The 576,716-nt window shown below is 37.3% G+C and overlaps 2 protein-coding genes, 1 long non-coding RNA gene and 1 pseudogene across 5 annotated transcripts; 1 reads left to right on the forward strand and 3 right to left on the reverse strand.

Annotated features, from left to right (window-relative positions):
• Positions 1-3,916: 3,916 nt before the first annotated feature.
• LOC132655235 (uncharacterized) lies at positions 3,917-43,008 on the reverse strand. Its single transcript, XR_009592966.1, has 4 exons — positions 41,054-43,008; positions 38,419-38,551; positions 24,538-24,649; positions 3,917-4,383 (listed from the first exon to the last, which is right to left on the reverse strand). It is a non-coding gene; the product is annotated as an uncharacterized LOC132655235 (long non-coding RNA).
• On the reverse strand, positions 7,142-8,727 carry LOC110542177 (alpha-aminoadipic semialdehyde dehydrogenase-like; annotated as a pseudogene).
• Positions 43,009-65,857: 22,849 nt separating the features above from the next.
• Lrfn5 (leucine rich repeat and fibronectin type III domain containing 5) lies at positions 65,858-372,265 on the forward strand. Of its 3 annotated transcripts, XM_060387560.1 has the most exons (7): positions 65,928-67,543; positions 202,632-202,698; positions 205,661-205,836; positions 354,760-356,164; positions 358,684-359,396; positions 365,592-365,635; positions 371,875-372,265. In XM_060387560.1, exons 4-7 carry the CDS (start codon positions 354,780-354,782, stop codon positions 371,890-371,892), a joined length of 2,160 nt encoding a protein of 719 aa, XP_060243543.1. In that variant the 5' UTR covers positions 65,928-67,543; positions 202,632-202,698; positions 205,661-205,836; positions 354,760-354,779; the 3' UTR covers positions 371,893-372,265. The 3 variants fall into 3 exon arrangements, with proteins under 3 accessions (XP_060243541.1, XP_060243543.1, XP_060243544.1); XM_060387558.1 differs by lacking the exon at positions 202,632-202,698 and having other exon boundaries at positions 65,858-67,543; XM_060387561.1 differs by lacking the exons at positions 202,632-202,698; positions 205,661-205,836.
• Positions 160,926-161,309, reverse strand: LOC110539734 (small ribosomal subunit protein eS25-like). The gene has a single exon (XM_060388443.1). The coding sequence runs from the start codon at positions 161,307-161,309 to the stop codon at positions 160,926-160,928; it is 384 nt and encodes a 127-aa protein (XP_060244426.1).
• Positions 372,266-576,716: the final 204,451 nt, after the last annotated feature.

A 576,716-nucleotide genomic window follows, 5' to 3' on the forward strand; every position in this document is an offset into this window, starting at 1 on the left:
TCCTGCTTGCTTCTTGTGTCCATTTGCTTGAAAAGCCATCTTCCATCCCTTTACCCTCAGGTAATGTCTATCTTTGTGACTTAGGTGTGTTTCTTGTATACAACAGATTGCTGGGTTTTGTTTACGTATCCATTCTGTTAGTCTGTGTCATTTTATTGGAGAATTAAGTCCATTGATATTGAGAGAGATTAATTACCAGTGGCTGTTAGATCCTTTGAATTTGATGTTGGCTGTGGTCATACGGTTGTGTGCTTGGTTGCTTTTTGTTTTACGGTAGTGGGGTTATTTATTTTCTGTGTTTTCTTGAATGTAGCTAGCTTTCTTGGGTTGTATTTTCCCTTCCAGTGTCTTCTGTAATGCTGTATTTGTTTGTAGGTATTGTTGAAATTTGTTTTTGTCATTGAATATCTTGTTTTCTCCGTCTATGAGGACTGAGAGTTTTTCAGGGTATAGTAGCCTGGGCTGACATCTGTGTTCTCTTAGGGTCTGCATGATATCAGTCCAGGCCCTTCTGGCTTTCATAGTCTCTGTTGAAAAGTCAGGTTTGATTATAATGGGTTTGCCATTATATGTTACTTGGCCTTTTTCTCTTGCAGCTTTTAGTATTTTTTCTTTGTTCTGTATACTTACAGTTTTGATTATTATGTGGCAGGAGGATTTTCTTTTCTGGTCTAATTTATTGGGTGTTCTATAGGCCTCTTGTATTCTTATTGTTCTCTCCTTTAAGTTGGGGAAATTTTCTTCAGTGATTTTGTTGAAAATATTTTCTGGGCCTTGGTGCAGAGAATCTTCTTTTTCCTCTATTCCTATTATTCTTAGGTTTTGTCTTTTTATGTTGTCTTGAATTTCTTGGACGGTCTGTGTCAGGAATTTTTTAGATTTAACATTTTCTTTGACAGATACATCTATTTCTTCCATTGTATCTTCCACACCTGAGATTCTTTCTTCCTTTTCTTGTATCCTATTGGTTATGCTAACCTCTGTAGTTCCTGCTTTCTTCCCTAAGTTCTTTCTCTCCACAATTTCTTCCATTTGTGTTTTTTTTTAATTTTTCCAATTCTATCTTCAGGTCTTGAGCTATTTTGTTGGTTTCCTTCCCCTGTCTGACTGTATTTTCATGTTTTTCCGTCAATTCCTTCAGCTGTTTGAACAATCCACTGTTTCTTTTATTTCATTCAGTGATTTAAGCATTTCTTCTCTAAAGGCCACAGACTGTTTGGCTGCAGCTTCCCCTATTTCTTCATGGATGGCCATAATCTCCTTGTCTTTAATTTCCTCCATTTCTTTACGGATAGCCATGATCTGTTTGTTTTTATCTTCCTCTAATTCTTTTCGTATTTTATTTGTTTCCTCTGTTATCTTCTTCATGAGCATAGATGTTAGGTCATCTCCTTGAATTTCATTTATGCTGGGGTGTCTAGGGTTATTTGCCCCTGTATAACTGGGTTCTGGAGATGCCATATTGCTCTGGCTTTTGTTGGTTGGACTTTTACGCTGTCCTCTACCCATTGGGCTATCTTAGTTGTTTGAGTTAGTTTCTGGTTGTTCCTGGACTCTTGTAGTGGAGAGAATCCCTTTGGCAGGAAGATGGTTTTTCCTGAAGGAAGCCTTTCCAGCTTTTTGGGTATAGTCACTGGATGTCTGGTGTTTTTCAGGAGTTGCTACAGCTCACCTCAGGCATAGAGACCTGGGTAGTAACTGTGGTCGTGATTAGTCGAGAGGGCTCTCCTCTCACTGGGAGAAGTCCTGGAGATAGTTGCCCTCCTTCTGGGTTTCTTGCTGTAAATTTAGTGATCAACTGCTGTAACCTGTGTGTCCCGTGGTTTGGTCGGTTTTGTTAGGGATGACTGGTTGCCCCTTGGAGCAGTATCTGGGGGGTTGATCTCAGGATTCCCGGTCTTTTGTAGGTCTGAGGTTGGGGCTCTGTGCTCCAGAACCCAAGAGGTAATTTGTGGCGGGTGAGTACTGCTCTGGTGTCTTGGGGCGCAGTTCTGCCTGTAAGGTGTATTTGGTACAATGCAGGCCTCTGGGCTGGTGGAGAGTGCGCCCGCCTGCTAGTCTGCGGAAGCTGAGTTTCCAATCACTCTGTGCTCCCTGTTTGGGCCCAGATCTGTGATGGCTGGACGTACTCACCTGTTTGCGATCTGCAGGCTGCTAGACTTTCCCTCGGTGACCCCAGCAGCACGGTTTCTTCCTTCCCTGTGGGGTCCTCTCTGGACAGGGGTTCCCAGTCCCTGTTGTACTGGGGCGCACAGCTTGTCTGTACTGCTGAGCTGAGCGCGCAGATCTCTGCGCGGCAGGAGCTCAGTTGTGTTGGCGGTGGGTACCCGCCGTCCTAGCGACCTTCCAGGAATAGACTGGGTGACCCGTGATCAGTCTGGCAACTTTGCTTCCCAGTGGGGTCCCCCGGCTGCTGGGACTCCCAGCCTCAGGCACCCTTGTGCTCACGGATCAGCGTGGGAAATTGATTGGGACATGCAAGCTTGCGGCCCCAGCCTGGAGACACAAAGCCCGCGTTACCCGGGATTTCTTCCGGGTTCTGGCTGGGTAGCCCTGAGTGGACCCGACCGATTCCCACACCGTGGGAGCCTCCCCTCACCTGGGAAACACGATCGATGTCGTTTCAGGGCCCCGAGTTCAGTCTCCTGGTCTCTGCACGGCGAGTGCTGTCCTGCTTCTCAAACGCAGTGCTCTCCCGGCGCTGCCATCTTGGCTCCCCCCCCAATTCTCTTTCTAATGTGACCATATTAAATCATTATTACTTTTTTTTTTTAATTTTTACTATTTTTTTTGTTTAGTTGGTCTATTGAAGATGGTAGACAAGTTTAGCTTGTCAGACTTAAAGGGGCCTGCCTATGACCTTAACAACTCCCATAACTTCAAAGCAATCTTGGATAAATGGTATGAGAGGTCCATGGGCATTGGAGAATATATAATATTATGCTTTACACTTTAAGGTATGGCCGCTCAAAAAGGTACAGTAATCATTCTGCACATTCTATCTAAAATTGGGTCCAGTACAATGCCTCATCTGATAAAAGCAATTTCTACCATGCCTGATCATCTGAGTGTGGCCCACAGACCACACATGACAAAAGGAGAGAACTGATTTCACCAAGTTGCCCTTGATCTCCGCATATATACATACGTATGCAAATACACTCATAACCCCAGAAAGCTGAATAAATAAAGCAATTTTAAAATAAATGAAACAAAATAGGGGAAACCTCCAAATAAAAGTAAATAGTTCTTCCTGTAAGCAAAATAGTAGACAGAGTAAACATAGACAATTGTAAACTTCAAAGCAAGAGTAAGAAGAGTTGCAACCGAGTTCTATTACCAGGTTGTTTTATTTGGACAAGGAAGAAAAGTCAGTTTAAAGAGTTAGGCAGATCTCCAACATTCTTCAGAGTTACAAAACACATTTTATCAGCATTTAAATGATGATGAATATTGATGATGACAATCATGTTCGGTGGAAAGCTCTGAAAGTTAAAACACTGAATATGAGAAAATGATTCATAATGAGCATCATGCTATGAAAATTGACCCATGTAAACACCAACACTTTACAGTTTCAGGGATTTGAGGAATAACTAATGCTTAGATCTAATTTTAAGGTTTGGACAAGCTTGCTAAAAATCACAGCAATAATCATCTGGTTAAGAGCATTTGCTTCTCATATGGGTGAGTTCAGTTCTCAGTATCCACATTGGGCACCTCTGCCAGTAACTGTAGGCGATTTGGTTATCTTCTTTGGCCTACATGTCACCTGAACACGTATAGCAGACACACAAACACCTACACACCTACACAGACACACACACACACACACACACACACACAGAGATAAATTTAAAAATAGATCTCATAAAAATGGATAGCAATAAATCAGCTAGAGAACTGAGACAGAATATAACATTTTAGGAAAATACTCATACAAATGTGCTTATGAATTAAAATTCATAAAATATAGAGTAAAATATGTTTTATGTTATGAGAAAATACCTTTTTGTGGCTGAAACAAGTCAACATTTCAGAAGGTTCTTTTTGCTCTGAGATTAAGAAATAGAGGTAAAGAGTTAAAAAAACTTTTCTGAACCCACGTGCTTCAGAATCAACACTGTATAAGCAGATGTTGGTCTTGGTTTCTCTACCAGAATTCTTTGGTGACCAAGGGCTTTGTCAATACCTGTAATGTTTTGAAAACAGTCTTCTTTGAGCCGTACATCTTCACAGTTAAAACAGCAAATATTTGTTAAACTAGTCAACAAACTATGTATGAAGCACACGCGTTGTCCTATTTGCAGAGCACACGGTGTAGAGGTATCTATTTCCAAATGTGTCTGAAGGCATGTTATTTCTGAGCCATCAAGTAACATCCTAGAAGAATTGCATTATTCCATGTTAAGAAAAAAATTAGATTATAGTAAATTAGACATGGTTCATAAACCATTTCTCAGGATTTGACATAATAAATTTTCATTAATTCTCTAAACTTGATTGACTCGTCAAGTGGCATAACCCACATTTTTCTTGGAAATTGTAAAAAAAAAAATTGTGACATATCCAATCCCATTTTCTGTATATGGAATTTGTAAATGAGCTTTGGCATACAGCATTTGAGGAGCACAGTATGAAAGTTTGTTTCACAGAATCTGACACAGTGCGGGTACTACATACAATCTCTTCCAGAATCACCAATATCAGTAATTAGCAACTATGGTATAGACACCAAGGTCTGCTATGCCAAGGCCAGACATGTTTAATATATTTAATATGGCCTGTATTTTAACAAAGAGACTATACACTTTATTTTATACAATATCCTTTTTCATCATAAATTTCCTGGACATAGAGCTGAAGTTGGAAAATGTACAAGAAACAACTCAGACACTTGTTACCAAATATCAGCTACCCTTCAGACTCTGTCAGTCTGTGAAACCAAAAGGAGAAATTACAGTCTAAGAAAATAACTGAGAGATATGCAGATTGTTTTGCTTACCTGATTTTAGAGACTATACTATAATGCTTTCCAATTAATTTGTTGAAATGTCAAATTCTTATACCCATGCACACAATGAATACGGTTCTAAGGAAGGGATTTTTTCTTTTTAAATTTTCATTAAAAATTTTTTATGCATTGTATTCTGATCATGGTTTTTTCTTACCCAACATCTGCAGCTTCTCCCCACTTATTTCCCTACCTGCCCAACTCTGCCAACACCACATGCTTTCTCTCTCTCTCATTCACTCCATCACTCTTGCTAAATCTATATTTCTTTAGAAATCAAAAGCAAATAACAAAGAAAGGAAGGAAGGAAAAAAGACATCCGAAACACACACACATACACAAAACCCATAAAAACAAAATCACAAATCATAATATATAAACAATACTCAAACAAAGAAATGTGAGAGGAAGAGTTTACAAAGATGCATGGAGTTCATTTTCTGTTGGCTATCTGTATATATATATATATATATATATGTACATATATGTATATACATGTATATACATATATACATATATGTATATATGTACATGTGTATATATATGTGCATATATATGTATATAGGTATTATATATATGTATATATATATAATATATATATGGAAAATGTTGTTATTTCCATAGGCCCATGGCCCTAGTCTTAGGTTCTTGGTCATGAACAGTGTCTGGAAGGGAGTTGGTCTTAATATAATCAGAGAGTGATTGGTTATTCCTAAAAAAATTGTGCCACTATTGCAGCAGCATATTTTCAGTCTTATCTCCAATGGAAATCTCAAGATTTGTAGCTGGGTTGGTGGTTACCTTTGGCCTGTGGCAGTATGCAGAGTATGCTATATGAACACTATAAGCAGAAGTAAAGGCTCTTGATAGGCACCAGCTCAGCTTATCTATGTTCAATGAGATATATAAGTGTGGTCTTCATCAATAAGGTCTTACCATTAGTTTATGGAAAATAACTAAAAGCCTTGATACTATCTAGCGCTGTCTGGGCATTTCCAAGGAGCACTTTTGGCCAACCACTTAACTGGCTACAATCCATTCCCTGTACGGGAGGTTTTACTTGCTGATGAAAAATTCCAGTTAATTAATTAATGCAAAATGAGACTAGACTTTCTTTTTACACTGGATTCATATTTGCTGGTTTCTTTTCTAAGTTGATAGAATATTCTTATTATATTTCCTTTGGGGTATAAAGTACTTGGCCTAAAAATAATAGTAACTAAAAATTATTACTAAGTAGTAGGAATTTTCAAAATATCTAAAGTGAAAAAATTATAGATAATGTATTTTAAATTTTCTCAGATAAATTATACTAGCAAAAAATTATAACTATGTATGTGAGTGTATAATTGCAAATTAAGAGAATGAAAATTAGGCACATCTTTATAAAGAAATCTGTGTAAGATTAAAATAAAAGCAATTATATTTTAGATATTTTGTTTATTTGTGTAAATTTTCTGTATATCATTTCACTTCATTAAAAGTGACTCATTATATGGAATTCAAAAAGGTGTAATATTATTAAGCAATTAATTGTGAAACATAATTTCTTAAAAAACATGCAAAGCTACAATTTTTCTTACTATTATTAGAAAACAGTATTACTGCAACCTCATATAGTAGAATTGTAGATATTAAAAATTCTTTCGGGTAGGAAGGCGCCTTTTATAATAAACACGGTTTCTCTAAAAGAAGATGCCTTTTGTACCATCTTGCTAAATTAAAACACTTAATTTTTGCACACTAACTATGCATTTGTCCAAAATTAGATCAACTATCCAGGGAAAAACAATAAGAAAGAATAAGTCACGCCTAAAGTCCAGATAATAAATGGAAAAACATTCTACTTTGGAAGGTAGCGTTTCTGACCAAGCTTATATTTCTAATATTTAGAAGAACTATTTAAAAGTCTATTCTTTCCCCATTATTTAATTATTTTAATACTGGTCTTTAAGCGTTTGCCATATGGTGTTACGGAGGCAGAGGGCAAAGGATACTGGTGATTGTCAGGAGAAAATAAGTGTGATATGCACACGTGATATATACAGATGTGGTATACAACACTCTCCTTTTACAACTGAAAATTGCTTTTATTTTCAAGCAGAAATTTTTCTTACTGTTCCGCTTTTGAAAGTGTCACTTCAAGTCCTGTATACGGTGAAGTAACAAGATAGAAAACATCACTGAAACTTGATCCCTTGAACCAGGGGAAGGGCCGTGCGGTAGATGGTGGTACAGGTGTATCTTTGCAAATACTGCTTCCAGGCCTTGCTGCCCCATTCCCTGCCACCGCCTGTGTGCTTCTCTCCTCCAAACGCACTGCCAATCTCAGCCCCGCTGGGAGGAATGTTGATGTTTGTAATGCAACAGTCTGAACCTTTAGGTCCAAAACCGGAGAAGATTCTGCCCAAATCCTTGGTAAAGATACTGCTCGAAAGTCCCTATTTTACTTCATTATTCCATGCAAAGACCTCTTCTTCATTCTTGAATTTGAACATGCAGATAATTGGGGCAAAAGTCTCCTTGTGCACAATGGGGACGTCGTGGGCAAGGCAGGTCAAAATGGTGGGCTCCACATAATTGCCAGGTTTTATCCATAACCTTGCCCCCATAGGCCACTGTGCCTCCTTCTTTCTTTGCTTCTTCCACTGCTTGAAGAAATACGCTCACTGCCTGTTTGGTATGGAGTGGTCCATAGAGAATATTTGGGTCCCAGGGGTTCCCAACACGGATCTGACACAGTAGGCACTTTTCAGTCTTTCTACAACTTCCTTATGGATGCTTTCATGCAAAAACAGTCGCCTCACACTGGTACACCTTTGGCCAACTATTCCCACGGCAGCAACAGAGCCGATGGTCTGCGTCTGAGGTCTGCGTCTTCAAAAGCAAAAATGGCATAATTTTCTCCAAGCTCTAACACGCTTTTCCCAAACCTCTCCTGCACCACCTGGGCCACCTGCTTTCCCACCTGAGTGCTCCGGGTGAAGGACAACAGGTTCGTTCACACGTTCATCTTTGGCCCTTGCTCTGCCGATATCTGCTCCACCACAAGTCAGGGAACAAATGGCACGGGGCAGCTGGCTGTCTTCCAAAACCTTAGCTATCATCTTTGTGACAGCTACACTAACAAGGGAATTTGTTGGCGCTCCTTTCCAAAGGTGCACATTCCCAGAGATCAGCGCTCTGGCCTTGTTCCAGCCAAACACAGCCAAAGGGAAGTTGAAGGCAGTGATGAGTCCCACCGGGCCCAACGGATTCCACTGTTCAGAGAAAGTGTGGCCAGACCTTTCAGAAGGCAGGGTGGGGCCCCCATCAAACTCAACAAGCCAGCAGCGCAATCACGGATGTCCACGTACTCCCGAACTTCTATTCCTTCCACCAAGATTTTGCCCATCTCCAAAGACACCAGTTTTCCCAGATTTCGGATCTTCTCCCAGAAGGCAAAGCCAATCTTTCTGAGTACTTCTCTTCGCTTTGGGTTAGGGTATCTGCCCAAAATTTCCAAGCTTCCTTGGCTTCCTTTATGAGGTCGTGATAGTTGTCCATACTGGCCTGCCAGACTCTTGCTATTGGCTCGTTGTTAGCAGTGTAGTAAGTTGTAATTACCTCTCCGCGGCCATCCCATCTTCCATTATACACGGTGTCGTTTTTCGCAGAACCCCAGTTCTTTGCAGACAAGCATATTGGTGATGGCTGATCAGAAGAGTGGACATGAGGGCGGGAAAGCCTGCTGGTCTTCACAGTCTGCAGCCATATACTGAGCTCAGCATATATATATATGTGTGTGTGTGTGTGTGTGTGTGTACCAGCTGCTTGGCTCATGGCGTTATAGATCCGAAGAAGGCATTGGACGCCTACAGCCTGAATTTGAGTAACCATATGCGCATACGTATTGCATGCAGTTTCTACAAAGTACAGAAGAGGGCATCAGGTCTTCTGGTATTAGAGTCACAAATTTTCAGTGACGATGTAGGTGCTGTGAAAAGACCTTAGGGCTTTTACAAGAATAATAAATGCATTTGTTCTTAACCACTGGGCCATCTCTCTAGCTCCTATTTTCTTGTTTTTAAATTTTATCAGTAGACTTACTTATTTTATGTTTATGTGTATGAGGTGTTTTTTTTTTTTTTTTTTTTTGTCTACAGGTGTGCATATGCATCATGTGTGTGCCTGGGGCTCACAGAGGTCAGAATAGCACGTCAGATCCACAAAACTGGACTTACAAATAGTTGTAAGCCATCATGTTGGTGCTGGAATTTGAACCCAAGTCCTCTGCAATGGTAACAAGTGATCTTAACCACTAAACATTCTCGCTAGCATCTCCCCTTTTCTTTTGTATTTTATATGAAAATATACTCTGAATACAATATTTTCTTTCTCATCTCGTCACAGATTCTTCCCACCTCCTCAACCATACAACTCCATACTTTTTTTTTACCTTCAAGAAGCAAACCAGAAAACAAAAGGCAGGAAAATGCACAAGAATCACACACATGCACAAAACCAAAGGTAATAAGAACACAAAAGCAGAAACCATAATATACAAGCAAAGACCAGTAGGATAAAAAAAAATGCCCAAGCAAAGCAATATGAGCCAATAATCTATAAGAACAAGACTGAGTTCATTTTGTGTTGGCCATCTACTTCTGTCTACCCTTATGTGTGGTTTTTATTCTCAGTAAGACTCTAATGGAGAAAATTAAATTACCCTTTGCAAAGAATTGTCAATTGGAAATTTTCTTTATAACTCTAATTTTGAAATAACAATGTAAGTAGTCTATCTAGGCATATGTATATCTATGCTCTGTGGTTTTGGCATTTACGTCCTAAATATTTATGACATGTTTCAGCCTGAAGAGATAGGTATCTGTACACTGCATGAACAACCAGTTATGCGACTAGCAGATGCACAAGGGAGAAACAACCTCTCTGTGAGATCCAGGTCACTTAGAAAGATTCTGTATCAATTGAATATTCAAGTCTAAACCAAAAATATTTATTAATGGTTCTCCTTGCATTTAGTAAGAGTATTACGCTTGACATTAATTCATGACACACATTTTCCTTTAGCGTTTGCTTAGCCTCACCTTAGGAGTTATGTTGAAAGCACTGAGAGTGTTTTCAGAATTTCAGGAAATCCTGAACATAGGATCACATCAAATAACTTATGATGTTTTTTTAATGTAACAATTTATAACAATAATTGATTCTTAACACATATTTTAAAGAGTTTATATGGGTATAATTCAAATAAAATTTTAATTGAGGGATATGGAAAGGCAGGTTAAATGAAAACATTTTCTTTATTGTCAAAGGACTAGCAAGTGTTCAGTATCTATTCCACAAACCTAAAGCTTAAGTCACTTGCTGACCTAGTATTCATTTTTCTAGAACAAGAACCACAGGCAAGTTTGTTTCATGCTGAAGTAGAAACTGAATGTAGGGACAACATGTAACCACCCCAGCTTTCAAATTTAATAAAGTAACAAAGGTAGAGATCAGGAATTTATATTCTCTAAATAGTAACTAGGTTATAGAAAAAATAAAGCAATTATCTTTAATTGCCTGTGAGAAAAGGACTTAGGATGAAAGTGTAGGTTACAGGCCTAAGGCAAACCATTCACTCAAAATAAAAATGTTCTCGTGTCTTTACTTTAGAGCAGTATTAGATTAATTTTTTAAAGCTGAGATATTACACAGAAATTCTGTGTATTATTCATCCACTTTCCATCTTAATAACAACATATTACTGTGGTAAGTAACTATACTAACTCTCAAATGTTTATTAAAATTTCACTTTCAGACTTCCTTAGTTTTAGCACGGTATTCTTTTTTTCTGTTCCTAACTGCATCTTGGATGCTATTACATTGATTTATCACTTCTCCTTTTCCCCGGCTTTCCTGTTCATGACTTTGACACTTTGAAGAGAACTAATCAGGAACTTTGTAGAATGCCCTTCAGCTAAGGTAAGCATGCTGTTTTATCAGGATTAAACTGGAGCTATATTTTTTAAGGATGAAGACTACTGAAGTAAATGTCCTTCTCACACATCATATCAAGGGCTATATGAATTACTTTTCTTGTCAGTATGATGAAATGCCTAACAGAAGCAATGGGGAGGAAAAGTTTATTTTGGATCATGTATTCAGATAGATGTCAGTCCATCCTGGCAAGACAGGGATAATGATGAGGACTCACACAGTGACAGGGAACTCTCCTCCATTGCTGGTAGGAATGTAAACTTGTACAACCACTTTGGAAATCAATCTAGCACTTTCTCATACAATTAGGAATAGTGCTACCTCAAGATCCAATTGTACCACTCCCAGGCATATATCCAAAAGATGCTCAAGTATGCAACAAGAACATTTGCTCAACCAGGTTCGTAGCAGCTTTATTTGTAATAGTTAGAACCTGGAAACAACCCAGATGTCCCTCAACTGAGGAATGGATACAGAAATTGTGGTACATTTACACAATAGAATGCTACTCAGTAATTAAAAACAAGGAATTCAGTCTGGGCACAGGGGTCTTTTCTGAAACTGATACTCCAGCCAAGGAACACTCATGGAGATGGCCTGGAACCCCTGTACAGATGTAGCCTATGGCAGTTCAGTCTTCCATAGTAATGGGGACAGGGACTGTCTCTGACATAAACTATTTGGCCTGCTCTTTGATCACTTCCTCCTTAGGGGAGTGTAGACTTACCAGGCCACAGAAGAAGACAATGCACCCAGTCCTGATGAGACCTGATAGACTATCAGATGGAAAGGGAAGAGGACCTCCCCTATCAGTGGACTGCAGGAGGGGCATGGGAGCAGAAGCAGAGGGGAGGGTAGGATTGGGAGGGGAAGAGAGAGGGAGCTACAGGTTGGATACAATGTGAATAAACTGTAAGTAAAGAAAATAAAAATAAAATATAAAAACTATTTGACTATGCCAGCATGCGCTAATCCAGTATGATTGGAATTTTTATGAATGAGGATATTTCAGCAATCACACAGGGAAAAGACTATGCTAAGAGTGACAAGTTGAGGCAAGCCAAGGGCCTATCAGAAACGTGAAGTCAGAGCAGGACAAATTCCTTCACAGTACTTTTTGAGTGGGAAAAGACCTACACTAATCTGAGAATTTTAGGTTATAGGATCAGGAGATAATGCATGCTGAAAGTTAAACTACTAAACTATGGTGTCTGTTGTGATCCTCTCAAAACTGATACCAGAAGGATCAGCATTGTTGCCCATAGAGTGTATGAGAAGAGGGCTGTTTTTTCTACTTTTTCTTTTCTTGAATCTTAGCTTTTAATCCTCACGTTTTCTTTTTTTTTTCCTTTTTTTTTAATTTTATTTTTTCTACTTTTAAACCATGTCAAGTGATAGTTTATCTTGACTGGGTATGTGCTTAGAATCCATATATATATATGGATTCTCTCCACTTTTTCTTTCAGATGATTGCAAAATAATTAGATTCTTCAGCCTGACATCCATACAAGGATCAATCAATGTTTAAATAACTTTTTAAAATTTTAAATATAGAGGTTAGCTTTCCATACCTTAAATTCTAAAGGCTTTAGACAACATTTCCCCAGTGCATAGCACTATGAAGAATACTTTCACCATTTGAAAAATAGCTTCGTTTCAGAAGTACCCTGGCTCAGACTCTCTACCAGGTAATCTGACATCAGTTTGCTAGCTCTGTTTTTGCCTTATCTAAAATGTTATAATTGGAAACAAAATATTATTTCCTATACGTACTAACCTGTTTCACCAATTCACATGTATTAATAATTCATTCATGTCTTTTGTGGAAAGATCACTTATTTTTTGATTACTTAATAATACTACATCTTATAAATAAACTAGTCTGAGAATCTAATATCTGAAATACCAAAAGCTTCTGTTTTTTGGCAATTTTGAATCAATGTAATATATATCTTTGAACATTACTTTTCTTATTATTGTAAAAAAGCACAAAAAGATGGCAGTTTATGCTAGGTTCCTGTTTACAAGGATAGAAGACTGTCATTAATAATGTCAGGTGCTCTTCAGTGGGGTGGGTCTAAAATTGGGCCAGTCATTGATTTGTCATTCCCTTTGTCTCTGTTTCATTATTTATTCCCGAACATCTTATAGGCAGAAGAAATTTTGGGTTCAGGGTTTTGTGGGTGGGTTGGTGTCCTCCTCACTCCATCCACTGGAATCTTGCCTGGCTACAGGGTGTGGCCATTTCAGTCTCAGTATACTTTGCTCCTAGGAGACTCAGCTAGGATCACCCCCATATCTTCTTGTCAGGAGCCTCTCCCATCCCAGGTCTCCAGCTTGTCCCAAAGATAACCCAACACCAATATACCTTCTCTCCCACAGCCCTCCCACCACCTACCCCCACTCTGGCCACAATTGATGCCCCCTAACCTTCTCCACTTCCTCTCTCCCCGTCTTCCCCCTCTCCCTCTACTTCTGATGTCTATATTGTCTATTTTATTTCCTCTTCTTAGTGACATTCAAGGAAACAGATAGAGAGACCCACAGCTAAACATTAGAAAAAACTCAGAGACTCTTGTGGAAGAGTTAGGAGCAAGATTGAGGAAGATGAAAGGATCAAGGACACCACAAGAAGACCTACATATCCACCTAAAAACCTAGGCCCATGGGGGCTCATGGAGACTGAGTCACTAACCAAAGAACATACGTGGACTTGTCCTAGGCCTCCTAGAGATATGAACCTAATGAATCATAGGGCTTTTCTCCTGTTTTTACCATATGACTGTTATTTTATATTTAGGTCATGTTATATTTTATATTTCAGGTGACAAATCTTTGAGCTAACTTCTGTAAAAAAAAAAAAAACAAAAAAAAATGTATTGTATGTCACAGGGGACTGTGTTGAACTGCTTCTGATTTTTTTTCAATGATCCTTAGATTGTATTTGCATGGGTATGCTTCTCACTCTCTATTCTCTTCCACAGACTTAGACATCTATTCTTTCATCTTGTGGTGCTTATTTTTGATTGTCAATTTGACTATATGTGGAATTAACTAAGGCTCAAGTGGCTGTGATACAGCTGTGAGGGTTTTTTTTTCCTTAATTAAATTATTTGAAGTAGGAAAGCCTACTTCTAATCCTTATTTTTAAGGTGGAAAAATAAAACTTTGATCCAGATCTTAGGAGGTAGGAAGATCCATCTTTTATCTGGGTCACAACTTCTTCTAGCAGCATATATAAAGGAAACAGAGGAAGGAATCTTGTTCTTTTTCTGCTTCTTCTCACTCTTGTTAGCCAGTCCATTCCTTCACTGTCATTAGTAGAACTTATTTCTTTGAGATTCTAGCATATACTGAAGATTAGGTGAGACATCCAACCTTGCAGACTAAACAACTACTGGATTCTTGGACCTTCCATTAGTTAACAATCATTGTTAAGTGGGCCGTACCACAGACAGCCTACTAATAAATCCTCTTCATACTATATATATTCATATATGATTCATATATAATCATTCTGTACATAATGGTCCTCTGGAGAACCCTGATTAATACACATTGGCACTCAACTCTCTTGCTTAGTATAGCCTTACATAAAACATAAAATTGGTGTAGAATGCAGAAGGATAACTCCCAAAGACATCCGGGACTCACAGGTGCTTTAGGATAAATGGAAAGGGAATTAAACTGAAGAAAGAGATTAATTGTATAGTATAACATTATTTCTAACATTGCCACAAGCATCATTTAAGTTGAAGAGAGAAGGGCTGTCATCAGAACACTCTGAATGTCCTCTCTTATTCCTGTTGTTACTCTCAGAGAACACAGTCTTATGCTGTTGCAAGTGAAACACTCCTCCCTGTGCATGCTTTAATGAGGATGGTGGTGTGTAAAAGATGGAGGTGTTGTTACAAAACCTATCAAGGGAACTTCTCAACATTTTCACAGTTCACGTGTTTGCTTTCTTCCCTACTTAGTCCTAGATCTCTAACATTAGGCCTGAGACAAGAAGTTCCTGTGCTGGAAGACAAGGACCATGAGAATGGAATAATCTGACCAGACAGTTTCTCTCCAAATCTCAAACAGGGCAGTCTACTGGTCTGCTCAGAACACCAGGAAGCCTCTCAGTGTGTCTTCCACTGAGCTGTAAAGATTCTTCCGTGCAGTCTCAGGCTGTCTGATTATTTGGACAGTAAGTCTAAAATCTCTGCTTGATGCTGAGCCTTTTAGTGGCTGACACATACCATCATGAGACCTATCTGCCTTTGTAACTCTTCATCCACTTCTTTCTCCTTGAAGTGTCTCCGGCTATTTGATGTTGTGTTTCTTCCATACGTAAGCTTTTGTTGTTGCTGTTGATAAGGAAACGACATCTCCTTGGAACTGGAATTACAGAAGATTGTGATTGTAATGTGCAAGGGTGGTGGGAAGCAAAGTTGGCTCCTCCAGGGGAGCAGTGAGTGCTTTTGGCAGTTGAGCGGCTTCTCCAGGCCCTCTTTTCGAGTTCTTAAAATTTATAATTAACACAAAGGCCTTCATATGAATGTTGTTATTAAGAGCCTGTCCTTAAGTGCTCATCTTTTGTACTCTCACAATCTTCTGTAATTCCAGTTCCAAGGAGATGTTGTGTCTCTGGCTTCCACAGGTACTCCTGCTCATGTGTACATACCCAAATGCACACAAACACATACAAGTACACCTCCATAAAAATAAGAATAATAATTTAAACTTTTTTTCTTTAGTTTTTTTTTTTCCCTAATGACTAACGACATTGAGCATTTCTTTAAGTGTTTCTCTGCCATTCTATATTCCTCTACAGAGAGTTCTCTGTTTAGCTCTGTTCCTTATTTTTTAATTGGATTACTTGGTTTGTTACTTTTCAGCTTCTATTAATCCCTATCCCGAAAGGCAAAGAGGATGGACATCAGAAGAAGAAGAAAACAGGAAACAACCTAGGAACCTGCCACAAAAGGCCTCTGAAAGGCTCTGCCCTGCAGACTATCAAAGCAGATGCTGAGACTTATGGCCCACTGTTGGGCAGAGTGCATGGAATCTTATGTAAGAAGTGGGAAATAATAAGAACTGGAGAGGACAGAAACCCTACAAGGAGAGCAACAGGACCAGAAAATTTGAAAACAGCGGGCTTCCCAGAGACTCATACTCCAACCAAGTACCATGCATGGAGATAAACTAGAACCCCTGCACAGATGTAGCCCATGGCAGTTTAGTGTCCAAGTGGGTTACATAGTAATGGGAAGAGGGACTGCCTCTGACATAATCTGATTGGCCTGCTCTTTGATTACCTCCCTCTGAGGGGTGAGCAGCCTTACCAGGCCACAGAAGATGGCAATCTAGCCACTCCTGATGAGATCTGATGGACTAAGATCAGAAGGAAGGAGAGGAGGACCTCTCCTATCAGTGGACTCGCAGAGGGGCATTCGTGAAGAAGGGGGAGGGAGGCTGGGACAAGGAGTGGAGCAGAGAGGGGCTTATGGGAGAATACAAAGTGAATAAAGTGCAATTAATAAAATAAATAAATAAATAAATAAATAGAATATAAAAAAAGGTCAGTCCCACACCAAGTAGGCTGCCCACTTTCTGAGTTACAAGATACATCTCTAATGAACATGAAGCATAGCTACACACACACACACAGTCACAATAAAAACTTCTTTTTAAACAAGGGTTGAAATTATGTGTACAATGCTTATGGTGTTTAAAACATAAGAAAAATGCAAATACAAATAGAATGGAAGTTGATTGCATGAAGCTATGTGGAAATATTTTGAGGGTGATGAATTCAGCCAGTAACTAGATTGGAGTTGGCTCATGTTCACGAGTAGAATAAGAGTTCCTTGGATCCTCTCAATGAAGACACCAGCTTTTAATTAGCATAGACGCCAATTTGGCTGTGTGTACTGTGATTGAATTTGTATAATATTTTGTTAATCGAGTAATCAAAGGATTTTATTTAGCATTATTTTGTTAAGGGTCTTTAAAAAGACAATTTAATTACTCTTGTTGATGAGTTATTTTTCACAAGTGATCACAAATAAATCAAATATATTATGTTGCCTTAATGTTGGTAAAAAGAACATATAAACAAAACAGTGTCTCCATAAATGAAAAATGTAGGGAAGCTTTAAATTTATCTTTATAAATTTAAATTTATCTTTATTCATTTACTTTTAAAATATACTCTTAAAAGATACTTTTAAAAGTTAAAATTTGTCTTTCTTTTCCCTTTTCTACTACATTTGAGTGGAAATTTTATGATATATTCTAATGAGTGACACAGAATAATCAAATTAGAACTATTAAAGGGTGTTGGGAGAATATTTTTGTAAGATGCTTCTCTGCCCTTCCTCGACTGCCTAAAGTATTTTCTGATTGGTTAAATAAAGAGCTGAATGTTCAGGAGGAGACAGAATGAGATAGGTGAGACTTCCGGGAGAGAGAGAAATTCTGGGAAGAAGAGAAACAAGTAATTTTGCCACCAAGAGAGAAAGGAAGTCAGATGTCCAGGGACTGAGGAGAGGCAACAAGCCATGTGGGAGACGGTAGAATTTGGTAAACGAGCACCAGCATGGATGAAGGCCGCAAGCACTGATAATTAACACAAAGTCTCAGGGTTGTTATTGGGATTTGGCTCCTCAGGTACTGTATGGCAATAATGACGTGAAAAGTTAAAAAAAATTGAAAATTGAAAAGACTTTCCCTACACCTCAAGGGCTTAGGAAGTAAGGTAAGTGTCTACATAAATACATTAGGTAGAGTCTGTTGAACAGAAATGACAAACAGACACAGGCAACATGTGTGTGTGTGTTTGAGAAAAACCACACCATCAGAGAATCGATAGAAGTCATAACTCCCTAATAGGGTCTCTTGGTCTAGTAGTTGAATCAATCCATCATGTTGTATGAACAGAAGAGTGTGAGAGATAGAAGAGAAAGTTTCCAGAAGGGGTTTTCATATACTTGTGAAAACCAGGGCCACTTGAGCCACTGAAGCAGGAAAGCTAACTACAGACCTTCAGTTCTCCCTTCTTTCTCCTAAAACCAATATCTCAGTCTCATCCTCAGCTCTGTAGCCGACTATGTACTATGGTTTCTTCCTGTCATCTGTCCCTACCTCCAGAGACATCTGCACAGTTTTTAGTAGTAATATGTGCTATGGACATCAACACAGAGCCCTGCTGCTGCATGGTAATAGACCCAGACATGGCCCTCAGTGGCAGCAGAGAGACTCCTCTTCACCCTCGAGTCTCCAGCTCCACTTCTCTTCTTGATGCTCAAACTGCGCTGCTTCTCTTTCTTAAGCATCTGTTCACCACGTACCTGAATACTGTAGTGGTTCCTGCTGGGGGAGGGCTATGGGGCAGGTGGGTCTCTGAGTGTCTCCCCCCTCCCTCTTGCCATGTGTCATGGAGGCTTTCCCAAGCACCTTAAATAGACATAATGACCTTCAAATATTCAGAACTCACACTGTAACTGTGTATGTTTCATGTTTTATCTTTCTATCTAATAGAAGGATAGTAGAGCAAAAAGTTAACATCCTGGAAAATCAAGATGAATATGTGTGTCTGGTTGTTGAATTAATTTTCCAAATATCACCTATTATATTGTTTGATTAAAAACTATATTTAAAAGCAGACAATATACCCAGTGGCTTAGGTATATTTTTTTTCACTACAGTTTTAAGGCATATCCACAGCACTTAGGAGCAGGGCATCCTTTCAGTGTTTCTCCAGTCACCATTCGAGTATGCAGACACAAGCAGTAACACAAGCAAGTGTTCAGCCTTCTAAATCTGTTCTAAGACAATTTCCTACAGCAGGACAGAGCACTATATTTTTTACTGTATTGCCATAGCAATTTTTGAATTTTATTAGGCTATTTTGCCTTACTTGCATGTTAAACTCCTTAAAATCAGCAGTCTTGCCTGCTAGTGCCTAGTAAATATGGAAAAGTCCATACTAGTTTACAGTATTACTGGGAGAAAAAATATCTATAAAAATGATTTTCTAATTTTACAAGTTTTTCTCTGCATCCCTATATTGGACTTTGGAGCAATCATCATTACTTATTTATATTTAGAAGGCACAAAATAAAAGAATTCAATAACTGAAATAATTTTGGCCTTATTATTTTTCTGATTAAAAATAATCAGAGCACATTTCTTGTCACAGATTTTTTATGTAAGATTAAGATCAAGAATTTGTTCCTAATTTTATCGTATGACTCTTCCTTCATACCAAACAGCATAGATACAAAAGCCTTCTCCCTGAACTGTATTCTGAGTACTGCTTTGATCAAGCCTCTCCAGAGACTATATGAATCCCAAACATTCCTGAATTACTGAGATAGCAACATTGATCTTATATGAGCAAGTAGCTACATAACTCAAGTTAGAATATTGTCTGACCCTCCCTAGGTGTGTGTGTGTGTGTATATATATATATATATATATATATATATATACATACATGTATATTTGAGACAGGGTCTCATGTTACCCAATGTTACTCTGAATTTTCAGCAGAGGTGGGACTTAAGATACAAATGCTGGGTTTGCAGGCATTTAGCACTAAGTCTGGATCTTTTTTTTATTTAATATAGAGAGCTTATCTTTCTAAATATTCTCTTCCCTCATCATACCAAATTATAAGACTTATTTCCTTTGATCCCACTCGCAGCTTTTTTTTACTCTTGAAGTTCCTTGCATGTGTTGTCACTTTTGTTTATACCTTTGCCAAAATTTTGATCAGGCTCTCTTGAGTGCTTATCTGTCCTACACGATGCAAGCACTCTAATGTAGGAACTCACATCTATACATCCATGAATAAATATTTTCCTACAGTCTCTAATAATTTATCAAAATATTGCTTTAGAGTGAATGAAACAGCTATGTCCACTCATAATAATAAATTTAAAAATCTGCTAGCAAGCCATGTGTAGCAATGCGTGCCTGTAATCCCAGCAGTAGGGAAGGCAGAGGCATGAAGATCTCTGTGAGGTCAAGGACAACCTGGTTTACAAAGTGAGTCCAGGACAGCCGATGCTACACAGAGAAACCCTGTCTTGAAAAAAATAAAAATCTTCCAGCAAAAAGTTTAATTACACTTTTTCTTGTAAATTTTACTCTAAGTAGAACCTACATGCTGAGAATTCTCTTCAAAAGAACTAGAGAGAACTATGCAGCTTCTGCACCTGTTGAGTCACACAGAAAACCTACAGGACACAAGAACGCAAGCCGATGTGAGTAAATAGTAAAAGATTAGAATAAAGCCTTAGGTGGCCATAGTCACTGCTGTTATTTCAACTCTTGTAAATCCTATGTCATTAGTGGACAATAAAAAAAAAAATACATAATGGAAAATTACTAGTCTTATCTCTAAAGTTTTTAGACAATGCACGTTATGTGATCGTCAGTGGCTATTCTGAGCACACAGAATGATTAAACCAAACACAAAGGTTATCACATTGCATTTATGAATTCTGATAACTTTTGGCTTTGTGCTGTACGTGTGTATAACTTTGGAGAGCAGATTTCGGCTCTGCCTCGTGGCAGCTCCTGCAGGGGCTAATCAGAAGGAGTGCTGCGACTAGACTGAAGTGCAAGTTGCAGCTGCTTGGGAGACATGTTTTATTAAAGCTGCCTGCCAGCGGCAATACAGAATCAAGACTGGATTTCAGTTACAGAATGTGGCACTGCAAGGTACTTGGACACAGCACTCAGAATTTTCTCATGGTGGCATTGTGCATTGCCACCATGAATGGGAATAAAAATCTTTAAGCTGTTATTGTCGTTAGAATTCACCCTAGGACAATCTGGCTAAATGTGAACATTTCTATATTTTTTTCTAAGTAATAATTGTAAAACATAGCTTGCTTCTGCAAATAAAATTATAAATGTGTTTAGCATTTAAAATTAATTACCGCTGTGGACAAAGGCTGGAGAACAGCTTAAATTGTGCTAAAATAACCAAATCACGAGTAACTTTTTTTCTGTTATTATGTTGTTTTTTTAATATATATATTATTAATGATTAAATTTATCATCCTTTAACCATGGAAGGATTTAAAGGTACATTTAAGTTTTATATGTTATACTCTAAATTTTTATAAGCCAATTTTTATAATTCTTTTTAGGATGACAGCAGGTGTTTTGAAACAAAACATTGTACAGAAATCTTATAACTGCCACCATTTTGAATGTTTATTATCATTAGTATATAGAATTATCAGGATTTTATATTTAGTACATGTTTTAGTAATTATTTGAGAATTTTTATACAATGTATTTTGATTATAATTGCATTGAACCCTTCCCTTTGGATTTTCCCAGATCCATTTCTTTCCACTTGCTTCCTAGCTTCCTATCTTCTTATTATTTTTTTAATTTAATAACTCATTGAATTTTATTTGTACTGTCCATATGATTCTATGTGTGGGCCCATCCACAACAACATGATCCATACTAAAGGAGCCACATTTTTATTTTTTTTTATTTTTTTATTTTTTATATCAGTTACATTTTATTAACTCTGTATCCCAGCCGTGTCCCGATCCCTCATTCCCTCCCAGTTCCTCCTTCCCTCCTTCATCTCCACCGTGCCCCTTTCCAAGTCCACTGATAGGGGGACCTCCTCCCCATTCATCTGATCCTGTTTTATCAGGTATCTTCAGGACTGGCTGCAAAGCCCTCCTCTGTGGCCTAACAGGACTGCTCCTCCCTTCGGGGGTGGGGAGACCAAAGAGCCAGTCATTGAGTTCCTGTTAGAAATAGTCCCTGTTCCCCTCACTTTGGGAAACCAATTGGTTACTGAGCTACCACAGACTACATCTGAGTGGAGGTTCTAGGTTATATCCATACATGGTCCTTGGTTGAATGTCAGTCTCAGAAAAGAGCCTGTGCCCAGATATATTTGGTCCTTGTGGAGCTCCTATCCTTTCCCCATCAGACTAACTCCCCTTCTTTCTTATGATTCCCTGTACTCTGCCAAAGGTTTGGTCATGATACTCACTTATATAGACCTATAAGATATGATAAACATAATGAAATCTATACACCTAAAAAAAAAATAATCAATTGAGCGGACATGGGGTAAGATGATCAATCCTCGTTTAGAAAGACAGATGGGATGTGCATTGAACGTATGACAGGAGTCTACTGAGCGCATCTGAAAGACTCTAACTAGCAGTGTTTTCAAAGGAGCCACATTCTTAAAGAAAAGTAGCTCTCCCCCTGCTGGAAGCTATCAACTGTTCATACTCCTTAGTGGATGGGGCTTGCAAGCCTCTTGTCAGTGCTAGAATGTTGAAAACCTTGTTTTTGTGTGATTCCTGGGCAGGTAACCACAAATAATATAACAGCAGCTGTGTACTAGTTCTGTCACATCAAGAAAAATTAATTTTTCTCTGTTTCTCTCTATCTTCTACACTATTTCCATCTCTTTTACAAGATGGTCCGTGATCCTTGAGGTCCAATTTCTGGTTATGTATTCCAGAGTCATTTATTCTTCATGCTTTTATCACATGTATGTTTCAGGGTTTACCTCCCAGATGAACACAAAGAAGTTCTCTGATGAGGTCTCAGAACTGCACTACTCTATGTATAGAAAGACACTAATATAAAGGGCAGTTTAGCACTATGTCCATTTAGTAAGACTATTGTAATAGGCTCATCCCTGAGGCCTGTAAGTTCCTGAAACCTGGGTTTTGGGGTCAGATTTGCAGCAACATGCATGTGTTTTCTCCTTTATAGTAGGCTTTAAATCTAATCAGAAACCAGATGTACACCCCATAACATTCATGGCATTATTGCAGCCATGGATATATCTTGCCAACCTGGTCATTGCAGGCTACAGTGTTCATAACTGAGTAAGACTGTTGATAACTTTTCTCCCCTCAAAGCATAATCCAGTACTATGGTTCGCTAGCTAACAGGCAGGAAGATACTAACTTGGTTTCTCAGAACACTATAATCAATGTGCATGGTGTTCTCAGACATGGAACACAATGTGTGTGGTGCTCTCAGCCAATTGTCAAGTTAGGGTGAGCAACCAAGAGGAATGGCAAAAATCTGTACCATTCTAAAGGGTAAATGATTCTATACCTATACCGGGCTTTTTATTTGGAAAACTTGTGGCTTCTGGGTAGAGTGTAACTCTGTATAGGATAACTCAAATTAAATTAGTGTGTGTGTGTGTGTGTGTGTGTGTGTGTGTGTGTGTGTGTTTACAAAGCTTATAAAACAGTTGGTTTTCATACGGCTTTTGAAATACACTTAGAGTTAGTTTTCCTTTGGACAACTCCCTTTACCCTCCCCACTGACTCATCTTCTCATTTAAAGTTCCTTTTCCATCAATTCCCTTTTTCATTGTTATTGAAGTTACTTTCATGCCATGACATACATTCAAGATGATAAACTACTAAATTATCTGTCTAAAAGTAAGTAATTCAGTTTTGAAAGATTTTGGAGCCTTTTATTTTTGTTTTGTTTTCCCACATTTATTTATTTATTTATTTATTTATTTATTTATTCATTCATCCATCTATTTATTTATTTATTTATTTATTCAGTTTCCATCCTGATCACAGCCCCCCTCCTCTCTTCCGAATTCCCCACTTTTCTCACACTGTACCCCATTCTCCCTTCTCCTTTTCCCCATGAGGCAGATTAAGTTGCTTCAGAACTGGGCACCTTTTCTCTTACTGACACCAAACAAAGCAACCCAGTTAGGAGAATGGGATTCAAAGCAAGCATCAGAGTTAGAGAGGGCCCTTGCTCTCTAACTCCACTCATGTGGCTTGTGGACCCACAAGAAGACCAAGCTGTGCATCTGCTACGTATGTACAGGTGGCCTAGGAACAGTCCATGCATGCTCTTTAGTGGTTTAGTCTCTGTGAGCCCCCATGGGCCCAGGTTAGTTGACTCTGTAGGTATTCTTGTGGAGTCCTTGACCCCTCTGGCTCTCTCAATTGTTTCCCCAACTCTTTCATAGGACTCCCCAAAATTCTATCTATTGTTTAGCCATGGGTCTCTGCAGCTGTTTCTGTCAGTGGCTTAATGAAGACTCTCAAGGGAGTTATGCCTGGCTGCTGTCTACAAGCAGAGAGAATAACATTAATAGAGTCAGGGATTGGTTCTCTCACACAGGACGGGTCTCAATAGGGCCAGTCGTTGGTTAGCCATTCCCTCAATTTTTGTTCATGTGCATCTTGTCCACTGGACAAAGTTAAGGTCAAAACTTTTGCAGTCATCCTTATGACTCCACTGTATAACTTGCCAGGCTAGAGGAGGTGGCCACTTCAGGCTTCATATATCCCGCTGTTAGGAGTCTCAGCTAGGATGACATGCATACATTTTCTGGGTCCTGTCCTATCCCAGGTCTCTGGCACATCCCAGATATGCCCCCCCCACACTTCTGAATTCTGTTCTCTTATCCATCCCTCTCTTTCCTGCTCTCCCTACATTTGACAGAGGGCTAATATCTGAGAAATTAGACAGGGTTACATTTTCCCTGGCTACATCCCCACCTGCATCCTCAGAGAGTAGCAACCATTGGGCATCAGCAGCCACCAGGGAGCAGCAGAGACAGGCACATCAGCAGCATCCGGGCATGCCCCATACCCTGGTCCTCATCTCCACCTGCAATCACAGAGACCAGAACACATCAGAGTCTAACATTTCTCCCTGGATCCCCAGAGATATGCTACCACCCAAGAAAGCGGATTGCTACCATCCAGGACCACCAGCTTTACCTACAATCTTAGAGGCAGCTACTGTCAGGCACCACCAGGCTTTCTAACACCAAGAACAACCAAATGGCTAGAGGTCAGCATAAGAACACAAGCAACAAAGCACAGGCCAATATAAGATCACCAGAACCCAGCTATCCTACTTCAGCAAGCCCTCAATACCCTAATAAACCTGAAGTGCAAGAAAATGATCTTAAATCTGATGTTATAAAAAGGATAGAGACCTTGAAAGAGGAAAATAAATCCTTCAAAGAAATACAGGAAAACACGATCAAACCGGGGAAGGAATTGAATGGATCCCTTAAAGGAATGCAGGAAATGGGAGACGAATGAAACTGTTCAGAACCTGAAAGCAGAAATAGAAGCAATAAAGAAAACACAATCTGGTTTTGGAATGGCAATGCTGACCACACAGGGTATCTGAACTGCAGCTCAGCAGTGAGAGCAGCATGACTGGCAGGCGATACTGTGGACCCCAAACCCTCAACTTCTGTGTCTCTCAGGTGAAAGGAGAATCCAAGGGATATGCGAAGGTCCATCTTTTGTGGATGCCTTCCTGCTACCAGCGGCTGAAGGCTTGATCACTCACTCGCAACGACTGTGGAGTTAATATCTTCTTGTACTGAGTGTGAGGCTCTAACCCCTGTTGCCCAATCTCACAATCCTATGGACACTTCTGGGTACTCCAAACCCAGGAGTCCACTCTCACAATCCTGTGGACACTCTCCTCGTCTAAACGGCTAGTGGTGTTCACACTCACCCTCCTGTACTGCGGGGAGACACAGCACCATTCTGCCTGCTCCCCAGCTGCCTGGCTCATCCAGGTCAGAATCAGCCAGCACAGCACAGAAAGAGAACACAGCCTAGCTGAGCTAGGCACAGTACCCAAGTCCCACTGTCCGCATCTCCAGGAAGACAATGAAGCACTGGAATAGCTCTAGGCTCAGAGAACTTTCAGCCTACACCTCAGCCACCTGGCTAACCAGGGTGAAAAACAGCTAGCCTAATAAAGACAGAGAACCCAGCAGAGACTACTTCAGACTCCAGAGACAGAAGTACCCGGTCTGCACTACAGGCTGCAGGAACAATCAGTCAAGGCTACAGCCAGATGGCTAGAGGCCAGCATAAGAGTACAGGCAACAAAACCAGGGCATCATGGCTTCACCAGAATCTCCAAAAATGAACGAATATTCTAATACAGTTGAAACACAGTAAAATGATCTTAAATCTGTAATTATACAGTTTTTCGAGACATATAAACAGGAAACAAACAAAAATAGAGGTCATCATGGACAGACAGGAATTCACAAACAGGTGAAGTAAATGGTCCAAGACATGAAAACTGAATTAGAATAAATTAAAAAAAAACACAAACAAAGAAAATCTGGAGTTGGAGAAGTTAGAGAAGAGATCAGGAACCACAAAGGTAAGCATTATCAAAGAATACAAGAAATGGAGGAGAGAGTCTCAGGTGCTGACAATACAAATACAGAAATTAATACATCTCTCAAAGAAAACATAAAAATGGAAAAGTTCCTGACACAAAACAAGAAATCAAGGACACCCTGAAAAGACAAAACCTAATAGGAATTATTATAAGGACAATAAGGATGATTCCAAGCTCCAAGGCCCAGAAAATTTTTTTGAGAAAGTCTTAGAATTTCTTTAACCTTAAGGAAGATATGCCTTTAAACATATAAGAAGCCTACAGAATATTAAAAAGATGAGACTTTAAAAAAATTCCTCCCACCATATAATAATAAAAACACTAAATCTACAGAACAAAGGAAAAGTGTAAAAAGGGAAAAAGGCCAAGTAACATATAAAGACTGACCTATCAGAATCAGACAAGACTCCCCAACTGAGACTATGAGAGCCACAAGGTTCTGGTGAGATGTCATGTAGACTCTAAGAGACTACAGATGCCAATCCAGACTACTTTATCCAGCAAAACTTCCAACCAACATAGATGGAAAAAAAAATATTCCATGACATAACTAAATTTAAACAATATATGTGCAAAATCCAGCCCTACAGAAGATACTAGAAGGAAAACTCCAACCCAATGAGATCAACTACACCCAGGAAAACACAGGATAAAGATACCTCCACAAAAGAAAGAAAGAAAGAAAGAAAAGAAAAGAAAAGAACACAAGCACACAAACCTACAATCAACTCCAACACCACAATAACAAGAACTAACAATCTTTAATCACTTTTATCTATGTATATATATATATATCATAAATTTATTTCAGCGTGAGGAAATGTCTTGGTCATATTCATTTGATGTTTCCTTGTTTCTTAATGTGTTCCTGGTTTACTGGATATTCTTACTACCTCCTTATGACTGTTACGTGTTCAGAATTAAGTCATAGTTTTGAAACATACTTTGATATAAATGACAAATGTATATCATATATATATTTTTTATGTGTGTATAAAAGTTTTCATCACTCCTGTTTCTTCTGTTGCCATTTATTTTGATTTTCCTAGGTTGTGTACCTAACTCAAAAACTTTCAGAAAGATTTCACAGCACTAGTATCAATATTATAAAATTGAAAATTCATGACTTATGTACAGAAAAATTTTATTCTTGCTCACAAATATGTTTATAATGGTTTCTCTCAACACGTATAACAAAATGCTTTATTGTTTTATTTCTTTTTTAATTTAATTTATATATTTATTTATTACAATTAATTCCCTTTGTATCCCTGTTGCAGTCCCTTGTCTCCTCCCAGTCCCACCCACCCTCCCTCTTTTCCCTCTATGCCCTTTCCCTAATCCCCTGATACAGGAGGACTCCTCTCCTTTTATTTGACTCTGTTTTATCAGGTGTCATCAAAGCTGGCCACATCATCTCCCTCTGTGCCCTAGCAAGGCTGCTTTCCCCCAGGGAGAGGTGATCAGAGAGCCTATCACTGAGCTCATGCCAGAGAAAGACCCTGCTCCCCTTAGTAGGGAACCCACTTGGAAACTGAGCAGCCTATGGGCATCCTTTGAACAGAGGGTTTAGGTCCTCTCCAAGCATGGTCCTTAGCTGGAGTATTGGTCTCTGCAGGGCCCCCAGGGCCCATGTATTTTTATTTATTTATTATTATTATTTTTTTTGTTATTCTCCTTGTGGAGCTCCTGTCCTTCCAGGTCTTTCTATCTCCCTCCTCTTCCATAATGTTTTGTCTCTCTCTCTCTCTCTCTCTCTCTCTCTCTCTCTCTCTCTCTCTCTCTTGTTCCCAGATGAGAACCGAACCCAAGGCCTTGTGCTTGTCTCTACCATTGAGCTAAACACCAAGGTTTTATTTATTAATATCTACATTTATTTCTTTGATCAAGCAGAAGAAAAATAGCTCAGAATATATGAAAAGCCGCATCTACAAAAGAGAGTTGTGTTTTTAGAAATAGCTCAGATTGCTACAAACTGTGTCAACTAAACGCACTAGTATTTTAAACCAGATGGGACTTTTACAAGGTTTTCAAACATGGGGATGTACCACAGTAATCACACAAATCTCTCAAAGTAATATAATCCCTAAGGCAAGCACAAATCTCCCAAAGAAAAGAAGACAGAAATGCCAATGCCTGAGAACACAAACATCCTGAGAGCCACACAACCTGCCTTTCTCCATGCATGAGATCACTACCTCTGCTTGCAGGTGTGTGATGACAAATTCCTAATGTGTATGCGCCATCTGAATGTGTGTGCATAACAAGCAAGTACAAACACATGGGCTGTTCAATTCACTTACTGCTTAAGTCTTTACAGAATGCTGGCCATTATAGAAAGTCTCCCACTTCCGCTGGAGAATATCCCTTTATGCTTAATATCTGGTGCGTGGGAACTGCCTTCAAATTATTACTTTATCTCTGAATTCCCGGGGATTCTCCTTTGTCACTTCGAGCTGAGTTTCATAATGTCTTACTTCAGTTTGCCTTCCTATACAACATATTTTTACTCTGAATATTATCCCTCTCATTTCCCAATGTAATAAGGCTTAACTGTCAGCAAACAATTGCACAATCTTCAGACATATAGAGTTATAAATTTTAATTATTCTCTTTGAGGCTGAGATTTCAAAATGTGGGTGGTGTGAAATAGCATAATCGAATTAGTTCTTTTCTTTTCTTTTTTTGTTTTAATTTTATTTTATTAATTACACTTTATTCACTTTGTATCCCCCATAAGCCCCTCCCTCCTCCCTTCCCGGTCCCACCCTCCCCTTTCTCTTCATCACACAAGTCCCTCCCCAAGTCCACTGATAAGGGAGGTCCTCCTCTACTTCCTTCTGATTTTACTCTATCAGATCACATCAGGAGTGGCTATATTGTCATCTTCTGTGGCCTGGTAAGGCTGCTCCTGCAGTCACCTTTTCATACATGCTGAATATTGGCTCTTTATGAAAACCTTCATCTTCAAAGTATTTCTTTATGTGGGCTGAGTTTCTATATGTCTCTTAAGTATGAATATGTATACATATACATTTGTAACATAAATATGAATGGACTTTTCATATGCATACTAAATTTCAGTTTTAATTGAATGGAAATAAATTGCTACTTATTTGGCTGGGGATGTGGCTCAGTGGTAGGATGGTTTTCTGGAGTGTGGAATGCCAAGATTAAATGTTAATTATGGCAAATTTTGAAAAATATATTGTTCAGAAATCTGAGTGTCTGTGATTTTATGGAAATTTACACTAGACTGTTTTGAAAAGAATAGATGTAACAAAGAGTTTATGAAATGTGTAAAGCTTAAGTTGCTAAAATCCTATCACTAAGAATTCTAACAATACTGAAAAATGACAAAGTATATGCATTTTCAATGTATCTCAAGTTAATTTAATAAAATTTTAAAATCTGTTAGATTTTTAAATACTCTCTTAAAAGAGATTGTCTCTACTTACATACTCATCATATCTTGATATTCTGTTTCTCAGTCACAGAATTCAAACTTTCTACACATTTCTGTGTTCAGCTGTTAGAGCAATGCAACATTTCCACCCTACAGCTTCTGCATACCTTGGTGGGAATCTCGATAATCAGTGAATACACAAAACCGGAATACAAAGAGAAGCTGCACAAGCACAAATGAACCCAAGACTGCTGCACAGTGTACAGTTTCTTCGTTGTGAAAGATTCTCAGTAGCATTCATCTCTTTATTGTCTTCTGATAACACTAGTGTGTATGTGTGTCTATCAGCTGAGAGATTTGCCTTAGTTAAAGCATACTAACTTGAAACTTGGTAACAAGTGGTGCCTCTAAGTGTGGTGTTTGAACTCTGCTGGCTGCGTAGCCCCATTGGAACCACTTAGAATAGAGTGGTGAACTCTTGACTTTGATCATCAAAAAATAAATTTTTAAAATGACTATTAAAGGAGATATGCAATTATCAACATCCATATAAGCACACATTTAGCCATTACAGTCTGTTATTAAAAAAACACTCTAATGAGTCATTTTTACCTAAGTAAACATACTTTTTAGTAATGGAAACATAGTACATAAGAAGGCATCTCTTTGCTCAAGAGTAGACTGCAAGATTTGAAATAAAAGTAAAGAAACTTCTGTTATCTTAAACTATGTAAATTTAAGAGACTGTAATTTTCTTTTATATTTAGTGCTGGAATATCATTATATAGACAATAAAGAAAATATTGATAGAATTTTATAGGAATAAACTAAGAAAAACTATAAATTAGTTAAAATGTATTAATAAATAAAATAAAACAAATATACATAAATATAGGGTCAGTGCCTCTATGGCTGGTGTAAGTAAATGAAAATGTTTCTTCAACATCCACCTAAGAATTTTTGCTTTCATCAGTGAATTATGCTTCTGTGGAAAGTATCCTCTGAGAATTTCTGACTACCTTATATAATAATAAACTACAAAGTGTTGCTTTATAGTTGAACTTCAGCTCTTCTGTTGCTTCACTTAGGATGACAACTGGTTCATCAGCACTTGTTTCCATGCTTTAACTTTCATGATAGTGTGTTTTGTATTTGTTTGGTGGTGCTACTGTGAGTGAAACTTTTTGTTTATTTGTATTCCTTTTTTGTTTGTTTGTTTTTCTTTTTAGAGGAGAGAAAATAAAGTTGAGTGTGTAAGTAGGAAGGAGGATGTGGGAGAAGTTGAAGAAGCGGAAAACATGAACAAATATATTGTATGAAAATTTTTAATTAAAGAAAAAGCTTCCTCCCTAAGGAGTCCAGTTCCATAGTAGGTCTTCTGATATGCATCCTCTCTGATTTGCCTCTAATATTGATTGATTTTGAGGATGAGGAGCATCAGCCTGTACTATCCGAATCTTTTTTATCTAATACTTGTTCTTTAGAGTAGTCTACAGCACTCCCCCTTCCTGCGCCTGTTTGTTGCACGCTTGGCCAAGTAGTATTTTTTTTTCTTTCATTAAATTTAAACTACTTAATTCTCAAGAAACAGAGATGAGAAGATTAATTAATTAAGTAAAATTAATTAATTTTACTAAAAGGTTGGTATAAAGAAATTAGAGGTAGTATCTGTATTTCTATTATTTTATTTTCAAATGTAAGCACTCGGGCAATAGAGAAAATGTATCATACTATTTCCTGGCTTGAGTCACACTGCCCTGAGGTACCCCAACATGACTAGATGCTGTTAACTGTTCCATCATTCACATAGGCAAACGTCCTGTGACAGTGGCTTTCTGGTTCATAGAAGATCATACAAAAATCAATGGGCTATCTTTATGCATGACAATTTGGTTTTGTTTTTAGTGTATATTAACTTCATCTAAAAAGCAACACTTTGTAACTACATAAGATACTCTGTAACTACATACTAACTTATTATTACATAAGATAGTCAGGAATTCTCAGAGGACAGTTCCAGCAGAAGCATAATTGAGAGCTGAATTAACATAACTATATGTCTATTTACAGGTCAGAAATGAGAGTCAACTCAAAAAAAAAAAAAATGAGGCCAAAGCAATGAAACTTCCTCATGCAGCTTGCAGTATAAGTACCTTGAAAATACCACCCTTTTTAGGGGGAGTGGTGGTGGGGGCTCTTACATTGGTGTTTCTGTAAGGCAAGAAGTTCCATTGAAGCAGGGCTAGCATACCGTATTTACTGGTCTGTAAATAATGCTCCACAAGTTGTTTTTTTTTTTTTTTTCCTTTATAAAAATGTAGGGAATTGTGAACAAAACCATAGTTTGGGAGAAAAAGAAAAAAGTAAACAATATGTTGCCTTAGTCAACTTTGGAATATAGTTTTAAAGATTTGACTACCACTGTTGAATTACAAATTGCACCAAGAATATTTACTATTCTGTACTCAATGAGGAAAACAAGAAAAGGTAGCTTTTCGGAGACCAACTTTAGAGAAGTAAAACATCATCCATGATCGTACTGAACATAAAAAGTAAGTTAAATAGAGGACACCACTCTGTGGAGAAAATTATGGACATTGCAACTCTTGCTCACAGGGGTAGAAAAGTCATGCTTCCAGAAGGGGAAGGGAGGAAGAGAGAGGGAGAAAGAGAAAGTGAGTTGGGCGAAAGAGGTACAGAGAGCAATTCATCAACTGATAAAATGAGCATATTTAGAAACATTACTTAGTTTTTTTAATATTAAAGACTTGCAACATCTGTAAAATTTATTCAAGAAAATGGTGAATCTTTTTTATCTTTTAATTATTTTCCTTTGGTTTTATTTTTGTTTGTGTTGTTTATTTTTGAGATCCTATTTTATTTTTATGTCTCCTTTCCCTTTCATCCCTCCAAACACATATAACCCTTCTTGCTCCCTTTTTAATTCAGGACCATTTTTCATATATGTATTATATATATAATGCATATATACATATATATGCATACATATATGTGCATGAGATAACAATATATATGTATGCATTTACATGCATATATGTGTATATATATAGATAGATATACATATGTATTCCTAAATATAACTCATTGATAATACTGTATAGCTGAATCTTTATGAGAGTATGACCATGTGGATTGAGAGGAAGCTTTAACCAAACTGCCAAAGCTGCTCTCATAACTGAAAAAGGGAACTTTAAACTAAAACTAGTATGAAGATACAATTATGGTAAACATATGTTAATAAGGGGAGCAATTTATCAAAATGATGTAACAATTGTAAATATAAACTTAATCCCGAGGCTTTCATTTCATAAAACAAATACTAACAGGCAAGAACATTCCAATAGCTGATGGAATAACTAAAGGGTGACTGCAATTACTTACCTCTATATTTACATTTCCATTAAAAGATCAGAAGTAACCCCCCACCGAGCTAAATTATACCGTAAGAAACCACTGCGTTTTAAAGATGCCTACAAAATCTTCTATACAACATATAAAATGTCCATGTTCTACTCAGCAGTGTGTGGAACTTTTTTAAAAAACTGATCACTTGAGTTTTTGATTCTTGGCCATTCTCATGGGTGTAAGATGAAATCTCAGGGTTGTTTTGATTTGCATTTCCCTAATGGCTAATGAGGTTGAGCATCAAGTGACAACACATGCTGGAGAGGTTGTGGAGAAAGGGGAACCCTTCTCCACTGCTGGTGGGAATGAAAACTTGTACAAACACTCTGGAAAGCAATCTGGCGCTCTCTCAGACAACTAGGAATAGCGCTTCCTCAAGATCCAGCCATACCACTCCTAGGCATATATCCAAAAGAGCGTCAAGTACACAAAAAGGACATTTGCTCAACCATGTTTGTAGCAGCTTTATTTGTAATAGCCAGAAGCTGGAAGCAACCCTGATGCCCCTCAACTGAAGAATGGATACAGAAATCGTGGTACATCTATACAATGGAATACTACTCAGCAATGAAAAACAAGGAAATCATGAAATTTGCAGGTAAATGGTGGGACCTGGAAATCCTGAGTGAGTTGTCCCAGAAGCAAAAAGACACACACGGTATATACTCACTCATATAGACATACAATGTAGGACAAACCCACCAAAATCTATGCATCTAAAGAAACCAATCAAGAGAGAGGACCCTAACTAAAATGTTCAATCCCCACCTGAAAGGCGAAGAGGATGGACATCAGAAGAAGAAAATAGGAAACAACCTAGAAACCTGCTACAGAGGGCTTCTGAAAGCCGGAAGAAGAAATCAGGCAACAAACTAGGAACCTACCACAGAGGGCCTCTGAAAGACTCTGCCCTGCAGACTATCAAAGCAGATGCTGAGCCTCATGGCCAACTCTCGGGCAGAGTGAATGGAATTTTATGTAAGAAGTGGGAAATAGTAAGAGCTGGAGAGGACAGGAACTTCACAAGGAGAGCAACAGAACAAGAAAATTTGAACATAGGGAACTTCTCAGAGACTCATACTCCAACCAAGGACTATTCATGGAGATAACCTAGAACTCCTGCACAGATGTAGCCCATGGCAGGTCAGTGTTCAAGTGGGTTACATAGTAATGGGAAGAGGGACTGCCTCTGACATAATCTGATTGGCCTGCTCTTTGATCACCTCCCCCTGAGGGGGGAGAAGCCCTACCACACCACGGAAGAGGACAATGCAGCCACTTTTGATGAGAACTGATAGACTAAGATCAGAAAGGAGAGGAGAACCTCCCCTATCAGTGGACCTGGGAAGGGGCATGCATGCAGAAATGGGAGGGAGGATGGGATCGGGAGGGGAGGAGGGAGAGGCTTATGGGGGGATACAAAATTAATTAAGTGTAATTAATAATAATAAAAAGAAAAAAAAGATTATCAAATCAGAGGCCTGTCTGATGGCTCAGCAGATAAAGGCACATGCTGAGTCAAACCCTGGACTTGCATGGTCGAAGGAGAAAGTCTACTCTTACATATTACCCCTCAAATAAACAATAAATCATTTTAAAAAAACCAAACTGATCACACTTATAGGCCACATAATAATCATTAGCACATAGGAAGAAATGGAAGGAAATAACTCTAACTAGTTTAACAGACCACAATGGAAATCAAAAACTGCAGGAACCTCAGAAACATACAATTACTTGAAGAGTGGTCAATACAGTTTTGAATGAACATTGATATGATTGAAGAAAACTTGGAGGGAGCTGGAGAGATGGCTCAGAGGTTAAGGACACTGGCTGTTCTTCCAAAGGTTCTGAGTTCAATTCCCAGCAACCACGTGGTGGCTCACAACCATCTGTAATTTTGGTGCCCTCTTCTGTCATACAGGTTTGCAAATGCAGGTAGAACATTATATAAATAATAAATAAATTCGAAGGAAAGAAAGAAAGAAGAAAGAAAGAAAGAAAGAAAGAAAGAAAGAAAGAAAGAAAGAAAGAAAAAGAAAACCTGGAGGAAATTAAAACATTCCCAACATGAATATGTATATATATATATATATATATATATATATATATATATTTGTGTGTATAACATATACATAAACACACACACACACACACACACAACTTTCCTCAACTTCCAAGACAGATATACTTAATGCAGTTCTATGGCGAAAATTTGCAGCTATGAGTGCTCTTGTTGAAAAATAGAAAGATAACAAATGAATAACCTGATATATTTTAGGACTTTAGACAAACAAAAACAACCTCCAAATGTAGTAAAATTAAGAAATAATAAAGATTAGGGCAGAAATAAATGAAATAGAAATCAAAATAGCGAATCAGTCAAAATATTTTGAAATCAAAATAGCGAATCAGTCAAAAATCAGTGGGTTCTTTCAAAAATAAAGAAAAAGAAAAAAGAAAAAGACTAACTTTTAGCCAAATTAAATTTCAAAATATTTTGAAATGAAAATAGCGAATCAGTCAAAAATCAGTGGGTTCTTTCAAAAATAAAGAAAAAGAAAAAAGAAAAAGACTAACTTTTAGCCAAATTAAACAAATAAGAAGAAGACCCAAATTAAAAAAAAAACATCAGTGATAACATAAGCTTTAAGATTAATAATCAGTAAGTGGGACCTCATGAAAATGAAAATCTTCTGTAAAGCAAAGGACACTGTCATCAGAAAAAAAACAACAGCCTGCACTCTGGGAAAAGATCTTGAAACCTCCATGTCACAGAGGGCCAATATCCAGAATATATAAAGAACTCAAAAAGTTAAACACCGACAAACCAAGTAATCAAATTTAAAAATGGGGTACAGAACTAAACAGAGAATTCTGAATAGAGGAATATCGAATGGCAAACAAACACAAAAAGAAATGTTCAACATCCTTAGTCATCAGGGAAATGCAAATCAAAATGACCCTGAGATTCCACTTCATACCTATCAGAATGGCTACTATCAAAAACTCAAGGGACAACACATGCTGCAGAAGATGTGGAGAAATGGGAACCCTCCTCCATTGCTGGTGGGAATGTAAAATTACACAACCACTTTGGACAGCATTCTGGTGCTTTCTCAGAAAATTAGGAATAGTGCTACCTCAAGATCCAGCTATACCACTCCTAGGCATATATTTGAAAGATGCTCAACCTTGCATCTAAGACATTTGCTCAACTATGTTCATAGCAACTTTATTCATAATAGCCAGAATCTGGAAACAACATAGATGTCCCTCAACTGAAGAATGGCTACAGAAGTTGTGGTACATTTACACAATGGAATACTACTCAGCAATTAAAAACAAGGAAATCAATAAATTTGCAGACAAATGGTTGGAAAAGATCATCCTGAGTGAGGTAACCCAGAAGCAGAAATACACACATGGTATATACTCACTTATAAGTGGATATTAGCTACATAATATAAGATAAACATACTAAAATCTATAGTATTAAAGAAGCTAAGCAACAAGGAGGACCTTAGGGACGAGGCTTAATCCTCATTCAGAAGGGCAAACAGGATAGACATCAGAAGTAGGAGAAGAAAGGGAAGAGGACAGGAGCCTTCCACAGGGACCATCTGAAAGGGTTTACCCTTCAGGTATTGAAGCAGATGCTGAGACTCATAGGTAAACTTGGTAGAGTGCAGGAAATCTTATGGAAGAAGGAGGAGACACAAAGACCTAGCTGGGACAGGAGCTCCAAGAGAAGACCAACAGAGCCAAAACAAACAAACAAACAAACCAAAACAACAACAAACAAACAAACAACAACAAAAAACTGGACCCAGGGGAACCTGTAGAGAGTGATAATCCCACTAAGGACTATGTATTTGGAGGACATAGACCTCCTGCTCAGCTGAAGACCATAGGCTGCTTAGTTTACAAGTTGGCTCCCTAGAAAGAGGATCCAAAGGATGTCTCCGACATAAACTCAGTAGCTGGCTCTTTTAGCTCCTCCCCCTGGAGGGTGCAGCCTTGCCTGGACACAGAGGAAGACAATGCAACCAGTCCTGATGGGACCTGATAGGCTAGGGGAGAAGAAGGAGGGTGGGTAGGGCTGGGAGGAGATGAGGGAGGAATGTATAGCTGGGATACAAAGTGAATAAATAATAATAAATAAATAGATGAAAAAATAAAAATCAGAGATAAAACATAGTTGCTACATAGTTGCTCCAATGAAATCCAAAGAAAAGGAAAACTAAGAAGAAACGAATAAAGTGCTAGATATATGTGATCTAATAAAATAAATAAAAAGAAACAAATTATGCATCTGTGATTAGAAGTGTGATAGAGGAATAACTAAGTTTCCCCACAAAGAATGGTCCAGAACCAAATGAATTAACTGTTGCATTTCACCAAACTTTAAAGGAAGAACTAATGCCAAAGGTTCTCAAGGTATCCCATAGCACAGGTGGAAAAAAACACTACCAAACCCATTCTATGAAACATTAACTTGATACCATACCTGACAATGTACACAACAACTGAAAAAAAGGAAGTAAGGATAGTTCCCTTGATGAATATTCATGCAAATATTTACCATCAAAATGAATAGTGTTAAATTAATGAAAACTTTAGAAAAGATCACACATTACAACACAATTAGTTTCACTCCAGGATACAAAGATTTTTGTTATTGTTGTTGTTTTAACATACAAATCAGTGATTCAGTGAACATTATGTTATGTGCCCTATAAATAGAGCTATGGGCAGAAATTACTAGTTTATCCTGAAACAAAAAAAAAAAAAAAAAAAAGAAGAGGAAAAGAAATTAGACAAATTTTAACAGACTCTCATAATAAAAGTCCTGAGAAAACTAGGAATGGAAGGAACATATTTCAACATACTAAAGGCTATTCTATGAAATGCCTGTAACTGACATAATACTAAGAAGACAGACCTGATACTATTGTTTCCAACATGAGACAAGGGTGCCTGCCCTCTCTACTCTTATTCAAAGTAGTGCTTGAAATATTAGTCATAACAATAAGACAAGTCAAAGAAATAAAATTCATAGAGTAAAAGGAAGAAGTCAAACTCCTCATGTGCTAATAACATGATCCTGTGTTTAAAAGATCCTATATATACTCCACCAAGAATCTCTCTCCCTCTCTCTCTCTCTCTCTCTCTCTCTCTCTCTCTCTCTCTCTCTCTCTCTCTCTCTCTTTCTCTGTTACTTAGACATGGACTCTCCATGTAGCCTCAGCTGTCCTGCTTTGTAGACCAGGCTGGCCTGAGATCCACCTACCTCTGCATGGCTCACTAGGAAACTCTTAATCTCTAAATACTGTAAACAAAATTGCAGGATAAAAATCACCATTAGAAAAATTAGTACCAGTGCTGGAGAGATGGTTTAATGGTTAAGACTGCTTGCTGCTCTTGTAGAAAACCAGAGTTCAGTTCTCATCCCTTATATCAGGTGCCGCGCTTCTGCTGTTAACCCCAATGGCTCTTCTAGCTTCCTAGAGCTAGAAGATGTATACAAATGTGTATAAATTTGTGTGTTACACATGTGGACATATAAACACCCACACATACATATCAGTAATAATATTTTTAAAAAATTAGTAACTGTTTAATGCAGCAATAATTAGTTTACCAAGAAAAATTAGGAGAGTCATTTCATTAGAATAGCTTTAAAAATACCTAGAAATAAAAAATATTGATGAGGTGAAAGACTTTTATAATAAAACTTTTTAAAGATTTTGAAAAAAGAGACTGAGAACACACTAGAAGGTAGAAGTCTTCCATGTTCCTAGAGTAATAGACTTAATACATTGAACAGGGCTATATTACTAAAATTGTCCTTCAGACTCAATGCAATATCTACTAAAATTACAGTGACATTCCTCTCATAACTAGAAAAAAAAAAAAACAATCTTAAAATCCAGATGGAAACACAGAAGATCCTCAAAAGCCAGAACAATCCTAAGCAGAAAGAACAATGCGGGAGATGCCACAATAAGTGATTTCTTAGTTTACTACAAGGCAACAGTAACAAATACAGCAGGGTAAGGTGACAAAAAAAGACACAATGGCTAACAGAAGAGAGGAAGACAAGGAATAATTCCACTGTTGTTGAACTTGATCATAGTCATGTTCAACAACAATGGCAAAAATATACGCTGTCTAAAAAAAATAAAAATAAAAAATATGCTGTTTATATGCTGTCAGAGCAAAAATCAATTCTAAATGGCTCAAAGTCCTTAATATAAAACCTGAAGACTACTAAAAGAGAACAAGAAAAAAATTCAAGACACAAGTATAAGGAAAAAGCTTCTAAAAAGTCAGTCCAATTAATCAGAAAATAACCCCAAGAATCAAAAAGTGGAATTATCAGAAAATACAAATTTCCTTAACCTTAAAGGTTGGTAATGTAAAAAGAAGACCTTTAGAATGTGAAAAAAAAATCTTTCTTGTTGTACTTCAAACAGAGAATTAATATGTGTAATAATAATAAAAAACAAACAAATAAAAAACCATAGGGCAGGGGAGATGGCTCAGTGGTTGAGCACTGGATGCTCTTCCAGAAGTTCTGAGTCCAATTGCCAGCAACCACATAGTGCTTCACTACCATCTATAATGAGATCTGGTATCCTCCTCTGGTGTATATGTAATGAATAAATAAATCTTAAAAAAAAAACATAAACACTAACAACAAAAATCATGAATCTTCAAACATAATTAGACTAAATAATTGAGCAGACAATTAAAAAATGCCCACAAATAGTCAATATTTTAAAATATTGTTCAGCATCAAGGAAATGCAAAAAAAATACTTTTATTCTTTTTCATCATGGTCTGATTGACTACTATTAAGCAAGTAAAAGCCACAAATAACAGTGAGCATGTGTTTATGAGAACATTATTCCCTGCTGTGGGGAGTGTTAACTAATATAACCACTAGTAAAGTCAATGTAGAGGCGCCTCAAAATACAAAAACAGAAATGAAGAATGAATAAAACTCAACAGAGACCTAGTGATCTGGTATATTAAAAACTGTAGCAACACACACACATATATATATATAGAGAGAGAGAGATTAAATTTTCAGAGAAGGCATAGTTTAATATGTAAAGCCTGAAAATTTCCTAAATATAATAAAATCATTCATCTGCACATTTAAGATTAATGAATGCCACTTGAATTAGTTCAAATACATGCACATGTAATACATCAAAATGTTGAAAGTCAAGAACTGACAGAATCTTGAAAGCACCAAGAAAAATGTGGTTGATTACACGCAACTCTCCATGATACTGATGCTGGGACAGAAGAACTGAGCCTAGTAGGACGGCGAGTCCAAAGATCTGTATCAAATGAGATTTGATCCCAGAATCCTACAGCCTGACAAAACTGCTCCTTAAATCCTGAAGATAAATTGAGACATTCCAAGATGGACACACCTTCAGAATGCTTCACTAGCTCATCATCTTGAAAGGAATCCTTTGAGTCAAAAACAAGAGACACTAGCATGTATTCAGCCACCTTAGAAAACATCCACATAATCAAATAACAAACAAAGAGGATTTTAAAATCACTGTTAAATGTAACAGTACGGGTAAAAACAAGAGAAAATTACCAATCCACCCTGCTCTCTCAAGTCACAGCAGGGCTAAACACATACTCTCCCACAGGGGAGTGACAAGGTTGAAGGGGGTGGGGGAATGGGAGGATAGGGTGTGGGGGTGGGGCTGGGAGGAGAGGAGGAAGGGGACTAAGATTGGTATGTAAAGTGATTAAATAAATAAATAAGTGGAAGAGAACAAGAGAAAAGATCAAGTTAGTAACTACAACACTTTTTCCTCTTTTATTAAAAGACAATTACATAAAACAATATTTAAAAAAAACATTGATATCCGTCAAAGCATAGTCCAAGAATAGCGTCATGGCAAGGGAATTCTCAGTCCTTGTGAGAGAAAAAGAAACGAGTCTGGTGACTCCAGTTTCTTCAAAAACACATAACTGACCTTGGAATGTGTTTTTTTGCCCCTCCTAGGTGTAGTGGATAGGACTGAGTTCACTTTCTTCATCACAGCTGGCTACTGGTATTTTATTTCATTCCTCTATGGAAAACAAGTTTCTTGCCATAAGCAGCTTGTCCTTGTGATTGCACACTTTACACAGGTGACTCTTCTTAACCCTCAGAGCATAACTTGACTGACGCTCTGAATGAAGTTTGGCTATTGCATGAGACTTCAGTCCACCTCAGTTTTGGGCTCTGCTCTCCCAGGTTCACATTGCCAAGTAGAGGGCTAAACAGATGAACACAGAGTATATAAAAACATTATACTGTTAGGGGGTACAGGCATATAGCACCTCTTAAAAACATGCTATCAGTTTTAATCAATAAATAATCTAATCCAGTATATTTTCAGTAACCGTGCAAATTGTGATTATTAGAATAATCTTACAGAAAGTAACATAAAGGCATACAGTAGAATAAACAACAGAGTACTGAGAAAACAGATATAAAAATACGATAGATATAAAAATGTGACAGCTTGAGAAATGGCTGAGCAGTTAAAAACTCCTAAAGCTCTTGCATAGGATCTAAGCTTGGTTCTCAACAATAATGCTGTGCAGCTCAGAACTGCCTGTAACTCCAACCCCAGAGGATCCAATGCCCTTCTGGATTTTACAGGCAGACACACATGTGTCACACATGAAAACACACCCACACGCAGAAAAAACAACCCACATGTTAAAAAAAAAAATGACAAGGTAAATCCTTTTCTTAAATGTGACAATTTGACCACATCAATATTTGAACATAAAAACATTGAAGAAAAACAAAGAACTTTATTATCCTGGCGCTGATACTAGTCACTCAAAGCTTTTCATGTTACTGTAAAAATGCATTCACTCTAACTGAATATGCTAAGACTCTATTTTAAACCTTTGTTGTCTTTTTTACATTCTAAGTATAATGTGGAGAACTTATTTAAACATGTAAACTCTTTTACATGATATATAGTAGAACATGTTCACACATGTGCTAAATTATGTTAAATATATTAGATTTACTCTGTGTGTGTGTGTGTGTGTGTGTGTATGTGTGTGTAAGTGTATGTGTATGTGTATAATAATATGTGTGTGGGTATCTGTGTCATGGTGCTTGAGAAGAAGCCAGAGGACAACTTGTGTGAGTTAGTTCTCTCCTTCCACCCTTCATGTTTGAGACATGAACTTGAGTTATCAGATGTGGCAAAAGCACCCATATGTGCTGAGGCATCTCATTGCACCACCAGAGCAGTTTAAAATAATTTCCTATTCTTCGGTCAAGAAGTAAAAGCTAAAATTAAATGTAGAAATCTGGAGAAGTTTCTGTAACACAAAACACAGTTCTTATCATTTCTGCATGATTGCATTTATTCACCTGAAAAGAGTTTAAAGAATTATTTAAACAAATGCGTTAATAAGCAAAGATGATATAATTTCAAAGTCCCATTGAAATGACTGGCTTGTGGCATGTGGAAATTATTTGTATAGTTCCTTTTTCAGTACTCCCATCATATGGGAATTTGTGTGATGTTTGTTTTCATTAAAGGGAACAAAAATGAAAAAGCCTTCTTAGAATCTGCTATGATTGCTTTGAAAACAAACAAACAGAAAATCATTTCTTAATATTTTTTCTGTGGCTTTGTGGTAATAGCACTCCTTTACTCCCCAACCCCCTATCTATTTTCAAGGTCGATCTAATGGCTTTTGGGAAAAGTTCTAATTTATATCTTCTTTTTGAGAGACATTTTCTTCTCTCTATTTCCTTATCTTATTCTCTGATGTCTCATTTTAGTCTTTTCATGTTGAGGAATTAAAATTTTATGTGATGAACATTTCTCTGATATTTTTCTACTTTAAACAGGTCGTGTCTAATGATCTGATTCCCCAAATGATATATCCTTACTGCAATTCCAGCTCTGTGGGAAACTACACCGTATACAGAAAGCCTTAGGCAAAAATTATAAATTGTCTTACCTACACAACTGTGAAGGAGGAATGTCTTTGTGATCAAAAAATAAAAAATAAAAACTTTGAATGAAGTACTTTTTTTATGAAAGCACTTTGAATAAAAGAATTAAAAGGTAAATAAATGACATAATTAATTATGATGTTTTGAACATATGACATATATTAATGTGTTCATTCCTTCATAATTTAAATGATTATTCTTGAACTATCAGTGTCCAAAGTACTTATCTTAATTTCTTACAGAATGTTAATTGAACACTGACTGTGTGTCAAGCACTATCTCAGGAATTCCAATGTTGTCATTTTATTTAAGACATGTAACAACTAAGTAAGTAGTTACTGTTATTGCTATATAGTAATGTTTATAATTTAGTAATGTAGAAGGGTATGAGAGTAACAAACTTTAACTAACCTCTTCCAGGATTTGAAGTCAAGTATTTGATGATATGGCAGCCATTTTAGCTTCTGAAACTCACATCAGTAACAAAAAGTTCCAAATGAAATAATTTCAAATAATGTAAGGATTGTCAACGATTTTTCTTATATATAAGGATTTTTTAAATGGGTAATATATGTAACAAATATATAAACATTTTCTTGTAACTGTGTACCTGGGGTTCTTCCTATGATTAAAATTCTATTTATTATAAAACATTTAACTTTTACATGAAATTTGAAAATAAACCTTACCAACCATATTCTTGAAAATATCTATTAAAACTAGTACCCAAATCTGTGTTTCTAAAAGAACTCTCTCAATTAAGCAAATATCAAATTCAAAACATCAGAATCTTTTTTTTTTTTTAAATGCAGTTTATTCAGGAACCTTGAACAATCCTCGGACCCTGGGGAAAGCCAGCCCACAGCTTAAATAGCCTCTAGGTAGCCAACCCCAGCGTGCCACGTGGGCAATGTAGATAGGTCCACATACATGGAAGCAAGCCAGATCCTCAGCCTTAGCCAAATGTGGAATTGTTTCTGACAGAGAGCACTCACCATCGGGAAGGTGGAAGGCGGAAACCAGCTCCATCTTTAAGGCATAGCATTCCGCAGCTCTCTACAGTTCCCCCTTTTTGTTTTAGATGCATCAGGCAAGAGTAGAGGTCTGATCTCTGATATTAGAAATAAATTGGGACTTTGTACTGATGTTCATTTAGGTGTCATCCACCCAAAGAGCATCAGACCCGTCTGATACCTTTTTCTCAGAGGCGGGACCTGGGGCATCAACCTGCATGCAATCAGACATGCTCTTCTCTGGTTTGAAAGCGGCTGACCCTGAGTGCAGTGCTTAGCCTCGCATCCTGAGCGTAACATTTTGGCTTTTTATGGTAGCCAACCATGCTTGGGGAGAATGTCCTGCTTCAATGGCTGTAAAGGCCTGAATGATCATGGCTGCATTACCCTGTTGTGAGACTCTAATCTTGCATATATACCACAGGCAAACCAAGGAGACCAACACCAGAAGGCCTGCTAATGCTCCCATGCCCGCCCATTCCTTCAGATGATTCATGGCTGCAGCAATCCATGATGATAATCCTGTGGCTAGTCCTGCGTCCACTCTGGTAGAATTTACAGTGACAATGGCCACTCTCAGCTGCTCCATCGTAGTATCGAATTCTCCAGTTCAATTACCTAAAATATAGCTCGACAATTAAAACATCAGAATCTTAATGTCACAACAGTCTTTCAAAACTCACAGAAAAAAATTTAATAATGCTGACATTCACATTTCTGTGAAAAAATTAAAATTATACTTTCAGTCTGATACATAATTGTCGTGGAATCAGTCTTTTCTGTTTAAAACATTATGTATAGAAACATATATACTTATCCTTGAGGTTGCTTTTTAAAAAGTAATGGTAGGCCATGGCCTTGAGGAAAAACAAATAATATTGTTCTGCTAAAAGAACATAGCGATAAAATTTCTCTTGATGGCATTTTCCTAGACCCATAAATCAGGACCTAACTCAGTCATTATCAGAGAAGCTTTTTCTTGCAGCAGAGGGAGACTAACACAGAGACCCACAAATGGACATGTGTGGGGAGTGAGAGACCTCGGCACACTCAGTTCCAGATGCCATGTATTCATTAAATCCCTTCTCTCAGGGCTATGCAGAAAAAAAGGCAGGAAGATTCGAAGAGTCAGAGGGCAGGAAGGACACTAAAGAAGCAGTGTCTTCATAGATGACCTCACAGACTGTGGCAGCATGCAAGAGTCCCAGTGCTGAGAGAGAAGTTGACAAGATCTCCCATCCCTAACCAAGGAGCAATCCCCAATTGACAGCCACACACAAAGGAAAAATCAGTGTTCCCCATTGTGCTCTCACTTCATTTATTAACCACACTTACGGGTAGGCTCACGCACAGCAGTGTATGGGCAACACAAAACTAACTCCGTGTTTGTTTTGTAGACTTTTTGTCTCATATTGCATTGGGCATTTTTCATCTTGGTGGACAATTGGTTGTCTTTGTCTATTATGGTTTCTGATTTTGTGTTTTCATGGAATTTAATTTTGTGTGTGTGTGTGTGTGTTTCTTTCTTGTGATTTTTCTTTCTTTTTTCTTTTAAAATATGTTTCATTTGCCTGTTGTTGTTTTTTTTTTCTAAAGAGAGAGCGAGAGAGAAAGCAGGTATTGGGTGGATACGGTGGAACTAGGAAGAGCAGGAGGACTCAAACAAATAAGTTGAAATTCTATTCATCCTAGTTATCCATACTTTGATATTATGGACTTTTTAGTGTCAGGAATTACTCTGTGTTGTAAAATAGTACCTCAGTTATTTTCAAGGTGAAGTATCTAATGTTATCTTCCTGTTCTATATGAGTTAATTAAGAGAATTCAGTTTGCCCAAAACTATATTCTGATATATGGCAGACAAAAATATACTATGAATTTAAAACCTGTGCCTGTGATCACTCCCTGTTAACTTAGGCTTTTAATTGAACATCTTTTGTGTCCCATCTCTCTCTTTATCTATACCTTGCATACTCTCTCACTTTTTCTCTTAATGATAAATGTCTTAATAGCAATTGCTAATGAAATATAGTAAAATTTCAGCATTTTTATTTTAGCTTTTAAATCTTACAAAGCCCACAGATTCAAGTCTGGTCTGTTTCTAAAGTTTTTGAGGTCATAAAATAAATACCTGTTCAAACCATGCCAGTAAGGTCAATATGAAAATCATTTCATTAATCTATGGAATTATCTTTGAGGATTATTAACATTGGGAGTGTTGGTTTTTCATCTTCCTATCAAATCTGACTGTTATACCTGGGATCTGAAGGGCCTTAAAGTATGGGGTGGATAACAACCTAACGCTGTAGACAACTTTATTTCTGTTTCAGCGTACTTTTACACACAAATGTAACAAAGAAAGCAATGTTACAATGGAGGTTGTCTGGTCAGAAAAACATAATTAGAAAAACATGTCAATAAATGCCAGTGAAAACATGTTAAATATTAATAAAGCAGCTTTTTCCCAGACCTTTCTCAAGACAGATTCATTTAAACATGATTGCAGAACACATGCTACCAATTACATCTGGGAAAGCATGAGAGCAAGACAAAAGGCCATACTCAGAGTCAGGATACACTGAAGACAGCATTCCACACACCCTTTCACCAGATTGAGTCCTGTAGCTATGTTCTGACAAGAATAAACATGCCTTATAAATACAATGCAAATATTTGATGCAGGAGGCATGAAATCACATCTGAGAACAACCCAGAGAATAAAAAGCACCAGAGGCAAAAGGCCCTTGGCCTTTTTTCCTGGAGCCTCTCTCCCAGTTCTCCAAGGCGTTGCTCACCATGTATCCTGAGACCATGTCCTCCTACTGGAGGCATTAGATAGTGATAGTACTCTATCGATGATGATATTATAACCTGCTTTGACTTATCTAGTAAAATGCACTCTTAAAATCAACGGAAATATTACGTACACTTCAGCAGCTTTCTTTGTACAACTCTTAAAGGACGTCAAGTTAATAGTAGAAAAATAGTATTTATTTACAAACAGCATTGAATACTTTTAACTTAAGGTAACTATGTAAGGTGATGGATGTGTTCACTTGTCTGGCACAGTCATCTTAACAAGGTGTACAAATACAGTGCTCCCATATTGTACGCCATTAATGTAATCAGTGTTTGTCAACCATACTTTAAGAGAGTTTGAGGGATGAAACATTGAACACCTTCTTGCATGTGTTAAACTATGCTGTGTGTAGGTATACATGTCATCTTGTATAAATGTTCTTCCATTTTAGATTCCTTGTAGACTCCAGTAGATATCACAGACACACCAAATAAAACCATCGAGCCTGATTTGAAGATGCAAAACACAAAATAATGTTTTCAGCTATTAGGGGTTGAAATTGGACCAGTGAAATATTAACAAAGAATACCTAAACAGAGAGAAGGTCATTGACAAACCGGTGACTATGAAGCTATGATCTAGCAATGCTATTATATTTCATGACTACCAGTCACTTTTCATCCTCATTATCAATAGTTTTGAGTTACACAAGAAGCTTTAAATTATTATATCCTATTTTTAATGTATATAAAAGGGCATTCATTGAGTACCATGATGGCTGATGATTAATAACTTTAAGAAAATAATTCCCATGTATTGGCTTCTCATATTGCAGAGAAGATAGACTGCCTACTGCTATGAGTTCTTCCTAAATTTGATATAAGGATGAGAAAAACAATCCCATATGGGCAAGAGGTTTTTCTTTGTCCACTTCCCCACATCCACAACTGAAGGTAGTTGTGGAATTAATGTTACTTCCATAGCAGGGGAAGCACTATATAAATGAAGAATGTATTTGTCTGCTTGGGACTATGTTTTCAGTATAGTTTAGAATAATTGTAGGTTGTAATTTGTGACATTAATATTTTTGTCCCTGTCAGCATGCATATTTGTAGGATTAAAACTTGAAGACATTCTGGCTGTATTTTCCTGACTTAGATTTATTAAGAAATAAGTTGGTAATGCAATCTTTGCACATACCCTTAATAGGATTAAAATATATGTTAGGTCTTTCAGGATTTAAGAGGAAGCATAGTCAAATGATAACAAGGCCTTTATTTGTAAATAAACATATTTTCACATAGTCTAGATGTGCAAAATAATAAAGCTTAATAATATATTAAAACATATTTCGCATAGTCTAGATGTGCAAAAAAATAAAACTTAATTTTTATCTGAAAAATAGAATATTAATCAATATATTTCAGTGCTGTAGAATAAGTGGTACATGTTTTAAATACAGAACTAAAAGCAAAAATTCACACTTGCTGTAAGCGAAGCACTTTTAAAAATACATTTTCATTGGATTATGCCTCGGTCATGCTGCTGTTAATAAAGGCTTGGGTCATCATTTTCACGTCAAATGGTTTTTATCAGAGCCAAGTATTTAAAGGAATGGAACCAACCTATTTTCTGTAATACAACAGCTCCCCCATCTTACAGACTAAAGAATATAAACTGAAATTTTACTTTTGGTAAATAATATTAATAGTGCCTACATGAGACTTTAGTTTATTTTCTTTGGGAATAAAACGGGGAAAAAACATATCAGATGCATGCATTCTCAAAATAGTCATTTCTTGTTCATGATATCATAAGAATATGTGAATTGCTATAGAGCACTAAAACTCATCTCTGGGACTGAGAGGTTGGAATTCATTTTTGACAAGGAATTGTGGACACGTGAGGATGTTTTTGAACATGTTCTGGAATCAGCTAATGTGCTGTAAAGCCAGATGTTTCTACTTTTATTCTCTTTCAAAAGGAGGAGCAGTCCTGTTAGGCCACAGAGGAGGGCTTTGCAGCCAGTCCTGAAGATACCTGATAAAACAGGATCAGATGAATGGGGAGGAGGTCCCCCCTATCAGTGGACTTGGAAAGGGGCACGGTGGAGATGAGGGAGGGAGGGAGGGACTGGGAGGGAATGAGGGATCGGGACATGGCTGGGATACAGAGTTAATAAAATGTAACTGATAAAAAAAAAGTTGTTTATATTTTGATCACATAAGAACAAGACCTGATTTTCATTATAGAATTAGATTCAATAAATATTTAAGCAAACATTTGGTCTCTCTTCAGGCTTGCCCAGCAACTGGTAAGTACAAAACAGCATCACTCATTTCTCCATTCCCTGGAGGTAGAAATGACTCAACTAACAGCAGTCCTAGAAGCTGATGATTAAGGACAGCCAAGCTTTCTTTTAAAAGCCTGAAAAATCAAACTTGAGTATACAGAGTATATTTTACATCATCAGAAAACAACTTATAAGTAAAAATTCCTCAGTGTTGAAAGTTCCATCAGACCTATCAGACCTAAATAGTGCGGTCTTTCTATACCTTTTTCAGCATAAAGAAAACATAAAATATATAAGAATAAGACAAAATTCCTGCCACATATCACGTTATAATAAGAAATATATTACAAGAACATAAGGGCATCTTATATTTTATACTATAATTATTTAACTGTAGAAATTAAGAAATTTCCTTTTTTACTACATGATTTTCCTTTTATTGAAAATAAATTTGTTTCATGTCATGTAATATTCTGATTATACTTTCTCCTTCCTCTCTTCCTCCCATTTCCTCTCCTCTTTCTTTCTCATCCATATCTACCCCCTCTGTCTCTCATTAGAAAATTAATAGACTTTTAGAAGATAATAATTAGAAATTAAAATAAGATATAAGATTTTTTTTATAAAATCAGTAAGTTTGAATAAGGCAAACAAACAGAAAGTAAAGAGCCCAAGAAAAGGCACATGAAACAAGTTTAGATGAAGAAATCCACATGTTCACATACATAGAAATTCCAGAACAACAATAACTTAGAACCCATAATACTTACATGAACAGGACTTTTAATCTAGCAAAATGGCTGCTCTGCCAAGGGATCACATCCAAAGATCTAGGTCTATGTGATCCAGCCAGCAAGCAGACAAGCCCTCACTCTGGCCAAAATACACACCTTTAATCTTCTTGGCTGGAATATAGACATGACACACCTTTAATCTGGCTGGCTGGAATTTAGAGTTTATCTTTAATCTCAAACAATGACTTCTAATAGAGGGGTATACAAAGTGACAAATCAGAGAAAGAGTTGACAGAATGAGTCAGAGATGGGATAACCCAACTCTCAGGAGAAAAGACAGGAAGGAGAACAGCACAGAGAGAGTTCAAGGACTTCATTGAGTAGGAGGAAGAGAATACAGTATAGGAACACAGTAGAGTTCCTACAGTCAGTACAGGAGAGTAGAGTTGCAGGGTTGACTTACAAATCTTCATTTTCTTGGTGTCCTCTATCTGCTCTGGCATGTACAGTCTTTTTCCTCCTCTTCTACAGGATACCCTGAGTGCTTAGGGCTTTGAAGGAGACATCCCCATTAGTCTTTAGTGTTCCAATGTCTGTCTCTCATTTCCTGCACAATGTCTGGTTGTGGGTTTCTCTATTTGTTCCCATGTGCTACAGGAAGAAGCTTCTCTGATGATGGCTGAGCAAGGTACTTATCTATAAGTATAGCAGAGTGTCAATAGGGGTCATTTTATTGCTAGTTTTATATTTGTTAGAACTGTAGTATTTGGTTTTACCCTAGGTCTTTCAGTTATCTAGTCTCAGATTCTTGGTCACCAAGATGTTGCAAAAGGGTTCTATCTTGTAAAGTGGGCCTTAAGTAAAATCACAAATTGATTGGTTACCTAGATAAGCTTTATGCCCAAATTGCACTAGCAGGCTACCATTGTAGATCAAAGGGTTTGTGCACGGAATGATGTTTACATTTCTCTTTTGGTGGCATGCAGACTACCTTCCTGTAACAAAGACACCAGTGCATGGAGGTAAAAGGTCTATATATAGGCACCAACTCAACTTTTCTACATCCAAGGAGTTCTGTTGATGTTGCCTTCATCAACGGGTCCTTGACATCAGTTTGTACAGAAAAACTCATAGCCTTGGCAACAACCTATGTTGTTTTGGAGGATCCATGAGACCCCCTTTGGCCAACAACTAAATTAGATGTAACCCAATTTAGTACTAGAAGCTTCATTTGACGACAAGATATGTCTAGTTGGGGTTCTGCCTCCCCTAGGTTTTGTGATTTCATTAATATCCTCTTCTTCTATGTATATACTATACAAAGCTTCTACTATATTAGGATTTTATACTACCCCTCAAATGGCCTTTGGGTTTAGCTGTCTCTGTATGTAGATTTTCATGACTCTGCCCCTTTCCTTCCCCTCCCATTCCAGCTGTACCCCCCAATAATCCACAACTCTCTGTTCTATTTTCTTTTCCTATGAACATCTATGTGTCCTCCTAATTCCCTCACTATATAACTAATATCTGCGGTTCTATGGAATGTAACTTGATTATCATTAATTTAGCAGATAATATGCCTATATAAGCAAATACATAACATATTTGTCTTTCAGGATCAGGATTACCTCTCTAAGAATAATTTTTTATCATTCTATCCATTTACATATCAGTTTCATGATTTCATTCTTTTAAATTTCTCAGTAGTATTCCATTTTGTGTAAATGAACTACTTTTTCTTTATCCATTCATCTGTTGAGGGACATCTCGGTTGTTTAGAGTTTTTTTTTCAGTTATGAATAAGCAGCAATAAACAAGGTTGAGCTAATGTCATTACAGTAAGATGAAGCATTCTTTGGGTGTGTGCATAAGAGTGATATATCTAGAACTTGAGGCAAATCATTGCTCATCTTCCTAAGGAACCTCCACCCTGATTTCCATAATGGCTGTACAATTTTTCAGTACAACAATCAATGAAAAGTTTTCCTCTCACTAGATATATTTGACATAATTAAATATAATTTCTATTACTGATCTTAGCCATTCTTATGACTATCAGAGAAATTTAAAGTAGTTTTGATGTACACTTCTCTGATGACTAAGATGTTAAACATTTAAGTGTTTCTCAGCCATTTATACTGTAATTCTTTTACCTAGTAAAAATAAGAATTTCAAATCACTTAAAATTATTTATCTTATTTTACTTTACCTATAAATAATGTACATAGTTATGAGACCTAGTGTGAAAAATTATAACATATATGCAATATATTGAAATAAATTAAAAGCAATTAATATTTTTATCTCCTTTACTGCTCTAGCATAGCTTCAGTGTCAGGTTACAACACTTATGTCTGGTCACTCCCAGCAGCCTTTAAAGAGAGCTACAGGCAAACCAGTATCTCTAGCCTCCACAGTTACTGAACTAATGTGCATATAGATACACATTATAATGTGCATATAGATACACAGATTCATGCACACACATACACACACACACACACACGCACACACACACACACACACACACAGGTGGGGGTTAGGTAGGGAGAATGAAAAAAGAAGATTGAAAAATAAAAGTAAATCCTTTAAAAAAAACATGCCTATCTCATTGAATATTTATTGTTTCTTTGTATTGGGAACTCTTCAAATTCCATTCCATTTAGTAAAATATAAAATAGTAACATACAACGCTAAAGCTTACTCTTCCTACTTGACTGCATTTTGGTAGAAGCTGTTCAGGTTCCTATATAACACTGTTTCCTAGCCTCTAGTGAGCACGATTCTCTCCTCTAATGCCAGAAATATTTTAGCTTTTACATGAGAGAGAACATATTCACCCATCTGTGCCTGCCTTATACCACTTTCCCTAAGCCCTTTAGATCACTTACATTTTCAATGTCAGCCACAGACATGGCTCCATTTACAGAACTAACCAACCCTTTCCCCCTATCCTGTCCCTGCCATACAAATCCCACAATTACCACAACATGCCAAGAGAGATTTTGACAGGGTGTATTCTGGGTCAACATTGTGGAGTGTTTTGACAAGAACAAAAAAATCATATGAGGACTCTTCTGTATCCTGAAGTCACTGGCAAGCTAGAATCAGTTTGTTGGATGGCTGACTTCAACTGTGCTCAGCGATCTCATATGACAATGCAAAGTCAGCTTGCGTTGAGTCATTTCAACTACAGATGTCATCAGTTATCTAGGGTTACTGGTAAGATTATATATAAAAGTTATGCCTTTTGCTTTCCCAAATATTCCTGCCAACTTGATTACTAAACATTTGTTAACAATAAATAAGTTTTCAAGTTCAAACCATGAATTATCTTTTAGCATTGCTAGCTCCTGTGTGTGTGTGTGTGTGTGTGTGTGTGTGTGTGTGATTTTATTTTGTGTCTGTTACCACGTTTCTTTGTAGTTTCTCTGCCTCTAGGTACTCTTCTGCTCTTCTGTACATTCTTTCTCTGTATCACCAGAAAAGGAGAACTGTAAAGTTCCAGGAACTGTGAATGAAATACTCAAGAGTCAATCTGAGGATCTGATTAGCCAATAGATCTAACTCTATCAATTCTGACATCCACTTATTTTTTCTTCTCATTATCATACATTTTCATTTCATGCTTAAACAACAATAAATGTTTTGTGGAGTCTTTTTAAAATTGATACTAAGTCATTTCTTTATTTTCAACACTAACTCAAAAAATAATTCTCAACTGCCATGAGATTCCCTGCTTTCTGCCCAAAGTTTAGTAATGACTCAGCATCTGCTTAGATACCCTGCTGGGTACAGTCTTTCAGAGGTAGGCTCCATTCCTGTTTCCTGTCTTCTTCCACTTCCAATATCTATCCTGTTTGCCTTTCTGAATGAGGATTTATCCTCTTCCCTAGGGTCTTCCTTGCTGTTTAGCTTCTTTAGGACTATAGATTTTAGTATATTATATTATATGTCTAATACCTACTTATAAGTGAGTACATACAATGCTTGTCTTTCTGTTTCTGGGATACCCTACTCGGGATGAACTTTTCTAGTTCCATCTATTTGCCTGCAAACTTCATGATTTCCTTGTTTTTAATTGCTGAGTAGTATTCCATTATGGGAATGTAACACAATTTCTGTATCCATTACTTGGTTGAGAGACATCTAGGTGGTTTCCAGATTCTGGCTATTGTAAATAAAGTTGCTATGAACATAGTTGAGCAAATGTTTTTTGTTGTATGGTTGAGCATCTTTTGGATATATGCCCAGGATTGGTATAGCTGGATCTTTTTATTTTATTAATTACACTTTATTCATTTTGTATCCTCCCATAAGCTCCTCCCTCCTCCCCTCCCAATCCCACCCTTCTTCCCCTTTCTGCATGCATGCCCCTCCTCAAGTCCACTGATAGGGGAGGTCTTCCTCTCCTTCTTTCTGATCTTAGACAATCAGATCTCATCAGAAGTGGCTGCATTGCCATCTTCTGTGGCCTGGTAAGGCTGCTCCCCCCTCAAGGGAGGTGATCAAAGGGCAGGCCAATCACACTACTCCTAATTGTCTGAGAAAAAGCCAAATAGATTTCCAGAGTGGTTGTACAAGTTTACATTTCCACAAGCAATGGAAGAGGGTTCCCATTTCTCCACATCCTCTCCAACATTTGTTGTCATTTGAGTTTTTGATCTTAGCCATTCTAATGGGTGAAAGGTAGAATCTCAGGGTCATTTTGATTTGCATTTCTCTATTGACTAAGGATGTTGAACATCTTTCTAAGTGTTTCTCTGCCATTTGATATTCCTCTGTTGAGAATGCTCTATTTAGCTCTGTACCCCCTTCTTTTAATTGGATTACTTGATTTGTTGGTATTTAACTTTTTGAGTTCGTTACATATTTTGGATATTAGCCCAAGTGCATGGAGTCTTATAAAAAAAGAGTGAAATAGAAAAACCTGGAGGTGACCGGAGCTCCACAAGGAGACCAACAGAGCCAAGAAATCTGGGTCCAGAATCGATGAATCAACCAAGGACAGTGCATGGAGAGGACCTAGACCCCTGCTCAGATTTAGCCTATGGGCAGCTCAGTCTCCATGGGGGTATCCTAGTAAGGGGAGCAGTGGCAGTCTGTGTTATGAACTTAGTTGCCTGCTCTTCGATTACACCCCTCCCCCCCGTGAGGTGGCCTAACTAGGCCACAGAGAAAGATGATCCATATAGTCCTGATGAGACCTGATAGGCTAGGGTCAGATTAGGGGAAGAAGAACTCATCTATCAGTGGACTAGGGTAGGTACATAGGGGAAGAAGAGGGAGGGAGGGTGGGACCGGGAGGAGAGGGACGAGGCTCCAGCAAGGGCACAAAGTGAATAAATTGTTAAAAATAATTATTATTATAAAATATTAATCTTTATTTACTATATTTAAGCACAAACCAGTTAAGTTCATTGCTGATTACCAAGGTATGAAACAGCTCACTGTCCAGAAACAGGCATGCATCTCAATGTCCTAAAGTGCACTGAATTCAGCTACACGTTTAAATGCTTCCTCCTCGTTTCGGAACGTGAACACTTTATGTGTTGTGATGCCCCATCATTATGGACCATTTGTTTACTGCAATCTGCCTAAGCTCAAGAAAACTGGAAAAATCTAATTTTCATCCCCTAGTGGTGGATCACTTATGTGTTTATAAACAATCCAATACAAGACCTTTTTAATGAAAAGTGTTTTGGAGTTACTATAATTTCAGTGCATTTAAATTCAAGTGAAGAGAGTAACCTTAATGTTTAAATCTGATTTTTTTTATTTTAAATTTGCAGTTGAAATAGTTATATGCAGATTATTGTAAAAATTTATATTTCTGTCCATGTAAATTCAAACACTTCTGAATGGGATACATGTATGTGAGGAGTGCTATTGTACGTGTGTGTGTGTGTGTGTGTGTGTGTATGTGTGAGACATGTTTGCATGTGGGGGCCAGAGGACAACAATAGGTGTTGTTTTAAAGAGCTGTGAATTCATCTTGCTTCATGAGTCAGGATTTCTTACTAAGTCCTAGAGTTTTAAGTGAGATTTGGAATTGATTTCAAGTCATGAATCTTGTTTGTCAAGAACCTCACTGACTGCATCATTTTACTACTTTTTATTATTCCCTAATAAAATTATCCCTAGGATCATTTTAAAGTAGTTATTACAGAAAAAAACATGTATACTTAACAATAATTTCTAAAGCCTATATATTATTTCTTACATAAGCATAACTAATATGTATTAATCATGCATCTACTTAAACCATTTGGAGTAGAGAATGACTACTGCTACTATATTCATTTCAGCTGCAAGAAAAAAAAGGGGGGGAGGGGTCCTTAAGAGTTCTCTCTGACCTTAGCAGTCAGGATTGATGAGGTAGTATAAGGATTACACAAATAATAGAGGAGGAAGATAATTTTCACAACTCTGAAATAACCTTCCAAACATCAAGATTCTGTTTTACTCTGAATGGAATCTAAAACTTAATATATATGTTAATTTTTTTCTTTCTTAGGCTGCAAATATCATGAAACAAGTCAGGATAAGAATATGCACATGAAAGCACAGGTTCTACATATTGAATTAATGATAAATGTCAATTTTCTGATTCTAGTTTTGGGTAAACAAACAGTAACACAGTACAACCAAATGTCATAATTGATAAAAATATTACTTATATATTTGGAGTTAAGCATAACACACTGTTCCAAAGCTGATTCATCACCAGTTCACACTGAAGATCCCCAAACTGCCAGACACAACAAAGAGAACAAATTGTCAATGGCTTTTAATCAGGATTGCTGAGTAGAAAAGGTGTGTCTCATCAGCTTGCTTTGTGGCTCCTGGTAGCCATTCTGTTTCACCTGTTAAACACTGCTTAGTTTAAGAATAGAATAAAACATACTTTGAAATATACCCTACCATACTGAACAATCTGTTTCATCCATACTTCGTGTATCTAACATATGCTCAGTTCAATATTAACAGCAGAGGAAAACTGGCAGTTACTTAAAAAAAAAAATCACAAAATAAACTGTTAAAACATAGTTTGTTCCATTCCTTTACACATTACAACATCAAAGAGGTAAGTATATTGGGAAAAAAAGGAAACACAAAATTAAGGAAAGTCTCATGTTCACACCATTTCTAATAAAAATTTATCACTTATGTAAATCTGATCTATACAGCATTTGGAGGGCAGAATTTGTGACAGGGTCATAGCTGACACTTCAGTATGTTTCATCAGCTTGCAGTTATACTTAGACATTTTCTTTTCCAAAATTAAACAAATCATGTTCAGGACCGTGTCCGCTCTCTTGAGCTATCACCTCTCAGTTGGAGCATTTAATTCTTAGGGCACAGCATATTAAAGATACATTGCACTGAAGTAAAACAAAAACATAAATGAGTCCCCCTGGGAGATTATTTTATCCCTGAAAGGGGAAACACACATAAAAAAGAAGCAATTATGAGTCTATCAATACATATTTTTAAAAACTAACAAAACAGAAAAAAATTGTTTCAAGAAGAGCAAAATTAGATGTTTAATCTTCTAAGAATTTCATACAACATATTTTAATCATATTTATCTTCTTCCACCAATTCTGCCCATATCTACCCCATTTCCCTGCCTATGCAACTCCTGCTCCCACCAGCAAAAGCCAGTTTGACTGTTTCTGGATGTGGTGCCTGTTCAAGAGTACAGTCAATATAACAGGTGTTAAAAATGGACCTTCCTTCTTTCAGAAGCAATGAAATGCTGATAACTCCTTTACTAGGAGCAAAACTGCATTCTCTTCTTCCTTCCACCATACTGAGATTTTTTTCTGGCTTAATCTTCTGTCTTTTTGTGTGTTGAAAACATTGCTTTCCTGAAAGTCCACAGTCCACCCTGACTCTCGTCAGTTTCTCTGCTAATTGCCACGTCCTGCAAGCAGAAGCTCCTCTGATGAGGGCTGACTGATGCCTGGGTCCATGGGTTGCACTATAAATTATCACACTGAGAAAGAACCCCACGCTTGACGATATCTATGTGTTATGCACCTTTCAATTGTCTTTTTTATAAATCATCCACTTAGCCACATGAAACTGAAATGATATAAAATATTTATCTTTGTTCTACAATATTCTAGGAAGCAAAGAAATAGTATTTGAAGTTAAAGTGGAATTTCTAGAAATATAGGGATTATTTATATACGTTGACTCTTGACTTGTAGTAGGCCTTTATTCTTTGAGACCTACCTTCACTTTCTCCTTTTTAGATATATAAAGTCTCTCCATAAATGAAAACTAGGGAATCATAACATGCCTCACTGAGTGAAGTCTAAGCCAGGCCTTCCTAATTCTGGAGCAAACTGTTTGTGTAATAAGTACTTAGCACAGTTGAATATAAATTCATCGATATTTATCAGTATAACAGAGAATCCATGTTGTCTTTCACTAGAATATGTAGAAAATAATGTACTTTGTGAAACCATAGAACAAACAAAAAATCATATATTTGTTTTTAAAATAAAAGGAAAAATTTCACTCACATACATTTCATAGTATGCCATGTTCCTTTTTCTTGGATCCCAAACTTTGTGCCAATTTTTAATTTCTAATCTCTAATATATTCCCACAAAAGAAGATTTTTATATTATTTTTTCAACAACGACTTTTTTATTTTAAAAGTTTGCAGTTTTATAATAGTCATAATGTAACTGATGTTTTAAAACATGCCAAAGTAAAGGAACAATAAAACATTATTTTGCTTATATTTTTGGCATACCTATGCAAAACCAAAGGATATAAGGGATAATAGTTTAAGTTAACATTAGAACTATACAATTCCACTTTAAAGAAAGCAAAAAGTACTGGTACATAGTGATAAAATACAAAAATAAAAATATTTAACAATCGTTACGTTTGGTATAAAGTATAGATATTATTAAGGATTATTATATATTGGTAAAGGGATTATTTAAAATATTTTATAATGTTTCTATATGCCTACTGTATAAGTTCTTCTAAATATATATTAATTTAATAATTAATATGGTCTAATTTTTATTTTCTATCCAAGGAGTTCTAGCTTCCTCTAAATTAGCCAACTCACTATGCTTAATAATCACTTGAAGAAACAAGGACATTCTTACAGATATTTAAAGAAGGGTCTTTATTCTTATCCTTTCTGTGGCAGATTTCTTCAAGGGGACAGGGTATGGGGCCAGTACTAATATCTTGAAGTCAAGCAGTATCTCAATAAAACAACGTCAGTTTTCAGAATTTCACCACTATTATCTCATCCAAGTGATAGAATATTTAATACCAAGGAAAATAAAAGTATCAGTAGAATGCCTTTGTCATATTTCTGAAGATCTTGGAATCATATTGATGGGCACCTTTACCTGATTTAAATAGAAATAACATTGTAACATACTTTAGTGAAACAGTTATTCATTACATAACTAGAAAGTGATTGCTCTGATAGCTACTGTACAAGGCAGTCATTAATAGCTCTTAAAAAAAAACCCAAAAGAAAGTATTTTCCTAAGTTATTTATTTATTTATTTATTTATTTATTTATTAAGTGTGTGCATGGTATATGTGTGTAAGTGTGGCCATCTACCTCTACATGTGTGTGGATGCCTAAAACCAGAGGAGACCAAAAGAAGGTGTTGGATCCCTCATAGAGCTCATTTTAGGATAGATATGTCATGTCTTGACATGTCTTCTGGGAACCAAACCTTTGCCAGGGCAAGTGCTCTTAACTGCGGAGTCATCTCTCCAGCTCCCTAAGTAGTTAAATTTTAGTCAGAAGCACAAAACCTCTAAGGATTCAAGCAACATGGCTGAATGATATTTCATGCTATGCTTTGCATTGTGGGGATGACCCTGTTAAAATAGTCCAAGGTTGCCTTCTAGGGAAGTAAGAGTGACTATCAAGCAAACAAACCTGAAGCTAGGAGCTAGGAGTTGTACATGACTAATGGAACTTTCACAAGGGATCAGTGGTAAAATGAAATGAAGATTATAATGAATCAGTGTGGCTATTTATTAAACACTCTGTATGAAACAAAGGGATAGTACAGGCAATTACTCAAAAGCAAGGTGATCCACTAATTTCCTTGGCATCGGGAAAACTATCAGCAGAAAATTTAACATTATTGCATAAAGAAAGAAGTTTAATCGCCAAGTTAAAAATAATAATAATACCAAAATAAATTACTTTTCATTCTTGAGCTACAGACCAGAGAAATGGAACCAAGGAAATGTTAAAGCATGGTAACCAAACTAATTGAGCTAATTAAAAGAAACTGGAAGACTATGACTATTTTAAAAATGAGTTGAAACCTATAATAATCAGTTTCCTACCCAAATCCCATGCATAGAGGAAAAAGTCAAATGCTGAAGAGGTAGAGGCAAATTCCCAAGTCAAGCTATAAAAGTTGATGTCAAAAATTGCTCTGGCAGCTGGGGAGATGGCTCAGTGCTTAAAAGGGCTTGCTAAACAGGCAGTAGGACCTGGGTTTGGTCCTCCAGCCCCCAAGTAAAACCCTAGAGCTTGAGGTTGGAGAGCAGGGAAACTGGTGAATCCTGAGGTTTAATGGACCTCTCAGCCGAATGTAAACAGTTATTTCAAAGTTCAGTGAGAAACCTTGCCTAAATAATAATAACAGTGTGGAGAACAATTTTGGGAGACACTCAATTTGTACCTCAGATCTACATCTATATGCACATGCTAACACACCTGCATATGGGACAGAGTTCTGGAACAGATAATTGTGTGCACCTTTACCTTAATGTGGATCTACATCTGTAAAATAAAGCCTTTGCTAGATAGTTCATCACAGGGCTTTTAAGAGAAGCATATTAAAGCCTTTCAAATGCCTTATTACTTCCATGTAATAGGACTCACTGTGTCCAGTCATATACATAAATAAAGTCATAATAATAATTCAGACTTTTGTTTTTAAAATAACTATTTTATAACTAGTTTGATTTTCAAGTAAAGCTTAAAGATTAAGTGGAAATTGTCATGAGATCATACATATATATCAACGTACCTGTAAGAGAATAATTAATGAATAAAAACTAGCATTTAATAATCTTTCCAAAACATTGCAAAAATATGAAAAAGTTTACAAAGTACTGCACTTAATACTCAGTTCAACCTTCAAAGAGCAGCCAAAGTAGCCCAGATTCCTGTGCACACTTTACTAGAAGCTTTGCTTTTTCAGGAACAAGTTACATTTCCATTTCCAAGATGTATAGTCTGTGGTGGGTCAGTCACCCTTCAGTATATTCCTCTAACAATCATAATAGGATTCATCTAGTGTGACAAAGTAGCTTTGATTATCAAAATACTATAATTTCTTTCTAGAATGATTGATAATCTGCAACGGAGTGATACACTGTATCTGTACTAACTAACCAGTATATCACATAAACATGGAGCTTGTTTGCTAGAATATTAACAAAAACAAGGAAAGATAAGGATGGTTACTTGGAACTAAGGATTGTCCTTTGTTCAATAATATTTAACTCTGAGATAATCCTTTTCTGTAAGCTCTCAAGAAATCTCTGACATAAACCCAGTGGCTGGCTCTTTGATCACCTCCCCCTGAGGAAGGGGCAGCCTTACCAGGCCATAAAGGAAGACAATAAAACCAGTCCTGATGAGACCTGATAGGCTAGAGTCAGCAGGACCTCCCCCACTAGTGGACAAGGAGAGGAGCTTGGGAGGAGATGAAGGAGGGGGCTACAGCTAGAATACAAAGTGAAGAAACTGTAATTAATAAAAATAAATAAATGAATAAAACCCTGCCCAGAGCCCAGTTATTTTGTTGTTGTTGTTTGTTTGTTTGCACTGGTGTTTCCAATTTTGAAATTCAGCCTTAATTTTTCAAGAGTGGGGTCTTGATTGACAAAGAGAGATACAGAGTGAAAAGAGCATTCCACTCAGTGATTGAGTCTTCAGTGATAGGTTTCCTTTCCATTAGAAAATAAGGACAACTGGCCCTTCCTGTACAGTCTTACCATCAACCACAGGACTGAACTTGTGGCTATGCTACCAGATTCCAGAGAGTTCATGTGTTCAGACAAGTCGAGTAAAACCTCAAGAAATAACAGACTAAGGTGGTGGTGGTGGTGGAGAATTATCTCTGTCGCTGAAGTTTACTTGAAATGAGCATAGTAGCTTATACTTTTAGTCCAAATTATATATAACAACGTGCTAAGTGTGACAGAGATACACCAAGTGTTCAACTCTGCTAAGAAATTAGCTGTTTTATGTAAGACCTTGTTATCAGACTATTCTGCACTCAAGGCATACATGATTAGATGTGTCAGAAATAAGTTCTGAAGCAAACTTTTAACATCACAGAACTGTGAAGGTCACAACTGTGATTACAGGTTATGAAGTTTACAACTGTGTCAGTTATTAAAGTAAACTTCAGTGCATGGAATTTTTTTGTTTTGCCTTAAATTATTTTTATATGTTCAATTCATGTCTTTGTCTCTCCTTGTGTCTTCATATCATCTCCAAGTTTTAAGGTCACAGAGGCTTTGATTAAGAAAAGAACTAAAGCTGGTAACTCAACCATGATTCAAAACCTGGAGGTGTTTCTAATTCAAATGTGCTTCTTAGAAGGTACACGGAAGAAAAGAATGAACTCATGAGGTGACTTACTATACTTCTCAATTAGCAGAAATAGGATAAGTGAGCTCTGTAATTAATACTATTTTCAAAAGGAGTGTGTTATATTTTCTCTCTAGACTAGAGAAAACCAATGGAAAATGATAATACTATATGCAGAAATTAGTAATGCTTTTTATGTGTCACTTTGATTGTAAAATATTCATATTTCCACTTATTGCCTGAAATTAAGAAAACACTCAGCCTAAAAAAAATTCTGTGAAAATGAGAATTCTAACAATTATGGGCATCAATTCTTAGGAAAATCATCTGGAGAAGACAGAAAACTGAAAATTATGTTTATAAATGATTTGGCTTAAGTTTAGTTTAGGACTAATTAAGATAATCAAGATAGGTAGTCTGTTGAGAAAATAAGCAAATTTAATCCAAATTATTTATTGAAGACAGGTTTTTCTTTTTAAATGCTAGACAAAAGTATTCTATTCTAAGTGTATGGACTCTTGAAAATGTAAAAGCTTTAGAGTTAGCTGTTCTCAGCAATAGATACGTGAATCAAAAACATCCCATTATCACCATTTTCCAAAGTTGCTGTGTGTGTGCTCTGTTCCTACACACTACTAGGAAAGTCCTTTCTCTTAGCTCTAGCACTCTTTATGACCTTTCTAAAAACAAAGATCCCTTGTTTAAAATATTTCAAACATTTAAATTTTTAACTTTTTTTAAATTTTAAAATTTCAGAAAAACTACCTTTCGTTTAACAACTTTCTAAAAAACCAAAGGAATTTCTCCTCCCTTTTTGCAGTCCAGAATTAGCTTGCAAAGGACACACCAACACAGTACCTGAAGAGTGAAAGCTTCCTGTCTCCTAGACAGATGGAGTGGGAAGAGGAGCAGGCAACACCTTCAGCAATGCTCACTGCACAAAGAACCTGAAGTTGGAGGCCATTTCTGCCTAGGAAGAGTTGGACCTTGAAAGAACACTGAGATGCTGTGCGTCACTCCCCCACTTCAGCCAAAAGCTGATGTCATCTTTCTCACCGCGAGAAACAACCCCTTACAGGTTTAATCAAAGGCAATCCAAGGTGAAATTTGAATTGTATCCTGTTTCTAACTATTAACACCCTCAGTTGGCCAATTCTCACCTGTCTGGATACAAAATGTAAACAAAAACAAGGAAAAAGAAAGTTATTCAATCCAGATAGGCAAAGGTCTTTTGGATTCTGATTCAATATTTGGATATATATACTTAGTCTACTTTTGGGAACCCCAAATACTTATCTTGGAGACTTTTAGTTCCTTTCCGCTGGGACAGCAAGTGGGACAGTCCTGAAGGTAAAAGGAGTCACCCCCACATCCTAAAGTACATGCAAGTGTTCATTTGGATCTGCCTGGATTCCAAGCTAGGGTGACTCCATGCTGGCCCTGGAGTCCTCAATGCTGCAAAGTTTAAAGGGAAGCCAGAAAGAAGCACTTTCTATCCCGTGCCTCCAGAAGTGGTCTCTGTGAGGTGATGGTTCTTGCCTGGGATTTCTTGGAATACTTGGTTATCCACTTCCGTGACTAGAAACCCAACGGTGAAGCGCTCAGGATTTTAGTGGAGACTCTCCAGGACTTCGGGGTGTTGGTTGAAGTATTTGTCCTCCAGAACCCTTTTGCAGATTTGTATGAAATCTTATTGGTTAGTGCCAGAGAGATGCTCGGACTCTCGAACTCGCTTCCAGCTTTGCAATCTACCGCTGGGAACAGCTCTGGAACCTAGAGCCCCAGCCAGTGTGGCCGAAATGGCTGGAGATCGCGCGGTAGGAACCGCAGCCTTCAGCCACGCTCCTCCGAAATCAAGCAACCAGGGAGTAGCTCAGATTGCTAAACCCAGGAGTGGACCACCTGGAAGCTGTCCGGCAGCAAAGAGGGAAAGAAGAGGAAAAGGCAGCAGTTACCACTTAAAGTACTCCAGGCTGAGTTCATCTCTCAAGAAGGCAGCTGTGTGGGTCTCGGTTACGCGTGGGTGCCCCTGCGCGCACTCGCATAGAGCCCGTGGGTGTGCCTGAGTGCGCGCGCCCTTGCGCATCCGTAAAGCCCCTGGGGTTCGATTGGAAGCAAAATCCCAGAGCCTCCTGCCCTGGGCAGAACAGTAAGCTGCAAGTCTTTAGCAAGTAGGCAAGCCAGGGCTCCTTGTTAGCCAGCTTCCCATGGCATTCCCCCAACTCTTCCAATCAGGTTTGATTCAGATTGGTGTTTGGACTAGGAGGGGAGTGCGCACAGAAAGCAAAGATCAAGTGCTCATCAACTCTAACCCGGAAAGGACTGGGTTTCCATCACTACAGATAATGAAGGAAGCCGTTTTATTTATTTATCTTATCTTATCTTCTTTATTTATTTATTTTAAATGACCGGCGTTAGAGGATTTCCAGGAGCTTTGCTGGGGTCGGGGGTCTGGGGAGTAACCGGGAATCGTGGTAGAATTGCGTGAGTGAGTAAAGCCAGGGAGGGCCATGACCAATCCTTAATCCTTCCTCAAGAGCCTTTTCTGATTTCCTCCGCATCACACCTCTCTGGTGCTCCACACTCTTTCCCAGCGCAGGTGACCTCGGCGGCCAGGCCTGTCTTCTGCCGAGGACTGGGGGGGGGGGGGGGGGGGGGGGGGGCTTCGATTTAAGATCAGCACACTAAAATGTGGTCAGCTTGCATCGCTTCTTAACGCCGGGCACCGCGCTGATGCCCAAACGTAAACGTTCATTTTGGGATCCGCTCCCATCTGATTAGTAAGCAAATCACCCACCTCCGACTAGGGAGCACTGGAAGCCAGCCTCCGGTGCCTGGGAGCTAGCAGCTCTCTGGCTGGGGTTCTCTCCGCCGGGTTGGAGCTAGTGTCACTTTCACACTGGCATTATCAGCCACAGCCTGACCGGGTGACACTGTATTTTTTTTTTTTTTTTAATCCCTTAACCACCCGACAGTGGGCGACCGGTTGGACAGTTCATTTCCAACAGAGGCGGGGAATGCCCCTGAAGTTCGGCTTCTCCCTTCGGGTTTTCCACCGCTTCCCCTCCCCCTTCCTGCAACGCCCCCGCACCTCCACCGCTCAGGGATTTGGATGCACAGCGCTGGCCCTTTTCTTGCGCTAGCTGTAAACGGGTTCTCTGAACGAGTCTATGCCGGAGTCGCAAAGGCACAGAGCACAGCGGCCCAGGCTTGGGGTGTCTCCTGTTTCTAGGGGTCCGGGAGGTGCGGCCGTTCTCGTCACTGCAGCTAGGGACAGGCTCACGGCCGCGCGCCCGCCGCCGCCGCCGCCTCCATGCTGCAGCGTGGAGCGCAGCTCCTCTGGGCCAGGCGGCCGGCGTTGGCCGCACGCACCGCGCTCGGGAGCGGCTCTCCCAGGCCTGCCGGGGCGGCGGCTGCCCTCCCGGACCGCAGCTTCCCGGCTCGCGCCTGAACTGCGGACCGGTCCCACCGCCTGGGCCAGCGGGAGGGGCGCCCACCGCGCGGTGTGCAGCGGCGCGGGGAGGCGGTGAGCGTGTGCAGAGCGGCCGGAACCTTGTGTGTGTGCGCGCGTTTGTGTGTGTGTCTATGTGTGTGTGTGTGTATTCGCGTGTGTGCGTGCATGCGTGTGTGCTCTTCTTCCTCTTCCCTTGAAGATGTGAATGGCTTCTCAGCTTAGCCGGCCCTTAGGATTCTTGACTTTGTGGAGCTGCGAGCACAACGCACCCATGTAATTCATGTTGTATGGTCGGTTATACCGGAAAACAAGGCGCAACTGGACGGGGGGTGGGGCAGATGCATAAAACATCCTGGAAACGAGAACTAGAAAAGGGGGAAGTAGAATTATGAATATCGAAAGACCTGAGAAGACTTTTGGAATCTCCCGGGCTGCTGGCCCTTCCGTTTCTCGGCACGAACCTGGAGGTTTCCCACCCTCTCAAGTCATCTTGGTGTTTCTCTGGTGCTTTGCAAGCCTGTCTCCAGCTATCTGCGTGTGTATATGTGTGTGTTTGTGCGCGTGTGTATGTGCGCACGCCTATCGGATGCATTTGACTGTCTTCTTTCCAACTGCCCAGAAGCAAATGTGTTAACTCGGAGATGCCCCTCCATGCGCAGGTTCTGGCAGAGCGTGGAGGACGAACAGACCCGTTTCCCAGCCTGGATTCTGGGCGGCTGCTTGGCTGTGGAACCAGGTGTACGTATCCCTTAATCCAGAGGCTTGGAAAGTGGCTGCACTAAGCAGCTTCCAGGTACATCGCAAGGTCAAGAGAGGGTCTTGCCGCTGTCTTCTCCCCCCTCCCCCTGCATCTTGACTTTCCTGATTTGGTCCGAAGAATATGAACGTGTCTGTCCACAACCTTAGAAGCCCAAACTTCAGCATTTCCAGCTGGTTTACTGTGCAAACAAGGTAATGTGGATTGCTTTTCAAACTGCTTAACGAATCCCAGACGCTTCCTTAGCCCTTCAAGGACTCCCTTACTTCCCGGCGAAATGTCTCCAGCTTCTGAATTCCGAGGATTCCTGCTGTTGGAGAACTTGAAGGAGACGTGATCAAAGGGCTATGTGAGAAAGCCGCGGCTCTCTTTGCCGGTAGGCTGGTGGGCTTCCGGACCGGATCTTGAGGAGGACCAGTACTGTTTTTCTCTCCCCGTGCGGTTCTGGGAGTGCTTGTGCAAGTGTGAGTGCGCGCGCGCCGGCTGAGAATGTGTGAGTGTGTGTGAGCGTGTCTGTGTGTGTGTGTGCGCGGCCGCCCTGCTTTTGCCCGCTCCCCGGGCGCGGAGCCACCGGTTTCATGGGGCGATTTGCGCTGATTCCCCACCCAGCGCGACCTACGGGCAGCGGCAGCAGTGGCAGGAGCCACCTCTCCGACTCCCTAGGATGCGGGTGCTGAGCTATGGCAAAGGGCAGCGGAGTGATGAGCGAGTCCCCAGTACGACTGTGAAAGCCACCTGGAGCCACCTTGCCTGGATCGTACCTGCGGGCAGAAAGTCTTCCTATGACCGCCTTTCCCCCTAGAGGCACCAGGTAACAATGATACTTGCCTCACCCACTTTCCTTTAAGGTCTTGCTTCTAGCATCGTATCTGCATTGCAGGCTACTTTACTTATTAATGTTTTGAAAATCATTAGGAAGGGTTGGGTATCCAAGGGCGCTTGCCCAGGGAGGGGGTATGCAGTTTCTGGTACGCAGAAATGTAAGTCTGTACCTGAACACTTAACGTGATAGTGAAATCTAGAGATAGATGAACAAATCAAGCCTGAGGATAGTTTCTGAAAAGGGCCAGGCTTGTTGAACCTATCTGAAGGTGCCAGAGATGAATGGTTCATGTTTCCTTCAGGCTATGGTTGCTGCGGACCATTTGGTATCCAACCCTCCAGATACTGGACTGAGATCCAGTGTTTATCACCCCCCCCCCCAACACACACACCTATCAAAGATCTCTTTTTTTTTTCCTGCCCTCTCCTGAATGCTCCTGCCTCTTGTACCGAATTATTTTCCTTCCCTTGTGGTTCACAATCTTGCCAGATCCTTTTAGTAGTTGTGAATTATGCATCTGAAGACTTTGATGTGAAATGGAGTTTTCCTGGGACTTGCTTAGCATGGAAAGGAATTCATTGTCATGGGTGTGTGTTGAGACTAGGTGTTTAACTGTCAGGCTTTGGTTTGATATAGCATAATAGAGCCGTGAAAGAGGTCGTTTTTTATGTCTAGGAGAACTAGGCGGAAAACCGAGAGCCACCACCCAGCCCCGGCACCACTGACAACATCAGCCCTGGCCCCACCTGCTTTTTCTCAGCGACCAACGCAGGCTTGTGCCCAGTGTTTGTTGTTTGTGTACAATAGGTATTTTGAAAATTCCATCCGGTGCTTTGATTTAAAAGCGAGTTGGATTTGCGACTGCCTAATTAACATATGGGGTTTGGTTATGTGAAAATGGAGATTCCCTTCATTGGAGGAAACAGAACAAATTTAGTTAACTTCCAAAGCCCCTTATCCTTGCGCCTTGTTCATTCCATCCTCTCCTATCACCACAGTTGTTGCCTGTTCGCTACAGAACATTTCGCTTCTTTCTTGAGGGCATTTGAATTAACAACATAAAAGCACTTCCAAAGTAGTCTCATCAATGTTTAATTCCACTGTGAAGAATGGCTGAAAAATTCAGCCTGGGAGTGCTGGTTGGTCTCCCGCCTTCGGGAGCTGCCTGCTGGCAGTACTCCACGGAGGTTTGGCCTGATGAGTCCGCGGTTCGCTGATGTAGGAGGTAGAGACTAACCTATGGAGGTGGCGCGGAGCTGAGTGGAGTGTTGGGTGGTGTCTTCTGTTTGCTAACGCTGCTTAAGAAGTGCAGCGAGACTGCCCGTCTTCCACTCCTTTCGCTTCTATACATATCCATATGATGGCATTTGCAGATTACAAGCTAAGTGGGTAGCTCTTCTAGTTGTCGTTGCACGCTGAAGTCCCCAACTCCTGTTCTGGAGTCTAGATTCGGTTGCCGCTGCAGCCCTTGCAGGGTGGTGGTGCTACAAGGCCGTGAATGCAGCGGGCTTTGGGGGCTGGGCTCCACCACTGCAGCTGGCAGTTCTGCTTTGACAGTACTTGGGGCGGGGCTGGAGAGCTCAGCAGGCACCCTGGCAGACAGAGGGGCTCACTGGCTGGGGTGGCTGCCCAGGTCTGAGGCACGGAGATGGGAGATGAGTAGGTGGTGCAGTTTGACCATCTAGTATGACTACCCCCCTTCTCTCCTCCCTGCATGTGAGAATTCAAGAACATGTAATGGAAAGCTGGTTACAAAAATTGTTTGACATTCAAGCATTGCATGTTTTATCAGGGTTGAAACCCATGAAGCCAAGTGCATATTTCCTAGATCACTATTCCTCCTTTATCTCCCCACGATCTCCCAGATTACATCAGGTCACTTGCAGGCTTGTTTTGTCTTCAATTAAAAATTGTAACATATAAAATCAAGTAATCTTGCACTCTATGCTCAAACACGAAGTCTAGGGAACCACTTTTCAGACACATTTAGCGTGTAACAACTCCGAGGAAGGGTAGTAGAGGCCAACTGAACTCTGGCAATAAGACAAACCACGAATGTCTGAAGTCTAGGGAGAAAAGAAGTCTCATTGCCTGCATTCAAAAAGGAATAGAGGAAAATAAAACGCTAGAAAAATTATGGTATTTAAGGGATTAAAGAGAATTCCCCCTCCCCAATGTCTTCTTTTTTTGGTAAACTTATTTGAAATCTTCTGTGACTCAGAAAATCCAGAAAATCCTACAAACAAAGCTTACTTACATGATAAATACCTAACAGGGAGATGACTTTTTTTTTTGTCCTAAGTTTGTCTAAATATTGGACAACACATTAATTTGCAAACAAATAACTCATACATATCCAGAAGATGACCACAAAATATAAAATTTCTGGTGAAGAATGTTGGTACTTGAAAAATAAATATTTTTCCATACCTGTTTCACTTCCCTTTAGCCTTTTTTCACTATGGATTTCATCTTTTCTGTTTCTTCATAAACATTTTAATTTTTTTAATTCAATTTTATTTATATATTTATTTATTACAATTTATTCACTTTGTACCTCCACTGCAGCCCTCTCCCTCATCTCCTCCCAGTCCTACTCCCTCTTCTCCCCCTATGCCCTTTCCCTCTGGTCCCCAGATAGGGGAGGTCCTCCTCCCTTTCTATCTAACCCTAGCTTGTTAGATCTCATCAAGGCCGGCTGAATCATCTTCCTCTGTGGCCTGGTGGATTTCATCTTTTGCAAGCCAGTTCTTAGCTTTGTGTACCCATTCTTCAGGGAAGGCAGACAAATCCATAAACCAGAGTTTAAATGCTCAGAAGCCCAAACATACATTGCGATGATGTGATTCAGTTTTAGAAAAGCCATTCCTTTGTGGGACTTGGAGTTAATGTCAAATGTCATAAGGAAACAGAGCTGCTAATGTAGGGGGAAGGGAGGAAAGAAGGAAGGAAGAAAGGAAGCTATGGCTGGATTTGAGATGTGACTTCCCCTTCTTAGATGTTATCCCTAGGCAGAGCTGTTCTGTGTCACTGATAGGTTAAAATACTGATAGGAAAATTTCCAGCCAGGAACTCCTCCTCCTTTACAAATCGGGTTTTAGCCATTCCTGATGGAGGGAGGGGAGGGAATACAGGACACACGGGGGGCAGAAGGGAGCAGAAATTCAGCTTGAAAGAAGTTGACCTTAGATTTTCATCCTCTTCATGACTTCTTTTACTGATTTTCTCCTTCTCTTTTAAAAAGAATGACCTTGAACAAAGCATGCATTTTGTGTTTCTCATTTCTCTCTTTAAAAACAAAAACAAAAACAAAAAAACAAGCCTGTAATATATACATAAACATTCTCACATATTTTCATTTTTATATGAGACTCATATATGGGTTTGTGTGGGAAAAGAAGCTGATCAATGCATGTCTCTCAATGGTAGCAGCCTAAGGTAATTTCTTTCTTTCTCCTCCAGAGAAATTGAAGAGATATAGGTATCTGAGAAGAAATGCCACATCTTTATTATTTTTTTTGTAACTTTTTTTTCTCCCTTGCCATTGTAGATTCTTGGTGTTGACATGTTATCCCCTTGTACCCTATGTATTTAAGTGTGGTTCCAGTTACACCCACCTCCCTCTTCCTTTAAGGAGCATCATTTCCCTTGTCCATTTAAGCCAGTGCCCTGCTGCTTGAAGCAGTTTTGGCTTTGTGGATTTGCTGAGTTTTCTCGCTGGTGAAATTAGGACCAAGGTTTCTGCTGACTTGCTTGCTGTGCTGTTACGTGGTGGTAAGGATGAGACACTTGCAGCTAGCAGTGTTCCTGTCTAGCAGTGAACCTCTTTCACAACCACTGCTCAGCTTGTTAATCAAATACGTGGCACTGAAAGCATTTTTGTCAACGTTGAAGTAAGAGGAAGAAGAGAAGCCACTTGAAATTTTCTAAAGAATAAACTAGATAAACTCTGTCTCATTCGAGGGATTTTGTTTACTCAGAAATGGAACATACTGATTTTTTTTTTCAAATTCCCCCCCCCCCCTTTTTGTACAAACAGTTCTAAGCTTTATGAATCATGGAAGAGTAAATGATTAAAATGTAGGCCTCATACATGTGAATGTAACTCTCTCACATACAGGACTAACTGATTTTGCTAAATCATTCCATTGAGACACGTACACAGTTAAGTTTTGAGAACAGATCCACTTATTCAATTTCCATAGCTCACACTCTCATTCATGTGACATCATTCAATTTCAGGACCTAAGGAAGCATACCTTATGCATTCTGTGCTGTATGCATGGTGAAGTTAATAAGCTATTGTGTTTATAATTATAGGAATTGTTTTAGCTAGAGGTAAACTATTTTTAATTATACTCCACCATCCTAAATTATACAGTACTATGAAGCGCTCAATAGGTAAAGAGGAAATAGAAGAAAATTTTTTTTCAGAAATAGTTAATGATACACTTAAAGCATTTTTTTTTTTTTAAATCAGAGTGTTCTGGTAGGATACTGCTCTGACAGGAGGCTTTTTTGCCAAGCTATATGACAATTTAACAGTAATTATGAATGATAGGTAACAAGTGATAGAAAATTACAGTGTAATTATATGGTTATATAAATGTACTATCAGTGTACTGATGCCAAGTCAAGTGCATGAATAGGCTTTAGTATTTAAGCTACATAAAGAACATATAATATGTATCTGAAACTGGCTTTGATAGCTCATATTTCTTAATGTACAAGGTTATGTGGAAAATTATCTCTTTACACAGGAATTTCCAAGGTTATATAGGAAATTACCAAATGATCATTTTTTTTCTTTCTAGACAGTATATTCATGAAAAAATACATAATGTTATATTTTATACTCATTTTTAATATTCTTGTAGAAATTGTAAGTATTTTTATATATAGTTATATTTTAAACATATATATGAGTGATATAACACACTGCAAAGACTTTCAATGGAGTTTCTTAGAATTAGTGTTCCTATGAAGCATGATTGCAGAATTTGAAAGGAAAATTGAAGGTTTTTTTTTTTTGTTTTTTTGTTTTTTGTTTTTTTTTTTTACTACAGAAAAGGGGAAAGGACATAATAAGATAAATGATTAAAGTTATGAGAGCTTTTAACAAATGTTGGAGAAAGTTTCTGAAATCTTAGGAAAAGTTTGGGAAAAAAACGCTATTTCAAGACATGTTATTATATATATATTATATTATTTATTACAATTTAATCACTTGTATTCCAGATGTAGCCTTCGCCCTCATCTCCTCCCCGTTTTACCCTCCTCCCCCCCCCCCCATGCTCCATCCCTAGTCCACTGATAGGGAGCTCCTCCTCCCCTAGTATCTGACCCTAGCCTATCAGGTACCATCAGGACTGCCTTGGATCCTTTTTCTCTGTGGCCTAGTAAAGCCACCTTACCAGGGGGAAGTGATCAAAAAGCAGGCAACCAAGTTCATGCCAGAGTCTGCCCTGGCTCCCTTTACTAGTAAACCCACATAGAGACTGAGCCATGGGCTATATTTGAGCAGGTCCTCTAGGGCCTCTCCATGCATGGGCCTTGGTTGATTCATTAGTCATTGTAGGCCTCCCTGGGCCCAGATTTTTTTTTTTTTTTTTTGGCTCTGTTACTCTCCTTGTGGAGCTCCTGTGCTCTCCAGGTCTTTCTATGTTCCACTTCTTCCATAAGATTCCCTGCACTCTGACCAATGTTTGGCTATGAGTCTCAGCATCTGCTTTGATATACTGCAGGGTAGAGGCTTCCAGAGGCCCTCTGTGGTAAGCTCCTGTCCTGTTTCCTGTCTTCTCCCACTTCTGATGTCTGTCCTGTCTGCATTTCTGAATGAGGTTTCAGCCTCTTCCTTAGGACCCTGCTTGTTTTCTACCTTCTTTAGGACTATAGATTTTAGCATTTGTATCCTAATGGTTAATATCCACTTATAACTGAGTGTATGCCTTGTGTGTCTTTCGGCTTCTAGGTTACCTCTTTCAGTATGATCTTTTCTAGTTCCATCCATTTGCCTGCAAATTTCATGATTTCCTTGTTTTTAATTGCTGAATAGTATTCCATTGTGTAAATGCACCACAACTAATGTTTAATTTAAACAGGGACAGAAGCTAAACAATCTTAACAATCTTAACAAGCTTAACAATCTTAACCTAGTTCCCCTTGCTCTTTTCAGCTCCACTGAGGAAGTATTAGCAGTCCAGGAAGGAATGTTTTACCTACTTTCTAGATGCCATTCTCTTTTGACTTCATCAAATCAAAGAAGGGTTTTCCTTATGCTAAACATGCACTCTGCCACTGAGCTTACCCCAGCCTCATTTGGCATCTCAAAATAGGATATCCTGGACCTCAGTGACATCACCTCCAAAAGCTATAGGCTAGTCACATTAAAATAATTTACTACTGGAAGCGTATTAACTACGTTAAAACTAACTCTCCCCTTCTTAATGGTATTGAATGATGTATTTTTCTGACTTGATTTTTTTAATTGAAAGAAATATATTTTTATTAAAAGCAATTTTAATAATTGAACCCATCTATTGTATGTTTGAAAAACATAAGAAAGTTATATATTCAAGCAATATTAAGTGAACTAGGAATATTTTGATCATATGATGCAAAAAGGGGGAAATTATACTATATCCAGAATTTTATTAGAGCCAGATTTCTGAGTACTGGGAAATAAGAAATGATTGATTTGTATTACTAATAAATGTAAAAATAATAGTAACAGGTTTATGAAATGCAACTGATAATATTTCTGTATGATAATTATCAGTCATCAGTAAATTTACTTCTAAAATAATTTGTTTAAAATATTGAGTGCTTTGTTTATTCACGCAGTATAGCAAACTCCTTTATTTTTCTTATTTAATTAACTTTGATTTTATATGTAAGAATGTTCTGTCTGCATGTATGCATATACAACATGAAAATGCCTATAATTTATTTATCAGTATTGGTGCTTTAGTAGATATGGATACATATTTTAGGAACACTGCTAGTCACAGATCTTTTAATTGACTGTGTCCCATTCAATACAACTGTATCCAATTTAAAGCTGAAATCATCCTGGTATTTATAGGAATTATGGAAGACAGTCAGGAAGCACATTGTGCTGTGACCTTTGAACATATTTTCCTAATAACATGAATAATATAAACACTTAAGTTTGAGTACATTTATGGAGTGATATTGCTCCTCTTTTACTGTGTATTTTGTAGTGGGTATGAGATTGGGAAATCATAGTTGTGTTTTGGAGGGTTTGGTTTTATGACGTGGTTATCAACATGATATTTGAAGATTTGTAATTTATATTTAGCCCTGTGCAGTCTACAATGCAAGCCTTTTAACCTCTCTGAACTTCACTTTCCTCGCTTACAAAATGAGCTAGTGTGACTGTAGGCTCCAATTGTTTAGTAGCTGCAGTGCTATCATATATTGAGAACACGGGTGACTTCATGGTGATTGTGATCTTCTCATCCTTAGCTGTCATGAGCCTAAGGAAGGAACAATAGAGGTAAGGGGAAGGCTTTAAACCCTATGGTAGCAATAATAAAACTATAAAGTTACAGTGACCACACAGAGTGTGTTCAGAGGCCAAGCAGAAGATGCAAAACAGGAGATTTCCCCAGTTTTAGGAAAACTTAGGAAGTAGGAACTGGTTCACCAGTCAGTGCATGACCTACTGAAACCCACTGTCATTGAAATACATGTTGACTCCTGGTAGACACAGAACTATGAAACTTCTAACTTTTCTTCACGTTTTCAATCTTCTCTTTCTAGCTTCTTTGCCATGTTTTGCTTTGACTAAACTTCAGTAACATCAAAATCACTACACTGAATGCTATTCCATATTTATATTAAGTATGTCATAATGTCATAATGTTGGTTGATACAAAATTTTGGCATTCTGTTCTTAATTTTGCCATTTTATAGCTTCTATTTTTATGGGGGGTAGGATTATTGTATATGGAAAGCCTTATTTCTGGTAATGGAACTTGGTATTAAGTATTAGAACTGAATTACTTCACACTCTCAAACCAGAACTTTTTGCTTATATACACACTAGGTAGAGACAATTTTATTTTATTGCTGTTAACCTTCTTGCATTTTTATGCTCAGTAATGTTTAGTCTTATTAGTCTGAACATGCTTTTTCGACAGATTCTGGTTTGTTTGTTCCACATTTCATTGAAACATAGAGTCAATGCCAACAACCAATGTGGATCATTTCTGCTTTTTACTTGGACCAGACTTTGTAGAAAAAAAAGACTTGTGTCCTTTTTCTACTTGAACTTTAATAGAGCCTTAGATACCTTAACACATACCTCTAAGATAGACATAGGAAGAAACTTATTTCTGTTTCTGAATTTAGAGTCTAATAAAGTGTCCAAGAATGCTTTCTCACCATTCCTATTACATGCTTTACTCAATTTGGTCAAGTTACATAAATATTTCTTGCAATACCTCATACATATTGTGATGGAATTCTTCATGAGCACTATACAAAACAATGAAAAAGAGAAAGAAAAAAAATGTATATTACTCACTCACTCCTAAGATGTTTAGCTGAATGTACCAGGGGCTTTCAGATATAAACAAGAATGATTGTAATCACGTTCTTTATACTTTTTGATGATTATTAATTTGTTATTTAGTATGTGGATACTCTCCCATATTCCCTCAAGACACAAGTCAAAAGGGTGTAGATACTACTCTGCCACAGCTTCAGTCTAGACCAACAGAAAGCTGTCTTTCTAGGAGAGAAACCTAGTACAAAATCAGTTCTATGGATAATCCCATATCTTTGCCTTTTAATTTATGTCCAAACTTACATAAATGGTTTATTTCTAGAATATTAATTACATTACAAGCTCTTTTCAAAATAAAACCAGCCACCTCCAAGCAGCCTCTTCACCTTTCTTGTGGGATGAACTCTTTTTTTAAAAAAAAAGAAAAAAAATCATGTTATTTATTTACATTACATCGTGATTGCACCTTCCCCTCCCTCTTCTCCTTAACAGTCCCTCCTTCTTCCCTCCCTTCCCACCTCTATCCCTCTTCTCCTTCTCATAAAAGGGGAGGCCTCCTGTGGCGATCAACCAGTCTTGACATATCAAGTTGCAGTATGATTAGGTGCATCTTCTTCTATTGAGGCTAACCAAAGCAGGCCAGTTACAGAAAATGGACTCAAAGGCACACAATGTAGTCAGAGATAGACCTGTTCCCACTTTAGGAGTCCTTCATGAAGACCCAGCTGCACAACTGTTCCATGCATGCAGAGAGCCTAGGTCTGTCCTATGCATGCTCTCCGGTTGGCAGTTCAGTCTCTATGAGCTCCTAATGAGCCCAGGATACTCGATTTTGTAGGTTTTCTTGTGGTATCCTTAACTCCCCCTCCTTCGGCTCCTTCAATTCTTCCTCACCCTCTTCCACAGGATTACCTAAGATGTACCTAATGTTTGGCTATAGATCTTTGCCTCATTTTCAATCAGATTACTTGTGAAGCCTCTCTGATGACATTAAGGCTAGGCTCCTGTCTGCAAGTATAGCAGAATATTAGTAACTGTTTCAGTGGTGGCCTACCTATTGCTGGATGAGTCTCATGCTGCATGCTGGGCCAGTGAGTAGCTGGATGGCCCCTCATATTCTGTGCTATCTTTTAAATTTATTTAAATTATTATTATTTCTTACAATTTATTCACTTTGTATCCCTGCTGTGGCCCCCTCTCTCTTCTCCTCTCAATTCCACCCACCCTCCCTCTTCTCTCCCTCTGTCACTCCCCTAGTCCACTGATAGGGGAGGTCCTCCTCCCCTTCTTTCTGACACTACCTTATCAGATCTCATCAGAACAAGCTTCATTGTCTTCCTCTGTGGCCTGCCAAAGCTGCACCCCTCCAGGGGGAGGTGATCAGAGAACCTGCCACTGATTTCTGTTCTTTTACCCCTGCACATCTTGTAGGGAGGACATCTTCCTAATAAGGTGAGAGAAATTGATAGCAGGAAGTGATAGCAAATCTCCCTTTTCCTGATATTCCCTGATGAACCAGTCTTTATATACTGACTATGGACCATAATCTTTTTTTCTTTTTTTATTATTGTTTATTATAATCAGTTACATTTTATTAACTCTGTATCCCAGCTGTATCCCACTCCTTTATTCCCTCCCAATCCCACCCTCCCTCCCTCAGCTCCTCCCTGCCCCTTTCCAAGTCCACTGATTGGGGAGGACCTCCTCCCCTTTTGTCTGGCCCTATTTTATCAGGTATCTTCAGGACTGGCTACAAAGTCCTCTTCTCTGGCCTAGCAGGACTGCTCCTCCCTTGGGGGGTGGGGAGGTCAAAGAGCCTGCCATTGAGTTTATGGACCATAATCTTGAATGCTATTCTTTTGGTGCATTATGCTTAAAGGGCTTTACATATAATGTGGATGCAAATATTTATCAAAACTGATACAAAAAGTATAAATATAGTTAATCTTTTCTTATGGACCCCCTGCCTCCATGGTATATGAGATGATTGCAAATGGCCTTCAGGGGTGAGGGCATTGCATACTCCAAGCAAGTTGCAGTAATTCTTCTTCTTTCTGCCTTAATTATATGATTTTTATTTGATTTACTTTGCTTTTCTGTGCATTTTTTTCAGTCCTTCAGTTTCACTTTTTAATTTAAGAATAATTTATTAACAAAAGTGCACACTTGTTGGATGTGACTAAAAGGCTTAAGCCTTCTTCTGAAGCAACACATGATCTTTCATGTCATACAGTTTATAAGGGAATAACTGAAGGATACTAACATGTTTTAGATATTATACAGTAGATAACAATAAACATCATCACATAGTCATGTTACCCTATGTCTCTTGTTTTGAGAAGGTACTCTACATTAGCGGCTATAGATTTTTTACTTTCACTTCACACAGTAGATGTACAGATCATCTCCACTTTTAAGTATCCAAACTGAAACACAGAGCATTTAATTTTAGGTAGCTATAGTATCAACTAATAGATGAGAAGGGTTGGACCTCAAAGTTGAGTACTTCTGATTCTAAAGCAGGTGCTATGGCTTCTATGCCTGGGGATTTCCCCATTATCCTACCTCTCAGGATAGTTTGGTGATGGTTATTACATAAATGTTCACCAAACTCTTTCTTTGATGAGGCCAAAGTCAAGTTATTTCCTTGACTTTTTACATCAGTTTATAACCTGCCAAATTTTACATTTGTATGTCTATCAAAGGCGTTATGATTATCCATTAGGGATTTGGAATTTACTAGCTTTTGAAACTTTTAGCCTGAGTCTAAGATAGGAATGTATGCTAAAAAAAGACTTTTAAACTAATTTAATTCCAAATTCCCATCTCGGTAACGGCCTTACAAGCTATTGTACAGTCACATCTATGTCACTGGTGATTATTAACTTTATTCCTAGGACAGATAAATCAGAGAATTTTTCTGTGTTGGGATGAGATAGTACTTAGAGATCCTACATCTGTCATTAAAATACTGGCCTCTGTGTAACCATGGCCTACATTCAGCTTGTCATTTTTTCCCCTTTGACCTGAGATCGGTGCAGGCTGTAGAAGGACATCTTTACTGAGTGTTCAGGTTTTACTCCTATTACCTTCTCTCTTTGGTACAAAACCAAGAAGAGTCCAGTAATAAAGCCAAAGCTTGAATCACTGTTTTTGATGATAGTTTGGCAAAGTCTGTTCATAAATCCAGAAAATTTCAAGACAGTTCTTCTCCAGAGTAAATTCTCTAGTGTGTCCTCATTTGGGGTCTACTTTCTCTTGAAGGAATGTAAATGTCAACTGACGGTAATCTTAGGGAGAATGGACTTTTCTTCCTTTCATCCTGAATTAGAATTTTCTGTAGCTTGCTTTGAACTGGGGTGTAGCAGAAGTGCTAGAGAATAGTTTACAATCAAATCATCTTAAAACCATGCATTCTTCAATTTTTGTCCCTCTAGGAAAATATCTCTAAATATGCAAAGAAACTCTCAAGTTAGGTCTCTGTTGAGATCAAGTAGACTCTATGGCATCCAGCATCGGTAGCCAGCCACATTGATGAGGCTACCTGAGAGTACCCCGACACAATTGAGCCTTGAGAATTATCATAGCATGATTAACCCCAACTATGGAAAGCAGACAAATCAGCTAGCAAGCAGAGTCAAAACAAAATCATTTACTGACAAGTCATGAACAACAAAAATGGGTGTTACTTTTAACCACTGCATTATGAAGTAGAAATTGATTCTGAGCTGTGTACCCTGGGTAAAAGAGATGTTAGTCAGACGCCATGGATCTTTAGGAAGGAAAAAAAAAAAGTTCTCGTCATTGAACAAAATTCTTTTAACAGTGTTTACTTAAAATTTCCCTCCTGTAGGCATACCGCCTTCAGTCTATGAGTTAATGGATTTCTAAGGAAGAATGTTTTCTTTTTCTAAACTTTAGGAAGTGTTTGCTGATTCCACAATTGGTTTCTTGTCTAAGATATTTCCTAGTGTTGCTGAATGTGTACAATACAAACGTCAATTTTCCTGATTCTAAAGCAGCCACGCCTGACTTCCTGTGAGAAGTTTCCATTGATAGGTCATCTTCTTTTAGCTCTGACAAAAGCATTATACCTAGGAACAGGTGAGGCTTGTTTCTCCATGTCGAATTTGGGCTTGAATTAGTCCAGTCTAACATTCTCTCATTGTCAAAATTATATTTTATTTTTTCTTCTAATTGCTCTTTAGTAATTCATAGTTCCTATTCACTTCTTCAGTAAATTAAATTTAGATTGGGCAATTTATGCTGGGCCTTTACCATTTTATTGTTATTCAGAGCTATATTATAATTTCTTTTTCTGACATACTGAACTGCTCTACCTGGAATTCTCATAATTTATAGTTATATTAAATTTATCAACAATGTATTTTTGTTCAGGTAAGGATTGACATTAGAAGGAATTTTGAAAGAAAAACAGAACTTCAGTGAAATATATCAATCTTGATGGAAAATGTGTCCTCTGCTATTGCTGATTGACTAAATTAATTGACACTTTGATGTCATGTATTTAAATGTTTTATTTAATTATGTCATTTATTTAAATGATGATACTATTTTAAAATACTGGCTTTATCAGGTGGATATAAAACATAAAATTCTATTTATGTGCTACATCAGAAAGAAGTGAGTTCCATTTTTTAATCACTATCACTATGCTGATGTTTACATTTAATACTGATATTTATAACCTTGTGTAGCACACACACACACATACACACACACACACACACACACACATTCAAACACACAGGAGAATCCTGATTCCTGAACTGTGAAAAAATATTACAATTAACTTTGGGCAGAGTGCTAGAATCCCTAAGGAAGAAAAGGGAGATAGAAAGACCTGGAGAGGAGAGGAACTCCACAAGGAGAACAACAGAACCAAAATACAAGAGGGCCTGCAGAGACTCCAACCAAGGACCATGTATGGAGAGGCTGTAGACCCCCTGCTCAAAGGAAGCCCATAGCCTGCTCAGTTTCCAAGTGTGTTCCCTAGTAAGGGGTAGAGGGGATGTCTCTGACATGAATGCAGTGCTCTTTGATCACCTCCTGTTGGGGAGGGGGTGCAGCATTGCTAGGCCACAGAGGAAGATGATGCAGCCAGCCTTGATGAGACCTGATAAGCTAGGGTTAGACAGAAGGAGATAAGGTCATTCCCTGTCAGGGGACTAGGGAAAGGGCATAGAGTGAGAAGAGGGAAGGTGGGTGGGACTGGGCTGAGGTGAAGGAGGAGCTGAAGCTGGGATACAAAATGAGGAAATTGTAATAAATAAATATATAAATAAAATTAAATTAAAAAAATAGGGTAGTTTACCCCTATCCTGGAGTTTGGTCTGTAAACTTACATAAACCATTTTCTTCCTATGTTAAACAACAATAAACAGTGCAGTAATATTTAAATACATTTTTTAAATGAAAATTGCATCATCTCTCCCCTCCTGTTCACTTCCTCGGTCCTTCTCATGCCTTACCCAACCTCCAAGTCTTCAGAAGTGATTGTCTTACCTGGAATATCTGCAGAAATTAGGAAAATAAAAGAGAATCATAGTTGTGTGTGTGTATGAGAGAGAGTCTGTGTATGTGTGTTTGTGTGTGTGCATTTCTGTGTGTGTGGTGTACGATAGAAAGCAGTACAGTAATTTAAAGATAGGAATGAAACAATAACAGTACTTAACTAGGGAGAGAAAGGGAGTTAACTGCGGTGTCCTTTTGAAGTTTTTATTCCTTTGTCTCTTGTACAATGCCATTTGTGAAATATTACTAATATTTGGAAGAAGAACTGTGAGCTCTCTCAAACCAACTTCAAATACATGATAAGAAAGTTTTCTTGATTGTGTAGTAAGTAGAGATGCACTTGTTTCTTTTTTGATGGAAAGTATCCTGAGGAACTGGATTCATTTGGAATTATCACTCCCTTTAACAAATTGTCTCAATCAAATAAATATACAAACTCCAAATTTATTGAATAATGTAATAACTAAGGAGAAATTCACACATGCAGATGAATGGTCACAAAGACACAGAGGAGTAAGTAGATAGGTCTAAGCTTGTTGGGATCCAGGGTAAGTGGCCACGATTCTATTGCATAAGATTTTCTTTCAGTCCCTAGGCCAATTGGACTCAGATAGCAACAAGAGATTTCTTTGATGCTTTCCTAGTTCCAGCTGGAATTTCTTGGTGCTCACCATGGCAAGAGGAACCTAATGGCAGCTCCTGACTCAGCTTTGCAATTGTTGAAACGCATGATCCAGACTTAGAGCTGGCATTACTCCTTGGTGCTTCCTCTCTGAGATGGGAAAGCAAGAGCGTAATAGCTTCACTTAATCGCAGCACAGCCTACAAAAGCAAAAGGCGAAAGACAAAGACGGCAAGAAAAGAAGGAGTGTCAGAAAAATGCAAAAAGTCACTTCCCAACTGTTCCCAATAATGTCTTCGTCAGTTCTAGTTCTGTGACCCAAGTGTTTCTATAATCACAGAACTTGGAAGGAACCAAGGTGCTGCAAATTGATGTTCACAACCTTGCTCATTTTCATTTCTCTTCCCATCTCTGCTTTTTTTCTTTTCTCTTCTCTCAGAATTATTTTCTATAAAAGGCCACTCCACTGTCTACAGTAAAATAAAAATTAAAAAAAAAAACTTTTGTCAAATGCTGATGTTTTGCTTTGATTGTAAGTATCGCCTGATCTAAGACTGACTAACAAGCTCTGCTACTTTAGAGAAGCAAATTGAAATTTGTCAAGCCAAACTTCCTGTAAAATCTTGGAAATGAATAGATTTAATTAAATTTTTACTACAGGTATAATTATATTTGTGTGGCTTTGTTAAGAAGTTATTTAACACCTGAATTATTTATTTAGTCTTGCTTTGCCCTACTATGTTAGTGCACCAACAGCCTATTCACATACATATGTGAATACATATACATACATGCACATATATATATATATATATATAATCTACGTATCCTCCATCCATCTACTGTGTAATTTCATCTTACTATTAGTCTTAGGGTTTCTATTGCTATTCCATGGCAACACTTACAAGAAAAACGATTTAGTTGGGGCTGTCCTACAGTTTCAGAGATTTAGTCCATTATTGTTATAGCAGGAAGTAGAGAGTCACCCAGGTAGACATGGTACTGGAGAAGGAAGTGAGAGTTCCACATCTGGATCTGCAGTCAGCAGAAAAATAGAAGAGCCACTAGACCTGATTTGGACCTTTGAAACCCTCAAATGACTCAGTTCTTCCTAAAGGCCACACCTAGTCCAACATGGACACACCTCCTAATGTCACTCCTTAAACATTAAAATATGAGTCTATGGGGGCCATTCTTTTTTGCATATTTATTAATTATTATTATTTATTACAATGTATTCCTTTGTATCCCAGCTGTGGCACCCTTCTTTGTCTCCTCCCAATCCCACCCTCCCTCACTTTTCTCTCCCTCTCCACTAATAGGGGAAGACTTCCTCCCTTTCTGTCTGACCCTAGACTATCAGGTCTCATTAGGATTGGCTACATTGTCTCCCTCTGTGGCTGTGGAAGGCTGCACACCCTAGCCCCCCCCAGGGGGAGGTGATCAGAGATACTGACACTGAGTTCATGCTAGACACAGACCCTGCTCCCCTTACTATAGACACAGCCCTTGCTCCCCTTACTAGGGACCCCACTTGGAGAAAGAGCTGCCACAAGCTACATCAGACCAGGGGTTTTATGTCCTCTCCATTCCTAGTCCGTGGTTAGGGTATCAGCTTCTGTAGGGCCACCAGGGCCTCCTTGTTTTGGCTCTGTTGGTCTCCTTTTGGAGCTCCTGTCCCCTCCAGATCTATTTCCCCCTTCTTTCATAAAATTCCATGCATTTTGCCCAAAGTTGGGTTCTGAGTTTCAGCCTCTGTTTTGATACCTCGATCATTGGAGTCTTTCAGAGGTCATCTGTGGTAGGCTCCTGTCCTGTTTTATGTCTTCTCCTGCTTTTGATGTGTATTGGGTTTCCCTCTGGATTGAGCATCTTCCCTAGGGTCTTCCCTGTTGTTTAGCTTCTTTAGAAGTATAGAATGTTTATGAGTTTAGAATATTATAAGTATAGAATGTCATGAGTATAGAATGATTTTTTAGGAGTATAGTATGTTTATCTTATATCTAATAACCGCTTCTGAGTGAGAACATACCATGTGTGTCTTTCTGCTTCTGGGATACCTCACTCAGGATGATATTTTTTTAGTTCCCAGCATTTGCCTGCAAATTTCATGATTTCCTTATTTTTAATAGCTGAGTAGTATTACATTTTGTAAATATACCACAATTTCTGTATCCATTCCTCAGTTGAGGAACCTCTGGGCTGTTTCCAGGTTCTGACTATTACAATAAAGCTTCTACAAACGTGGTTGAACAAATGCCCCTGTTGTGTACTTGAGCATATTTTGGATATATGCTTAGGAGTGGTACAGTTGGATCTTGAGGTAGCACTATTCCTAATTTTCTGAGAAAGTGCCAGATTGATTTCCAAAGTGGTTGTACAAGTTTACTGTCCCACCAGCAATGGAGGAGGGTTCTATGGGGCTATTCCTATTCAAAGTCTTTCTAGAACACAAAAAAGCTGTCAATACATATTTGCATACATATCTCTATATACTATGAATTCACACATAAACACATTCTCTAATTCAGGATGCTGGTAAATATATGATGTGCATAAACTGTTTATAATATCCCACTTTAAATAGTTTATGAATAAATTTTAAGCTGAAAGGTAGTGTGTCTACAACCATCTTTTATTATTTATAAAATAAATTTAAATGAAATCACACACACAAAAAAAGGAAATGCCTCAAGTTAAACATGATTTTACAGACTCTGGATAAGGCCCATTTCTGTTTGTGGAATGAAGATCACATGAATGTTATTTCATTATCATGATTTATTTTTAGTGATAATTGAACATTAAATTCTTCACTTGTATCGACATTTTTTTGTGAGTCCTAAAACTTTTTATTAAAAAATCTTATTTTCTTTTTTTTTGTTGTTGTTCTTATACAATAGTCATTTTATTTTATTTTATTTTTATTTTTAGTTACATTTTGTTAACTCTGTGTCCCCGCTGTATCCCGCTCCCACCCACTCCCTCATTCCCTCCCCAACCCCACACTCCCTCCCTGGTCTCCTCCCTGCCCCTTTCCAAGTCCACTGATAGGGAAGGACCTCCTTCCCTTTCATTTGACCCTGTTTTATCAGGTATCTTCAGGGCTGGCTGTAGAGTCCTCCTCTGTGACCTAACAGGACTGCTCCTCCCCTGGGGGGGGGGAGTCAAGGAGCCTGACCTTGAGATCCTGTTAGAAATAGTCCTTGTTCCCCTTACTTTGGAAAACTGCTTGGTTACTGAGCTACCATGGGCCACATCCAAGCAGAAGTTCTAGGTTATATCCATAGATGGTCCTTGGTTGAGTGTCAGTCTCAGAAAAGACCCTGTGCCCACAAACATGGTATATACTCGCTTATATATACCTACAAGATATGATAAACATAATGAAATCTACACACCTAAAGAAGATAATCAAGAAAGTGGACACGGATGAAGATGATCAATCCTCATTTAGAAAGTCAAATGGGATGTGCATTGAAGGTATGACAGGAATCTACCGCAAAAGGCATCCGAAAGACTCTACCTTGCTGTGTTTCAAAGCAGACACTAAGACCCATAACCAAACCCTCAGCAGAGTGCAGGGAATCATATGAAAAAGGGGAGTTAGTATGATATGGAAAGGATAGGAGCTCTACAAGAATCTTATTTTCTTATCAAACTTCTTCTAAATTTTCTATTATCATTTAATTTTAAGATCCTAGGTGACAATAGCAGACGGTAGTTCAGACAATAGATTGGAACAAGTATAAGCAAAAACTTTCTGTGTAATTTCAAGAAAAGAAGGAAGTTCAAACCTTCATGACAGCATACACTGGAGAAGTCGGGCCCTGCTTTAGCATAGCTGAGCTCTGCATTTTGCTTTATTTCAAGGCCACACCATTACTGCAGTGGTTGAACAACAAATACTCTAATAAATAAAGTAGCAGCTAAAATTAATACATATACAAATTTTGAAAAAAGTCTGTGTTTGGGTTTTTAGTTAAATAACATATCTAAAAAGTAATAAGGTATGATAGTGTATTGCATGGAACTAATAATGCAGGTTCTGGTTTATGTAGCTCATATTAAGTAGGTTCAAGAAAGCTTTAGTAATATATATCTACAATTATTGATGCAAACTGCACAAGTAAATAAAAAGACAGGGTCTTGATTGCCTAGCCTTATCTATTGGAATATCACTTATATCATTTTTACATTTTAATTGCACTCATTACACTTCAAAAGGGATCATATATTATCTGTTAAATATTAATCTTCCTCTTGGTTTAGTTCTGTATTGAGGAAGTGGAAATGTGAAATCCTCCTTTTTGTTGTCATTTTTTAGTCAAAGAATTTTTTACTTGTGAATTAATTTATGGTATGAACACATTTTGCATTGGGCAGTGATGTAGCGTTTGAAGAGAATGACACAATGCAGATTAGCAATGTTTAATGTAATATAACATGTTGAATTATATATTAAAAATAAGCTCCCAAATCACTAAGAAAAAAGTGATTCATGGACCTGTTCATGTAAACTATTTTGAGGCACAAAATCTTGAAAAACAGACATTCAGATTTTGAAATAATATCTTCTACTTTAGTATAGCAGAAATCATGTTTTACTAGATAAGGATACTTTAGAATATTAGAATTTATAAGTGTAGACTGAGATAGTAAATTCATACTTTTACATTAATGTTGATTGGAATTTAAGTTATTGGTTGTTTTTCTGCAGTTAACGCTATTTAGGATATATCATTGCTATTGTTTTACTAAAACCAACAATATGCTAATTATAACTCCCAACAAGGAGGATGTGCTGTAATTGATATCATCATTAATAATCTATTCAGATAATTCTTCAGAGGAGAAAAACATTGAGCAGGAAGGTTATCAGCAAAAATAGAATAGAGCAAGTAATATAAAAATAGCATTAGCCTCCTTGTCTTTTTCAATCTGGGTAAAATATTCACGTTTTGATTTTATAATGGCTCCACAAAATGTTCTTAAAGACTAATTTTCTAGGTTATATCCATACATGGTCTTTGGTTGGAGAAACAGTCTCATAGAAGACCCCTGTGCCCTAATATATTTGGCCCTTGTGGAGTTCCTGACGGAGGGGCCTACAGCTGGAATACAAAGTAAATAGCCTGTGTTTAATATAAAAAAATAAAAATTATAAAATAAAATAGTTTATAGCTATTGTTACAAAAAAAGGACTCATTTTCTATTGAGGTTACTCTGAGCTATTCCAGGTATAACCAGTGCCAACCTTCAGTGATAGTGTTCTTAAACAGTGGTTGAATTCTCAGATAGTTACTCTGTATCATTGCTCTGAAAGTTAACTTGAGTAATGCTTTTGACTAAACTAATGGTAATAGAGATAAAGCAAAAAAGTAAAAAACAAAAACAAAAACAGAACCAACTAAATAAACAAACAAAAACAAGAACAAACAAAGAAAACCCAGTGACTCTTATCTCCTTTCATGGGCTATTATTTCACAGGTAACACAAAGGTCTTATAGTTTTACTAATTCTCTCTTTTTAAAATTTTATTTGGCCAGGTGCCTTGGCACATGCCTGTAATACCAGCACTCAGGGACTTAGAGGCAGGTGGATCTCTGTGAGTTCAAGGCCAGCCTGGTCTAAAAGGCAAGGGCAAACAGCCAAGGCTACATAGATAAAGCCTGTCTCAAAAAACCAGAAAAAATAATTTAAGTACAATTATCAACTGGTGCTTTTATTTTCCTTAGTCTTAATCTCATTACTTTTCTGGCAATACCTTTTTTTTAATTTTAAATTTATTTTAAAAAAATTATTGACTTTTTATTATTTTTATTAATTAAATGTGTTTCATGGAGGCTGAAGAGATTGCTCAGTGATTAACTATTAACTACATTCTGCTGTTGAAGAGGACTGGAATTTGGTTCCCAGCATCCATATAGGTAGCTCACACTTACCTGTAACTTCAGCTCTATAGCATCCTATACTTTTGGTCTTCATATGGCCTGTACTCATGTGTGTGCTCACATACCCACTCACACACATTGAAAAATAAGATCTTAAAATCTTCAAAAATATGCTGTTTGACAATTTCTCACATGCACAATTCATACTGACTATTATCAACTGCTACTCTCTCACATCTTTGTTTACTTCCATCACAAACTTCTTTCTTATTTCATGAGTCATTGAGTTTAATGAGGCCGTCTCTGTTTACTGGACAATGAGTTTGGAGCTACCTGTTGGACCCGGAGGTTAGTAGTGAATTTACAACTAAAGGCACTAACTAGCTACTTTTGAGAACTTATTAGTTTCCAGGAGTGCGGCAGGAAGAAGTGGGTCTCCAAGAGCTCCTACTCTTTCCTTGACTGATTGTGGACAGGACCAGTGTTGCGTGAGTCCAGTGTAGATAACAACTGTTGCTAATGATGGTGTCCTTCCAAGGCCCTTTCCCTCTCTTTTGTCACTTAGATAATTTTAACCCCCTCTTCTTCAGTGTTTTATCAGCCTAAGAGGTGCTAGTAGTATGGATCTCTTGCTCAGAGCTGTGCCCACAGCTGTTGCTTGTTCTCAGCACGTTGGTCAACCTTGAGTCTCTGCAACACTCCCAGTCACTGGAGAAAGAGCAGCTTAGAGTATTTTTGTCTGGTCTTGTCCAAGTGGCCTAGGAGAGTGTCCATGATGTCACTCTAAGTGCATTTCTTAATCATTAGGTGAACAAATCTGCTTCTCTGAAGTATTCTCCAAGTTATTTTTTAATTTGCTGAGTGTTCTTGTTTTAACAGATCCTTGTTTATCAACTTTGGTGCATTTGTTTCTAACAGCTATAAAACACCATCTTCATTAAATCCTAATTTTAGAAATAAAATTTCAGTTTCTCTTTACTATAAATATATGTTATATTTGCAGTGACAAATGGGTGGAAATGAAAGGATATTTGTATTAACTTCTGTCCCCTTACTTATACTGGTAATATATGTGCACATGTGAATCAAGTTAACTTTATAAGGGACTAGCTCAATATTAAACTTGTCTGTAAAGACACTTTTACTAAGCCAGTCTTCTCATTTCAGAAGCTTGACTAAAGAATATCAGGTTAAGAGACTCCTAGATATTTTATACATTTGTTTTCTCTGTGGAAGAAACAATAAAATGTACTTGGTTTCTATTTATACAGTTGACAATCAGGAATGTTATTTATTAGAAATTAATTTTATTGCAAATAAGAACATCACTTTTCTCAATATTATCATTTTATGTGTTTACTGAAAGGTAAATTTATAAATTGATCAGTTAATTGTTTTCTGGTCTTCCTTTCCGCAGCTGTTCATGTAACCTTTGGTTCAAATTTTGCATGGAAGCTGTTCTTTAAGGAGAAGGGCTGTTTGCTATATTAGCTTTTAGTTTGTGTATTCTCCTTATATAATCCCATGTTCCTCGGTGAGTTTTAAGGAAACCACTTGTCAGAGAACATACAGTCAAAAAGTCTTGCTCCAGCCTGGACCTCTTCCTAGATTGTCGTATTTTGTGTCTTTAACCCACTGATACATTCGTTTAACATATGTTTATTGGTAACTTTTATACATTACACACATACTGTTAGGCCCTGAAGTTACAGCAGTAAATGAGAGATATATGTTTTGTGGATTTGTAGAGAGGGCAGATTAGTAGGAGAAGGAATTCTTAAAATTTGGGGTAGTATTACTTACGAATGTTGTCTGGCGCTGCACGTGCTGAAACAATTATGATAGGAGAGACAGATGTGCCTCCCAGTGGGGGGTACTAGTCCAATGATGAGGCTTCTTCTGGGTCCCCGTCAACCTGTGATCCCCATGGCTTGGAGATAGCACACGTTGAATTACAGCTTGTACCACACTGATGCTCTGACTTGTGGGTTCCCATTTAATGTGTGAACTGTTGCAATTCAGTTGTGAAGCTAGGCTCTTCTTCATCTGACTTTAAAACACACACACACACATGCTCACACGCATACACTCGCGCACACACAGAAAAGGAGGGTATTTAAAGATATTAAAGATGCTATTAGTCTAATTTGCAGAAGGAACTTTCTGCAGTTTTTCCTTAGATGTGGGATCTCCTAGTGTTTCCTTCTGTTTAGATAATATAGACTGTAGGGGCTCAAGTGCCGAGCTGAAAATATGTTTAAATGATACTCCCCATTAGTCAAAACATATTGCTTTATGTTGTGTCTTGTATTATTCGGCCTATTCAACAATAGAGCGTGGGGTTTTACTCAACAATCAGAGTCATGCTCACTTCATTTGTGGCTATGCTTCCGTGCTGCTTTATGGCCACAGAAGAGATTCACGAAGCTCATTTAAAAAATGATTTCATTGTTTTACTTCCACTCTCTCACATATTCACTGGTCTTTACAGCTTATTTATATTAGGAAAAAAATTATTCTCTGAATAGTATTTACTAATTGAATAGTCTATGTAGCTAACAGGGTCTTGTCCAAGCATGACTAAATTGCTTTAGGGTGTCTAAACATTCCAAGCTAGTACACTTCTCAGTGTTTTAGGTCATCTTTTTTTCTTAAAGTTTTCTATTTTTTGCATCATACCCTAGATTTTATTCACCAGAATTGTTAAGTATCCCTTTTTGAAGGTGGCCTCTCTGACATTTTTATTGGACATAAATGCCATATTTTTTCTTTCTTTTTTCTATTTTTAAATTTTATTTATTTACTTATTATTAATTACAATTTATTCACTTTGTATCCCCGGTGTGGCCCCTCCCTAGTCTCCTTACTCTCCCTGCCTCTTCTCCCCATGCCCCTCTCCTAGTCCACTGATAGGGGAGGTCCTCCTCCCCCTCTATCTGACCCTAGCTTATCAGGTCTCATCAAGACTGATGGCACTGTCCTCCTCTGTGTCTAGGCAAGCCTGCTCCTCTCTCAGGGGAAGGTGATTTTTTATTATTTTTAATTCTCACACTGAAAACATATACATGTGTAAGCACTGGGGAGAAGAAGGCAAGCTTCTCAAGTGCTACATTCACTCCCAGGTCCTTTCGCTTACTAATATTTTGTGTCTGTGTTTTTGGAACCACGTTCATTGTTCATTGTGTGGTGGTCATTCTGCATCAGAATATTGTGCTGTCAGCATCACATGAGAGACTGTACTGATCCACTGTGTGTCTTCCTCTCCATTAATATTTGATATCCAGACCTGATAAATGTGTTCACTACCTTTTAAACTTGTTTTAGTTTGGCTCTTAGACTAGGTTTTAGTGTTATTATTATAGATCAATCAATTAGTTTGCTCAGAACACTGATACTAAGTCTTAACGGTATAAAACTGCCATTGAAATGAAATACAAAATTTACTTGAAATTATTATTTAATGAGTTTTTGAATGCAGACCTAGAAAAGAACTAAGTAAGCATTAGCAGATAGTTAAGAAAAGAAAAATAAAAAAATTCTGAATTAAGCCCAATGAAAACAACAGCATACACTGTCCCCAAGACCCTTCCAAATTCATCAGAGCAATTTGTCCAGTAAATTCGAAAGCAATAACATGATATTATTTTTCTTGTGTTCTCATCATTGTTTCCCACAACTCTATGTACTTCCTTGGTCTTTTTTTAATTCCTGAAACTGTAGCTCTTATATAATCTTTTTCCTGTTCAAATTTAGCTATTCCTTCTGAACCCTTCTGAGAAGAATATTATTCATTAGAGACCTCTCCTGACTTATTTGTTCAAAAATTGTTTGTCTCTCCAGCATGAACTAATGCTGCTGATGCTCTGTTCTATTGTTCTTACTTTTTGAAGAGGAGACAGACAATAAACAGTTAATAGGTAACAATAAATACATTGAAGAAAATATGCAAACTGATCTATAGAAAATCTGGATAAGGAGGACTGATATTTTATCAAGCTTCATAAGAAGCACATCATCTTACACGATGGGGCATCCTTTTTGAAAAAAGAGGTTTAACAAGTAGGTCCTGAGCAGGAGCAAAAGCTAAGGGAAGAATCCTCAGTCATATTAGTTGTCTATATTTATAAAATAGCCAGGCAACATGTGCCTGTGGGCTGAGGGGAGTAAACTATGGGTGAGAGTCTGTGTCGTGGGCTTTCCATGTGACAGAGATCTTAAGGAAGAGAGGTTTGAGCTGAAATGGTGTCTGTTACAGAGAGCAGTTGTATAGTCACCAGTAGAAAGTACAACGTCCAGTGATATAGACTAGTAGTATGTGGGAGCAGGAGTCTGCTATGGAATATGGCTAGAGGCAGTGCTAATCCTATAGAATAACAAAAGCTATTTTGCTTTCTGAAGGAAGACAACTCACACACACACACAAAAAAAAAAAAACATTAATATTGTTAGAATGTTTATTTAAATTTAAATTACCATAACTTAAAAGTGTATTTTGTGAGAATCTAACATAATATACTTTCATCATATATTTATATTTATGTACCTTCCCAACTCACCCCAGAAATCCCCCAACTCCCTATACCCATGCAACTTCAATTCATGTTTATGCTCTCTCTCTCTCTCAAATCTCTTTCTCTCTGTGTGTTTCTGTCTGTCTGTCTGTCTGCCTGCCTCTCTGTCTGTCTGTCTCTCTGTCTGGAATGTGGGGACTTTCCTGAAATATGGACTGTGAAGTATGTGTCACTCCTTTGCAGAAAGCTGACATTCCTTTTCCCAGCATGGTAGCAATCCCAGGCCATTAGCTCCTCGGCTGGTGGGGAGAGGGGGGGGAGCTCATGTCCATCTCTCTTCTTCCACGTCTGCATTTTGTCATGCTGGAGCTTATGTAGGTCTTGTGAAGGTTGTCACAATCTCTGTGAGTTTCCATTTGGCATTATGTGTCTGGAAAGCACTGTTTCCTTGACGTCCTACATCACCATCCCTGGCTTTTACAATCTCTCTGCCACCCTCCTCTCTTTTGCGTAGATAACTGAGCCTCAAGGGGAGTGATGTGGTGTAGACACCTCATGGAGGGCTGAACACTCCAACTTTCTTCTGTCCTCATGACGGACATTTGTGGGCTTCAGTGCTAATTGCCAGCTGCTTTCTTTTGAAACCCAGAATTACCACTGCCAGTTGATTTGTCTCCCTAAACCTCATAAACCTCAAACCTTGATGAAAGGTTGCATTATAAGAAAACATATTTGTCTATCCCTCATACTTTTAGCCATGGAAAAATAAGTGGTCAGGAGTAAAAACAGACTAATGCTAGCAGTGGCAGAAAAATAATAGTTTTAGATATGTTCATTTATTTCTTTCAAGAATACACACTGAGCACTGCTTTCAATGTGTCCCATAAATTCGGGCATGTTGTGCCTTCGTTTTCATTGAATTCTAGGAAGTCTTGAATTTCTTTCTTTATTTCTTCCTTAACCCAGCTGTCATTGAGTATGAAGTTGTTCAGTTTCCATGTGCATGTCGGCTTTTTGTTGTTTCTGTTGTTGTTGATGTCTAGCTTTAGTCCATGGTGGTCAGATAGTATACAAGGGATTATTTCAATCCTTTTGTATCTGTTGAGGCTTGCTTTGTGACCCACTACATGGTCTATTTTGGAGAAGGTTCCATGCGGTGCTGAAAAGAAGGTGTACTCTTTTGAGTTTGGGTGAAACGATCTGTAGATGTCTATTAGGTCCATTTGATTTAGGGTCTCTGTGAGTGCTTTTATTTCCCTATTTGGTGTCTGTCTAGTTGATCTGTCCCTTGGTGAGAGTGGAGTGTTGAAGTCTCCCACTATTAAGGTATTAGGATCAATGTATGATTTAAGCTTTAATAATGTCTCATTTAAGAATATCAGTGCTCTTGTATTTGGGGCATAGATATTCAAGATTGTGATGTCCTCTTGGTGGATTTTTCCTTTGATGAGAATATAGTGGCCCTCCGTATCTTTTTTTATTAACTTGGGTTGAAAGTCTATTTTATTAGATAATAGGATGGCTACTCCAGCTTGTTTTCTGGAACCATTTGCCTGAAAAACAGTTTTCCAGCCCTTTACTCTGAGGTAGTGTTTATCTTTGTTGCATAGGTGTGTTTCTTGGATGCAACAGAATGTTGGATCCTGTTTCCTTAACCATTCTGTTAGCCTGTGTCTTTTTATTGGTGAGTTGAGTCCATTGATATTGATAGATAATAGTGACCAATGCATATTAGTTCCTTTTGTAATGGAGTCGGTGATCTAACAACTGGATGTCTACATGCAGAAAAATGAAAATAGATCCATATTCATCACCCTGCACAAAACTAAAGTCAAAGTGGATCAAGGACCTCAACATAAAACCAGATACTCTAAATCAATTGGAAAAAAAAGTGGGGAACAGCCTAGAACTCATTGGCACAGGAGACAACTTCCTGAACAGAACACCAACAGCACAGGCTCTAAGAGCAACAATCAATAAATGGGACCTCATGAAACTGAAAATCTTCTGTAAAGCAAAGGACACCATCATCAAAACAAAACGACTGCCTACAGATTGGGAAAGAATCTTTACTAACCCTTTATCTGACAGAGGACTAATATCCAGTATATACAAAGAACTAAAGAAGCTGAAAAGCAGCAAACCAAGTAATCCAATTAAAAAATGGGGAACAGAGCTAAACAGAGAATTCTCGACAGAGGAATATCGAATGGCAGAGAAACACTTAAAGAGATGCTCATCCTCATTAGCCATCAGGGAAATGCAAATCAAAACGACCCTGAGATATTACCTTACACCTATCAGAATGGCCAAGATGAAAAACTCAAGTGACAAGACATGCTGGAGAGGTTGTGGAGAAAGGGGAACCCTTCTCCACTGCTGGTGGGAATGTAAACTGGTACAATCACTCTGGAAAGCTATCTGGCGCTTTCTAAGACAATTAGGAATAGTGCTTTCTCAAGACCCAGCTATACCACTGCTAGGTGTATACCCAAAGTTTGCTCAAGTACACAAAAGGGATACTTGCTCAACCATGTTTATAGCAGCTTTATTTGTAATAGCCAGAACCTGGAAACAACCCAGATGTCCATCAACAAAAGAATGGATACAGAAATTGTGGTATTTCTACACAATGGAATATTACTCAGCAATCAAAAAGGAGGAAATCATGAAATTTGCAGGCAAATGGTGGGATCTAGAAAAGATCATTCTGAGTGAAATATCCCAGAAGGAGAAAGACAAACACGGTATATACTCACTTATATAGACCTATAAGATATGATAAACATAAGGAAATCTATACACCTAAAAAAGATAATCAAGAGAGCAGACATGGGGTAAGATGATCAATCCTCGTTTAGAAAGACAGATGGGATGTTCAATGAACGTATGACAGGAGTCTACTGAGCGCATCTGAAAGACTCTAACTAGCAGTGTTTTCAAAGCAAAGACTCATGACCAAACCTTTGGCAGAGTACAGGAAATCATAAGAAAGATTGGGAGTTAGTCTGATACAGAAAGGATAGAAGCTCCACAAGGACCAAATATATCTAGGCACAGGGTCTTTTCTGAGACTGACATTCAACCAAGGACCATGTATGGATATAACCTAGAACCTCCACTCAGATGTAGCCTGAGGTAGCTCAGTAACCAATTGGTATCCCAAAGTGAGGGGAACAAGGACTATTTCTAACAGGAACTCAATGACTGGCTCTTTGGCCTCCCCACCCCCCAAGGGAGGAGCAGTCCTGTTAGGCCACAGAGGAGGACTTTGCAGCCAGTCCTGAAGATACCTGATAAAACAGGATCAGATGAATGGGGAGGAGGTACCCCCCATCAGTGGACTTGGAAAGGGGCACGGTGGAGATGAGGGAGGGAGGGAGGGGCTGGGAGGGAATGAGGGATCGGGACATGGCTGGGATACAGAGTTAATAAAATGTAACTGATAAGAAAAAATAAAATTAAAAAAAGAATACACACTGATTGCCTTTTAATTATATTAAAAGAAAATACGTACATGAATATATACACTACTGTTATAATGAATGTTAATTGTAAATATTATGAATTTAATGTCTGTTTCCTTGATTTTACTATTTCATAGTTAGCAGGAATTGGATTATAGTCAAACTTGCCTGAAAATTATTTTATCTCAGTCTCCCTATATCTGCATCTTCATCAGTACACTGCAACTCTATAATTTGTGAATTGTGGATTAAAATTGGATACAAGAATAACAATCTTAAACATAAAGCCAGATCCCAAATAAGCTATCACAAAAGGATACCATTCTTATGTCCACACTGGGTTGTTATTCATTTTAAGTTACTTAAGATAAAGCATGTACTATAACTCAGATATAAGTAAATATTATTATTAAAATTAATTTAGAAGCATTTTGTAATAGCATAATTTATTTATTCTACAAATTCCTACTTTATTTTCAGGTTTTGAGCTGCTTTGGGAAGTAGCTATTTTTCTTTTTATAATTAATGATTATATGCTTATAACTTTTTACTCATTTTTAAATGTCATATCTGGGACCTCTTAACAGATATGAATAAAGATGAGTGTCTATGCAAGCTGACTTAAAAATACTGCTTTAAGGTGTACGAGGAATGCTTACTAAAAATGCATTACTGATGTCAGGTGAGAACAGACTTGATGTCAATGCCCATACTGCCTAAATACACGTTTGGGATCAGATCCAAGGCTACAAAATCATTTCAAATACTACAGCGTGTGTGGCAATATTGTATTTGTTAAATTATTCCTTTAGTCAAATATTTTTTTTTGTAAAAAGGAAAAAGTGAAAATATTCTCTAATTTCTGTCTTATGTACTTAAAAATTAAAAAATAAAATCATAAAATTTCATCAGAATGAGCCCCATTTACTATACTTGATTGTATGTTGGTGTGAACCAATAGTGATCTAAGCGTTGGTTGAGTCTTTAGATAGGTGGAAACAGCTTGCTTCAGTTGCCTATAGATCCTCATTTAGGGTTGACGACCCCAGGGCTTTCCTCCCTCCGCTTTGGCATATTCACTGGCATCATCCCTGCCCAGCTCATGTTTGGGCAGTCATGCTGGTGAGACTGTATAGGCATGGCCTTTTACGTTATTAGTAAAGGGAGAGCGCACTAATTGGTTGTCCAGTGCCTAATGCTCAGTCCACCATGACACAGATTGAGTGCGCTGTATTTAGGAATATAAGCATGTGTATATATATTTCTATGCAATATTAATTAATACAAAAAAGAAGCCATGAATTTGAATGAGAGAGAGAGGAGGGTCAGTATAAGGGAAGCCTTAGAGGGAGGAAAGGGAAGGAAGAAATGTAATTATACTATAATCTCAAAGAAAAAAAAAAACCTAAAAAATATCTTCAGCATTTTTCTTCTGAGTTGATGGCAATACTTATTTTCAAAGAATACCAAAAATGTTAGGAAGCTATGATAATTTTCTAATTTCAATGCCGTTCTGAAATGTTCCTTTGTCTCATGTAGTTTTTCCCATGTTCTTTTCACATTCAAAATCTCATGAAAGCAAAAAGCTTAATACAACGGAAGGACATACAGTAGCAGGCTTCAGATTTTACAGAACATAATAGTAGAATCATGAAATTTTCAGGCCAGAGGAGAATTGTGTGCTTCTCTAAGAAGCACCAAATCAATCATAGTCCTGACACTCAATGAGTTTCTTCTAGGGTGAAGAAACTCTTGTGTCTTGCACGCTCAGAAATTCCATGTCTTAATAATGTGTATTAGAGGTAACAAAGTGACCCCATTCCTTTTGAGCTACAGAATTTGATTAAAAGAAAAAATAACAAAACAGTTTCAGTTTTGACTGCCTACCTTAAGCTACTCTTCTTATACCCATAACCAAATATCTTATGGGAAAAGAGTGTAAAGGAGGGAGCTATATTTTGACTTAAAATTTAAGAAGAAACCCAGACCATGATGGTGAAGGCATGGCAGCTGACTCCGTAAGTGATTATATTGCAGCCATCTGCAGTAACGATGCAGACAGAAGGGGCAGGAAGTGGGTCCAGGTGATTAAATTTCAAATCGACACTAGATGCTCACTTTTCTCCGAAAAGTCTCATTTTTCCCCCCAAAAGGTTTCAAACCTTTTCAAATGGCATCACCACCAGGTGGGAGCCAACTTATTTAAGTGTATAATCCGACAAACACATTATTGTAAAACTTTAAACAGATGCTCTTTCTTTATCTCTAAGTTGCTTCCAAAATGACAGCTGTAAAAGAAAAATCTCATAGAACTCAAATATTTTAGGTTTGAATCATCCTATAATCTCTTATTTTTCTCTAAATTATTTTGGGTCAAGAAATTAAAAAAAATCTGAACATCGACACAAATACAGTTTTCTTTCATTGAAAATAGATTTTTAATGCAACATATTCTGACTATGGTTTCTCCTCCATTTACTCCTAGATTCTTCTTACCTCCTCTCCCATGCATATCCATGCTCTTTATGCCTCTCCTTAGAAAGCAAACATACATCTAAATAATATAATAAAACAACACAACACAAAAACAAACAAATCAGAACAGGTCAAAAGAAACAGAAGAAAAGTCACCAAAGAAAAAGCACAAGAAACATATATAGGCAAATGAGTTTTTAGACACAGGGATCCCATAAAGCCAACATACTTGAAGCCATAATATGTACTGACACTGACAGCTTTGGGTTTCTGTATTTGTTCTCATCTACTTCAGGACAAAGCTTCTCTGAAAATGGCTGAGTAGGTCACTGATGTGAGCATGTTATGAGGAGTCATTTTGTTGCTATGTTCCTTCAGCAGAACAGTAGTATCAGGTATTACCCTAGGTGCCTGGCCTATCTGGTCTCATGGTGTTGGCCACAAGAACAGTGTTGAAGTATCTGTCAACACAGGAATATTAGAATGTGCCACGATAGTTTGTTTGTTTGTTTTGGTTTTGCTATAATTTTTTAATTAAATTTTCATTTTTTTATATTAGTTACAGTTTGTTTACTTTGTATCCCAGCTGTAGCCCCTCCCTTATTCCCTCCTTCCTTCCCTCATGTCCTGCCTGCCCCTCTCCAAGTCTGCTGATAGGGGAGGTCCTCTTCTTCTTCCATCTGACCCTTGCTTATCAGGTCTCTTCAGGACTGGCTGCATTGTCCTCCTCTGTGGCCTAGCAAGGCTGCTCCTGCCTCTCGGGGAGGGAAGGTCAAAGAACCAGCCATTGAATTTATGTCAGAAATAGACCTACTTTCACTTACTAGGGTACCCACTTGGATACTGAGCTGCCATGGCAACTTCCGAGATGGGGTTCTAGGTTATATCCATGCATGGTCCTTGGTTGGAGAAACAATCTCAGAAAAGACCCCTGTGCCCAGATAGTTTTGGTCCTTGTGGATTTCCTGTCCTCTCTGGGTTCCACTAACTCCCCCTTCTTCCATATGAATCCCTGCACTCGGCCCAAGGTTTGGTTATGAGTCTCATCATCTGCTTTGATACACTGCTAGGAAGAGCCTTTCAAGGCCCTCTGCGGTAGGCTCCTGTCTTGTTACTTGTTTTCTCCTACATCCAATGTCCATCCCATTTGTCTTTCTAAGTGAAGATTGATCATCTTACCCAGGGTCCTCTTTCTTGTTTATCTTCTTTAAGTGTACAGATTTTAGTATGTTTATTTTTTAATTTCTCTAATTTTTCGTAAGTTACAAAAGGTAATAGCTGGAGTGATGGTTCAGCAGTTAGCAGCACAGGGTGCTCCTCCAGAGATCCTTGGTTTGGTTCCCAGTACTCATGTCATGGCTCACAAGCACTTTGAACATCATTCTCAAGGCATCTGTCATCCTCTTTTAGATTCTGTAAACATATGAAGTGCTCACAGACAAACAAACAGACAAATACAGATAAAATAGAATTGAAGAAACAATATATTTTGAATAATTAAGAAATTTAAAAGGTATTATTTGCACATTCATGGCTCTCTGTCTTGGCTAGTATGCCTAATATGTCTGAAGGATGTTTAAATAAATACTGAAGTGTCAAGAGTGTCAAGATTTTGAGTCCAATTTTGAAAGTTAATATATGCAGCCATGTCTGATCCTTTAAGTAAATTTAATGATCTAACAGGAATTTACCCTTGTGCCATAATGCGCTATGTAGTAAAATGTGAATGATTAATATAAGAAAATTATAATTGTTTCAAAGAAAGCTGTTGTATGCTTGGGAAACATGAAAGCCTGTTTCATAATTTTATTTAAAGCTGAATGTGAGCAGTGAACTTAGATCAGAGTCTTAGGGATAAATGGAAGAAAGATAGATGTAAACCTCACAATTCCCTTGGCCCTTGAAAGATCCCACGGATTTAAAATTAGAGGGTAAGTATTTTACAATGAAGGAGTAGTGTGATCAGTACCAGAGGAGAGCTTATCATCACGTTTGGGCATAAGGGATGGTGTTAGCTTTTAAAAATGTGGTATAAATAGGCTAATAATGGGAAGAAATATGTTAGAATATTATAGCTTTAACAATTTTTATTTACTTTCTGTGACATTTTAGAGCTTTTCAGTTGGGAAATTGTATTGCTGGAAATTATAGGACCACCTAATCCTATACTGTTTCTTCTAATCAGTAAGATGGGAGACTGTGTAAGGTGTAAGGGGGGAGACTGTTGACACATGCACCGTGGAGCTGCCATTAGACATAACCAACAAAACTACGAGTTCCCACCTCCTCCACACTTAATTGATGGGGATGTTCAATGCATTTTCATTTTGGAAGTCTTAAGAGTTTCCTTAATCTGTTGTGGTCTTCCTGATTATGGGGCATTGCTATGGCCTGTCTGCCTTCAGTATCAGTTACAGTAGTTAAGGCAGTTGAAAGTAGGTGAACACACAAGTGATGGTGTCTAGCAAATTCACTGTATACTTGTTACCTACTCATGTGTATCTGATGGGACAGAATATTCCCATATACAAGAAACTACACAAGGCAGATTTATCATTGGCTAGAAAATAGGTACAAAAAACATTAAGAGGGACAAAGGATCCATGGTGAACCTGTCCTCCAAAGCTCACGGAAGTTGCTCAGGGTGGTTTGACTCCTGACTGCCTATACCCAGTAGGGCCATGTCTATGGAAGACCAAACGCTAGAACTCTGGGTTACACACCTCAAGGCAAACAACTGACTACTGAATTATAGGTTAACTAAAACATTTACTATTATTATTTTTATTACTTTGTATTTGAGCAGAATTTTCCTGCATACATGGATAACGCTGCTTACAGAAGCCATAGGTATTTAAACAAAGATTGTACTGCCAAGTATGGGATATATCTCTATCATGAGTTGTTGTCCAGGAACCTACCAGAAATTCTGAAAGCCATAAACCATTACTTTTGGTTACTCATCAAATAATACAGCATATGTTTAAGATGCAGCACACAAATGAACTTAGTTGCAAGTAAGCTGGAGCCCTCCACAGTACTGGCTAGCACTCACTGGAAGGAGCTATGCAGATTGCTGGTGGAGAAAAGGTGTCTATCATTTTGTCCAATTGTAAATTGTGAGTGAGTACTAAAGTACCAAACTGCCAAGAATGGCCGTCCTACTAGTACAATTGTGGAACTATTGTCTTGGGAGTATCCAGTCACTTTTGGATTGGATTTGATATCCCTTAGACTGAAAAAAAAATACACCTAGTACTGTAAGCCTGAGGATGAACTTATTCCTGACACTGAGCTAAAGACATTTGTAGCCAAACTGCCTTCCAAATACTTACTTATCACACCCTTAGGCCACCTCTTTAGCCTCCCTGGCCATAGACCTGTCTTTATACTTTAGGCTGTGGTTAGTAGAGACTCATAAGTGGTCAAAGGATTAAAGAATGGGTGATCGTTGAGTCCTCAGCACTAAAAGTTATATCTGTATTACCACTTTCATGGCCCAGGGAATGTCACAGAAAAAATGGGCCAACACTTTAAATGAAATAGAGGATAGGAAGGAGTCCTATGAAATGCTCTCTTCTAGAAAAGACAGGGTTGATAGAATCATCAGGTCACAGTAGGTATGGTTACCTACAGAAGATCTGTGCATGTGTACACACATACATACACACACATTATGAACATAGGAGGTAGACTGGTTGGGAACAAGAAAGGTGATCTGTTCATAGGTGCAGGAGGTACATAGGAGAAGTATTGTGACTATATCCACAAGACATTACATACATGTGTGGAATCATCAAAAACTTAATGTGGAACAAGTAACAATTTTCAAAGAATATCTTGTTTCTAGAGGAGACAGGAACACAGCTAGTCTGTCCCAGTCATTTTTCCATCCTTGGAAGATTTCCCTCACAAGAGGGTGATTATCAAGACCTGTGATGTTTCAGAAAATTCCTACCTGTCTGGGAACATTTTACTCCAAGAATACTCAGAGTTGTTCTTGGAAATGACAAGAAATAAGGAGGAATTGTTTTTGCTTCAAGGCTATGAAGCGGTCTTTTGGAAGGGTCCTGCCTAGTTTCTTGATAATAATTAAGGGAAGATGCGCTGTATGATGGGCCTTCATCATCATAATGTAGGAGAATTACCTAGTTTCAGTGTGATATATTCTAAAATGTTTTGCTCTTTGAATGCATAAGCACTACCAGAAGTGAGTTGGAGAACATGAGAATGATTGTTTTCTGTTTTCTTAATTGTTTTCTTAATCTGCTTTGCTCTTGTCTGTTTAATCCTAAAGTCTAAGCACACTTGTTTCTCTGTTAAGAGATTCCTTCTACATTAGCAATTCCAATTCTTATTTTGCTTTCCTAGCACAGTAAGAAGTTAAGCAGGTTTGGGGTCATCCTCAGTAAGCTTCCTCTTGTATGCTCTATGCTTCTGTTTTGTTCTGAGCATTGTGCATTTCATTTGGAGATTTTTATGTGACAATTTGCTTACTGATAAATAAAAACTGTAACTTGAGTGTAACACAGCTCAAAATATGGATGAGCTGATGATTTATTTTGCCTTTTTCAAGGACCTCTGAATGTGCGTGCATTCTCTGGAGACTTAAGGAAGATTTAGGGGTCTTCTAGGTAGGATCAAATGTTCTTCTCAGCTCAGCACCTGGAAGAGTTCCACACTGCCCATCAGCTTCACTGTGTAGAACCAGAAAACTTTCTAGATTTGCAAGAAACTAAAGATTAGAAGTAAAATGTTACTTTTCTAAGTCTCATATTTCCCACCATATGAACACTAGACACTTGTTATGAGTGTTTCTTATTGGACCTGCATTTTCCTCACGACAATGTTGATCCTATAGACAAATTTCTAGCAATGAGAATAAACTATCCATGTTGATGACAGCTTGGCTTGCAGAAAGAGGACTCTTCAGCTCTAAGACTTTGTAGATGAAATATCTTTTGATGTTATAGCTGCCTGTTTTGTTTTCACTGAACAAAAACAGAGTAAGTTATAGAATCTAGCCCTACAAAGTGCTGTACAATTTCTCATTGGCTGCATGGGGAATTTCCTGTAGTGTCAATAATCATTTCCATCCTTATCATTGGCAGTATGTAGAACTTAGGGACTTATCTTCTTTAGGCAAGCTTTTAGTTTCTTCTCTAAATATATTTGTGGACTAAGTGATAAGAACAATTTAGTGTGAAAAATATGAACGGTTATCATGTCATAATAACAACCGAATTGCTTCAACGTGCAAGATGAGTAAAAGACATTAAAAATATTTAACCTAATGAACTGTACTTTATTATTCAGCTAATATTATTTAGTGATTCTTTCAGTAGAATTCACATTCCAGGATATAATAATGTTAGTTTCTAAAGTTTATTTCCAGTCGATCTCAATTAGTTGAAACTGGTTTGAAAATTATATATTCTAAGTTATATGTGATCATGTACAGATTTCTATAAGTCACAAGAAATTATCAGATTAAAATTTAAACACCATATACATAATTGTAAATGCTTTATTAAGTATCTTAGTATTTAAAATTATTTGTATATGATATTTCAATTGTAGAAAAGTTGGTTTATTTATATATTTAACAACTTTTTAATATATCGTTTAGTATAGGTTTTGTGCTAATACAGATCATTGCAGAAGTATTGTGAGGTAAGAAAGTTTGAGATCAGTACTGTTACAGTACACATAAAAAATTTGTCCAGAATATCTACCTGAAAATAGCAAACATGGAACTAAATTCTGGAGTAGTTTGTCACTGCTGGAGTGCTAAAATAATATATTTTCCCATAAGAATCAATTTCATCTGGTAGGTTTCAAAAATCAAGAATCCATTATGTTCCTATTTGTGGCCATTTTTTTTGAGCACACACTTAATAAGACAGTTTTATCCTCAAAGATGAATATTATGGTAAATACTTTTTATAGCCCACATCAAAGCTCAATCTGGAAATCATAGATAAAGGAGTTAATTTATTTTCTGTTCCTTTAACAAACTAGAGGACATAAGTCTCATCCTTTATTACCCAAATGTTTTCCCAAAAGGAGCTCCTAAATGCAGATCCACTTATTTTCAAGGTTGAGTTAGTAATTTCATGAAAAACACATGTCCTAGGAACGGGGCACTCTAATTCTGTTGTTTGTTTGTTTGTTTTTTACTATAACTTTCAATTTATTTATTTTGATTTATTCATTTTGTATCTAGGCTATAGACCCCTCCCTTGTCTCCTCCCAGTCCCACCCATCTTACCTCTTCTCCCTTTATGCCCCTTCCCTAGTCCACTGATAAGGGAAGGCCTCCTACCCTTCTATCTGACCCTAACCTACCAGGTTTCATAAGGTCTGGCTGCATGCATCATCTTGCTCTGTGGCCTGGCAAGGATGCACCCCCCAGGGTGAGGTGATCAAAGAGCCAGGCACTGAGTTCATGTCAGAGACAGCTCCTGTTCCCCTTACTGATGGATCAATGAAATTGAATGGAGGACCCAGAAATAAACCCAAACACCTACTGATACTTGATTTTTGACAAAGAAATCAAAACCATACAACAGAAAAAGAGATAGCAACTTCAACAAATGATGCTGGTCTAAGTGGGTGTCTACATGTAGAAATAGGCAAATAGACCAATATTCATCACCCTGCACAAAAGTAAATTCCAAGTGGATCAAAGACCTCAATATAAAACCAGACACACTAAATATGTTAGAAAAAAAGTGGGGAAGAACCTTGAACTCATTGGCACAGGAGACAAATTTCTGAATAGAACACAAAGAGCACAGGCTCTAAGATCAACAATCAGTAAATGGGACCTCACAAAACTGAAAAGCTTCTGTAAAACAAAGGGAATTGATTCTGTTTTTGCCTGTGCAATCTTTATCTGTATGTTTGTATGAGAGTATCCTTTACACTTTCTACACTTATATAGTAATAAATCATAAAAATGACTCACCTACCTCATATGATTCATAGGAAGAAAATATTATTTTAAAAGTAAAATTGGAACTGAAAAATACGGAAGAATAGAATGGATCCAGAGTATGTTTACTGTCTGGAAAAATTACTATTAAAATAATCACCTATAATAAAATAGAATGTTGATAATAACCAAGACATCCATGTACTGAGTGTGGTATTCCTGGGATCAGAGGTGAAAAATAAACTGAAGTCATAGCTCAAAGGTGAAAATATTTTTCACTACTCCACTGAATACAGGCTCACAGGCTGAAATTGGTGCAGAACTGTTCTACTTTATTTTGGCTGCCAATACAAACTTATTAAAGTGCTTATTATGCTAAAGTAGGAGGGAATAACTAATTAAAAATTTAAGAACAATAATTGGTAAGTAGCAAGGCACTATGTGTTCATGCATATCTATGTAGAAGTCGCATCTCTGTTTTGAGATGATTAAAGAGACGTCATTTCTACCATAGAGTTGTTTCTATCCTGATCTTCGTAGTGTACCACTCTACTTCTGTTATTGCCTTTGAAAGAGCAATACAAGTATAAGATTAGGACATTGTAAAATTAAAAAATGAAATTCACAAAATAAGCCATTTCATTCTTAATTAAATGTGTTTCTCATTTTCACTGATTTGTGATAAAACACAGACCTGATTTTTTTTATTGCCAAAGCTATTACACAAGTACATAACATTTGTAAGAGACAGATAGCAGCAGCATTAAATATTGTCTGAGGTGTTTGTTTCTCAAATTTCATTATCTTTTATGTGGTATCATGATTTCACACCTTCGTCTTGGAAACTTGTAGGATTTGTTTTCTTTTTTTTTTCCTTTTTCTTTTTTTGTTTTCCATTTTGGTCATTTATGTCCATCAGAGGTGAAATATCTGAGATCCAAACAGTATGCATAGAACATTGCCTTAGGAACTGTGTGAATCTCTGAGTTAGAATTGCAAGAATGACTATTTGAAGAAATAACATAAAAATTTAAGATTTAGAATGGCAGAGTAGAAAAAGAAGTTTTTAAAAAAATTACACTCTCTCAAGTGCACATTACATGAACTGAACTGTGGGTTGATACCCTCCATCCTGATGTAAAGCCGCAGCACGGTAACTTGAGATGTATTTGATCGTTCCGGAGACAGGAAGGTCTCTTTGGAGGGCATTTGAAAACATTACTCTGAAGGTCTGGGAAGGACATTAGATAGGGCACATGAAATATTAACTATACACTCAGGCATGTCGGCACTCTGTAGAGAAATGACAATGCATGTGATTATAGATTTCATAAGTGGATGAAATAAGCCTACATCCCTCTCTTACTGCTTTAAAGAAAGTATCACATGCATCATGATAAGTTACTCATCTGAAAGGCTAATATTTTGAACAATTTAAGGTAAATTATATTTAGTTATAATATTTTCAAAATTTCCAATAAATGCGGCATAATAATAAATTTACTATGTTTTTAATTTTACATATACATAATTATTTGTCATGGAATATCTTTTCTGTAAGTGCCTATACAGATACATACGGTTTATACTGGATAATCAATATGAAGTTAAACGTCAGATTTTTCTTTAAATTCCACAAATATACTGCTACTGTGATGATTATCAGTTCTGTGGTGTGCCAGGTTAATTCTGATAAAGTCCTTGTGGTCTGATTGTGGTTCTAGTTTAGATTTCAAAGATTTTAAGGTGAAGAATAATTATACTGCCCTGAAACATCAAAATGTGAAGATTTAAAACATTACTGTGTCAAATAAGTATCCTAGGTTTCTTCTGCTTTCACAGTGCTGCACAACTTCTTGATGCTAGTAATGAGTGCATCAACATAAAAGCCTCTTGAGAGAGAAAAATGTACATCGATCACCATGTATGTTTCTGTAATTCCTTGAAGCTATTGACAGTAACCCTAAACCATGTCATATTTCTGACAACAGATTCCTTCCATATGTTATTTAGTGATTTATAACTGGGCATGGGGTGGGGCTGCAGAGACTGATGAATCAACCAAGGACTATGCATGGCGAGGATCTAGACACTCTGCTCAGGTGTAGCCTATGGGCAGCTGAGTCTCCAAAGAGGTTCCATAGTAAGGGGAGCAGGGGCAGTCACTGGCATGAACTTGGTTGCCTGCTCTTTGATCACCTTCCTCTGACAAAGTGGCCTTACTAGGACACAGAGAAAGAGGATCCAGACAGTCCTGATGAGACCTCATAGGCTAGGGTCAGATAGTGGGGGAGGAGGACCGCCCCCATCAGTGGACTAAGAGAAGGACATGGGGTGAAGAAGAAGGAGGGAGGGTGGGACCTGGAAAAGTTGAGGGAGGAGATACAGATGCGATAAAAGTGAATAAATTGTAATGAATGATAACAATAATTGAAAAAGAGAAACTAGAATTGAAAATACCTCTCATTGTATAAGACACATGTATGACCTTGTATTACTATTTGAATGTGTTTGTAACATTCAGAGAAATTCCATAAATATTAGACACAGGACAAGAAGAAAACCAGTACTTAACATAAACATTATAATTTTTTTTATCAACAGTGTGCTGAGATATGCATGCTGAATGTATGTGGCTACAAAATACATTTCTATCTGGTAGAGAATATAGATTTCAGACTGAAAAGTTGTTTGTGTTACAATCTGAATTCCAGTTTTTGTTTTTGTTTTTTCGGACTTACTACAATACTCCTTTGCAGTTCATGATTTTCCACTTGAAAAAGAGAGAAACCATGGGTGTTCCTGCAGCTTAATGCATGTTGCCCATATAGACGGGCAGCACAAAGAGAACCGTCCACAAAGCTTACGAGCGCCTATGTTATGCACGCTGGCGCCCTACCTGCATACAACGTAAGCCAACCCTAAACCGGCACTGAGAAAATGCCCAGGAAAAATCTCGTGGCTCAAATCGGAACGGTCTCCTTTTTGTTTAGCTACTCTCTTTATTAGAGAGGGTGAAAAACTTGTGAAGCTTGTTTTTGTCAAGAGCAGCTATCATGAGGGCTGGCGTAGATTCCAGAACTTGAACCACATATCTCACTTCTCTTCTTTTAATGGTTCAGGTCAAATGAAGATAGCCAATATGGATTGCTAGAGAGATTCTTTGCTTCATGATTCATAGATACTTATTACTTTTAAACTTTTGTTTTTAACACTTGACCTCTAGAATAAAAGACTGGAGAAGATGTTTTGTTGCTTTGTGCAGTATTTTATATAACTTGACACATAATTTCAGTGCTGGGTAAATTTAAACAATACATATTTTGCTGTATTAAAACATATACCTTTTAAATGCAAAATGCCTTGTTATATTTGTGTGATGTTTTATAATTCCCTGTCATAATTCATGCTATCTATCTTAGAAAAAGTCATCAGAAAGAATAGGAGCTTTATGTTTTCCCAGTGAGAAAGTCATAACGAATTCATTATTAAAGGTGTTTTAATGAACTTGTACTTCAGAAGCAAAGATTATTGGTGTATAAATACATTGTTAGAAAGATAACTGAGGGTTAACACAGGTGTGCATTAGTGATTTCTTTATAAAGTAAATGAAGACAAAATACATTGTGAGGAGTAAAACATTATTAATTTAATTATATTCTTTCAGAACATACTGAATAGGTGAAGCTGGTGAGCAAAAGAAACAGAAACTAAATGCATGAAGCTGCTGAAAAGCCACTACATCCCAGCTCCACTACAAACACAGATTGAATAACACCATGTCCTGTGGTAATTGTCAGGGGGAAATATTTTGACATATACTCATTTGAAGTGTATTTTTGAAATGCAAACACTGTCTTAAACAGCCCACCTACCACAGAGACAGACTATGTATGCTCATCTGTCCACGTCTTGTATATTTTGGCATCACTTGTTTCTGTGTTATTAGATCAGTTACGAATTCTTCTACCTTCCGTGTCTTCCGGTTACAATGCCACTTCACACTGCCTACAGACTGTTCTTTCTGAATATATCCTGTGCCTCTTCAGTGGCACACAAGCATGCATAGTCATGTATTCATACTACGTGTAAAGCTATTCGGTTTAGTATGTTTTTAAAACTCTCATTTCTATATTTTCATTCTTCCTCTTAAGATATATTTGCAGCTCTGTGCTTGCAATTCTGATTGCTTACTTACTGTCAGCTCAGATCATGTCCTCCTCTGGTTTTCCTTGCCATATCAAAGAATATCTTTTACTGAATATAGAGCCATTGCACATATTAGTAAATTGCTCTGTCTTAAAACTTTATAAATTAAGACCTTGGAAGATGAGAAGAGAAGTAATTAAATGATTTCTCCAGTTTGACATCATGGTTGAAAAACAAATACTTTTCTAAAAAGTGGTCTGTGGTTGCCTTTTTTTGGTCATTTTCTTAATATTTTAGGATTTGCAGATTATCTGATATCCTCATACTTTCAAAAATTGATTTTAAACATCTTTTACAATTTCATCATTTTTAATTTAAATTTATTTTTATAATTTACTCACTTTACATCCCCATTGTAATCCCCTCCTTCATCTCCTCACTGTCCCATCCTCCCTCCCTTTACCCTATTTCTCTCCCCTATTTCTCAAAGAGGGGGAGCCCTCCTCCCCTACCATCTGACCCTAGCCTATCAAGTCTCATCAGGACTGCTTGCATCTTACTCTGTGGCCTGGAAATGCTCAGTGGGAAACACAACTCAGATGGAAAGCATGCAAGAGGGTTTAAGCACAGTTCCTTGTACAGTTCCCATTCTTATTGAAAGCAAGTATTGATCACATAGATAAGAGATGATGGCTGAATAAAATAGTACAATTTGAAATCAGCTATAGAAAGTGATGATTAGGCATTTAATAAAAAAGAATGGTCAAGCCAGAGTCCCACCTGTAGCCAAGCAGTGCTGGCAAGCAGAAGACAGCCGGAGGCCTGCCTGCTGCCTCTGAGCAAGTATGTGGTGGAGATGTGGGAAGGAGAGAGAAGCAGAGCAGTCTGTGCACTATGAAGAGAAGCAGAACTGGAGATGAGATGACAGTGAGGAATAGTCTGATATTAGACATCTGTGCTGCCACCTGAGGCCACTGTGATGTCTGTCCATTGCTGACCTGAAAGTCCATATCTGGGTCCCCAGGCCTACTGCAGCCATGGCAGTGCTACAGGAAAGCTGGTATGCTGACCAACACAGCTACCATCCAGACCCAGATGTAGAACTTTGAATTGACCCACCCCAGCATCTACCTCATCTATGAATTGCAGGAGCACATTAAAGGGCCAGTCCTGTAGATCCAAGGCATCAACAGGATATCCAAAAGGAGTCCCAATGAGAATTCAATATTGATAGTGTTGGAGAAGCCGGAGGCCTCAAACTAGACCAATGACTTATTGTAATGAACCTTTTCAACTAAAGCTGTCTGGACAAAAGTGTATGCTGTGCGACACATTATGACACAGCACAGTTTCATATGCCACTAATATAATGAATAGGTAGGTGATGGAGAGGCAGGAGAGACAATGAACAGAATGGTACATGCACAGACCAACTGGAGGTGTCACAGCCATGATACACACTAGAGAAGGTTACAGTTGAGGGAGGAACAGGTCATTGCCCGAAAGGGTTGGCTAAATGTTTATTTGTTTATTTTAATTTCAATTTTATTTTTTATTATCTTTTTAGGTGGAAGGTTACAAGGGTGGAGGGTAGATATGGAAGTCCCGGGAGATGAGTAGAGCTGGGGCACTTGATGTGAAATTCACAAAGAATCAATAACAATTACTTTAAAAATAGAATAATAATTTCTGGCAAGGCTTGAGGAAAATTACATTTTGTTTTTCAAAATTTAATAAAACCACAATCAACATACTCGGGGATAAAAGGGAATGGTCAAAGTCAATAGAAGTGATGAGTAAACTAAATTTATTTGCAGTTAATATGTGACCCAGTAGCAATCAACTTGAAAGAGAATTTATATTAATTCTTCCTTGGGAAGGTAGTTGAAAAACTTCACTATAAGGCAACCTGAAAATATGCATAAAGTATGAATATTAGTAACTGCTCTTTAGTTTATACAAGCATCTTGGGAAACAGTTTATTAAACTGCATATTTATAAATATATATTTATAAGGTATATTAATCAAACATAAAAGGTAAATATTTACTGTATTTTGTTCATCGTAGTTAAAGTGCATTGTTATACGCACATATTCAATTACACATTAGAACAGGTCATCCAGTACTTGATCACAGATTCACATCTGTACTTACATTTTGAAAATAAAATACCTGAGATAGGAGGAAGAAAAGGAGAAGATAATAGAGGGAAGAAGAAGAGAGGAGAGTGAAGGACAGGAGAAAAGAGGAGAGGGTACCAGAGGAGAGAGAAAAAGGTATAATTTTATATGCAAATGGCTGAAAATATATGACCAATTTTATTAAAATACAGTGCATCTACCAATATTATCGATTTTTCTCTTTGTCCCATTTTAATACACAAAAGCATAAATTAATTTGAAGTTGGAAGAAGATAAAACTATAGCAGTGTTTCATTTTTCTTTCAGACTTAAAGACAAAAAATATATTCTGTGATCTGCTTATGGGAAGAATGGAATTGTGCAAATTATTCGCTATCACAGCACTCTGCTGACTACCCAGCAACCACAACCAATTTGAGGTTCCTGGTGGAAACTTTTAATGAGTGTTCAGATTATGCCACAATAACACACTCATTTCACTGCCCTGAGATGGCAGCTTCTAATTCTGGAGTTGTCTGTGGCAAATGCTGAAATTCATGAGCAGAATATCCTCAAGCTGCCCTTCTGAGTTGTTCTCTGAAAACCTTTGTTTTCTTTGCTCAGAAAAGTGCTATAAATAACATCAGCTATAACAGAAAAGACAAACAGAACAAGATTAGAATCTGATATATACAGTTACACAAAGAACTTGAAATGAGAGACCAACCATTAAGTGGAGTTGTTCTGTGATGAATTCAGTTTTTCTACAGAAAAACTGAGAACCTGTGGACATGACACCACAGCACTGCATTAAAAGGAATGAGAAGGGATAGCTAAGTAACAGCACACTTAAGATTTCGCTGTAAGCTCATTTATTTCTTCTTTCTTTCTCTTACCACTCCTCCCTCCAACTCTCCATCACTCCTTCCCTCCCTTCCTCTCTCCCTCCTTCCTTTTCCTTTCTTCTGTCCTTCCCTCTGTGTGCGTGTGTGTGTGAGTGTGTGTGTGTGTGCGTGAACAAGAGAAAAGTTCCAGATCTCTTGATGCCAGAGTTAGAAGCAGTTGTTGGCCACCCAGTGTAGGCTCTAAGAACTGAAGTCGGTCCTCTCAATCACAGAGCCATTATTGCAGCTCATACTGTTTCCTTACAACAGTGCAGTTTAGCCACAAGTGAAATCAAGCAAAGCATGCTGCATCGGCTGGCCGCTCCCCTTACATGTGCTTGTTTACCACAACTAAAACCGCTCAAATTGGGTAACAATAGATGGTTTCAAATGAATGTCTTTTTGAATAAAGATAGTTGTCACTAAGAATTGAGCCCACAGTAGTGACTTTTTTAAACTTAATTCTTTGTATAACTATTTCTTTTTTATAATCCTACTATAGTTCCTAGACTACAATGTTAATTTTGAGAGACAAAGAAAACTAATGATTTTCTGAACAAGTAAATTAATCATTTAAGTTGTCTGGTTAATATAGTCAATTAGTACATGAACTGTTAAAATGAAATGTTAACGTGTAATGGGTGATATGATCCTTCTCACTTTTTATCTTAAAGTTGCAGGTTTGCACGAGTAAAGCATTCTGTGATATTTCTAGTACTATAAACATATAAAGTATAAATAAAGCTTCTGGAGCCATGGGATGTGAGTCTTGTTCTTAAAGAAAAGTTCCAAGCAAGAAATTTAAGTCTAAAACTATCATAGTTTTAGCAGATACAACAACTGGATAACATCATGTATACAGAATGTACAATGAAAACAAAAGCAAAAACATGTTAGGACAGAGCTAAAGGACTTCCAACTTTTCCAATGTTGAAGGAACTTAAAGCAAAAACTAACTTCAAGTAACAAATAAACAACAGCCAAACTAACCAAACAGGCAAACAAACAAAAATCAGTAGATCATGAAGTGATGAAGTGAAATACCCCTTATTGTAGAATCTAGAAAACATTAATTTTCAATATGAAGTATAACGAATTTGTCAACTGTATTGAGTAGCTAAATATGTTGAAAACACATAACGCTGGCTTCAGCAAAGTGTTGGCCTACAATGATTCCATTAAAGTAATTAGATTGGAGTGTTCGTCATTACTCTTACAACACCACTTTGTTCAGCAATGAAGAATGCATCATGAGCAGTAAGATACCTAGAATAGAAACGAATTTAAATTTTTGCCACAACAGGGACAATTATCTATGGTTGGAGTCAAAAGTGTACTGCAAATAACTTATGATTATGGGTGTAAATCTGTGCATGGTGATTAAGTTGGCTAGGATTTGATGGCTTGAAATGAATGAAATATATTGTCTTGAAAAAAATAGAAAATTCATAATAAAATGAGGAGAGCTTAGTACAAATTCTCTGAGTAGGTCAGGGAGTTTGTGAGTCAAATCACAGTGGGAGATAATAATTGCTGGAGTAGGAATCGGTCTGCAAATGGCAGCTCCAGAACCACACTGATGCTGTCACCGTCTGTACTAACGGAATGATGATGTTCCTTCTTGGCTCCTTTCCTAATTAACTTGTGATAACATGGGCATTTTCCAATGTAACATCTCCTACAATCATTGGCCTCTCTCTCTTTCTCTCACTAAAAGTCCTTCTTCAACTCCACCCCTATGGGGCCACTGCCACTTAATGGGGATCATAAGCAGAACCCAAAATGGCAACATGGCATTTTACAGAGGAGGACAGTGCAGCCAGTGAGGAGACCTGATAAGCTGGGTCGGAGGGAAGGGGAGGAGGACCGCCACTAGCCGTGGACTTGGAGAGGGGCAGGGAGGAGATGAGGGAGGGAGAATTGGATTGGGAGTTAATGAGGGAGGGAGCTACAACTGGGATACGAAGTCAATAAATTGTAATTAATATAAAAAATAATTAAAAAAGAATAGTGAAAAGCCAGCAGACATGGTCATTATTGCTTTCATGAAGATTTGGGTATTTTTAGACAACCTAAGGCAGCATCAGTGATTAGGAGTGTGCACCCTGAAATCATGTGCCACAAGTTTTTTTGTTTGTTTGGTTGGTTGGATTTTTGTTTTTGTTTTCATCATCTGACATGCTGCTCTATGTTTCTCCAATCCACTCTAATGCTTACTGATCTATTCAGTTACTTTGTTTTTGAATGCTATTGATTCTGTGTCTTTACATGCAGAAATTCTACAGTATCTATCTACATCTTGGAGTTATTAGGTGTACCTCTTATTTAGGATATTTTTTTCTTAAGCATCAGGTATGGGTGTAGAACATGTCCGTTTATAGATACAGACAACAGGTAAATTCTCTGCTTAGTTTTAAATGTCATAGAGAAGATAGACTTGACTTCTTCAAAACTGGCTGGCTTATAATTTGAATATGTATGGAGCTGCTGGTGGGTTCTAGGGAAATGGAAGCTAGGTGATGGGGGTAATGTAGGGAGGTAACTGCTTCATGTAGACTGATGGAAGGTACATGCACTAGTAATATTTTAATAACAACTTGAAGCCTAATGGTGATGAGAACATACTTAGAAAGAGAGGGTTGCATATAACTAAACAGACATAACCCTTAGGAAGGAGAGACATGCCTGGATGATCAGCTGCTTTTGAGGCTGACAAATGGGAAGGCCTGGTTGAATGTTGGAAACAAGGTCAGAGCCCCCAGGGAGATCACGGAGAAAGCTTATACTCCAGCTCCGGTGGGCAACCACTGAAAGTTTGCAGAACAGTAAGGGCATCATTTGTTTTATGGTTTAAAAGCATTCTGGTTCATGGGTTAGGGAAGGAGGCCTGAGTAGAGAATGAACACCTGGAAGGATCCTGCAGAGGGATTCTGACAAGAGAAGATACGGAAGCAAGACTCAGCAGAGGTCAGGGTCTAGATAGATTTGAAGCTAAGGATAACACAGTCAGCTGAGTTAAATTTGACTAGTAGGAGAATAAAGATAGTCAAGGTCAGGCTCTTTGCTGTTCAGAAACTATAGCTTTCACTGTTAATCGATGAAAAACATAGAAAAGTACCTAATGCAAAATGATAACTTAATACTTTTTTTGTATTTTAATAACCATCAGGTATTTTCTACATGGAGCCATGTGTTCTACAACTTTGCATTTGTTTTTATTTTTGAACCTGTGGATTCTAAGTTGCCTTTTACCTTAATGCTGTCTCTCTCCATTAATAGCTCTTTAGCTACACCACTATCTCGGACTAAAATCAGCACATAGTTCACACTCACTGTGTAGCTGTGGGCAGTTCATTAATCTCTCACTTTCATCTCCTATGAAACAATGATAACGACATTTACCTTCCAAGGCTATTACAAAAATTAAAGAATATCCAGATTCAAAGATGAAAGTCACTACATTGTATGAGTTATTGCAGTTTTTGTTGTTGCCTGTACTCTGTGAAGGCTCTTTATGCTAATCCTAGCCACTTAAATCCATGGGAGAGATTAATTCGAGCACTTAGTCATCCATGCTGAGTTTTATTCTTGTTTGGTAATATTTGAATGTTTTATTGCTGAGATTGATTTTTTTTATATATTTCACATTTGGAGATTTATTGAGACACAAGCATCTACTGAATCATTTTTAGATTTTCAAGCATGATGAATACTGAGTTCAGAAAAGGAGTGAGTTTGTACAGTTTAGTGTGTATGTCTCAGACTCCAGCTGAGCAGTGTGTTACACATTAGTGTCTAACTATCACCAGCAATCTAACTTGAAGCAAGAAAGAGTGCAAAGGAAGGGTGAAGAAAGGTTGATCGCTGGGTACAAATTTATAGTTAGAGAAGAGAAGTAATTCTTTTCTTCTATCAGTAGTATAGTGACTGTATGTAATAATAATAGTAATAATTTATATGTTTCAGAAAACCAGAATAAAAGGATTATTATATTTTTTTGACAAAAAGTGATAAATGGATGGAGATACTTTCTCTGGTTTGAATATTGGAATTGCTATTTCAATGAAATATCTAAATATCAAACAAACTATATACTTGGTATTTAGTTAGAGTATCAAAAAAGAGCTATAGGAAACCGAGAAACCTAAGTTTTAATCTTTCATCCTTTATTTCCAACTTTTCATTCTTGCTGAGACTAAAGTTTAAAAAAACAACCCCTCCCCAAAAAACTGTGTCATTTCTAAAGCTTGTATTTATCAGTTTGAGTCCTCTTCCCACACACAGTGTTCTATGTAATGATTCTGATGAACTCAAAATACCTTCATATATCAGTAATGCTTCATCTATCAAGTAATGCTGGTATCCTGATTCCTAATTTACTAAGTGAAAGGACCAGGAATAATTGCTCTCAGTGTCTCCTCCATTTTTTTTTCTTTACCTACATTATTTGCATTCTGAAATTTTGGTCACTTGAACACTAGAACTATTTTTAATCTCAAAACATCTAAACCAAAATAAAACAATGTGATATGTTAGCATAGACATTTCTTTGTAAATATTTTGCTTGAAAAAAATGAGGTTGTATTTTTAATTGTAGGATGAGAACAGATAAAGAATAATTTCATAAAATGGCATTTTTAGTCATTTTTACTCTTACTTTTCTTATGATCAACTATTCACCTGGATGTATATTTAAACATCATCTTAAATGGAACTAAGCAGGTAAACGTTTTCCATGATGGTTACTGGAATTAATGTTCTTCCTTGACTTACCACAGGTAGACATTCAAAAGACAGTCTTCAAGTTAGGCTGCGTAAGTTATGTTTTGCATTTGGTAGGAAGACCCGAAGGAGAAATTCCATTGCAATTAACATGTAAATTCCCTTTGAAACCCTTTGGTATTATGCATAAAGCCATTTAAAATACATGAGTGCTTATAAGTTGTTTGGTGATATTGTGACCTTATGATGAAACCAAATTTATAATATACTGACCGGCATTTCTCAAAGACTTCCTAAAAAGTCTTGAAATATTTATGAACTATTTTAATAAATTTTCTATCCAGCTTCTCCTTTTTATCAAGAGAATCCTATGGAATTTCTAATGGATCTTAAACACACTTAACATCAGGAATACTCATCTCTCACAAGAAGATTAGAAATAAGAAATTGGATAATGTGAAATAAGCTCTGAATGAAGAGATTCTGATCAGCATATACATTTTCTTAAGAGATTATCATTGCATCAATGCATAAATTAATTGTTTACGCATCTGTAAATTTAAAAATGCATGTTAGAACAAAACCATTTTTTCTTGAATCTTATAGTGAAACCCTTTCTCAAAATTTTTTGAGATTATTATTACAACAGTCCTCTCTTTTTTTTTTCTCAAATTTTCTCACACACCCCTCCTTGATGTCCTTCAAATTCATGACCTCTTTTTACACTAACTGTTATTGCATGCATACATGTATGTGTACCTGTGTGTTTGTATATATGCATATGTATGAGCACATACATATATAACCTGCTCAGCTGTGTAATGTTACTGGTATGTATGAATTCTGAGTTGACCATAGGGTATTGGATAACCAGTCATATTCTTTCACAGGGAAGATTATTTCTCCTGCTCTCAGCTTTCTTTAGTTGCCTGTAGTTTTTTTGTATAGGGTTATGGCCCTGTGGCCTTTTCCCTGTCCACTTTGTTGTGATTTTTGGTGTCATCATTGCTCATCTCATAGTTATAAGGTCATTTTGGTGAGACTCTATGGGTGTAACTTTGGGAAAACTGTATCATAGGAATCAGCAATCACTCTGCTCCACTGTAGAAAACTACTGTTTGTGATTGTTATTTACCATATTGTAAAAAGCATCTGTCAGTAAGGCATGTCCTTGAGAAATTATCAGACTAATTTTCCAGTTGTTGCCATTTTTTAAAAAAATCTAATTATAAGTAGCAATTTACCTGAAACATTCCTGATGACCATAAAACCGGCACTTACACTGTCTTCCTTTAACCACAGAATAATTAATACATGTACTTTTATCTCCCCAGAGAAAGTAGTGAATAATAATTCATTGACATTTCTGGATTTCCACTGTTCACTTTCTTGGAAGCTTTTGTGAAATTATAGTTTTTAAATTATTTATCTTACTCTTACATTTCTTATGTGTGAACAAAAGAGATAATATACTTCTTTTTTGATTTTTTTAATTTTATTTTTCTTTATTAATTACACTTTACTCACTTTGTATCCCCCCCCGTGGTTCCCTCCCTCCTCCCCTCCCAATCCCTCCCCTCCTCTACCATCTGTATGCATGTCCCTCCCCAAGTCCACTGATAAGGGAGGACCCCTTTTCCTTCCTTCTGATCCTAGTCAATTAGGTCTCATCAGGAGTGGCTGCATTGTCCTCTTTTGTGGCATGGTAATAATGCTTCCCCCTCAGGGGGAAGTAATTAAAGAGCAGGCCAATCAGTTCATGTCAGAGACAGTCCCTGTTCCTATTACAATGGAACCCACTTGGATACTGAACTGCCATGGGCTACATCTATGCAGGGGTCTTAGGTTATCTCCATGCATAGTCCTTGGTTGGAATATCATTCTCAGGAAAGACCCCTGTGCTCAGATTTTTTGGTACTGTTGCTCTTCTTGTGGAGTTCCTGTCCTCTCCAGATCTTACTGTTTTCCACTTGTTTCTTAAGATTCCATGCATTTTGCCCAAAGGTTGCCCATAAGTCTCAGCATCTGCATTGATAGTCTGCAGGGCAGAGCCTTTTAGAGGTCCTCTGTGTCAGGTTCCTGACTTGTTCTCTCTTTTCTCCTTCTTCTGATGTCCATCCTCTTTGCCTTTCTGAATAGGAATTCAGCATTTTAGCAAAAGTTCTCCCTCTTGATTTGTTTCTTTAGTTGTACAGATTTTGGTAGGTTTATCCTATATTATATGTCTATATGAATGAGTATATACCGTGTGCATCCCTCTGCTTCTGGGATAGCTCACTCAGGATGATCTTTTCCAGATCCCACCATTTACCTGCAAATTTCATGATTTCCTTGTTTTTTATTGCTGAGTAATATTCCATTGTGTAGATATACCACAATTTGTGCATCTATTCCTCCACTGAAGGGCTGTTTCCAGCTTCTGGCTATTACAAATAAGGCTGCTACAAACATGGTTGAGCAAATTTCCTTATTGTGTACTTGAGCCTCTTTTGGATATATGCCTAGGAGTGGTATAGCTGGATCTTGAGGAAGCGCTATTCCTAGTTGTTTGAGAAAGCACCAGATTGCTTTCCAGAGAGGTTGTATAAGTTTACATTCCCACCTGCAGTGGAAGAGGGTTCCCCTTTCTCCACAACCTGGTGCTGGTCTAACTGGAAGAAAAATGCAAATATACCCATACTTATCACCCTGCACAAAACTAAAGTCCAAGTGGATCAAAGACCTCAACATAAAACTAGACACATTAAACCGCTTAGAAGAAAAAGTGAGTAATACCCTTGAACTCATTGGCACAGGAGACAACTTCCTGAACAGAACACCAACAGCACAGGCTCTAAGAGTAACAATAGGACCTTTTCATGAAACTGAAAAGCTTCTGCAAAGCAAAGGATACTGTCCTCAGAACAAAACGACAGTCTACAGATTGGGAAAAAAAATCTTTACCAACCCTATATCTGACAGAGGGCTAATATCCAGTATATATAAAGAATTAAAGAAGTTAAACAGCAAAAAAATCAAGTAATCCAATTAAAAAATGGGGTACAGAGCTAAACAGAGAATTCTCTGCAGAGGAATATTGAATGGCAGAGAAACACTTAAAGAAATGCTCAACCTCATTAGCCATCAGGGAAATGCAAATCAAAACAACCCTAAGATTTCTCCTTACACTCATCAGAATGGCTAAGATCAAAAACTCAAGAGAATATACTTCTTAAAGCTGTGTCTCTGTAGTTGTGGCATACGGTTATTCTAGTCAATTAGTACATCAAATTTGTGATTTTTATCCAATTTTGCAAGCATCATTGTGTTATAAATATTGTGTTTATGACTTTTATTTAAAAAATGAAAACACTATTTTTAACATAAGCTAAGCCCTGATGTTTTGGTGGACATTTTTTTTTTCCCAAGGGAGGAGGTAAGGGATAAATTTAAGACAGAGTATCACTGTAAACCAAAAACAAAACCAGAAACAAAATAAAACAAAACAAACAAACAAAAAAAACAGCCTTCAAACTGTAGATAGCTCAGGTTGGCCTTTTATTCATGATCCTCCTCTCAGACTCCTGAATGCTGAAATTACAGGTTTGTTCCATTATGTGCTATGTTGTTGTTATTGTTACATTTTAATATATGTAATTTTGTTTGATAGCTAAACAGGCAACATCTTTTAGAGCAACGATAAGTTATTAAATTTAGTACAATGCTAATTTCCTTTACTTAAAGTTTTAAACATTGTCTTTCTTCTTTTTGAGCTAAGATCTTTTCATTTTTTTTTTTCCTTAGTTCCTAAATCTATCTTATCTTTTTAAGGCCAACTCTATTCAGTTTTGCTTTTCACGGACAATTTAATCAAAATATTTGAACATTTGGAAGGCAATAGTTATAAGATGGATTACAGTGTACTATGGTCAGTATATGTGACTTTCTCATTCCTTATGGTGAAAACACTTCCCAGACTGCCAGCTCTGTAATGTGTGTGAAGAAATCTGGCTTGCCGAAAACATGAGATGTTTTTCCTGTCATTGCAGATATTAGAATTATTGGCTATTCATATTGATATCAATGTAACCACATAAATTATGTGTTACATAATTCAGTTTTGCTAAACAAATAGTATCCTGAAGTGCTTACAAAGACATTGACTTTTTCGGCCAAGTGCTCAAGTTCTGACCTGTAAAGAACTAATTATTACTCAGAACTCAATTGATTATGATAGATGTTGCCTCAAAAAGGATTAGATTCTCTCTCTCTCCTTTGTCTGTCTCTGTTTCTTCTTCTATCTTTCTCTCATATGTACACACACACAAGTACACCCAATAGTATGTTTATTTAGAGTGAAAAGTTAAGTATGTCAAAATATATGCCATCATCTAGGAAATGGGGAGAACCTAAGTGATGCATGGGTGATGTAAACATGAAACATGTACACACTGGAATAATATTCAGCTATTAAAGAAGTGAAATCATGAAATTTGCAGTTAATGGATGGAACTAGAAAATATTTTACTGAGTGAGGTAAACCAGGCTCAAAAAGACAACATGTTTTTTCTTTATTTGTGGTGTCTAACTACAAATTTTTAGGAATGCGTATTAACCTGAAAAATAACAGAAATAAGAAGAGTAAATGGGGACTGGGATAGGTGGTGACCTAGAGGTCCGGAGAAGGAAATAGCAGTGCACAGTATTAAGAAAGGGAAAGTTGAAAATAACTGTGGTGGGACTTTAAGTTGAAAAGGGCAACAGTGAAGTAGAGGGATGAAGGATGAGTAAATAACAGTAAGAGTGTTTGAACTCATTTTCCATGTAGGTCTCCTAATAAGGGGAGAAGAGACAATCTCTGACATGAACTCTGATACCTGCTCCTTGATCACTTCTCCCTGGTGGGGAGACCTAGCCAGCCCACAGAGGAAGAGGATCCAGGCAGTCCTGATGAGACCTCATAGGGTAGGGTCAGACAGTAGGTAAGAAGGACTTTCTCTATCAGTGGACTAGGGGAGAAAGAGGGAGTGAGGGTGGGGCCAGGAGGAGATTAGGGAGGGGGATACAGCTGGGATACAAAGTGAAAAAATTGTAAATGATAATAATAAAATAAAAAAGAGAAAAATAGCTTTGAAACATTGTTTTATTTGTTTAAAAGTAAGACATTCAGGAAGAAGAGATATCGAATAAATATAAACTGTCTCTCAAAAATGCATATTATTTTATAATATGTATAGCATAGCACTTATACTACATTATAACATACTATATATAATAGTAATTATACTATTCAGAGTATAGTATATGTATAAGAATAGTACATAATTTAGGTGGAATTACAGAATTTATACCACTCAGGATGATAAAGCTTCCTCCCAAGAACACAGACAACTTAACTAAATCCCCAGTACCAGGATTTAAAAAAATCTCCTTTTTCAGTTATTTTTTTAGGAGAATTCTAGGAATTCAAAACCAATATAAGCTATTGCCTTTGCCTCCCAGATTTTGAAGTTATGTCTTCATTGCTGAACACATCACTCATTTTGGACTCAGAAGCCTTTTCCTGAGTACTGACCTTTATAGTACTGAAAGGTACTATTCAAGCTGCCAAGGGAAAGAAGCAACCAGTGGACTTTTCTGCTGTGAGACTTATGGACCACAGCAATGACAAGGATGGCAAGATACACCCAAAAGTGAAATAGTGACGCTTGCATCTTGATGATAACCAACAGTTATTTAATTATATTTAAGGTTTGTACAATAGTAGATAATTGATTCCTGGCTCTGTAAGCCTAGCCAGCTACCAGTGTCTGGTGAGTTCAGAGAACCCAGAGAAGAACCTACTATTGCCACAACAGTTTAGTTTATAGTTGTTTTCTCAATATTTGTCTACTCTCATACATAAGTGCAGCCATCATTCCTAATCACAGAAGCTTCTCTTTGTTGTACAGAGATACCATTACAGAAATCTATAACTGGTTAAAGATGCAGAGAGCAACTGTCAATGGTATGGGATTAAAATACTAGCATAGAATAATGTGGCAAAACTAAATTCAAATTACTGTTCTCCACATAATTAAAACTAAAGACACATACAAAACAAGGCCAGAACCAATCTCAGAATGGAGAAGGATATGAGCATGAAGTCTCACCTGTGGTCAAGGGGGTATTTGCAGCAGTCAGCTGCTGGGAGATTGGGTCAGTTATCTTTACGAGTGAATCCCTTAGTTGACCGTGCTCCAGTGAGAGGCACCACACTCAGGAAAATCTGGGCAGCACAAGCTGGCTTTGTTAGCAGAATGGTGGTAGAGAACAGAAAGTGTGGAAAGTGGTGTGTCTGGAGGAGGTGCAGAAGGGAGGATGAATTTGATCAACACGTCATACCAAATTATCAAACTATAAATTATCTACACATATAGCATATATGTAGTGAATACTAATTTTATTCAACTTTTGCCAAAACATTCCATTCTACTGTCATTAAAACTATTTCTTTTATTTTCGAGGTTATCATTTAATTATACCATTTCTCCAATCTGCCTTATACTCCTTCTCACTCTCTTTTAAATTCATGACCTATTTTAATTTCTGTTGTGAACATACATACACATACTAAAGCCTCACTTTATAATTATAACATATATTACCTTTATATTATATGTTACCTTTAATAACATATATCACCTTTATATATGTGAAACATACATTATATATTACCTTTATATAGTGTGTTGCCTTTATGTGTTACATATAATTTCCTGATTTGGGTTTATTGCATCTTTGTCTCTTGTACTTTTATATGTTTTGAAATTGCTACGTGTGTGTGTGTGTGTGTGTGTGTGTGTGTGTGTGTGTGATTTTTCCCATAGAGATATGGTCTGTTCATTCTAAATAAGGCACCACTGACAAACCAAAAATGCTTCCACCCAAAAGAAGCATGGTAACTGCTGCATTGATTTATAGGACTGTGGTTCAGAATTATTTAGAGGGGCAAATAACAGGATACTTAGAAAGAAATACTAGGTAGATCTAACACACGATAAAAGGTCTTTGTCATCTCTGACAACTGTTTTTCATGCGTTGTTGAGTGTGGCAGGATGGAGGAAGAATACAGTCTCGTGTAGGAACACCCAGTCATTGCCCATATGACATCTGACCCCCTCACCTGGATGACTGCTGCTGCAGCATTGTTGAATCCCTCCACTTCCCTGATATTCTCAGCAGGGATTATTTGCATTTCTTGGTTTATTTTAGGCAAAAGTGCTACACTGTAGCCCCCCTAAGTTCTGACTGGTTCTGAACTGGCCCTGAGGCTCTTTTCACTTATTGTTGTCCACACCTGCCTGTGGGAGAAACTGAGATTGTTTAAGTAGTTTCCATGTCTAGTATAGTTTGCATCACGCCTTCTGGGAGTGGGGGATAATTATCTGTCCTTAGGTCAACCTTAATCTTTTTAACTTGTATTATTTTATAACTTCTATTTTTTTCTAAGCTGCTGCTCCGGCTTTAGAAGCTCAACAGCATAGCACTGGGCTTTCTGCCTTTTTTCCCTGGGAATTCAAGATTGACAAATCCTTTTGTGTTCTTTCCTCTTCTCTCATTTCCTCTTAATTGCTTTTGCACTTTACAAACCAAATTTACATGCCAATCCGGCAGTTGGGTCGGTTCTCCCATCTCGTAAAGATTACATCTTCTAGTGGAGCTCAGAGAAGCAACCCAAACCCTGGACCTGAGGCAAAGTCCTGGCTGGATCTAAATCTTTAACTCACCTGTGAACACTGCTCTACCTAGCCTAGTGAACTGAGCATGGAACATTGCCTCTCTCCTGTTCAATTTACTAATGAACGTTTGCCTTCCTCTATTGTTTGCTAGTGTCAATATTCAGGGGGGGTCTCAGTACATTCTGGACGGTTTTGTTTATGTTATGCAGCCTTTATCTCAAGACGGAATGAGAAGTTACGTTTCTTAGTTTCTCGGCTCCCACAACATGCAGGTTGTTCCCTTATGCCCTCAGGTCTCACACCCTCCAGGCAAGCTGTGAGAGGGTCTTTCACTTCTTGTTGAGAGGAAGACAATGCAGCCACTCCTGATAGGCTAGGGTCAGATGAAAGGGGAGGAAGACCTCCCCTATCAGTGGACTGGGAGAGAGGCATGGGAGGAGAAGAGAAAGGGAGGGGACAAGGGAGGGGACAAGGGAGGGGGCTACAGCTGGGACACAAAGTGAATAAATTGCAGAAAAAAAAGGATATATATATACTATAAGTATATATATATATATATATATATATATATATATATATATATAAAACTTCCAACATATATATACATAAATGCATATATATATATATATATATATATATCATATATATATATTCCTTCCACTGGAACATTTCACAGTCAGAATCTTTTGTTACTATCACTCAGCCCTGAAAAGGGACATTATTAAACCTTCCGATAACGTATTGAGTAATAGGTTGTTCCCTCCTCTGTATTAAAGTTTGGACTTAGAAATCCATTTTTTATTTTTTGTATAATTTCTATTCCATATCCCCTCTCTTTTAAATTTTTATTTATTTACTTTTTGTTTATTAAATGAATTTTTGTTTTTAAAAATTTCTTTATTTGGGGATTAACTTTTATGTTATTATTACATATATAGATACATATAAATATTACTGGCTGAGTTTTTTATATATTATGGCTAAACACTTGGCATTGGATTAACAATTGATTATTCTCTGCTTCTCAACCAGTTGTGGCTTTCTTTAGTGGTCTCTGTCTGCTGCAAAAGGGAGCCTGTTGGATGAGGGGTGAGATCCACATTTATCACTGTGTGTAAGATAAGTATTTAGAATGAAGTTAGAAATCTCATGCAGCTCACATTCTAGGATCCCAAGGGAAATTCTGTTGTGCATATCCAGTTTATACTCTCTTTCCATTTCAGACCCATAGCCTTGAGAAATGCCAGGGCAGTAACTCTAACATCTTCTCTTTTACCTAATTTACCCAGAGATCAGGGACCAACATGGAAGACACTGGCCTCAGAGTCCTTTGTTGTTACAAATAAGCAAATAAGCAAATTTCTTCTGTGCAATTCAGTTGCAAGTTTTATTATACATGGGAGTGGGCATGCAACTGCTTCAATAGTTTGCTGAAATTCTTGTCTCCATGTGTGCTATTCTCTAGGACTGCAATGCACTCCATTGTTCTTCAAGACTCAAATACTTGAAAAATAATCATTCTTAAGGCTGACATCTTATACATTTTTTTAAATAAAACAAAAGAAGATGGTCTTGGAATCTTCAGAGTGTCTGCATTCCAATAGTATCCTTTTTCAGGAAGATCTTTGTGGCCAGAAAAAAGAACAATGATGTGCTTACTGCAGTCTTCTCTTTTGAAGAGTCTTTTGCATGATAAGTTCAAAGAAAATAAAGGAACGGGGTGTGGAGAATAGTCATCCACCAGGGACTAGAGATAAGGAGCAGCACTTGGATAATTTACAGAACAATATAACTGGTTAGAATTTAGAAATATTTAATCTAACTCTCATCCTGTACTGAACCCACCTGGGCTTTTCTTCTTGCACTAACTCATTCCTCTAATTGACAATGTTAATTATTTGGCAGGGAGAAGCATTTTATATGAATAAGAAGTGATAAACATCATAATTAAAAGAAAAGTGTCATTCATGGCCAATACTTTTGGTGTTTGCAGTTCAAGGACAGCTAGAATATGAAAGGACTTTGTCAAACTCTTTGCCACTTTTTGTTTTGAGAGATTTAGCATAAACTTAATTTCCTTAATAAAAAGAAACAACTAGTAATAGAATGAAACCAGCAGCTTTATTTATTTATTTTTATCTTCTGTTTTTTAATTGTTATTTATTTTTTCCAGAAGCTTTATATAAATGCAGAAGAACAGCATATTTTCTCAGTAGGCCACTGCAGATTTACAGTCTAGATCTAAGAGTTATTCACTTAAAATACAAAATGAAGTTTCCACTTTTATGATGCATTTTTCAGTTCATTAAGAATGTAAATTTAATTACTTTACCATGATAAAATTCGTTTTACTTATTTTAACTTAATTTTAAACACCTAGGTGGTTATTAAGTTAAAATAAAATTAAGTTAAAATAAAATTCAAGTTACCAAAGTGGTTAGCAACTTACTTGTATCAAAACTAAGGATGTGATCATATAATGTAGGTCATGGATATTTCTCATTAAAATATTTTCTTTGGAGAGTTTTCTATTTTTAATTTTATTTAGTTTCTTCGTTATATCACTTTCTAAAACCCCTGTATTTTTAACATTAATTGAAAGAGAACTAGAACACCAAATTATTCACAGAATACAATGGTTAAAAAGTTCTTCATATAGATTTAGTTAAGTACTTCTGAGATGATTCCTGTGTGTTTAATTTACAGTCTCAGTTTACCTCATTTTGTCACAGACTCAAATAGAGATTGTTGTTACAGGAAATTAAGTATAATTTGTAAGAGATGTATAATCCCAGTTATAGAGACCCAGTCATGGCAGGAGGTCTGTGCATAATCCCCGTATTTAGCAGTGCAAACTTACAGTGTTTATTGTCCTGTGACATTCACATCACTTAGCAAAAATATCTACTGAACATCTTTGGTGGATAGGCTAAATCATTTTTTGCTACTTCTTCTAAATGTATAAATGAGTTGTAGTTTGTATTTTGTGTTCTGTTTTTATAATGATTCAGGGACATTATAATTTCAGGACATGCATGCTTGTTATGGAAGAGTGAAAGATAAGTCTAATTTTCTGCCATTACAAATACTTTAAACATCATAGCTTAGAAATTTATCCAGATAAGGAACCTAAATGACTAGGAAATTATCTTTAAGAATATTTATTTTTATCTCTCTCTCTCTCTCTCTCTGTGTGTGTGTAAGTCTGAGTATGTGTGTGAGTGTGAGAGATTGTCTGTGTGAGAGAGAGACAGAGAAAGAGAGAGATGTGTATGCATGTCTTGTGACTGAAGCACCCTTGTAATTCAGAAGAGGGTATCAGATATACTAGAGCTGGAGTTAGAGGTGATTGTGAACCACCTCATGCAGATACTGAACTCAAATTCTTTAGGAGAGTAACAAACACTTGTAACTTCTCAGCCAACCTCATCTGCATCAGAAAGAGGGAAAATCTTTTATCTGTTAAAACTTTTTTTGTGGAATAATGGGTTCACCTACTAGACACAGGCCAAAAGTTAGAGAATCCAGATAAGAGGTACTGTTTAGGGGTAAACTCATGGATCCACAGGAGGGATAGTCTACCAAACTCAGCATGAGTAGTTACTCTTCCTTCAATTTGATGTAAATACCCACAGTCCATTTCCCTAGAAGTCTCTGAACACAATGTAGTTCAATATTTTAATGGATTTATAAACCTCTCTCAATGAATGAATTCCTGTTATTATCTTACTTTTAAACCACTTCTTTATAGTCTAATGGAAATTCTGTTAAAAAATAAAAGTTCTTAAAGCTCCAAGAATTTGTAATATTAACGATATTATTAATCAAAGAAGGTCATAAACTGTGTGGGTAGCCTATATAAAGGCAAAACATGATGTGACTTTTGCTTGAGGTATATAGGCTGCTACTGTTTCTTTTTGTTTATGAGTTTTTTTTTTTCCTAAATTTCCATAGTCATAAACACATATTAAGACGGGATCAGTTCTCAATCAAACCAGAAGGAATCAGTCATTTCATTCAGTATTATCATAAGAGTATTTGGGGGTTAAAGTTTTATTTAGGCAGTGCTAATGCTACAGCTATAGATGTTTCTGAAGCAGGTTTCATTGGCTTGCTAGTTTACTTGTTTGTTTGAGACAGGGTTTCTCTGTGTTACCATGATGATCCTGAAATTTGATCTGTAGACCAGGATTGCCTAGAACTCAGAGATCTACATTCCTTTGCCTCCTGAGTGCTCAAACTCTGCAATTCTTTCATATGGTTATTGTGGTTGGAGAACTGGACTTGTGGTTAGCTTCTATCAAACTTAGACAATGAAATGCAAAGTCTGGAGCAGAAGAATCTACTGGATGTTCTGCCCTTGAACCTGTGGAGTCCTGATCAGGCTTATCACCATGCCAGTCACTAATGCATTTAGGAATAAAGACGCATAAACAAAGAGTAGCAGCCTATACTTCAAGCAGAAGTCACATCATAAGTCTCTAAACTAAAATCTGACTAAAAATCTAAGCTAAAATCTAAACTGAAAAAAAAAAAAATCTGGCTTTGAATTGGAACTGGAAACGGCTATTTTCATTTCTGACTTAAATTCTTGAACATTCCTCCTGAAAGTTGCAACTGTTTATCATTATGAATTTTGGTTAAGGAAACAGAAGTTGCTTTTAATAATCCACAGTGGTCATCCTGGCTATACTCATTAGGTCTACATAGTTAACTGCCTGTACACTAAACCTCATCTTAAAGCTGTTACTTTTGATTTGGTTGCTGTAAAGCTGAGCATTACTGAGCCATTACTGAGCAGACATTATAAGGCAGGTGATTTAATTTCTTATGTTCAGTCCCAGCTTGTAAGTAACATTCAAATGATGAGAGTTTATGCTTTATTTGGTTGCTTGAAGAATTAATGGATTAATGCTGGGAAACTGTTTGGAGAACTAGTTAGCATATAGGCAGGATGAGAAAGTCTAATGTTATCTTCCTTAAACAATAGATAGAAAATTATAGATTTAAATATATTTAATATTAAATATATTAATTATATTAAAAATTAATTATATTATTTATATTATATTAATCATGGTAAATATTAAATATGTAATATATTTAATATCTGTCCATACCAAGCAGAGCTTCCAAATGGATGGCTATTCTAACAAATGTATATATATAGATCTCAGGACACCATGCATTGATGTCATTCAGCATCAGAATCTTTACAGTTGACCCCCATCTGGGTATTTATTTTCTAAAAATTCTGCCTAAAGATAAATGTAAATTTGTAGACCCCAGCTAATGAGATGATGTAACTATATAAGGAAAAAATTTGAAAAAGGGAGACTAATAGTTTTAGATAAATAATGGGTAAAAACTAAATGAAGATGAGTGTTCTGTTTAGTTTTATGTCTACTTGACACACTGTGGAGAAGCTCAGCTGAAAAAAATGCCCCCACCATATTATAGAAATATGGAGTTTTTTTCATAGCTAAATGACTCACTTGTAAATTATATTGTGGAAATTAGTTAGCCATCTGACAAAAATTAAATTAATCAGTAACAGTAAAAACATAAAGAAAAGTGTGGATCTATATCTCAAATCATATGATAAAACTGGTAAGTACCATATATATAGATAAAATATGAAACTTCTTTAGGGAAAAAAAATCTAACAAAATCTCAGTTCAGAAATGTGAACTTTATATACAACTGTAACCATGAATTTAGAATCCTAACGGGAGGAAGAATTCATCATAGACTGAGTAATAAAATTTATTTGGACTTTCTTTCTATGACAAAACTTACAAAGAAGGAGCAGTTATTTTGGCACGTATTAGTTTGTGGTTACTTTCCTTTGTGTTATTAGGCTTGTGCTGAGGTGGAGAAATCAAGATACACCAAAGCTGCTTACTTCATCAGGGACAGGAAGCAGAGGGAGGAAGTAAGTGGATAGGAACAAAGCATATCCTGAGCACTCAGTCAATGACTTATTTCATCTAACTAGATTCCACCCTTAACTCTTCACTACTTTTCAATAAAGCTGTCACATTATCAATCTATTAGATCAAAGCCCTCAGAATCCATTTGCCTTTTAGTGGTTGTACTGCTCTCTGGAGACGAATTATTTAATAAATAAGGCTTTAGGAAAAATTTCATACCAAAACCACAACAGGCATTTTAGGAAAAAAAATAAATAGTTAAAAAGAAAAACAAACAAACAAAGCAAAGGCAGAACAGTATTTGTAACTTATGCCACAGAGATGTGGTAATATTAGGAAGATATTTAAAATAGAAGAATAAGACAAAATTAAACGAGTTTAAAACAAGACTACATTTCATGAATGGAAATGCTGAAATGGCTCTTTTAGCTTGGTGAAGAATGAATTTATTTGTGTTATCAACACAAAAGCATGGGCAAACCTAGGGCAACTGCATCCCCTTACTCTAACTACTCTAACAAGCCCTATGCTAACAAGGGCGGCGACTCATGGAAATCGGAACTGTGAAGTTTTCTGTTTGTTTTATAGGCAACTCTATGGTTGATCAGTCTCTCCCAGGCATCTTAGCTGTTCTACGTCTCCTCAGAGGTCATGGGTTAGGGTTAGGGTTAGGGATAAGGTTAGGGCAGTTGTACATATGAATGAACAAGCATTGTGACAGTTTTGAGAAGAACTATACAACCCCAAGCCAACACAATCTCAAGTGTAGTGGTGGAGGTGTGTGTGCTTTATATTCCATCCCCAGCAGAGGGTCTATTGTCAACAGAAAGCTGCTTGAAGAAGGGCAGTGTGTTTTCTTTAAGACTATAAGTATACAGGTATACCATGAACCAAAGGATGGCTTCATATTCAATAATACATCAGAAGCACAAACTGAATTCAGTAGGTTTAAAAAATATATAAAACAGCATGTAAAATTAATATATATATATATATGGAAAATAGTACTGGGAGGTGTTGAAACTAAGGAGATGAATATAATCAAAGTACATTCTATGAAGGTCTCAAAGATTAATAATTAATAAAAATATTTTAAAAAATTAAAGTAGGGAGCAACAACACAAGAGGCCCAAGGTAAACCACCGTCTTCCATGTGCAGATGTGCATTCCCCACATATTTATAACACATGTCACTCTTGAATATGTATGTATCTATATATCCCTATATGTATAAGGATAGCTTTGGTTTCATAAGTTTAAATGCTTCGAAGTAAAGTTTATGTTTGTAACATAGTTCTAGTCATCTGTAAAATGTTAGTTTCATTCATTGTGTAGGGACAATGAGCCTTACAATTCTTTGAGAGTACTCTTCTTCTTCTTCTTTTTTTTTTGTAATTTGTGTTTGGTTGCAGTGATTGCAATTATAGAAATCTCACTTTCTCCTTGTCCATCATTTTTATTTTATTTTAATAGAAAACAAAATAACAACCAGAGGTATCAATTTAGTTAGTTTTCTAAATAAAATTTTATATAATATTGAAAAACAGCTCGGTGAGAGAAAAGTAACTAAATCTATTTTCAGAAACCACAGGTAGGAAGCACTTGTTCTTAATTGGCCTTGAACATCAGGAGAATAAAACACAGGCGAAGGCACTAGTGTGTGTAGCCCTGCCGTGGCCTGGAGGTTGTTTGTGTCCCTCGGGCCTAACTGTGGCTGAGTGTCTTTGTTAGGGCTTCATTGCTATGAAGAGACCCCATGTCCACAGCAACTCTTATAAAGAAAACATTTAATTGCGGCTGGCTTACTGTTCAGAGTCTTAATACATTATTGTCATGGCAGGAAGCACACAGGCAGACATGGTGCTGGAGAGGTGGCTGAGAGTCCTACATACTGATTGGCAGGCAGAAAGCAGAGAGAGCAACACTGATCCAGGCTTGAACATTTGAAACCTCAAATCCTACCCCCAGCTCCCCTGTGACTCATTCCTCCAACAAGATCACAGCTACTCCAACAAGGCTACAACTCTGAGTGGTGTCACTTTCTATAGGCAGATGGAGGCTATTTCATTCAAATCACCACAGTGTGTATGTGCCGGGGTGTGTAGGGGCAGGGGTGACGCTCCCAGAGCTAAGTCAGAGCACTAGTGACATGAAAGCAACTCAAGGGCTGAACCTTGTCCAGGTGCAGGAGGGAGATAATGGACAGGGTGTGGGATGGGTGCATGCACCCCAGTCTACCCTGACTTAGAGGCAGGGATACCTCAGTGTGTGGCATGCTGGGCCAGGTTTGACCCTGGCCACTGAATGAGAGCTGGGTATAAGGCCTTGTAGAAGAAAGAACTGCCAGCAGCAAGACTGTTGAGACAAAAAGACTCTATTTTTAAAACCACCAGTCAGCAGTTATTTTAAAATGATGCCTTCTTACTGCATTTCACTTCGTTTCTTTTTTTTTCAATGCAGTTTATTCAGGAACCTTGAACAATCATCTGACCCTGGGGAAAGCCAGCCCACAGCTTAAATAGCCTCTGGGTAGCCAACCCCAGCGTGCCATGTGGGCAATGCAGATAGGTCCACATACATGGAAGCAAGCCAGATCCCTTAAACATTCCGTATTTGGTTATTTTGTGGAAACTTGAACTTTCTCTTCTTTATTTTAGTTATTCAAATAGAATATTAGAAATACAATATCATAGAAAATTACATTATAGTTTTGAAATTTAGTTGGATTATGCAGGTTTCCTTAAATATAAACAACTTTTATTTTTCTATTAGAATTGTAAAGAGTATAATGTCTACAATACTTCAGTCATTAAAATAAATTAACATTCTCAAGAAATTGCATAATTTACACATTAATCATATTTTTCATACTTATCTGATATGAGATATCATTTTCTAAAGTCTAAAAATTATCTCAATATATTTCTAATCATTTAATTCTAAAATTGGTGGACAATTGCCTATAAATTCCTCCTCAAAACATTTATCTCCACAAAAGAGCAAAACCATTTCTTTGATATTGTAATGCATTGGAGACTGGCTATATTTGCTTTTTGTCTCCATTTCTTCATATCACTCACTCTTCAAGAAATAATCTTAGCACCTCTTCAAACAACCCTGCCTGTTTTTCATGGTTTTTAAATAAATATATCTATAGAAATGATCCCTGAAAGTATAGTGGATATTAGCCGTATAATATAGGCTAAACATACTAAAATCAACAAGGAAGACACTAGGGAAGATGTTTAATCCTCATTCAGAAGAGCAAACAGGATAGACATCAGAAGTCGGAAAAGACAAGGAATAGGAAAGGAGCCTTCCACAGGGGACCTCTGGAAGACTCTATCCACCGGGGATACTGAGACTCACAGCCAAACTTTTGGCAGAGTGCCATAATCCTGATGGAAGAAGAGGGGCAGGACTACACAAGGAGACCAACAGAACCCAAATACCTGGGCCCAGGGTGGCCTGCAGAGGCCAATATTCCAACTAAGGACCATGTAAGGAGAGAACCTAAACCCCCTGTTCAAAGGAAGCCCATTGGCTGCTCAGTTTCCAAGTGGTTTCTCTAGTAAGGGGAACAGGGGTTGTCTCTGACATGAACTCAGTAGCTGGCTCTTTGATCACCTCCTCTAGGGGTGTACCTTGCCAGGCCACGGAGGAAGATGATATAGCCAGGCTTGATGAGACCTGATAGGCTAGGGTCAGATAGAAGGGGAGGAGCTCCTCCCTTATCAGGGGACTATGGAAAGGGTATAGGGGGAGAAGAGGGAGGGTGGCTGGGACTGGGAAGAGACAAGGGAGGGGGCTGCATGGAGGATACAAAGTGAATTAATGGTAATAAATGTATAAGTAAAATTAAATTAAAAATTAAAAAAAATAAAAAATAAATATACCTAACATAGCCCTTTCTGGTATTACTTCCGACTCAAGAACTTCGAATAGCATATAGTGACTTGAAGGAGAGATCAAACACTTCAGAACCAACTTTTTAATTTAATACCATGAAGATGTGTTCAAGGTTTCATATTCTTATTTCTTCTGAACTGAGTTTCTGTCCCAGATTTTGACAAGTCTAAATGACTCAGTTCAAATTCATAATTTCAAGATGTTTTAGGGGTTTTTCTGTAAATGCTGCATTAATAAACATTTTAATAGGTAGACATTGTTGGGAGCAAATGAAGTCAGTGCATGTGAAGTTATTAGGGATATATTTGACACATAGTAAGTACCTTGCAAGTATTAGCTATTTTTACTTGTTGCCTCTTCAATTTCTCTGTGTCCAATGAGATATATTTTGTTCATCTTCATCTCTGTTGTTGAAGATTCTACCTCCGAAGGTCCTCCACATAGGGCCTTTTTTCTCCTCTGTGCTTCAGTCAGGCACCTAAAGGCTCTGGAGCAAATGTTTCTTTTGCGTGTTAATCAAGCACTTCTCAGGAGTAGAGATTGCATGTTAATTGTTTCAGTCCATTTATCACCTGGATGCTCATACTTATTTCCCAAGTGCAACAAAATGACAAATATATTATGTAATTCTCATTTGGACTTAAATTGAAAACAAAAACAAAAAGAAACAAAACCCTTGAAACTGCATCATTATAGTTGCTAAAGGTCTTTCTGATTCCACATGAAACTCATTGGTGTTTTTGTATATTAGAATATTTATCTTGTCATTGTGCCTTTGGGGCCACAAAGCCCATACCATTTCCTATAGAGTTCTCAGTATGTGAAGAGCTACATTTTTTTTAGAACAAATCATGGGATCACTGGATGTTCAGAACTATCTGAATGACATAATTTTATCCATTTTTAGATGTATGGATTAAACTAAGAACATCTAATTCAGTCTCTTGTGGATGTTCTATCATGTTACAAAACATATCTTGTTATGTTTCATTGGCTTCAAGCTTTATTAACGATGTAAAGTAAAATCTATGACATTGCATGAGTTCAGTATAAGAGGTTGTTATAATGTTAATTATCATATTTTAGTAGACTGGAAAATGTAGAAATATTACCTGTCTCTTACATATGTGACCAAATGAATTAACATTTCTAAAATATGAATTTTTGTTGTTTGACTTCCAAATGATGAGGTAAGGCTCTTATTATCATTTTCCCCACAAAATACATCAACATAACCAATGGCAACTATAAGAAGATAATCATTTGATTCTTCTGAAAATTACCTTAAGGGAAGCCATCAAGGAGCAGAACATTTATTCAAGGATTTGCACTGTTCATCTTAGCAAGAACACTGACAAACTCCCCCGAGGCATGACTTACTCTGTCACTCTCATTTCCAGGCAGTTCATGTCAGAGGCGTCCTACCATTGCCATGAGCAGCCGAGAAACAGAAGCCTTCCTTTCTCTACATCTCACTTTTTGTAGTGGTTCTACTGTGGGATGGCAGGAGGTCATAACTGTCATTGCCCTGCAGTATAGGGGTGATGAGACCTACCCACGACTGGATTTTGCTTCTTTCTGCTCTCCCAAGTGCCTGTTTCCCAAACTCCCAGAGTGGAAGAGCTACCATAGGGATGTAAACTGAAATCGAAGGCCTCTACTCCCTTAAAGCCACTTTCAGAATCCACATATTACATGTTGTTTTGAGATAAGTGGCAGTGGTCACTGGGTCTCATTAAGTGAGAACACACACACACATACACACACACACACACACACACACACACACACACACCTTAAACTTGCCATCAGCATATCTAATGGAAATAGTGGAAAGTGTTATGTCTATGTTACTGTCAAATAAGTGCATCTGTTTGAAGAGAAATTATATGACCATCAAAGCTTTGGTGTAAAAGAAAAATCTCAGGTCAATCAAGATTTTAATTGATACAAGCGAAAGATGTCCTCCTGGTTGTTCAGTCATTTATGATGCCAGAAACGTAATTGGGTACATTTGCTAGATTCATTATGTGGGACAGAGTTTGAAATATACACCGAACTTCACATAGATCATAAATATGGGGCAAAAGTCCTACTGTCACTGTACACCACCAGGACATAATACTGAACAATAGGCACTCTTATCAGTAAGTGACTTAGGAACCCAGCCTTCAAAATATCATGATAAACAACATTATGATGTAGACGATTGCATCTGAGAAGTTATTTTCTTGGAAACAAGGAAGAAAGATTGTGTATGACAAAATGTTATGGCTAAAGATAAGCAAAATGCAAACTCCAAAACTATGATGCCAGCCCTAAAAGCACACATATTTCCGATGACAAGTAGTGAACTCTCTGGAGCTCTGGCATCCACTGTTACTAAGATCAATCTTGGAAAATCAGACAAAGTGCACAAACACACACAGCACATTACACCCACCAAAAGCAGGACATGGAGGACTACCCGAGACTATGGTCAATGTGCTGGGAAGTCTTAGGCCGACTTGATATACAAACTAGCCATCTGAAAGGAGGAACCTCGATTGAGAGAATGCCTCTGTAATATCTGACTGTAAGGCATTTTCTCAGTTAATGATTCCCGGAAGCGGGCCAGCCCATTGTGGGCGATGATATCCCTGAGCTGGTTTTCCTGGGTCCTATAAGAAAGCAGGCCAAGCAAGCCATGATTGGTGAGCCGGTAAGCAGCACGCCTCCATGGCCTCTGTTCTTCCAGGACTTTCAGGTTCCTGTTCTGTTTGAGGTTTTGTTCTTCGGTTTCATTTCTTTGATGAGGAACAGTGATATAGGAATATAAGCCAAATAAAGTTTTCCCTTCCCAAGTTGGATTTTGGTCATAGTATTTTGTCACAGCAGTAGAAATGGGGTATGGAATAAGGCACTAAGTTAAAACAACATTGTCAACAGAAGAAAACGACAGCCGAGCACCCGGAGAAAGATCTTCACCCACCCTACTTCTGACAGAGGGCTGATATCCAGAATATAGAAAGAATTCAAGAAGTTAAACACCAACATAGCAAGCACTCCAATTTAAAAATGGGGTAGAGAACTAAACAGATAATTCTCAACAGAGGAATATTAAATGGCAGAGAAACACTGAAAGAAGTGCTCAAAGTTCTTACTCACCAGGGAAATCCAAATCAAAAGGATCCTGAGATTCCAACTTACACCCATCAAAATGGCTAAGATCAAATACTCAAGGGATGACACATGCTGTAGATGTTGTGGAGATAGGGGAACCTTTCTCCATTGCTGGTGGGAATGTAAACACGTACAATCACTTTGGAAATCAATCTGGTGCTTTCTCAGAAAATTAGGAATAGCATGCTCATAGCAGCTTTATTCTTAATAGCCAGAATCTAGAAACAACCTAGATGTCTCTCAACCAAACAATGGATACAGAATTTGTGGTACATTTACACAATAGATTACTACTCAGCAATTTAAAACAAGGAAATAATGAAATTTGAAGGCAAATGGATGACACTAGAAAAGATCATCATCCTCAATGAGGTAACCCAGAAACAGAAAGACACATATGGTGTATACTCACTTATAAGTGGATATTAGCTATACAATATAGGAAAACCATACTAAAAGAAGCTAAACAACAAGGAGGCTTAATCTTCATACAGAAGGGCAAACAGAATAGACATTGGAACTGGGGGAAGACAGGGAACAGGATAGGACCCTTTCACAAGAAGCCTCTGAAAGACCCTACCCATCAGGGTATTGAAGCAGATGCTGAGACTCATAGCCAAACTATGGGCAAAGTGCAGGGAAGCTTATAGAAGAAGGCATGATAGAAAGACTTGGAGGGGACAGGAGGGCCACAAGGAGACCAATATAGCTAACAAATTTGGGCTCAGGTGCTCCTGCAGAGATTGATGAATCAACCAACTACTATGTATGGAGAGTGTCCAGACCCTCTTTTCAGCGTAGCACTTGGGCAGCACAGTCTCCATGTGCATTCCCAAGTAAGGGGAGCAGGGGCTCTTTCCTTCATGGACTCAGTGGCCAGCTCTTTGATCACCACAGAGAAAGGGGATCCAAACAGTCCTGATGAGACCTGATAGGCTAGGGTCAGATAGTAGGGGAGGAGGACCTCCCCTATCAGTCGACGAGGGGAGAGACATAGCTCACTAGAGGAAGGAAGGGTGCGGCCTGGAGGAGAGGAGGGAAGGTGCTACAGCCGGGATACAAAGTGGATAAATCATAGTAAATAATAATAATAAAGAAAAACCTTTGATATAAAAAAGAAATAAAGCACATCTCAGAACAAATAAACTTATCAAGAAAACAACAACTGTTACCTAGAGGGGAGGAGCAATAGCTAGACTCTCAGTTGTCTACTCTCAAAATGTGTAGTTTGTAACCAAATGTAAGGTGTTCAGGTATGTAGGAAAGCTTAACCTGCACGCATAAAAGATAGCAGAATATAGAATCCAGCTCTAAAAACCATACGGCAGAATTAGTAAACAAAGGTGTTGTTACAATAATGTCCAAATTATTAAATGAGACTAGACCTTAAACAAATAAATAATTCTGTAGTATCACTACCAAATAAAAGAAATTATGAATAAATGGATAAATATTAATTGCACAATATGTAGTTAAAATGGAAATGAAATCGATATTTTACCAGAGAAAGTCTTATGAAGAGAAAATAAGCAAATTTGAACATACAGCAGTAAATATGAGAGTCCAATAACAAAAAATGAGAGTGGAGAAAATCTATAAAAGTGTCAGGAAAGTGGAATTTTATTATCTATACTGACATATGCATAAGTGGGAGCATCAAAAGAAGTGACAAAAGACCAAAAATACTTCAACCTCAAGTGTCTTTCATTTGATTAAAAACTAAGTATAAAATTACAATATTTTTTAAATATGAGAATCAAAAAAATCAAAACATATTTAAACTAAACCATATGAAGTGTAACTTTTTGTCTGGGTAAATTAAATAACCTAGATCAAATGGCCAAGTTTCCTCATAATCGGAAAAATAATAGCCCAATTATATACTGTCTGTATGAGTCACACATCATACAAAAATACTTTCCCTGTTAAAAGGGAAAGAATGCAAAAATATTATGAAAAAGCAACCAAACAGAACCAGAAAGGGTGGTAAAACACATACACACAAAAACACACACACACAAAGTTTCTAAAGTTATTTAAAGAAATTTTACAATGGTTAAGGGTTACTGTATCTCAGAGACATGACAACTGTAGACATATGTACAGTGAAAAACACAACTTCAAATCATTACAAAGCAAAATCTATCAGAACTAGATAAATACTAATAGTGTTTTAGGTAAAGGGTAATAAAAATACAGATAAAAAACAAACAAAAAGACCCAAACAACAAAAACACAACAAAAAGATAGTATGTGACTTCAATGTGAAATTACTTTTTCCAGCTATATAGACCCGGTTGACCTGGAACTCAGAATCAGATATTGGCCTGATTCTGCCTCCCAACTGCTGAAATTAAAGCATTTACCAGCAGACCTCGTATGTCACTTTCAATAATGGATACTGTAATAGGTAATCAAGAAAATGAAGATATTGAGATTATAGAAACAAATGGACCTAATTCATATCCATAGAACTTTCATATCCATAGTGGCAGGTCTAGAAGGGCTGTCTAGATGAAAAAAGAAGATTCTGCAGAAGTTATGCTGAATCTATTTTCTGTTCTTCTAACTTTAACTTCCTCTCAAAACAAAGAGATGCAGATACATATATCAATGTATCAGAATTTTGTTTCAAGTTTTTGAAATACATGTCTTAGTTTGGTTTCTATTACTGTGACTATGACCAATATAAACTGGGGTAGGAAAGTGTTTCTTTCATAAATCTTAGGATATAGTCCATTATTGAGGGAAGTCAAAACAAGAATTCAAAAGGAACCTGGAGGCAGGACACTGCTTAGTGGCTTGGTCTGCAAGGTCACATTTAACTTTTTTTTTTTTTTATAGCTCTGAGGACCACCTTGCTCAAGAATGGTGTCACCTACAGTGGTTGGGTCCTCCCACATCAGGCACTAATCAAGAAAAGCCATACAGACACGCCTACGGGCAACCTGATCATGGCATCCTCTTAATTGTGTGTGTGTGTCAAATTGACAAAAACAAACAAACAAACAAACAAACAAAAAAACATAACAAAACACTACCCAGGACAATTTAAACCTGCTTTTGTATTCTACCTGTGAATTATATAGCTGTATGTTTGGGAGTGCTACTCATCTGTTTTAATTTAAAGCTTAGTTTTCGGTCAGTGCTCAGTACATGAAGGCCCATTCTGTGTGCATGAAAGGACAGTCTTTTTTTGTGCATTCTAAAAATCATCTTTAGCATATTCATGCAATTGTATGCTTACATATAAATTACACAATTACACATATCCCTGTGTGTCCATGTTTACACCTAATAATTATTACTTTACAACCTTTTGCCCACTCTTTTGTTTTGGTGTTTGAGCTAAGTAAGTGACAAGTCTGTCCTTAACTTTTTTGCTACTCCTTCTCAAAATCTGGCACTGCAAAGCAGCACCCACCATTCCAGGCTACACTCAGTCATAGTTTATGCATATTAAAATGTTAAATGCTCAGTTTTATGAAGTCCAACAATTTTATGTTTTCGGTTTTCCAATTTCAGTTAGTAGATCATGTCCACTAGCAGTGACAAACACCGTCTGATTTCAAACAGATATTGGATGGATTTCATCCTGCTTTGCCTGTTTATGAAATTCACCATGTTAGGTCACACTTCCTTTGCTGTGACAAAACCCAACCACCAAAAATAACAGGGGAGAACAAAGGTTTATTTGAGATACACATCAGTGTCAGAGGGGATCAGCCTGGGAAGGCAGTTTTTAACTTTGGAAACTGGAGGAAGGAAACTGATGCAAAGAACACAGAAAAATGCTGCTTACTTACATGCTCCCTATGTCTTGTTCAACTTTCTTTTACAACCCATGACAACTGTGGCACTCCTAAATTAATCATAGTTAAGAAAATGCAGCACATTCTGCCCACAGTCTAATCTGATGAAAGCAATTCCTCAACAGAGGAATGCTGACTACAAGGTATATGAAAATTTATAGATGACTTGTAAAATTGTTTTGTAAGTTATCTGTTCCACAGTACTGTTTGAATAGCTGAATATGCTCTGTATTTTTCCTCATTTATTATCTTTGTATTCTTTTTTATTCTATCAAGAATGCTTTTTCCTGCTTATGGTTTTCATGAGTTTATCTTTGACTTGTCACAATTTCGTATGAAAGCTTGGATATTATTTCCTTCCAAACACTGACAAACTTTGCAATTTTCCCTATGGTACCTTTCCAAAGTAAAATAGTTTTAGAATGAAGAAGATGATGTGTCAGATTTATACAATGTCTATTGCACTTTTTAAAATCTTCCTTAAGAAATCTTTTCTTTTTCTGAGGTGGGAAGGCTCTCATTGTCTTATCTTGCAATCATCAAACAGTAGTTTTATTTTACTTCAGATGATCTAAATAAGACATTTTGTGTGTGCAGTCATCTGTTATTTGAATTTCATTTTTGCCTACATAATAAATATTCATTTGAATCAGCCATTTATTTTAATACAGGTGTCTTCTGCCCAGACAGATGATTTCTGTGCCTGTGCTGAAGGTCAGTTATTTCCTAGTGTATGTATTGACTTTTAAACTACATTTCATATTTCATAGTGTATTTATTCATTGCAAGCAAAAACATATGATCTGAATGACAACTTTTTAGCAGGCTTCAAATTATATAATAAATTATTATACATATTTAATTTTTTAAAATTTATTTTTATTAATTACAGTTCATTCACTTTGTATCCCAGTTGCATTCCCCTCCCTAGTCGCTTCCTAATCTCACTCTCCCTCCCTTATCTCCTTCCATGTCCCTCCCCAAGTCCACTGATGGGGGAGATCCACCTCCTCTTCCCTCTGACCCTAGCCTATCAAGTTTCATCAGGACTGGCTGCATTGTCTTCCTCTGTGGCCTGGTAAGGCTGCTTCCCCCTCAGGGGGAGGTGATCAAAAAACCAGCCACTGAGTTCATGTCAGAAACAGTCCCTGTTCCCATTACTAGGGAACCTACTTGGAGACTGAGCTGCCATGGGCTACATCTGTGCATGGATTCTAGGTTATCTCCACGCATGGTACTTGGTTGGAGTATTACTCTCAGAAAAGACTCCTTTGCCCAGATCTTTTGGTTTTGTAGCTCTTTTTGTACCTAAAGAATCTAAACAAGAAGGAGGATCTTGGATAAGATGGTCAAGCCTCACTCAGAAAGGCAAGCAGGACTGACATAGCAAGAGGGAGAAAACAAGGAACAGGACAGGAGCTTATCACAGAAGATCTCTGAAACACTCTACCTAGCAGTGTATCAAAACAGATGCTGAGACTCATAGCCAAACTTTGGGCAGAGTGCAGGGAACCTTTCCAAAGAAGGGAGAAATAGAAAGACCTGGAGGGGACCAGAGTTCCACAAGGAGAGCAACAGAACCAAAAAATATTTAATTCTTAATGCTTTAACAATTTTTGTTTTAGATCAGTTACATTACATGTGAGTTATTAAAAAAAAAAAGAACAACAACAAAAAAAAACCTACCAGTTTGACAATTTTTGTAATGAACTTTATTTTATTTTACTTTTTGTGACAAGTTCTAATTATATAGCTCTGGCTATCCTAAAAACTATGTACACCAGGCTGGCCTATAATTCACAGAGGTCTGCTGGCCTTTGCCTTTAAGCATACCAGCATGCGCAGGCCTGTAATAGATTTATTGTAGAAACTATAGAAAATTTTAACAGAAATGAAACCTAAAAGAGTAGAAACTGTGGAGCCAAGTAGCAGAATATAAATTAGTATGCAAACATCAACAACTCTCTGAGCATACTGAGAAGTAAATCAGGGAGCCAATTAAGGCAATCACAATTGCCTTTAAAAAGAAAACAAAAAACAGAAACAAACCTTTAGATTAAACTTACCAAAGAGGTAAAACAAAAAAATCTCTACAATGAAAAATACAAAAGGAAGAATTTGGGAAAGACTAGGAATTAAATAGACTGCCCATATCCATCAGAAATCCATTTTGCAAAAATGTACACCCTGTGTGTGTAACCTGACAACATGGCAACTCTAAGGTATAGTTGAGGGGAAGGTTTTGACAGAGGTATCCGGAAGAGTCTGGAACGTAAGAAAATGGCCTCCTTAACTAGACTCAGCCTTAAGAGGGGGTATGCATAGCAAGAGATGAAGATGGAGTGTGGGCAAAGAAGACCAAGAGAGTACATGGCCGAAATAGCAGTGTTATTAGGGAGGAAGAAACGAGGTATAGTCAGGGAGCCCATGAACTGTAGAAGTTTAGGGTAGGGGATAGAGTGAGAAGAGCTGAGAAGATGCCATCACAGACCCTGTAACAGGTACTTGTGATACTGAGTCTAGAGGGTAGCATGCACTTTGGTATATTAATAACCACCACAGATAGCCATTTTTTTCTTGAGTTTATTTTGGACCTGAGACTAAGAAAGGCTGTCTCCAAATTGAATGCAATTCCAAACAAATTTCCAACTATATTTTTTACAAAAATAGAAGAAATTAAAATTCATATGGAAGCACTAAGGATGCCAGAAAGCCAAAGTAAAACCCAACTAGAAAGAATAATGCTTGAGGCATTAGCATACCCAATCATAAGTTATTCTAGAACGACACATTTGAACATCATGGTAAAAGCAAAAAACAGAAACATTCATAATTAGAATAGAACAGAAGACGGTGATATAAATCTATGCAGTTACAGCTCCCCATTTGTGAAAGAAATGCCAAACTAGAAACTGAAGAAAACAAAATAACTTCGAGAAATGGTTTCTGGGAAAACTGGACTTGTAATTGTAGATGAAAACTACAATTATTAAAACTAGATGAATAAAACTCACACTAAACAGAAGTCAACTCCAAATGGATGAAAGACCTCATGATAAGATCTGAAACTAATGAAGAGCTGGGCATCATAACCATTGGAGCAATAGTGACATGACTGGTTTGGGGGCAACCAAGTGCATTCTGATTGGATCTGATACCTACTCTATGGGAAGAAATTCATTAATAGTACTGTAAACTGTCAAGCAGGCAATGGAGGTTATTACTGACATTTATAGAGTCCAGCTACCTTTGTACCCAAAGACTAGTGCTTTTGTCAGAGAAACTCCTGTGAACAGAAATTATTGATTAATGGAGAGTTTTATTATTAGTTGAGTGATAACTTCTCCAAGGCTTAAGACATATTGGAAGAGGGAGACACCAAGACTGTAAGACCAAGAAGATGGGGCGAGGAGCTATGAATTTCTGTCTTGTGGATATAATATGACCATTGTAATAATGGACACATTGCAGTCCTATCTATTTGTGTAAGACCTGCATTAAAAAACAAAACAAAACAAAATAAAAAAAAAACCCACTATGAAATCAGAAATTTAAGGGCATAAAAGAAGGCACAGCAATCACAGAAACTTTCATTATTCAAAGATCAATTTTGATCACTATATGCTGTTTACATGTATGAAACTAACAAGATAAAATAAATGATTAATGAAATAAGATTGGGTCTGTCCATTATGGGACATTTAATTATCATGTGTGTCTCACCTTTTACTAATCACATGCTAAATCATCAGGTTTAAATGCATTTTAATTATTCTGAACAACATTTCTAACTTTGAGAAATATTCTTCTAAACATATCATAGTAGATTTCTTCCCAGTAATTTAGTTTCCTTATCTTTTGTGTCATTAAAATTATGTGCATACCCTTCATCATGTCCTTGTTGCTGGAAGCATAAACAAATAGTGTTGATTTGGGGTGTTATTCTTAGGACTCTTCAAGCTGTTTTCCATAATGAATTAACTAATTTTTTTTCTCATTTTACTTATGTACAGCCATATATGAGGGATCACATATGCAGTAACAAATAGGCATCATGATCTTTGTGATGAGATCAACTGACACAATGATAGGATTTCTGATCTCTGTTTTAATATATATATATTAGTTTTTAATATATATAGTAGTTTTTATATTATATAATATAATATATATAGTAGCTTTTAATATTTTTAGATAATTCTTTGTTTTCTAATGCTATCTTAAATCCTGAAATGTATCACAAAGGGTCATATTGCTAGACTTCACTTACCCTTTTGTTAAAATGGTATCTGAAAATTAGATGTGAAAGCTAAGCTTTCTTTGTTTTAGTCTCTGAATTCTTATGAACTATAAGTATACCTTCTTCAGTATCTGTTTTACATCTTTGCCACTGTTGTATTATTTTATTCACATAGATATATTTGACAATTCATGTATTAAGCTTTTGGGGATAAAACTTTCATTGTAGTTTTTTTTTTGAGATTTGCTAGGGTTTCATCAGTTGTATTAACATTTTCTAAAAACATTATGACTATTATTTATTTTAGAAGTTAGTATTTTTAAAGGGCATTTTAATTGAATTTGGAAGTTCTCTTATGTTTAGTTGCCTTATAGGTACTATAAGATGTGTGTTAGAATATGTCAGCATGAACATTAGATTTTCTTCTTTCTTTTGAGTTCTATAAATCATTTAAATATATCTTCAAGCTGTATGATTTATGAGCTTTTGATACTTTTCATATACTCATTGAATATTTTAGTATATTAGCTTTTAAATCTTTATTAAGATATTTTTGTCTAAAATGAATTCCCGCTAATAGATCTAAAAGAATTTTGTTCATTTACACTTATTTTTAACTTTTCTGTATCTATTTCATTACGGGAACACACTTATAAAGAACATTTTTTTTAAGTGCTTCTAACGTGAGCCACTGTTACCTGAAAACTGGAAATTTGGAGAGGACTCCTGATATACTTCATTCAGTTTAGTATTTTGGAGAATCTGAGCTTGGTTCTGCACATTAAATTTCAGTATTGCACTGAGCTGTGGTGCTCAGCCTCACCACAGTCCCTAGTGCCATCTGGGGGTCTTTAGAGTTTCTAATGCATGGGCTACACCCTACACAAACTGGAGTCTGCAAGATGGAGGCTCAGGCATCTGTGTGTTTATAGCTCCCTAGATGCTCATTTTGTGCAGTCAATGGTGAGATCTAGTGCCAGAGGCACAAATTGGGTGTGGGGTGGAAGGATTAAGGGATAGTACTAGATTAAAATAAGAGAATGTGTGAAGGGAGGAGGGGGTACTTCATTGACTAGTTTTAAACTTTGTTATAGCACTGAGGGATAATTTTTGAACATTTTTTTTTTTGTGTTAACTGATTTTTTTTTCTTTGCACCTTAAAAAATAGTATAGAAAGAAAGTATGCATTAAAAGCATTCCATATGCAGGCACAATGAGGAGAGTGGAGTTTAATGGTGCCTAAAGTCGTTCTAGTTTTAAAATTCTCTCAATTTGGTAGCTACAATTTGTAAATTAGAAGATAATTAGCAACACACAATGGATAGGTGGTAATCATCTATGTAGGCTTAATGTGTGAATGAGTACTAAGAAAACTTGCTGACTATAGTTGTTAAGAAACTCAAAGCATAGAGTGTGCCTACCTACAACTCAGACCTTGGCAACTGAATTAGCTAAGCTAGAAATTATATAGACTGAGATATATATAATGAGAGAGTCCTCATCAAGAAAGTGAAACTATAGAACAGAGTATAGAAAAGAGCAAGGAAGTAAGAAAGAAGGAAGAAAGGAAAAAAAAAGAAAAACAAAGCAAATCAAATGAAGGAAGCAATTTTCCTTGGAAGAAAGACAAATAAAATAAATTAGGTAATATTTAGTAAATAATTATTTCAGAAATCAAAATACCCATCAAAATTGGTTTACAGAAATACAATTAGAATTCCCATTTACCTACTTAGGTATATGCTGAACTGAATTTGAGGAAAGGTAAAGATAGGAAACGTAGATGAAAGAACTACAGAAAAAAATATAGCTATATTTTCATTTGTTTACAGAAATATGCTCTGGCCTCTGGCTTTGAAGGTTTCTCTTTTTTAATAGAATATTCTTATTATTATCATTTATTACTCGATTTGTATCCAGGCTGTGGCCCCATCCCTCATCTCTTCCCAACCCCACCCCTCTCCCTCTTTTCTCCCTATGCCACTACCCTGATCCACTGATAGGAGAGGACCTCCTCCTCTTTTATTTGACCCTAGCCTATCAGGCCTCATCAGGACTGGTTTCAATGTCTTCCTTGATGGGCTGGCAAGGCTGCATCCCCCAGGGGGAGGTGATCAGAGAGCCTGTCACAGAGTTCACACCAGAGACAGCCCCTGCTCCCCTTACTAGGGACTAGGGATCCCACTTACAGACTGAGTCTATGGGCTACATCTGAGCTGGGGTTTTAGGTCTTCACCAGGCATGGTCCTTGTTTTGGGTATCATCCTCTTCAGGGGCCCCAGTTTTTTTTTTTTTTTGTGTGTGTGTGTGTGTGTGTGTGTGTGTGTGTGTGTGTGTGTGTGTGTTTTGGCTCTGTTGGTCTTCTTTTGGAGCTCCTCTCCTCTCCAGTCTTTCTATCTCACCCTTCCTTCATAAAATTCCATGCATTCTGCCCGAAGTTTGGCTATGAGTTTCAGCCTCTGCTTCAACACTTCGATCAGTAGAGTCTTTCAGAGGCCATCTATGGTAGGCTTATGTCCTGTGCCCTGTCTTCTACTGCTTCCTATGTCTATCATGTCTGCCCTTCTGAATGAGGATTGAGCATCTTCCCTAGGGTCTTCCTTGTTGTTTTAGCTTCTTTAGGAGTACATATTCTAGTAGCTTTTTTTTCTATATTATATGTCTAATAAGCACTTATGAGTGAGTATATATCATATGCGTCTTTCTGCTTCTGGGTTACCTCACTCAAGATGATCTTTTTTTAGTTCCCACCATTTGCCTGAAAATTTCATGATTTCCTTCTTTTTAATAGCTGACTAGTCTTAAGTAGGCCCCGAGGCTGACTCTTATCTGTTCAAGTGATTTTCTTAATTTTCATGCTGTTATCACAAATCTAAAGAAACCACTGCATGTGATAAACATGAATGATTGAACATGTGGAGAAATTATAAGAGAAAACCTCCAGAGAGAAGCTTTTAAGTCAGGAAACCAAGGAAGAAGACATTGGTTTGTCTTTTTAAAGGTGAGTAGAATTTACAAACTCAGGAATTTCAGGAATCAGCAGAGCTCTAATCTTCAGAGCTGACTTTAGTTATAAACCTAAAATTCCACATGCTTCATACTCGCGTTTATTCATCTATTTGTGTGAAGCTAATACTTCACAGAGGAGCATTGGCAGGAACAGGGCTATGGAGGCAGCACCAGATTCTCTCTGGAAATGACATGAAATATAATTGAATGAAAATAAAAGGGAATTAGAGTGCTGAAGTGAATGTAAAAGATAAGATATAGAGTGGAAAGAAAGGAGAAAAGGACGAAGTATTCCTGTTTTAAGGATGCAAAGCTTGATGGTAAATGTTGGAGAAATATTGCTCATGTTAGGACAGTTAGAGGGAGAAGCCTCAAAAACGACAGGTGGGGACTTATAGATAGGGGAAATTGAAGCAGTAAGAAGCACGGGCACTGCTTCACCAAATATTCATCACATATTTCTAGAGATGGTTAATAGATATTGAATGCCACCTTCCATAGAATTTTATTGAAAATAATGTGAGTATATGTATAAAATAGAAGAGACTTGAGATAGAAGAATCTTTGTTAACAAACTGCTGCTGTATATTTGTTATAAGCAGAATTTTCTTTGAGATAGTCATACAACATTGATATACTTAAATTAGCACTTAAATTACCACTAAATGTTAGCACTTAAATCTGGTGGGCTAACAGATGATAGTGTGACAAATGGACGGGTAATTATAATTAATGCTTACCAACAACAAAATTACGAGGAAGCAGGATTGCATGGAAATTGCATGGACCCTCTATGTTAGACAAAAGGCATATAGTCAGGAAAGGGTTGGCTAAATTATAATGTATTTGCTTTGAAGTGTTTGATAAATGTAAAGAGGAAAACAAAATGTTTTGCAATCTGGAGATAACATAATTTTAAAATTTGCAAGCATCACATGACCTGGGATAGCTAGCTACAAGCCATTGGCCTATGAGCCATGGGTGAATGGTACACATCAGTACAGTTTTAATTAGCTTCAAAAAGAGACTATTCCTTAGAATGGGATGCCATGAGAGTTATTCCTGCAGCTATTAGAGGTAGTAGAGATGTCTCTAAGCTAGTAGGAAAAAATGCATGCAAATGAACTTGTGTACCTGTAGAGTAGTGTGAAAATAATTTCTTTTTTAAATTAAATTTTTTATTATTAGTTACATATTATTAACTCTGTATCCCAGCAGTATCCCGCTCCCTCATTCCCTCCCAATCCTACCCTCCCTCCCTCATCTCCTCCCTGCCCATTTCCAAGTCCACTGATTGGGGAGGACCTCTTCCCCTTTCATCTGACCCTTTTTTATAAGGTATCTTCAGGACTGGCTGCAAAGTCCTCCTCTGTGGCCTAGCAGGACTGCTCCTCCCTTGGGGGGGGGGGTGTCAAAGAGCCAGCCATTGAGTTCATGTCAGAAATAGTCCCTGTTCCCCTTACTAGGGTGCCCATTTGGAGACTGAGCTACCATGGGCTACATCTGAGCAGGAGTTCTAGTTTATATCCACACATGGTACTTGATGGAGTGTCAGTCTCAGAAAAGACCCCTGTGCCCAGATATATTTGGTCCTTGTGGAGTTCCTATCCTTTCCATGTCATACTAACTCCCCTTTCTTCATATGATTCCCTGCACTCTGCCAAAGGTTTGTTTATGAGTCTCAGCATCTGCTTTGAAATACTGCTAGGCAGAGTCTTTCAGATGCCCTCTGTAGTAGGCTCCAATCCTGTTACTTGTTTTCTCCTACACCCAATGTCCATCCCATTTGTCTTTCTAAGTGAGGGTTTGATCATCTTACCCAGGGTCCTCTTTCTTGTTTAGCTTCTTTTGGTGTATAGATTTCCGTATGTTTATCCTATTTATAGGTCTAATACACATTTATAAGTGAGTATGTACTGTGTGTGTCTTTCTCCTTCTGGGATACCTCACTCAGAATGATCTTTTTTCGAGCCTACCATTTGCTTGCAAATTTCATGATTTCCTTGTTTTTAATTGCTGAGTAGTATTGCATTGTATAAAAGTACCACAATTTCTGTATCCATTCCTCTGTTGATGAACATCTGGGTTGTTTCCAGGTCTGGCTATTATGAATAAAGCTGCTACAAACATGGTTGAGCAAATGTCACTGTTGTGTACTTGAGCATCTTTTGTATATATGCCTAGGAGTGGTATAGCTGGATCTTGAGGAAGCACTATTCCTAATCCAACAAAACAATTTAGGGAAGGACTTTTTGTCTTTTAATTGTTCCCTGTTGTGATGCAATGCATTTACAAACCAATTTAAGGGATTAAGGATTTCTTTCAGTCTAGTTTCAAGAAACTGTTTATCCCAGTATGGGGGTTATAGATATAGGAACTTGAAAGAGCTGGTCACATCCCATTCACAATCAGAAAAAGAGAGCAATGAATGTGTGCATGCTTGGCTCAACTCAACTCTTGCACAATTCCCAAACCAGGGTAAGGTTCCACTGACACTGGATGGGTCTTCCCACCTCAATTAATATAATCAAGGTATTCCACCATACACATACCCACAGCTCAGACCAATGAGAGAGTCCCTATCAAGACTTTTCCAAGATGTTTCTAGACTGCATCAAGTTAACTGTTAAAATTATCATCCCAGGTTTATTTTAGTTCATAGGTTGAGGGTATTGCCCATCATGGTGGGGAAATCATGGCAATATGAGCTTAAGGTAGTTCGTCATATAACATCTACTGTCATGAAGCAGGGACAGATGAATGCTAGTGTTCTGCTTGCTTTCTACTTTGGTACACTTTAGGACACCATTTTCAGTGTGGGTCAGGTAGGGCAACTGACCCTCTTTGTATTATTCCTCCTAAATCCTCAGATGTAACCACATCTAGGTAACTCACCAAATACATGTCCAGAGACTTCCAGATGACCATAATCTTATCAACATGGACTCACACGCCAGAGTTTTGATCCCTTTCCCCTGGTGGGACTGCCTTGCCAGGCCACTGGAGAAAAAGACAAGCTCAGTCCTGATGCAACTTCATGAAATGTGCTGGATGGGAAAGGGAGCTTCCCTTTTTTGAGAAAAGAGGGAAAGAGGGAGGGAAAGAAAAGGAAGGTAGGTGTTAGTATTTAGGCAGCCTGCTTCTGGGTTGCCTAGCAACCTATGATGTCACCATGTGTTGTCTGCCATGTAGCACAGGTAGCAGCACCTGGTGTGTTTCAGTTGCTCCTTAAAAGAACCAACCTGCCACTTTGTCTATCTGCTACTCTCTTGCTCTTCCCCTCTCTTGCTTTCTCTCCCCTCTCTATGTTAGGGTGTCCCCTCCCCCTACCATGCCTCTCTCTCTCTCCATCTCCATCCGGTAAACCTCAGCGGATTTAAGATTTGTTGTGTGCATGGCATCCTTTTAAAATAAATACTTACAGTGGGCTTCGGAGAAAAGGAGAGATTGGAGTACAACAAGGATATAAAGTGAATACATTCCAGTTATTTCTCTTAGACCTTCCAGCAGCCTGATGTAGACTTATATGATGATGTGAAAAGAAGGTGATCAAATAAAACTTGTATATTAGCATTTAATAGTCATTTTTAAATCCCCCCTAACAGCTGTAACCTCTTCAGACCTACGGCATAAGAATACTTGTGTATATTATGTCTTCATGACACTTTGGTCTTTTTTGTTGTTGTTGTTTGTTTGTTTGTTTCTCATTTTTCTTGAGGTTGGTTTTTTGGAATGCCCTTCAGAGTCATGACAGTAAGACAGTGGGTGCTTGTTTTTGTTTATCTGTATGCTTTTAATAGTTTCCCAGCTTTTACTTTGACTTCTTTAAAATGATACCTTAAATTGACACTTCTTTAAAATGTCCCTTTCTTTTTTCCCTGGGAGAATAAATATTTGTCAAGACTTACAAGAGTTACAGAGGGTTGTGAGATGCCTTGATGGTACTGAAGGTTAAATTGGGTCTTCTGGAAGAGCATCATGGGCTCTTACACAGTGAGCTGTCTCTCTAGACCCTTGGGCATTTTTGTTTGTTTGTTTGTTTTACTTGGACTGAGTACTCAAGTCACATTCAGAAAGGAAAGGCAAGTCTTTGTAAAATTATTTATTATTTCTAAGACAATGAGTTCTACAATTTACATCAGATATTTCTAACTTGGGAATAAGACTTTTTGTTTCTTAGATTCAAAAAGATTGTGCCTCCCAAAATTGGGGTAAGATTAAAAAAAAAAAAAAAACATGATTTCTGTACATTAAAAGAGGTCTCATAACTTTTCAACTCTTAGCTGGATTGTGTCTCTTTGAATTTAAATGATGATGTTTTATCATTTTCCAGTGTTGTTCTCTAACTGTGAAAACATCTTCAGAGATTAGTAATCACAGGAATATTTCAGAGACAGTGTATTTTGTTATAGCTTCCACATAGCCACGTAATTTTTTCTCCATTTCACATTGTCTTAAGTAGTTTTTTTTTAGTTTTGGTCTAATATTATTTGAACTGAGATTTTAATCAGAATTTCTCCAACATTTCCAAGACCTATTTCTACAATAATGATTTTATTATTATCTCACTTTCCAAAATATCTCTTCTATCATATCAGCTCCTATGTGTAGTTATTATTCTCTATGCTAATATAAATTAAGGGATCATACCACAGTCCTGCTGTAGTTCTTTGTCTCTGAACACAACAGATAATAAATGACTTTCCAAAAAATAGAAAAGAAGTTTCTATTATATTTATTGAAGGATGTGACATATCTCTAGAAAAATAATCTTACTGTAAGGAATTAGGTTTCTAAAATCTGTCTGCTCATGATGTAGATGCTGTTAAAGATGAAAGATCAATATGAGATACAACTTGTGAAACAACCATAAATAATCTATATTATTCATTAATTTTAATTTATTATGTAGTTTTGACTAGTTCACTTGTTTCTAAGATCATTTAAGTATTTAAATGTATACTTTTTAAAGGAATATTTATTCTTATAAATCAGCTAATGACTAATATAACAGTAAATGAACCTCAAAAATCTATTTGATAAAAATTCAAGAAAATAAAAGTTTAAAACAAAAAACAGCATGCCACATTTCTCTAAGCAACATCTTTGGTTTCTATTTGTTTTCTATGGGAGGGGAGATTGGTAAATACACTAATGACACACACACACACATATATTAAAGTAATAATTGGTGCCAGGAATAAAGTAGGCTGCAAGAAATTCTTGATGCAGCTAAGGTTACTGTTCTCAGTAGTTTAGGAAGAAAAATGTTACAGATCAATACTTAGGAGCAGGCATGAATTAATATGTAATATTTTGCACCAAAAATTTATGATTATTTCTACATGCTGCACAGACACATGTATGTGAGCAAACCCACACCAAGATATTCATAAGTGAGAATGAAGGCTATACAAGTAAGCCATTTTGTGTTGGAAAAAATACATTGTATTTCATTATTCTTCCATGTTCAACCCTTCTCTTCATATATATTAAACCTTATTCCAGGGGGCTGGAGAGAATGCTCAGAGGATAAGACCATTGGCTGTTCTTCCGAAGGTCCTGAGTTCAATTCCCAGCAACCACATGGGGGCTCATAGCCATCTATAATGAGATCTGGTGCCCTCTTCTGTTGTGCAGGCACACATGCATGCATAATACTGTATAAATAATGAATAAATCTTTAAAAAAAAACTCATACCAAACACAAGTAATCAATGCAAATATGTTTATAATGGGATATGTAGTATTACATGTAGGATATATATAATTTTTTATTGTGCAAAGCAAATATCTTCCTGCCCACCAAACGCACCCATACACCACATTACGGTTGTAGGTTGTTATTTATGTTTTCACAATTACACTCATAATGAGCACAGTTCTTTTAAGTGCACCTTTTGATTTTTATTGTTATTTATTACTATATTTATTATTACTTAGTAGTAAGTATTATAATAATTGTTTCAACCATATTTTCTTGGTAGAACATAACATTTGGATGCTTCTAAATATTGACAGCATACGATATACATTGTGCTAAAATACTGAAATGCTCTGTTGGTTTAGTTTTTCAGTGGAATAAACTTTCAGGAGAGAGTCAAGAGATTAGGTCAGAGATTGTTTAATATTGTTAGTGTGTTTGCTCAAAAGCCTATAAAATTGATATTGGTTCAGAAAATGTATCTTTTTACATCTTGGCCATCTCTGAATTGCTCATATACGTTTTTGTCATTCTCTGTAATAAAATCTACAAGATTTTAGTGTTTAATTTAGCTGGATAACTACTTTATTCATATTTTTGGTTGTTTCCTTATATATATATATTTTTTTTTTCCAATTTTTATTTTGAAATAAGTTTAGCGTGGTCAGTAGTGTTGATCCAGGGGAGGCAAGAAGGAAATTCTTTTCAACATAATACAGTAGCCAGTGTGCAAACATTGAGCGACTGACACCGGGTAGTTTTTTGAACCATATCTCAGCACAGCACTATTTGGAAAAAAAAAAAAGTTTCCCAGTGATAATTAACTCAAGCCCATGTGCACCAAAAAGGGTGAGACAACATTACATTGAAATTCTTGTAAAGCACAAGTTACATATTCCATTAATACCAGTTCTATAGATTAACTAAGGAAGCAGATTAAAGGCAAGGAATTCTTATTATAAGGGACTGGCAGAATTTAGCACTATTGATTGATTGAGATCAGCAGACTAATTTTCTTCGGTAGCTGGTGTGCCCTGTCAATGCAGATAGCTCTGAGGTCAGTTAAACACCTTTCCTTCCAGCCTTCTGAATGGAAACTGGGTTGTATCTCTCTCGCTCGGAAGAGTACCCTCTGTGTGTTTAACACTCCTGGTTTCCTTAGTATTTATCTGTGAGAACAAGAACCTATATCCCTTCTACAGACTTTTTGGTTAAGATGTTTACAATATGGATACCACTAAAGCATCCTTGCCATTATTTTCTGGATAACAAACAAATGAACCACTAGTTTTCAAATTCCCACAGTTTCTTTTTTTAACATTCTATTAATGACATGTTTTTTCCTAATTAAGATACAAATGGCAAGGCATGGTGTTGTTTGCCTTTAAAGCTGCTTCCTAGAACAATCATAAACAAAAGGAGACAAAAAAAAAAAAAAAAAACCTTGTAATATCTAAATCTAGGTCTTATATTTTGGGTGTCTCACTTTGTGCCTAGAAAACAATTATTACTTACAATGAAGTCAAATATGTGAACATATGTATATATACATATATATGCATACACATATATACATACATATATATACATATGTATGTACACATATATATGTATTTATTTTTATGTATTTCTTTTTGTTTTGTTTTTGTAATTTTTGTCTTACTGATTTTTTCTTTGATTTTATTTTTTTTTAATTTTTTTTGTGTAGAGAGAGGGATTTTATTCTTCTAACATGTCTATTTAGATAAGAATTTTAAACTGATGTCTCTACATTGAAAATTGCTCATATAGTAGGAGGAAAAAATTTACATTTTGTTATTAAGTTTCTCTTTGACACAAAGTATGACAAGATACCCTGAAAACAAAACCTTTCTCTACATAAAATACATACATGTGACATATATGTGCAATAAGCTAACGGCTAGTGACTAACACATACTAATGAAATATGAATATGAATCAACAAGCAATGCTTAAAATTGTCAACTCTTCCAGGAAGGTCTTCAGCTTCCTTTTGGTTACTTTCCTGGTATATGGGACAGAAGACAGAGCCTATAAATGTGTTGGATGTTCTGAATACCCGGAGGACATTTGCTTATAAAATCAAGACATGAATATGATCATACTTAATGAAGGAAATAAGTAGGAAAAATGCTCCACATGGAGGGAGGAATAAACAATGCACTGTATTTGAACTTGGTACTGAGGGCCTATTTATCTGTTTGTGTACTTGACATATACTCTGTATCTGTCAATATATTTTCTGTCTCCTGATAACTGAAAATAAAACCTCAAGGACGATCTGTATAGTGTGATTTTATGGTTTGAATTCACCAAAATGGTGCTTGCATACAGGCATAAGTTGTAAATGACTTTTTAATTTAACACCATGGTTTTGCTGCTTACAAATAACTGCCAGAAGCAATCACATATTTTTTAATATTTCTTCTTATTATTTTTATTTATAATTTAATCAGCTTGCATCCTGGTTGTGACCACTTCCCTCATTTCCTCTTGGTCCAGTCATCTCTCTGTCCTTCTCCTCTCCTCCCCTACCACTTTCTCCTAGTCCACAGATTGGGTAAATCCTCCTTCCCCACCAACAGACCCCAACCAATCAGGTCCCCTCAGGACTGCCTGGATAATCCTTCTCCGTGGGCTAGCTAGGTCGCCCACCAGAAAGAAGTGATCAAGAAGCAGGCAACTGAGTTCAGGTCAGAGACTGTTTCTTCTCCCCTTATTAGGAGACCCACATGGAGCCTGAGCTCCATGGATTATATCTGAGAAGGGGGCCTAGGTCCTCTCTATGCATGATCTTTGGATGATGCATCACTCTCTGCAGGTCTCCCAGGGCCCAGCTGTTTTTAATTTTGTGGGTCCCCTTGTGAGACTCCTGTCCCCTCCAGGTCCTTCTGCATGCCACTTTTTCCATGTGCTCTGTCCAAAGTTTGGCTGTGAGTCTCTGCATCTGCTTTGAGCTCCTGCTGGTTGGAGTCTTTTACAGGACATCTGAGGTGGGCTTCCATCCTGTTCCCTCTCTTTTACTGCTCCCTGTATCTGTCCTGTTTTCCCTTCTGAATGAGAATTAAGCCTTTTCCCTAGGGTGTTCCTTATCTTCTTTAGGTCTGAAGATTTTAGTAGTATGTTTATTCTACATTACATGTCTAATATCCACTTATAAGTGAGTATATACCATGTGTGTCTTTCTGCTCCTGGGTTACCATACTCAGGATTATGATCTTTTGTAGTTCCATCCATTTGCCTACAGATTTCATGAGTTCCTTGTTTTGAATTGCTGAGTAGTATTCCATTTTGTGTAAGTGTACCACAATATCTGTATCCATTCTTCAGTTGAGGGAAATCTAGGTTGTTTCTAGATTCTGCCTATTATGAATAAAGTTGCTATGAACTTAGTTGACCAAATGCACTTGTATGATTGAGCATCTTTTGGATATATGCACAGTAGACGGTGAGGCTCAGAGCCAAACTTTGTTAGAATACAGGGAATCTTATGTAAGGAGGGGGAGATAGAAAGACCTAGCAGCCAACAGGAGTTCCACAACAAGAGCAACAAAGCTAAAAGTATCTGGGCTACAGGGGTCCTGCAGAGGCTGACGAATCAACCAAGAACCATGCATGGTGAGGACCCAAACCCCCTGCTCAGATGTAGCCCATATGCAGCTCTGTCTCTGTATGGGTTTCCTAGTAAAAAGAGCAGGGGCTGTCTTCTTCACGGACTCAGTGGCCAGCTCTTGGATCACCCTCCTCTGTTGAAGTTGCCTAACTAGGCCACAAAGAAAAAGGATGAAACCTGATAGGCTAAGGTGTGATAGTAGAGAAGGACCTTACCTATCAGTGGACTAGGGGAGTGACATAGTGGGAGAAGAAAGAGGGAGGGTGGGACAGGGAGGAGGTGAGGGAGGGTGTGAAAGCCAGGACAAAAAGTGAGTAAAATGTAATAAATAATAATAATAATAAATTAAAAAAGAGAAAACAAACTCAACAGATTTTTTGGGAGATTCTTTGTCTCATTCTGTCATTTTAGAGCATATATGTGTAGATATATACATATATATAATTTTGTACATATACATAATTTTAAGTTAATATAAAGTTTATTTTTATTTCTATTTACATATCTATCTATCTATCTATCTATCTATTTATTTATTGTCATCCCCTCTTTAACCCTACAGACTCTTTTTTAATTTTTAAATTTAATTTTATTGATATATTTATTTATTACAATTTATTCACTTTGTATCCCTGCTGCATGCAGCCCCTCCCTCATCTCTTCACAGCCCCTTGCCATTTCCTTTCTCCCCCAATGTCCTTTCTCTAGTCCCCTGATACGGGAGGACCTCCTTGTCTTCTATCTGACCCTAGCTTATCAGGTCTCATCAAGGTTGGCTGCATCATCTTCCTCTGTGGCCTGGCAGGGCTGCACCCACTAGGAGGAGGTGATCAAAGAGTCAGCCTCTGAGTTCATTTCAGAGATAGCTCCCGAAATCCTTACTAAGGAAACCACTTGGAAATTGAGCAGCCAATGGACTTCCTTTGAACAGGGGGTCTAGGTCCTCTCCATGCATAGTCCTTTGTTGGAGTATTGGTCTCTGTAGGACCCCCTGGACCCAGGTATTTCGCTTTGTTGTTCTCTTTGTGGAGTTCCTGTCCATGTCTTTCTAGCTCCCTCTTTTTCCATAAGGATTCCAGCATTTTGCACAAAGTTTGTCTATGAGTATCAGTACCATCAATACCCTGGTGGGTAGAGTCTTTCAGAGGTCCTCTGTGGAAGGCTCCTGTCCTGTTCCCCTGTTTTCTCCTACTTCTAATTTTATCCTGTTTGCCCTTCTGAATGAGGATTAAGCATCTTCCTTAGGGTTCTCCTTGTTTCCAACCTTCTGCTGCATTCAAGAAACACACCTCTACATCAAAGATAGATACCACCTCAGAGTAAAGGAAGGAAAAAGGTTTTCCAAGCAAATAGGCACAAGAAGCAAGCTGGAGTAGCTATCCTAATATCCAATAAAATATATTTTCAACCAAAATTAATCAAAAGAGATAGAGAGGGACACTTCATTCTCATCAAAGGAAAAATATACCAGGAGGACATCACAAACTTTAATATCTATGCTCCAAACACAGGGGCTCCTGCATTTGTCAAAGAAAACATTATTAAAGTTTAAATCACACATTGATCCAAACACCTTATTAGTGGGAGACTTTAACACTCCACTCTTGCCAAGGGATAGATCATTGAGGCAGAAACTAAACAGAGGTCTTGAATCAAATGGACCTAATAGATGTCTACAGAACTTTTTACCTAAACACAAAAAAGTATACCTTCTTCTCAGCACCTCATGGAACCTTTTCCAAAATTGACCCTACTAGTTCTTTATGTACAAATTATGGATTCCAGTTTTGTGTTTTTTATGTGATTTCTGAATGTGCAAATGTGGCCTTATCTAAATCTTTATCTGTTCCTTGTGCCTTTTCTTGGGTTATTCGCCATCTGTTTGTTTTACCCCATTCTGATCTGTTTGTTTTCATTTCATCATTATTACAATCTATTATGTATAATTATATTATACATAATATTATATTATATTATAATTATGTTATAATTATTATGTTATAATATATATTTTATTTTTATTCCTTAAAACTTTTTTTTTAAATGAATGATAAGGAAGGGTGTAGATCTTGAGTGGAAGGTGGTAGGGGAGGAACTGCAAGGAGCATAAGTAGGAGAAAATGTAATTAGGATATGAGAAAAACTCTATTTTTATTAAAAGGAAAGAATAAATATATAAACAGAAATTACTACCATGGGCTAGAGAGATGGCTCAGCCATTTTTAAAGTGTCTACTGCTCATTGAAAGAATTCAAATTTTATTCACAGCACCCACATTGGATCCTAAGTCAAACATAAACACAATTTTAAGTAAAACATAAATCTTTATAAGGTGAAACATGCTCTCTATATTTTTTTGATTTAATAAAATTTCATTTTTTGAAATGCACAGCTGGTTGAACCTGCTTATGCATCCTCACCAGCAGCTGGGGCATCTCCACCCTGTGTTTCTGGTGTAAATCACTTGGGTTCTGTGCTTTGGAATCAGCTTGATAAGTCCTTTACTAAGTAGCTCCTGAAAGGCTGCCCTGGCCAAGGAACTGTGAATCTCCAGTCTCTCAGAGACCACACCTGGAGTACTAAGCTTATAGTTGGAAACTTCCTTACATAACTTGTTGTATGTGTTTTTGTCAAACAGGACTATGTGGTTGAGCTTGTCCTGAACTTTACCTTTAGACCACTTCTTCTTTTTGGCCTTGACACCAGGCTTATTTACTTTGTCCTTGTCTTTGTCTTTTTTTTTGGGAGGAGGGGGATGTGACTTTCTGGCATCCTTCTTCTTGTACTCGTTGGGAGGCATGCGAAGTTCAGAGAGTGAGGATGACCCCTGCAGGCTCACTAGGATGTCCGAAATAAAAGGAAGCCCTTCCAGTCAACAGTCCCAGAATCATGCTCTATATTTATATGTCAATTTGACAGAGGACAAAGTCACTTGATCTGGGGTGGGAAGATGTGGGAATTAAGGGAATGACTCCATGAGATGAAGCCACAGTCACATACGTAGGTCATTTCTTAATTATTAACTTGTGTGGAGGAGCGCCCAGCCTGTTATGGGTGATGCCATCCCTTGGCTGGTGGACCTGCCTTATCTAACAAAGCAGGAGGAGCAAGCCAGTGAGTGCATGCCAAGTAGGCATCATCCCTTCATGGCTTTTGCTTCAGCTCCTGCATTCAGGTTCCTGTCCTGTTTGACTTTCTGTTCTGACTTCCTTCAATGATGAAATATGATGGGAAAGTGGAAGTGAAAATAAAGTCTTTCTTCCCCAACTTCGTTGTGTTTATAGTATCCATCATAGCAATCTTAACTCTAAGACAAGACACCTATAAAATTGATGATGCAAGTAAAATATGTAAATGTCTGTATTACTATTCTCAAATGAGTTTTGGAATAAAAATTTATATGTACAAAAGTAATCTTTTTCATTTTCCAAAACAAATAATATGAAATATTTACTCTAAAAGATAAAATTATGCCAGGGGATAGTGATGCAGGCTTTTAATTAGAGCACTTGGGGACAAAGTCAGGTGGATCTCTGAGTCTGAGGCCAGCCTGGTCTACACAGCGAGGTCCAGGACAGTCAGGGCTATGCAATATTGTCCAGTGCTACAATATTTGGTCATTTTAATTTTAGAGAATCAAGAGTTTAATAAGTTCAAAGACTAACCATTAATTGGCTTTCATTCATACAAACTTCAATATAAATATATGTTATATATAATTGACAAAGTAATAATTAATGGATATGTAAACCTTCAAATGCAAATAAATACCTACAAATACAAACAAATAACTACAAAATTATACTTAAAAATGAGCAAAGGCATTTTGGCAAAGTAATCAAAAAGAATGATCAATAAACTTATAAATATTCATTCAGCAGTATTGGTAATTAAGTAAAGTAAAAGTAAAACATAGAGATGACCTAGACCTCATGCTCAGATGTAGCCTATAAATAGCTCAGTCTCTATGTAGATTCCCTAATAAGGGCAGAAGAGACAGTCTTTGACATAAACTTGGTTGCCAGTTCCTTGGGCGCTTCTCCCTGGTTGGACAACCTAGCCAGCCCACAAAGGAAGAGGATTGAGGCAGTCCTGATGGGAACTGTTAGGTTATGGTCAGACAGTAGGGGAAGAGGACTTTTCCTATCCATGGACTAAGGAAGAGGGATAGGGGAGTGTTGTTGATTGTTAATATTTACTATTGATTCACTTTTAGCTAAACAGTGGTTATTCCTAAACCAGCTATACACCCAAATCACCAAACAGATACTAGGATTTACTTAATTAACCTAGAGCACAATGCTGGGCAATGATTACTCCATCCTAAACCTCCAAGTCCCCATAGCTTCATCCCATTCAGATTTCCCACATTATACTTGCGTTTAGTCATACCTTAAGTCCGGTTCATCTCTCCTTATCGTCCCAAGTCCTCTCCTGTCGATCTCTCCTCTCTGAGTCCTCCCACTCGCTTCCTTCTCCTCCCCTCTGGACTAGGATGTCCCACCCTAATCACTCCATTGTTCAGCATTGTCTGGTTGTTTTATTGACAATACAGAGAACAAATGGTAGCATGTTTACACAAACTTGAGCTAGGTGATGTTTAGAATAAACATCATAGTGTAATGTCGAGTTTCTGAAACCAGATAGTGGGGTAGAGACATCAGCATTTGCATGAACAAGGGTAAATTGTATATGTTCCACAAGAATATTATATCAACAGGGGAGGAAGAGGGAGGGAGGGAGGGTGGGACCAGGAGATGAGGAAGGGGGTTACAACTGGAATACAAATTGCATAAATTGTAAATAATAATACTAATAATAAAAAAGAAAAATAAAACTAGATTTGGAGGTTTCAAAACAATACAGTATGGCACTGTGGGGGTTTGAGTAGGTTTGGCCCCCATTGACTCTTGTGTTTGAATGCTTGGTCCATAGGGAGTCCCACTGTTAGAAGGTGTGGCCTTGTCCAAGAAAGTGTGTCACTGTGGAGGTGGGCTTTGACATCATATATGCTCAGTCTATACCCAGTGTAGTACACAGTCTCTTGTTGCTGCTTGTGGATCAAGAGGCAGAACTCTCAGCTCCTTCCTGAGCATTGTGTCTGTCTGCAAACTGTCATGCTTCTTGCCATGACAGTAATGGACTAAACCCCTGAAACCATAAGCCAGCTTCAATTAAATGTTTTCCTTTACTGGAAGCAATGGCTCAGCATGTTTTGTTCTTGTGGAGAATCCAGCAAGATGGACGGCACCCAAGTGGTATCTTACAGTCATCCATGCCTTCAGTAGCAGGAATTGATACCCTCTTCTAACTTCTGTGAGCAACAAACATTGGATAAAGTCTGTGAAATTTGGGATATAAAAATTATATCCCAGTAAAGCTGGGAAAAAGGCAGAAAGCAAAAAATTCTAGAACACTGTTACTTTATGTGATTGGGATAAAGGATGGAAAGATACGTGAGTTGGGATGTCATATTTTCTCGTTGCCTTGAGGGTGAGGTGCCTCTCCCTGTTTCTTGTGATCATTATAACTTTGGTTATTCTTTTCCTCAAGAACTTTAGCTATGTACTTTAACAGAACAAGGTCAATGCCAAGGGACATTGAAAGACTAGAACTTGAATGGGTCTACAGTGTAAGCTGAATCCATTAACCATCCCTCCAATGGGAAAATCATGGCTGTATTACCTTGGTAGTTTCCTACTAACAACCTGATCTCTGCAGTCAATGTGTTATTCATTTATTCACTCTAAAGCAAGGAGCTCTTACTGACGTGCAGTAATCACTCAAGACCATCACTTAACTGATATGAGTTCTTTATTACTTCTGAACTCTCCATGGGTAATTGCCTCAGATTAGACTCCCTACTTCGCTTTATTGAATTACTAGTATGTTACCAAAATTATAATGTAATTTAAACTAGAGAGATGTGTTATTTTCTAATTTGTAGACTGTACTGTTATTTTAATATTCTTTTTACAATAATGATAGTGACTAGTGAGACTCCAGAATAGTGAGATTCCATTACATTTAAATCTATGCTTCTGAATTCTTGGATTACTTGTGTGTGTACTGTGTACTTGGATTACAGTTACGTGAACTGTGAGTGGAGAAAAGTCTGCAGAAAAAGAAGTGTTTCCAGAATCCTTTTTTTTTTCCCAATGTGCCCCACGCTTATTAAAGAAATGAAATCCCACTTAGAGCAATGTGATAATTGTAAAAATAAAAAGTAAAAGATATCCTCCAAACCTGGTGCTTCCTTTAATTATGTAATTTAGTATTACTCAGAACTAATTTGTTAAAAATCAAAGGGATGCCAAAACCATATTCAGTTTTACTTTAATTTTATTATTTTATTTCTTCTTTGTATTGAGTCTTCAAATGTTCTTCCATTTATGCAATTATCAGTTGAAGAAGGATAACATAAGAGGGACAATAAATATGGTCAGAATAATTATATAGATATATGACATGTCATACTGAAACTGATAATTACTTTTCATTGTTCTATTTTTTCCTTCGAATTTTTCAATCTTTATGTTTTTTCATCAATGTAAGGTGTTTTCTAAATCCTACCCTTTGTGTGTATTGTGTGTATTGTACTGGAGTCTCCTATGCTTCTATTATATTGTTTGAAAGTATAAATGACTCTAAATAATTAAGGATGAAAAGTATGCAGACACCACCAATCAGTTTTTGACACTGTGATAGAATTTTTAACTCTATCCTTGTCTATTTTTATATTACATGTAACAACACCTGGTGGCTTTTCCTGAAGAGGAAAAGTTCAGACATGGATTCTGAGCTTTTTTCTGATCAATGCATTTTGCAAACAGGCTTTGTGAATATTTAAGAGATAATATTTCTTGTTACTTAAAGGATAGTAATATTAAACTGGCATGCCTTTAGCTCATTCTGAATTCTAAGTATTGTAGCACTGAAAGTATTGTCATCTACAAAGTGAGGCCTACAGAGTCTTATAGTGAAATTAATACTGGATAGGAAGAGGCTTGGAAATGAATCTGACTCAGCATTTCATACACTTGGTCCTCTCCTCTTGGGAGTCAATATTGAACCTGTTCTACTCTTATGTAACCCAATGATTGCTCTTACTACTTTATGCATGTTTCATATGGGTTTTTCTTTACAATTAAATTCATTTTAACTGTCACACTAGTTTTCACTGATCTTTATCCCGTATCTACTGCTTGTCAATTCCTAAGCCTGATGTTTGACATACTCGACTCGCCTGTGGACATTGCTCAAGGACAGATTGTTTACAATTCTACAAATTTCTCTACAAATTGCTTCAGATGGAAAAACCTCTCTTGATTTCCTCAGGTACAAGTTTACTCATCCATGAAGAGAATGACGGACTCAATAGTGGCTACAGACACATGAAGCACTTCTGTCCAAAAGTCTAGCCCTCTGTTTTGGAATGCAGTATTGTTACCGTTCTTTGCTTTTTAGCTATTGTTATGCCTTCTAAATTAGAAGAAGAAATTTTCCATTTAACATCTTGTCATGGTAAATAAAGTGTAGACATATTAGAATGTTTGTATGGGAAAATAACTGAATTCATGTTCATCACTTTGTGAATAGTTAGATACAACTAATCGAGCCAGTCACTTTGAGGAAGTTACACGATTTAAAAAATTATGATTATGATTATTACTATTAATATTACTATTAGTTTAGTCATCATGGTGAAAAAATATGCATGCCTGGTGCCTGTGGCGGTCAGAAGAGTATGTTGGATGTCTTGGAACTTGAATTACAGATGGCTGTAAAGTACCTTTTGGGTGCTGGGAATCAAGTCAGGTTCTCTGGCAAAGCAAGCAATGCCTTTAACAACTGAACAATCTCTTCAGTTCTTCATGACCTTTTTGGATTCCAGTTAAGAAGAAATACATCAGTTTTATTGAACTTGGACGAATGAAGAATAATAGATTAACAATGAGATGGTTTTAGAATATAATTCTAAAGTATGAAGTTCACTGTCTTACTATTCAAAATATCACTAATATAAGTAGCCATTAAACTTATTGAATTTAGCCAACCATATCATTAAATGTCAAGTTAAGTGCCTGTACTTGATTTGTTTGACACAGATTAGTAAGAATAGAGACATGTGTCCTTTCTCTAGTGACGAATGAAAGGATTCATTATTGTAACCATTTAATCTATATTTTACCCGTGCTTGCTCAAATTGTAAATGTTTCATTACATTTTACAAGTTATTTAATTTTTATAATTTACACACTGATTATAAATTTTACTTACTGCAATGTAGTCTCACAACATATTACATACATAAATTAATAGGGAGATATTTATCACTGAACAGAAAAAAAGTAAAGACTATGTCAATATAATATTTGCTTTATAGTTTACTAGATTTTAAAGGAGAGTAGAGGAACAAAGACTATATCTGATATTATATGGCTGCCCTCTCCCTCAGAGGGCAGTAGCCAGGCCATAGAGGAGGACAAGCAGCCAGTTCTGATGAGATCTGATTGGCTAGGGTCAGATGGAAGGGGAGGAGGACCTCCCCTATCAGTGGACTTGGAGAGGGAAATGGGAGGAGATGAGGGAGGGTGAGATAGGGAGAGAATGAGGAAGGGGGCTGCAGCTGGGATACAAAGTGAATGAACTGTAATTAATAGAATAAATAAAAAAATAATAATAAAAAAGAGAGAGCAGAGAACTTACATAGAAAGCTATATTCCCCTTTCTCATACAGTTTCTTTTTTTTATTCATTTCTTGAATTAGTATGATGCATTCCTTTCAATAAATAAATCAAATGATTTTTTTTTATTAATTAAAGCCCATTTAGGCTGTAGTGTTTTGTAAAAATCTGTGTATGTTGACACATGATAATATCATCTGTCCATCATTTTGGTGTTAAATGAGCTTCACTTCCCTATACATTTCCAACATTCTACCTTACATTTCCTCCCTCATTAGGTGTGAAACAACTGATTCTGTTAGTATCTTGTACATCATAGATTTAACTTATGATGTATAAAATACAGTTGGAATGCAAACACAAATTTACACGTACTGACAAATATCATCCTGGTTTCTTGTAATTTGATTATAAACAATACCTGTAAAAACATTGTGGTGCAAGTTTTGGTAAGGGTGTAAATGTTCAACTTGTTTTGTAAATACTGAAGCCTGAAGGAACTCAATGTTACATCAAATCTTAGGTTAACTGATTACAGCATGGCCAATTTGTTTTCCAAAGCGCTGAACTGTTTTTGCGTACCTCACAGTGAAGTATGAAATTTCCAATTGTCATCCTTTAGTATGACATATTTTAACCATCCTTAAAATGTAGGTTTGTGACACATTGTTGTGTTTTGTGTTTTCTGTTATATAATACTTCATATAATTAAACATGCATATGATGCTGTCTTTTTATGTTTGCTTCCATATAACTTTTTGATGATGTCTATATGTACCTTTCTCTATTTAAAAATATTAATTATATTGTTTCATCAAATCCACCCCATTCTCTTCCCTCTAATTCATCCCCTATCCAACTACCACTTTTTCCTACAAATTTTATTCCTCCCCCCCCCGTTTTTTTTAAATTGTGACTGAGTCCATCCAGTGCTGTCTTTATTTTAATGGTATAATACTGTTTACTGGAACATAAGTAGCCTCTCCAAATCTTCATTGCTAAGGAAAATTTCTTCTTCCTCCTCCAGTGGCCATAAATTGCTAATAGTTCCTCAGAAAGAAGTATATCATGGGCCCCTTTGCTATCCATGTTGAGATTTTTATCTGGCTTAATCTTGCCCAAGGCTTGTGCATGCAGCCATAGCAGCTGTTATTTCCTGTGTGTAACTATGCTCTAATGTCCCTTTAATACTCTAGCTCTTTTAATCTTCCCAACCTTTTACTTCTATGACTGATCCCTCTTCCTTGGGAGGATAATGTAGATATACCATTTGCAACAGAACATCACAAAGTCTCTTATTTTCTGCACCCACCTCTAGCTGTGTGTCTCTGTATTAATATTTACCACAGAGAGCAGCTTTTCTAGTGTGGACTGTTCTCAACTGTGCCTATGATAATAAGAACGTTTTGGGAGCAGTTTATTAGTATGTTTACTTCACAGTAAAATAGTACTACATTATCTCCTAAGGTCTGTAACCTAGCCCGTCATGGCTTTTCAGCCAGTGAACAACACCAAGTATGGGCTTCATTTTGCACAGCAGGAGGTTTTTAATCCAACCAGGAAATGGTTGCATAATCCTATAACATTCGTGCCACTATTGCCTCTGTGAGCTTACCCTTCCAGGCCAGTTATTATTATAGATCTTAGGGTGCATAACTGGATAAATTCACTGATGACTTTTTTATCCAGTAATGTGTACACAACTTTTTCCTATGCTGAATGCACAGTAGGCATGATGATAACATATTTGCACAATGTTAACTTATCATGTCATAAGACTTAGGTGTATGGTGTCTTCAGCGATAGAATATTGCTGTTTGGAAGCTAACAGTAATGCCAAGAGTCTGTAATGTTTGGGAAAGGTCTATGAGATTCTCTAGACAAATAACTTGAAAAGTGGTAACCCAGCACTGCTTTTTTTTTTCTTTAATATCTCATGTTGTATGTAGCAGTCATTGTCTCCCATTATGGGGTGACTCAATTTAAACCTCTTTTTTTGTATGTACATCTATATAATTTAGAAAGCTTCTTCAATAATAAGTTTCCACATAGCATTTAGGGAATGGAGGACACTAGGAGAACAAGGCCCTTCAAGTCAACTAACCAAAGCACATATGAGCTTATCGAGACTGATGCAGTCACCAAAGGGCCTACATGGGCCTGCATCAGTTCCTCTGCATAAATATTGTAGACATTAGCTTAGCACATTTATGGGACTCTTGACAATGAGTCTAGCAGGTCTCTGATACTTGTGCTTGCTATTGAGACTCTTATCCTCCTGTTGGGTTGCAATGTTCAAATTTGATATGATAGCTTTTGAGTTATCTTATTATATTTTATTTTGTCATGACTGGTGGTTGAGAAGAATGGATCTAGAGGGACAGGGAGGTGGGGAAGAACTGGGAAGAATAGAGGGAAAGGAAAATATACTCTATATATATTATTTGAGAATCTACTTTTTTATTTTTTTAATTTAATTTTATTTTATTAATTACACTTTATTCACTTCGTATACTCCCATAAGCCCATCCTTCCTTCCCTCCTGGTCCCACCCTCCCACCCCTTTCTTCACGCATGCCCCTCCTCACGTCCATTGATAGGGAGTTCCTCCTCTCCTTCCTTCTGATCTTAGTCTATCAGATCATATCAGGAGTAGCTGCAATGTCATCTTCTGTGACCTGGTAAGGCTGCTCTCTACACAGCGGGAGGTGATCAAAGAGCAGGCCAATCAGATTATGTCAGAGGCAGTCCCTCCTCCCATTACTATGTAACCCACTTGGACACTAAACTGCCATGGGCTACATCTGTGCAGGGGTTCTAGGTTATCTCCATGCATAGTACTTGGATGGAGTATGAGTCTCTGGGAAGAACCCTGTGTTTAAATTTTCTGGTTCTGTTGCTCTCCTTGTGGGGTTCCTGTTCTCTCCAGCTCTTACTATTTCCCACTTCTTACATAAGATTCCATGCACTCTGCCCGACAGTTGGCCATAAGTCTCAGCTTCTGCTTTAATAGTCTGCAGGGCAGATCCTTTCAGAGGCCCTCTATGGCAGGTTTCTAGGTTATTTCCTCTTTTCTTCTTCTTCTGATGTCCATCCTCTTTGCCTTTTGGGATGGGAATTGAGTGTTTTAGTCAAGATCCTCTCTCTTGATTAGTTTCTTTAGATGTACAGATTTTAGTAGGTTTATGCTATGTTATATGACTATATGAGTGAGTATATACCATGTGTGTCTTTCTGCTTCTGTTTGGATTTCCTCAATGTCTGTAGTTATGTCCCCCTTTTCATTTCTGATTTTGTTGATTTGGATGGTGTCTCTCTGCCTTTTAGTTAGCTTGGCTAAGGGTTTGTCTATCTCGTTGATTTTCTCAAAGAGCCAGCTCTTGGTTTCATTGATTCTTTGAATTGTTTTATTTGTTTCTATTTGATTGATTTCAGCCATCTACTTCTTTTTGGTGTGTCTGCTTCTTCTTTTTCTAGGGTTTTTAAGTGAGCCATTAAGTTGCTTGAATGCGCTGTCTTGAATTTCTTCTTGAAGGTACTTGTGCTATGAACTTTCCTCTTAGCACTGCTTTCATTGTGTCCCACAAGTTTGGGTATGTTGTATCTTCATTTTCATTGAATTCTAGGAAGTCTTTAATTTCTTTCTTTATTTCTTCCCTGACCCAGCTGTCATATAGTAGCAAGTTGTTCAATTTCCATGTGTGTGTAGGCTTCTTGCTACTTCTGTTGTTGTTGAGGTTCAGCTTCATTCCATGGTGATCAGATAGGATACAAGGGATTATTTCAATCTTCTTGTATCTGTTGAGGCCCCCTTTGTGACCCACTATATGGTCTATTTTGGAGGTTCCATGAGGTGCTCAGAAGAAGGTAAATTCTTTTGTGTTTGGGTGTAAGGTTCTGTAAATGTCTGTTAGGTCCATTTGATTCATGACCTCTGTCAGAATTATTGTTGCTTTGTTTAATTTCTGTTTTGTTGACTGGTCCTTTGTTGAGAGTGGGGTGTTGGAGTCTCCCACTATTAATGTATGTGGATCTATGTGTGGTTTAAGTTTTATCAATGTTTCTTTTATAAATGTGGGTGCCCTTATATTTGGGGCATAGATGTTCAGGATTGTCCTGACTTCCTGGTGGAATTTTCTTTTGATGAGTATGAAGTGTCCTTCCCCATCTCTTTTGATTAATTTTGGTTGAAAGTCTATTTTATCAAATATTAGAATGGCTACTTCTGCTTGCTTCTTGGGTCCATTTGCTTGGAAAGCTGTCTTCCAATCCTTTACCCTCAGGTAATGACTATCTTTGTGACTTAGGTGTGTTTCTTGTATGCAACAGATTGCTGAGTTTTGTTTATGCATCCATTCTTTTAGTCTGTGTGTTTTTATTGGAGGATTGAGTCCATTGATGTTGAGAGAGATTAATGACCAATGGCTGTTAGATTCTTTGATTTTGATGTTGGCTGTGGTCATAAAGTTGTGTGTTTGGTTGCTTTTGTTTTATTGTAGTGAGGTTAAGTATTTCCTGTGTTTTCTTAAAATTACCTAGTTTTCTTGGGTTGCCTTTTCCCTTCTAGTGTCTTCTGTAACACTGGATTTGTGTTTAGGTAGTGTTGAAATTTGATTTTGTCATTGAATATCTGTTTTCTCTGTCTATGAGAACTGAGAGTTTTGTGGGGTATAATAGCCTGGGCTGACATCAATGTTCTCTTAGGGTCTGCATGATATCCAACCAGGCCCTTCTGGCTTTCATAGACTTTGTTGAAAAGTCAGGTGTGATTCTAATGGGTTTGCCATTATATGTTACTTGGCCTTTTTCCCTTGCAGCTTTTAGTATTTTTTCTTTGTTCTGTATACTTACTGTTTTGATTATTATGTGGCAGGAGGATTTTCTTTTTGGTCTAATTTATTGTGTGTTCTGTATGCCTCTTGTATTCTTATTGGCCTCTCCTTTAAATTGGGGAAATTTTCTTCAATGATATTGTTGAAAACATTTTTTTGGGCCTTAGAGGAGGGAATCTTCTTCTTCTTCTATTCCTATTATTCTTAGGTTTTTTTTTTAATTTTCTTTTTATGTTGTCTTTAATTTCTTGGATGATCTGTGTCAGGAGTTTTTTAGATTTAACATTTTCTTTGACAGATACATCTATTTCTTCCATTGCCTCTTCCACATCTGAGATTCTTTCTTCCATCTCTTCTAGTCTACTGGTTATGCTAACCTCTGTAGTTCCTGTTTTCTTCCCTAAGTTCTTTCTCTCCACAATTTCCTCCATTTGTGTTTTCTTTAATTTTTCCAATTCTATCTTCAGATCTTGAGCCGTTTTATTGATTTCTTTTATCTGTCTGACTGTATTTTACTGCTTTTCCATCAATTCCTTCAGCTGTTTGTTTGAACAATCCTCTGTTTCTTTTATTTCATTCAGTGATTTAAGCATTTCCTCTCTAAAGGCCACAAACTGTTTGGCTCCAACTTCCTGTATTTTTTTACGGATGGTCATAATCTCTTTGTTTTAATCTGCCTCTATTTCTTTACGGATGGCCGTAATCTGTTTGAGTTTATCTTCTTCTAGGTCTTTATGTATGTTATTTGTTTCCTCTGTATTGTCTTCATGAGCATAGAGGTTAGGTCATCTTCTTGGATTTCAGTTATGCTGGGTTGTCCAGGGCTACTTGCCCCTGGATAACTGGGTTCTGGAGATGCCATATTGCTCTGTCTTTTGTTGGTTGAACTTTTACGCTGGTCTCTACCCATTGGGCTATCTTAGGTGTTTGGGGTTAGTTTCTGGTGGTTCCTGGAATCCTGTGGTAGAGATAATCCCCTTGGCAGAAAGATGGTTTTTACTAAAGGAAGCTTTCTCAGCTTTTTGTGTATAGTTACTGGATGGCCGGTGTTTTTCAGGAGTTGCTGCTGTTCACCTCAGGCATAGAGACCTGAGTGGTAACTGTGGTCCTTGTTAGTCGAGGGGGTTCTCCTCTCACCGGGAGAAGTCCTAAAGACAGCTGCCCTGCTCCTGGGTTTCTTGCTGTAAATTTAGTGATCTGATGCTGTAACCTGTGCGTCCTGTGGTTTGGTCAGTTTTGTTAAGGGTAACTGGTTGCCCCTTGGAGCAGTATCTGGGGGTTGATCTCAGGGATTCTGGGCTTTTGTAGGTCTGAGGTTGGTTCTCTATGTCCCAGTATCCAAGCGGTAATCTGTGGCAGGTGGGAAAGGCTGTCCTGGTAACAGCAGGCTATCTGGTGCACAGCAGGTCCCTGGGTTGGGCCGGTCTGCAGGACCTATTCCAGGGATATACTGGGTGGCCTAATTCCGTCCCCTTTGCTTCATTCCCTCGGAGGATTTCTCTGGACAGTGACTCCCCGTCTCTGTTGTCCTGGGGCGCACAGCTATGTCTGTGTCAGAGAGCTGGCGCGTAGCAACTGTCTGTGCCTGTGGCTGGAGCCCAGTTCAGTGATGGTGGCTCTTACCTGCTGGTCTGCGAGACTTTTTCCAGGGAAGGACTGGGTGACCCAAGTCAATACCATTTCTTTCCTTCCCTGTGGGTTTTTCTCCCAACAGGGACTCCCAGTCTCTGCTATTTTTTGTGCCCACTGATCAGCCTGGGAAGGTAATCAGGACATGCAGGCATGTAGCTCTTGTCTGGCAACCTGGTGCCTGCTTGTCCCAGGATCTCTTCTGGGTTCTGGATGGGTGACCTGAGAGTGGACCAGACTGATTCCCATGTCATGAGGGTTTCCTCTCCCTTGGGAAACACGATCGCTGTTGTTTTAAGGCCCAGAGTTTAGTCTCTTTGTCGCTGTATGGAAAATGTTGTCCTGCTCCTCAGATGCAGTAGTCTCCTGGCGCCGCCATCTTTTCCCACTGAGAACCTACTTTTAACAGAAGAAGAAACCAAAAAAAAAAAAGCTCTTTAAAGTTAGTTCTTCAGCCCCATACTCCCTGTTCTGATCTGCCACTCTTACCCTATTAAACATCTTTCCCTTTCATATACCCTGTGTCTCTCTTCCTTTCCTTGAAATTTAAGTTATGGTTTCAGACTAGTTTCCTGCCTTCTCTGGTTACTCCAATTTAAACAGATACATATATAGAGATTTAAAATTAGTGTCTACATATGAGAGAGAACATAATGTGTTTGTTTTCTTTTGTCTGTGTTGCCTCATTTGAAAGGGCCATTCCTCTAAGTATTTACATGTAAATTTCATAATTTTCATTTTCTTTTCAGATGACCAATATTTCTTTGTTTTGAGGTACCATATTCCCATCATCCATTCATAAAGTGATGGTCATCTAGGCTGTCCTCTCTCACCTGCAGTGATAGATTATTACCCTTTAAACTATGGGCTTATTATCCCAGTCTTCCCTTAAGGTGTTGCCTTTCATGTATTAGGTTACAGCAACAAACAAAGAAACTTCAATAATATTTATTCTGATTTGAATCTGAAAATCATACAAAACAGAAGAATATGTTTATTTATGGAACTATTTGATGCTTTTTTTCCATTTATGCCTTTCTATTTTAATACAAGTGTATTTTTAGTGAGGCTTTATTAATTTTAAGTTCACAGTCTTAAAAATAATCATTATGACTATACGCCCTTTAGTGCACAGTAGCCTTTTATAACCATGTTGTGTGGTAATTTTTATACCTGATATTCATATGCATAGGGTTAAATTGCTGGAGAAATTATCCTATTATTATAAAAGCTATTATTCCATGTCTCCCACACACAACCTTTATTCCTTACTACTGTTTTTCATCATGCTACCACCAACCTATTAGTAATCTTATAACCTTCAGTTAACCTCTAGTGTAACTTCATCTCTCATCTCAAATTTGTTTCTGATTTCACTAAACTTTTTCTTTTTTCATAAAATAATGTATTTTAATAATGTTTTTAAAATTTTTATTAATTACAGTTTATTCACTTTGTATCCCCCCTGTACCTCCCTCCCTCCTCCCCTCCCAATCCCACCCTCCCTCTTCCTCACCTTTGTCCCTCTCCCAGTCTACTGAAAAGGGAGTTCCTCCTCCCTTTCCCTCTGATTCCGGTCTATCAGTTCTCATCAGGAGTGGCTGCATTGTCTTCTTCTGTGGCCTAGCAAGGCTGCTGCCCCTTCAGGGGGATGTGATCAAAGAACAGGCCAATCAGTTCCTGTCAGAGACAGTCTCTGTCCCCATTACTATGAAACCGACTTGGATATTGAACAACCATAAGCTACCTCTGTGTAGGGTTTCAGTCCATCTCCATGAGTGATCCTTGGCTGGAATATCAGTTTCAGAAAAGACCCCTGTGCCCAGACTTTTTGGATCTGTTGCTGTCCTTGTGGAGCTCCTGTCCTCTCCAGGTCTTACTATCTCCTACTTCTTTCATAAGATTCCCTGCACTCTACCCAAAGTTTGGCTATGAGTCTCAAAATCTGCCTTGATACCCTGCAGGGTAGAGCCTTTGTGGTAGGCCCTCTGTGGTAGGCTCCTGTCTTGTTCCCTGCTTTTTCCCTCCCTCTGTTGTTCATCCTCTTTGTCTTTCTGAGTGGGTATTGAGCATCTTACCTCCTTTGGGGGACAGGGAGAGAAATAGAGGAAAAGGGAAAGAAAAAATACACAAAGAAAAATATACAACAACAAAATACTCTCCCATAAAACAGAAACATTTTTCTAAGTATTTTTAGTAAAATTCAAGATAGAAATGCTGGATTCTGTCTCTTTTTTTGATGAGAATATTGTTTATTAAATAAAACTGTTATTAGACTAAAAGATATAAAATCATTCAGAAAAATTACTTAACCTCCATTAAGGTTCATAATTTCAATTATTGACAACACAGCTTTCTCTGATATTTAATATAATTTGTAATAGTTGTCCATAATAATTTAGCATTAGTAAAACTACATATGATTCTTTTTTATATATTTTATTTTATTTCCATTTTTTAATTTTTATTTTTTATGTTAATTACAGTTTATTCACTTTGTATCCCAGCTGTAACACCCTCTTTCATTCCCTCCCAACCCCACCCTCCCTCAGCTCCTCCCTGCCTCTCTCTAAGTCCATTGATATGTATACACCACTCCTTTGAAAAAAAAAACTGATTTTTAAAAATCATATTCAAATGAGTACCAAACATCAATAGATGTATTTAAACTACCAAATTCAGTAAGATTTAAGGACTTTTTAATTATCATATATTTTCTTTTTTTCTATTATTATTTATAATTTATTCACTTTATAGCCCCCTCCCTCATCTTCTTCATGTCTTGCCTACCTACCCTCTTCCTTCCCTATCTCACTTCCCTAGTCCACTGATAGGGGAGGTCCTTCCCTACTGTCAGACTCTAGCCTATCAGGTCCCATTAGGACTGCCTGGATCCTCTTCTTCTGTGGGCTGGCTAGGTCTCCCCACCAGGGAGACATGACCAAGGCGCAGTCAACCTAGTTATGTCAGAGACTGTCTCTTTTCCTTCTACTAGGGAATCCATACAGAGACCAGCTGTCTAGGGGTGACATCTGAGCAGTCTGTGTAGGTTTTCCCTATATATGGTCTTTGGTTAATTCATCAGTCTTTGAAGTCCCCCTGGGCCCTGCTTTTTTGTTGTTGTTGTTGTTGGTCTCCTTGTGTGGCTCCTGTCCTGTCTGGTCCTTTAATACCCCCTTCTTCCATAAGACTCCTTGTGCTCTTTCCACAGTTTGGCTGTGATTCTCTGCTTCTGCTTCAATCCCCTGCTGTGTGGAGTCTTTTAGAAGACATCTGTGTTAGACTCCATCCTGTTCGTCTCTTCTACTGCTTCCAGTGCTTATGCTGTATACCCTTCTGAATTGGAACTAAGCTTCTTCCGTAGGGTCCTCTTGTTGTTTAGGTTATTTGGATCTGTGGATTTTAGTATGTTTATCTTATAAAATATGGCTTATATCTACTTATAAGTGAGTATATACCATGCGACCACAATTAGGATGATCTTTTCTAGTTCCATCCATTTGCCTACAAATGCTATGATTTCCTTGTTTTAATGATTAATTTTGGTTGAAAATGTATTTTATTAGATATTAGGATAGCTACTCCTTCTTGTTTTATGGGTCTGTTTGTTTGAAAAATCTTTTTCCAGAATATATAAAATTTAAGTAAATATTACGAACAAACTGCAATCACAAGCATATTATCAGAAATATATAATCAAAATACACATCATATAATAAATTATATATATAGTACTTTTAATTTGATTAAATATTTTATTTTAATATATAATCTTACTTATATGTTAATATCAGGTAAATTCTCAATTTTTTTTTCGAAATTAAAATAAGGTTTCTTTCATTTTTGTAAACACAAAATCGTTTAGTCCAAGGTTCATTCATGATGAGGCTAGAACATCAAAGAAAGAGTCTGTAATTCATTACCCCTTCTATGGTAGCCTTGTGGGTGAAACGCTGGCCTTTCAGAGATGTGCCACATAGTAACCATGTTGCAGTTGCCTCAAAGGACATTAAATCTTCAGAAAAATCAGCTTTAATTGCCTGTCTCATTGCTCATTGCTCAAGATACAAAGTGCTCCTATTCAACTCATTTGGATTCTACTAATCTCTCTTTGGGTATCATTTGTGTTTTATGACATATTCTGGGATGTATACACCTGTTTATTTCAAATACTATATATATATATATATATATATATATATATATATGATAAAATTAAGAACCTATTTTACATGCTTATAGTAGAGAATCAAAATATGTATTATGGTTAGTTAGGGGAGCATTATCATCACATCTTAATACCATGCTTTATTATTTTGACACACATCAAATAATATTTACTTGTTCTGTGGTGTTCTGTTCTTCTATGAGAATACAAGTGTATTTGCTATATATTTTCTCTTGTACAAAGTAGTACAAGAGAGTCTATCTTGTCTAATTTATACAGAGTGTGATTACAGAATGTTGGTTTCTAATTCTGTTATTTCCAGTGCGCTTCTTTGAATTTTTAATTTTTCAAATTAATTTATTCATTAATTACAATTCCTTCACTTTGTATCCCCGAAGTAGCTTCCTCCCTCATCTCCTACTAGTTCCACCCATTTTTCTAGTATTTGAAATTTCAACTTCACTACTCAATCATTGGTAGATCCTTCAGGAGTCTGTGTTTGTTTGGGATTTTGTTACTGTGATTAAACACCATACCAACAGAAATTTAGGGAAGAAAGAGTTTGTTTTAGCTTATATTTTCACCCATAGTCCATCACTGAGGGGAGTTTGAGAAGGAACTTAATCAGGAAAAGAACCTGTAGGCAAGAACTAATGCAGAAGCAATGCAGGAGTGCTGTTTATTGGCTTGCTCCTAAGTGTCTTGCTTAGCCTGCCCACAATAGGTGGATCCTCCCAAATCAATCATCAGTCAAAAGAAAGAAAAAAACAAAACAACAACAACAACAACAACAACAAAAGCACCACATCCTGGTTCACTGGCCAATCTCCTGGGGAAATTTTTCCAACTGAAGTTCCTTCTTTCATAATGACTCTAGGTTGTGTCAATTTGACATAAAATTAGCTAGGACAAAGCTCTAGAATCTTATCTATTTTTGTCAGGTCGTTTCTTTTTAAAAATAGCTTTAAATTGTTACTGTCAATGACCGAAGTGGACACTGTTGGTATAATTTGCTTTGTGACTCTGTCTTTTTCTTATTTCTTTGCAAGAATGAATCTAGCTATAATAATGGATTTATTGATCCAATATCTTACATCTTTTCAGTATTCAAATTTTATGAGTGGTTTAACATATTGTCCAGAATTAGCATTTGCAGATTAGATGTTAAAAGAGGGAGATTAAAAGCATTAATCTCTCCAGGTAAAATTGTAATTAAGAATTGGAATCAGATCATGAATCTGTCTCTTTGTAAGTCACACCTTAGCTGTCACACTTTCTCCTCATTAGCTTGCATGGCTTCATCTGCTGTTTGCAGACAGTTGACATTTAACTTCATTGTGAATCATAAGTTTCATTCTAGCATGTCATATGGCAACTATGCCAAGCCCAGAGAGATAGAATTCTGTGTTTTCTACTCCTCATGGGTGTACTTTCACTGATTGACGTGTGGAAACTAGTCTACTGTCTCAAAATAAAAACCTAAAAGCTGTCTTTAATTTCCTGGTTCCAGTGCCATGCTCCTGGAAATACACTTTAATTTTTACCCTATTTTTCTTCTATTTTTAAAATTTAATTTTATGCCAGAGGGGCGGAGCCAAGATGGCGACTAGCACACACAGTTTCTGAGCGGTGGGATACCTGATCTTCTGAGTTGGAGAATGGAAGGACCCCCAACCCAGGAAAACCACAGCGAGGCTTTCTGAACACCAGAGAACATCGCAGGAGGTGAAAACTTTGGCCTCCGGTCACCCGGAGACTTGCCTGGGGAAGGAGAGAAACGATCCTTTGTTCTTGCGGCACTCCCTTCCCCCAGACCTCCTTCCTCCTCGGCACAGCGGCACAGCTGACTCATCTTTCTCAGTGCAGACCTAACTGCCTGGGGTATACAGCCGCTGAGACGGAGCCCCAAGCACTTTAGCGGCAGATAAAAGCCAGCAGTACGTGCCCCGGACTCCCAGATTCGCGCAGCGGCTGCGCCATCCTCCCAGGGCACGAATCTGCTAGACACCATACTAGCTCCGCAGGATCGCCATCACTGACGGTGCAGCCCGCCCAATCCCACAGTGACAGAGAATACGCTATATACTCACCAAAACCAGGCAGAAACGTCATACAACCTGGACACACCAGGCGCTGGGCCTCCCAAGCTTGGAGAGCACAACGAAGAGATCCCAGGACTTCCCAGAAAGCTTTGGGACTAGCAACCCAGTCTCCAGTTACAGGGGGACGTGGAGGCGGAGCAGCACTGAACTGGCGGGGCACCACAGCCCTCCAGATTAAGACTAACCAGGGCCAAACCAGAGAACAGAGAGCCTGGTTACCCCATCCCTGCTGAAGTGACCACCCTGAAATCTCCAGCTGCAGCAAGACCTCAGAACCTGGCAGTGACAGCAGCACAGAACTGGCGGGAACACATCAAAGAAGCAGGGCCAAACCAGAGAGCAGAGAGCCCCGGATACCACGATCTCGGCCAAGAGACCTGCCTGTACAGCTAGTCCTCAGCACACGCTGAGAGTGCTCAGCTTCCTGAAGAACTCTCCAGACACCAGAGAGAGACAGCACCAGTCTGATCTGCAGAATCCAAAAACAAACAGGGAAGGTTTCAGATAAGCCAATGGCCAGAGGTAGGCGAAAGAACACTTCCAACATAAATCAGGACATCATGACTTCACCAGCAAACGCCAAAATCGGTGGATACACCAATTCAGCAGAAGCACAGGAAAATGATTTTAAAGCCATGCTTGCCCAATTATTTGAGGCTCATAAGGAGGAAATGAACAAGTCTTTCAAAGAGATGGCCAGTCAATTGGAGGCAAAGAAAGAAGAAATAGACAATATCCTTAAAGAAACACAGGCAAACATAGCCAAACAAATAGATACACAAGTAGAGGAAAAATTAGTGGCATATAAGAAGGAAATGAAAAAAGAAATAGAGGCCATCGTAGAGAGACAGGAATCCAAATTCAAACACATGAAAGAAATGGTGCAAGGCATGAAAACAGAATTAGAATCAATAAAGAAAACACAAAATGAGAAAACCCTTGAGCTGGAGAACTTGGAGAAAAGATCAGGAACAACAAAAGTAAGCATCACCAACAGAATACAAGAGATGGAAGAGAGAATCTCTGGAGCTGAAGACACACTTGCAGAAATGGATACTTCTCTCAAAGAAAAAGTAAAATCAGAAAAGTTCCAATCACAAAATATCCAAGAAATCAAGGATGCTATGAAAAGACAAAATCTAAGAATAATAGGAATTCATGAAAAAGAAGACTCCAGACTCCAAGGTCCAGAAAATATTTTCAAGAAAATCATAGAAGAAAATTTTCCCAACTTAAAGAAAGAGATGTCCATAAATATACAAGAGGCCTACAGAACTCCAAATAGACTAGACCAGAAAAGAAACACATCACGTCACATCATAGTCAAAACACTAAATCTACAGAACAAAGAAAAGATATTAAAAGCAGCAAGGGAAAAAGGCCAAGTAACATATGAAGGTAGACCTATCAGAATCACGCCGGACTTCTCATCAGAAACTATGAAAGCCAGAAGGGCCTGGGCAAGTATCATGGAGACTCTAAGAGATCACAAATGTCAACCCAGACTACTATACCCTGCAAAGCTTTCAATCAACATAGATGGAGAAAACAAAATATTCCATGACAAAACTAAATTTATACAATATCTACACAGCAAACCATCCCTACAGAAGATACTAGAAGGAAAACTCCAATCCAATGAAAACAAATTCACCCAAGAAAACAGGGCATACAGATAATGTCCCAACAAAAATGAAAAGAAAACAAGCAATGAAACAGGGTTAGATCATCGACTCCATTACAAAAGGAACTAACATGCATTGGTCACTATTATCTATCAATATCAATGGACTCAACTCACCAATAAAAAGACACAGGCTAACAGAATGGTTAAGGAAACAGGATCCAACATTCTGTTGCATCCAAGAAACACACCTATGCAACAAAGACAAACACTACCTCAGAGTAAAGGGCTGGAAAACTGTTTTTCAAGCAAACGGTTCCAGAAAACAAGCTGGAGTAGCCATCCTAATATCTAATAAAATAGACTTTCAACCCAAGTTAATCAAAAAAGATAAGGAGGGCCACTATATTCTCATCAAAGGAAAAATCCACCAAGAGGACATCACAATCTTGAATATCTATGCCCCAAATACAAGAGCACCGACATTCGTAAATGAAACATTATTAAAGCTTAAATCATACATTGATCCTAATACCTTAATAGTCGGAGACTTCAACACTCCGCTCTCACCAAGGGACAGATCAACTAGACAGACACCAAATAGGGAAATAAAAGCACTCACAGAATCCCTAAATCAAATGGACCTAATAGACGTCTACAGATCATTTCACCCAAACTCAAGAGAGTACACCTTCTTTTCAGCACCGCATGGAACCTTTTCCAAAATAGACCATATAGTGGGCCACAAAGCAAGCCTCAACAGATACAAAAGGATTGAAATAATCCCTTGTATATTATCTGACCACCATGGACTAAAGCTCCACCTCAACAACAACAGAAACAACAAAAAGCCGACACGCACATGGAAACTGAACAACTTACTACTCAATGACAGCTGGGTTAAGGAAGAAATAAAGAAAGAAATTAAAGACTTCCTAGAATTCAATGAAAAGGAAGGCACAACATACCCAAATTTATGGGACACATTGAAAGCAGTGCTCAGAGGAAAATTTATAGCACTAAGTGCCTGCAAGAAGAAATTCGTAACATCACATACAAACAACTTAATGGCCCAACTGAAAACCCTAGAAAAAAAAGAAGCAGATACACCCAAGAGGAGCAGACGGCTGGAAATAATCAAACTAAGGGCTGAAATCAATCAACTAGAAACAAATAAAACTATCCAAAGAATCAATGAAACAAAAAGCTGGTTCTTTGAGAAAATCAACAAGATAGACAAACCCTTAGCCAAACTAACTAAAAAGCAGAGAGAAACTATCCAGATCAGCAAAATCAGAAATGAAAATGGGGACATAACCACAGACATTGAGGAAATCCAAACAATTATTAGGTCATACTACAAAAGCCTATATGCCACAAAATTTGAGAATCTGAATGAAATGGATAATTTTCTTGAAAGATTCCATCTACCAAAACTAAGTCAAGATCAGGTAGAAAGACTGAATAGCCCTATATCTCCCAAGGAAATCGAAGCAGTTATTAACAGTCTCCCCTCCAAAAAAAGCCCTGGACCAGATGGCTTCAGCACAGAATTCTACAAGACCTTCAAAGAAGTGCTAACTCCAATTCTCCTCAAGCTATTCCACAAAATAGAAACAGAAGGAACACTACCAAACTCATTCTATGAAGCCACAGTCACCTTAATACCTAAACCACACAAAGACACAACAAAAAAAGAGAACTTTAGGCCTATCTCTCTTATGAACATTGACGCAAAAATACTTAATAAAATACTTGCAAACCGAATCCAAGAACACATCAAAGATATCATCCACCATGACCAAGTAGGCTTCATCCCAGGCATGCAAGGGTGGTTCAACATACGGAAATCCATCAATGTAATCCACCACATAAACAAACTGAAGGAGAAAAACCACATGATCATCTCCTTAGATGCCGAAAAAGCATTTGACAAAGTCCAACACCCATTCATGTTTAAAGTCTTGGAGAGATCAGGGATACAAGGCACATACCTAAACATAGTAAAGGCAATATATAGCAAGCCTATAGCTAACATCAAACTCAATGGAGAGAAACTTAAATCAATCCCACTGAAATCAGGGACAAGACAAGGCTGTCCATTGTCCCCATATCTCTTCAACATAGTACTTGAAGTCCTAGCCAGAGCAATAAGACAACTAAAGGAGATCAAGGGGATACAAATCGGAAAGGAAGAGGTCAAAGTGTCACTATTTGCAGATGATATGATAGTATACATGAGCGACCCCAAAAATTCAACCAGAGAACTCCTTCAGCTGATAAACACTTTCAGCAAAGTGGCAGGATACAAAATCAACTCAAAAAAATCAGAAGCCCTCCTATATACCAAAGACAAAAAGGCTGAGAAAGAAATTAGGGAAACAACACCCTTCACAATAGCCACTAATAACATAAAGTACCTTGGTGTGACTCTAACCAAGCAAGTGAAAGACCTGTTTGAGAAAAACTTCAAGTCTCTGAAGAAAGAAATCGAAGAAGATATCAGAAGATGGAAAGATCTCCCATGCTCATGGATTGGTAGGATTAACATTGTGAAAATGGCCATCCTGCCAAAAGCAATCTACAGATTCAATGCAATTCCCATCAAAATACCAACTCAATTCTTTACAGACCTTGAAAAAAAGATTCTCAGCTTCATATGGAGAAACAAAAAACCCAGAATCTCCAAAACGATCCTGTACAACAACAGATCATCTGGAGGTATCTCCATTCCTGATCTCAAGCTGTACTACAGGGCAACAGTAATAAAAACTGCATGGTATTGGCATAGAAACAGAAAGGAGGATCAATGGAACCGCATAGAAGACCCAGAACTAAATCCACACACCTATGAATACTCGATATTCGACAAAGAAGCCAATTCCATTCAATGGAAAAAAGACAGCATCTTCAACAAATGGTGCTGGACCAACTGGATGTCTACATGCAGAAAAATGAAAATAGATCCATATTTATCACCCTGCACAAAACTAAAGTCAAAGTGGATCAAGGACCTCAACATAAAACCAGATACCCTAAATCAATTGGAAAAAAAGTGGGGAACAGCCTAGAACTCATTGGCACAGGAGACAACTTCCTGAACAGAACACCAACAGCACAGGCTCTAAGAGCAACAATCAATAAATGGGACCTCATGAAACTGAAAAGTTTCTGTAAAGCAAAGGATACCATCATCAAAACAAAACGACTGCCTACAGATTGGGAAAGAATCTTCACTAACCCTTTATCTGACAGAGGACTAATATCCAGTATATACAAAGAACTAAAGAAGCTGAAAAGCAGCAAACCAAGTAATCCAATTAAAAAATGGGGAACAGAGCTAAACAGAGAATTCTCGACAGAGGAATATCGAATGGCAGAAAAACACTTAAAGAAATGCTCATCCTCATTAGCCATCAGGGAAATGCAAATCAAAACGACCCTGAGATATCACCTTACACCCATCAGAATGGCCAAGATGAAAAACTCAAGCGATAACACATGCTGGAGAGGATGTGGAGAAAGGGGAACCCTCCTCCACTGCTGGTGGGAATGTAAACTGGTACAACCACTCTGGAAAGATATCTGGCGCTTTCTAAGACAAATAGGAATAGTGCTTCCTCCAAACCCAGCTATACCACTGCTAGGTATATACCCAAAGTTTGTTCAAGTACACAAAAAGGACACTTGCTCAATCATGTTTATAGCAGCTCTATTTGTAATAGCCAGAACCTGGAAACAACCCAGATGTCCATCAACGCTGGAATGGGTACAGAAATTGTGGTATTTTTATACAATGGAATACTACTCAGCAATCAAAAAGGAGGAAATCATGAAATTTGCAGGCAAATGGTGGGATCTAGAAAAGATCATTCTGAGTGAAATATCCCAGAAGGAGAAAGACAAACATGGGATATACTCACTTATATAGATCTATAAGATATGATAAACATAATGAAATCTATACACCTAAAAAAGATAATCAATTGAGTGGACATGGGGTAAGATGATCAATCCTCATTTAGAAAGACAGATGGGATGTGCATTGAACGTATGACAGGAGTCTACTGAGCGCATCTGAAAGACTCTAACTAGCAGTGTTTTCAAAGCAAAGACTCATGACCAAACCTTTGGCAGAGTACAGGGAATCATAAGAAAGAAGGGGAGTTAGTCTGATGGGGAAAGGATAGGAGCTCCACAAGGACCAAATATATCTGGGCACAGGGTCTTTTCTGAGACTGACATTCAACCAAGGACCATGTATGGATATAACCTAGAACCTCCACTCAGATGTAGCCTGTGGTAGCTCAGTAACCAATTGGTTTCCCAAAGTGAGGGGAACAGGGACTATTTCTAACAGGAACTCAATGACTGGCTCTTTGGTCTCCCCATCCCCGAAGGGAGGAGCAGTCCTGTTAGGCCACAGAGGAGGGCTTTGCAGCCAGTCCTGAAGATACCTGATAAAACAGGATCAGATGAATGGGGAGGAGGTCCCCCCTATCAGTGGACTTGGAAAGGGGCACGATGGAGATGAGGGAGGGAGGGAGGGACTGGGAGGGAATGAGGGATTGGGACATGGCTGGGATACAGAGTTAATAAAATGTAACTGATAAAAATAAATAAATAAATTAAAAAAAAATTCTCCAATTAAAAAAAAAAATTTAATTTTATTTATACATTTATTTATTATAATTTATTCACTTCGTATCCCTGCTGTAGCAGCTCCCTTGTCTCCTCCCAGTCTCATCCACCCTCTCTCTTCTCCCTTTATACCCTTTCCCTAGTCCCCCTGATAGGGGAGGACCTCCTTCCCTTCTATCTGACCCTAGCTTATCAGGTCTCATCAAGGCTGCTTCATCATCTTCCTCTGTGGCCTAGCAAGGCTGCACCCACCCTCCCCGCCATGAAGAGGTGAGTAATGGGCCAGCCACTGAGTTCATGTAAGAGACAGGCCACATATCCCTTACTAGGGAAACCAATTGGAAACTGAACAGCCAATAAGCTTTCTTAGAACAGGGGCTCTAGGTCCTTTCCATGTATGGTACTTATTTGGAGTATTGGTCTCTATGGGCCCTACGGAGCCCAGGTATTTTGGCTGTTTTTTTCCTCATGGTTTTCCTCTCTTCTCCAGGTCTTTCTATCTCCCTCTTCTTCCATAAGGATTCCTGCATTCTGTCCAAAATTTGGTTATGAGACTCAGTATCTCCTGCAATACCCTGGTGGGTAGAGTCTTTCAGAGGTCCTCTGTGGAATGTTCCTGTCCTATTCCTTGTCTTCTCCTACTTCTAATGTCTATCTTCTTTGCCATTCTGAATGAGGATTAAAAGTCTTCCCTAAAGTCCATCTTGTTTAACTTCTTTAGGGCTATATTTTTTTTAATATTTTTATCCTATATTTTATGGCTAATATCCATTTATAAGTGAGTATGTGTCTTTCTGCTTCTAGATTACCTCAGTCAGGATGATCTTTTCTAGTTCCATCCATTTGCTTGCAAATTTCATGATTTCCTTGTTTTTAATTGCTGAGTAGTACTCCAGTGTGTAAATATACCACATTTTCTGTATCCATTCCTCTGTTGACAGACATCTAGGTTGTTTCCAGATTCAGGCTATTCTGGATAGAGCTGCTGTGAACATATTGAACAAATGTCCTTATTGACTGGTGAAGCATGTTTTGGGCATATGCCTAGGAGTGGTATAGCTGTATCTGGAGGTAGCACTATTCCTAATTTTCTGAGGAAGGGTCAGATTGATTTCCAAAGTGGTTGAACAAGGTTACATTCCTACCAGCAAAGGAGGAGGGTTTCTCCACATCCTCTTCACCATGCACCATCCCTTGAGTTTTTTTATCTTAGCCATTCTGATTGTGTGAGGTGAAATCTCAGGGTCATTTTCATTTTCATTTCCCGAATGACTAAGGATGTTGTGTTCTTCTGCCATTTGTTATTCCTCTATTGAGAATTTTCTGTTTAGCTCTGTACTCCATTTTTAATCACCCTGCACAAAGTTAAAGTCCAAGTGGATCAAAGACTTCAACATAAGACCAGACAAACTAAATCTATTAGAAGAAAAAGTGGAGAAAAATCTTGACCTCATTGGGACAGGATACAACTTCCTGAACAGAACACCAGCAGCACAGGCTCTAAGATCAACAGTTAATAAATGGGACCTCATGAGACTGAAAACTTCTGTAAATCAAAGAGCACTGTCATCAGAATAAAATGAAAGCCTACACACCAGGAAAAGATCTTCACCAACCTTACATCTGACAGAGGACTAATATCCAGAATATACAAAAAACTGAAGAAATTAAACACCAGCAAACCAAGTAATTTTTACCTTTTTTTAAAAATTTTTACCTTTTAAACCTCAGTCAAATTACGAGTTCTGTTTCATTTACCAGCATTACTATAAATGGAAATTTCAGCGTGACTCTGGTCAAGCACCATTTCTTGTTTTCCGCTTGTTACCACATTACTTTGCTGGAACCATTTAGGGTGTTCAAGAAATACATGATACTTTATAATCCATAAGCAGGCTAGAAACAGGCATCAAAAGCTAAGGGATGGGGATAGTATAAAAGTAACCTACCCTTACTTATCTATCTTTACCAGGTAGACCCTAATTTTCATTGCCATATATGGAGCTATGGAGAACATTCTGTATTCAAATCATAATAGTCATTTTCCCTTTTAGGATAAGGGCATTCCATTTGGTTTTAAAAGTATGTATAATATAGCTGCCTTCAGTGAAACAAAAGCAGGCTACTTTTGTTTATTATGAACAATCTAGTGTCTTTTGTAGTAACAAAATATACTGTACTTTTTTCATTGACTTTTTATTTATATTAATTACAGTTTACTCACTTTGTATCCTAGCTGTAGCGTTCCCCCCATTCCCTCCCAATCCCACCATCCTTCCCTCATCTCCTCTCATGCCCCTTCTCTAAGTCCACTGATAGTGGAGGTTCTCCTCCCCTTCCACCTGACCCTGGCTTATCAGGTCTCATCAGGAGTGGTTGCATTGTCCTCTGTGGTCTGGCAAGGCTGCTCTCCCCTCAGGGGGAGGTGATCAAAGATCCAGCCACTGAGTTCATGTCAGAGACATTCCCTGTTCCTCTTACGAGGGAACCCATTTGGATATTTATCTGCCATGGGCTACATCTGAACAGGGGTTCTAGGTTATATCCAGATTTTTTGTTTCTTTTGCTCTCCTTGTGGAGCTCCTATCCTTTTCAGGTCTTATATCTTCCCCTTCTTTCATAAGATTCCCTGCACTCTGTTTGGTTATGAGTCTCCATATCTGCTTTGGTACACTGCTGAGTAGAGTCAGAGGCCCTCTGTGGTAAGCTTCTATCCTGTTTCCTGTTTTCTCCTTCTTCCAAAGTCCATCTAGTTTGTCTTTCTGAGTGAGGGTTGATCATCTTACCCAGGGTCCTCCTTCTTTCTTAGCATCTTTAGGTTTACAGAATTTAGTATGTTTATCCTATGTTATATGTCTACTATCCACTTATACGTGAACATATACCATATGTATCTTTCTTCTTCTGGGATATCTCACTCAGGATGATATTTCCTAGATCCTGCAATTTGCCTGAAAATTTTAATGATTTTACACAGCATGGGTTTCAATATTGTTCACTTTAGAAGTTGAAGTCATTCATAAGATAAAGTTGTAAAGTATTGTTAATATATATATACCTAAATAGCTTTTGAAAACTAAAATCAGTGTTGTTTACATAAGAAATAATGATGTGAGCCAAAGCAACCCAAAGCATATTGCTATAAAATAACAAGGAGCAAACAAACAACAATAACACCAACAAAAAACAATAGTGTTATTTATTTATGTATTTATGTGTTTATTTATTTATTTAAACATTTTTCTTTGAAGTCAGAAAATCATATAAGGTCTCATATGACTCTAGGCACAAATTTGATTTTGACTCAAAATACTTTTATTCTCTCAGACATTAGAGTAGAAATTTTCGACACAGAACAGAATGAATATGAGCCTTCATTAAGTATGGATATCCAAAAGGCAGATATGGCCAAAGAAATCGACCCAAGCAATGCAATTAGCTTGTCTGTGGTGAGAAAGACTGTCCTTTCATGGACTCTTTTAGTGGTTATTGCTTACAGTGTTTACGGTTTAGTGTGGATTTTCAGTGTCCTTGTAAATAACTTGAATCCAATTTGGATTTTCTGCAGTTTGACTTGTGATATTTTTCTTAGCTAACCATTATTGTTTCTCATTAATTTCTCCAAATTTCATCCTAAAAATGCAAAAATGAAAATATAAATAAATAAACAGCCAACCTAACCATGTGCAAAAATGTCATTTACTTAGAAAATACCTAGGCTCCCTTTAGTTGTACTCACTTATGTCTCACTATTTCATATGTGCTGCGTTCTCTGTTTTCATAGTCTGGCAGTAATAGGCCCAGGCTTTCTTCGAGGACTCAGCTCAATCAATGGGAAGATTCTGGCAGCATCTTTCCTGTGCGTGTGACTTTTAAGCATCAAGAGGGCTACACTTCACTGGGCAATCTGCCATTAGTCAAATTTATTGAGTAAATTTGCAGGGTCAGCAACCACTGAATGCATACAGAGACAAAATTAGTTGATGTTGCTGTTTTTAAAAGAGAGACACAAATACAATTGTCTGTAACTACCTCTCTGAGAGTTCACATGAACAGCTCAAGCAAATCTGTAAGGCAGACAAAAAAGAACAGGAAATAATATAGTCACTTAGCAAGAAAGTTTATAACCGGGATACAAGTAAATAGATCATCTTAATGAGACTAAGATTTTCAAGAAAAACACATGCATTTCACAACTTCAAATACTGACAAAAATTCACTATTAAAGATGAAATAAATTTTACTTTAATAAAGAAGAATTAAAGACATTTCCTATTCCTTGTAAATGCTGACATGTCTGGTCATTCTTAATAGTCACTTAGAATCAAGCAGAATCTTTTATTTTATATTTATAAATGGTGTGTCTTTATTCTTAATCACTATAAGACTCTATATATCAAGCCAACTGTATAGGGCTGGGGAAGTATGCACACTTTATAGCAGCCTTCTATAAGAGTTTTATGAGTCTCTTGATTCTAATGTTCTTAACTCAGTTGAGTGTCTGAACATTTTAGATGAGAGGCATTCCTATCACTTTGAAAAAAATGGCTCTTTAATTTTAATGGAGCTATGAAAAATTGATCAACTATGTTGTTTTTGTGAGGTCCTTTAAAAATTAATTTACTAACCAATCTATCCATTTGTGTTTAAAAAAATCTTTCAGCTTAATCCATGGAATAACCATTAATTCACATATTGCATAAGCTAAAAACAAATCTTAATTGCATTGTCAAATCAAGAAATGAGTTCAAACATTAAAATTGCTTTCACCATTTAATCAAACATTCAATCAAATCATAATATTATATATTACCTGTTATCAGTTTTCACAATAGTTTCCTATAAAATAAAAAGAAGAATATATTACTGATAATTTTTTCCATTTCATTATTTGTTGCCTTTGTCAAAAGTGCTTAAACATACTTTTATTTTAAAATGGATGTACAGAATTTACTAAGATGAATGTATTCTTTGCAGTTTATGCACTTCATTTTAGTTAGCTAAATAGATTAAAGGTAACAACTCCCTTACTTGTACAGGTCATTAAAAGACTTTGATCTAAATATAGGTCTTATTTTAGAGTATTAAATACTATTAATATCTCTAATTACTGTGGAACAGCTTAATAAAAAAGATTTATTATCAATTACATGAGTAATCATTCATTTAAAGATACAGTTTTCTGGTTCTGGAGAGATATTTCAGTGGTTAAGAGGAACGGTCATCTGTAAATGATCTTCTAGGGACCTGTTTCCTTTCACCCCAGTCCCAATTATCAGCACGCAACGGTACATAACTCCTGTCAGAGGATCTATGGACCTTTTCTGGTCTGCATGAATACTGCATTCATGAGGTATACATACATTCAGGCAAACACTCATGCACATGAAATAAAAAAAAATAAAACCTCAAAAGAAGTATATAGTTTCCTGAATATCAATTATACATATAGTTTCCTGAATATTAATTTTAATATAAAAATACTTAGTTAATGAAATCAAAGCATATTAAATCTATGACATTAAATATGAAATTAATACTCATAAAATCTATTATTCTTCTTGCCAAACATTCTATGATATTGAATATCATAGTTAATTAAACATTTTTAACAAAAGGCTAATTTATTTCAAACTTGAAAAAAGTAGGACAGGAGAGAACACTCTGTAATTTGTCATGTAATCATCATGTTGATATTACTACCAGACAAATACATTATAGGTGTGAGCTGGAGAGATGGCTCTGTCAATAAAGTTTTTATGCAAGAATTTGGATGGAAATGGAGTTCTCTAGTACTCACATATCTGCCAGGTGAAAGATGCAAATCTGTATAGCCAGATCTCAGTGCCTGAAGACAGAAGAACCCCTGGAGCTCAGTGGTCAGCCATTGAGATACCTTGACTCAAAATAATTAAGCAAATGACTAACCTATAAAGTAGCTGAGGCCTTCACTTTTACGTGTGTACCTGAACACACTTGGGCACATACAAGCACACACAATAGTATAGGAAAAGAATTATGTAGGTTATTTTGTCTGGTGAACATTGATCTGTCTCAGAAACAAAAATTACAAAATATAGCTTGTTGTCAAAATAATTACAGAAAATTGTTGATAGCCATTTATTACTGGAATGGGGAAAAGGTTCAATGTAGAAAAAATAGTTATTGCAATATGGAACATAGATAAAAGAATAAGAAGCAGCACAGAAATTTCTCAATTGATTCTGAAGAAAGGTTTGAAATAAATTTTAAAAATATTGTAAGTACACTCAATAATGTGAGAATCAAAGGAATTTACCTAGACATTATAGAAGTCATGCATGGAATTAAAGCAAAGCAAAACTGAACAAAGAAATTTTCTTGCTTGGTGGTAGATAATTGGACTAGTAGCTCAAGGAATTTAGTAAGAAATGTTAATGACTAGCAGTGCGTTCCTTGAACGTGAATCTGCAGGAATCCTATCAGAGTTCAAAATGATATACTATGTCCTATATGTGATATGTGGCATGATAAAAATCAGAAAGTTCAGTGCACTCTTGAAGTCTGCCATTATGAATATGGTTTTGTATTAGTACCAATGCTGCACTCTGGAAACTAACATTTAATATTCATGAGCTAATTAATCTCTTATGTTTATTTCATATGTAGAATTTAAAAGCATCCTCACATTAGGAGTTAAGTTTCTGAGTCTGAGTCTTTTTAACGTTGGATGCATATTTCATTTTGACATTTTGTGCTCATCCATTAAAGCTGTGGGGACGTTTTTCAATCTTAGGTTTTTGTCAGTCGCAGATTCACAAACTTAATAAGCTGTGTTACTTATGTCCTCTGTCAAGTAAGTGCTAAAATGCTGAATAAAATAAGGCTCAAGGACTGCAGGGTTATCACATAATGCAATAATGTAGCTGAACGTGCCTCCAAGTACTGTTTTGTATTCATCTGTAGCTCTGACTCTTTCCTTCTGTCATTACCTATAGTAGTTTGGAATCTGACCTTATGGAGAATCACTGTGCTCTGTTCTCCATAGCTCCTTTAACTTTTCTTTCCAATGGCCTCAATGCCAACAGAATATTTTTTTGAGTGAATCACAGATTTCACCTTAGAAACTATTTTTATGGATGAACCATATTTTCTTTTAAATATATTCCCTTCATGAAGTATCTTTGAATGTTTTGATATGTGATTTTGTTTTTTTTTTCTTCATGGAAAAAAACCTTGTAATTTGACCTTCTCAAGTTCCCATGTGTAGTAAATGAACGTACTGGACGTTGCAAGCATACAGTTTTCTTCATGTGATCCCTAGATCACAAAATACTTACATGCCAATAAAATTTCTATATCATCAATGCATATCATTACAAGGTGAATTTTCGTGTTTGTTGAAAGTGAGACAAGGTTTTTGTGTTTGTCTCTTTCCCTTCCTTCCTCTTTCCTTCCTTCCCTCTTTTCTTCCTTTCCTATTAATTTTTTATTTACTTTAGTTTTGTGCTGAAGCTTAGATAACCTCAAACTAACAATCCTCTGGACTCATTCTTCTCCATGCTGAGGTCATAAGTATGTTCCATCAAGTTCAGGGAAGATGGAGCGACTGAAGTGATGTATAAACCTAGGAGCATGCATCAGTGTTAGAGTACCAGCCAACACACACAAGACCATTCGAGCAAAAAAACATAAAGTGCTGACATACTTTCCTTTATCACATGTACATATGGATACATATATAGAGAGGGATAATTATCATATATAATAGTTATCAATAATACACACATAGGCACACACACAGTGTGTTGGAACGGTGTCTCAGTTCCGCAGTGCGGCTCTTCCTTGTTTTAAATCTGTTCGGAAATACCTTGCAATACTCCTAGTGTATGTCTTGTGCTTCTTCATATTACCTACACCTGAATCCATTTGCAGTAGAACTGAAAGTGTTCCAACCTCCTACGCCACATGGGTTTTTTGATATCTCTAACATTGTTTCAGTTTTTTCTTTTAACCCATGTTATTTTTCAATTTTCTTACAGTTACAGAGCTGGGCCAACCGCATATTCAAAACACTGATATATATCTGTATTAAAGCATTTTACTTTGTTTATTTATTTAATTGTTTTACATATCCTCATATATCATGTTAGGATGCATCTCTTATTTGTTTATATATCTCTATGCATGATACTAAAACCCATGTAGGAATCACATAATGAAAAATTAAAATATTAGTCAATGAAAAATGCTGTATTTTTACTTTTTTGAACTGACCATCTTACATACATTTTATTTTGATATTATTTGAAAAAGACAAAGTAATTCATTGAACATTTAAGTGTGTTCTGGAGAGTCTTCAGAAATTGTGGTACATTTACACAATGGAATACTACTCAGTACTTAAAAACAAGGAAATCATGAAATTTGCAGGCAAATGGTGGGATCTAGAAAAGATCATCCTGAGTGAGGTATCCCAGAAACAGAAAGACACACACAGTATATACTCACTTATAAGTGGGTACTAGACCTATAAGAGAGGATAAACATACTAAAATCTGTACACCTAAAGAAGATAAACAAGAAGGAGATCCAGGGTAAGATGATCAATCCTTGCTTAGAAAGACAAATGGGATGGACATTGTAAGTAGGAGAAAACAAGAAACAGGACAGGAGCCTACCACAGAGGGCCTCTGAAAGGCTACCTGGCAGTGTATCAGAGACTCATAACCAAACTTTCAGCAGAGTGCAGGGAATCATATAAAAGTAGGAGGAGTTAGTATGACCTGGAGAGGACAGGAGCTCCACAAGGACCAAATATATCTGGGCACAGGGGTCTTTTCTGAGATTGATTCTCCAATCAAGGACTATATTTGGATATAACCTAGAACCCCTGCTCTGATGTAGCCCATGGCAACTCAGTTTCCAAGTGGGTACGTAGTAAGGGGAACAGGGACTGTCTCTGACATGTACTCAGTGGCTGGCTCTTTGACCTCCCCCACCACCAAGGGAAGAGCAGTCTTACTAGGCCACAGAAAAGGACATTGCAGCCAGTCCTGATGAGACTTGATAAGCTAGGGTCAGATGGAAGGAGAAGCACCTCCCCTATCATTGGACTTAGAGAGGGTTAGGGAGTAGATGAGGGAGGGAGGGTGGGATTGGAAGAGAATGAGAGAGGGGGCTACAGCATGGAGACAAAGTAAATAAACTGTAATTAATATCAAAAGTAAAAATAAAAAAATAGGAAGATAAAGAAAAAGAAAGAGTATTTGGAAGTACCCTGGTGAACCATTAAGCAGATTTTCATGAGATCCAAAAAAAAAAAAAGCAAAGATTCCTATGTATTCTACGTATACTTTCTTCTTAACCCAAAATTATAATTAACATAAAATGACATGCTCAAAGTTTACTTGTACGATGAATATTAATAGGCAAGTGAAATATGCACTTTCTATTCTTCACATTAAAATTTGATTTATTTTCCTTTAATATGTATATGATTTAGAATTTTTAAGAAAAGACATCATATAATATACATGCTTTGAGATTCTCATTTCATCCATTCCCCAAATTAATATTACTATGTGTATGGAATTACAGGATGGTTTCATTATAAAATTATCTCTGGTATCATAGGGAAATGGTGATTCTGTATGTTCAGAAAGGAAGAGAAAAGAATAAAGAAAAGAAGGAACACTATAGAGATGTTCCGGAAAAGAGAGAGAGATTAACCTTTACTACCTTAGGGATAAGATGATTTCAGTTAAAATCAACTTTTAGGGCAAATATGTCATTTCAAAAATTGTAATTTAAAACAAATCTCAATCCTATGGAGCAAAATAAATATTAATTTCAAGAAATCTTAGATTATTACCTTTAATTTATGAGATTATAATTTAAAGCATTTTAAAATTACTTTTTAGTCTTATCATTTTAAAAAATTAGTCATGTAAATCAAGATACTTCATTACCTCAGTAGGCTTTTTGTACCCCTTATTTTACATGTATTTTTTTTGTATTAGAATTTATAGACACCATCTACTGTGAGAAGAGCATTTTCTAAATAATACTGTTTACCTTCAGAAACTAAATTTTGGAAGACTTTGCAACTAAGTCAATGATATGCCTCAAGTTTTGTTTTTTTATTTTATTTTTGTTTTGTTTTTAATTTTTCAATTCACTTTACTTCCTTGTTTCAGGCCGATTCTTCCTCCTCTCCCAGTCCCATTCCCTCATGCTGGCAAGTGAGTCTGTGTCCAATATAGCTCCCACTTCCCTTACTAGAGGATCCACATGAAGTCTATGCTGCCCATATACTACATCTTTGTAGGGGACCTTAGGTCCATTTCCTGCGTGGTCCTTGGTTGATGCTTCAGTCTTATCAGGCTCCTCTGGGCCCTGGTTAGTTGGCCAAGTTGATCTTTTTGTGGAGCTACTGTCACCTCCAAATCCTTTTCTCTTTCCTCTCACTTTTCCACAAGACTCCCTGCACATCAGACTGTTTGGCTCTAAGTCTCAGCATCTCTTTTGAGGCTTTGCTGGGTAGATCCTCTCAGAAGACAACTCTGTCGGGCTCCTGTCTGCAATCTTAGCAGAGTTTTGTTCATAGTATCAGGGGTTGGCACTCTCCGACAGGGAAGGACTTTGGTTAGCCAGGCTTTGGTTGGACATTCCCTCAATCTCTGCTCTATATGCTCTATCTTTATCTCTGCACATCTTGAAAGGCAAGTTAACTTTTGGTTTAAAGGTTTTTTTGGGTGGGTTGGTGTTCCTTTCCCTCTTCTAGGAGACTAGTTTAGTTAGTGGATGTTCTCCTCAGTCTGTAAGGCCTCTTCTGGTAGGAGTCTCTGTTTGAGTACACCAATATCTTCCCAGGAGCCTACTGTGATTAGGTCTCCAGCTTCTCACGATAACCCTTCCTCAGTTTCTCTTTTCTCTAGAGTCCTCTGTCCTCTCATCCTTGCCCTCCCCAGGTCTATTCTTTATCCTCTTAACTCTCTGTGACCCCTCTCCTACCTTGTACTCTCGCTTTGGCCACTAACTGTCTATTCTATCTTCCCTTTAAGTGATAATTATGCATCCTCCCTTAGATTCTCTATGTTGCCTATCTTCTTTGAGTCCATATGTTGCAGTACAGTTATCCTCTACTGTATGGCTAAAATCCACTTATAAGTGAATATACCCCATGTGTGTCTCTCTGGTTCTGGGTTACCTCACTCAGGATGATCTTTTCTAGTTCCATCCATTTGACTGAACATTTCATGATTTTCTTGATCTTAATGGTTGAGTAGTATTCCATTGTGTAAATGTACCACAATTTCTGTGTCCATTCCTTGATCGAGTGATACCTGGGTTGTTTCCTTATTCTGGCTATTGTGCATAAAGTTGATATGAACATAGTTGAACAAGTGTACTTGTTGTATGGTGGAGTGCCTTTTGGGTACATACCCAGGAGAGGTATAGGTGGGTTTTGAGGTAAAACTATTCCTCATTTTCTGAGAAAGTGCCTTAACAGAACACCAACAGCTCAGGCTCTAAGATAAACAATAAATGGGACCTCATGAAACTGAAAAGCTTCTGTAAGGCAAAGAATACTATCAATAGAATGAAACAGTGGTCTACAAATTGGGAAAAGATTTTCACCAATCCTACATCTGACATAGGGCTAATATTCAAATATATTATAAACTAAAAAAACCCAAAAAATAAGTAACCCAATTTAAAAATGGGGCACAGAACTAGAGAATTCTCAACAGGGGCATCAAGAATGGCTGAGAAGCACTTAAAGAAATGTTCAACATCCTTAGTCATCAGGGAAATGGAAGTCAAAATGACTCCGACATTCCATCTTATCTCAGTCAGAATGGCCAAGATCAAAATCTCAAGAGACATCACATGCTGGCGAGGATGTGGAGAAAGGGAAACACTCTTCCATCACTGGTGGGAGTATAAATTTGTTCATCCTCAAGATAATTTAACATTATGTGTTCAACCATTTTTTTCCTATTTTGTATTCAGCCTGTTTAAATTTTACTTGCCTAATGAAAAAATAACTATTACTATATTTTGCACTTCTAATGTAATAAACTTTTTTGAATCTAAACTGAACACACAGCAGTCTTGAAGTATATATTCATTCATGGCTCTGACCCGGAATAATGAGTGTGTGTGGATATGTGTGTAAATGCATGACATGTAAAATAAATATATCATCTACTTAGAAGCATTCTAAGGATTTAGACTTATAAAACTGTAGATAGTTTTGTGTGCTATTCTCACTCAGTATGGTTTAGTAAACTAAAATTTTCCATTGTTAACTGGTTAAAACATTATATATTTCTTAGTACTGTACCAAGACTTGTGTGATGTGTGTGTGTGTGTGTGTGTGTGTGTACTATTCGATAAATATAGAGCAAAGCATTTTGTTAGGGACAGATGGAAGACACATATATGTAAGAATTGACAAATTTCACTCTTGCTTTGAACTACTCTAAGAAGAACAATTTTTTTTTACAATCTTTAATGTGTAATGTGCACAGTCTAGTGCACAGAGGATTTATAATTAACTACCAACTACCAATTGTGGTCATAGATTTTTTTTTTTTCACTAAGCCAGTGGTTAATTTATTGTTTTTTGTGTCTAGCATTTGCTATTTTGAACTATCATGAAATTTGGTGAATGAATTAATTATGAAATCATTGAGCATCAGTATTGTTGTCCTTTGACTGCATAGTCCTTTCCCTTGCCCAGTGAGTCACTGAGCAACACGATGACTAAATTACCCTAAGACTTGTTCATAGAAAATTACCAATACAGCAACACGATTTTAGGTCACTAAGATTTATGTTTTATTGAACTGATGAGCTCTCACTGTTAGAGGGAAGGGATGATTAGTTGTGCTAATTTTCAGTGTGACATTTACATAACTGGTGAGTGCTCTAGTAGGGCACTAATTCATTTGTCATATGATCTTGGAAGAGGGTGATTATTTGTAAACATTTTGCTACATTGAGTATTTTGTAACACAAGATTATTTCTATTTTTAATCAGTGTCTCTAATTTAATTTTTAAAGTACCTAGGTTTAGCAGTGTTCATGCTGAGAAAGTATGTTTTAATAATACTGTTTATATAAATCCTTATGATCTTTTTTTGGTTTGAGAAACTAATTCATATGAAATATTTTTCAAAGTTATATTGTCTGTGGTTTGAATTATTTTAGGTTGTCTTTCTTTCTCTTTTCTGACCCAGGGTCTTGCTGTATTGCTAGTTGAACAAAGACTGGCTATTTAGTGCATGCTTGCTGTAAACATAAAAGACAAAAACAAAAACAAAAAACCTTGTATGTTGCCCTCTCCTCAAGTGCAGGAATTATAAGCATAAACTATATTATATCTGGATATACTTTTGGAATTACTTGTGTTTTGAGTTGTCCAGTTGTCCCATAGAGATAATGGTTATATTATATAAACTATACTTTTATGTTTTTGTTAAATAAGCAATTGGAAGACAATGAAGGAGTGTTACTCAGTTGTTAATATTTTAAGAGTTGACTTTGTACAGCATGTAGAACAAATATCTAGAAAGTAAGTAAGTGCAGACCTTTTAGTTAAGATGACATGATTGTTCATTTTTTTTATAAAGAGTGCAGTTATTAAAAAATTCCATTGTTGTCCTCATAGATTTCAAAGATTTCTTTGGTTTTTAATGGGTTAAACTCATATAGTTTTAAGAAGGGAAACAAAATTATTATTGGCCTGCAACGCATAGTCTTATATCCATGGTCACTTAAAATAATTCAACATTTGTATGTATGTTTGACAGCAATGATTAAAGAGACTCTGAATTCGGCAGCAAGAGACATGGAAAGGAAAGGGGGTGTAAATGTGTATATTTTTCGTATTTATTTATCTATTTATTCATTTATTTATTTTGAGTTTCACATAATACATGCATCTCAATTTCACTGATTTCCCAGTCCTTCCATATCTGGCCTCCACTATTATAACACCCTCCAAAAAGAAAAATAAAATTCTCTCTGGATGTTATGATGATTCACAATGTGCCATATAGTATATCTTTCTGGCTGAACAGCTTTATTTACAAATGTTCATTGCAATGAGTCATCGGTCTGGTACAAGACTCTGGCTTCTGCTGGGCAATCACTACTGGACCCTCACCAAGACTGCTGCTGTTTCGCTGAACCATGACGATTCTGCAGCTTTGGTCACACAAGCAAGATCTTTGGCTAGGCCAACTCGAAGCCCCGGATTTGGACCTGGGTATTAGCTGGTTTGGTTAGCTTGCCACCTCTCCTGCACCTGTGCCTTCACCACCGGCACCAGCCCGGAGCACTGCTCAGGTGACGCTGAAGGCCAGCTCTTCTGCCTTTGGCAGCTTGCAAGGACAGTACCAGCAGCTCTCCTGAGTGATGCAGCTGGAGAGGGGCCAATGCCAACTCAGTGTGTCCCTCAGATCTCACCATGGCCTCAGGTGGCAGTGCAGGCCTGTCAAATCAGGCGGTTCCTCACCTCTGTCTTGTCTCCAGCTCTGCCTCTCTTTTCTAGTGCACAAAGCGCTCCACTTTCTTTCTCTCTCCACCACAAAACTGCTCTAGCTTGTCTGTGCCCCTAAGCGGTGGGCAGGCCTCTGTGATGCAAATGTATCAAAAATAAATTTAAAAAGTAAAAAGAAAGTGTAAATGAAAAGTAACTAATGTAGTTTTAGTTATTTCTGGATAAAACTGGTTTTAGAGCCCCACTTTCACTAATAATGAGACTCTGTACCTCTTTTATTTCAGAGAAATGATCATCACTTAGTGATGATGTTTTAGGCTCATAAAGTAAAAATAATTATTCTCACCTGAAAAATATGTGTTTTATACCTGGACCCAGGGTGTGGAGGGGGGGGGTTTGCAGAGACCAATACTCCAGCTAAGGACCATGCATAGAGAGGACCTAGATCCCCTGTTCAAAGGAAGCCCATAGGCTGCTTAGTTCCCAAGTGGGTTTCCTAGTAAGGGGTACAGGGGCTGTCTCTGACATGAACTCAGTGGCTAGCTCTTTGACCACCTCTCCCTCTTGCCAGGCCACGGAGGAAGATGATTCAGCCAGTCCTGATGAGACCTGATAAGCTAGGGTCAGATAGAAGTGGAGGAGTCCTCCCTATTCAGGGGACTAGGGAAAGGGAATAGGGGCAGAAGAGAGATTATGGGTGGGACTGGGAGGAGACAAGGAAGGGGGCTGCAGTGGGAATATGAAGTGAATCAATTTTAATAAATAAATACATAAATAAAATTAAATAAAAAATTTAAAAAATTCTAATAATTTTTAATGCTTTTCATAAATTATCTGAGTTGTTTAGTAGTTTATAATTGGTATTTGATATAATTGTTAGGGGGATCCCCATTTCTTGAGAATCCATGACTATAATAGGTGTCAGATTTGTAAGACTGTGAAATGGTCACAGCAACAGCAGCTTGGAATTAAAACTAGGAGAAAAGAATTTGTTAGAAGATATTTAACTTCATTATAGTATCAAGGAATAAAGGGAACATTTACATATAAAGTGACAGTATCATGATCACAAGCCCAGTTATCTCCTCATACGGTGTCTATGACTGGTACTTCCACGGAGTCTGTGTGAGCTTTGCATTATGACAGAGTAATGCACGAGGCTACTAACATAATGAAAAGAATGTCTTTAAAATCACATTTTGGAGGCGAGAAAATGACTCAGAAGTGAAGGAAATTCACTGAGGACCTGAGTTTTTTCCAGGCACCCACATCAGATGGTTAATAATGCCTGTAATTCCATTGGAGCTGGTACCTCTGCACCTCCATGGGTACATGTACCCTCTTGGCACAATTAAAACCATGTAGCTGCATACCCAAGCACATAAATAGAATGAACGGCATTTTGTAGGTTCAAGTCTAAAACTGGGTGACATCATTGTTTTAGACCAATGATGAGGCTGGAATATGTGTAGAATAGAGCTGTCATACCTTGAGGAAGGAAGGAAAGAGAGAAAGTTGCAGGAAAGACACCACGGATTATCTCAATAACTGAATGCACTCATGCCAGGACCCATCTCTTGATGGTCCAGGCAGTTTCTGAGATTACAATCCTGGGCACTAAAAATTTAATGTGTAGAACTCTGGAGAACATACATTCAGACTAAAACACAATCCTTTAATGAATGGCTTAATGGAATCTTTATTTACATCATGCTGTATAAGGCACCTTGTGGAGGAAGCTGGTTCTAGAAGACAGTTTAATTTCATTAGCTCCTACATGACCTTGCCCAAGGTTAGTTGAATTTTCTGTATTTGCTTAATATGGCAGTCACAGAGAACATGTAATCACATAATTTGATTCTTGGAATGATTCTTTGGAAACGTAAGGAAACATATGGTTTGTAATCTGTGACAATTAGTAAATTCTTAATAAAATTTATTACAGGAAAGAAAATGTGTATCCCACATTAATGGATCTTTCCCTGAAAAAGAAAATGGAGTTTAAGTGAATGGTATGCCATTTTCTGTATTGTTCATGCTTTGAAAATTAGAATTCTCTTGACCTCTAGTAATTCCTCCCTGTGGATTAGGATGACAGTCTGAAACATTTGTATTGGTTGCCACAATGCAATAAGACACAATAACAGAACTCAAATGTAATTTTACTGTATACCATGTCCTTACTAAACAGGGCTATTGCAAAATACTTCAGGGACAAGGTCAATCTGTGCCCTAAACATTTTATTTCTAGTGTTTGTGCATGCATTCACAAACAAATATCAAGTGTATGCATACAGAATTGAGTCTATCATTTCTACTTTAACAATGTGGAAAACAATATTTTTCAAGTATTACATTTTAGGGAACTGATTTATTTGCACTAATAAAATAGATACTTTGTCTATATTAAAGAAAATGGATTAATGTTCTTTAATATATATTAAATGAAAGAAGGAAAAAATGTTTATAGTAACCTCATGTGTATGTAAGAACCTACATACACTGATAAGGATGTTTTTCTCTGGAGGGAGAGGACACTCACTTTTTAAGCTCCTTATCAATCAAGTACATACAAATATAAGTTAGTTTAAAATATTTATGGAAATAATAAATGAACAAACACTCAATAGCTATGTTCTATTTGTTGGGGTATAATTGACTTGCAGTTATATGTGAGGTATATCCTAGCTATGATTCCATAAGAATCATGTTTTATGATATTAACTTACAATGATATAATTTTCATCTGATTCATAAAAATACTGAAATAAACTGTATTTACTATTTTACAATTTTACAGTAAACATGCACTCCTTTTCAGTGTTTCTGAAAATTTTAGTATTAAAATTAAAATGTCAGTGTTCAACATCCTGATATAGAAATAATTTTTATTGATCTTGTATCACGTGTAGTTTGCAGAGCAGTGACAGTGCTACAACAGTGTACTAACAACATGTAGATCTTTAAATTCACTAGTTTTTCTTAGAGTTTCGAGTTTGTGATAACTTCCCCATTATTTTAATGCATACATATAGGGTGTCTTAATCATACACATTCATGATTCCCTCTCTCCAATTTCTTCCCCATCCCACCATGATTTTTCCCTTCAATATAATGTGCTCATTTTGTAAACACACTTGACCACTTGATTCTGTCTATGTGCTCATGGGTGTAAGACTGTATACTGGATCAAGGCTAAACGTTCAGCAGATGAATTGCTAAAGAAAATGCTGTTCCCCTGAAGTCATCATTGGCTAAAAACTTCTCTAATGGTGATGGGGCTTTATAAGTTTCTCCTCTGTGCATACTACCATTTTGTCTTGCCTAACCTTGTACATGCAAGTCACACTGTGGAGGCCATCTCAGCACTTATTTAAAAACAGTAGAATCTCCTCTCTCTCTCTTAAATTTAGATTTATATTTAAGCATGTGACACTTGCTTATAATTCTAGTATTAGGGAGGCTAACCTGGGAGAATTGAAGTTTTTACAGCTAGTCGGAGCTATATAACAGGACTCTGACTCGAGCAAATTAAAAATACAATACTTGAAATTAAGGGGATAAGGGGGAGGGATACAGAAAAGAGGGAATGACTGTGGAACCAGGAGGAAGGGGCTATTATAGGGATGTAAAATGAATAAATAAATACATTTAAAAAAATTGTTCCATTTATATGATTTGATTGATTTTAAAATTTACTCAGCTTTCTAAAAAAAATAAGGAATCATCAATACAGTTATCCAAGGAAAGGATTAGAAATACTTTTTTTTTCCAGACATGGAAATTCATGAGATGACTTAGTGTTATTTGTAAATTAAACCATGTATATGATTAAGATATTTTATATGAACTTCTCAATTAATAAAATATTTAAAAATTAAGCCATAAGTATTTTAGTACCTCTGTACTTTTTTGAGATATTTTTGTCAAATATCTTTCTGAAATCAAGAGATAACAAAGCCCCTTTGACCTACAATTTAGAAAAGAGCATAGAATAAAAAAGAGAACAGGAAGTAATACAGGCAGAGTTCTTTCTTAGAGCAGTCATATTGGATGTTGGTATTGGAAATTCCTACGGGGGAGCTCACAAATGATCAGCTCCACAGCTTGAGTAGGATCTAGTAGACTTATTACAGGATTGTGGGAAGAAAACCTGAGCACCCTTGAAGTTTATGAGCAAACCATATTTGTTTCATCTAATATTCATCATTTATTGTCATATTTTGAAAATAATCTGTGCTTTTGTGGATAGTTATCACAGTCTCAATCATATTAAAATTCTTTTAATCATTTTAAAGGTATTTTATAAATTACTTGTGCATCTTTAAAAGTGTTGGGTTTGAGTATCAGCTGGAACGAACATACAAATATACAAATGAAAAAAGTTAAACATTGCATCCCACACAATCTTCAGAAAGGAGAAGAAATAATCACAACTCAAACCCTTTAAAAATACTATTGTAAACTTAATATTCTATGTATGTAATATGTCTAAATGTACCTTATCTGAAAAAATGCATGTATTGCAATGGATAGATTTTTGTCTTTTTAAAATAAATACAGTTAACATAAAGTAATTCTGTTTTCCTTGCGGACCAGACAGGGCTATTTGAGATTTGCTCATTTTTAAATCTAATGTTATGTGCATGTGTACCTGGCATATAGCAAGCCATAACTAAACATACTGTGAGTTATAAGACCATTATGTGGTTTAGGATCATTTAAACTACCTATAGTTTCAAAAACAGAATATGCCTTCCAAAAAATTAAAAGCAGAGTGTTGACATAGTTATTGGAATGAGAACATATTGCACATTTCCATTGCAGAGTTTTCTATGCAAATATAAGTGAATTCTAATTTGCGAGCATTCTAAAATGGGTTGGAATTGAACATGCAGTTTACAGCAATAAATTCCAGGTACTTTTAAAGCAGTTTTTGATGGAGTTTCTTTGTTCTGTTTGCTTCCTCTGAAGAGTCCCTGTATCCATTCAGCCAGGTGTTGAGAAGAAATGTAGTAGATGACAACCCTTCCTTCTGACACAATTCTCAGAACCAGCATTGGAGATGCGTTCACCTTGCCAGTCTTCTGCAGCAGCCAGGCCGAGTGCTGACTCCTTCATGGTAGTGAGGAACTCTTCAGGCTCCAGAAGTAAGTTGCACACTTTTAGTCTCATCATTGCCAGTAAGTTTAAAAACACGTCAGGGAGGCTTACTGGTAATGTTGTGAACTGCTGGTTGTTCATTATTGTTTATATATATACACACACACACACACACACACACACACACACACACACACACACACATATATATATATATATATATATATATATATATATATATATATAGAGAGAGAGAGAGAGAGAGAGAGAGAGAGAGAGTCCAAGTTTCCTGGAGATGAAAAGTCTAAAAGTTGTTTCTTTATGTTGATTCTTTATATCCTTATGAATTTTTCTGATTTGCTTTCTTGCTAGTGATTTGCAAACTTTGCAAGATACATTTGCAACTTTGTGGCCTAGACAATGTAAACGCTAGCACAGTAATTTTGTTTGCTCTTTAATCACCTCCCCTTGGTCTGGTGGCCTTATTAGGCAGCAGAAAACAAAACGTTCCAGGCAGGTCTGATGAGACCTGATAGACTAGGGTCAGATAGTAGGGGAGGAGGACCACCCCTATCAATGGACTAAGGGAGGGACAAAAAGGGGGGAAGACAGGGAAGGGAACACAGGGAGGAGATGAGGGAAGTGGCTACAGCTGGGATACAAAATAAATAAATTGTAATTAATAATAATAATAATAATAATTTTGTGACTAAATGAACAGATTCCAAATGGACATAAACAGATTCAGAATGGTTGTGAATCAAACATGTTCAAGTGAGTTATGACAACTGAAGGCTATAGATGGAATGCTTTGGTTTATAAAGATTATTTAGTGGGATTGACTGACTTTTGGAATGGAACAGCTTCTGTTTTGTTTCAAATTGATATGTCTATAAAAATAGACATTAGAAAACACAAAAGAAATGGGAATTACATGGAGGAAAATGAACTGTAGTTTTAATATTGAATGCTTGGCAAAATGCAAAACACGGTATACTTCATATAACAACAACAACAACAAAAACTGCTATAAATTGGTCTATGACTTTCTTAAAATCTAGTAAGCCGGATAAATATATTGTTTCCTGGATTAGGTTTATAGGATACAGAATTTAAGATTTTTTTTTCCTGAACATAAATCTTTTTAAACTATTGATTTGCCACTTTTCAATTTTTGTGGTTTTATTGGAACTATTTTTCTATCTTTCAAATACTATATATATATACACACACACACATATATGAGTGTGTGTTGTATGTATGTGTTATAAGAGACACCTATTATTGCTCTCTGGAATGTATTTGCACCAAATTTCCGTATACAGAAGGGTTTATTTTTATAAACAGCATTGGTTTGTCTTAATTTCAACTACATGTCAGTTATTCTCAGTTTAGTAAGTGAAATTATATTGAAGGAAGGGGATATGAGATACTTCTTTTTTAATTTAATTTTAATATTTATTTTTATTAATTACACTTTATTCACTTTGTATCCCCCAATAAACCCTTCCCCCTCCCCCTCCAAGTCCCACTCTCCCTCCCCTTTCTTCACGCATGCCCCTCCCCAAGTCCACTGATAGGGGAGTTCCTCCTCTCCTTCCTTCTGATCTTAATCTATCAGGTCTCATCAGGAGTGGCTGCCTTGTCATCTTCTGTGTCCAGGTAAGGCTGCTCCGCCCTCAGGGGGAGGTGATCAAAGAGCAGGCCAATCAGATTATGTCAGAGGCAGTCCCTCTTCCCGTTACTATGTAACCCACTTGAACACTGAACTGCCATGGGCTATGTCTGTGCAGGGGTTCATACTCCAACCAAGTACCATGCATGGAGATACTTCTTTAACATCAATTAGTTTAGTAGCACAATGTAAGGCCAGGATGCCTCCAATACAAACATGTATGTTACTAACAGCGAATAAAGACAGTGTTAATAATAACTTTCCTTACTATTGCTACTGACTGTGTAAGATTAATGCAGTCAGGAAGCAGCCTGCTATTGCTTCCATGCCGAAAGTCATGTTAGTGGACTACATTTAATATAGAAAAAATCATTACTGAATTATTTAAAAACAAGTTCATTATAAAAGTTGTAGCATAAAATACACATTTGACAAATAACATATCTTTTTTTAGTGTGGCACTTCCCTATGTATTCTTTATTTATTCCTCTACCGCTAGTTCATGCTTTATTAATTTATTTTGAGATTTCTGTTTTATGGCCCATGACCTTATAATTGAACAGAGAATCTTGAAAAAAAACTTTCTAAATTTTAATCTTTTAATCTAAATTTTAATTTTTTTATTCACTATGCCTTTATTAAACCTCATATTTACATACATTTACTGAATTTGAATACCTTCAGGCACACATGGTAGAATTTAAAAGCACGAAAGATTGATACATGATAGACAGTATCCCTCCTACTTGGTGCTATTGTTTCAGGTATAATTGGTTGTGTTATTTATTTTCAATCAACAGATTGAATACTAACCACAATATTTCCTGCCTTGTTTGTAAAGAAGTTATCTGCACCTGTGTTTTCTTGGCTGTAGTTGATCTCGTTGGGTGAGAGTTTTCCTTCTAGTATCTACTGTAGGGCTGGGTTGCTGTGTAGGTAATTGTTTAAGTCTAGTTTTGTCATGGAATATTTTGTTTTCTCCATCTATGTTGATTAAAACCTTTGCTCAGTATAGTAGTCCGGGTTGGCATCTGTGGTCTCTTAGAATCTGCATGACATCTGCCCAGGCCCTTCTGGCTTTCATAATTTCTGTTGAGAAGTCTAGTGTGATTCTTATGGAACTACCTTTATATATTACTTGGACTTTTTCTTTTTCTGCTTTAATATTATTTTTTGTTCTGTAGATTTAGTGTTTTGAAGATTCTGTGACATGGAGTGGCTTTTATCTTTATTTTTATTTATTTATTTATTTGTAGGTCTAGTCTATTTGGTGTTCTGTAGGCCTCTTGTATGTATGTTTATGGACATCTCTTTAAGTTGGGAAATTTTTCTTCTATGATTTTTTCTCTCTTTTTATTTTTATTATTTTTTATTTTAATTACAGTTTATTCACTTTGTACCCCAGCTGTAGCCTCTTCCCTCATCCCCTCCCAATCCCACCCTCCCTCCTTCTTCTCCTCCCATGGCCCTCTCCAAGTCCACTGATAGTGGAGTTCTCCTTTTTCATCTAACCCTAGCCTATCAGCTCTCATCAGCAATAGCTGCTTCTTCTTCCTTTGTGGCCTGGCAAGGCTGCTCCCCCCATAGGAAGAGATGATCAATGGCCAGCCACTGAGTTCATGTCAGAGACAGTCCCTGTTCCCATTACTATGGCACCCACTTGGAGACTGACCTGCCATGGGCTACATCTGTAAATGGCTTCTAGGTTTTTTCCATGCATGGTTCTTGGTTGAAGAATCAGCATCAAAAAAGACCACTGTACCCAAATTTTTTGGTTCTATTGCTTTCCTTGTGGAGCTACTGTCCCCTCCAGGTCTTTTTATCTCCTCTTTCTTTTATAAGATTCCCTGTTCTTTGCCCAAAGTTTGGTTATGAGTCTCAGCATCTGGTTTGATACCTTGCTAGTTAGTGTATTTCAGAGGCCTTCTGTGTTAGGCTTCTGTCCTGTTTCCTGTTTTCTCCCTCTTCTGATTTCCATCTCATTTGCCTTTTTGAGTGAGGATTGATCATTTTACCCAGACTCTTCCTTCTTGCTTAGCTTCTTTAGGTGTACAGATTTTATTTTATCCAATATTATATGTCTAATACCACTTATAAGGGAGTATATACCCTGTGTGTCTTTATGCTTCTGGGATACCTCACTCAGGATGATCTTTTCCAGATCCCACCATTTGCCTGCAAATGTCATCATTTCCTTGTTTTTAATTGCTTAGTAGTATTCCATTGTGTTAATGTACCACAAGTTCTGTATCCATTCCTCAGTTGAGTGGCATCTGGGTTGTCTACAAGTTCTTGCATTACAAATAAAGCTGCTAGAAACATGGTTGATCAAATATTTTTGTTGTGTACTTGAGCATACTTTGGATATACACCTAGGAGTGGTATAGCTGGATCTTCAGGTAGCACTATTCCTAATTGTCTGAGAAAGTGCCAGATTGATTTCTAACATGGTTGTACAAGTTTGCATTCCCACCATGAGTGGAGGAGGGTTCCCCTTTCTCCACATACTCTCCAGCATGTGTTTTCACTAAAGTTTTTGATCTTAGCCATTTTGATGGGTGTAAGGTGAAATCTCAGGGTCATTTTGACTTGCATTTTCCTGATGACTAAGGATGTTGAGCATTTCTTTAAGTGTTTGACTGCGATTCAATATTCCTCTATTGAAAATTCTTTCTTAAGCTCTGTACTCCATTTTTTAATTGGATTACTTAATTTGTTTCTGGTCACGTTCTTTATATAGTCTGGATATTAGCCCTCTGTCAGATATTGGATATGTTTTCATGCTGACTTCTAGACATCTGCTTATCTGTAACCTTTGCTGTAAGTTCCTGGAGTCTGTACTTCAGTGGCTAACTTTTTGATGACCTTCCCCTGAGGGGAGAGCAGCCTTACCAGGCCACAGAAGAAGACCATGCAGCCAGTCCTGATGAGACCTGATAGGCTAGGGTCAGATAGAAGTGAGGAAGACCTCCTCTGTCAGTGGACTGGGGAAGGGGTATGGGAGAAGAAGAGGGAGGGAGGATGGGATTGGGAGGGGATGAGGGTGGGGGTTTCAGCTGGGGTACAATGTGAATAAACTGTTTTTAATAAAAAAATAAGATGGAGCTGGTTTCCACCTTCCACCTTCCCGATGGTGAGTGCTCTCTGTCACAAACAACTCCATATTTGGCTAAGGCTGAGGATCTGGCTTGCTTCCATGTATGTGGACCTATCTGCATTGCCCACGTGGCACGCTGGGGTTGGCTACCCAGAGGCTATTTTAAGCTGTGGGCTGGCTTTCCCCAGGGTCAGAGGATTGTTCAAGGTCCCTGAATAAACTGCATTGAGAAGAACAAAAAAAAAAAAAAAAAAAGATCAGAAAGAAGGAGAGGAGGACCTCCCCTATCAGTGGACTTGGGGAGAGGCATGCATACAGAAAGTGGGGGAGGGTGGGACCTGGAGGGGAAAAGGGAGAGGCTTATGGGGGGATACAAAAGGAATAAAGTGTAATTAATAAAAGTTAAATAAAAAATTTAAAAATAAAAAAAAGGAAGAACCAAAAAAAAATTGTAAAGAAATAAAAGATCACATCTATACTTAAGGTAATCTTACACAATAAATATAATATATTTTTCTGCTGATAAGCTTAGCTATTCTTTTTTTGTTTTCTTTTTTATATTTTCTTTAATTTTATTATTATTATTATTATTATTTATTATAATTTATTCACTTTGTATCTGGGCTGTTGCCCCTCCCTCATCTCCTCTCAATCCCACCCTATTTCCCCCTTCCCTCCTTGTAGCCCTCTCCTAGTCCACTGATAGGGGAACTTCTCCTTCCTTCTATCTGACCTATCTAGGCCTATTAGGTCTCATCAGGGCTGTCTGGATGCTCTTTCTCAGTGGCTTGGTAAGGCCACTTCATCAGGGTTGGTGATCAAATAAAAGGCAACCAACAAATAGCAGGAAACCAAGTTCATACCAGAGAAGGCCCTTGCTTCCTTTTCTAGGGAACCCCTGTGGAGACTGAGCAGCCTGTGGGCAACATCTGAGCAGGGGGTTTAGATCCTCTCCAGGCATGATTCTTGGTTGATTCATCATCAGTCTCTGCAAGGCTCCCTGAGCCCAGATTTTCTTAGCTTTTTCTTAATGAAAGTATTTAACTTTAGAAAAGTTGTTAGCTAAGAAAATTATTTATGATTGTGATTCCCTAGTATTAGTCATAGAACACTGAAATCAAACACATTTTTATATACTAGCAAATATATGACCCAAATATCTATTTAATTTATGAGCTTTCAATAATACAGAAACATGATTTATATATTGAAAACAATTATTGTGAGTTAATACTTAATTCAGTTTTTTGTTTTCAGTTACAAGTCTATAATTGTTTATTTTATTTATACATTTATTTATTACAATTTATTCACTTTGTATCCCTGCTGCAGCCCCCTCCCTCGTCTCCTCCCAGTCCCACCCACCCTCTTTTTCTTCCTCCATGCCCTTTCCTTAGTCCCCTGATAGGGGAGGACATCCTCTCCTTCTATCTGACCCTAGCTTATCAGGCTCATCCAGGCTGGGTGCATCATCTTCCTCTGTGGCCTGGCAAGGCTGCAATCCCAGGGCAAGGTAATCCATTGCTCTCATGTTAGAGACAGCTCTGTTCCCTTTATTAGGGATTCCACTTGCAAACTAAGCAGCCAATGGGCTTTCATTGAACAGGGGGTCATCTTCATGGCCCTTAGTTGGAGTATTGGTCTCTGCAGGCCCCCCCCTCCCTGTGCCCGGTATTTTGGCTCTGTTGTTCTCCTTGTGGAGTTCCTGTCCCTTCCAGGTCTTTCTATCTCCCTCTTTTTCCATAAGGATTCTGGCATTCTGCCCAAAGAGTGGAACTTTCCTTTCTTCCTTCCTTCTTTCCTTCCTCCTGTCTTTCTTCCCAACTCTCTCTTTCTCTCTCTCTTTCCCTGATTTTTAAGTAGGGAATAATGTTACACTAAAAGTCCTACATTGAAACAATTACTCTAAAAAAAAAAAAAAAAAAAAAAGAGAAAGTAAATGCATTCCTAGTTAGGAGCTAATTTCAGATAACTCCTTGAAAAGTCATAACATGTCACTAGCATTTCCTTTTAAAGCAGGTATAATGGTTTGTCCTAGATCTTGAGAATGAAATGGAGATGTAAAAAGGAAAAGTAATGGAATACTTGCTGCAACTTGGGGCAGCTGAGGTGATCACTGTTGTTCTAGTGGTATTTTTCTTTGTCATTTTAGTTTTGAGGCAGCCAAAGCACATTTTTCCATTCCATCTCTTCCTAATTTAGTTTTTGAAAAAAATAAAATAAAATAAATGTTCATTAAGAAAAAGTTACCCATAATACTGAGAAGGAAATGTTCTCTTGCATGCACAGTTGTGTGAGTGAAAACATGCATGTTAAACTGTTTGGTGAATACATAATAGTAATAACATCCCTATAAACTATTTTCATGAACTTAGAATACATGATCCACATAAACAAATAAAACCAGGATCATCAATAGGATACTATCAATACCCAACTGGAAAAGCTTACGTGATTATATGAAGTGAGTATCAATTAGATTCAGTAATTCTGAAAAGAAGAGCAGGAACAGAGTAAGCAAAGAATAAATTATACATTTCTTTTTTAGTTCTGTTTCTTTTTTTAAATTTTTCTTTATTAATTATACTTTACTCACTTTGTATCCCCCCCCCGTGGTTCCCTCCCTCCTCCCATCCCAATCCCTCCCTTCCTCCACCCTCTGCATGCATGCCCCTCCCCAAGTCCACTGATATGGGAGGACCCCTTTTCCTTCCTTCTGATCCTAGTCAATTATGTCTCATCAGGAGTGGCTGCCTTGTTCTCTTCTGTGGCCTGGTAATACTGCTTCCCCTTCAGGGGGAGGTAATTAAAGAGCAGGCCAATCAGTTCATGTCAGAGACAGTCCCTGTTCCTATCACAATGAAACCAACTTGGATACTGAACTGCCATGGGCTACATCTGTGCAGGGGTCTTAGGTTGTCTCCATGCATTGTCCTTGGTTGGAATAGCAGTCTCAGGAAAGACCCCTGTGCTCAGATTTTTTGGTTCTGTTACTCTCCTTATGGAGTTCCTGTCCTCTCCAGATCTTATTGTTTCCCACTTCTTTCCTAAGATTCCCTGCACTCTGCCCAAAAGTTGCCCATGAGTCTCAGTATTTACATTGATAGTTTGCAGGGCAGAGTTTTTCAAAGGTCCTCTGTGTCAGGCTCTTGACTTGTTCCCTCTTTTCTCCTTCTTCTGATGTCCAGCCTCTTTGTCTTTCTGGATGGGGATTGAGCATTTTACCAAGAGTCCTCCCTCTTGATTAGTTTCTTTAGGTGTACAGATTTTAGTAGGTTTATCCTATATTATATGTCTATATGAGTGAGTATATACCATGTTTATCCCTCTGCTTCTGGGATAGCTCACTCAGGATGATCTTTTACAAATCCCACCAGTTACCTGCAAATTTCATGATTTCCTTGTTTTCTTTTATTGCTGAGTAATATTCCATTGTGTAGATATACCACAATTTGTGCATCCATTCCTCCACTGAGGGGCACCTGGGCTGTTTCCAGCTTCTGGCCATTACAAATAAGGCTGCTACAAACATGGTTTGAGCAAATGTCCTTATTGTGTATTTGAGAATCTTTTGGATATATGCCTAGGAGTAGTATAGCTGGATCTTGAGGAAGCGCTATTCCTAGTTGTCTGAGAAAGCGCCAGATTGCTTTCCAGAGTGGTGGTACACAAAACTAAAGTCCACGTGGATCAAAGACCTCAAAATAAAACTAGACACACTAAACTACTTAGAAGAAAAACTGGGGAATACCCTTGAACTCAGTGGCACAGGATACAACTTCCTGAACAGAATACCAAGAGCACATGCTCTAAGAGCAACAATCAGTAAATGGGACCTCATGAAACTGAAAAGCTTCTGTAAAGCAAAGGGCACTGTCCTCAGAACAAAATGACAGTCTACAGATTGGGAAAAGAACTTCACCAATCCTATATCTGACAGAGGGCTAATATCCAGTATATATAAAGAACTAAAGAAGTTAAACAGCAAAAAACCAAGTAATCCAATTAAAAAATGGGGTACAGAGCTAAACAGAATTCTCTGCAGAGGAATATCAAATGGCAGAAAAACACTTAAAGAAATGCTCAACCTCATTAGCCATCAGGGAAATGCAAGTCAAAACAACCCTAAGATTTCACCTTACACCCATCAGTATGGCTAAGATCAAAAACTCAAGAGACAACACATGCTGGAGAGGTTGTGGAGAAAGGGGAAATTATACATCTTTTAGCACAAAAGAAGAAATTAATAAAAATACTTTTAAAAGGTTCTTAAATGAAGCTATCCTATAATATATGCTACCAAATAATATTCTCAGTATGTATCTTATGTATCTTCCCTGTCTCTTTCAATAAGACACAACTAATTATCTAAGAGCTTTGCATTTAACATGGTTCAGAGGAATCTTTGCTACTATACAAATTAATCCTTTTCATATCTTTGACTGCATCTGAAAGGCAATGACATGATCCTGTTATAAAAAACAGGTCTAGAAGTATTGTGACAAACTTCTAAGGGAAGAGGGAGGCCTATTCGGCCAGACACTAACATAGCTATCAGCAATGAAGCAACAAAGGGCATTCATAGCAACAGAGTAGTCTGTTCGGTAAAACATATCCCTTCTTTGCATTTGACAAACCTAATCTGGTCAGATTTATCTACAAAAAACAAGGCATGCTTTTGCTTTTCTGAAGGCAGGTAAAATATATACATATAAATCAAAATTCTCATTGAACCACAACTATGCACTTGTAGGAGAATAAGGGTAACCCAATGCAGAAGGAGCTACCATAGGGTAAATAGGAATTGAAAAGTAAAAATCGTCATGGGGCTTAAGTGTGTGAAATAGCTTCATCCAAGATAATGAAAATAGATTCATTGGAAATTGAATTTGTCTGGCTTCCAGAGATAGATTTCAACCCTAGACTTCTGTTAATGAGCTGATGTGTTGTCCTTTTTAGATAAAACTCCCAGAAGCTTGAGTGATAATACAGTCTTCCAAAATCTGTGAGGGCTGAAAGAGAATGAACATGACTTAGCTGGCAGATCTTTGTGTGGAGAGGCTGCTGTCTGTGTCGCTGGTTTGTATTGGCCTGCAGCACTGCTAGCGCAGTATTTTCTACAATGCAGTACCCTGTGGAGAGGTCTGCACAGATGCTCTGCCTTTGCCAAGCCAGGGGAAATTAATTACCTGTGAGGAACACTCTTTGCAATGGCTTTCAGTGAGTGGAAGCAGTCTCCCTTGTTAGGTATTGGTTTTGAAATGAACGAGGACAAGCCAATTTATACTAATTCAACTTAAGGCTATCTTGGTTACCCTGAAAAGCACCCTATCCCTGTAGTTAACCACCATCTATCAGTGTGGGCAACTGTGGAGCATATGTCAGATTTAGAACATCCTGGGTAAATGGATGCATTTCTCAACAACATTAAACAGAGTGTAGGAGGCATTATCTCAAGAAAAATGTTGGCAGTCTATCCAAAGCCTGCTTCTAGTGAAAATCCGTGACTTACCATGGGAAGAAATTTAGAATGAATGAATCTAAAAGCTATATTGATTAAAGCTTCGAACAACACTTCCAGAGATTTCTACTAGAAGAGACGAAGTGATAGACATAGAATTATCAACTGAAACATTAACATAATAAAAAACGAGAATTAGTTTTGAAGTGTGAAGTTAGCGTACTTAAATTCAGTAATAGTTTTGAAATTTTTTTTTAAATTTATTTATTTTAATTAATTACAATTTATTAACTCTGTATCCCAGCTCTAGCACCCTCCCTCATCCCCTCCCAACACCATTCTCTTTCCCACAACTCCTCCCATACCACTTTCCAAGTCCACTGATAGGGAAAGACCCCCTCCTCTTCCTTCTTACCTAAGCCTTTCACCTGGCTGCATTGTTTTCCTCTGTGGCCTGGTAAGGCTGCTTCCTCATCAGGGGGAGGTGATCAAAGAGCCAGTCACTGAGTTCATGTCAGAGACAGTCCCTGTTCCCATATCTAGGGAGCCCACTTGGACACTGAGCTGCCATGGGCTACATCTATAAAGGGCTTCTAGGTGATTTTCGTGCATGGTCCTTCGTTGGAATATCATTCTCAAAAAATACCCTTGTGGCCAGATTTTTTTTTTTATTTTGTTGCTCTCATTGTGATGCTTCTGTCCTTCCAGGTCTTTCTATCTCCCCCTTCTATCATATGATTCCTTGCACTCTGCAAAAGGTTGGCTATGGGTCGCAGCATCTGCTTTGATACTTTGCTGGGTAGAGTCTTTCAGAGGCCTTTTGTGGTAGGCTCCTGTCCTGTTTCCTGTCTTCTCCCTCTTCTGATTTCCATCTCATTTGCCTTTTTGAGTGAGGATTGATCATTTTACCCAGACTCTTCCTTCTTGCTTAGCTTCTTTAGGTGTACAGATTTTATTTTATCCAATATTATATGTCTAATACCACTTATAAGGGAGTATATACCCTGTGTGTCTTTATGCTTCTGGGATACCTCACTCAGGATGATCTTTTCCGTATCCCACCATTTGCCTGCAAATGTCATCATTTCCTTGTTTTTAATTGCTTAGTAGTATTCCATTGTGTTAATGTACCACAAGTTCTGTATCCATTCCTCAGTTGAGTGGCATCTGGGTTGTCTACAAGTTCTTGCATTACAAATAAAGCTGCTAGAAACATGGTTGATTAAATATTTTTGTTGTGTGCTTGAGCATATTTTGGATAAGTGTCTAGGGGTAGTATAGCTGGATCTTCAGGTAGCACTATTCCTAATTGTCTAAGAAAGAAATTGATTTCTAACGTGGTTGTACAAGTCTACATTCCCACCATCAATGGAGGAGGATTCCCCTTTCTCCACATCCTCTCCAGCATGTTTTGTTACTTGAGTTTGTTTTTTTTCTTAGCCATTCTGATATGTGTAAGGTGAATTCTCAGGGTCATTTTAATTTGCATTTCCCTGTTGTCTAAGGATGTTGAGCATATATTTGTTTCTCAGCCATTTAATATTCTTTTATTGAGAATTCTCTGTTTAGCTCTGTACTCCATTTTTTTAATTGGATTACTTTATTTTTTGCTGTTTAACTTCATGAGTTCTTATTTCATTCTGGATATTAGCCCTCTGTCAGATATAGGGTTGGTGAAGATCTTTTCCCAATCTGTAATCTGTTGTTAGACTGGACATTCTAATTATTGACTGTTTAGAGACAAAATTCTGAAATATTAGTAATTATAAAATGGCCCTCTCTCACACATAGTATAAGTCCTCAGTAGGAAAGTGAAGATTGATGATGAAATATTGAAGGCAGTGTCACGAAAGAATCATCAAATATATCTTATTCACTTTTTACCTGTTCTGAGTTTCATTATGACTTATTTTGAACATGATATCCTTGAGAATTAAGTAGGATTTTCTGTTCTTGTATAGTTTAAACCTCAAAAATTAAGTTTGTCTATAGACTTAGATATATGCTTTATATAAATAAAAATATATAAATAAAAATATCTATAGCTTTTTACCTATTGGGATGATGCTCTTTTCTGCATCACCTCAATAAATCAGTTCGAACATACAAAGAAGAGTAATTTTGATTCATATTATGGTTAATATAAAAGCAAGTTTCAACCAACCAACAGAAAATGAATCAAAAGAACCAATACTTAAGCAATATTTAAATATTTAATAATCTATTCATGAAAATTATTAATAAAAAACAGCAAATAAATATCAGATTTACTATAGAAAGCATACCATCCTTCCAAAGATGGATAGACAAGGCATTATGGTGTGTATAAAAAAAATGAAATAATATTAGATTATACAGGATAAATAAAAACGCTGCTACTTGAGATACTGAGATTAAAATTAAAAGGTCATCAACTTAAATGAAATAGTTTAGGCTAACCAGAGAATAACAAATACCATGTTATTTCATTGATATCTGGAATCCATTAATTAAAGATGTCAGAGAAGAGGTAAGTAGAATGACGAAGGCTTGAAGCTGGCGAGAAAAAGGAGGAAATGGAAAATATTGATCATTAGGTACTGGGTATCTATTACAAGTAACAAGTTATGCTTTGGTAATTCAAAGCATGGTAATTGTACTTCAGAAGCTTATTTCGGAGACAAGGGACCAAATTCTGAAAGTTTTCATCCTGGAGAAATGACAGATGCTTATGGCAATTCTTGTACACAAGCTAAATTGAACATTATGATATATCTTAGTAGAATCATCACAGGGAATCCCACTTCTATATTCAGATTAATCCCCTTATACATTAGCTAAAACAAATGAATAGGGTTGGCCAGATCACTGTACAGGTAAATGTACTCACTGTTCATACTTAGTCATCTAAACTGATCCCACATTGAAAAGAGAAAGCCATATTCCGAACTCTGTCCTGTGAACCTGTAAGGTACTTTATGCCTGTCTCACATATATACATATCATGTATACCCGCACACACACAAAGACATTAGTAATAATATAATAAATTATTTAGTAAAGGAGAGCAATTATAAATCACCCAAGATTTAAAGGTAAATAATACATTAATGGCAACCGCTGTTTAAAAGGATAATACCACACATAGTGCTGGAATCAAAGGATAAGAAACCCTGAAGATTTCTCGTCTTTTTAATGTTAAATACATGGTTATGTGCTGTGAACATACAGAAATTTTCATGATAACGTTAATTATAAATTAAGCATTTCTGTGATTCTGAATGAAAAGAAGCTTGCTGAAAATTGAAAACAAGTGCGAAGGTAGAAGTAAGTTTCACTGAGATTATATACATATCACAAATATCTAAATGACTGCACTTTATGATTGGATAACTGTAAATACTGGGGCTTAAAGGAAGGGTTCATGCAAATGAAACCTGAGGACACTATCAATGCTTCATAGTTCTATCGTTGAACTTTATTTGTTTCATACATTTAAAATTCCTTATCTTATTTGAAATTCTACTACTTACATATTTTTGCTTTTCTTATTAGATAGAAAGCTCTTTGACATTCTTTTATTAATCATTTTTTTTACTCTTTGTAAGACTGTAATATTTATTTGCATGGATTTATTTTTCTCTTAGATTCAATTCTGGTTGGATTTCTGAAATAGTGATAATATTAGATACCCCTTTTCCTACGACATCATGGAAAATTGTTGAAAAGATCTATTTTTTTTTCATTCTACACTCTTTATGGCTTTGTTTGTTCCCAGGCATACTTCTTAATCAATAGACATACGTCTTAATTTTTATAATGTACTGTATGAGCTAACATCCCATATTTAGGGAAGGTAAGATAATGTTCCAGTTTTAAAATACATACAGGCTGGTAAGACACAGGTAACACACAAGACAATTTCATTTCTACCCACTGACACTAGTCACCAATGATAAGGTGAGGAGTAGTATGGGTCACAGCCTTTTCCAATCCCACAGTTGGTTCATGCATAGTATAGTTGAAGTGCAATGGGCCTTGTGACATTGTTCCTGTAAGCTGTAAATCTCCAGGAATCTTCATTATCCATGCCCTGTCAGAGGTTCCAGGTGGTCTGGCTGAGTTAATGTTTCCTTGTACTTTGCTCCTGTGATAGTTATAAAGTGTTCTTCCCATGTCTTCATTTGACTCTATTCCTGAACCTTATATGGTATGGATCTGAGGGTACTGGGCTTACCTATATCAATAATCTAGTGAGAACGTTTACGTTTCTCTGTTCTTAGCACAATTACCGTTTTGTGTACTGCACTGATATATTAATTAATTACATTTTTAACATGGAGTTCTTTTTTGTTGTTGTTGTTTAGTTACTTTAACAAAAATCCTTATAGCCTTTCTCTTATTCTTTTAGTTTTTTAATTCACTTTTCATTCTGGTTGTAGCCCCATTTCTCCTCTCCTTTCTCCCTTCTTCCCCTCTCCCCAGTCCCCTATTCCTCAGAAAAAGGGGAGCTCCCTTTCCCAACCACGCCAGCTCTTCAAGGTGCATCATGACTGAACATATCTTCTTCCCCTGTGGCCTGGCAATACAGACAGGAGCTTGCAGACAGGAGCCTATCAGAGTTGTCCTCTGAGAGACTCCACCCAGCAGCTCCTCAAAACAGATGCTAAGACTCACACACAAACATTGGGCAATGAGTGGGGAGATTTTTCAAGGTCCCCTACAAAGAGGTAGCCAATGGGCAGCTTAGGCTTTATGTAGGTCCAGTAGTAATTAACTAATTTTCATCATAAATGTTATGAAATGTTTGAAGGTATAATTCAACCACAATGTCAGTCCTTTTTTTTTTTTTTGTTATGCAGAGTCATTTCTTAAGTGCGTCTCACACTGCAGAGAAACAGCTAAGCTTGTTTAAATGGCCATTTAATATAGAAAACTTGTCAGCTGTTTCTTTTCTGTCTGTTTTTCTTTTTAGCGTTTGCAAGTGTGTGTGTATGCATGTAGATGCTTGTTTGCTTTTGTGAATTAATTGAACTACCTTTCTCTAACAATGAAGAGATATATTTTGCAATACAATAACTATTTGAAGCTTTGTTTTCATCTATTGTGTAATATAGAAATAAAATTAGATTTAGACTACAGTTCGGTTCTATTTCATTGTTTCTACTGTTCTAACTGATAGTACCAATATTGTTTATTGAAGTACAATCTTTTTCTAATTAAATTGAAATTTAGATTCTGACATGCACATTTTTCATATATGTATGAACATACCCTGGTCTGTTATTTTATTTCATTGTTCTGTTTATTACCTCTATACAAATAGCGTGCACCAATGCAATAATTCTATTTGTCATGTAAGCTTCAGTAGGTTATAAAATGACTAATGGGTATCTTTTGTTCATCATCAGCATTGTTCAACTAATGATGTACATTTAGTGTTTTCTTTCAGTTTTGGTAGTAGACAACAGTGTTTAAAAACTATGTTGTGAATTGTTTTGGATGTATGTGTATTGCTTACTTTAGTTTGTGAAGGGATATCATTATTTTTAAAGTAGTAAATATCTCCATGATCTTCTACAAGACTTATAACAAGCCTTATCCTCTGCTATAGCCGGCATTCCTCTTGCAGTTTGTCATAAAGTGAAACTGCTCTTTGTTTTGTGACTGGATTTTTAAAACGAAGCTACATTTTGAAACTGTGTCTGACAAGCTATGCTGCCTTTTGTCACAAAGTCTTTTATACAGCTCCACCAAAGCATTAATAGTTCCAATAATTTCTAGTTTGCAAATGGTGAAATCTCATATAATGAGGCATCATATGGTATCAATTAGAGTGCACAGCCTTATACGCTTTATGTACCAGGTCAAACACATTTAAGTGAAATGTAATTTTATGTGCAATACCTATGACAATGTTGTCCAACAGAGTATCATTATTATCCATTGAATAGGAGCTCTACCAAAATGATAAATATACATAAGCCTACTAGTGGTCAGGACCACTCATGTTTTCTATAGCTTTTATTTTGTTATTATTAATTAATTACAATTAACTTACTGAGTTGAGGTTGTGTTATTCAGCTCTATGTGGCCTGTAATTCACTGTGAAGCCTAAACAGGTCTAAAATGAAATATACTTCTTTATGATTTGCTTAAATTTTCTAGATTTCTTTTCAGTACTGGAATTGAACTCGCCTACCATATGCTAAGCAAACGCTTTAACTCTGAGCTTTAGCTCCAGTCCTTCTGTGTTTTGACATCATTCATTGTATGTGTAAGTAGTATCTTTCTAAGAACCAGTATTCACCCTGTAACCCATATTGTTCCATGAGTCATCTTTTACATACTGAGCATTGTAGAATAACTATTTCAGTTGTCATCTTTCAGTATCAGTGGATTTGATGTTGGAATTCAGCTACCCTAACTCTGTTTCTCTGTATGTAAGAGAGCACTTCTTCCCATCTTCTTTGCAGCTGACATTAAACTGGTGGAATCTATTCTTCGAAAAGATGTCACGGATTTTTCAGTACCTCAGGACTACTCTGTTCTTCAGAAAGGGATATTCGGGTAACCCAAAATGCAACACAATAGCTAAAAACAACATGATTTGTTTTCTTTGTAATCTAAATCTAGAATGAAATAGGAAGTATTTTAACGAGCAATTCAAATATGAATATACTTCTTCATTGAATATAATTTTGGAAAAACATGGGTTTTCCTTAGAAATTAGAGTGTTCAGTGTTAAAAACAACAACAAAACAAACAAACAAATTAATAAAGGACAACCATTGTCACTGTACATAACTTATGTTGCTCTTTATTGGAATTTATTTTTCTTCAAGGCTGTAACTTTCTAAACTTAATACTGTTTGGGACTAACATTTTTATAGGTGAAATGCCTTGCTTTTATTTCTTTGGTCTTATTTCTCCTTACATTGTTGTCTATTCCCATCAGAATGTTCTGATTTTTGTGGTTTCATACATTACATAAACCTTCAGTGTTTTTATTTATTTGAAGCATTTAATAGAGAAAGATTTTTAAAACTCATGTGTATCTTAGAAACTTCAATGTGAACAGATATTCAGTCATCACTCAGTAGACCATGATGCCTTGTCCTTCAATTTTATTATTATCTGTCTTCTCAAAATCAAAAAGTTTAATAATGCTCGCAAATATAAAATATCTTTTTTATTTCATAAGCATACATTCATAACTAACATATATTTGTTGCAGGATGGTGTGATGAATCATATTTTCAGTGTGCATACTAGCTTTGTATACATGGTATACATTCTGCTGGATGATGGTATATAATTTTTGTATGCATTCACTGTTCAACTCGCAAGTATCTCAATGAGAATTTTGGATTTATAGTAAGGAGTTCTGTTAGCCTATGTTTCTATTTGTTCATTTTGTTTGCACTTATGAACCTCTGAATAAAGATAGAGCCTTTTGTACCCTGGGCAAGCATAGAGCAAGAATTGTATCTTGAGACCCTTCATATAGATTAAGAATAGAGCAATGATGCCATCATTTAGAATGATTTTAAGAACAAAAATTTTAATTCAGTTCTTTTATTCTTGATGGAAGACTTATTGTTGTTCTAAATTAAATACCTTACATGCTCTGGTTTCCTTCAAGATTTTCTCTTTTTGGTTCCTTATAGTTTGAATATTGTACCTATAGATACAGTATTTTCCTTCTCCTTTTTACATTTCTTGATTTGTGAGGATTGCTGAGCTTACAGCATCTGTCATTTGCTGTTTGTAATAAAAGAAATCTCTTCTGCATTTTTCTTTTATATTCTCTTTTGATAGAATTCCATTTGCACAGTATTTACTTTTGATATTGTTTCTCAGTTATCGTATAATCTGTTTTGTTTATTTTTCATCATCTGAATGATTTATTTCAATAGACTGTTTTTATCATCCTAAGTTCATGTTTAGTAATTATGTCTGTGACTATTTCTGGTTGATTCAAACAAAGACATTCCTTTTTTATTTCCTAGTTTTTAATTCTCTTCTTATATTACCCATTTCTTCTTCATGTGTTGTGGTCTCAACATTGTAACACATTAGTCCTCGTTATCTTGAATTTCTCCTTGATAATTTTAAAATCCCAAACATTCTTATCACCATTGCTTTGTTTCTTTTCAATCCTTTTATTGCCTTTTCATGTATCGTGTGTTTTTTTTTAATATTAGACATTTTGTTATAATGACCCTTAAGGTGAAGAAATATGTTAAATTAGTTTATATAAGTTTTTTGTTTTAAATATTCTGTAACCAAAGTGATCACAGACCAGCTTTTCCTCATGTTTGTTTTTTGCTCACCTTATGATGATGATTTCTGAGCAATCTTTCTTAGGAAACCTCTGTATTTTAAAGCAATCTTAACCATGACCAATTTTCACTATATTGGAACTGGCTTTAAAGGGTGGGTCTGTGATAGAAGGCAAGGTCTTCCAAAACCTTTGGTCTGAATCTTCCTGTAAGTGAAGCATTTTTATTGCTATTGTTTTCCCTGGTATATTTTGGTTGTTTTGCTTCACTTTTCCTTATTGGGTAAATCAAGAGAGTTGTCCTCATCACAAATGGATGAAAATGCTTTCTCAGAGATAACATGGAATCCAGCAATATACTTTACCATGGAGAGTATACATTCCTTATAGAGAACAAGATGACTGTGTTGCAGAATATCCACTCTGAGTCCAGACACAGAAATTATAGTACATTTACACAATGGAATACTACTAGCTATTAAAAACAAGGAAATCATCAAATTTACAAGCAAATGGATGGACCTACAAAAGATAATCCTGAGTGAGGTAACCTAGAAGCAGAAAGACATACGTGGTATATACTCACTTATAAGAGGATATTGGCTATATTACATAGGATAAACATGCTAAAATCTATAGTCCTAAAGAAACTAAACAACAAGGAAGACCCTAGGGAAGAGGCTTAATACTTATCCAGAAGGACAAACAGTATAGATATTGGAAGTGGGAGAAGACAGGTAACAGGACAGGAACTACCACAGAGGGCCTCTGAAAGAATCTACCCAGCAGGGTATCAAAGCAGATGCTGAGACTCATAACCAAACTTTGTGCAGAACTCAGGGAATCTTATGGAAAATGGGGGAGGTAGAAAGACATGGAGGGGAAAGGAGCTCCACAAGGAGACTAGCAGAGCAACAACAACAACAACAAAATCTGGACCCAGGGATTCCTGCAGAGATGAATGAATCAACCAAGGACCACACATGGAGAAGATGTAGACCCCCTGCTCAGATGTAGTGCATAGACAGCTCAGTCTCCATGTAGGTGCCCTAGTAATGGGAGCAGGGTCAGTCTTTGGCATGAACTTGGTTGCCTGCTCATTGATCACCTCCTACTGGCAAGATGGCTTTAGTAGGCCACAAAGAAAGAGGTTCTACATAATTCTGATGAGACCTGATATGCTAGGGTCAGAGAGTAGGGGAGTGAGACCCCTTCTATTAGTGGGCTAGGGGAGAGACATAAGGGGAACAAGGGAGGGGGAATTGGACCGGAAGGAGATGGAGGTTCTACAGCCTGGATACAAAGTGAATAAACTGTAATAATAATAATAATAATAATAATAATAAAATTAAAAATTGAAATGAAAAGACATGTCATGTCTTACTTGGGAGTTCTTTTTAAATTTTATAATGCTGAACTTTAATCAACAGAAGTCCTTAATTTTTCAATTGATGTCTCCCTCCCTCCCTCTCTCTCTCTCTCTCTCTCTCTCTCTCTCTCTCTCTCTCTCTCTCTGTGTGTGTGTGTGTGTGTGTGTGAAGGCTCAAGTATATACAAGTACATGTGATAACTGGAGGACAGCATCATCTTCATCAGTAACACTGTCCACCTTGTTTGATATAGGGTCTCTCATTGGCTTGAAGCTCAGTCACCAAGTTAGACTGTCTGCAAATGAAGCCTCAGGAATTCTCCTGTCCCTGCCTCCTTAAGGCTTGAATTATTAGGATCCCTCACTACACCATTCTTTTTACGTGGGTATAAATCAACAGAAATGTATTTTTCTGCCATTTTGTTTAAAAATACATATTCATTTTGAAATTATCTTTAGAGATCCTTTTTGACATGCCTTCTCAATGTCTTCCTATTTGGTGTTTGGGAACCTAACATTCCTGTTTTGATTTGTGCTGTACACTATGGTCAGTATAGGTAGGTTATTTATTTTTAGTTTTAGGTTTTTTTGAAATTATTTCTTTATCAGTATTATGCAGCTGTGCCTTGTTTTTTTTTAAATATTTCACTGAAAATGTGTTAAACTTCAATCTTTCATCTCTTGATTTATGATTATTTTAAAATTGTTTTGAGTTACTGAAGCCATTATTGCTTCAATGTCATTCTTACTCCTTCCTTTTGTAGGTATCTGTGACAAGCTTGATTCTTTGACAGCTTCCCAACACCCTGACAAGCACAGCTTTTTGCGTCTTTGTTTTTGTTCATTTAATCTCACTGGATTTTTTTTTTTTCTCAAAGTGTCTCATTTTGGATCACTTTCATTCCTATTTTGCTGTTGTTTCAAAACATTTCTTTCATCCCATCTAGTCTGTTTTAAATTTTATCTTGTGTGGTGTTCATTTTGCTCATACCTTGTTCATATATAAAATTTTCCTTTGGCCAGTTTTCTTCTTTTGGTAAGCATGCTTCCTCCTTTCATTGTCTCATCATCTCTGCTTGCTACTTTTGTTATGGTTCTGTATCTTCAGCCTTGATTATTGAGATTCCCTATTTGGAGTAATAGTTTCTTGCTTTTGTAATCTTGACCATTTTCTGCCTGTCTTTTTAAAATTAATTAATTAATTAATTTATTACAATTTATTCATTTTGTATCCCTACTGCAGCCCCCTCCTTCATTTCCTCTCCCTCTCTCCTCTCCCCCTGTTCCTTTTTCCTAATCTCCTGATATGAGAGGACCTACTCTCTTTCTATCTGACCCTCGCTTATCAGGTCTCATCAAGGCTCACTGCATCATCTTTCTCTGTGGCCTGATTATCTCTCCCCGAGGAGATAATCAAAGAGCAATCCACTGAGTTCACTTTACCCCTTACTAGGGTACCCACTTGAAAACTGAGCAGCCTATGGGCTTCCTTGTTAGCAAACACAGTGCATACTAAATCCAGTGAAAATTAAATTCTGGGAGCTTTTTCTCTGCCTCTATCTTCATGCCTGAAAACATAGTCTAGAACCGTGTGCTTCCTATATTCTATCTTTTGCTATGCTCTGTATTTTCTCAAATCTACTCTGTCATTTTGTGTCATTCTTCCTGTGTTGTGAACAAAATGCAAACTTCTTCTAAACAGACAGTACAGGCAGCTTCAATGATACTATGTTGCCTGTTTTCATCAGGTAGATGTATTCCATGTCATCAATGTATGAAAAGAAATGTATCATATTTTCTACATCTTTAGAGGGAATAAGGGAAGGGGCTACAGCTGGGATATAAAGTGAATAAACTGTAATAAATATAAAAAAAGAAAAAAAAAAACAAGTGAGAGAATATTTTTTACCTTTTTGTCATAATAACCAGAAGCAAAAACCTCTATTTTTTTCTTTTTTTTTTTTTTTAAGCAATGGTACACACCTTTATTCCCAACACATGGGAGGCAGAGGCACTCAGATCTCTGAGTTCAAGGCCAGCCTTGTCTATGAGCATGTTCCAGGAGATCCAGGACTACACAGAGAAACCCTGTCTTGAAAAACAAACAAACAAACAAACAAACAAACAAACAAAACCAAAACCAAACCAAAACAATCCAAAATGGACCTGTAACCTAGGGCAAATGAGAATTACAGCCAGGGAGATTGAGGGCTACTGGCAACACAGGCAAACTAGCAGTGATCAGTACATGGTTGCAGGTTTAGAAACCTCTATTTTTGCCTTAATGACTGTAGTAAATTATAAGATCATGAATATTTTATTGTTTGCTTACTTTGACTTTCTGTTATTGCTTTGAATAATTGGTCATGTTTGTATTGTGCCTACCTCACCCCACCCACAAATGTATGTGTGCTTTTACACAGGTTATTTCTATATAACCTAAACTTGTGTTGTGTTGTGTTATTCATGCTTCGGTCTTGAGTGTAATGGTATTTCAGGTGTGCACCACCATATCTGTATATCTCTTCCAAGATTATTCACTGAATTCCAACCTCAGTGTACAACGGTGTTTATAGATAAAAATAAAAACCTTTGGATAGACGTAGTCATGAGGTCAGGATGATGGAGATTTCAGTATTGGATTAATATTCTTTCAAGAGGAGAAATCAGAATTTCTCTCTGTTTTTTCAATCTCTCTCTGTGTGTTTATGTCTCTCTGTATCTCTTTTGCTGCATCCTTTTGCAATAAAGATGCAGAGACCAAGCTCTTAGCTACTTGTTAGCAGAGGGAGAAGCCCTTCCCCAGTCAAAGTGGACTCATTTGGATGTGTATCCTTTAGAATAAGAAAAAATACAACTACTATATTTAAGGCAAATGTATTTTATTATGGCATCCCTAGAAAAACTGCATGTTAAAAAATTTAATGTGTCAGGATTAAAATGTGTATTCCTGAATATTGCTTTTCCTATTATGTAAAAGACAATTTTGAGAATCTAGTTATAGGCAGAATAATTCTGTTCATTGCCCCTCATAGTCAGCTAAATATTTGTGTAGTGTCCAATGGATGTAGATTGTCTCAGTTTGTGGAAACCAGAACATGGTGCTCCAAAATAACCCTTTTTGAGAAAGTGATTATTTTGAACTTAGGTTAATTTGGAAGAAGTTATGAAAAAGCACTGTACCTTTCCTGTATTTGTCTGAAAGCAGTATGCAAGTTTGCACAGAGTAAAGGTTTTTCATGTGCCCCCTTATATCTTAATGTGCCTACCAATATTGCCATTGTTCAGTCTTGCCGATGTAGACATTTCTATGAGACACTGTTTTAAAGCATACATCCTGGTAATTTGGCTCTTACATTCTTCCCTCCTCTCTTCCGTGTTATTCCCTGAACAGTACACAGGTGCTGTGATGTAGCTTTGTTCATTGTAGCTGGGATCTCCACTACATCGGTCTCTGTATTATGACTGGTTTTAAGTTATTGTAATGTTCATCTGCTTTAGGGAAAATCTTCTTTGATGAGAGGTAGTAGCTACACTTGTATATGAAGATCCAGAGATAGAAACAATAGATAATAGAGAACATGCAGAATTCTGAGTCTGGGTTACCTTACTCAATTTCATCGTTTCTAATTCTAAGCATTTTTTCTCCAAATTTCGTGATTTCATTTATCTTTACAGCTGAATAGTATTCCTTTGTGTATATGGACATTTTCATTATTGATTCACTGTGTGAGGGACATTTAGGGTGTTTCCATTTTCTAGCTATTATGTACAGGGCAGAAATGAGCATGTCTGGGCAAGTATTTGTGGATAGGAGGTCAGATTCTCTGGCCATATGCCAAGGAATGGATTAGCTGCACCATAGGATAGATTTATTCTTAATTTTTAAAAACGAGTCTTCATATTGAATTCCATTGTATTTGGCTGTTAGTTATTCTTATTTAATTCATATTCTCTTGCCTTACTTAGGTGGAAACCTTTCAGTACCATTTTATATTATAGGACAATTTTATGAGCCCTGTCCTATGCCTAAGAAGATGACTATTTTAGATATACTAAGCCTTTTGATGTTTTTTCTAATTTTAGCTTCTGTATAACTTAATGGTAATGTCCCATTTGCCTCTAAATCTACTAAATGAACATATGATTTATAGTATGTAACTAAACATACATTTTGATGATAAACATGTCTTGACTGCCATACATATGGCAGCTTTTTGTATCTTAAAATACAAGATATTAACTGGTAAGCCATTTGACTTTATATTTATGCATGTTTTTGTTTCGTTTTTGTTTGTTTGTTTGTTTTTAGTTCATTGTATACCATTTCTTAAATCAACACTGCCATTTCTGTTGTGTTGGTGACAATCCCACCTCTTTTCACATTGCACAACCGTGCATAACTGAAATAATTTGAAAACTTGTCAGTAATGATATCTAAGCATGCTGTTTTCACTGTGAATGGTTTGAGTTTATTTGTGTATTTTAATGTTTTGTTGCTTAAAAATCTAGGATTTTTCCATTTCTGCTCAAATGTTGATGTCCTTTTCTAGAAGTTCTTATTTTAATGACAAATTTAATATCTATTCTCATTTAATTGTTGGAGATATGTATTTGTTATTATGTTAGTACTTTCCTCTAAAGTAGTGTTTCTTTATTTCTGATCTTTGAATTCCTGCTTTCTCCTTTTATCACTTTTCTTTTTTCATATCTCTTATCTTCTACAAACAGTTTTTATCTTTTGGAAAGAAAACTACTGGCTTTGTTGACTTTTTATTTTGATATTTTTCTATTAAAATTCTTCAGCTCTTAACATTTTATTTCCTTTTTAAATCTTACATGATTTATTTGGTCTATCTTTCTTACACTATTTTAGCTTGATTTTTTTGACACTGTCCAGTTTTCTTTAATAATATACAGATGTAATATCAAATTTGTTTAATTAGAAGTTGATTTAACTTCAATTTATATTAACAGTGTAATATTGCATAAGCATTTATTTCAAGTGTTTATAAAGTGAATATAATAACGTCCTATCAGTTGATTATTTAGGGTCATTTATTGATTTACAATAGTTGATTTGCTTAAAGCTTAGGTGGTTTCACAATTTTTATTATCTCTTTAAGCAGATTATTAAAATTACCTTGTAGACTGCATAATAGTAGTCAAAATATAATGTATCCCATAAATGTCTGTTCATACTTCACATTAATTTATTCAATTCGGATGTACATTATTTGATTAAAACTTACATTTACTTGTGCTATTTTCCTTACGATCTTTTAACAGGAGAGGAACTCACACTAAAATATCCAGATATCATTTTGTATTTAGTAATTATTCTGTATACGAAGCTGAACACATTAAAAAATAAATCCGGGCAGTCTACATGTTTAAATTGTATGGATTACCACATGAATTACCGTTTGAGATGACATTGTATCCATAATGGTTTATGCCTTCATTTTATTGTTTGATTACTTTTTATTGCTTTAAAACATATTTAAATTCATTCTAACTCTTTTACAATTCTAGCTCATATTCTCAATAACACATAGTTTATCAAATAAATGCACTATCAAACATTTGCAATTAAGGTGAGCTATGCATCTATCGTGCATAAATTTTTGTGGCTATAGATGACAATCAACTGATTAAGATAAAACAAGATTTAAGATAAAAGGACATATATCATGTAGTAATAAATGTGCTTGTTTGTTTAGTCCTATCCTATACTAAGATGAGACCACTGGTAATGGAGGGTAATGGTTACAGAATTTCTCATATTGTATAACTTGTCAGAGTGACATTTATTCTTACTTTTCCCAGACATTGCCATGTTCCAATATATTAACTAAAAACAGTTCATGACTAAACATGAGACTGCTCATTTTTGCTGCAATTATCTCACTTTTGAAATCTTTCTCTCCATGTCACGAAATACCTGTCAGGTTTGTTGTTGATAAATGTCTGTGATGATATTTTGTTTCAATAAAGAATTTTATTTTATCATACTTTCCAGGTCATGTTCGAAAAAGATGTGATTTTTATCTGTGACCCTTCTTTTTTCAGATGTAATGCCATTCTGAAAATGTTAGAAATGCTCTTTTGTTGCCCTTCTCAACCAACAAGACTATTGTTGAGTTTTCCAATATGAGGTACCATGAAAACAATGCTCTTTTATTCTTATGATATCCAGTACTTTAGGAAAATTCATATTCTTTGTCAGTAAATGATTAATGTGAAAGGTCTCCCAAATAATGTCATGTCCCTCAAATTTTGTGTTCGTGAGCTCATTACCTTCTTTAATCATGATCATTGATTTGGCCACATAAATAGAGCAAGAAAGTCTCATAATATAATAACTATTATCACATAATTTTGTTAGTAAAATGTATTCACTTCACAAATGTACATTTTATTGTCTTTTAATGTTAATTTGGTCATATAAATAGATCAAAAATCTCACTGTAACTATTAGAATATAATTTTACTAAAGACATATTTGCTTAACAAATACTGAACATTTTCTTATCTTTTAACGATTACAGTTCATTCAAGAGCCCCAACTGTTCTACTGATAGGAATATGCACACACAGGACCACTCTTGTCCTTAGGCACTTAGCTGTGCAAAGGCCAATCAATGGCTAATTGGGTTCAACCATACACAATAGTATGGTCACAGCATTCATAAAATTATTTTCAAGATAGAAAATTATGGTATATTATTGCAACATTTTTTGGCTTCTAATATAAAATTTATGTCCATTGATAAACCTTCCAAAACCAATATAAGAGTTCCCAGGAACAGTCAAGAATTTTCATTCTTATTTAAGATATATATTTTCTTCTCTCCTTTTCTATCTGCAGTGATATACATCTGACTTCTGAATTAAATCCCCACATTCTAGTTTTCCCATTTTTTTTCTCTTCATATAGCCTGTATTCTGTTTCTCCCCTGTCTACATCACCATTATGGTCCCCCCACCCTTTATTTTATTTTATTATTTTATTTTTGAATTCCTGGTTTCTGTGGCAACTGGGTTAAATAATCACATCTTGTGTTTGGAGCTAAGAACCACAGATAAGAGAATATGTTGGGCCTGGGTTACTTACTTGGCATAATCCTTTCTACTTCTATCCATATTGCCACACATTTAATTTTCTTTTTTTCTTATAGCTGAATAGTATTACATTGTATATGTGTACTATATTTTTAGTATCCATTTGTCAGCTGAAGGACTTTTAGGTTGATTAATTTTTTTTAGGTATTATCAAAACACTGCTATTGAACATCTATAGAATAGGATATCCGGTTCATTGGGCATATGTCAAACAATGATATAGCTGGATCACTTGGTAGATTTATTTTTAGATTCCTAAGAACTTTTCACACTAATTCTAGAGTGGATGAACCAGTTTGCACTCCTATCATCGATAAACAAGTAAACAAGGATTCTTTCCCCCCACATCTTTACTATCATTTGTTTTCTTTTCTTTTCTTTTCTTTTTTTTTTTTTTTCAATGCAGTTTATTCAGGAACCTTGAACAATCATCTGACCCTGGGGAAAGCCAGCCCACAGCTTAAATAGCCTCTGGGTAGCCAACCCCAGCGTGCCACGAGGGCAATGCAGATAGGTCCACATACATGGAAGCAAGCCAGATCCTCAGCCTTAGCCAAATGTGGAGTTGTTCGTGACAGAGAGTACTCACCATCGGGAAGGTGGAAGGCGGGAAACCAGCTCCATCTTTAAGGCATAGCATTCCGCAGCTCTCTACAGTTCCCCCTTTTTGTTTTAGACCCATCAGGCAAGAGTAGAGGTCTGATCTCTGATATTAGAAATACATTGGGACTTTGTACTGATGTTCATTTAGGTGTCATCCACCCAAAGAGCATCAGACCCGTCAGATACCTTTTTCTCAGAGGCGGGACCTGGGGCATCAACCCCCATGCAATCAGACATGCTCTTCTCTGGGTCCAAAGCGGCTGACCCTGAGTGCAGTGCTTAGCCTCGCATCCTGAGCGTAACATTTTAGCTTTTTATGGTAGCCAACCATGCTTGTGGAGACTGTCCTGCTTCAATGGCTGTAAAGGCCTGAATGGTCATGGCTGCATTACGCTGTTGTGAGACTCTAATCTTGCATATATACCACAGGCAAACCAAGGAGACCAACACCAGAAGGCCTGCTAACGCTCCCATGCCCGCCCATTCCTTCAGATGATTCATGGCTGCAGCAATCCATGATGATAATCCTGTGGCTAGTCCTGTGTCCACTCTGGTAGAATTTACCGTGACAATGGCCACTCTCAGCTGCTTCATCATAGTATCGAATTCTCCAGTCCAATTATCTAAAATATAGCTAGACAATTGTTTAGACAGATTTGCATTTGTTTTCAGATGTAATAAAAACCTACTATAAAAACAAGCAATCACACCAACAAACAAACTATTCAGGCCAAGATATGCTCACAACAGAATTCTACCAAACTTTCAAAGAAGACCTACAGCCAATACTTATTAAATAATGCTAAAAAAAAAAAAAATAGAAACAGAAAAAACACTCCCAAACAGGAAGTATAAAGCTGGTATTACTTCAATATCAAAACCAACAGAGACGCATGTACAGCACCACCAGCAGCATCAACAACAATAAAATATGGCAGGCCAATACATCCCTGCTGAACATAGATGCAAAAACAGCAAACTGAATGCAGGCAGATATCAAGGTCATCCACCACAATCAAGTTATCCAGGAGAAAAAGAGATGGCTCAACATTCATAAGTGGATGGTAATACATCCTATAAATGAACTTAATAACAAAAAAAGCACTTGATCATCTCAACAGATACAGTGAAACCCATGATGTTTTCATGCTAAAAGTCCCAGTGATAATAGGACTGGAAGGAACATACCACACAAGAGTCATAGAAGATTGAGAAAAAATCCACTACTAGGAAAAAGCAACATCCTTTTGAAGTGGTTTGTCAGAGAAATCCAACTGAACATCAAAACAATACAGGCAATTGTTGTTTTGTTTGGTTGCTTCTAAGTAGTTGAAGGGAAGAGCCTATTGCCGAGGATACACTAGAGTCTGGACACAAAACCTAAATGCTTTTAGCTGGATGTGACTTAAAACTCTCTTTCCTGTCTTCCTATAGTCTTGGTTTCATTTTTCCTGAAAGTCTCATGCAAACTTCGAGGGTGGGAAACAATTAATCATCCAATCCAGCTGTGATGCTGCCTATGGATAACAATAGTGACCAGCATGGCAAGCTATTCCGAAAGGTGCAGTAATGACTTTAGCTGTAATAATCGCCTACAGAGTTGAAGGGAGGTCTATTAGGTCCCTTTGGCCAATTACTCCGAAAGATGTGCTATCTCCCTGGTGTTGAGGATTTTTTTTTTTTTTGGTACCATATGGAGTCTATTTAGGGTGTTATCACCACCAGTGTGATTTTATAGATGTGTATACTTTAGAAATCCACTAACATAGTAGGTTTTCATGTAGAATTTTTAAAATATTCCATATAATTGCATATAAAATATGGAACATTAGACTTTTCTTAAAATCCTTAATAGTAATAAATAAAAACTCCTAAAGTACATAAACAATTAATATTCATGATCCAATCAATGATAACTAACATCATTAAAACTTTTTGCTTTGTTCTCAGTTCCACAACCAACATTAATATTCATTACACTATAGGACTTTCTGGCGGGACATCCACATACAAGGGAAAACACTGCATGTATCTTAAAGGTCAGGAGTCTTTGATCAGTGTTCTGGTCCAATGCACCATACAGGCAATTCATTGTGAAGGCTTTTATGCTCCACCAGGATTCTTCCAGTTTGGCTGGTTCATTCTGTTATTTTCTCTGCAAAATAAAAAAAGTTCCTTGTAGACTCTGTATCTTAAGGCATGTGTTCATTACTGTATATGTTAGGTTCATTAGAAATGTCATACAGAGGGAATTGGTGATAGGAAACATGTTTTACCTGACCCTGCAATCTGAATGATTAGTAGTGACTGTATAATTTTCTCTGATGAAATGAGAGGATTCTTTAAAACATGCAGGAAGAAAATAACATTTGCTGTAGAGTGGGAGGCAGAATTGAAGTGGTCAAGTTCTTTACATTCTCAATGAAATTTTAGCTGTGATACACCTGTGAAGAAATGGCTGTGTCAAACAGTATCATAGGATTTGCATTTCCCTGATGATTAAGGATGTTGAACATTTCTTTAAGTGTTTTTCTGCCATTCAATATTCCTCTATTGAGGATTCTCTGTTTAGCTCTGTACCCCATTTTTAATTGGATTACTTGGATTGTTGGTGCTTAATTTCTTGAGTTCTTTATGTAGTCTGGATATTAGCTATCTGTCAGATACAGGTTTGGTGAAGATCCTTCCCCAGTCTATAGGCTGTCATTTTATAGTGTTTACAGTGTCCTTTGATATACAGAAGCTTTTCAGTTTCTTGAGGTTCTGTTTATTGACTGTTAATCTTAGAACCCATGCTGTTGGTTTCCTGTTTGGGAAGTTGTCTCCTGTGACAATGATGAGTTCAAGGCTCTTTCCACTCTTTTGCTTAACAAATTTAGTGTTTCTGCTTTTATGTTGAGGGCTTCAATCCACTTGGACTTTACTTTGTGCAGTTTGATAAATATGGTTCTACTTGCATTTTTCTACATATAGATATCTGTTTAGACCAGCATCATTTGTTGAAGATGCTCTTTTTTCCATTGTAGTTTTGGCTTCTTTGTAAAAATTCAAGTGTTAGTAAGTGTATGGGTGTATTTCTGGGTCTTTGATTTGATTCCATTGACTCACTAGTCTGTTTCTATGCCAGTAAAATGATGTTTTATTATTGTTCATGTATTGTACAGTTTGAGATCAGGGATAGAGTTATCTCCAGAAGATCTATTATTGTACAGGGATGTTTCAGGTATTGTCTGTTCTTTATTTTTCCATATGAAATTGAGAGTTGTTCTTTCAAAGTCTTTAAAGAATTGTGTTGTTATTTTGATGGGAATTTAATTGAATCTGTAGATTGCTTTTGGCAGGATGGCCATTTTAACTATGCTAATCCTATTGATTTATGAACATCGGAGATCGTTCCATCTTCTGATTTCTTCTTCAGTTTCTTTCTTCAGAGATGAGAAGTTTTTTTGTTTTGTTGTTGTTGTTTGTTTATTTGTTTTTTTCTCCATACAGTTCTTTCACTTGCTTTGTTAGGCTCACACTAAGGTACTCTATGTTATTTGTGGCTATTATGAAGGGTGTTGTTTCCCTAATTTCTTTCTCAGTCCTTTGTCTTTTGTGTACAGAAGGGCTTCTATATCTTTTAGTTAATTTTGTATCCAGCCACAGTGATGAAGGCACTTATCAGTTGAAAGAGTTCTCTGGTAGAATTTTTTGGCGTCACTCATGTATACTTTCATATCATCTGCAAAGAGTGATACATTGACTTCTGGAGTGATAACTTGTACAACCAATTTGGAAATCAATCTGGCTCTTTCTCAAAAAATTAGGAATGGTGCCACCTCAAGATACAGCTATACCATTCCTGGGCATATACCCTAATGAGGCTCCACTATTCAACGAGTACATTTTGTCAACTATGTCTATAGCAGCTTTATTTGTAATAGCCAGAATCTGGAAACAACCTACATTCCCTCAATTGAGAAATGGATACAAAAATCGTGGTATATTTACACAATGGAATACCATTGAGCAGTTAAAAACAAGGAAATCATGAAGATTGCAAGCAAATGGATGTAACTAGAAAAGATCATCCTTAGTGAGGTAACCCAGAAGCAAAAAGACATATCACTTATAAGTGGATATAAGCCATATAATATAGGATAAACATGCCTAAGTCTATATTCCTAAAGAAATTAAAAAATCAAACAGAACCTTAGGAAGATGCTTAATCCTTATTCAGAAAGGCTAACTGTATAGACATCTGAAGTAGAAGAAGGCAGGGAACAGGACAGTTTCTACTGCTGAGGGCCTCTGATAGAATCTACCCAGCAGGGTATTGAAGCAGATGGTGAGACTCATAGCTAAACTTTGGGCAGAGTTCAGGGAACCTTATGGAAGGAGGAGGAGGTAAAAAGACCTGGAGGAAATAGGAACTTCACAAGGAGACCAACAGAGCCAAAAAATATCTGGGCCCAGGGCCCTGCAGAGATTAATGAATCAAACAAGGATCATGCACCGAAAGGACCTATACCTCCTGCTCAGATGTAGCCTATAGGCAACTCAGTCTCCAAGTGTTTCCCCTAGTAAGGGGAGAAGGGGCTACCTCTGACCCTCAGTGGCTGGCTCTTTGCTCACCTCCTCCTGGGAAGCCAGCCTTGACAGTCCACTGAGAAAGAAAGTGCAGACAGTCCTGATGAGTCCTGACTGAGGTAGTAGGGGCAGAGGTCCTCCCCTATCAGTGGAATACAGGAGGAGCATAGGGGAAGGAAAAGGAGAAAGAGAGGGACTGAGCAGAGATGAGGGAGGGGTCTGCAGCTTGGATACAAAGTGAAAAAATTGTAATAAATAATAAAATGAAAAGAAAGAAAATGAAAGGAAAAAGTCTACCGCACAAGGTATCTGAAAGACCCTACTAAGCAGCATTTCAAAACAGATACTAAGACTCATAACCAAACCTTCCTTAGAAGGGAAGTTAGTATGACGGGGGAAAGATAGGAGCCCTGCAAGGACCAAATATATCTGGGCACAGGGTTTTTTCTGAAACTGTTTCTCCAACCAAGGACCATGTATGGATATAACCTAGAACCTCTGCTCAGATGTAGCCCGTAGTAGCTCAGTAACCAATTGGTTTCCCATAGTAAAGGGAACAGGGACTATCTCTGACAGGAACTCAATCTCAGGCTCTTGTACCTCCTCACCCCCCAAGGGAGGAGCAGTTCTGCTAGGCCACAGAGGAGGACTTTGCAGCCAGTCCTGAAGATACCTGATAAAACAGGGCCAGAGGAAAGGGGAGGAGGTCCTCCCCAATCTGTGCACTTGGAAAAGGGCAGGGAGAAGCTGAGGGAGGGAGGGGGGGATTGGGAGGGAATAAGGGAGTGGGATACAGCTGGGATACAGAGTTAATAAAATGTAACTAATAATAATAAACAATAAAAAAAGAAAAGAAAAATACTATCAAGAAAAGACTTCAGGAAGATGTAGATAACAAAAGGAGAAGGGGGTATGTGAGCTGGGAACATTGTGTGGTGGAAAATAAGAATTAAAATGAAATTGTGATTAAAGGCTGAGGTAATGACTCATTATGTAAAAATCTTACTGTAGAACTACGAGGACTTGCGTTTGGAACCAAAGCACTTTCATTAATGCAGTACACCGTAATACATATCTGTAATCCCATCCCTGTGGGAGGTATCCTTAGATATTCCTGTCCCTGAGGTTTGCTGAGCATCAAGTCTATTTGCAATAGTAAGCTCTTGGGTGCGTGAGCAGCCTACCCTGAAAGAAATACATGGAAAAATTACTAGGACCTCCCCCTCTACCTGCCCGGGTGATTGCACCAGTATACAGGGACACACATGCATACATCACAAACAGAACAAAGAAAAAAATAGGCTTAATCCACATTTTACTGATTTACGCATGCAGCTTTCCATTCCACGAAAGTTATCTCTTAATATGTTTAGGTACTGATAGCCACTTTAATTGGCACAATGGAAAACCAGTGCTGCATGATAGTAGTACTGAGGACAGACTATTAAAAAGTGTTGAAAGACAGGAAAAAAAATACGCTGTTATAAAACCAATCCTAATCCAGTATGTACTGGAGTTAAGTAGGGATTTTGCAATCAAGTGGCTGGCTGGAAGAGGTGGGATTGGGCTACAAAAACACCAATATATAGAAGATTTGGACGTAAGTGACTTAACATTATTCTTGAACACTGATTTCAGTGGCTTATGAGAAAGGGTACTTAGATGTCTGGTCAGCCTTGTAGGATGAACACATGTTGATAGCAAGGGATATGTGTTAAACGGCCAGAGTAGAACTCTTCAAAATGCTAAGTAATAGAGCAAGAAAAAAGAAGCTGAAAAGTCAATGTTTAGTTGGGAAAGGAATTCAGAAGGGTCTAGACGGACTTGATCAAAGAGGGAGACTTTATTACCAAACTATAATTTAAGAGGATGGCACCTACTTTTATTTTCATTCTCAAGGTTTATGATCCTTTCACATTTGCAGAACTAAAATATTTGTTTGCAAGTAAGTAATATCTAGACTAAATAGAGGGGTAAGATTATAGTTTGGCAGGACTTTTATTTTTCATGTCTTTAGTTTTAGTTTGAACGTAACATTTGCTTAGTATTTGTGTTTTACAGAGTGTATGTATGAGTTGATGTGTCAGAGAAAATCGAAGACTTAACTGGAAAGCAGAAAGAAAAAGAAAACTAAAGAGAAGCATATTGGCTATTAATAACGATATCTTAACATGATTTTTGTCATAGGTTTGTTCTGTCTCTGGTCTTCTGGATACAAAAATATATTTAAATATTTCACGTTCTACTTCATATTTCTTAGTGTTGCTGTCAGTATTAATATAAAGCTATACACTTATAGCTTCCCAATTAACACCAACCAATATAGTAAAAACATGACAGAATACATTAGTTGCATCTAAACAGGTTGCAATTGTTTGTATTAAAGTCCGTAACCTTAAGAAATTAATTTTAAGACAAGTGAGTTCTTATGATTCCCTGTACTCTGCCAAAGGTTTGGTCATGAGTCTTTGCTTTGAAAACACTGCTAGTTAGAGTCTTTCAGATGCGCTCAGTAGAAAGAAGGGGAGCTAGTCTGATGGGGAAAGGATAGGAGCTCCACAAGGACCAAATATATCTGGGCACAGGGTCTTTTCTGAGACTGACATTCAACCAAGGACCATGTATGATATAACCTAGAACCTCCACTCAGATGTAGCCTGTGGTAGCTCAGTAACCAATTGGTTTCCCAAAGTGAGGGGAACAAGGACTATTTCTAACAGGAACTCAATGACTGGCTCTTTGGCCTCCCCACCCCCGAAGGGAGGAGCAGTCCTGTTAGGCCACAGAGGAGGGCTTTGCAGCCAGTCCTGAAGATACCTGATAAAACAGGATCAGATGAATGGGGAGGAGGTCCCCCCTATCAGTGGACTTGGAAAGGGGCAGGGTGGAGATGAGGGAGGGAGGGAGGGACTGGGAGGGAATGAGGGATAGGGACACGGCTGGGATACAGAGTTAATAAAATGTAACTGATAAAAAATAATAATAATAAAATAAAAAAAAAGACAAGTGAGTTATCAGTAGAGCAAATAACACATTAATGGGTTGATAGCCAATGGGTGTGTATGCTTTATTTTATACATACAGCTTTTCAAACCTACAGAAAGCAACAGTCAGACAAAAATATAATCCCCCAAAAAGAACACAGCAGATGTATGCATATACTTTCATTTATATTCTAGCTTTATGCTCCATTTTACCAGGATATTTTTAGAAGACTACTAGAACATGGGAGTTCTCAAAATACATTTGTTAAGTGAATGAATTGCTATTTTGTTTCTTTTTTAATTTCTAATTATCATATAATGTTTTGAAACAGAAATTAGTACTTGACATAATCGCAACAACCCAGAGCAGAGCTATGCATTTCCTTTTTTAAAATGTGAGATCATTAATTCCAAAAATCATCATTATATTAGCTATTATTGTAAATATCTTTAGGCCGTTAGTGCTCATAATGGTTTCATTGCGGAAGGTGGGTGGAAGAGAAATCAATGTGAACCGTGAAGCAGTTGGAGGATAGCATTTCTAAGATTAGGTATGGAAGAAAATGCAATAAATAGCCTCTTGTATTTTCAATTTAAATAAAAATTAAATTACAGCATAGTTGTTTGTCTGGTTTCTTTGTAAAGGAGGACTTTGTATATCAGTAAATGTTTGAGATTTATTTTTATAATTATCAGAAAGAAAAGTCGGTCAGAGTTACCATTATAGATGGAAAGGAAGTATAAAGAATACTAGATTTTAACTTTTATATCATAAGCACAGATTGAAATGCAGTAAGACAACTGTATCAGCTCTCTGTGTGTATGAGGTATTGAAACCCCCTGTGTGTCTCCTCAGGGCAGGGTTCCATAGGCTTTATTCAAATACAATGTGCACTAAATAAAATAAAATAGATGGAGGAAAACGGGATCTGGTATGTGTTACTCTAATGCATTCCTGGAAAATTTAGGAGGAAAAAAAGTGTGTGAGTGAGTGTGTGTGAGTGTGTGTGTGTGTGTGTGAGTGAGTGTGTGCATGCGTGTTTATGCATGTGAATTTATGTGTGCATATATATGCATATGTGCCTGTGTGTATTTCGTGTATGTGGCTGTACGTTTGTGCATGCGTTTGTGTTTACCTCTGTGTATATGAATATGTTTGTGTGGTAATTGGAATGATAATGGCCATCATAGCCTTATATATTTGAAAGCTTAGCCTCCAGGCAGTGGAACTGTTTAAGAAAGATTAAGAGATATTAAATTTTTGGAGGAAGTGAGGCCTTGTTGGAGGAAGATTGTCTCTGATAGTTGGGTATGAGCAATGGATCTCAATCTGTAGGTCACATATCAGATATCCTGTATATCAGTCATTTACTAACAATATTGAAATTACCATTATAAAGTACCAAAAATAATTTTTATGGTTGAGGCTTACCACAACTTGAGAAACTGTATTAAAGGATCACAGCATTAGGAAGGTTGAGAACTACTTCAAAAATTAAATATCCTTCACCTGTCAGGGAATTTATTTCTTATTATCTTAAATGGTAACATAATGATTTCGGAAATACATTGAAGTGATGGTTTTCCAACACTGTGAGTATTCTAAATGACTGAATACTTTTAAATTGTTGTCTTTTTGTTTTATAAAATTTACTCAAAGAAAATGGACACTATTGTTTTCTTTTTAAAAGAAATTGTGTTTTAAAAATAAGGGCAGAGTGCAGGAAACCTTATGGAAGAAGAGGGAGATACAAAGACCTGGAGGGGACAGGAACTCCACAAAAGACCAACAGATCCAAAAATCCTGGGCCCAGGGGGTCTTGCAGAGACTGATATTCCAACCAAGGACCATGCATGGAGAGGACTTAGAACCCCTGCTCAGAAGAAGCCTATAGGTTGCTCAGTCTCCAGGTGGGTTACCCTGTAAAAGGGGCCAGAACTGTCTCTGACATGAACTCAGTAGCTGCCTCTTTGTTTACTTTCCCCTGGGTGTTGCAGCCTTTCTGGGCCATAGAGGAAGATGATGCAGCCAGCCCTGATGAGACCTGACAGCATAAGGTCAGATAGAAGGGGAAGCGGTCCTCCCCTGTCAGGGGACTAGGAAAAGAAGGAGGAGAGGAGGAAGAGTGGCTGGGATTGGAGGAGAAAAGGTAGAGGGCTACAGCAGAGATACAAAATGAATACATTGTAATAAATAAAGTTAAATTAAAATTTTTAAAAATAAGTATGTATGAAAATACTTCCAGGTGAAGGGGATTTAATTTTCCTTTTTGAAATCACAATATGATTGTATTTCTTCCTTCAGTTTCTTCCATTCAAATCCTACCATATTGCTGCTCCCCACTCTCCTAAAAATCCATGGCCTTCTTTTTTCACTGTTATTCCATGCATATAAGTATACACACCTACATGCATACATACATACATACATACATAATTTATAATGATACTTTACGTTTGTTTTTTGGGGCTGACCATTTGACACCAGGGAACATATTGGTATAATTATTTTGTTTTTCCCACTTTCTTTTCCTTCCTTCAGTTCTTCCCATATATCCCCTTATGCTCTCAAATTCATGGATGTGTTTATTTGTTATATACAGTGATCTGTATGTAAATGACTCATAGCTAGACACTTGGCTTTAGAAAACAAATTGTGTCCTTTGACCCAAGGAAGACTATATTTCTCATTCTCAGCCCTCCACAGTTTCTGGCATTTGGTTTTCTAGGTTTGAGACCTCATGAGATTTCCACCTTTCATATTAACATAAATTTTGGTGATTTCCTGGCAACCTGGCTGCCTAAATATATTTGTTTTTGTTTATCTTCTTGCTCCTTCTTTCTATTCTTTCTATTCCTCCATCCTTTTGAACTTTTCTATTCCATCACTCCCAAGTTCAAATGCAGGCTACATGTGATCTTTGTATCACCTCTCCCTCAGTTTCCCCTTCTATGGACCGCTTTCTAGTTTATGGCTTAAACTCACACTCGTATTAAAAAATATATATATTTATAGGATCTACATTTGACAAAGAACATATGGTAGTTATTTTGTGAGTTATTCACTTAATATAATAATGTCTATGCCAATCTATTTTTTCTTTTGTGATTGGGGTTAAATAAAATTCAATTTTATGTATAAACCATGTTTAACTCATCCATTCTTCTTGTAACTGATATCACTAATTATATTCCCTTTCTTTTGGGAAAAAAGCAGCAAGAAACACAAGTGCGCGAATATCTCTTTGGTAGCACGCACATTTTTTTTTGGACATTGCTCAGGGGTCTCATAGCTTGTAAAGATCATAATTCTGTTTTCAATTTTTTAAAAATCGTCTACATAAATATTTATGGTGCTTTTGCCAGTTTAAATTCACACCAAAGGTGAATAAGGGTTACTCTCTCACAATCAGAATTTTTTAAAAAGAAAAATGTGTAAACAATATGACTGTTGAGGAAATTTATTATCCAGTAGATTTAAAGTACAATCAATCCTATATTTGATGTATATCCCTGCATATACAAGTGACATTAAATAAAGGAAAAAGTACAGTAAAGAAGACTCATAGGCAACAGGACAGGTGTGGGTGGAGAGAGAGAATGAAGACAGAAGAAAGCATGTGGCATGTGGTTAAATTATAAGGTACATATGAAAAATATAGTCTTTATGAAACCCATAATTATATATAATGAATATATGCAAAATAATATTTTCTAAGCAATCAATATAAATATAATGAAACTGGAAATATTTTTATAAAAACCAGTAAGTGCTATTTACATCAAGGAATCACTGACTATTTTACACAGAATTAAATGAGAGAGTATTGATAGATTTGGAAATATATCTGATAAATAAAAGCTGGTTAGATTCAGCATCAGGTTAAAATTATTTGGGAGGGGTCAACAAAACAGATGTGGATTTGTATCAAGTCAGAGATATTTTTTAAATATAAAAATCACTCAGAAAAAAATCAGTTTTTGCAGCACACAGCAATATTTGGTCATGTGCAAAATTAACACTTATTAAGTGATTTGAGAATTGCAGTATGCATATTTAATCATAGATGATTTTAAGTAGCAATAATATTGGCCTAGAATCAGTTTACTGATTTTAAAAATATGAGAATCAAAGGCTGAGTCCAATTCATGTGCTAGGAGCTGGTATGAGTATTTGAGAACAAGAGTGTGTTGAAATAGGGTATTAGCCAACACAATTCTTTACAGACCTTGAAAGAAAAATTATCAACTTCATATGGAGAAACAAAAAACCCAGAATTTCCAAAACAATCCTGTACAGTAACAGATCATTTGGAGTTATCTCCATCCCTGATATCAAGCTGTATTACAGAGCAATAGTAATAAAAACTGCATGCTATTGGCATAGAAGCAGAAAAGTGAATCAATGGAACAGAATAGAAGACCCAGAAATAAACCCACACACCTATGAATACTTGATTTTTGACAAAGAAGCCAAAACCATTCAATGGAAGAAAAGACAGCATCTTCAACAAGTGGTGCTGGTCCAATTGGATATCTACATGTAGAAAAATGAAAATAGATCCACAAAACTAAAGTCCAAATGGATCAAAGACCTCAACATAAAACCAGATACACTAAATTGGTTAGAAGAAAAAGTGGGAAGCTTAGAACTCATTGGCACAGGAGACAACTTCCTGAACAGAACACCAATGGTACAGGATTAACAATCAGTAAGTGGGACATCATGAAAATGAAAAGCTTCTGCAAAGCAAGGGACACTGTCATCAGAACAAAACGGCGGTCTACAGACTGGGAAAGGATCTTCATCAACCCTATACTGACAAAGGGCTGATATCCAGAGTATATAAAAAACTAAAGAAGTTAAAAGGCAATAAATCAAACAATCCAATTAAAAAATGGGATATGGAACTAAACAGAGAATTCCCTGTAGAAGAATATAGAATGGCAGAGAAACACTTAAAAAGATACTCAACATCCTTAGCCATCAGAAAGATGCAAATCATAACGACCCTGAAATTTCACCTTACACCCATTAGAATGGGTAAGATTAAAAACTCAAGTGACAAAACATGCTGGAGAGGTTGTGGAAAAAGGGGAACCCTCCTCCATTGCTGGTGGGAATGCAAACTTGTACAACCACTTTGGAAATCAATCTGGCACTTTCTCAGAGAATTAGGAATAGCACTTCCTCAAGATCCAGCTATACCACTCCTAGGCATATATCCAAAAGAGGCTCAAGTACAACAAGGACATTTGCTCAACCATGTTTGTAGCAGCTTTATTCGTAATAGACAGAACCTGGAAACAATCCAGATGTCCCTCAGTTTAGGAATGGATACAGAAATTGGGGTTCTTTTACACAATGGAATACTACTCTGCAATGAAAAACAAGGAAATCATGGAATTTGCAGGCAAATGGTGGGATCTAGCAAAGATCATTCTGTGTGAGGTGTCCCAGGAGCAGAAAGACAGACATGGTATGTACTACCTATAAGTGGGTACTAGACCTATAAGATAGGATAAACATACAAAAATCTGTACACCTAAAGAAGATAAACAAGAAAGATGACCCTGGGTAAGATGATCAATCCTCACTTAGGAAGACAAATGGGAGGGACATTGGAAGTAGGAGAAAACAAGTTAACAGGACAAGATCCTACCTCATTGGGCCTCTGAAAGAGTCTACCTAGCAATGTATCAAAGAAGATGCTGAGACTCATAATCAAACCTTCAGCAGAGTGCAGGGCATCATATGAAAGAAGGGGAAGTTAGTATGACCTGGAGAGGACAGGAGCTCCACAAGGACCAAATATATCTGTGCAAGGGGGTCTTTTACGAGACTGTTTCTCCAACCTAGGACCATGTATGGATATAACGTAGAACCCCTGCTTGGAAGTGGGTGCCCTAGTAAGGGGATTCAGGGACTATTTCTGACCTGAACTCAATGGCTAGCTCTTGGACCCCCTCCCTCCAGAGAGAAGCAGCCTTGCTAGGCCACAGAGGAGGACATTGCATCCAGTCCTGAAGGAATCTGATAAGCTAGGATCAGATGGAAGGGGAGAGGGACCTCCCCTATCAGTGGATTTGGAAAGGGGCAGGGAGGAGATGAGGGAGGGAGGGTGGGGACTTGGAGGAAATGAGGGAGGGGGTTATGGCTGGGATACAAATAAATAACCTGTGATTGATATAAAAATATAAAAAAGTCATTTAAAAAAGATATAGGGTATTAGTAGGGACTTTTACAAATACCTGCCCTCGCTCTCAGATAATTGCCACAGAGACCTATTAGACTTATTCACCAAGCTTTAAGCACTATAAGGGGGCAGATGTTTATCTACTGTAAGCCCTCTACTCTATCCTCCTATTTCTCAGTCAGGTGGCCTCTGTTACTTGCCATCTTAGTCTTTCCTTGGCCTTCTGCTGTTTCTCTCTTTCCACACAGCTCCACCTTTTTTTCTCCTTCTGGTCTATCTATGCTCTCAGGTATATGGAAATGGAAGTCCTCCCTCCTGCTCTCTCTACCCAGCTATTGGCTAATCAGCTTCTTTCTTTATTAACCAACAGAAATAATGGGAAGCGTCTCTTACACAACATTGATATTGTAGATTCTTAATAGAAATGACAATGCCCACATCCAGACTGCAATCCTGTCTCCCAGCACAGAAATCAGCATCTGAATACACAGTGCACAAGACCAGCCCTCAACAATTGTGTTTTAAGAAACCCCAGAGAAGTATATGTAAACCTTGGTGCCAGGCAGTACTGACCAGCGTGTACTGAGGGTCTCTGTGAGTGCAGATTGTGTACTTTTTTTTTCTTAATGCACAAGAAGAAGTGAATGTATGCTCTAAAGGTAATAAACTTTTGAATGCCAGGCTATGAATCTTATCATGAGCTTAAATTAATCCTGAAAAAAATATATTTATCTCCTATAAAAATATACTGTGGATAGTGTGAAGAAAGAAGTATAAACTACAGTTGCCAGGGGAAACAAATAATCCCCATAACCAACATTTAGGGATTATACTTCTAGAGACGCATTATCACCAAGCTATGGTTCCTGGTGGCTATGCATTTTAAATTATGATAAAATGTAGTCTGGGAATATATTTCATGCTTTCACCTGACATTTTAATATAAAATTTAACTGTCAGTTCATGTGATTGGCTTTTTATTTTGCTTGTCTCTAGGACTCTTTGAAGTCTAGGTTTGTCTTTACTGATTGAAAATATGCTCCTTAAAGTTATATACTCCTGGTTGCTCAGAAAGATTATCTATTACACATATCTACACATAAGTAAATAAGGTAAAACTGATATATTAAATCATCATCTTTTTGACTAAAATATGAAGATAATTGTGGAAGAAAATAAGAGAAGTGTAAAGAGATGGGAACAGGAGATGAAAAGAAAGAGACAGAAGATAAGAAGAAGAAAGCATCTTCGTGGCGTTAGTTTCAAGAACAGTGCTGCTAATTCTTCTGACAAGGCATATTCGTCATGACTAAACAATTTTTTATATTAAATTTTTATTTTTTTATATTAATTACAGTTTATTCACTTTGTATCCCAGCTATATCCCATCTGTAAGAAGTCATGCTCCCTCATGTTTTCTTTGTGAACTAGGCCTTGGTGTATGGTAATATACTTTGCTGCTAGAGTAAGCCAAAGCCAATATGACTCCAGACTCTTAGCACAACTGTAACTGATTATTATGTTACAGGAAATTTGCCTCAGCTTCTTTCCAAATTGAAGTACAGTGAGTCAGATTATTATTTGGGCTTAATGTATAGGCTCCTGCCCTAGTTAGGTTTAACTGTCTAATTCATATAGCCTAGTCATCTAAGAAAGGAATCATAGTTGAGAGTCTGATTGCACATATCACATTGGCATTTGGCTTGTCTCTGGGAGATTGTCTTGACTATTAATGCCACTGTGGACAGCAACATTCCCTAAGCAAGTTGCATATAAAAGCTAGTAAAGCACAAGTCAGTAAGAAGCATTACAGCATGATTTCTACTTGAAGTTCCTGCTTAACTTACTTCCTTGGCTTTATTGAATGATGGACTATGACCTGGAAGTAGAAGCCAAATAAATCCTTCATTACCTAAGTTGCTTTGGTTACAGTGTTTATCAAGTAGGGTACTGAGTAAGGGGAGCAGGGGCTTTCTCTGGCATGAGCTCAGTGACAGGCTCTCTGATCACCTTCCCTGGTGGGTATAGCCTTGCCAGGCCACAGAGGAAGATAATGCAGTAAGTCCTGATGAGACCTGATAGGCTAGGGTCAAATAGAAGGGGAGGAGGAGCTCCTGTATCAGTGAACTAGAAGAGGAGTGTAAGGGGAGAAGAAGGAGGGAGGATGGGATTTGGAGGAGATGAGGGAGGGGGACACAGCCAGCATACAAAGTGAATAAATTGTAATAAATGATAATGAAAAAGAAAAAAAAAGAAATATGTATATAAAAGATTGTTTTCTACTCTTTGGAATTTCTTATTGTTGGCTGATTTTTTTCCCCTTCCTGTACAGTAGCTTTCTAACTTTACAAGTTCCCACTTGTCCACTGTTGGCCTTAATATTGGATAGATGGAATCCTATTCATAAAATTATTTCATAAACTTGAACCTTGTAGGATATTGCTTTTCCTCCCAGAAGTTTCTGTGTTTCAGGTTTCACATTGAGTTCTTTGATAGATCTGGAGATGAATTTGGTTCAGACTGATAGACATAGGTCTAAATTCATTTTTCTACCTCTGTATGTTTTTTCCTTGGACTGCTGGAAAAAAATGTATTTCTTCTAATGTGTATTTTTGGTATCTTTGTCAATATCAGATGACTTTGAAAGATTCAATTATAATTTTGTCTTCAGTTTTGTTCCATTGATCTACATCTATTTTTGTACCATCACCATGGTGTTTTTAATAACGTAGAACTAATATTACTTAAAATCTGGTATCCTAATATTTGCAGCAGTTTTTGTTTGTTTATTTTGTTTTGGTTTTGTGCTCTGGATTAACTCAATTATGCAGGATCTTCTGTACTGAACTATGAATTTTTGGATAGTATTTTCTCTTTATGTGAAGAATTAGTTGGTGGTTTTTATAGAGGTTGCCTTGAATCTGAAAATTCCTTTTCGTAGGCTTATCATTTCCACAGCATTAATTCTACCAATTTATTAACATGGAGATTTGTTTTTATTTCTAGTATTTCCTCACTCTCTTTTTTCATAGATTTAATAATAATAGCAACAATAATAATAACAATAATAAAGGAAATATAATGGAGAAAACATACATACCTATTCTTGATTTTCATTGATACTTATTCAAATTTTTCTCAGTTTAGGATGATATTGGGCATAGTTTTATCATACATAGATTTTATTGTTTTGAAGTATTTATTTTTCCTCCCTTTTCACTAACTCTAGAATTTCCATTATGTTAGTTTTGTTAAATGCTTCTCTACATCTGTTGGAGTGATTATGTGACTTTTGTCATTAAGTCCATGCATATGAAATATTTCATTTATTTACTTATGTATGTTGAATCATTCCTACATCTCTGAAATGAAGTCACCGTGACTGTGGCGGAACATCATTTACATATTTGCATATACATGCCTGTGTTCAGGTTGCAAATACTTTACTGAGGATCATTATGTCTGTCTTCATTAAAGATGTTGGCCTATAGTAGTCATTGCATCTATTCCTGATTTTTGTATGACAATATTACTGATTGTAGAAAAAGAGAGTTTGGAAGAGTTTCTTTTTAAAAAAAGAAATTATGATATATTCGTTGCAGTTTTGTGCAAGTCTGGGAGAATTATACTGGGGATCCATCTGGATCTGGACTTGAGCATATTTTAGTCAGAAAGCTTTATATTACTCTTTTGACACCCTTATGTTGTTATGGCTCTATGTAAATGGTTGATTTCTTTTTAGATTAGCTTTTGGGTTTCAAATGAATCTAGAAAATCATCCATTTTAATTCAGGTATTGTATTTTAATAAAATATATGTGTTTAAATATTCTCTTAAGTTCTGAAGTTCATGCTGTCTGTTGTAAAGTTTCCCTTTTCATTTCTAATTCTGTTTTTGTTAATTTGGTTCTTCTTTCATTTCTTTTTTGCTAACTGAGTTAGACCTGCCTTCCTTATCTCTTCAAAGAGCCATCCCTTAGATTGATTGATTCTTTGTATTATTTCCTTTTCTCTATTTAATTTCTGCTCTTGTTTTCATAATTCCTACTCATTTTATGAAATTAGGCTTGATTTTTCCTTTTTTTTCCTAATCTTTCAGTTACATCAAATCTTTTCTTTGTAGTTTTCCTGATTTTATAATGTATGGACTTAGAGCTATAAATTTTCCTTTTAGGATTGCTTTTAATGTGTCCCAGAGGTTTTATTGTATTGTGTTTTTTTTTTTTTTTTTTTTCATTTAATTCTAGTGTGCGTTTTTATTTCTTTCTGGATGTCTTTGACTCATTCATCATTCACTAATGTACTGTTTACTCTTCATGAGCTTGTGTAATTACTGCGGTTTTGGTTACTATTGAATTTAAGCATTATTTTATTGAGGTCATATAGGAAGCTCAGAGCTATTTTCGTTAAGTTTGTATTGTGTCCCCATATGTACTGTTTTAGTGAGCTTCCAAGAGCTACTCAGTAGAATGTTTATTCTATGTTTGGGCAGAATAGTCATTTAATGTAAAATATTACTTACTACCGTTGATTCTCTGTTTGATTTTTTGTTTGACACCTGTTTAACCTTGTAGGTAAGACTCGTGGGAACCTGCCTAGTCCCAGAGATGTACCCCCATATGCCGATTTCCTTCTTCCCTTCCAGTCCTCCCTCCGCACTACCCCTGCTGATCCCCACCCTCCTAAGTCACCCCATCTCCTTCATTCAGTTTTCTGTCTACTTCAGATGTCTATTTTAGTTCTTATTCTGGGCTCACAGGGACTGAAAGAACACTCAAAGAGCATGTACAGGCTTGGCCTAGACCCCTACACATATGTAGCAGATGTTCAGCCTTGTTACCTCCGGGTCCCCTAACAGTGGGAGCAGGGTCTGTCTCTGACTCTGTTGCCTGCCTTTGGATTCCTTTCCCCTAGCTGGGCTGCCTTGTCAGCCTCAGTAGGAAAGGATACCTTAAGTCCTGCTGTGACTTGAAATGCCAGCTTGGTTTGATACCACTTTCAGGCCTTCTCTGAGAAGAAGGAGAGGAGGACTGTGGGGAGTGGGGACATGAGGGTGGGACTGAAAGAAGAGGGAGAGCTCTGGGATCAGGCTGTTCAAAGAACACCTCTTGTCTTCAGTTGGCATTAATATGTATTTTTAAGTCAAGTATTGTGCTTTTTTTATGAAATAATGTGATACATAGTTTGGTGCCTATGTTTGGTATCATTATTTTTGGTCACGTGTTCCCATGGTTAGAATGAAATACCCTTCTTTAGCTTTCTGAATTGTTTTAGTGGGCAGCCTGTTTTCTGAGCTATAAGTACAGTGATACCAGCTGTTAGCTTCCTGATCCCATTTGAATAGAATATTTTCTATCTTCTTTTCACTTTAGGGTAGTTATTGTCTCTATAACGTCATATGAGTTCTTTGTAGACACAGAAAGATAGAATTTCCTTCAACTAACATCTCCATTCTGATGGACTAGTTGAGGCTATTAGTTGTTAGTGCTTTTATTGAAGGGTATATATTAATTGCTCTCATTTTGATGTACTTCATTGTTGATAATTTTTTGTGTTTTTAGCATTGTTTAGCTCCCCAGAAGTTGCACATTCACTTTTTTTTTTTTTTTAATAGTTTCTGGACCATGCTTTGCTTTATCTCTCTTAAATGTGAAAAGATTTCCAGTATTCTCTGAAAGGATTGTTTGGTAGACATGGATTATTTCAGATTATTTATAACACATTTTTTTATTTCTCATGGCAGATAGTTTTGATAGATATGATATTCTAAGTAGACTTCCACAGTGTTTTACAACTTGAAGTACATTTCCTCAAGCTCTTTTGGATTTTCTTAAGTTTCCATATGTTATTCGGGTAGGTTTTCCTTTTTATCTGATCTGTATTTTTTTCCACTTGCAACTTTCTGTATATTTAATGCTTTAACTATGATATGCTCTAAGGAGTATATTTTCTGTTGCCTCCTGTTTATGTTCTGTGTGCTTCTTATATCTATACGAATAGGAAAGTCACTTCTCAAGTTTTCTTCTATGATCCTGTTGAAGATCTAGCCTAAGGTCTTAACTTGAAATTCTACGTTTCTCTCCATGTTTGTAATTCCTAGATTTGGTCTTTTCAGGGTATTCCAAAAAACCTACACATTTCTTTTTTTTTTTTTTCTTTTTAATTTTTTTATTTTTTTTATCAGTTACATTTTATTAACTCTGTATCCCAGCCGTGTCCCTATCCCTCATTCCCTCCCAGTCCCTCCCTCCCTCCCTCCCTCATCTCCACCGTGCCCCTTTCCAAGTCCACTGATAGGGGGGACCTCCTCCCCATTCATCTGATCCTGTTTTATCAGGTATCTTCAGGACTGGCTGCAAAGCCCTCCTCTGTGGCCTAACAGGACTGCTCCTCCCTTCGGGGGTGGGGAGACCAAAGAGCCAGTCATTGAGTTCCTATTAGAAATAGTCCCTGTTCCCCTCACTTTGGGAAACCAATTGGTTACTGAGCTACCACAGGCTACATCTGAGTGGAGGTTCTAGGTTATATCCATACATACTCTGGTTTCTCTTCAGATCGTATAAATCTTTCGCCTTTTATTAAACCTACACATTTCTTTCATGACTTTTCTTCATATTCTTGAATAAACAATTTAATTCTATCATTTTATGACCTGATAATATACATTCTACTACTTGATTAGTTCTGAACAATTTTTTCCCTTTTCAGCCATTTCTTTTATTTTTTAATTTAAAATAGTAATGATGCAGCCTTCAACTTCCCCACGGGAGAGTCATTGCCTTGGTAACAATGGTGAACAGAGTCTTTTTTTCAGTAACATAGAAGGTACTTTCAAAGCTTTTCTCCCAAGTTTTCTATCTCACTTTCACTATTATTACTATTGAGATTTGGTATGTGAATTTCCAGATATTACTACCATTAATAACAATAACAATATTTTTATTTATAAAACCATTTCTGTACAAATATTAATAAAGCCAATATCATGGCCCAGGCCTGAAAAACCAGCATTTTGCATGCCAGATTTGCTTAAAAACAAGCTATGGGCCAGATACTGCTATAGCAAAATAAATCTCAAAAATCTAAAAACTAAATTTCAGTCCCTGAATCCTCTGTATTATTTTTTTCTTTTTTTCATTTTTTAAATTTTATTTATTTATTAATTATAGTTTATTCACTTTGTATCCTAGCTGTAGCGTCCTTCCTCTTCCCGGCCCATCCTATACTCCCTCCCTCATCTCCTCCCATGACCCTCCCCAAGTCCACTGATAGGGGAGGACTTACTACCCTTCCCTCTGACCCTAGCCTATCAGATCTCATCAGGACTGGCTGCATTGTCTTCTTCTCTGGTCTGGTAGGGTTATGCCTGATCAAAGAGCCAGCCACTGAGTTCATGTCAAAGACATTACTAGGGAACTTACATGGAGACTGAGCTGCCATGGACCACATCTATGCAGGGGTTCTAGGTTATCTCTATGCATATTCCTGGGTTGGAGTATCAGAAAAGACCTCTTTGCCCAGATATTTTTGGGTGTGACGTTCCTGTTCCCTCCCGGTCTTTCTAGCTCCCCTTCTTTCCTAAGATTCCTTGCGCTCCACTCACATTTTGGCTGTAAATCTCAGCCTCTGCTTTGATACACTGCTCAGTAGAGTGTTTCAGAGGGCCTCTGTGGTGGGCCCCTGTCCTGTTCCCTGTTTTCTTCCTCTTCTGATGTCTGTCCCATTTGCCTTTCTGAGTGAGGATTGATCATCTTATCCAGGGTTCTCCCTCTTGCTTAGCTTCTTTAGGTATACAGATTTTAGTATGTTTATCCTATATTATATTTCTAATATCCACTTATAAGTGAGTATATACCATGTGTGTCTTTCTGCTTCTGGGATACCTCACTCAGGATGATCTTTTCTTGTTCCTACCATTTGCCTGCAAATTTCATGATTTCCTTGTTTTTAATTGTTGAGTAGTCTTCCATTGTGTAAATGTACCACAATTTCTGTATCCATTTCTCCATTGAGGGATACCTGTCTTTTTTTCCAGATTCTAGCTATTATGAATAGAACTACTACTAACATTGTTGAGCAAATGTCCTTGTGGTATACTTGAGCATGCCTAGGAGTGGTATAGCTGGATCTTGAGGAAGCACTATTCTTACTTGTCTGAGAAGGTACCAGATTGATTTCTAAAGTGGTATATACAACAGCAATGGATGAGGTTTCCTCTTTCTTCACATCTCTCCAACATGTGTTGTCACTTCAGTTTTTGATGTTAGACATTCTGATGGGTCTAAAGTGAAATCTCAGTGTTATTTTGATTTGCATTTCCCTTTTGATTAAGAACCTTGAGCATTTCTTTAAGTGCTTCTCTTGTATTCGATATTCTTCTATTAAGAATTCTCTGTTTAGCTCTGTACCCCAGTTTTAATTGGATTTTGATTTGTTGCTTTTTAACTTCTTGAGTTCTTAGTATATTCTGGATATTAGTCTTCTGTCAGATATAGGGTTGGTAAAGATCCTTTCCCATTCTTTAGGTTGTTGTTTTGTTCTGATGACAGTGTCCTTTGTTTTACAGAAGCTTTTCATTTTCATGAGGTCCCATTTATTGACTGTTGATCTTAGAGTCTGTGCTGTTGGTGTTCTGTTGAGGAAGTTGTCTTCTGTGCCAATGACTTCAAGACTCTTCCCCACTTTTTCTTGTAACAGATTTGGTGTGCCTGGTTTTATGTTGAGGTCTTTGATCCACTTGGAGTTTTGGGCAGGGTAATAAATATGGATCTATTTTCATTTTTCTACATGTAGACATCCAGTTGGAACAGCACCATTTTTTTTAAGATGCTGTCTTTTTACAATTGTATGGTTTTGTCTTTCTTGTCAAAAATCAAGTATCCATAAGTGTGTGGGATTATTTCTGGGTCTTCTATTTGATTCCATTAATGAATCCACCATTATATTTCTATTCTATTACCATGCAGTTATTATTACTATTGCTCTGTAATATAGCTTGATATCAGGGATGGAGATAACTCCACATGATCTCTTGTTGTACAGGATTGTTTTAGGAATTCTGGATTTTTTTCTTTTTCCAATGAAATAGAAAATTGTTCCTTCAAGATCTATAAGGAATTGTGCTGCTATTTTGATGGGAATTTTATTGAATTTGTAGATTGCTTTTGGCAGGGTGGCCATTTTCACAATGTTAATCTTACTGCTCCATGAGCATGGGAGATCTTTCCATATTCTGATATCCTCTTCAATTTCTTTCTTCAGAGAAGTGAAGTTTTTTCTTTTTTTTTTTTTTTTTTTTTTTCAATGCAGTTTATTCAGAAACCTTGAACAATCCTCGGACCCCGGGGAAAGCCAGCCCACAGCTTAAATAGCCTCTGGGTAGCCAACCCAGGCGTGCCACGTGGGCAATGCAGATAGGTCCACATACATGGAAGCAAGCCAGATCCTCAGCCTTAGCCAAATGTGGAATTGTTCGTGACAGAGAGCACTCACCATCGGGAAGGTGGAAGGCGGGAACCAGCTCCATCTTTAAGGCATAGCATTCTGCAGCTCTCTACAGTTCCCCCTTTTTGTTTTAGATGCATCAGGCAAGAGTAGAGGTCTGATCTCTGATATTAGAAATAAATTGGGACTTTGTACCGATGTTCGTTTGGGTGTCATCCACCCAAAGAGCATCAGACCCGTCAGATACCTTTTTCTCAGAGGCGGGACCTGGGGCATCAACCCGCATGCAATCAGACATGCTCTTCTCTGGGTCCAAAGCGGCTGACCCTGAGTGCAGTGCTTAGCCTCGCATCCTGAGCATAACATTTTAGCTTTTTATGGTATCCAACCATGCTTGGGGAGAATGTCCTGCTTCAGTGGCTGTAAAGGCCTGAATGATCAAGGCTGCATCACACTGTTGTGAGACTCTAATCTTGCATATATACCACAGGCAAACCAAGGAGACCAACACCAGAAGGCCTGCTAACGCTCCCATGCCCGCCCATTCCTTCAGATGATTCATGGCTGCAGCAATCCATGATGATAATCCTGCGGCTAGTCCTGCGTCCACTCTGGTAGAATTTACTGTGACAATGGCCACTCTCAGCTGCTCCATCGTAGTATCGAATTCTCCAGTCCAATTACCTAAAATATAGCTCGACAATTGTTTAGACAGATTTGCAGCACAGGAAAAATTCTCATGTTATATGCTAGTGACTCAAAGTCTAGCATATTTTCATTGACAGCCAAGTTGAGCGATTTGCCATAGGGTATCAATTTGCTCCTGCACGAGGTCAATCCTCTGATTGAACACCATCAAGCTTCCTTTTAGTTGAGCATTAATTCCTTTATGTACAACTAAGGCATGAGCTACATTGGCTAAATGATTGTTCAGGGTCTGAGCAGTCTGCCCAGTATGACTCATGGCTAGTGCCCCGGTGGTAGCTCCAACAGCCGCCAATGAGATGGTAGTAACAATGGTGGCTGTAGTTCCAAGATCCCTTTTCTGTCTGAAGAGAGTCATAGCGTGAGGGGCATCAACAGGCACAGGCACGCAGTGAGGCATGCGAGTAACCAGGGCATACCTAAATTTACTAGCAGTGAAGTTTTTTCAAACAGGTCTTTCACTTGCTTGTTTAGAGTTACACCAAGGTACTTTATGTTATTAGTAGCTATTGTAAAGGGTGTAGTTTCCCTAATTTCTTTCTCAGCCCTTTTGCCTTTCTTAAACAGGAGGGCTACTGATTTTTTTTTTTGAGTTAATTTTGTATCCAGCTATTTTACTGAAGGTGTTTATCAGTTGAAGGAGTTCTCTGGTTGAATTTTTTGGGTAACTAATGTATTTTATATGGCCTGTAAATAGTGATTTTTTGACTTCTTCCTTTTGGATTTATATCCCCTTGATCTCCTTTAGTTGTCTTATTACTCTAGCTAGGACTTCAAGTACTATGTTGAAGGTATATCGAGATAGTGGGGAGCCTTGCCTTGTCCCTGATTTTAATGGAGTGTATTAAGGTTTCTCTCTGTTTAGTTTGATGTTGGCTATATGCTTGCTGTATATTGTCTTTACTATGTTTAGGTATATGCTTTGTATCATTGATCTCTCCAAGACTTTAAACATGAATGGGTGTTGGATTTTGTCAAATGCTTTTTTGGCATCTAAGGAGATGATCATGTGGGTTTTTTCCTTCAGTTTGCTTGTATGGTGGGTTATGTTGATGGATTTCTATATATTGAACCACCCTTGCATGCCTGGGATGAAGTCTACTTGGTCATGGTGGATGTTATCTTTTATGTGTTCTTAGATTCAGTTTGCAAGTGTTTTATTGAGTATTTTTGCATCAGTGTTCATAAGAGAGTTAAGTCTGAAATTCTTTTTTGTTGTTTTATTTTGTGTGTGTGTGTGTGTGGTTTAGGTATCAAGGTGACTGTGGCCTCACAGAATGATTTTGATAATGTTCTTTGTGTTTCTCTTTTGTGGAATAGTTTCAAGAGTTTTGGAGTTAGCTCTTCTTTGAAGGTATGGTAGAATTTTGCGCTGAAACCATATAGTCCTGAGCTTTTTTTGGAAGAGAGAGTTGTATTTCCTTAGGGGATAATAGATCATTTAATCTATTTACCCGATCTTGATTTAATTTTGGTAAATGGAATCTATCAAGAAAATTATCCATTTCATTTAGATTTTCAAATTTTGTAGCACATAGGCTTTTGTAGTAAGACCTAATGATTGTTCATATTTTCTCAGTGTCGTTATATCCCTCTTTTCATTTCTGATTTGGTTGATTTGGATAGTTTCTTTCTGCCTTTTAGATAGATTGGCTAAGGTTTTGTCTATCTTGTTGATTTTCTCAAAAAAAAAAAAAACAGCCCTTGATTTATTTGATTCTATTAATTGTTTTGTTACTAATTTATTGATCACAGCTCTCAGTTTGAGTATTTCGAATCATCTACTCCTATTGGTTGTATCTGCTTCTTTTGTTTCTAGAGCTAAGTTAAGAGCTAGAGTTGAGTTGTTTGTATGAGATATCTCTAATTTCTTTCTGGGGGCACTTAGCTCTATTAACTTTCCCCTTACATTGCTTTCATTGTGTCTCATAAGTTTGAATAAGTTGTGCCTTCATTTTCATTGAATTTTAGGAAGTCTGTAATTTCTTTTTCATTTCTTCACTGACCAGCTGTCATTGAATAGACAGTTGTTTTGTTTCCATATTATATGTAGGCTTTTTGTTATTTCTGTTGTTGAGGTCTAGTTTTAGGCCGTGGTGGTCTGATAGGATACTAGCAATTATTTTGATCTTCTGTATCTGTTTGGTTTTGCTTTGTGCCCGAATATATGGTCAATTTTTGAGAGACTTCTGTAAGGTGCTGAAAAGAAGTTATAGTCTTTTGAATTTGAGTGAAAAGTTCTATAGACATCTTTTAAGTCTAGTTGATTTAGGACATCTGCAAGTGTCAGTATTTCCCTGTTTAGCTTCTACTTAGATGATCTGTCCCTTGGTGAGACTGGAGTTTTGAAGTCTCCCACTATTAACATGTTGGGACTGATGTGTGATTTAAGCTTTAATAATGTTTCATTTACAAATGCAGGTGCTCTTGTATTTGGGGCATAGATGTTGAGGACTGTGATGTCCTCTTGGTGGATTTTTTATTTGATGAGAATGAAGTGCCCCTTCTCATCTTGTTTTGGATTAATTTTGGTTGAAAGTATATTTTATTAGATATTAGGATTGCTACTCTGGCATGCTTTCTGGGTCTGTTTGCTTGAAAAACATTTTTTCCAGTCCTTTACTCTGAGGTAGTGTTTATCTTTGTTACAGAGGTGTGTTTCTTGGATGCAGCAGAATATTGGATTATATTCCTGTAACCATTCTGTTAGTCTCTGTCTTTTTATTGGAGAGTTGAGACCATTGATGTTAGTAGATAATAGTGACCAATGAATGCTAGTTCCTTTTATTGTGGAGTAGATGATGTTACTTTGTTTCTATGCTTGTTTTCTTTTAATTCTTTGTTGTGAAGTTATCTATATACTGTGTTTTCTTGCATGCAGTTGATTTCTTTGGGTTGGAGTTTTCCTTCTAATATCTTCTGTAGGGTTGGGTTGCTGTGTAGATATTTGTTTAATTTAGTCATGGAATAGTTTCTTTTCTTCATCTATGTTGAGTGAAAACTTTGCTGGGTAGAGTAGTCTGTGTTGGCATCTGTGGTCTCTTAGAGTCTGCATGACATTTCCCCAGCCCCTTCTGGATTTCATAGTTTCTGTTGAAAAGTCTGGTGTGGTTCTGATAGGTCTCCCTTTATATGTTACTTGGCATTTTCCCTTTGCTGTTCTTAATATTTTTCTTTGTTCTATAGATTTAATGTGTTGACTATGATGTGACATGAGGAGTTTCTTTCAGGTCTAGTCTATTTGGTGTTCTTTGGGCCTCTGTATATTTATAGAGATCTCTTTCTTTAAGTTGGGAAAATTTCCTTCTGTGATTTTCTTGAAAATATTTTCTGGACCTTGTAGCCTGAAATCTTCTTTTTCTCTATTCCTATTATTCTTAGCTTTTGTCTTTTCACGGCATCTTTGATTTCTTGGATATTTTGTGTTTGGAACTTTTCTGATTTTACTTTTTCTTTGAGAGATGTATTATTTTCTGCAATTGTATTTTCAACACTTGAGATTCTCTCTTCCATCTCTTGTATTATGTTGGTGATGCTTATCTTTGTGGTTCCTGATCTTTTTTGTAAGTTCGCCAGTTCCAGGGTTTTCTCTGTTTTTATTTTGTTTGTTTGTTTGTTTGTTTGTTTTTATTGATTCTAATTTTGTTAGAATTTCTAATTTTACATCCTGCACCATTTCCCTCATCTGTTTGAATGTGGATTCCTGTTTTTCCATGATGGCCTCTATATATGCCTCTCTTTGTGCCTCTATATGTGCCTCTATTTGTTTGGCTGTATCTACCACTATTTCTTTGAGAGCTTTGTTCATTTCCTCTTTGTGTGCCTCTAATAACTGGGTAAGTACAGATTTGAGATCATTTTCCTGTTTTTCAGATGAATTAGGATATCCATTTATTTTGGGGGTAGCTGGTGAAGACATGATATCCTGATTTTTATTGGATTTGTTCTTATACTGACCTCTAGCCATCTGCTTATCTGTAACCTTCGTTGTTTGTTGCTTGAGTCTGTACTTTAGACTGGGTTCATCTGTCTATGCTGTCTGGATTATTCTTCAGGAAGCTGGGAGAGGTCCACTGGTTTGACACTGGGTGTTAGTATTTCAGCTGTAGCTGAAGGAGGAAGGTCACAGATGCACGTGTGCAAATGCATGCATGTGTGTGGAAATGTGCTTTGAAGGACAGGGTGCTAGAGCATGTAGATGCCTGGAAGGGTGGACCTTACTTGCAGGAGGGGGAGCTGGTGCTGTTGGCAGGCAAAACGCGCTTCTTCTGGAGCCCTGGATACATACATGGCCTACAGGCTTGTTGTACTGTCCTCTTGGTATTCAGATCTGTCTGGGCTCCAGGAATTGTTTGCCTAAAATCCACTGGTAGACCCACAAAACAGTGTCTTCAATGTTGAGAATGCTGTTCCAAGAATCCCTATGTTGCCTATATTGATGGTGTGTGTGTTAGTGATCCAATGTCTGGCTGCTATTGTAGAGGGACCCTGTTTCTGGGGTTCTGCATGCTCTCACTTGAAGGTACACTTACTTACTTACAGGCCTAATTGGAAAGGCAAGGAGTTCCCTCTGTTCTCTACTCTCAGTTTTGTGCCCACAAGGGTAAATGAGACTGTAGGAGATTCCTCAGCTCAGTGGTGTCCACTGTTTGGCCACTGGGCAGGGAAACCCGTACTTGGGGCAGTTGCCTCTGCTCTCTCATTCAGTGAGCATGGAGACTTCTGTTTAGGGTAGCTGGTGCATGCTGCTGGTGAAGACCTACAAAGCCAGTACAGCAGTCCTCTGCAGCTGCAGACCTGGGGGACCCACCTCTGTGGTCTCAGTCACCAAGTATTGAGACTCATTCTTAGGGCAACCACTGCTGCCTCTGCAGAGGAAGGAGGCCCTTGCTTGGGGCAGTGACCACTGCTTGCCAGGGATGTCTGTGCTTGGGGCAAGAGATGTGCAGGGGGTTGAATATTCACCACTCTCCATCCCCAGAGGCCCCCACTGGTGACCTGGATCCAAACTGTCCCAGCTCACAGGTTGTTTGCTCTTGTCCAGGAAAACTATGGACAGAGAGATCTGAGAGTTCAAACTCAATATTCAAAGTATGAGAATTAAAAAGGGAAAAATAGGGAACATGTTAGCTATCCTTAAGAATGGCTGTATTCCTTGTACTATTATAATTACTTGAAAGGAGCTGGATAGGTAGAAGCTGCAGTTGCTATGCAGTCTCTACAAATATATCTTCAAATTGCCTTCAAAAACCCGATGTTAACCATTTCATCCCTCTGTATTGAAATGAAACTTACAGAACCAATGCTGCAAGCACATTTTTGATTACTTCTTACTGTGATTCCCTTAGTATGGTTCAGAAAAGGCTACTATTTTATGTTAAAGTCTTTCTACTGAAAATCAATGAGCATTAATTGAGCGTTAGTTTTAAATTAAACGGTGAAAAGATCAGCAATGGCTTTTTTGCTAAAATAATTTTTGATGTAATTGGGGAAACAAGAAATGCACATCAGGAGGCCTGTATGAAGGTATTATTATAATCTGCATAACTGGAAAACTCAGTTCTGTAAACTAAGTGCACTTAAAGAAGATGTCAGCAGGGGACTAGATCAAAGGTTCTCAAACACAGCAGAAAAGTCAGATGCACCAAGTACTGTGCATCTTTTTTCACTACTTATAAAGTTAAACCCCCAAATGGCCTAGGAGAGGAGTTCTTTCTGCCTTAAGATGATGCCATTAGCACACAAAAATCAATATTGCTCAAGTAGTTCATGGCAAAAGTCTGAGACTAGACTTTCTGACTCTATGTTTCAAAATGCTATGGTTGATTGTTTATTTTCTTAAGTTAATGACTATGGATTGGTTACTTTTTCATTTGAAATTTTGAGTAGAAAAGAAAAGGTATTGTTCATGGGCAGAGTACCAATCTAAAAGTAATGTTTTTTAATTTTTGGTACTTTTATTATCTATGTCATAATGTATGCTTCCACATTATCCATCAGGAAGGACACACAGCACTTTCCATGATTTGGTTATTAGAGTCTGTCCCAGCTTCAGCCATAAAACCTTGTCATACACTAGATTCTGAACACAGAAAACAATTTGTTTAATAATAGCACAATAAGACTCGGTGGAGACAAAAAGCCTGGGTTTAATCTCCTGCACCACTGTACTTTGCTCACGACTCCCAATCTATTTGGTTCCATTCCACTCCTTAATAAACAGAACCTTGGATATGTGACATCTGTCCTCAAACTGTGAAAGGATGACTTTGAACTTTGAAACCTATTAATTGTATTTCCTGAAAATGGACATTTCAGATGTATACTACCATCTTATACAGTGATAGTCACCAAAATGTAGACATCATAAATGCCAGACATACACTGACAGAGCTAGCTCACTTTAGAGAAACTTAAATTGTTTTCATTTTTGTTTTATATCTGAAACCACCCAAGAGGTGTAGTTTAATATAATCATCCCATTATTAAAAAAAGTAGATTTATTTTAATACCTAACACTTTCTTCTTTGTATTCAACTGTGGATTCTTCCCGATTCAAGTTACAGAGAAATAATCTCAGTTTCCTGGATTAGTCACAAAGCAAGTGCTTTTACTCTAATAGACCTAACTAGTAAATTGAAGGTACTCAATTTTCTTACTTTCTTTCTAACAAACATAATATTCAGGCTAGCAAGACAGTTCAGCTGGTATATCTACTTGCTGCTGAGCCTGTTGACTTGAGTTCAATCTCTAGAACCCAACTGAGGAAGATAAATAACTCTCATAAACTTCCGTTGAACATCAACACATATGCTGTGACATATAGATACCCTTCATTCAATCAATAAATAAACAAATGTAAACAAAAGTGTCACAAAATTTAGTTGCACTTAAAGAAGAAAGACATAGTTTTATACTTTTAATATATTACTGACCATTTGTTATGGGATTTCATTTTGGCCTTTTTATGTCAAAAGGAATATGAGACAATTCATGCTTTTAATTGCCTTTCTACATTGCTTTACTTTTTTTTTTTCATATCCAACTTACTTGACCAGAAGGTATATCCAGTCAACATCAGAGCATTCACTTCCTATTCTTGAGCATATATTTGGAAAATGGGAAAAGTAAGCACAGCTTAGAATTTTGATGTTATGTCTTGTGATGGCTAATCTTGGCTGTCAACCTAACCTCACTTAAAATCAACCAAAATCTAAGCCTTGGCTATTCCTCTGAGGCTTTCTTTAATTGAACACTTGAAGCTAGAAGATCTACACTAAATCTTGGCAGAACCTTTTGGAGATAGCCCAGAAAAGAGGACAGGGAAAAAGGGAAACTGCTCTTGGCCTTCCTGGCCTCATTTTTGCTGCCCTGTTACTACATCAGTAGAATCAACTTTTAAAGGATTCAAGTATAGAATGAAGCCAGTATCTCTTGAGGAATTCTTCAGGCCACCAAGCCAGAATTCAACAATTACCAAATTCCAGTGTGAGATAACTAATGCAGGACTGCTCTTCCTTTATCCTGTAACCCAATCTAATGAAGCCATCCTTCCAGTTTTAAAATTAATAGGGATGCCTTGAATGAGAATTTTCTTTGCTGAAGCCACAGAGTTCAGGTTGTCTAAAATCAAAGTCAAGAAATAAAGTGTTCAATATAAGATAAACTGATTCACAATAAATATTTACATTCCAATTTGAAAATTTTACATTCAATTAAACGAACTAAATGGAGAAGCATGTGATTCTTTAACATGGGATGTATGGATGTGGAGATCCTAATGAGTCTTAAGATTTTTTAGCTAAGGCTTAATATCGCTTGAGAAAGTAGTCTTAGAACATTTAAAGAGGAAGTGTTCAATAATAAAGTAAACAGGATGACTTGTTCTGTGGATAGTTAGCATCTTATCTTTCTCCAGCCATCTGTCAATGCACAAAAGGACCATGGAGAAAGTGCTAATGGTGGCAGAGAAAGAGGTTATTCATGAGCTGAACAACATAAACTTCTACTCACCAAGGTTGAACTGGCATAGGTGCTTCTGAGGGACAAAGCTTTCTGTGGTGGAGACCAGGATTTACTCAGAATATGACATCACTACACTTGACATCTTCTTTCATGAAAAGGCCAATACTCTGTTCTTTCTGGAATGGATGGAGTTGCCTGACTACACGTCCTGCTTATGCTATCAACGAAGTTTCTTATCTGTTTTCATAGAGCATTTTGACCAAGGAACTCAACTTCACATACTGAGAAGTGCAATTGTATATCCAAGCTTATGGAGTATACCATGTTTTACCATGGTCCCCATCATCCCAAAGCATCTGGCCTGATAGAAGAGTGGATGGTTCATTAGAGGTATAATTGCACCATTAGCTTCAGTCTGTAGAGCTGGAGAAGAGTTCTCCAAAAGTTGGTATATGCTGTAAATCAGCATCTGACATACTGTTTCTCCTTTAGTCAGGATTCATGGGTCTATAATCAAGGGTGGGAGTGATAATGATTCTACTATCATTTCCAGTGAGCTACTAGAAAAATTTTCTGTTTCCCCATTATTTTATGCTATTTTGGCCTAAGAGTTTTTGTTCCAGAGGGTGGGGCATTTCTGCAAAGATGTGAAACAAATATTCCACCGAGATGGACCTGGCAACTTTTGAATTCTGATGCTCTTAATTCAATAAGCTTAGAAATGAATAGCACTGTTAGGAGGAATGACTGACCCATACTGCCTAGAGAAAAATTAGATTGTTTCATCACAATGGTGGTAAGGAAGATCATGTCTGAAGTTCAGATGGTTCTTTAGAGCATCTCTTCTTACCATGTCCTGTGATTAAAAACAATAGGAAACTACAACAACCCAATCTAAGCAGGATAATATAGATCCAAAGCCCAATATACTTGGATTTTGAATATTTGGTGGCTTTATTTATGGTGGCTTATGAGGAGAAAGAGTTCTGAAGGAAGTTTGTCACTGGAGACATGGTTAAGATTATATGGCCTCACCTTACTTTCAATTTTCTTTTGATGATTCATGTTTGCATTTGAAGATATGAGCTCTTATATTTCTGTTCCTGCCACCATGTCTATTGTTTGTGGTTGTTTCTTCCTACCTTGATGGACACTATCTCTCTGAAACAATAAGCCTAAATAAACTCTTACTTCTACAATTTGCTTCTTGAAATGATATTTTTTCATAGAAACAGAAAAACAACTAATATAGGTGGCGAATTAAGGAGATGAGGCAATAACTATGAAACCCTGGGACTCAGCATGACACTTTTTGAAGATGTTGAAAAATTTCAGCAGGTCAGTGTCGTTGGTCATTGGTGACTTTGGCCTCAAAATGTGTTGTGAGAAATGGGACTGTTGTTGTTTATTCTTTCAGTCTCACATTTTAACAGTGGCCTTATAAGCTACATAATACTAAGATGATGGAATGAAATAGGATAGTCCCATACCAATGGAGCCAGATGATTACAAACAAACATCTTAAAATTTGTAAACAAATAACTCAACTTTTTAGTCTGAAAAAAAACAAACAAACTAAAATATCCATTGTATTTCCCTTTTAAAAGGTAACTTCTCACAGAGAAACATGGGTTTTGCTTCATGTTTAAAAGGATGTAATTCTGTATTGGTGGCTTTCTTATTTATCCTTATACTTTTATTTACCTCACTCTACTTTCTTCTTACATTCAGAAACTTTTAGAAATCAGGTACAATTCTTCAGTTTCCTCTTTTAAAATTGTTATTTTTTTTTGTCATGCTTACTTTATCTTTTTCCATAAATTGATAGGCCTAGCTGTACTTTCTTCTTATCTATTTCTTTTGATGTTTTAGGAGAGTCCCAGATCTGTGTTTTTGTATTTTATGATAATTTGAAAACATTTCTATTGACTCTATTTCAAGAATTTAGCTAAATACTTTCTTCACCTTCCTTTCTCTTGCATTTCAATTTTACGTATGTTGTAGTTTGTATATTTGTTTCAGTTTTTTGTGTTTTTTTGCATTTTTATTAATTATTATTATTTATTACAATTCATTCACTTTTTATCCCTGCTGCAGCTCCCTCCCTCATCTCCTCCTAGTCCCACTCACCCTCCCCCTTCTCTCCCTATGCCCTTTCCCTAGTCCACTGATTGGGGAGAACCTCCTCTCCTTCTATCTGAGCCTAGCTTATCAGGTCTCATCCAAGCTGGCTACATCTTCTTCCTCTGTGACCCTGAGATTTCACCTCACACCCATTCAAATGGCTAAAGTAAAAAACTTAAGGAATGATGCATGCTGGATAGGATGTGGAGAAAAGGATACCCTTCTCCAGTGCTGTTACCTTGTACAACCACTTTGGAAATCAATCTGGCACTTTCCCCCAAAATTAGGAATAGTGCTACCTGAAGATCCAGCTATACCACTCTTAGGCATATACACAAAAGACACCCCACCATCCAATAAAGACATTTTTCCAACTATGTTCATAACTGTTTTATTTGTAATAACCAGGATCTGGAAACAACCTAGATGTCCCTCAGTGGAGGAAAGGATACAGAAATTGTGGTGTATTTACACAGGAATACTACTCAGCCATTAAAAACAAGGAAATTTGTTTTGTTTTCTTGTGTTGTCACTGCCAGTATTAATTTTTTGTGTTTCACTTTTGAGAAACTTTTGTTGGAGTATCTTTAAGCATGGGCGTTTTATCTCAGCTGTGCCTAGTTTACTACTAAAGCTATTAGAGCAATTCTTCAGTTATGTTAATGTGCTTTAACCTTTTGGGGCCTTTAACATTTATTCCTGATCTTCGGTTTTACATTTCTCTGATAATATTGCTCAGCTGCTCTTACATGCTTCCTGTTTTGTCTACTAAAGTCTTTAACATTTTAATTAGAGTTTTATAAGTTTTAAATTAAGTCTGATATTAACTTTTATTTTGTTGTTTTCTTTTTCTTTTCTTTTTTTTTTCTGGATCTTTGAAATACCTGTTTGAAAGTTGGCCATAGAGCACTTGGTGAATCAATGTGCTGTGGGAAAATCTAAGAAGACCTTTAGCAACAAGGGTTCCATTCTGGGGAGCAGAATACATTTCTAATGCTGTAAATATTCATAAGTGCATTGTCATCCAAAACCTCTAAGCTGTGAATTTCACACATAATCTTTAGTCTCCCCAACCCAGCAGGCAGGTGCCAAGCATAGATCATAGCTGTGGATTTGGCTTCCACCAGATCAATTTGTTGTAAAAAATAAACTACAAGTTAGGGTATGGTTAAAATCTTATTTGGAAGAAGAGAAAGTTCTTAATTCATTTTCAAAAGATTAGCTTTTCTTCCTATTCTGACATTAGAATGTGTGTATGTAGGTATGTATTATGTATGTATGTATGTTTGTATGTATGTATACATATATATGTTCATATATATACATATATGTATAAACACATATGTATATACATACGTGTATAAACATATATATATATATATACACACACACCAAAATTCACTGTGAAAGTTAGGGTGAACCAGAATAGAAACCTCTAAAACTGTGGGGAAAAAAAAACACCCTTTTCTCTCAATGGGTAGATTGTCTCAGGCATTACCAGAATACTAGATAACACCATTACTCTTGCTTTTTATTATATTTTGACCTTCATATGTGTGTATGTGTGTGAGTATGTGTGTATAGTATATGAGTGTGTGTGTGAGTGGTGAGTGTGTGAGTGTATGTGTGTGCATATGAGTGTGTGTGTATGTGAGTATGTGTGAGTGTGTGTGTGTGTGTGTGTGTGTGTGTGTGGTCTCAGCAAAACAAGTTTAAAAATGAATTATAGAGAGTCCCAATTAATAAGTAAGGCCCTTGGAACTCCTAGTCTCATATGCTTTGAGGATCCAGCAATGAGCTCCTCAGTTAAGGCTTACTTGTCTCCACTCAGCTATACATTCTGTCTGAGTTTCGTGTTCTGTCTTCTATCAAGCTACCGTTCTCTGCATGCACTTGTTTCCTCATTGCTATTTGAACCCCCCTCTGTAAAACCAAAGAATTGATGCTGGCTTTTGTGTCATCAGATTTTTACTTGTTCATATGGAGTGGCAACTGACAATCAATCATTTTCTATGTTAGACCAGAATTCAAAATTCAGTATCATTTTGATATTGGAATCAAATATTGTCATGTCACTAAATCATCTTTGGTACATTCTTAGACTGAAGCATAAACTTTGTTTAATTTACTTTTCTGACAATTATATACTCTTTCAATCTTCTCCTCTCTACTTCTTGTGTTCTTTACTTGTGTATTGCTTTCTTGTTCTTCCTTTGTTGATTACTGTTTTACTGCTATTTTGTTGTATGTTTTTCATTTAATACTCAAATTTATTTATGGGTCTTTTCATATACTTCAGTTTTAACTATATTGATTTTAATCCCTGATATGATTTTGTTCCCAATTTCATTTTTATACCAAGTTCAAACATGGTTAGTGAATCAATATGTGTACATAAAAAGCCCCCAAGCTTTTGGTAGTAAAGGAGGTATTTCCTCATTTCTATGTTGGGTCTAGGAAAAGGCTTTAAAAAACTGTGTTTATGGTTTTTTTAATAACTAAATTTTTTATGAATGTTTTGTGATTCTTTGACCTTTTAAGTGATATGTGCCAACATATTTGAAATATTCCTTAATCTCTGGGTATACCCCTTTCCTTCTTTTCAGTTGATTGTGACAACTTGCTTTATTCAATAAATATCTGATATGTGAAATTTTTGGACTTTTATTGGTTTTATTCAAATTAATATTGTAATATTTGTTAATTACTTCCTTCATATGTTGATACAAAGTGCTTTATGAGTTAATCTTAAACATATCATAGCTTATGTCACTTCCAAACTTTCTTATATCACTGTGAAGATTATGTATCTATTTCAAAAAAAAATTTCTTCCCATTTCAACTAATGTGGTCCAATATTATCAAATGCATATTGTTATCCAAACTGACTGCATCAATTAATAAAATGCGACTCCTTTTACATTCTGGGTATTTTCATATTCTTTTATTTGAAATATTCTTGTGCCATTTCTTAGCCATGGATACTTTTTCTTCCGCATACCTAATTTTCAGTTCCCTTCAATTAGAGAAGTCTTTCCCAGTCAATACCTGATGTGGTACACCACCCACTAGTAAACATTTAGAAAATGCTCAATTAGTCTGCCCAGAGGCCCATTGTATACTCACCAATAAGAAATATATATTTGCTTACATTTTGACTGGGTATATCACTTCTGTGTGTTTACTGATGTCATACAAGTCATAAAATCCTATCTGGTATTGATTAAATGTGTTAAATTGAGGGTCATATTTCTTGAGTATTTTTTTCATGGCTTAACAAATTCATAGTCATAGCATCTTATATATATCTTGTAACAAGTCGGCTTCTTTAATTCTACTTAAATTAGTAAATTACTCAAGACACCTATATATCATTCTTCCAGAGCTGTGTTAGGCTTAAAAATGATATTATTTTATTCATATAGACTTTCTAAAGATCTAATCCAATTCTGAAGAGCTGAATTTCTATTATCTTACAAATAGTTATAAAAATAACTAGTCTAACCTAATTCATAATTGTTAAATTAAACCCCAAATAAGCAGAACACAATGCCTATATAAAACAAAATGGTTAATTAACTGCTATTAAATTTATTACATAGGAGTTTGTTTCTTGTTTAGCTTGTGAAACTCAGGCTCATTTTCATGTTTACATTTTAAGTTGTCACACTGGTACTTCCAGTATCAGAATGGAAATTTTAGAACATTAGCACATAAAAACAATTTTATTTCTCTACTTCACAGAAAGATAGGACATTTCCCAATTTTAAGAGGTAAATAATAAGCAATATGAGAATATGAATTGAAATTAATGAGTTAAGTTAGGACATTTCTTCCCCAAAAAAATGCTATTATGATTCAAAATGTTGTGTATCTGGTGTGCACATATTTACATAAGACAGAGGATATTCAGCTAGGTATTTTACAAACAAAAAGTACTAGGAAAATGTATCAGCAAAACATGTCTGAGAAAAATGAAAAGCAAATGCAACCCTGACTGGCACATTCATTGAATGTTTTCTTATATCTGAGGCATGATCTGTTTCTGTGTTTTCTTCATATAACTTTCTAAAACTATGATAGGAAAACAGTATAGAATAACACTTCAGTAATTATATTTTAGTGAGACCATGCTACCTTTTTCTTTTTAAAAATTAGAACCCTTTCCTTTGACAAGAATTGTTGTTTTACAGTTATTTTTAAATACCAATATTTTTATTACTTTTATGTTCCTAAGTTTAGGACTTAGTGCTAAATTTTGTCTTTATTTTCTCTACTTTATTTTAACAGTAAAAGGAAACATAAGACCTGATATAGCTTGCTAGCTATATATGCTTTCATCCTAAATTTCAACTATTGCCCTTCAGCCTCACACTGGCTTCAAGGTTGTGCTTCATGTTGAGAATTGGTTCATGCCACAGAGGGACTATATCTGTTCACAGTAAAAAGAAATGAGTACTGTTTTATCACGAACCTAAAGTAAGTCAAAGGAAAATATGTAGGTCAGCCTCTTCAGCCACAAACTTTGTGTCAGAAGAGATGGTAGATCTTAGATATAGAAAAATAGTTCAGACTGAAATACAAATTTTGCCTTATTTTTGTCTACTTTGAACTTTCTGTTTTTATTCTTCTGTTATTCTAGAATATTAATTAATCCATTGAGCTGTGTTTCCTTAAATAAATCATGACAGTTTATGACTTGAATTTTTAAATTCTTATTTTTCAATAATCCAATTTATATCTCTGTCATAGGCCCTTCTCTTCTCTCTTCCCAATCCTACCCTCGCTCCTACATCCTCTTTCTTTTATTCCTTAAAATAGGGGAGACCCCTTACCCAAACACTCCAGCTCATCTATTTACATGAGGACTGATTTTCTCTTCTTACCCTGTGGCCTGGTAGGGAAATCCCATCACTGGGAAGTGATCAGAAAGAAGGCAACACAGTCTGTGTCAGAGAAAATTTCTATTCCCCTAACTAGTGGGCCGACATGAAGCCTAAGATGTCCATAAGACTAATTTTCTTGTGGTCTGTGAATTGTCATATGTCTACCCTGTAATATATGTCTAAAATCTGCTTATAAATGAATATGTACCATGTGTGTCTTTTGGTATGACTTGAACTTTTAACAAATCTTATTTCTATTGTTGTCAGAGATGGAGCTAGTGATAAAAGAATCAAAGATATTTTCATTCTCCATTATTTCTGCCTCAAAGTATCAGATCATGTAGTGGATGAGGAATGGTGCATTCAGAGTTCTGGGTGTATCTTAATTTTCACCAATTGAAGTAAAAAACAATGACTACATTTCAACCCTCACATCACCTTTTCACCCTTCCTTCACTAGATGATGATACTGTAGGCCATAAGGCAGAGTCTTTATGTTCTTATTTCCTTTGAAGTCTGGAAACCTGTTCTTTCCCCAACCTCATTTTAACAACATAATCTGAGAAACACTTACTATTCACTGTCCCCTCTTTTTTTTTTTAAGTTTTATTAATTACATTTTATTCAATTTGTATTCCCCCATAAACTCCTCCCTTCTCCCCTCCCAATCCCACCTCCCCTCCCCCTACTTCATGCCTGCCCTTCCCCAAGTCCACTGATAGGGGAGGGCCCCCTCTCCTTCCTTCTGATCTTAGTCTATCAGATCTCATGAAGAGTGGCTGCATTGTCATCTTCTGTGGCCTGGTAAAGTTGTTTCCTCCTCGGGGGGGGGGGTAATCAAAGAGCAGGGCAATCAGTTTATGTCAGAGGCAGTCCCTCTTCCCATTACTATGGAAGCCACATGGACATTGAAGTGCCATGGGCTACATCTGTGCAGGGGTTCTAGGTTATCTCCATGCCTGGTACTTAGTTGGAGTATAAGTCTCTGGGAAGACCCCTGTGTTCAAATTTTCTGGTTGTGTTGCTCTCCTTGTGGAGTTCCTGTCCTCTCCAGATCTTACTATTTCCCAGTTCTTTCATAAGATCCCATGCACTCTGCCCAACAGTTGGCCATAAGTCTCAGCATCTGCTTTGATACTCTGCAGGGCAGTCTTTCAGAGGCCCTCTGTGGGAGGTTTCACTGTCCCCTCTTGATCCAGCTTCTAACCCAGTGAGTTCAATCATTCCTTACCAATAATACTCAGTCTAACACATTCACTGCAGCGCTCATGGTTCTGTTTTGAAGCCTCCTACTCATTTCTCTTTGCTGTTTCTCATGAAAAAAAAAAAAAAAAAAGAAACAAACAAAAACAAAAATCCCAAAGTAACCAATAGCTTCCTCCTTTGTCTGTATGCATTTGGGTTTACAGTCAATGGGCTCCATTGGTGTTTTTTGTTTGTTTGTTTTGTTTTGTTTTATACTTGCTTCTAAAATCTGTCCTCTCTTTCAGGATTAATTTTCATTACCATAAATAGTGACACAATTTTCACTGTGACAAAGTAATACCTTACATTTGTCTGAAGCTAAATTAAGAACAGCATCACTTTTCTTATGGTTCATTTTGCTTACTATCAGTATCATCTATAACTACCTTAGAAGATATTTAAGTAATTTTCTTATGCACATAATTTCCTTACGCGACTTCCTGACATCTTTCCTGGAACATAACTTTAGTCATAATGATTGTCCTTATATATCATATACTTCCCTTTTTCATCATTCATTTTTTCTCACACATTTTTAGGAGCTAATGTTACACATTCTTGAGATAAGTTTGCTTATAGTTATGTGACAACATAATCTTTCCTAGTGTCCTCATTTCCATTCACTCTGCAGTATTTCTTCTGTAGTAATCATTTGCATAATTACATAGTAATATTTTACTATTGTTTACTACTATTTATTATTATATATTTACTACTAATTATCACTAGTATATATTACAGCTCATTAAAACAAAAATTGATTTTGTGATCCTAGACTCATTTTGTTATAATTCCTTTTGAGCTATTATAAGAATAAGCAATAACAAATTCAATTTTATGATGAAAATCAATTTTCAATATGAACTAATAAAACTCATGTACTATGAATAGTCACACTGAAAAAGTAATCATATCATCTTGTTTGATTACAAACATATATTTTATGTAATATTTGTAATTTCATTTTTAGAGGAAATATTTACATAATAATGAAAGAAAATAATATGCTCACTCTTTATCTTTTATAATTGTTCATTGTCACAATTCTTGAAAGAATTTCTTCAATATTACTAATTTCTCCCTAAATCAAAATTTGGCTTTTTGTTTTATGTTAGGTTAAATGTGACAATGTAGTATTAAACTGTATAACAAACTTACTTCTGTTTTGTGTTACCTTTGACTTTTAATCAATCTTTGGCATTACTGAGTTTCTCTTTCTTTTGAAAGCAAAGATGTCACATATGTTGTCCTTTTAGTGGGTTTCAATGGAAATCCTCTGAACAAAATCTTAGATGCCTTACCTTATTTTATTCACATCCCTTTCTATTATCTTTGAGACTTTAGTTATTATCTTCACAATAACCATTTCAAGATTAATTTTCTTTAATTCAAAATTGCCTGTTGAATATTGAGCATGACTTTTTAAATGTTACTTATTTTTCTACTTGACTGTTTCAAAGATAATTGCATGTCAGTTTATGAATATAAACTGTTAGCCCTATGTTAGCCATGACGGACCCCTCATTGCTCAACCAAATAGAGTTCTTTTTCCTTTAAACTATCAGTCTGCTGAAAGAGGTCTACTCCATTGGCTTTGTTTTAGTGAATTAACTCTTAATACTATGTTCAGAATAATTTGCCTCAATAATATCTATTCCACTGTTACTCAGGATGGCTTATTTAAATTTAGGAAGCCAATTTTGATACCTTCCTTTCCCCTTCACTTTCACATCAGACTTACCAGAAAATTCTATTAGTTCTAAACATAACGGATTTATCCAGTATAAATGCTTTTTTTGTTAAATCTCAACATGATTTTTTGAGGGAACAATTGTAAACTTTCCTTATTGACCTCTCCTATGTTTATCACACACTCCTGCAGTTCATTTTTTGTTTTGTTTTGTTTTTTGCATGAAGAGTAATTGTTTGCAAAGGCAATTGCAATTACAGTGTTCTTCCCTAAATTAAATAAGCTGACATTTTATCAGGTAAAATACCATCATCACTGTCTACCTGAACATCTTCCTGTTTAATGTTCTTTTCCTACAGAGAAGTTTTTCTTAATGATTTCTATAACGTTTTTAGCTATAGTAAGAAGCCACTTCTTCAGGCTTGGTTTATAAACTTGGTGTTTATAATTGAGTTCTTTGACATACTGTAGACTCATGTGGCCTACATTGCTGTTTTTATTTTGTTTCCTTGAGCTTTTCACTAAGTTATCTAGTGGCCATACAATATTCTATAAGAAATTATTTAGAAGATCAATAATTATATACTTGTTAATGTTTTTATAATTATATATGCTAATAATTATTATATGAAAAAATATATTTATAAAGAATTCAAATGTCATTAATTAATTTTATTAGAAACATTCAAATGTGTATAAAGTTTTGAAAAATGCCCTTTATGTTAAAAAAATAAATAAAAAATAAAGAACAGTTTCCATTCTGTTAATTTTAGATACTCCTGTTTTTTTCTTTCTTGCTGTATGTTTTTAATTGAGCACTTACTATTTGTTAAGTAATAATAAAATTCAATAGTTATTTGAAATACAGTAAACTTTCAACTTTAAAGAATACCTGAAGTGGTTATATTCCTGTATTTAAAACCATTTTATATGTATTTTTATTCTATTATTTTAATAGATCCCAGAATTGGAGAGTCACACATGGTATATACTCACTTATAAGTGGATATTAGCTGTATTGTATAGGAAAAACACAGTAAAATTTACAGATCTAATGAAGCTAAAGAACAAGGAGGATCCTAGGGGAGATACTTAATTCTCATTCAGAAGGTAAAACAGGATAGACACCGGAAGCAGAAGAGAGAGAGAACAGGACTGGAGCCTACCACAGTATCCTCTAAAAGATTCCAACCAGCAGGGAATCTAAGCAGAGGTAGAGACCCACAGTCAAACACTGGACAGAGTTCAGGGAGTCTTATGGAAGAAATGGGATATAAAAGGAATTGAAGGGAACAGGAGCCACTCAAGGAGACCAACGAAGACAAAGCAAACAAACAAAGCAGGGCCCATTAGAATGCAGAGACTGATGTATCAAAGACCAGACATAGAGAGGACCTAGAACCCCTGCTCAGATGTAACCCATACACAGCCCAGTCTCCATGTGGGTTTCCTAGTAAGAGGAGAAGAGACAGTCTCTGACATTAACTAGGTTACCTGCTCCTTGATCACTTCTTCCTAGGTGGGACAACCTAGCCAGCTCACAAAGGAAGAGGATCCAGGCAGTTCTGATGGAACCTGATGAGCTAGAGTCAGACCATAAGGGAGGAGGACTTTCCCTGACTAGGGGAGAGGGATAGGGGAAGGAGAGGGAGGGAGAGTGGGACCAAGAGAAGATGAGGGAGGGAGTTACAACTGGGAAACAAAGTGAAAAAAATGTAAATAATAATAATAACAATAATAACCATTGTATGTGTATTTGAAGTCTATTCTTTTTAAAAGAATATGTTTAAATTTGCTTTAAAATCTTTAAATTTTGGATTTTTTATGGTTTTTTTTTTTGTTTGTTTTGTTTTGTTATTTTCTTAACAAGCAAGGTGTCGATGTCTCCTTATATAACATAGGCTTGCCTGAACCACTGTGTCCCAGGATGACTTCAGTCTCACAAGCCCCCTGATTGTACCTCCTAAGGCTATGATTGTTAGTGTAAGCCTTCAACCTTGTTCATACAATATTTTCCCACCTCATAGAAGATTTCTATGAATCTTTTGAAATGTATTCATTAGAAGGTTTAATTCATTTATATTTCAGTCTTTTATGAAATTCTTGTTCTATATAGTCTCTAATTGCATCTCATTACATAAATTTTGTCTGTGCATATGTGTCTCTGTGTGTGTTCACATATGACTGTGCATGCACTTGTATGTACGTGTATATAGATGTTAGAGTTCACCTTAAGGTGTTTCTCTGGTATTGTTCCATTTTTACTTTGGTTTTTGAAACAGAACCTTTCAATAACTTGTTACTTAATGCTAAGCAAGTTTGGCTGGATGGTAAAGAGCATGGATCATCTGCCTGTCTCTCTCCAGCACTGGGTTTACAAGTAATTTTACTGACATTTTTCTAACATCTTTTCCCCCAGCATTATAGTCTTTTTGTTGCAATACTTCTACCTTATATATAGACTCTTGTGAATGTTTACTTTACTGTACTTTTTTGCTAAGATACACAACTGTTCTGTTTCCTCCAGTATTTGACTAGGAAAGCAGAGCTGCTGTGTGTGTTAAGAAATAAAGGACGGACCAGTGGGGGTGAGATGCAGCAGGAGCACTGGAACGTCAAAGCTGATCTCTACGTAACAGTCTCTAATTGAAATACTGGTCAGTAACCCTGAGCTTCAGAAGGGCCTTGGGTAAGGCCTTCCAGGGGAGCCAGAGATCTGAGTCAACCCTTACAAGATGGCTGTTCTAGTCCAATGAGTGTTGACATATTGGCTAGCAGCAGCAGCAGCAGTTGCAAAGGACTGAATATAATGAGAAGGAGGTAAATGCAAGGTGGTCCTTGCCAGAACCTTTGAGTTCTCTCTTCCTTTTTCTTACTATGAGCTCATTCACCTTTATTTTGAAATCTCATTACCTGCCCAAAAGCCACTTGTAAGTATTATTATGTTAGGCATGAATCTTTAATATATGAATTTGCCTGGGGAGCAAAATAAAGTTCATATCAATGCTTAAGATACTATTGGGCTCCTGCTTAGTTAGTTGCCCAGAGTTTAATTTTTCAGTCAAATGTAATTTTTCTTCCTGGACTTTCTGTTGATGGCTGCTTTTGTCTGCATTGGATTGCTGAAATTTTCTGTCAGCTCATTGTAGAACACAAAAGAGGAGTGTGGAAGAGTTTGCCTCCAATTCTAGAGAGAAACCTTTTAAGTTCAAGCTATACTGCTAATTCACTTACCCCTAATGATGAGGATAATCAGCCCTTTGTGTGTATGCTGGTTCACTAGCCTGAGGTGCTCAAAGTGGCCAGGAGGCACTTTCATTTTCTACTTTAATGAAATCATTGCTGTATCCCGAGGTAGAAATTGTCTTCCTTCTGAAGCCAAGATTCTGGAATAGCAGAGTCAGAGCTTCAATAATGAGAAGCAGAGTTTCCACTGGAGGAACATTAGATACGGTAATGGAGGGAAAGCTTCACCTTTGCTCAAAATGACTCCTGGATCTTTTACTGCTGTTCATGTGGGCAGCAGCTCTGCGCCTGCTCCACTATTCAGAACTTTCTATAATTGTCCTATTCCAGAAGACACTACCCCATACCCACAATGTATCAGCATACAAGTAATACTGTAATTAGATCATCAAATGATATTCTAATTTCCACCATCTCCACTGATTCAAACAGTTAGAAGCCATGGTGACACAAGAAAATTCCAAAGTGAAGAATTTTTGCCATCAATTCTGTGATTTTAATTATCTTGAACTTAATAGTATTTGTAAATTAGTTTGAAAAATAACAGACTTCCTTGTGGTACTCTAATATATACTTAGTGTTGAATAATCTCTTAGTCGCCATCATCCTGTTCCTGTTCACTGACTTCACTGTACCCTTCTACTCTCAGTATTTTCCCTTTCTACTTTCATATCACATGTGCTATATCACTCTACATTCCTCAATGAAAACATAATTTCTGAAAAAAAGGTAGCATCTTGAACAAATGGTGCTAGTCTAACCGGATGTCTACATGTAGAAAAATGAAAATAAACCCATGCTGATCACCCTGCACAAAACTAAAATCCAAGTGGATCAAAGACCTCAACTAAAACCAGACAATCTAAAAGAAGAAAAAAGTGAGGAAGAGTCTTGAACTCATTGGCACAGGAGCAACTTCCTGAACAGAACACCAACAGCACAGGCTCTAAGAGCAACAATCAATAAATGGGACTTCATGAAACTGAAAAGCTTCTGTAAATCAAAGGATGCTGTCATCAGAACAAAATGACATCCTACAGATTGGGAAAGGGTCTTCACCAACCCTATATATGACAGAGGGCTAATATGCAGAATATATAAAGAACTAAAGAAGTCAAAAAGAAACAAATCAAGTAATCCATTTACAAAAAGAGTGTACAGAGCTAAACAAAGAATTCTCAGTAGAGAAACATCGAATGACAGAGAAACACTTAAAGAAATGCTCAGCATCCTTAGTCATCATGGAAATGCAAATCAAAACAACCCTAAAATTTCACTTTACACACATCAGAATGGCTCAGATCAAAAACTCAAGTGACAACACATGCTGGAGAGGATGTGGAGAAAGAAGAACCCTACTCCATTGGTGGTGGGAATATAAACTTTTACAACCAGTTTGGAAATCAATCTGGTGCTTTCTCAGACAATTAGGAATAGTACTACCTCAAAATCCAGCTATACTACTCCTAGACATATATCCAAAAGATGCTCAAGTACACAACAAGGACATTTGCTCAACCATTTTTGTAGCAGCTTTATTTGTTATAACCAGAATCTGGAAACAACACAGATGACCCTCCGTTAAGGAATGAATATAGAAATTGTGGTACATTTACACAATAGAATACTAGCAGCAATTAAAAACAAGAAATCATGAAATTTGCAGGCAAATTGTGGGAACTGGAAAAGATCATTCTGAGTGTGGTATCCCAGAAGCAGAAAGACACACAAGGTATATACTCACTCATAAATGGATATTAGCTATAAAATATAGGATAAATATACTAAAATCTATAGCTCTAAAGAAGCTAAATAACAAGGAAGAACCTTGGGAAAAGACCAAAACCTCATTCAGAAGAACAGTATAGACATCAGAAGTAGGAGAAGACAAGGAACAGGACAGGACTCTTCTACAGGAGGCCTCTGAAAGACTGTACCCTTCAGAATGTAAAAGGAGATACTGAAATGCATAGCCAACCTTTGAGCACAGTGGAGGAAACCTTATGGAAGAAGAGGGAGTTAGAAATACCTGGAGGGGACAATAACTCTAACTGGAGACCATCAGAGCTGAAATACCTGGGCCCAGGGGGCCTGCAGAGACCAATATTCCAACCAAGGATCATTTTGACCCCCTGCTCAGAGGAAGCCCATAGGCTGCTGCTCAGTTTCCAAGTGGATTCCCTAGTAAAGTGGAGCAGGCGCTATCTCTGACATGAACTCAGTGGCCAGCTCCTTGATCACTTCTCCCTGGAGGATACATCTTTGCCAGGCCACAAAATGCTGCAGCCCTCCCTGATGACTCTTAATAGCCCAGGGTTAGATAGAAAGGGAGGAGGTCCTCCCCTATCAGTGGGTTAGAGAAGGGGCATAGGGGGAAAAGAGAAAGGTTGAGTGGAGCTGGGAGGAGACAAGGGAGATGGCTACAGCTGGGATACAAAATGAATAAATTGTAACAAAAAAAGAAATAAATAAAATAAAAAATTAAAAATTATCTCTACTCCTATGATATTAATGTGCTGCTGCTTCTGTTCCAGAGGTAAATCAATATAGTCATCCAAGGTAGCATTTTTTTCCCATTCACACAGTAATGCTGTATCAATATTTCTACGTTAAATTTTTCCTGATGTCCTTTCATAGTCAATTTTAAGGCAAATTTTTACCATGCTCATTAAAAGAAAGTGATTTAAATTGATTAATTTTTATTATTTTCATCCTTATGATCTATGTGTAATTTACATTGGGTATTTTCCCTTTTGATAGATTTTTAATAGATTTCTGAAATTGAAAATATTTATTTTTCAGAATGTATATTCTGGATCTGGTTCCCCTCCCCCAACTCTTTTCAGATCCTTCTAACCTTCCCACCCACCCAAGTTCACACAATTTCTTACACTCTCTAATTAGAAAATAAATAGTTATCCCCCCAAAAGAAAAAAAAATGAAAAGGAAGAAGAAAGGAAAGGAAAGAAAAAGAGCTAAAGAAAACATACAGAAATCCCCATATAAACACAGAGGCACATATTCACATACATGTGAATCATATTAGGACATCAAAGACTATAACAGATCATCAGAAGACATGTAATGTAAAAAAAAAAAAAGAAAGGAAAAGAAAAAAAAAGGTACCATTGAGCTTCTTTTGTGTTGGGCATCTACTGCTAATCATAGGGTCTGCCCTTAAGTATGAGATGTGTACTCAGTGAGACTCATTAGAGAAAATGGAGTTTCCTTTGTAAGTGATTATAATTTGTAGGTCTCTTCTGACTTAGGGATGGGGCTTGTTTCCACTTCTCCTGTAAACCCTGGGACTGAATCTAGCCTAGACCTCTGCAGGAAACTGAGCATGCTTTCAGTTTCTGTGAGTTTATAAATCATCAGTCCTGCTGTGTCTGGAAGGCTCCTTCTACATGGCAGCCTGAGCAACAAGCAGAGGGATTTGATGGAGATAGTTCATTTAAGAATGAGTGTTCCAAGGTCTTTTACTTTCTGCATTTTTCCCACTTGTGGGTCTTTGTTTTTGTTCCCACCAGTGAAGGTGAAAGATTCTCTGATGATGGCTGAGAAAAACACTGATCAATGAGTATAGAAAAATGTCATTATGAGGGATTTTATTGCTATTTTTTTTTCAGCAGAACAGTGGTATTTGTTTTTCTTTTAGGTGCATGGCCTATCTAATGTCAGGTTCATCAATCTTATGTGAGTGTGTGCATGTATACGGGTATGTGAACTTTTGGGTCCAGATGCCTGAAGAGTTCAGAAGAGTATGTCAAATCCACTAGAGATGGAATTCTAGGATGTTCAGAGCTGAGTACCAAACTTTAGTCGTCTACAAGAATAGTAATATACTGTTACTAATTTCTGAAATGTCTCTCCATCCCCTTGCTTCTCTATTCTGCACATTCAAGAGTGACATAACCTTTACAGGGAAGTTAATATTGATGAAATAATTCATACTCTATTATAGTTACCAAATGTCTTGGAGGAATGTGCTGGGTTTCAGCTGGTCACTGCCTTGCCTAGTTTAAATGTTTATTTTCACATATTTTTAAGGAAACATTTAAGGAAACAATGTGTATGTCAGCTTCATTTTTAACATGTCCCAATGAGGAAGAACAGAAACTAGGATCTGTTGTTAAATAAATGGACGACTATTTTTGTGAGCCAGGATGGATGATAATGGTGAATAAATATTCATTGCTATATTTCATTATTTCTCCATGCTTTAGCTGTAGATAATAATATGGAAAGCTCATTATTTGACTTAAAGATACAACACTGAATAGTATGTAGGGTCCAAATCATCCAGAGATCTGAACATTTTAAGCAGTTGTTTAATTTGGAAATAGAACACCTGTCAAGTGATGTGAAGTCAAAAAGTCCTCATGACTTTAAATAGGGTTAAAAGTAGCCAAGGGAGCATTAAAGACTAATGGGTGAATAAATGAGATGGAGAGAAAAAGATCTGGGAAATATAGATGAAAATCTTTGGAGCTCATATTAAAGTAATGATTCTAGATGAAAGTAATGATTCATCCACACAGCATGCAGCACAAAAATCATTCTAATCCAGTAAAGAAAGATGCTTTAAAAAATCCTGAAATTACAGCTTTTATTTGCACTTAGAATTTACTGTAATGAAAATACAATAATATGTCTAGTTTGTAAGGAAAGTGATCTCAAGACAGATGAGCTGATAAATTAGATAAGCTTCTTTCTTTAAAAAGCCACAAGGTCTAAGAAAAGTACCTAGGAAGAAATTCTGCTCACTCAAAACAGACACTGTACAATCTCACTATACTTTTGATTCATCTTATGCTTTTGATACTAATCATAAATCATTGTTATTCATCATACTAAGACCCTATGTGTCTCTAGAAAAAAATACCAGTATTGTTTGGTAGTACTTTTTAATATATATTGTTAGCAAACAGGTACTTTTCCATTGGAAATATCAACTTATAAAGTTTATATATAGCTAGCAACAAGAAAACATGCTTAAAAATTAGAAATACATTGATACACATACATACATGCATATACACATTTAGTTCAATGTATACAATGTATGCATTAGTGAGTGTTGACTGTATACATGAGCATATTTGCCAAATTTATGCATGAGCATATTTGTTATAGCATGTTAAACTTCTTGATAATAAAGCATAAAGAAATTTATTTTAAAACAAGGCTTTAGTATACCAACAATTTTACCATTTGTCACAGATTAAAGCAATCTAGGGATGGTGAAACCACGAATTCTAGAAGAAAAACTATTATTGCCTTTTCACTAAATCAGTGTAGTTTTATTTTGTCTTTAATAAAATATTTTTCTCTGTTTAAGATCCTTAGTCATCGGGGAGAAGCAAATCTGAACATCCCTGAGATTTCACTTTACAACCATCAGAATGGCTAGGATCAAAAACTCAAGTGACAACACATGCTGGAGAGGTTGTGGAGAAAGGGGAAACCCTTCTCTATTGCTGGTGGGAATTTAAATGTGCACAAGCACTTTGGAAATCAATCTGGCACTTTCTCAAACAATTAGGAATAGCGCTTCCTCAAGATAAATACCACTCCTAGACATATATCAAAATATGCTCAAGTACACAACAAGGACATTTCTTCAACCATGTTCATAGCCGCTTTATTCATAATAGGCAGAACCTGGAAACAACCTAAATGTCACTCAGTTGAGGAATGGAGAAATGGATACAGAAATTGTGGTACATTTACACAATGGAATACTACTCAGCAATCAAAACAAGGAAATCACGAAATCGTGAAATGGTGGGATCATCCTGAGTGAGGTGTCCCAGAAGCAGAAAGACACTCATGATATATACTTACTTATAAGTGGATATTAGATATATAATATAGGATAAACCTACACAAATCTGTTCATTTAAAGAAGCTAAGCAAGAAGGAGGATGCTGGGTAAGATGATCAAGTCTCACTCAGAAAGGCAAACAGGATGGACATTGGAAGAAGTAGAAAACAGAAAACAGGACAGGAGACTATCACAGATGGCCTATGAAAGAGTCTACCCAGCAAGGTATCAAAGCAGATGCTGAGTCTCATAACCAAACTTTGGCAGAGTGCAGGGAATCTTATGAAAGAAGGGGGAGATAGTAAGACCTAGAGAAGACAGGAGCTCCATAAGGAGAGAAACAGAACCAAAATATCTGGCCCCAGGGCTCTTTTCTGAGACTGATTCTCTAACCAAAGACCATGCATGGATATAACCTAGAACCCCTGCTCAGATGTAGCCCATGGCAGCTCAGTATCCAAGTAAGTTTCCTAATAAAGGGTATAGGGACTGTCTCTGACATGAACTCAGTGGCTGGCTCTTTGACCACCTTCCCCTGAGGGGTTAGGAGCAATGCCAGGCCGCAGAGGAAGACAATGCAAACAGTCTTGATGAAACCAGATAAGCTAGGGTTACATGGAAGGGAAGAAGGACCTCCCCTAACAGTAGACTTTTTAGAGGGACTTGGTAGGAGATGAGGGAGGGAGGATGGGATTGGGAGGAAATGATGAAGGGGGCTACATCTGGGATACAAAGTGAATAAACTGTAATATAAAAAATAAATTAAAATGTAAATAAAAAAGTGAAATATTCAAAAAAATTTTCTCACTTAATATATCTTGACTATGATTTTCACTACTTCTACTCCTCACTGTATCCCCTAGAACTCTCTTGCCATCCAGATCCATTCCCTTTCTGTCTCTCATTAGAAAACATGGGCCTCTAATGGATGATTAAAATAAAATAAAATGAAATGAAATAAAATAAAATAAAATAACACATTGGACTTGAACAAAACAAACAACAGAAGAAGAAAAGGAAGAGGAGGAGGAGGAGGAGGAGGAGGAAAGGAGCCCAAGAAAAAGCACAAGAATCAGAGACTCACTCATTTACAAACTCAGGAATATCATATAAACACTGAACTAGAATCCTTAATATGTACAGTGGGCCTGATACAGACCCATGGAGACATTGTGCATGCTGCCTCAGTCTTTTTGATAATGTTGATTAGAAGATTCTTGGTGTCCTCCATTCACCTCTGACTCTTTAACTCTTCATGTTTCTTCTACTTTAGGATTCCTTCAGCACTGAGGGGTATAGTTGATAGAAATATCTCCTTTAGGTCTGGGTGTTCCAAGGTTCCTCTTCTGCATATCTGTTGGCTGTGGATGTTGGTATTTGTTTCCATCTGCTATTGGAGTAAGTTGCTGTAATGATGGCTGAGCAAATTACTGATCTATGAGAATAGCAGAATGTCATTTAAAATGATGCAATTTAACTTTCTGATTGTCTTTGACTTGAGGATTAGCTGAGAAAAAAATTTAAACTAGTCTTGCATTGGGAAATAATCTATTAATAACTGTGATGAAATCTTTCCCAATCATAGATCATAGACAGAATATTTGGCCATGTGATTGTTTTGAATTTTTTCCCCTTGAGATGACCTCTTGTATTAAAAAGAAATTATTTTATAGGGTAAAAACTTACTAAAATGGTTATTTTTCTTCCTCTTTTTGGACGACAGTCTCTTGGCTTATATTTACATTCTTGTATAGTCAGTCATTCTTTCTGTTTAGCTAGCATTTTCCTAAAAGGAACCGTAGCAACATCAAAGGAGAGCAATGAAAAAGCAAGCAAGCAAGCATTATGTTGTCATTGTTGTAAATGCGGGAATGCTTGGTGTGTTTTTACTAATCTTTTGCATTTATATGCATATATATTTATATACTATATAAATATATATATTTATATATATTTGGTTATATATAACCAAAATGCATATTATACTATATATACTATTTTAAAAACTCATGTCATCTCTTGAATAAAAACCAAATGAGTGTTTTTTTTGTTGTTGTTTTTTTTTTTTTAGCATTTGAAGCACACAATTAACTGCATGGGAATTAGATGTAGACATGTATTTATCATTCATGAAACACTAATGTGCTGATACATTTTTTAAAATTATACAAAGTATGGATAATGATCTTGTATCATGTGCTATTTATTAGCATTGCAAACTGCTAGAAATCATTATTTTTAAATATTTCCCCCACTGATGACTGCTTGGATGATATTTCTCACATTGTGAGATCTTGACAGTTTGGGAAACAGTTTGCTTTCATTTTGGATGTTGGGTGATCCTTAACAATACCCATTTTAGGAAGTTCTGGGTAAACCAGTTCTGGGGCAAAACTGGGTAATAGCAAAACTGGGTAATAACTACAGTGCCAGCGAAAAGATGATTTTTCTATGCTTGTTCAAGCCCACAGTTTGTAACATAAAACTGTTTGCATTGTTTTTAATATTTTTATTGAGAGTCCTAAGTAAAGAACCCTAGGTTGGAATATGAAAAGAAGAGCTAAAGTACTGATGGTCTTTGGGCAGGATGTTTTACATCTTTTTTTTTTTTTTTCATTCTTCTTCAAGGACTTCTAAAAGAAATTCAATGGGAATGCCAAAATAAATTAAGTGATTTTTATTGAAATGCAATATTGCTCTGAAGAAAGTCTTTAACTAATGAGTGCTTTACACATGCAAATGTTCAACATACTTGTGAAGAAAGTAAACCGAACAAGCCTTGAACTGAATGGACAGTGTTGGCCTATCCTAGAGCGATTGCCATGAGTGTGTGTGTGTGTGTGTGTGTGTGTGTGTGTGTGTGCGTGTTGGCTTATTTATACTGTTTACATGACCAAAAATCATTGGTAACATGAAAGAGTAAAAAGAATGTAATTTTTTTAGGGGAGTCAAGGTAACGTAAAATAGCTTTGTTGTTTATATGTTATATTTTACCTATGTATTTCTGTGTACTAATGCTGAATACCATTTGGCTCTTCTGAATATTCTTGGAGTCCACAATGTGTTTTCTAAGCACTGTTTAACAGTTTTAATTTCATAAATTAGTCAGAATGTCAAACAATTCTATAATTTCAGTTACGCTAGATACTTTGTTCTGGCACACACAACTCTCTTCCCTCCTTCATGTGTTAACCAAAAAACTGTTCTCTGAGAGGGAACCTATGTAAATAAGCTTAGTATTTAATGTGTATAATATGTAGTACACTAATGTGTGTAATAAATATACTTTTGATGGCAATGATAGACATTTTGTAAAAAGGGATTTTTATGAATATTAGTGTTTTCCAATATAAATTTTGGCATTAAAGTATGTGTATCTGACTCATGACATTCACAGTGGCTTAGCAGTATGGATGCTGTAATCTGTCTTTCTTTTTTCATGTATGTTATACTATGATTTCCTTTCTTTAGTCACCTGTTATACTTTTTACCAGTCCTTATGACAAATGTCAGCTAGCTCTCCTTTGCCTGGAAACTGTGGACTATACTTTTTTATATATTTGCAATTTAAAGTGTTTCCCACAGTATACACATTCTGAAAGGAAGATCTACAATTTCAGGAAGAAAATAAAGTCATCATTTACTTTTATAAGAACAGCTGTAAGTTCTGTTGAAGGAATTGAACTCACTAACGCTGGTTCTGGAGAGAGCCGTTGAAAATGATCATTTTTCTTGTGTGTTGATTTAAATGCCTTATGAAAATACTGCTCTACCAGTGCAGTAGAGACCTTTCTATTGAACTTTTCTGGCATCAGCTCATTTGATTCCCACCCAGCAGGCATTGCAAGATCATGCTGTGTATTCATATCCCCAGCTTTGATAATACAGAGGGGAACAGGTAAAGAGTCTCTGTCCAGACAGACATGCTGTTCTTGCCATAAATAGTACTAATAGCCTGGCTTACTTTTTCTTTTAAACTGAATCTGTTTTTAATTCAGCCACATAATCCCAGTCTTTAATTCAATTTCATGATTAGCTGGGAGAGTAATAGGAGCACATGGTTTAACCAGGGAAAGTAATTTTAAAAGTTAGTTAGTTATAAAGTGCCAGTTTTACCAAATAGAATTATGTATCTTATTAAGTGAAGTGTTATCAGGAAACCAATATTCAGAATTTCATGAATGAGGCAGAAATAAATTTTGAAATGTCTATAGTTTCATTGTTATGTATTCATGAAACACTGATGTTCTTATGAAATTTGTGCAACATATTTATGTTATCATTTTCTCGTATAAAATATTAATAAAATTACTGTCATTAGTGTTAGTATTGTGCAGCGAAGTTACACGACATGTTCATAAATTACGACATACTACTGGTTCCACATGGGAGATTTTATGAAGGGAAGGGGGAAGAGTCACAGAGAACTTCTCAGGGCAGGGAGAGAGGGGGTTGTCACAGAGACTGTCTCTGGGCAGGGAGAGAGAAGAGAGACAAGAGGAGTAAGAGGAGAGAAGCAAGAGGGAGAGAAGGAGGGGAATGAGGAATAGCAGGAGAGAGAGGGGTGAGAGAAGAAGAGAGAGAGATAGAGAGAGAAGAGATGTTGGAAGTTCTCTTAAAAGGTGACCCAAAGCATGTGCAGGTGGTTTCAGGTAGTCCACAGGTGGTTCATAGGTAGCCTTACAGAGGCCTGATATCCAGTTTTTCAGGTCCTTGGGGGCTGGGCATAGAGATGCCTGCTTATGGATCCCAACAACTACATTGTTATCATGGTGGTGGCAGAATAAGTTTTCCAGTAATTAATCTACTTCCCAACTGAGAAAACAAAATGAAAAGCTTTTTATTCATCATACTGCTTTCATAAGAGGTCAAATAACCAGTAGAGGGACTCTGTATTACATGGCATTAACTTAAATGGTAAAAGACACATACGTTTATGATGACAGGAGGGAAAGAGTTGTTCATTTTCCTCTTCCTTCACAGCAGAAAATGCAGCATACAGAGCCAAGAATGGGGTAAACATGGTATTTTGCCTTGGAACTCTTTTCTACAGTGAGAGCCATACCAGAGAAATTTAAGCCCTACCTGAAAACACATACTCTAGGATTATCCTACAGACCTCTGTATAACATGGAATATGTTTCAGCATGTAGCATCCTAAATAAAACATGAGGACAGCCCTCTTGCGACTCTTCACATCATTATTCCTTTGAGACTGAGATATAAGCAACATAACAGCAGCTAAATAATCAGGGTTTTAATCATTCTTTCAATCAAGGAGAACAATAAATGATAAGATTTTCCAACTGCCAACATACGTAAGTAAGGAGACACTGTCCTGCTATTCAGGTCAGGCTAAGCAATCCTAAAATAGGGAAGGTCCTAATAGTCCTGTCTCCAGTTTGTACTCATGAACAGAGCCTCTGGAGCCAATGGGAGACTTTCAGTTCTGAATAACTCAGCAAGCATAATGTGTGGCTGTTTACGGAAGTCTGGGAAACAGGTCCAACTTCATGTGAAAGACAAACAGAAGCAGGGCTTTTGGTGCTATATTGGTTTGGGCAGGATGTAATTTCTAGTTGCATCACAGTTTTTTTTTTTTTTCCAGCCCATCTACCCTTCATTCTAGGCAGCACATCAGTGAAAGAGTAAACTAAGGAAGCTGGTTACCAAGCTCTTGCTGGAAACAGAGGGCTGTGGTAGGCTTCTGTCCTATTCCCTGTTTCTCCCTCTTCCAATGTTCATCACGTTTTTCTTTCTTAGTGAAGGCTGATCATCTTACCCAGGGTCCCCCTCCTTGCTTAGCTTCTTTAGGTATACAGATTTTAGTATGTTTTTCCTATATTATGTATCTAATATCCACTTATATGTGAGTATATATCATGTGAGTCTTTCTGCTTCTGGGATACCTCACTCAGGATGATCTTTTATAGTTGCTACCATTTGCCTGTAAATTTCATGATTTCCTTGTTTTTAACTGCTGAGTAGTATTCCATTGTGTAAATGTGCCACGATTTCTGTATCCTTTCCTTCATTGATGAACATCTAGGGTGTTTCCAGATTCTCTCTATTACAAATGAAGTTGCTATGAACATGGTTGAGCAAATGATATTGTATACTTGAGCATGTTTTGGATATATGCCTAGGAGTAGTATACCTGGATATTGAGGCAACACTATTCCTAATAGTCTGAGAAAGCACCAGATTGATTTCCAAAATGGTTGTACAAGTTTGCATTCCCACCTTTGAAAGATTCTATCCAACAAGGTAGCAAAGCAGATGCTGAGACTCATAGCCAAACTCTGGGCAGGATGCAGAGAATCTTAGGAAAGAAGGGGGAGATAGAAAGACCTTGAGGGTACAGGAGCTCTACAAGGAGAGCAACAGAACCAACATATCTGGGCACAGAGACCTTTTCTGAGACTGCTACTCCAACCAAGGACCATTCATGGAGACAACCTAGAACCCCTGTGCAGATGTAGTCCATGGCAGGTCAGTGTCCAAGTGGGTTCCCTAAGAATGGGAATAGGGACTGTCTCTGACATGAACTCAGTGGCTGGCTCTTTAATCACCTCTTTGTGAGGGGGGAGCAGACTTGCCAGTATTCTGACTTTTATTCACAGGAATCCAGTCACAGTCTCAGATATAAGCATATACACTGATGAATGCACACATATATGCAAAGCATGTTTGTAAATATCAAAACATGATGAAGACTAAAGGGCAAATGCATAATATTTTATATTTAGTTATTATGCTTTGGATGTGAATGTTCTACATGTTTCTGCGTTAAAATACTTGGTCTCCAGCAGGTGGCCATGTTTGAGAGGTTGAATAATGTTTAGGTTGGGAGTCATGGCTTGTGGGGGAGGATTCTGAGGGTAGGCTTTTATTCAGTGTTACAGCCCAGTAGCCACACTTCTTTCTAGGACTCAACTTTCTAATCTGCAAAGATGTTGATAAAAATTTTTACAAGTCCAATATATCATAGAAGGGCCTGCTCTTGCTAGAACACCTTCCTGAAAACAGATGCAAACAACTATCCAAATGTGCATGTATACAATGAAATAATTTACTGTCTGAGGACTCCAGACTGAAAGTAAAAACATGAGATAAAACACAACAAACAAATGATGTGGAAAATAGAAGAGAGATTATTGCATTTTGCCATATTGAAAAAAAAGCCTTAAATCAAAAGAAGTAAATAAAGGGCAGTAAAGAAAACTATTCTATCATGATATAAGTATAAATTCAGTAAGATGATGTTTGTTGCTACTGTCACTATCATGGGAAGGCTTACATAAACAAGGAAATATAACTGTAACTGAAGGGAGATCATACTGCTGTAATAATAAGTGAATTGTCATCCAACCTTTGGCAATGAGCAGATATCCAGAAAGAATCCAACAAACTTTAATGGCATCCTACACCACATGACAAAAATTTAAGAAGTAATGAAAATTCTTAATGAAGTATCCTTAAAAGCAAAGAAGAGGAAAATGTCCCCATGTATTTGATGTGGTCAATATATAACTGGTAACAAAACTAAACAAGGAAAAATATAAGTGAAAAGACTTTTTTAAAAACGAATATACTTGATAAAGATGAATACAAAATTCCTAAGTATATCAATAATACACAAAGCCTCCTAGCCAATTACAAAGATAATTAGTTAAGCTCAACCCAAAAGTGCAAGGATGTTTCCTATGGAAATTTGTATATGTATCATATACTTCATATTGAAATGCAAATAATAAAATTATATTATTTGATGAAATTCAACATCCCATCATCATAAAGGTCTCTGAGCGAAACTAATCCAGAAGGAATTGACCCTAACCTTGTTATATAGCATGTATAAAAATATAACACCTGATGTTATAATTAATGGAGAAAAGGTGAAAGACCTTTCTCTAAGATTTTTTTTTCAATGCAGTTTATTCAGGAACCTTGAACAATCATCTGACCCTGGGGAAAGCCAGCCCACTTTAAATAGCCTCTGGGTAGCCAACCTCAGCATGCCACGTGGGCAATGCAGATAGGTCCACATACATGGAAGCAAGCCAGATCCTCGGCCTTAGCCAAATGTGGAGTTGTTCCTGACAGAGAGCACTCACCATCGGGAAGGTGGAAGGCGGAAACCAGCTCCATCTTTCAGGCGCGGCATTACGCAGCTCTCTACAATTCCCCCCTTTTTGTTTTAGACGCATTTTTAACAAGACCAGAAAGCTTAATTTCACCACAGTTGTTCAAATTAGTACTGGAACATTAATGTTCATGGGAAAACTAAGGAAAAGCCTAGAGAGAAAGGCAGAAATCAAACAATCACTAGCTGTACATAACACGATCTTATATAAAGAATGTCCAAACGGCTCCATTAAACAACTATAAATCATCTTTAATGAAGAAGCTAAGAGCACACAGTAGAAAAGGACAGTAACTTTCAATAAATGATGATAAACACATTGGATAGTTACAACAAGAAGAAATTTCATACAATATGAAAGATACCTCCGAACAGATCAAATATGTTAAAGTTGTAACTGAACTTATGAAAACAGCAGACGAACACATGAAAAATATTTTAGAAACACATTTTTGGAAAATACCTCTAAAATCTAGGAAACAATACCAACAAAGACAGATAGAGTAACAGAAAAGCAAACAGTTTGTACAAACAAAGAAAAAATTGACAGAATGCAAAATCAGATTAAGGAATGGAATAACATACATATAAAATTATGCCGGACAAGAGACTGATATCTAGGAAGTTCAAGATATCAACTCAACTCAATAGTAAAAATCTCATAAAAATATCTGGTAAAATATGTAATTTTTCTAGATATTTCTTGAAAGAAAATTTTGAGCTGTTCAATAGATTCTGATAAAAATATTTATCTTTATATTTTGAAAATGAAAAACAAAGCTACAAGGAACTATTACCTCACTTCTATGAAAAATATAAAAGAAAACTCATTTTGACAAGGATATGAAGAAAAAAACATTGTTCTGCATTGAAATTTTCAAGTTGTATGTGGAAATGTGAACATTCAGAGCCATTTTGGTAAGTACGAAGGTTTCTCAAAAGAATAGAAATACTCTTAAGGTGGAACCCAGAGGAGATAAGGGACAAAGCTACAGCTGGGATACAAAGTGAATACATTGTAATAAATAATAATAAAGAAAAATAATGGAACTAATACCATTCTTATCTCTTAGTATCTAAGTCATTTAGTATTCAAATTTGATTGTAAAATACACTTTTAACTATTCAAAATGATACTTGGAGTAAAACATTAAATTTGTTAATTATATTTTAAACTTTTATGGAATTCTTTTTCTTTTATTATTACTATTATCTTTTTTTTTTTACAATTTATTCAATTTGTATAAATTGAATACAATTTATAAATTGGCTGTGGACTCTTCCCAATCTCACCTTCCCTCTCTCTTCTCCCCCTGTGCCCCGCCCCTCCCCTCTCCTCCCCTTTCCTCCCCTCCCCTCCCCTCCCCTCTCCTCCTCTCCCCTCCCCTCCCCTCCCCTCCCCTCCCATTGATAGGGAAGGTCCTCTTTCCCTTCTATCTAACCTTAGCCTATCAGGTTTCATCAGCACTAGTTGTCTTCCTATGTGGCCTGACAAGGCTGTACCCTCCTTGAAGGGGAGAAGGGGAGGGGAGAGTGATCAGAGAACCTGCCAATGAGTTCATGCCAGAGACAGTCCCTGATCCCCTTACTAGAGAAACAACTTAGAGACTGAGTATATGGACTACATCTGAGCTGGAGTTTTAGGTCCTCTCCATAAAATGTCCTTGGTTGGGTTTCTTTTCAGAGCCCCCAGGGCTAAGTTGTTTTTGGTTCTGTTGGTCTCATTTTGCAGCTCCTTTCCCCTCCAGGTCTTTCTATATCCCCCTTCTTTCTTAAAATTTCGTGCATTTTGCCCAAAGTTTGGCTATAAGTCTCAGCCTGTGCTTTGATACCTCGATCAGTAGAGTCTTTCAGAGGCCCTCTGTGGAAGGCTCCTGTCCTGTTCCCTGTCTTTTCCTGTTTCTGATGCCTATAGCATTTACCCTTCTGAATGAGGATTGAGCATCTTCCGTAGGATTTTCCATGTTGTTTAGCTTCTTTAGGAGTATAGATTTTAGTATGATAATTTGCATAGGTAGAAGGAATTAGTATTTTATTAAGGGAAGATGTCAAGCACGGAAAGACAAACATTGAATAATCTCAGTCATGTGGTTTGTAAAAAACTTGCTATCATAAAGGTTAATTGTAGAGTAATAGCTACTGGACTGGGAAGAGAAGAGCAAAGGGAAGTATCTGCAAAGTTCAATTAACAAGTACTGAATTATACTTATATGTGAGAAAAGTATTCCACTATATGTTTTGCACATGAAGGAGACTAAAGATAATAAAAGGGTACATATAATGTATTTGTGTATAATTTATACATTATATGTTCAGCATAAGAAACAGACACATACATAGATATAATATATAAACGTACAATGATGTTACATTAGTGGAGATAAATGCCTTTATCCTGATCTGATCATCACCAATGATTCTATATCCCAAAACTTGTTAGTTTTCTCATTACAGAGTAATTTTAAAATTTATTTATTACAGTTTATTCACTTTGTATCCAGTTGTAGCACCCTCTGTCATCTCCACCCAGTCACATTCTCAAGGTATCAATTAAAAATATTAGAATATAAATTTTAAAATCCTGTGTAGTTAAATTATTTTATGATTATTTTCAGATATGCTATTCCTAAATGACATTTGGCACAGGAACCATGAAATGACTTCTGTTATTATTTAATCATATCTCTTAAATATTTCAGCATAGCATGCACAAAATCTCAAAATTAAAGATGTAGAATGTAAAATCTTTTACTGGGCTTAAGTGCAATTTAAAATAGCCCTTAACAATTATAAGATCTCTGGTATAGCACTCCAGGGCATAAATATTTTCTGTGCACATCAATAATGAATACTGTTTTCCATCCTCAGTCCCTAAGTAGCAAAAGTTGTAAAGCTGCCATTACATTATTGTATACACCAGCTGAGAGAGCCAAAAGAGCCATTTCTTGGGCTTGAAGGCAGATAAAATAATTCTTAGTAAAAAATACTCTTATTTTACACAATTAGCTCTTATTGATATTAAATGTTGTAATACTGTGGGGGATTATTTAATATACTAAGCCTGAGGTAAAATGATCTGAGATTCAATTAAGAGATGAATCAACTCAATGATGAGAGAGGCACTCTTGATATGTAATACAAACATGAGAAAATGTTCACTTTACTTATTTAGTATTAAGGTTTGTATTTTATTTAAAATTATCATTATGTAGGGAATCTGTCGGCGAGTTGAGAGACAACCTACAGAATAAGAGAACATAGCAACCCACTGTACACTAACATCAAGTTCATGCCTAAAACACAAAATAATGCCAAGAATGCAATATCAAACAAAGAACAAATGGACTTGGGGCCTGGCATGGGAGGAGAAAAAAAGGGGGGGAGCACAGCTGGATTCAAAGTGGATAAATTTTAATCAATAAAAAATAAATAAATAAGAAGGAAAAATAGTTTAATTTTAAAATGGGAGATTTAAAAATAGAAATGTTTTGGAATATACTTTACAGACACTAAACAGTAATATACAACAACAATATGAAAAGAAATTCATTTTCTTTCACAATAACACATATGTAAACTATTTAAATAGTATATAATCATGTAACCATGAATAAGTAAAGGAACTAAAAATGCATAAATTAGTCTATCGCAGATACTACAGAAATCAAACAATAATACTGTGTCATATTGCTGTTATTGAAAATCTTGCCTGAAAAATTTATTCCTGGAAGCACACTTACACATAGCAGAACTACCATAGTCACTGATGAAAACAGCTTAGTCTAAAAGTTAAGACTCTAGAGAGGCTTCACTTTGATTTTCTTTTCCAGATTCTCTCATCAATCTTAGTGCTTTAAATGTATGTGCATTTTATATGCACATGCTTTTAGATGATTTGAATGTTTATATGTCTGGTTTATTCCAGTTTTGTAATATTTTGAGGATTTATTCAGATTTTCAACATAGCAATAAATCACTTTGTGTAGTTGCATTAATACAAACTTAATATTAAGACACATTACCTAATCATCTGAATATAGTACAAATGACAAACCATTCCTCTTGATGATAATGAGTATTTTTCCTAGACTAGCCTTTAAGTAGTCTTGTACTTATCTTTTCAGAGATTGTGCAATCTTTCCTGACTAGCTTTGAGAGAGTAAACTTTCTAATTGTGCAGTAGATATGTGAGTTGGATCTTATGTAACCAAACTAAGCTATTTCTTAGTTTTTGTGTATGTTGCTGTTTTATTAAACATATTATTTACAGTCAAATTGTATACAGGTCTTTTTAAAAATAATAAACCAAACTAAATAAATCCTTAACACCTAGTACACTTCACTTTGTTTTATTATTAACACCGACATGGTTATTTATATCATTTATATTGAAACAATAGAATTGTCACATAAAAATATGCCCTTTGGGGCTTGAGAGATAGCTCAGTATGAACTTATTGGCCTGCTCTTTGATCATCTCCCTTTGAGGGGGGAGCAGCCTTCCCAGGCCACAGAAGAAAACAATGATGAGACTTGATAGGATAGGATCAGAGGGAAGGGGAGAAGGACCTCCCTTATCAGTGGACTGGGAGAGGAACACGGGTGAGGAAGAGGGAGGGTGGGATTGGGAGAGGAGGAGGGAGGAAGGTACAGGGTGGATACAAAGTGGATAAATTGTAATTAATAAAAATAATTAAATAATAAAAGAGTACGTGTTTACCTAAGGGTAGATCCCAGAGGTCACAACAGGCAGCCCACCGTCCTCTGTAACTCCAGGGAATTGGAAATCCCTGACCTCCACAAGCACCTCTACTCAGGTGCACGTGTCTGCAAGTATACACATACATCCACAAATAATCAAAACAGCACTTTTGAATGTTTTATTGGACCTTTATTGCAAGTCTGCTTTCACTAACATCACAATTAATGCGAAATCACCTTGGCTGTAGATTTTTTTAATCATGTCTTGATAAATAAATATTCATGCAACCTCTCTACTAATTGCTGTTTTCATTTGACCAGACTTAAGCGGAAACATATTACATTGCAGATTGAAGTAAAATGTATATCATATTGTACGTAATGAAACTGAAACTATCACTAAAATCTGAGCAAATTTTATCCAAATTGAAAACCTGTTTTATATGTTTATCTATGCGTTGTTAAGATTATCGAAAAGTGATGTTCATCCTCCTTTTATTTATTAACATTTATTTACTATTACAATGTAGTCACTTTGTGTCCGGAAGGGGAGGAAGAGCTCCTTTCATTTTTGTCTCAATAGTTAATGATGGTAGTAATATCAACCAATACTTACTTCACAATTTTGCTACACTTGTTGATTAATTTCAACTCAGCTTGGCCAAACTATATTCTCTGTATTTTTATGATGAATTAGTTACATGCAATCTTTGATGAATAGAATTTCGTTGAAATTTGAGCACATGAACTTACATAAATAGATTTATTTTTCAGATACATGCTGTAAAATACTTTGAGAAGTGCAGATAATTTTAGATAACTAGTAGTATGCTAGTGATTTTTTTTTTTGTGAAAATGAATAACAGATGGACTTTATTTATTTCCTGATTTCTTTAGTGACACATTTTTTCATCAAACAATGTGTTGTTTAGGTTCCACAAGTTTGTATATTTTATAGGTTTCCTCATTGCTACTGGTACCCAGCTTTTTTCTATTGCTGTAAGATAAGGTGCAGGAAGTTACATGAATTTTCTGGCATCTGGTGATACTTGTTTTGTATTGTAAAATGTGGTCGATTTTGGAGATTTTCCATGGGCTACTGAGAAGAATATATTCTTTGGTCTTTGGGTAGCATCGTTTGTAGATGTTTATTTTGTCTATTTGGTTTATGATGTCATTTAACCCAAACATTCTGTTTAGTTTTTGTAGATGATCTACTTATTGGTTAACATGGATTACTGAAGCCATCAGCTTTCATTGTGCCTGAGTTAATTGTGTTTATTTATTTATTATTTTATTCTTACAATTTATTCACTTTGCATCCAGGTTTTAAAGCCCTCCTTTATCACCTCCCAGTCCCACTCTTCCTCCTTTTTCCTCCCCTCTCTTTGTCTTCTAGTTCACTGATCAAGGAAGTTCTTCTCCCCTACTGTTTGACTCTAGCCTATCAGGTCTCATCAGGACTGGCTAGATCCTCTTGCTCTGTGGTCTGGCCAGGTTGCCCCACCAGAGAGAAGTGATCAAGGAGCAGGAAACCAAGTTAATGTTAGAGGCTGTCTCTTCTCCCTTTACCAGGGAACCTACATGTCTATGGGCTACAGCTGAGCAGGGAGGGGGTCTAGGTCTTCTCTGTGCATGGTCTTTGGTTGATGCATCAGTCTCTGTAGTCCCTCCCTCCAACCAGATCCAGCTCTTTTGGCTTTGTTGGTCTCCCGATAGGGCTCCTGTCCCCTCCAAGCTCTTCTATCTCTCCCTTGAAGAATATGTCTGGTGAAATTGGGTGTTTATGTGTTTCATATATGTGTATGTTAGGACTGTAATATCCTGTTACTGTGTTGTTTCCTTAATAAAAATGTAATCACCTTCCTCATCTTGCCTGACTTGTATTAAATTGAAGTCTATTTTTCAGATACTAGAAAAGTCATACCAGCTTGTTTCTTATTTTTATTTGTTTATTTGTTTCGATTCATTTACCTTAAAGTGGTTTCTATCATTGGTGGTGAAAGTTGTTTCATGGATTCAGCAAAAAGTTGGATCCTGTTTTCTAATCCAATTTGCTGATCTGTGTTTATTGAAAGCTTGAGATTCTTTATCTTTAAAATTATTACTGTAAATTGTGGGGGGTGGCTGTTGTTGATTCTGTATTTTCTCAGATCCATTTTGATTAAGTGTCACAGTGTTGTTTTTTAGTATCTTTTGACTCCTTGTGTAATGTGTTTATCTTTCTCTTAAACTGAAAACATACCTTCCACTAGATTACTTAGTGGTCATAAATTCCTTTAATCTGCTCTTATTTTGGAAATTTTTTCTTTCTCTTTCAACTTTAATAAATAGTGTTGACATGTATAATTTTTAGTGATTATAGTTGCACAAAAAGGTGTCATTAGTATTTGCAGGTCATTTTGCATTTAAAGTATTCTATAGCATAATAAATTGTTTATTTTGTAAACCTTCCTCTTTATTTGACTTTACCTTTCAAATTTATACCTTTTAATGCCCTTTTGTGCTGTGGTTTTAACTATACTTTTCTATGGGTGATTTCTTTCCTTATCTTATCTTTTTATCATTTTGAGGGATCTTGTATGTGGGTGGACATCTCTTTTTCTTGATTTGGGGAATTTTATGTAGTTTTCTCACTATCTCTGTGTCTTTGGCATTTTTCTTCTTTCTCTATGCATATAATTCAAACTTCGTGTCAGTTTTCAAAGCTGTAAGTATAGTGTTTTGTGCTAGCAATGGTGGTGGTTTGTTTGATTTTTGGCTGCTTGTTTGGTTTGTGTTGGTCTTCTTGATGTTGTTTTAAATTTATCATCAAACCTTACTCTTGATCCAATATTATGTTGTTTACCAGATTTCACAGTCTGTTTTCCATATAAGTCATATATTCTATTGGTAAGCTTTTCTTGAGGTTTTGGCTTGGGCTTATTAAGTTTGTATTTCCAGCCTCTTTGAGATTGTTTTCCCAAAATCATTTTATTACTTCACTGAATTATGCTTTATATTTTGAATTTAATTCCTCGTATCAGTCAGCTCTTGTTTTTTTTTTTTCCTGTTGAAGTACATTACAGTTTTTTAAATTATTTAATATAGTTCTAATTATTCCTTCGATTTATTTGGAAATTCTTCTTGGTTATTCTCATTAGAGGGCAGTTTTTTGAGATTGGTGATTTTGGAAGAGGTCATGCTGTTACAGTTTTCATGATACAGTTGTGTCTATTATGGACTTACATATCTTGAGAGGTTTCTTGATTGAAGCTTTCTTTTAGTTGAGACATGTGCTGTATCAGCAGCAGAGGACAGGTTTGAAAAACAGTTGAGATCTTGTTTTCCCCTGTGAGACTGGATTTGAGGACTGCAGACTCTATTCCCACTCTTCTTTTGATAGTCCACTTCTATCTGTGCTGACAATCACTAGCCAAGGATCAGCACAACCTTTCTCATCCTCTCCTCTACCACTTTCTGGTCTGCCTCTCCATATCCAGATCTTCTACCATGGTTATCTCAGAAAAGTGGAGCTCCCTTTCCCATCCACAACAGCTCATCAAGTTGCACCAGGAATGAGCATGTCCTCTTCCCCTGTGGCCTGGAAAAGCAGTCTTGCCATGGAGAAGTGATCAAGCTGACAAGTGAGTCCCTGTTAGACATAGTTACTAGAGTACCCACATGAAGCCTAAGCTGCCCATCTGATACATTTTTATATGGAACCTAGGCCCAGTTATTGCATGGCCCTTGTTTGATGTTTTAGTCTCAGCAAGTCCCTCTGGTCCCTGATTAGTTGGTCTTCTTGTGGAGCTCCTGTCACCTTTAGGTCCTTTTCTTTGTCAATCTATCAATTGATTGATCAATAGCTAGCTAGACAGCTAGATAGCTAGATGACTAACTTTTGAATTTGGATTGTGTATACTTGAATCCATATAAGAAAATATAAGGAATGAAGGCAAAGATGAACTTACATATAACCATGAAATGAACTCTGAGAAATAAAGGTATAGAAATGCATTCACATGAACTAACTTAAGATATACCTCATTATTATATTCATGATATAAGTAGCAGTTTTCAGAATACTAAAATAAAGAAGGGGCTTCTCTCTATAACAGTGTGGTGAATACATATTTGTTAAAGGAGGACAGATGATCATCTCAGAAAAGTTTTTACCTATTCTCCTAGTTAGGAAGAGTGTTGACTAATAATGTCACAACTTGCCTCTCAAATTAGTGGATATTTTAAAACATGAAACTCATAATGACTTTAACCTCTGGATTAGTTAAATATCATTATACACATTTAAAGCTATCAAGCAATATCAGCATATTATCATTTATTTATAAACTATATGACCAGTTATTACATATAACTCTAGGCCTCAAATGTAAATCTGATAAAGAAGGTAAATTCTCAAATTTAACATATTGAAAAAATTCTGATACAGATAATATCATTTTCATAAGCTCCAAAAGCTACTAATATCTAAGGGACTCATGCATTAAATTTCACTCATGTAAGTCACTGGCTAATAGAACCTGGAATAAGAATCCATTAGATACAAATCTATTGCATTTTACTCTTAATCTTAAATCAAAGTAAATACTTAAAGGATAGAATATGAGAACTTCAAAACAAAATCAGTTACATTTGAAAAGAAATAAGCCCAGACAGAGTATGGAAATCCATCAATGTAATCCACCATGAAAACAAACTGAAAAAAGTTCACATGATCATCTCCTTAGATAATGAAAAAGCATTTGACAAAAATCCAACACCTGTTCAAGTTTAAAATCTTAGAGAGATCAGTGATACAAGGCACATAACTAAACACAGTAAAGACAATATACTGCAAGCCTATAGCCAACACTAAACTAAATAGAGAGAAACTTAAATCAAATCCAATGAAATCAGGGACAAGAGAAAGCTGCCCACTTGGATACTGAGCTACCATGGGCTACATCTGAGCAGAGGTTCTAGGTTATATCCACACATGGTCCTTGGTTGGAGAAACAGTCTCATAGAAGACCACTGTGCGCAAATATATTTGGTCTTTGTGGACCCTAGTAAGGGGAACAGGGACTATTTCTGACAGGAACTCAATGGTGGCCTCTATGACTGCCCCCCCACACACACACCCGAGGGAGGAGCAGCCCTTCTAGGCCACAGAGGAGGACTTTGCTTCCAGTTCTGAAGATACCTGATAAACCAGAGTCAGATGAAAGGGAGGGAGGTCCTCATCTATCAGTGGACTTGGAAAGGGGCAGGGAGGAGATGAGAGAGGGAGGGTGCGATTGGGAGGGAATGAGGAAATGGGATACAGCTGGGATACAAAGTTAATAAACTGTAACTAATATTAAAAAATAAATAAAAAAGAGAAAGCTGCCCATTCTCTCCATATCTCTTCAATATAAGATTTGAAGTTTTTGCTAGAGCAATAAGGCAACTAAAACAAATCAAGGAGATACATATTGGAAAGGAACAGGTGAAAGCATCACTAATCACAGATGATATGGTAGTATACATAGTGTTCCCAAAAATTCTATTGGGAAGTCCTATAGCTGGTAAGCAGCTTGAGCAAAGTGGCTAGATACAAAATTAACTCAAAAAATTAGTAGCCCTCCTATATTCAAGACAGAGTGAGAAAAAAATTAGAAAAATCACAGTCTTCCCTATAGCCACACCAACACACACACACACACACACAATAACCATAGAGTATCTTGGTGTAACTCTAACCAAGCAAGTGAAAGACTTGTATGAACAAAACTTCAGGTGTCTGAAGAAAGAAATTGAAGAAGATATCAGAAAATGGAATGATCTCTCATGCTATTGGCCCAGTAGGGTCAACATAGTAAAAATGACCATCTTACCAAAAACAATCTACAGGTTCAATGCAATACCCATCAAAATACCAACACAATTCTTTACAGACATTGAAAGAAAAATTTTCAAATTTATATGGAAAAACGAAACCAAACAAAACAAAAACAGAATAGCTAAAGCAATACTGTAAAATGACAGATCTTCTGGAGGTATAGTACAGTTGATCTCAAGCTGTACTATAAAGCAACAATAGTAAAACTGCATGGTACTGTCATAGAAATAGACTAGTGGGTCAATGAAATTGAATCAATGACCTAGAAATAAACCCACACAACCACAGATACTGATTTTTGACAAAGGAGCAAAAACCATACAATGGAAAAAAGATAGCATCTTCAACAATAGGTGCTGATCTAACTGGATGTCTACATGTAGGATATTGCAAATAGATCCACACATATCACCCTGCAAAAAAATAAAGTCCAAGTGGATCAAAGACCTCAACATGAAAACAGACACGCTAAATCTGTTAGAAGAAAATGTGAGGAAAAGCCTTGAACTCATTGGTGTAGGAGACAACTTCCTGAACAGAACACCAACAGCACAGGTTCTAAGATCAACAATTAATAAATGGAACTCATAAAACTGAAAAGCTTCTGCAAAGCAAAGTACACTGTCAATAGAATAAGACAACATCCTACAGACTTGGAAAAGATCTTCACAAACCCTACATCTGACAGAGGGCTAGTATCAAATATATATATAAAGAACTGAAGAAATTAAACATCAACAAACCAAATAATCCAATTAAAGAATGGGGTAGAGAACTAAACAGAATTCTCAGTAGAAGAATATCTTATGGTGTAGAAGCACTTAAAAAATGCTCAACTTCCTTATTGATCAGGGAAAGGTAAACCAAAATGACTCTGAGATTCCATCTTTCACCTGTCAGAATGGAATTTGGCCCAGACTCATGCTGGCAAGGATGTGGAGAAAGGGGAACAATCCTCCAGTGCTGTGGGAGTGAAAACTTGTACCAACACTTTGCAAATTAATCTGGCACTTTTTCAGAAAACTGGGAATATTGCTACCTCATGACCAAGCTATCCCACTCCTGGTCATATACACAAATGTTGCTCCACCATACAACAAGGTCATTTTCTCAGCTATGTTCATAACAGTTTTATTCATAATAGCCAGGTTCTGGAAACAACGTAGATGTCCCTCAACTGAAGAATGGACAAAGGAATTGTAGTACATTTACACAACGGAATACTACTCAGCTCTTAAAAACAAGGAAATCATGAAATTTGCAGGCAAATGTATGTAACTAGAAAAATCATCCTGAGTGAGGAAACTCAGAAAAACATGCCTGGTACATAATTACTTGTAAGCTGATATTAGTCATTTAATATAGGATAATCATATGAAAATCCACAGACCTAAAGAAGGTAAGTAACAAGGAGGACCCCAGGGAAGATGCTTAATGCTCATTCAGAAGGGCAGATAGAATAGACCCTGCAAGTGTTTGAAGAGAGGGAACAAAACAGGGCTGTTCCCCACACAGCAAGTGGTAACAGAAGATGCTAAGACTCAAAGCCAAATTTGGCAGAATTCAGGGAGTCTTATGGAACAGTGGGCTGGTAGAAGGACCCATATGGGACAGGAGCTCTGTAAGGAGACCAACAAAGCCAGCAAATCTGGGCTCATGGGGGCCTTTAGTGAATTATCTACCAGTCAAGGAGCATGGAAGGATAGTACCTAAACTGCTTACTCAGATGTAACTGACAGGCAGCTCCGTCTCCATGTGGGTACCCCACCTAGTAAGGGGAGCAGGAAATATCCCTGGCATGGATTCTGTTGCCTGCTCTATGATTATTATCACGTGGTGGGGTGGTCTCGCCAGGCCACAGGCTGGGGTCAGATGGTAGTGGAGAGGACTCTGCCTTTCTGAGAACTAGGGGAGGGGGCGGGGTAGGAGGAAGGAAGGGTAGGACAGGGAGCAGATGAACGAGAGGGCTACAATTGGGATGTTAAGTGAATAAATTATAAAAAAATAAATTTCAATTAAAAAAACATGAAAAGCAATGTGACCTAGAAAGACTTTTGTTTTAACAAGTCTGGTTTATAAACAGAGAACTAACAAATTTTAAATATGATTATTTTCTGATATAATAATTCTGCTTCTAGGAATTTATCTGTGAAAATAAAAATGTTACTACACAGTTTTTATCTACTGCTATCATTTTAAGCAAAATAAAATATATAGCAAGAATTTTTAAAATTCAGTTATGGTGAACACATACACATATGCAAACACAGACTCATTACCAGTCGTCTATAAAATTCATAGGTATAAGTACAATTATGTGTCAACAAAGAAATGTATGAACTTGACTAAAATAATACAATTTTAAATCAGCAACAGCAATGGATTCTCCCCAAGAAGGATGAATATTTAAATGAATCATGTGATAGTAATAATTTCAATTTATATTTATTTTATATTTTATGTACACTGTCAAGGATAATCCATCTGCAATTTCTTTTAATCATGTAAAGTGACAAGTTTATGGATTTCAACAGCTAAGCTATAGCATTTTTAGGGATGTCATTATACTGTTTTTATTAATCTTTAAATTGTAATGTTTCCATCAATTGTTTTTGAAAACACATCCATTCATAGTAATTCAAAAGTTAAAAAAAAGGGGGGGGGGCGGGAGTTTTTAGTAGAATATTTCCTGGTCCCATATATTTCCCTTCTCACTGCAAAAACTTACAATTTTCATTAAAAGAATTTCAGGAATTCCTTAAAAAATTCGTGAATTTACTTAAAGAAAGAAAGAAACAAAGAAGCCCTGTTTCTTTCAAAAAAAGTAAAATTTCAAATTAACATGGAAAGCCAATGAAACATGCTCCGATAATGAAATTTAAATAATTTACTTTCTTGAACTAGTCAAATGTTTCCTAAATATGTCTGAACACAAAAGTTAAAGAAAGGAGTATCTTTTTATTTTAATTATTTTTTTATTATTATTTTTTTTATCAGTTACATTTTATTAACTCTGTATCCCAGCCGTGTCCCGATCCCTCATTCCCTCCCAGTCCCTCCCTCCCTCCCTCCCTCATCTCCACCGTGCCCCTTTCCAAGTCCACTGATAGGGGGGACCTCCTCCCCATTCATCTGATCCTGTTTTATCAGGTATCTTCAGGACTGGCTGCAAAGCCCTCCTCTGTGGCCTAACAGGACTGCTCCTCCCTTCGGGGGTGGGGAGACCAAAGAGCCAGTCATTGAGTTCCTGTTAGAAATAGTCCTTGTTCCCCTCACTTTGGGAAGCCAATTGGTTACTGAGCTACCACAGGCTACATCTGAGCGGAGTGAAAGGAGTATCTTATAAAAGCTATAAATACCATTCACAAATGATTCTCTAAATATTAAAGGCAGCATCCCTCAAATGGTTTCCCATCATATTCCTTGGTTACTACCTTACTTTCTTCTGATTTATTGAAAATATTGATAAAACAGGATAGGATGAATGGGGAGGAGGTCCCCCCCATCAGTGGACTTGGAAAGGGGCATGGTGGATATGAGGGAGGGAGGGTGGGATTGGGAGGGAATGAGGGAGTGGGATATGGCTGGGATACAGAGTTAATAAAATGTAACGAATAAGAAAAAAATAAAAATAAAAAAAATATTGTTGGGGGTGGAAAGATGGCTCAAGAGTTAAACATGCTGTCAACTTTTGCATAGGATCCAGCCTCAACTCTTAGAATTCAAATGGAGGCTCAAACAGTCAGTAATCTGGTTTCAGGGGTCTGATGCTGTCCATAGGGTCTCGACAGACATCAAGCTTACATGTGCTGCACAAACAGACATATTTGTAGGCAAATCTCCTCTGCATATAAAATAATTATACAATTAATAAATATATCACTAGTACTTCTATTAGGCTTTTCTACAGGGACAGAAAGCATACAATAAATCTACATAGATACAATATATATGTTTGCATATATACATACATGTAATTTAGAATATGTTAAAGGATTTATTGAATCTGACTGTGTAATATGGTCACAATAGTCTAACAATAGATTACTGAAACCTAAGTGTTTTAGAACTAAGAACTCAATAGTTTCTCAGTCTATGAGGGTAGTTACCGCAACAGTCCCAGACTGGTGCAAAACTGGAGAGTTCCTGGAGAGCTTTTCATTATAAGTCTACACTGTAATCCTGGAAAAGCTAACCTTTATAGGAATGAAGAGATGAGCAGGAGACACAATCATTAAATTACTCCAGAATCAAGAAGAAATACCTATAAAGAAAAAGCAGTCTTCCTTCTACCGTACTCTAGTATCTGCGATGCTAGTAAAGATGGCGCCCATATCTGGTGTTGGTGTTTCCACGTCAGTTAATTTAACGAAGATAATTCACCACAAATGTCCTTATTGACCAGCCTGGTGTAAACAATTTCTCCATTGAAGTTTCTAAATTCTCTAAAGGGAAATTCAAGTGATTCTATATTGTGGCAAATTGACATTTAAAAATCAACCTCCAAATTCTAGCCCTTGTGAACTTGACACACAAACATATCACTTTAAGAATTGTAACCTTCCACTTATTTCTTCCAGTCTTACATTAATTTAATAAATTTAAAAAAGTAATTTAAATTTAACAGATCCTGGAGGTCTAGATTAATCTGTCCTCAAAATACAACAATGAATTTATAATAAACAGCCCTACAGGAAATCTCCAGACCTTTTCACCAAATTTGGCTCATGGTTGGTATCTTCTGGTTGCAGATTTGACACTGAGTTCCACCTGTATTCAGGGCATTTTTAAAAATAAGTTATTAAGCCATAATTTAGTGCCCTCATTTTCTGTCATCAAATTCTGGCCACTTTTTTTTTCCCATGGGCCTTCAGGAATGGCTGAAGAAGGAAGCTATTTACAGACCAGCTCATCTTATCTTCTTGATTACTGACTCTTCTGCTGAAATTAACGTTTGAGTCACAGTTACATGAGACATAATTATCTTCATATCCTTTGCCCGTTTGGGTAGATCTATCCACACAGCTTTCCAAATGTCTTTCTCACCAATTTTCCAATCATGTACCTTCCAAGTCCCTGGTCATCCATACAAATCATTTTTATAATATATGAATTAGTATATAACCACACATCTGGCCATTTAATTTTATAAGCAAAATGTGTAGATGTGAGCACTGCCAAAAAGTCCCAGTAAAAAGCTGTAATGCTGTAGTTGTCTCCTTCGAGCTGGTTCCTAAATAATATTTAAAACCATCTGTAAATCAGGCCTTAATGTCTTCCTCAATCAGCCAATCATATAATACAATCCATGAGAACATAGATGGATGCTAGGAGACAGAGGCTTTGTAAGAGAATTAATAACAATAGGAATTTGTATAAATTCTGTTATAATTTACGTGCTTGGGATCAATCATGTGCATGCCACCTCAATTTTATGGTGATTTGCTCCTGAACACATCTACTTCTGAGTCATTGTGTTTCAGATAATATCCACTAAAGACAGGTAAGCTAGGGTCTCATGGTAACTGTGTAGCCAATCATCAAACTTGTTTCTACTACAGTCCAAGAATTTGATAAGAGCTGTCTCTCAAAGGGAGATATGTTGTCTGTAGAAGACATCAGTGCCTTGCCCCAAAGGCTCCCACTGTGATTTATATATGGAGGCCTGCCACAGAACACACACAACATTCCCAAATGCCATTGACACCTTGAATACCATGAGGTCTGCTGAACCATTTGGCCCAAATGACAGAACATGCCACATAGTAGCTTGAAGCTATCTAAGAGCCTTATTCTTTTGCAGGCCCCACTTGAATCCCACTTGGGATTCAAGATTTCTGAATCACTTGGTGTATGGGCCAAATCTAAAGTGAGGAATGTGCTGGCTCCAAAATCTAAGCAAGCCCAAAGAGCATTGTGCTTATTTCCTCATGTTGGTAGGGGCCAGGTACAGAAGCTTATTTTTCACTTTAGAAGCAATTTTCTACATGCCGCATCCCACTGAACTCCTAGAGGTTTCACTGAACTATACAGTCATTTAATTTTGGTTGAGTTTATTTTCTACCCTCTGATACATGTATGCTCTATCAAGAAGTCAAGAGTGTCTACTATCCCCTGCTCATTTGGCCTACCTAGCATAGCATCATTAATATAATGGACTAACTGGTTTTTTTTTTTTGTTTTTTTTTTTTTTTTGTTTTTTTTTTTGTAGAAAATGTAGGTAATCAAGATCCCTTCAAAATTACTTTTGACCCAAGGCTGGGAATTCATATGTTGTTGAAATAGAACTGTTGAGTTACCCTGCACACCTTGTCAGCTGAAAGCTGTTGTTATTCTGGTCCCTATAGGTCTTGAGGGAAAAAAATGTGAGATTAATAGCTGCATACAAGGTATCAGGCAATGTTTTAATTGTCTCAAGTTTGGAAACCACATCTGGTACAAGAGCTGCATTTGGACTCGGTAATTGATTAAGTTTACAAAATGCATCTGTCACTCTTCATTGTGAGTGAGATATGATGAGAACCATCAACTCCTTTTCTGCATCTTTCAAGTCCTTGTGGCATTAATGTTCTTTAAACCTTCCAGAGATGTGATATTATTTGGGGATCATTAATTTTCCTAGGTGTGTCAGTTCTTATTGTTTCCATTTGGTCTTCTCAACCATAAAAATCCTCACTCCACAGGTCAGGGTATCCATGAGAAGATTCTGTAAATTCTTAATTTGTCTATCTCAAAATTCTGAGAACTACAGAATTAGTTCAGGACAAATAGGCCCCACCAGGGACCAGTCTAGACAAAATACCATTGGTCACCTGATTTCCAGAAGCCCCTGGTTTAAATGTACAGATACTATGCTTTTGGAGATCTTTCTGGTTGTCAGTGTCAATTTAGAATTAGTTTCTGGTAAGCCCCACAAATCATGATACCTTTTTTTTTTCCCCCAATGTACAGTTATCACAGCCCAAGGTCAAAGGTCTTTCTTGGAAAGGATGAAAGACAGATTAATAGTAAAAGTATTGGTAACAGGTCCTTCCTAATGGGGACTTGGTCTTTCCTTCATTCAAAGAGTTCTCGTTCTATAAAAGGCTCACGTCTCAAGATTGGTTGATGGAACATGATTCTATGTTGCTATGATCAAATATAGCTTTCATTCACTTACAGTAGAATTTTTTATGTTTATGAAGATCAAAGAAAACTTAATAGGCTTCTGATCTATTTCTATTTCATTCTGGAAACAGCACCATTAATTAGCAAGTACCAGAGTCAGACTATTATAGACATTCCTTTCCTGTGCTAACCAGTGTGATAACCGTGTTTCTCTAGCCACGGTGATTCCTTGCTCTCACTAGTCCCCTGCTACTCAGAGATCAGTCTAAATCCATTAGATTTAGTTCATCCAGCAGTGGTAACATTTCTCATCCTATGGTCTAGCACAAGGAAAACAGCAAAAATAAAACGCTTTGGATGTGCCAATATCTACTCTCATTTTTCATTTAGGAACGGACATTCCACCTGTACTCTTGCACTGTGGAAGAATGGGTTTAAACAGGAGTACAATCCAGCAATATAACTTCCTGAACCACAAAATCCCTTTATCACTTCTAAGTGAAAGGACACCATCCTCCTCAGCTTCTCCTCAAAATGTTATCTTTCCACAAATACTTAAGCTAACCAACTAAACTGTATGCACCTTAATAATTCTGTGAACTTCAGTATTAAAACTAAAAATCTCTGCTTAATAGTCCTATATCAAGAGACACAGACTGATCCAGTTTTGTCTATTCAACATTATCACAAACACTTAAAAATCAATTTACACACACCTTCCTCAGAATTCTGCTTGAGTTAATTTGAAAAGAATTTAATTTCTTCAGGGTTATATCTAATCTTCTTCCAGAAAAGACTCTACCTTAACTTTCAGAGATTGCTTAACAATAAAGCCTGTTTTAGGTCCAGAAACAATGTATAGACCCTGAAGAAAATCAACATTATCTTGTCTGATGGTTTCTTCAGAGAAAGACTTTGCCAAGTCTATAAACAAGTGTAAGTCTATAAGCAAGACTTATATTCACATGGCATGATGTAGAGGGCAATACTACAAGATAAGTTTATTGGGGAATCCATTATTAAGGGAGCAGACACTGTTTTTTAATTTATTTTTTATTAATTACAATTTATTCACTTTATTTCCCAGCTGTAGTCCCTTCCCTAATCCAGTCCCACCCTCCCTCCCTATTTTCCTCCCTTTTCTCTCCCCAGTCCACTGATAGGCTAGGGACAGATAGAAGGGAAGGGAACACTATTTTTTTTTCATAGACATTGCTCTCAGAATCTAAGACCTCAATGCCTGCAGTCTTGTCTGGGTACTCCCACACATATGCATCTTAAATTATATTATCCTATCTTTTTTTTCCCATCAGTACTTTCACTTTAACTGCTAACACTCTTCAATGTTGGGAATTAAATTTGGTTTGCAAGTCAGCTAATCATGTAATGAGGGCCTACTTAGATTTGTTTTTCCACAACTTGAGCTCTTTAGCTGTTACGGAAAAGATTCTCTTCAGGGCACATTTAGAAACCTTTAAATTATTTAGATGCATCTGAAGCTACTCCATTTTATTGCTGAATTTATTCTCTCTTTTGTTGCTTTATCCAAAATGTTAAAAGGAACCAGCCAGCATCATTATTTTCCTATAAATGTTGAAAATTTTATATAGATATTGTCTAAATTCCTTGCTCCTCACAGGAAGTGAATCAGGGGCACAAATTCATTTATACTGATAATATTTGTAGTAGTTTACCATATATGTTTTTAGTGTTCTCCTGCTACCAATGGAATCTTTATTAACTATAGCCTTCATTAGGTTGGAGACATAGCTACAGCTATCACCAAGACACTCTGGTGCTTGTGTGAGTGTGCTGCGCATATGTGTATTTGAAAAAGATGTATGATATAATATGATATGATAGAAAACTGTATTAAACTAACTGAAAAAGCATTAAGAAAGGTCATAAAAATGCAATACCCTATGTGTGTTATAGTGTAAAATCTCTAAAATAGGACTCCATTCATTAGAACTATAAAACATGAAGTGAATTAAACTGACTAAAAAAAACAAAAGGGGAGACATGGCTACATGAAGAGCCTGATACACACACAATAATTACACCCATATATAAACAAACAAAGAGCATTAAAACACATAATAAAAAATAAGTTAGAGACAGGAGAAATGCAAACTAGTATCATTTCTCACTAGTAATGAAGATTCTAATGTAACACTATTTTTTTCCCTGTCAGTTTATCAGAGACTTAAAATATTGTTAATGTCAACAGTGAAGTAAAGAGAGCTGCAAACAATGCTCTTCCAACCTCTACATGACAGTGGGCATGTCTCCTCTTATGTTTCTTAGTCAATTTAATATTATTTTCTCCTGGAGGAAAATTAACACAGTCTACAAAGATTAGGTCATCAATTGCCAAGTCCTTTTGATAATTTATCAGGAAGCATCATTAGGATGTCTCCATAGGATAGTCATTGAAGTATTTTTTTTTCTTTTTCTTTTTCTTTTTCTATTTAGTCTTATATCTCAGTTCATGGAATGACCCTGTATACTTTCAGAAATGAGCTTCTTTCTCAGCTATACTTCTTTGGGAGTTCACTTAATCACACCCAGAGATTTGTGTCTAAGGTGATTCAACATTCAGTCAAGTTAACAACAGCAATCAAACAGCAGAATTATTTACAGATGTGGTAGGCAATTTAATTTATTTAAATAAAATTCCTGATAAACGCCCAATGAAAATATAGTTTCAGAGGACTTGGGGAGGGGCATGGGTGGAGATGAGGGAGGGGGCTACAGCTGTGATAAAGGGAAATAAATTGTAATTAATAAAAAATAAATAGATTTTAAAATAAAGAAAATATAGTTTTAATGGTGTTTAATCAGTTTACACAATACAGTTGACACAGTCCAACAGCAGCTCATATCTAAGATGCTGAGAATCAAGGATCCAATAGTTGCTCAGTCTATGAGTGTGGGTGTCTGAGCAGCCACAACCTGGCATAGAGTCCCAAAGGGTTCTCAGAGAGCCACGAGTCTTCAGTTTCTGCTGTAAGTTCAAGGAAGCTATTTCTAATAACAGAACGTTCAGCAGCAGCAGCAACAACAAGAGGTAAATTAAACAAAAATAGCAATTGGGAGGCCAAGGTAGGTAAAAGGAAAATAATTGTTCGTAGCAGCTTTATTCATAATAGCCAGAACCTAGAAACAACCCAGATGTTCCTCAATAAAGGAATGGATTCAGAAATTGTGGTATATTTACACAATGGAATACTACTCAGCAATTAAAAACAAGGAAATCATGAAATATGAAGGCAAATGGTGGGCTCTGGAAAAGATCATCCTGAGTGAGGTATCCGAGAAGCAGAAAGACACACACGGTATATATTCACTTGTAAGTGAATACTAGACCTATAACATAGGATAAACATACTAAAATCTGTACACCTGAAGAAGCTAAGCAAGAAGAAGGACTCGGGGTAAGATGATCAATCCTCAGAAAGACAAATGGGATGGACATTGGAAGAAGGAGAAAACAAGAAAGAGGACAGGAGCCTACCTGAGAGGGCCTCTAGAAAGACTCTACCCAGCAGTGTATCAAAGCAGATGCTGAGACGCATAACCAAACTTTGGGAAGAATGCAGGCAATCTTATGAAATACAGGAGAGGTAGTAAGACCTGGAGAGGACAGGAACTCCACAAGGAGAATAACACAACCAAAATATCTGGGCACAGGGGTCTTTTCTGAGACTGATACTCTAACCAAGGTCCATTCATGGACATAACCTAGAACCTCTCCTCAGATGTAGCCCATGGCAGCTCAGTATCCAACTGTGTTTCCTAGTAAGGGTAACAGGGACTGTCTCTGACATGAACTCAGTGGCTGGCTTTGTGACCGCCCCCCCCTCCCCGAGGGAGGAGCAGCCTTGCCAGTTCACAGGGGAGGACATTGCAGTCTGCTCTGATGAGATCTGATAAGCTAGGGTCAGATAGAAAGGGAGGAAGACCTCTCTTATAAGTGGACTTAGAGAGGGGCATGGGAGGAAATGAGGGAAGAAGGGTGGGATTGGAAGGAAATGCAGGAGGGGGCTACAGCTGGGATTAAAGCAAATAAAATATAACTAATGTAAAAATAAAAGTTTAATTAAAAAATTGTCATTTTGTTAAATTGCTTGGCTGCTACCAGAAGGAACACTCCACCTTGGGGTGCCTCTTCTAGTATTAATTAATGCAATCAATTCAATTTCCCGCAGATTTTGTCACAAACCAACTTGATATATTAAAAAAGAAAATAAAATATCAGGAAATCAGGCTGCCTGCTCAGATGATTCTATGTTACAGCAAGTTGACATTTAAAACCAACCATTACTGTAGCTTTATCTGATTGTAACTGTTATTTAATCAGATATACGAGCACTGTTAGCAGATGGGAAAAACAAGGTAAATGAATGTTTTCCAAGCTAGTAATTGGCGGAGAACCCTAGCTCTCGGTGCAGGTACTCCATTCTAAAACTCGGATTTGAATTTTTCACTTCATTTCCTGCAGCCCTGTTGTGTACAACTCTATTTCAGTCTTGTTCAGTGTGATGGAGAGGAGCCCATGCCTCAGCTCTTTAGTTTCTGAGGCCACTGAGGTCACTCCTATTTCTCTTTGAGATCAGTGGTTTACCAGTGAATTTCTGAAAGCCTAGTTCTCATTGTGTGTTCCCTATATTTTGTCTATCACAGGAGAAATTACTATTAATTTTAAAGAATCACTTCAGATACCTTTGCTCCTAGTTCTAGTCTAACCAATGTGCTCCTTTCCCATGAGTCATTGTAAAACACGGCATATGTGTGCCTGTGTTTGTGTATGTGTGTTTGTGTGAATTTCAGTTGGATTTTTGTAGCTCAAAGAGAATATGTGGTCTTGGTCTTTGAGAAAATCAGTACATAGCTAGAGAGATGGCTCAGTGGTAAAGGGCACTTTAGTCCTCAGAGGACTGGGGTTCAAATCCCAACATCCACATGGAAGCACACAACTGTCTGTAACTCTTAAGACAGGTCACTTTCACATAGATGTACATCCAGGAAAAAAACAACAAATGCACATAAAATAAAGGTAAATATATATCTTTTTTTAATGAGAGAAAATTAGGGCATCCTATCAGTTAATTCCTTACTACATTACATACAATTGACAACAAAATTTGATATTACTTTTGGTTAAAGTGATGAAGAATTCCACTGTTTTTTTTTTTAAGTTTTTATATTAATTACATTTTACTCACTTTGTCCCAGCTGTAGCCCCCTCCCTCATTCCCTCCCAATCCCACACTCCCTCCCTCATCTCCTCCCATGCCCCTCTCCAAGTCCACAGATAGGGGAGGTCCTTCTCAAGTTCCATCTGACCCTAGCCTATCAGGTCACATAAAGAATGACTTCATTGTCTTCCTCTGTGGCCTGGTAAGGCTGCTTCCCAGTGGGGGGGGGGGAGGTGATCAAAAAGCCAGCAACTGAGTTCATGTCAGAGACAATTCCCATTAGTAGGGAACCAATTGGAGACTGAGCTGCCATGGGCTACATCTGATCAGAGGTTCTAGGTTATATCCATGCAATGGATTGAGTGTCAGTCTCAGAAAAGACCCCTATGCCCAGATTTCTAGGTTCTCCTTGTGGAGCTCCTGTCCCCTCCAGGTCTTTCTATCTCCCCTTTGTTTTATAAGATTCCTTGCACTCTGCCCAAAGCTTGGCTATGAGCCTCAGCATCTGCTTTGATACCCTGCTGGGTAGTGTCTTTCAGTAGCCCTCTGTGATAGACTCCTGTCCTGTTTCCTGTTTTTTCCTCTTCCGATGTCCATACTGTTTGCCTTTCAGAGTAAGGATTGATCATCTTACACATGGTCCTCTTTCTTGCTTAGCTTCTTTAGGTGTACAGATTTTACTATGTGTGTATCTTATATTAAATGTCTAATATTTACTTGTAAGTGAGTATATACCATGTGTGTCATTCTGCTTCTGGGATACCTCACGCAGGATGATGTTTTCTTAATCGACCATTTGCCTACAAATTTCATGATTTCCTTGTTTTTAATTTCTGATTTGTATTCCATTGCATAAACATACCACGATTTCTGTATCCATTCCTCAGCTGAGGGGCATCTGGGTTGTTTCCAGGTTCTGGCTATTATGAATAAAGCTACTACTAACATGGTTAAATTCATGGCCTTGTTCTGTACTTGAGCATATTTTGGATATATGTCTAGGAGTGGTATAGCTCAATCTTGAGAAAGGACTATTCCTGATTGTCTGAGAAAGTGATAGATTGATTTCTAAAGTGGCTATACAAGTTTACATTCCCACCAGCAATGGAGGAGGCTTCCCCTTTCTCCACATCCTCTCCAGCATGTGTTGTCACTTGAGTCTTTGATCTTAGCCATTATGATGGGTATAAAGTGAAATCTGAGGGTCATTTTGATTTGCGTTTCTCTGATGACTAAGGACTTGAGCATTTCTTTTAGTGTTTCTCTGCCATTCGATATTCTTCTATTGAGAATTCTCTATTGAGGTCTGTACCTCTTTTTTTTTAATTGGATTACTTGATTTGTTGCTTTTTACCTTCTTTAGTTCTTATACATACTGGATATTAGACCTCTGTGAACTATAGGGTTGGTGAATATTCTTTCTCCGTCTGTAGGCTGTGGTTTGTTCTGATGGCAGTGTCCTTTGCTTTACAGAAGCTTTTCGGTTTAACAAGGTCCCATTTCTTGATTGTTGATCTTAGAGCTTGTGCTGTTGGTGTTCTACTCAGGAAGTTGTCTCCTGTGCCAATGAGTTCAAGGCTCTTCCCCATTTTTTCTGCAAACAGATTTAGTGTGTCTGGTTTTATGTTGAGCTCTTTCATCCACTTTGACTTGAGTTTTGTGCATAGTGATAAATATGGTTCTATTTGCATTTTTCTACATGAAGATATCCAATTAGACCAGGCACCATTTGTTGAATATGCTATTTTTCGTTTTTTGGTTTTTGGGTTTTTTTCCATTGAATGGTTTTGGCTTCTTTGTCAAAAATTACGTATCAGTAGGTGTGTGGGTTTATTTCTCGGTCTTTTAATTGATTCCTTTGATCCACCATTCTGTTTCTATGCTAGTATTGTGCTGTTTTTATTAGTATTGCTCTGTAGTATAGCTTGAGATCAGGTATGGAGATACCTTCAGATGATTTGCTGTTGTACACAATTGTTTTAGCAATTCTGTGTTTTGTTTTTCCATATGAAGTTGAGACTTGTTCTTTCAGGGTCTGTAAAGAATTGTGTTGATATTTTGATTGTAATTGCATTGAATCTGTAGATTGCTTTTGGCTTGGTGTTTATTTTCACTATGTTAATCTTGCCAAACCATGAGCATGGGAGATCTTTCCATCTTCTGATATCTTCTTCAATTTCTTTCTTCAGAGACTTGAAGGCTTTCACTGTTTTGTATAGCAGTAAGTCAACTTCTATAAAAGACTAATTTATAGAAATTATCATTTATCATGTTTACTTTGCAGTTAGTTTTTAATTATTTTTAATTTAATTTTATTTTTATTAATTTCAGTTTATTTACTTTGTATCCCAGCTGTAGCCTCCTCTCCCAAACCCTCCCAATTCCACCCTTTTCTTCTCCTATGCCCCTCCCCAAGTCCAAGGATAATCATACTAAAATCTGTACACCTAAGGAAGCTAATCAAGAAGTAGGACCCTGGGTAAGATGCTCAATCTTCATTCAGAAAGTCAAAGGGGAGGGACAACAGAAGAAGGAGAAAACAGGGAACAGGACAGGAGCCTACTCTGAAAGGAGGTACTCTGAAAGACTCTACACAGCAAGGTATCAAAACATTTGCTGAGACTCATAACCAAACTTTGGGCAGAGTACAGGGAACCTCATGAAAGAAGGGAGAGATAGAAAGACCTGGTGGGGACAGGAGCTCCACACGGAGAGCAACAGAACCAAAACTTCTGAGTAAAGGGGTCTTTTGTGAGACTAATACTCCAAAGAAGGACCATGCATGGAGATAGCCTAGAACCCCCACACAGATGTAGCCCATGGCAGTTATTTTAAACATAGTTTTTTTTGAGTTAAAGATGTAGCTTCCTTCTAGAGGGTGAGTAGAGAAACAATGACTAAACTATGTCTTTATTTTCACACTACAGAAGTAAGGGCCTAAATAAAATTGGTGACTAAATGAAACTAGGATTTATGTATTAAGTCAATGAATCTGGCAACAACAACAGCAAAAAGGTTTCCTGAACTGAGTATTTTAATTAAAACAAAGAAACCATCAAGCTACAACAACAACAACAACAATAAAATGGAGGTCCTCCTCCATCAGTGGACTAGGGAAGTGGCATTGGGGAAGAAGGGAGGGTGGGTGGTATTGGCAGGAGACAAGGGAGGGGCTGCAGATGGGAAACAAAGTGAATGAATTGTAATAAATAAAGAAATAATTAGTTTAAAAGAAGAAAGAAAAGTGCTGTTATTTCAATATCAGTTCCATCCTTTAGTGCTATCATAAGGAAATTAACGTCTTAAAGACAGGGTGTTCTAGTATTGTTTACTATATAATATGTGCATTTTCTTTAAGTACCAAAAGATATAGAATACTGTTTGAATTTTCTATGATTCACATTCACTTTCATTACTAAATTATTTGAAAAGGGCAGATTTTTTTTTTTGGTCAAATAAATGCATTGTTTTAGTATACTAGTGAGTTAGTTACAAGAATATGAAATTAAAGTCACACCGTGAGCCAGTAATCAAAAAGGAAAGTCCCATGTCTCAAATTCTCTTTCAATGGTATGTATACAGTGCCTCAAGGAAAGGACTTTTCCTATTCCCATCTGCTAATGATCCAACTGCATCCCAATAGCCTTTACTGAATAAACCTTTGAAGAACATTCTTGAAATTATAGCATCATTTTTGTTCCCTAAAAGTTTCCACCATCTTATATTTCATAATGCATTTGATTCATTCTGAAGAGTCTCCAAAATCTTACCTCAGCACTACTCAAAGGTTCAAGTGCAACATTTCCTGTGACTATCACAGCAAAATCATCAGTGAGCTGTTATAGCCATCAAACACTACATGTTTCTGAGATGCCAATCTAGAGTCGGAGTCAACATTTCTATCTCAAAATAAAAGAACAGCAACACAAAAAGAAAAGATAAATACAAATTGAAATTGGAACCCAACATGGCAAACAATAAAAGATAAAGCTATCTATATCTAGAGGTTTACTATGGTAGAAAAGAGGCATCCAAATTATTGGCCACACTATCTCTATAACAGTTTATTACAGCCTACATGGTTTATCTCTTCAGCTGGCTCTATTGCCTGAAGTATTCTGTGATGAGTATAAAATGTTCATGGCACTTCTTTTTTTTTTCTCGGTTCTCCATTGAAGCTTTACTTTAACACAACTTCACATCATGCTATTGGGAATGATCTACAGACATTACAACTATGAAACATACCAGTGGGCCATTTTTACTTTCTTATGTAATCTCAGGGGAAGACACTGTGACCTCATAAAGTTCTCATTCTGCGTGCTTACAAAACGGCATCGTGAAAATGATAAGATCTTTGACCAGTGTGAGCTAAAGCTGAACCATGTTGAACAATGTGTACTAGTTCATTTTTTCTGCTATTACAAAACACATAATAAAACAGAAAGGATTTATTTTGGCTTACGGTTTTAGGGATTACAACACGTTACAGCTATTCTGTTTCTCACTTCTCATAAAGTGATCACAGACAAAGAACATGTTTAGGTATTGGTGAACATGATAGAACTTTCTTCAGTTCAGAGACCACTGAATATATAAGCCACTGTTCTGAGACAGTGGCTTATATATTCTTGTGGCTTGAATTCAAAAAATTCAGGAATCACAGAAGGTACCTTTTAGGTTTGTTGGTAGAAGTTTAATAAATAAAAAATAGAAAGTCTGTGGGGTTCTATATCATTGAAGTTCTCACCTGAGAGTTTTAAAAGGATTTGTGGAAGAAGCTGAAGTAAGAGATCAGTAGGTCGATGAGCTAGTTAATTTAGTTGGTCCAAGAGGAAAATGTCCAGTGCCTCCTGTCCATTAATTCATACCCCTATATATAACTTCCAGGTTGAAAATAACAAAGAAAGCCTTTTTGCATTCCTGACCTCCAGGAAGGACATCCTCAGAACTGTTACTTTGCCAACTGTGTCCTAATTCATAGTTTCTATTTCTTATTTCCATCATCATCATGACAGACAGATCTATATGATTCACTTTCTTTGTACTAGCAAATGTGCTCAGTTACCACTTCCTCCAGCTAGACCCCAATCACCATAATCCCTCCACGTTTTTCTGTTAAAATTTCAGTCATCAGATAAGATCCTACATGTGGTGGGTGGTAAGGATGGATGTAGATTAAATTTTTAAATCCTTCCATGGATTTAACTTTAATGAAATAAAATACATCAGGATCCACAACATGCCCAGAGATGTGTTTTAGACATCGCCATGTGTTCCTCAGTCCAGTTCAGTTGACACTGAACACGAACCGCCTGACAAAATGCCTTGAAATTTTCTCTCCCAGAAAAAAAAAAATCATGTTTTTGTTTGTTTTTCTGTGGTGTGTGTCTTTTCTTTTATAAATGATCATGCTGTCCAAACTTGACACTCACTGTAGAGTCCGCGTACCACGCTGTCTAACCTTATTTGACTTGATACTCACAGAAGAGTTGATGTTGGCCTGTAGCAGTCCTCATGTCCTCAGTCCCAGTTACTGGAGTGCTGGGTTAATAGGCATATATTACTATACCCAGCCTCAACTCTCCAAACTATTAAGTATCTGAAAAGGTCTCCGATACAATGTAATTAAAATATTTGGTCTGATGACACAATGATAGGCCTTGCAGCTCCAAACACTATCTTTTGTTTCATCTGAAAGCTCAAAACCTTTACATTTTCTATATACATTCCTACTTTCTTACTAATATTTTTGGCTGATTTACTCCTCACCAAATATTTGATCCTTTCTTAATTCTTGCTCAAATTTCTGTTTTGTTTTGTTTTCCTTTTTCTTTTCTTTCCTTCTTTTATTGTTTTTTGTTTCTTTGTTTTTGAGACAGGGTTTATCTGTGTGGTCCTGGCTTTCCTGGAACTCACTCTGTAGACCATCCTGGCTTAGAATTCGCAAAGACCTGCCTGCCTCAGCCTCCCAAGTGGTAGGATTAAAGTCATGCACCACCACCACCTGGCTAGCTCAAAATTCGTTTAATGTTTTTCTGAAAAACAAACCAAAGGTTCTTTGACAACATAAGACAAACTGTAATGAATGGTCCCACACCTTGTCCTATTTTGTACTTTATCCTGTTACTATGATAAAATACCAGAAACAATGTTCTTATAAATAAATGTTTTGGGATTCGTTCATTACAACTGCTGAGGATGTTGGATGGGAAAGACAGAGCTTGCAAAGCAAAGTAAATGCCTTATGTCACAAAATAGGAAGCAAAAATGAAAAGGCTATGAGTCTCAGCATCTGCTTTAATACACTGATGGGTAGAGTCTTTCAGAGGCCTTCTGTGGTAGGCTCCTGTCCTGTTTCCTGTTTTTTCCTTCTTCCAATGTCTGTCCTGTTTGCCTTTCTTAGTGAGAATCAAAGCAGATTACTGAGATTCATAAACAAACTTTGGGCAGGGTGCAGGGAATGTTATGAAAGAAGGGGGAGATAGAAAGACCTGGAGAGAACAGAAGCTCCACAAGGAGATCAACAGAACCAAAATATCTGGGCACAGGGGACTTTTCTGAGACTGATACTCCAACCAAGGACCATTCATGGATATAACCTAGAACCTCTGCTCAGATGTAGCCCAGTGTCCAAGTGGGTACCCTAGTAAGGGGGAACAAGGACTGTCTCTGACATCTCAGTGGCTGGCTCTTTGACCACCTCCTGCTTAGGAGGGAGCAGCCTTGTCAGGCCACAGAGGAGGACAATGTAGTCACCCCTGATGAGACCTGATAAGCTAGGGTCAGATGGAAGGGGAAGAGTACTTCCCTTATCACTTGACTTGGAGAGGAGCATGGGAGGAGATAAGGGAGGGAGGATAGGATTAGGAAGGGATGGGAGAGGGGGCTACAGCTGGGATACAAAGTGAATAAACTGTAATTAATATAAAAAATAGAAATTTAATTAAAAAATATGAAAAGACTATGTCCTTACAGTTCCCTTCAAAGGTAAAGACCTTTTGACTTAAGTCAATCTAACTAGGCTGTACTTCCTGAAGTTTCTACACTCTGGAGAGCTCCATGCTGGAAATTAGTCAATAGAAAATGGACCTTTGTGGAGAACACATCATTACATGACATCTCATATGGCCCTCCTTATTAGCAGGATTCATCCCAGTGAATACTTCCAGTGCCATTGTCCCTGTGACCTCTCACTGTTATCATGTCATTCCTTGGGTCTTGTGTTTACAGTGCAATGTTAAAAACTTGTCCTCTGTCTTTAGAAATTGCCTTCTCCACACCACAGCCCAATTTCCAAATTACCGTTCCTCTCTCTGGAAACAATTCATAGTTCTGTTACTCCTCCTACATTGTAATGTTGTCACCTCAGAAGAAAATAGAACTAGAGATGAGTTCCTAAAATATTTTGGGATGACAACAGCTACCAAAGCCATTAGGTAAAAAATTGGCTGGAAAAACTGTCCATTTATTGCTATTATACTTAGTAGCACTGAATAAGTTATTAAAATTTGTGTTTAGTGAGAACTTTTTTACCTATCCAGACCCCATTAGGGTAATTCACCGAACTGCAAAGTTTCATAAAAAGCAATTTTGTAATCCACCCTGTTTACTGATCTAAAGAACTGTTATCCTGATGCATAGTATTCTGGGTGTGCCTACTGTCTGTGATAAAATTGTGAAAACTGCCTCCTGTGTACCGATGCTGTCATACAGCATGAAACAATACAGTTAAAAATCTGTTCTCACCAGGAACTTTTCAGAGCAGACTCAGAATATTAACATTTGAATTACACTCTGGAAAACTTACTATTCAGTTTATGTGGAAAGCGCTTTAAATATGATTACTGCAAAAATGGCATACATAAGCTGATTTAAAAGCCAATTTTTACTTTAAATATAGCAGTGCAAAGCTCAGCTTTGGATGACACTACATATGGTGTTTAGATCTATGCTTAAAATGCTCCTACAAGGTTCTTCAGTGAGGAAACACAACTTGATAAAAAAAAATGAAAGCATGTTGGAGGAACTTTTTTACATAAATAAGACTAGGGAAAGGGCATGGGGGAGAAGTGGGAGAGTGGGTGAGACTGAGAGGAGACAAGGCAAGGAGCTGCAGCTGGGATAAAAATGAATGAATTGCAATAAATATATAAATGTAATTAAATACAATATTAAAACTGAAAAATATTAAAGAGTTTGAACTTGCCTCATGAGACTCTCAATGTTGCACTGGGAATCACAAGTTTTATGCCCATTCGCATATTCTAGCCACTTTCTTTAAAAGTGATTCAAAATGAAGAGATGTGTGGTGTGGATTCAGGCTTTCCCTGACACACAATAATTACTGAGTTTTCTTTTGCTAAGCTGTGCCATTTTTAAATAATTATGTATGTTTAAACTCAGTTTGTCAAGCTTGGTGGCAATTGCTCTTATCCATAGAGCTATCGTTCTGGCCCAGTTTTGAATTTACTTTACCCTTCTATTTAATAAAGCAACACTAGAATGCTTTCGAATGACATTTCAAACAACCTCTATGTAAAGGAATTTTTTGAAAACAACAAAACATTAAAAGTATATACTTGAGATGGTGGAAGAAAAGAAAATTCAAACTCCTGATCTCAAAAGAACAGTTTAGTCTTTGAGAATCTTAGTATTGTTGAGAAGGCTAGATGAGTTTATGAATGGGAGAATGAATAATTTTTTGCTTGCTTTGGTTTGTTGTGGTTGTCATTTTTATGGAGACAGTCGAAGAGGATTGGTTTGCTGAAATGAGCCTATTATCATATAATCTTTAATTACTGCTTTAACTAAGTCACCTTCAGTGTCAATGAAGCAAAAACTATCAAGCAACGTGCATTCATATTTATCTATATATCAGCAGTCATCTGTCCATCAAGGATCTTCACACAACAAAAGCAGTAGAACATCACTTGGTTAAGTTGGACATGTGAAAGACTTATAAAATTCTATAAAGGATCAAGTATTCTCCATTTAAACCCAATGATCATGAAATGTTTCACAGAGAACATATTTTATCTAACACTCCTAGAATGAATGGTCTTTTGAAAAATAAAATTTTGGAAAAAGGTATTCTAGATGGATGGAGGAGATAGCCTGAGGAAAGGCATGGCTTCAAGTCCTAAAACTGATGTGACTTAACCACATACAGTGGCATACAGTTTATTAAAAACCCTAGAGGCATTCTTTCAAGAGCCTTGAATATCAAACTATATCTAGATTTACTCTGCAATAATCTAGGTGATGGAGGAGATTTAGAAACAGTAGAATGACAAGAAAATATATTTGGAAATAAGTAATAAGCCATACTACACTGTAGTTTGTTTAAACTGTATTTTGTATAGCATCAGTTACTCTTTACATTGAAATAATATTCTTTCTTTTGCCTTTTCTATTTTATGCTGTAGGTAGCACATGAGGACGGTAGTCCTTTGTAAGTTGAGCTACATACAATTTTTAAAATGTGCGTACTATATTGTAGACAAGTATTTTAACCACCTAGCATTTCACCCAAATCCACAGCTTAAAAAATATCACTCCAAAATGACTGATTTTTGTTTTATAAGAAAGCTCTTTCCTACTGCTAGTAATCTGAAAAACATTCCCATGTGTGTTAAAATAAAATTCTGATTCACCTAAAACAATCCAAACAGAACTTCAATAGAATAGATATTTTCACTGTAAAGCCTCTTTACTTCTAAGAATGTCATCAACAACATAATTATTTTTTGAAAGTGTTTGTCAGTATAGACTTTTTCACAGGATATAGTGACCTGGGAAACAGAAGTTAGAAATTGTATTCCATTAGTAATAGATTAGACATAAACCATTAACCTCTGTCCCATCTTTTGCATTTCTGTCTACATATTTTTAAATAATTCATTCTGCTCAGAAGAGAGTTTCTCTTCACATAAAGTATTAAACAGTAATATTAAAATTGGGCTTTTATTTTAACATAAGTGAGGAATTAAACATATAAGATATTTCAGGAGAGGAATGTGTTAGGTGTGCAAGAAGGTGGTCTAAGTGATTTTGTAACAAATCACTAAAAGTAATTTCTTATAAACAGATTATTAAAATGAAGATGCTGAATGTGAAATTCTTGAACATGTTTTATCCATCGCACAATTCAGCAGGTACTGGAGACACAATTTTAACTAACATTTTGTCCTTTCCCTCAAAGAACTAAAACTTTCATAGAGACATGCCACTGAGGAAGACAATGCTGCCAATGTTGATGAGTGAGATCTGATAGGCTAAGATCAATGGAAGGGGAGGAGGAGCTCCCCTATCAGTGCACTGGGGGAGGAGCCTGGAAAGAATAAAAGGAGGAAGGGAGGGGATGGGAGGGGCTGAGGAAGGGGGCTACAACTGGGATACAAAGTGAGTAAGTTGTAACAATAAAAATAAATAAATAAATCATACATGAAATAAGAAGTGTGTGGCAGTTGTATGTATTGTTTCTAACAAAGTTTTCTGAACAAAATTTGAACAAATAACATGGAGAGGCATGGGAATCTTTTCTTGTCCTGTTAATAGCTGTTCTAAGTATTCTGAAATTCTTCCCAAAACTTACTTAATTAACTTTTAGAGGTGACTGGAGATAGAGCCTAGGCTATAGGCATGCCACGCCTGTACTCTCTCACTGAACTCTTTCCAAACTATTCATCTCCAGACTCCAAACTCTTTCCAAATTATTCATGGCTAATAACGGTTAACTTTAATGAACACTTACTGTGTTCAAATCACTGTAGAAAGAACCCCTGTGAAGTGTTTTGTGTCATAATTTACCAAGAAGGTTTTTCTTATTCTTCTTAAATTAATGAATCAAGGAAGAAAGATTGAAGACACGTCCAGTGCCCCATATCTTTCACTGATAATACCCTGCTTCAATACGGCTCAATTAATGGAGCTCGTAATACACAGTTTAAACTAATTTAATTATACTGTTTCCTTGGAAACAGAATCATAACAGATGGCATTGATTTTATTTTCAATGAGGTTAAAAAAAAAGTAGGGGAAGTAGGCAAATAAAACCATGTAACCCATAGAAACTAGTGTTTATATGGACTCTTGTCTTTAAGTATATATAATATTTATTTGATGTCAAATAAAATATTCACTTCTTTAGTACTATTCTTTGAAATTCTAATTTTTCTGCATGTAGAGTAAACTTATAAGTCATTTTAATACATTCATTCTTATATCCAAAATGATAATTATACTCTGAATATGGTGTAAAAATATATACATATACAAACTTCACTCATTCAACTTAAACCTTTAACGTGCACAATGACTCAAAAACATTGTTATATAATCTCTCAAATGCTCTAGTAAAGATCACTAAAATTAGATGCAGGGAGGTAAGAAAATAGAAATTACACTTATTGACAGTATTATGAAGACAGGAACAAAATTGATATGAAAGGATTGAAAATTATTTCTTTTTGGATTTTGTCAAATGCTTTTTCAGCATCTAGGGAGATTATCAGTGTTTATTTTTTCTTTCAGTTTGTTAATATGGTAGATCACATTGATGAATTTCTGTATATTGAAGTATATTGAACCACCCCTGCATACCTGGGATGAAGCCTTCTTGGTCATAGTGGATAATATCTTTGATGTGATCTTATATTCGGTTTGCAAGTATTTTGTTGAATATTTTTGCATCAATGTTCATAAGGGAGATTGGCCTGAAATTCTCTTTCTTTGTTGGGTCTTTGTGAGGTTTAGGTACCAAGGTGACTGTGGCTTCATAGAATGAGTTTGGTAATATTCCTTCTGTTTCTATTTTGTGGAATAGTTTGAAGAGAACTGAAATTAGCTCTTCTTTGAATGTCTGGTAGAATTCTGCGGTGAAACTATCTGGTCTTGGGCTTTTTTTTTTTTGGATGGGAGACTTTCGATGACCGTTTCCATTTCCTTGGGGAATATAGGACTATTTAATTGATTTACATGGTCCTGATTTAGCTTTGGTAAGTCAAATCGATCAAGAAAATTGTCCATTTCATTTAGACTTTCAAATTTTGTGGCATATAGACTTTTGAAGTAAGTCCTAATGATTGTTTGGATTTCCTCAGTGTCTGTAGTTATATCCCCCTTTTCATTTCTGATTTTGTTGATTTGGATGGTATATCTCTGCGTTTTAGTTAGCTCGCTAAGGGTTTGTCTATCTTGTTGATTTTCTCAAAGAACCAGCCCTTGGTTTCATTGATTCTTTGAATTGTTTTATTTGTTTCTAATTGATTGATTTCAGCCCTGAGTTTGATTATTTCCACCTGTCTACTCCTTTTTGGTGTATCTGCTTCTTCTTTTTCTAGGGTTTTTAAGTGAGCCATTAAGTTGCTTGAATGAGCTGTCTCAAATTTCTTCTTGAAGGCACTTAGTGCTTTGAACTTTCCTCTTAGCACTGCATTCATTGTGGCCCACAATTTTGGGTATGTTGTGTCTTCATTTTCATTGAGTTAGGAAGACTTTAATTTCTTTCTTTATTTTTTCCCTGACCCAGCTGTCATTTAGTACCAAGTTATTCAGTTTCCATGTGAGTGTAGGCAGCTTTATTTGTAATAGCCAGAAGCTGGAAACATCCCAGATGCCCCTCAATTGAAGAATGGATGCAGAAATTGTGGTACATCTACACAATGGAGTATTACTCAGCAATGAAAAACAAGGAAATCATGAAATCTGCAGGTAAATGGTGGGACCTGGAAAGGATCATCCTGAGTGAGCTGTCCCAGAGGCAGAAAGAAACACATGGTATATACTCACTCATATAGACATATAACAGGATAAACCCACTAAAACCTGTGCATCTAAAGAAACTAATCAAGAGAGAGGACCCTGACTAAAATGCTCAATCCCCATCCCAAAAGGCAAAGAAGATGGACATCAGAAGAAGAAGAAAACAGGAAACAAGCTAGGAACCTGCCACAGAGGACCTCTGAAGGGCTCTGCCCTGCAGACTATCAAAGCAGAAGCTGAGACTTATGGCCAACTGTTGGGCAGAATGCAGGGAATCTTATGTAAGGAGTGGGAAATATTAAGATCTAGAGAGGACAGGAACTCTACAAGGAGAGCAACAGAACCAGAAAATTTGAACACAGGGTTCTTCCTAGAAACTCATACTCCAACCAAGTACCAGCCATTGGAGATAACCAAGAACCCCTGCACAGATGTAGGCCATGGCAGTTTATTGTCCTAGTGGGTTACATTGTAATGGGAAGAGGGACTGCCTCTGACATAATCTGATTGGCCTGCTCTTTGATCACCTCCCTCTGAGGGGGGAGCAGCCTTACCAGGCCACAGAAGATGAGAATGCAGCCACTCCTGATGTGATCATTAGGATAGTTTGATTCATGGTGTCAGTTAGTTTCCTTATTTCTCTGTTTAGTTTCCGTCTTGATGATCTGTCCATTGGTGAGAGTGGGGTGCTGACACCTCCCACTACTAATGTGTGGGTTTTGGTGTGTCATTCATATTTCATACAGTTTCTTTTTTGAATGTGGGTGCCCTTGCATTTGCAACAGAGATGTTCAGAATTGAGATGTCATCTTGGTGGATTTTTCCTTTGATCAGTATGAAATGTCCTACTCCAGCTTCCTTTTTGAGTCTTTTTGCTTGGAAAATCCTTTCTAAGCCCTTTATTTTGAGATAATGTCTATCTTTTTTTGCTGAGGTGTGTTTCTTGTATGCAGTATAATGATGGGCGCTGTTTTTGTATCCATTCTGTTAGCCTGTGTCTTTATATTGGGGAATTGAGTTCATTAATGTTGAGAGATATTAATGACCAGTGATTATTAATTCCTGTTCTTTTGATGTTGGTGATAGTAAAGTGTATGTTTGTGTTATGTGTGTGCTCCCTTTCTTTTGATTTTGCTGATGTGGGGTTATTTCCTATGTTTTCCTGGGTGTAGTTAGCCTACTTGAGTTTTCCTTTTAGCATCTTCTGTAGATAGATGAATTTGTAGATAGATATTTTTTAAATTTGTTTTTGTCTTGAAATATTTTTTCTCCATGTATAGTGATTAAGTTTTGGTGGGTTTTGTAGTTGGGCTGACATTTGTGGTCTCTTAGTGTCTGTAAGTTATCTGCCCAGTCCTGTCTGAGTTTTAGAGACTTTCTTGAGATGTCAAGTGTAACTCTGATAGATCTGCCTTTAAATGTGACTTGGCCTTTTCCCCTTTCATTCTCTAATAGTCTTTCTTTGTTCTGTACATTAGTGTTGTGAATATTATGTGGCAGGAAGCTTTTCTTTTTTGTTTCAATCTATTTGGTGTTCTGTAATATTCTTGTACATTTATAGACATCTTTTTCTTTAGGTTGGGGAAGTTTTCTTTTGTAATTTTGTTGAAAATACTTTCTGGGTCTTGGAGCTGGAAGTCTTCTCTTTCTTCTATTTCTGTTTTTCATACATTTGGTCTTTTCATAGTGTTCCAGATTTTTTGGATTTTTGTGCCAGGAACTTTTTAGATTTAACATTTTCTTTGGCTAAGATATTGATGAATTCAATCTTATCTTCTTCAGCTGATATCATCTCTTCCATCTCTTGTATTCTGTTGGTGGTGTTTAGTATGTAGATCCTGTTCTGTTCCCTAGGTGTTCTATTTCCAGGATTGCCTCAGTTTGTGTTTTTGGTTTTTTTTTGCTTCTATTTCCATTTTTAGGTCTTGGACAGTTTCATTCATTTCCTTCACTTGTTTATCAGTATTTTCTCTATTTCATTAGGGAATTTATTCATTTCCTTCACATACTTGGTTTTAATTTTCTGTATTTCCTTAGGGTATTTATTCATATTTTTTAAAGGTTTCTATCATCTTTATAAGGTTGGATTTATCATCATCTTTTGCTTCAGCTGTGTTAGAATGTCCAGGGATTGTTGTAGTAGGATAGTTGGGTTCCAGTGATACCATGTTGCCCTGGCTCTTGTTGATTGTGTTCTTATGCTGGCCTTTGTCCCTGGTGTTGGCTCAATGTTCATGATGCTGACAGAACTCCTCTGAGAGGCAGGCAGAGCCTTGGTCCTGGTAGTTCCCTGGAGTTCAAGGAATGTCATTTCAGGGTGTTCTTGGGGAACTGAGGGCCTGAATTTTCCTCTACTGGCTGTGTCCCCTGGCAGACAGAAGAAAGGCTGGGTGGATGCTAACTTGGCTCTTCCTGGGTACCCAAAGGCCTGGATAACCCTGTGGCCAGCAGGCCTCCTTCAAAGTGACAAACTATGAATTCTTAATTCAAACTATTGAAAAACAACAATAGTGTCTCTAGGGAACTCATAAACTTTCCTCTGAAACATCCAAGCTAGACCTCCATCATTTACAATCTTCTCAGTATTAATCTCTAAGTTTTCACAGAACAGCCCATTAAACTAAAGCAACCATGTTTTTTTCTAACCCAAAGTTTCAAAATTCCTCCACAATCCATACATCAACAACAAGGTTGGTTTGGTTACAGCAATAGTCTACTTTCTATTACCAATTTCCATCTTAGTTAGGGTTACGATTGGTGTGATAACACACTACAGCATGAAGCAAGTTGGGGAAGAAAGGGTTTATTTCACCTTAAAGTTCTAAGGTCACACTCCATCACTGAGCAAAGTCGGGGCAAACTCAAACAAGGTAGAAATCTGAAGACAGCAAGTGAATCAGGAGCCATAAAGAAGAACTTTTCACTGACTTGCTCTCCATGACTTGCTCAATTTCTGCTTATACGATTCAAGACCACTATCCCATTGGTAATAACAATCCAGCCCATTCAAATCAATCATTAATGAAGAAAATGTTCTACAGACTTGCCTACAGACAAATCTCATAGAGGCATATTTTTAAGTGTGGTTCCCCCTTCTCTTTAACTCTAGATGAGTCCTTCTCTCTCTCTTTGTGTTGTTTTGAAATCAGATTTTACAGAATAGCCAAGGCTGGCTGTGAACTCACTATGAAGCCCAGATTGTCTTGTATGCAATCAACCTACCACAAAATCTCTAGTGCTGGGATTAGAGGCATGAGCCACCATGCTTGGCACGAACATCATTTTAATGATTATTACTGAATGATGTTTACTGAATGCTGTTAAGGCATCATTATACTTTAATAGCCTCATGGTTATCATATTGTTAAAAGCATTCCCTTCTGGATACTTATCTTAGATTACTTTTGCACACAGTAACTTCTTACATCAAACTCTCTACCCTAATTACCAGACTGGAAAGGTTATTTACACAAATATTTTTTCTGCATTATTTGGCTTTGTTCAACTATCAGAAAAATCACTAAGCACAATGAGATATATCTTTGCTCATTTCCAAAAATAATGGTTCACACAACTTTATTTTGTTCACTGCATAATCAGCAAGTGCAATCATACATTTTGCTGTGCAGATTACATATAACAAGTTTAAGCAACACAGATTTAATGACATTCATTCACCAAATGCATTGTATATTTATATCTCTACTAAAGCTTTGAGGGAAGAACATTCTCTTTTCTAGTATTATATCTCATACTGTTATTAGGGTGCTGATCTTCAAAAACTTTCTCTAGGTCTATATGTTTATCTTTAATATATATATTACAATTTATTCACTTTATATTCCAACTGTAGACCCCTCCCTCATCCCCTCTTGGTTACACCCCCCCTCCACTTCCCCACCCCCTGAATTTACCTCTTCTAAACCCCTACTATCTGACCCTAGCCTATCAAGTCTCATCAGGACTGCCTGAATCCCCTTCCTCTGTGGGCTGGCAAGGTGACCCCTGAAGTGGGAAGAGATCAAAGAGCAGGCAACCAAGTTCATATCAGAGACAAATCTGGCTCCACTTACAGGGGTACCCATGTGGCGACTGAGATGCCTATGTGCTGCAAGTGAGAAGGGGGTCTAGGTCCTCTCTACTCATGGTCCTTGGTTGATGCATCAGTCTCTACAGGCACCTCTGGTCTTAGATTTGTTGGTTTTGTTGGTCATTTTGTGGAGCTCCTGTCCCCTCCAGGTCTTTCTCTCCTTCCTTCTTTCCATAAGATTTCCTGTACTCTGCCCAAAGTTTGGCTGTGATCTATCCATCTGCTTCAATAACTGCTGGGTGGAGTCTTTCAGAGGCCATTTGTAGTAGGCTTACAGCCTGTTCCCTTTCTTCCACTGCTTCCACTATCTACACTGTTCACCCTTCTGAATGAGAATTAATTAATCCTCCCTAGGGTCCTCTTTTAGCTTCTTTAGATCTGTAGATTTTAGTATGTTTATGGCTAATATCTGCTTACAAGTGAGTATATATCATGCATGTCTCTCTGCTTCTGGGTTACTTCAATCAGTATGATCCTTTCTAGTTTTATCAATTTGCCTGCAAATTTTATGATTTCCTTGTTTTTTATAAGTGAGTATTATTCTATTGGGTAAATGTATCACACTTTCTATATACATTCTTTAGTTGAGGGACATCTGGGTTTTTTCCAGATTCTGGCTATTATGGATAAAGAACATAGTTGAGCAAGTGTCCCTGTTGAATGGTGGAGCAACATTCGTGTATATGCCAGGAGTGGGATAGATGGGTCTTGAGGTAGCATAATTTGCAGTCTTCTGAGAAAGCGCCAGAATGATTTCCAAAATGGTTGTACAAGTTTACATTCCAACTATTAATGGATGAGGGTACCCCTTTCTCCACATGCTCTCCAGCATGTGTTGTCACATGAGTTTTTGATATTAGTCATTCTTATGGGTATAAGGTGGAACCTCAGGGTCATTTTGATTTGAAATTCTCTGATGACTAAGGACATTGAACATTTGTTTAAGTGTTTCTCCACCACTCAATAGTCTTCTGTTGGGAATTATCTATTTAACTCTGAACACCATTTCTAATTGGATTATTTGATTTATTAGGGATTAATTTCTGTAGTTCTTTATATATCCTTGATATTAGCCCTCTGTCAGATGTAGAGGTGTTGAAGAACTATTCCCAGTCTGTAGGCTGTTGTTTTGTTCTGTTGACAGTGTCCTTGCTTTACAGAAGCTTTTCAGTTTCATGAGGTCTCATTTATTAATTGTTGATCTTATAGCCTGTGCAACTGGTATTCTGTTCAGGAAGTTGTCTCCTCTGCCAACGAGATGAAGGCTCTTCCCCACTGTTTCTTCTAACAAATTTGGTGTGTCTGGTTTTATGTAGAGAGTACATTGTTAAGATCTCTCTGTGTGTTTGTGATTTCTAGTTAAATGACATTGAAATATGAAAAAAATAATTCTGAATAATTCCAATATTTGAAACACATATACTTTTTTATTTCAAAATATTTTATTTTCAGAATATTTTCTCTCTGCTTAAAGTGAATGTTTGTACTTGGTGTAGTATTACATGTATATGTGATATATTATCTATTATATATATATATTACATATATATTTGCTAATTTCATATAAAATACCAGAATAAGTAATTAGCAGTGTCTTAAAAATTGTTATATATTCTAACTCTCCTTTTTATTTTAACATATCATGTACCAGAGAATATTAAATTAACCTGATTATGGCTTTATAGTTTCTATACAATTGAAACTATATATAATGTTTAGATTTTGGAATATATATAAAATCTTTTAATTACTGAGTACAGCTATACTCTTAAAATGCTTTTTACTTGATGTCTATTTCATGTATTTTATTTTAGTTTTAATTTTTATATTAATTACAGTTTATTCTCTTTGTATCTCAGATGTAACACCCTCCCTCATTCTTTACCATCCCCCCACTCCCTCCCTCATCTCCTCCCATGCCCCTGTAAAGGGACAATGATACCAGAGATCCTCCTCCCCTTCCATCTGACTCTGGACTATCAGGTCTCATCAGGACTGGATACATTGTCTTCCTCTGTGGTCTGGTAAGGCTGCTACCCCATCAAGGGGAGGTGATCAAAGAGAGAGCCACTGACTTGATGTTGGAGACAGTCCGTGTTCCCCTTACCAGTATACCCACTTGGAGACCGAGCTTCCATGGTATACATCTGAGCAGGGTTCTAGGTTCTATCCCTGAATGGCCCTTGGCGAAGTCTCAGTCTCAGTCTCAGAAAAGACCCCTGTGTCGAGATTTTTTGGTTCTGTTACTCTCCTTGTGGAGTTCCTGTCCCCTCCAGGTCTTACTATCTCCCCCTTCTTTCATAAGAGTCCCTGCACTCTGCCCAAACATTGGCTATGAGTCTCAGCATCTGCTTTGATACACTGCTGGGTAGAGTATTTCAGAGGCCTTTTGTGGTAGGTTCCTGTCCTATTTCCTGTTTTCTCCTTCTTCCAATGTCCATCCCATTTGTCTTTCTGAGTGAGTATTGATTATCTTACTCAGAGTCCTCCTTCTTTCTTAGCTTCCTTAGGTGTACAGATTTTATTATATTTATCCTATATTATGTGTCTAATATCTGCTTACAAGTGAGTATATACCTCTGTGTCTTTCTGCTTCTTGGATACATCAGTTAGGATGATCTTTTCTTGATCCCACCATTTGCCTGAAAATTTCATGATTTCCTTGTTTTTAATTGCTGAGTAACATTCCATTGTGTAAATGTATCACAATTTCTGTATCCATTCCTCAGTTGAGGAACAGTTGAGTTGTTTCCTGGTTCTGGCTATTATGAATGAAGGTGCTACGAACATGGTTGAGCAAATGTCATTGTTGCATACTTGAACATATTTTGGATATATGCTTAGGAGTGGTATAGCTGGATCTTGAGGAAGTGCTATACTTAATTATCTGAGAAAGTGCCAGCTTGAACCTTTCTCCATTGCTGGTGGGAATGTAAACTTATACAACCAATTTGAAAGTATTTTTATGTTTTTAAAATGACTCTTTTCTTAACATTTTCATGTAAAATTGTTTTTTGTTTTTTGTTTTTTTGCTTTTAGCCTTTATATAATTTTGTATGTGACGCATATCTTCCATAAGCAACATAGTTTGACATTTTTAGCTCATTTTGTCTTCTATTTGAAGTATGCTAGGAAGCTTGAGTTTCTCTCACAAAATATGATTAGAATGATTAGAATGATTTGAGGGTCCAAATGATAAATAAGATTCATTATATGTCATAGTTCACATGAATTTATCCTTAATGTCTTCAAAAGACACAGTAAACTATAGGGGTAGTTTGGTCATACTGCCATGGTCCCTGCATAAATGTATGAATTCTGTCCCTTAAAATCCACACTGATAACCTCATTAGTGCTTTAAAATATTATATAAGAAAAGAGAAAATAATTTCATTTGATTCCCATCAATAAATAATTATTTGTGTGGAAAAATCAAGATGAAATTTAAAATCTACTTTGTGAAGAATATCATAAAATTTCAAATCATCACATAAGTAACAACTATCATTTAAATGATCAAGTGTATAGATCTGATTTTAGCACAGAGTTAGTATAATTACTCAATACACTAACATTGACAGTTGTTGCCTTGTTAGTTTTCTATCTCTGAAAATATACCTTGAAAAAAGAAATAAGAAAGAAAAATTATTGTCTTATGATTTCAGAAAATTTTCCCATGGAAAATTCCAACAGCTACTTCAATTATAAAATACTAAAATATTTTAATATAATTTTTCAAATATTATGATTTATTCACTTTGTATCCCAGCTGTAGCCCCACCCTCGTCCCTTCCCAATGTTACCCTCCTTCCCTTGTCTTCTCCTATGCCTCTTCTCCAGTCCAGTGAGAGTAGAGGTCCTCCTCCTCTTCCATCTGAGCCTAGCCTATCAGGTCTCATCAGGACTGTCTTCCATAGTCTTCCTTTGTGGCCTGGTCAGGCTGCTCCCCCCCTTAGGGGGAGGTGATCAAAGAGCCAGCCACTGAGTTCATGTCAGAGACAGCCCTTGCTCCCCTTATTAGGGAACCCATTTGGAGACAGAGCTTCCAAGGGCTACCTCTGTGCTGGGGAGTCCAGGTTCTCCCCACGAATGGTCCTTGGTTGGAGTATTAGTCTCAGAAAAGACCCCTAGGCCAGATTTTTTGGTTCTGATTTTCTCCTTGTGGAGCTCCAGATCCTTCCAGATCTTTCTATCTCCCCCCCCCCTTTTTTTTTTCATAAGATTCACTGCACTGTGCCCAAATTTGGGCTATGAATCTCAGCTAAAATATTTTTACAATACTTTATTATTTGATATTATCATAAAATGTATTTTGAAGAGATATATTCTTTAAAACTTCTCAATCCTTCCATAATTTCCCACCCAACTTTGCATTCACTTTATTTTATTCTTCTTTCTCCATCAAGTCCAGTTTGCATTATCCAGCTCATCTTGAGTTGAGAGACCAATATGTGTTCAGCCGACCATATGTTGTGATTTCGTCTGGATGGATCTTGTTATATCTTTACTATGCTGTCACAGTCACCTTGAGTTTATATGTATATATGTCCTGTTTTGTTTGATAACTATTGTTTCCTTTCAATTTTCCACCTTGACTCCTACTATCTTTCTTTCCCTTCTCCCATAAAAATTCTCAAGCTAAGGCTGTAATATTAATATCCAGTTTAAAGCTGAGAACTCCATACTTTTTTGTTTATCACACGTTGATTATGTGGGTGTCCATCAAGTGCTACAAAAAGCTTCTCTAATGAAGACTGGGGACTCTCTGATTTATAAGTATAGCAATAAATCAGGGGTCATTCTAGTCCTGTGCGCATTTAGCACAACAATAGTACTGGGTTCACCTCTAGAACCTATGGCATATTTAGCCATCAATTCTTAGCACATTGATAGTGCCAAGTATTGGCTCAATCTCATGAAGAGGGCATTTGAAGCACTCAGAAAATGGCAGGTTACTTTCACAATATCCATGTAACTATTTCAATAGTGGACCTATCTTGTCAGACATTGTGATTGCTTTCAGGGTTCAGGGTGAGACTGAAGCATTTTCTCTTCTGGTAGAATCTTTCACCATTATGAGCACTAGTCAGCAGGCATGAAGTTTGCAGATGAGTCTAGTTTGAGGTCTCCATCTTTGTGATTCAAATATGTGGCAGCTCAGTATCCAAGTGGGGTCCCTAGTAAGAGGAGGAGGAGATTTCTCTGGCATAAACTCAGTGGCAGGCCCTCTGATCACCTCCCAAAGGGAGGTACAACCTTACCAGGCCACAGAGGAAGACAATGCAACCAGTCCTGATGAGACCTAATAGGCTAGGGTCATATAAGACGGGAGGAGGGCCTCCCTATCAGTGGACTAGGGGAGGGGCATAGGGAGAGAAGAAGGAAGAAGGGTAGGATTCAGAGGAGACAAGGGTGAGGGCCACAGAGGGGATACAAATTGAATAAATTATAATAAAAACGTTTATAAAAGCAAAAATAAAGTGCATAAAAAAGATATTTGCATACCCGTTTTATTCAGTTTTAAGAAGATCGAAATCATCTTGTCCAATCAGAGTAAAACTGTTGGTGTAGTTTTTTTTAACTCTTTTATTTACATATCTTGTATCTCTTTCTCCCTACTCCACCCCAATCCCTTCCAACACCCCAACACCTGGTGGGAAAGAGAAAGGGTTAGTGGGAGAGGGCACGCAGTTCTTTTAGCTGCTTCCTGCTGGTTAGTGTCCTAAGGTTCCTTGGAGCCAGTCCAATCCTCCTTTCAGGAGGTCTCCAACTTCTTGTCTCACTGCATCAGCAGCAATAGGAGCCTCAGTGAGGAAGCAGGAGCAGCCTTGTACTTTCATGCAGCTCCACGCTCTCTGGGCTTCGGCATTTATTCTCTCTCCAGAGTCCTCAGATTTAAACTCTTTGCAGCTGGCAAAGAGCTCCTCTCAGAGATGGAAAGAGACAAACAGTCTGCTGCTGTGGACTATCTAAATCAATCCCACATCCCACACCCGGGTTTAAAACAAAAATAGATGTTTGTATCCACAACGTAAAACTTCTGTGAAGTACTATGCTGAACTTTAAGTTTTGCATACATTATATACACGCACACACACAAACACACATTTGTGAGAAAGGAATATGACATAATTTTGTTTTTAGTTTAAATATTTTATGTTAGTTTTCTACTGATGTCAAGTTGCCACAAATTTGAAAGCTTACACTCTACATATATCAATGTTTTATGGGTTAATGATCGAAGCACAACCTAGTGAGGTCTTCTACTGTACAAGACCGTGCTGGACTGGTTGAATATTTTTTCTCAGCGCTTGAATTGGTACAAAACTTCAAGTCTCCTCTGATTATGAGTAAAAATCATTTCCTCTCTTTAGTGGAACTGAAATAAGCAGTGGGAATAGAGTAATTCTGTTCTATGATGTTTAAGGCCAGGGAAAGTTAGAGATCTCTTTGAAAGTCCTCAGCTGATAGATGATACCCTCATGATAGTTATATACTAAATCAAAGTTAATTTTTTGGTTTTATTTGGCTCTGTACAATGTTTGTACTTTTGATAGATTTATCAGAACAAGTTGCACCTTGTACCTTTGACAAGGGAGTATTAAAAATTAGAGAGTAGAAAAATTAGAACAATTATTTTTTATCTAACACATAATACATTTTCTATTATTTTTAACTCTAGTGACTTTTATTGGGTATATTCCAACACTAAGTGGGCTTTCATTCACTTGAGCACTACATTATTAAGAACCATTATTAAGAACTTAATACACATTATTAAGTAAGCAGTGTATGTTGGGGTTTGAGTTTTGAAAAGCTGAGGCTTCACTTCTTAACTTCTAAGTCAGTGTTTTATAGACAATGGAACAAGATGAATACTGGGGGTATCCTCACAACTGATAAGATATCCAGCCATGTTTTCTTAACTCTAGAGATAAATAATGGATATTATTTGTCTCATTTAGAAATACTTCCCTCAAGAGATTTGCCAATTGACAACTTTAAATAGTCATTTACGCAAAAATGGCCATTACCTATGCAATAACAAATAACTGTGAAAATTTTTCCAAATTTAGATAACAGAAGTTTCCAAGCAATGTAAAGTAACCATTTTGTTACCTGAAAACCAACCATGTCCATTTTGTCTTTCAGAGTTTACAATCCCATTGACTTTCATATCAGTCAGTTATTACTTAATTGTGTCTCCAGCTGACACTTAAACTATACATGGTCCTTAAATTAGTGAAACCCAAGCAACCTCATCATCTTCTATGAAGCTCAAATATTATATATATATATATAGTAATTTAATTAAAATTATTATTTGACTAAAGCCCAAATTAAGTACTTTATCCAATACTTTTGAGTACCCTGCATATTTATGATGAATTCAGAAATCTTTCTCTTCTCTTAAACCTTATTTTTCCATAGTGAGAGAATATCTATTCTTAAAACAGTGAGTAATTTTTATAAACTTTCTTGGTAAGCTAAAATACCTAATAGATTTGCTAACTAACAAAAATGTACATGTTAACACATACATAAAATATACCTGTAGGTATATACGTAAGTAGGTGCACAATCTTTATCTACTTTTTAACTAAGCCACAATCTGGTTTCTATTTCTGTATTACTTATAGCAAAAATGTTACAGCTTTAGTGAAATTCTACCCTAACATGAGTAGTGAGGAGGCAGTTGCTGCAGCCGCCACTGATAAAGCATCTATCCTGGGTAAATTGCTCAAGTGCATGCTAGGTAAAAACAAAACAAAACAAAACAACAACAACAAAAAAAAAACTCTTACTCTTCTTAACTTCCATCAATGGTAACTGTACTGTTGGATTTCAAGGGCACAAAATGTCCAACTTCTAAATGTTCAAGTGTCCTTAATATCTGAGAGGTTAAGGGGAGAGAGAGAGAGAAAGAATTAACACATTCCCATTAGTGCTATGAAAGCTTCCATATGGTGTTAGTTTGTCAAAATATTTCTGTAGGCGTCCTGCCGGAACTTTTCGCCTACACACATATTTAGTATTTAATCCATCAGTAATTTCATTACTTCTTTCTGAATGTGTGCATCTTGCTTTACTACACCCCCCACTCATGTTTTATTTTTTAATTTATCACCTTAGTGGATCTAATCATCTGGAGTTTCAATTGGAAGCATCTAGGTTCCTACAGTACCTACAATTTTGTCAAGAGACAGCTTTAACTACATTATTTCCCCAATTATCTATATTTCTAGTTGTTTGATATCAGCCATGTAATATCTCTGTGATTATCATCTTTCTGTGTTGCTTGCAACTGTTTTTCTATAATTGCTATGGTAAAAGTACAACAATGCCAACATCACCCATAGTTTGAAGAAATCCTAACCATCAGAGGGAAAATGAAGTTTGGTGCAAACCAGGAAATCAGAAATGCTCAGACATTTTATTATTAGAATGTCAAAAGGTAGGTAAAAGAACTCATTATGGTAACACAACATTTTAAATCAAAATCTTATTTACTATTAAAATCCATTTTAATTCAAACTTTAAAAGCTGTTTTATAGTTGGGTTTCATGTGGTTTCCAAATGTATGTGTTAGAAAAGATTCATTCTGTCTTCTCAAGCATCATTTCTTTGCAGCAAAGACATTGAAATTCTGGGTCTAAGCCACTAAGAGTAATATTCCTGCAGAGAACCGAAGTTCATTTCCTGACATCAGGTAGCTTACAGATGAACCTAAACCCAGCTCCTAGAGATTTCTCCTGCCATATGTTGAACTCATCTGGCACCAAGCTGCATTATCCAACAAATAGACACATGTGTATACACAAAATTAAAAACAAATAACTCAGCCACTGAAACTCCCAACCTTTTAAAACATACAACATATGTTGTTATCTATAGAACTCTACCAGGTAGCAACACACCAGAACCTCTTATTCTTTGTAACTATACGGTGAATGCAGCTTTCCCCCATCTTTATATCCTTACACCAATTTACACCCAACTTCTAATTTGAGCATTTTGTTTTGGGGAGGAGAGACAATTTTGATTAATCCTTTGGTCATATACTTTGAAAAAATTTATCCCTCCAACTCCCCTTTAGCCTACCCTGCACACCCAACATTTTGTCCTTTTCTTTAACCTCCAATTTGTGCTGCCTGTAGAAATTTGGATGTTTAGCCTTCAGCTTCAGCTTATGTACTTAGCAGAGGCTGCTGACGACCAGCACTAGCAGGGTTTTGGAACCACAGAAGTGTGGTTTCAGCAAAAGGGAAGACACGGATCACCTGTTGATTCTCAAATAAGTGCTTTAAAAAAAACAGTAAAAGAAAGAAAGAGAAAGAAGGAAGGAAGGAAGGAAGGAAGGAAGGAAGGAAGGAAGGAAGGAAGGAAGGAAGGAAAATGTCAGGCTGTCAGGCAGGCATATTCTGTGGACATGAGCACACGCCCAGCTGGTAGCAGCAAAAGTAGTTACGTAATTAGAAAAGGTGAGAGACAGATTAAGAATTTGTGGGTATAATTTCATTTATCAAATAACACCCCACTGTCATAATACTTTTTTAATTGCATAGAGAGATGTGCTCATTGTACGAAGCAACCTTTCCTGATATATACCTATCAATTCCGGATACTATCTATCCAGGAACCATTTGTTTTTATCTCTATTGATCAGATACAGCTTCCCCATTACTTAAAAGTCTCTGTTGATCAGATATGCTTCCTCAGAACTGTTATGCAAGCAGGATCCACTGCTCCCCACATCTGCCACAGGCTTACTCAGTGTGACTGTAGCTATTTCCCTAGGGATATGATTACATGTCCCAAAGTACTCAGGATTAATGGCCACATATGGAGGATCAACAGAAGCAGATAGAAGAGAGGAGAGCTTTACCCTTCTAAAGAGTATTGAAAAAAAACATATAATCATAATGTGCAACTAAATATTGCTATGAGTTTAAACATAAAGTATACAAAAGCAAGGACAGCTTACAGCATGCACAATCTACATAATAAGCATAGAAGCCACAAAATTTCACCATGGTCTTTGCCAAGTGGAAGGAGTTTCCATTGGCCTTGCCATAGTAGAGGCCTTTCACTTGGAAAGGACCATGGTCCAAGTAGAAGGACCATGATCCTTCCAGCCATTATTTTCAGCCATTAATTTCAAATAACTCCTATGCTAAGGCTTTAAATTTCTGCCTTCCTTTCCTCTCCATGCTGGAATTTTGTTTTGCTTGAGCTTACATAGGTCTTGTTGGGCTGTCACAAGCACTGTGAGTTACGTGACACTGCTCTGCTCTGTCTGGATAACAATATTTCCTTGAAGTCATCCACAGCCTCTGGCTCTTACAGACTTTCTGAATCCTCTTTCTCTATGGTCCCTGAAATTTTGGAGGAAGGTGAGAGAAAGATATATGTATAATATCTTATACGTGTGATATAAGTGTCACATATGTTTGTGTGTATATTATAAATGTGTGATATAAATTTTCCATTTCATAATGAAAAATCCAGTTTCTTACCTTTTGCACTTTTATCAGTTGTCGATCTCTCTTCAAATGATCATCAGAAGCTTCTCTGATGAGGAATGAGAGATGTACTACGGTATGGGTATAAGATAAGTCATTGGAAGTCAGCTTAAAGCTATGGCCTCTAAGCAAAATAGTGGTTCTCTTCTAGGACCTATACATTTGTCTTAGGTTTTCTTCCATATGTTTCTGACACTGATAAAGGAGCCAGGTAAAACTAAGATTTTCCCTTACATTCATCAGAATGGATAAGATAAAAAAAAATGATGACAAGTGATGACACAGATGAAGAAAAAAAATATTTATTTATTCCTGAGGATGTGCAAAACTCCTACATCCACTACAGAAATCATTATAGAGGTCCCCGAAAGGACAGCCAGTGAACAACCACATTATTCAGCAACTCTTTCAAATAATCCCCGAGAACTCTATATTTTTCTATTGAGATACATTTTATTTAGCTTTTCAATTTTGTGGCATATAGGCTTTTGTAGTAAGACCTAATGATTGTTTGGATTTCTTCAGTGTCTGTAGTTATGTCCCACTTTTCATTTCTGATTTTGGTAATTTGGATAGTGTCTCTCTGCTTTTTAGTTAGTTTGGCTAAGAGCTTGTCTATCTTTTTTATTTTCTCAAAGAACCGACTTTTGTTTCATTGATTCTTTGAATTGTAGTATTTGTTTCTAATTTATTGATTTCAGCCCTGAGTTTGATTATTTCCAGCTGTCTGCTCCTCTTGGGTGTATTTGCCTCTTTTTTTTTCTAGGAGTTTCAGGTGAGACATTAAGTTGCTTGTATGTGATGCTACAAATTTCTTCTTGAATGCACTTAGTGCTATGAATTTTCCTCTTAACACTGCTTTCATTGTGTCCCATAAGTTTGGGTATGTTGTGCCTTTATTTTCATTGAATTCTGGTAAGTCTTTAATTTCTTTCTTTACTTTTTATTTCTTCCTTAAACCAGATGTCATTGAGTAGCAAGTAGTTCAGTTTCCATGTGTGTGTAGGTATTTGCTATTTCTATTGTTGTTGAGTTCCAGATTTAGTCCATGATGGTTAGATAGGATACAAGGGAATATTTCAATCTTCTTGTATCTGTTGAGGCTTGCTTTATGGACAACTATACAGCCTATTTCGGAGAAGGTTCCATGAGGTGCCAAAAAGAAGGTATACTCTTCCAAATTTGGGTGAAAAGTTATGTAGACATCTATTAGGTCCATTTGATTTAGGACTTCTGTAAATGCCATTATTTCTGTATTTAGCTTCTGTCTAGATGCTCTGTCCTTTGGTGAGAGTGGAGTGTTGAAGCCTTCTACTATTAAGGTGTTGGGATCAATGTATGATTCAGCTTCAATAATGTTTCATTTATAAATGTAGGTGTTCTTGTATTTGGGGCATAGATGTTAAGAATTGTGATGTTCTCCTAGTAGATTTTTCTTTTGATAAGAATGACGTGCCCCTCCTCATCTTTTTTGATTAATTTTAGTTGAATGTCTATTTTTTTATATTAAGATAGCTACCCCAGCTTGTTTTCTGGGTCCATTTGCTTAAAAATCATTTTTCAAGGTAGTGTTTATCTTTGTTGCAGAGGTGTGTTTCTTGGATGCAGCAGAATGTTGGTTGAGTCCTGTTTCTGCAACCATTCTGTTAGTCTGTGTCTTTTTATTGGAGAGTTGAGTCCATTAATTGTGACCAAATAATGTTAGTTTCTTTCATTGTGGAGTTGGTGGTGTTATTGTGTTTCATTGCTTCTTTTCTTTTATTTATTTTTATGAAGTTATCTGTATCCTATGTTTTCTTTGGTGTAGTTGTTTTTTGGTGGATTGGAGTTTTCCCTCAGTATCTTCTCTAGGGCTGTGTTGCTGTGTAGATATTGTTTAAGTTTAGTTTTATCATGGAATATTTTGCTTTCTCCATCTATGTTGATTGAAAGCTTTGCTAGGTAGTATAGTAGTCTGGGTTTGTATCTGTGGTCCCTTAAAGTCTGCATGACATCTGCCTAGGCCCTTCTGGCTTTCATAGTTTCTGTTGAGAAATCTGGTGTGATTCTGATAGGTTTACCTTTATATGTTATTTGGCCTTTTCCTCTTCCTTCTTTTAATACTTTTTCTTTTTTTTGTAGATTTAGTGTTTTGACTATGACATGACATGAGGAGTTTCTTTTCTGCTCTATTCTATTTGGCGTTCTGTAGGCCTCTTGTATGTTTATGGACATCTCTTTCTTTAAGTTGGGAAAATTTTCTTCTATGATTTTTCTTGAAGATATTTTCTGGACCTTGGAGCCTGGAATCTTCTTTTTTATCTCTTCCTATTTTTCTTTGATTTTGTCCTTTCATGGCATCTTTGAGTTCTTGGATGTTTTGTGTTTGGAACTTTTCTGATTTTACTTTTTTAAACTTTTTTTTTAATTTTATTAATTACAGTTTATTCACCTTGTATCCTAGCTGTAGCCCCCTCCCCATCTCCTCTAAATCCTACCCTCCCTCCCTCTTCTTCTCGTATCCCCCTCCCGCAGTCCAATGATAGGTGAGGTCTTCCTCCCCTTCCATGTGACCATAGTCTATGAGGTCGCATCAGGACTGGCTTCCTGTTCTTCCTCTGTGGCCCGTCAAGGCTGCTCCCCCCTCAGGTGGAGATTATCCAAGAGCCAGCCCATGAGATCATGTCAGAGATGGTCCCTAGTCCTATTATTGGAGAACCCTCTTGGTTACTGAGCTGTTCTGAGCTACATCTGGGCTGGGATTCTAAGTTACCTCCATGCATGGTCCTTGTGTGGAGTATCTGTCTCAGAAAAGACCCCTGTGTCTAGAATTTTTGTTTCTGTTGCTCTGTTTGTGGAGGTCCTGTTCCCTACAGGTCTATCTCCTTCTTTCATAAGAATCCCTAACTCTGCCCAATGTTTGGCTATGCATCTCAGCATATGTTTTGATACCCTGCTGGGTGAAGTCTTTCAGAGACCATTTGTGATAGGCTCCTGTCATATTCCCTGTTTTCTCCCTCTTCCAATGTCCATCTCATTTGCCTTTTTGAATGAAGATTGAGCATCTTACCTAGGGTCCTCCTTCTTGCATAGCTTCCTTAGGTGTCCAAATGTTAGCATGGTTATTCTATATTATATGTCTAATATCCATGTATATGCCATGTGTGTCTTTCTGCTTCTGGACATTTGCTCAACCATGTTCGTAGCAGCTTTATTTGTAATAGCCAGAAGCTGAAAAACACCCAGGTGACCCTCACTTGAGGAATGGATACAAAAATTGTGGTACATTACACAATGGAATACTACTCAGCAATTAAGAACCAAGAAATCATGAAATTTACAGGCTAATGTTGGGATCTAGAAAACATCATCCTGATTTTACTTTTTCTTTGAAAGATGTATCAATTTCTGCAAGTGTGTCTTCAGTGCCTGAGATTTTCTCTTCCATCCCTTGTATTCTATTGGTGATGCTTACCTTGGTGGTTTCTGATCTTTTCTCTAAGTTCTCCAGCTCCAAGGGTTTCTCTGTTTGTGTTTTCTTTATTGATTCTAATACTATTTTCATGCCTTGCACCAATTCCTTCATATGTTGGAATGTGGATTCCTGTCTTACCATGATGGCCTCTATTTTTTGTTGTTGTTCATTTCCTCTCTATATGCCACTAATTGTGCCTCTACTTGTGCCTCCATTTGCTTGGCTGTATTTGCCTGTATTTCTTTGAGAAGTTTGTTCATTTCCTCTTTATTTTCCTTCATTTGTGTGGTTATTTCTTTGAGAAACTTGTTTTTTTCTTTATGAGCTGCTAATAACTGAGTAAGCATAGCTTTAAAATCATTTTCCTTTGTTTTTGATGAATTGAAGTATCCATTGATTTTGGGGGTTGCTGATGAAGCCATGATGTCTTTGTTGCAGTATTCTTTTTTTTTTTCAGAAAATCTAATATTTTATTGTATTAATTCCAGAATAAAAGAAAATTTAAGCTAAGAAATAAAAACCACCAAAGAAACAATAAAAGTACAATATCTAAAATTAAAAGCTAAAAGTCCACACATTTAAAACCTATACCCCATATCATTATACAGAATTATGGATACATATAAGATTCCAAAAGCAACATGGGATTGTCAGCGATTTGGGAAACAATATAATCAAAAATTAGAAGAAATGGTCTTTTCAACTTAAAGTATATGTACTGGTGATTACTAAGATGCATAAGAATTGAATAAATTTTTATCTCTGCACTATCTATTCAATACTATAGTCACATGTCTAATTCCTATTGAATTCTGTGCCAAATTGTGGGTTAAATTGTAATTATTTCTGAAACAGTGTTGCAGTATTCTTTTTTTTTTTTTTTTAGAGGAAAGAATTTTTATTTCAACAGTTTTTATAAGAATGAATGTTGCGGAGCTTAAAAACATGTTTTTTATGATATCAGTTGATAATATCTTTACCTCTAAATATTCACAAAAAAACTATGTGTAGTGAAATCCATGAGAGAAAATTTTAAAATAATTTGTCATTGTGTCATTCAAGTACATTCTAGAAATGAATAGCAACTTTTGTGAATTACATTATAAAAAATAGTATCTAGTAAATATTTAGCAAGTCTCATTGAATAAATAGTTAATAATTAAACTATTTCACATCTGCATTACTCAAATTCTACCCTTATGTATTAAACTATTTTTTTTTCAATGCAGTTTATTCAGGAACCTTGAACAATCATCTGACCCTGGGGAAAGCCAGCCCACAGTTTAAATAGCCTGTGGGTAGCCAACCCCAGCATGCCACGTGGGCAATGCAGATAGGTCCACATACATGGAAGCAAGCCAGATCCTCAGCCTTAGCTAAATGTGGAATTGTTCGTGACAGAGAGCACTCACCATCGGGAAGGTGGAAGGCGGAAACCATCTCCATCTTTAAGGCATAGCATTCCGCAGCTCTCTACAGTTCCCCCTTTTTGTTTTAGACCCATCAGGCAAGAGTAGAGGTCTGATCTTCTTAAGCTGACCTCTGGCCATCTGCTTATCTGTAACCTTCGGTGTTTGTTCCTTGAGTCTGTACTTCAGAATAGGTCTGTCTTTCACTGGTGTCTGAAATATTCCTCAGGAAGTTGAGAGAGATCCACTGGTTTGAGGTGTGTGTTTGTGTTTCAGCTCTAGCTTTGGGAGGAAGGTTGCAGGAGCGGGTGTACAAGAGCAGGCGACCAAGTGCGGTCATGTGTGTGGAAGTGTGCCGTGAAGGACAGGGTGCTAGCGTGCTGGAGAGTGTAGATGCCTGGAATGTGGGGCCAGGTGGGGGGTGCAGGCGCAGGAGGGGGTGCGTGTGCTGTTGCTGTTCCGGGGCACAATGTGCATGATCAAGTTCCCTGAATACCTCAGTGGCTTACAGGCCTGTCATACTGTCCTTCTGGTATTCAGATCTGTCTGGGCTCCAGGAATTTGTTTGGCTGGACTCCACTGGTAGACCTACAGAACAGTGGTTTCAATGTTGAGAACACTGTCCCAAAGATCCCCAAAGTTGCCCACAGTGGTGCTATGTGTGTTAGCGATCCAAAGTCTGGCTACTAGTGTAGAGGGACCATGGATCTGGGGCTCTGCAGGCACTCACATGAAAGTGCACTCACTCTCTAGTAGCCCTACACGGAAATTACAGGGGTTCACCCCGTTCTCTACCCTCAGACCTCGGTGTGCTGGGCAAATGCGTGTGTAGGAGATCTGCGAGCTCAGTGGTGCTGCAGCCGAACAACTGGGAAGCTGGTTTAGCAGCCCACTGGGAGTCCAGCCACATCTGCAGAACTAGATGGCAGGTACAGAACCCTGTGGGAGGCCCTGGGGAGACCATATAGCTGCCTGAGGACCTGGGTGGCCAGATGGACCTGGGTGGCCGGGTACAGCTGGGTGGCCGGGTACAGCGGGCTGGCCTCCCGCCATTGATGGGCTGGGACGCTCACCTCTGCACTTTCAGTCTCCAAGCAGGGAGTTCTGTGCTTGGAGCAGTGGGCACTGTGGGCTGCCTCTGCTGAGGAGGAGGAAGGCCCAACAAGGGGGATTTAAGGGGATTGAATATTTGCCACTCTCCGGAGAAGTGACCTGGATCCAAATGGTTTCAGCTCACTGGTTGTCCCCTCTCTCCCAGGAAGCCTCAGTGTCGATGTTCTGGCTTCAGGTGTCCCTCCACTCACCAATTTCAGTTTCAGATCCTCTTCCCCTCAGATAGGGGCGGTATGTGCTGGTCATAGCCATCTTGGATCCTCATGTAAATCTTGATCCTTCTTCAATTAGAATTTACCCCACAGCTAAGAGTCCATAATCACTTCTCTTAATTTAGATGGCACAGTATATCTAAGCTTATAATGGGTTCTTCCAAGTATGTTGACACTCATTCAAAACAGGAGGGTAATCCAAGTGCATGTGTGTTTAAAATCTGCAGTTGAGATGTTGTTCAATATGAAAAAAGATGAAGATCTAAAGAGAGCTGTCAATCCCTGCAGGCTTCTCCCTGACATCAGCACCTTCCCATGCCTTGTCCACACTCACCTATGTTAAGGCCCTTGGACCTTTTCCACACTACCAGTAGTACAGTCATAAAATGCTGCTCAGCGCAATGAGTTTGCCAGGACCAAAAACCTTCTGAGGTAAGACCAAGATGCATGTGGCTATTGGCTGCCTGTGACTAGAGTCACATGACCAATATCATTGCAAATAGCCGCATATTGGAAAGAGAAGCCTAAGAGCTACATGTCTCTGGCAGTACAAGATCTTTTTCTCTCATTTTCAGGGACCTGAGCAGGGAAAGTACAAGGCTGTATTCAGCTTAACATTGCAACAGCTTAATGTTGAGTCATGAAGCATGTTTTATGCCGACGTCTATCCCAATTAAATATGTTCTCACACCATCCTTTATAATCAAATTTGGAAACCTTTGAATGAAAACAGAAAGTTAACTTAAATCTTGTATATACAATGTCCTATATGATCTTTGGAAAGCTTATGCTATAAGTCCACTTTCAAAACTCAATAATATGTTGGAACAGAGTCTTCACTTAGTATGAATGGACATTAAAAGGTTCTGTTTGTGATCCCATGCCTAAGTACAAGGTTGTCCCTTTCTGTGGTGTGACATCACATGCTCCAGCATTGAACTCCAAAGTGTCACAGTCCCATGGTGATTCTTATGTCCTCTGTACTGTGTTATTTTTTCTCCATGAGGTTGGAAGAAATTTTGCAGTTGCCATTTGATGAAACCTAGATACTGTTTCTCAAGTGATAGATGTTGTGGCCACTGACTGGGTCACAGACACTGCCATCCACTAAGTTTACTCTTAGGCTCTCTACTGCTTAATTGGAAAAGAACTTGATTTAGATAATTCATACACCTAAGGAAAAACCTCCTATTATTCTACTGAAGGAATATAACAATAAAATGACTACTAATGACATATTGCTATACTCATGGATCAGAGCATCTTTCATTTCTCATAAGACAGGCTTCTTCTTACAGCACATGATAATCAGCACAGAGACCCACAACTGGACAATGGTCAGAGAGTGGGAGACTTTGAGCACTCAGTCCTAAATGAAAGGTCTTCATCACATCTGAATGTCAACGCAGAAGAAGAGACAGGAAGCCTTATGGGAGAGAAAGTGATAGATGATCCCGAAGAAACAGTGTCATCCAGAGACAAGACTAATATACATATGAACTGTCAGAGATTGTGAGGCATGCACAGAACTGGACAGGTTCAAACCAGTAAGCACTGAGAAAGAGAAGAGCACACAAAGTCTTACCCCTAATCAAGAAGTTATTTGCAATTGGTACCTGTTGAAAAGGGTGAAATTACTTTTTCCAATTAAGTGTCAGTAGGTTTATTAAACATACTCTGTGATAGGCCCAATGGTTAGGAGTAGTTTTCCAACACAAAGCAGATTCCATATTATTTGTGTGTTCTTTGGTTGGTTTTTTTGTGTTTGCTAGAGAAAGAAGGCAGAAGGAAAAAAAAAATTAAATCTGTGGGTAGAGAGGTAGGGATGATCTGAAAAAAGTAGAAAAAGGGACAGATGCAATTAATATATATTATGTGACAAAATTCTTTAGAAAGCAGATTCTCATTGAAGTAGTCATACATCAACAAGTCCAACACAACATGATAAATCCCACTTAATAACTGTGACTTTTTGTGCTATCATCATCTCAAGATTCCTCATTTTTTTAACAAATAAATTATCTCTTTGTGTTGTGATCAAGAAATAGTAACTGTTATTTTATTATTTTATAGTTACACAGTTTTTCATACTATACATCTATAAATATATATTTATGTGGATATATTATGGTAAATGCATGTTCACAGGAGTTAGATATGAAATATTATATAATGTAACCCAATTTCCTAATGAACTATCTAAATTTAAGTATCAAAACATATGGTAAGCCAGAATTTCTCCTATTCCAATTTTTGTTTTATTTATATTTATCCTACATAGATGCCAATTTTCTAAGCTTATGGATTTTAACTAATCATATTCAATATGATCATGAATGTCACTAATAACTATTAAAAAACAGGTAATCATTATTAAGTCATATTTTGTCTCTCAAATGTGAGAGCTTTAATCATAACATCTTCAGTATGTGTTTTCACAGAGTTAAAATTATTTGTTTTAGGCGGGGGTTAGAGCTGTCTCAGTGGTCATAGGCACCTGTTGCTACAAACTTCCTGAGTTTGGTTCCCAACATCTATGTCAGGCAGTTAACTACAACCTGTAAGTTCGGCATCAAGGGATAAATGCTCTTTACTGGCCTCCACAGGCACTCCTACAGACACACATACAAAAATTAAGATAAGTAAATAAACAACGTTTCTAAGTTCTCTAGGAAAAAAATAAGTAGGCAGAAAACCAAAAACTTAACTAAAATTAAGTTGTCAATTTTGTTTCACTGCATAAAATATTCTCGTCAGTACCTCAACCTTTTCAGGATCTCCTAGAGTGAGTTGGCAGCATCAGCAGGCATTACTGTTTGCTTCTGGCTAACAGTCTGGTCAATCCTAAACTGACATATTAGTGCTCCCCTGAATGGAGTCCAGCCGCTGCAGAGGAAAGCATACATTTAGTTACTGTCGTACTTGTTTCTCCTCTAAATACATCATAACCTTTTTTGCTTGTAAAATCTGAATTTGCTTTGATATCTCACTCCAGTAGCCAAATAAATACTAGCTAGTGTGCATACATTATGTAACACCCATAAGCAAAGAGATGTGTGAAGAATCATGTTGCGGTATGTATGGCAGTTGCTTCTTTGTTTACATATGAGTGGTTTTGTGCCTGTGAAGAGTTTTCTTGAAAGAAATGTAATTCAGAGATGCACAGAAATTACCTAAAGTATCACAATGAAGTTCCTACTTGGAGAGCTACATCCTTTCTAAAATATAAGCAAAACCTGTTTGTGTGATTTACATTTTGCTAATTCTAGAAAGCAAGAGACAGATGTTTGTAAGTTTTATATGCCTAGATTAAGCATCAATGTGTTGGTAATATTTATGATTTTTAAAATTTTTATTAAAGCAATACATAACTACTGACCAAGTGGTCATCTATTAATGTAATGATAAAGTTTATCAGGTATTAATCATAGTTTGGATAATGAGATGAAAGTGCTTCCTTGCAAGATTCCTGCTCTTACCTATCTGAAAACAAAAGGTTTAACTTTGCTACTTACATTGGAAAACTCCTTAACACAATTCATTTTTATCAAAACTTAGAAATGTTAGACAGAAATGAAAGGCAATGGTTAGAGAATTTTCACATCTATTCTAACTCCAACTTTCTAACAATCAAATCTCCGGTGACTTTTCTATGTTGTTGTTTGATACACTAAGTCACACTACAACCTATGGAGCAAGATTTAAGTTAAATATAAGACAGACCTAAGGAAATGTATCTTTTAAAATCATCGTTAATTTCTTACTAAAGTACAGTGTACCGTCATATGGACTCTTCATGTATATGTAGTTCTAAACAGTTACAATAATTACATGGAGAGTTTTTGTACAGGTTTTATTAACATTCATACATATCTCCACTAGCCCAATCCCCTCACACAAGACTATCTATAAGATCATATATAATATACTGTATATTTAAACTATGATTCTTGGCTGTACTGATCTTCAGTTGGACACAGAATAATTTTGTGATGTTTTGAATACAACTTGTTTCTAGAATGTGAGGAGGTTTCTCATTATATTATATTTTATTACGATTTTTTTTCTTTTATTTAAGTTGTCACGGTTACTGGCATTACATAAGTCATTAAAGCCTTTATATTTCAAAGTCTTTGTAGTTGTCTTGATATTTTCCTTAATGTTCTCTTTATGTGAAATTTTGCTCTGTTTTGGTTTTCACAATGACAAGTTTATATCAATTCTACAGTACCTTATAAAAACTTATTTGGAACCCTGAATTTGTCTTCTATTTTTCTGTTTTGTAACTTGTTGTTGGTATGAATTGCTTACTTTTTTCTTTTTACTTTTTGCCTTTTTTCCTTACTTGTTGGTGAGAAATTGATTTGTTTCTCTCATGAAGATTTTCTTTATTTTCATGTTTTACAAAAATATTACTTTACTCAAGTTAAAAAGATCTCTCTGAGACACTTTCATTATTCCTCATCCTTTATTTATGTGTAGTGTATTTCTGCCTTCCTGTCATTTTCTGAACTCAATTCGTACTTGTATTTGTGTTTCTTGTGTTGTTCCACACATCACTTGATTTTTATTTACTTTTCTGAAAACGTCTTTATAATCCACTCTGCAAGACGCTAGATGTCTGCAGCTGGTGCAGCCTGTGTACCAATGAGGAGTTCTTTATTTGACTACTCTCTTCTCTTTGACAACTCATGAACAACCTGGTTCTTATTGTTCGTGTTGTGGTTTTAGGTAATTTCTCCTATTAACACCAGATCTTAATTTTAAAATTTACGACTTCACTTATTGGAGTTTCATGCAGAATGATTTGAAGTCTCAGAAAATTGTCGCTGTTTTTTTTTTTTTTGTATTCTTGCACATTTTCTTCCTTGTGGAATGTATAGTTCAGTGCTAGTAATTATCAAGAAAACAAGACTCTACCAGTTAAAAATAATAGTTGTTATTAATTATACTCATAATAATACATAAAATAACTAAATATTATGACATAATATTATGTTAGAAAATATATTTAATGGTTCTTGAAATTTTTATGTTTTACTTTTATTCAATCAAAATTGGGATGCTATCCTACAGCTATTTTCCCTTCTGTTGTGTAAAACTTCATTTATATATATGAAAAATTATAATCATAATTATGTTGCTATTTTTACTTTTCATGATTGATTTCAGATCATACACTCAAGATAAATATGTGCAGAAAAAGATAATGAAATATCTTGTGGATTTGGTGTTTATTATTTTAATAACTTTTTTCTTCAAATTTTTTAAAAATCCATATTCACAGCTAATCATATTTTCTAGTGTATGAGGTAGGAGATTGAGCCTCCTTACTTTTTAAGTAAGATGCTGCTTTTACAGACAGAATGTGAAGAGTTCAAAATATAATGAAAGTTTTTATTTCATTATAACGTAACCAACAATCTTCAACTATTTGTTACAACCTAATCAGCAAACATTCTCCTCCTACTTCTGTACCTGTTTGTGAATGAATATGCTCACAATCATCTAAACTCACTTTTGTAAAAAAATATTTTCTTAATTCAGAATTTTTTCTTAACTGAACTCCTAGCTCTCCAAACCTAGGCAAAAATCGCTGATGTTTTTGTTTTTATGTGTTTGTTTTTGTTTGTTTGTTTTTAAGTTTCTTGAAGTACCTTGGATATATTTTTAAATGGAACTTATATTACAGAATGGTAGTAATCTTTTGATACCTTTTTCAATTGAATCTTAAATTCTGTGAAGAGTTATATTAACCTTCTTCAGTGTCCATAGATTCTACAAGAGAAGATGTACTTAATACTCATTTTCTATCTGTGTCCCCAATTATATAGAAATATTCTGTTGTGTATATGAAATATACAATCATTGGATTTTTAAACTCTCTTTTATATCTTTTTTTTTTTCAGGCTCTTAAACCTGATCTACAATGGAAAAATTCCTTTTTTACCTGTTTCTCATTGGCATAGCTGTGCGAGCTCAGATTTGCCCAAAGCGTTGTGTCTGTCAGATTTTGTCTCCCAATCTTGCAACCCTTTGTGCCAAAAAAGGGCTACTATTTGTTCCACCAAACATTGACAGAAGAACTGTGGAACTACGGCTGGCAGACAATTTTGTTACAAATATCAAACGGAAAGATTTTGCCAATATGACCAGCTTGGTGGACCTGACTCTATCCAGGAATACAATAAGTTTTATTACACCCCATGCTTTTGCTGATCTACGAAATTTGAGGGCATTGCATTTGAATAGCAACAGATTGACTAAAATTACAAATGATATGTTCAGTGGGCTTTCCAATCTCCATCATTTGATATTGAACAACAACCAGTTGACTTTAATTTCTTCCACAGCATTTGACGATGTTTTTGCCCTTGAGGAGTTGGACCTGTCCTATAATAATCTAGAAACAATTCCCTGGGATGCTGTAGAGAAGATGGTGAGCTTGCACACGCTTAGTTTGGATCACAACATGATTGACAACATTCCCAAGGGAACTTTCTCCCACTTGCACAAGATGACTCGGCTAGATGTAACATCAAATAAATTGCAGAAGCTGCCTCCTGACCCTCTCTTTCAGAGAGCGCAGGTGCTGGCCACCTCAGGAATCATAAGCCCATCGACATTTGCATTGAGTTTTGGTGGAAACCCCTTGCATTGCAACTGTGAGCTACTGTGGCTGAGGAGATTGTCGAGAGAAGACGACCTTGAGACATGTGCTTCTCCTGCACTTTTAACTGGTCGTTATTTTTGGTCAATTCCTGAGGAAGAGTTTTTGTGTGAGCCTCCACTCATTACTCGTCACACACATGAGATGAGAGTCTTAGAGGGTCAAAGAGCAACACTGAGGTGCAAGGCTAGAGGAGACCCTGAGCCTGCAATTCACTGGATTTCTCCCGAAGGGAAGCTTATTTCAAATGCAACAAGATCTTTGGTGTATGACAATGGAACACTTGACATCCTTATAACAACTGTGAAAGATACAGGAGCTTTTACCTGCATTGCTTCCAATCCTGCAGGGGAAGCAACACAAACCGTGGATCTTCACATAATTAAACTCCCTCACCTACTGAACAGCACCAATCATATCCATGAGCCTGATCCTGGTTCTTCAGATATCTCCACTTCCACTAAGTCAGGTTCAAATGCAAGCAGTAGCAATGGCGATACTAAAATGAGTCAAGATAAAATTGTGGTGGCAGAAGCAACTTCGTCAACAGCACTACTTAAATTTAATTTTCAAAGAAATATTCCCGGAATACGTATGTTTCAAATTCAGTACAATGGTACTTATGATGACACCCTTGTTTACAGGTAAGAAAAAAGCAGCCATCTTGGATCTTTGCTGACCATTATGGTGCAGGGTTTGTTAAGCACTATTGCTTTGTACTATTTCTGAATTGGCACTGCTGCTCTGAGCTGTAACTGTAGCAATCAAACTTTATAGTACATAATGTAGTTTATGAAGTGGCGAATCTATATATGGAGAAATACTTCGAATGGCATTATTTTCAAATAGTACACATTTATGTTTAATGCTATGCTTTTCATTTTTACCTCATATGAGACATGTGACTATCAGACAACAAGACAGATTTAATTAAAAAATTTCAGAAACATACCAGAATTTACACATCCACATGAGTGTTCTTTCCTTCAAGGAAGTCATGTTGGGAGGCTATCCTATTACCCCAATGATGCTGCCATTGTTCAAAGCAGCTTTGGAATTATCTTTAGAGTCTTCGGCATACTATTTTGAATATCCTCAATGGTGGCAAATCTTCATCTTTTGAGGGTGAGTTTCACTTTTGGAAACAAGCCTTCTGGAGTCAAGTCTTGTGAATAAGGTGGGTGATCAAGATGGGCATTGCCACTTTCGGGCAAAACAAATGATGTAACTATAAATTAATGAGACTGGATCTTTGAATGATTGAGTTATATGTGCATGTCCTGTCTTATATGTGCACGGGTTCTTAAGACACTTCCGACGAAGATGTACATCATATTTTGAGTATTGAAAGTATCACTGGACTTAAGTATGCAACTCCTGGGACAGGACAGTGATGGAGAACTTGCATCGGCTAATGAATTTCTGGCATGTTTTTCCAAAATTCAGCCTCATTGATTTATAGTCACATCTTGTCCAATTTTCAGTTGGAAATCCACATTTTTATAATGTTACTCATTACAGATTATTATTATCCTTAGGAAATGACGTAAAGTCAGCTTTTAAAATAAGCTTTTAGATCAGCTTAGTTCCTACACACAGAAGTTAAATTCTTGAAAATAATTTGCTTTTATTCATGTATGGAAATGAGATTAATTTTTTTTTAAAAAGTGTAGACTAGAGGAAAAAATTAAAAAATTATGTTAGCTAGCTATGTAATCAATCCTGGACCGGTTTCTACCTGGTTGAGTTTTAATTTCCTCATCTTTAAAAAGAACGATTAGGCTAATGGTTTCTAATATCCCTCTCATCAGTAAATGGATGTGGTGGCACACAATGACATATGAGTATTAGCAAAATGTAGTTTACTTCTGTCTCACAGGCTCTCTACACAATCTACAGACGATATTCAACTGGTGATCATGGAGAGATGTTGACCTGACCATTTTCCTGTAACTGTATATTCCACGTTAACTCTGTGATATGCCACATGTTACTTTCAAAATCCCAGTTCTGTATTCCTGTTCTGAGGAATACATTCTGTGCAGGGCTGAAAACATTGTTTAATTCCTGAACATAGGGGTTGTCATCTCTAAAACATTTATATCTATTCCATTGTGTCTTATAAAGATTAAATATGGATGTAAGCATTTCTAAAACACTCACTGAATGGCAGCAGTGAATTTGGTTATGAATGCGTGCTTACTTACGCTTCCTGGTGTAGAACTTGCTGTGTAGTTTGTCCCAGGTATGTTTCACCATAGTTTGAAATTTCTATAACTCATTTTCAGGAAAAAGTAGAAAGTATTGTTCTACCCTGTCTTTCCAAATTAATTTTACTTTAAATTGTATTTTAAAAAAGAAAAAAAAAAAAGAGAGCTAGTAATAAATAGGACCACATAAAAATCTTTACAGTAGGATGGATCCGGATGGTTTTCTAAACCTTGGGGGGGGGGGGATGTGTCTTGATAGAGATTCTCACCTGCCAATGGTGGTTCAATGCTTTTATCCAGATCTTCTCTTCATCATGTGTTCAGGCTATTACTCACACATGTACATCACACACATTAAAAAAAATACTGGGAACTAAGGCATAAGAAATCACGGTGTCTGTAAATAAAACCTGTTCATACTTGTAAGAGCAGAAGTTATTAAAGATAGTCTTAGCAGGTGCCATTCCATAGCAGCTTATTACTGATTTGGAAAGCGAATGCTCTGAATTGCAGTTCCATTCTGGTTGCTAATGTGATTGTCAGTGTTTTCTCTTTCTTCAAATTGCCTTTCAGCCATAGAGGTGTTGTAAGTGCTAAATGGATTTGTTTAGTAGTCAGATAATGTCACAGTCACACCTTTCAAAAGCAATTTGTCATAAATGATTTTTTAGCAATGGCTTTTATTACGAGTTCTGCTTTGCCAAGCAGTGTAATTAGTAAGCTTGTCAAGGTATAGTGCAGGCACCATTAATATAATTCAGACTGTAACAATGAGCTTTCAGCTTCTCTAACTGGGTAAATATAAGATCAGATCACCTCCCCATATTTCATATCTGTTATAAATGTGCTTATTCTAATGAGTATTGAGAAAGACAGAACTAAAGCCATAATGACTTTGTGTATATGTGGTTTGTTTTGATTTTAATATTAACACATATTCCATTGTCCCTCAGAATGATACCTCCTACGAGCAAAACATTTCTGGTCAATAATCTGGCTTCTGGAACTATGTATGACTTGTGTGTCTTGGCCATATATGATGATGGCATCACTTCCCTCACTGCCACAAGAGTCGTGGGTTGCATCCAGTTTACTACGGAGCAGGATTATGTCCGTTGTCACTTTATGCAGTCCCAATTTTTGGGTGGTACCATGATTATTATCATTGGTGGAATCATTGTTGCATCTGTGTTGGTTTTCATCATCATACTAATGATCCGGTATAAGGTTTGTAACAATAATGGGCAACACAAGGTCACCAAGGTTAGCAACGTTTATTCTCAAACTAATGGGGCTCAGATGCAAGGCTGCAGCGTCACGCTGCCCCAGTCCATGTCCAAACAAGCCATGGGCCATGAAGACAATGCCCAGTGCTGTAAAGTTGCCGGTGACAATGTAATTCAGTCTTCAGAAACATGTTCGAGTCAGGACTCTTCTACCACTACCTCTGCTTTGCCTCCTACCTGGACTTCAAGTGCATCTGTGTCTCAAAAGCAGAAACGAAAGACTGGCACGAAGCCAAGTGCTGAGCCGCAGAGTGAAGCTGTCACAAATGTTGAGTCCCAAAACACTAACAGAAACAACTCAACTGCCTTGCAGTTAGCTAGCTGCCCTCCTGATTGTGTCACAGAGGGGCCCACATCTCAAAGAGCACATACCAAGCCAAGTAAGTTTCTCACTGTGCCTGCTGAGAGAGCTAGAGCCAGGCACAGGTCCTCCCTCAATGAAGAGTTAAAGAGATGTTATCACTATGGTAATTCATCGAAATCATGTGAGCTGTCTCCTAAGAGAAGCATTTCTATGAGTAGGATTTGAACCAAGCCTTGCATTTCTGATGTTTGGTATGGGAAAGCAACTGTTTTAAATGTGGACTTCATACAAGGAGTCTTTGTGTAATCTATTAATTCCCTTTGAGAAATTACAGTGAATATTCACAGAGGAAATTGGAATTTGAGATTCTTGTCTTGTCTCTGTTGTTTGTACCTGAGGTTCTTTATAAACCTTCCAAGGAAGAGATGGGGAATACAATACCTCCATATACATGCATGAGTGTTAAGTAAATAAAACAGCAAATGTGGGGGCAACAAGAGAGTGCAGTAATGCCTTCTTTTACCCTAAGGCTAATATCCAGGCCCTGTGACAGAAAATCATTGAAAAAAAAAAATGATCACAAGGCCAAGAGATATGGCAGCCTGTAAAAGCAGCAAGCCTGCCAAGCCTGAAAGCCTGACCTATTAGTTTCCATTTGGGAATCAAAAATGGAAAGTATAAACGTCCTCATTTGTCCTCTGACAGTCATCCCCATTCACACAAAATAAATAGCAATTTTAAATGTAAATTCCTATCACAGGAAATGTCTCACATAACAATTAGATTTATTGTAATTTAAAGAGAAGTCTGTGAATAATTGATATATTTCAAGGAAAGCACTGTATTGCTTTCAGTGGCAATCTTGTAAAGAACAACTCAAGTTTAAATTTGTTATTCAAATTAAGCATTCTGGGGAAGCTAAAGTAAGTAACCTTCTAAACAATAGTCTTGCTTCATTCTGGTGCTAAAATTGTTTGAAGCTACTTCTCTTTCATAACTGAAACTTCTCAGTAAAAAATAAAATAAAATGAAATTCATTTTACATGTATCATATATGCTGAACCACAGAAATATAAAGATAATCATATTTATTCCATGAACAACCACTGAATGAATGTGTATTATAATTTTTAATACAAGTAAAAGAATCAGATAAGAATGTAAATCTGTTTTTACAAATAGGTGTTTGCTTTTATCACCAAGGGAAATAAAAACTTCTAAAAGAAGACTCATCACATTAACAAATGTTAGAAAATCATTGTTAATTCACCCGAATGACATTTTTTTTCTCTTATTTGTTATAACTCTGCCTCTGAATGTTTGTACTTTAAAGTAAATACATTTTTAAACAAGACTGTGATGAATGTAATCATAAATCATTCAGCATAGTGGGAATGCATTATTTTAAAGTAGAATGTAGAATTAGCTATATGTTTACTTGATAAAACATTCTTGGAGATTCATTGAAGTCATGATTCATAGATGTATATTTCTATGAACTTGTTAAGAAATGATATTCATGGTTTTATTTTTATTTTCCTTCTCAGTTTTACTTTCATTTTGTTGTGAGGCTTTGTATTATGTGAACACTTACATCCTCTACTTGGCATGGACACAAGGTCTCCTGCATCCCAAGCTGCCCTCAAACCCACTCTGCAGTCAAGAAAGCCCCCACATCCTCCGGGCTCCACTCCCCACATTGTAGGATTACACATTTGCACCACTACGTCTACCTCACAATGACAGTATGCTAATTCACACTACTCAACCATGATTTCCAGCTAAACTTCAGGCTCTCACATCATTAGCTTCATTGTTGCCCATACAATTAATTCTAAATCAATGAAAAAGTAATTAATTAAATCTAAAATGTTCAATTAGTTTTCATTTGAAAAATGTGCATCTTATCATATGTGTTTTCTCTTGATGCTATTAGTGCGATAAGACTGAAGCGATTGGAGATGACTTTAATGCCAGTCTTTATAATTTTATTTTAAGAGATTGCACAGTGGGCTCACTTATGTTCTCTAAATCTTGTATCTTTCTTGCTTCCTTTGGGAGAATTTGCTTTTTGCTAGTCAAAGACCAATCCTCCTCCACTGCTCCTGTAGATCCTCCTTGGAGACCCATAAGGTCACCTAGGTGGTCTTAGTTCATGAAAACAAAGCACCTCTCAAAGTGGAATGACTTTCAACACTTACAACCATAATGTCTAATTCCAGCTATATATTCTGAGTTCACACAGATCACATAATTTCTAAAGAGGTAGTGAATGACAACAGCACATTAATCTTCCCATTCTGAGATTTGACAACATCATAATAAACTCTTGAATGGGCAAAAGTTTTCTAGTTTTCACAAAGAGATGGTTGTGAAGGACAAGAAGACCTTGAGATCAAACAGAGCAAGCAACTCTGCAAGCCTGCTCTATACGACTAAGAAACCCTGATTTTATAGTTGCTTTGCTTTTAGAAATGATTATCCTGCTTATGCCTCTCCTGAAATCTTGGGAATTTCACTTTTCATAAACACTTAAAAGTGTGTTACATAGAACCATTTGATTTTTGACTGATGTTATTAAAACAATTAACTTTTTAATATTTTTATGAGACTTATCAGAGTATATTTACCAAATTCTTGTGTACTTATCTCTTAAACACAAATATCTAAGCCTGTCTTTTAGTCTTTAAAAAGTTTATATTTCAAGATGTAGCCTATCAAGAAAGTCATTTGGTATTCATTTGTGTTTAGATGATGGAAGTTTTACTTTTGAAGATAATTGATGCTATTTATTTTAATGTCTAATACAGAATAGATGTTTAATTGATTGACTGAAAAATGCACAGGTAAATACATGAGTATTTCTAGGAATGAAGGTATTATTATGAAGACTAATAATGGTTTTGACTAATTAGAATCACAATGATTGTGGTGCAGAAATTGTGTTACCTCACCAAGCAGACATGCTGTGTTCTCCTTGTGTTTCCTTGGCTATGTAGAACATTCTTTACCTAACCTGACATATATTTGTGATCTGAACATAAAATTTCATTTTTATTGTTTCTGACTATAGGCAGAATATATGCATTATTCTATTTTATTTTTCTTAATTATTTAATTTTAATTTTAGCCATATAACATTATCAGTTTGTTATATGCAAAAACTAATACAAGCTCTCATAGCTATTAGAGTATTTTCAATATTTATTTGAATGTTTAGATCAAGCATTATGGAACCCTCTCTTAAATATTTTTTGTTCTTTTTGGATAATTGTTCCTTAAGTTAGAAATACCAAACCATAAAATTCAAGTGGTATCATTGAGGAGGAATCTAGTTTCCAAAGTTACCTCTAGGAACTTTGGAAAGTATTCTAGGAAATAGCAGGGTTTTTTTTTTTTATTGATAATTGTTATATTTGGGACCTCCAACTTGATCAATATATAAATCTGCTGTATAAAACAGTCTAAGTTAGGTGTGGGAATCAGTAACCATGACACTGTCTAATTTATTTCTTATAAATTTCCTCCCAAAATTAAATGAATCAAAACAGATCTTACTAGTTAAAGCATGAAAACAATTGATTTTACCTGCTTCTAAGATCTTGTTTGACAAAGTTTTAGAATATAATTTAAAGTATCCTGTGTTATTTAGTGACCCAAATTTTATTCAGGAAAATATTTGTACATTCTCTGAAATAATTCACTTTCAAAACCTTAATAGCATTCATTTCCCACTTTTGTGAAGTATTTCTCTTTTGTTTTCAACACATAAGGTGCTTGCTGACAATATTATTCATTCACTTTATTTGATTTAATTAAAGAAATGTAACTTTTACTTAGACATTAAAATAATCAGAAAAATATCATCAATTAATTGGCACCTGTTTCCTAAATTTTAAAATTCTCACTCTGTTTATGTTTAGGTGAAAACTTAAGAAAACTTTTTTTTTTAAGAAAATACAAATATTTAAAAATTCTGTAGCCATAAAAATACTGCAGGTTTCTTTTAAATGTCAACTGTACTTTTCTCAAAGAAGGCAGCAAACAGGAGTGTGTTGTTTTCTTGTCCTCCATGATTTACAGCCGCAGTTTGAAAGGGTAAGTGAGGCATGCTCATGGGGGCCACCCTCAGCCTTGTTTGCTTCTGTGTGAGCCAGGAAAATATTTAGGGTAAAGATTTCAGTACGGTTGGATGGGAAAGAACCATGCTTTTCTTCTTAGTTGCTAATGAGAGTACTATTATTGCATCAATAATAATAATACAATAACAATGATTATAGACTGTATAATGCAAGTGGCAAATGGCGTTGAATGTATTTTATGGGTAAGAAATATGTCATGAAGGGTCTGGAGAGATAGCTTAGAGATTAAGTGTGCTTACTGTTCTTGCAAATGACCTGGGCTCAGTTCCTAGTACCCACATGGTGGTTTACAACTTTCTATAACTCCAGTTACAGGGGACCCAACAATTCTTCTTACTTCTTCAGGGTTCTAGAAGCATACAGTACACATCCTTCCACTCATGTGTGTACATGTCTACATATAAAACAAGCAAATAAAATTTTAAAAGAAAATGCAAAGTCATCAAGATGCATAAAGAAAAAAAATCTAATCAAACTCAACAAGATTTTTATACCATTTTCAAAGACCAGCCCTCAAAATTACTCAGTTCTATAGACAAAAAAAGTAAACAAATGATTTCCCTCAGCCATATTATAAGGACTTTGAGTTTTGTATTTCTTTTCATTGTTTTTCAGAGAAAATAATTGCTTTTAGCAGAACAAAAGTCTACACAAAATAAAAATTTCTGTTACTATGTTCCTATGACTTAGCCATCCTAGCAATATGGATTCATCACAAGTGGGACGGACATTAGCAGTTATAACTGGAAGTGTGCTAAAGTATTAAATGATATCATGGTGGTAATGTAAATGCCTTTGAAACTTTATGAAAATTTGCAACTTGTTATAACAAAAGAAATTATAAGTAATTGCTCTGGCTATGTTCACCTGTTTCAAAGTAAATACTAAAGAGATAAAGTAAATACTGAATATATAGGCATATTGTATATTTGTATAGGTTTACTTATAGATATACTTCTATACATATACTGAATTCTAGAAAAAAATTAGCTAAAATTATATTTTATGCTATTCAAATTAATAACTTTGCAATTACTTAAAAATAATCAAATTTTAAAGGAGTATCAAAAAATGGTTCCAAACTATATCTAACATTTGTCATTTGAGTTTTCTAATTATGTTCAATTTACATGCTCATTTCATCTTTCTTCTCAAAATGGTGAAAATTATGGTTACAAACATAAAAACCATGAACCTTTTGTTTTACATTCTTTTTTAATATACTTGGTTTGGAGTATGATTACATTCCTCATCTCATTTAACACCTACATTATGCAATTGATACAGTTCGTCTCCATATCTTACCAGTAAATGAGTATTTGAATAAATCGAAATTATGAAATATATTTGACTCTACCAAAACCAAATTTTCTATTTTTCTCTCTGTAACATTTATGAGGACACTAATCTTCAGGGAGTACTGTAAATTCAAATAAGTGTTTGTGGTAGATGATTTTATACATAAAAATAAATTAATATTTCACCCCTTTCTAACATGTTATAAAATCTGACAACTATCCTTACAGATCCTTAACCTTTCTCATTTCCAAATTATTAATAGTATTTTCATATGAACATGTTTTTCAAAGAAATGGAATATGTCCAGTCAGGATTGTGTCAAGATATTGCACATTTGTTGGCAAATGGATGTATATTCATGCCATATCTTATTTGTGCACTTTTATTTAGAAACAGAAGGCATAAGAGTAGTTGAAGACTGTATGTTAGCATAATAGTTACTATTTTTTTATAGCTGTGTGGTAAGTATGGGTGAATTCTGTTTCCTACTTCGAGCTCTGTAGTTTCCATGTTTTTCAAAGGCAGCTCACCAGTTGAAATGCTAATTCTGGGATAATGTAAAAAAGAAATCTGACTGTGTCACTGAACTACATTGATTGTATGTTAGGAGATATTGGTTTGCATTCCAGAAATATATATTTGAAAATTAAACTCTTATAGTACTAAAATTATGAAATAGCTACAGAAAGCTATAAAAAATTTTTAAAAAGCTAATTGTCATTTTACACATGATTGTTCAGCACAAATAAAGCGAATAGGATATTAGGGCCTTATCTTAAAGAACAAAACAAGTAAAGAACTGTTCATGACATTGAAAATCTCATTCCCAGATGCTTTGCTGACTAACGTTGACCAGAATGTCCAGGAAACACAGGTGAGAAACTTATTAACAGGTATTTACTTCAAATACCAGAGAGATTTGCTATTATGTCTATGAGGTTTCTGACTGTTGACATGCTAATGCCCTCTTTTGAGATTGCCCGTTAAGTGCAGTGCTTAGCAGTACCTACTGTAGTTTGCTTGGGTAGAGTGAATTTTCAAAACGAGTCTGATGAAAATAAATGTTGTTGGTATGAAAGGCAGCTCTACTTCTCCTGCTAGTGTGACTCTGGAGCAACTCTCACAGTCAGTCATTCCTGATTCAAATCACTTTTAAAACTGTTCTGTGCACATAGATGTCTCAGATGAACATACTGATTCATGCCTGACACCAGTCTTTGTAAGGACACATTCAGCCATGTCTCTCATCCTTGTCCGACTTTTGGTTGAGATGATACATTTTTCCTTGTTCGGAAAAGATGAAGTTTTACACTGGTATATAAAATGAATGAAGACATTTTACAGTGAAGGCTACACACCCCTTATTTGAAGCATTGTTTTTGCCAGCCACAAATTACTCTTCTTGAGAGCTCTTTTTTTTTTTTTTTGAATTTTCAAATGAGAATTTTATTCCTGCATTTTAATTGGATCAGAAAGTGTGTTTCCAGAATGGAGGAGCACTGAAGCAATCTGTTCAAACAGCTGGAAGTATCAGCCATTTGCTTGAAGTTGCCAACAAGGGGGAAAGCTTTTAAAAAATTGGAAAAAAAAAAACCTGCATGCTTTCTATGTCGAAGAAAGCATGCCCCTTTGCCCCTTTTAGCATTATATATATTAAGAATGTTAATTTGCTCAATGTGTCATATTTTCCCCCAATAAATTCCACCCCTAAATGAGAGCATACATTTTTATGTATTTTTCTTCCTTGACTCCATTCTCGAGTGTCTTAAGGAACCAATGGGTCAATAGAAACCAAGAACTTCAGCATGTCCAGATGCTACAACTGGAGCTGGCCCATAGAGGATGCCTTGTCTCTCCACATCATTTCTCTCAGTTTACCTTCCCCTGCTCTCTACGCTGTCTCTTTCATTCCCTGAGTTCTTCTCCTCTAACCTCCCCTTTCTCAATGTCTTCTCTCCTTTCTTCTCTATTGTTCTCCTTTCTCTATTTGTCTTCCTGTCTTTCTCTCATCTTTAAAATTTCATTTATTGTTGGTTTTCGGGCATTCAGATGACCTAAACATTAAGGTATAGCTTAAGCACCCGATTAGGTGCAGGTTATTACTATATCTGAAATATTTCAAAGTAATATCAGTTCATTGTGATGCTACACATAGAAGCAGAAGAGCGAATACCCACAACATATTCAAATGCCAAGTATAGCTTCCAAAACACAGTCGAAGGGCATTACCCATTGCCATGACTATTTTGTTCCCTCTTTAGAAGCAGAATTTAGAAGTTAGCCTTTGCCCTTACTTTGCATATTCCTTGTACAGCTACAAAAAATAAAATTCTGCCAATGTCATAAATTCATAAAATTATTAGCAATGACTTTTCATTGCACAGAACTTAGTGCTCTTACTAGAAAATTTGAACATGTGATTAAAACAAAATGTAAATATATGTCAGCTACTATTTACCACCAATATACATACTACAACAATCCATAATATCATGTAGTTATGTCTTTTAATAGGGAATTTGGGGGGGGCTGTATGTTTTCCAGTTGAGTAAGGGGGGGGCGAATGATGGAATATATCAGTCTTTAAAATTCATGATGATGCTTTACAGACGCTTTTCAGTTTCATGAAAGATTATTGATCTTAGAACCTGACCTGTTGGTGTTCTGTTCAGGAAGTTGTCCCTAATGCAGATGAGTTCATAGCTCTTCCCCATTTTGTCTTCTAACAGATTTGGAGTGTCTGGATTTATGTTTAGGTCTTTGATCCACTTGGACTTTCTTTTTGTACAGGGTGATAAATATGGATTTATTTGCATTTTTCTACATGTAGACATCCAGTAAGACCAGCAGGCTTTATTGAAGACAGTATTTTTTGTAAAGATTTATTTATTATGTATATAGTATTCTGTCTGCATATTAGAAGAGGGCACCAGATATCATTATAGGTGGTTAGGAGCCACCATGTGGGTGCTGGGAATTGAACTTGGGACCTCTGGAAGCGCAGCCCTTAGCCTCTGAGCCATCTCTCCAGCCTAGTATTTTTTTTTTCATTGTATGGTTTGGCTTTGTCTAAAACCAAGTGTCTGTAGGTGTGTGGATTTATTTCTTAGTCTTCTATTTGAAGAACTAGCCCATAGGCCGCACAGTCTCCAGGTTGGTTTCCTAGTAAGGGGGGCAGGGGCAGTCTATGACATGAACTCCATTGCCTGGTTTTTGGTCACTTCCCCCTGGCTAGCGACCTGCCCAGCCCACCTAGGAAGAGGATCCAGGAAGTCCTGGTGAGACCTGATAGGTCAGGGTCAGATAGTAGGGGAGGCAGACTTCCCCTATAGTGGACCAGGGGAGAAGGATGGGGGAGGTTGGAGGGAGGATGGAATTGGAAGGAGATGAAAGAGGGAGAGTACAACCAAAATACAAAATGAATAAATTATAAACAACAACAATAATAGTTATATTAAAATTCCTGATGATGAATTTTTCTTTAATGTTTTAAAGAAATAAAACCTAATACCTTAATGTCTTAGATATATTTGATTTGCCACTTTTTTCTGCTATGCCTTTTCTATAGTCATGACCAAGAAAATTTACATGCAAGAAGAAAAATGTTTATCAAATCAGTGTCAAAATCTCATTCACTCACTATACAGTTTTCATTCCATTTATACATAAGGTTTTAAGTTGCTGTATGACACCCCTGCATGCATTCTTGGAACGTTTAAATTATTTTTGGCTATTTGAGGCCTTTCATTTCCACAGTGGTCAGCAGGATCAAGAGCTGTGACCCCCCACTCTTTCTCACATGACATTTTTCAGTGTTCGTGCTCTATTGTTTGCGTGCGAAGGGCCCCAGCACAGAGAATAGCCTTTCAGCACAAATCCACAGCTAGGGATGTCATACTGAAGCACCTAATAAGGGGAATTTATTACACAGAGAATGTTTGAAACAGAATTTTGTTCCACAAAATTCTCTATTCTGTTTGTTTTTAAGGACCCTCCTGACTAAATGTGGCAATACAGGAAGCCTAAAATATTTCAATGAATTACATAAAATTGTGTAATAAGATTATAGGGATATAATTACACAAAGATGATGCAAGGACAAAGAGGAGTGAAGTGATTCATAAGTTTTTTGATGATAACTAGGGAAACTGGGATAATTAACAGCTATTTGTATCCTTAAAAGTAGCCCAGTAAAGCAAAGGATGCCCATTTTAATATGTACGAAAGGAGCAGTGTATAGAGAAGTGAGTGGCTTACATACATTGATACTGAAATGCTGTGAATGAGTTGGAAGAATGTCTTGACTACTCAAAGTTGTAAAAATATGTTGGCTTTCTCTGCTGTGTGCACATGTCCTCAGAGGAAATGAGCCGTAGTCTGTACCACCTTATACCAGCCTTAAAATCACTGCCATATTTCTACTTAAATTTGACCTACTTTATTGCATTTTATTATCAGATCAGGTGCTTTTGATTTTGTTATAACTTCTCTACTAATGGGCTCTATGAAATTAGTACAATTGTTCTAAAGAAACAGTTTCCCTAGCTTTCTGTATAAGGTTGTGAAACATAAATGAGCTTGATAGGCAACTATCCTTAGTTATAACCAATCTATGAAAAAAAAATTCAGATTTATCCTATGGCTGTGTGCCCTGTGCATTTCATAGAAAGGATCTTTTACCTGCGGTCAGCTGTTTCTTTAAGTGAGAAGAGTGCAGTTTGGACTCTAAAAAGCTATTGCTTCCTATGTAAATTCTCTTAATGTGTGCGTGCGTGTGTGTGCGTGTGTGTGTGTGCGTGTGTGTGTCTTTGTTGTCTTTTACTTGCTTGTTTGTATTTTGGAATGATCACAGTAGACAAATAACATTCTCCTAAGATATTTAGCTTATTTTTGTCATAAACTATCTTCATTCAATTTGGAAATATTTGAACAATTTACCAAATTAGAAAAGAACTCTGTGGTCTTCAGATTATTTTTAAGAAGTACCTCCTTTACTTAGAGATCACCACAACTCCAAAGAAATTTTTTAATATCATTTATTAACACTCAGAATAAAGACACTCATACAGGAATTTTACTCAACTTATTGAAATCCCCTTTCTATTGTACTAGATGGCATTTTTTTCTTTACATTTTCACATTGTTAAGAATGGTAATTGTCCCTATCTATTCTACATTACATCTTTTCTGTGTTAAATTTTGTCCATTGCCTGATTATTCTGACCCCAGGAATTTCATTTCTTTAATCAGTAAACAATCTATTCTTTTCTTCTTGAAATATTGTAAGTTTTCCTTTATTAATTTCTAACTCAAATTTTGGTATAATTGCATCTTAATTTTTATAAAACAAAATATATAAGTTGAATATGAGCAGAAACAAAGATTTTGTTATTTGATTTTACCAGTATGTATTATGCTATGATCCTGAGGTGGTCTAAATGATAGAAATAACATATCTTAATGGGCTTTTATCATAGGCTTATAGATTATGTATTAGTAACATGTGTATGAAAATAGTATATGCATATAGGTAGATCCTCAGATAATTATTACCATTTTATAAGTAGAGTATCTACTGGTCCTTTAGCAATCTTTAGTGGTTTAATGCATTATTTTGGACACATTTATTTAAGCATTTTACTACATCAGGATAAAATATATATGCTTCAGTATGAATAGATTCTCAGTCTTCATGGATTTAGGAAATATTTAAAAATTCCACGGTTGACAATATTTGAGATATAATATTTTTAAGTACCTAAGACTGAAGGAATGAAAGAACATACATTGAATAAAAGAAAATACATGAAAGCTCCTAAGCATTGGTTTTAAATATATGATCAAACTGTATCAAGGAATATAGATTAGTGTTTCTTGCAGAGTATAACAACCTAAAAGTTATTTGTGCCCCCAAACAATTCACAAATGTAGAATATTAATTATTTTGAAATATTTTCTTTGTTTCCTTAAGTGTCTGCCAATTTCATGGATACTCAAGATGTGCCACAACTGTTTGCATCTCCATTTTGCTTCCTTATCCTCTCCCAATCCTGATAACCTAAACACCTCTTTTCTCTCCTCTGCTCCCCCCATATTTTTTATTTTTATGCTTGTTGAATTTGATTAAGCTTGCTTAAATGAGTATAAGCAGGGCCTTATTAACTGAATTAGGGACAACTTTTCAGTTGAAAAAAAAAAAAAGCCCAACAAACAAACAAATATACACACATATACAAAAATGAAGAAAATGACAAAATGCTTCCCCACAGAAAATCATTACCTGCCAACAGCTTCTCAAGGAAGAGTGGAACCTCATTGAGCATCCCTACAATCCACTGTAGAATGTCGTTTGGCTTTGTGTTGGCCAGGCCCTATGCAAGTATGAATGTAAATAGCAAAAATGAACCGTATTCTTCATTATCATTAAGGGCACACCTAAATCTCTTGAAATGTTAATGATACAAATCGCTGCAGAATTTAAAGCATAGAAGATCCTGTAAGTTTTAGAAATGCTGAAGAAATTTTATCAAGGATGCCCATGTTAAAAAAAAAAAAAAAAAACATCAGAGGCATATATTATAACAAATGGCATGAATCAATGATTACAATATTTTAATTTTTGCCTGGGGTGTAGGAAAAATGAAGTAAGGGCAAATTCTGGTTTACAGTTTAGGTTTCACACAAATAAATATGGAGGCTTTATGCACTTCAATCTGCTTTTTAAACGGATGCTAATTTTTACATATTTGCTAACTTTTTAGTGATTTATTATTTATTACAGTTTACAGCCCCCTCCCTCTTCTCCCAGACTCACCCTCCCTTCCTATTCTGCTCCTATGCCCCTCCCCTAATCCAGTGCTAAGAGAGGTCCTCCTCCCTTACTATCTGACTCTAGCCATCTATTCTCATCGGGACTGGCTGCATCCTCTTTTTCTGTGGCTTGGCAAGGCAATGATGAAGTGGTGTCTTCCACACTGATGTGGATGTCTCTGTCATGTCCTGGACATGGTGTCGGGAGACTTCAGCCTGGGTTTTGCAGTTCAACAGCTTTAGAATTTCTGCAACACGATCTTACCGGTTTTTTTTTGTTTTCTTTCCTTTCTTTTATTGCAGAGGCTGGAGTCAATATGAAGAGCACCACTTCCCTCTCTTCTGAGAACAGTTGCCCCTGATATTTTTACCGGATAAAGTTTGAAAATGTTTCAGTTCACAACGGCGGATTGTTGAACTGCTGTCCTAGAAGGAATTGCTCATGGGAGCCAAAGTAAGGACGTCTCTGAAGCAGTGACATGGCTCCCTCACACCATGGTTCATCCCCTTTTAAAACCAAATTTTTTTCTTCTGATCTACAAATATTTTTTTTAAGAAAGGAAAGAGAACGAAGCCTTCATTGGCATCAAGTTCTGTATCGATCCATCCTACATTGCCATCCATGATTTAACAGACTGTAGAATCTTGAATAATCTATATCACTTTAACAAATAAATGTTTTACTATGACACAATTTGCACATTGCCTTATTTGGGGGAATACCTTTTGCTTCAAGCCTGAATGGTGGTGTGAATTTTTTTAAGAACTAATATGTTTTAATAATAAAATCTTCTTTATACCTGAGGTAAAAATCTTAAGGAATTTCAAATTGCTTAATAACAGTAGAATATTTTTTTTTTCTTCAGGGTGTAACTATATCTAAAGGAGGGGAGCACAACCATTTGAACTCACTTATGGCAGCTGCTTCCTGTAAGATACAAAGTGATGAGGGGTCTCTCTCTCATAAAGCAGAATGAAGAGATTAAAATAGTGCACATTGGCTTTGGCTTTCCTCAAGATAAAAAAAAAAAAGATAAATTCAATAACCTGGTCATGGTCGTGGTCTTTTTCTCCAATGTTTCAAAATTTTGGAGTAAATGGAAAAGAGTGCACATCTACATTAACACCAGAATATGTAGAAATGCATTATCTGTGAGATTTACAAACATGAATAAAGCCACACTCAGATGGTGTCCAAACTGAGCCTTTCACAGTACATCCTAGACTGGAACATCCGGATCAGTTTTCATCATTATTATTCGAAAGTGTCATAATTATATTTGGTATGAGATGTAACGTTAATGAGCTGTTTACTATTAGGGTTATTTTTTTTTTCAAATATAGCAGATTATACTTGTTTTCTTTGACCAATCTGGTAATTACACTGAAAGCAGGAGCTTTCAACACTAGAGAACATTTGGACACACCTCCCAGACATTCATTTGCTTCAGTTGAACTTTTTTATTTTATTTTTGGGTTTGTTGTTACTATCATTCATAATAATAATATTTAAAATTTCTTCATTGTATTCCAGTTGTAGACCCCTCCCTCATTTCTCTCAGTCCTACCCTGCTTTCCTCTTCCTCCACTCTCTCTCTCCCCTAGTCCACTGGTAGGGAAAGTCCTCTTCCCCTATTTTCTGACCCTAGCCTATCAGGTCCCATTAGGACTGCCAGGATCCTCTTCCTCTGTGGACTGGACAGGCTGCCTGACCAGGGAGAAGCGATCAAGGAGCAGGCAACTGAGTTCATGTCAGAATCTGTCTCTTCTTCCCTTACAGGGAACCCACATGAAGAGTGACCTATCTGTAGGCTACATCTGAGCAAGAGGGTCTAGGTCCTCTCTACGTATGGTCTTTAGTTGATGTATCAGTCTCTGTAGTACACCTGGACTCTGACTTTTTTTGTTGTTTTGTTTTATTTTCCTGTGTGTCTCCTCTCCCTTCAGCTTCCTTCTATCTCCCACTTCTTCTGTAAGACTCTCTACGGTCTGCCCATAGTTTGGCTGTAAGTTTCTGCATCTGCTTTGATCCCCTGCTGGTTGGAGTCTTTTAGAGGACATATGTGGTAGGCTCCATTCTTGATTCCTCTCTTCTACCACTTCCGGTGTCTATCCTGTTTTCCCTTCTGAGTGAAAATTAAGCATCTTCCCCCGGATCGTACTTGTCTTTCAGCTTCTTTAAGTCTGTCGATTTTAGTATGTTTATGAACATTTAATAATGATTTCTGATGTGAGCAGTTTGCTTAATTCTGTCTATTGACAAATTTGATGCCTTGGAAAAATGTGTGTGTGTTTGTTGAGTGTGTGTGCACAAATGATTATGAAGAGGAAATAAATATACACTAAACAATTAACACTCACATAAATGATTTATTGTACAAAATGTCCTCTTCCCCTCCAATGTAAAAATATCAGGGACAATGGTGTCTCTGGACCACAGCTCAAAACAATATTTCAAGGCCTGTTTTGGAGATGGTTCTATTTATGCCCTTACTCCATGGTCTATGAATTTTTTTTTCTTGGTTGTGATACTTACCCAGGATTTTCAGCCTGACTTGTCTTCTACTTCTCATTAATTTTTTGTTTGTTTGTTTGTTTGTTTGTTTGTTTTGAGAAAGACACCATAATTTTGTTTTCTATACAGTTTACTTTTAATGTATTAGACTAAATATTATTTACATTTCTTACTCTGAATCTCCAATAATAAACAAAATTCTTGCTTTTAAATGTGTACTCAGTCAAGCACTAACGAAGCAATCATAACATTTACCTAAAAATAATAGTTCAGTATATGAGTCTTAATGTATGCAATAATGAAGTTTTATGCAATGATAAATGGGTAAATCCCTTCAATTATAATATATTTTACGCGTATGCACGGGTACATGTTGTGTTGTTATGCATATGGCATGACATGATGTGAAGTTGTGTAGACAACTTGTACGAATAGTTTATTTTTTTCCTATCATATTCTAGAGTTTGAACTCAGATCCTCAGAGTTGGCAGTAGGCACCTTCACTCTATTTCACCAGATCCAGACTTCTCTATAGTAAGGATATGCAAGAGAACACAAATGTATAACTAAGTGAGATTAATGATCACCCACAGCATTTTATATGAAGGCAACAAAAAGATTTGAAGATAAGTGGGAACAGTAAGCTTACTCCATTACGTTACAATTCAAGTGAATAAATAATCTCTGTCTACCATAAAATAAACGGGCACACACAGATATCATTTCTATTTTTTTTTTTCATTTCTAGGTAATTTTGCAATTAATTGTGTACTAAACTGTATGTTGCTGGTGCGGATGCTCCCCGGTGCCCTCAGGCAGCATCTTAGACACAGCATTTTATAAAATATAGCAAGGACATAAATAGGAATTAAAAAATGGAGCATGATGCCCATTGTACAGAGCTCTAGTTTGCATAGCAAACTAGAAATTATTATTCAAACTGCAAATCTATAATTTTTTGTAATCATAACCTAAAGAGCTGAGAAAGACCAAAAAAGAATAGCATAAGTTTCAATTAATTTGAATTATTAATTCTAGTTTGACAAATGATAGATTATATCTTACAGTAATTTTGATTTTCAATTTCTTATAAAAATATTCACTTTCTATGTAGAATTCTTTGAAATCTGCTTAAGTTTTCAAATATACTTGTTTTCCTCCACTTTTGAAAGTCATTTAAGGTTCTTAAATTATTTTTTCCCCTTTTTTTTAAAAATTTTTCATCAATTACACCTTATTCATTCTGCATCCCCCCATAAGTCCCTCCCTCCTCCCCTCCCAATCCCACCCTCCCTCCTCCCTCTGCTTGCATGCCACTCCCCAAGTCCACTAATAGGGGAGGTTCTCCTCTCCTTTCTGATCTTAGTCTGTCAGTTCACATCAAAAGTGGCTGCATTGTCCTCTACTATGGCCTGGTAAGGCTGCTCCCCCCCAGAGGGAGGTGATCAAAGAGCAGGCCAATCAGATTATGTCAGAGGCAGTCCCTCTTCACATTACTATGTAACCCAATTGGACTCTGAACTGCCCTGGGCTACATCTGTGCAGGGGTTCTGGGTTATCTCCATGAATAGTCCTTGGTTGGAGTATGAGTCTCTGGGAAGTTCCCTGTGTTCAAATTTTCTTGTTCTGTTGCTCTCCTTGTGGATCAAATATACTTGTATACTTTTTGTTTTGTGCTTTACTTAGCCTTTGGTTCATTCAACAGTATATTTTCACTTTTATTTCAAAAATGTACTTGTAGTAGAACTTTTTAGATTCCCTGATGAAATATTATATTGAAAATTCATTGACTGTATAAGTGACACAAAATCTATTAAGTTCAGTTATTGTCAAAGATCTCCAGCACGGGAACGCTTTATTGTACATACAATCATGATGGCAGGCAAGTGCTCTACTCTGCTTTTAAAGAATGCTTTCATCGTGGAAAACATATTTAAAACAATGGGTGACGTTTTGACCATCTCAACATAGGTCAGCAGTGTTAACTGCACTTAAAATTTTGTGCGTTTTTCAACCCTAAAAGTTCATTCTATTCGTGTAGCAATAATGTTAATTTCTCCTTCCATAGTTCCTGATGAACTCACCAACGTTTACTCACTGTGAATTTGTCTAATGTAGAAATTTCATGTAAGCAAGGTAATGTAATATTTGCCCTTTTGTATCTAGCTTATTCCAGTTGCCAAAATGTAAGGTTAATTAACATTGAAGCAAAAATAACATTATCATTATTCATTTGTTTTGATCGTTCATTTCTATGGGCACATACTTTTCACTCTTTGGCTACTGTTAATTACATCAAAATGTTATTGATGTCCAACTATCATTTAATTCTCGGTTTTAAATTCTTTGCATTTGTATTTAGATTTTGAGCTGCTAGGTTATGTTATTTTTTTTATTTGAACCTTTTCTTTGTTTTATCATTTTAAAATAAATTGCTGCACTGATATCTACTACACCTACATTTTCTTTCCGCTAAGCAATGTATGGGACTCATTTTCCACATTTGTAATTTTCAGATGGGTCTAAGTGACAGTCAGAAGATGCTTAACCATAGGATGCATTTGGATAAATGTTCTATTAGGTAAATTTTCATCAGAATGAGGTAAAAATGTGTACTTGCAAAAATAAGATATGTACAATAGCATTATACACTGTAATCCTATGGGTTCAACATCATACATGCAATCATTTAATTAAAATGTTATATGGAAGTTGAATATTTTCATTGAATTTGACTTGCATTCCTAGATATCTACTGGTGTTGATTGCTCTTTCAATGCCCCTTTTATATCTTCTTTGGTGAACTGACCAATTATTTTGCGTACTTTAATATTAGATAGATTGTTTTACATGAGGGCAGAGGTACGTGGTAAGTGAATACCTACATTCTCTATTTGAGGCGGTGTTTATATATATATTAGATTTATGATTTTCAATTTTTAAAAAAACTAAATTGTCATATATAATATCAAGAGGTTACCAACACTAGGTTTTCGATTTCATGAACATGAAATATTTTCACAGTCTTCCTTAATTTGCCATGTCTTCCTTAATTTCTTTCAATCGTTTTATATTGTTACTCTTAAGTATTGACTGTGTATCTCATGACTTGGCTTAGTTTCTTTCATTAGGTCTTATAGCTTTTGGTGTATGTTCTGGAAGGTTCTATATATAAAACCTTGTCATCCATAAGTGGATTTTTTTTTTCTCCTTTCAGTGCTTGTGATTTTCTTTTCTATCTAATTTCACTGGCTTGAAACAGCAGTAATAGAAATGAACATCTTTGTCCTCCAATGTCTGGTACTAGAGATAAGCTTGCAACCTCTCGTAATGAGTATGATGTAATATCTGTGTTTTGCACAAATTGTCTGCAGGGGAAGGAAGTTCCCTTTGTTACTATATATCTCTCATTAACATAAAATTGTGTTATATTCATCAAATGCCTTTTTACTGAAATAAGATGATTGTGCATATTTTTATATTTTACATGTGTATTAACTTAACATTTTGCATTGATAGACTTTTCTCCACCTCAGTTGCCATAGCAATTCTAGGATAAATTTTCTGCAGTCGTTTTGTGTTATACTTGAAATAAGCTGACTTAGATTTGATAGTATTTTGAGGATTTTTACTTAGGTGTAAAATACACTGCTATATAGTTTTATGTCTCTCTAATATCTCCATCTATTTTTGTTCTTGGGTTAATATGGATCAATGGAATGAATGAAGAATATCTTACTTTCTGTTTGTTATAATTCACCAGTGAATTCACTTGGGTTTTGCTTTGGTTTGGGTTGGGTTTTGGTTTTTTGGGTTTGTTTGTTTCTTATTGTGTTTTAGATTATTGGTTGGTTGACCTTTTTTTGTAAGTCTATAGAAATTCTATTTTTTCTTTCAAAGAAATATAAGTAATTTATCTGTTTTTTATTGTTTGCTTTATTATTATTATTTATTACAATTTATTTACTTTGTGTACCTGCTGTAGCCCTCTTCTTCATGTCCTGCTGGTCTCACCCTCTCTCCCTCTTCACCCAACTCTGGTAACCCACCCCTGGTACACTGATAGGGGAGGAAGGTCCTTCTCTCCTACTATCTGACCCTAGCCTATCAGGTCTCATCATGACTGCCTGGATTCTTAATCTGTGGGCTGGCTAGGTCACCCACCAGGGGGAGGTGATCAAAGAGCAGGCAATCGAGTTCATGCCAGTGGCTGCCTCTGTTCCCCTTACTAGGGTATACACATGGAGGCTGAGCTGCCCATGAGCTACATCTGAGCAGAGTTTCTAGGTCCTCTCCATGCATGGTCATTGGCTAATTCATCAGTCTCTGCAGGACTCCCTGGCCCAGATTTTTTGGCTCTTTTGGTCTTCTTGTAGAGTTCCTGTCCTCCTTACAGCCATCAGAATGGCTAAGATCAAAAACTCAAGTGGCAACACATGCTGGAGAGGATGTAGAGAAATGGATACTCTCCTCCATTGCTGGTTGGAGATCAAAGTTGTGCAGCCACTTTGGAAATCATTCTTGAGATTTCTCAGAAATTTGGGAATAGTGCTACCTCAATACCTAGCTGTACCACTCCTGGGCATATACCTGAAATATGCTCAACCATACAGCAAGGACATTAGCTCAGCTATGTTCATAGCAGCTTTATTCACAATAGCCAGAATATGGAAACAACCTAGATGTCCCATAACTGAAGAATGTGTACAGAAATTGTGGTACATTCATACAAATGGAATACTAGTCAGGAAAAATAAGGAAATCATGAAATTTGCAGGCAAATGGTGGGAACTAGAAAAGATCATCCTGAGTAAGGTAACCCAGAAGCAGAAAAACACACATTGTATATATTCACTTATAAGTGGATATTAGCCGTATATAATATAGAATAAGCATACTCAAATCTATAGCCTTAAAGAAACTAAACAACAAGGAGAACCCTAGGGAAAATGCTGAATCCACATACAGAAGAGAAAATGGGATAGACATTGCAAGTGGGAGAAGATAAGAGCCTTCTACAGGGGCCTCTAAAACTCTCTACCCATCAGGAAGCAAAGCAGATGCTGAGACTCAGCCAAACATTGAGCAGAGTACAGGGAACCTATGCAAGAGCGGGGAGATAGCAACATGTCTGTTATCAGAAATTGCTCAGTTATTTTTAGAATAGTGAACATGCTTGTATATATTTTTTGTGACATTGTCAAATTATTATTGCTTCAGTCATATCACTTATGTTGAATTATTTACTGTGGCATATTGTCTCTGACAAGATCACCTCCCCCTGAGGAGGAAGCCACCTTATCAGGCCACAGAGGAAGACAATGCAGCCAGTCCTGATGAGACCTGATAGGCTAGAGTCAGATGGAAGGGGAGGAGAACTTCCCCTATCAGTGGACTTAGAGAGGGTCCAGGGAGGAGATGAGGAAAGGAAAGTGGGATTGGGAGGGAATGACAAAGGGAGCTACAGTTGGGATACAAAGTGAATAAGCTGTAACTAATACAAAAGAAAATTAAAAATTAAAAAAAAAAAAGAAAACAAGCCTCCAACTTTTGTTGAAGACAGGCTTTTTATCCTTTCTGCCAAAATTTGTTTTGGGTGTTTTGGGGTTTTATATTTGTCCAGGTAAGTCTGTAACCACTACACTTTCTCGATTAAGCACTCCTTTTATAAATTGCAGTGTTCATTTTCTCCTACGACCATCTTCACTTAATGTCTAGGTCCTCTAATATTAGCTCATGAGTCTCCCAGTTTCAATTTTTACTTGGTTTACCATGAAATATTTTTTCAGTCTCAATCTATTTGTTTGCTTAAACACTGGACATGAAAACAGCCTTTTTTGTTTCCTCTTTTGTGTTTTGTTTTCTTCTGTCCTCATCCTTTGTGTATGTGTGTGTAATAAATAAAGTTGGTTTTTCCAACTTTATTTTTTAATTTTTTATTTATTATATATTATAAGTTATTCAGTTTGTATCCCATCTATAGCCCCCTCACTCCTCTTCTCCCAGCCCCACCCTCCCTCCCTTTTCACCCCCTATGCCCCTCCCCCAGTCCACTGATAGGGAAGGTCCTCCTTCTTTTCTATCTGACCCTAGCTTATCAGATCTCATCAGGACTGGCTGCATCGTCTTTCAATCTTAATCAATTTATGTTTGAAATGATTGATGAGGACAGACATACAGACTGCTTTTATTTAATTCTGCATGTCTTATATCTGTGAAAAGCAACCCTGAATTGCTTTGAATATATACATTTCTTTGAATGTAGTAAATATTAAAGTATTGTTTTGCTAAAATTATGCTCTACACATTGTGGGGTTATTAGTTTTTCCTGTTGTCCTTTAGAGCAAGAAATGTCTGCCACATCTCTGACCGGAGAACTGATAAAGACAAAACAAAGATGAATATTTAATCACACTCCTTCAGGTAGTTCCCAAACAGATTAGGAGACACAGGCTCCTTAATGCAGCTGTGAAATCCACTGACCTAGTTCAGGATGGGGAACAGTCTGTTCTTCAAGTTGGAGTTGGAAGAAAAGGCAACTGAAAATGCCATCCTGATGTCCTGTCATGCCAAGTTTTCCCCTTTCAGCATCTATTTTGTTGCTGTAAACCTTTGACTCTTTTTCAGAGATTTGGGTGCACTAGATATCACTGTTTTGCTTTCCTTTAATAGGTTTGGGAGAGTGAAAGCTGACCTACTCACCTCAACATTGGACTACCTCCACTGAATGTTAGATTCAATTGCATTTCATAAGTATTGTGTAAATGAAAAGATGAAACCTGCAAGCCACAGGGTGACACACACTGTTAGACATTTTTAGAGTTGTAATGCCACTTAATCTAAGAAATTTGAGTTCAGGATCTTTACTTTCTTTATGTAAAATTGCCATATGACTTTGCTTTTGTCCAACTTCTCACCCATAATTAACCTGTCTTCATGCTCTATTTGAAGGTTTCATTATTTCATTTTTGTACTATTTGAAATTCACTTCAAAGACTTAATGCCCAATATTCTCTGAGCCTTATTAACTACTCTGAATAACAGTCATTCTAAAATTAACCTATTACAAATGTTCAAACTTGCAATGATAAGCTAATACCCATATAATCATACTCAAATAAAGAATTTTCCTTAGTTGTATTGTTTAAAGAGATAGTAAACAGCTGTATATAAACATAAATCAAGGCAAAAGCTATAGAAAGACTGAAATGCAATGTCTTTCAAAAGCATAAAATGCAAGTATATTTGCATTGGTAAATAATTCATAATTTTTAATAAGAAAATTCATAGAGGAAGGCATTTGTAAACCAGTAATAATTTCTGCATACTATTATGGCAAACATATTCATGGAGCTTTTTTGAGATGCTTACAAATTTGTTGTTGTAATTTAAATTTAAGGTGAAAAAAAGGAACATCAGAGACAACTCAAAACCTGTGTTTGACTTGACATTTTATGGCTCCAAGGTTTTGAGATATGTAATTCTTCAGGAAAAAAAAACCATTTGAAAATTAATGGGTATAATTTTTCCCATAGAAATTAAGAAATTAATGCTGAGGGAGGGACTGGGAGGGAATGAGGGATCGGGACATGGCTGGGATACAGAGTTAATAAAATGTAACTGATAAAAATAAATAAAAAAAAAAAAAAAAAGAAAAAAAAAAAAAAAAGAAAAAAAAAAAAAAAAAAAAAAAAAAGAAAATTAATGGGTATAATTTTTCCCATAGAAATTAAGAAATTAATGCTGATACACTAAAAATCATCTTACTTTATTCTTTTGTAAATGTTGCTTTTATTCTTCTGAAGTAATTGTTGTCTCCAAGGCTTACTGACTCTGTCTGCTAACCTAAGCATAGAATGTTTACAGCTGCTAAGATTGCTAAATAAGATCGCCCTTTGCAGGTTTTTATTTTATTTTATTTTTTTCTGAAATCTACCTGGCTAGTTCAGCTCAACTGTTCTGTCCCAAACTTCCCCCCAATCTGACTGAATTGCTCTGTTTAATCTCATAGTAACTCAGGCAATATGTTCTAAGCTCCTTCTCTCTCTCTGCAACCTGTCTCTGTACAACTGTTCTAGTAAAACTGTTTTCTCTCTCTTTCTAACTCCTTCTCTTTCGCTCACTGCTGCTGCCGCTGGAGCTGCTGCTTTCTCTTAAGTTGCCTCTCTTTCAGCTCTGTTTTCATAAGAGTTGGGCATATCCTAGTCTGTCAAATATTTCTATCATCTGTCACTGTTGGACTCTCAATTAAATTCCCCTTAATTCCTTTGAAATGTGGATGCTTCCTTCTACAAAACGACTTTACCTTCGTTGCTTGGGATTAAATGTGAACACTAAGGGTACCTACATTCCAGCTAGATCACACAGACCTAGAAAGAATTTGGATGTGATCAGAGCAGCCATGCTGCTTGATTAAAATTCCTCTCAACATTTACTTTAGAATTTAGGCATACATACGTTTAATTGAATTTGTTTGTGAACAGTTTTATTTGAATGAATTTATGAAGAAAGTGACTTAGGGAAGTGTTCACATAGAATCTCCAACCACCAAAAGATCTCTCTTGTGCTATAAAGGTGACATTTTAACAAGTCATATACCTTAAAACTTCTTACTTTTGCAACAATTTGTTTAGCATTGAATGTCCTGGGTTAGTATTTCGTAACTAGGGATACAGAAAAAAATTTACTCAAAGACATTTCAAATACTGATGTCTAAGTAGTGAAGAAGTATGGAGATACGTTTGCCCAAGCACAGATATTACAGGGATTCAAGAACCCGTGTCTAGAAGTGAAACACAAACCAAACAAGGGCTCACTGAAGAAGAGAAATAAAAAGAGTTCACAAAATGGTGCTTCTTAAGGTAAGTAAGATGTAATAACATATCCACACAATGACTACATTCACAGAATGACAAAATGACATGATCCCAGCTTGAGCTAATATAATATTTCAGTAATCTTCTCAAAGACATATTACCAAGAACTAAACTTCATGCTACTAAGTTCTGGGACTTCTTCAACACTCAAAGGTGCATAGGTTATTTGGGACAAGTACTGTGTATGTGCTATGTAAATATTGCAGTAAGAGCTGTATACAGAATGAATGAATGAATGAAGGATGACAACTGTGGAGTCAGCTAAGGACATGATAAAAGCTCTGATTTGACGAGGATAACAGCTAACAAATTGAAATAAGATGTAAATAGATGTAAAATGTATCGGTAGACCTACATTTTCTTATCCAATAAGCTTGCATTTATTTAATGTATACTAATTAGAATGAGTTGCTCCCACTCTTTCTGTTCATTTAGATAAAGTAAGCAATGAATGAGTTTCAAATCTCTAAGACATGCAATGAGGATCATATAGATATGATGGATACAGGCATGAAGACTTTGCTTTTTTATATATCAATAACAGTTTATTCAATTTTATCCCAGCTGTAGCTCCCTCCTTCATTTGTTCCTAATCCCACCCTCCCTACCTCATCTCCTCCCAAGCCCCTCTCCAAGTCCTGTAATAGGGGAGGTCCTCCTTCCCTTCCATCTGACCCTAGCTTATCAGGTCTCATCAGTACTGGCTGCATTGTCCTCCTCTATGGCCTGGTAAGGCTGGTCAAAGAGCCCTCCATTGAGTTTATGTCAGAGACAGTCCCTGTTCCCCTTACTAGGGTACCCACTTGGATACTGAGCTGTCATGGGCTACATCTGAGCAGGGATTCTAGGTTATATTCATGAGTGGTCCTCGGAAGACATTGTTTTGATAGGAATAAAAATGTGAAAATACAAAATTTGCATATCAACTAAACAATAGGTATGATAGTAATTAATATTTCAGAAACCAACAGAAACTTCTCATTATGTGTGCCAATACAAATCTGAATTTAGTAGGAAGAATATGGGATCAGACTGAGAGTGCTAGAGGACACCGGTAATCCCAGCACTAAGGGAGACAGAGGCAGGGTGATCTCTGTGAGTTCAAGGCTAGCCTAGTCTACAAAGCATGTCCAGGACAGCCAAGGCTACACAAAGAAACCCTGTCTCAAAAAAACAAAAAACAAACAAACAAACAAAACAAAAAAGAGTGAGAGTACCAAAGAATAAAAGTATATGTATATGTGTTAAAGTATTCTATTTTCTACAGTGTAACTTTAAGTTTATACTAATGACTAGGCCCTCGGAGCTTGAGTGTTAGGTAGAACAGTATACTCCTGTGATTACTGTAATTGGCTATTTAGAAGCCCCAGCATCAGAAGTTCAGTGCTACTTCTTCCTCATAGCCTACTTGAGGGCAGCGTGGGATATATGAGACTCTAGATGAAAGAAAGGGAAAATAAAAGAGAATGGAAGGAAGGAAAGAAGAAAGGAAGGAGGAAGGAAGGAAGGAAAGAAAAAGAAACAGCTTTGAGATTAATAAAATGTATACAAATGTATGTAGTAAAGTGTAGATTAACTTCCTTGGTACATAATATTCTTCCTCTTGCTCCTCTTGAGGAAAAGGAACTTCCTATCCTGCATTCAGTGAAAAGTCTCCACACACAATTAATTTCCAGTATCCTCTCATGGATTGCTTTATTTTATTCAAATTAATTCATAAGTTCTCCACAAGTTGTTTAACACTGCTGTGTTTGGTGGACACCCTGACAGGGCTCTGGGAACTGAGTCCAGTTGAATTATTTGACATAGGAATAACAATTGTGAAAAGATAAATTTATATTGCTGTATTTCTATTTCTAGTATTTTTATGCCTTTAAGTTACATAGCTTTTACTTGTTTAGCAGTTAAAACTTCGTTATATTCTTTTAAAATTAAAAATGTGATAAATTGTCACTGTGGCATATAAATAAATCTAAAGTAATTTTTCAAAATAAATTTGATGACAGGAATAGTCTCAAATATTTTCCTATTGGGGCAATCAATTTTTCTACTATTTCTTGCTTTTACTCCCTGGCAAATTCCTGACACTCAAAAATTAGAAGGATAATTATTTATTTTTATGACATATCCTACACATAGATAACTGAACTTTGTTGTTCTTTATATTCTTGATTTTGAAGTCTAAAAATCATATTTATTTATCATAAGCTGAAACATCAAAAAGTTAATCATTTGTTGTACAGATTTTTGAAACAATATAATGTGAACACTCTATATCTTCTGTTTTTAGAAATCCTATTACTTTCTCCTTTCTTGTCTTTTATTTTTATTTTTATAAAAACATTCATTTTCCATTTACTTATGTGTGTGTGTGTGTAGGTATCTACATTGTAAAGGATGAACACAGAAGAGGGTATAAGATTTCTTTAAGCATGAGTTTCAGCTAATTTTGATAAACCCAGCATGTGTCCTGGGATCTGACCTTAAGCCCTCTTTAAGAACAGTTCCTGGATGTGAAGATCATCTGGCTGAGACATCTGTGACCCCAATGACCACCAGGTTGATTCTGCTTTTGTGGTTGGCTATGCGGGTGTCTGCTTCCTCCCTCAGGACTCCATGTGTGTCCCAGCAGAAACTGGGCCTTATGTCAATGAAGATGACCTTCCCAAATAGTGTATGACACCCAGTAGCAAATCCTTTTGTCAACTGAAAATTTCTGCATAATTACAGTGACAACAAATATTCTCTACAATTGATTTCAGACTTCCAGGGATTTCAGAAAAGAGTCCCATTTTACATTTTTTTTCTTTTTTTTGGGGGGGGGGCTGGTGGTGTTTCTGTTTTCACGACATTTTATATGCAGTACAAGTACAATGCAGCCTTCATCTCACCACTTTAGGTCATTTCGTGGTGTTATCCGTTCTTCAAGGGTTTTTAAATCATCTTACTATGTGGATGTGAATACCATGATAATGATTTGCTTCCAAGAAAGCCATATAATTCTTTCTTCACTTTGTTTTAGAAAATATTTACTTAAGTTAAACAGTTTCTTTCAAATCTGTCTTATTGCTTTACAGTGAAGACTATGTTTTTTGAAAATGCTAGAAATTATTTCTATTGAATCTGGATACTCTTTTTTATCCTGTTAATTAACTCACAATTTGGAAAAAAACTTGCTAAGGTACAAATATTTTTCTGAAATGACAGCCAAGAGTTTTTGGCGTGAAGTATTCCCTTCTTGTGGAAAAAAAATTAAATTTGTACCATTTAATTTTCTTTTCTGTTATTATGTATGTAAATGTATAAGGTGTTGTATAGGGTAGTGAGGTATGCGTGTGTGTATGTGTGTGTGTGTGTGTGTGTGTGTGTGTGTACGAATGGGGCAGGAACATGCCATAGCATGTGTCATGTGTTAGAGCTCAGAAGACAACTTTTGAGAAACTCTTGTCTCATTTCACTTTGGCATCTACAGGCCAAACAGGTTGTCAGATTTGTGCAACAAAAGCTATGAAAAATATATTCTTAGAAGTTGTAAAAGTTACTTGAGAATCAATTGCTTAAACATTTCTTTATTGTACGATCAAGCCATTCTTTATAGATATACTAATTATAGTGATCCCAACACTATTTGGAACCTCACAAGTGAAATATATTAAAATCATTGTAAAGACATCTGGGAGAAAATTTCACATAGTCAACATTTATTGTATTCCTTACAGCCTCAAGTTTTCTTCTCTCTAAAATTATGGCCAAAATGACTATCATAAGACTTTATGGAAAGAAAGGAAACAAATTAAAATTAGCAATTTCCAAAAAGCTTTCAGAAATCACACCCTTCATTTATTTAAATCATCGAATTATTCAGTTTCATTTCTTTTACCAATAGAGATAACTAATTTTCAATAACAATATTGATTTCTAACATGTAACATTTGAATCTTTTATATTCTCAGCAAATATCCTCCTCCAAACATTACAATTAAAAAGGCAAGAGCAGCATACTCCATCAATCCTTTCATGTATCAGTTGCACAAAACTTAGGATTAATTATTGCTGATGGTAGCTTTTTTTCCAAAGACTGATTGAAATGAGAAAAAAATCTAGGTAATTAATAAACAATCAGTTAAGTAAACATGTTTTTATCAATTTTGTCCAGCAAGATGTCTCATCAGGAAAATGTGATTGTGACCAAGCCTGATGACACAAATTTGATCTATAGAACCTAGTAGGGATAGAATGTCCCCCAGAAAGTTGTCTTTCGACCTTTTGGCTATGGTACATGTGCTTCCCTCCCACAACCCATAAAATTCATAAGTAAACTCACATTGTTTTGAGAAAGGAATATCAAGATTGGACATTCCCAATTCTCTTTCCCACGTTTACATTCTCCTTATTCCATGGCATACTTTTTTTTTTTTTTTTTTTTTCAATGCAGTTTATTCAGGAACATTGAACAATCCTCGGACCCCGGGGAAAGCCAGCCCACAGCTTAAATAGCCTCTGGGTAGCCAACCCAGGCGTGCCACGGGGGCAATGCAAATAGGTCCACATACATGGAAGCAAGCCAGATCCTCGGCCTTAGCCAAATGTGGAGTTGTTCCTGACAGAGAGCACTCACCATCTGGAAGGTGGAAGGCGGAAACCAGCTCCATCTTTAAGGCATAGAATTCCGCAGCTCTCTACAGTTCCCCCTTTTTGTTTTAGACGCATCAGGCAAGAGTAGAGGTCTGATCTCTGATATTAGAAATAAATTGGGACTTTGTACAGATGTTCATTTAGGTGTCATCCACCCAAAGAGCATCAGACCCGTCCAATACCTTTTTCTCAGAGGCGGGACCTGGGGCATCAACCCGCATGCAATCAGACATGCTCTTCTCTGGGTCCAAAGCGGCTGACCCTGAGTGCAGTGCTTAGCCTCGCATCCTGAGCGTATCATTTTAGCTTTTTATGGTATCCAACCATGCTTGGGGAGAATGTCCTGCTTCAATGGCTGTAAAGGCCTGAATGATCATGGCTGCATCACACTGTTGTGAGACTCTAATCTTGCATACTTTTATATGCACCATTTAAGAGTACTATTACCCTTTAATTAAATTCAACTAGATTTTAAGGCTTAAGATATTAAAATTGTGTGTCTTTCTGCTTCTGGGATACTTAACTAAAGATTATCTTTTCTAGTTCCCACCATTTGCCTGCAAACTTCATGATTTCCTTGTTTTTAATTGCTGAGTAGTGTTCAATTGTGTAAATGTACCACAATTTCTGCATCCATTCCTTCATTGAGGGACATCTGGGTTCTTTCCATGTAGACATGGTTCCAACTGTCTATATGGTATATATTCATTTATAAGTGAATATTAGACATATAATATAGCACAAACATACTAAAATCTGTCCAGCTAAGGAAGCAAAGCAAGAAGCTAAGCTAAGCTGATCAATCCCCATTCAGAAAGGCAAACAGGATGGGCATAAGAAGAGCGCAAAAACAGGGAACAGGACAGGAGCCTACCATAGAGGGCCTCTGAAAGACTCTACCCAGCAGGGTATTAAAGCAGATGCTGAGACTCATAGCCAAACTTTGGGCAGAGTGCAGAGAATCTTTTGAAAGAAGAAAATGAAAAGAAAAAAAAAAAGATATTAAAATTGATATAATACACCCTACACAGCTGCTTTCTGTCTTAGTGCAATCTTGTTGTCTATATCACAACACTTCTAGTATTATGTGTTTTTAAATAATTAACTGACTTTCTTTTTTTTCTGATTTAGTTGCCAAGATTATAAGTGTAAGAGAAAAATTACGTGTACCAACTATAGTGAAATTAACAACACATTTACAAATACTCAAAAGTAGTCTGGGAATGATAAATAGAAGTAGAATTTGACTTTAAAAAATTAGATGTGAAGAATAACTGCAGTCAGGAAAAGCTAATGGGAGATAGACTCTAGAACCAGTTGTGCGACAGAGAAAGCAGAGCAACAGGTGTGCATGGGGGAAGGCATGGAGTAAGGAAATGGAGGTTTTCTGTATAGGATGGACTATGTGACACAGCGATCTAACGCTCCTTAGTAGCTAAATTAGGAAAGGATCACAAGAAAGAAGTTATAGGTTCAATCGCTGTGGTCAAGATACTTCACAATAAAAAGACACAAGACAGTAATGTTATGATAAAAAGATGGTTTTTTAATAGTCAAAAAAGCATAAGGTAAGTTTGAAGGGGCATTAACAAAATGATGGCATAGCCCTACTACATCCCTAGAGAGGACGCTAAGATCATCCAACTGATTGATCACACATGTACTTCTGAGTCACATCTATCTGGACTGGTGACTCAAGAAGCCACAGATGCTTTTTGTCTGTGAATTTGTTTACTCTTGAGCACATTTCCTTCCTTGACCCTGCGAGAGTACATACTGCCACAAAATGTAGATTAAAACTAGGCCAAAGCAGGTGCTCACATTTAAAAGCCTCGGAATCGCACCATCAAGCTCTATTCAAAGGTAGTTCTCTTTGATTATTACTTATTTGATTGATTTTCTTAAAGCTAAAAACAAAATCACTGACATATGTAGGAGTGCAATTGAAGACTCATGACTCAGTGTGTAACCACTAAGGCATATTCTCGTGAACTTTTTATGGTGTCCCAGGAATAATTTATAAGACTTGAATATGATGGTTTAGAATTTGGAGTTTCAAGCCAGTATTTAGATATATTAGAAGAACAGCTACTTCATCAAGCAAATATAAACGGTTTCTTCTGCTAAGTTTTGTCTAATTCACTTGGCTTAAATTATTTAAGCATCCATCATTTATAAGTACATTTAGTACTAAATTATAGCTGGGACCTTTTCTTCAAAAATAGACTGGATCACATTGTAAGAGGCAGAAATCCTAGCTTCACTATAAAATGAGTTGACAAAGCATTATTCTTTCCAGTTTGGATGGAAAGTTTATGCAACATGAGTTAGCAAAACTATTTTATATACCAATTTCTAAATTTTTAGAACCTTTAACATTTTAATGTAGCACATAATTGTCTCATTTGCTACTTGATGTATAAATAGTTTTTTCTATAATAGTCTTTATATAGTTTCTTGCTTGCTTGCTTTCATATTCTTATTTTTTTTCATGCATTACATCCCACCTGCAGTTTCTCTTCTCCCACCCTTCCCAGTTCATTGGCCAACCTGCTCTCTCCCCCAGATTCACTCTTCTTCCTTTTCCCTTCAGACGAGAACTGGCCTCCCAGGGATAGCAAGTGAACATGGCATAGGACGATGCAATGAGACTAGGCACATACCCTCATGTCAAGGCTGGATGATACAATACAGTAGGAGGAGAAGGGTGGCAAGAGCAGGTTAAAAAGTCACAGAGATCCCACTGTTAGGAGTCCCACAAGGACACCAAGCTACACAACTATAACAGATAGGCAGAGGATCTAGCTCAGACTTTTGCAGGATCTGTGATTGTCACTTAAGTCTCTGTGAGCCCCTACGAGCTCTGCCTAGGGGAGTCTGTGGGCCATGTTTTTTGTGGTGTCCTCTAACCCTCTGTCTCCTGCAATACTTTCTCTTTATTTTTTAAACTTCGAATACATGGTAATTAAAATATAATTGCATAACTTTCCCAAACCCTATTTCTCCCTTCAGCACCTCCAGGATACCCTTGTTCCAGCTCTTCCATTAAAAGTTTCTTGTTCTTTGATGATTGTATGATTCATATATATATATATATATATATATATACACAAAATATGTATATATATATATCACAAGATGCATAAATATATAAATACAGTCTCTGAGTCCATTTTTGTAGTTTGTGTGTATATGGTTTTAGGGATGACCACATTATATTGGAAAACCAATAAAAGAATCATCCATGGGAGAAGTTAATTTTTCCAACCCAGTAGTCATTAGTGTCCTGTAGTTATTTGTCTAAGGGTGGACTGCTTAAAATTTTACTCTTTCATCTTAACATGTCCGATATTATTGCCATTTTCCTCCTAGTTTGTAGAGCCACTTTAGGAGAGACTATTTCATAGATGACTTCCTGCTATTCCAGCTTTTTCAATTTTTCTTGCTTCTCTTCCGTAAGTCATGTGATGTAGATGTGTACATTGGCTCTGGGATCCTCATTACCTTTTGATCTCTGAGTTGTCACCAATTGTAGTTTTCTGTAATTGACTCCATGTTTTAAAAATAGAAGCTTCTTTGATGTGGCACGTTAACTACTTTTATCGGTGGTATAAAGTCTAACAAAGTTGTGATAGTTTATACTTCTTAAGGTCTGTGTCACCTCAACTGAAAAGTTGGCTAGATTTTTAGTCCAGGCATGTTTTTTTTTCTCCTCTTGAACAATACTTAATTCCAATTAGATAAATGTTTCTTGAAAATACTCTGACATCTCAACAAATTTCTTCAAAGGAGGACACATGTAGATACAGTCTGTTGAGTCAAATACAAAAAGCTGTTTTTTCCACAGGATATTAGTGTAACACATTTGAAAGTGATGATTATCAAGCCAAGTTCTCTTTTTAATGCTCATGTCAAGCAGATAAGCCCACTCCAGACATGAATAGTGAAAACTGTATAGTTTGCCTGCACCATAATAAAGAAGTTCGTCTTTGGCAAATTCAGTAAAAATCCTAGTCAAACTTCCACAGACTTAAAAGGCCTGTTTTTAATGAGATCAAACACCACTTGTATATTGATTAGATCCCAGTGGTAGACTGAATTGAACTTAACCCACTCATTAGTCACCAAATATTAAGCAAGCCAAGCAAGCAAACAGCTGCTATGTTAATTTAGAAGTATTAAACTGCTTATAATTAGCTAAGGTCTGAAAGGATGGAGGTAAACATCCACAGAGGATGCTTCAGAGACAATCCTAGCAGTCTTTTTAAATTGAATACATCTTACTTCATATCAAAACTTAAATTCTCACCAACATAAACACTTGGAAACTAACTTTAAGAATTCAAAGTTGTTTACTTAAAAGTAAAAAAAAAAAAATAATTGAAAAGGACCAAGGCAGTTTATATTACTTTTTAAAAAGGAGCATTATTTTATTCCTATTTGTGAGCTTATGAATATTTTATTTTTTAAAAATGTATATTTTATTTTTAAAAATCGTTAAATACCACAATTAGAAGCTCAGGTAAATGTGTTCATGGCCACAGAGTTGGTAACTAACGTGTGCTGAATAAAGAGATTAAATTGATAACTAAGGGATGTGCCTTTCAAGCATTCATAAGCAGCCAATACATCATATATCTCTAAAATTTATAGTTGTTTTTATTTTTAATATTTTATCAAAACAACTTTTTATAAATTAAATTAGTTCATTCATGTGGAAAAGTTTACTCAGTGATAGTACAGGTCATTTTATATAACTTATCTATGGGTTTGTATTATCTAATGTGAATTATTACATCATCTCATAGTACATTTATTAACTAAAACCAATTATAATAACATGTGTTCCCAAATTCTAAATTTTTTTTTATTCTCCGTTCATGGTGATCACAGATTTCCCTCCCTCCACCCTTTCCCGTTCCTCCCCCCTCATTCTTCCCCCTTTTGTTTCTTTTCAGAAGTGGACAGACCTTCCATGTCATCAACCAAAAAGGGCATTTCAAGTTGCCCTCCCCCGTTATTGAGGCTTGTGTGTAAGGCAAGCTAGTAGGAGGAAAGTTAGGCAGGTAAGAGAGTCATGGACAGGCCCCACTCCCACAAGAAGACCAAGTTACACAACTGTAACATATATGCAGAGGGCTTAGGTCTTACCCGTGCAGGCCCCCTGAAGGTCAGTTCAGTCTCTGTGCGCTGATTTGAGCACAGATTTGTTGGTTGTGAGAGTTTACTGGTGGTGTTCTGACTCCTCTGGATCCTACAATCCTTGCTCCCTGTCTTCTGCAAGATTCCTCAAGCTCTGCCTAATGTTTGGCTGTGTGTCTCTGCATTTGTTTTCATCTCTGATGACAATTGGGCTAGGAAACAATTTAGTATTTGTAGAATTTTATTTTATTGAAAAAATAGTATTTTGAGTAATGGTACAAAGTATAGGATAAAATAACCTGTGTTTCATTATATTAGTTATAAAGTATTAAAGGATGGTGCTAAAATGGTAGATTAAGAATATCTATGTATCCTTCAGCTATCAAACATACACATATTGAATCCAATGTAAAATTTAAACTAATAAATCAATAGGAAATAAAAAAATGATTGAAAAATGCCAGGATGGCAGCAAAAGTGATCAGACTATATCAAGGAAAAGCCTGAGGGCTGATTTTCATGGGCATGTGCTCAAAGACTGGGTTTGAATTAAACTGAAAACAAAAATGGAACTGGAAAGGCTTCATTCCATTAAAAGTCCAAACCTCCATGAATGAAAAGACCAAAAATATCTCCTCATTATGAATGAGATGATGGCAAAAGATGACAGGAATCATAACAATATTGTTTCTTCATAGTTTGAGGACAGTTTGCAGGGTAGGTATATTGGAGATACCTTTCTAGAGAAAGAAAATAAAAAATATCAACCATTTTGTTTGAAGAATCATTAAGCAAAGAAAATAACATAGAAATTGGCCAAGGAAGGCATTATCAGGGCTGCTGCTGGCTAACTCCAAGCACAAAAACTTGGAAGTGAAGAATGACACTAATGAGGGATAGCTTAAAAACCTGAGTCACAGCTTTACATATTCCGTAAGACTACAGAATGCTAATAATAGCCAGAACAAAGAAAACTTGCATAGTACATTTGCAGCAAAATGGCTAGGTTAAAGTACCTAAACCTTGAAGACAGTACAGAAAAATCAAACCTGAGTTCTTGAGGAAAATGTCAGTCTAATTTCTGCATTGCACAATTTCAGTATATGAATAATCTGAGGACTCATACTGTGAAAATGAAAGCATTCAACTAAGGTATATATTATCAATACATGAATATATGCATTTATATGAATACAGAACACGTGATAGTTATGTGTAAAAATGTATATTTGTTGGTTTGCATTGCTATGTATACTTAGAAAAACAATATGGAACAGAATTAACCTTGAATGTTTAAAATTATATGCACTAATATATGTGCATACAAACACCGTATTCAGTTCCCAGTGTGTGTATTTTTTAGTGTGTTTATGTAAACCATTAAAGAGGACATTATGTGGATCACTATTGTGCTTCCACATAAAACTAAAACCATTCTGAATGACCTTATACCTATAAACAAAAGGCTGTGATTTTTGGCAACATTTTATGAAGTCTTTGATAATTTCATGTAATGTTTGAACACATTCACCCCAAGTCCTCATGTTCACACTCTCACCACTCTTATCTACCTCTCTACCAATACATGAGTTATATATCTCATATATGTATGTGTGTGTGTGTGTGTGTGTAAGGACTTAGTTTAATTTTACTTCATGCTATTTCCAGATTCCAAATACATTCTTTTGAATATGGTATTTTTCTCTCAAGGGTATATTTTGGCACCTTTGTCAAAAATTATTAATGGACTGTAATTAAATGGGCTGTAATTTAATGGACTTTCACCTTAGTTTTCTCTTCTATTTCATGGTTTAATGTTTCTATCTTCTGTATCTTCTGTTTTTCTTAAAATATTTTAAAGTTTTTATTGAACAAGTGCTTTGTTTACATTGTTTATGTCTCTCTCTCTTTTGTGTATGTGTGTGTATGTCTATAATGATGGTATTTTTCCAGATGTTCAGTATGTTTGTCATCAGTATAAAAAAACAAAAACAAAAAAAACTAAACTACTGGTTTTTATATGTTCATCTTAAATCCTGCTACTTTATAAGACTATCTTTCAACTCTGCGAGATTTTTTGTTGTTGTTGTTGTTTTGGGTCTGTTTTGTGCATGTGTGTGTGGGTAACGTCTTTAAATTTTTATTATAGAAGCAGATCATCTAAAAACAGAATACTTTGATCACCTCAATTATTATTTTTACTCCTGTTATTTTATATCTTATTGTTATAGCTAAGAGTTCAATCACTGTATTGAATAGGAATAGAATAAGTAGACATTTGGTTGTTCCTGATCCTAAAGGCAATAATTTGAGTTTTGTTTGTTTTATTGTTGTTGTTGTTTGTTTGCATTTAGCGTGCTAGTGGCTATCAGTTTTTATTATACTGAGGAATGCTCCCTACAAATATAGTCTCCTTAAAGTTTTTATCATGAAGCTATATTGGATATTTCTTAATCATCATGAGTGGGTGTAATTTCCATGGTTTTACTTGCTCTTGTTCTTAGCACCAAGAATGCATGTAGGTATTTCATGCATGTAGGTATTTCAGACATGTAGGTATTTCATGCATGTAGGTATTCTGTATGTGTTTAAACTACTTTTTGGCCTAATATGTGGACTGTTCTGGAGAAAAGCTTATGGGTTTTTGAGTTTAATGTGTATTCTCTAGTGCTGAGGTGGTATATTCTATAGATGTCTGATATAAATACTTTTAGTCTGTGATTTTGTTTAGCTTCTTTATTATTCTGTTCATTATGTCTCTGGATATCCTGTAAACTGGTGAAAATACAGTATTTTACTTGATTATTATTTTTACATTTTCAGTAATCTAAGAACTCATTAATAGGATCATTTATTTCATGAGATTAGGTGCATACAATATATATTCAGGATATATTATATGATATATGATATATATGAATATATCTTCAGAGTATGTTCTTGATTATAAAGTCATTTTGATAGACTGTCCTCTTGATCAGTAGGAAGTAAGCGCCAATGCATCTGATTAATTTTAGCTTGAAGTCTTTAACTTAAATATTAAAATAGCAAATTCAACTTGTTTCAAGGTTCTATTTTCTTGGAATGCCTCTACCCATTTTAGCTCCATAGTAGAGTGACTGTCTTTGGGAATAAACTGTACCTGTTGGAGGCAATGTAATGATGGATGTTTTTTTTTTTCCTAATTGAGTCTGTTAAGCTATGCGTTTTGATTAGAGATTTGAAACCATTGACAGTCAAACTTATTGGAAGATGCTGAAATTAAATTGGTGTGTTGATTCTGTAATATGTATTTATTTTTTTCAGCTTAATTTGCTTAACCACTGACTTTATATTGTTTGTTTGTTTGTTTTCTTTTAACCTTTTGGCTGTCTTCGTCTTTCCTTTCCATACAGAATCATTCAAGTATTCACCGTAGGGCTGGATTGACAGAAATAAACTCCTTAGTCAGCTTTTACCTTGAAATCTTTTTCTTTCTGTTGGAGTTGTGATACAAATTTTTGCTGGGCAGAGTAGACTGCATTGATATCTATGGGCTTATAAAACTTGTACATTAGTACAAACTTAATGGATTTTAAGTTTTTTTGTTGAAAATCTTAATTTTAATTTTTAATCTGATAGGTTTGCCCTTGTGACTCTCTTTCTTCTCTCTTGCCACCTTTGCTGTTATTATGTTCTAGTGGAATGTATACAATTTACCCTTGTTCATTCAAATGCTGATTTCTCTACCCCACTATCTGGTTTCAATCCAGACATTGCATTGTGATGTTTATTCTAAAGATCACCTGTCTCCAATTTGTGTAAACATGCCACCATTTGTTTTCTGTGTTTTCAATAAAACAACTAGCCAATGCTGAGCAATGGAGAGAATAGGGTGGGACATCCTTGTATGGAAAGGAGGAGAAAGAAGTGAGTGGGAAGGGTGAGAGAGCAGAGATAAACAGGACAGGATTTGAAACCATGAAGAGAGATGAACTGGACCTTAGATATGACTAAAAGCAACTATAATGAATAAAATATGAATGGTAGGAAATATATGGGCTTGAAGGTTTAGAATGGAGTTATCATTGCCCAGCATTGTGTTATAAATTAATTTAATATATCCTAGTCTCTGTGTGGTAATTTGGGTATACAGTGGTATAGGAATAACCACTGTTTAATTAAAGGGTAAATAATAAATGTTAATATTCTACAACACACTTACAATAACTGTTTTGTGTTCTGTACAGGTAATGCTTCGATTATTATTTGATGTAGATAATTTCTTTGACTCTATTTAATGTTTGGTATATGTCTTTTGAGTCTGAGTGGACAGCTCTTTTTCTAGATTTGGGATATTTTCTTTTATAGTTGGATTTCTTTTCCCTCTATGTCTATAATTCATAAGTTTTATATTTTATAGTGTCTCAAAGATCCTGAATATTCTGTACATGGGTTTTAAAAACTTTAACATCCATTTTTTAACTTGTCTTTAATCCCTAATATTTTGTCTTCTACTTGATCCATGCTATTAATAAGGCTTTTCGCTAAGCTTTTGTAGTCTTACTAAATTTTTAATTTCAAGATCATTTTCTTTTTCTCATATCTAAACATGTTTTCATTATATCAATCAACTAGTTGTGCTTTCCTTGGTCTTAATTTTAACATTTATTTACATCCACTTGAATCCACTTGTATACATGTTCTTTTGAAATTGCTTTTTTTATGTGTCATATAAGTTACATTCATTGGAAAACATTGTTATGAGGTTAATACTTTGTGGAGGTGTCATTGTTTTGAATTTTTATGTTAATTGCATTTTTACAAGGAAAATGGACATCTGGAGTTAGGGTCACCTCTCTTGCTTGCTTGTTTCTTTTTTAGTAAGTCATATCTCTGGTTGTACTTACTCAGGTTTAGCTGATTTTCCATCAGTTGTATAATACTTGAAGTTCAGTCTTGGGTACATTCAGTTCATGTTTATGAATGGAGTATCAAAAGAATACTAGGTCATCTAGGGTATTGTGTAACTTCAGACCTCACAAGCAGACACTCTAGAGAATGCTCTGTAGACACTCTGCAGAATGCTTATTGAAGCATGCATTGCTCAGGGCAGTGTTAGGGACCCACTGGGAGGAAAAGGTAATGACTACCTGTGGGGTTAGCAGAAGCTCAGTGTAGGTGTCAAATGACCATGTGAGAGAGTTCCAGAGGGAAGAAGACAGGAGTGCTACCTGTCTAGGCAAAGTGGGCACAGCTGTGTGACCTCTCTTTTTAGGTGAATTGGATCTTCTTTATAAGGTAGTTCAAATTTGGAACTCAAGTAAATTCAGCCACTTTTTAAAATAAAATTATTAATATTATTAACATTAACCAACAAAGAAAAGAATTAATAGAAGATAACTATAGTTCAAATTTAAGTTTAAATACTCAAAAATACGACATACATAACAGATTTCTATCTGCTTTAAACACCATTGTTTTTGCAGCTGAGGTAATCACTGACATATGCCATGGCACGGGGGCAGTTCAAGTACAACTCACCTACTTGACTTCCAACATTTTTGTAGATGTTGTCTGAGAATATGTTTCTATTTTGAAAGTTACATATGTATAGCTGGAATAAAATTACTGTTAATATTTCTCATTGATTATGCCTTTGCCAACATCATTATTTTTAAACTTGCTGCTATTTTCCATTTGAATTAAAAACATCATAGATCTATGTTTTTCTCAGTTTAACTTGAAAACTATGATGTATTATACATATACTATATGTGATGTAAAATATTTCATCTAAATATATCCATTGGCTAAGTGCCTTCAATAAAAAATGAAATCAATTTTATAAAAAAACTGGCCAATGAAAGTGGAAAAATAATATTCCTTTATAAATATTATTTGAAATATATTTGTTAGAGATCATATGCTTCCTGCAAATAAATTTACAGAAATATTTTTATTGAATATAGTCTCCTAAAATGTTATATTTTTATTTTTTATTACCAGACTACTTTTATAAACACTGGTTACAGCAATAATTCTTACTCTGCAAAATAAACTTTACTCTATGTCATTTATAATATTAGAAAGTCATTAGACTTTAGCTAAAGATGTACATGAATTATCTATTATATCTATGATATTAATATAATAACAAAAGACGAAATCTAATGAAAGGACTGTCAAGATAGAAGTGTCACTATTGCACCATTAATGATAGTTTGTTCTAGTTTGTTGACATCACCACTGTATAGGACTGTTGATTGTTTATTCTCCTTGGCAGTTCATGTAGCAGTTTCTAGTACTATGAAAGTTAGATACGGGAAGTAAGCTTTCCAGTAAGATACAACTTGGCTTTTCCAAGTTCTGTGTCTTAAGCATGTAGTATCTTCTTAAGCCTCTTAAAGACAAGTAGTCTTTCAACAATAGTCTACACAATTTTAAGAGTCACATGGAGGGCTGGAGAGATGGCTAAGAGGTTAAGAGCACTGGCTGTTCTTCCTAAGATCCTGATTTCAATTCCCAGAAAACAACATGGTGGCTCACAACCACCTATAATGAGATCTGGCGCCCTCTTATGGCCTGCTGGCACACAAGCAAGCAGAATACTGTATTAATAAATAAATAAATCTTTAAAAATGCAGAGTGACATGGAATATACTGAGAAGCAACTTGAGCAAAGGATTTTCATGCCTTTCTCTCCCTCCCTCCTTCTCTCTCTCTCTCTGTGTAGACACTTGTATGTGTTGTGTATAATGATTTTAGGTAAATATAAAAGAAAACACCATGGTTCTTCCATATGGAATCGAATATCATTTAATTTAGCTTAGCCATTTTACCAGAGGCTAGTGAGATCATAAATTTCAGAGAAATTCTACTATGGTCACTTTATTAGACTAGCAAAATTCCTAACTATATTCTAATAGTCATCCTTATGCCTACATATAAGTGGAGCTCTCATGCTTCATACAATATTTTTTTTTTTTTGTATTAGTAAATGGAGACCATTTAAAGAAACAGCATGCTATGTGCTCAGATCAATGGATCTTGTGAAGCCCAAATTCAATGATTGTATCTACAATGTAAGTCTTCTACCCAAGGCTCAGGGAACATCTCAAGAGGGGCAGGACAACTTTAAGAATCAGCACAGCAAGTCTGCTGTTCTGAGATTGTGTCTCACAGAAATGGCAGGCAAATGATTTACTCCCATGATACCTCAAAAATATGACTTCCTTAAGAAGGCCTGAGTAATGGTAGTCTCAAGAGACATGCTAAGGGGAAATCTTATAGGATCCAAGCCCTAGCCAAAGAATTACAGGTAAGTAATGGCTGCTGAGGAGAAGCTTCCTAACTGATTATCAAATATAAAACGTTCAACCCTGAAATCATATAAACATAAGCCACACAAACAGGAATTTGATAGGTGTGTTTACATACTTATGCATATATAAATATAACAACAATAATACAAAAGGGCCATCAGTTTGAGAGGGAATGGAGAGGAGACATAAGAGCAATGGAAGAAGGGGGCATTGGGAAATTTGGAGGTAAGTCACACGGAAGGTGGTAAGAGGAGAATAAGGAAAAGAGGGATTAATACAATTTATTTTAATTAACAGAAACTTGATTAAAAAATAGTATCTAAACAATGTACCTAGGACTGCATAGAACAATCTAATGATTGTTCCATTCCATTCTTATATTGCAGTTATGCTCATTGGTTAAATAGAAAAAAATATAATTTAGATTTAAATGGTATCACAATTGTAGAGAGAAGAATTCTCAAGGTCTTATAAAACCACTCCAAAATATGGAGTGGTTCATTGGTTATGTTGAAAAGTATAGTTTAGTTTGATTGGTCCTTTAGAGCATGAGAATGCATATACTAATTTACCTTTAAGTGATAACATACTTTGCAGGAATGTTACTCCTATCATTGAACTCTTCTCACATCCTGATTCTGAATGTTTTGATTAATATTAATTTAGCCTAGTGAGCAAATTGTCATATGTGTGCTTATTTCAATATGCAGCACAATAAAAAATGGATTAGTTAAGAGTTTCTAAAAGACACTATTAGAATATGCATTGCCTGTATTACATATGTCAATGAATTGCTTTCTGTGACCATTAATGACCAATGAATAGGTTAACCACTGCCATAGTATCAACTCTCCTGTCAACATCACAGTTTTAGTCAACTTCAGCCAAGTCAGGGATCAAGGAGGATTCGCTTGACTACTATGACCTTTTCATGATCAATAAGTATGGCTACTTTTGAGTGATATCATCTATCAGTTCTATAGATACTTATAGATACTTTTTTCCAATTAGACTCTTTCAAATAGATCTTTTATTACATGCTGTATACAAAAAGGAAAGTTTATATTTTATTAAATATTAAATAAGTGTCACCTGAAATTAAGAAACAGCTTTTGAAAATCCAAAGCTGGTAAAAAAATATTTGATGAATTGATTAGAAACAATAGACAGAAGTCAAGGATGTTGTCATTTTGTGATGCTTATCATCTTAACTTTGATCTTTGTATTCATCATTACTATCTTTTGTCTGAGAGTTTAATCCAACTTGGTATTTGTTTAAATAAACTCTAACTATATCCATATGCCTAAATCAATGTTTACGGCAAAGGGCCAAAGGAAAGATAGTACTTAGTTAAACTAATTTATAACTAGCTAAAATAAAAATGGTGGATCTTTTGGTGAGTCCTGTTTAGAACAGTGGTCAAGGGTAAGTATTTTGGGGTGGAAATTGAAAGGACAAAGCTTCTTAGAGAACAATCAAGCAATATTATCTCATTTTGCATTAATGATAAGCTCTGAGACACTGCTAATACGTCAGAGTGCCATTAAGGAATAATAATTAAAAGCATTTCACCTTACAGAAATTTAGCTAAACATCAACCCAGATTTGAATTATCCATCTCTCCCTTCCAGTGTCTTCTTTTGGTCCCTGTCTTTCTGTTTTATGATTCAGAGTCTGTGCCTGCCTGAATGGTGCCTGGTTAAGTCTTGTGTAGAAGAATTTTAATCCCGTAAAATGGCTGCTCTGATCACATCCAAAGATCTTCAAGGTTGGGCTGGAATGCAGACACGCCCTTAGTGCACACCTTTAATCTCAAATAGTGAAGGTCAAGTTGCTTTGTAGAAGAAAGCACTGTGTTTAAAAGTGATGTCTAATTGAGAGGTAGAAAAATGACAAATAAGAGAAAGATTTGACAGAATAGGATATGCCCAACTCTCAGGAGAAGAGAGAGAAAAAGAGGGAACAACAACTAGAGAGACAGACAGACAGACAGACAGAAAGAGAGCAGGACAGAGGCATGAAGGAGAGGAGGCAGTTTTACTGGGAAACTTTTTTTGTAATTATAATTCTCATTAAAATTGTTTTTATTAATTCCATAAAACTAAATAAGTCATGATTTGCATTATATTAGATAGCAAATATCTACAAAATTATATGGTATTCTAGTTTGTTTTTTTATAATTTTTATTTTTTTATGTTAATCACAGGTTATTTACTTGGTATCTCAGCCATAGCCCCTCCCCTCATTTCCTCCCAATCCCACCTTCCCTCTCTCATCTCCTAGCTGCCCCTTTCCACTGATAGGGGAGGTCCTCCTCCCCTTCCATATGACCCTAGCTTATAGGTTATCTTCAAGACTGGCTGCAATGTCCTCCTCTGCGGCCTGGCAAGGCTGCTCCTCCCTCTGAGGGGGTCAAATATATCTAGATACAGGGGTCTTTTATGAGACTGTTTCTCCAACCAAGGACCATGTGTGGATGTAACCTATAACCCCTGCTCAGTTGTAGCCCATGGTAGGTCAGTATCCAAGTGGGTTTCCCTAGTAAGGGGAACAGGGACTATTTCTGACATGAACTGAATGGCTGGGAGATTTTTATAGAGACAGGTTGAAAAGAAAACAAGCTAGACACAGAACAAGCCTGAGAAGGAAAAGAAGGAAGATGATTAGAAGAGATTGCTAGAGTTAGTTTCAGGCCAAGTAGAGCAAATCAGTCAGATGCCAGTAGAGAGAAGGCAGTTTGAATGAGACAGCTTGGAGAGAATTTTGAGCCAGAATTGTTGAGTTTAACCAGCCAGCCAGAGTTCAAAAGATCCAGAAAGGTTGAGTTAATTCATCAGTAAGTCTCATAGGCTGAAAACATTCTAGGCCTAGATTACAGTGTACAGAGGCTAGAAGTTTCCAGGACTAGATCTAGATTAGCAGATAGAGGCAGTAAGCCTTTGAGACAACAATTACATCAGGCAAATAAAAGATACTTTCACATTTCTGAATCTGCCCTCTCCCTCCACTCCCCCCTCATGTGTGTGTTTCTAAGAAAGAGCTTTGCCCTGCATTTATTGACAGCATAGAAAGCACCACATGTGGAAAGTATGAAGGATATTTTACAGTCATTTTTGGCAGATTTTTTGTAAGGAATAAAGTCATCTGACCTCAACTGACCCTAATTGACCTAGACAAAAAAATGATATCAAGCAATACATGAGTGTTGATTCCAGAATTTAAGGTAAATATTCATTTTAAAAGGTTTCTTTCAACTTATTTACTGTTTTCAGAATTTATTACCACAGCATATATACACACATGCATAATTAGTTCTTGAATAAACAAGTTAACATTAAATGTATATATTACCTTAGGTAGAAATCCGAGAAAAACAAAGTTGGTTGTCATCCTGTCCCCTTAAAGGCAGGTTAAAATAAAGAGGCTGAATGCACAGTAGAATAGCAGTGTTATATCATAAGTGATCTAAAGGTATATCACTAACTTTAGCTGCTGTGAGGTCAAGAAAATGTTTATTCCAGTCTCTTTAAATATAAGAGATGGTTTTATGATGCTGTGTCACTACAACAGGTCACTGCTGAAGGCGAGAGGAGAGGAGCTTTCCCACTGTGTGGCAGAATCACATGAATACCTTCACACATGTCCTTAGATACGCAGCTGATAATCATAATGGTTATCCCAAGATCACCACTGCCTTGGGATTCTCTTCTAGGAACCCATTTTCCCAAGCCTATTAGCATGAACATACACACCTTTCTCAGACATCCCTGTATTTATAAATAGCATGTATATAATATAGCACAAAAAGATTTCTATCAATTTTCTGAATATTATAATTTATGTTATTTATGACTAAATAACAAAATTATTATTTGATAATTCAAATTAAGAGTTAAAGATGTTATATATATTTCTTTTCTTAAATATTATTTCATAATTAAAAAATGAAAACTCTTCACTGTTACTATTGCTATGCCCAATAATAATCAAAACAATAATGAAAGTCACAAAATGCATATCAGGCACATAAAAGCCACATTATGATACTATTTCTATCACTAAGCATGAGGATAAAACTTAAAAAGACCTATAAAACTTGATTACATACCTAAATTTAGTGAGATCATTTCTAACCACTACTGTTCTTTTGTGATAAATTGTTTTTACTGTTAGAGATGTGGTACACTAATGGGATAATATGGTAGATCAAAAGTTTTATAAACTATGTAATACTTAGACAATAAAAAATGATAGCAAATAGAATAATTTGGTTTAGGATAATGCTAAAAATAAATTATAAATTTTTACATTAGAGGATAAAATATGGTGATTAGAAATAAATTTTATAGTGTATACGTGATGCTTATAGTATGACCTGGGCTATATATGATATTGAAAAGGGTGTTGGAGAAATGGATTCAGAGTTAGCACTTGATGCTCCTCCAGAGAACCTGGATCTGGCCAGGATTCAGAACAAGCAGCATATAACTGTCTATAACTCCAGCTCCAGATGTTTTGACACCACTGGTATCACCAAGACAGTTGCCTGCAAGAATATGCATTACCTCACAGATAAACAGGCATACACATAATGTAGAAAAAAAAATTTAAAAATAAAAGGAATAAAATAGTTGAAATATAGATTAAAGCATCTATCATTTTATATTGTTTTTTTAAATGATGTAAGCAATTATATCCAGTAAAACCCAAGAATGGATGGGAAGATAACTAAAATTTTAAAAATGTACTTTTCATATTTTCCATGAGGACATTCTTTGTGTTCACTGTTTTGTAGTCTGATTTGTAGTCTTTGAAATAAATCTTGCTGCTCCTCCCCTTTGCCCATAGTAACCACTCTATCTTGTCTTTCTATTTGAAGTATTTCTTCCTATTCCACAGTGATGTGAGATCATGAAAATGAGTTTTCTTTCCGTGTCTATCTCATTTCACTTACTGGAATACTGATCTTGCCTGGGTGTCTAGTCATACCATTTAGCCACTGACAGGATTTATTTCTAAAGCTTGAGAACTATGAAGAGATAAATACAAAGCCCTAAGGCAGTTCTGAGAAGAAGCTGTCCATATATTTTTTGTATTTATTTGATGGCTTGAAATTTTCCCATTAAAGTTTTTCTTTTTAAAAAATTTATTTATTTATTTACTTTCCATCCCTATGGCAGCCCTCTCCCTCAACTCTTCCCCATCCCAGCCTCCAACCCTTTCTATCCATTTCCCCCTCTCCTCCTCAGAAAAGGAGACACCTCCCACACACACACACACTATCTGCCCCTTCATATTAATTTGCATTAGGCGTCTTCCACTTAGACCCAACAAGACAGCCCAGCTAGGGAAAAATGATCCAAAAGCAAGTAACAGAGTCCATGCCAGAGACAGGCTCCACTGCACTTACTAGGGTCAGACATGAAGACCAACCTGCCCATCAGCTATGTATGTGTAGGAAATGTAGGTCCAGTCCATGCATGCTCTTTGGTTGGTGGTTCAGTCTTTGTGAGGCCTCATGATCCTCAGTTAGATGACTATTCGTCTTCTTGTGAAGTTCTTGTCCCCTTTAGGTCCCTCTATCCTTCCTCAAACTCTTCCACAAGACTCATCCTAGCACTCAGGAGACAGAAGCAGGTGGAACTCTGTGAGTTCAAGGCCAGCCTGGTTGCCCAGGACAGCCAGAGCTATCCAGAGAAACCATGACTCAAAATACAAGGAGACAAACAAAAACCACCACCAAAAATATTTTCTTTTCTTTTTGCTTTACTCTGCTATGTTTGCAGTTGAGAGCCTAGCTTGGCTGTCCTCTGAGAGACCCCACCCAGCAACAGAAGGAGACAGACACTAAGACTTACAGCCAAACATTGGACTGAGAGCAAGGTGCCTTGTGGATGAGTAGGGGGTTAGGGGTTGGGGTGGAGGGGAATAGAAGGATCAGGGAGGTGACAGGAGCTCCCCAAGAATATTAACAGAGCCAACAACCTAGGCCTGGGAGGTTTGTAGATACTGAAGTGCCAACTGGACACAGTCCCCCTACATTTATGTATGGGAAGGGCAGTTTGGTCTTCATGTGGGTTCCATAGTGAGGGAGGTGGGTCTGTTTCTGACATGAATGTTGTTGCATGTTTTTTTTTTTTTTTACTATTGCCCTTTTAATTTATTTTATATTAATTAAAGTTTATTCATTTTTTATCCCACCTGTAGCCCCCTCCCTCATTTCCCTCCCAATCCCACCCTCCCTCCTTCATTTCCTCCCTGCCCCTTTCCAAGTCCACTCATAGGGGAGGTCCTTCTCGCCTTCCATCTGACTCTCATTTACTACATTTATAGTATTTTCTTTCAAATTAGAATAAATAAAATGTAGACATCACTACAATTAAAATAAAGCTAACCAAAGATTGCAAACTTCTAATTTAAGCAAAATCTCACCCTAGGGTGATAACTGGGACTGCTCAAAATAGTCCTTTAAAGACTGGTAATAAAATCGAATGCATTTAAATCACCTCTGTACCTTTTCTATGAATTTTCCTATTCACGAGAATTTTGTACATATCTAGATAAATGAGTGTGAAAGGAAGGATTGTTCTATGGGAAGGAATCCAGGAGAGTTAGAAAAAAAATTCTTTTTCCAATGAGGCAGGTGAGAACTTGTATATCTCCTGGAGCCTGATATTCTGCCACAGAGAAATCAAGCATAATCGTTCCAAGAGTTTACTTCAAGAAGAGCATACTATTTATTATGCTGCAGTTTGGCTACTATTTAATTAGATTTTTATTATTTTCATATACTTTTTTCAAAGTTTCTTATTTTCTGAGAGTTTTATAGATGCATAAATTGTGATTTAAGCAAAGCAGTTTCATTCTGCCTTTCCATTAGCGCATCTATCCTTCACACCACTTTTCATGTGAATTCATATGCTAATATATCCAACGGGTTCACATAACATTTTATTAGCTGCCATGAGTGCCCCATTGGCAGCTAATTATAACAAGAACCCACATAGATTTCGCTTACCGCCTATTTATTACTGCACTCTGCATGTTCTATCATTTAAGTTATTTGCAAGAAACCTTTGGTTTTGCCTCACATGCTGCCTATTATGAACCAAATCTCCTCAGCATGGGGCAACATGTCTTCTGCAGATCCTATCTTCTGTAAGCTTCTGATTGTGCAGCCTGTAATCCCACAGGGACTTTCGTTTTGGGCTGTTGTGGAAAACTTATGTACCTGTGTTAGGGGACTGAGAAATTAACCCTCATATTTAAGTTACTTGGCAGTAACCCCTGTTTGGGGCTTAAATGACTATAAAATAAAACAACAACAACAAAACATGAAAGAGAAAAAAAAAAGACACTTGCCTTGATACACACAACACTTTTGGCACACTATCAATATTAATATTCCTTCCATTTAACTCTGAGACTTTACAGTGAAGTTTCTGTGTGTTCTAAAGAGATTTGGGAAATTCGGATTTGTTCTTACTTAGACAACACAAGGATGGGTTGGAAGACCTTATCCTTGGGTGAATGAAGTTAAGAAAATAGTAAGGGTTTGAGGAAAACTAAATTACAGAAAGCAGCTTTCCAGTTAGGAATTCCAGTTTGCCCTAATGGATGACACAATGAAAACTAGAGTAGAATGCATGGCATTGTTCCCGGGAGGTCTCCAGCAGCATTTTCCATTCACAGAGTCCCCTTAAGAGGAATCAGGGAGGACATGGTAATAGATTAGACAATCAAGAGTTTCACTAGAGCAAGCCAGGAAGAATCAAGCTAGCCATAACCCAAGCAGCAGAGCACCAGCCAGGGGAAATATTCCCAGAGGACTGGGCTTTAACTCTTCCTTGTGCATTCTACAGCATGGGTACTTCAAGGAAAGAGGCATGCTTGGAAGCTCATTTTACCCACAATTTCATTGGTTTAACTACATATATAACATGTAAGAACATATATAGGGTGTTAAATACCTCTATAGTTTGAAATATTCTCTACAGGGAAGGGTATTAATGCTCTCTACACGTTCTCCTGACTTGAACCGACACAATAGAGCAGATCACTACCATTGTTCTCCTTTACTTCTTCTTCCAGGGGGCCAGGACCTGGTTCATCTGGAGTGAACCATAGGTGTCGTCTTTATATCTTGGCCATGAGTTAAGCCTCAATTTACGTTCTGCATTTGCCTATCCAGTAATGAGCCCTTTCTATAGCTAACCTGTTTAAGAACTTGACCGATAGTTACTTAATATATGTCGTTTTCTTCTAACTTCTCTTATCACTCATCTCTGTCCACCAAGCCAATACTTACATAATCACTATATAAGGAAGGTAGGTATTTCCATATAACAGGAAAATGAACACATGTGATCTAAAAATCCTGAACCTAACAAAATTAGGTTCAACATGTTATCCTTCTCTGAACCCCTCTTGGTCTCTCCTCCAGTTACACACACGACTTGAGAAGGACAACAGAAAACTATGTTTATCTTACAAAATTACTCTTCAGATAGCAGAGGTTGTTGAGTAGGGACTAAGTCCATTGAATTAATCTAATATGGAAGGCAAAAATAAATTTTGAGGGTCTGGAAAGATGGCTCAGGATGTAAGAGCAACTAACTACTCTTTCAGACCATGATGTTTGATCTATTCCCAGCCTTCACATGTGGCTAATAACTGTCTAACTCTAGCTCCAAGGTGTTTTAGTAGTAGATTCTTTTATAGGGTCTGTGACCTCCCTTGCAATGTTTTCTTTTTGTTTTTGTTTTTCTTTATCAATTCAATAGTGACAAGCATGTCTTTCTTGCTTCATATCTAACCAGGAAGCAGTGGATTATGTCAGAATATTCATGACACCATTAACTACTGGGCATAACTTACCAAGCAATATGATTTCATGGCAACTGATGTGATTTTTGTCTTGTTTGAACATGCTCAGCTACTGTGCATTCTGTCACAATTGTTGTGCATTCTTTTTTTTTTTGGATTAAAACACAGGATTTATTTTTAAGCTGCCTTTAGTAAACATAATTCACTATTAACAATAGATACTGCCTTTACATAAAAGAATGGGAAAGCTATTCTAAGAAAATGGAACTAAAGTATAAGCAGGTGTAGATATTCTGATATCTGGTGATATAGGCATCAGACCAAAACTTGTTAGACATATGGAGGGTTACTTCATATTTGTTAAAGGAATAATCCATTAAGAGCATATCACAATTCTAAATATACACACACTTCACAAATGTGCTCTGAAGTTCATAAAAAGAAATGCTATTTGATTTAAAGACACAGATTAATCACAACGCACTTAAAGTGAGTGATTTAAATGGTTTATTTTAATCAATAACTAGATCATCTCAAAAATAATAACTAAACAAATATTTGAATATAATAATATTATAACTAAAATGCTCAATCCCCATCCTGAAAGGCAAAGAGGATGGACATCAGAAAAAGAAGAAAACAGGAAGCAACCCAGGAACCTGCCAGAGAGGGCCTCTGAAAGCCTCCGCCCCGCAGACCATCAAAGCAGACGCTGAGCGTGATGGCCAACCGTTGGGCAGAGTGAATGGAATTCTATGCAAAAAGTGGGAAATAACAAGAGCTGGAGAGGACAGGGTCTCCACATAATATGCAAGATTAGAGTCTCACAACAGCGTAATGCAGCCATGATCATTCAGGCCTTTACAGCCATTGTAGCAGGACAGTCTCCCCAAGCATGGTTGGCTACCATAAAAAGCTAAAATGTTACTCTCAGGATGCGAGGCTAAGCACTGCACTCAGGGTCAGCCTCTTTGGACCCAGAGAAGAGCATGTCTGATTGCATGCCGGTTGATGCCCCAGGTCCCGCCTCTGAGAAAAAGGTATCAGACGGGTCTGATGCTCTTTGGGTGGATGACACCTAAATGAACATCAGTACAAAGTCCCAATTTATTTCTAATATCAGAGATCAGACCTCTACTCTTGCCTGATGCGTCTAAAACAAAAAGAAGGAACTGTAGAGAGCTGCGGAATGCTATGCCTTAAAGATGGAGCTGGTTTCTGCCTTCCACCTCCCCGATGGTGAGTGCTCTCTGTCACGAACAATTCCACATTTGGCTAAGGCTGAGGATCTGGCTTGCTTCCATGTATGTGGACCTATCTGCATTGCCCACGTTGTGCATTCTTATAAGCATCCTTTTCTTTGTGTCTGGAAAACATTGTTTCCTTGAAGTCATTTACTTTCTCTGGCTCCTACAATCTTTTTCGCATCTTTCACATAGTTCCTGAGACTTGAAGGGAGTTGTCTAACATAGACATCCCATTTGAAGTTTATTTTTAGCTGTGTACTTGTGAATTGCAGTGGGCTTCTGTTAACTACCATCTCCTCCAAGAGGAAGCTTCTCTGACAAGGTTGAATGATGCACTAATCTATGTGTACAGTAGTACTTCATTTAGAAGTCACTGAGTGAGGTATCCCAGAAGCAGAAAAACACACATGGTATATACTCACTTATAAGTGGATATTAGACATATAATATAGGATAAACATACTAAAATCTGAAGAAGCCAAGCAAGAAGAAGGATCCTGGGTAAGATGATCAATCCTCACTCAGAAAGGCAAATGGGATGGACATCAGAAGAGGGAGAAAACAGGGGAAAGGACAGAAGCCTACCACAGAGGGCCTCTGAAAGACTCTACCCAGCAGGGTATCAAAGCAGATGCTGAGACTCATAGCCAAACTTTGGGAAGAGTGCAGGGAATCTTATGAAAGAAGAGGTAGATAGAAAGACCTGGAGGGGACAGGAGCTCCACAAGGAAAGCAACATAACCAAGAAATCAGGGCCTAGGCGTCTTTTCTGAGACTGATACTCCAACCAAGGACCATTCATAGATATAACCTAGAACCCCTGCACAGATGTAGCCCATGGCATTTCAGTCTCCAAGTGGGTACCGTAGTAAGGGGAACAGGAACTCTCTCTGACATGAACTCATTGGCTGGCTCTTTGATCACCTCCTCCTGATGGATGAGCAGCCTTACCAGGCAATAGAGGAGGACAATGCAGCTCTTCCTGATGAGACCAGATGGAAGGGGTGGAGGACACCCCCCCCATCAGTGGTCTTGGAGGCAGACATGGGAGGAGATGAGGGAGGGAGAGTGGGATTGGGAGGGAATAAGGGAGGAGACTACAGCTGGGATACAGAGTGAATAAACTGTAATTAATAGAAAAAGATAAAAATTTTAAAAAGTCATCTTAATTCTCTATCCATTTAGCAAAATCGTATCAGTAGGTTCAACTACTCATGATCTAATTAGTCTAGGATTCTTGGCCTTATTGACATTGCCGGGTTTGGGTTTCTTCCTGTTTCACTTCCTATGTCTGACAAACAAGAGACTTAATGTTCACTTTTAGCCCAAAATCTCTAGTTAGTTATAATTTTATATTATTTTGCAACATTTTGAGTCAACCTAAAAGCATTTTGACTTCCTGTTTTATATTTATCTATACAACTATGAATCAGATTACTTCTTTATTTTATATGCATTGAAATCAGAAATTCTGTGATTATGTCACAACTGTAACACTACAGAATTGTCTCATATTGAGCTGCTTATTAACTCTACTCAAGTTTTGTAACTTGGTAAATGTGAATAGTAGTAATTACACTGTTTTTTACATGTAAGTTAGATAAGTAATAAGTTTCTATATATAATGTGGTTGAAAAGTTTTTACATGTGCTAAATCATTGTTAATTATTATCCTGATCAATATTAATTTATTAATATTGTGCCTTTCTCTAATGATTTTCTTGTTTCTTACCTTACATATACACAATATTTATGAATGAATTTGAATCTCTAAGTGTCAAGAATAATCTCTAAAACAATCATTTGTCTATTGTTACTGATATTTGCAATATAATATATTATGCAGTATGAAATTATGCATTTCAATATTTAAATAGGATAAGAAAGTATTTCATAATTTTTTAATTTTAGTTAAAGACATATGGAAATATATGAAAAATCTTTTAGCAGAAGCAGGTACAAACCTCTAAATATATTTCTCACTTATTCTCTGATGTGTACATATGTGATGTATGTGACAATTAGATATATATTTATACTAAAACTCATATTTTTATATACATGTATTATTCTTGTGACAAAATATATGTACGCATCTTAGTTTTGTTCACAATAAATTATGTCTAGCTGAATTTTAGGGAGGTACAGATATGACTTTTCTATTTATTAGATTGGCATCATATCCATTATAGTAATATGTAACAGGAGTATATAGTACCTCCTGGCTACTTCATCAAGATTTCTGCTTACATTTACAGTCATTAAAATGGTATAATATGAAAGTCTCATTGGGAAGCCCCATAGAATAATCAGCTTTTGTTTTTTTCTGAAATATCTTAACAAAACAATAGATGAAGAAGCAGTTTACTAGGTCAGCTTTCTTGCACTGAATAATGCAAAACTTCAGGTAATAATCCATTCTTAAAACACAGGCTGCTCCAAGCTATTGCAAAGTTATGAAAGAACATATATACTAAAAATTATTTCACTGGACTTCTTTTTTAACAAGTGTCACATGCATAAAATGAAGCTACTTTTCTTTCATGATTCATCTGCCTTTGAAATTTGAACATTTTCTTATTTGTTGGGGACTTTGTGTTATGAGCAGGATAATAGTAGCTCCAGTACTTTCTATCCCTGAACATCAGAGATATTTGTACATAAGATTTTTCTATTATTTTGAGAATTATTTCTACCCTGTAGATTTTCCATTCACAGGCCTAGTCTTTGTGTAATTCTTCTCAGTGTAAAATTTTAACTGATGCACACAAACACAAGAGCACATTTATGGGTACTGTGTGCTGCTAGAAACATGTGTGGGCACTGTTCTTGGTTTTCGGGTCCCTGGGATCCTTCTCTTTATTCAGGCGACTGTTCCCCTTGTTCTTTCAAATTCTGCCTAATGCTTGCTAATGGTCTCAACGGAGCAGTCATTTAACCTTTCATTTGGCCTCAATCATGATTTTGAGTAGACAAGAGATACAAAGTCATTTCTCTGTGATTTTCTAGGTCTTTCCATTTCCCAGCCATATTTTCATTTTGTAATCATCATAATGTAATTATATTCAGAGAGCTGAATCTTTCATAAAGTATACTATGAAATAGAAAGATGCAATCACTGGGACCAATTTAAGATAAAATCATTTTCCATCCTATCTATATTTTACTCTTTAGATTTTTCTTTTATTGGGTATCTTATTGCTTAACACGAAACACTTGCCTCACAGGAATTTTTTTAAAGGAAGATCAGTTTTGGATATACAGTTTACGTTAAGCTTCACTCAAAGCTCATTACTGGATACCCTCAATTTCCTTAGTAAAATGATATTTCTTAAAAGGAGAGAATATTTCTTATGAAAAAAATAATACTGGCACATTAGAACCAAAAAAAAAAAATGAAGCATTAGTAACTCAGTCTTTATTCTTTAGAAACCTATCACAGAGAGAACAGAGTACAACATCCTTGTTTACACAGCTCGGTCTAGATGATAATGGCAGAAAACAGTGCACTTTTGGAAAAGACACCTTGTTCCCTCTAGTCTCATTAGAAGTCATGTATCATTCAACTAAGGGCCCATTGAGCTGTTTCCATGCTTCAGAGAATTGATACACTTGCATTTCTCCCAAGGTAGGTCACTTAGTCTTGTGTTGTTTGATGTTACATTCGTTTTCCAATGGAGCCCATAAAAGAGATTGATTCTCTATTTTGGTCATTTTTGCTTCCTTTGCCATATGTAGGACTGTAGAACATGAGTTCTTTCATTGGTGGCTAGTCTGATCTATTGCTTGTTGCAGGCCTCTAGAGACAGAAAATTGAATTGCTCCCATAGCAAGCACCCTGCAATTACTCAGGCTGTAACTACTACATAGACCTAAAAACAGCATTGCTCCCCAGGTGGCTTGTTTTTGCCTTATTCTTTCTACTATTAGGCCTTCCTTGCTCCAGGGATCTGGGAGACAGAGCATAAACCTTTACAGAGTTGTCTGGTCCTTGAAAGGCTGATTCAAATGATATCTAGGAAAATGGTTAGCCAAACCCCCTGCTACTCCATCAAGAAAATAATATCGTATGATTGCCCATCAGTGTGTGATGAACAGCTAATAAAATTTGCCAATACCTAGTTAATACAGAAATTTAACAAAGCAGTCTATTTTCGGGCTATTAACATTCTGAGATGGACAAAAAAACAGGTAAGTATCGATGCTTTTAAATGACATGATTTAGCATATTTTAAATTAGATTCCATATCCGTTTATGATTTTATAATAATTTCTCTGACACTTCTTCAGTATTATGGGATTAATAAACAAACATAATTATAATCAGTAAATTTGTGTTGCTCTTTTTTAAAATTTCTGTATACAGTTAATGAAAAAATAACCTGTTTAAATGAGAATGTTTTTCTTTCTAAATAGTCATATAGTAGATTGAGCAGGTTGAAGTTAGGCATTTAAATAAGGTTATAATGAATTTTAATTCATGCCAACTAGTAAAACAAATTATAATATTATTGTGCCCAGGAGAAAACATTATAAGAATAAAATCCATGTAAATGTGTGTCTGCTTGTGTACAGAAATGTATTCAAGAGTATGTGTCAAAGTCAATTTTCAAAAAAAGAAAACAAATTTTTAGAATATTCTTATTGTTTGTTTCTTTTGACTTTTCCCCTTGAAACATTTTTTTTTCCTTTTTAGAAAAAAAAATCTATCTAAATTTGAGATACTTGTGGCAATTATAATTCTAAAGATAAGATATACTTATCTTTAGATAAGAGAATTTAGGACCACACAACAGTGTGACATTTGAAACAAATAAAAAAAGTGTTACATCATTTTACTTAATTTAGTAAATATAATAGCCTGATAAGTTTCTTCATAAAGGAACATTTCATTTAGATGTAGATTTGGTTACAGAGGAATTAAAGATCTAGTGAACATAAAATTATGGAAGGCAAAAGATGCCTTGTTTGTTCGTTTGTTTTTCATATAGGAAAATAGGAAACAGTGGATACACTATGGAGGTGACATAAAAGAACCTGATTAAATCTGCCTCAACTGTACAATGAACAGGTTAATAATTATACCGGAAGGTGTTTTTCAGCATGGCTTTTCACAAACTCCAAACTAATGTGTCCGTTTTATAATGAGTAGCAGTGAAGAGCATTCCCGTTGCCATTCCTTGCTTTTGTACTTCATCGGGATACTTCGTTGGAAACAAGCACTTCACTAGTTAATTATGCTCCCTGCAGTCTTCTGGAGGAGCCACAGATGGCTTCTAACTAAAAATCTGAGCCATCTTATTTTAATTGGCACCTTCCCTTTCAAAAGATTTAAATGATAAATATTGTGACCTTTTAGTGTCACTGGAAATTTTTTACTTATCTAAAAATGAGACTTTATATTTTGTTAAAAACTGATAAGAAAAAAAATTGAAACAAATAACAGTGAATTTTCAGCTTATTAAAAGCTCCGCACCTTGCTGCATGGAGGACAAGATGTGACAACTTAAGTTGTTTTTTCTCAAAAAAATGACATTTGTCTCTCCAGCATCTTAATTATAATCCCCAGTGCTTATTAATGGTCAAATCGTTTCTTCTACATTTTGTAAATATGACATTTCATGTATTATTTTAAAACTAGATTTTGAAAGTATAATGTTTTCATTTTGACTTGGGCATCATTATGTAACAAATACCTGAAGTTTAGTTCTACATGTTGTAACTTGCTCCCATGAGATGTTAAATAAAAATGACATGTGCTAAGTTACTCATTAGACAGAGAAATTTAACTTTAACCTAACAATAAACTAATATGTTGTAGCTGAAATTAAAATGACCCCTACAAGCTCTTGTGTTTAAATACTTGATCCCTAGTTGATACAACTGTTTGGGAAGGATTAGGAAGTATTGGATTGCTTTAGGAGGTGTCACTTCGGGTGTGTATCTACACTGATGTTTCAAAAGACATTTGCCATTTCCAATGTGTTCTCTGTCTCCTTATTGCAACTTTGAGATGCGAAATCTCAGGTATGCCTCTAGTCATGCTTTCTCTCTGCAGTCATGGACTCCAACTCTATGAACAAGTTTAATTAAATTAAATGCTTTCTTCTGTATATTGCCTTGGTCTCATTTATATAACTCAGCCAGCGGGTTTACAACAGCAATGTAAAAGTAGATAATACAAGATGTCTTTTGATCCTCCCATGTTTTTTACAGACCTATGTCCCCATCTTTGAGAAAGGAGTAGTCTTCCAGAGAGTGCAGAATTTGGTATGGAACATATTTGTTGAGATTGCATGTACAAGACTAGTACGGGATCAGCTGAGCTGAAATCAGGTTTCTTCAGATATGTAGCCCCTGAGAAGCTAAACATGTTCCTAAAATGGCACACCTACTAAGTGAACTCAGTAATCCTAAAGAAAAAAATAAAAATAAAAAGAAGATGAAGAAGACGAAGAAGAAGAAGAAGAAGAAGAAGAAGAAGAAGAAGAAGAAGAAGAAGAAGAAGAAGAAGAAGAAGAAGAAGAAGCAGCACATAAATTCAAAGAGAAGATGGTAGAGGATGTTGGGAGAAAAAAAGAAACTACTAAACTTCCAAGAAGAAAAACTGATCTGTGTGTCTAACATTCTTGACACCTAAAAATATTATCTCTTCATTCATGAAGAGGAATTTTAAAATGCAAGGGTTTCTATCTCAGGTTTATTTGTGATTAAGTTTTCTCTCTGCAGTCCTTTGAATTCCTTTTCATATTACCTGCTCCCAAAAGATAAAATAATACAAAAAAAATAAAAAAATAAAATAAAAACCAGCCATCCCTGGCAAGGCAACCCTCCCCTTGGCAGAGAGGTGGTCAAAGACCCCACCACTGAGCTCATGTCAGAGACAGCCCCTGTTCCCCTTACTAGGGTACCCACTTGGAGACTGAGCTGCCATAAGCTACATCTGAGCAGGGGTTCTAAGTTATATCCATGAATGGCCCTTGGTTGGAGTATCAGTCTCAGAAAAGACCTCTGTGCTCAGGTATTTTGGTTCTGTTGCTCTCTTTGTGGAGCGCCTTTCCTCTTCAGATCCCACTACCACCCCCTTCTTTCATAAGATTCCATGAACTGTGCCCAAAGTTTGGGTAAGGGTCTCAGAATCTGCTTTGATACACTGCCAGGCCACAGAGGAGGACAGTGCAGCCAGTCCTGATGAGACCTGATAAGCTAGAGCCATATGGAAGAGGAGGACCACCTCCCCTATGAGTGGACTTGAAGAGGGGAATAGAAGGATATGAGGGAGGGAGGGAGATTCAGATTGAGAGGGAATAAGGCAGAGGGCTACAGCTGGGATGCAAAGTGAGTAAACTGTAATAAAAGTAAAAGGAAATAAATAAATAAACCAGCCATCCCATAAATTTCCCAATTATTTTAGTCATTACACCTATTTCTCAAACCAAAATGAGTATACAAAGTTACCAAAAGATATGTACCCAGACTGTCTAGCAGAATTATTCCTATTTTTTAAATTGAAGATATAAAGCCAATATTCATCACAGTAGAAGAGAGTAGTATGCACAGAAAAGGATTCCTGTACATCAAGAAGAATGACAAACTATAAGTTCATACAATAGCATGAATGAACAACACAAAATAGCATCTTGCAAATACAGCCAAATCACTTCTAAAATGTACTTCTGTCTGATTTTACGCACAGTATGTTCAAGATAGTCATAATTATTTCACAACACAAGTAGAGGGACAGTGGGTTGAAAAGAGAAAGAAGGGAACTTCTTGGTCTACACTGTATTTCTTGATCTGTGTGAGATTCTACATTTATTGGTGCATTTTCCTACATGTGTGCTACACTTCAAAGATACTTGAATAAAATGTAAAGAATTTTTTTTCAAAACTTTATACAATAATATAAAAATCTATCCATGTATTTATGAATCTTGAAAGACTCAAAAATAGAATTTATACCAACTCTTACTGGAATTCAATTTTCTCTTTCAGTTTACCTTTTCTCTTCTCAAAATATATTTTTATTTTAGCATCATTCCTCAAAAATAATGTTTTTACATGTAAGATTGTTAGGTATCTTCACCATAAACAAAGGATATATATTTTTGGAGAAAGGCATGATTAAGCATACTCAATTCCTATACTGTATTATACCATACCATACTATACTATACCTACTTACTTACATACATATATATATATTTAATTTATACTATCACATATTAACCCATAGATGTGAATAATGGATACATTCTCATGTATCATTTGGAAACACTAAAACAAATTTAAATATATCTTCTCAGTATTCATAGACCATTCCTAGTCTTCCTATCTCTGCAAAAACCCTTCCTGTTACCTCACAACTTTTTTTATTCCTTTTTAAATCATTTTCTTTATTGTTATTATTTATTGCAATATATTCACTTTGTATGCTGGCTGTAGCCCCTGCCCTCATTTCCTTGTGTTCCCAACCTCCCTCCCTCTTTCCTCCCCATATCCCTTCTCTAGTACACTGATAGGGGAGGACCTCCTCTCCTATTATCTTGACCCTAGTCTATCAGGTGTCATCAGGGCTGTCTGGATCCTCTTTCTCTGTGGCCTAGTAAAGCCACCTTGCTGGGGAGAGGGGAGGAGAGACCAAATTGCAAGCAACCAAGTTCATGCCAGTGCCTACCCCTGTTCCCCTCACTAGGGAACCCACATAAAGACTGGGCTACCCATAGGGTACATCTGAGTAGGGGGCATGGTTCCTCTCCATGCATGAATATTAGTGAGATTAATGATGAAAGAAAAGTATGTTGTGATGGCAGAAAAGTTTGCTGTAATTTATAAATAACAAGAAGATTTTTTTTCTGGGAACAATTTTTTAAAGAGTACATGACACTTCAGAAAACAGTTGCAATTATACCATTTTTATGTGTTAGAGTCATAACATGTAAAAAGTTTTATATTCTGTAGAATAGAAATAATATCACCAAATTCTTTAACAGTAATGGCTTTCAATAATGATTGAGTCTGCCTTCCAGTAAACAAAACAAGGAAGTAGAATATCAGCTGCTAAAATGAACTGAGCCAAATCAGTCTTAGGAAACTCAGAAAAGAAATGAAACTTGCACAATTTCATTTGAAGTCACATATAAACAGAAACTAGCAATCGAAATCTTTCAATGCATTTTAAATATTAAATAGTTTATAAATGAAACTGAGATTGAAAACAATATCAAGGCTGCAATCTTGCATTATTTGTGTTCAAAAGTGTCACAATAATGCCACCAATGGCTTTACCCACCACACACACAACAACAAACCACTGTTTTAGATTTATTCAGTCAAATTCATTGTGATGACAACATGTCTAAGTGTTAGACTGGGGTCCCTAAGCACATTCAGCTGGATTTCAATCACAGCTTTCTCGTTTATAAAACGTGCGATTTGGTAGCATTTTGCTTAATTTCTTTGTATCTGTTTCATTTAATTAAAACATAATTATATCAAAGCACCTTCCTTATCTACCTTTCCCATGTCTTACTCCCTCCTTCTAAAGTCATAGACCCAAACCAATCACAGGAGGACTCTGAAAGACTCTACCCAGCAAGGCATTATAGCATCCTGTGGCCTGGCAAGGAAGTCATTCCAGGGAAAAGTGATCAAGATGGTATGAGAGTCCCTGTCGGATGAAGGTCCCATTTCCCTTAGTAGAGGAACCGCAGGAAACCTGAGCTGACCAGTGGCTACATCTTTGTAGGGGTCTAGGTCCAGTCCATGCATGGTCCTTGGTTGATGTTTCAGTCTCTGCAAGCCCCTCCTGGTTAGTTGGCTCTCTTGGTCTTCTTGTGGCGTTCCTGTCAAAGGCAATTCATCCTTTTGACTTCTTCAATGCATGCTTCTTATTTCACTAAAACCTGACCACCTCCCCCTGATGGGGAAGCAGTCTTGCCAGGCTACATAGGAGGGCAATGCAGCCAGTTCTGATGAGACCTGATAAGCTAGGGTCAGATGGAAGGGGAGGAGAATCTCCACTATCATTGGACTTTGAGAGCAGCATAGGAGTAGATGAGGGAATGAAGAAGGAGTGGGAGGAGAGGAGGGAGGGGGCTACAGCTGGGATTCAATGTGAATAAACTTTAATTAATGTAAAAAATAAAAATTTAATAAAAAAACTGAAGATAAAAAAACCCAAACACCTGGCATTATGTTTTCTCATCTGGCTTACTAATATTCATAATCATAATATTCATAACAGATTTTTGTAATAACTGTTCAAGTTGACTTAATTGCTATCTTATGCTGACACACACACACACAAATGTTTTCAAATATAGGGAACTTGGTAAAGAAATTCCCTTACCAAAAGAAAATACAAAAGGAAAAAAATAATTGAAAGAAATAAAGAAAGGTTGCCAAGATTATATTATTTTCCTCTGAGGCAGTTATAAAATATGTTTAAAGCCAAACAGGCAGGTGGTGTGCTTTAAATTTTCTTTGTGTTCAGGACTAACAAATTACACTTTAAGGGCTTTCCAGCCTTATAAACCTTGAGAGAGCTTTATTCCATTCTGATGATATTTGAAACTACTAGTGAGCAAGCAATTGAAAAATGCCCCCTCCCTCTTTCTCTTTCTATTATTCTCTCTCTTCTGTAGTACTTTTCTTGTGCATGTAAATGTTTATGCACTTTCAGAAATGCACTTCACCCAATTACAGATAAATAAACAATGAAAAAATTATCCAAAAGTAGATTCCTATATCTTTATGAATGTTTCATTTGTGTGTTATAGTTCGCAGTATTTTACTGTTATGCTCACACAGCAAACCTTTTATAAAGAGTAGATTTTATATCTGACTTTTAGTCTTTAGGAGACCATGGAATTATGTCTGTCTGCAATCCCTATTACAGCTCCTCATCCACATTACCAAGTCCATCTTATGGCACACAGCTCAACAGCAGACAAGAATTCAAAACCCTGAAAGCTCAAGAAAAGGAATATACTTTTCTCAACTTCCTAATAGTTTATTAAAACCCTATTTGACCCACACAAAAAGTGTTATTTTTACTTCATTAGAGAAAAAAAAAATTTGCATCCTGCCTTTATATCTGTTAAAGAAAAGAATATCTGATAGACATGTGTTCAATAGAAATTTCTAACATATTATCTCAGTTATATATTATTAGGATCCAGATATGTATCAGACACAGAAAACCTTACAAACCATTTATCAAATCTTCTATTACACAAATTTTACTAAAATCATTTCCAATGAATCATTTTAACTTTGGGTGAACATAAAAACATGTGGTAAATTCTCAGAAAAGTTTTTAAAATGTCCAAAACGTTACATCTTTAAGAAAAGGAAAAATAAACACTTATATTTTTTCAATGACGTTATATTCTTTCCTATATTTTTCACATTAGTTAGAGTTCTTCATTAAGTAACATGTCTTCTAATTCTAATTTCAGAGGCAAGTGCAGAGTCCACTGGTCTTGCAGATTTGGAGATGCTATTAAAGAATTTACTTTTTTGTGGACTATCAGTAGGGGTTCTCAGCTTTCTAAGGAGATACAATACTTTGAATAACGCAAAGTTTATGGATGGTTGCTGAACATCATAGCAATGCAAGTGATGGTGAGAAAAGGTTGGATAGAAGATATCTAGACAAAAGGTAACATTATGATCCTCTAAAAGTTGGCAATGTGCAGACATTCATGATTTAAACTTTGTTGGAATTTTAAAATTTATATATATGTATCTATCTATGTATATGTGTACACTAAAAGCAGTAGAGGAAATTTATATAATGAACAGTTGAATTGATTTGCCAAAGTTAATTCAGACTTATGATAATTAATAAAATCTCCATGCCAGAAATAACATGCTCAGTTCATCATACCAGGATAAGTGAGCTGCTAAGAGACTCACTGTCACAGTTATTTTTATATAACTGTGTTCTTTTCTCTGTTTGTCTTAACTCAGCTATCATAAAAATAATTGAGACTCTATAATTATTTTTTTAATAATTAACTTCACAGAACAAGAATGAACAGCTATTACTCTTTCTCTTCCCTGATATGTCTATAAAGCAACTTTCACACTAAACACTGAGCAGGGGAAAGAATAGGGCTGGACTTCCTACCAGCCAGGAGAGGAGGAGTTAAGAGCAAAGAAAGTAGGGAATTCAGCCACAGGCAGAGGTCCAGGAGAAACCTGAAGAGAGAGGTCAACAGAGAAGGTATGAAGTTTGCTGGGAGGAAATCAGATTAGCATAGAGGGTTAAGGACAGAGTAATAACTGCTCAGTTTTTGTGCTGTGATGCTAATTATTAAAAACAGATTGACAGAATCATAATTACTTATATGATACCTGGGTTAAGAGAAACAGATAAAGGAACACAATTAATAAAAATAACTGTAACAAGTGGTGCTCAATGAGGGGCACCACCTGCAGGTTTAGATTTTTCTCCAAACCTGCTTTATTTAGAGGTTCCCAAACCTTCTTCCTCTCTTCCACCCATTGACAAGAGGTAGGGGAGAAAGGTCATTATGTGAAAGGGAGTTGTAGTCCTTTATAGAAGTGGTTCTTTGTGATGAGTCCACTCTCTCTTGTCAGGATTCCAGCAGTCCATCCAAAGGCTAACACCAAGCAACAACATGACTCAGGAGAATTGGGACAAGTCAGTGAAAGCCACAAGACTCTGTGAATTACCCCAAGAAATTCTCTGGAACGTTTCTCTATGCAAAGTCAAGTTTTGAAGCATGAAAATCAGTGCAGCAATGTCAATCCAAAAGCGATGTCTCACTGTGTGTGGGCTTCTATATATCTCCTCTCCTCCAAGTCCACTCACGGATGTTCTCAGCTGACCAAAGTCACACCCCTCACCCTGGACAGTACACAGCAAAACATAATATGCCTTCTCACAAAACAGCTTCAGCAAAACATCACATGACTCAAGTGAGGGTTCAAGGAAAACAGAAACTTCCACTTCAAATCACTGTCTACCAAACAGTCAAGGCTCATGTCTTCTGAAAAATTTTTCATAAAATGCGCTTTTCTAGCAAACTCACTGGTGTGGAATAGCATTTTCTTTTGATCTTTAATTCATTTATTTCACTTTCTCCTAAACTGATTTAAAGCAGAACTTTGATAGTTGCAGTCTCTGGAGCATTTGTCCTTATTTAAGGATGAATACAAGTAGGTAGGGATGTTGGCAAATTTTGACCAGTTATTATACAATAACAGTAGTGTTGATTGCTACTATGAATGCTTTATGTTTTATTTCAAGTATTGCTAAAAGAAAGTCCAAAAATAAGGATGCTTATTGAATTCATTATGTCCAAAATGGCATAGATATATATTTCATATCTAAAGCAAAAACCTAATCTGCCATCTAATTAAAGTAATATGCTCTCCTTGCAATTTAACATATTCCAGAGCTGGTTATGGTGGTCAATACTCATAACCAAGTCCTTAAGGACAATAAGCAGAAAAGTCACAAGGGGTTAGAACCTTTGCTACACAGCAAAATTCTGTCTCATGAAAACAAAAGGAGATTAACCAAATCTCCCTCATTTCAAATTGACTTTCTATAATAAGAATCTACTGCAGAAGACCTATGACGAATATATTAATATGAATGCATATCTTTTGTCATGTATAGCATATTAATAAGTAATTTTAGCAAAACTGTGATGTTGACCTTCATTGTGAATTAAGGATATGTATAGTCACTATATTAAAGTTTTTGGTTTTTTGCTGATTGTCCCTACTTTGGTACTTTCAGCCTTTCATCTTTGCATAGATAACTATTGCTGCATTTAAATACTATTTTTTTAATAAAACTCAATTTAAATAAAGATATATGCAATATTGTTTAATACACCACTCATCTAGATTCATTTTACTGGGAAAATTAAAACAGAATTCTTATTAATAAACTGTATTCTCAGAAATGCAGTTTAATAAAACTGTTGCTCAACTTCTCTTTGGTAAAAATGGCACACTACAATAATATACATATAGTTCTGAATTAGAAAAATGGCATGACTCACTAAGGACCATATCTCTTATGAAAGCACATGAACATTTGATCTACTAAACCACTATTTTCCTAGATAGTGCCTACATTGGCTACACTCGTGAAACAGAAACTTTTATGACATCTTTTCACTATGGTCGTGATTCTTACCCTTCTTCTGTCTTGTTCATCCCATTGTTGTCTACCTTATTTTGAAAGCCAGCATGTGACCATATTTACTGTTCTCTTTCTTCATGAATCTTTAAGATGACTAAAAATCTTTGTTAATGATGCTTACAGTGTTTACCTTACAATCAGTTTAGAAGTGCCCAGGCTCCTTCCTCCCTCCTCACAGTCCCACTCTCTCTCCCTCTTTTCTCATGCCTCCTCCTCTACTCCTCAGAAAAGGGGAGCTGCCTCCCCATCACCCCACCACAGCACATCAACTTACATGAGGACTGAGCACACCCTTCCCCCCTGTTGCCAGGCAAGGCAGCCCCTCCAGGGGGAAGAGATTGAAATGCAGGTAACAGTCCATATTAAAAAAAAAAAAAGACTCTGTTCCCCTCATTAGAGAACTCACATAAAGACTGAGCTTCCCATTGGCTACATTTGCATAGGAGTCCTAGGTCCAGTCCATGCATGGTCATCGGCTGGTGCATTCGTCTCTGTGAGCCACTTCAGCCCTGTTTAATTTGTTCTGTTGTTCTTCTTGTGGAGCTTATGTCACCTCTGGGTTTTTCTATCCTTTCCCCAACTCAACCACATGATTCTCTGTGTCTGCCCAGTGTTTGGCTGTGATTCTCAGCATTTGTTTCGAACTATTGCTGAGTAGAGTCTCTCAGAAGATAGCTATGCTAGCCTCCAGTCTGAAAGCAGAGCAAAGTATTGTTAATAGTTTCCAAGGTCTGGCTCTCTTTTATGGGGCAAGTCTCTAGTTGATCTGGGCATTGGTTGGGCATCCCCTCAATCTCTGCTTTATCTTTATCCCTGCACACCTTGTAGGCAGGGTAAATTTTGAGTCCAAGTTTTTGTGGGTGGGTTGTGTTTCCCATCCTCCAATAGGAGCCCTGTCTTGTTATACTTTAGTAGACTCTTTAGTCTCCACGACCTCTGCTATTTGGGGACTTGGCTAGATTCACTTCCTGGGGCCTACCTTGTTGTAGCTCTCCAGCTTGTCAAAGAGATACCCACATCCACAGTTTCTCTTCTCTCTGGAAGTCCTCTGTCCTCCTTCTGCTCTCCTCAGATCTGATACTGACCCTCATTTCTCTCTGCTTCTTCTTCAGACCTATTTCTTCTTTATGGCTTTATTCACAATAGCCAGAAACAGCGGAAATGTCTGACAATGGAAGAATGGGTACAGACATTGAGGTACTCAGGATGGTCTTTTCTAGCTTCATTCATTTGCTTGCAAATTTCATAATTTCCTTCTCTTTAATAGCTGAGTAATATTCCATTGCGTAAGTGTACCACATTTTCTGTATTTGCTCTTCAGTTGAGGGACATCTAGGTTGTTTCCAGATTCTGGCTATTATGAGTAAAGCCACTAAGAACACAGTTGAGCAAGTGTCCTTGTTGTATGGTGGAACATCTTTTGGGTATATGCCCAGGAGTGGGATAGCTGGATCTTGGGGTAGAACTTTTCCCATTGTCTGAGAAAGTACTGGATTTATTTACAGAGTTGTTGTACAAGTTTATCCTCCCACCAGCAATTAAGGAGGGTCCCCTTCTTCACATCTTTACCAGCATGTGTTGTCACTTAAGTTTTTGATCTTAGCCATTCTGACTGTCTAAGATGGAATCTTTTTATTTTAATTTTTTACTTAACTTTTATCAATTACACTTTATTCCTTTTGTATCCCCCCCATAAGCCTCTCCCTCCTCCCCTCCCGGTCCCACTCTCCCCCCCCCCCTTTCTGCATGCATGCCTCTCCCCAAGTCCACTGATAGGGGAGGTTCTCCTCTCCTTCTTTCTGATCTTTTTTTTTTTTTTTTTGTTCTTCTCAATGCAGTTTATTCAGGAACCTTGAACAATCTTCTGACCCTGGGGAAAGCCAGCCCACAGCTTAAAATAGCCTCTAGGTAGCCAACCCCAGCGTGCCTCGTGGGCAATGCCTTTAAGTACTTTTGATTTGCATTTCTCTGAGCATTTCTTTAAGTGCTTCTCAGACATTCCTTTGGTGTGAAAACCTAGATATTTTTGAGCAAATAGTAAAATGATTGATTAGAATATTGAGCACCCTAAATTAGCTTCTAGACTTTTAAGATAAAGTTTTTTGAGTTAATACTTTGAGGATTATTTTTAGATAAAACTGATACATTAAGAGCAACTTATAATAAAAAGTATCACCAAGAATGTAAATTTCCAAGATTGCTCCTGGGTTCCCAGTTGATATAATTTTATTACAAGGTTTATGCTACTATTTTTCTACTTCTTATATTATGTCAGTTGTTTTATATCTAGTCTAATTTGAATGTAATTTCCTACAAAGTCTATTTTTACAACATTCTTCTTGATTTTTAGAATGCTATCTAACATAGACTTGATTTATTAAGTAATTTTAAAGAAAGGCGGACAGACAAGTTTATTTTTGATGCAAAATAACTGAAAACTAGCTGGAAATCTTATGACTCTCAGTCTTAAAATACATTCTTTTCTGAGGAAGCAGCTTAAAGATTTCATAATTTTATATAATAGTTTTCTTTTTGGAATGCTTAGTATCATTTAGCATATTTTTTATATACATGAAAGTATCTTTATCCTTGTGTGTTGTGTTCATAAGTGCACAAGGAACAAAGATGGAATTTAAAGTCATCCTAAATGTCTCCCAGCTGGATCATTTAAATACAACCTTATAAGAACTGAATAGTAGTACTTGGGGGTGGAAGAAGAGGGTGGTGGCTAGTGTGCACCTTAGCTGAAGGGCAAAGGACCTGCAACACCGAAATTGGTGAGTCAAGGGGCTGTTGAACCCTGAACAGACTTATCTAGACTTCCAGGAAGAAAGAGACTAACTATGAACTGAATCCATCTAGAATCGGGTCACAGCAGACTCCTCCAGGAGGAGACACTCTGGTAGGTGATCTCTAGGCACTTACCCATATCCAACTCCATACTCCCTCTTTGGAGGAGGCTAGAGGTGGCCAGCAGAATGTGCCACAGACCATACTGTTTGTACCACAGCCCCAGAGAGAGCTGCATCTTCTACAAAAAAAAAAAAACAAAACAAAAAAAAAAAAAAAAAAACAAAAAAAACTGAGATCTGGGGCTGAGAAAAACTAAACCTTTCCGGCACTCCCCAGAGAATGCCACCATAACCCTGCCCTGGCAGAGGCACACAGGGGCATCACAGTGCCTGGACCCCAGTGCGCCGGCTGCTCCTAGCAAACAAACTTCAGCTTGGGATCCGAGACTGTGGTCATCCAACACATCCTGACACTCTCCCCGGTCCAGTGCAATAAGGTCTAGAACCAAGTCCTAGCACTGGCAGCACCCCGGCCGCTAGGAGAGAAACCCCACCTCAGGATCTGGGACTGAGAATTCCCAACCCATCCTGGCACTCCCCTGAGAGTGCCGCCATAAGCTTGCCCTAGCAGAGGGCAAGGACAGAGAGGCAGCCTGCCACAAGCCACAGCACACCCTCTCTAGCTCACCCAGCAGCCCCTTGCAGGGAAACCTGAGTTCTGGATCTGAGGACACTCAACCATACCTGGTACTCTTATGTACATATGCGCTAGCACCTAGCAGCTTCTGGCAGAGAGATCTGGGCCCGGGATCTGGGATTGAGGACACTCAACCCAACTTTTTCCCATCCTACCCTGGGATCAGCCAACATAAGCCTTCTCTGGCAGAGGGGAAGGTCAGAGAGGTGGCACACAGGGCAGGTGGACACCGACTCCTGTTGCTACACTGCCACAGAGCTGACTGTTAGCCTACACCCTCATTTGCCCAAGAAGGATCAAATTGGAGAGTAGAGAGCAAAGGGAACACCTGTGCAATCCAACTGGTCCTGCAAAGGAGTGAGTGTGCCATCTAGGGAATGTTTCCCCCAGACTCAGGGCCTCTCTACACAAGCAACCAGACAAGAGATCCCTGCCACCCACATCCCTAGTGAGGGCATCACACAGATTCCTGGGATCGTGACCCCAACGCTGAAGCCTCTGCCTTGCGGGACTACCAGTGAAATCCAGGCAAACAATCCCTGGATCCCAGACATAGCTGCATAATAGTGGCCTGTAGGTCACTGTAATAGTCAGGGAATCCACGCATGGACACTGCACCTGCTAAAAGTGCATGCGAATAGTGCCAGCCTCACATTCCTTACTTAGGTAAAACCGAAACCACAATGCACACTCCCAAACCAGTGAACCTCTTTCATCGTCCTGAATAAACAGTCCAGAAAACAGAAAGAGACAATCTTAGCCTGAACTACAAACTCCAAGAGCAAACAGTGAGGGTTATAGATAACCAGATGACCAGTGGAAGGTGTAAGAACACTCCCAACAAAATCAGGACATTATGGTACCACCAGCAACCTCACAAATCAATGGACACTTCAATTCACTAGATACACAAGAAAACAACTTTAAAACTATGGGTTTCCATCTATTAGAGGGGCATAAAGATGAAATGAACAAAGCCCTCAAAGAAATAGACAAAGAAATCGAGACAAACAAAGAGGAAATAAATAAAACTCTCAGAGAAATGACCACAAAAATTGAGGCAAACAAAGAGGAGACGAACAAAGTTCTCAAAGAAATATCTACAAAAATTAAGGCAAATGAAGAAGAAATGAACAAAGCTCTCAAAGAAATACAGGCTAACACAGCCAAACAAGTAGAGGCACAATTAGCAATGTATAGAGAGGAAACGGACAAAAAAATTGAAGCCATCATGGAAAGACAAGAATCCACATACACACAGATGAAGGAAATGGTGCAAGATATGAAAACAGAATTAGAATCAATAAAGAAAACACAAATAAAAAAAATAAAAAAATAAAAAAAAGAAAACACAAATAGAGAAAAACCTGGAGCTGGAGAACATAGAGAAAAGATCAGGAACTACAAAGGTAAGCATCACCAACAGGATACAAGAGATGGAAGAGAGAATCTCAGGTGCCAAAGATACACTTGCAGAAATTGACACGTCTCTCAAAGAAAAAATAAAATCAGAAAAGTTCCAAACACAAAACATCCAAGAAATCAAGGACACCATGAAAAGACAAAATCTAAGAATAATAGGAGTAGAAAAAAAAAAGAAGGCATCAGTCTCAAAGGTCCGGAAAATATTTTCAAGAAAATTATAGAAGAAAATTTTCCCAACACCCCACTCTCACCAAGGGATAGATCAACTATACAGAAACAAAATAGGGAAATAAAGGCACTTATAGAGTCTCTAAATCAAACGGACCTAATAGATGTCTACAGATCTTTTCACCCAAACTCAAAAGAGTATACCATCTTTTCAGAACCACTTGGAACCTTTTCCAAAATAGACCATATAGTTGGTCACAAAGCAAGCCTCAACAGATACAAGAAGATTGAAATAATCCCTTGTATTCTATCTGACCACCGTGGACTAAAGCTGGACCGCAACAACAACAGAAATAACAAAAAGCCTACACGCACATGGAAACTGAACAACTTGCTACTCAATGACAGCTGGGTCAAGGAAGAAATAAAGAAAGAAATTAAAGACTTCCTAGAATTCAATGAAAATAAAGGCACAACATATCCAAATTTCTGGGACACATTGAAAGCAGTGCTCAGAGGAAATTCATAGCTCTAAGTGCCTTCAAGAGGAAATTTGTAACATCACATACAAGCAACTTAATGGCCCTGCTAAAAAACCCTAGGGGGAAAAAAAAAGAAGCAGACACACCGAAGAGGAGCAGATGGATGGAAATAATCCAACTCAGGGCTGAAATCAATCAATTAGAAACAAATAAAACTATTCAAAGAATCAATGAAACAAAAAGCTGGTTCTTTGAGAAAATCAACAAGATAGACAAACCATTAGCCAAACTAACTAAAAAGCAGAGAGAATCTATCCAAATCAGCAAAATCAAAAATGAAAAGGGTGACATAACTACAGACACTGAGGAAATTCAAACAATCATTAGGTCATACTACAAAAGCCTACACGCCACAAAATTTGAAAATCTAAATGAAATGGACAATTTTCTTGATAGTTTCCATCTACCAAAGTTAAGTCAAGATCAGGTAGAAAGACTGAATAACCCTATATCCCCCAAGGAAATTGACGCAGTCATTAACAGTCTCCCCTCCAAAAAAAGTCCTGGGCCAGATGGTTTCAGCACAGAATTCTGCAAGACCTTCAAAGAAGTACTAACACCAATACTCTTCAAACTATTCCACAAAATAGAAACTGAAGGAACATTACCAAACACATTCTACAAAGCCACAGTTACCTCGATAACTAAACCAAACAAAGACCCAACAAAAAGAGAAAACTTTCTACCTATCTCTCTTATGAACATTGATGCAAAAATACTCAGTAAAGTACTGGCAAACTGAATCCAAGAACACATCAAAGATATGATCCCCCATGACAAAGTAGGCTTCATTCCAGGCATGCAAGGGTGGTTCAATATACAGAAATCCATCAATGTAATCCACCATATAAACAAACTGAAGGAGAAAAACCACATGATCATCTCCTTAGATGCCAAAAAAGAATTTGAGAAAATCCAACACCCATTCATGTTTAAAGTCTTGGAGAGATCAGGGATACAAGGAATGTACCTAAACCTAGTAAAGACAATATACAGCAAGCCTATAGCCAACATCAAACTCAATGGAGAGAAACTCAAAACAATCCCACTGAAATCAGGGACAAGACAAGGCTGCCCACTCTCTCCATATCTCTTCAACACAGTACTTGAAGTTCTAGCTAAAGCAATAAGACAATTAAAGGAGATCAAGGGAATACAAATTGGAACAAAAGAGGTCAAAGTTTCACTATTAGCAGATGATATAATAGTATACATGAGTGACCCCAAAATTCAACCAGAGAACTCCTTCAGGTGATAAACAGCTTCAGAAATTGGCTGGATACAAAATTAACTCAAAAAAAAAATCAGAAGCCCTCCTGTATACTCAAGACAAAAGGGCTGAGAAAGAAATTAGGGGAAAAAAGCCCTTCACAATAGCCACTAATAATATAAGGTACCTTGGAGTGATTCTAAACAAGCAAGAGAAAGACCTGTATAAGAAAAACTAAAGTCTCTGAAGAAAGAAATTGAAGAGGATATCAGAAGATGGAAAGATCTCCCGCGCTCATGGATTGGTAGGATTAACATAGTGAAATTGGGTATTCTGCCAAAAGCAATCAATGCAATTCCCATCAAAATACCAACACAATTTTTCGTAGATCTTGAGAGAAAAATTATCAAATTCATATGGAGAAACAAACAAACAAACAAACAAACAAAAAAAAAACAGAATTTCCAAAATGATCCTGTATAACAACAGATAATCTGGAGGCATCTCCATCCCTGATCTCAAGTTGTACTACAGAGCAATACTAATAAAAATGGCATCCTATTGGCATAGAAATAGAATAGTGGATCAAGGGAACAAAATAGAAGACCCAAAATTGAACCCACATACCTATGGATATTTGATTTTTGAGAAAGAAGCCAAAACCATTCAGTGGAAAAAAAAGACATCATCTTCAACAAATGGTGCTGGTCCAACTGGATGTCTACATGCAGAAAAAGTGAAAATAGATCCATATTTATCACCCTGCACAAAACTAAAGTCCAAGTGGATCAAAGATATCAACATGAAACCAGATACAATAAATTGGTTAGAAGAAAAAGTGGGTAAGACTTTGGAACTCATTGGCCCAGGAGACAACTTCCTGAACAGAACACTAACAGCACAGGCTCTAAGAGCAACAATCGATAAATGGGACCTTATTAAACTGAAATGCTTCTGTAAAGCAAAGGACATAGTCATCAAAACAAAACAACAGCCTATAGACTGGGAAAGGATCTTCACTAACCCTATATCTGACAGAGGGCTAATTCCAGAATATATAAGGAACTGAAGAAGTTAAAAAGCAGCAAATCAAGCAATCCAATTAAAAAATGGGGTACAGTGCTAAACAGAGAATTCTCTGTAGAGGAATAGAGAATTGCTGAGAAATACTGAAAGAGATGCTCAACATCCTTAGCCATCAGGGAGATGCAAATCAAAACAACACCGAGATTTCCCCTGACACCCACCAGAATGGCTAAGATATAAAAACTCAAGTGACAACACATGCTGGAGAGGTTGTAGAGAAAGGGGAACCCTCCTGCATTGCTGGTGAGAATGCAAACTTGTATAACCAATTGGGAAATCAATCTGGCACTTTCTCAGACAATTAGGAATAGTGCTTCCTCAAGATCCAGCTATACCACTCCTAGGCATATATCCAAAATAGGCTCAAGTACACAACAAGGACATTTGCTCAACCATCTTCGTAGCAGCTTTATTCATAATAGCCAGAACCTGGAAACAACCCAGATGTCCCTCAGTTGAGGAATAGATACAGAAATTGTGGTTCTTTTGCACAATGGAATACTACTCAGAAATTAAAAATGAGGAAATCATGAAATTTGCAGGCAAATGGTGGGACCTAGAAATGATCATCCTGATTGAGGTATCCCAAAAGCAGAAAGACACACATGGTATGTACTCACTTATATAGTCCTATAAGATAAGATAAATATACTGAAATCTATCCACCCAAAGAAGATAAACAAGAGGACCCAGGATATGATGATCAATCCTCACTTAGAAAAACAATTGGGATGGAAATTGGATGTAGGAGCAAACAAGTAACAGGACAGGAGCCTACCACAGAGGGCCTCTGAAAGACTCTACCTAGCAGTGTATCAAAATAGATATTAAGACTCATAACCAAACCTCCGGCAGAATGCAGGGAACCAAAAAAGAGTGTGTGTGTGGGGGGGGAGTTAATATGACCTGGAGAGGACAGGAGTTCTAGAAAAACCAAATATATCTGGGCACAGGGGTCTTTTATGAGAATGTTTCTCCAAACAAGAACCATGTATGAATGCAACCTAGAGCCCCTGCTCATATGTAGCCCTTGGTAGCTCAGTATCCAAGTGAGTAACCTAATAAGGGGAATAGGGACTGTTTCTGACATGAACTCAATGGCAGGCTCTTTGACCTCCTCCCTCCCCCCCTCCCCGAGAAGCAGCCTTGCTAGGCCACAGAAGAGGACTTTGTAGCTAGTTCTGAAGACACCTGATAAACCAGTATCAGATGGAAAGGGAGGAGATTCTCCTTATCAGTGGACTTGGAAAGGGACAAGGAGAAGATCAGAGTGGGAGGGTGGGATTGGGAGTGAAAAAGGGAGTGGGATACAGCAGGGATACAAAGTTAACAAACTGTAACTAATATTAAAACAACAAAAATTAAAAAAAGAACTGAATAGTTGATATCTATTGGCAAAATATATGTTATTCAATGCATTTTATCACATTGGGTTCATTTTTTTCCTCACTTGTAAAGTGAGGAGATTGAAATCTCTATTAACATTTAAATTTTTGTTAAGTCTACTTCATATTTTAGACACTTATGAATCACTCTACATTTTGATTGGTAGATATTTACCTAAATTATTTTTCCAGTTCATTTCTTTACATAAATGTTTCGCACTATAGTGCAAGTTCTAAAGACTTGGAAATGGCACTTTTTGACACAAAGAGACCACACAATTATTAAGTCTGCATTTATTTGTGTGTTATTCAAGAGAAACAGAAAAATTCTAGTTGTTTCAACTAATGAATCAGAGAATTTCAATGTTTAACACAATGGAAGCTTATTTTTACACAATAAAATTTAAAGTGATCTTACTCCATAGGCAGCTCTTTTCCATGTAAGGATCTTTCTGATTCAGCTTTACGACTCCTTAGGCTTCTTAGTGCTCAGCCAGCAAAAATAAATGAAAAGATAATGAAGAATATCTGATTCTATGACTAGGTGGTAATACACATCAGTTTCTTGCATAATTCCTCAATCAAGTAGCCAGATGGAGTCATCTAAAAACATGGAAATCTACATTATAGCATTAATCTTGGTGCCATCTTGGGTATAGAAATACTATATATTTGTCTGAACCAGTTTGCCATCATCTGGGGAAGCACACAATAAATAAATATGACCATCACAGCCCTGACATATATTCGCAAACATTTGTCAAGAGTATGAATATTTATAGACATTCTATGGAAAAGGCATTAAGGAACTTTAACTTTAAGGCAAGGAAATTTATAGGTATGTAAAATTATAGTGAAATATTTAGCAAAAGACATTTATAGATTTACTATTTAAAAGTAATTAAAATTTTATTATTTAAAGTGTTGCTTATGGAGGGGCGGAGCCAAGATGGCGACTAGCACACACAGTTTCTGAGCGGTGGGATACCTGATCTTCTGAGTTGGAGAATGGAAGGACCCCCAACCCAGGAAAACCACAGCGAGGCTTTCTGAACAACAGGGAACATCATAGGAGGTGAAAACTTTGGCCTCCAGTCACCCGGGGAATTGTTTGGGGAAGGAGAGAAACGATCCTTTGTTCTTGCGGCACTCCCTTCCCCCAGATCTCCTTCCTCCTCAGCACAGCGGCACAGCGCACTCATCTTTCTCAGCGCAGACCTAACTGCCTGGGGTATACAGCCACTGAGAGGGAGCCCCAAGCACTTTAGCGGCAGACAAAAGCCAGCAGTACATGCCCCGGAGTCCCAGATTCGCGCAGCGGCTGCACCATCCTCCCAGGGCGCGAATCTGCTAGACACCATACTAGCTCCGCAGGATCGCCATCACTGACGGTACGACCCGCCCAATCCCACAGTGACAGAGAATACACTATATACTCACCAAAACCAGGCAGAAACGTCATACAACCTGGACACACCAGGCGCTGGGCCTCCCAAGCTTGGAGAGCACAACGAAGAGATCCCAGGACTTCCCAGAAAGCATTGGGACTAGCAACCCAGTCTTTAGTTACAGCGGGACGTGGCAGCAGAGCAGCACTGAACTGGCGGGGCACCACAGCCCTCCAGTTTAAGACTAACCAGGGCCAAACCAGAGAACAGAGAGCCTGGTTACCCCATCCCTGCTGAAGTGACCACCCTGAAATCTCCAGCTGCAGCAAGACCTCAGAACCTGGTAGTGACAGCAGCACAGAACTGGCAGAACACATCAAAGAAGCAGGGCCAAACCAGAGAGCAGAGAGCCCCGGATACCACGATCTCTGCCAAGAGACCTGCCTGTAAGTGAGTGCACCCTTGAGAATCTGCAGTTCCCCAGATCCTGGGTCCTTCTAAATCAGAAGCCAGGCATCGAACCCCCCTCCCACCCACATACCCACTTTGGGAAACAGAGGGGCACTAGGGACATTGAAGTTCCTGCCCTGTGGGCCTGATTGAGGAGCTAAGTCAGTTAATGCCAGAAATTGCGCTGCGATCATCATTAGCGCCTGCGACATATACAGTGCAGAGCCCCTCCCACACACTCAAGGGTTCAACATTAGCCATCACTCTGTCCCTCGAGAAACTCATCCACGCACACTTACACACACAGACACACACGCGCGCGCGCACACACACGCTTGCATTTGCCCCGTTTGCGCCTGCATACTTTCCTCCCACAGGTACAGCTAGTCCTCAGCACACGCTGAGAGTGCTCAGCTTCCTGAAGAACTCTCCAGACACCAGAGAGAGACAGCACCAGTCTGATCTGCAGAATCCAAAAACAAACAGGGAAGGTTTCAGATAAGCCAATGGCCAGAGGTAGGCGAAAGAACACTTCCAACATAAATCAGGACATCATGACTTCACCAGCAAACCCCAAAATCGATGGATACACCAATTCAGCAGAAGCACAGGAAAATGATTTTAAAGCCATGCTTGCCCAATTATTTGAGGCTCATAAGGAGGAAATGAACAAGTCTTTCAAAGAGATGGCCAGTCAATTGGAGGCAAAGAAAGAAGAAATAGACAATATCCTTAAAGAAACACAGGCAAACATAGCCAAACATATAGATACACAAGTAGAGGAAAAATTAGTGGCATATAAGAAGGAAATGAAAAAAGAAATAGAGGCCATCGTAGAGAGACAGGAATCCAAATTCAAACACATGAAAGAAATGGTGCAAGGCATGAAAACAGAATTAGAATCAATAAAGAAAACACAAAATGAGAAAACCCTTGAGCTGGAGAACTTGGAGAAAAGATCAGGAACCACAAAAGTAAGCATCACCAACAGAATACAAGAGATGGAAGAGAGAATCTCTGGAGCTGAAGACACACTTGCAGAAATGGATACTTCTCTCAAAGAAAAAGTAAAATCAGAAAAGTTCCAATCACAAAATATCCAAGAAATCAAGGATGCTATGAAAAGACAGAATCTAAGAATAATAGGAATTCACGAAAAAGAAGATTCCAGACTCCAAGGTCCAGAAAATATTTTCAAGAAAATCATAGAAGAAAATTTTCCCAACTTAAAGAAAGAGATGTCCATAAATATACAAGAGGCCTACAGAACTCCAAATAGACTAGACCAGAAAAGAAACACATCACGTCACATCATAGTCAAAACACTAAATCTACAGAACAAAGAAAAGATATTAAAAGCAGCAAGGGAAAAAGGCCAAGTAACATATGAAAGTAGACCTATCAGAATCACACCGGACTTCTCATCAGAAACTATGAAAGCCAGAAGGGCCTGGGCAAGTATCATGGAGACTGTAAGAGAGCACAAATGTCAACCCAGACTACTATACCCTGCAAAGCTTTCAATCAACATGGATGGAGAAAACAAAATATTCCATGACAAAATTGAATTTACACAATGTCTACACAGCAAACCATCCCTACAGAAGATACTAGAAGGAAAACTCCAATCCAATGAAAACAAATTCACCCAAGAAAACAGGGCATACAATACAAAAGGATTAATAATCCCTTGTATACTATCTGACCACCATGGACTAAAGCTCGACCTCAACAACAACAGAAACAACAAAAAGCCGACACGCACATGGAAACTAAACAACTTACTACTCAATGACAGCTGGGTTAAGGAAGAAATAAAGAAAGAAATTAAAGACTTCCTAGAATTCAATGAAAAGGAAGGCACAACATACCCAAATTTATGGGACACACTGAAAGCAGTGCTCAGAGGAAAATTTATAGCACTAAGTGCCTGCAAGAAGAAATTCGTAACATCACATACAAACAACTTAATGGCCCAACTGAAAACCCTAGAAAAAAAAGAAGCAGATACACCTAAGAGGAGCAGACGGCTGGAAATAATCAAACTAAGGGCTGAAATCAATCAACTAGAAACAAATAGAACTATCCAAAGAATCAATAAAACAAAAAGCTGGTTCTTTGAGAAAATCAACAAGATAGACAAATCCTTAGCCAAACTAACTAAAAAGCAGAGAGAAACTATCCAGATCAGCAAAATCAGAAATGAAAATGGGGACATAACCACAGACATTGAGGAAATTCAAACAATTATTAGGTCATACTACAAAAGCCTATATGCCACAAAATTTGAGAATCTAAATGAAATGGATAATTTTCTTGAAAGATTCCATCTACCAAAACTAAGTCAAGATCAGGTAGAAAGACTGAATAGCCCTATATCTCCCAAGGAAATCGAAGCAGTCATTAACAGTCTCCCCTTCAAAAAAAGCCCTGGACCAGATGGCTTCAGCGCAGAATTCTACAAGACATTCAAAGAAGTGCTAACTCCAATTCTCCTCAAGCTATTCCACAAAATAGAAACAGAAGAAACACTACCAAACTCATTCTATGAAGCCACAGTCACCTTAATACCTAAACCACACAAAGACCCAACAAAAAAAGAGAACTTTAGGCCTATCTCTCTTATGAACATTGACGCAAAAATCCTCAATAAAATACTTGCAAACCGAATCCAAGAACACATCAAAGATATCATCCACCATGACCAAGTAGGCTTCATCCCAGGCATGCAAGGGTGGTTCAACATACGGAAATCCATCAATGTAATCCACTACATAAACAAACTGAAGGAGAAAAACCACATGATCATCTCCTTAGACGCCGAAAAAGCATTTGACAAAGTCCAGCATCCATTCATGTTTAAAGTCTTGGAGAGATCAGGGATACAAGGCACATACCTAAACATAGTAAAGGCAATATACAGCAAGCCTATAGCCAACATCAAACTCAATGGAGAGATACTTAAATCAATCCCACTGAAATCAGGGACAAGACAAGGCTGTCCATTGTCCCCATATCTCTTCAACATAGTACTTGAAGTCCTAGCCAGAGCAATAAGACAACTAAAGGGGATCAAGGGGATACAAATCGGAAAGGAAGAGGTCAAAGTGTCACTATTTGCAGATGATATGATAGTATACATGAGCGACCCCAAAAATTCAACCAGAGAACTCCTTCAGCTGATAAACACCTTCAGCAAAGTGGCAGGATACAAAATCAACTCAAAAAAATCAGAAGCCCTCCTATATACCAAAGACAAAAAGGCTGAGAAAGAAATTAGGGAAACAACACCCTTCACAATAGCCACTAATAACATAAAATACCTTGGTGTGACTCTAACCAAGAAAGTGGAAGACCTGTTTGAGAAAAACTTCAAGTCTCTGAAGAAAGAAATCGAAGAAGATATCAGAAGATGGAAAGATCTCCCGTGCTCATGGATTGGTAGGATTAACATTGTGAAAATGGCCAAACTGCCAAAAGCAATCTACAGATTCAATGTAATTCCCATCAAAATACCAACTCAATTCTTTACAGACCTTGAAAAAAAGATTCTCAGCTTCATATGGAGAAACAAAAAACCCAGAATCTCCAAAACGATCCTGTACGACAACAGATCATCTGGAGGTATCTCCATCCCTGATCTCAAGCTGTACTACAGGGCAACAGTAATAAAAACTGCATGGTATTGGCATAGAAACAAAAAGGAGGATCAATGGAACCGCATAGAAGACCCAGAAATAAATCCACACACCTATGAATACTCGATATTCGACAAAGAAGCCAATTCCATTAAATGGAAAAAAGACAGCATCTTCAACAAATGGTGCTGGACCAACTGGATGTCTACATGCAGAAAAATGAAAATAGATCATTATTTATCACCCTGCACAAAACTAAAGTCAAAGTGGATCAAGGACCTCAACATAAAACCAGATACCCTAAATCAATTGGAAAAAAAAAGTGGGGAACAGCCTAGAACTCATTGGCACAGGAGACAACTTCCTGAACAGAACACCAACAGCACAGGCTCTAAGAGCAACAATCAATAAATGGGACCTCATGAAACTGAAAATTTTCTGTAAAGCAAAGGACACCATCATCAAAACAAAGCTGGTTTTGTTACTGCCTACAGATTGGGAAAGAATCTTCACTAACCCTTTATCTGACAGAGGACTAATATCCAGTATATACAAAGAAGTAAAGAAGCTGAAAAGCAGCAATCCAAGTAATCCAATTAAAAAATGGGGAAAAGAGTTAAACAGAGAATTCTCGACAGAGGAATATCGAATGGCAGAAAAACACTTAAAGAAATGCTCATCCTCATTAGCCATCAGGGAAATGCAAATCAAAACGACCCTGAGATATCACCTTACACCCATCAGAATGGCCAAGATGAAAAACTCAAGCAATAACACATGCTGGAGAGGTTGTGGAGAAAGGGGAACCCTCCTCCACTGCTGGTGGGAATGTAAACTGGTACAACCACTCTGGAAAGCTATCTGGCGCTTTCTAAGACAACTAGAAATAGTGCTTCCTCCAGACCCAGCTATACCACTGCTAGGTATATACCCAAAGTTTGTTCAAGTACACAAAAAGGACACTTGCTCAACCATGTTTATAGCAGTTCTATTTGTAATAGCCAGAACCTGGAAACAACCCAGATGTCCATCAACGGTGGAATGGGTACAGAAATTGTGGTATTTTTATACAATGGAATACTACTCAGCAATCAAAAAGGAGGAAATCATGAAATTTGCAGGCAAATGGTGGGATCTAGAAAAGATCATTCTGAGTGAAATATCCCAGAAGGAGAAAGACAAACATGGGATATACTCACTTATATAGACCTATAAGATATGATAAACATAATGAAATCTATACACCTAAAAAAGATAATCAATTGAGCGGACATGGGGTAAGATGATCAATCCTCATTTAGAAAGACAGATGGGATGTGCATTGAACGTATGACAGGAGTCTACTGAGCGCATCTGAAAGACTCTAACTAGCAGTGTTTTCAAAGCAAAGACTCATGACCAAACCTTTGGCAGAGTACAGGGAATCATAAGAAAGAAGGGGAGTTAGTCTGATGGGGAAAGGATAGGAGCTCCATAAGGACCAAATATATCTGGGCACAGGGTCTTTTCTGAGACTGACATTCAACCAAGGACCATGTATGGATATAACCTAGAACCTCCACTCAGATGTAGCCTGTGGTAGCTCAGTAACCAATTGGTTTCCCAAAGTGAGGGGAACAGGGACTATTTCTAACAGGAACTCAATGACTGGCTCTTTGGTCTCCCCACCCCCGAAGGGAGGAGCAGTCCTGTTAGGCCACAGAGGAGGGCTTTGCAGCCAGTCCTGAAGATACCTGATAAAACAGGATCAGATGAATGGGGAGGAGGTCCCCCCTATCAGTAGACTTGGAAAGGGGCACGGTGGAGATGAGGGAGGGAAGGAGGGACTGGGAGGGAATGAGGGATCCGGACACGGCTGGGATACAGAGTTAATAAAATGGAACTGATAAAAAAATAAATAAAAAATTAAAAAAAAAAGAAAGACAGATGGGATGTGCATTGAATGTATGACAGGAGTCTACTGAGCGCATCTGAAAGACTCTAACTAGCAGTGTGTTCAAAGCAAAGACTCATGACCAAACCTTTGGCAGAGTACAGGGAATCATAAGAAAGAAGGGGAGTTAGTCTGATGGGGAAAGGATAGGAGCTCCACAAGGACCAAATATATCTAGGCACAGGGTCTTTTCTGAGACTGACATTCAACCAAGGACCATGTATGGATATAACCTAGAACCTCCACTCAGATGTAGCCTGTGGTAGCTCAGTAACCAATTGGTTTCCCAAAGTGAGGGGAACAGGGACTATTTCTACCAGGAACTCAATGACTGGCTCTTTGGTCTCCCCACCCCCGAAGGGAGGAGCAGTCCTGTTAGGCCACAGAGGAGGGCTTTGCAGCCAGTCCTGAAGATACCTGATAAAACAGGATCAGATGAATGGGGAGGAGGTCCCCCCTATCAGTGGACTTGGAAAGGGGCACGGTGGAGATGAGGGAGGGAGGAGGGACTAGGAGGGAATGAGGGATGGGGACATGGCTGGGATACAGAGTTAATAAAATGTAACTGATAAAAAAAAACATTTAAAAAAACAAGTGTTGCTTATGAAAGCTATAAGTAAATTGTTAATGGTGTACAAATAATATCACTAACATATAATATATATTAACATATAAAGAATTAGGAGTTAGAATAATTATGATGTGCTAAAGATTAATTTGAAATATTCTCTGGTGTTATCAAGTAGTTTTTAGTATCAGTACCATGATGCAACTCTAATAGTCAAACTAAACTGAAAATATGAATATCATATTGCATGAAGCTCGATTAAATATGGATTTAGTCATATATGTTGAACTAAATTTTATCACTTTATTACTTTAATGTTTCTTTTTCATTGTCTTTTGTTTTTACATTATATAAATCTTTCCCAAGGTTATTTTTGGAAGAAATCTTTCTGTTTCTCTTACTGAACTTCTGGTTTTCTGGTTTGGACCCTCATAGTTTGCCATTTTTTTCTCTTTCTTTTTTTATTTTGCTTAATTTGAAGCCTATTTGCTTCAATTACACTCAGGATGATATTTTATTTATATACTATAGTAACTACAACTGGTGAAACATTAAGAACAAGGTATAACACATAGGTACTTTGTTGGTTGCTTGGCCAAGTTCTTTGTGCCTCCTCAATGAAGCTGAGTTGTATTTGTAATGGGAAGATCTGTCCTGTCATAGAGAAAGAAACCGAGGTATTTTATATATATATATATATATATATATATATATATATATATATATATATATATCAGAATACCTCTTCTGTGTCACTATTTATTTTGGTGAAAAAGAAGTCTCCGGAGCCATCACAGTATTTTCTAACCACTTCAGAATTCCCCTTCATGCAAATAAGTCATTCCCAGCACCTTAGCCTCATTCAATGATGTGTACACACACTGAAAGCCTCTACCCACTCCCTCAAGGTTTACATAGCCTTTGTTTGACCAAATTAAATGAGCTGATCAATTAAGCCTGCCTCCTCAGAAGTCTGTTTCTCATCATTCTCACCGTTTGCCTGAGGTCTTCGTCTACCCAGCCATTTCTGTCTTGCTGTCCTTCTCGATCATGATTGCTGTGAAGGGAGGGGGAGCAGTGTGGGAACAACAGTAATGGCTGGGTTCCTCTTGTGTTGTCTCCTTATGTAGACTCAGATCCAGTTTCTGCAGTTAGACATATTCTGATTAATTTGTATATAAAAAAGACACATTTGTGGGAGATTAAATCATAGGAGAAATGTCTTGCTACATTAATTCTAGTAGAAAAGTATATCTTGGAGCTGGAAAGATACTGCAGTAGTTAAGGACTCTCATTGATCTTGGAGAAGAGCTAAGTTTGGTTCCTAGAACCCACCAGATAGCTCAAAATCACCTGTAACTCTAGTTGTAAGGGAGTTGTTTTTCTGCTCCGTCTTCTGTGACCACCAACCAGACATGTATGTCACACACACACACACACACACATACACACACACACACACACACACTGGTAAACATTCAGACAGATAAAATAAACATTTTAAGAAAAGATTCACATAGACATTTTTAAAAAAGGAAAGGTGTCTGTTTTTCTTATCCTCAACTTCTAAAATTAAACTTTAGACAAAGTTTTTGAACAGTTTTCTACAAAATGTCAGCAAATTTGAACCTTAAAACTGACCTCAGAAATCATTTGACCTAAATCTAAAAGTAATTTTTTCCATGTTAACCCTTGGGTAAACTTGAATCTGTACAACAACAACAAATTAACCACCCTGCCATAGTGTTTAAGTCTAGGAATGGATTGAAAAATTACACTTCATTAAGGTGGCATGATGTCCATGAGAAGTTTAAAAATTCCTCTTGGTCCCTATCTTGTTCATGAAGTTGTTACTTAATCACAGAGTCAACTTTGCACGGCAGTAAAAGTTCATATTAGTTGGAATCCTTTACTTTTCTTATTCTCTTCCATGACTATTTTTATATTCAAAAACAGAAACTAAGAAATACTGCTTATATTAATTATTTGGATCCAAAACATAGTTCGTGTCATATTCAGATTTCCAAAGATCTTCAAATTCGTATGCTAGAATTGCATTTTCCCTTAGTCCAAAATTATTATTTGATCTGTTTTTTTTTTAATTCTGTTAATCTGTACAAATATCTCATCGTTTACTAAACAAGACATCTTATTTTATAATTATGGGTTTTTTTACTATAATTTTATCAAAATCGTATAAGGTCTCTTAAATCTTAACTTCCATTCACTTCATCATTCTAGACATATTTAAGCCTAGGCCAGCAATAGCTCTCACATATGCTGTTTAGTAAACCCTTCCAGCAGATTTTTTTTGGTGCTGTCAACCTTTCCTAGGCTCCCAACCTCCAAAACTAACTCCTCTTTACCAATGGAGACATCCACATATCATTTCCTGTTAGAGGCTGTTCAGATACCACCAGATATCAAACAGATTTCAAATAATTCTTGGCATTCTACTGAGACACTTCACGCCTCTGCTCACACCTGGCTCAGAACACTCTGTCTCATTCTCCACATAAAATTATACTGAGTAGACTTCCCATTGGTCAATGAGCTGTTTTATCTTTTCTAGTTCTGTACCTACATGACTTTCTTCCTACTGTTTCTAAACTGCCTGCTGGATGCTAAATTCCTTTCAATTTTTCAGAATCGTACTCGTCTAACATGGACGCAAAATTTCTCCACACTATTTCCAAGGACAATGCTCAGCATTTTCTTCCTAAATTTAATTTCTTTGCTCTCACTTATTATGGAATATTAGCATTGATTTAGAACATTTTTACTATTCTTACTTAACAGGTACAGACTTTTATGCACAGAAATTTACATACTTATAGTTGAAAATTCTTTAGCAGAAAATGAGGTGGATAAAATGCTGTAGTCTCTTCTGTACACTTATGAACTCTAGCTTTTGTCCATTTGATTTTTATGTTACTTCCGTAGAAACCATACGAATTTTACAGAAGAGGCATGGTTATTGTTTGTTTCACAAAACATTAAAAAATCATTGAATATGTTAGGATATAAGATAAATGATTAAACTTAAAACAATATTGAATATTTTAAATAAATTATTGTACATAAAAATTTAGACTTTTTTATATGCTGTCTCAGTAAAAGCTAACTTTCAAAAGCTGACATTTTTTCAAATTTATTTTTTTAAATTTTACTTTATTTTATTAATTACACTTTATTCATTTTGTATTCCCCCATAAGCCCCTCCTTCTTCCCCTCCCGATCCCACCCTCTCTCCCCTTTCTGCATGCATGCCACTCTCCAAGTCCACTGATAGGGGAGGTTCTCTTCTCCTTTCTGATCTTAGTCTATCAGTTTTCATCAAAAGTGGCTGCATTGTCATCTTCTGTGGCCTGGTAAGGCTGCTCCCCCCTCAGGGGGAGGTGATCAAAGAGCAGGCCAATCAGATTATTTCAGAGGCCGTCCCTCTTCCCATGCTCTTAGCCTCTGAGACTTACTGCTGAATAAGTTCCCCGTTTTTACTTCTTTCTGAACTCCGGCTGGCTAGTTCAAAACAGAAGTTCCACCTCAAAGCTTCTCTCCAACTGACTGATTCAAACTAGCTTCTCTCCACTTCTCACTGAATTGTTCTGCCTCTGAACTCCATGAACGGAACAGCATGATCTCAACTGCACTCAACTGAACTGCTCCAAAGTGTACTGAACTCCTGAACTCTACTCTCCTATCCAATGACTTTACTATTAGTACATTACTATATTAATCTACACATTGAACATAAACGTCCAGTATTCATTAGCTGATTTGTAATTTAGATTTTTAAACTTTTTAGATTTTACTAATTTATCATATTTGTAGAAATCAATTTGGTGGGTTTCCTCTTCTTTAATTTTTTCTTTAAAAAAAAAAATTCCACTCCAGGTCTTACTAACTCCCCCTTCTTTCATATGATTTCCTGCACTCTGCTCAAAGTTTCATTATGAGTCTCAGAATGTGCTTTGATACACTGTTGTGTAGAGTCTTTCAGAAGCCCTATGTGGTAGGCTCCTATCCTGTTTCTTATTTTCTCCTTCTTTCAAAGTCCATCCTGTTTGTCTTCTGAGCTCCACAAGGAGAGCAACAGAACCAAACATCTGGGTCCAAGGGTCTTTTCTGAGACTGATACTCCAACCAAGGTCCATTCATGGGTATAACCGAGAACCCCTGCTCAGATGTAGCCCATGGCAGCTCAATATCCAAGTGGGTTCCCTAGTAATGGGAACAGGACTGTCTCTGACATGAACTCAGTGGCTGGTTCTTTGAGCACCCCCCCCCCTGAGGGAGGAACAGCCTTGCCAGGGCACAGAGGAGGACATTGCAGCCAGTCCTGATGAGACCTGATAATCTAGGGTCAGATGGAAGCAGAGGAGGGCCTCCCTTATCAGTGGACTTGGAGAGGGGCATGGGAGAAGTTGAGGGAGGGAGGGTGGGATTGGGAGGGAATGAAGGAGAGAGCTACAGCTGGGATAAAAAGTGAATAAAATGTAATTAATGTAAAAAAATAAAAATTTAATTGAAAAACTAATAATAATTTCACAAGTGAGGAGAATGATTTGTTAGAATTCAGGCATAGCTATCCAACCAGTAGGGTTATAGAGCCACAAAATTCAGGAATCTAATACTAGCCTGGACTATACAGTGAGACCCTTTCTACAGGGTGGTTGAAAGGGAGAAGAAGGAGAGATACAACCAGTTAGTATTAACTGTCTATCAGTTTTAGTTAACCTGAAATCAATTGGTAAGAAAGTCATGACATGACGAAGATTTATTTGTCCTCACTACATGATATTTGTATGTGGGGCAGTTATATAAGTTATGTAAGTTATGTAATAAGACCCACCATAAATATGTCTAGCATTATTTTATGAGCTAGACCTAAACTTTATAAAAATGCAGAAAGCTAGTGAAAATAAGCACAAGCAAGGCGGAACCCCTTGTACTTATCTCCTTTTTGCACTTTAGTGTGGATGTAGTCCTTTGAGGTTGATGCTTCCACTCCCCCTACAACAATGGTACATCACCTGGAATTGCAAACCACAGCCTTTTCTGCCCTGAGTTGCTGTTGGTCTGGATACATTATCAAAGCAACAGAAAGGAGGCCAGTACTTGTTGTAGATGTTTAATTTACCAAATGGTGAAACAGGTAAATTAGAAAATTGATTTTTATGTCTATTTTAGTGAAATGAATATTTAGTGACTATTAATTGAATTCTCAAACTAATTTGCAATTTCCTTACCATAAGCTTTATTATATTTTGTAGAGCTGTTCATCTTTTTAATCACTTTTGTCCAATTATATTTTTGGACAGAGGCTGTCCCTTGAGTAACCTTATAATTATTTCGATTAAATCTGTCTTGTTGAATTTGGCCCATAATTTGATCCTGTCAAGATCTTAGAACATTGTCCTGTCATAATTCCTTCTAAATTCATATAGTACATATTTTTGGACAGGGCTTGAATATTCTAGTGTATCCATTAAAAGAACAAAATAAAGGTCTAAGCTTTTTTACCATCATCAAAATGGGCATAGGTTCCTTATGAACATTTGATGATGGTCAGTTCAGCAATCATACATCTAACTATACGAATATTTATAAAAATTAAAAATGTCAAGATATAATAAAATTTCATTATGCTTATTTTATATTTAGACTCGGGAAATTATGAAATGATTGGATTAAATGTGTTTTATTCTCCTACATAAATAAAAATAAAACCATAAAAATAATGAGCTTATTAATAGCATTTTAGGTTTTTGGAACACTGAAATTTCATGATAGCCTGCTTCATAAAAGCTGTTGACGTGGCTCAATGTGTAAAATTGGAATCACTGTATTCCAGATGGAAATAGGAAAAAAACTTAAACCTGTTAACTCTACATGTTTGGTTAGTTATTTTTCAAGACAGGACTTCTTTAGTATAGCCCTAGCTGTCCTGGAACTAGCTCTATAGACAACACTGGCCTCAAACTCATCGATATCCACCTGCCCCTATCTCCCAAGTACTGAGATTAAGGACGTGTATCACCACCACCATATGGCTTAATTAAAAGTGCTTGGGGTTGGAGAGATGGCCCAGTGGTTAAGATCATTGGCTGGTCTTCCAAAGGATCTGGATTCAATTCCTACCATCCATGTGGTAACTAACGACCATCTGTAACCCTAGTTCCAGGGCATCTGGCATCCTCACACATACATACATGCAGACAAAACACCAACTCAATTAATTCATTGATTAATACCCATATAGAGACAAAATAATTGTGTCGACCAGTTAAAGTCTAGACTTTATATAGCATAAACCTTAGTGGAAATATTATACATGAGGCTTTAGAATGTAAAATCCCATTATATTCTATGTAGCTAGATTCTTAAAATAAGATTAAAAATTAATCAACTGTATAGAAAATCACATTTAATTAAGTGGTTTATAAGGAATTAGAACCAATATTGGTAATTTACCAGGGTCATTTCTACTCTGCCTTTTGTGAATGAACTTTCTATACCTCTATAATAATCTCATGAATGATATTTTAGCACTTGAATTTCTTATGAAATAAACACTAAGGTAGAGCAAGTAAGTGGCTATATAAGCCATCAATGAAAAACAAAATAGTAATTCTACAATATCCAATTTCCTGCAGATAGAAAATAAGGCTTATTTAGACATTAGAGAGATGCAAATCAAAACGACCCTGAGATTTCACCTTACACCCATCAGAATGGCTAAGATCAAAAAACTCAAGTGACAATACATGCTGGAGAGGATGGGGAGAAAAGGGAACCATCCTCCATCGCTGGTGGGAATGTAAACTTGTACATCAACTTTGGCAATCAATCTGGTGCTTTCTCAGACAATTAAGAATAGTGCTTCCTCAAGATCCAGCTACATCACTCCTAGGCATATATCCAGAATATGCTCACATACATAACAAGGAGATTTGCTCAACCATGTGCATAGCTACTTTATTCATAATAGCCAGAACCTGGAAACAACCCAGATGTCCCTCAATGGAGGAATGGATAGAGAAATTGTGGTACATTTACACAATGGAATACTATTCAGCAAGTTAAAGAAAAAGAAAAAGAAAAAAGAAATCATGAAATTTGCAGGCAGATGGTGGGATTTAGAAAAGATCATTCTGAGTTAGGTATCCCAGAAGGAGAAAGACACGCATGGTATATACTCACTTAGAAATGGATACTGAACATATAATATAGGAAAAACATACTAAAATCTGTACACCTAAAGAAGCTAATCAAGAAGGAGGACCCTGGGTAAGATGATCAATCCTCATTCAGAAAGACAAATAGGATGGACATTGGAAGAAGGAAAAAACAGGACAGGAGCGTATCACAGAGGGCCTCTGAAAGAATCCACCTGGCAGATGTATCAAAGCAGATGCTGACATTCATACCAAAGAGTGGGCAGAGTGTATGGAATGTTAAGAAAGAAATGGGAGATAGTAAGACCTGGAGAGGACAGGAGCTCCACAAGCTGAGCAACAGAACCAAAATATCTGGGCACAAGGCTCTTTCCTGAGACTGGTACTCCAACCAAGGACCGTGTAAGGATATAACCTAGAACCCCTGTTCATATGTAGCTCATGGCAGCTCAGTATTGAAGTTGGGTGCCCTAGTAATTGGAATAGGAACTGTCTCTGATATCAACTCAGTTGCTGGCTCTTTGACCACCACTCCCTGAGGCGGGAGCAGCCTAGCCAGGCCACAGAGGAGGACAATGCAGCCAGTCCTAGTGAGACCTGATAGTCAGATGGAATGCGAGGAGGACCTCACTTTTCATTTGACTTAGAGAGGGGCATGGGAAGAGATGAGGGAGGAACGGTGAGATTGGGAGGGAATGAGGAAGGAGGTTACAGCTGGGATACAAAATGAATAAACTGTAATTAATATAAAAAATAAAAATTGAATTAAAAAAGAAAGTAAGGTTTAGAAACACTATATTATGTTGTTTAGTATAGCAGTGTATACACACTCACACACACACACACACCCATCATCACGTAGGTTGATTTGGTACGTTTGCTACCATTAATGATGCAATAAAACCCAGGTAAATACACTGATTTGACATTTCTTTTTTTTGTTTTGTTTTGTTTTGTTTTTAGAACGGCCTGTACCCTTCCCACCATGGTTATATTATTTTACATTTTCTCTATCTCATCACACATCCATGCCAACATTTGTTATTGTTCATGTTTGATAATAGCTCTCCTTAGAGGTGTGGTGAATGGTGTGTCCTTTCATTTTCCTTTATATATATATATATACATCAGTAAATGGAATAACCGGAGAAGCCTTGGAAGTGTCATTCTTTCATCCACACTAGATAGCATGAGAGGTAGCTTTCACACATCTCCTGCTTTTCAGAAGAGAACAGTTGGGGGCTGTTAGATTTATTAGCCTTGTTGCCATCCCCCTGCTGGGACTGAAATCTTATTACCATTAAATCTGACAGCTCTCCCACAGTGATTAATAGCAGCTTTCCCTGGATATGGCTACATCATGTGACTTTGTAGTTTAATGGACTGGGTAGGCCACCTTTCCCCACTCTGGTACATGCTCCAGGACAAGCTTCCTTTCCAGCTACAAGATGCTAAAGGATACAAAGGCATGCCTGTGCCTGAAAGCATGTGTTTTTATGGAGTTTGTCTCTTTTATCAGCTCCATGAGAGAAATCTTCTATAAAAATAGAAACTGCATAGGCAAGCAGGTATTGTGTCTCTTTTGTACAAGGAATATTTAATTATAAACCAGCGCACATTTTGAGAAATCAAAACAATGTCTCCACCCTGCACAATGCTCTGTTTCATGAATTATAATACCTGGCTTTTTATGTAAATCCCGAAGGTTTGAACTCCAGTTCTCATGCATGTACAGAAAAGACTCTGACCCTCTGAAATATCCCCCCAACCCTCTTTCTAGATTTTTGTTGTACCTATATCTTGTCATATTATTCTCTGACTATGAATTGTTATTTATTTTCAGTCATAGTAATTTTTTTCAATTATTAAAGAGAAACATGCCCTTATGAAATTTAGCCAGCATTATATCAAGCATTTCTATGTGTTGATCACAACCTAATTATTTATAGATTGTTATACAAGTTTAGGTTTTCTTTTCATTTTATATTTGAACCACACGATAAAGTAAAAGTTTAAGCTTAATGACTTTTTAAAATCATCTTTGTATGCTACACTTTATTCCAAATAATTTAATCACTTACCTTTAGTCTTATCTCCCATAAGAATGGATTGGGATGGGAGGAGGGAGGGAACCACAGGGAGGATACAAAGTGAATAAAATGTAATTAATAAAGAATAAAAAAATGTTGAAAAAAAGAAGCTGACAAATAAAAAATAAAAAAAAAGAATGTGTGTGACTTACAGAATACGTATTTACCAAAGATCAAGAGAGGTTAACTGATGTGATGGAGATTCCATTGTTAATGTAGTAGAAGTAATTCCCTTTGTTGTAGACGTGATATACTAGAATTAAGATAATGTAATGAAATTGTAAAAAATACATATGTATGTATATGTATTTATATATAATATGTATATATAGTATATATGTGTGTATTTACATATGCATACTAAATAGGTATTTTACACTTATATATTATAATATTACATATATATTACACATATATAATAAGGAAAAATCTAGGTCAGTGACATAGCTCAACAGGTGAAGCTACTCTCTCATAAACCTGACAACCTGAATTGAATCCCTGGAACTCACATAGTGGAAGAAAGGGAATTGGCACCCACAAATGTCCTCTGGCTTCCACACCTATGCCAAGGCAGTCATGCCTATGTGCATATGTATGAGTACACACAGACACACACATAGATTTGTATGTAGCCATTTGGTAAGTGCCTGATAGACAAATATTTTCATATTATTTCTCAATGACCTATATGAATATGCTAAAGTTTAGAAATATAACAATTATATCGTAGCAATTTTAGACAGTGGTTTTTAGTCACACAGGGAAACATCAGTTTTACTCTAATTAACTCTGAGTCCCGAAAAACAAAATTTAAAAGAGATATTTAATAATTACAGAAGTTTACTTTGGCATGCTATGGTTCTTGTCCTTGTCTTTTTGTTTGTTTGTTTGTTTGGTTGGATGGACTGGTTTTTTTTTGTTTGTTTTTTGTTTTTGTTTTTGTTTTGTTTTGTTTTGTTTTGTTTTAGGCAGGGTTTCTTTAAATAGCTTTGGCTGTTGCTGTCCTGGAACTAGCTGTATAGACCAGGCTTGCCTCGAACTCACAGAGATCTACCTATCTCTATCTCCTATATTCTGTGATTAAAGATGTGTTGTTTTTATTCAACACATTCTTAAGCAATCATGTTGGTGAGACTTTATAGCTGTAGCTCTGACAAACTTAAGAGACACAGTTTCACTCAACTCTACACAAAAGTAAAAAGCAACTAAAGAATTCTGAGAGTGGGAGAAATAGCCTTCTCCAAGAAAGAACACCAACTGTTTATCAAATATCAAATGGTTAGCTCTGCAAACATACATACTAGCAAAAATATACAGATTAAGCTGGATATATTTATAAATATATATGGGTATCTGTATATGTATGTAACAATTATAAGAGGAGAGGGTAGGAATTTGAAAGAGAGCAAGGAGAGGTACATGGGAGGGTTTTAGAGGGAGGAAATAGGTGAGAAAATGATGTAATTATAGTATAATCACACAATAAAGGAATAAAACTATCCATGTAAGTCGAAAGTTAATTCAAGCTTTTTATTTTAAAATGAACTTAAACTTATTTCTTTGAATATTTTTATTAAATATTCTTTTCACTTGTCCTCCACCCACCACAGAAATGAACAAAATAGTAAAAAGGTAGTTTAAAGTCCTGCATGTTGAATTCACTTTCTACTTTCATTAGACTTAAATCCATTTTGCACTTGTTTTTTTTTTTGTTGTTTTGTTTTGTTTTTGTTTGTTTGTTTTTTAATTTCAAAACCCTTTTATAAGAGCAAGACAGGAAAAGTTTACAAGGGCCTCTGAAAGAATCTACTTATGTCTTGATGTTACCATTCTCCACTCGTCTTTGCAGTCTGTTATTACAAGCACACATGCACACATATGCACATACACACACACACACACACACACACACACACCACAATTTTTTGTGTATAGATTTGTGTTTAACTCAAGAGTCCTTTGGGCATGTATCAGCCTTCTAAATTTTTTTTGTCTGACTTTTGTGAAAAATATTTTAAAAAAAGTACACATGTGCAAAATGGCTTTAGGTCCCTTGCAAATAGAAAGTGAGTTCTATTTGTGGGATTTTAAACTCTGATTTAACTATCTTGTCTACTCCTGTGGCAGTGATACTAAAGGAGATTTTTCTTAATATAAACACTCAGAATAATGACATTTACTTTCATTTTAGAACAAAGAGCTGAACTCATTTTGAACTTATATGTGGTTTTAAATGGCCATCCACATTGTAGATAGAATTTTAACCATATCTTTTTGTGAATGAAACATATTCTAGTGGCAGAACAAATGCAGAATTTCCCAGGGAAAAATATACATTTCCCTTACATTGTGGTAACAAGGTTTTGCATTAAATCTTATAGTCATATTGCTTGAACTGAGTGCAGCAGCACTCACTCCTCAGGGAAATTTCATTTGCATGACACTCATAGCAGGATGTCCTCAAATGAACACAGTCAAATGCACAACAGTCCACCTGATATTTTCTGGCAGAATCAGAAATGTGAAGTTCAAAAGAAGGAAGAGGTTTATTCCACTCCAGTTATTTGGTTTAAGTTCACTTGGAGAAATAGAAGATGCCTCATTCAGTTTAATGTATGCAAATGATTCCCATGGAAGATGATGCAAATCAGAGGCAAAGACACTCCCAAATTCTGCCTCTGAGACTCAAACATTTTGGTATGATGTTGGAAATAAGACCATAAAACACTGTTCAAGAAATAGACGAAAAGCATGTGGAAGACTGGGAATTATAGAGGAGCTTAATAATTCAGGATTGAAAATCAGGAAAGAAATAATTCAGATCAGTGTTAGAGAATATTCATTTCTTCTATTTTATTTTTGGTTTTGTTTCAAGTTGGAAAAGGCACTCATCTTTGACAGATGAGTATATGGATATGGGAAGTACTCAGATAATGTAGCATGTAGAATCCTATTGAGCTGCTAGGAAAAAAAAAAGATGTATACAAAGGGTTTGATCCAAATCTAAACCCCAAAATGTCAGTGCTGGTGACAATATCCTAAGTAGAAGGACTCTGACCAGACAAACAGAAGGTTTGCTTTTGAGAAAACAGAGCCTAATTTCAGCATTCCTCAGGAATCTCCTAAGGCAATTTTCTGTATGTCTTGTTGGTTTCTGTGTATCAAGAAAACTGCTAGCTCTGATGTTTGTTGATCTGTTCCCCAAAATCAACTCTTTTGGACAAGGGCTTTTATTTCACAGATTAACACCTCTTATCAAGACCCTCACCCTGCTGACTATCATAGAAAAAGTGATTGCTTTTCTACCATTTTGCTTTTCTACCCTTACCCCAAGAGATAACCTTGGCACTCTGATTTTTAATAACCTTTCTTTTTACACACCAAGTGGTCTAATTTGATGGTTTCACTGCTCCTTTACTTATATTTGATGTTGAAACTTTTGAGGGACACTGGGCCTCACAAAAGCCCTTCTAACTGAACCAAACTACCAATTTGACCCTCTTCAGAACAGATTATTTGCCTGTGCAGGCTTCTGACACAAGCCATATTTGACTCCAAATCTAAAACTCATCACTTCAGCCACTTTTCTCTTCCATCTATTCTAACAAATTGTCTCTCTATGCCTACTCTGTTGAATATCCTCTAGGAACTGCCTGCCCTGTCTTTCTAGTTTGCATGAGCCTGCTCTGTCTATCTCTTGCTTACTGAATTCTGCTCAACTAAAGTCATACTAGTACTCCAAGCAGCTTCCCTATACCCTCCCAAGCACCCCAAAACATAGAAATGGATGGATGCCTCTCCACAGTGATGCAGGTCATCTCTTTGACAACCCTCAGTCCTTTGGAGAACATGCTTGGATTGAGGCTCTGTCCCATAACTCTTGCTTTTTTCCTCCCTGTGTCTCTGCTTCTGTGAATTGTCTTCTCTCCTTTTCAGGAGGTCTTTCTTTCTTCTTTAAAGTGGCCATGGACTCTTCCCACTGAAAAGTATACTCTGTAAGTTCCATTACCTGTCTCCTTAAGTCTCATCTCTTTCCCTTCTTGGACTTAGAGATACCATTGTGTCTTGCCACCTTACTTTTTACTACAGTTTGGCTTGGACCCTATACAAACTCAACAATAAGACTCAATGGTCAGAAAACCTCACGTATGATTTCCAAATGTCCATTGACCTTGAAAAATTTAGTCATTTCATAAGCAAATTTTCTAAGAAGCCCTCCTATATTCAGGCCTTCTCCGTCCCCCATTCTGATGCTTCCTTCTATACCTCTTGCTATATACACCAGATTCTCCCGGCAAAGGCAAACCTTCTCCAAAAGCTGACCACAGCCCTTGGCTCCTTCTTCTTTTAAGTTTGATTTAAAGAACATTGCCCTTCCACTGGACCCTATGTGGGGACACTGCAACCTTGCCTAGTAGTGCCCTTCCAGGCCACTCCATTTTCTTGTCTTATCCTCACAGTCCAAGCTCTCAACATCTGGTAGCTCACACTTGCTCCTATATAGATGTTCTTTATCCCTTCAGAGAAGTAGTCAGGCCTAATGACATACTCCATACATGACACACATTTAGGGCTTATCTTTTCCAAGTAGGAACGTGCCTCTGTTTCTTCTCCCCATACCCTTCTAACTTCACCTAAGAATTCAGGAGCTTCACTCAAACCTCACTTGCCATGACCTATATGTTATTTTCTCCTCTATTCTCACCTCTAAGGAACAGGAAAGGGTCTAGAAAGCCACCTAGTCCATACAGTTGATGTCTACAGCACAGGAACTTTTTATCCTGTGGTGGTTACAGCACCTCCTTGGGAAAGTCTCCACTGGAATAACAGGCTGACACTGAGAATCAGTCTCATAGCATAGAAGCCCAAGAAAATAATGGTTATTTGTCTCCTGACAATGTTTTCCATAGGGTGACTAATTTTGATAAATTGAGTGGGCTCACCAAGAGGCCATCCAAATATCCAGCACTGTTTCTCTCCTCACTAACAGAGGCTTGCCTCCTAAATAAAAAGCTAGATCCTAATTCTCAAGAAAGAATGCTTGTCCTCAGCTCTTACTGTCTCTCCCAGGCACCTCCTGATAGTATAAAAGACTTATGATATTAGATGATGGCCTTCATGACCTTCAGAGAGATATGGTGAATATGACACTAAGGTATTTAATGGAAGAGAAGAGTAGGAAAATATCTAAAGGGAAAAGGGCTTCCCTTCATAGAAATACCAACTTTTTTTGATGGAAGAGACCAACCAATGGTCTCTTCTTGGAGCTTGCTGAAGTGAGGCAACTCTAGCTTCTAGGTAAAGATTTGCGTTTCACCTCACTTGTCAGGACTCTGCCCAACTGTACACAAGGTGAACATTTGAGGTCAGACTGTACCTCTTTGTCTCACCAAGATAAGTCTCCTGAGTTTCTTCTCCACAGGAAAATATCTCGGATCATTTGGTCCTGGCAACTGCAAATGGACATTGCACTAGGACTTCTGCCCCCTGTGAAACCATCTGGGTGACTACAGAGAAAACTAGGGTGATCTTTCAGGTAGCGGTTAATGCTCTGTCATTTTTAATAGATTTTGGAGCTACTGGGTCTATACTTCCTTCTTAGTCCAGCAAAATTTACCCTTCTCAGATCAATATGATAGGTGTGGAAGGCCCCTCCAGCCTGAATACAGGTCTTCTCCTTTGTTGTCTCCTGTGTCATTTCTCGCTCTCGCTCCTGCATTATGCTTAGTTGCTCAGTCATGTTATCAGGCAGGGAAATCATGGCTAAGCTACATTTCCTTTTCTTTTCATCAAATTCATTTTGGTATTTTTCCTTTTATTTTAGCTTCTGAAGAGCCTCCTTGTTCATTCAGACACAAATTCTTCATTCTATCTTCTTCCAGACTTCCTCATTGATATAAAAGTATGGGACACGTTTTTTTTTTATTTTGGTGGCTTCCCATTATCCTATCAATAAGACCCTTGTCTAGTACCCTATCCCATCACTGTTAACACCATCTCTTTAAAACATAGACAAGCTTTAAAAAAACCTATAAAACAATACTTTCTTAATAAATCTTATGACACCCTTATTTTTTGACTATATTGAAACCTGATTCCTGGTCCAGTACATCAATATTATTAACACGGAAGTCCTTCCTCTCCACCCAGTGTTAGCTAACACTTGCACTGTACTTTCTTACATTCCCACCTCTACTTCTCACTTCAACCATTCTAGCCCTTAATGCTGTTTTCTTTACCATTTTGTTCATTGTAGCAATAGAAACTCTAACTAAAACAAGTTGGTCCAAGGATTGTGGGACATTGCTGTGACAGACCTAATTATGTTTTAGGGAGATTGTAAAAAGATTTTGGAAATTTGTGCTATAAAAGACATTCAGTGTCTAAATCTCAGTGGAATGTTCTTTAGGACATTGGAAGATAAGAATGTTGAAAGCAGTGCAGAAAATGGAGGCCTGGCTCCTGAAGTTTCAGAGGGAAATTTAAAGACTCTGTCAGGGTCATTTACTATTTTGAATTAAGATTCTCTCAATTTGGACTGCTGAGGCTGAAAGAGTAAACCAAGGTTAACAGATTAATAAGAGACAAGGACCATTGAAATGAAACTTATGCATTACTGGGATAATTAATGCTGGTTAGATGTAGATATGAAACAGCTATGGCACTCCTAGGTATATATCCAAAACATGCTCAAGTGTACAAGAACAACCATGTTCATAGCAGCTTTATTTGTAATAGCCAGAATCTGGAAACAACCCAGATGTCCCTCTATTGAGGAACAGATACAGAAATTGTAGTACATTTACACTATGGAATACTACTCAGCAATTAAAAACAAGGAAATCATTAAATTTGTAGGCAAATAGTGGGATCTTGAAAAGATCATCCTGAGTGGGAAATCCCAGAAGCAGAAAGGCACACATGGTATATATTCACTTATAGGTGGATATTAAACATGTAATACAGGATAATCATACTAAAATCTGTATACCTAAGGAAGCTAATCAAGGTGGAGGACCCTGGCTAAGATGCTCAATCTTCATTCAGAAAGGCAAACAGGATGTACATTGGAAGAGGGAGAAAACAGGCAACAGGACAGGAGCCTACCACAGAGGGACTCTGAAATACTCTACCCAGCAGGATATCAAAACATACGCTGAGACTCATAGCCAAAATTTTGGCAGAGTGCAGGGAATTTTATGAAAGAAGGAGGAGATAGAAAGACCTGGAAGGAACAGTAACTCCACCAGGAGAGAAACAGAACCAAAAAATCTGGGCACAGGTGTCTTTCTGAGACTGATACTCCAACCAAGGATCATTCATGGAGATAATCTAGAACCCTGCAGAGATGTAGCCCATGGCAGCTCATTATCCAGTAATAAGAACAGGGACTGTCTCTGACATGAATTCATGGACTAGCTCTTGATCACCTCCACCTGATTGGGGGAACAGCCTTCCCAGTCCACAGAGGAAGACAGTGCAGCCAGTCCTGATGAGGCCTGATAGACTAGGATTAGATGGAAGAGGAGGAGGACCTCCCCTATCATTGGACTTGGAGAGGAGCATAGGAGAAGAAGACGGAGGGACAGTGGGATTGGGAGGGGATGGAAGAGGGGGCTACAGCTGGGATACCAAGTGAATAAACTGTAATTAATAAAAATTGAAAACAAAAAAAGGAGCCCAGCGTCACTGCAGTGAAATCTTCTGGGAAATGTTTCCTTCCTGAAAGCACAGAGAAGCAATGTCCCAGAGACAACATGAGGTTGTACCTCATGTCAGAAGCCAGACTTGATAATGTTAAATAGTCACATAGGCAGTACTGGTTTTGAGGGCATGAGGGGGTAACAGAACGCAGCTGAGGCTTTACACTGTGAGAAGCCAGGAGAGGCCATTGGTGCTATGAAGGCTTAGTGGCAGTTGAAGGCCCAGTGTTGCAGGAGTCATGCAAACAAGTTGACTTTTGGCACCATGATGAGAGCCTATGAGAGGCTCTAGGTGAAAATGCAGCCCGGCTGTATCAAGGGATCTCCACATGGGATGACCAACAGAACAGCAGCAACAGTAGAGCAGAGCCAGTCAGAGCTTCGTAGACAACAGTGTACACTACAGAGGGCAGAGCTGGAGGAGTCTAGAAGACCATGAGTGGATCCCAGACATGGGCCTGTTGGAGTCTGATTTTGCTTTGATTTGATTTTGACTGTGTCCTGATTTTTCTCTTTTGAAGTAAGAAAGTATTTGATTTATTTTTTATTTTACTGGAGCCCAGAGTTGAGAGACTTTGAAATTTAAAAGAGTTTGGGTTTTAAAAGACATTGGCTATTTTAAAAGGACTGAAATTTTAATGTTTCAATTTGTAAAGCCTGTGGAACGTTTAAAGTTATTTATGTTTTAAATGTGAGCTCTTGGGGATGGATAAGAAAAGAAGGGTGGTGGCTTAATAGTGATATGTTTGTGTCATGTTAAGAAGGGGTCAGTTCTATTTCTAACAGGAACTCAATGGCAGGCTCTTTGGTCTCCCCACCCCCAAGGGAAGAGCAGTCCTGTTAGCCAATAGAGGAGGACTTTGCAGCCAATCCTGAAGATACTTGATAAAACAGGATCAGATGAATGGGGAGGAGGTCCCCCCATCAGTGGACTTGGAAAGGGGCACGGTGGAGATGAGAGAGGGAGGGTGAGACTGGGAGGGAATGAGGGATTGGGACACGGCTGGGATACAGAGTTAATAAAATGTAACTAATAAGGAAAAAATAAAATGAAAAAAAAAAGAAGGGGTCAGTTGTATAGGCTGGTTTTAAGTCTTTTGATACAAGCTAGGGTCATCAGACAGAAAAGAGCCTCAATGGAGAAAATGCCTCCATAGGTTCCAGGTGGAAGGCATTTTCTTAATTAGCAAGCATTGGGGGAGGGTACAGCACATTGTGTGTGGTGCCATCCCTGGGCTGGTGGTCCTTGGTTCTGTAAGTAAGAAGGCTGGTCAATCCGTGTAAAATAAAGCACTAATCCGCACCCCTTCATGGTTTCTTCAAAAGCTCCTGCCTCTAGGATCCAACTCTGCTTGAGTTTCTCTCCTGACTTCCTTTGATGATGAATAGCAATTTGGAATTAAAAACTAAATAAATCCTTTCTTCCCCAATTTGATTTTTGGTTGTGTTTCATTACAGCAATAGAAACCAAAACCAAGACACCCCTTTTCTATAATCCCCTCCCCCATCTTTCAGATGTTTGTCTATTGTATGGCTGATGATCATGTCAGCTTAACTAAAATAGTAAGGATTTTTCTTTCTTTCTTTTTCCCCGTCTCTAGTTTACAATTTAGTACTCTGTGCTGTGCGTGTGTGTGTTGTGCCTGTGTGTGTGTGTGTGTGTGTGTGTGTGTGTGTTTCAGCTTTCTTTAACTCTCTTCTCAAATTATATTTTAACAAGACTAGGAGCTCCAAGATGGACCTCAGTTTATCTGCTTGAATGTTATGAGTCTGCTGGGACACTCTAAAATTTATTGCTAGCATTATAGAAGCGCCCTGCTACCCTCAGTTTACCCAGTGCTGGATATGAAACCTAGGTCTTTGTGCATAATAGACAAGCATTCTACAAACTGAGTTATAACTAGAGCTTAATTTGCTCTGTGATGGAGATTTAGTAAGACTCCTCTGTAGGTCTTAGAATTTAAAGCAAAGGTGTTTATACACCAATCTAAGGTTTGGCTGACTTTGACTTTTAAGAAGACAATGCATTTATCTTTTTAAAAAATCATATTTTAAATTATTAAAAAATTATTTATTCTTTAGATGTTCCTTGCATAAAAATAGAAGTTGAGGTGATAAAAATTAATTTAAACAGAAAATTCAGGGTATAGTATATCTTTCTATTATGTGGCTAAACAGAGCCCTTCTTCATAGTCAGTTCTGAAATCAACCTCCTGTTTACAATTGAAAATAAATAGATATAACTGCCAGACTCTAAGACTTAAAATAAGATTTGAAAACAAGCATGCCAACTTATAGAGGATTCTAGAACTTTATGCTTCAAAAATAATTTTTGCATTTCATTTCCCAGTGCTTTCCCTTAAGTGGAACATACAAGAGCCATACTTAATATTTTCACTAAAACCTTCTTTACTTCTTTTCTAGTTTGTTTATAAAACTTGTTTGAGAATCTTTTCTTGTCAAATTGTGACATTCTTCAGCAGCTTCTAGGCTTTACTGCTATTATGGCTAAGTAGGTGTGAATCACTGAAATTATATAAACATTTTTTTCTCTTTAAAGCATTAATAATTTTCTCTTTAAACCTTATGTTGTACATCTTGTTTTTATAGTCTAGATTCAACACGCTTTTTGTTTAGAGATACTTAAATTGTGGTGTGAGGACATTTTCCTTTATTGTACGATTGAAACTTTCATTCTTCCTTCAAAAATAAAATATTAATCCTATGTTTTTGCTGTCAAGTTTTTTCTAGCAGTGATGCATTTATTTTAATATTTTCTTATGTTTTTATTCTGTTTTAATATCTTACCTTTTTCTGTAAGTTTATTTTCAAAAGTTGTAGATATATATATATATATATATATATATATATATATAACAAATAAAATACACAGTGACTTGAACAGATTATCTCTTTGGAAATATTGATCAGTTATCATCCCATAAACACTCAAACATTACATGGTGTTGCTAGTGCTCTCTATATCCTCCAGTAAAGACCTTATTACTGAAAACACTATATACTTAAAGAACATGGAGGGATCAAACAGGCACATGCCTGGAAGCCTCATTTCCACTGGCTGTCTTTCACGGTGCTACAAAACACTATATATACTATATGTGGAGAGAATTAATCATTTATATAACTCTACTATGGACTCCATGAGGTGCAAAAATGACTTTCAAGATATACGCTCCAGGGTAGTACTGCTGTGAATGACATGGAAGTAAACAGCTTTCTGATTATATTCAAGGTCCATACTACAGGATGAAACTCATACCTGCTACCATTTCTAGCACCCATGGTATATTGGCTAGACTGCTCTTATTCCCTGCGGAAGAACCTACTACTATTTCTCTGCCAAATGGGCAAAGCATTAAACTAACTCTTGGTAACATAGTTATATGCATAGATTGGGACATTAGTCCAGCCTCATCAAACATGATTCATTTTTTTTAGTAGATGACAGATGGAAGTTAACACAGAGGCCCACAACTGGTGAATTTGCAGAGAAAAAGAGATTATAGAACGTTCATTCCTAAATTAGACTTATATAGAGCCCCTCACCTCAAGATTTGGGAATCATTATAGAAGAGAGTATGAACTATTGTTAAGAACCAAAAGTACAAACCACTATACGAAATAAAATGTTTTTTTGCACAGCAGTGCCTTAGGACATATTAATTCATAGCAGTTGAAGCAGCGTGACACAACCTGAGCAATCACATACCAGATAATAATTCTAGATTGGAGATCAAATGTGAACATGAACTCTCACTCCTTGCTAAGGAGCTATTGGCAATTGACAGATGCTGGAAAAGTGAGAGTCGTTTTTTTGTTAAGAATGCAGTCCCCAGTTGGGTGAAGACTCTCCACTGGAAGGCTACATGTCTAAGTGTATATGTAGAAGAGAAACTGTTTTAATGGGCTTTAAAAGAGACAAGGCATATCTGATTGGGAAAGAAAGAACGGATGTGCATTTGAGAAACAGAGTGAGTAAATTTGATAAAATACATCGAATAAAATTTTTAAAGATCTACTGAAAGTGAGGGGAAGAAAAGATTTACTTGAAAGAAAAACTGATTAAATCTCAGTGTTCAAGGCCATCCATGCAAATATTCATATTTTTCTTCCTCTCTCTTTTCCTTCCTTCCTCCCTGTTCCATTTAGTCCTTTAAAAAGCAAACATATGACCCACGACAATTATTTTATTTGTTTTATTTGAGAGATCCTACACAATCTGTAGTTTGTAATAAATTGTAAAAATTTAATGGTTCAGCAATTAAGAGCAGTGACTCCTCTCCTGGAGGATGGCTCTTCTATTCTTAGCACCCACGAGGCAGCTCACAATCATCTGTATCTACAGTTTCAAGGGAACTGATAACCTATTCTGACCTCTGTGGATACAAGGCCTGCACATGATACACAAACAGGCATGCTGGATAAAAAAGAAAAAAATGATTATATATCAAAAATAATTTTGTTCACTATAATGATTTGAGTCTTGAGTCTCTACTTTTTCACTAGCAAAGAAACTGGGTAATTTACAAATTCAGTGTACCTAGTATTTTAACAAATATCTGCACATCAGACATTCCTACCAATTTCCAAACTATATTTATACCAAGATATCTCTCCATATCAAATAAATATGAGTTTCTATATTTGGGACTCTAGCATCACAAGGCTCCTTTGGTGATTTTACCCTGTAGCCTAGGCTGAGAATTGCAGCCTACAGCCTTTTTTTTTTCTTTTGTTCCATCTTGAAAATGACATTGGCTTTAACTGCTAAGACCTATTTTAAGAATCAAAAGTAAATGGATGTCAAAAACATAGCATGATGCCTGGAATATTATAAATAATTCATGTCTCTCGCTCTCTGGCTACACTATAAATACAATTAAGGGTGATATTATATCCTTTTTTGCTGTTTCCTCTGTGGCACAGACAAGGTACTTAAAAGTATTTGTTGACTCAATGTATCACCTGCACTGTCCTTTAGAGAGGGAAACATACTCTAGTTAAAATTTGTTCAAGTGCAAAAATCTTTATTAAAAGAGTATTGATTATGATCTGTGACACAATCATTTTCTCTGTAAATGTTAGTCTTTCCCCCCTTTTAGCCGACCCATTACCTCATTCTTACTTCCTTTTAAATGCCAACCATGGTACCTCCTCATACTTATCCCCAGTGTAACTTCATCTCTTCTTCCTCTGTTCGCTTTTTTGCTCCTTTTTCTTCTCATCTTTTCTATTGCTTCATTCTTACCCCCTATTCTTTCCTCCTTCCATCCTTCCTGTTAGTTACCCCATTTTTCCGTTACTACCTCTATCATTCCATGCTTATTTTTAGAGTGAAGACTAAAGTTCTTCTAAATTTGAATGACAATATCGCCCTTGCTGTTGGGCAGCATTATGGATTTGTCTTCTGAAACAGTCCTTTTTCTGTTGTATTTCGATAAGTGTTTGCTCATAGTGGGAAAAAATGGTACTCTGTCACTCCAACATTGACATTGTTTTCCTTCCACTGAACCCAGTTTACTGTTTTTGCCCAATAACTTTATGTCTTCCTTCCATGAATATATTCGGAATCATTAGTATGTGTCAAAATATATAAATATATATTTGGCCTCAGAGAATGTTAAAACCTGTCAAAATTTTAAGCAAACAAACAAGATAAAATGCCAAAGGCTATTGGAACGAGGTACAACTCATTCTATATGCAAATCTAAAATCTCTTTCTTATCCACTGCAGAGTGTTCATGTCAATTTTCATTGTGCTGGAGGTCACTGCTCAGGTCATGCAACTTGTTCAGAGATTGTAAGAGTCAACTCTATGGATATCAAAGGATAAGAAAGGCGAGATTTTGCTCTACCTTGGTAGACTGCCAGAGGTCTGTTGAAAACATAACTGAGAGAATTGAGGGAAAGATGTGGTTGAAGAGCTTCAGCTTATTAACTGTCATATGTTAGCTGTCAGACACCACAGAACCTCAAGCCTAAACAGAGAACTACACATAACTAAAAATTAGTTAGGAAAAATAGTCTTCACTATGGAAGAAGACATCAGCTAGTTATCCAGGATAACAACTGGTTATGCAATAACAAATGGTCAGCCCTCAGAACATATGTACATGTAATATTATATAGACAGAGCAGGTTAAAATTTAGGAAGGAATATATGTGTGTATATATACATGTAATAACAATTAATGAAAAAAGAGGCTGTGAGTATAAAATACAGCATGGAGAGGAATGTGGGAGAGACTGAAAGGAGAAAAAGGAAGGGGGAGTTGGTGTAATTACAATCTCAAAAAATAAAAAAATAAAAATTCTTTTAAAAACTGTTAAGTTGCCTATATTTCTTTGTGTAGGGCTGAGAACTTGTCAGCTTTCCAGTGTCCACGTTAGCATGTCTATTGTTATTGTCCTCTTTGTGTAATCATGCTGACAAAACTTTAATTTTTTTTCTGTGCTGGTGCCTCTGTGCCAGGCTCTGGGCTGTCTGCTGGGCACCACAGAGAGCCTCTGAAAGGCTCTACCGTGCAGAGCATCAAAGCAGATGCCTGGACTTATAGCCAAACTTTGGGCAGAGTTCATGGATTCTTATGAAAGAAGGCAGAGATAGGAAGACCTGGAGAGGACAGGAGCAACAGAATCAAAGGAGAGCAACAGAATAAAAAAATCTGGGTGTAGGGGTCTTTTCTGAGACTGATACTCCAACCAAGTACCATGCATGGAGATAACCTAGAATCCCTGCACAGATGTAGCCCATGGCAGTTCAGTGTCTAAGTGGGCTCCATAGTAATGGAAACAGGGACTGTCTCTGGTATGAACTGATTAGCCTGCTCTCTGATCACCTCCCCCTGAGGGTGGAGCAGCCTTACCAGACCACAAAGGAAGACAATGCAGTCACTCCTGATGAGACCTGATAGACTAGGATCAGAAGGAAGGAGAGGAAGACCTCCCCTATCAGTGGACATGGGGAAGGTCATGGGTGGAAAAAGAAGAGGGTGGGTAGGATTAGGAGGGGAGGAGGGAGGGAGCTACAGGGAGGATGCAAAGTGAATAAACTGTAATTAATGAAAATAAAAATAAAACAAAAAAAGGAAAAGAAAAGGAAAAATAGAAAAAAATTCTTTGTTATTATTATTTATTACAATTTATTCATTTTGTATCCATCTCCTCCCGGTCCCACCCTCCCTTCTTCTTCCCCCTCTATATGAAACTTTAGGTATGTAATCTGCTGACATTACTCAGAATCACAATCTCACAAGAAACTCCCTGTTACTATCTTTCCAGTTCCTCTTCCTCAGGGTTTCCTAGTCTCTGAGAAGAATTTGAGGGAGACATCCAATATTGAATTAACTGTTCTAAGGTCTCTCATTCACTGCATAATTTCCAGATATAGTCTTCTGTATTTGTTCCAATATACTGCAGGAGAAAGCTTCTCTGATGATGGCTGAGGAGAATATGGGATCTGTGAGTATATCAGAATTTTATTAGAAGTTGCGTTATTGATACTTTTTTTTTTTTTAGTAGAACAGTAAGATTTGTTTTTTTCCCAAAGGTCCCTGGTCTTTCTATTCTTTTATTCTTTGCCACCACACACTATTTGGCAGGGTTTTCATCTTATGGTGCAGGACTCCAATCAAACCACATATTGGTTGGTTACTACCACAACATTTGTGTTGGAATTCCATCAGAGCATCTTGCAGATTACCACTGTAGAAGAAAGTATTCGTAACTGGGTTGGTGTTTGCCTTTCTTCTCTGGTACTGTACAGAGTACCTTGCAGAACCATGAACACTAGTCGGTAGGGGTAAAGGTTCTAGGTCGGCACAAGCTCTACTTCTCTGTGTTGAACGAGTTATGTAGGTGTTGTCTTCAGCAATATGGAAGCATAAATTTGAAGGAGAGCAAGGAGGAAAGTATGGGAAGGTTTGGAGGTTGGTATGGGTAGGAGAAAAAAAAATAACTATAGTGTGATCTCCAAAAATAAAGGAAAGAGGTTTTTTTTTTCCTTTTCTTTTGTTTTGGCTTTTAATTATTTTAGAAACTTTGAGAATACCATGATGTTGTTTTCTTAATGGGACAGAATTTTTTACTGTCAAGGAGGAAGAAGGGCAGCTGAAAACATAAAGACAACAGAAGAAAGAAGAACAGGAATTATATTAAAAAAACAATAAAGCAATCTCATCTCTTATAATTTTCATGAGTAATGTGTATTGAGTACCTATGTACACTTATTATTTTAAAAAATTTTGAGATCATAGTAATTACCATGTAAGGTAATTTCTGCCATTATAACATTATACTTATTACAGCTTAAGAAAAATTAACTAATGCTATGTTATGTAAAACCTGGGGTACTTGAGGTCAAAATTTCATACTCCATTTAGGTAGGTCAAGCCTTGAAGAGAAGACATTTGTAGGCATACATAAGCATATGCATTCAAAAGATCTTGTGTCAGATCAATATTTCTCCAGCCTGCATTTACCTCTTTTTGTGCTTTAAATTTTGTAGAATAGTGAAAACAGGTCACAAATAAAAACAGCAGAAATGGATATCCAATTTTAGTGAAGTGTGACATTATGGTCCCATTAAATAGAAAAAAAAAGAAAAATAAATGATGATGCTGGGGCAAGAGCTTCCTATCTGCATGTTCAATTGTTCATAAGTAATACATTTCCAAATTCAAATTATGCATTTGATTCTAGTTCATAAATGAGTTTAAACAGTGGTCCAGAGAAAGTATCAGAATAGGTGGTGATTGTGGTAAATTCTTCTCTATGAAAGATGACATCATTACAAGATTTATTTGGTGAAAAATGATGTCAAAATGCGTATTTTATGTAACACACACCTGTAATTCTATCACTCTGGAAGTGGAGGGAGGTGGATCACACTCTGAAGGTCAGCTTGGATAATGAGATGATACTCCAAACAAGGACCATGCATGGAGATAACTTAGAACCCCTGCACAGAAGTAGCCCAAGGCAGCTCAGTATCCAAGAGGGTTCCCCAGTAATAGGACCAGGGACAATCTCTAACATGAACTCATGGACTGCCTCTTTGATCACCTTTACCTGAGAGGGGAGCAGCCTTACCAGCTCACAAAGAAAACAAAGAAGCCAATCTTGATGAGACCTGATAGACTATGGTCAGTTGGAAGGGGAGGAGGAACTCCCTTATCATTGGACTGGGAGAGGGGCATAGGAGAAGAAGAAGGAGGGAAGGTGGGGTTGGAAGGGGATGGGGAAGGGGGCTACAGCTGGCATACAAAGTGAATAAATTGTGATTAAAAAATGTCTTCATGTCTTCAAAAACCAGTGGTCATAAGCACAGTAACAAGGAAACAAAAACAAACAGAAAAAAAAAACCCAAAATGTGAAATTTAGATTGTGTTAAAGAGAATTTCAAGAAGATGTGTTGAACGAACATTGCTCATGTAGAAATGAAATATTAAACAAATATTATCAATCTTATCTTAATAAAATAGAAAGGTCTGAGTGATATGATTTTGGTGTTGCAAAAAGTCAGACATTTTCAAGTATTGAGATATGTTCTTGGGAAGGCAAAGTTTCAGCTCCACAGTGAACATCCTCAGGGAAAGATGAAAGAATAAAATGCCTTCGAGATTGATGCACAGCTGGATAATGCAGAGAGAGATCATTTTAAGTCAGAACATGGAGTGAGATCTGGGGAAGCCTTTGCACCTGTGCTTGGCTAGCTGCTGAATTGAGAACACATTTTCTGCAAAGCAGAATTCCTGAGGAAGCACAAGCATTTCACTACTCAGTGCAGACAGGACAAAAGAACTCTCTGCTTTATGAGATTAGAATTTATTTTCCAATTTGTGGCTTGCATTGAACATAAGTGACACAAACTCATACAAAGGTCAAACTCCTGGTTTTTCAGAGGAGCTTAGAAGGCCACTTGATAATAGCACTTCAGAATAGTGTGAATAGAAAATAATCTATTTGGAGTCATATAAAATTTATTTCTCATGTTTCCTGCAATCATTGCTGTAGGATAGGGACAATGTTTTACCAAATATTTACTGTGTTAAAATATCCAGAATCACTGTACACCATGGACAGAGACACTTGTGTCTTATTTAATTTTGGACATTTCTCAAGCCTGTATTTAAATCTTGTATGTAAAGTTATATTTTTGAAAGTAGTATTTTCTGTCCATGTATGACACGATATGTTTTTAGAAGTTTATAGTTATTAGTAGGATAAAAATATCCCAGAACAGTTTACAAATACTGTGGAATGAATGCTTTGACACTGATCACTGATTTTTTTTAATAGGGAAGATAGTAAAATAATAATAATAATAATACCATATCTTTCATTTTCTAGGATTACTGAAATAGAAATACATAACAAATTTTGATTTCTAAAGCAAACACACACACACAGAATACAGGGATCACCATATCTTCACAAGCCTAAAATTCACGTTTTATTTTGTGTAGAATAAATGGTTTCAGTTTCAGATTTAAAGAGCAGGTGTAACCAGAGAGCAGAAGGGGTAGAAGTAGTTCTCACCAGAAACCCCGATACACACGTAGAAACTCAGCGCAGCTTCACACCTCAAAGCCAACATATGCGAAACTGAATATGTGCTATTACCTCCCCAAATGGCTCTTCCATATCTCATTTGTATTTCTAAGTGGTTAACTTAGGCTACTGTTCAAGAAAAAAAGAAACTTTATATTGATTCATGACGCTAGTTTTCTGTCTCACATCCATTTACCCAATTACACTGGATTGTTTTCCAAACTATAAACAGAATTCTATGACATCATACCTTGGCCTTCCATTCCCCAGTCAACTCACATCTTGTTTTTGTCTATCATGTCTTATATCACGTACTTTTTTCTCCAATTTTTGTCTATTATTTTATTTGTTGGGACACTTGCAAACATCATTTATCTTCTATTGTTTGTATAATAAGATTATCCTTCTCAACATTCTTAAACAAAAGTGTCAGCCTAGACATTGGAATATACAAAAAATGAGATGGTTACATGAGCAACAATTCAAGAACAAATGAGTCTGGTGGAGTTACCACTAAGTGTTCACTAAGATTTCTCTTCTTACGTGGAAATAATTAGGAAATAGATGGCTACAATACTGAGAAAATTGCACTGTAAAAGAACCATTAGCCTGAGCATGTGTGACTATTAGGGTTTGTTTTAAAGATTTATTTCTTATGTATGCAGTTTTGCCAGCATTCCAGAAAACGGAACTGATAATTGTGAGACACCATGTAGTTGCTGGGAATTGAACTTAGGACCTCTAGAAGAGCAGCCAGTGCTCTTAACCTCTGAACAATCTCTCCAGACCCTCTAAAAACTGTTTATTAATCCAGACAGTTTCTCCTTTGCAGAAGCTTTAGTTTCATAAATGTCTTTTTATTTTTAATTTTTTCTTTATTATTATTATTCATTACAATTTATTTACTTTGTATTCCAGCTGTAGCCCCCTCCCTCATCTGCTCCCAGTCCCAACCTCTCTCCTTCTTCCACCCAATGGCCCTCCCCTAGTACACTGATAAGGAAGGTCCTCCTCCCCTACTATCTGATCCTAACTTTTCAGTTCTCATCAGGACTGTCTGGATCGTCTTTCTCTGTGGCCTAGTAAGTCCACTTTGAGGGGGGGTGTGATTAAAGAGCCAACCACTAAGTCCATGTCAGAGACTGCTCCTGCTTCCTTACTAGGAAACCCACATAAAGACTGAGCCACCATGGGCCACATCTGAACAGGGGGTCCAGGTCCTTTCCAAGGGAAACCCTCCTCCATTGCTGATGGGAATGTAAACTTGCACAATCACTTTGGAAATCAATCTGGTGCTTTCTCAGAAAATTAGGAATAGTGTTAAGTTGAAATACAGCTATACCACTCCGAAGCATATATCTAAAAGATGATCAACCATACAAGGACATTTGCTCAACTATTTTCATAGCAGCTTTATTCATAATAGCCTGAATCTGTAATCAACCTACAATGGATACAGAGATTGTGATACACTTACACAGTGGAATACTACTCAGCAATTAAAAATGAGGAAATCAGAATAAGAGAGAGGAGGGGCAAGATGGCGGCGCCGGGAGGACTCTCATTCTGAGCAGCAGCAGCAGGATCAGCACAGTGACCAGCAATCAGAACTCTCGGCCATAAAACACAGTCATTGTGTTTCCCAGGTGAGAGGATACCTCACGGTGGGGGATTCAATCAGCCTTTAACTCACCCGGCTAAACCGCGGAAGAGATCCCGGTTCCGCCAGACGCTTGGCTGCCGGCCGCCAGCTCCAGCCCCAGCCCAGAGCCACAAGCCAGTGTCTCTGGTCACGGTCCCAGACTGAACCTTGGGCACCACACTATCAGAGACTGGAATTTTCAGTTGAGAGATAACCCCAGGGTACAGGAAACGATTGGGACCGGCCTTAGGTCACCCAGACATCCCCTGGAAAAGACTCGGGCGGGTTCCACGGGCACCCCAGGAGCCAGCCCGGAGCCAGAGCCGGGGACCCAGGTTCCAGCACAGAGCCCTGCCTGCCTGCGCGCCTGATTCGCCGCCAGAGATAGAAACGGCGGGTCTGATCTCAGAGCACTCAGCTCACCCCCAACCTGAAAAGGTCCCCGGAAAATTACCCAGCTTAGGGAGCCACTCAGACTCCCAAAAGCCACAAAGGCAGACACAGGCAGTTTCTGCGCACCAGACAGCTGGCAGAGACTGAGCCGCCATCACACAGCTGTGCTCCAGGCACAGGCAAATTTCTGTGGCCAGCCAGCTGGCGGACACTGAGCAGTGTGCACCAGGGCAAAAAAAGACACTAGGAGTCCGTGTCTCCAGAGAATCCACGGGGAAGGAAGGAAACTGTACTGATCTAAATCACCCAATCCTTCCCTAGAAAAAGTCTAGTAGTCTAGTGGGGCCGAGGCGCCAGCACTCAGCTGTGCTCCAGACACAAGCACAAACAGTTGAGGCGCGCCTGATGTCCAACTGGGTCACAGCAGCTGATCATTAAATTTGCAACAAGAAACCCAGAAACAGGGCAGCTGCCCTCAGGACTTCCCTGGGTGAGAGGAGAACCCTCTCGACTAACAAAGACCAAGGTTACCACTCAGGTCTATATCCCTGAGGTGAGCAACTCCTGAAAAAACACCAGCCATCCAGGGACTATACCCAAAAAGCTGAGAAGACATCCTTCAGGAAAATCCAGCTTTCTGCAAAGGGGATTCTCTCCACCACAGGATCCCCAGGAACCACCAGAAAATAACCCCAAACTCCTAAGATAACACAATGGGTAGAGGCCAGCGTAAAAGCTCAAGCAACAAAAGACAGAGCAATATGGCATCTCCAGAACCCAGTTACCCAGGGGCAAGTAGCCCTGGACACCCCACCATAACTGAAATCCAAGAAGATGACCTAACAAGTATGCTCATGAAGATGATAACAGAGGAAACAAATAAGATTCGTAAAGACATAGAGGAAGATAAACTCAAACAGAATATTGCCATCCGTAAAGAAATAGAGGAAGCTGCAGCCAAACAGTTTATGGCCTTTAGAAAGGAAATGCTTAAAACACTGAATGAAATGAAAGAAACAGAGTTGAAGGAACTAAAAGAAAAACAGGAAAGTACAATCAGACAGGTGAAGGAAGTAAACAAAACAACTCAAGACCTGAAGATAGAATTGGAAAAATTAAAGAAAACACAAATGGAAGAAATAATGGAAAGGAAGAATCTAGGGAAGAAAACAGGAACTACAGAGGTAAGCATAACCAACAGACTACAAGAGATGGAAGAAAGAATCTCAGGTGTAGAAGATACAATGGAAGAAATCGATGTATCTGTCAAAGAAAATGTTAAATCCGAAAAATTCCTGACACAGACCGTCCAAGAAATGCAAGACAATATGAAAAGACAAAACCTAAGAATAATAGGTATAGAGGAAAAAGAAGACTCCCTTCTCCAAGGCCCAGAAAATACTTTCAACAAAATCATTGAAGAAAATTTCCCCAAGCTAAAGGAGAGGCCAATTAGAATACATGAGGCCTACAGAACACCCAGCAAATTTGACCAGAAAAGAAAATCCTCCCGCCACATAATAATCAAAACAGTAAGTATACAGAACAAAGAAAAAATACTAAAAGCTGCAAGGGAAAAAGGCCAAGTAACATATAATGGCAAACCCATTAGAATCACACCTGACTTTTCAACAGAGACTATGAAAGCCAGAAGGGCCTGGACAGATATCATGCAGACCCTAAGAGAACACAGATGTCAGCCCAGGCTACTATACCCAGCAAAACTCTCAGTCCTCATAGATGGAGAAAACAAGATATTCAATGACAAAAACAAATTTCAACAATACCTACAAACAAATCCAGCATTACAGAAGACACTGGAAGGGAAAATACAACCCAAGAAAGCTAGCTACATTCAAGAAAACACAGGAAATAAATAACCTCACTTCAGTAAAACAAAAAGCAACCAAGCACACAACCTGATGACCACAGCCAACATCAAAATCAAGAGATCTAACAGCCACTGGTCATTAATCTCTCTCAACATCAATGGACTCAACTCTCCAATAAAAAGACACAGATTAACAGAATGGATACGTAAACAAAACCCAGCAATCTGTTGCATACAAGAAACACACCTAAGACACAAAGATAGACATTACCTGAGGGTAAAGGGTTGGAAGACGACTTTCCAAGCAAACGGACCCAAGAAGCAAGCAGGAGTAGCCATTCTAATATCTGATAAAATAGACTTTCAACCAAAATTAATCAAAAGAGATGGGGAAGGACACTTCATACTCATCAAGGGAAAATTCCACCAGGAAGACATCACAATCCTGAACATATATGCCCCAAATACAAGGGCACCCACATTTGTGAAAGAAACATTGATAAAATTTAAAGCACATATAGATCCACACACATTAATAGTGGGAGACTTCAACACCCCACTCTCAACAAAGGACAGGTCAACCAAACAGAAATTAAACAAAGAAACAATGTCTCTGACAGAGGTCATGAATCAAATGGACCTAACAGACATTTACAGAACTTTACACCCAAACACAAAAGAATTTACCTTCTTCTCAGCACCTCATGGAACCTTCTCCAAAATAGACCACATAGTGGGTCACAAAGCAAGCCTCAACAAATACGAGAAGATTGAAATAATCCCATGTATCTTGTCTGATCACCATGGAATAAAGCTGGACCTCAACAATAACAAAAATAACAAAAAGCCTACACACACATGGAAACTGAACAACTTGTTACTAAATGACAGCTGGGTCAGGGAAGAAATAAAGAAAGAAATTAAAGTCTTTCTAGAAATCAATGAAAATGAAGACACAACATACCCGAACTTGTGGGACACAATGAAAGCAGTGCTAAGAGGAAAGTTCATAGCACTAAGTGCCTTCAAAAAGAAATTCGAGACAGCTCATTCAAGCACCCTAATGGCTCACTTAAAAACCCTAGAAAAAGAAGAAGCAGACACACCAAGAAGGAGTAGACGGCTGGAAATAATCAAACTCAGGGCTGAAATCAATCAATTGGAAACAAATAAAACAATTCAAAGAATCAATGAAACCAAGAGCTGGTTCTTTGAGAAAATCAACAAGATCGACAAACCCTTAGCCAGGCTAACTAAAAGGCAGAGAGACACCACCCAAATCAACAAAATCAGAAATGAAAAGGGGGATATAACTACAGACACTGAGGAAATCCAAACAATCATTAGGACTTACTTCAAAAGTCTATATGCCACAAAATTTGAAAATCTAAATGAAATGGACAATTTTCTTGATCGATTTGACTTACCAAAGCTGAACCAGGACCAGGTAAATCAACTAAATAGACCTATATCCCCCAAAGAAATAGAAGCGGTCATCAAAAGTCTCCCATCCAAAAAAAGCCCAGGACCAGATGGCTTCAGCGCAGAATTCTACCAGACCTTCAAAGAAGAGCTAACACCAATTCTCTTCAAACTATTCCACAAAATAGAAACAGAAGGAATATTACCAAATTCATTCTATGAAGCCACAGTCACCTTGGTACCTAAACCTCACAAAGACTCAACAAAGAAAGAGAATTTTCGGCCAATCTCCCTTATGAACATTGATGCAAAAATACTTAATAAAATACTTGCAAACCGAATCCAAGAACACATCAAAGATATTATCCACTATGACCAAGTAGGCTTCATCCCAGGTATGCAGGGGTGGTTCAATATACGGAAATCCATCAATGTGATCCACCATATTAACAAACTGAAAGAAAAAAACCACATGATAATCTCCCTAGATGCTGAAAAAGCCTTTGACAAAATCCAACATCCATTCATGTTCAAAGTACTGGAGAGATCAGGGATACAAGGCACATATCTAAACATAGTAAAGGCGATATACAGCAAGCCTATAGCCAACATCAAACTGAATGGAGAGAAACTTAAAGCAATCCCACTGAAATCAGGGACAAGACAAGGCTGCCCACTCTCTCCATATCTCTTCAACATATTGTTGGAAGTCCTTGCTAGAGCAATAAGACAGTTGAAGGAGATCAAGGGGATACAAATTGGAAAGGAAGAAGTCAAATTATCACTATTTGCAGATGATATGATAGTATACGTGAGTGACCCCAAAAACTCTACCAGGGAAATCCTACAGCTGATAAACACCTTCAGCAAAGTGGCAGGATACAAAATTAACTCAAAAAAATCAGTAGCCCTCCTGTATACAAAAGACAAAAGGGCTGAGAAAGAAATTAAGGAAACAACACCCTTCACAATAGCCACAAATGACATAAGGTACCTCGGAGTAACCCTAACCAAGGAAGTCAAAGACTTGTATGAAAAAAATTTCAAATCTCTGAAGAAAGAATTAGAAGAAGATATGAGAAGATGGAAAGATCTCCCATGCTCATGGCTTGGTAGGATTAACATAGTAAAAATGGCCATCTTACCAAAAGCAAGCTACAGATTCAATGCAATGCCCATCAAATTACCAACACAATTCTTTACAGACCTGGAAAGGAAAATTCTCAACTTCATATGGAATAACAAGAAACCCAGAATTGCTAAAACAATCCTCTACAATAAAAGATCTTCTGGAGGTATCTCCATCCCTGATCTTAAGTTGTACTATAGAGCAACAGTTTTAAAAACTGCATGGTACTGGCATAGAAACAGAATGGTGGATCAATGGAACCGAACAGAGGACCCAGAAATAAACCCACACACTTATGGACACCTGATCTTTGACAAAGACGCCAAAACCATACAATGGAAAAAAGATAGCATCTTCAACAAATGGTGCTGGTCTAACTGGATGTCTACATGTAGAAAAATGAAAATAGATCCATACTTGTCACCCTGCACAAAACTGAAGTCCAAGTGGATCAAAGACCTCAACATAAAACCAGACACATTAAATCGGCTTGAAAAAAAAGTGGGAAATACCCTAGAACTCATTGGTACAGGGGGAAACTTCCTGAACAGAACACCAACAGCACAGGCTCTAAGAGCAACAACCAATAAATGGGACCTCATGAAACTGAAAAGCTTCTGTAAAGCAAAGGACACCGTCATCAAAACAAAGCGACCACCTACAGATTGGGAAAGAATCTTCACCAACCCTTTATCTGACAGAGGACTCATATCCAGTATATATAAAGAACTAAAGAAGCTGAAAAGCAGCAAACCAAGTAATCCACTTAAAAAATGGGGAACAGAGCTAAACAGAGAATTCTCTGTAGAGGAATACCGAATGGCAGAGAAGCACTTAAAGAAATGCTCAACCTCATTAGCCATTAGGGAAATGCAAATCAAAACAACCCTGAGATTTCACCTTACACCCATGAGAATGGCCAAAATCAAAAACTCAAGTGACAACACATGCTGGAGAGGTTGTGGAGAAAGGGGAACGCTTCTCCACTGCTGGTGGGAATGTAAACTTGTACAACCACTCTGGAAATCAATCTGGCGCTTTCTCAGACAACTAGGAATAGCGCTTCCTCAAGATCCAGCCATACCACTCCTGGGCATATATCCAAAAGAGGCTCAAGTACACAAAAAGGACATTTGCTCAACCATGTTTGTAGCAGCTTTATTTGTAATAGCCAGAAGCTGGAAACAACCCAGATGCCCCTCAACTGAAGAATGGATGCAGAAATTGTGGTACATCTACACAATGGAATATTACTCAGCAATGAAAAATAAGGAAATCATGAAATTTGCAGGTAAATGGTTGGATCTGGAAAGGATCATCCTGAGTGAGTTTTCCCAGAAGCAAAAAGACACACATGGTATATACTCACTCATATAGACATACAACATAGGACAAACCCACTAAAACCTGTGCATCTAAAGAAACTAAGCAAGAGAGAGGAGCCTAACTAAAACGTCCAAACCCCATCCAGAAAGGCAAAGAGGATGGACATCAGAAGAAGAAGAAAACAGGAAACAACCTAGGAACCTACCACAGAGGGCCTCTGAAAGCCTCTGCCCTTCAGACTATCAAAGCAGATGCTGAGCCTGATGGGCAACTGTTGGGCAGAGTGAAAGGAATTTTAGGTAAGAAGTGGGAAATAGTAAGAGCTGGAGAGGACAGGGTCTCCACAAGGAGAGCAACAGAACAAGAAAATTTGAACATAGGGAACTTCCCAGAGACTCATACTCCAACCAAGGACTATTCATGGAGATAACCTAGAACCCCTGCACAGATGTAGCCCAGGGCAGTTCAGAGTCCAATTGGGTTACATAGTAATGTGAAGAGGGACTGCCTCTGACATAATCTGATTGGCCTGCTCTTTGATCACCTCCCTCTGGGGGGGAGCAGCCTTACCAGGCCATAGTAGAGGACAATGCAGCCACTTTTGATGTGAACTGACAGACTAAGATCAGAAAGGAGAGGAGAACCTCCCCTATTAGTGGACTTGGGGAGTGGCATGCAAGCAGAGGGAGGAGGGAGGGTGGGAGGGATTGGAATGGGAGGAGGGAGGGGCTTATGGGAGGATGCAGAATGAATAAAGTGTAATTGATGAAAAAAAAAAGAAACATTGAATAAGAAACTGCATGGGATAAGAAACTGCAGGTCATATAATTGCAAAAGGTGTGGGGTGCGGGGTTCTGCCTGTTTCCTTTCAAAATTAAAATCACATCCCTGTGAATCTCTTTAAAAAAAAATGAGGAAATCATGAAATTTTTAGGCAAATGCATGGAAATAGAAAAGATCATCCTGAGTGAGGTAACCCAGAAGCAAAAAGAAACACATGGTATATACTCATTTATAAATGGATATTTGGTATATAACATAGGATAAGCATACTAAAATCTATAGTCCTAAAGAAACTGAACAAGGAGAACCCTAGGAAAGAGGCTTAATCCTCATTTAGAAGGGTAAACAAGTTAGACATCTGAAGTAAGAGAAGACAGGGAACAGGACAGGAGCCTTTCATAGGGGTCTTCAGAAAGACTCTACCCATCAGGGTGTCAAAGAAGATGCTGAGACTAGTAGTCAAACTTTGGGTGAAGTTCAGGGAACCTTATAGAAGAGGGGGGACTTAGAAAGACCTGGAGGAAACAGGAGCTCCACAAGGGGACCAACAAAGCCAAAAATTCTGGGCTCAGTGGTTCCTGCAGAGACTGATGACTATTAAAAATTGTAAATATTTCTTAGGTTCTAAAACTTCTAGAGGGCATAATATATTAAGAAACTCTCCATTCTTATGTTCTTTTCAGAAATATCCAATGAAGATAGCCAAAATAGATGTCAGTGCCAAGAATTCTTGAAAGGTCTCCCTGAGTGCTCTTTGGAGACATACAACCTGCAGACCGGGGGTTTTGAGGTTTTCCTCAATATTCTTCTTCTAACTAAATAGGAATATTTATTTCAGTTCTATTATCTCTGTGTACAACGATACAAAAATATAGAATAGGAAAAATGATAACATAGATTGTTTTTTTCTTTATAGCATTAATTAATTAATATTAAGTATTTATACTATTTAGATATTTATAATAATTAGTCATTTTAAATAATATTCTTGTACAGGACCATTTGGCTTTTTCTCAAAGGAATGAATTTTGCATGTGTGTGGTTTTCAAAACCTGTCCAGACTAGTTCAATTTCAACTCTTCAATTTTTCCTGCTCCTAGTCTCCACTATCTCATACTTGCTTTATGCACATATTTTCCTGTACGCTGTCTCCTGTTTTTGATTTTTTTTTCTATCTTTGTTCATTATGGAACTCACTGGGGTTTTTTCTAATATCAGTTCTTTTTTTTTTTTTTTTTTTTTTTGCAATAACAAGCTTTTTACTTGGTCATAGCAAATGCATGAATATCAAGTTTTAAGTAGCAGGAATTTTCAGATGGAAGGTTTTTCAAATGGCAGGTATTGATTCGAAATAACAAAGGTGTAAATTTTGTATTCAACAAAATATGAGAATCAACTTCTCACCCCACTTACACTCAACACTGTGATTTTATATGAAGAAATTTGGGGAATGAAAATGTTTAAAATATTTTCCTTTGGTTTGAGGAACTTGGATGATTCAGTATTAAAATTATCTAAGAAATGCAATTTGCACAAGATCATGCCACTTTTTTTTTTTTTTATAAATGGAACATATAGAAGTGACAGGGGTCACTTATAAACTGAGGCTGGGAGCTAATGTATTACTTGTCATGGTACATCTTTGTATTCTGGTAATGTATGAAAGCCCATATGTGACATGTGATACTCTTGACTAATTGTAATGAAGAATGCTTCTACTGACTAACAATGGACATGTAAAACAAATGGGAAATTATGTTTACAATTCCCTGAATGTTTTGGGTTTGTTAGCCACTGCAGAGCAGCATAAACTATGCTAATGCTGATTGAACCCAAATTTTACCTTCAAGAGAGGACACAGAATTATCATTTTTTTTATTTTGCTTACTAATAAACTTTATTTTCTTTTATTATTATTATTATTATATACATTTTATTAACTCTGAATCCCAGCTGTATCCCGCTCCCTTATTCCCTCCCAATCCCACCTTCTCTCCCTCAGCTTCTCTCTGCCTCTTTCCAGTCCATGGATTGGGGAGGAGCTCCTCCCCTTTCGTCTGGCCCTGTTTTATCAGGTATCTTCAGGACTGGCTGCAAATTCCTCCTCTGTGGCCTAGTAAGACTGCTCCTCCCTTGGGGGGTGGGAAGGTCAAAGAGCCTGCCATTGAGTTCCTGTCAGAAATAGTCCCTGTTCCCATTACTATGTGAAAACAATTGGTTATTGAGTTACCATGAGCTTCGTCCAAGCAAAGGTTTTAGGTTATATCCATACATGGTCCTTGGTTGGAGATACAGTTTGAGAAAAAAACCCTGTGCCCAGATATATTTGGTCCTTGTGGAAGTCCTATCCTTTCCACGTCTGCCGAAGGTTTGGTTATGAGTCTTAGTATATGTTTTGAAATGCTGCTTGGTACAGTCTTTCAGATGCCTTCTGTGGTAGACTCCACATGTAGTATTTTACCTGAATCATCTCTGGTAAAATCACCTGAATAAACTATGCTAATGCTGATTGAACCCAAATTTTACCTTCAAGAGAGGACACAGAATTATCATTTTTTTTATTTTGCTTACTAATAAACTTTATTTTCTTTTATTATTATTATTATTATATACATTTTAGGTAAATGTATATATTCAGGTAAAATATCACATGTCTAATGCACATCCCATTTGTCTTTGTAAGTGACGATTGATCATCTTACCCCGTGTCTGCTTTCTTGTTTGTCTTCTTTAGGTGTATAGAATTCATTATGTTTATCATATCTTATAGGTCTATATAAGCGAGTATATACCATGTTGAAGTCAATCTGGTGCTTAGATAATTAGGAATAATGCTTCCTCACAACCCAGATATACCACTCCTAGGCATATACCCAAAAGATGCTCAAGTACACAACAAGGACATTTGCTCAGCCATGTTCGTAGCAGCTTTATTTGTAATAGCCAGAACCTGGAAACAACCCAGATGTCCATCAATGGAGGAATAGATATAGAAATTGTGGTGTTTTTACACAATGGAATACTACTCAGCAATCAAAAATGAGGAAATCATGAAATTTGCAGGCAAATGGTGGGATCTAGAAAAGATCATTGTGAGTGAAGTATCCCAGAAGCAGAATTATCATTTTGAAATATGACATAATTGCTACTCTTCTGTACACATCCACCCAGTGACTCAGAGTAAATAGTCCAAATATAATCTTTCTTCTTCACATATTCTGACTTAGTTTCTAACTTGATTATTACATTTCTTTTTCTTGAAGCCAGATATTTGTGATATAATAAGAGTAGTCTTATTGTTTTCCTTCGTGTGTCTTTTGCATAGGAAAACAATATGATTAGGAACAAAGACTTCTCTTCTACTTCTTTTCTGGGTTATCAAATATCAGTTATTCTATAAAACTTTCCTGAGAAATCTCATAGAAAGACAGTAACTTCTCTGATTCCCCTGTCCATATTTACTTATTTCTCTTTCCTCTGTTATTCTGATTACCTGCTGGCATATCATACATCAGTTGACTTATGATTGATTGATTCCATCTCCTCTGTTCTCACTGCACACCAGAAGCTAAGCTCTATGACATCACTTTGAGTCAAGAGAGATGATTCAGGTAAAATACTACTTATTCTCTTATAGAGTACTTGCATTCAGTTTCCAAAACTCACTGCAGTTCCAAAGAACCTTCTTTGAGCTCATGAATACATATATAAATACACACATACATGCACACACGTGTTTATGTGTATATATGTATGCATGTGCACATTAGACACACATATACACATAAATTAAATTAAAAATAAACCTTACAAAAAGAAGAGGCATCACTCATTTATTGGTCTATCTCCCATTAGCACAATACTTACAGAAGTCATTCAAAGAATATTAAATGAAATTGAAAAGAATAAATAAGAGTTGTGTCATTTTGACGGCACTAGTGTATTTAAACACTACTATGACATTTAAAAGGAGCAGAGAACTTGGAAACTTCAAAAAATAGGAATGACAAACATATTCTGTCAACTAAACTTTAAAACATTTGAGAAGTATTAATCTTTCAATTGAAAGATTAATTCTTCTCTTCTTGTTCACTTACCTGGGAGTGGAACAAATAGTTCCTAAATAGTTCTAGTGCTACTAAGTGTTACATATGTTGTGTATCTTTTTCTATATTGTGTGTTGTAGACAGGACGTGTTTTAATACCAAGGCGTCAAATGACAATTTGAAGACTGAGCTATCTGTTGTTGACATGATAATTAGTATCCTATCTATGAATTTCAGGGTCTCTATTGAAGGATTTTTCCTAATATGCCTGAGAAAACTTTCTAAGTGGATTAATGAAGAGACTCTCAACATTTAATTTTCTATACTAGCTGGGATCCTAATGGACCATAGCTTGTTCCCTCCTTAGTGAACCAAATTTAACAACTATCATTTGTTAAATTATAGATATATGAATATTGATTCTGTACATCCCAGATTCTTCAGATAGATGTTACTGTGTTTGATGACTGCATAAAAACCAAAGTAAATGATAGAGTCGGAATGTCTTTCCAAAAAGAAATGTGAAACGCAACCCTATCCTCGTAATATTTTGGGCACTTTTTCACAACAAACATACACACAAAACCTTAAATGTTATATGTTTTGACATTAAAAGTTATAAATTAAACAAGTACATTATTAAGAAAATATTCTAAGTACTGATTCTGGCTTCTTTCTCATTCTGATATACGAATTCTCTTGACCAGAAAAATTTTGAATTCTTAGACTATTCTGCATCCTGTTTCAGAGAGTTCTGACCCACATCCGGTCCACTTTCTGCCTCATGTTTGCACAGCGTGAGCCCCAAGGGCTCAGGCTCACTGCCCAGGTCATATAATCTTCTGCTCCCTTGGGCATCTCTTGTATCCAGGCCTCCACCTATATCTTTTAGGGAAAATTTCAGATGAGAGACCAGAAGAAATAAAAGAAACAAAACCAAATTAAAAAAAAATGTTAGTGGACAGCTGTCTTCTTTATTTCTAATTTCTTTTTCTCTTTGCTGCCTTCTGCTTCATCTGTGTCCCTTGAGAGTGGGGATGGCATTTGGTTATTTTCTTAATTCATTTTTTTCTCCTACAACTGGATTCCATACACTGGTTGACCTATAAACAACTAAAATATTATGTGTTTATTTCTCAGTACTAGATACTGAGTGTTTGAAAACCCGAAAATCAAGAAACCAGAAAGCATGGTATGAGGTATGTACCTGTTTCCTGATTCATAGTTATTTTTCTTGTTTGTGTGTTTTGGTTTTGTTTTGTTTTTACAGCAATCAGACACAAGAGTTTGAAAGAAGATTTCTATTTTTAGTTAGCTGGCTAATCACATTTCTTACCCTCATAAGCTAACAAATTCTTTCTCTCTTCTCCTCCTTCCCCTTCTCCTCCTCCTCCTCCTCCTCCTCCTCCTCCTCCTCCTCCTCCTCCTCCTCCTCCTCCTCCTCCTCTTCTTTCTTCTTCTTCTTCTGACTGTGTTTCTCTGTGTAGATCTGGCTCTGGAACTCACTTTACAAGATTCGAAATACAGTTCTAAAATTACAAAACTACTACCACCAGCAAAAAGTGCATGGTTAGAATCACAGGTCTTCATTGTGTATTCACTGAACCTCACCAGATTCCAGTGGGTGGGTTGTTCCAGTCTAATGCTGTAGAGACAATTTCTGAATTTTGGTTTCTTTAAATGCACATAAATACTGTAAGAATATATTTTTATTTGAATCCCAGCTGTAGGCATATAGTTGCTTTGAGGCGGCTGATTATGATTGGCCTCATGCTCCAGCAGAGTCAGGATATCCCAGCTGCAGATTATTTTTATAATTGTGTGATGTTTGGAATTCTGGGGGACTTTTTAAAAGATATATGAATACTAGGGCCCAGAGAGGCAGGGTGGGTTGTTGGTAGATTGGTGGTTGTTGTTGGGTTTTAGTTGCAGTTTGTTAAGTAGCCATGTGCAAAGAAGAAAGAAGAAGAAGAAATTATGTATCCTGACAGCTAAGATCAAACTTGGCCCAAGGAACTGGCACCCCTCATCAACAGAAAGTAGTCTAATGATAATGACATCCCCTTTCCAGCCTTTCCTCTCTAGTCATTTTACTCTTTTCTAATGTCAGTGGGATGAAAGGAAAGAAGAAAAAAGGTGGAAATGGGTGGAAGAAGGAAGAACCCACAAAGTGGTAGAAGTCATGAATATGGCTGTGCATAAACCAGTTGGGTCATACAATACAAAGAAGTCATGAATGTAGAAAGGAATTATATTGGAGGAAGGCAGAGTTAGTTAATAATTGGGGGAGGAAGAAAAAGAAAGTGTGAGAAGAGAAAAAGTGACCACAACCCATCTTATATGCATATTGAATTGTAAAAGAACTCACCAAATAAATATAGATAAAAGAGTATAAAAACTAAGGAAACTCAAAACAGTGCTTAGCTACAAAATGTTTGTTGCTCATACTCAGATCTAATTAAAAGGCACCCGCATTTAATGGTTGTCAAATAAGTTAGGTTCATTATTAATTCTACAGAAAATGTTTCATAAACTTACATGTGTGAAATGTATAAGAATCATTATATAAAAATATTGATCCCTTTCCTCTACTGAAAGAAAAACATCTGATTACTTCTTCAGTACAATTAGAAATATGACAGATTATTCCAATATACAGTCCTTCAGAGTAAGTAAATAACTATTCACATTGGGGTCTCCATATTCACTTTGCACAGACACCAGTCAATCCTTTCTAGAGATTTTAAAGTAAATTGTGTGCTGCGCTTAGTTTCTTTTTATTATTATTATTAATTACACTTTATTCATTTTGTATCCCCCCATAAGCCCCTCTCTCCTCCCCTCCCGACTCCACCCTTCCTCCCCTTTCTGCATGCATGCTCCTCCCCAAGTCCACTGATAGGGGAGGTCCTCCTCTCCTTCCTTCTGATCTTAGTCTATCAGATCACATCAGGAATGGCTGCATTGTCTTCTTCTGTGGCCTGGTAAGGCCGCTCCCCCCTCAGGGGGAGGTGATCATAGAGCAGGCCAATCAGATTGTGTCAGAGGCAGTCCCTCTTCCCATTACTAAGTAACCCACTTGGACACTGAACTGCCATGGGCTACATCTGTGCAGGGGTTCTAGGTTATCTCCATGAATAGTCCTTGGTTGGAGTATGAGTCTCTCGGAAGTTCCCTGTGTTCAAATTTTCTTGTTCTGTTGCTCTCCTTGTGGAGTTCCTGTACTCTCCAGCTCTTGCTATTTCCTTATAATTGTATGTATACAATAATGACTAAATTTAAGGCAGTAACGAGATCATTGTTAGTGAGGGTTCTCTACCTCTATTGGACCACATATGTTTAAAAGGCATGACTCTAGCATTGAGTTTAAAACAACGTATACCTTCACTCTTTTGTTTGTCTGACTCATTCACATGTCTTAGACTTAGAAGCACTTAATGCCAACACCTGTGTGTTTGTCTTCTGGCTTCCTTTCCCTGGTGTCATTTTCTCTGAACCCATATTTTTTTCCACTCTCTCTTGCTCATCATTTTGAAAATGCACACTGTGTACTTGGGGTTAACAGTAATTTTTCACTCTAAAATTCAATCCCTAAAATACTGACCTACGAACCACTGGACAAGTACCGTATGCTATCTGAGTATTGCTTTTACCCAGATAATTTCTAAACTTAGCTGTAATATTTTATCATATAAGTACATATTGTGTTATGTTTTATATCATAAATCATTTATAATTTTATAATGCTTGGTCATTTTTTAGCAAAAATAAAATTGGCAGGGCCTGATTAACTGTTTCTAGTAGGTCAGTTAGCATAAATTCTATATTTACCATATTATCATGTGTTTCCTGGCACAATTACATCTTTTAGCAAAGAAATTATATCACGTATTAAAACTGCATTTTGTTGTAAACTCATCATCACTAGAACTAGAAGTCATAAAAAAGAAATAAAATGTTTTAACACATCAAAAAATGTAGAAGAATTAGAAGAATCTTTATATAAGTTATCAGGACAAAAAATACATTTGGCCAAAGAGAAGGGGGTGAGATACTCACATGGAAAAGCAAATTAGAAATATATAAAACTCCCTAGAGCATCTATAGAGAAGGTACATTCTGTGCTTGAGAGATTTATAGGATCAAAAGAAAATCACTATTTAAGAGTCTCAAGGGACTATCCCTGACATGAACTTAATGGCTGGCTCTTTGACCACTCCCTGCCCCCATGAGGGAGGTGCATCCTTGCCAGGCCACAGAGGAAGACAATGCAGCCAATCCTGATGAGAGCTAGGGTCAGATGGAAGGGGAGGTGGACTTCCTCTATCAGTGGACATGGAGAGGGGCGTGGGAGAAGAAGAAGGAGGGAAAGTGGGATTAGGAGGGAATGAAGGAGGGGCTACAGCTGGGATACAAAGTGAATAAACTGTAATTTATAAAAAAGTAAATTAATTTTAAAAATAAAGAGTCTCAAACACAGGTTCTTTAGATGCCTAGAAGAATAGTTTCTGAAACCCCAACCTTAGCTGTTTCCTGCTTTTTACCACCTTTTCTACTTGAAAGTATCCTGGAATAACTTCTTTCCAATACTGTTCCATAGCTGTTAAAAGTCTTAAAAGGTTTTTATTAGACTAACCACAGATGAATCATTTGAAGTATACTTTCGAGTTTAGATAATACATTGGCAGCTGCTGTTTTATATCAAAGGGAAATCCATCAATTAATAAGTGAATATGACAGATAAAGTGACACTGTATTTTCTTATCTAAAGAGAAAGCTAAAGGAAGGGACCATGGGCAATCTAAAGATCGCCCTGAGAATGAAAAAGGGTCCTCTGAGAATGCAAAGCACACACTAAGGAGATCTGTCAGACCATTTCAGATGTTGGTGAAAGAGTGCTTGGTAACAGACGTTTATCTACGACAGTCTTCATCTTAGATGCATTCTAAACCTAGCTAAAGAGAGAAAAATTACATGGAGGAAAAACAAGTTTGACAAATGGTGTCAGTGAGGAATAATTTTTACAATCATATATTAAATATGGATATGAGTAAATTATCTCCAAATTAGAGTTGAAAAAGCAATCTAAGCATTGAGAATTTTCATACTATATGTGTAGGTATGCACAAAAGTGTTTGTCCTTACATTGTGATTAATTAACATTAATGTGTTTGCTTTCAGAAGATTTGTTATAACATTGTAATAATGTAACTGGATAAAGTTTTACTCAGTTTTTTTTTTCTGTATAGTAGGTATTACTAGCAATAGAGTAGTAAATCACAAAGAATTTGTCTTTATATAATTGTAGTCAAGTAGTCAAGCAGAATATAATGATAATTCTCCATAATTAATGGACAAAATTATTTTGACTATGTCTCTACATGTAGTTATGTATTTATATACAGTTATAATCAGTAGACTCCTTCTCCTGTCACTTACTGAAGTAGGAACACTGTAATTTATTTTATTTTATAATTTCAAATTTAATGTTTCAAAAGACATTAAATGTTTGGTAGATACTCATCTACTTTTAATTAAGACTGATAAAATGGCACTCTTTCATGTCTTTATACAAGTAACAGAGAATTGCAGGTTTAAAATATTGTAGGAATCATATGCCCTTGCAAAGTTATAAAAGTATCAGGTACTTGCTGGGGAAAGAAAACTCTGGTAGAATTGTTTAGCAAGAAGCTCCAAAAGTGTAGCTTTCATAAGGCATAATGCATGCAAGTATCAATTTTTATGAATGCATGTGGCTTTGGATCACCCATGCTCACTCGTATAAGTAATCCCACTAAACTCATAGTTTACTGCATACACATAACATCTGAACTAAAAGCAATCTTGGAAATAACAGAATATTTCAAAATATTTACTATTACATAAATATATTTCCAAATCATTGTTAAAAATATTCTGACTTTGAATTATTTCAATAAAAACCTGTTTATGATAACCAAAATTAATTCACTAATAAAAAGTAAAATGTATACATTAAAACACTACTAGTATATAACTTATATTAATACAAAGATTTATGTTTGCATCAACATGCCTATTAATTCATATGCTCAAGTGATAAATTGGATAAATATTAGGCAGTGCCTCAATATATTTTGCCAAAAATCCTTCTCATTCACTTACTTGTCACAAAATTACATTCTTGATTGAATTTTACAAATGTTTTGATATTGCTTTCATTTCAGTTTTCATGTTTATATGAGGCCTTAATTCCTAATGTCTTTTTGTAAAATCATGTTGTAGTTTCAGTGAACTAATGAAGGGAGAGTGTGGTGCTCTATAATTCTCCAAAAGGTCCATTTATGTGCACTGTGCTCCAGATAAAAACATAAATCTTGCAGGTCAAATGTCCATATGTTCAGCATTTTAGCACAGGTGAGCACAGTAAGACCAGCTGCTACAGCACTAAATAATGATATCATTTAAATAACAGAAAATACCAACAGAAAATGAGCACACAGCACTATCCCACATTAAAAACAGAAAATCATCTGGACACAGGGGTCTTTTCTTAAACTGATACTCCAGCTAGGACCATTCATGGATATAACCTAGAACCCCTGCACAAATGTAGCCCATGGCAGCTCAGTATCCAAGTAGATTCCCTAGTAAGGGGAACAGGGACTGTCTCTGACATGAACTTAATAGCTGGCTCTTTGATCACCTCCCCCTAAGTGAGGAGCAGTCTTGCCAGGCCACAGAAGAAGACAAGGCAGCCAGTTCTGATGAGACCTGATAAGCTAGGGTCAGATGGTAGGGGAGGAAGATGTCCCTTATCAGTGAGCTTGGAGAGGGCCTTGGGAGGAGATGAGGAAGGGAGAGTAGGATTTGGAGGAATGAGGGAGGGGCCCACAGCTAGGATACAAAGTGAATAAACTGTAATTAGTATAAAAATAAATTAAATAAAATAAAATAAACAAAAAAGAGTTAAGAAAAAAGAAACAACTATGCTTTCATCCTATAAGCATCACTTTGATAGAGCTTTGTAATGAATACTAAGAATGCATTTGTTAAAAAGTAAAAATTTATTTAAAAATACATCTGTATTGGGCAAAAAAGCAAGTATCATCACCACAATTACTTGGCTCTATCTGGCTAATAATGAATAAAAATGGGGGATATAGACAAACAGGTGTGGGCTTGTTCAAGGTTCCTGAATAAACTGCATTGAAAAAAAAATACATCTGTACTGATCAATTAGATTCTAATTGTACAAGACTTGTTTTTGTTTTTGTTTTTTGTTTTTGGGTTGTTTTTGTTTTTGTTTTTGTGGAAAGTCTGGTACACCCTGACCATACAGGCATCAGCCTTAAAGAGGACACAGCCACACAAACATGAAGAATCATTTATCTTCCCCAGAATCTCCCACATCAGAGACCCTTGCCATTAAACTCTAATAAAAGTGTGCCCAAATTTCAAAAAAAAAAAAAAAAAAAGGAAACAGAAAATCATCTGAAAAAAATCAGAGTGTAAAGTCTATTTTAATACATTAATATTAATTTCACTTATGACTTACTAGATTTAGAGAAGTGAGTTAATTAAATACCTAGAACACCCAGTCTTCCAGTCAACAAAAGGCTAACTAATAATTTTTTAAAGAACTATAAATGGTCAAAATATATTTCAAGAAGTATTCAATAACCTTCCACATCAGAAAAGTACAAAATAAAATTGCTTTTAGATTTTGTCTAAATAAATATGAATAACTATCACCAAAACATATGTTGGTAGGAACATGGGCAAAGTGGAACTTTTATACGCTGTTAATGGGAGTTTACACTCATGCAGCCTATATGAAAATCAGTATGCTCATTCCTCAGGAAATTAAAAGTATATGGAAGTATTATATGACCCACTTGTACTAAGAGATTCTAAATCAATATATTGCTATTAACAATAGGTAAGGAACGGAAATATTAATCAACTGATGAATGAATAAAAAATCTGATATAATTACACAGTAGAAGTTTATTAAGTCATATAGGTAATAGAAATTATGACAGTTTCATAAAATGGATAAACTAAGAAATCATTTTATATCAGAAATGTGAATACAGACCCAGAAAGATGAATTTTGCATGTGTGTAATCTCTCATACTCAAATCTTAGATTTACTCTCTTTTCTGAGTCCAACTGTGTGTGTGTGTGTGTTTTATTTGATATGAAACTAGTGGGAACTATGAAAGGAGAAGAAAACACTTTAAGGCAAATGCTGGGGAAGGAAATAATAATGGAATAGTTGATACATGAAAGAAGGGGTGAACATTTGGTGGTAAAGGAAGGGAACCAGCAAGAAAAGGACAGGGGAACAGGAGAAAGTAATGGGGAGAGAGAGATAAGTGGAAAAGCATACAGTCACTAAGCCACAGAATATACACTGTCTTATTATCTATAGCATGAATGCACTCAATTAACATGATTAGCTCATGATGGTGTACATGATAACTAGAAACTTGACTCAAAGTGTTTTGAGAAAAAAGGGTAAATTTGATAATATAATAACCATTATGATTTATATTAGTGAGACTTCCATAAAATATAATTAATTTTAAAGAAAATTAATATTTCTGGTTGTGTTTATTGATTTATTATTTATTGCAATTTATTCACTTTGTATCCCAGCTTAGTCACCACCCCAGCTCCTCCCACTTCCACCCTCCATCCCTCTTCTCCCCCTATGCCCCTCCCTTAGTTCACTGATAAGGGAGGTCCTCCTCCCTTACTATCTGACGCTAGCCTATAAGGTCTGATCAGGACTGGCTGCAAACTATTTCTCTGTGGCTTGGCAAGGCTGCCCACCTCCCCAAGGGGAGATGATCAAAGAGCTGGCCACTGGGTCCATGTCAGATGCAGGCCCTGCACCCCTTACTAGAAAACCTCCTTGGAGACTGAGCTGCCTATGGTCTACACCTGAGCAGGCTGTCTAGTTCCTCTCCATGTATGAACCATGGTTGGAGCATTGGTCTCTGTATAGCTTCCCGCACCCAGATTTTTTTGGCTCTGTTGGTCTCCCTGTGGAGCTCCTGTTCCCTCCAGGTTTTGCTGTCTATCTTTCCCTTCTTCCTTAAGATTTCTGGCAATCTGCCCAAGGTTTTGATGTAAGACCCAGCATCTGCTACAATACCCTGCCTCTGTGGAAGGCTCCTGTCCTGTTCCCTGCCTTTTCTTACTTCTGATATCTATACTGATTGCCCTTCTGAATGATAATTAAGCATATTCCCTAGGGTCCTCCTTATTGTTTAGCTTTTTTAGGATTATAGATTTTATTATGTTTATCCTATATTATATGGCTAATACAATAAACATGTTTGTATGTACCACTTATGCTTTTCTGCTTCTGAGTTACCTCATTCAGGATGATCTTTTCTAGTTCCATACATTTCCTTGCAAATTTTCTAATTTCACCTTACACCCATCAGAATGGATAAGATCAATAACTCAAGTGACAACACATGCTAGAGACGATGTGGAGAAAGGGGAACCCTCCTCCACTGCTGGTGGGAATGCAAACTTGTACAACCACTTTGGAAATAAATCTGGACCTTTCTCAGAAAATTAGGAATAGTGCTACCTTAAGATTTTTATAGCATTAATAATTTGTTATAAAGCATTTGTAACAGCACAGTAAATTTTACTTCCACAGTAAATATCTTATTACCAAGAGAAGTTATCTCAGAAATCACAGTATTTGAGAGCACATAAATTCCCATTTGGAACAATAAAGCTTTATGCTATGTATTAGCATAAACTGGTTTCAATTATGTACTTCTTTGTTAGTGGTCTTAGGATTTCTGAATTCGCCTACATAATCTTCATGGTATTTTGATATTTTACAGTTAAAAGTGTTTAATTTCTAATTTGTGACGTGAATGTTTTGTATTCAGCCTACGTGAATGTCCGGGTATTCACGATCCAAGCAGAAATGGTCAGAGAAAGAATGATAGTGAATCTAGAGACTGAAAGTGAATCCCAAGAATGGCTATTTAGTTGACAGAGACAGGAATGTAGACTACATTGTGTGCCTAATTAGTGTATTATAGTAACTGGAATCTAAACACATTTTTACTTTGTTAACACTGGACAACAAATAGTTTTTCTTGGATAGCTAAATAGTTTTTCTTAGATATTTTTCACAGCTGTATATTTCTTGATTATTATCAAGTAAAATTTTCTAATAATAATGCAAACTAATTTAAAACATCACAACTATTTTTCTTGTGACTGATTTTAGCTTAATTAAGTCTCTGAAGGAATGTACTCTATATATGTGGTCTCTGAGGACAATTTCAAAACTGCAAATGTAAGTATTTGAAAATGTATTGCTGTCCATTCTGTATTTACTTGACAAATAAGTGAAAATAAAAGTGGCAAAGGTAAAATTCAGAGTCTAATTTAGACATGCTTAATGTGTACAAGTGTTTTCTTCAGAGAATTTACCTTTTCCAACTTAGAGATGCTTTGTAGATGGAGCTCTGTAGATGATGCTAGGTGACCTATATCAGCTTATATATCTTCCCTCTTTCAAAAAAAGAGCCACTTTGATGATCTGTCCATTGGTGAAACTGGGGTACTGAAGTCTCCCACTATTAATGTGTGAGGTTCTATGTGTGATGTAAGCTTTAATAATATTTCTTTTACGAATGTGGGTACCTTTGCATTGAGGCATAGATGTTCACAACTGAGATGTAATCATGGTGGATTTTTTTCCTTTGATGAGTCTTAAGTTGTCCTTCCCCATGTCTTAAGATTAACTTTGGTTGAAAGTCAATTTTATTAGATACTAGAATGGCTACTCCAGCTTGCTTCTTTGGTCCGTTTGCTTGGAAAATCCTTTTCCAGCTCTTTACTCTGAGGAAATGTCTACCTTTTTTTGATGTGGTATGTATATTGAATGCAGTGGAATGATAGACCTTGTTTTGGCATCCATTATGTTATCCATCCTGTCTTTTTATTAGGGGAATTGAGTCCATTGATGTTGAGAGATATTAATAACTAATGATTGTTAATTCCTGTTCTTTTGATGCTGTTGATGGCACAGAGCATGTGGGATGTGTGTGTGTGTGTGAGAGTGTTTCCCTCTTTTTGTTATTTCTCATGTGAGGATATTTATTTCATGTGTTTTCCTGGATGTGGTTAACCTCCTTTAGTTGGAGTTTCCTTCTAGTATCATCTGTAGGGCTAGACTTGTGGCTAGATACTATTTAAATTTGGTTTTGTCTTGGAATATCTTCTTCTCTCTGTCTATGGTGATTAAAAGTTTTTGCTGGGTATAGTAGCAATGGATCAAAGCAGATGCTGAGACTCACAGTCAAACATTAGGTGGAGCACCTGGAGTCAGAAGGGAGTTGGATAGAAGGACCATCAGGGGACAGGAACTCCCCAAGAAGACCAACAGAACCAACTAACCTGGACCCCAGAGGGATTGTGGACACTGAAGCACCAACGAAGGACCACGAATGGACTGAACCTAGGCCCCCTACACATATGTACCCAATGGATAGCTTGATCTTCATGAGGGCTCCCTAGTAAAGGGAGCAGGGCCTGTCTCAGACAAGTACTCTGTTGCCTGCTTTTTGATCACTTCCTCTGCTGGGGCTTCCTTGCCTGGTCACTAAGCAAGAAGATGTGGATGTGCTCAGTCCAGATGTGATTTAATGTACTGGGATTTGTTAGTAGCAAAAATAAATGCATGAAAAATAAATGAAATTGAATAAAAGATCCAGAAATAAACCCACACAACTATGGACACTTCACTTTTGACAAAAAAAGCCAAAACCATAAACTGGAAAAAAAAGATAACATCTTCAATAAATGGTACTTGTTTAACTGGAAGTCTGTATGGAGAAGAATGCAAATTCATCCATATTTATTACCCTGAGCAAAGCTTAAGTCCAAGTGGATCAAAGAACTCAACATAAAACCTAGATACACTAAATCTAAGAGACAAAAATGGAGAAGAGCCTTGAACACATTGTTTTAGGAGACAACTTCCTGAACTGAACACCAACATCTCAGGCACTAAGATCAACAATTAATAAATTGGACTTCATGGAATTAAAAAGCTTGTGTAAGGCAAAAGACAATGTCAATAGGACAAAACAATAGCTCACAGATTGGGCAAATATCTTTACTAAGACTACGTTTGACAGGAGGCTAAGATCCAAAATATATAAAGAACTCAAGTAATTAAACACTAACCAACCAAATAATCCAATTTGGGGTACACACATAGTCCTTGGTTGGAGGACCATGCATGGAGATAACTTAGAACTCCTGCACAGATATAACCTATAGAAGCTCAGTCTCCAAGTGGGTTCCCTAGTAAGGGGAACAGGAGTTCTCTCTGAACTCAGTGGCTGGATCTTTAATCACCTCCCCCTGAGGAGGTAACCGTACCAGGCCACAGAGGAAGAAAATTTAGCCAGTCCTGATGAGACCTGATAGGCTAGGATCAGATGAAAGAAGGAGGAGGACTTCCCCTATCAGTGGACTGGGGAGGGACATGGGAGCAGAAGAGGGAAGGAGCATCAGATTAGGATGGGACAAGGTAGGGGGCTACACTGGGACACAAAGTGAATAAAAATGTAGTAAATAAAACTATAAATAAATATAAATCCAGAATTCCCAATGAAGGAATTTCTAATGGCCAAAAAGCATTTAAAGAAATGTTAAACATCCTTAGTCATCAGGGAAATGCAAAGCAAAATGACTCTGAGATTCTGTTACACCCATCAGAATGGCTTTGATCAAAATTTCAAATGGCACCACATGTTGGCTAGGATATGGAGCAAGGGGAGCATTTCTCCATTGCTGGTGGGAGTGTACCACCACTTTAGAAATCAATTTGCTACTTTCTCAGAAACTTGGGAGTAGCTGTACCTCAAGATCCAGTTATACCTCTCCTGAGCATATGGCCCAAAGTTGTTGTATCATACCACAAGGACATTTGCTCAACTATATTCATAGCAGCCTTGTTTGTAATAGTCAGAACCTGGAAACAATAACCTAGATGTTCCTCAATCAAAGAACGGATACTGAAATTGTGGTACATTTACACAATGGAATACTGCTCATAAAATAAAAACAAGAAAACCATGAAATTTGCAGACCCAGAAAGACATAGGTGAATATTACCCATATAGTACAGGATAACCATACCACAATCCACAGACACAAAGAAGCTAAGTAACAGGGAAGCCCAAAGGAAGAAAAGGGTTTGAATCTCACTCAGAAGGAGAAATAAAATAGACATTGGGAGTAGATGAAGAGAGGGAACTAGGTGGGAGGGGTTTTGGGGTGGGTAACAGGAGTGGGAGCCAGGTTCAGATAAGCTGGGGTAGGAGGTGGTAGGGCTGGAGACAGACGGAAAAGCGATTGGAGGGGGGGTGTTCTGGGACAGGCTGGAGACCTGTGGCAAGTAGCCTCTTGGCAGGATATGTGGTGACTCCATTGAGACTCCTAGAAGTGGGGTATATGGAAACTGAAGTGGTTACTCCCTTTATCCTGGCATGACTTTCAATAGAGGAACCAAAAAAACTTTTGATGCAAAATGATGGGCAGGGATAAAGATGTAGCAAAATTTGAGGAAATGGCTAACTAATGACTGGCCCAACTTGAGACTCACACCATGGAGGAGAGTCAACCCCTGTTACCAGTAATGATAATCTGCTTTGCTTGCAGACATGAGCCAAGTTACCTCTCCTGTTAGAAGCTCCACCCAGCAGTGGATTGAAATAGATGCAGAGACCCACAGCCAAACATTAAATAGAGATCTGGGAATCTGGAGAAGCAGTTGGGGGAAGGATAGCAGGATCCTCAGAAGACAAGAATTCTACAAGAAGACCAACAGAGTCAACTAATCTAGGCCCGTGGCAGCTTACAGAGACTGAACTACCAACCTAAGTGTGTGCATGGATTTCTACATTTTACCTCTAAACTCATGGAGCTGAGGGACAGTTCAGTCTTCCTGTAGGTCCCTTAGCAACTGGAGCAGGCTGTCCCTGACATGGATTCTGTTGCCTGCTCTTGGATCACAATCCCCTAGCTGAGCACCCTTGTCTGGCCTCAACAGAAGAGCCTGAACTTAGTCCTAACGGGACATGAAGTGCCAGGCAGGATGCTTCTTTCTCTAAGAAGAAGGGGAGTGAAAAATGGGGGGAAAGGAGGAGAAGGTAGGACTAGGTGTAGAGGAGGGAATGGGTTACAATCATGATGTAAATTGAATAAATAAATAAAATAAAGAGAAAAGAAACCACAAAATTTAAACTACACAATTGTGCCTATAAAACAAAAGCTACTTTAGTGAGTTTGGGTTGCATGGTGAGCTCATTGAAGTTTTGAAAAATAAATTTGAATGCTAGGTATGGTTGCAAGTGATGACTTTCCAGACACAAAGTGAAAATCTTAGCTATATTTTTTTAAAGAAATCAAACCCAATAGAACAGTTTAAAAAAAATCCACTTACTGTTTTTTTTAGCATATATCTTATAAAGAAAAAGTTCTAATCGGTAGACTGGGCTCCATAAGTTAAAGAGGAACTTTCGATGCAGTTGTTAAAATGTATATGAAAGACTGTCACTAGGTCTTGCCCTTAGTCCTGAACATTCTAAATATTAATCAAATTTAACAAGAAGGTTGTACGAAACCCAAGCCATAAATCATTGGAAGAAATTCCTGATGCCCATAATAGGGACATCTGAAATGGACAGCCTGTGAGAAAGAGCTGTGGAAGAATAGGATCTGGGGTTACCAGCACTTTCTACAGCGTCAGGATTGAATGGGATGGAGAACACTCCACTGCAACTCTGTGTGCCCATTGCTGAACTGACAGTTTGCTTGATCTTTCACACACACACACACACACACACAGGCTTGCACTCAGGAAACACAAACACACATAGGGGAGAGAGAGACACACACACTGGCACACAGGAGACAAAGACATACACACAGAGAAAGAGAGAGAGAGAGAGGAGAGAGAAAGACAGAAAGACAGACAGAGACAGAGATCTATGTTGTCAATACAGTAGGAAAAAGACAGGGATATTTTTTGGTTTTGGTTTTGTTGTTGTTGTTGTTGTTGTTGTTTTCTTTCAGATGATGAGATTGGAAACACCAAGAGAAATTGTTTTTGTTTACTTGTAGTTTTCACACTAAGGTCATCTCTCCAGAACCCTCTAGTGGATGCCACAGTTTTGCTCAAATGTGATTAATAAAATTTAGAATATAATAGGGACTAAAAAAATGCAGATGTAAAAACTGGAAAATAGATGACCTCATCCTTATGCCTTCCAAATTGCTAGATAATTCTCACATTAGTGACATGTAAGATCAAATTATTAAATACAGTATTGGCACAACACCAAAAAGATAACATTAAACATGGGAATGAATGGATGTTATTACTAGTTTTTGACACTGGTTGCAAATCACAATTCAGTAAGGTCAGAAGAATGTTAGAATGCTAACATTGCTATGTATGTATGCTGTTCACATATGATATGGTTCTCAGGATAAAGTCAATAATAAACCTGAAAAATAACTACTCTAGTCAAACCCATTAAATATATTGTACTTAGCAAGAATCTTGAAGATTTAAATTAGCTGATATAGAATCATTGTTTATTAATAGGGAACATAAAAAAGGAGGAACAGGGCATTGTTATTCAATTGTAAATATAGAAGGCAAAACAGCAGGAATACAACAAACTTTCATTACAATAGGTTTTAATAGGAACTTGACATACCTCAACATAGTGAAAGACATACCTCAACATAGTGAAAGACATATGCTAAATCTCACAACTGAAAAAATAGAGCTAAACGGAAAGATTAAGAGATTTTTCACTACCAGTCATGTAAGGCTAAATTGCCTACCCTCAGCAGTACTGGAATGGAATGCTTTACCTGAAAGGTTAGGTAAGAGAAAGAAGCAAGAGCTAACCTAAAACAGATGGTGGAACCAACTATTATTAAATATCATGAAGGAAAACCTGAACATTCCTGTAAAATAAATAAAAATGATTAGAACAAATAGTGAATTCAATAAAGTGACAGGATGCTAAATCTTCATTTAAAAAGCAGTAGTCTTTCTCTACACAGACAACAAAAGGCCAAGGATAAAGTTAATTAAGCAATACTAATAACAGTTGCAAACATGTCATGCAACATTGACAGAGAAAACTAAAGACACAGATATGTGGGAAGGCACCCTGCATTTCTGGATTGGAATAACCAGTGCTATTGAATGTCCAATCATGCACAGTAATCCACAATATAATAAAATCACTATCTTATTTTGCTGGAATTCTGTGATCATACCAAATGTGATGGCTAATCTGGGTTGTCAACTTGATGACAAATGGTTTCAACTAAAACCCAAGCAGCTAGGCTCATATGGGAGGGATTTATCTTTGTTGAATTGTTTGAAATGAAAGATCCACCCTTAGTCTGGATCAGGTAATGAGAGTAGACCCATGCTAACTCTGAGCCACACTGCATGGTGGCAGTCCACATTAAAAAACACAGAAAGACAAGATCACGAGAATCAAAGACATCACTGTCACAATGAGAACATCAGTTGCATGCATTGCTAAGTTCCTCCATGATCACAGGTCTTTTCTTGCTATCTAAGAGGATGGGGCAAAATAATAACACAGAGAAGGTCTAAGAATTGCCTTTTCAATTTCCTTTGTCTCCAAAGATAAGACAGGAAAATCAGGAAAATTGAATTAAACACCAAAATAAAATTTGGGTTTGGAAAAATCAAAAAAAAAAAAAGAACACGGAACAGGAAACTTTTCCCTTTTGCTTGCTTGCCTTCATTCTGGCTGGTAAGTTTTATCTATCCTGTTCTGGAGACATTCTTTTATTCGTTTTGCAAACATTTCTTTGGGATTTCAATGAAGCCTGAAAACTGGCAGATCTTGAAGCTTATCGTGCCATTTTCTTTCTTTCTTCCTTCCTTCCTTCCTTCCTTCCTTCCTTCCTTCCTTCCTTCCTTCCTTTCTTTCTTTCTTTCTTTCTTTCTTTCTTTCTTTCTTTCTTTCTTTCTTTCTTTCTTTCTTTCTTTCTTTCTTTTTTCAGGTTTCTCAAGGGTCACAACAAAACAATTAAAATGGGCATATACCCTCATATCAGGGCCAGACAATGCAATGCAGTAGGGTGAAAAGGTCCTCAAAGCAGGTCACAAACCTGGCAAAACTTCGATTTTCTCTGTTTTGAAGTAGGCTCACCATTATTTAATAAAAATAATTATGAAATATAATAATTTAATGTTAATAATACATGAGGTATTCATGTATTTCATAGACACATAAAAAAACTGCCTTATTTGCCAAACCCAGAATAGCTTTTACTGCTGCTGCCACAGATGACCATACCATTCATGGTTAGTGCCCTGAGAAGTGATCACACTGCAACAGTCGATTCAACATTCCGTCTTGTTACCAAGAATCCAAGCTGTATTCCATAGGACTTTAACATTTATGGTGTGTATAGTATCAGTTCTTTGACTTTGGTCTTAATCCTTCAGCATTATATATTTGTTGAGAGCAAATACATATTATAATTTATCATATGAGTTGAAAAGACAGTAATGAGAATGGTAAAAATGGGATATGCAAGTAGGTGAATGCCTAGATTAACAAAATTATTAGAAATATTGATTATTATAAACACAGTGGGCTTTGTTTGCTATAGCCGATGACTCAAAGGTTCATGTTATAGTGAATAATTTTTAATCTTCTTTAAGCTCTCTCAAACTGGAAACTACATAAATATCAGGAATCACACTGTTCCATTTAGCAGCGTTAGATGGTAAAAAAACAAACAAACAAAAAAACAAATCAATAAATGCATAAGGTGGTCAGAGATGATAAAAAAGAAGGAAGAACTGTGTGGAGTAGTGAATTGGCTCAACTGCCACTCAGGCATGAAGACCTGAATTTGATTTCCCACAAGCCACATAAAAAAAAAAAAAAAATCAGTGACATCAGCATAGGCCTATAATTCCAGAATTTTGCTGGCTAGTTGTATGGCTGAATTTCTTGAAGAATCCTGTCAAATGTAGGGTGGAAAGAATATGAGAACATAAATCAATGGCCTCCGCACATATTCCCTCACTCATGTACACATGAACTAAAACATACACATACACACACATATTACCCATAAAACCCATAAAACATACCACCCATAAAACACATATATAACATCCATAAAATACACAGTCTACAGACATGTACCACATACATCATACACATATACCACACACACACACACCATTCATATATTACAAAAACATTTAGATGCACATCTATATACCATGCACAGACATAACACAAATACCACAAAACTCGAACATAAGCTAAACATATACACACACAAAAAACACCACACACGGAGGATATATTGTCAGAAATTAATTCATTTTCACACATCAATCCCAACACATTAATAGTGGGAGACCACTCTCACCAATATACAGGTCATTGAGACAGAAGCTAGACATAGAAATGATGAGACTTAAAGAGGTCTTAAATCACATGGACCTAAGAGATGTCTACATAACTTTTCACCCAAACTCAAAAGAGTTCTTCTCAGCACCTCATGAAACCTCCAAAATTGAGCATATAGTAGGTTACAAAGAAAGCCTCAACAGATATGAGAACATTGAAAAAATCCCTTGTATCCTATCAGACCACCAAGGTCTAAAACTAGACCACAACAAAAACAGTAATAACAAAAAGCTTACATACGCATAGAAACTGAACAACTCTCTACTCAATGACAACTGTGTCAGAAATAAAAGAAATTAAAAACTTCCTAGAGTTCAATGAAAATGAATGCACAACTTACCCATATTTATGGGATACAATGAATGCATTGCTAAGAGCAAAGTTCATAGTACTAAGTGCCTTCATAATGAAATTGGAGACAGCTCATAGAAGCAATTTAATGTCACACCTGAAAGTCCTGGGGAGGGGAGGCCAGGGGGGAGGGAAGGAGCAGACAAGCCAAGAGTAGTAGACAGCTAGAAATAACCAAAATCAGAGCTGAAATAAATAAATTAGAAACAAAGAGAGCAATTCAAAGATTCAACAAAACCAAGAGCTGATTCTTTGAGAAAACCAACAAGATAGACAAACCCTTAACCAAATGAACTAAAAGGCAGAGAGACACTATCCAAATCAACAAAATCAGAAATAAAAAGGGGGACACAGTAGCAGATACTAAGAAAATCCAAAGAATCACTAGGTCTTACTTCAAAGCCTATATATACCTAGGAGTGGTATAGTCCAAATTCATCTTCTGAAATTTCATAGAACTGTGGAAGAAGTCAATTTCTTCTCCATTGTCACTTCACTCCTGCTGTTGCCATTTGAGTGCCATCAGGGAATCAAAAGGATGACTCTAATTAATTTGATATGATACATTATAGAGATTCCTTCTAGTTAAATTACAATCTTGCTAGTTGAGTTTCAAATTTTCAGTCTAACCGTAATTGTTAAAATAGTGATAAAATATTTGATCATTACAGTTATTGACTGCTTTTCTTTTGGCTTATATGCCAGGTACTATTCTACAATCTTTAATAGTGCAATATAAAAATTTTGATGATTAGTTCTATCAAAGTTCTCCCTTTGTATTTTAAGGAAGATTATATAAGTTCCAGGTAATTTTTAAATTTGATAGCCAAGAACCTGACATAGGGTATTAGCACCTAATCAATATGTAACTGGAGAAAAGCCTCAATTTCATCATGTGATGCTGTTCCCCAATTCTGTGACCATCACTGTAAAAGTGGACATTTTGACTTAAGTGACACATACTGGAGAGGTTGTGGAGAAAGGGGAACCCTCCTCCATTTCCAGTGGGAATGTAAACTTGTACAACTACTATGGAAATCAATTTGGCTCTTTCTCAGGCAATTAGAAATAGTGCTGTCTAAAGAACCAGCTATACCACTCCTAGGCATATATCCAAAAGATGCTCAAGTACACAACAAGGACATTTGCTCAACCATGTTTGTAGCAGCTTTATTCATAATAGCCAGAACCTGGAAACAACCCAGATGTCCATCAGTGGAGGAATGGATACAGAAATTGTGGTACTTTTACACAATGGAATACCACTCAGCAACTAAAAACAAGGAAATCATGAAATTTGCAGGCAAATGGTGGGACCTAGAAATGATCATACTGAATGAGGTATCTGAAAAGCAGAAATCCACACATGGTATATACTCATTTATATAGATCTATAAGATAGAATAAACAAAATGAAATCTATACACCTAAAGAAGATAAACAAGAAATAGGACCTGGGGTAAGATGTTCAATTCTCACTTAGAAAGACAAATTGGATGTAGGAGAAAACAAATAACAGGACAGAAGCCTACCACAGAAGGCCTCTGAAAGACTACCTAGCACTGTATCAAAGCAGATACTAAGACTCATATCCAAACCTTTGGCAGAGTGCAGGGAATCATATGAAAGAAGGGGGAGTTAATTAGACCTAGAGAGGACAGGAGCTCCACAAGGACCAAATATATCTGGGCACAGGTGTCTTATATGAGACTGTTTCTTCAACCAAGGACTATGTATGGATATAACTGAGAACCTCGGCTCAGATGTAGCCCATGGTAGCTCAGTAACCAAGTGGTTTCCCTAATAAGGGGAACAGGGATTGTTTCTGACATGAACTCAATGACTGGCTCTTTGACCTCCCACCCACCTCCCAAGGAAGGAGCAGCCCTGCTAGGCCATAGAGGAGGACTTTGCAGCCAGTCCTGAAGATACCTGATAAAACAGGGTCAGATGAAAGGTCAGAAGGTCCTCCCCAATCAGTGGACTTGGAAAGGGACAGGGAGGAGATGAGGGAGGGAGGGTGCAATTGGGAGGGTATGAAGGAGAGGGATACAGCAGAGATACAAAGTTAATAAACTGTAAATAATATTAAAAATAATTAAAAAAACTTCAGTTTTCTCAAAAAAGTGGACATTTTGAATATATTTAATAACATTACTCATTACTTTTAAAAGTTACACTGTTTGATTGTTTGTGAGAAATAGTAAAATAGGCACAAATGGTAACAGCATGCTCCTTTTTTATTTTTTTATTTTTATTTTTAAAATCTACCCCAAACTTAAACATAATATCTTGTGCCAAGTTTGTCTGGTATTTAATTAACAGAGCTCTGATTGCATTCCAGTGTATCATTTGCATGGCATCAGTTAGTAAAAGCAGAGAACTCCAAGGGTTCTGTGTGTAATTGATAAAGATCTCCTTCATTTTTCTTAGTAGTTTAAAATAATTTCATTCTGCTTCATTTTCAAGAGTACAGCTGATCAGCTCATCCTGCGTTCTGTAAATAACTTACTCAGTTAATTTGAAATTCAACTTTTTTTTCACATTAATGGGAATCTTCAGCTATAAGAGAAAGCTGCATACCTCATTTCAATCTCTGTTGAATCAGGATTTTGATAAATTTTATTTTCAGTCAAATTTCAGGCTTTAAAAATGCTCATGCAGTTTTCCTTTCACAAGCCTCTGACATTCTCTGAGAGTGCCTTTCACATATGAGGGTATGGAAAAGCTGGTGCCAAGACTTGGACAAGTTATTTGAAATACACTCTCCTGCCTGCAACTACCCCCGCGTGTGTGTGTGTGTGTGTGTGTGTGTGCCCACTGATGCACATGTTTATGTAGAGCCCAGAGGCAGGCATTTGATAACTAATCTATTGCCCTGCACATTGTTCAGAAACAGTCTTTCACTGAACATGGAACTCTCTGACTCACTCAGTCTAGTTAGACTGATTGAGGAATACCTTGTAGCAATTCCCACATGATGAGCTTACAGACAGGAAGCTATGTTTGCCAGGCATTTACTTGGGTGTTGATGATTTGGATTCCAGTCTTTCTCTTTTGGGAAGCAGATGGTTACTCTCTGAATGATCTCCCCTCCCTAGGTGCTGGTTTGAAAACAACTAAAATTACCTGTGACCATTTAAGAACAAACAGATCATTTGGACTATATCAACCTTTGAAACATTTTTTGACACAATAACAACAACTTAAAAGTTGGTTGCATTTGTTGAAACAAATTGACAAAAACTATCCAAGATGTAGTTATGTTTAACCTAAGCCAGCTAGATATGTAATATTCTTTTTTTTTTCTTTTTGTTATTAGTTACATTTTATTAACTCTGTATCTCAGCTGTATCCCTCTCCCTCATTCCCTCCCAATGCCACCCTCCCTCCCTCATCTCCTCCCTGCCCCTTTCCAAATCCACTGATAAGGGAGGACCTCCTCCCCTTTCTTTTTTTTTTTTAACCATGTTCATAGCAACTTTATTTGTTTTTGTTTTTGTTTTTGTTTTTTTCAATGCAGTTTATTCAGGAACCTTGAACAATCATCTAACCCTGGGGAAAGCCAGCCCACAGCTTAAATAGCCTCTGGGTAGCCAACCCCAGCGTGCCACGTGGGCAATGCAGATAGGTCCACATACATGGAAGCAAGCCAGATCCTCAGCCCTAGCCAAATGTGGAATTGTTCCTGACAGAGAGCACTCACCATCGGGAAGGTGGAAGGCGGAAACAAGCTCCATCTTTAAGGCATAGCATTCCGCAGCTCTCTACAGTTCCCCCTTTTTGTTTTAGACGCATCAGGCAAGAGTAGAGGTCTGATCTCTGATATTAGAAATAAGTTGGGACTTTGTACTGATGTTCATTTAGGTGTCATCCACCCAAAGAGCATCAGACCCGACTGATACCTTTTTCTTAGAGGCGGGACCTGGGGCATCAACCCGCATGCAATCAGACATGCTCTTCTCTGGGTCCAAAGAGGCTGACCCTGAGTGCAGTGCTTAGCCTCATCAGGTATCTTCAGGACTGGCTGCAAAGTCCTCCTCTGTGGCCTAGCAGAGCTGCTCCTTCCTTGGGGGGTGGGGGAAGTCAAAAAGCCTGCCATTGAGATCATGTCAGAAATAGTCCCTGTTTCCCTTACTAGGAAAACCCACTTGGGCTACAGCCAAGCAGAGGTTCCAGGTTATCTCCATACATGGTCCTTGTTTGGAGAAACAGTCTCATATAAGACCCCTGTGCCCAGATATATTTGGTCCTTGTGGAACTCCTATTCTCTCCACGTCATATTAACTCCCCCTTCTTTCATATAATTCCCTGCACTCTACCAAAGGTTTGGTTATGAGTCTTAGTACCTGCTTTGACACACTGCTAGGTAGAGTCTTTCAGGGGCCCTCTGCGGTAGGCTCCTGTCCTGTTACTTGTTTTCTCTTACATCCAATGTCCATCCCATTTGTCTTTCTAAGTGAGGATTGATTATCTTACCCGGTCCTTCTTACTTGTTTATCTTCTTTAGGTGTATAGATTTCATTATGTTTATCATATCTTATAGGTCTATGTAAGTGAGTATATACCATGTGTGTCTTTCTCCTTCTGTGATACCTCACTCTGAATGATCCTTTCTAGATCCCACCATTTGCCTGCAAATTTCAGGATTTCCTCATTTTTGATTGCTGAGTAGTAGTCCATTGTGTAAAAATACCACAATTTCTGTATCCATTCCTCCGTTGATGGACATCTGGGTTGTTTCCAGGTTCTGGCTGTTACAAATAAAACTGCTACAAACATTGTTGAGCAAATGTCCTTCCTGTGTACTTGAGCAATTTTTGGATATATGCCTAGGAGTGGTATAGCTGGATTTTGAGGTAGCACTATTCCCATTTTTCTGAGGAAGCACCAGATTGATTTCCAAAATGGTTGTACAAGTTTACATTCCCACCAGCAATAGAGGAGGGTTGATGTTTCTCCACAACCTCTCCAACAAGTGTTGTCATTTGAGTTTTTTATTTTAGCCATTTTGCAATTCCCATCAAAATACCAACACAATTCTTTACAGACCTTGAAAGAATGATTCTCAGCTTCATATGGAGAAACAAAAAAAACCAGAATCTCCAGCAACAGATTATCTGGAGGTATCTCTATCCCTGATCTCAAGCTGTACTACAGAGCAATAGTAATAAAAACTGCATGGTATTGGCATAGAAGGTGGATCAATGGAACCGAACAGAAGACCCAGAAATAAACCCACACACTTATGGACACCTGATCTTTCACAAAGATGCCAAAACCATACAATGGAAAAAAAGATAGCATCTTCAACAAATGGTGCTGGTCTAACTGGATGTCTACATGTAGAAAAATGCAAATAGATCCATACTTACCACCTTGCACAAAACTAAAGTCCAAGTGGATCAAAGACCTCAGCATAAAACCAGTACACTAAATCGGTTAGAAGAAAAAGTGGGGAACAGCCCAGAACTCATTGGCACAGGATATGTAATATTCTATGTACAAATTTACAGATGTCAAAATATTTTATCCAAACTCTATTCCGACATATAATGATGTTGTTCTTAGCAAAGGAAAACTGTTATTTAGTAGTGCTTTTATACACTAAGAAAGTCAGAACTCCTACACAATGATCCATGTCCATGTATTGGTGGTATCCCTAGTACAAAAACTTCCATTAGTCTTCTCAATTGACTTCTGAGCAGAGGCAGAACTCTGCACAGTCAAATGTGTGACAGGATGACCTAGGGAGGAGCTTACTGTTAAGTGGTAGTGACCTTAGGCCAAAGCAATTGCATTAATAGCTGTAATTAAGTGTAAAGGATGGACACATCTTCAAGACACATACAGACAAAATTCTGTGAAAACAAGAGATTGTAAATACACAAAAACATTGTACAATTCAGAAAATAAAATAATCAAAAATTTCAATTTTAGATACTGGCACAAAAATAGTTAAGATGAGGCACAGAAAAGAAAAAAATATCTCTGAATAATTTTAAGCACACAGATGAAAAAGCTGAAAGAAATGGAACATATTTAATGAATTCTAAGTACAGGAGATTTAATAATAGAAATAAGGTTACAAAGGCAGGTCACAGATGTCCATGACAGTGTTTAGTTGTGAGTTCATTAAAAAGTAACAAGCCTTAAGTGGTTGATACTTTCAGTCAACAGTGTATTATTTTTCAATGTGAACCAATTCCCACACTGCATACATTGTTAAATGTGTGTAAAACAAGGAAGCTGTTCTTCTATGGTTTGTATTACTTGATTCTGACCCTTAGATACTTGATTTGCTGTTTTTATTTTATTATCTTTTTTTTTTAGTTGTTTGTTTGCCTTTTAATGAGAGAGAAAAAGTATGGGTTTAGTTGGGTGAAAAAAGTAGGGAGAAACTGGGAAGAGTTGGGGAGGGAAAACCATGTTCCAAATATATGAGAAAAAAATCTATTTTCAATTAAAAAATAGAAATAAAAAATTTTAAGCTAATTAATCTTCAACACAACAGGATGAGATGGGTAACACCACTCTCTCTAGATTATCACAGAAACTTTTTCTTTCAGTGTGAAATTTTCTGTTTTAATATATTTCTTTTCAAATTAGTGGACTGCCTAAGCCAGACATATAACACTGTTTTGATTATTAAATGGTGCTACTGCATCAGTCTAATTATTTGAGAAACATATTCAATACACAATAAGATGTTGATCTAATATCTCCAAACCACGCATTTTTTGTGTTTTTTTTTGATCTATAAAAATAATGAGAACTCATTTAATGATATGTGGGCATTCGGTGAATTTAATTGATGTTCATTAAAGTACATTTTCAACTAAAATAATAAATGTTTTTAAAGTAAATATTGTCCTGCTTGTTTTAGAAATCTCTATGATGGGGACTTAGGTAAACTATGTATTTTAATTATGAATCATACTTTGGGATTTGTAAAGATTTAGGAATATCATTTTTATGGCATTTGCCAAGTATTTTGTTATTATCATCATCATTATTATTATTTACAATATTCACTTTGTGTACCAGTCGTAGCCCCTCCCTCATTTTCTCCTGGTCCATTATAAAAAGCAACATAATCATGACAAGCTAGAAATGACTGAAGGGTTTATTGATTACAGAGTGTAAGGTCATATTTCTAATTACTGTACTTAGTTTTATTTTTAATGGAGAAGTCTGAATTACATGATCCAATCCATCTACTTGATACTTAATACATATACAATGAAATTATAAGATTATAGAAATGCACATGTAAATGAAGTTATATGTCATACAATTCTCCATACACAGTAAAACAACATTTCAGGATAAAAATTATCTATCTATATATGTATATATGAGTGTGTACACATATAAATATGTATTTTTCTACATTGTGATGAAATCTCATTAATACTAATGCATCATCTCAGTATTTTTCACTATCACGATACAAAATCTCTACAGATTCAGTAATGTTTCATAATCTTTCCAAAGTTCATCATCTTTGCGATTCATTTATTGACTCGTATTTCCTTTACTAAAAACATTTGACAAGATGGAACGCTAAAGTGCTGTGTTGTGTCATGCAGCTGTACACAGGATTTGTAGGAGGATGACAGAGCAAGATGACCCAGGCGCAGAAGTTTAGAGATCAGTGTGTGCAGTAGAATAAGACAAGACCATGTCTAATGAAGTGAATATTTCAGAGTGTAGTAACAAACATATTTTAATTATACTACTTTTATTTTCTTTTATTTAAAAGCCTTTTCTCATTCCATAATTCTCTTTTAAAGACATAAATTACATTATAAGATTATAAGACAAACTGATAAAATAATATCATTGATGCTGCACTTAAATTGTGTAGCCTATCTATGCTTTCTCTCTTCCTCTTATTCATTTGTTCTTATCAGTAACCCATTTTCTTTGACAGTTCAATAACAAACACCCCAAAAAGCCCATATTCATCAAATGTTGACATTTTTATTAACTTAGTATATATAAAATGGATAACATTTTAAAGTAATTTTCTGCATATATTTATAACATCCTAAATATGACAAATGTGTAAAATATCTACAAGCATATATAATATTTTACATGTAAGTGGAAAATAAAATACATATATTAATAGAAGGTTTGGGGATGTTAATTTACTCATCAAGTCAAATTCAAATTTTTTAATCTTATTGTGATATTTTTCCTCCTGTTCTCAATAAACTCACAGAAATCCTGTGCTGTAATGGTACTGTTTATAAATGGCTCCCAACCAACCAATATTAGGGTGTTATTTTTCAACAATCTGTGGTGTGGATGTACCTAAATGTACTCATGTTCACTATACTATTACATCAAAAATCAGTGATGTTGATCATGCTGCCGTTCTCCTGACTCTGAGTTGGTTTTCGTTACAGCTCTGCCAGTACTCAATTCAGAAAGGTTTTTTTTTTTTTTTTTTTTTTTTTTTTTTTTTTTTTTTTTTTACAATTCGTATGGCTGTACAATTCTTATGGCTGTACAAAACTGTATAGCCTTACTCAATTTTCTTCATTTATTTGGGTTTTCTCTTTCTGTTTTAGTCTTCATGTTTGAGTTTATTTCTCTATATTCAGTTCATGGATGTTTTAAGCAAATTTTTCTTGTAGTTTTCTTGAAATAACTAAATATGATTACAGTCCTGTTTCCTGTCTTCTACTGCTTCCAGTGTCTATCTTGTTTTCCCTTCTGAATGAGAATGATCCTTCTTGTTTAGCTTCTTCGGGTCTGTAGATTTTAGTATGTTTATCCTATCTAATATGGTTAAGTCCACTTATTAGCGAGTATATACCATCCATATCTCTCTGCTTCAGGAATACCTCACTCAGGATGATCTTTTCTAGTTTGATCCATTTGCCTGCAAATTTCATGATTCCCTTGTTTTTAAGAGCTGAGTAGTATTTCATTGTGTAAATGTACCATGATTTCTGTATCCATCCTTCAGTTGAGGGACATCTAGGTTGTTTCCAAATTCTGGATATTATGAATAAAGCTGCTATGACTCCAGCCAGCAGGGGATTGAAACAGATACAGAGACTTTCAGTCAAATTTTGGTCAGAGAGCAAAGGAATCTTATGAAAGAAAGGGGATATAAAAGGACCGAGAGGGGACAGGAGCCACACAAGGAGACCAACAAAGCCAAAATAGATAGAGAAAGAAAGAAAGAAAGAAAGAAAGAAAGAAAGAAAGAAAGAAAGAAAGAAAGAAAGAAAGAAAGAAAGAAAGAAAGAAAGCAGTCCCCAGGGGGACTGCAGGGACTGGTTCATCAACTAAAGACCATACATAAACAGGACCTAGACCCTCTGCTCAGATGTAGCCCTTAGACAGCTCAGTCTCCTTGTGGGTTCTCTAGTCAGAGAAGAAGAAATAGTCTCTGTTTCTGTTTCTGGATCACTTCTCCCTGGTGAGGCGACTTATCCGGCCTACAGAGAAAGAGGATCCAGGCAGTCCTGCTGGGACCTGAAAGACAAGGGTCAGACAGTAGGGAAGGAGGACTTCCCCTGTCAGTGGACTAGGGAAGAGCTATGGATAGGGAAGAAAAAAGGAGAGGGTGGAACCGGGAAGAGATGAGGGTAGGGGCTACAACTGGATACAAAGTGAATAAATTGTGAAGAAGAAGAAGAACCCTATGATCTAGGCACTGGGGCCAAACTCAGGTTCCTGAACACTTGGGTATGGGTCCTAGATAGCTGTAATTGTAATAAGGACTTTCAAATGGCTACCCCCCAAAAAAAAAAAGAAAGGAAGGAAGAAGGTAGGATAGAAAGAAGGAAGAAAATAAAAAGGAAAAGCTAGAACCCCTAGCTTCAGTTTCATGTTTTTCCCATATGTCTGGCAGTTTCCTACTAGTGACAGGAACTGGTAAATTATAATCACTGTCCAACTGTCCTATCTGTAACTAAGAAAATTATTTCCTATGAATGGTGTCAATTTATAACCACTTCCACTGTATTATTGTACTTTGAATCATTAAATAGGTTAAATGTTACTAAATAGCTAGATTTTTGGAATGATTAATAAACAACTCTTTCCTTTCAGGGAGGAAAAAAAAAAGAACTAAATATGTTCTACAGAATTCTCTGCCCCAAATACTAAATAATACAGTTTAGACAACATGGGACAAGATTCTAAATTTCGTGCACTTTATATTTCTTTTCACCTTCTGCTACTGTTTATTGCACGCAGACGTTAAAAAAAATACAGACTACTCAATCTCTTACACTGCTTTTTAATTTTTTTTTTAAATTTAGTCACTGTACAGCCTGATCCCAGCCCCTCCCTCCTCTCCTTTCAGTCCCACCCTCACAACCTTCTCCCAATGACCTCTCTTCTTTTTCTCAGACAAGGGGAGAACTCCCAGGAGTATCAACCCTCCCAGGAACCTCAAGTTGCAATAGGACTAAGTGAATCTTCTCCCACTGGGACCTGGCAAGGCAGCCCAGTTAGAAGAAAAAGATCCAGTGGCAGGGAACAGAATCGGAGACAGCCCCTACTCACATTGTCAGGGGACCCACATGTTGATCATGTAGCACAGTTACTACATATGTGCAAGGGGTCTAGGTCCTGTTCAAGCGTGCTTTTTGCTTGGTGGTTCTGTCTTTGTGAGGCCCTATGGACCCAAATTAGTTGACTCTGTAGATTATTTTCTTGTGGTGTCCTTAATTCCTGCAGTTCTCTCTATCCTTCCTCCCACTCTTCCATAAAACTCCATGAGCTCAACCTGTTCTTTAGCTGTGGGTGTCTGCATCTGTTTCATCAGCTGCTGAAGTCTAGAAGAGGACAGTTATGCTAGGCTCCTGTCTGCAAGCATAGCAGAGTATCATTTATGGTGACAGAGGTTGGCTCTTTTCCATTGGGTAGATCTCAAGTTGGACCACTCATTGCTTTGCCATTCCCTCAATCTCTTCTCCATCTTTATCCCTACACTTCTTGCAGGCAAGGCACATTTTGGGTCAAAGATTTTATAGGTGGGTTGGTGTCCCCCTACCTTGACTGGATGTCCCACCTGGAAACAAGAGGTTGTGATTTTAGCTCCTTAACCCTGGATGCTAGGAGTCTCAGCCAGTCTCATAGTCTCCTAGGGTCCTCCTATCCAAGATATTCCCCACCCAACAATTTGTTTTCTCCCTTTCAGTCTTCCCCCTCCCTTCCCCACTGTCACACACTTGATTCCCATCCTGTTACCATCACCACCTCTCCCACCCAGTGCCCTCTCTATAACTACTTCAGATGTCTGCTTCTGAATGTCCTGTTCTGAATGAGAATCAAGCATCATCCCTTGGGCACTCCTCAGCTTCTTTGGGTTTGTGGATTGAAGCAAGTTTATCCTGTACTTTATGGCTAACATCCACTTATAAGTGAATACATATCATGCATGTCTTTCTGGGTCTGGGTCACCTCTCTCAGGATGATCTTTTCTAGGTCTGTCCACTTGCCTGCAAATTGCATGGTGTCTTTGTTTTTAATAGCTTTTAAACTAGTTTATATTATCCTTTGGGAGCTTTTTAGACTGAGATCATATGTGATGTGTTAGGTCTAGACTTCTTCTGAACAACAGAATGCAAAACGAAATACTGAAAATCATTTGGGAGAAATGTATAATATCTTGAATGTTGTATGTATTCCATCAGTTGCTCACAGCCTTACCAAGTTGTACATATTAAACACATGCAGCATTGGTAGATCAGTTATTTGTCAGTACAACTATTTTAAGAATAATCCAATCCATTGTACATCAATCATTCCATTATAGCCCAAGGAAACAAATGTAGGCAGGCCTCCTACACATGTATCTTTCAATTGTGTGTTCACAGAATTGTAATGCTCTGACATAAAACACCTAATCCCAGCCTTTGAAAAACATATCTCATGAGTGCTCAGAGCCCTCAGAAGCAACCTTTCCTTATCTATTCTAGTTCACTGTAAGCACTGATAATAATCTAGAATTGTGATAGTGACAGTTTAGGCTTGAATCTACAGTGCCCTGAATCGCAATGTCAGTCAGAGGAAGGATAAATATTTTCTGAATATATACCTTCTTCAAAATGATTGTCTATGGCTCAGCCACTTTGATTTTTTTGTGCTTTTTGCTGTTGCTATTTTGAAATGATGTATCCCTGTGGAGAATAGGTTTTTCTCTGGTCTCTTATGTGCAAACATGTTCTTTGATCAGTAGATACAGACAGAGCAAAGAAGCATCAAAATTTCTGGTGTCATCAAACCTGACAAGATATCAAAGCTAGTTATGCCTGCTTGTCAGTGAGCCTTTCACTATGACAAAGGTCGGAGTTAGTATTTTGAAATTTTGAGAATCATTAATTAATTAGTATATGATGAAACAATCTCGCTCGGTTCAAAGTCAGTTATTTAAAAGTCGTTGCTGTTGTTCTTTAGGATTACAACCATTCGCAAAAGGTAATAAATCAAGGAATGTTGCCCAATTCCACTATTGGGTATATAATTAGCATAAGTATTAAAATATCAAAATGTATGTCGCTATCCTCATGTATATCCCAAGCCATTGGTTAAAATCATTATCTTTAGATATGAATGGAATCATCAAAGCTTATCAGTAGTACTCAATTCCCAGTTGGTATCAACAAACAAAGTCTGAATTGCGGGTTGATAACACAATTGAAAGTGTAAGGAAGATCTGCTTTACTAAGTGTTCACTGATATTCTATTAACTTCTATAGTAATCAAGTATAAGAAGAATGATAAAATATTTGCTTCCCAGTAAAATCAAACAAATTATTAAAATTTCTATCAGTAGCAAAATTGACTTTAATCTAATATTTATCTAAAGATCATTTGCTAAAAGCAAATGTTAAATAAAAATCCTGCAATTGAAATATTTTTGTCTTTTGTAAACCGTTATTTTTATGTTCATTGGAAAACAATACTCATTTTTATTATCGTTAATCAGAGGATAAAGAAAATTTGGAATCTCAAGATATTATATAAATATCTCAAAATGAGAGAGAGGATGTAGGAAACAATTCTCTTCAAAATTGTCTGATATAATTAGAAGTAATTACCTGACTCAATTTACTTTAATTTTAATGATTTTAGTTACAGTGTGCACTGATTACTTTATCCTTTGTTTCCCTGGTGTGTCCTTTTTCATCATCTAATACAGGGTGTTGTGTGTTTTGTCTTTTCCATTGTGGTGACAAAATGTACGAATACGAAATAGGCTTATTTAGTTTTTAGTTACCCAAGAACAAAGCATTAACTGTTGTGGTACTCTTCTCTCGCTGAGTCACTTATCAAAGAAAGACATTATGGTGGCCACACACATGAGCAAAAAGATTAGACATTAAGTAAGGAAGCTGGTGTTTCCCTCTTTTCTTGCTCTTTAAATGACTCCTCTCTTGAGAAAACTATTGAGAGTCACATAAAACATCTTATCCCTTTGAAAACGCCTTGGAACACTGCATTAAGTTGCACCTGGTAAAGGTTGTAGTTTGTTCCCCAATACCGTCATTTGAGTGCAAAGCTTTAAGTATATAACTCATTGGGGACAATTTACATTTAATCAATACAATCATATTTATAAGATAATTGAATATGAGGGATAGTGGGTTCTTCATATCCTAATCTAGTATCTTCTGTTTATTGTTTTTATAATATGGCCCAATAAATTGCCTGTTATAAGACCACTCTTTCTTCTCTGTTGGACAACTAAATATAGTCTCCACATTATATACTCAAAATCAAAATTAAAGAGTAATGAATCTAGAATTAAACCAGGTTTAAAGTAAAATATATGAGAGTCAGGAAATATGACTCTGCAGTTAAGAACACTTGTTGCTCTTATGGAAGACTAAAGTTTGTTTCCCAGCACTTACATAGGATGGTGCACAGCCTCTCAAAAGTACATCACCATGGTAAACACTCTCCTCTTCTGAATCTTTTGGAGACTGGTGTACACACACACACACACACACACACACACACACCACAAATTAAAAGCAATTAACATCAAGATAAAAATAAAACTCAGCTAAGTTTAGTATATAAAAAGTTTTGTATTTGTGTCTATCACAAATCTCAATGAAAACATTTGACAAGAAGAACCCAACGTAGGTAAAGGTATGTTTTGGCTTTCATACCAAGAGGAATGATGGGAAAAGCATGGAGGAAGGAGCAGGAGAAAGCTACACATGTTTCCTCCACATTCAAGGGAGAGAAAGTTGACATGTAGTATACAACCTCAAGTTATGTGCCCCCGTGACCTGTTTCTTTCAGGGCAACTCTGATTACAATGTTTCTACTGCTATCCCAAATAGTACAGTGCCTGAGGACCAAGTATTCAAACCCATGAGCTGAAGGGAAGCACTGCACTTTCAAACCAGACTAAACCTAACAGTAGTTTGTGGTCTATAAACTGAAAAAAGAACACTTCAAAACATTATTTGGGGATTAGAAAGCATTGATTATCTATCACTGTTTTTCTTATACCCTCACATTTTTCATATGGCTAAATCTAATGCATTAAAGAGTCTTGAAATAACAAAAAACATTGCTAGACTACCATAAAGAGCCTCTTACTGAGTTTTGTTCTCATAATCTTGCCATTTGCCTTATGCGTGTTCATATATGTGTATATGTGTTTGTATACCTGTGCTATATACAAATTCTTATACTTGTGAATACCTGTAAACATTCCATAATATGGTTTTTATTGGAATAATAAACATAAAATCATGTTTAAAATGAACAAGTATCTAAGGTGAAATTCCTAGATAAAACTCAGAAAATATGTTTTATGTTATAAAAATGTAATAGCTTATATTTTAGGATCTGAAGAGATAGACCAGCCATTAAGAGCATTTAATAACCTTCAGGAGGACCAGGGTTTGTTTGCTAGTATTCACATGGCAGCTAACAATAGTCTGAAATTGTAGTTTCAAAAGGATCCAATATCCTGTTCTTGCCTCCTCTGGCACTGCATGCATGAGTTGCACAGACATACATTTGGACAAAACACCTGTACACATCAAATAAATATACAGAATGAATAAATATCAAAAATTAAAAAAGGAGCTAAATTCCTTTTCAAAAAAAATCTCTTTTGAGTTCAAGCTTTTAATGATAGGAGTCGTCACAATCTTCAGACATAATTATAAACGAATTACTAGCAGTAGGGTTTCTTTCTGATTGCACAAATACTTGTAAAGCTAATTGATGGTTTATGCCTTATGGTTTTTCAGATGAAGCCTTGTATGCAATATGATGTTCATCTCAGATCCATTATTCACTAATTTCCCACAAACAAAAGAAATAATTCAAAATGTAACCTTGTGACTTGTCAGTGTTCAGGAATTCCCTATATATAGCTTAAACCTGTGCACAGAGATGAGTCAACCTCACTCATAATGTAATTTCTGTGAACTGATCATGTGACTGGTGAGACCACTTTTAATTATAGAAAAAAGAGTTATCGAGGAAGCTGAGAAGATCTGTGGAATAAAGATACCAAGGAAGGTTCAACTAAGAGATACCAAATCTAACTTTTTAAATCCTCTGATGCATTTATGTGCATAAACATATAAAAATTCTAAATGGCTTGTCAGGCTTTTCAGTTTTACCCAATATAGTTATTATAATGGGTACCACGGAATATTTTTCTAGAATTTTTTCAGAGGTTGTAAATTTCAAAATAAAATTACTCAATGAATAATGAAAAGAAATATTTTCTCAGTGAGGCTGGAGAAATGGCTCAGCTATTTTAACCATACGCTGGCTTCTCTTGCAGAGGACCTAGGTTTTGTTCCTATCACTCACGTGTCTCCTCACAAGCTTCTATAACTCCAACCCTCAAGAATCTGGTGTCCTCTACTGGCTTCAATATGCACCAGGAATGGACACTGTGTATTTACACACATGAAGGCAAAAAACTCATACACATAAATTAAATGTTTTAAAAATATTTCCTTTTAAGATAAAATAATTTGGTCAATAGTTTGGAAAGCTTATAGTCTGTGTATATCTACCTATATTATAAAATTTTCTGTAAATGAGTATTGATATTTTTTGTATTTCTTTTTGTTCTTGATATGAATATCAGTGAGCTCTAGGCATTCCCTTGCATCACAAAATGTAAATTCTATTTCATTACATCCTCTAACAAGGTGGTGTATTGATATTATGTATTAAATTTATATAAACATTAGATAAAATTGGTATTTTTTTTCTTAATAGTGTGTAATGGGAAACATTTAAAACTCTAAATGAAAGGAAAAATGTGTCTGGAAATGTCTGTGTGTATGCACATTCAGAGACTTGTATCTGAAAAAAGCCAACCGATTTTTTTAAATGTATGTGGTTATACATATGCTGTAGAGCTTGCTAGAGATCACTTTGTGTATGCTGTTACGGACTTAGTGTTCGCTGTTACCTGCTATGCCATTACGAAGAGTCCAAGTGCACTTTTCCCATTTTTCCCTTTTTGGATCCAAACAAGCTGAAGAAGGAATAATATATAAATGTTCTATTGCTTTCATTTTACTAATAAAAATTGGGGTGTTTTAGTAGTCTTTTTTTTTGCTATAGTGATATTTTTCTGCGAATTCTATGTATTCTCTATATAAAATTCCTTTATTGAGTATATCTTAAAGTAACAAAACCTCAGTGTCCTCCTTTTGTCCACTTGGATGCATATAGTAATGAAAACCTGTTGTGACTGCACTTGAGGAAGCAGATCATGATGCCCATGATATGGCAACATAGACGTATCTGATGATATAATAACTTGTAATTTTCATAGATTTGGTTTAGTTGTTAATAATTAAAATTTTAATAAAAATATAATTAAATTTTTCCATTCCTTTTATCTCCCAGTCCCTCCCATGCACTCCCCATTTATTTTTTAATCTATTTCTATTGAATGATCTATGATATACACTATGTGTCTCATTAAAAATAACAAAAAGTATGAATTGACAATATACATTTATTTATTTGGCAAGTCCTCATTAAAGACATTGGATGTATTATTTAATCAAGGGTTTCCAACAGTGTATCAAAGCAGATGCTATGACTCATAACCAAACTTTGGGAAGAGTGCAGGGAATCTTAGGAAAGAAGGGGGAGGTAGAAAGACCTGGATGAAGACAGGAGCTCAACAAGGAGAGCAATAGAACCAAAAAATCTAGGCACAGGGGTCTTTTCTGAGACTGATACCCCAAACAAGGACAAGCATGGAGATAAGCTAGAACTCTTGCTCAGATGTAGCCCATGGCAGCTCATTATCCAAGTGGGTATCCTAGTAAGGGGAACAGGGACTGTCTCTGACATCAACTCAGTGGCTGGCTCTTGATCATCTCCCATTTAGGGGGGATCAGTCTTGCCAAGCAACAGAGAAGGACAATGCAGCCAGTCCTGATGAGACCTGATAAGCTAAGGTCAGATGGAAAAGGACCTTCCCCTATCAGTGGACTTGGAGAGAAGCATGGGAGGAGATGAGGGAAGGAGGGTGGGATTTGGAGGGAATAAGGGAGGGGGCTAAAGCTGTGATACAAAGTGAATAAACTATAATTAATAGAAAAATATAATTTAATTAAATTAAAAAATCAAGGGTTGCATTGCACAAAATAATTGCGGTATGTCTTCTTGATTTTCAATTTATTGTCTCATGTAAGTTATGACTGACATTGTATGCTTTTAGTTTTTTATAGTAAGGACTATGCATTTCAGAGAAATTTTATAACATTTTGAGACTATAATATAATTACATCATTTCCCCTACGTTTTCCTCCCTTAGAGCTCTCCTATGTAACACACTTTGCTTTATCAGCTATACTTTATTCAGATTCATCTTATGTCAATATTACTGTTTATGTTATATAACATAAACAAAAATATGTCAAATTAACAACTATGTCATTTAATTTTCAATTATTTTTAAAATTAAAAATGGTTTTCACCATTTTCAAATTTTCTCCTTTGAGTAGCAAAATTGTTTGATCTTTAAAAAGTCTATTTTAGAGTAGAATACTTTATTGTTATTAGCTTATTTTCACCTATAAGATGTTTTCTCTTTGAAGTAGAGTGAATTTTTTTTTCTTTATACCCAATGATTTGTGTATTTTAAAAGAAAGAAAAGGAGTAAGAGAAATAATTTAAGACAGACGTTTAAGGTTTCAAAACACTAGTAAGATATGGGTGAGGTTTTTTAGACAATTATGCTGTTTAAGTTTTGTATGTACACGTTACATTTGTTTGTGTGGAAGTAAGAGAGGAAGAGACAGAGACAGAGAGATCAGGTGGACTTTTCTGCCAGACACACAACATTACAAATGAAGCCGGATGGCAAGTGAAATGCACTGCCAAGGAGCTGTGTGCGGGCCGCAGTTGTTTTTCTCACAGTAGACAGCAGTTTACCCCATGCTGTGCTTGAGAAGGCTTCTTTTCAAGTGCTCAGTGATATCATCCAAGGCAGCAGCAGCAGGAGGTAGAATTGATTTTCTATCTTCAGTTTTGCAGCCACAGGTTTTGAAACTACACGGAACCTTTGGGTCAAGAATCACTGGACCCATGGCCAAGGTGGTGTCTTTTTGTTGTTGTTTTAAAGGTTGGTAGGCTATGCGTTTTTTCATCACACTGCTTGATTCAAAAGTTTGTCATGAAGACACTTCATCACTAAATAATATTTTTTAGTAATCATGTTTTATAAATGAAAGTAAGAATCTAAGTTAATAAAATGTAAAAACTAAACATCAACATTCATCATAAAACTAGATGTAACCAGGAATATAATTATAAATTTTTTGCATTATATGAATAATAATTTATTTAGTTCCTGATTGCCTTTCTTAGAACACCTTTTCTCTACATACTGGGTGTACCTTAACTAGAAAGCCATTATTATAGTTCGAAAGATTCACAGCTGGGTGAGAAGGTGCATGACGTTTCCATTCAGCCCCACCAGCCTGGACAGCACTTTCTGACATGATGAAGTGTAGCTGGAAGGAAGGAAGCTTCCATACCAATTCAAGCTTCAGTTCTATATCTTCTTTCACCAAAATACTCAATCTTCAATAATAGGGTCTTAATACCAATTTATGGGAGCTTTATCTCCTCAAAAGCTCACAGAACACCATAGAAGAAGGAACATAAAAATACAACATCCAGAAGATGGGGACATACGTGCAGAAAAGCACAGCTAGATGTAACATAGCCATTGTTCCCATGAAGTCACCCTAGCTGTGATTACGTGCATAACACTGGCCTGCCTCAATATTTTGCCGTAATTTAGAAGGGTACCATCAGCCCTCTCCATCTCTGAGGAACTATTGACAGTTAAGATGTTTGGGGAAAAGGTGTTACCATTCTTAAGTTGGCTATGCACCAGTAACTAACTCCCCTCCCCATGGTCGAACAACACTAATTAAATTAAGTGAGATATTAAAAAACTGATGACATGCATGTAGGAAAAGTGATTTTGAGAAGGAGGTTATAATCAGAAGAGAGGTAGATGAACAAGAAAAAAAAAACAAATTTATTACACAATTAAACACTACCTTAAGAGCAAAGATCACAAGATCAAATAAACACAAAAGAAAGAAAGTCTAAAACAAAATAAAACAAAAACAAAAAAGAGTTTATGTGACTAAGTGACAAATGAGCAGATAAGTGCAAGCATATAGTAATGGTAAATGTGAAAATGAAGTCAATAAATGAAAATAAGGTTGCATCTGAGAGCCAAGGGCACAAATTCAGACAACCTTTTGTGTATTTCATCCAAAAGGTCAAGTACACCCTTCAGTTTTCCACACTTACAAATAATTTAGGATGGTCTGGAATGGAGGAAGAAGGTCTGTCTGACTCATGAGTTCCACAAGAGGAGTTGTAGCACTGTATTGCCTGTTTCCAACTTAGCCCAAAATAGCAAAACTACACTCTGCATGTTAGGCAATGTTATATATTCTTCTGTGCTATCATCACGCTTATTCCACACCAAATCTACCTGTGCACGTGTGAATCCAACAACTTCCTAGTATCTACCAGCCTTTAGAACTTCCTTAGAAAAACATGTTTTCTTTCAGGTTAATAAACTGTATTGAGTATATAACTTTTTGTAGCTTTTTTATATGATAAAAAAACATGCTATTTCTAGGTAATCCTGGTCTCATATTGCAACAACAATATGAACTCCTATGTTCAATATACCATGCTCAGATTGACAAAATTGAATATTAAAATAATCTATAAATCTGAAAAATATATTACTAAAGCTGATTGTTTTGAGATTGTATTTCTTTGTTTTTTCATTTGAATTAACAAACAATATTTCATGCTATTTGACTTTTCACAAATATATAATTCATTTATACAACAAGAGCATATATCAGATGAATAAGGTACAGACTCTGTTCTAAAAAGAATCTTAGAAAAAAGTTAAATACAGGCTCCTGTTGTCAAATAACGATGTTATATAAACTCTATTGCAAATAAATAAAAATGAAGTTGTAGGCCTAAAAAGATAATAACCCCCCCCCCCCCAGAGCTATCTTCACAGAAAACACAGCACTGGGTTGATCCAAAAAATAATAATAATAATAATGGTCAGGTAAAATATAACAAAATATAACAATACATAAAATGAAATCAGCATACATGAAAACACATTTAGGAGAATGAAAATTTGTTGTAAAAGAATTAATTGGAGAACTATTGCTGGCTCTTGGAAATTTCCAACAGTCCTATGAATAATAATTTCAGGAAAATATTTCTGCCTCTAATTTTCTCTCTTTCTCTCTCTCTCCCTGCCTCTATCTCTCTTTCTCTCTTTCTCAATCATTCATAGACTAATGTTTTTTATTATGTATTTTTATGGCCCCTCTTTCTTGCAACTGTATCTGTGATCCTCTAGCTTACATGTTTGAGTGCTGGAGAAATAAGAGTCACTGTGAGTCTATGAGAACTTGCAAAATCACTTTGCAAAAGTTCATTCCTATAAACCGGAAGATTGGCCTTATTTCCCTGAGTTAAGAAAATGAAGGAATTTTCCTAAAATAAATTTATTTGACTAAAGTACTGAAAAGGAGAGACGGTAGCACACCCTTTAACAAATACTTTCCCAATAAACAGTGATCTCATTGCTCAGGAAATGCCAGGATAATATTTTTGCTCACATAACTGAAAAATGACTTTACCAACAGTGTTTTTCTGTAAGCTAGCACTGTAATTAATATAATTTATTAACAGTTCTGTAAAATTAGTTCTTATTATTAACTTATGAATGTCTAGACAATTTTACCCATATTTTCTTCATTGTTACCTCTTTTATTTCAGCTGTATCTTTTTGTGCAATAAAATTAATACATATATAAATTTCATATTACATTATGTACACAAATGACTGATGTCTACCTGATTGTAAGTTCTCCAACATCATCTCATTCTTCATTTTTTTTCATACTCTCATGTAATTCCTTCCACATTGTTTTCTCTATATCACTAATATCTTATATGATTTAATATAGATTTAAAAAAAACAGAAGAATATCTGGGAAAACTTGATCTTATTTTCAATTGCAACTAAGCTTGGTCAGATAGAGAAGCACTGGAGGCTATTAAAACTTATTTTCTCCACAACACTGCTCTCAATATATAGACATAGGAGTAGCCAAACAAAAAGCTATGTGGCAAGATTGAATGCATAATGGAGTCAATGTGTTGGTGAACAGTTACTGATAATAACTGATCTTTACCTTAATATAAACATTTTTACTATTCTTTATTATGATAATAAACCAATGGGGGTTTTTTGTTGTTTTTTTTTTTTTGTTTTGTTTTCATTTGTTTTGTTTTTTGGATAGGCCTTCAACCAAATATTATGCTATCTTGTTGTAGTTTACCAACATTTATCAGATCTTGTATTTTTTTCTCCTTAAGAAATTTAGTCATTTTTTAAATTTGAAATTTCTTAAATTTCAAAACACACAAAAAGAATTATTTCCCTTTGCCTTCCCTCTATTTATTATTTAGTAGTCAATAGCTCCTTAGTAAGGGGTTAAGTCTTGATATCATCTACCCCATTTATGCCAGAATGTATACTGTCTTGACCTTATGTAAGTCCTCAGTAGGTAAATACAGCTGCTTTGAATTCGTGATTGTAATTCCAATGTCCTGACCAAAAAGAGAGCATTTAATTGTACACTTCTTCAGCTTTTAGCTCTCACATTTTTTTCTGACTCCTCTTCCATAATTTTCCCAGAGACTTGGTGGTAGGGTTAAATATATTTGTCCAATTTTTGGGTGAGCAGTAAGTTTCTTATTCTCAATACTTTACCTCATTACCCATCTCTCTATTATCAGCTCTCCACTGAAAATAGAAGCTTCACTGGCCATGATTGACATTATTTCAGATCTGTAGGCATAAGCAGAAATATTTAGAAGACAACATTATAGCATAAACATTTAGCAAAATAACAATCACAGGTTCTATTTTAAGGCCTATAATCTCCCTCATTGTTACTTTTTTTTATTACCAGAATTATAATACCTATGGAATCAGCTTGAAATTAAATCAGCAAGTAATCAGTTACTGCCTATGAGCTGTGCCTCTATTGCACAAGTAGGGAAGGTAGGTTTTTTCATATTCTACTTGATCATCCGTATCCATGTACATACGAACTTCGTTAACTGTATGTGGTGAGTTTTCAAAAAATAATACCTGAAGTTGGTAGTGGTGTATATTGGAAAAGACATGGTAGAAATCAGAGGAAGGGAATAGATTATAGATACTAACATATTTCACTGCAAACATGTGTTAATTTCTCAAAAACAAAGAATCAGATTTAAAAAGGTTTGTCACTAAGTAAAACATGCAAGAAAGTGGTGGATATGTATTATCTAATTGCATAAAACATAATTTAAAAGCAATGTCTTATTAGAATAAATACAAGACATATTATCATTTTAATAGCTGCAAAAATACTAAAAACTCATACAAACAACATGAATTTTAATGACTGCTTAAGAAATAAATATAGAACTGGACTACTTGTCTTTAACATACTGTATGTTAGCAGTCATTCATTCAGTGGTAAAAGTCAGAAACTTTCTATAAGCACTAAGAGTTTCAGTCATGGAAAAACAAACACACAGACAACCAAAAAAAAATAAGTAAATAAGTAAAAGAAATAAGGTATTCAGATTTAAAAGGAAGAATTGATAACTAGAGACACTGAGGAAATACAAACAATCATTAGGACTTACTTCAAAAGTCTGTATGCCACAAAATTTGAAAATCTAAATGAAATGGACAATTTTCTTGATCAATTCCATTTACCAAAACTGAATCAATTAAATATTCCTATATCCTCCAAGGAAATAGAAGCAGTCATCGAAAGTCTCCCGTCCAAAAAAAAGCACAAACTCATTCTACAAAGCTGAAGCCAAATCTCCCTTCCAAACTCGTTCTATGAAGCCACAGTCACCTTGGTACCTAAACCTCACAAAGACCCAACAAAGAAAGAGAATTTCAGGCCAATCTCCCCTATGAACATTGATGCAAAAATATTCAATAAAATGCTTGCAAACCGAATACAAGATCACATCAAAGATATCATCCTCTATGACCAAGTAGGCTTCATCCCAGGCATACAGGGGTGGTTCAATATATGAAAATCCATAAATGTGATCAACCATATTAACAAACTGAAAGAAAAAAAACACATGATAATCTCCTTAGATGCTGAAAAAGCATTTGGCAAAATCCAACATCCATTCATGTTTAAAGTCTTGGAGAGATCAGGGATACAAGGCACATATCTAATCATAGTAAGGGCAATATACAGCAAGCCTATAGCCAACATCACTAAATGGAGAGAAACTTAAAGCAATCCCACTGAAATCAGGGACAAGGCAAGATTGCCCACTCTCTCCATATCTCTTCAACATAGTTCTGGAAGTCCATGCTAGAGCAATAGGACAATTGATGGAGATCAAGGGGATACAAATTGGAAAGGAAGATGTCCAATCATCACTATTTGCAGACGATATGATAGTACACGTGAGTGACCCCAAAAATTCTACCAGGGAACTCCTACAGCTGATAAACACCTTCATCAAAGTGGCTGGATACAAAAATTAACTCAAAAAAATCAGTAGCCCTCCTGTGTATAAAAGACAAAAGGGCTGAGAAAGAAATTAGGGAAACAACACCCTTCACAATAGCCACAAATGACATAAATTACCTTGGTGTAACTCTAACCAAGCAAGTCAAAGACTTGTATGAAAAAAAAATTAAGTCTCTGAAGAAAGAAATAGAAGAAGATATCAGAAGATGGAAAGATCTCCCATGCTCATGGCTTGTCAGGATTATCATACTAAAAATGACTATCTTACCAAAAGCAATCTACAGATTCAATGCAATTCTCATCAAATTACCAACACAATTCTTTACAGACATGTAAAGAAAAATTCTCAACTCTTCATATGGAATAACAAGAAACCCAGAATTGCTAAAACAATCTTCTATAATAAAAGATCTTCTGGAGATATCTCCATTTCTGTTCTTAAGCAGTACTATAGAGCAACAGTTTTAAAAACTGCATGGTACTGGCATAGAAACAAAATGGTGGATCAGTGGAACCAAACAGAAGACCCAGAAATAAACCCACACACGTATGGACACCTGATCTTTGACAAAGATGCCAAAACCATACAATGGAAAAAAGATAGCATTTTCAACAAATGATGCTGGTCTAACTGGATGTCTACATGTAGAAAAATGCAAATAGATCCATAATTATCACCCTGCACAAAACTAAAGTCCTAGTAGACCAAAAACCTCAACATAAAACCAGACACATTAAATCGGTTAGAAAAAAAAAGTAGGGAAGACCCTAGAACTCATTTGGTACAGGAGGAAACTTCCTGAACAGAACACCAACAGCACAGACTCTAAGAGCAACAATCAATAAATGAATGGGACCTCATGAAACTGAAAAGCTCTGTAAAGCAAAGGACACCATCATCAAAACAAAATGAATGCCTACAGATTGGGAAAGAATCTTCAGCAACCCTTTTTCCAACAGAGGGCTAATATCCAATATATATAAAGAAGTAAAGAAACTGAAAAACAGCAAACCAAGTAATCCAATTAAAAAATGGGGAACAGAGCTAAACAGAGAATGCTCTGTAGAGGAATATAGAATGGCAGAGAAACACTTAAAGAAATGCTTAACCTCATTAGCCATCAGGGAAATGCAAATCAAAATGACCCTAAGATTTCACCTTATACCCATCAGAATGGCCAAGATGAAAAGCTCAAGTGACAACACATGCTGGAGAGGTTGTGGTGAAAGGGGAACCCTCCTCCACTGCTGGTGGGAATGTAAACTTGTACAACCACTCTGGAAATCAATCTGGCACTTTCTCAGACAACTAGGAATAGTGCTTCCTCAAGATCCAGCCATACCACTCTTAGGCATATATCCAAAAGAGGCTCAAGTACACAATAAGGACATTTGCTCAACCATGTTTGTAGCAGCTTTATTTGTAATATCCAGAAGCTGGAAACACTCCAGATGCCCCTCAACTGAAGAATGGATGCAGAAATTGTGGTATATCTACACAATGGAATATTACTCACCAATGAAAAATAAAGAAATCATGAAATTTGCAGGTAAATGGTGGGACCTAGAAAGGATCATCTTGAGTGAGCTGTCCCAGAAGCAGAAAGACACACATGGTATGTACTCACTCATATAGACATGTAATATATGAGAAACCTACTAAAATCTGTACATCTAAAGAAACTAATCAAGAGAGAGGACCCTGAATAAAATGCTCAATCCCCATCCTGAAAGGCAAAAAGGAAGGACATCAGAAGAAGAATAAAACAGGAAACAAGCTAGAAACCTGCCAGGGAGGGCCTCTGAAAGGCTCTGCCCTGCAGACTATCAAAGCAGATGCTGAGACTTATGGCCAACTGTTGGGCAGTGTGCATGGAATCTTATATAAGAAATGGGAAATAGTAAGATCCAGAGAGGACAGGAACTCCACAAGGAGAGCAACATAACCAGAAATTTGAACACAGGGGTCTTTCCAGAGACGCATACTCCAACCAAGTATCATGCATGGAGATAACCTAGAACCCCTGCACAGATGTAGCCCAGGGGAGTTTAGTGTCCAAGTGGGTTACATACTAATGGGAAGAGGGAGTGCCTCTGACATAATCTGATTGGCCTGCTCTTTGATCACCTCCCGCTGATGGAGGAACAGCCTTACCAGGCCATAGAAGATGACAATGCAGCCACTCCTGGTGAGATCTGATACACTAAGATCAGTAGGAAGGAGAGGAGGACCTCCCCTATCAGTGGACTTGTGGAGGGGCATTCGTGAAGAAGGGGCATGGAGGGTGGGATCGGAAGGGAAGGAGGGAGGGGCTTATGGGGGGTTACAAAGTGAATAAAGTGTAATTAATAAAATAATAATAAAAATCCTGTTCACCCAGAGCTCAGGGTCCCACTTCTTTACTGCTGCGCCAGTGAGACTTGGGTCCCGGTTTCAATTGCTCTCTGCATAAAGCTCTCTTGCAATTGCAAAAAAATAAAAGAAAGAATTGAATTTGTTTTTTTTTAAACCTTAAAAAAAGAACCTTATTTCACTGAAAACTCAAAGATTATACAAATAATAAATGAATTTATACAAATAATTTTTACAAATTATTTTATACAAATAATAAAGGAACTACAAGTTACAAAATGACATAAAAACAATTGGCATGCTATACATTAAAAATGACATATCCAATGTCATAAAAGCAATTATTACAAAAGCTGCCCTCACAACAAGGCAGCGACCCCAGAGGGGAGTTGAAGGCCTCTTTTAAAGCCAGAGAGGGGAATTCCTGTTGTTGCTGCATAACCTCCTTTGGGATTGGCTGATGGCTATAGAGGCTAGAGAACTTGATCAGGGCGTAGGGGCTTCTCAGATCAGTAGCTAAGCACCCTTGTCTTCCTTTCTATGCCAACTGTCCTGGTCTAGTCAATTTCGGTTTTATTTCCTGCAACTGAAGGGTTTTTTGTTTTGTTTTTTGTTTGCTTGTTTGTTTGTTATGGAACGGAAAACTCTCAGCAAGAAAATGAAGTTGGTTTGGTAAGGCTTATTTAGCCAGGCTCTCTCAGAATATGCACTAGGGAATGAATAGTCTACTCAGTAAATGGTGTTGTAAAAAGGAGAGAAGCATGTGCAGAAAAATGAGTTCCAACCTTTATCTCAGATAAACTAAATTTAATCCAAAATGTACTGAAGAAATATTTTTATTTTCTGAAATTACAAAAGTACTAACATTGCAAAAGACAAATGGTCCAGGACATTATACTGGGACCTAACTTTCTGAAATGACTCTCAAAACCTAGACAGCAAGAACAAATTAACAAACAAATAAATAAAGTATACAAATAGGAATACTTGAGGCAAAGGAAATTCTTTATAGCCAATAAAGCAGCCAACAGATGAGGATACATACTGTAGAATACAAAGGAATATTTACAACTTCTGTATCTAAATAAAAATTAATATTTAAAACATATAAGTTCCTTAAATAAAAAACAACCCAATTCAAAGGAGGCAAATACTCAGGTATGTCTTACACCATAGGCAAATGTCTAGTAGATAAAACCCTGCTCAACATCTCTAGATATCAAAAGATGCAAATGGAAAGCAGAGGTTATTATCTAACAAGTAGTGTATTGATAAAGGTTTTAAAATAATGATTTCTTGGTTTCACATCACGAGTTGCTTCTGACAAAATAAATCTGTTTATACTAGTGATAAAAAATAATGATTTGTATAAAGAAAATGGAAAGAGGGAACAAACTAATGTGTATCTTCTGTGGTAAAAAAAATATGTACTATTTCAAAACATAATATAGGTTCATTAAAATTATATGAAATTAAAAAAAACATAAAAATAGAATTAGACTGACTCATCATTGAAAACAAAGTTCATATAAAAACATAAAAATAACATTCATGATCTGAGCTTAAGTTTTTTATTGTAACATTAATTATAGATGCTAATGTGTGAAAATAGCTAACATTTCCATCAATTACTGAATGGTTAAAGCAAATAAGGACATGTACATAAAGAAAATTTTCAACCTTAAAAACAATTGTTATTTAAGATGAGTATTGATTTCTGGCACTTTTGGTAGTATTTGGTAGTTTCTTTATCATCTTTTCTTTAACAACTGTCTCAAACATGTTTATTTTATTTACAGATAGCCATTTTAATATGTTTTATCTGCCCCTTTATTCCAAAGTACTTGTTCTAGTCTTCTCTGTAGAACTGTCTACATGGTCATAAATTCTTTTAATTTCATTATCTTCAAATAAGGGTTTACTTTCTCCATAAATTATGATGTTTTGATATATATATTTGAGTTAGGTTGACATTTATGATCTTTTAGAAATTGTAGCACATCTTTCCAAGGGTATCTGGAAGTTTTTCATGAGAAGTCAGTTCTTATTCTGATGGGTCTACTTTTATGTGACTCAGTCCTCCTCTCTAACAGCTTTCAACACATTTTTCTTTGCCCTGTATATTTAGTGTGTTACAAATGAGAGGATGTGGGAGAGTTTCTTATCCGTCTGGTCTAATTGGTGAATTATGAGTCTCTTAATCATGAATGTGAAACTATTTATTTAGATGTGGAAATCTTACTTCTATGTTTTGTTGTTGTTGTTTGTTTGGTTGGTTTTTTTGTTTGTTTTGGTTTGGTTTTGGTTTTGGTTTTAAAAACTGTCCCTATTCCTTTGACAGTAAATCATTTCTTTCTTCATTGCTCATAGTTGACAAACATAGTTCACCTTTCCATGGTGACTCAATGTCTTATATGTTCTATTCACTTAAAACAGCAAAACAGATAGTTGATCTTGCTTGAATGATTTATTTCTGCTAAATTCACTTCAAGCCTTGAAATTCTATTTTCCATAAAGACCATTTTAGCTGCAAGGCTTCTGATTGAACAACTATTTGGTCTACAGTGTTTTTCATTTCTATCATTATTCAGTTTTTTTTGTTTGTTTGTTTGTTTGTTTTCATGTTTCTATCTCTTTATTTAATTCCATTTTCATATCCTGAAATGACTTAATTTTTTTGGTGTATATATTTTTTTAATGCTTTGAATTTTTTAAATTTAATTTAATTTTATTGATTACACTTTATTCACTTTGTATCCCCCCATAAACCCCTCCCTCCTCCCCTCCCAGTCCCATCCTCCCCTTCCCTTTTTCATGCATGCCTCTCCCCAAGTCCACTGATAAGGGAAATGACTTAATTTTTGCCAACTATCTTCTGGGGATATAGCCTTGTCTTCTTTGATTCGGTTGAATAAACTAAAAATTACTCTTTTGAACCATGTGTCTTGAATTTTCCTAGGTAATTTTCACTATGTGACTGGTAAACTTTGAGAATACAAGTTGTATTTCCTTGATGTTGTATGTTTTCCATTTGGGGCTAGATCATTTGTTAAGATTAATTTTTTTTTTTTTAAACTCAGGTCACCTTTGGAGAGAATAAATTTACTGTCAGTAGTGTCATAGAAGCACTTTTTTCTTTTTCGTGTTTCAGTGCACCACCAAAAACGTTGTCTATCGTCTGCCACTAGAATTTTATTCCTGTAGTGGCCAACCATGAAAACAGAACATTAGTACAAAACAGCAATTACTTATGCACTAATTCATTTTTATAGTAAAGGATCAACAAGGTACTGTGTGCTAGAAATAAATTATAATAGGAGTGATGATTAGTATTATGCTGCTAGATAAGAAGTATTGTGTTGATATAGAAGAAATGGTAGAAGCCAAAAAATAAAAGGAGGAAGAGCAACATGGGGAATTGTTCATGGATAGACTAAAAAAGAAAGAGGGGTAACTATATGAAGTCAAATATTGCAGAACGGTCCCACCTCTCAGGGGGCTTGAGTCACAGAAAGAGCAAACTATAGCAGCCTGTGTTCTTTGGGAGACTTCATTGACTTGGAGAAATTAAGCAGGAACTTAACTGGATGACTCCTCTCAAAGAAATATTTCTCACTGTATCGGAAGGTGACTATGAAAACTGTTTCGGAGGGGAAGAAATTAATAGTTCTACCAGTTATGACACCTGCTTGAGAGGAAGTGAAGAGCACATAAAAGTATTAAAGTGAAAAATGGGAGCTGCAGATATGATGTAATTACAGAATTTATATATAAAACACTTAAAAATTTAAAAATGTATGTATTCTTATTGAGTTCTTATTAATTTTAAAAATTATAGTTATTCATAAAACAAAATATTATTGAAAAATTACGTGTATAGGCAGTGATGTATTTTACTTTAAAAAATAGGTATTATCTTAGTTAGGCTTTTTATTGCTGTGATAAAATACCAGGACCAAAAGCAGCTGGTAAGAAAAGAGTTTATTTGACTTACATGTGTAGTCCATCATGAAGGAAGACAGGGCAAGAACTAAAAGCAGGAACATGGAGATATGAAGTGGAGCAGAATCACAGAGGAATGCTTCTTACTGACTTGTTCCTTATTACTTGTCCAGCCTGCTTTCCTATACAACTTAAAAACCAGGACCTGGGCCCTCCTATACAAGACATTAATCAAAAAAATCCTCCACAGGCATACCCAAAGCTAATATGTTTTGGACATTTTCTCAGTTGAAGTTCTCCCTTACCACATAACTCCACCATGTATCAACTTGACAACAACATTAACAATGAAAAAAAAAAAAGATCAACCAGGATAATTGACCCCTTTTCAATATGACACATAAGCACGCCACTATTCAATTAGACCTTTTTCTTTCTTTTTCATCCCCAAAATGCCATATTAACACCAATATCACAATATAAAACACTCCAACTCTTGAAAGTCTCAGTCTTCAAAAATTCATACGTTTTTATGTTAAGACTTTACAAGAACTCACTCTCTCTATAATAGCCCAAATCGTTTAATTGTAAAATAAAAATGAAGTTCCAACCTCCTTACTATAAGAAAAAATAGTCAGAGTGCAAGCATAATGAAAGGAAGGAAAAACCAAAGACCTAACAGTATAAAGCTCACTTTCAGACTTCTGAGTCTCACAATCTTTTAAGTGCCACAGTGTTTGGCTAGCGCTAGAGAAAAAGGTTTTGCCTTCCACAGCACACACAGCTTGTCTGCTGGCTCGGGTTGGTTCCACATCCCAGCGGCTGCTGTCCTTTGTGTTTTTCCCATGATACTGGTATCTCCAAAACGCTCTGATCTCTGCTGAGACTGGGCAGCACTTTTACCAACAGGCTCTCTTTAGGAACTCTGACCATGGTGCCAAGTCTCAACTTCTCTCCATGATCCCTTCAATCCTGGAGCTTCTATTGCAACTGAGAATGCATCTTCATCACAGGGTTCAAACTTGGGCCTCATCTATAACAGAGCTTCTGTTGCTGTCCCTGAGGAAATGCTCACACATTTAAGATTCTTCATCATGGTGTTTGTCTCTTCTTAACCCTTGCAAATTTTTTTATGATCTAACGAAACAGCATTACTCTTCCAGAAAAGTTGTTTTACGTCACTGTTTCAGGTCTCTTGTTAATTATGGCTAATTCTTCATTCCTCCACCCCAGTGAAAAGAGTCACAGATAAAATTATTTATTCAAAATATTACTCAAATGTCTCCTATAAAGTCTTTGTTTGCCTTTAAAACTTCTGGGTCTATGTCAAGTTGACAAAAACGAATCAGCACAGGGATAGAATGACATAGTTTCATGTCTGATTTAGCCCTAATGCAATTATACTGTTTTTCTTTTCCTAAAATATAATTTACATATATTATGCTTTGCTTTAGAAATAGAAAGAAAAAGTACATGTCTACTGCGTAACTATTTACAGACAAGTTTGGTACAACCATAGTGATATTTAACAATGTTTCAGATTTTAAAAGAATTAGAATATAAATCCTATATTTACAATTACCATGTAATGCAGCTTCCAAAAATACTCCCCAAATCTAGAAATAGACGTCCCATTTCCCACTGTTTTGTATTTTATCTGACTTGGCCAGGAATGGTACTTAACGTTCTTCAGGCTTGAACTTACATTAATCTATAACCCCATTATAAAATTCCCATTACACAGCCTTTTTTTTTTTTTTTTAAATTGAAACAGACACCTACTTTTAAATCTGAGTTTCACTTTTCTCACTGGCAAAGGCAGTTAAGAATTTTTCAGTCTATCTGATAGCAATAGGACCCATGTGCCTTTACTGCTTGGTGCTTAAGTTTTTAGACTCCTTTTTGAAGGAATTGCAAAACCAAAGTACAGCTGACTCAGCGTATCATGCTGGTTCAGAATAAGCTTTGAGACTGTTGAAGTACAGCCTACCTTAATTTATTAATTTACTCTGCCAGGGACCCAAGGCAGAAAGTCACAAACAATGGAGAACTATCCCCAAATCCTATAAATTCTAATTAGTACTTCTTGAAAACTTTAGTAACTTTTGTTTCTGTTTTCGGTCCTCGTGTGATATGTGATTCAGCTGAATTCATACATTCTTTGTTCATCACAAGTTTTTGATGTTCCTTCCTTTTAACTGCAATGGCCACTTTAGGACACCTTTTGATTTTCTCAAATCAAAGAATTAATAACTTTTTTTTTTCCTTAAAAATTCTTTTTTACACAATTTTTGAGAAGATATTGTGATTTTTTTTTTGCTTTAAATCCATTGTCTAATTTCTTATATTTTGATTTATAGAGCTAATTTGATCATAGTAGATAGTATCCTTGATATGTGTTTGTATTCAGTTTCCCAGTATTTTATTTAAGATTGTTGCGTCTATGTTCAGGAGGGAATCAGCTTGTAGTTTCTTGCTTTTGTGTTCGTATCTGGTTTGAGTATGAAAGCAATTCTAGCTTCATAGAATGAATTTGGGAGTGATCATCCTGGTTAGATGTTTATTTTTTTAAGCACTTAAGAGTTACTGGCGGTTAGTTTCTCTTTGAATCTGATAGAATTCTGCTGTGAATCAATACAGCTACCTTAGGCCTAGACTTCTTTTAGTTAGAAGGCTTTTCATTGGTGTTTTGACCTCCTCTTGTATTTTGGGTGTGATTAAGTTGTTGTTATTGTGTACAGATACTATTGTAGGAGTTTGGAAGCTAACACACTGAGAAAAATGCAAACAATAGAAGCAGTAAAAAAAAAAAAAAAAATCCCTTCCCTTTCTATTTTTAAAGCAAAACAGGCACAACCAATTATTGCATTGGAAAAAAGTAAACAGATAAATGAAACACGTAGAAAGAAATGTAAACATATTCTACATAATAAGCCAATTAATAAACCTAAATAACAAACTCAATCATGAGAACATCTTTTTAAATATAAGTAAATTTCATTTTATGCATAAAAAAGCAGTAGATGTACATAAGAGTTAAAAACACATAAAAATCTGTCACTTCATTAGCATGCTAGTTAGATTTGTCAACTTGACACAAACGTAAACAAACATGGGGAAAGGGAAATTACCTTCATCAGATTGTCCCATGGGTGTGCCTGCGGATTGCTAACTGATTGCTAATTGATGTAAAAAGACCACTATGGGCAGTGCCATACCTAGACAGTTGGGCCTGGCCTATTTAAGAAATATAGGTGAACAAGGAAGGGAAACAAGCATACGAGCAGCATTTCTTCATGATTTTGCTTCAATTCACTTTTCCCATTCCCTACCTTGACCTACCACTTTGGCTTCTTTCAAGGACGACTATAACCTGTGTGCCAAATATATCTTTTTTGTGCTTAGTTGCTTTTGATCAATCTTTTACTGTAAGAAAAAAAAAAGCAAGCTAGCCCTATCCCCCACTCAAAATACAACCAACCAATCCAAACCAAACAAAACAAAAATAAAAAAAAGTACTGTATAAACTGGCACCATGACTGAACTGTGATAGGAGAATATCAAGAGGCATCTCGAAGGGTCGAGAGCAAAGAGAAAAAGAAGACTGAACACTATTGACTGAACCTGACTATGAGAAGAGCAGGAGAGGACAAGCTCCACAAGGAGAGCAACAGAATAAAAAAAATCTGGGCACAGGGGTCTTTTCTGAGACTGATACCCCAACCAAGGACCATGCATGGAGATAATCTAGAACCCCTGCTCAGATGTTGCCCATGGTAGTTCAGTGTCCAAGTGGGTTCCATAGTAATGGGAACAGGGACTGTCTCTGACATGAACTGATTAACCTGCTCTTTGATTACCTCCCCCTGAGGGGGAGCAGCCTTACCAGGACACAGAGGAAGACTGTGTAGCAACTCCTGATGAGATCTGATAGACTAGGATCAGAAGGAAGGAGAGGAAGATCTCTCCTATTAGTGGACTTGGGGAGGGGCATGCGTGGGGAAGGGGGAGGAAGAGTGGGATTGGGAGGGAAGGAGGAAAGGGGCCATGGGGGAGGGAACAAAGTGAATAAAGTGTAATTAATAAAAATTAAAATAAAAAATGGAAAAAAAAATAACAGGGCTGTGGTGAGCTAGAAGGAGGACCCTGGGTGATAAATACTCATTCAGAAAGGCAAACGGACTGACATTGGAAGAAGGAGAAAACAGGAAACAGGACAGGAGCCTACCACGGAGAGCCTACTGAAAGACTCTACCCAGCATTGTATAAAAGCAGATCATGAGACTCATAAACAGACTTTGGGCAGAGTGCAGGGAATTGTATGAAAGAAGGGGGAGATAGCAAGACCTGGAGAGGAAAGAAGCTCCACAAGGTGAGCAACAGAATCTAGATATCTGGGCACAGGAGTCTTTTCTGAGACTGATACTCCAACCAAGGCTCAGTCATGGATATAACCTAGAATCCTTGCTAAGATGTAGCCCATGGCAGCTCAGTATCCAAGGGGAACAGGTACTGTCTCTGACCTGAACTCAGTGGCTAGCTCTTTGACTGCCTCCCCTGGATCAGGGAGAAGCCTTGCCAAGCTACAGAGGAGGACAATGTAGCCTGTTCTGATGAGACTTGATAAGGTAGGGTCAGATGGAAGAGGAGGACCTCCCCTATCCATGGACTTGAAGAGGGACATAGGAGAAGACAAGGGAGGGAGGGTAGGATTAGGAGGGGAGGAGGAAGGGGGCTACAGCTGGGATACAAAGTGAATAAACTGTAGTTAATATAAAAAATAAATTAAAAAAAAAGAATAGCAGGGTTGAAAGGAGAGAGGTAGCTGGGGAGAGGGAAGCACCTGAGCTGGAGGGAGGAGAGGAGGGGGAGAGAAGGTCCAGAAGACAGGCCCAGAATGCAAGCTTTGACTTTGAAACTTCTTCCTTCCTTCCTTCCTTCCTTCCTTCCTTCCTTCCTTCCTTCCTTCCTTCCTTCCTTTCTTTCTTTCTTCCTTTCTTTCCTTAATTTATCACAATTTATTCACTCTGTAACCCAGCAGTAGCCCCTTTCCCCTGTCCTCTTCCAGTCCTGCCCTCCCTGCCTCTTCTCAGTACTTGTGTTACTGAGGGAGCTTGGAGGAAAGGATGTGCTTTGTTGTGCTAATAGACACCAGGTACAGCCATTGGTTCCTTCTGCAAGCAGAAGTGTCAAAAGGATTTCTTTTGCTGGAGAAAAGCTAGCTTCACAAGCTCCAGAGGAATGGGAGATTTTATCTAACCATCAGAAATCCTCCAGATTGAGCCCATTCATGGATATTTGTGCTGCCTTTTGGAATTTGAAGAATTGTTGTTTCCTTTGGACCTAACAGGTACCAAAACAAAGATGGACTTCTGTGATTGACCTGAACATACTGTATTTATTTCATTTGGTTGCTTGTTTTTTTTCTGGGTGTATTGTTTGTTTGTTTCTTTTCCTTATTGTTTTCAAGAGCAAGGTCTTGGAAGTATTTGAAACTTTAAGCTGTAAGAGCTACTCAGTACTAAAAGCTTAATACATTTATTATATAGAATGTATTTACAATGATTTTCTTATAATCTCTGTGCTTCATTTATCTGTTAATTTTTCCATCATGTTTTTTCCAGTACATTTTCCCAATAACTGGTACAGTAGTGGCACAAAAATGTGGGTAAAAACTGAAAAGTATTTGATTAAATACTTTTCAGCTCCTTCATGGAGGATTCTATCTACAACACTGCTCACGTGGCTAAGAATCTGAGTGGAGTGTCTCTGAGCATTCAAGGCACATTTAAGAGCAGCCTCTATGCCCAGGAACACAGGGCCAAAACATTAACCTCAATGGTAGTTTGGAGGTTTTGTTTGTTTGTTTATTTTTTGTTTGTTTGTTTTGTCTCACAATGCTTTTTTGTGACATAGTTTTACTTTCTATGCCTTTTGCTTTTATAGTATGCTTTTGATTTTATACTTTTATGGGTTTTGTGTATGTGGGAGGGCCATGATTGTGTTTTTGTGTTTTCATGTACAGGTTTTTCTTGAGCTTTTTCTGTTTGTTTGTTTGTTTTCCTGTTGAGTATTTTGATTTATTCTGGTTTGTTTTGTTATTTTCCTGTTTGTTTGTTTTCCTAAAGAGATAGAGAGAAAGAACACCTTGAATTGGATGGTGGGGATGTAAGGATCTGGGTACAGATAAAGGAGGGGAAACCATGATCAGAATATATGGTATAAAATTATTTTTCAATTGAAAATAAAAAGAGAACTCATTCATAGAGTATGTGTGGATTTCATTTAATGTACTTGAGTTTCTTTTTGTACCACCTTGAAGACCTTAAGGGAAAGAAATAACATTTATAATATCTAAAATATAAACTGGTAATAAAACTTCAAATCAAGTTCACTGATTGGAAAGGGGCACGGAGGAGAGGAGGGAGGGAAGGTGGGATTGGGAAGGAATGAGGGAGCTGGATACAGTTGGGATACGGAGTTAATAAAATGTAACTAATAATAAAAATAAAAATATATAAAAAAACAACTTCAAATCAAAGACTTTATCCTTTCTTTGTTGTTTATTACTTATACTTTAATAGTAAAGGGCAATTTAAAGTGTTTGAAATACGTGCTTAATGTAAGAACCCTGTGTGTGAAGACTTTGTTGGTGGTGGTGCTGGTATGTTTTTATTTTCCATTTTTACTTTCTTTTTTTCTCCTTGGCATCTAGGTTCAAGATTTTTAACTATTAATCTGACATAGTGTTTTCCAGGGAAACATGAGTTTCAACTAAACCAGTTATGATACACAGTGTATCCAGTGATATCAAAACTAGTATCACCTGTTTGAAGAGATAACTACACACTCAGGTCTAATGCATGAGTAAAACACAAGTATATCAGCTCCAAGTGCATTGTCAGCAAATATGGGTAACTTTGTGTGCTTTCACTAACATTTCTATGTCTTTATATACCATAGCTATTGTTTTTTTCTTTTAATTTTTATTAATTACACTTTATTCACTTTGTATCCCCCCCTGCTATGCACTCCTCCCTCCTCCCCTGCAAATCCCACCCTCCCTTCCCTTTCTCCATGCATGCTCCTCCCCAAGTCCACTGATAGGGTAGGTCTTCCTCTGCTCCCTTCAGTACCTAGTCTATCAGGTTTCATCAGGAGTGGCTGCAATTTCTTTCTCCGTGGCCTGGTAAGGCTGCTCCCCCCTCAGGGGGAGGTGATCAAAGAGCAGGCCAATCAGTTCATGTCAGAGACAGTCCCTGTTCCCATTACTATGGAACCCACTTGGACACTGAACTGTCATGGGCTACATCTGTGCAGGGGTTCTAGGTTATCTCCATGAATGGTCTTTGGTTGGCATATCAGTCTCAGAAAAGACACCTGGGCTCAGATATTTTGTTTCTGTTGCTTTCCTTGTGGAGCTCCTTTCCTATTCAGGTCTTCCCATTTCTTTTATAAGATTCCCTGCACTCTGCCTAAAGTTTGGTTATAAGTCACAGCATCTGCCTTGATATCCTACAGGGTAGAGCCTTTCAGAGGTCCTCTGTTGCATGCTCCTGTCCTGTTCCTGTGTTCCCCGTCTTTTGATGTCCATCCTCTTTGCCTTTCTGAATGGGTATTGAGCATTTTAGCAGGAGTCCTCCTTTTTGATGAGTTTCTTTAGATGTACATATTTCTGTAGGTTTATCCTATATTATATGTCTAATGTCCACTTATAAGTGAGTATATACCCTGTGTGTCTTTTTGCTTCTGGGATACCTCACTCAGGATGATCTTTTCCAGTTCCCACCATTTAACTGCAAATTTCATGATTTCCTTGTTATTTTATTGCTGAGTAATATTCCATTGGGTAGATGTACCACAATTTATGTATCCATTCCTCAGTTGAGGGGCATCTGGGTTCTTTCCAGGTTCTGGCTATTATAAATCTGGAGGTATCTCCATCCCTGATCTTAAGCTGTACTATAGAGTAACAGTACTAAAAACTGCATGGTACTGGCATAGAAACTGACTGGTGGTTCAATGAAATTGAATAGAAGACCCTGAAATAAACCCACACACTTATGAACACCTGATTTTTGACAAAGATGTCAAAATCATTCAATGGAAAAAAGACAGCATCTTCATCATATGGTGTTAGTCTAACTGGATATTTACATGTAGAAAAATGCAAATAGATCCATACTTATCACCCTGCACAAAACTAAAGTCCAAGTGGATCAAATACCTCAATATAAAACCAGACACACTAAACTGCTTAGAAGAAAAAGTGGGGAAGAGCCTTGAACTTATTGCCACAGGAGACAACTTCCTGAAGAGAACACCAACAGCTCAGGCTCTAAGAACAACAATCAGTAAATGGCACCTCATGAAACTGAAAAGCTTCTGTAAAGCAAAGGACACGGTAGTCAGAACAAAATGACTGCCTATAGGATCTTCACCAACCCTGCATCTGACAGAGGGCTAATATCCAGTGCATATAAAGAACTCAAAAAGTTAAACAGCAACAAAACAAGTAATCTAATTTAAAAATCGGGTACAGAGCTAAACAGAAAATTCTCAATAGAGGATCATCGACTGGCCGAAAAACACTTAGAGAAATGCTCAACATCATTAGTCATCAGGGAAATGAAAATCAAAATTTCACCTGAGATTTCACCTTAAACCCATCAGATCAAAAGCTCAAGTGACAACACATGCTGGAGAGGTTGTGGAGAAAGGGGAATCCTCCTCCACTGCTGGTGGGAATGTAAACTTGTACAACCACTCTGAAAATCAATCTGGTGCTTTCTCAGACAATTAGAAATAGCACTTCCTCAAGATCCAGCTATACTGCTCCTAGGCATATATCCAAAAGATGCTCAAGTACTTAATAAGGACATTTGCCCAACAATAGCTACTGTTTTAATCTCTGATGTAACATGAATGATTCTGTTGGGTTGGAATCTCTGGTTGTCCTTCCCCTTCCCCCACATGACCCTGCAAATACCATTTTCCCCTACTCCTCTCTGTCTCTCCAACCCTGCCACCTTGGAAAGTCTTCAAGGACCAGTTCTTAATTTCCAACATTACAGGCATTCCTCATGGTTGTCCCAACCCCCATCATCTGAAGATGGCAGAACAAACCCCTTGCCCCAGATGGCCATATCTGTGCACATGTCCAGTATGTGGTAGACAGGTCATTTTCCTTTGCCTACAATCTTTAAATGCTCTCTCTACCATAGTCTGGGTGTGACTTCTTCTATTCTCCTCCTCTGCAGCTGGTGGACTCACCCAGGAGCTCCTATTTCCAAATAAATTTGCCCTTTTTAGACTTTTAATCTGACTTGAATTGGCTTATTTAGTGGGTGGAGATAACCTATCAGATTTTTTTTATGCTTCCAAACATAAATAATATAAAATAATGTGAGGTAGGTCTAAGCTTTCAGTCTAACTTATCAAAGTTATATTTTTCAGGTTCTAATCTAAATTGACCAAAATGACAAGATTTATTTATTTTCTTATAACTAAATAATATGCTATGGTGAGATCATACATGATCCTGTATGTCTCTGATATATGATAAATTTAACATAAATGAATTTCCTTTGGAAGTAATTTTAGTAGGTTTTTCTTTGAAACTGAAAGATTTCTACCTGGAGGGAAAGGTTTAGGCCTACAAAACGTAGGAAACTAATGAAAGTTACAAGGCACATAAAAGTTATAGATTCACAAGATCCTTTTCCAAGCTTAAAAGGACAGTAAATAATTACTGAGAAGTCCAAGTGGATCAAAGACCTCAATATAAAACCAGACACACTAAACCGCTTAGAAGAAAAAGTGAGGAAGAGCCTTCAACTTATTGCCACAGGAGACAACTTCCTGAAGAGAACACCAAGAGTGTTCTCTTCAGTAGGAGCGACCTGCACATAAAGCAGAGTACTTTAGAAATGCAAAAGTTATAATTTATCCCCTCTACTGAAGTGGAACATCTAGAAATGTTAAGTTCCTGTGAATGGCCCATGCTTTTGTAACTAATCCAATAAATGTACTGACTCATCAAATTAGACATGAGCAGAATCATTTCTTTGTCATCAATGCCCTAAATCAGGAGAACAGACACTTTTGCATGACTCCAGGGGGCAGGGGTGGGGGGAAATCACACAATTGTGTTGGTAGAAAAACACTGAACTGTAAAACTAAATATACATATGGGAGTAGCCTGATGGGCTTTAGTGGCTTTGCTGAACATCATGGTGAAGCACAATCTTTAAAATGTAGTCGAGGCTCTGGTAGATCTGAATTGACTGGGTTCAGAATCATAAAGCAATCAAGGTTGGACAAAAAAGGACAAAGAAGAGTGACTGGTTCTGCTCCCTCAAAAGCAAACGTGACAGGACATATGTCAGGCTCAAATCTACACAGCAGGAATGGAAAGGAAGGCAAATATAGTGCTAATAATAAGCTTCTTGAGGCTCTACAGCCTGAGAAACATTCATGGAAGCAAAAGTAATTTAACAAAAATCCTCTAGGTAAAAACAAAAATATTAAGTTTCTCCTAGGGCTGGGCAGTTATTTCCCAGTGTATTTCTTCCCCAACAGCAGAGTATAGTGTGAGTGGGTATTGTTCACATGCCCTTTCTGAAGCCAGGTGTAGGTAATGAAAGGCAAGGGACATGGAGTTGCCTTGGAGCATGGTAGAAATGAAGAGCCAACTCTAGTGGCAGACAAAGTAGAAAAGAGCATGTCCCCATGCCCTCTTATATCTGAGTTAAACTTAACAGTACAAACCAAACACATTAAGACCATTGGATGTGTGAAATCACCATGCTACAACATTGATATCCCATTTTGAGAGACTAAAACACTCTCTAAAATGTCTATGGGTTATGGAGTATCAATCGGTGTCCTAGTTTTCCTTCTACTGGTATGAGCAACAATATGAACAAAAGGAAATTGGAGAAGAAAAAGTTAATTTACATTACAGCACTCAGTTTATAATGAAATGAAGTCAGGGCAGAAACTCAAGGCAGAAAACTGGTGGCAGGAACTAAAGCAGAACAATGGAGGAATGCTGTTTCCTGGCTTTCTCCCTATGCTTTTCTCGGCTTGTGTCTGTTATATAACCCAATGCTATTGGCCTTGGGTTAAAACCACCTATACAGTTTCCTAGACTTTCCCATATTAATCACTAATCAAAAATGCTTCCATGGATTTTCCTAAAAAGCATTTTATGTAGGCATATTCTCAATTGAAGTTCCCTCTTCCAGGATGACCTTAGCTCATCTCAAATGTAGGAAAAAAAGAAAACAAAACCTAGCTCAATGAGGTAGTGTTTCCTATCTATGTGGTGGTGTCCATCATTGTCCTTTAACAATAAGTAGTTGCTAAAACTATATTGTTTTTTTGTTTTTGGGGTTTTTTTGTGTTTTTTTTTTTTTTTTTTTTTAGTACTTCTAAGACCCCACAAACTATGAGGCTATTGGCAGTGATGTTGGTTGTCTGTCTGAACTAAATGGTAGCACCTTATTACTGAAGACTCCACAAGCTCCAGCTGGTAGTTACCTACAATCTCTTTGTTATTGGCTAGCTTTCAACCTGCTAAAACATGCCATGCAAGCTGTTGGTGGAGTATTGCCATCAGTTTTCCTACTCGGTAACAGATTCTGCATGCTTCTCCCAACATCAACATGTTAGTTATACTGTATCTCCTAGTAAAATAGTGACGCAATTGCTATAGGTACAGCCATGTACTTTCTCACTTTATAGCCCATTTTACAGGAAAGAACTAATATCTTATTCTATAAGATACAATAAGATACAACAAAAGACTTGTGACTGAAGAAAATATTGAGCCTAGTGGGAAGGTAATTGCTGATGTTTTTGTTTTTTTTTTTAACTATGTAATGTGTTTCAAACTGCATTCTAAACTTACGTTTACTCTCACAGAATACAGCAGCTTCTGTTATGCACTTGAAGAGAGGCTTCTTATTTTCCAATAGGTAATGGCTATGGTGCAAACTCATAATGGGTTAAAATACTAATCATAATTTATTGAGTTATAGAGGGTTAATGCTTATAAAGACAGTCATACAAATAAATATATAAATAAAGAGGCTGAGACTCATAGCCAAACTTTGGGCAGAGTGCAGGGAATCTTATGGAAGAAAGGAGGGATAGAAAGATCTGGAGGGGAGAGGAGCTTCACAAGGAGAGAAAAAAAATATCTGGGCCCAGGGGTCTTTTCTGAGACTGATACTCCAACCAAGGATCATTCATGGAGATAACCTAGAAATCCTGCACAGATATAGCTTGTGGCAGCTCAGTCTCCAAATGGGTACCCTAGTAAGGGGAACAGAATCTGTCTCTGACATGAACTCAGTGGCTTGATCTCTTATCACCTCCCCCTGAGGGAAAAGAAGCCTTAACAGGCCACAGAAGAAGACAATACAGCCAGTCGTGCTGAGAACTGATTGACAAGGATCAGATGGAAGGGGAGGAGGACCTCCCCTTTCAGTGGATGGGGGGGAGGGGGGAGGGGGGAGAGAGATGGGAGGAGATGAGGGAAGGAGGATGGGATTTGGAGAGGACAAGAGAAGGGACTAAAACTGGGATATAAAGTGAATAAACTGTAATTAATAAACAATGAATCAATTTAAAAAATTGTAAATAAAACATATTCCTATAAGAATCAGGGAACATCCAACAGGGGGACAGAGGAATATAAGAGAAAGGGGAGATTCCTCTGAACATAATAGGTCCTGTATAGTAGAGAATTACTCACAAGACTTAAAAACCAAATGAAACTTAAAAGACTCAGGAAGGTCATTAAACACACAAGAGTAACCAAGGCCTCTATTCAAATTAGTACAAACAGTAACAGTTATTGAAAAATATGATACTCTTTAGTGGAAGCTTAAACTTGGGTAGAGTTTCAGTGACTGAGTTTTCACAGAGGATGAGCCTTGCAGTAATGTAACAGTGTTTAAATCAAACAAACTTCTATAAGTAATCTGTGTATTAGTTACTTTCATGTTGCCTTGTTAAGAAACCATGACCAAGGAGATTTATAGAAACAAATAGTTTGGGCTTCAGGTTTCAGGGGGTTAGAGTCTATCATGATGGTATAAAGGCAGGACTGCTAGAAGAGCTGAGGGCTTAAACCTGGAGACACAACCACAAGGTAGAAAGAATAAGAAAATGGGAACGGTATAACATTTTTGAAACCATGAAGTCTGCCCTAAGTAGCACACCTCCAAAAAGCCAGATGTCCTAATTCTTCCCAAACAGCTCCACCAAGCAGGTCCAAATTCTCAACTCTATGAGTCTACAATGACTTGTCTCATTCAGAAAACCATAAGCAGTCTTTCTGTAATACCAAGAAACTAAGTCTGGCCAAGCCTTACATAGAGTTTAAAGCACATACAGAAACTGCCTTTCCTAACACACATGTAAGCGCTAATGCTAACTGGTCTAAGCTGATTTATTCACACTCTTATATGACATCACATCATAAATATGACTTGGCTCATCTTCCTCATTTTCACAGTTCTGCAATTAGTTGCTAGGAAGCAGAGACTCTTCTTTCTTTTCTTCATTACCCTGAACTCTATATAGCATATTACAAATGCACTTTCTGTAATCTATGAATTAAATATGAATATGTAAGTATCATTAGGCAATAACTTATTAATCTATAAATATTTTATAACACCTTTATTATGTATTCTGCTGAACTAAATGTGGTGTTTGCTATTTAAGCAGATTATTATACTATGATATGATATGTTATTTTTTCTCATCAATTATTTGACAAGCTCAGAAACACAATTTGACTGAAGTGATCACTTCTTGGTTCTCTGCTGATCAAAGAAAATGCCAGATTCAATAATCCTCACTAGCTTTATTTTGAATGACTACTATAACTTTTCTTGTCATTAGTTTTTATGTAGTAGTGCCATGGTTATTATTCTATTCCTGGGAAAAGACACCATGACCAAGGCAATAGTTTTTTTTTTTCTTATTAATTTATTCACTTTACATTCTAATAACAGTCCCCTCCTTCCTCTCTTTTTGCCCACCCTCCAACCCATTTCACCGTTTCCCCCTCACCTTCTCCACAGAAAAAGGGAATTCCCCTTCCCTGTACCAACCCACCCCAACAAATAAAGTCTCATCAGGACTAAGCTAGACAAGACAGCCCAACTAGGGGAAAATGATCCAAAAGCAGGCAACAGAATTCATGTCAGAGACAGACCTTGCTCCAATTATTAGGGAACCCTCATGAAGACCAAATGTCCATTGTTATTCCCAGATCTTAGGATCCCCAAAGACTACCAGGAACTGGACCGTGTATGAAAGAGAAAAGAACTTTATCAGGCTTAAGCTTGGGCTCTCAGCCATCACCAATGCAGTGGATCGAGAAGAGAGTACCCGGAGCATCTGCAAGACAGGGTTTTTATTGGGGTTTGAACAAGTACAGGGAATTTCCAGTTTAGCATTTACATGATTGGGTGACATTTAGCAAGGGCAAGCTTGTTACAAAGTGATTGGCTGACTAACATAACTAATATTGAGCAAACCATCTATTTTCCTGTATCCTGAATGTTCTACTACAAGATAAAATAAGGTTGCCTACAACAAATGCCCCACCCTGAGATAAGGTACCCTCCCATTCTTGTGGTTATCTCTAGGCTGTTCCTTGAGTGGGGGAATTTATTGTCTGTCTTCTTCCTGGAATTGGTGACCTATGACCTAGTGTTCTTTTAAAGTCAGGCCTGGTCCTAAAATGGAGAAAAATGAAGGTTATGTCTTCCTCTCACCATTAGCCGCATTTAGGTCCAGCCTGTGCAAGCTCTGCGGTTGGTGGTTCAGTCTCTGTTAACCTACATGGCCATAGGTTACATGACTCTGTCTTCTTGTGGAGTTCTTGTCCCCTCCAGGTCCCTCCATCCTTCCTCCAACTCTTCCACAAGACTCCCGGAGTACCACCTAATGTTTGGCTGTAGGTCTCAACATCTCTCTCATTAACTGCTGGATGGAGCCTCTCAGAAGACAGTTATGCTAGGCTTCTCTCCCGTGGGATGGATCTCAAGTGGGGCCAGTCACTGTTTGTCCATTCCTTCAATCTTTGCTCCATCTTTTTCCCACACATCTTGTAGGCAGGACTATTTTGGGTTGAAAGTTTTGTGGGTGTGTTGGTGTCCCCCTCCCTCTACTGGAAGTCCTGCCTGGCCTTAGGAAGTGGCCACTTCAGTCTCCATATTTCCTGTTGCTAGGACTCTCAGCTAGAGTCCCTCCCATATCCTCCTAAAAGCCCAACCCACCTCAGATCTCCCTCTTGTCCAGAGAAGTGTCCCATTGTTCTCCTTGATCTATCCCAGTCCTCTCACCTCCCACCCCAGCACTCCTCATCCTTTCTTTCCCTCTCCACCTTCTTATCCTACCCCCTTCTCTTTTCCATGCCCTTAAAATGTCTATTTTATTTCCTTATTCTGAGTGAGATTCAAACACCCTCCCTTGTGTCCTTGTTACTTGGCTTCTTTGGGTCTGTGGATTGTAGTATGGTCCTGTACTACACGGCTAATTCCCAGTTAGAAGGAGTAGAATAGCTGGGTCTTGAGGTAGAACTATTTCCAATTTTCTGAGAAAAGTACCAGGTTGATTTCCAGAATGACTGTAAAAGTTTGCACTCCCACCAGGGCTGGAGGTGTCTTCCCCTTTCTCCACATCCTCTCCAGTATGTGCTGTCACTTGAATTTCTGATCTTGGCCATTCTGATAGCTATAAGATGAAACCTCAGGGTCATTTTAATTTGCATTTCCCTGATGACCAAGGACACTGATCATTTCTTTAAATGCCTCTCAAACATTGGAGATTCCTTTCTTGAGAATTTTCAGTTTAACTCTATACTCCATTTAATAATAGGGTTATTTGGTGTGTTGGTGTTTAATTTCTTGAATTCTTTATATATTTTGAATATTTTCCTCTGTGGGATGTTGTTCAGTTGGTGAATTTCTTTCTGCCTTCTGTAGGCTGCCATTTTGTCTTATTGAGAGTGTCCTTCGAAGAAGCTCGAAGAAGCTTTTCAGTTTCTTGAGGTCCCATCTATTAATTGTTAATCTTAGAGCCTGAGCTGTTGGTGTACTTTTCAGGAAGTTGTCTCTGGTACCAACTTTTTCGTCTATTAGATTTGGTGTACCTGGTTTCATCTTAGTCTACTTGGATTTAAGTTTTGTGCAGAGTGATACATTTGTCTGTTTTTATGCCGATACCATGTGTTTTTTTATTACCATTGCTTTGTAGTACAACTTAAAATCAGGACTGGTGATAATCACCACACTATCCTGGGTTTTTAATTTTTCTATATAACGTAAAAATTGCTCTTTCAAGGTCTATAAGCATTGTGTTGGAATTTTGATGGGAATTGCATTGAATCTCTAGATTGCTTTTGGTAAGATGGTTATTTTTACCAGGTTAATCCTACCAATCCATGAATATGGGAGATCTTTCCATCTTCTGATATCATCTTCAATTCTTCCTTCAGGGTCTTGAAGTTTCTGTTTTACACGTCTTTCACCTGTTTGGTTAGATTTACACCAAGGTACTTTATGTTATTTGTTGCTATTGCAAAGGGTGTTGTTTCCCTAACTTTTTCTCAGCCCATTTATCATTTGTATAAAGGACGGTTACTGATTTTTTTTTTCTCTTAGTTAGCTAGTTTTGTATCCAGGTACTTTGCTGAAGGTGTTTGTCAGCTGTGGGGGTCCTGTGGCAGAATTTTTGAGATCACTTATGTATACTATCATATCATCTACAAATAGCTATAGTTTGAATTCTTCCTTTTCAGTTTGTGTCCCCTTTATTTCTTCTGTTTTATAGCACTAGCTAGACCTTTAAGTACTTTATTGAAGAGATATGGAGAGAGTGGGCATCCATGTCTTGTCTCTGATTTTAGTGGAATTGAATTACATTTCTTTCCATTTAATTTGATGTTGGCCATTTGCTTGCAGTATGTTGCCTTTACTATGTTTAGCAATGGGCTTGGATTCCTGCTCTATCTAAGACTTTTATCATGAAGGGGTGTTGGATTTTCTCAAAGGCTTTTTAAGCATCTAGTCGGATGATCATATCGAGTTGTTTTTGTTTTTTTTTTCCAGTTTGAATTTTTTGTGGATTACATTGATGGATTTTCATATATTGAACCACCCCTGCATCCCTGGTATGAAGCCTGCTTGAACATGGTAGATGAGTGAGTGGGTGTTCTTATTCTCTTTGTGAGTATTTTATTGGGATATTGATCTGAAATTTTCTTTCTTGGTTGAATTTTTGTGTGGTTTTGGTATCAGGGTGAATGTAGTTTCATAGAATGAGTTTGGCCATGTTCCTTTTGTTTCTATTTTGAAGAATAGTTTGAGGAGAATTGGTATTAACACTTTTTCAAAAGTCTGGTAGAATTTGGCCCTAAAACCATCTGGCCTTGGGATTTTTCTATTTTTTATTATTAATTTTTATTATTATCTCATTAATTACAATTTATTCAATTTTTTAGTTGGGATATTTTAACGACTGCCTCTACTTCCTTAGTGGTTATAGGACTATTTTGATTGTTAAACTGATCTTGATTTAACTGCATAAGTGGAATCTATCAAGAAAATCATTCATTTCATTTAGACTTTCCAATTTTGTGGAGCCTTTTAAAATAAGACCAAGTGATTTTTTCTTTTCTTTTCTTTTTTTTTTTTTTTTTTTTTTTTTTTTTTTTTTTTTTTTTTTTTTTTTTTTTTAGCTTTTTGGCTTTTTGTGGGGCTTTCAGAGACTGGGACTGAGGAGCATACATGATCTGGACCTAAGACCCCTGCACACTTGCAGCTGATAGGCAGCTTTGTCTTCATATTCCATGCCTGGTGAGTGGAGCTGTTGTGTCAGATTCACAAGACCCCAGAAGACTACCAGGAATGAAGCTTGTTGCAAAACACATGAGGATCTTTTTATTATAAGCTAGCTCAGATCACATACTCTCACCGATGAAGTGTTTGAGAGCTGAGTGCCTCCTACTCAAGTTAGATGTGTGATTTAAAGAGTTCTGGTCCCTCTCAGCATGCCCAAAGCTGTGGGGGGTGGATTCCTGCCTGGCAAGCCTCTATTGGACAAAACACAAAAGGTGATGTTGCATTTTGAATTGATTGGCTATAGGAAGATCCCCAAAACATTCCTAGGGAAGAGGGGCAAGGTTTCCTAGCAACTGTATCTCTACTGGGGAGGAAAAGAATGCAATAAGGCTGATCCCCCCCTCTCGCCCCCTGCAGGCAGCTAGACATATCTCCACCTGGCTGACCTTCGTTCAGGCTTGTGCTTTAAACTTTAAACCAATACTCAAAATTCTTTGGTCTGTCAGAGGGTGTGGGGGCTGCTGTCGCTAACCTGGACTTTATTTCCTGCTTTTGGATCACTTACCCCTGGCAGTGATGAGTTGATGAGATGCCTGGCCTCAGGGAATGAAGATATATTCAGTCTTGATGTGACTTGATGTGCTGGGGAAGGTTGAAATAGGCTGGGAGGGAGGCTCTCCTTATTTTTGGAGGGGGTGTTGGGATCAGCAAGCAGGCACTTCCACGGGCAGCCCCTGGGGCCTGACAAACCGGTATCAGGCATTTGAAAAGACACCCAGACCACCTGCTGACCACCTGAAACCACCCGCGCATGCTCTGGAGCACCCTATAAAGAGAACAGGAGCCCCCCCCCTTCTCTGCCTGTCTCCCTGCGACCCCTTACCCCCCTTTCCTAATAAACCTCCCAGGTGGAACGATCTCGTGGTGTGATCTGTGAACCCGCGTGTAACCTCTACAGGCATCTAATTCCTAACACTGGTGCATTAGGCCGGATTAGGTAACCCCCATTAGTTTTACCGAGCGCACCGGAACTTCTGGGGACCTATTCCAGATCGACCCGAGATCACCACTTTCCTGCCCGCAGTTCGCTGCAAAGTCGCCCATCACCGGCTACATTGGTGAGTTTCCCCTTGGGTCAACATATCCCCACTAGGGTCTCAGTTCCCCTTGGGAGCCCTCTACACATGCTTCCTCTCTCCACGTGCTCCCGCACTCAGTCCTAGCGAGGCAAATAAGGAAGCGTGTTCTCTCGGCCGTGCCACGGGGCACCAGGCCTCCGATCCCTGGTCAAAACTCTGACGAGAGATTGGCCAGACCGGATTACCCTCCTCGGAGACTTGCCTTATTCTGGGACGCCTTTATAAGGCTCCGTCTCCCCTCGGCTCTCAATGGGTAACACCCATGCGCCGCCTATTCCCCCGAGTTCTCCGCTGGGATGTCTTCTACATAATTTTAAAACTTTGGGCCTACATCCCCAGTTAAAGACTTCCAAACTCATACACCTTTGTAATAAAACTTGGCCTACATACTCGTTAGGTAAGGGTTCAAATTGGCCCATGAACGGCACGTTAAACCCCAGTATTTTACGGGACCTTCTTAAACACTGTCAGCAAACTGCAAAATGGAAGGAGGTGCCCTATATTCAGGCTTTCCTGTTCCTTTGTTCTAAACCTCACCTCTGCTCCTCCTGTTCTCCTACTCAACTCCTCCTAACAACAAAGCCTCAATCTGAGGAGCTCTCTACTTTTGACCCAGCGGATGAAGCTCCACCTAGCCGCCCTCAACCTCCAGCCTCTACAAAATCTTCACAACCTCCAGAGTCTGTCCCAGTCTCTCCCTGTCCTGCGTCTCTAAAATCCTCTCAACCTTCAGGCCCTTCCCCCTCCCCTCCTACCCCTCCTCCTCCAAAATCCTTGCTCCTTCCTTCATCAACAGACCATCCCACTTGTCTCACATTGGCACATACTTTCACCCCACCCACAACCCGTTCCGGCTCTTCAATAAAATCTGATATCTCCGCCCAACCTAAGCCGGCCTCCATCCTTCCCTTAAGAGAAGTAGCAGGTATAGACGGCTTAATTAGGGTGCATGTCCCCTTCTCATTAACTGAACTTTCTCAAGTAGAAAAGAGATTAGGATCCTACACCTCTAACCCTTCTACCTTTATTAAAGAATTTCAATATCTCACTCAATCTTATAATCTCACCTTCCACGATATTTATATGATCCTTGCCAATAACCTATTACCAGAAGAGCGCAGGCGAGTTTGGGAACAGGCCAGAGGATATGCAGATGAGGTTCACCAGACAAACGCTTCACACCCCGTGGGGGCTGGGACGGTACCAGACCAGGACCCAAATTGGAATTATAATACCCCAGAGGGCATTCTAGCTAGGGACCAATTTACAACTTGCCTCCTGGCTGGTCTCCGCAAGGCTGCTCTTAAGCCAGTTAATTATCAAAAGCTTCAGGAGGTCATTCAGGACAAAAATGAAAATCCGTCTCAGTTCCTAGAGCACCTTACACAGGCCCTCTTACAACATACCAATCTAGACCCCAAGAGTATAGAGGGCAGACAACTCCTAATGACCTACTTTTTCTCCCAAAGTTACCCCGACATCAGGGCAAAACTTAAATCCTTGGAAAGGGGACCTCTGACTCCACAGGCAAAAGTCTTAGTGCTAGCCTTTAAGGTATTCCATGGGAGAGATGAAAAGCCCGCAAACAAAAATACCAAATGTTGGCCCAGGCTATCCGACCGGTCTCGGGCTCTACCCGGACTCCCTTTCGCTCTAAGGGACGAATACCACTGGGTCCCTGCTTCAAATGTGGTCAAAAAGGTCACTGGGCCAAGGCTTGCCCTAACCCCCGAAAGCCACCGGGCCCATGTCTGAAATGCCACCAAGAGGGACATTGGGGTGCTGACTGCCACCGTTTCTCCCGTGATATGGGGGCATCACCCCCAGATAGCCCTCTGGCCGATATCCTAGGCCTGGCTACGGATGATTGAAGGTGCCCGGGTTCCCTTGACCCGACCACTGCCATCATGAACAGGGATCCTCGGGTAATTATTAGCCATCTCCTTCCTTGTGGACACCGGAGCCACTTACTCAGTCCTAACGGAGTATTGGGGTCCCACTTTTCCTTGTAGTTCCTCTATTGTCGGGGTGGGGGGACAGCCTTGCCAGCCCTGCCAGGACTCCACCACGTAATTGTATTTTTAGGGGAGTCCCCTTGTCTTATTCCTTCTTAGTAATGCCAGCCTGTCCAGTTCCCCTAATGGGAAGGGACTTTTTAGTCAAAGTAGGGGCCTCTATTTCCTTCACTCCGCCCATCCGCCTGACCCCAAGCTCGCCAGCGTCCTCTCTCCTCCTCCTCCTAGCCACCCTACCTACCAGCTCTTGAAAGACCCCCGAAGGTTGTCTTCCGTCAGGGAGACCCCGTACCCAAAGATCAATGAGTCCAGTTGTTCGGATGCAACCAGCAAGAGGCTTTATTGAGTACACGGGTACCCGGGGCGACAAAGTCTCTTGGAAGACTTGCGCGCCTCTCGGTTGGGGTGACGGGTTTTTATAGAGCTCAGGAGCAGGAAGCGCGGTTACAGAAGCGAGAAGCATAGTTACAGGGGTCTGATTGGGTGGTTTGAACAAAGCCGTAGTTAAGTCACGTACCCAGAACAGGGAAGGCGGGAAGGCAGATTGTGAGTCGAGTCAGCATTATGCTAGGACTTTATTCTTTCATTTCCCCATTTTTCTTCTAGCTTAGAATGGAATCCTTCATTCTACGGGTCTAGGGAGAGTCAATCTCCGTCTCCAGCTGCTTGAGTTGATGATACTGCTGGGTTAGCACTAACGTCTGTATGACGGAGAGCCGGTCCTTCATAAACTGAACTAACCTATTTAGAATGCAAGGCCCGAAAAGTAGAATTAAAAGAATTATAATTAAGGGGCCCATGAGAGAGGAAACAAGAGTGGTGAACCAGGGGGCCTTATTGAACCAGCTTTCATACCAACTTTGTCTCTCATTGAAGAGCTTTTCTCTCTGATTAAGTCTCTCTCTAAGTTTGGCCGTATTGTCTCTGACTAGTCCGGTGTGATCGGCATAGAAACAGCACTCCTCTTTTAGAGCCGCACATAGTCCTCCCTCTTGCAAAAAGAGGATATCTAGCCCTCTACGGTTCTGTAGAACTACCTCAGACAGTGAGGTCAAGGATTTCTCCAAGGCACTTACTGATTCTTCTTACGCCTGTAGATCGGCATGCATAGCTTGTTGAAGTTGTAGGAACTGATGGGTTGCTGATAGGGCGGTGGCCCCAGTCCCAATCCCTGCGGCTATGCCCCCAACCGTTAGTCCCCCCAGCTTTATTGCCAGGGTTAGAGACAAAGGTTCTCTAGGGTATCGAGTCCCTTTTTCAAAGTGCCTATAAACTTCTTCTGGTTCATGGTAAACTATTTTAGGCCACAGTTCGATTAAAATACAAAATTCAGAACTATCATTCCAGCCTTGGGCTGATATACAAGGGGTCAGGCCAGTGTTGCAGGCCCACAAGGTATTATTGGGGGCAGCCAGGTAATAATTTCCTGAGGTAAGAGGGGCAGTGGAATTACAAAGTGGCTGATTGGCAGCGGGTATGGTCCCTACACAAAGTCCTTGCCCAGATACCTCTGACAGGGTTAGCTTATGCTGGACGGAGGGATAGCAAGTTGCTGGCGGTGTGGTATGATTAGAGAAATTGCCCATTATAGCTAATCCCTCATAATAGGGTGGGGTAGAAACCAGGCATAACCAACATTCTTGAGTCAGGTGGGGATTGGAGCGGTTTAGCACCTGGTAGGCTCCTGCTATTAAATCGAGGAGCCTACCTCCTGACCCAGGTCGCTGAGGTTACATCGTGGGGCCTGTAATTAACCGAGCGGAGCTGGGGGAAGAAACAGAAGTACTTGGGGGTGATGTTGGCCGGGGTGGAGGTCGTGGTAGAGAGGGCTTCTGTAAGACTGGGTTGGGACCCACAGAGGCAGTTGTGGGTGAGGTCTTTTTAAGTTTGAGTTTAAAGGTAAGGCCCATATCCCATCCGTGCATATAAAGCCTGATGCCCCATTCAAAACCCCTGGTGCTAGTTGTCCAGGGCGCTTTCTTTCCCTGCTCAGTGAACTGAATGAGCAGGGGATTACACCACCCCTTTGTAATGCTACTGGTGGCACATTTTGTCTTTAATTGATCTGGGATATGATTGGGGGTCGCCCCTGGCTGGCGATCTTTTCTCTTAACAGTTATATAATCCCAATTGGAGGAGGGAGCCCAGTAGGTGTCTCCCGTAGTTTCACAGGACCAAGAGGCACAAAAGTAGTCATTTGCCCACCCACATTTATAGTTGAGGTTTTTGTTCCTATGACTTCCCAGACAGACATAGATCCCTGCCTGACCATGTAGGTCTGCTCTCTCAATCCCGTTGCGACAGCCCGGAACTATGGGGCGACGGCCCTCTAGCTGGGGGGCGCTTGACCCCAGAGTGTACACGACCTCGGGGGTTCCCCAGTCGGGCTGGCCCCTAGAGCAAGGGCACAGAGATCTACCTCCAGACTGGGCCAGTGGGGTTGGGCTCCAACCTGGGAACTGGTGTTAACAATGTCCCCAGCTTGATTTTCGATAATCCAGGTATAGTTAAAAATTTGGTGCGGGGAAGAGGCCTGGGTTGTTGTAATACTCAGGGTAAGAAGCAAGACTATTAGGGTTCCCCCCACCGAGTCAGTCTTATCTTGAGAGGATTTTGAGTGCGGTGGAGTTTCCATCGGGTTCCCGAGTCCGAGGCGTCAGGCGGCTGCTCAGGGGTGGCGGCCTTGACGTGGGAGGCGTGGACCCAGGTGGCGATGCCGTCTACTTTCAGAGCTGTGGGTGTCGTCAGCAGAACAGTGTAAGGTCCTTTCCAGCGTGGTTCCAGGTTCCTTGTCTGGTGTCGCCGCACCCAAACCACGTCTCCAATCTGAAATTGGTGCGGGACCGCAGGTTGACTTAGCTGCTCTCGATACGCGGCCGCCAGAGGCTTCCAAACCTCCCATTGCACAAGCTGTAGAGCCTGCAAATGAGCTTGAAGAGAGGGGGTATCAGCAAAGGAGGCTATTCTAGAGTCAAAGAAATGGGCAGATGGTGGCGGGGCGCCATACAAGATCTCAAAAGGAGTGAGCCCATGGGGGCCCGGAGTGTTTTGAGCCCTATACAACGCTAGGGGAAGGAGGGATACCCAGTCCTTAGCGCCAGTTGCAAGCGTTAATTTGGTTAAAGTCTCCTTAATAGTTCTATTCATACGTTCTACCTGCCCTGAGCTCTGGGGGCGGTATGCACAATGTAATTTCCAATCAATCCCCAACAATGTGGCCACTGACTGACTTACCTGGGAGACGAAGGCAGGCCCGTTGTCAGAGCCCAGTACTCTCGGCATTCCATACCTAGGGAAGATTTCTTCTAAAAGTTTCTTGGTGACAACTCTGGCAGTCTCATGTTTAGTAGGGTAGGCTTCTGCCCACCCAGAAAAAGTGTCTATAAATACCAGTAAGTACCGGTACCCATAGAGTCCAGGTTTCACCTCAGTGAAGTCTATCTCCCAATGAGTGCCAGGGCAGTGTCCTCGGACCCTGACCCCCGCACTGATCTTGTTACGGCTTGCATTGACTCGGGCACATGCCGTGCACTCTTCAGCTACTTGTTGTAGGATTTTATCTTTACCTAGCAGATAGTGGGCATTTTCCTCTCTGTCCAGGAGGGGTTTCATCTTTTTGGAGCTAAGATGGGTCAGTTGATGGAGATACTTGATCAGGTCCCGGGTCTGTTGTAGGGGCCACACAGGTCGCTCGTTGAAAGTCCAGAGTCTTATTGTGGGGTTGTATGTGGCCCCCATTCCTTTGAGGAGGTTTTGGTCCTCCTCAGTATAATGGAAATGGAAGGAGGGTTTTTGGACGGAGTGGGCCTCTGCCATGGCCAGATCTATGGCCATGAGGCGGGGAGCCTCTGAATTTCCTTGCATCGCTACTTCCCTGGCTGTCATGTCCGCCAAGCGGTTGCCCCTGGCTTCCGAGCTGTCCCCCTTTTGGTGACCTGGGCAATGAATAATGCTCAGCCTCGAGGGTAAGAACAAAGCCTCTAACAAGGCCAATATCTCCGTCTTATTTTTAATCTCTTTCCCTTTGGAGGTAAGCAGTCCCCTTCTTCGATATATTTCTCCATGGATATGAGCAGTAGCAAAGGCATAACGGTTGTCTGTATAGACATTTAGCTTCTTACCTTCCGCCATTCGGAGGGCTTGGGTCAGGGCGATGAGTTCAGCCCGTTGCGCTGAGGTTCCAGGTGGTAGGGCCTTGGCCCAAATTACCTCAGTTTCGGTGGTGACCACAGCCCCTGCTCTCCGCTCTCCGTTGTCCAGGAAACTGCTCCCGTCGGTGAACCAGGTGAAGTCGGCCTCCGAAAGGGGTTGGTCAGTTAGGTCAGGTCGGGTGCCATGTACCTCTGTAAGTATCTGGAGACAATCATGAACTTCTGGACCTTCTGGTAGGGGAAGCAGCGTTGCTGGGTTGAGGGCTACCACAGGACCAAATTGCACTCTATCAGTGTCTAGTAACAGAGCCTGGTAATGAGTCATGCGGGCATTAGAGAGCCATCGGCCCGGAGGTTGTTTTACCAGGGCCTCAACCGCATGTGGAGCCAGGATAGTTACCGGCTGCCCCATAGTCAGTTTGCCAGAGTCCTTGAGCAAGAGGGCGATTGCAGCCACCATCCATAGGCAAGGGGGCCAACCTGAGGCCACTGGGTCGAGTTTCTTAGACAGGTAGGCAACCGGACGCCTCCAAGGTCCAAGTTTTTGAGTTAGGACTCCTCTAGCATACCCTTGTCTCTCGTCCACGAACAACTCAAAGGGCTTGTTTAAATCCGGCAATCCTAATGCAGAGGAAGTTAGCAGGGCCTCTTTTATTGATGCGTAGGCCCTCTGTTGTTCATCCCCCCAAGTGAAGAGAGTCCCTTGTTTGGTAAGGGGGTAGAGTGGTGCAGCCATCTCTGCAAACCCCGGGATCCAGAGGCGGCAAAACCCCGCCGTACCTAGGAACTCTCTTAACTGCCTCGGATTTTTGGGTTCTGGAATTCCCAAAATTGTCTGTTTCCGTGCCTCGGTCAGCCACCTTTGCCCATTTTTGATCTGGTATCCCAAATAAGTAACTTGTCTTTGGCAAATCTGGGCCTTTTTGGCTGAGGCCCGGTATCCTAGAATTTCTAAAGTTCTCAAGAGGGCCTCTGTTCCCTCCTTACATTCTTTCTCAGTTTCTGCAGCCAGGAGGAGGTCATCCACATACTGGAGTAAAATTAGGGTAGGGTGATGGACCCTGAAGTCAGCCAAGTCCCGGTGTAGAGCTTCATCGAAAAGGGTGGGGCTATTTTTGAACCCCTGTGTTAATCTTGTCCAAGTAAGCTGGCCCGATATTCCCAGCTCTGGATCCTTCCACTCAAAGGCAAAAATAGATTGGCTCTTTGGGTGGAGCCTTAAACAGAAGAAAGCATCCTTGAGGTCCAGGACTGTATACCAAACATATCTCGGGGGAAGCCCAGTCAACAGATTGTATGGGTTGGGGACTTTGGGGTGTATGTCCTCCACTCTTTTGTTGACTTCCCTTAAGTCCTGTACTGGGCGATAATCTCCTTTTCCTGGCTTTTTGACTGGAAGGAGAGGCGTATTCCAAGGAGATTATCCTGAGTTCAGGGGGAGGCTCCTGACCCCGACACCCCTAGTCTTCCAGATTGAGCAAATTGGTTTGAGGCTTGGGTCTTTGAGGTCCCCTTTGGTGGCCCTTTCGCTTCTTGGGACAGTCTCGGGCCCAATGCCCTCTTTCCTTGCAGTAGGCGCATTGATCCTTGTCCAGTCGGGGACCCCTACGGCCTCCCAGGTCCTGTCTACTCTGCCTTTGTTCTGTCACTACAGTGGCCAACAACCTGCTAAACTCTTTATTTCTCTTCCGCTCCCTGACATTCTCCCTTTCTTCTGCCTCTCTCTTCAGCCTTTCGTCCCTTTCTTCCTGTGTCTCTCTCTTGTTATAAATCCGCTCTGCCTCCTTCAGCAAATCCTGCACTGTATTCTCTCTTAAATTGTCAAGTCTTTCTAACTTCCGTCTAATATCTGGGGCTGACTGTCAAATGAAAGACATGGCTAAGTTAGTTGCCTGATCCGGACTATCTGGATCGTAGGGAGTATACACAATATGCCTCCTTGAGGCGTTCTAGGAAGGCAGAGGGAGATTCTTCAGACTTTTGAGTCACTAATTTAACCTGGGCCAAATTAGTTGGGCGCTTTGCGGCCCCACGGAGACCCGCCATGAGCAACTGGCGATATTGACGTAGGCGTTCCCTACCGCGCTCAGTGGAGAAGTCCCAATCCGGTCGCTCCAAGGGAAAAGCCGCATCTATTCTGTGTGGCAGCTGGGTGGGTTGTCCATCGTCTCCTGGAACATTTTTACGTGCCTCTATGACAACCCGCTGCTTTTCCTCAGTGGTCAACAGCGTCTGGAGCAGCTGTTGGCAATCATCCCAGGTGGGCTGGTGAGTCACTAAAATAGACTCGATCAATGCAGTGAGCCTAGAGGGATCCTTCGAAAAAGCAGGGTTATTATTTTTCCAATTATATAAATCAGACGCAGAAAAGGGCCAATATTGGAGCTGGCGATCAGGCCCCATCCGTAGCGGTAGGGCCTGGGATGTGGAGTCGGGAGTGACTTCCCGTCTTCCCCTTAAGCGTCCCGCCACCGGGGACGAGGGGGGCTCTCCCTGGGGTCCCCCTCTGGTGGTTGCCTCCTCTGGTTCCTGTGCCGGGTTTGGGCCCCGGTAAGGAGGGGGTTGTTCGGTCATCAGGTCCAGTAGAGGGCCATCATCCGCCGGCAGGACCGGGGGTGTCTTCTTGTGGCTAGGGTCCTTTTCTGGAGTAGGTTTCATAAAGACTGGGTAAAGGGTGGAGTTAACTGGGGTAAGAACTAATGGAGGCTGGAGAGAGGGGGCAGAAGGAGTGGGTTTTGGGCAAGGGGGAGGCAAGAAGGGCTTCACCCACGGTGGGGGGTCCTTGACCAGAGATTCCCACGTGATGATATAAGGGACTTGGTCTGGATGCCCATGGGGCCCAGGATTCATGACTTTGGCCTTCACCTGCAAAATAATATCTAGGTTAAAGGTGCTATCTCGTGGCCAGCCCACGTCAAAGGTGGGCCATTCAGATGAGCAGAAGATGTCCCACTTTCCTTTCCGCACTTCCACCGAGAGATTGTGGGCGATGTCACGGACTTCCTTGAAGTGCTGCAAAGTTAAACTTTTGGGGGTGGTGATAGTTTGTCCCATGTTGGTAGACAGACAAACAACACTCACTACACTTATGACAAAAATCAGGCAGACAGAAGACAACACAAACCGTGCGGTACGAGATCGGTGCCAAAGCGAAAGTAAAAATTCAGATGGAGACTGTGTCGGAGGTCCGGTTCCTCCGTCTCCCAGATGAAGCACGCAGCCTTTTCTGGGGCATCACCCCAAAGAATCCCACTTGGCTCGTGTTTCCAGACAGGAGGGAACCCAAGAAGGGTTACCTTTCAGATGGGGAAGCAAATGATTCCCCTACCAGGCACTCCTGAGACGTCTCCCAGGAGGCACGGAAAAGAAGTCCGAGCCCATCGGCTCCTTCTAGTTTCCGTCTGATACAGATGACCTGGCCAAGTCCAGACCACAGGGGGACTCGAACCCCCTGGAAACGAACTCACAAAGACAGACCGTTTAACACAACGATACACAAGACTCACAGAATAGGAAGCTGGCAGTCTTACCTCCCGACGCTGGGTCGGTGGTCCCTGGGCAGGGGTCTCAAATCCCGGACGAGCCCCAAATGAAAGACCCCCGAAGGTTGTCTTCCGTCAGGGAGACCCCGTACCCAAAGATCAACGAGTCCAGTTGTTCGGATGCAACCAGCAAGAGGCTTTATTGAGTACACGGGTACCCGGGGCGACAAAGTCTCTTGGAAGACTTGCACGCCTCTCGGTTGGGGTGACGGGTTTTTATAGGGCTCAGGAGCAGGAAGCGCGGTTACAGAAGCGAGAAGCATAGTTACAGGGGTCTGATTGGGTGGTTTGAACAAAGCCGTAGTTAAGTCACGTACCCAGAACAGGGAAGGCGGGAAGGCAGATCGTGAGCCGAGTCAGCATTATGCTAGGACTTTATTCTTTCATTCTGACACGTTGCTTCCCTTACCAGCCTCTCAAGTAGACCCCCAAGTCTGGGATGTCTAAAACTCCTCTGTGGCTAGCCACCATGCCCCCGTAACCATTGGGCTACGAGACCCCACCCATTATTGTTCAGGCTCAATACCCTCTTCCTCTTAAGAGCCTTAGAGGACTTAAGCCTATTATCTCTGACCTTCTAAGAAAAAAACTCCTCCGCCTTACCTCTTCCCCTTTTAATACCCCCATCCTGGCAGTTAAAAAGCCCAATGGAACCTTTTGCCTAGTTCAGGATCTCCGCCTACTAAACTCTGCAGTCGTTCCCCTCCACCCTGTGTTAGCTAACCCGTACACCCTGCTTTCCACCACCCCCTCAGGCACTTCTCATTTCTCAGTCCTAGATATCAAGGATGCATTTTTCTCTATTCCCTTAGATGCTCAATCACAAAATATATTTGCCTTTACCTGGACTGACCCTGACACCCTGGTTTCTACTCAGCTTACCTAGACTGTTTTACCCCAGGGGTTCCGGGACAGTCCACACCTTTTTGGCCAGGCCCTAGCCTCTGATCTACTCTCCTTATCTCTCCCTAAGTCTAAACTTATACAATATGTAGATGACCTTCTCCTTTGTAGCCCCTCCCTAAAAGTTAGCCAAAGTAACACTTCTGCTCTTCTAAATTTCCTATCCAGCAAGGGCTATTGGGTCTCACCTTCCAAGGTCCAGCTATCCACTTCTGAGGTCACCTATCTGGGACTAACAATAAATCCAACTCACAAGGGTATTACCCTCGACAGGAAAGAACTAATACGGTCCCTGGCAGTTCCCTCTAATAAAGAAGAAATCTTATCGTTTCTGGGAATGGCCAGTTTCTTACGGTCCTGGGTCCCCTCCTTTTCCCTCCTTGCTCGCCCCTTATATGAGGCAGCCTTAGGCCCCTTATAGGAACCCCTTCTAAAACCTGTTACTAAGCCCTTCCGGAGGCTCCAACAGGCTCTTCTTGAGGCCCAGGCCTTACATCTTCCAGACCTAACCCGTCCCTTTTCCCTTTATGTAACAGAAAAAGAGGGATATGCCCTTGGGGCTTTGGGCCACCAATTGGGACCTTCTTTTGCACCTGTAGCCTATTTATCAAAAAAATTAGACCTAACAATCCAGGGATGGGCACCTTGTATTCGTGCCCTGGCAGCTGCAGAGCTCCTTATTAGAGAGTCAAAAAAACTAACTTTCGGGTCACCTATTACTGTCTTCTCTTCTCACAACCTGTCTCACCTTTTAACATACAAAGGCTTACAAACCTTACCTCCTTCCAGGGTCCTTTCCCTCCAGGTGGTGCTAATAGAAGACTCTACCCTCACTTTCCAACCGTGCCCACCCCTTAATATTTCAAACCTCCTTCCCCGACCTAACTCTGACTGTTCCCCATCTCAGTCTTGCACTGAAACTTTAGAAGAACTATTGCCCCACCCCTCACATATACAGGAGGGCACATTGCCTCAGGCTACCTATACCTGGTATACATATGGCAGCTCCTTTGTACATGAGGGAGCTCGAAAAGCAGGTTATGCCATAGTGTCGGATACTGAGGTGATTGAGGCACAAGCCCTCCCTGCCTATACCACTAACCAACAGGCGGAATTAATAGCCCTTACCCGAGCCTTTCAGTTAGCCCAGGGACAATCCCTCAACATTTATACAGACTCTAAATATGCTTTTCATATTCTTCTTTCCCATGCTGCCATCTGGAGAGAGCGTGGGTTGCTCACAGCAAAGGGAGGATTGGTAACCAATGCAAGCCAAATTATGGCCATGCTGGAAGCCTCCCACCTTCCCACAGCAATTGGAGTAGTCCACTGCCGGTCTCACCAGATGGATGATTCCATAGTTTCCAAAGGAAATGGCCGGGCTGATGAGGCAGCTAAGGCTGCGGCGGTAAAAGGCTTAGACTCCTCCCTCCCACCACAAAACATCCTCACACTACAACCCACATCTCCCCCGCCCTCTCCTGACACCCGTCAGATCCTGTCTTACCTACACCAGCTCTTCCATCCTAACAGCCAAGCTTTGTCTAACTTTGTTAGAGCTCATCTGCAGCCTACCTTTGAGGACTTGCGCTTCCTAAAGACCATTACTGCCTCTTGTAAGGTCTGCCAGACCTCAGATCCTAACTCAGGATATCGTAGCCCCCCTTTCCCTACCCACCAGGCTAGGGGCTCCCTCCCGGGGACTGACTGGCAACTTGATTTTACCCATATGCCAACAGTCAAACGTGTCCGTTACCTCCTGGTTTTGGTGGACACATTCTCGGGATGGGTGGAGGCTTTCCCTACCACCAACAAGAGAGCTCAGACAGTTTCTAATCTCCTTCTCTGTGAGATTATCCCACGCTTTGGAATTCCTACTTCCCTTCAGTCAGATAATGGCCCTGAGTTCACTTCTCAGATCTCCCAAACCTTATCTAAAGCCCTTAACATTCCTTGGTATTTTCATATCCCCTGCCATCCCCAATCCTCAGGACAGATAGAACGAACTAACCGATCCCTAAAAAACATTCTGTTAAACTATCACAAGAGCTCCACCTCGATTGGGTAAAACTCCTCCCCCTGGCTCTTTTCAGGCTGCGAGCTCTCCCCAAAAAACCCTGTCTATTTCACCTTTTGAACTCATGTATGGGAGACCGGTCCTAACTCCTGGTCTTTCAGCTAAATCCTCTCCTCTCCCTGACCACCTGCTTACCCCCTTACTCTGTCATCTCCGTTCCCTTCTATGGATCTTCACTGACCACTGTTTACCACGGCCATACACTAACCCCTGTCCATCTCCTATTAACATTGGGGACCAGGTCCTTCTTTCCCCTCCAAACCAAAGTTCCCCAACTCTTTCTCCTAAATGGCAGGGTCCTTTCAAGGTGATTCTTGTGACTCCCACAGCTGCTAAACTTGAGGGTTTCCCTCACTAGATTCATCTATCCTACCTTAAGCCTTTCACCCCCTCTCCTCAGGATAATGCCCCTTCCTACATATCAACCCCAACAGGGCCCTGCTCCCTCAAGCTTCAAAGGACGCCAAGACCAACCACCCTGCCTCCAGTTACAGAAGAATGAGGCCTCACCACAGGAGCGGTGTTTGACTCCACTGGATTGGATATGCATCTTTCCTCCGCTCCCTCTTGCCTATTTCTGTTAAAGGTAATCCCTTCGTATGGAGATTTGAGGTTCAAGAAACCATCATTGATAATAAAAAATCTCTCCAAATAGGGTCAATGAACTGCTCGATGGGAGGCTGTCGGGAGCCGATTGAGATAGCCATCACCCCCACTTCTATCCCTCCCCCCTTATTTGATAGAGTTTTTGTTTGCCTTCTCTTTGATCAAACGAAGGATTATTGCAAAAAATGGCCAGACACATATGGAGGCTGCCCATACTGGTCTTGCCAAATCCACTTACCAGCACAGAAAAAATTTCTTCACCTGTATAAAAAAACTCTCTACTTATACATCCAAGACCCGTGGGATGCCAGATGGGAAGGAGGCGTCATTGGAAAACTCTACAGCCGCTACACACCCGGTTTACCGATAAGTACTATCCGTATCCAAAGAAAATATGTTCCAATTACCCAAAAATTGGGAATGGGAGAAGTGGAAGAGATAATTAAACACTCCTCTAAGATCATTACCTCTCTAACATCCCCTCTTATAAATGACACAAACCTGTCATTTAATCTCCTACTCCAGACTCTGACCTCAGCCTACAAGCTCCTTAATGTGACCCAACCCGGCCACTTTGAAGCTTGCTGGCTGTGTGTACCACAGAAGACCAAGTCAAAGGTACCGCTGACAGCCTCTGCAGTGACTCTGTCAAACCTGCTGACCACCTGAAACCACCCGCGCATGCTCTGGAGCACCCTATAAAGAGAACAGGAGCCCCCCCTCTTTTCTGCCTCGTCTCCCTGTGACCCCTTACCCCCCTTTCCTAATAAACCTCCCACGTGGAATGATCTCGTGGTGTGATCTGTGAACCCACATGTAACCTCTACAGGCACCTAATTCCTAACGGGGGGAAAGGGAAGGAGAGGCTGGGAGGGCAGGAGGGTGGGGGCACCCATGAGATGTAAAGTAAATTTAAAAAATAAATAACAATAACAACAAATAGTGTAAGAGCCAGAGAGGATGGAAGACACCAGGAGAACAAATCCCTCTAAATCAACTGGGCAAAGTTCATATGAACTTACAGAGACTGAAGCACCAAGCACAGGGTTGACACAAGTCTGTCCAAGGTCCTTCTCTACATATATGTTACTGCTTTTATTTTAATATTTTTATGGGCTCCTGAGTGTATGAAGAAACTGGTATCTGATTCTCATTCTTTCTCTTACAACTCTTTTCCTTTTGTTGGTTTGTCTTGTCCAAATTGATGTAAATATTTTTTGTTTTATACTCTCATATTTTTGTTATGTTTGTTGTTAAACAAAAGAAAGTACGTATATATAAAGAAAGAAGAATATAAAGTAAAATTAAAAAAAAAAGAATCTTTTGTTGTCATAGTTTTTACTGGTATAATTAGAATCCAAGCATGTGACATCTCTCCTTGATGTGTAGGCTAAGAATATTCATTTTCCCTTGTAGAAACAAAATGAAACACCAGAATCCTTGTGGTGACCTGAATCCCATCTTCTGCCTCTCTAATAACCTCTGTGACTTAGTTTCTTGAATAAATTTATGCCACATGAGTAGACTCTTCCACAGACCTGCATCTTCTTTACATTTCTACACAGTACAGTGAATTATAACCTCAGAACATTTGAGCTTGGCATTGGCACTGACAATTTTATGTAAAATATCCTTATACCAAACATGTATAAACCTTGGTCCCTCACCTCTGTTCTATGATTTCCTTTTGCTCGTGGCTACAGTTTATGTGCCTTCTGACACGGATGATATTGACTCACAGCAAGGACTTCAACTAGCCCCAGAGAAGGGCCTGCCTTCTATGGAGGTGTGCCCCCCAGCCCTGTGTTCTCTTTCAGGACTCAGTCTCTTTTCCTTCTGCTTGGCCTTCTAGTCTCGCCACAGCAGGTATTCCTAGTTCTTTCATTGCTAATAGATGACGCTTCACTGCAAAGATTTATGCTCCTCACCTGGCATTTCACCTTGGAACCTTTCTGTTGCTGCTGAGGTTATGTATGTGCCCTTGTGACTCGAATGGATGAGAACAGACACACACCGGCATATAAGAAATGCAGGTGTTTTATGAACTAATTTCTTCTCATCCTTTATATTCTGAATATTTTTTTCAAGGATACCATTGTTTCTTAGTTAGTTCTCTCTCTCTCGGGAGATTTCTGGAGAGGAGCAAATGACAGAACTTGACAATATTCAAGGTGATATCTTACAAAAAGAGTGAACAAACTATAGCTTGGAGTGCAATCCAGCATGACACTCAGTTTATAAATAAAATTTGAACCTGAGAAACACTCATTGATTTCTCTCTTGCCTGTAGCTCTCTCTGAACTATCTCATTTGTCTGCAGAACTCAGCAGATACAAAAGAAAACCGATGGCCTCTAAACCTTAAAATGCTTACCTTATGTCCCTTTTCCTTAAATAATGTGATCCCCACCATTGTTGATTGAGTTTCTGACAGCAGTCAGTGAGAGCATGTGCATGTGGGGGCAGGGCATTCTTGCTTCTACTCTGCCTTCTTTGCGATGGTTCCAGCACGGCTATTTTCAGAGCACTTGCCTGTCATTCAGTGATGAGCCATACAGTGCTAATGTTCCCTTTCACCGACATCCTTCCCTTCCTGTTCAAGTTTATTTCCTAATACTTCAGCTCTTTTCCAGAAAAATAGAAAAAACACAGAAAGTTTATTTTGAGATTTGCAGTCAAGCACAACGTAAGATTTTAGTAACTCCTAACACTCCAGATTTCCCTGCTCTTTTTTTTTTTCTTCCTTTTTACCTATTGGGGTTGTTTCGATTTGAATATGAATTGCTGCCCTGCCAGAGGTTTATATGTTTGAACAGTAGGTTCTCACACAGTATGGCTGTTATGAAAGGTTGTGGAGCTTTTAAATGGTAGATAAAACTTGAGGAAGTTGGTCTCTGTGGGCAGGCCTTGAGGTCATATGGCCTAGATCCACTTCCTACCCTCTGTCTGCTTCCTATCACTGGCATAATGTAACTAGATTCCTGCTGTGTGGACTTTGTTGCAATAAAATGGCATCCCTCAAACCACAAGAAAAGTAAGACATTCCTTTTCAAACTTACTTCTTAGCACCCAAAGGCAACCCAGTCCCACCACTGGAAACTTGGTTTGGCAACAAAAGATGGGCTAGTTCAGTCCATGTAATCTCCATTACTAGAAGGCCTCATTAAGATCACCCTTAGAGATTCCAGAAAGTTTCCACTCTACTAAGTTTCCATCCCTAACCCCAAAACGCCCTGAATCCCAGCCACCTCCAAGGACATCTCAGTAAGCTATATTCTAGGAATTCATGTCAGAAAATAAAAAATGAGCAATAGGAACATTCAAACACAATTTAAAAGATCATATTGTTTGACATAGTGTTGCCTTAGGTGGATATAGCATTTAAAATGTCCTGCTCATATGTGACAGCAAATGATACATTGTGCTTCATCACTGTGAAAAATCTCACTTCAACACTCTCAATATCTATTAGAAAGATGAACTCAAAACATCTGAATGAACCGAAAAAAAAATCAATTATCACTAAAACCTGCAACTTTTAAAATTGGAGCTGATATGGCAAAAAAAAAAGTCATCCAATAAACAGCTACAAGATGATCTATTTTACATGCTTGACCATAATAGTCAGATTCAGATATCATCTGAGATTCCATTTGCCTGAGCGTCAAATTAAAATTAAGCCATCTGCAGTTATATCTCATATTTTACATGTCTGAAGAATTTGTAATCATACTAGAAAATTGAAATGGGGAAGATAGGCAAAGCTGAGAAGCTTCAAAACTACCGTTCACTCTGGATGCCCACTGTTCATTCTGCATTTCTGTTTTCATAAAATTAGAACAAATAGTGGATCATTCTTCATCTCAAACATTTCCAGAGGAAAAATAAAATTTTCTGTTTGAATATATCACACATCCAAAGAAAGTATACGTGTGCATATACTTTAATAAATCCTTTTGTTATTTGTTCATCAATTGATAGACATCTTAGATTGCATTCTCTAGCTATTGTGTTGAGTCATTATGAACACGAATGTTCTTTGCAGCAGGATATACGTCCTATGGGTAATGCCCATGGATTATAAAGCTTGGTCATATGGCAGTTCAATATCTAGCTGTTCCATTATTTAATGCCTAGACTTATTTTTGTAGTGGTTGCACTTGTTTACATTCTGACCAATATTGTTTAAGAGTTCCACTTTCTTTACCTTCAAGCCAGCATCTGTCCTCATGTGTACTCCTAATTTTGGCCTTTCCGATTGTGGTGAGATAGAATCTTAAAGTTACTTTAGTCTGTATCTCACTGATAGCCAAAGATGTCAAATGTATTTTATTTTTACTTTTAATTGTTGGCAAGCCATTGTTTTTATTTTTCCCTTTCATTGAAAATAGGTTCTTTTCTAGTATATTTTTTCATTACGTTTCCCTTCCTCTACTCTTTCCATTCTTCTCCATATCCTTTCTCTTTTTGTCTCTCATGAGTGAGGACTAAAAACAAAACAAAAGAAAAACCTATCTTCTAAGAGATAACAACAAAACAAAATAAAAGAAGATATACAATGATAAAACAAAAACAATAATATCAAGTTTGGACAAGGCATATCAACAGAAGGAAAAATTCCAAGAGAACTCACAGACTCAGAAACATACTGCTTGTTCACACATTCAGATACATTATGTATCTTTTATATACATAAAAGACCTGGTGGAGACCCTTGTAGGCTGCTGCTCTGTGAATTCATGTTAGCTTTGCTCAGGTAAATTAGGATGCTTTGTTCTCCTGGTGTCTTTCATCAAGATGGAATTTTAAAGTGGTTTTAACGTGTATTCCACTGATATATATGGAGGTAGAACTTTTTTTTTTATTGTTTGTCTTGTTTCTTTCAAGGCAGGGTTTCTCTGTGTAGCCTTGGATGTACTGGACTTACTTTGTAGACCAGGCTGACATCAAACTCACAGAGATCGGCCTGCCTCTGCCTCCCTGAGTCCTGGGATTAAAGGCATGCATCACCTTGCCTGGCTGATGTTGAACATTAAAAAAAAAAATGAATAGGAGCTTTTTGTTTTGTTAATTTTTTGTTCAGTTCAATGGCCTATTTTTAATTAGTTATTTTCTTGGTGTTTAGTTATTTATGGTAATTTTCATATTCCAGACACTAATTTACTCTCATACTTACAACTGGCAAATTTTCTTTCATTCTGTAGGCTGATATATTACTTTATTGGATTTTTTAATGTATAGAGGCTTTGCTTACATTTATCACAAGTAAAAGTATCATAAAACTGGCCATAATTACCAATTATCGTCTAGAATAGGTTGGGACACTTTGGGGTTCAAAGGAGACTTCTATAGGTGCTGCATATCAGATATCCTGCCTATCAGGTATTTACACTACAATTCATAAAAGTAGCAAAATTAAAGTTATGGATAAGTAACTAAAATAATTTATGTTTAGGGGTCACAACAACATGAAGAGCTGTGTTAAAAAGTCACAGCATTATGAAAGTTAGGAACTATTGACCTTGAGCTTTCAAAAGCCCATATCAGGTCTTCAAAGAAGTTTTTGTTTTGTATGCTAGTAGCAAGTATATTCTTAATTATATATTATATCCTAATGTGTAAATTTTATAAAAACTTGGATTTTTATTTATAATATTAATTACTTATAGATTATTTAGAATACTGAGACCTTCTTTAAAAACACTAAAGATCATGTAGTGGTTGAAGAAAAGGAGTTTGAAAAGTGTTAAATTAAGGATGCACTCAAGAATCAATAATCGTTAAACACTTCAATCGACTGATAGTAAAAATATGTTCCACATATACAAGGAGATATATTCCAGCTGTAAGGAAAGATGAAATTATAAGATTCATGGGCAGTTGGATGGAGCTGGAAAAAAAAAGAAAAAACATTCAGAGTGAAAAAAACAAAACCCAGAAAGATAAAGGCTTTATATTCTTTCTCATATGAGGATGAACATATTGACTCTTCAGACACACATCTTTAAATTGGAGTACACAAAGATGGCAGAAAGAGCCATGGGAATTTCAATAGAATAAGGACAGATGGCATGAAATGGGGAATTACAGTGCTGAAGCAGGAAAGGTTAGACAGTGTGGATTTGGGGAGGCAAGTAGAGGAGGAAGTCTATGGAAGGTCAATAAATACTAACGACCTTTGAAACTTCTATTTGGAAACCTACTGATGTAGAGGCTTCCTAAAATATTTACATGTATAAAGTGGCTTAAATGGAGTTATCTTTTCATGGAGGAACAATGTAAGATTTTAAATAAAAGGGTTATTGTTCCTGATAGATTACCATTTTTATTTATTTATTTTATTTATTTATTTTTAGTTGTCGATCAGTGTGATCCAAAAGACCACCTTCAAACAATATCCACTGGTGATAATGTTTTGGTAACCTTCCAGGATTTGAGAGTAAAATACCATTGCTGAAGACATCACATAATTTCTGATTTGACAGAAAATGTGTTCCATAGGAAGAAACTCATTCCTAGCACCTTGAATTGAACCACAAAACAATGGCTGGTAAGAACATAGCCCTACTGGAGAATTTACTAGTATTATCTTTCTCAAGGAATATAGCAATAAACTATTTGAGTTCTCATCTTTGCACCTATAGATTAGTGAGCTCTCAAACATGATCAAATAAACTTCCCTTTTCAGTTGATGGCAGTCAATGCAAAGACCCAAAGCTAGTCAATGTGCAGAAAAAAACAGACTGTAGAGTACTCAGATCTCATAGCAGTTTCCTTTGAGGTAAAAATCCTCCATTTTGGAAAAAAAGAAAAAAATCTTTTTTTTTTTAAGAAGCATTTTCCACTATTTACTCTTGTTATCAAAAATAGTTCAACTCTTCTTGCAAAACCAAAACAAAATTGTACATACTGGACACATACATCACATTTTCTTCCTATGGCTTTAGCCCACCCCTTCCCCACCAAAAGAGACCAAAAAATTTACGCTTTTTTTTGTTTGTTTGTTTTGTTTTTTTAAAAAGCCCAATGACAACAACAAAACAACTACCTGACACATTCACAGAAAATGACACCAGGTACACTACAAAGCAGGAGGTGTCATCTGCTCTGTGTCCAAAGGATTCTTCTCCATGTCTTTATGAGGCGAGTAACCATCATCGAACATGCTGTGTGCCAAATCAAAACAACTTCAACACATCAGATCTCACTAGATGATGAATGTGGTACAAACTTCCCTAGCAGTATTTTTCTTAAAATAAGCACTGCCAAAGAAGCAACTCTTTGAAATCACAAGGTTATCTCTATACCTAGTCAGTCCTTGTTTAACCTGGGCTGTGCTCTTTCAAGCAACTGACTAGACTTCCCGTCAACAGAATGTTTTTGCCTTCCCCATAAAGTTAATAGGAAGAAGTACTTTAAAACTGAAACACCTTTTGTGCTTTACATGCAAAAGAGCATTCTAAAGAAAATCCTCCAAGTTTTACACCTACCTAAATGCACAGGCTTCGTTAAAGGCATTTTTTTTTATTAAGGCCTTGATAAAGAAGTCTTCATTATGAACAGTACCCTTAAAAAAAAAAAAAGAAAAAAAAAAAGGAGCATATTCAAGGTAAAGCCTGTGGCAAATAAACCGGAAATAAAAATCAAATAAGTCATCAATGGCAATAAATATAATGCATAAATCTGGGTACATTTGGGGCATTATTTTAAAATTATTTTAAATAAAACCCAATTTTTAAATTCTTTTTATATTTTTAAAAATTCTGTCATGAACTATATAAATTCAATTATGTTCAGAATAAAACAGCTCTTCACTTTATTTACCAAACAGAGCATTGCTCAGAATGAAAGGACCTAGGATTTTTCTCATAGAAGTGAGTCAGAAACTAGAAAGGGGGCAGAACTCATAAATATTTGGAGCACAAACAGCTTAACATTTGTGGTCTGACAGGATTTATTTGTTCACTTTTTTAAAAGACAGATTTCTTAAATATTCTAATGAAGGGGAAATTTTCTTTCATAATGCTGCTGATTTAAGAACTGCTACATACATAAAAAATTTCTCAAGATATAATATTTTCAGGGATGTGAAACAACACAATGTTTTAAGGGCAAGTGAAAATATTCAGGAAAGCTCCCAAAGACAAGTAAACAACTCAAAATACCTACAGGGCCAGGTAGTGGTGGTAACATGTCTTTAAATCAAGCACTCAGGAGAAAACAACAGGCTGATCTCTGGGTGTTCAGGGCCAGCAAGTTCTACAGCATGAGTTCCCAGATAGACCAGGCTACACAGAGAAAGACAGTCTTGGAAAACAAACAAATAAACAAAAATAGCCTGAGGATGGCTCTGATACTGATATTTATTAATGAGGTCTCACCATCTTGAGAGTATATGAACAGTAAAAATTACTGAACATCACTCTCAGCAAGCTCCACTGCTTGCAAGAAGCAGAGGCTACACAAGCAATCTGAAAGAAGAAGAGATGAGCCAAACTACCTAGAGGAAACAAAAAGACTCCCCAAACTTCCTGAAAGAGGCTCAGGCCAAAGGATGCACCTGCAAAGGTCATTCTGTAACATGCTGCGTTGTCTGCAGGCTCTGAAGCATACTTAAGTTTTCCGACTCTCTCAAGCTGTCGCTCATGTAGGGGTGGCTCTTGCCGATGCAGTTGTCTCTGAGTTATTTAAGCTTCTGTAAATAACCTTGGCAATGCTTTCCAGGTTGGACTTCGTTGTTATCGAGGATTTGGTCTTCACTTCCTTATTTGGGGTGAGTTAACATTTGTCCAGGTCTCCCCTAGACCTGTCCTTGTCATATGACAGGTCTTAATGGGACATCAACATCAATATCACACACACACACACACACACTCCTCAGGGATCATCACAAAATAGGATGTGGAAAGACTATAAGAGACAGAAGAAATAGGCTTTTCAGAGAAACAGTAGTTGTCTGTATTGCCAACCTTATTGCACATGTGAACATACAAAAGCTGAGACCACACGAGTTCTGCACACTACAGCATGGATTTTTGGTTGTTCTTGAAAGTCTCAATCCTAGCTGGGGAGCTGTTGTTACTTGATGGCTGCTCGTGGAGGAAGAATCGGTTTTCTTCAGAAATGTGGACCTCTTAGGGGGTACTTATGTTCCATTAGATGCTCTCACACTCATGCACAGAACACACTCAGGGTTTTAAAAAGGAGCACATGAAGTTGGGAAGGGAAACTAGTGGAAGGAAGATAGTTAGAATTGTGGGGGGAGGAATGGAAATGGATTTGAGATAAAAAAAAAACATATGCATGAACTTCTCAAACAATTAAAAAATAATAATCTTAAATTAGAAACAAAGAAGGAGGAATTCAGGAACCTATAAATTAGATAAGATAGTTATGGAGTCTGACCTTAAAACATAATTTTTATGTGAAGGAGACAGATGTTTTATTGTGGAAAAGGGGTTAATTCAACAAAATAAAAAAAAAATGGTTTGAAATGATTGATCTAGAGACATTGATTTCAACTGTGTACAATAGAGACCATTTACCAGAATGGCAGCAAATGTGTGAAGTCACTGTGCTTAGTACAAGAAGGCAATAAGGTTTTACTTTCAATAACAGCCTCAATTACAAAGCATCACCCTGTTTAAAAAACAAAGGATATTGTGGTGGTGGTGAGGATAAAGACTAACATCACTCCTTACTTAAAAACATAATTAAAATCAAAATAACTGAAACATTAAATACTGTGCTACTCATGTTCCATGTATGCTGACTGATCCTGTTCTAACTATGAAGAGAACATTCTCAGAACTCACAAACAGCTCTAGAAATGTGAGATTAGTACAAGGGCAATGCTGGAACTGGCATACATTGACTGTTCACCGTTAGTCCAAACCTGGCTTAACACAACTTAAAAATCAGTATTTAAGAAATTTTATGAATGCATATTTGAATGAGGGAATGTAGTTATTCATTACCTTAAAAACTTATTCAGTTTATATATTGAAATATGTCTAGATTAATTAGAAGTTCCAAAATATACAGTTGGTTCCTAGTATACTTCGCTCAAGCGCTAACTGAAACACCTTACCTAGAGAAATGAGCAGTTTGAATGAAAGCGGTTCTCTCAGAGTAAACAAGGAAAGCAAAAAGAAAATTTCACATTATCCAACTACTGAAAAAAGATCTGTCAGTTCAATTTTACATTTAAACACACAGAAACACGTACATACATTCAGAGTGTAAGATGAGTAAAAATGTCATCAGATTAAGGTAAATTCGGAGTATTTATTTGCCCCCATCTTTGAAGTATGGATGAAAACGTTATTCCAGAAAAAAGGCAACATTGAAATAAGGAGCTTTACAGCATTAAGAAAGAAAGAACAGCCAGAAAGGTTTGCTGTGGCAAGATATCTCTGTCCTTGCAGTGCTCTGGAGGTTGAGGAAGGAAAAGCCAGAGTCCACCATCACCCTGGGTTTTGTAGAGAACTATGTTGGTGTGGGGTGCAGAGAAAAAAAGAAAGCAAAACTAAATATAATATTTAACAGTCTTCACTATCCGTAAGTTTAAACATAAGGACCAAAGCAAAAAAAGTATAACATAATTTATTGTGGAGCTCTTGGGTTTATAGAAGAAAAAGTCAAGTACTCATAAATGTTTCAGGATAAAAGACCCTAAAACTAAGTTGTGATCTGAACATTATTTAAACTTGTAAATAAATCTTGATATAGTAGATCTTTATTGCAATGAATGCCCTCTGTATTGTGAATGATTACAGATATTGCCATGTTTGTCAAAGTAACATGCCTTGAAAATAAAACTCACGTAGAGAATCATCTCAAGATTGTAGCAAAACCATTTTATTGATCTTTTCATTGCAGTACAGCTTTTTAGTCTGATGGATCCAAACGCTAAAGACTACACATGTCTTCATATTTAATGTCCTGAAATATTAGAGCTCAAGTCAGGGTCTTGCTGCTCTGGACCTTGATAGTGGCACTCAGCAGTCAATGTTTCAATGGTCATAGCAGCAAACAGCAGTAGATGATCACCAATGTCTGTTAAGCCTGTGCGTAAAGACCTATGGCTCTTAACATTTTCTGCTTTTGAATAATGCTACTTACGATTCTGAGAACCTTGAAGCTCATAGGAACTTTTCCCTTTTAATATGAGTTTTATTTATATTTTTAAATGTTTTATTTATTTATTATTTATTCACTTTGTATCCTGGTTGTAGCTCTCTCCCTTGTCTCTTCCCAGTCCCATCCTCCCTCTGGCTTCTTCCCCTATGCCCCTTCCTTAGTCCACTGATAAGGGAGGTCCTCTTCCCCTTCTATCTGATTCTAGCCTGTCAGGTCTAATAAGGACTGTTTGGATTCTCTTCCTCTGTGGCCTGGTAAGGCTGCACCCTCAGTGGGAGGTGATCAGAGAGCCAGTCACTGAGTTCATGTCAGAGACGGATCATAGGAACTCTTACAGTGACTAGAACCCAGAACCTTTACATCTTCGACTTTCCCAGGAGTCTGCCTTTCATAATCTGTGGTATTGTCCCACTGCCTACTTCTAAGGTCTTTCAGCACCTCAGCTGTCTCTGTTTTACCATTATCTGCCCTTGTTTTTTATAATTTTTCAGCTGCCTTCTAGATACCATGGTAATTACCACCACTACAAGTGCTTGTTTATGTTGCCAGCTCAGGTTGTTTTATCCTGTATGAGATCACAGCTAGAAAAGAAGACAATACCCCTCAGAAGCTTTATTAATTATTTATTTATCACAGTTTTTCACTTTGTATCCCCTCTGCAGCCCCCTCCCTCATCTCCTTCAAGTCCCTCCACCCTCCCTCTTCTACCCCTATGCCCTTTCCTTAGTCCCCTGATAGGGAAGGACTCTTCCCCTTCTATCTGGCCTTAGCTTATTAGGTCTCATCAAGGCTAGCTGCATCATCTTCCTCTGTGGACTGGATAGGCTGCACCCCCAGGGAGTGGTGATCAAAGAGCCAGCCACTGAGTTCATGGGGTCCTTGTATTACAGCACCATAAGACAACACAGGAGTGTGCCTCCTTGATATCTAAAAGAGTGAACACACAGTCTGATTATACAGGTAAAAGGGGCATGAGGCATGGGAAGGCATGAATGGAAAAAGCTTCTGGTTTGTTGTGCTGTTTTTTCTTGTAGTACCTGCATAGAGTGATCCAAAATACCAAAAATCCATGTTGTGTAAATTAGTCACTTCTGGATGAATTACTCAGTGGGTCCTTCCACTTCCCTCTTTAGTAGTAGTAATTGCAGGCCTGTCTCAACTTCAGCTATGGAAAAACAGCTTGTAATCATAAAAGTTGGAAGTAAGATATTAGGATCTTGAAGTCAAGACCAGTGTCAACTACATGACATGACCTAATAAATAAGCAAGTAAGCAAGCAAGTAAGTAAGTAAGTAAAGTAAATAGATTTGTGTTTATTAATGCTTATTGCCTCAAGATCTAGTTCAGGTCATCTGAGAAAGTTAGGGCTTGACCAAGGCTTCCCAAAGAGGAAACCATGTCTCACTGTCAGAGGGTGAAATGTTAGAATGTAGTTTTTTTAAGGTATCAATAATGTATTCTCAAAAGTTAGTATATAGCTAAACTTTGGAAAGAGTACAGGGAATCTTATGAAAGAAGTGAGAGATAGTAAGACCTGAAGAGGACAAGAACTACACAAGGACAGTGACAGATCCTAAAAGTCTGGGCACAGGGGTCTTTTCTGAAACTGATATCCAGCCAAGGACCACTCAGGGTGAGAGCCTGGAACCTCTGCACAGAGGTAGCCTATAGCAGTTCAGTATCTAAGTGACCTCCATAGTAATGGGGACAGGGACTGTCTCTGACATGAACTGATTGGCCTGCCTTTTGATTACCTCCCCCTGAGTGGGGAGCAGCCTTATCAGGCCATAGAAGAAGACATTGCAGCCACTCCTGATGAGACCTGATAGACTAGGGTCAAAGGGAAGGGGAGGAGGACCTCCCTTTTCAGTGGACTGGGAGAGGGACATGGGTGGGGAAGAGGAAGGATAGGTTTGGGAGGGGAGGAAGGAGGGAAGTACAAAGTGAATAAAATGTGATTAATAAAAATAAAAATAATTAAAAAAAATAATTCAGCCAGTCACCAAAGGCTAGTCTGAAAACTTCCTCCCCTATCTGTAGGGCAGGTAGGCCCAAGGGAGGGATCTGTGAATTTACTAATCAAATGGTGAAACAAACTGATTCCCAACAATTTAGCTTAAAGGAAATTATCGTATATATTAAAGTTGCTGATAATAAAATAGCTGTCATTATTACTATTTTACAGCACTCAGCTTCTAATAATGTGCCCCTTTGAGTGTCTTTAACCAATTTCATTGATAATTTCACCTA

Source organism: Meriones unguiculatus, chromosome 7 (assembly GCF_030254825.1).
Source record: "Meriones unguiculatus strain TT.TT164.6M chromosome 7, Bangor_MerUng_6.1, whole genome shotgun sequence".
Classification (NCBI taxonomy): domain Eukaryota; kingdom Metazoa; phylum Chordata; class Mammalia; order Rodentia; family Muridae; genus Meriones; species Meriones unguiculatus.

Bases quoted from the DNA above. Each gene is read 5' to 3' on its own strand.
- LOC110539734 (XM_060388443.1), bottom strand. From the start codon at position 161,309: ATGCCTCCCAACGAGTACAAGAAGAAGGATGCCAGAAAGTCACATCCC.
- Lrfn5 (XM_060387558.1), top strand. From the start codon at position 354,780: ATGGAAAAATTCCTTTTTTACCTGTTTCTCATTGGCATAGCTGTGCGA. The intron at 356,165-358,683 runs GTAAGAAAAAAG...ATTGTCCCTCAG, and splicing joins GATGACACCCTTGTTTACAG to AATGATACCTCCTACGAGCA. The intron at 359,397-365,591 runs GTAAGTTTCTCA...TCTCATTCCCAG, and splicing joins AAGAGCACATACCAAGCCAA to ATGCTTTGCTGACTAACGTT.